This window comes from Chiloscyllium punctatum, chromosome 4 (genome assembly GCF_047496795.1).
Source record: "Chiloscyllium punctatum isolate Juve2018m chromosome 4, sChiPun1.3, whole genome shotgun sequence".
Lineage (NCBI taxonomy): Eukaryota > Metazoa > Chordata > Chondrichthyes > Orectolobiformes > Hemiscylliidae > Chiloscyllium > Chiloscyllium punctatum.
Genome location: NC_092742.1, coordinates 11675922 through 12252637, shown reverse-complemented (window position 1 = coordinate 12252637; position 576716 = coordinate 11675922). Strand labels below are relative to the sequence as shown.

The following is a 576716-nucleotide window of genomic DNA, read 5'->3' as shown; positions in this document are numbered from 1 at the left end:
AACAGGTTGGTATTTTCAGAGTAACAGGTTGGTGTTTGCACAGTAACGTGTTGGCGTTTGCACAGTATCAGGTTGGTGCTTCGACAGTATCTGGTTGGTATTTGGACAGTAGCAGGTCGATGTTTCGACAGTAACAGGTTGGTATTTGGACAGTAACTGGTTGGTGTTTGGACAGTAATAGGTTGATATTTGGACGTTAACAGGTTGGTGTTTGGACAGTAACACATTGGTGGTTGGACAGTTGCAGGTTGGTATTTGGACAGAAATAGGTTGGTATTTGGACAGTAACAGATTGGTGTTTGGACAGTAATAGGTTGGTGTTTGGACAGTAACAGGTTGGTGTTTGTACATTAACAGGTTGGTATTTGGACTGTAACAGATTGGTCTTTGGACAGTCATAGGTTGGTGTTTGGACAGTAACAGGTTGGTGAGATTGTACATTAACAGGTGTGTATTTGGACAATAGCAGGTTGGTAGCTGTACTTTAAGAGGTTGGTGCTTGGACAGTAACAGGTTGGTGCTTGGATAGTAACAGGTTGGTGTTTGGACAGTAACAGGTTGGCATTTTCAGAGTAACAGGTTGGTGTTTGCACAGTAACATGTTGGCGTTTGCACAGTATCAGGTTGGTGCTTCGACAGTATCAGGTTGGTATTTGGACAGTAACAGGTTGGTATTTGGACAGTAGCAGGTTGGTATTTGGACAGTAATATGTTGGTGTTTGCACAGTAACAGGTTGGCGTTTGCACAGTAACAGGTTGGTGCTTCGACAGTATCAGGTTGGTATTTGGACAGTAACAGGTTGGTATTTGGACAGTAGCAGGTTGGTATTTGGACAGTAATATGTTGGTGTTTGCACAGTAACAGGTTGGCGTTTGCACAGTAACAGGTTGGTGTTTGGACAGTAATAGGTTGGCATTTGCAAAGTAACAGGTTGGTGTTTGGACAGTAACAGGTTGGTATTTGGACAGTAACAGGTTAGTGTTTGGACATTAACAGGATGGTATTTGGACATTAACAGGTTGGTATTTGTACAGTAACAAGTTGGCGTTCGCACAGTAACTGGTTGGTGTTTGGACAGTAACTGGTTGGTATTTGGACAGCAACAGTTTGGTTTTTGGACAGTAATAGGTTGGTATTTGGACACTTTTAGGTTAGCATTCGGACAGTAACAGGTTGGTGTTTGAACAGTAACAGATTGGTATTTGGACAGTCACAGGTTGGTATTTGGACAGTAACATGTTGATATTTGGACAGTAACAGGTTGATATTTGGACAGTCCACAGGTTTGTATTTGGACAGTAACAGGTTGATATTTGGACAGTAACAGGATGATATTTGGACAGTAACAGGTTGGTATTTGGACAGTAGCAGGTTGGTGTTTGGACAGTAGCAGGTTGGTGTTTGTACAGTAACAGGTTGATTTTTGGACAGTAATAGGTTGGTATTTGGACAGTAACAGGTTGGTGTTTGAACAGTAACAGATTCGTGTTTGGACATTACCAGGTTGGTATTTGGACAGTAGCAGTTTGCTATTTGGACAGTCACAGGTTGGTGTTTGGACAGTAACAGGTTTGCGTTTGCACAGTAACCGGTTGGTGTTTGCACAGTGACAAGTTGGCGTTTGCACAGTAACAGGTTGGTGTTTGGACAGTAATTGGTTGGCATTTGCAAAGTAACAGGTTGGTGTTTGGACAGGAACAGGTTGGTATTCGGACAGTAACAGGTTGGTGTTTGGACATTAACAGGATGGTATTTGGACATTAACAGGTTGGTATTTGTACAGTAACAGGTTGGCGATCGCACAGTAACCGGTTGGTGTTTGGACAGTAACTGGTTGGTATTTGGACAGTAACAGGTTGGTGTTTGGACAGTAATAGGTTGGTATTTGGACACTAATAGGTTGGCATTCGGACGGTAACAGGTTGGTGTTTGAACAGTAACAGATTCCTGTTTGGACAGTCACAGGTTGGTATTTGGACAGTAACAAGTTGATATTTGGACAGTCACAGGTTGGTATTTGGACAGTAACAGGTTCGTATTTGGACAGTAACAGGTTGATATTTGGACAGTCACAGGTTGGTATTTGGACAGTAACAGGTTGTTATTTGGACAGTAACAGGTTGATATTTGGACAGTCACAGGTTGATATTTGGACAGTAACAGGTTGGTATTTTAACAGTAGCAGGTTGGTATTTGGACAGTAACAGGTTGATATTTGGACAGTAACAGGTTGATATTTGGACAGTCACAGGTTGATATTTGGACAGTAACAGGTTGGTATTTTAACAGTAGCAGGTTGGTATTTGGACAGTAACAGGTTGGTGTTTGGACAGTAATAGGTTGGTATTTGGACACTAATAGGTTGGCATTCGGACGGTAACAGGTTGGTGTTTGAACAGTAACAGATTTCTGTTTGGACAGTCACAGGTTGGCATTTGGACAGTCACTGGTTGATATTTGGACAGTCACAGGTTGGTATTTGGACAGTAACAGGTTGATATTTGGACAGTAACAGGTTGATATTTGGACAGTCACAGGTTGGTATTTGGACAGTAGCAGTTTGGTATTTGGACAGTCACAGGTTGGTATTTGGACAGTAACAGGTTGATATTTGGACAGTAACAGGTTGATATTTGGACAGTCACAGGTTGGTATTTGGACAGAAACAGGTTGATATGTGGACAGTAACAGGTTGATATTTGGATATTCACAGGTTGATATTTGGACAGTAACAGGTTGGTATTTTAACAGTAGCGGGTTGTTCGTTGGACAGTAGCAATTTGGTATTTGGACAGTAGCAGGTTGGTGTTTGGACAGTAGAGGGTTGGTGTTTGGACAGTAACAGGTTGGTATTTGGACAGTAACAGGTTGGTGTTTGAACAGTAACAGATTCCTTTATGGACATTACCAGGTTGGTGTTTGGACATTAACAGATTGATATTTGGACATTAACAGGTTGGTAGTTAGATAGTAACAGGTTGATATTTGGATCGTAACAGGTTGGTATTTGGACAGTAATAGGTTGTTATTTGGACAGTAACAGGTTGTTATTTGGACAGTAGCAGTTTGGTATTTGGACAGTCACAGGTTGGTGTTTGGACATTAACAGATTGATAATTGGACAGTAATAGGTTGATATTTGGACAGTAATAGATTGGTATTTGGACAGTAACAGGTTGATATTTGGATAGTAACAGGTTGGTGTTTGGACAGTAACAGGATGGTATTTGGACAGTAACAGGTTGGTGTTTTCACATTAACAGGTTGGTAGTTCGACACTAACAGGTTGATGTTTGGATAGTAACTGGTTGGTATTTGGACATTAACAGGTTGGTATTTGGACAATAACAGGTTGGCGTTTGCACAGTAACAGGTTGGTATTTGGATCGTAACGGGTTGGTATTTGGACAGTAGCAGGTTTGTTTTTGGACAGTAACAGGTTTGTTTTTGGACAGTAACAGGTTGGTATTTGGACAGTAACTGGTTGGTATTTGTACAGTAATAGGTTGGTATTTGGACAGTAACAGATTGGTATTTGGATATTAACAGGTTGGTGTTTGGACTGTAACAGTTTGGCATTTGCACAGTAACAGGTTGGTGTTTGGACAGTAACAGGTTGGCGTTCGTGCAGTAACAGGTTTGTGTTTGGACAGTAATAGGTTGATATTTGGACAGTAGCAGGTTGGTATTTGGACAATAACATGTTGGTGTTTGCACAGTAACAGGTTGGCTTTTGGACAGTAACAGGTTGTTATTTGGACAGTAACAGGTTGGTGTTTGGACATTAACAGGTTGGTCGTTCAACACTAACAGGTTGATGTTTGGATAGTAACAGGTTGGTATTTGGACATTAACAGGTTGGTATTTGGACAGTAACAGGTTGGCGTTTGCACAGTAACAGGTTGGTATTTGGACCGTAACGGGTTGGTATTTGGACAGTAGCAGGTCGATGTTTCGACAGTAACAGGTTGGTATTTGGACAGTAACTGGTTGGTGTTTGGACAGTAATAGGTTGATATTTGGACGTTAACAGGTTGGTGTTTGGACAGTAACACATTGGTGGTTGGACAGTTGCAGGTTGGTATTTGGACAGAAATAGGTTGGTATTTGGACAGTAACAGATTGGTGTTTGGACAGTAATAGGTTGGTGTTTGGACAGTAACAGGTTGGTGTTTGTACATTAACAGGTTGGTATTTGGACTGTAACAGATTGGTCTTTGGACAGTCATAGGTTGGTGTTTGGACAGTAACAGGTTGGTGAGATTGTACATTAACAGGTGTGTATTTGGACAATAGCAGGTTGATAGCTGTACTTTAAGAGGTTGGTGCTTGGACAGTAACAGGTTGGTGCTTGGATAGTAACAGGTTGGTGTTTGGACAGTAACAGGTTGGTATTTTCAGAGTAACAGGTTGGTGTTTGCACAGTAACATGTTGGCGTTTGCACAGTATCAGGTTGGTGCTTCGACAGTATCAGGTTGGTATTTGGACAGTAACAGGTTGGTATTTGGACAGTAGCAGGTTGGTATTTGGACAGTAATATGTTGGTGTTTGCACAGTAACAGGTTGGCGTTTGCACAGTAACAGGTTGGTGCTTCGACAGTATCAGGTTGGTATTTGGACAGTAACAGGTTGGTATTTGGACAGTAGCAGGTTGGTATTTGGACAGTAATATGTTGGTGTTTGCACAGTAACAGGTTGGCGTTTGCACAGTAACAGGTTGGTGTTTGGATAGTAATAGGTTGGCATTTGCAAAGTAACAGGTTGGTGTTTGGACAGTAACAGGTTGGTATTTGGACAGTAACAGGTTAGTGTTTGGACATTAACAGGATGGTATTTGGACATTAACAGGTTGGTATTTGTACAGTAACAAGTTGGCGTTCGCACAGTAACTGGTTGGTGTTTGGACAGTAACTGGTTGGTATTTGGACAGCAACAGTTTGGTTTTTGGACAGTAATAGGTTGGTATTTGGACACTTTTAGGTTAGCATTCGGACAGTAACAGGTTGGTGTTTGAACAGTAACAGATTGGTATTTGGACAGTCACAGGTTGGTATTTGGACAGTAACATGTTGATATTTGGACAGTAACAGGTTGATATTTGGACAGTCCACAGGTTTGTATTTGGACAGTAACAGGTTGATATTTGGACAGTAACAGGATGATATTTGGACAGTAACAGGTTGGTATTTTAACAGTAGCAGGTTGTTCATTGGACAGTAGCAATTTGGTATTTGGACAGTAGCAGGTTGGTGTTTGGACAGTAGCAGGTTGGTGTTTGTACAGTAACAGGTTGATTTTTGGACAGTAATAGGTTGGTATTTGGACAGTAACAGGTTGGTGTTTGAACAGTAACAGATTCGTGTTTGGACATTACCAGGTTGGTATTTGGACAGTAGCAGTTTGCTATTTGGACAGTCACAGGTTGGTGTTTGGACAGTAACAGGTTTGCGTTTGCACAGTAACCGGTTGGTGTTTGCACAGTGACAAGTTGGCGTTTGCACAGTAACAGGTTGGTGTTTGGACAGTAATTGGTTGGCATTTGCAAAGTAACAGGTTGGTGTTTGGACAGGAACAGGTTGGTATTCGGACAGTAACAGGTTGGTGTTTGGACATTAACAGGATGGTATTTGGACATTAACAGGTTGGTATTTGTACAGTAACAGGTTGGCGATCGCACAGTAACCGGTTGGTGTTTGGACAGTAACTGGTTGGTATTTGGACAGTAACAGGTTGGTGTTTGGACAGTAATAGGTTGGTATTTGGACACTAATAGGTTGGCATTCGGACGGTAACAGGTTGGTGTTTGAACAGTAACAGATTCCTGTTTGGACAGTCACAGGTTGGTATTTGGACAGTAACAAGTTGATATTTGGACAGTCACAGGTTGGTATTTGGACAGTAACAGGTTTGTATTTGGACAGTAACAGGTTGATATTTGGACAGTCACAGGTTGGTATTTGGACAGTAACAGGTTGTTATTTGGACAGTCACAGGTTGATATTTGGACAGTAACAGGTTGGTATTTTAACAGTAGCAGGTTGGTATTTGGACAGTAACAGGTTGATATTTGGACAGTAACAGGTTGATATTTGGACAGTCACAGGTTGATATTTGGACAGTAACAGGTTGGTATTTTAACAGTAGCAGGTTGGTATTTGGACAGTAACAGGTTGGTGTTTGGACAGTAATAGGTTGGTATTTGGACACTAATAGGTTGGCATTCGGACGGTAACAGGTTGGTGTTTGAACAGTAACAGATTTCTGTTTGGACAGTCACAGGTTGGCATTTGGACAGTCACTGGTTGATATTTGGACAGTCACAGGTTGGTATTTGGACAGTAACAGGTTGATATTTGGACAGTAACAGGTTGATATTTGGACAGTCACAGGTTGGTATTTGGACAGTAGCAGTTTGGTATTTGGACAGTCACAGGTTGGTATTTGGACAGTAACAGGTTGATATTTGGACAGTAACAGGTTGATATTTGGACAGTCACAGGTTGGTATTTGGACAGAAACAGGTTGATATGTGGACAGTAACAGGTTGATATTTGGACATTCACAGGTTGATATTTGGACAGTAACAGGTTGGTATTTTAACAGTAGCGGGTTGTTCGTTGGACAGTAGCAATTTGGTATTTGGACAGTAGCAGGTTGGTGTTTGGACAGTAGAGGGTTGGTGTTTGGACAGTAACAGGTTGGTATTTGGACAGTAACAGGTTGGTGTTTGAACAGTAACAGATTCCTTTTTGGACATTACCAGGTTGGTGTTTGGACATTAACAGATTGATATTTGGACATTAACAGGTTGGTAGTTAGATAGTAACAGGTTGATATTTGGATCGTAACAGGTTGGTATTTGGACAGTAATAGGTTGTTATTTGGACAGTAACAGGTTGTTATTTGGACAGTAGCAGTTTGGTATTTGGACAGTCACAGGTTGGTGTTTGGACATTAACAGATTGATAATTGGACAGTAATAGGTTGATATTTGGACAGTAATAGATTGGTATTTGGACAGTAACAGGTTGATATTTGGATAGTAACAGGTTGATATTTGGACAGTAATAGGTTGGTATTTAGACAGTAACAGGTTGGTGTTTGAACAGTAACAGATTCGTGTTTGGACATTACCAGGTTGGTATTTGGACAGTAGCAGTTTGCTATTTGGACAGTCACAGGTTGGTGTTTGGACAGTAACAGGTTTGCGTTTGCACAGTAACCGGTTGGTGTTTGCACAGTGACAAGTTGGCGTTTGCACAGTAACAGGTTGGTGTTTGGACAGTAATAGGTTGGCATTTGCAAAGTAACAGGTTGGTGTTTGGACAGTAACAGGTTGGCGTTCGCGCAGTAACAGGTTAGTGTTTGGACAGGAACAGGTTGGTATTTGGACAGTAACAGGTTGGTGTTTGGACAGTAACAGGTTGGTTCTTTGGACAAGTGTAGGCAGGTATTTGGACAGCAATAAGTTGGTGTTTGGACAGTAACAGGTTGTATTTTTTACGTAGTAGGTTGGTGTTTGGACAGTGGCAGGTTGGTATTTGGACAGTAACATTTTGGTGTTTGGACATTAACTGGTTGGTATTGGACAGTAACAGGTTCGTATTTGGACAGTAATAGATTGGTATTGGACAGTAACAGGTTCGTATTTGGACAGTAACAGTTTGGTATTTGGACAGTAACACGTTGGCGTTTGGACAGAAACAGTTTGGTGGTTGGACAGTAACAGTTTGGTGGTTGGACAGTAACAGTTTGGTGTTTGGACAGTAGCAGGTTGTATTTTTTACATAGCAGGGTGGTGTTTGGACAGTGACAGGTTGGTATTTGGACAGTAACAATTTGGTGTTTGGACAGTAACAGGTTGGTATTTGGATGGTAACAGGTTGATGTTTGGACAGTAAGATATTGGTATTTTGACAGTAACAGGTTGGCGTTTGGAAAGAAACAGGTTTGTATTTGGACAGTAACAGTTTGGTGTTTGGACAGTAACAGATTGGTAGTTGGTCGTAATAGGTTGGTGTTTGGAAAGAAACAGGTTTGTATTTGGACAGTAAAAGTTTGGTGTTTGGACAGTAACAGATTGGTAGCTGGTCGTAATAGGTTGGTGTTTGGACAGTAACAGGTTGGTATTTGGACAGTAACAGGTTGGCGTTTGGACAGTAAAAGGTTGTTGTTTGGACAGTAACAGGTTTGTATTTTGACAGAAACAGGTTGGGATTTGGACAGTAACAAATTGGTCTTTAGACAGTCACAACTTGGTGTTTGGACAGTAACAAATTGGTCTATGGACAGTATCAGTTTGTTGTTTGGACAGTAACAGGTTGGTATTTGGACAATAACAGATTAGTATTTGGATGGTAACAGATTGGTATTTGGAGGTAATAGGTTGGTGTTTGGACAGTAACAGTTTGTTATTTGGACAGTAACAGGTTGTCATTTGGACAGTAACATGTTGGCATTTGGACAGTAACAAATTGGTCTTTGGACAGTAACAGTTGGTACTTGGGCAGTAACAAATTGGTGATTGGACAGTAACAGCTTGTTGTTTGGACATAATAGTTTGGTGGTTGGACAGTAGCAGGTTGGTATTTGAACAGTAACCGTTTGGTATTTGAACAGTAACAGGTTGGTATTTGGACAGTAACAATTTTGTGATTGGATGGTAACAGGTTGGTATTTGGACAGTAACAGTTTGGTGTTTGGACAGTAGCAGGTTGGTATTTGAACAGTAACAGGTTGGTATTTGGACAGTAACAGTTTGGTGTTTGGACAGTAACAGTTTGGTATTTGAACAGTAACAGGTTGTTGTTTGGACAGTAACAGGTTGGTGTTTGGACAGTAACAGGTTGGTATTTGGACAGGTGTAGGCAGGTATTTGGACAGCAACAGGTTGGTGTTTGGACAGTAACAGGTTGTATTTTTTACGTAGTAGGTTGGTTTTTGGACAGTGACAGGTTGGTGTTTGAACAGTAGCAGGTTGGTATTTGAACAGTAACATGTTGGTATTTGGACAGTAACAGTTTGGTGTTTGGACAGTAACAGGTTGGTATTTTGACATTAACAGGTTAGTATTTGGATGGTAACAGATTGGTATTTGGAGGTAATAGGTTGGTGTTTGGACAGTAACAGGTTGATATTTGGACAGTAACATGTTGGCATTTGGACAGTAACAAATTGGTCTTTGGACAGTAACAGATTGGTATTTGGACAGTAACAAATTGATGTTTGGACAATTACAGCTTGTTGTCTGGACATAATAGGTTGGTGGTTGGATAGTAGCAGGTTGGTATTTGAAAAGTAACCGGTTGGTATTTGAACGGTAACAGGTTGGTTTTTGGCCAGTAATAGTTTTGTGTTTGGATGGTACCAGGTTGGTATTTGAGCAGTAACAGGTTGGTGTTTGGACAGTAACAGGTTGGTATTTGGACAGGTGTAGGCAGGTATTTGGACAGCAGTAAGTTGGTGTTTGGACAGTAACAGTTTGTAGTTTTTACGTAGTAGGTTGGTGTTTGGACAGTGGCAGGTTGGTATTTGGGCAGTAACATTTTGGTGTTTGGATATTAACTGGTTGGTTTTGCACAGTAACAGGTTCGTATTTGGACAGTAACAGATTGGTATTGGACAGTAACAGGTTCGTATTTGGACAGTAACAGTTTGGTATTTGGACAGTAACACGTTGGCGTTTGGACAGAAACAGTTTGGTGGTTGGACAGTAACAGTTTGGTGTTTGGACAGTAGCAGGTTGTATTTTTTACATAGTAGGTTGGTGTTTGGACCGTGACAGGTTGGTATTTGGACAGTAACATTTTGGTGTTTGGACAGTAACAGGTTGGTATTTGGATGGTAACTGGTTGATGTTTGGAAAGTAAGATATTGGTATTTTGACAGTAACAGGTTGGCGTTTGGAAAGAAACAGGTTTGTATTTGGACAGTAACAGTTTGGTGTTTGGATAGTAACAGATTGGTAGTTGGTTGTAATACATTGGTGTTTGGACAGTAACAGGTTGGTATTTGGACAGTAACAGGTTGGCGTTTGGACAGTAAAAGGTTGTTGTTTGGACAGTAACAGGTTTGTATTTTGACAGAAACAGGTTGGGATTTGGACAGTAACAAATTGGTCTTTAGACAGTCACATCTTGGTGTTTGGACAGTAACAAATTGGTCTATGGACCGTATCAGTTTGTTGTTTTGACAGTAACAGGTTGGTATTTGGACAATAACTGATTAGTATTTGGATGGTAAGAGATTGGTATTTGGAAGTAATAGGTTGGTGTTTGGACAGTAACAGGTTGTTGTTTGGACGGTAACAGGTTGGTATTTCGACAGTAACAGGTTGACATTTGGACAGTACCAAATTGTACTTTGGACAGTAACTGCTTGGTGTTTGGACAGTAACAAATTTGTCTTTGGGCAGTAACAAGTTGTTGTTTGGACAGTAACAGGTTGGTATTTGGACATTAACAGGTTAGTATTTGGATGGTAACAGATTGGTATTTGGAGGTAATAGGTTGGTGTTTGAACAGTAACAGGTTGGTACTTGGACAGTAACAGTTTGTTATTTGGACAGTAACAGGTTGTTATTTGGACAGTAACATGTTGGCATTTGGTCAGTAACATATTGGTAGTTGGACAGTAACAGGTTGGCGTTTGGAAAGAAACAGGTTTGTATTTGGACAGTAACAGTTTGGTGTTTGGACAGTAACAGATTGGTATTTGGACGTAATAGGTTGGTGTTTGGATAGTAACAGGTTGGTATTTGGACAGTAACAGGTTGGCGTTTGGACAGTAAAAGGTTGTTGTTTGGACAGTAACAGGTTTGTATTTCAACAGAAACAGGTTGGGATTTGGACAGTAACAAATTGGTCTTTAGACAGTCACAACTTGGTGTTTGGACAGGAACAAATTGGTCTATGGACAGTATCAGTTTGTTGTTTGGACAGTAACAGGTTGGTATTTGGACAAAAACAGGTTAGTATTTGGATGGTAAGAGATTGGTATTTGGAAGTAATAGGTTGGTGTTTGGACAGTAACAGGTTGTTGTTTGGACGGTAACAGGTTGGTATTTCGACAGTAACAGGTTGACATTTGGACAGTAACAAATTGTACTTTGGACAGTAACTGCTTGGTGTTTGGACAGTAACAAATTTGTCTTTGGGCAGTAACAAGTTGTTGTTTGGACAGTAACAGGTTGGTATTTGGACATTAACAGGTTAGTATTTGGATGGTAACAGATTGGTATTTGGAGGTAATAGGTTGGTGTTTGGACAGTAACAGTTTGTTATTTGGACAGTAACAGGTTGCCATTTGGACAGTAACATGTTGGTATTTGGACAGTAACAAATTGGTCTTTGGACAGTAACAGTTGGTACTTGGGCAGTAACAAATTGGTGATTGGACAGTAACAGCTTGTTGTTTGGACATAATAGTTTGGTGGTTGGACAGTAGCAGGTTGGTATTTGAACAGTAACCGTTTGGTATTTGAACAGTAACAGGTTGGTATTTGGACAGTAACAATTTTGTGATTGGATGGTAACAGGTTGGTATTTGGACAGTAACAGTTTGGTGTTTGGACAGTAGCAGGTTGGTATTTGAACAGTAACAGGTTGGTATTTGGACAGTAACAGTTTGGTGTTTGGACAGTAACAGGTTGGTATTTGGACATTAACAGGTTAGTGTCTGGATGGTAACAGATTGGTATTTGGAGGTAATAGGTTGATGTTTGGACAGTAACAGGTTGTTATTTGGACAGTAACCGGTTGGTATTTGAACGGTAACAGGTTGGTATTTGGACAGTAATAGTTTTGTGTTTGGATGGTACCAGGTTGGTATTTGAACAGTAAGAGGTTGTTGTTTTGACAGTAACAGGTTGGTGTTTGGACAGTAGCAGGTTGGTATTTGGACAGGTGTAGGCAGGTATTTGGACAGCAATAGGTTGGTGTTTGGACAGTGACAGGTTGGTATTTGGACAGTAACATTTTGGTGTTTGGACAGTAACAGTTTGGTATTTGGATGGTAACAGGTTGATGTTTGGACAGTAACATATTGGTATTTTGACAGTAACAGGTTGGCGTTTGGAAAGAAACAGGTTTGTATTTGGACAGTAACAGTTTGGTGTTTGGACAGTAACAGATTGGTAGTTGGACGTAATAGGTTGGTGTTTGGACAGTAACAGGTTGCTATTTGGACAGTAACGTTTTGGTGGTTGCACAGTAACAGGTCGACATTTGCACTGTAACAGGTTGGTCTTTGGACAGTAACAGGTTGGTGTTTGGACAGTAACAGGATGGTATTTGGACAGTAACAGGTTGGTGTTTTCACATTAACAGGTTGGTAGTTCGACACTAACAGGTTGATGTTTGGATAGTAACTGGTTGGTATTTGGACATTAACAGGTTGGTATTTGGACAATAACAGGTTGGCGTTTGCACAGTAACAGGTTGGTATTGGGATCGTAACGGGTTGGTATTTGGACAGTAGCAGGTTTGTTTTTGGACAGTAACAGGTTTGTTTTTGGACAGTAACAGGTTGGTATTTGGACAGTAACTGGTTGGTATTTGTACAGTAATAGGTTGGTATTTGGACAGTAACAGATTGGTATTTGGATATTAACAGGTTGGTGTTTGGACTGTAACAGTTTGGCATTTGCACAGTAACAGGTTGGTGTTTGGACAGTAACAGGTTGGCGTTCGTGCAGTAACAGGTTTGTGTTTGGACAGTAATAGGTTGATATTTGGACAGTAGCAGGTTGGTATTTGGACAATAACATGTTGGTGTTTGCACAGTAACAGGTTGGCTTTTGGACAGTAACAGGTTGTTATTTGGACAGTAACAGGTTGGTGTTTGGACATTAACAGGTTGGTCGTTCAACACGAACAGGTTGATGTTTGGATAGTAACAGGTTGGTATTTGGACATTAACAGGTTGGTATTTGGACAGTAACGGGTTGGTATTTGGACAGTAGCAGGTCGATGTTTCGACAGTAACAGGTTGGTATTTGGACAGTAACTGGTTGGTGTTTGGACAGTAATAGGTTGATATTTGGACGTTAACAGGTTGGTGTTTGGACAGAAACACATTGGTGGTTGGACAGTTACAGGTTGGTATTTGGACAGAAATAGGTTGGTATTTGGACAGTAACAGATTGGTGTTTGGACAGTAATAGGTTGGTGTTTGGACAGTAACAGGTTGGTGTTTGTACATTAACAGGTTGGTATTTGGACTGTAACAGATTGGTCTTTGGACAGTCATAGGTTGGTGTTTGGACAGTAACAGGTTGGTGAGATTGTACATTAACAGGTGTGTATTTGGACAATAGCAGGTTGATAGCTGTACTTTAAGAGGTTGGTGCTTGGACAGTAACAGGTTGGTGCTTGGATAGTAACAGGTTGGTGTTTGGACAGTAACAGGTTGGCATTTTCAGAGTAACAGGTTGGTGTTTGCCCAGTAACATGTTGGCGTTTGCACAGTATCAGGTTGGTGCTTCGACAGTATCAGGTTGGTATTTGGACAGTAACAGGTTGGTATTTGGACAGTAGCAGGTTGGTATTTGGACAGTAATATGTTGGTGTTTGCACAGTAACAGGTTGGCGTTTGCACAGTAACAGGTTGGTGTTTGGACAGTAATAGGTTGGCATTTGCAAAGTAACAGGTTGGTGTTTGGACAGTAACAGGTTGGTATTTGGACAGTAACAGGTTGGTGTTTGGACATTAACAGGATGGTATTTGGACATTAACAGGTTGGTATTTGTACAGTAACAAGTTGGCGTTCGCACAGTAACTGGTTGGTGTTTGGACAGTAACTGGTTGGTATTTGGACAGCAACAGTTTGGTTTTTGGACAGTAATAGGTTGGTATTTGGACACTTTTAGGTTAGCATTCGGACAGTAACAGGTTGGTGTTTGAACAGTAACAGATTGGTATTTGGACAGTCACAGGTTGGTATTTGGACAGTAACATGTTGATATTTGGACAGTAACAGGTTGATATTTGGACAGTCCACAGGTTTGTATTTGGACAGTAACAGGTTGATATTTGGACAGTAACAGGTTGATATTTGGACAGTCCACAGGTTTGTATTTGGACAGTAACAGGTTGATATTTGGACAGTAACAGGATGATATTTGGACAGTAACAGGTTGGTATTTTAACAGTAGCAGGTTGTTCATTGGACAGTAGCAATTTGGTATTTGGACAGTAGCAGGTTGGTGTTTGGACAGTAGCAGGTTGGTGTTTGTACAGTAACAGGTTGATTTTTGGACAGTAATAGGTTGGTATTTGGACAGTAACAGGTTGGTGTTTGAACAGTAACAGATTCGTGTTTGGACATTACCAGGTTGGTATTTGGACAGTAGCAGTTTGCTATTTGGACAGTCACAGGTTGGTGTTTGGACAGTAACAGGTTTGCGTTTGCACAGTAACCGGTTGGTGTTTGCACAGTGACAAGTTGGCGTTTGCACAGTAACAGGTTGGTGTTTGGACAGTAATAGGTTGGCATTTGCAAAGTAACAGGTTGGTGTTTGGACAGTAACAGGTTGGCGTTCGCGCAGTAACAGGTTAGTGTTTGGACAGGAACAGGTTGGTATTTGGACGGTAACAGGTTGGTGTTTGGACATTAACAGGATGGTATTTGTACAGTAACAGGTTGGCGATCGCACAGTAACTGGTTGGTGTTTGGACAGTAACTGGTTGGCATTTGGACAGTAACAGGTTGGTGTTTGGACAGTAATAGGTTGGTATTTGGACACTAATAGGTTGGCATTCGGACGGTAACAGGTTGGTGTTTGAACAGTAACAGATTCCTGTTTGGACAGTCACAGGTTGGTATTTGGACAGTAACAAGTTGATATTTGGACAGTCACAGGTTGGTATTTGGACAGTAACAGGTTGATATTTGGACAGTAACAGGTTGATATTTGGACAGTCACAGGTTGGTATTTGGACAGTAACAGGTTGTTATTTGGACAGTAACAGGTTGATATTTGGACAGTCACAGGTTGATATTTGGACAGTAACAGGTTGGTATTTTAACAGTAGCAGGTTGGTATTTGGACAGTAACAGGTTGATATTTGGACAGTAACAGGTTGATATTTGGACAGTCACAGGTTGATATTTGGACAGTAACAGGTTGGTATTTTAACAGTAGCAGGTTGGTATTTGGACAGTAACAGGTTGGTGTTTGGACAGTAATAGGTTGGTATTTGGACACTAATAGGTTGGCATTCGGACGGTAACAGGTTGGTGTTTGAACAGTAACAGATTTCTGTTTGGACAGTCACAGGTTGGTATTTGGACAGTAACAAGTTGATATTTGGACAGTCACAGGTTGGTATTTGGACAGTAACAGGTTGATATTTGGACAGTAACAGGTTGATATTTGGACAGTCACAGGTTGGTATTTGGACAGTAGCAGTTTGGTATTTGGACAGTCACAGGTTGGTATTTGGACAGTAACAGGTTGATATTTGGACAGTAACAGGTTGATATTTGGACAGTCACAGGTTGGTATTTGGACAGAAACAGGTTGATATGTGGACAGTAACAGGTTGATATTTGGACATTCACAGGTTGATATTTGGACAGTAACAGGTTGGTATTTTAACAGTAGCGGGTTGTTCGTTGGACAGTAGCAATTTGGTATTTGGACAGTAGCAGGTTGGTGTTTGGACAGTAGAGGGTTGGTGTTTGGACAGTAACAGGTTGGTATTTGGACAGTAACAGGTTGGTGTTTGAACAGTAACAGATTCCTTTTTGGACATTACCAGGTTGGTGTTTGGACATTAACAGATTGATATTTGGACATTAACAGGTTGGTAGTTGGATAGTAACAGGTTGATATTTGGATCGTAATAGGTTGGTATTTGGACAGTAATAGGTTGTTATTTGGACAGTAACAGGTTGTTATTTCGACAGTAGCAGTTTGCTATTTGGACAGTCACAGGTTGGTGTTTGGACAGTAACAGGTTGGTGTTTGAACAGTAACAGATTCATGTTTGGACATTACCAGGTTGGTATTTGGACAGTAGCAGTTTGCTATTTGGACAGTCACAGGTTGGTGTTTGGACAGTAACAGGTTTGCGTTTGCACAGTAACCGGTTGGTGTTTGCACAGTGACAAGTTGGCGTTTGCACAGTAACAGGTTGGTGTTTGGACAGTAATAGGTTGGCATTTGCAAAGTAACAGGTTGGTGTTTGGACAGTAATAGGTTGGCATTTGCAAAGTAACAGGTTGGTGTTTGGACAGTAACAGGTTGGCGTTCGCGCAGTAACAGGTTAGTGTTTGGACAGGAACAGGTTGGTATTTGGACAGTAACAGGTTGGTGTTTGGACAGTAACAGTTTGGTGTTTGGACAAGTGTAGGCAGGTATTTGGACAGCAATAAGTTGGTGTTTGGACAGTAACAGGTTGTATTTTTTACGTAGTAGGTTGGTGTTTGGACAGTGGCAGGTTGGTATTTGGACAGTAACATTTTGGTGTTTGGACATTAACTGGTTGGTATTGGACAGTAACAGGTTCGTATTTGGACAGTAATAGATTGGTATTGGACAGTAACAGGTTCGTATTTGGACAGTAACAGTTTGGTATTTGGACAGTAACACGTTGGCGTTTGGACAGAAACAGTTTGGTGGTTGGACAGTAACAGTTTGGTGTTTGGACAGTAGCAGGTTGTATTTTTTACATAGTAGGTTGCTGTTTGGACCGTGACAGGTTGGTATTTGGACAGTAACATTTTGGTGTTTGGACAGTAACAGGTTGGTATTTGGATGGTAACAGGTTGATGTTTGGACAGTAAGATATTGGTATTTTGACAGTAACAGGTTGGCGTTTGGAAAGAAACAGGTTTGTATTTGGACAGTAACAGTTTGGTGTTTGGACAGTAACAGATTGGTAGCTGGTCGTAATAGGTTGGTGTTTGGACAGTAACAGGTTGGTATTTGGACAGTAACAGGTTGGCGTTTGGACAGTAAAAGGTTGTTGTTTGGACAGTAACAGGTTTGTATTTTGACAGAAACAGGTTGGGATTTGGACAGTAACAAATTGGTCTTTAGACAGTCACAACTTGGTGTTTGGACAGTAACAAATTGGTCTATGGACAGTATCAGTTTGTTGTTTGGACAGTAACAGGTTGGTATTTGGACAATAACAGATTAGTATTTGGATGGTAACAGATTGGTATTTGGAGGTAATAGGTTGGTGTTTGGACAGTAACAGTTTGTTATTTGGACAGTAACAGGTTGTCATTTGGACAGTAACATGTTGGCATTTGGACAGTAACAAATTGGTCTTTGGACAGTAACAGTTGGTACTTGGGCAGTAACAAATTGGTGATTGGACAGTAACAGCTTGTTGTTTGGACATAATAGTTTGGTGGTTGGACAGTAGCAGGTTGGTATTTGAACAGTAACCGTTTGGTATTTGAACAGTAACAGGTTGGTATTTGGACAGTAACAATTTTGTGATTGGATGGTAACAGGTTGGTATTTGGACAGTAACAGTTTGGTGTTTGGACAGTAGCAGGTTGGTATTTGAACAGTAACAGGTTGGTATTTGGACAGTAACAGTTTGGTGTTTGGACAGTAACAGTTTGTTATTTGGACAGTAACAGGTTGTTATTTGGACAGTAACATGTTGGCATTTGGATAGTAACAAATTGGTCTTTGGATAGTAACAGGTTGGTATTTGGGCAGTAACAAATTGGTGTTTGGACAGCAACAGCTTGTTGTTTGGACATAATAGTTTGGTGGTTGGACAGTAGCAGGTTGGTATTTGAACAGTAACCGGTTGGTATTTGAACGGTAACAGGTTGGTATTTGGCCAGTAATAGTTTTGTGTTTGGATGGTACCAGGTTGGTATTTGAACATTAACAGGTTGTTGTTTGGACAGTAACAGGTTGGTGTTTGGACAGTAACAGGTTGGTATTTGGACAGGTGTAGGCAGGTATTTGGACAGCAACAGGTTGGTGTTTGGACAGTAACAGGTTGTATTTTTTACGTAGTAGGTTGGTGTTTGGACAGTGACAGGTTGGTGTTTGAACAGTAGCAGGTTGGTATTTGAACAGTAACATGTTGGTATTTGGACAGTAACAGTTTGGTGTTTGGACAGTAGCAGGTTGGTATTTGAACAGTAACAGGTTGGTATTTGGACAGTAACAGTTTGGTGTTTGGACAGTAACAGTTTGTTATTTGGACAGTAACAGGTTGTTATTTGGACAGTAACATGTTGGCATTTGGATAGTAACAAATTGGTCTTTGGATAGTAACAGGTTGGTATTTGGGCAGTAACAAATTGGTGTTTGGACAGCAATAGCTTGTTGTTTGGACATAATAGTTTGGTGGTTGGACAGTAGCAGGTTGGTATTTGAACAGTAACCGGTTGGTATTTGAACGGTAACAGGTTGGTATTTGGCCAGTAATAGTTTTGTGTTTGGATGGTACCAGGTTGGTATTTGAACAGTAACAGGTTGTTGTTTGGACAGTAACAGGTTGATGTTTGGACAGTAGCAGGTTGGTATTTGGACAGGTGTAGGCAGGTATTTGGACAGCAACAGGTTGGTGTTTGGACAGTAACAGGTTGTATTTTTTACGTAGTAGGTTGGTGTTTGGACAGTGACAGGTTGGTGTTTGAACAGTAGCAGGTTGGTATTTGAACAGTAACATGTTGGTATTTGGACAGTAACAGTTTGGTGTTTGGACAGTAACAGGTTGGTATTTTGACATTAACAGGTTAGTATTTGGATGGGAACAGATTGGTATTTGGAGGTAATAGGTTGGTGTTTGGACAGTAACAGGTTGGTATTTGGACAGTAACATGTTGGCATTTGGACAGTAACAAATTGGTCTTTGGACAGTAACAGATTGGTATTTGGACAGTAACAAATTGATGTTTGGACAATTACAGCTTGTTGTCTGGACATAATAGGTTGGTGGTTGGATAGTAGCAGGTTGGTATTTGAAAAGTAACCGGTTGGTATTTGAACGGTAACAGGTTGGTATTTGGACAGTAATAGTTTTGTGTTTGGATGGTACCAGGTTGGTATTTGAGCAGTAACAGGTTGGTGTTTGGACAGTAACAGGTTGGTATTTGGACAGGTGTAGGCAGGTATTTGGACAGCAGTAAGTTGGTGTTTGGACAGTAACAGTTTGTATTTTTTACGTAGTAGGTTGGTGTTTGGACAGTGGCAGGTTGGTATTTGGACAGTAACATTTTGGTGTTTGGATATTAACTGCTTGGTTTTGCACAGTAACAGGTTCGTATTTGGACAGTAACAGATTGGTATTGGACAGTAACAGGTTCGTATTTGGACAGTAACAGTTTGGTATTTGGACAGTAACACGTTGGCGTTTGGACAGAAACAGTTTGGTGGTTGGACAGTAACAGGTTGGTATTTGGACAGTAACAGGTTGGCGTTTGGACAGTAAAAGGTTGTTGTTTGGACAGTAACAGATTTGTATTTCGACAGAAACAGGTTGGGATTTGGACAGTAACAAATTGGTCTTTAGACAGTCACATCTTGGTGTTTGGACAGTAACAAATTGGTCTATGGACCGTATCAGTTTGTTGTTTGGACAGTAACAGGTTGGTATTTGGACAATAACAGATTAGTATTTGGATGGTAAGAGATTGGTATTTGGAAGTAATAGGTTGGTGTTTGGACAGTAACAGGTTGTTGTTTGGACGGTAACAGGTTGGTATTTCGACAGTAACAGGTTGACATTTGGACAGTACCAAATTGTACTTTGGACAGTAACTGCTTGGTGTTTGGACAGTAACAAATTTGTCTTTGGGCAGTAACAAGTTGTTGTTTGGACAGTAACAGGTTGGTATTTGGACATTAACAGGTTAGTATTTGGATGGTAACAGATTGGTATTTGGAGGTAATAGGTTGGTGTTTGAACAGTAACAGGTTGGTACTTGGACAGTAACAGTTTGTTATTTGGACAGTAACAGGTTGTTATTTGGACAGTAACATGTTGGCATTTGGTCAGTAACATATTGGTAGTTGGACAGTAACAGGTTGGCGTTTGGAAAGAAACAGGTTTGTATTTGGACAGTAACAGTTTGGTGTTTGGACAGTAACAGATTGGTATTTGGACGTAATAGGTTGGTGTTTGGATAGTAACAGGTTGGTATTTGGACAGTAACAGGTTGGCGTTTGGACAGTAAAAGGTTGTTGTTTGGACAGTAACAGGTTTGTATTTCGACAGAAACAGGTTGGCATTTGGACAGTAACATATTGGTCTTTAGACAGTCACAACTTGGTGTTTGGACAGTAACAAATTGGTCTATGGACAGTAACAGTTTGTTGTTTGGACAGTAACAGGTTGGTATTTGGACAATAACAGGTTAGTATTTGGATGGTAAGAGATTGGTATTTGGAGGTAATAGGTTGGTGTTTAGACAGTTAAAGGTTGGTATTTGGACAGTAACAGGTTGTTAATTGGACAGTAACATGTTGGCATTTGGACAGTAACAAATTGGTCTTTGGACAGTAACAGGTTGGTATTTGGACAGTAACAAATTGGTGTTTGGACAGTAACAGCTTGTTGTTTGGACATAAAATTTTGGTGGTTGGACAGTAGCAGGTTGGTATTTGAACAGTAACCGGTTGGTATTTGAACAGTAACAGGTTGGTATTTGGACAGTAACAATTTTGTGATTGGATGATAACAGGTTGGTATTCGGACAGTAACAGTTTGGTGTTTGGACAATTACAGCTTGTTGTTTGGACATAATAGGTTGGTGGTTGGATAGTAGCAGGTTGGTATTTGAACAGTAACCGGTTGGTATTTGAACAGTAACCGGTTGGTATATGAACAGTAACAGGTTGGTATTTGGACAGTAACAATTTTGTGATTGGATGGTAAAAGGTTGGTATTTGGACAGGAACGGGTTGGTGTTTGGACAGTAGCAGGTTGGTATTTGGACAGTAACAGTTTGGTGTTTCGACAGTAACAGGTTGGTATTTGGACATTAACAGGTTAGTGTTTGGATGGTAATAGATTAGTATTTGGAGGTAATAGGTTGGTGTTTGGACAGTAACAGATTGTTATTTGGACAGTAACAGGTTGGTATTTGGACAGTAACATGTTGGCATTTGGGCAGTAACAAATTGGTCTTTGGACAGTAACAGATTGGTATTTGGACAGTAACAAATTGATGTTTGGACAATTACAGCTTGTTGTCTGGACATAATAGGTTGGTGGTTGGATAGTAGCAGGTTGGTATTTGAACAGTAACCGGTTGGTATTTGAACGGTAACAGGTTGGTATTTGGACAGTAATAGTTTTGTGTTTGGATGGTACCAGGTTGGTATTTGAACAGTAACAGGTTGTTGTTTTGACAGTAACAGGTTGGTGTTTGGACAGTAACAGGTTGGTATTTGGACAGGTGTAGGCAGGTATTTGGACAGCAATAGGTTGGTGTTTGGACAGTAACAGGTTTTATTTTTTACGTAGTAGGTTGGTGTTTGGACAGTGACAGGTTGGTATTTGGACAGTAACATTTTAGTGTTTGGACAGTAACAGGTTGGTATTTGGATGGTAACAGGTTGATGTTTGGACAGTAACAGGTTGGTATTTTGACAGTAACAGGTTGGCGTTTGGAAAGAAACAGGTTTGTATTTGGACAGTAACAGTTTGGTGTTTGGACAGTAACAGATTGGTAGTTGGACGTAATAGGTTGGTGTTTGGACAGTAACAGGTTGGTATTTGGACAGTAACAGGTTGCCGTTTGGACAGTCGCAGGTCGGTGTTTGGACACTAACAGGTTGCTATTTGGACAGTAACGTTTTGGTGGTTGCACAGTAACAGGTCGACATTTGCACTGTAACAGGTTGGTCTTTGGACAGTAACAGGTTGGTGTTTGGACAGTAACAGGATGGTATTTGGACAGTAACAGGTTGGTGTTTTCACATTAACAGGTTGGTAGTTCGACACTAACAGGTTGATGTTTGGATAGTAACTGGTTGCTATTTGGACATTAACAGGTTGGTATTTGGACAATAACAGGTTGGCGTTTGCACAGTAACAGGTTGGTATTTGGATCGTAACAGATTGGTATTTGGATATTAACAGGTTGGTGTTCGGACAGTAACAGGTTTGTTTTTGGACAGTAACAGGTTGGTATTTGTACAGTAATAGGTTGGTATTTGGACAGTAACAGATTGGTATTTGGATATTAACAGGTTGGTGTTTGGACTGTAACAGTTTGGCATTTGCACAGTAACAGGTTGGTGTTTGGACAGTAACAGGTTGGCGTTTGTGCAGTAACAGGTTTGTGTTTGGAAAGTAATAGGTTGGTATTTGGACAGTAGCAGGTTGGTATTTGGACAATAACATGTTGGTGTTTGCACAGTAACAGGTTGGCTTTTGGACAGTAACAGGTTGTTATTTGGACAGTAACAGGTTGGTGTTTGGACATTAACAGGTTGGTATTTGGACAGTAACAGGTTGGCGTTTGCACAGTAACAGGTTGGTATTTGGACCGTAACGGGTTGGTATTTGGACAGTAGCAGGTCGATGTTTCGACAGTAACAGGTTGGTATTTGGACAGTAACTGGTTGGTGTTTGGACAGTAATAGGTTGATATTTGGACGTTAACAGGTTGGTGTTTGGACAGTAACACATTGGTGGTTGGACAGTTGCAGGTTGGTATTTGGACAGAAATAGGTTGGTATTTGGACAGTAACAGATTTGTGTTTGGACAGTAATAGGTTGGTGTTTGGACAGTAACAGGTTGGTGTTTGTACATTAACAGATTGGTATTTGGACTGTAACAGATTGGTCTTTGGACAGTCATATGTTGGTGTTTGGACAGTAACAGGTTGGTGAGATTGTACATTAACAGGTGTGTATTTGGACAATAGCAGGTTGGTAGCTGTACTTTAAGAGGTTGGTGCTTGGACAGTAACAGGTTGGTGCTTGGATAGTAACAGGTTGGTGTTTGGACAGTAACAGGTTGGCATTTTCAGAGTAACAGGTTGGTGTTTGCACAGTAACATGTTGGCGTTTGCACAGTATCAGGTTGGTGCTTCGACAGTATCAGGTTGGTATTTGGACAGTAACAGGTTGGTATTTGGACAGTAGCAGGTTGGTATTTGGACAGTAATATGTTGGTGTTTGCACAGTAACAGGTTGGCGTTTGCACAGTAACAGGTTGGTGTTTGGACAGTAACAGGTTGTCGTTCGCGCAGTAACAGGTTGGTGTTTGGACAGTAACAGGTTGGTATTTGGACAGTAACAGGTTGGTGTTTGGACATTAACAGGATGGTATTTGGACATTAACAGGTTGGTATTTGTACAGTAACAAGTTGGCGTTTGCACAGTAACTGGTTGGTGTTTGGACAGTAACTGGTTGGTATTTGGACAGCAACAGTTTGGTTTTTGGACAGTAATAGGTTGGTATTTGGACACTTTTAGGTTAGCATTCGGACAGTAACAGGTTGGTGTTTGAACAGTAACAGATTGGTATTCGGACAGTCACAGGTTGGTATTTGGACAGTAACATGTTGATATTTGGACAGTAACAGGTTGATATTTGGACAGTCCACAGGTTTGTATTTGGACAGTAACAGGTTGATATTTGGACAGTAACAGGATGATATTTGGACAGTAACAGGTTGGTATTTTAACAGTAGCAGGTTGTTCATTGGACAGTAGCAATTTGGTATTTGGACAGTAGCAGGTTGGTGTTTGGACAGTAGCAGGTTGGTGTTTGTACAGTGACAGGTTGATTTTTGGACAGTAATAGGTTGGTATTTGGACAGTAACAGGTTGGTGTTTGAACAGTAACAGATTCGTGTTTGGACATTACCAGGTTGGTATTTGGACAGTAGCAGTTTGCTATTTGGACAGTCACAGGTTGGTGTTTGGACAGTAACAGGTTTGCGTTTGCACAGTAACCGGTTGGTGTTTGCATAGTGACAAATTGGCGTTTGCACAGTAACAGGTTGGTGTTTGGACAGGAATAGGTTGGCATTTGCAAAGTAACAGGTTGGTGTTTGGACAGTAACAGGTTGGCGTTCGCGCAGTAACAGGTTAGTGTTTGGACAGGAACAGGTTGGTATTTGGACAGTAACAGGTTGGTCTTTGGACATTAACAGGATGGTATTTGGACATTAACAGGTTGGTATTTGTACAGTAACAGGTTGGCGATCGCACAGTAACTGGTTGGTATTTGGACAGTAACAGGTTGGTGTTTGGACAGTAATAGGTTGGTATTTGGACACTAATAGGTTGGCATTCGGACGGTAACAGGTTGGTGTTTGAACAGTAACAGATTCATGTTTGGACAGTCACAGGTTGGTATTTGGACAGGAACAAGTTGATATTTGGACAGTCACAGGTTGGTATTTGGACAGTAACAGGTTGATATTTGGACAGTAACAGGTTGATTTTTGGAAAGTCACAGGTTCGTATTTGGACAGTAACAGGTTGTTATTTGGACAGTAACAGGTTGATATTTGGACAGTAACAGGTTGATATTTGGACAGTAACAGGTTGGTATTTTAACAGTAGCAGGTTGGTATTTGGACAGTAACAGGTTGATATTTGGACAGTAACAGGTTGATATTTGGACAGTCACAGGTTGATATTTGGACAGTAACAGGTTGGTATTTTAACAGTAGCAGGTTGGTATTTGGACAGTAACAGGTTGGTGTTTGGACAGTAATAGGTTGGTATTTGGACACTAATAGGTTGGCATTCGGACGGTAACAGGTTGGTGTTTGAACAGTAACAGATTCCTGTTTGGACAGTCACAGGTTGGCATTTGGACAGTAACAAGTTGATATTTGGACAGTCACAGGTTGGTATTTGGACAGTAACAGGTTGATATTTGGACAGTCACAGGTTGGTATTTGGACAGTAGCAGTTTGGTATTTGGACAGTCACAGGTTGGTATTTGGACAGTAACAGGTTGATATTTGGACAGTAACAGGTTGATATTTGGACAGTCACAGGTTGGCATTTGGACAGAAACAGGTTGATATTTGGACAGTAACAGGTTGATATTTGGACAGTCACAGGTTGATATTTGGACAGTAACAGGTTGGTATTTTAACAGTAGCGGGTTGTTCGTTGGACAGTAGCAATTTGGTATTTGGACAGTAGCAGGTTGGTGTTTGGACAGTAGAGGGTTGGTGTTTGGACAGTAACAGGTTGGTATTTGGACAGTAACAGGTTGGTGTTTGAACAGTAACAGATTCCTTTTTGGACATTACCAGGTTGGTGTTTGGACATTAACACATTGATATTTGGACATTAACAGGTTGGCAGTTGGATAGTAACAGGTTGATATTTGGATCGTAACAGGTTGGTATTTGGACAGTAATAGGTTGTTATTTGGACAGTAACAGGTTGTTATTTGGACAGTAGCAGTTTGCTATTTGGACAGTCACAGGTTGGTGTTTGGACATTAACAGATTGATAATTGGACAGTAATAGGTTGATATTTGGACAGTAATAGATTGGTATGTGGACAGTAACAGGTTGATATTTGGATAGTAACAGGTTGATATTTGGACAGTAATAGGTTGGTATTTGGACAGTAACAGGTTGGTGTTTGAACAGTAACAGATTCGTGTTTGGACATTACCAGGTTGGTATTTGGACAGTAGCAGTTTGCTTTTTGGACAGTCACAGGTTGGTGTTTGGACAGTCACAGGTTTGCGTTTGCACAGTAACCGGTTGGTGTTTGCACAGTGACAAGTTGGCGTTTGCACAGTAACAGGTTGGTGTTTGGACAGTAATAGGTTGGCATTTGCAAAGTAACAGGTTGGTGTTTGGACAGTAACAGGTGGCTGTTTGCACAGTAACAGGTTGTCATTTTCACAGTAACAGGTTGGTGTTTGGATTTAGCAGGTCGGTATTTGGACAGTAACCGGTTGGTATTTGTTCAGTAACAGGTTGGCGTTCGCACAGTAACTGGTTGGTGTTTGGACAGTAACAGGTTGATATTTGGACAGTAACAGTTTGGTGTTTGGACAGTAACAGGTTGGTGTTTGGACATTAACAGGTTGGTATTTGGATGGTAACAGGTTGGTATTTCAACAGTAGCAGGTTGGCATTTGGACAGCAACAGGTTGGTATTTGGACAATAGCAGGTTGTTCGTTGGACAGTAACAGGTTGGTATTTGCACAGTCACAGGTTGGTGTTTGGGCACTAACATGTTGGCATTTGCACAGTAACAGGTTGGTGTTTGGACAGTAACAGGTTGGTGTTTGGACAGTAATAGGTTGATATTTGGACAGTAACAGTTTGGTGTTTAGACAGTAACAGGTTGGTGTTTGGACATTAACAGGTTGGTATTTGGACGGTAACAGGTTGGTATTTTAACAGTAGCAGGTTGGCATTTGGACAGCAACAGGTTGGTATTTGGACAATAGCAGGTTGTTCGTTGGACAGTAACAGGTTGGTATTTGGACAATAGCAGGTTGGTATTTGGACAGTAACAGGTTGATATTTGAACAGTAGCAGATTGGTGTTTGGGCAGTAACAGGTTCGTGTTTGGTCCGTAACAAATTGCTACTTGGATTGTAATAGGTCGGTGTTTGGACAGTAACAGGTTGGTATTTGGATGGTAACAGGTTGATATTCGGACAGTAGCTGGTTGGTATTTGGACAGTAACAGGTTGGTAGTTTGACAGTAATAGGTTGGTATTTGGAGAGTAGCAGGTTGGTATTTGGACAGTAGCAGGTTTGTGTTCGGACAGTAACAGGTTCGTGTTTGGACAGTAACAGGTTTGTGTTTGGACAGTAACAGGTTGGTATTTGGACAGTAACAGGTTGGTATTTGTACAGTAACAGGTTGGTGTTTGGACAGTAACAGGTTGGTATTTGTACAGTAATAGTTTGGTATTTGGACAGTAACAGATTGGTATTTGGACTGTAATAGGTTGGTGTTTGGACAGTAACAGGTGGGTGTTTGTACATTAAAAAGTTGTTATTTGGACGGTAACAGTTTGGTATTTGGACAATAGCAGGTTGGTGTTTGGACAGTAACAGGTTGGCGTTTGCACAGTAACAGGTTGGTACTTGGACAGTAACATGTTGGTGTTTGCACCATATCAGGTTCGCATTTGCACACTAACAGGTTGGTGTTTGGACAGTAACAGGTTGGTATTTGCACAGTAACAGGTTGGTGTTTGGATTGTAACAGTTTGGTATTTGGACAGTAGCAGGTTGGTATTTGGACAGTAACAGGTTGGCGTTTGGACAGTAACAAGTTGGTATTTGGACAGTAACAGGTTGGTGTTTGGACATGAACAGATTGGTAGTTGGACATTAACAGGTTGATATTTGGATAGTAACAGGTTGGTATTTGGACATTAACAGGTTGGTATTTGGACAATAACAGGTTGGCATTTGCACAGTAACAGGTTGGTATTTGGACAGTAATAGTTTGGTATTTGGACAGTTACAGATTGGTATTTGGACTGTAATAGGTTGGTGTTTGGACAGTAACAGGTGGGTGTTTGTACATTAAAAAGTTGTTATTTGGACGGTAACAGTTTGGTATTTGGACAATAGCAGGTTGGTGTTTGGACAGTAACAGGTTGGCGTTTGCACAGTAACAGGTTGGTACTTGGACAGTAACATGTTGGTGTTTGCACCATATCAGGTTCGCATTTGCACACTAACAGGTTGGTGTTTGGACAGTAACAGGTTGGTATTTGCACAGTAACAGGTTGGTGTTTGGATTGTAACAGTTTGGTATTTGGACAGTAGCAGGTTGGTATTTGGACAGTAACAGGTTGGCGTTTGGACAGTAACAAGTTGGTATTTGGACAGTAACAGGTTGGTGTTTGGACATGAACAGATTGGTAGTTGGACATTAACAGGTTGATATTTGGATAGTAACAGGTTGGTATTTGGACATTAACAGGTTGGTATTTGGACAATAACAGGTTGGCATTTGCACAGTAACAGGTTGGTATTTGGACAGTAATGGGTTGTTATTTGGACAGTAGCAGGTCGATGTTTCGAGAGTAACAGGTTGGTATTTGGACTGTAATAGGTTAGTATTTGGACAGTAGCAGGTTGGTGTTTGGACAGTAACAGGTTGGTATTTGGACAGTAATAGGTTGGTGTTTGGACAGTAACAGGTTGGTATTTGGACAGTATCAGGTTGGTATTTGGACGGTAACAGGTTGGTGTTTGGACAGTAATAGGTTGGTGTTTGGACAGTAGCAGGTTGGTGTTTGGACAGTAACAGGTTGGTGTTTGGACAGTAACAGGTTGGTATTTGGACAGTAACAGGTTGGTATTTGGACAGTATCAGGTTGGTGTTTGGACAGTAACAGATTGGTATTTGGACAGTAACAGGTTGGTGTTTGGATAGTATCAGGTTGGTATTTGGACAGTTACAGGTTGGTATTTGAACAGTATCAGGTTGGCATTTGGACAGTAACAAGTTGGTGTTTGGACAGTAACAGGTTGGTATTTTGACAGTAATAGGTTGGTATTTGGACAGTAATAGTTTGGCATTTGGACGGTAACATGTTGGTATTTTAACAGTAGCAGGTTGGCATTTGGACAGTAACAGGTTGGTGTTTGGACAGTAACAGGTTGTTATTTGGACAGTAGCAGTTTGGTATTTGGACTGTAACAGGTTGGTATGTGGACAGTAATAGATTGGTTTTTGGATAGTAACTGGTTGGTATTTGGATGGTTACAGGTTGGTATTTGGACAGTAATAGTTTGGCATTTGGACGGTAACATGTTGGTATTTTAACAGTAGCAGGTTGACATTTGGACAGTAACAGGTTGGTGTTTGGACAGTAACAGGTTGTTATTTGGACAGTTGCAGGTTGGTATTTGGACTGTAACAGGTTGGTATGTGGACAGTAATAGATTGGTTTTTGGATAGTAACAGGTTGATATTTGGATGGTAACAGGTTGGTATTTGGACACTAACACATTGGTGGTTGGACAGTTGCAGGTTGGTATTTGGACAGAAATAGGTTGGTATTTGGACAGTAACAGATTGGTGTTTGGACAGTAATAGGTTGGTGTTTGGACAGTAACAGGTTGGTGTTTGTACATTAACAGGTTGGTATTTGGACTGTAACAGATTGGTCTTTGGACAGTAACAGGTTGGTGTTTGGACAGTAACAGGTTGGTGATTGTACATTAACTGGTGTGTATTTGGACAATAGCAGGTTGGTAGCTGTACTTTAAGAGGTTGGTGCTTGGACAGTAACAGGTTGGTGCTTGGATAGTAACAGGTTGGTGTTTGGACAGTAACAGGTTGGCATTTTCAGAGTAACAGGTTGGGGTTTGCACAGTAACATGTTGGCGTTTGCACAGTAACAGGTTGGTGCTTGGACAGTATCAGGTTGGTATTTGGACAGTAACAGGTTGGTATTTGGACAGTAGCAGGTTGGTATTTGGACAGTAATATGTTGGTGTTTGCACAGTAACAGGTTGGCGTTTGCACAGTAACAGGTTTGTGTTTGGACAGTAATAGGTTGGCATTTGCAAAGTAACAGGTTGGTGTTTGGACAGTAACAGGTTGGCGTTTGCGCAGTAACAGGTTGGTGTTTGGACAGTAACAGGTTGGTATTTGGACAGTAACAGGTTGGTGTTTGGACATTAACAGGATGGTATTTGGACATTAACAGGTTGGTATTTGTACAGTAACAAGTTGGCGTTCGCACAGTAACTGGTTGGTGTTTGGACAGTAACTGGTTGGTATTTGGACAGCAACAGTTTGGTTTTTGGACAGTAATAGGTTGGTATTTGGACACTTTTAGGTTAGCATTCGGACAGTAACAGGTTGGTGTTTGAACAGTAACAGGTTGGCGTTTGCGCAGTAACAGGTTGGTGTTTGGACAGTAACAGGTTGGTATTTGGACAGTAACAGGTTGGTGTTTGGACATTAACAGGATGGTATTTGGACATTAACAGGTTGGTATTTGTACAGTAACTAGTTGGCGTTCGCACAGTAACTGGTTGGTGTTTGGACAGTAACTGGTTGGTATTTGGACAGCAACAGTTTGGTTTTTGGACAGTAATAGGTTGGTATTTGGACACTTTTAGGTTAGCATTCGGACAGTAACAGGTTGGTTTTTAACAGTAACAGATTGGTATTTGGACAGTCACAGGTTGGTATTTGGACAGTAACATGTTGATATTTCGACAGTCACAGGTTTGTATTTGGACAGTAACAGGTTGATATTTGGACAGTAACAGGATGATATTTGGACAGTAACAGGTTGGTATTTTAACAGTAGCAGGTTGTTCATTGGACAGTAGCAATTTGGTATTTGGACAGTAGCAGGTTGGTGATTGGACAGTAGCAGGTTGGTGTTTGTACAGTAACAGGTTGATTTTTGGACAGTAATAGGTTGGTATTTGGACAGTAACAGGTTGGTGTTTGAACAGTAACAGATTCGTGTTTGGACATTACCAGGTTGGTATTTGGACAGTCGCAGTTTGCTATTTGGACAGTCACAGGTTGGTGTTTGGACAGTAACAGGTTTGCGTTTGCACAGTAACCGGTTGGTGTTTGCACAGTAACAAGTTGGCGTTTGCACAGTAACAGGTTGGCATTTGCAAAGTAACAGGTTGGTGTTTGGACAGTAACGGGTTGGCGTTCGCGCAGTAACAGGTTGGTGTTTGGACAGTAACAGGTTCGTATTTGGACAGTAATAGGTTTGTGTTTGGACAGTAACAGGTTGGTATTTGGACAGTATCAGATTGGTATTTGGACGGTAACAGGTTGGTGTTTGCACAGTAATAGGTTGGTGTTTGGACAGTAGCAGGTTGGTGTTTGGACAGTAACAGGTTGGTGTTTGGACAGTAACAGGTTGGTATTTGGACAGTAGCAGGTTGGTGTTTGGACAGTAATAGGTTGCTATTTGGACAGTATCAGGTTGGTGTTTGGACAGTAACAGGTTGGTATTTGGACAGTAACAGGTTGGTATTTGGACAGTATCAGGTTGGTGTTTGGACAGTAACAGATTGGTATTTGGACAGTAACAGGTTGGTGTTTGGATAGTATCAGGTTGGTATTTGGACAGTTACAGGTTGGTATTTGAACAGTATCAGGTTGGCATTTGGACAGTAACAAGTTGGTGTTTGGACAGTAACAGGTTGGTATTTTGACAGTAATAGGTTGGTATTTGGACAGTAATAGTTTGGCATTTGGACGGTAACATGTTGGTATTTTAACAGTAGCAGGTTGGCATTTGGACAGTAACAGGTTGGTGTTTGGACAGTAACAGGTTGTTATTTGGACAGTAGCAGTTTGGTATTTGGACTGTAACAGGTTGGTATGTGGACAGTAATAGATTGGTTTTTGGAGAGTAACAGGTTGGTATTTGGATGGTAACAGGTTGGTATTTGGACAGTAATAGTTTGGCATTTGGACGGTAACATGTTGGTATTTTAACAGTAGCAGGTTGACATTTGGACAGTAACAGGTTGGTGTTTGGACAGTAACACATTGGTGTTTGGACAGTTGCAGGTTGGTATTTGGACTGTAACAGGTTGGTATGTGGACAGTAATAGATTGGTTTTTGGATAGTAACAGGTTGGTATTTGGATAGTAACAGGTTGGTATTTGGACACTAACACATTGGTGGTTGGACAGTTGCAGGTTGGTATTTGGACAGAAATAGGTTGGTATTTGGACAGTAACAGATTGGTGTTTGGACAGTAATAGGTTGGTGTTTGGACAGTAACAGGTTGGTGTTTGTACATTAACAGGTTGGTATTTGGACTGTAACAGATTGGTCTTTGGACAGTAACAGGTTGGTGTTTGGACAGTAACAGGTTGGTGATTGTACATTAACTGGTGTGTATTTGGACAATAGCAGGTTGGTAGCTGTACTTTAAGAGGTTGGTGCTTGGACAGTAACAGGTTGGCATTTTCAGAGTAACAGGTTGGTGTTTGCACAGTAACATGTTGGCGTTTGCACAGTAACAGGTTGGTGCTTGGACAGTATCAGGTTGGTATTTGGACAGTAACAGGTTGGTATTTGGACAGTAGCAGGTTGGTATTTGGACAGTAATATGTTGGTGTTTGCACAGTAACAGGTTGGCGTTTGCACAGTAACAGGTTGGTGTTTGGACAGTAATAGGTTGGCATTTGCAAAGTAACAGGTTGGTGTTTGGACAGTAACAGGTTGGCGTTCGCGCAGTAACAGGTTGGTGTTTGGACAGTAACAGGTTGGTATTTGGACAGTAACAGGTTGGTGTTTGGACATTAACAGGATAGTATTTGGACATTAACAGGTTGGTATTTGTACAGTAACAAGTTGGCGTTCGCACAGTAACTGGTTGGTGTTTGGACAGTAACTGGTTGGTATTTGGACAGCAACAGTTTGGTTTTTGGACAGTAATAGGTTGGTATTTGGACACTTTTAGGTTAGCATTCGGACAGTAACAGGTTGGTGTTTGAACAGTAACAGATTGGTATTTGGACAGTAACATGTTGATATTTCGACAGTCACAGGTTTGTATTTGGACAGTAACAGGTTGATATTTGGACAGTAACAGGATGATATTTGGACAGTAACAGGTTGGTATTTTAACAGTAGCAGGTTGTTCATTGGACAGTAGCAATTTGGTATTTGGACAGTAGCAGGTTGGTGTTTGGACAGTAGCAGGTTGGTGTTTGTACAGTAACAGGTTGATTTTTGGACAGTAATAGGTTGGTATTTGGACAGTAACAGGTTGGTGTTTGAACAGTAACAGATTCGTGTTTGGACATTACCAGGTTGGTATTTGGACAGTCGCAGTTTGCTATTTGGACAGTCACAGGTTGGTGTTTGGACAGTAACAGGTTTGCGTTTGCACAGTAACCGGTTGGTGTTTGCACAGTAACAAGTTGGCGTTTGCACAGTAACAGGTTGGTGTTTGGACAGTAATAGGTTGGCATTTGCAAAGTAACAGGTTGGTGTTTGGACAGTAACGGGTTGGCGTTCGCGCAGTAACAGGTTGGTGTTTGGAAAGTAACAGGTTGGTATTTGGACAGTAATGGGTTGGTATTTGGACAGTAGCAGGTCGATGTTTCGATAGTAACAGGTTGGTATTTGGACTGTAAGAGGTTAGTATTTGGACAGTAGCAGGTTGGTGTTTGCACAGTAACAAGTTGGCGTTTGCACAGTAACAGGTTGGTGTTTGGACAGTAATAGGTTGGCATTTGCAAAGTAACAGGTTGGTGTTTGGACAGTAACGGGTTGGCGTTCGCGCAGTAACAGGTTGGTGTTTGGAAAGTAACAGGTTGGTATTTGGACAGTAATGGGTTGGTATTTGGACAGTAGCAGGTCGATGTTTCGATAGTAACCGGTTGGTATTTGGACTGTAAGAGGTTAGTATTTGGACAGTAGCAGGTTGGTGTTTGGACAGTAACAGGTTGGTATTTGGACAGTAATAGGTTGGTGTTTGGACAGTAACAGGTTGGTATTTGGACAGTATCAGGTTGGTATTTGGACGGTAACAGGTTGGTGTTTGCACAGTAATAGGTTGGTGTTTGGACAGTAGCAGGTTGGTGTTTGGACAGTAATAGGTTGGTGTTTGGACAGTAACAGGTTGGTATTTGGACAGTAGCAGGTTGGTGTTTGGACAGTAACAGATTGGTATTTGGACAGTAACAGGTTGGTGTTTGGATAGTATCAGGTTGGTATTTGGACAGTTACAGGTTGGTATTTGAACAGTATCAGGTTGGCATTTGGACAGTAACAAGTTGGTGTTTGGACAGTAACAGGTTGGTATTTTGACAGTAATAGGTTGGTATTTGGACAGTAATAGTTTGGCATTTGGACGGTAACATGTTGGTATTTTAACAGTAGCAGGTTGGCATTTGGACAGTAACAGGTTGGTGTTTGGACAGTAACAGGTTGTTATTTGGACAGTAGCAGTTTGGTATTTGGACTGTAACAGGTTGGTATGTGGACAGTAATAGATTGGTTTTTGGATAGTAACAGGTTGATATTTGGATGGTAACAGGTTGGTATTTGGACAGTAATAGTTTGGCATTTGGACGGTAACATGTTGGTATTTTAACAGTAGCAGGTTGACATTTGGACCGTAACAGGTTGGTGTTTGGACAGTCACACATTGGTGTTTGGACAGTTGCAGGTTGGTATTTGGACTGTAACAGGTTGGTATGTGGACAGTAATAGATCGGTTTTTGGATAGTAACAGGTTGGTAATTGGATGGTAACAGGTTGGTATTTGGACACTAACACATTGGTGGTTGGACAGTTGCAGGTTGGTATTTGGACAGAAATAGGTTGGTATTTGGACAGTAACAGATTGGTGTTTGGACAGTAATAGGTTGGTGTTTGGACAGTAACAGGTTGGTGTTTGTACATTAACAGGTTGGTATTTGGACTGTAACAGATTGGTCTTTGGACAGTAACAGGTTGGTGTTTGGACAGTAACAGGTTGGTATTTGGACAGTAGCAGGTTGGTATTTGGACAGTAATATGTTGGTGTTTGCACAGTAACAGGTTGGCGTTTGCACAGTAACAGGTTGGTGTTTGGACAGTAATAGGTTGGCATTTGCAAAGTAACAGGTTGGTGTTTGGACAGTAACAGGTTGGCGTTCACGCAGTAACAGGTTGGTGTTTGGACAGTAACAGGTTGGTATTTGGACATTAACAGGTTGGTGTTTGGACATTAACAGGATGGTATTTGGACATTAACAGGTTGGTATTTGTACAGTAACAAGTTGGCGTTCGCACAGTAACTGGTTGGTGTTTGGACAGTAACTGGTTGGTATTTGGACAGCAACAGTTTGGTTTTTGGACAGTAATAGGTTGGTATTTGGACACTTTTAGGTTAGCATTCGGACAGTAACAGGTTGGTGTTTGAACAGTAACAGGTTGGCGTTTGTGCAGTAACAGGTTGGTGTTTGGACAGTAACAGGTTGGTATTTGGACAGTAACAGGTTGGTGTTTGGACATTAACAGGATGGTATTTGGACATTAACAGGTTGGTATTTGTACAGTAACTAGTTGGCGTTCGCACAGTAACTGGTTGGTGTTTGGACAGTAACTGGTTGGTATTTGGACAGCAACAGTTTGGTTTTTGGACAGTAATAGGTTGGTATTTGGACACTTTTAGGTTAGCATTCGGACAGTAACAGGTTGGTGTTTGAACAGTAACAGATTGGTATTTGGACAGTCACAGGTTGGTATTTGGACAGTAACATGTTGATATTTCGACAGTCACAGGTTTGTATTTGGACAGTAACAGGTTGATATTTGGACAGTAACAGGATGTTATTTGGACAGTAACAGGTTGGTATTTTAACAGTAGCAGGTTGTTCATTGGACAGTAGCAATTTGGTATTTGGACAGTAGCAGGTTGGTGTTTGGACAGTAGCAGGTTGGTGTTTGTACAGTAACAGGTTGATTTTTGGACAGTAATAGGTTGGTATTTGGACAGTAACAGGTTGGTGTTTGAACAGTAACAGATTCGTGTTTGGACATTACCAGGTTGGTATTTGGACAGTCGCAGTTTGCTATTTGGACAGTCACAGGTTGGTGTTTGGACAGTAACAGGTTTGCGTTTGCACAGTAACCGGTTGGTGTTTGCACAGTAACAAGTTGGCGTTTGCACAGTAACAGGTTGGCATTTGCAAAGTAACAGGTTGGTGTTTGGACAGTAACAGGTTGGCGTTCGCGCAGTAACAGGTTGGTGTTTGGACAGTAACAGGTTGGTATTTGGACAGTAACAGGTTGGTGTTTGGACATTAACAGGATGGTATTTGGACATTAACAGGTTGGTATTTGTACAGTAACAGGTTGGCGATCGCACAGTAACTGGTTGGTGTTTGGACAGTAACTGGTTGGTATTTGGACAGTAACAGGTTGGTGTTTTTACAGTAATAGGTTGGTATTTGGACACTAATAGGTTGACATTCGGACGATAACAGGTTGGTGTTTGAACAGTAACAGATTGGTATTTGGACAGTCACAGGTTGGTATTTGGACAGTAACAAGTTGATATTTGGACAGTCACATGTTGGTATTTGGACAGTAATAGGTTGATATTTCGACAGTAACAGGTTGATATTTGGACAGTCACAGGTTGGTATTTGGACAGTAACAGGTTGTTATTTGGACAGTAACAGGTTGATATTTGGACAGTCACAGGTTGATATTTGGACAGTAACAGGTTGGTATTTTAACAGTAGCAGATTGATATTTGGACAGTAACAGGTTGATATTTGGACAGTCACAGGTTGATATTTGGACAGGAACAGGTTGGTATTTTAACAGTAGCAGGTTGTTCGTTGGACAGTAGCAATTTGGTATTTGGATAGTAACAGGTTGGTGTTTGGACAGTAATAGGTTGGTATTTGGACACTAATAGGTTGGCATTCGGACGGTAACAGGTTGGTGTTTGAACAGTCACAGGTTGGTATTTGGACAGTAACAGGTTGATATTCGGACAGTCACAGGTTGGTATTTGGACAGTAACAGGTTGATATTTGGACAGTAACAGGTTGATATTTGGACAGTCACAGGTTGATATTTGGACAGTAACAGGTTGGTATTTTAACAGTAGCAGGTTGTTCGTTGGACAGTAGCAATTTGGTATTTGGACAGTAGCAGGTTGGTGTTTGGACAGTAGAGGGTTTTTGTTTGGACAGTAACAGGTTGGTATTTGGACAGTAACATGTTGGTGTTTGAACAGTAACAGATTCCTGTTTGGACATTAACAGGTTGGTAGTTGGATAGTAACAGGTTGATATTTGGATCGTAACAGGTTTGTATTTGGACAGTAATAGTTTGTTATTTGGACAGTAACAGGTTGTTATTTGGACAGTAGCAGTTTGCTATTTGGACAGTCACAGGTTGGTGTTTGGACATTAACAGATTGATAATTGGACAGTAATAGGTTGATATTTGGACAATAATAGATTGGTATTTGGACAGTAACAGGTTGATATTTGGATAGTAACAGGTTGATATTTGGACAGTAATAGGTTGGTATCTGGACAGTAACAGGTTCGTGTTTGAACAGTAACAGGTTGGTATTTGGACAGTAACAGGTTGGCGTTTGCACAGTAACAGGTTGGTATTTGGACAGTCACAGGTTGGTATTTGGACAGTAACAGGTTGGTGTTTGGACATTAACAGATTGATATTTGGACATTAACAGGATGGTACGTGGACAGTAACAGGTTGATATTTGGATAGTAACAGGTTGGTATTTGGACATTAACAGGTTGGTATTTGGACAGTAACAGGTTGGCGTTTGCACAGTAACAGGTTGGTATTTGGACAGTAACAGGTTGGCGTTTGCACAGTAACAGGTTGGTATTTGCACAGTAACGGGTTGGTATTTGGACAGTATCAGGTCGATGTTTCGACAGTAACAGGTTGGTATTTGGACAGTAACAGGTTGGTGTTTGGACAGTCATAGGTTGGTATTTGGACAGTAATAGGTTGGTGATTGGCCAATCGCAGGTTGGTATTTGAACAGTATCAGGTTGGTATTTGGACAGTAACAGGTTGGTGTGTGGACGGTAACAGGTTGGTATTTGGACAGTATTGGTTGGTATTTGGATGGTAACAGGTTGGTATTTGGACAGTCACAGGTTGGTGTTTGGACAGTAACACATTGGTGTTTGGACAGTTGCAGGTTGGTATTTGGACAGTAATAGGTTGGTATTTGGACAGTAACTGATTGGTATTTGGACAGTAATAGGTTGGTATTTGGACAGTAACAGGTTGGTGTTTGGACATTGACAGGTTGGTATTTGGACAATAGCAGGTTGGTAGCTGTACAGTAAGAGGTTGGTGCTTGGACAGTAACAGGTTGTTGCTTGGATAGTAACAGGTTGGTGCTTGGATAGTAACAGGTTGGTGTTTGCACAGTATCAGGTTGGTGTTTTCACAGTAACAGGTTGGTGTTTTCACAGTAACAGGTTGGCATTTGCACAGTAACAGGTTGGTGTTTGGACAGTAACAGGTTGGTATTTGGACAGTAACAGGTTGGTGTTTGGACATTGACAGGTTGGTATTTGGACAATAGCAGGTTGGTAGCTGTACAGTAAGAGGTTGGTGCTTGGACAGTAACAGGTTGGTGCTTGGATAGTAACAGGTTGGTGTTTGCACAGTAACAGGTGGGTGTTTGCACAGTAACAGGTTGGCATTTTCACAGTAACAGGTTGGTGTTTGGACACTGACATGTTGGCATTTGCACAGTAACAGGTTGGTGTTTGGACAGTAGCAGGTTGGTATTTGGACAGTAACAGGTTGGTATTTGTTCAGTAACAGGTTGGCGTTCGCACAGTAACTGGTTGGTGTTTGGACAGTAACAGGTTGATATTTGGACAGTAACAGTTTGGTGTTTGGACAGTAACAGGTTGGTGTTTGGACATTAACAGGTTGGTATTTGGACGGTAACAGGTTGGTATTTCAACAGTAGCAGGTTGGCATTTGGACAGCAACAGGTTGGTATTTGGACAATAGCAGGTTGTTCGTTGGACAGTAACAGGTTGGTATTTGGACAGTCACAGGTTGGTGTTTGGACACTAACATGTTGGCATTTGCACAGTAACAGGTTGGTGTTTGGACAGTAACAGGTTGGTGTTTGGACAGTAACAGGTTGATATTTGGACAGTAACAGTTTGGTGTTTGGACAGTAACAGGTTGGCGTTTGGACATTAACAGGTTGGTATTTGGACGGAAACAGGTTGGTATTTTAACAGTAGCAGGTTGGCATTTGGACAGCAACAGGTTGGTATTTGGACAATAGCAGGTTGTTCGTTGGACAGTAACAGGTTGGTATTTGGACAGTCACAGGTTGGTATTTGGACAGTAACAGGTTGATATTTGAACAGTAGCAGATTGGTGTTTGGGCAGTAACAGGTTCGTGTTTGGTCCGTAACAAATTGCTACTTGGATTGTAATAGGTCGGTGTTTGGACAGTAACAGGTTGGTATTTGGATTGTAATAGGTTGATATTTGGACAGTAGCTGGTTGGTATTTGGACAGTAACAGGTTGGTAGTTTGACAGTAATAGGTTGGTATTTGGAGAGTAGCAGGTTGGTATTTGGACAGTAACAGGTTTGTGTTCGGACAGTAACAGGTTCGTGTTTGGACAGTAACAGGTTTGTGTTTGTACAGTAACAGGTTGGTGTTTGGACAGTAACAGGTTGGTATTTGTACAGTAACAGGTTGGTGTTTGGACAGTAGCAGGTTGGCATTTGGACTGTAATAGGTTGGTGTTTGGACAGTAACAGGTTGGTGTTTGTACATTAACAGGTTGATATTTGGACAGTCACAGGTTGATATTTGGACAGTAACAGGTTGGTATTTTAACAGTAGCAGGTTGTTCGTTGGACAGTAGCAATTTGGTATTTGGACAGTAGCAGGTTGGTGTTTGGACAGTAGAGGGTTGGTGTTTGGACAGTAACAGGTTGGTATTTGGACAGTAACAGGTTGGTGTTTGAACAGTAACAGATTCCTGTTTGGACATTACCAGGTTGGTATTTGGACAGTAACAGGTTGGTGTTTGGACATTAACAGATTGATATTTGGACAGTAACAGGTTGGTAGTTGGATAGTAACAGGTTGATATTTGGATCGTAACAGGTTGGTATTTGGACAGTAATAGGTTGTTATTTGGACAGTAACAGGTTGTTATTTGGACAGTCACAGGTTGGTATTTGGACAGTAACAGGATGATATTTGGACAGTAACAGGTTGATATTTGGACAGTCACAGGTTGATATTTGGACAGTAACAGGTTGGTATTTTAACAGTAGCAGGTTGTTCGTTGGACAGTAGCAATTTGGTATTTGGACAGGTCGATCTGATAACCAGTGCGTCAGACAGCGGGTCTGTCCGATAATCATTGTGTCAGTCTGCGGGTCTGTCTGATAATCAATGTGGAAGACTGAGGGTCTATCCACTAATCAGTGTGTCAGACTGCAGGTCTATCCACTAATCAGTGTGTCAGACTGCGGGTCTGTCCAATAATCAGTGTGTCAGACTGCGGGTCTGTCCACTAATCAGTGTGTCAGACTGCGGGTCTGTCCAATAATCAGTGTGTCAGACTGCGGGTCTGTCCGATAATCAGTGTGTCAGTCTGCGGGTCTGTCCGATAATCAGTGTGTCAGACTGCGAGTCAATCCGACAATCATTGTGTCAGTCTGCGGGTCTGTCTGATAATCAATGTGAAAGACTGAGGGTCTATCCACTAATCAGTGTGTCAGACTGCAGGTCTATCCACTAATCAGTGTGTCAGAGTGCGGGTCTGTCCAATAATCAGTGTGTCAGACTGCGGGTCTGTCCGATAATCAGTGTGTCAGTCTGCGGGTCTGTCCGATAATCAGTGTGTCAGACTGCGAGTCAATCCGACAATCAGTGTGTCAGACTGCGGGTCTGTCTGATAATCAATGTGAAAGACTGAGGGTCTATCCACTAATCAGTGTATCAGACTGCAGGTCTATCAGATAATCAGTGTGTCAGACTGCAGGTCTGTCCGATAATCAGTGTGTCAGTCTGAGGGTCTGTCCAATAATCAGTGTGTCAGACAGCGGGTCTATCCAATAGACAGTGTGTCAGACTGCAGGTCTATCGGATAATCAGTGTGTCAGACTGCAGGTCTATCTGATAAACAGTGTGTCAGACTGGTGGTCTATCGGATAATCAGTGTGTCAGACTGCGGGTCTATCCAATAATCAGTGAGTCAGACAGCGGGTCTATCCAACAGCCAGTGTGTTAGACTGCAGGGCTATCGGATAATCAGTGTGTCAGACTGCGGGTCTATCAAATAATCAGTGTGTCAGACTGCGGGTCTATCCAATAGCCAGTGTGTCAGACTGCAGGTCTATCGGATAATCAGTGTGTTAGACTGCGGGTCTATCCAATAACCAGTGTGTCAGACTGCGGGTCTATCCAATAGCCAGTGTGTCAGACTGCAGGTCTATCGGATAATCAGTGTGTCAAACTGCGGCTCGATCCATAATCAGTGTGTCAGACTGTGGGTCTGTCCAAAAACAAGTGTGTCAGACTGCGGGTGTATCTGATAATCAGTGTGTCAGACTGCGAGTGTATCTGAGAACCAGTGTATCAGACTGTGAGTCTCCCGATAATCAGTGTGTCAGACAGCTGGTCTGTCCGATAATCAGTGTGTCAGTCTGCGGGATTGTTTGATAATTAGTGTGTCAGACTGTGGGTCTATGTGAGAATCAATGTGTCATACTGCGGGTCTATCCGATAAACAGTGTGTCAGACTGTGAGTTGATCCAATAACCAGTGTGTCAGACAGCGGGTCTGTCTGATAACCAGTGTGTCAGACAGCGGGTCTGTCCGATAATCAGTGTGACAAACTGAGGGTCTATCCGATAATCAGTGTGACAGACTGAGGGTCTGTCCGATAATCAGTGTGTCAGACTGCAAGTCTGTCTGATAATCTGCACAACAGTCTGCGGGTTTATCCGAAAACCAGTGCATCAGACTGCGGGTCTGTCTGGTAATCAGTGTGTCAGACTGCGAGTTGATCCGATAACCAGTGCGCCAGACTGCGGGTCTGTCAAATAATCTGCGAGTCAGACTGCGGCTCTATCCAATAATCAGTGTGTCAGACTTCGGGTCTGTCCAATAATCAGTGTGTCAGACTTCGGGTCTGTCCAATAATCAGTGTGTCAGACTGCGAGTCTGTCTGATAATTAATGTGAAAGACTGAGGGTCTATCCAATAATCAGTGTGTCAGACTGTGGGTCTGTCCGATAATCAGTGTGTCAGTCTGCGGGTCTGTCCGATAATCAGTGTGTCAGACTGCAGGTCTATCCGATAGACAGTGTATCAGACTGCAGGTCTATTGGATAATCAGTGTGTTAGACTGCAGGTCTATCTGATAATCAGTGTGTCAGACTGCGGGTCTATCCAATAATCAGTGTGTCAGACAGCGGGTCTATCCAATAGCCAGTGTGTTAGACTGCTGGTCTATCGGATAATCAGTGTGTCAGACTGCAGGTCTATCGGAGAATCAGTGTGTCAGACTGCGGGTCTATCCAATAATCAGTGTGTCAGACTGCGGGTCTATCGGATAATCAGTGTGTCAGACTGCAGGTCTATCGGATAATCAGTGTGTCAGACGGCGGGTCTATCCAATAATCAGTGTGTCAGACTGCGGGTCTGTCAAAAAACAAGTGTGTCAGACTGCGGGTGTATCTGATAATCAGTGTGTCAGACTGCGAGTGTATCTGAGAACCAGTGTGTCAGACTGTGAGTCTCTCCGATAATCAGTGTGTCAGACAGCTGGTCTGTCCGATAATCAGTGTGTCAGTCTGCGGGATTGTTTGATAATTAGTGTGTCAGACTGTGGTTCGATGTGAGAATCAATGTGTCATACTGCGGGTCTATCCGATAAACAGTGTGTCAGACTGTGAGTTGATCCAATAACCAGTGTGTCAGACAGCGGGTCTGTCTGATAACCAGTGTGTTAGACTGCTGGTCTATCGGAGAATCAGTGTGTCAGACTGCGGGTCTATCCAATAATCAGTGTGTCAGACTGCGGGTCTATCCGATAATCAGTGTGTCAGACTGCAGGTCTATCGGATAATCAGTGTGTCAGACAGCGGGTCTATCCAATAGCCAGTGTGTCAGACTGCGAGTCTATCCGACAATCAGTGTGTCAGACTGCGGGTCTGTCTGATAATCAATGTGAAAGACTGAGGGTCTATCCGATAATCAGTGTGTCAGACTGTGGGTCTGTCCGATAATCAGTGTGTCAGACTGCAGGTCTATCCGATAGACAGTGTATCAGACTGCAGGTCTATTGGATAATCAGTGTGTCAGACTGCAGGTCTATCTGATAATCAGTGTGTCAGACTGTGGGTCTATCCAATAATCAGTGTGTCAGACAGCGGTTCTATCCAATAGCCAGTGTGTTAGACTGCTGGTCTATCGGAGAATCAGTGTGTCAGACTGCGGGTCTATCCAATAATCAGTGTGTCAGACTGCGGGTCTATCGGATAATCAGTGTGTCAGACTGCAGGTCTATCGGATAATCAGTGTGTCAGACGGCGGGTCTATCCAATAATCAGTGTGTCAGACTGCGGGTCTATCCAATAGCCAGTGTGTCAGACTGCGGGTCTATCGGATAATCAGCGTGTCAGACTGCGGGTCTGTCCAAAAACAAGTGTGTCAGACTGCGGTTGTATCTGATAATCAGTGTGTCAGACTGCGAGTGTATCTGAGAACCAGTGTGTCAGACTGTGAGTCTCTCCGATAATCAGTGTGTCAGACAGCTGGTCTGTCCGATAATCAGTGTGTCAGTCTGCGGGATTGTTTGATAATTAGTGTGTCAGACTGTGGTTCGATGTGAGAATCAATGTGTCATACTGCGGGTCTATCCGATAAACAGTGTGTCAGACTGTGAGTTGATCCAATAACCAGTGTGTCAGACAGCGGGTCTGTCTGATAACCAGTGTGTCAGACAGCGGATCTGTCCGATAATCAGTGTGACAAACTGAGGGTCTATCCGATAATCAGTGTGTCAGACAGCTGGTCTGTCCGATAATCAGTGTGTCAGACTGCAAGTCTGTCTAATAATCTGCACAACAGACTGCGGGTTTATCCGAAAACCAGTGCGCCAGACTGCGGGTCTGTCAAATAATCAGTGTGTCAGACTGTGGGTCTGTCCGATAATCACTGTGTCAGACTGCGGGTCTGTCCAATAATCAGTGTGACAGACTGTGGGTCTGTCCGATAATCAGTGTGTCAGACTGTGGGTCCGTCCAATAATCAGTGTGTCAGACTGCGGGTCTGTCCAATAATGAGTGTGACAGACTGTGGGTCTGTCCGATAATCAGTGTGACAGACTGTGGGTCTGTCCAATAATGAGTGTGTCAGACTGTGGGTCTGTCCAATAATGAGTGTGTCAGACTGTGGGTCTGTCCGATAATCAGTGTGACAGACTGTGGGTCTGTCCAATAATGAGTGTGTCAGACTGTGGGTCTGTCCAATACTTAGTGTGTCAGACTGTGGGTCTGTCCGATAATCAGTGTGTCAGACTGCAGGTCTGTCCAATAATCAGTGTGACAGACTGTGGGTCTGTCCGATAATCAGTGTGTCAGTCTGTGGGTGTCCGATAATCAGTGTGTCAGACTGCGGGTCTGTCCAATAATGAGTGTGTCAGGCTGTGGGTCTGTCCGATAATCAGTGTGTCAGACTGCGGGTCTGTCCAATAATGAGTGTGTCAGGCTGTGGGTCTGTCCGATAATCAGTGTGTCAGACTGCAGGTCAGTCCAATAATAAGTGTGTCAGACTGAGGGTCTGTACAATAATGAGTGTGACAGACTGTGGGTCTTTCCGATTATCAGTGTGTCAGACTGCGGGTCTGTCCAATAATGAGTGTGTCAGACTGAGGGTCTGTACAATAATGAGTGTGACAGACTGTGGGTCTGTCCGATTATCAGTGTGTCAGACTGTGGGTCTGTCCGATAATCAGTGTGTCAGACTGCGGCTCTATCCAATAATCAGTGTGTCAGACTGTGGATCTGTCCAATAATCAGTGTGTCAGACTGCGGGTCTGTCCAATAATGAGTGTGTCAGGCTGTGGGTCTGTCCGATAATCAGTGTGTCAGTCTGTGGGTCTGTCCAATAATGAGTGTGTCCGACTGTGGGTCTGTCCGATAATCAGTGTGACAGACTGTGGGTCTGTCCGATAATCAGTGTGTCAGACTGTGGGTCTGTCCAAAAACAAGTGTGTCAGACTGCGGGTGTATGTGATAATCAGTGTGTCAGACTGTGGGTCAATGTGAGAATCAATGTGTCATACTGCGGGTCTATCCGATAAACAGTGTGTCAGACTGCGAGTTGATCCAATAACCAGTGTGTCAGACAGCGGGTCTGTCCGATAATCAGTGTCACAGACTGAGGGTCTGTCCGATAATCAGTGTGACAGACTGAGGGTCTGTCCAATTATCATTGTGTCTAACAGTGGGTCTGTACGATAATCAGTGTGTCAGACTGTGGGTCTGGCTGATAACCAGTGTGACAGACTGCGAGTTGATCCAATAACCAGTGTGTCAGACTGCAGGCCGATCTGATAACCAGTGCGTCAGACAGCGGGTCTGTCTGATAATCATTGTGTCAGTCTGCGGGTATGTCCAATAATCAGTGTGTCAGACTGCAGGTCTATCAGATAATCAGTGTGTCAGACTGCGGGTCTCTCCGATAATCAGTGTGTCAGTCTGCGGGTATGTCCAATAATCAGTGTGTCAGACTGTGGGTCTGTCCGATAATCAGTGTGTCAGTCTGCGGGTCTGTCCGATAATCAGTGTGTCAGACTGCGAGTCTATCCGACAATCAGTGTGTCAGACTGCGGGTCTGTCTGATAATCAATGTGAAAGACTGAGGGTCTATCCACTAATCAGTGTGTCAGACTGCAGGTCTATCAGATAATCAGTGGGTCAGACTGCAGGTCTGTCCGATAATCAGTGTGTCAGTCTGCGGGTCTGTCCAATAATCAGTGTGTCAGACAGCGGGTCTATCCAATAGACAGTGTGTCAGACTGCAGGTCTATCGGATAATCAGTGTGTCAGACTGCAGGTCTATCTGATAAACAGTGTGTCAGACTGGTGGTCTATCGGATAATCAGTGTGTCAGACTGCGGGTCTATCCAATAATCAGTGAGTCAGACAGCGGGTCTATCCAACAGCCAGTGTGTTAGACTGCAGGGCTATCGGATAATCAGTGTGTCAGACTGCGGGTCTATCAAATAATCAGTGTGTCAGACTGCGGGTCTATCCAATAGCCAGTGTGCCAGACTGCAGGTCTATCGGATAATCAGTGTGTCAAACTGCGGCTCGATCCATAATCAGTGTGTCAGACTGTGGGTCTGTCCAAAAACAAGTGTATCAGACTGCGGGTGTATCTGACAACCAGTGTGTCAGACTGTGGGTCAATGTGAGAATCAATGTGTCATACTGCGGGTCTATCCGATAAACAGTGTGCCAGACTGCGAGTTGATCCAATAACCAGTGTGTCAGACAGCGGGTCTGTCCGATAATCAGTGTCACAGACTGAGGGTCTATCCGATAATCAGTGTGACAGACTGAGGGTCTGTCCAATTATCATTGTGTCAGACTATTGGTCTGTACGATAATCAGTGTGACAGACTGTGGGTCTGGCCGATAATCAGTGTGTCAGACAGCGGGTCTATCCAATAGACAGTGTGTCAGACTGCGGGTCTATCCCATAATCAGCGTGTCAGACTGCGGGTCTATTCAAAAGCCAGTGTGTCAGACTGCAGGTCTATCGGATAATCAGTGTGTCAGACTGTGGGTCTATCCAATAGCCAGTGTGTCAGACTGCAGGTCTATCGGATAATCAGTGTGTCAAACTGCGGCTCGATCCATAATCAGTGTGTCAGACTGTGAGTTGATCCAATAACCAGTGTGTCAGACAGCGGGTCTGTCTGATAACCAGTGTGTCAGACAGCGGGTCTATCCGATAATCAGTGTGACAAACTGAGGGTCTATCCGATAATCAGTGTGAATGACTGAGGGTCTGTCCCATAATCAGTGTGTCGGACTGCAAGTCTGTGTGATAATCTGCACAACAGACTGCGGGTTTATCGGAAAACCAGTGCATCAGACTGCGGGTCTGTCTGGTAATCAGTGTGTCAGACTGCGAGTTGATCCGATAACCAGTGCGCCAGACTGCGGGTCTGTCAAATAATCTGCGAGTCAGACTGCGGCTCTATCCGATAACCAGTGCGCCAGACTGCGGGCCTGTCAAATAATCTGCGAGTCAGACTGCGGCTCTATCCAATAATCAGTGTGTCAGACTTAGGGTCGGTCCAATAATCAGTGTGTCAGACTTCGGGTCTGTAATATAATGAGTGTGACAGACTGTGGGTCTGTCCGATAATCAGTGTGACAGACTGTGGGTCTGTCCGATAATCAGTGTGTCAGACTGTGGGTCTGTCCAATAATCAGTGTGTCAGACTACGGGTCTGTCCAATAATGAGTGTGTCCGACTGTGGGTCTGTCCGATAATCAGTGTGACAGAGTGTCGGTCTGTCCAATAATCAGTGTGTCAGACTGCGGGTCTGTCCAATAATGAGTGTGTCAGGCTGTGGGTCTGTCCGATAATCAGTGTGTCAGACTGTGGGTCTGTCTAATAATCAGTGTGTCAGACTACGGGTCTGTCCAATAATGAGTGTGACAGCCTGTGGGTCTGTCCGATAATCAGTGTGACAGGCTGTGGGTCTGTCCGATAATCAGTGTGTCAGACTGTGGGTCTGTCCGATAATCAGTGTGTCAGACTACGGGTCTGTCCAATAATGAGTGTGTCCGACTGTGGGTCTGTCCGATAATCAGTGTGACAGACTGTGGGTCTGTCCGATAATCAGTGTGTCAGACTGTGGGTCTGTCCAAAAACAAGTGTGTCAGACTGCGGGTGTATCTGATAATCAGTGTGTCAGACTGCGAGTGTATCTGAGAACCAGTGTGTCAGACTGTGGGTCAATGTGAGAATCAATGTGTCATACTGCGGGTCTATCCGAAAAACAATGTGTCAGACTGCGAGTTGATCCAATAACCAGTGTGTCAGACAGCGGTTCTGTCCGATAATCAGTGTGACAGACTGAGGGTCTGTCCAATTATCATTGTGTCAGACTGTGGGTCTGTCTGATAATCAGTGTGTCAGACTGCAAGTCTGTCCAATTATTATTGTGTCAGACTGCGGGTCTGTACGATAATCAGTGTGACAGACTGTGGGTCTGGCCGATAACCAGTGTGACAGACTGCGAGTTGATCCAATAACCAGTGTGTCAGACTGCAGGTCGATCTGATAACCAGTGCGTCAGACAGCGGGTCTGTCCGATAATCATTGTGTCAGTCTGCGGGTCTGTCTGATAATCAATGTGGAAGACTGAGGGTCTATCCACTAATCAGTGTGTCAGACTGCAGTTCTATCCACTAATCAGTGTGTCAGACTGCAGGTCTATTCACTAATCAGTGTGTCAGACTGCAGGTCTATCAGATAATCAGTGTGTCAGACTGCGGGTCTCTCCGATAATCAGTGTGTCAGTCTGCGGGTCTGTCCAATAATCAGTGTGTCAGACTGTGGGTCTGTCCGATAATCAGTGTGTCAGTCTGCGGGTCTGTCCGATAATCAGTGTGTCAGACTGCGAGTCTATCCGACAATCAGTGTGTCAGACTGCGGGTCTGTCTGATGATCAATGTGAAAGACTGAGTGTCTATCCGATAATCAGTGTGTCAGACTGTGGGTCTGTCCGATAATCAGTGTGTCAGACTGCAGGTCTATCCGACAGACAGTGTGTCAGACTGCAGGTCTATGGGAAAATCAGTGTGTCAGACTGCAGGTCTATCTGATAATCAGTGTGTCAGACTGCAGGTCTATCGGATAATCAGTGTGTCAGACTGCGGGTCTATCCAATAATCAGTGTGTCAGACAGCGGGTCTATCCAATAGCCAGTGTGTTAGACTGCTGGTCTATCGGATAATCAGTGTGTCAGACTGCGGGTCTATCCAATAATCAGTGTGTCAGACTGCGGGTCTATCGGAAAATCAGTGTGTCAGACTGCAGGTCTATCGGATAATCAGTGTGTCAGACTGCGGGTCTATCCAATAATCAGTGTGTCAGACTGTGGGTCTATCCAATAGCCAGTGTGTCAGACTGCAGGTCTATCGGATAATCAGTGTGTCAGACAGCTGGTCTGTCCGATAATCAGTGTGTCAGACTGCGAGTGTATCTGAGAACCAGTGTGTCAGACTGTGAGTCTCTCCGATAATCAGTGTGTCAGACAGCTGGTCTGTCCGATAATCAGTGTGTCAGTCTGCGGGATTGTTTGAAAATTAGTGTGTCAGACTGTGGGTCTATGTGAGAATCAATGTGTCATACTGCGGATCTATCCGATAAACAGTGTGTCAGACTGTGAGTTGATCCAATAACCAGTGTGTCAGACAGCGGGTCTGTCTGATAACCAGTGTGTCAGACAGCGGGTCTGTCCGATAATCAGTGTGTCTGACTGCAAGTCTGTCTGATAATCTGCACAACAGACTGCGGGTTTATCCGAAAACCAGTGCATCAGACTGCGGGTCTGTCTGGTAATCAGTGTGTCAGACTGCGAGTTGATCCAATAACCAGTGCGCCAGACTGCGGGTCTGTCAAATAATCTGCGAGTCAGACTGCGGCTCAATCCAATAATCAGTGTGTCAGACTTCGGGTCTGTCCAATAATCAGTGCGTCAGACTTCGGGTGTGTCCAATAATCAGTGTGTCAGACTTCGGGTCTGTCCAATAATCAGTGTGTCAGACTTCGGGTCTGTCCAATAATGAGTGTGACAGGCTGTGGCTCTGTCCGATAATCAGTGTGTCAGACTGCGGGTCTGTCCAATAATCAGTGTGTCAGACTGTGGGTCTGTCCAATAATCAGTGTGTCAGACTTCGGGTCTGTCCAATAATGAGTGTGACAGACTGTGGGTCTGTCCGATAATCAGTGGGTCAGACTGTGGGTCTGTCCAATAATCAGTGTGGCAGACTGCAGGTCGATCTGATAACCAGTGCGTCAGACAGCGGGTCTGTCCGATAATCAATGTGGAAGACTGAGGGTCTATCCACTAATCAGTGTGTCAGACTGCAGGTCTATCCACTAATCAGTGTGTCAGACTGCAGGTCGATCTGATAATCAGTGTGTCAGACTGCGGGTCTCTCCGATAATCAGTGTGTCAGTCTGCGGGTCTGTCCAATAATCAGTGTGTCAGACTGTGGGTCTGTCCGATAATCAGTGTATCAGTCTGCGGGACTGTCCGATAATCAGTATGTCAGACTGCGAGTCTATCCGACAATCAGTGTGTCAGACTGTGGGTCTGTCCGATAATCAGTGTGTCAGACTGCAGGTCTATCCGACAGACAGTGTGTCAGACTGCAGGTCTATTGGATAATCAGTGTGTCAGACTGCAGGTCTATCCACTAATCAGTGTGTCAGACTGCGGGTCTATCAGATAATCAGTGTGTCAGACTGCAGGTCTATCCGATAGACAGTGTGTCAGACTGCAGGTCTATTGGATAATCAGTGTGTCAGACTGCAGGTCTATCCACTAATCAGTGTGTCAGACTGCAGGTCTATCAGACAATCAGTGTGTCAGACTGCAGGTTTATTGGATAATCAGTGTGTCAGACTGCAGGTCTATCCACTAATCAGTGTGTCAGACTGCAGGTCTATCAGATAATCAGTGTGTCAGACTGCAGGTCTATCGGATAATCAGTGTGTCAGACTGCGGGTCTATCCAATAATCAGTGTGTCAGACAGCGGGTCTATCCAATAGCCAGTGTGTTAGACTGCTGGTCTATCGGATAATCAGTGTGTCAGACTGCGGGTCTATCCAATAATCAGTGTGTCAGATTGCGGGTCTATCGGATAATCAGTGTGTCAGACTGCAGGTCTATCGGATAATCAGTGTGTCAGACTGCAGGTCTATCGGATAATCAGCGTGTCAGACTGCGGGTCTATCCAATTATCAGTGTGTCAGACTGCGGGTCTATCCAATAGCCAGTGTGTCAGACTGCAGGTCTATCGGATAATCAGTGTGTCAGACTGCGGGTCTATCCAATAATCAGTGTGTCAGACTGCAGGTCTATCCACTAATCAGTGTGTCAGACTGCAGGTCTATCAGATAATCAGTGTGTCAGACTGCGGGTCTCTCCGATAATCAGTGTGTCAGTCTGCGGGTCTGTCCAATAATCAGTGTGTCAGACTGCGGGTCTGTCCGATAATCAGTGTGTCAGTCTGCGGGTCTGTCCGATAATCAGTGTGTCAGACTGCGAGTCTATCCGACAATCAGTGTGTCAGACTGTGGGTCTGTCTGATAATCAATGTGAAAGACTGAGGGTCTGTCCGATAATCAGAGTGTCAGACTGTGGGTCTGTCCGATAATCAGTGTGTCAGACTGCAGGTCTATCCGATAGACAGTGTGTCAGACTGCAGGTCTATTGGATAATCAGTGTGTCAGACTGCAGGTATATCCACTAATCAGTGTGTTAGCCTGCAGGTCTATCAGATAATCAGTGTGTCAGACTGCAGGTCTATCCGATAGACAGTGTGTCAGACTGCAGGTCTATTGGATAATCAGTGTGTCAGACTGCAGGTCTATCCACTAATCAGTGTGTCAGACTGCAGGTCTATCAGATAATCAGTGTGTCAGACTGCAGGTCTATTGGATAATCAGTGTGTCAGACTGCAGGTCTATCCACTAATCAGTGTGTCAGACTGCAGGTCTATCAGATAATCAGTGTGTCAGACTGCAGGTCTATCGGATAATCAGTGTGTCAGACTGCGGGTCTATCCAATAATCAGTGTGTCAGACAGCGGGTCTATCCAATAGCCAGTGTGTCAGACTGCAGGTCTATCGGATAATCAGCATTTCAGACTGCGGGTCTATCCAATTATCAGTGTGTCAGACTGCGGGTCTATCGGATAATCAGTGTGTCAGACTGCGGGTCTATCCAATATCCAGTGTGTCAGACTGCAGGTCTATCGGATAATCAGTGTGTCAAACTGCGGCTCGATCCATAATCAGTGTGTCAGACTGTGGGTCTGTCCAAAAACAAGTGTGTCAGACTGCGGGAGTATCTGATAATCAGTGTGTCAGACTGCGAGTGTATCTGAGAACCAGTGTGTCAGACTGTGAGTCTCTCCGATAATCAGTGTGTCAGACAGCTGGTCTGTCCGATAATCAGTGTGTCAGTCTGCGGGATTGTTTGATAATTAGTGTGTCAGACTGTGGGTCTATGTGAGAATCAATGTGTCATACTGCGGATCTATCCGATAAACAGTGTGTCAGACTGTGAGTTGATCCAATAACCAGTGTGTCAGACAGCGGGTCTGTCTGATAACCAGTGTGTCAGACAGCGGGTCTGTCCGATAATCAGTGTGTCTGACTGCAAGTCTGTCTGATAATCTGCACAACAGACTGCGGGTTTATCCGAAAACCAGTGCATCAGACTGCGGGTCTGTCTGGTAATCAGTGTGTCAGACTGCGAGTTGATCCGATAACCAGTGCGCCAGACTGCGGGTCTGTCAAATAATCTGCGAGTCAGACTGCGGCTCAATCCAATAATCAGTGTGTCAGACTTCGGGTCTGTCCAATAATCAGTGCGTCAGACTTCGGGTGTGTCCAATAATCAGTGTGTCAGACTTCGGGTCTGTCCAATAATCAGTGTGTCAGACTTCGGGTCTGTCCAATAATGAGTGTGACAGACTGTGGCTCTGTCCGATAATCAGTGTGTCAGACTGCGGGTCTGTCCAATAATCAGTGTGTCAGACTGTGGGTCTGTCCAATAATCAGTGTGTCAGACTTCGGGTCTGTCCAATAATGAGTGTGACAGACTGTGGGTCGGTCCGATAATCAGTGTGTCAGACTGTGGGTTTATCTAATAATCAGTGTCACAGACTGTGGGTCTGTCCGATAATCAGTGTGTCAGACTGCGGGTCTGTCCAATAATCAGTGTGACAGACTGTGGGTCTGTCCGATTATCAGTGTGTCAGTCTGTGGGTCTGTCCGATAATCAGTGTGTCAGACTGCGGGTCTGTCCAATAATGAGTGTGTCAGGCTATGGGTCTGTCCGATAATCAGTGTGTCAGACTGCGGATCTGTCCAATAATGAATGTGTCCGACTGTGGGTCTGTCCGATAATCAGTGTGACAGACTGTGGGTCTGTCCGATAATCAGTGTGTCAGACTGTGGGTCTGTCCAAAAACAAGTGTGTCAGACAGCGGGTGTATCTGATAATCAGTGTGTCAGACTGCGAGTGTATCTGAGAACCAGTGTGTCAGACTGTGGGTCAATGTGAGAATCAATGTGTCATACTGCGGGTCTATCCGATAAACAGTGTGTCAGACTGCGAGTTGATCCAATATCCAGTGTGTCAGACAGCGGGTCTGTCCGATAATCAGTGTGACAGACTGTGGGTCTGTCCAATTATCATTGTGTCAGACTGTGGGTCTGTCTGATAATCAGTGTGTCAGACTGCACGTCTGTCCAATTATCATTGTGTCAGACTGCGGGTCTGTACGATAATCAGTGTGACAGACTGTGGGTCTGGCCGATAACCAGTGTGACAGACTGCGAGTTGATCCAATAACCAGTGTGTCAGACTGCAGGTCGATCTGATAACCAGTGCATTAGACAGCGGGTCTGTCCGATAATCATTGTGTCAGTCTGCGGGTCTGTCTGATAATCAATGTGGAAGACTGAGGGTCGATCCACTAATCAGTGTGTCAGACTGCAGGTCTATCCACTAATCAGTGTGTCAGACTGCAGGTCTATCAGATAATCAGTGTGTCAGACTGTGGGTCTCTCCGATAATCAGTGTGTCAGTCTGCGGGTCTGTCCAATAATCAGTGTGTAAGACTGTGGGTCTGTCCGATAATCAGTGTGTTAGTCTGCGGGTCTGTCCGATAATCAGTGTGTCAGACTGCGAGTCTATCCGACAATTAGTGTGTCAGACTGCGGGTATGTCTGATAATCAATGTGAAAGACTGAGGGTCTATCCACTATTCAGTGTGACAGACTGCAGGTCTATCAGATAATCAGTGTGTCAGACTGCAGGTCTATCAGATAATCAGTGTGTCAGACTGCAGGTCTGTCCGATAATCAGTGTGTCAGTCTGCGGGTCTGTCCAATAATCAGTGTGTCAGACTGCAGGTCTATCGGATAATCAGTGTGTCAGACTGCAGGTCTATCTGATAATCAGTGTGTCAGACTGCAGGTCTATCGGATAATCAGTGTGTCAGATTGCGGGTCTATCCAATAATCAGTGAGTCAGACAGCGGGTCTATCCAATAGCCAGTGTGTTAGACTGCAGGTCTATCGGATAATCAGTGTGTCAGACTGCGGGTCTATCCAATAATCAGTGTGTCAGACTGCGGGTCTATCCAATAGCCAGTGTGTCAGACTGCAGGTCTATCGGATAATCAGTGTGTCATACTGCGGCTCGATCCTTAATCAGTGTGTCAGACTGTGGGTCTGTCCAAAAAGAAGTGTGTCAGACTGAGGGAGTATCTGATAATCAGTGTGTCAGACTGCGAGTGTATCTGAGAACCAGTGTGTCAGACTGTGAGTCTCTCCGATAATCAGTGTGTCAGACAGCTGGTCTGTCCGATAATCTGTGTGTCAGTCTGCAGGATTGTTTGATAATTAGTGTGTCAGACTGTGGGTCTATGTGAGAATCAATGTGTCATACTGCGGATCTATCCGATAAACAGTGTGTCAGACTGTGAGTTGATCCAATAACCAGTGTGTCAGACAGCGGGTCTGTCTGATAACCAGTGTGTCAGACAGCGGGTCTGTTCGATAATCAGTGTGTCTGACTGCAAGTCTGTCTGATAATCTGCACAACAGACTGCGGGTTTATCCGAAAACCAGTGCATCAGACTGCGGGTCTGTCTGGTAATCAGTGTGTCAGACTGCGAGTTGATCCGATAACCAGTGCGCCAGACTGCGGGTCTGTCAAATAATCTGCGAGTCAGACTGCGGCTCAATCCAATAATCAGTGTGTCAGACTTCGGGTCTGTCCAATAATCAGTGCGTCAGACTTCGGGTGTGTCCAATAATCAGTGTGTCAGACTTCGGGTCTGTCCAATAATCAGTGTGTCAGACTTCGGGTCTGTCCAATAATGAGTGTGACAGACTGAGGGTCTATCCACTAATCAGTGTGTCAGACTGCAGGTCTATCAGATAATCAGTGTGTCTGACTGCAGGTCTATCAGATAATCAGTGTGTCAGACTGCGAGTCTATCCGACAATCAGTGTGTCAGACTGCGGGTCTGTCTGATAATCAATGTGGAAGACTGAGGGTCGATCCACTAATCAGTGTGTCAGACTGCAGGTCTATCCACTAATCAGTGTGTCAGACTGCAGGTCTATCAGATAATCAGTGTGTCAGACTGTGGGTCTCTCCGATTATCAGTGTGTCAGTCTGCGGGTCTGTCCGATAATCAGTGTGTCAGACTGCGGGTCTGTCCAATAATGAGTGTGTCAGGCTGCGGGTCTGTCCAATAATCAGTGTGACAGACTGTGGGTCTGTCCGATAATCAGTGTGTCAGACTGCAGGTCTATCGGATAATCAGTGTGTCAGACTGCAGGTCTATCGGATAATCAGTGTGTCAGATTGCGGGTCTATCCAATAATCAGTGAGTCAGACAGCGGGTCTATCCAATAGCCAGTGTGTTAGACTGCAGGTCTATCGGATAATCAGTGTGTCAGACTGCGGGTCTATCCAATAATCAGTGTGTCAGACTGCGGGTCTATCCAATAGCCAGTGTGTCAAACTGCAGGTCTATCGGATAATCAGTGTGTCAGACTGCGGGTCTATCCAATAATCAGTGTGTCAGACTGCGGGTCTATCCAATATCCAGTGTGTCAGACTGCAGGTCTATCGGATAATCAGTGTGTCAAACTGCGGCTCGATGCATAATCAGTGTGTCAGACTGTGGGTCTGTCCAAAAACAAGTGTGTCAGACTGAGGGAGTATCTGATAATCAGTGTGTCAGACTGCGAGTGTATCTGAGAACCAGTGTGTCAGACTGTGAGTCTCTCCGATAATCAGTGTGTCAGACAGCTGGTCTGTCCGATAATCAGTGTGTCAGTCTGCGGGATTGTTTGATAATTAGTGTGTCAGACTGTGGGTCTATGTGAGAATCAATGTGTCATACTGCGGATCTATCCGATAAACAGTGTGTCAGACTGTGAGTTGATCCAATAACCAGTGTGTCAGACAGCGGGTCTGTCTGATAACCAGTGTGTCAGACAGCGAGTCTGTCCGATAATCAGTGTGTCTGACTGCAAGTCTGTCTGATAATCTGCACAACAGACTGCGGGTTTATCCGAAAACCAGTGCATCAGACTGCGGGTCTGTCTGGTAATCAGTGTGTCAGACTGCGAGTTGATCCGATAACCAGTGCGCCAGACTGCGGGTCTGTCAAATAATCTGCGAGTCAGACTGCGGCTCAATCCAATAATCAGTGTGTCAGACTTCGGGTCTGTCCAATAATCGGTGCGTCAGACTTCGGGTCTGTCCAATAATCAGTGTGTCAGACTTCGGGTCTGTCCAATAATGAGTGTGACAGACTGTGGGTCTGTCCGATAATCAGTGTGACAGACTGCGGGTCTGTCCAATAATCAGTGTGTCAGACTGTGGGTCTGCCCAATAATCAGTGTGTCAGACTTCGGGTCTGTCCAATAATGAGTGTGACAGACTGTGGGTCGGTCCGATAATCAGTGTGTCAGACTGTGGGTCTGTCTAATAATCAGTGTGCCAGACTGTGGGTCTCTCCGATAATCAGTGTGTCAGTCTGCGGGTCTGTCCAATAATCAGTGTGTAAGACTGTGGGTCTGTCCGATAATCAGTGTGTTAGTCTGCGGGTCTGTCCGATAATCAGTGTGTCAGACTGCGAGTCTATCCGACAATTAGTGTGTCAGACTGCGGGTATGTCTGATAATCAATGTGAAAGACTGAGGGTCTATCCACTATTCAGTGTGACAGACTGCAGGTCTATCAGATAATCAGTGTGTCAGACTGCAGGTCTATCAGATAATCAGTGTGTCAGACTGCAGGTCTGTCCGATAATCAGTGTGTCAGTCTGCGGGTCTGTCCAATAATCAGTGTGTCAGACTGCAGGTCTATCGGATAATCAGTGTGTCAGACTGCAGGTCTATCTGATAATCAGTGTGTCAGACTGCAGGTCTATCGGATAATCAGTGTGTCAGATTGTGGGTCTATCCAATAATCAGTGAGTCAGACAGCGGGTCTATCCAATAGCCAGTGTGTTAGACTGCAGGTCTATCGGATAATCAGTGTGTCAGACTGCGGGTCTATCCAATAATCAGTGTGTCAGACTGCGGGTCTATCCAATAGCCAGTGTGTCAGACTGCAGGTCTATCGGATAATCAGTGTGTCATACTGCGGCTCGATCCTTAATCAGTGTGTCAGACTGTGGGTCTGTCCAAAAAGAAGTGTGTCAGACTGAGGGAGTATCTGATAATCAGTGTGTCAGACTGCGAGTGTATCTGAGAACCAGTGTGTCAGACTGTGAGTCTCTCCGATAATCAGTGTGTCAGACAGCTGGTCTGTCCGATAATCTGTGTGTCAGTCTGCAGGATTGTTTGATAATTAGTGTGTCAGACTGTGGGTCTATGTGAGAATCAATGTGTCATACTGCGGATCTATCCGATAAACAGTGTGTCAGACTGTGAGTTGATCCAATAACCAGTGTGTCAGACAGCGGGTCTGTCTGATAACCAGTGTGTCAGACAGCGGGTCTGTTCGATAATCAGTGTGTCTGACTGCAAGTCTGTCTGATAATCTGCACAACAGACTGCGGGTTTATCCGAAAACCAGTGCATCAGACTGCGGGTCTGTCTGGTAATCAGTGTGTCAGACTGCGAGTTGATCCGATAACCAGTGCGCCAGACTGCGGGTCTGTCAAATAATCTGCGAGTCAGACTGCGGCTCAATCCAATAATCAGTGTGTCAGACTTCGGGTCTGTCCAATAATCAGTGCGTCAGACTTCGGGTGTGTCCAATAATCAGTGTGTCAGACTTCGGGTCTGTCCAATAATCAGTGTGTCAGACTTCGGGTCTGTCCAATAATGAGTGTGACAGACTGAGGGTCTATCCACTAATCAGTGTGTCAGACTGCAGGTCTATCAGATAATCAGTGTGTCTGACTGCAGGTCTATCAGATAATCAGTGTGTCAGACTGCGAGTCTATCCGACAATCAGTGTGTCAGACTGCGGGTCTGTCTGATAATCAATGTGGAAGACTGAGGGTCGATCCACTAATCAGTGTGTCAGACTGCAGGTCTATCCACTAATCAGTGTGTCAGACTGCAGGTCTATCAGATAATCAGTGTGTCAGACTGTGGGTCTCTCCGATTATCAGTGTGTCAGTCTGCGGGTCTGTCCGATAATCAGTGTGTCAGACTGCGGGTCTGTCCAATAATGAGTGTGTCAGGCTGCGGGTCTGTCCAATAATCAGTGTGACAGACTGTGGGTCTGTCCGATAATCAGTGTGTCAGACTGCAGGTCTATCGGATAATCAGTGTGTCAGATTGCGGGTCTATCCAATAATCAGTGAGTCAGACAGCGGGTCTATCCAATAGCCAGTGTGTTAGACTGCAGGTCTATCGGATAATCAGTGTGTCAGACTGCGGGTCTATCCAATAATCAGTGTGTCAGACTGCGGGTCTATCCAATAGCCAGTGTGTCAAACTGCAGGTCTATCGGATAATCAGTGTGTCAGACTGCGGGTCTATCCAATAATCAGTGTGTCAGACTGCGGGTCTATCCAATATCCAGTGTGTCAGACTGCAGGTCTATCGGATAATCAGTGTGTCAAACTGCGGCTCGATCCATAATCAGTGTGTCAGACTGTGGGTCTGTCCAAAAACAAGTGTGTCAGACTGAGGGAGTATCTGATAATCAGTGTGTCAGACTGCGAGTGTATCTGAGAACCAGTGTGTCAGACTGTGAGTCTCTCCGATAATCAGTGTGTCAGACAGCTGGTCTGTCCGATAATCAGTGTGTCAGTCTGCGGGATTGTTTGATAATTAGTGTGTCAGACTGTGGGTCTATGTGAGAATCAATGTGTCATACTGCGGATCTATCCGATAAACAGTGTGTCAGACTGTGAGTTGATCCAATAACCAGTGTGTCAGACAGCGGGTCTGTCTGATAACCAGTGTGTCAGACAGCGAGTCTGTCCGATAATCAGTGTGTCTGACTGCAAGTCTGTCTGATAATCTGCACAACAGACTGCGGGTTTATCCGAAAACCAGTGCATCAGACTGCGGGTCTGTCTGGTAATCAGTGTGTCAGACTGCGAGTTGATCCGATAACCAGTGCGCCAGACTGCGGGTCTGCCAAATAATCTGCGAGTCAGACTGCGGCTCAATCCAATAATCAGTGTGTCAGACTTCGGGTCTGTCCAATAATCGGTGCGTCAGACTTCGGGTCTGTCCAATAATCAGTGTGTCAGACTTCGGGTCTGTCCAATAATGAGTGTGACAGACTGTGGGTCTGTCCGATAATCAGTGTGACAGACTGCGGGTCTGTCCAATAATCAGTGTGTCAGACTGTGGGTCTGCCCAATAATCAGTGTGTCAGACTTCGGGTCTGTCCAATAATGAGTGTGACAGACTGTGGGTCGGTCCGATAATCAGTGTGTCAGACTGTGGGTCTGTCTAATAATCAGTGTGTCAGACTGTGGGTCTGTCCGATAATCAGTGTGTCAGACTGCGGGTCTGTCCAATAATGAGTGTGCCAGGCTGCGGGTCTGTCCAATAATCAGTGTGACAGACTGTGGGTCTGTCCGATAATCAGTGTGTCAGACTGCAGGTCTATCGGATAATCAGTATGTCAGACTGCAGGTCTATCGGATAATCAGTGTGTCAGATTGCGGGTCTATCCAATAATCAGTGAGTCAGACAGCGGGTCTATCCAATAGCCAGTGTGTTAGACTGCAGGTCTATCGGATAATCAGTGTGTCAGACTGCGGGTCTATCCAATAATCAGTGTGTCAGTCTGCGGGTCTATCCAATAGCCAGTGTGTCAAACTGCAGGTCTATCGGATAATCAGTGTGTCAGACTGCGGGTCTATCCAATAATCAGTGTGTCAGACTGTGGGTCTATCCAATATCCAGTGTGTTAGACTGCAGGTCTATCGGATAATCAGTGTGTCAAACTGCGGCTCGATCCATAATCAGTGTGTCAGACTGTGGGTCTGTCCAAAAACAAGTGTGTCAGACTGAGGGAGTATCTGATAATCAGTGTGTCAGACTGCGAGTGTATCTGAGAATCAGTGTGTCAGACTGTGAGTCTCTCCGATAATCAGTGTGTCAGACAGCTGGTCTGTCCGATAATCAGTGTGTCAGTCTGCGGGATTGTTTGATAATTAGTGTGTCAGACTGTGGGTCTATGTGAGAATCAATGTGTCATACTGCGGATCTATCCGATAAACAGTGTGTCAGACTGTGAGTTGATCCAATAACCAGTGTGTCAGACAGCGGGTCTGTCTGATAACCAGTGTGTCAGACAGCGGGTCTGTCCGATAATCAGTGTGTCTGACTGCAAGTCTGTCTGATAATCTGCACAACAGACTGCGGGTTTATCCGAAAACCAGTGCTTCAGACTGCGGGTCTGTCTGGTAATCAGTGTGTCAGACTGCGAGTTGATCCGATAACCAGTGCGCCAGACTGCGGGTCTGTCAAATAATCTGCGAGTCAGACTGCGGCTCAATCCAATAATCAGTGTGTCAGACTTCGGGTCTGTCCAATAATCAGTGCGTCAGACTTCGGGTGTGTCCAATAATCAGTGTGTCAGACTTCGGGTCTGTCCAATAATCAGTGTGTCAGACTTCGGGTCTGTCCAATAATGAGTGTGACAGACTGTGGCTCTGTCCGATAATCAGTGTGTCAGACTGCGGGTCTGTCCAGTAATCAGTGTGTCAGACTGTGGGTCTGTCCAATAATCAGTGTGTCAGACTTCGGGTCTGTCCAATAATGAGTGTGACAGACTGTGGGTCTGTCCGATAATCAGTGGGTCAGACTGTGGGTCTGTCCAATAATCAGTGTGTCAGACTGCAGGTCGATCTGATAACCAGTGCGTCAGACAGCGGGTCTGTCCGATAATCATTGTGTCAGTCTGCGGGTCTGTCTGATAATCAATGTGGAAGACTGAGGGTCTATCCACTAATCAGTGTGTCAGACTGCAGGTCTATCCACTAATCAGTGTGTCAGACTGCAGGTCGATCTGATAATCAGTGTGTCAGACTGCGGGTCTCTCCGATAATCAGTGTGTCAGTCTGCGGGTCTGTCCAATAATCAGTGTGTCAGACTTCGGGTCTGTCCAATAATGAGTGTGATAGACTGTGGGTCGGTCCGATAATCAGTGTGTCAGGCTGTGGGTCTGTCTAATAATCAGTGTGTCAGACTGTGGGTCTGTCCGATAATCAGTGTGTCAGACTGCGGGTCTGTCCAATAATCAGTGTGACAGACTGTGGGTCTGTCCGATAATCAGTGTGTCAGTCTGTGGGTCTGTCCGATAATCAGTGTGTCAGACTGCGGGTCTGTCCAATAATGAGTGTGTCAGGCTATGGGTCTGTCCGATAATCAGTGTGTCAGACTGCGGATCTGTCCAATAATGAGTGTGTCCGACTGTGGGTCTGTCCGATAATCAGTGTGACAGACTGTGGTTCTGTCCGATAATCAGTGTGTCAAACTGTGGGTCTGTCCAAAAACAAGTGTGTCAGACAGCGGGTGTATCTGATAATCAGTGTGTCAGACTGCGAGTGCATCTGAGAACCAGTGTGTCAGACTGTGGGTCAATGTGAGAATCAATGTGTCATACTGCGGGTCTATCCGATAAACAGTGTGTCAGACTGCGAGTTGATCCAATATCCAGTGTGTCAGACAGCGGGTCTGTCCGATTATCAGTATGACAGACTGTGGGTCTGTCCAATTATCATTGTGTCAGACTGTGGGTCTGTCTGATAATCAGTGTGTCAGACTGCACGTCTGTCCAATTATCATTGTGTCAGACTGCGGGTCTGTACGATAATCAGTGTGACAGACTGTGGGTCTATCCACTAATCAGTGTGTCAGACTGCAGGTCTATCCACTAATCAGTGTGTCAGACTGCAGGTCTATCAGATAATCAGTGTGTCAGACTGTGGGTCTCTCCGATAATCAGTGTGTCAGTCTGCGGGTCTGTCCAATAATCAGTGTGTAAGACTGTGGGTCTGTCCGATAATCAGTGTGTTAGTCTGCGGGTCTGTCCGATAATCAGTTTGTCAGACTGCGAGTCTATCCGACAATTAGTGTGTCAGACTGCGGGTCTGTCTGATAATCAATGTGAAAGACTGAGGGTCTATCCACTAATCAGTGTGTCAGACTGCAGGTCTATCAGATAATCAGTGTGTCAGACTGCAGGTCTGTCCAATAATCAGTGTGTCAGACAGCGGGTCTATCAAATAGACAGTGTGTCAGACTGCAGGTCTCTCGGATAATCAGTGTGTCAGACTGCAGGTCTATCTGATAATCAGTGTGTCAGACTGCAGGTCTATCGGATAATCAGTGTGTCAGATTGCGGGTGTATCCAATAATCAGTGAGTCAGACAGCGGGTCTATCCAATAGCCAGTGTGTTAGACTGCAGGTCTATCGGATAATCAGTGTGTCAGACTGCGGGTCTATCCAATAATCAGTGTGTCAGACTGCGGGTCTATCCAATAGCCAGTGTGTCTGACTGCAGGTCTATCGGATAATCAGTGTGTCAAACTGCGGCTCGATCCATAATCAGTGTGTCAGACTGTGGGTCTGTCCAAAAACAAGTGTGTCAGACTGCGAGTGTATCTGAGAACCATTGTGTCAGACTGTGGGTCAATGTGAGAATCAATGTGTCATACTGCGGGTCTATCCGATAAACAGTGTGTCAGACTGCGAGTTGATCCAATATCCAGTGTGTCAGACAGCGGGTCTGTCCGATAATCAGTGTCACAAACTGAGGGTCTATCCGATAATCAGTGTCACAGACTGAGGGTCTATCCGATAATCAGTGTCACAGACTGAGGGTCTATCCGATAAGCAGTGTGACAGACTGAGGGTCTGTCCAATTATCATTGTGTCAGACTGCGGGTCTGTACGATAATCAGTGTGACAGACTGTGGGTCTGGCCGATAACCAGTGTGACAGACTGCGAGTTGATCCAATAACCAGTGTGTCAGACTGCAGGTCGATCTGATAACCAGTGCGTCAGACAGCGGGTCTGTCCGATAATCATTGTGTCAGTCTGCGGGTCTGTCTGATAATCAATGTGGAAGACTGAGGGTCTATCCACTAATCAGTGTGTCAGACTGCAGGTCTATCCACTAATCAGTGTGTCAGACTGCAGGTCTATCAGATAATAAGTGTGTCAGTCTGCGGGTCTGTCCAATAATCAGTGTGTCAGTCTGCGGGTCTGTCCGAAAATCAATGTGTCAGACTGCGAGTCTATCCGACAATCAGTGTGTCAGACTGCGGGTCTGTCTGATAATCAATGTGAAAGACTGAGGTTCTATCCACTAATCAGTGTATCAGACTGCAGGTCTATCAGATAATCAGTGTGTCAGACTGCAGGTCTGTCCGATAATCAGTGTGTCAGTCTGCGGGTCTGTCCAATAATCAGTGTGTCAGACAGCGGGTCTATCCAATAGCCAGTGTGTCAGACTGCAGGTCTATCGGATAATCAGTGTGTCAGACTGCAGGTCTGTCCGATAATCAGTGTGTCAGTCTGCGGGTCTGTCCAATAATCAGTGTGTCAGACAGCGGGTCTATCCAATAGACAGTGTGTCAGACTGCGGGTCTATCCAATAATCAGTGTGTCAGACTGCGGGTCTATCCAATAGTCAGTGTGTCAGACTGCAGGTCTATCGGATAATCAGTGTGTCAGACTGTGAGTCTATCCAATAATCAGTGTGTCAGACTGTGGGTCTGTCCAAAAACAAGTGTGTCAGACTGCGGGTGTATCTGATAATCAGTGTGTCAGACTGCGAGTGTATCTGAGAACCAGTGTGTCAGACTGTGAGTCTCTCCAATAATCAGTGTGTCAGACAGCTGGTCTGTCCGATAATCAGTGTGTCAGTCTGCGGGATTGTTTGATAATTAGTGTGTCAGACTGTGGGTCTATGTGAGAATCAATGTGTCAGACAGCGGGTCTGTCTGATAACCAGTGTGTCAGACAGCGGGTCTGTCCGATAATCAGTGTGACAGACTGAGGGTCTGTCCGATACTGAGTGTGTCAGACTACGGGTCTGTCCAATAATCAGTGTGTCAGACTGTGGGTCTGTCCGATAATCAGTGTGTCAGACTGCGGGTCTTTGCAATAATGAGTGTGACAGACTGTGGGTCTGTCCGAAAATCAGTGTGTCAGTCTGTGGCTCTGTCCGATAATCAGTGTGTCAGACTGCGGGTCTGTCCAATAATGAGTGTGTCAGGCTGTGGGTCTGTCCGATAATCAGTGTGTCAGACTGCGGGTCTGTCCAATAATCAGTGTGTCAGGTTGTGGGTCTGTCCGATAATCAGTGTGTCAGACTGCGGGTCTGTCCAATAATCAGTGTGACAGACTTTGGGTCTGTCCGATAATCAGTGTGTCAGACTGCGGGTCTGTCCAATAATGAGCGTGACAGACTGTGGGTCTGTCCGATAATCAGTGTGTCAGACTGTGGATCTGTCCAATAATCAGTGTGTCAGACTACGGGTCTGTCCAATAATGAGTGTGTCCGACTGTAGGTCTGTACGATAATCAGTGTGTCAGACTGCAAGTCTGTCCAATTATCATTGTGTCAGACTGCGGGTCTGTACGATAATCAGTGTGACAGACTGTGTGTCTGGCCGATAACCAGTGTGACAGACTGCGAGTTGATCCAATAACCAGTGTGTCAGACTGCAGGTCGATCTGATAACCAGTGCGTCAGACAGCGGGTCTGTCCGATAATCATTGTGTCAGTCTGCGGGTCTGTCTGATAATTAATGTGGAAGACTGAGGGTCTATCCACTAATCAGTGTGTCAGACTGCAGGTCTATCCACTAATCAGTGTGTCAGACTGCAGGTCGATCTGATAATCAGTGTGTCAGACTGCGGGTCTCTCCGATAATCAGTGTGTCAGTCTGCGGGTCTGTCCAATAATCAGTGTGTCAGACTGTGGGTCTGTCCAATAATCAGTGTGTCAGACTTCGGGTCTGTCCAATAATGAGTGTGACAGACTGTGGGTCGGTCCGATAATCAGTGTGTCAGACTGTGGGTCTGTCTAATAATCAGTGTGTCAGACTGTGGGTCTGTCCGATAATCAGTGTGTCAGACTGCGGGTTTGTCCAATAATGAGTGTGCCAGGCTGCGGGTCTGTCCAATAATCAGTGTGACAGACTGTGGGTCTGTCCGATAATCAGTGTGTCAGACTGCAGGTCTATCGGATAATCAGTATGTCAGACTGCAGGTCTATCGGATAATCAGTGTGTCAGATTGCGGGTCTATCCAATAATCAGTGAGTCAGACAGCGGGTCTATCCAATAGCCAGTGTGTTAGACTGCAGGTCTATCGGATAATCAGTGTGTCAGACTGCGGGTCTATCCAATAATCAGTGTGTCAGTCTGCGGGTCTATCCAATAGCCAGTGTGTCAAACTGCAGGTCTATCGGATAATCAGTGTGTCAGACTGCGGGTCTATCCAATAATCAGTGTGTCAGACTGTGGGTCTATCCAATATCCAGTGTGTCAGACTGCAGGTCTATCGGATAATCAGTGTGTCAAACTGCGGCTCGATCCATAATCAGTGTGTCAGACTGTGGGTCTGTCCAAAAACAAGTGTGTCAGACTGAGGGAGTATCTGATAATCAGTGTGTCAGACTGCGAGTGTATCTGAGAATCAGTGTGTCAGACTGTGAGTCTCTCCGATAATCAGTGTGTCAGACAGCTGGTCTGTCCGATAATCAGTGTGTCAGTCTGCGGGATTGTTTGATAATTAGTGTGTCAGACTGTGGGTCTATGTGAGAATCAATGTGTCATACTGCGGATCTATCCGATAAACAGTGTGTCAGACTGTGAGTTGATCCAATAACCAGATGTCAGACAGCGGGTCTGTCTGATAACCAGTGTGTCAGACAGCGGGTCTGTCCGATAATCAGTGTGTCTGACTGCAAGTCTGTCTGATAATCTGCACAACAGACTGCGGGTTTATCCGAAAACCAGTGCTTCAGACTGCGGGTCTGTCTGGTAATCAGTGTGTCAGACTGCGAGTTGATCCGATAACCAGTGCGCCAGACTGCGGGTCTGTCAAATAATCTGCGAGTCAGACTGCGGCTCAATCCAATAATCAGTGTGTCAGACTTCGGGTCTGTCCAATAATCAGTGCGTCAGACTTCGGGTGTGTCCAATAATCAGTGTGTCAGACTTCGGGTCTGTCCAATAATCAGTGTGTCAGACTTCGGGTCTGTCCAATAATGAGTGTGACAGACTGTGGCTCTGTCCGATAATCAGTGTGTCAGACTGCGGGTCTGTCCAATAATCAGTGTGTCAGACTGTGGGTCTGTCCAATAATCAGTGTGTCAGACTTCGGGTCTGTCCAATAATGAGTGTGACAGACTGTGGGTCTGTCCGATAATCAGTGGGTCAGACTGTGGGTCTGTCCAATAATCAGTGTGTCAGACTGCAGGTCGATCTGATAACCAGTGCGTCAGACAGCGGGTCTGTCCGATAATCATTGTGTCAGTCTGCGGGTCTGTCTGATAATCAATGTGGAAGACTGAGGGTCTATCCACTAATCAGTGTGTCAGACTGCAGGTCTATCCACTAATCAGTGTGTCAGACTGCAGGTCGATCTGATAATCAGTGTGTCAGACTGCGGGTCTCTCCGATAATCAGTGTGTCAGTCTGCGGGTCTGTCCAATAATCAGTGTGTCAGACTTCGGGTCTGTCCAATAATGAGTGTGATAGACTGTGGGTCGGTCCGATAATCAGTGTGTCAGGCTGTGGGTCTGTCTAATAATCAGTGTGTCAGACTGTGGGTCTGTCCGATAATCAGTGTGTCAGACTGCGGGTCTGTCCAATAATCAGTGTGACAGACTGTGGGTCTGTCCGATAATCAGTGTGTCAGTCTGTGGGTCTGTCCGATAATCAGTGTGTCAGACTGCGGGTCTGTCCAATAATGAGTGTGTCAGGCTATGGGTCTGTCCGATAATCAGTGTGTCAGACTGCGGATCTGTCCAATAATGAGTGTGTCCGACTGTGGGTCTGTCCGATAATCAGTGTGACAGACTGTGGTTCTGTCCGATAATCAGTGTGTCAAACTGTGGGTCTGTCCAAAAACAAGTGTGTCAGACAGCGGGTGTATCTGATAATCAGTGTGTCAGACTGCGAGTGCATCTGAGAACCAGTGTGTCAGACTGTGGGTCAATGTGAGAATCAATGTGTCATACTGCGGGTCTATCCGATAAACAGTGTGTCAGACTGCGAGTTGATCCAATATCCAGTGTGTCAGACAGCGGGTCTGTCCGATTATCAGTATGACAGACTGTGGGTCTGTCCAATTATCATTGTGTCAGACTGTGGGTCTGTCTGATAATCAGTGTGTCAGACTGCACGTCTGTCCAATTATCATTGTGTCAGACTGCGGGTCTGTACGATAATCAGTGTGACAGACTGTGGGTCTATCCACTAATCAGTGTGTCAGACTGCAGGTCTATCCACTAATCAGTGTGTCAGACTGCAGGTCTATCAGATAATCAGTGTGTCAGACTGTGGGTCTCTCCGATAATCAGTGTGTCAGTCTGCGGGTCTGTCCAATAATCAGTGTGTAAGACTGTGGGTCTGTCCGATAATCAGTGTGTTAGTCTGCGGGTCTGTCCGATAATCAGTTTGTCAGACTGCGAGTCTATCCGACAATTAGTGTGTCAGACTGCGGGTCTGTCCAATAATGAGTGTGTCAGGCTATGGGTCTGTCCGATAATCAGTGTGTCAGACTGCGGATCTGTCCAATAATGAGTGTGTCCGACTGTGGGTCTGTCCGATAATCAGTGTGACAGACTGTGGTTCTGTCCGATAATCAGTGTGTCAAACTGTGGGTCTGTCCAAAAACAAGTGTGTCAGACAGCGGGTGTATCTGATAATCAGTGTGTCAGACTGCGAGTGCATCTGAGAACCAGTGTGTCAGACTGTGGGTCAATGTGAGAATCAATGTGTCATACTGCGGGTCTATCCGATAAACAGTGTGTCAGACTGCGAGTTGATCCAATATCCAGTGTGTCAGACAGCGGGTCTGTCCGATTATCAGTATGACAGACTGTGGGTCTGTCCAATTATCATTGTGTCAGACTGTGGGTCTGTCTGATAATCAGTGTGTCAGACTGCACGTCTGTCCAATTATCATTGTGTCAGACTGCGGGTCTGTACGATAATCAGTGTGACAGACTGTGGGTCTATCCACTAATCAGTGTGTCAGACTGCAGGTCTATCCACTAATCAGTGTGTCAGACTGCAGGTCTATCAGATAATCAGTGTGTCAGACTGTGGGTCTCTCCGATAATCAGTGTGTCAGTCTGCGGGTCTGTCCAATAATCAGTGTGTAAGACTGTGGGTCTGTCCGATAATCAGTGTGTTAGTCTGCGGGTCTGTCCGATAATCAGTTTGTCAGACTGCGAGTCTATCCGACAATTAGTGTGTCAGACTGCGGGTCTGTCTGATAATCAATGTGAAAGACTGAGGGTCTATCCACTAATCAGTGTGTCAGACTGCAGGTCTATCAGATAATCAGTGTGTCAGACTGCAGGTCTGTCCAATAATCAGTGTGTCAGACAGCGGGTCTATCAAATAGACAGTGTGTCAGACTGCAGGTCTCTCGGATAATCAGTGTGTCAGACTGCAGGTCTATCTGATAATCAGTGTGTCAGACTGCAGGTCTATCGGATAATCAGTGTGTCAGATTGCGGGTCTATCCAATAATCAGTGAGTCAGACAGCGGGTCTATCCAATAGCCAGTGTGTTAGACTGCAGGTCTATCGGATAATCAGTGTGTCAGACTGCGGGTCTATCCAATAATCAGTGTGTCAGACTGCGGGTCTATCCAATAGCCAGTGTGTCTGACTGCAGGTCTATCGGATAATCAGTGTGTCAAACTGCGGCTCGATCCATAATCAGTGTGTCAGACTGTGGGTCTGTCCAAAAACAAGTGTGTCAGACTGCGAGTGTATCTGAGAACCATTGTGTCAGACTGTGGGTCAATGTGAGAATCAATGTGTCATACTGCGGGTCTATCCGATAAACAGTGTGTCAGACTGCGAGTTGATCCAATATCCAGTGTGTCAGACAGCGGGTCTGTCCGATAATCAGTGTCACAAACTGAGGGTCTATCCGATAATCAGTGTCACAGACTGAGGGTCTATCCGATAATCAGTGTCACAGACTGAGGGTCTATCCGATAAGCAGTGTGACAGACTGAGGGTCTGTCCAATTATCATTGTGTCAGACTGCGGGTCTGTACGATAATCAGTGTGACAGACTGTGGGTCTGGCCGATAACCAGTGTGACAGACTGCGAGTTGATCCAATAACCAGTGTGTCAGACTGCAGGTCGATCTGATAACCAGTGCGTCAGACAGCGGGTCTGTCCGATAATCATTGTGTCAGTCTGCGGGTCTGTCTGATAATCAATGTGGAAGACTGAGGGTCTATCCACTAATCAGTGTGTCAGACTGCAGGTCTATCCACTAATCAGTGTGTCAGACTGCAGGTCTATCAGATAATAAGTGTGTCAGTCTGCGGGTCTGTCCAATAATCAGTGTGTCAGTCTGCGGGTCTGTCCGAAAATCAATGTGTCAGACTGCGAGTCTATCCGACAATCAGTGTGTCAGACTGCGGGTCTGTCTGATAATCAATGTGAAAGACTGAGGTTCTATCCACTAATCAGTGTATCAGACTGCAGGTCTATCAGATAATCAGTGTGTCAGACTGCAGGTCTGTCCGATAATCAGTGTGTCAGTCTGCGGGTCTGTCCAATAATCAGTGTGTCAGACAGCGGGTCTATCCAATAGCCAGTGTGTCAGACTGCAGGTCTATCGGATAATCAGTGTGTCAGACTGCAGGTCTGTCCGATAATCAGTGTGTCAGTCTGCGGGTCTGTCCAATAATCAGTGTGTCAGACAGCGGGTCTATCCAATAGACAGTGTGTCAGACTGCGGGTCTATCCAATAATCAGTGTGTCAGACTGCGGGTCTATCCAATAGTCAGTGTGTCAGACTGCAGGTCTATCGGATAATCAGTGTGTCAGACTGTGAGTCTATCCAATAATCAGTGTGTCAGACTGCGGGTGTATCCAATAGCCAGTGTGTCAGACTGCAGGTCTATCGGATAATCAGTGTGTCAAACTGCGGCTCGATCCATAATCAGTGTGTCAGACTGTGGGTCTGTCCAAAAACAAGTGTGTCAGACTGCGGGTGTATCTGATAATCAGTGTGTCAGACTGCGAGTGTATCTGAGAACCAGTGTGTCAGACTGTGAGTCTCTCCAATAATCAGTGTGTCAGACAGCTGGTCTGTCCGATAATCAGTGTGTCAGTCTGCGGGATTGTTTGATAATTAGTGTGTCAGACTGTGGGTCTATGTGAGAATCAATGTGTCAGACAGCGGGTCTGTCTGATAACCAGTGTGTCAGACAGCGGGTCTGTCCGATAATCAGTGTGACAGACTGAGGGTCTGTCCGATACTGAGTGTGTCAGACTACGGGTCTGTCCAATAATCAGTGTGTCAGACTGTGGGTCTGTCCGATAATCAGTGTGTCAGACTGCGGGTCTTTGCAATAATGAGTGTGACAGACTGTGGGTCTGTCCGAAAATCAGTGTGTCAGTCTGTGGCTCTGTCCGATAATCAGTGTGTCAGACTGCGGGTCTGTCCAATAATGAGTGTGTCAGGCTGTGGGTCTGTCCGATAATCAGTGTGTCAGACTGCGGGTCTGTCCAATAATCAGTGTGACAGACTTTGGCTCTGTCCGATAATCAGTGTGTCAGACTTCGGGTCTGTCCAATAATGAGTGTGACAGACTGTGGGTCGGTCCGATAATCAGTGTGTCAGACTGTGGGTCTGTCTAATAATCAGTGTGTCAGACTGTGGGTCTGTCCGATAATCAGTGTGTCAGACTGCGGGTTTGTCCAATAATGAGTGTGCCAGGCTGCGGGTCTGTCCAATAATCAGTGTGACAGACTGTGGGTCTGTCCGATAATCAGTGTGTCAGACTGCAGGTCTATCGGATAATCAGTATGTCAGACTGCAGGTCTATCGGATAATCAGTGTGTCAGATTGCGGGTCTATCCAATAATCAGTGAGTCAGACAGCGGGTCTATCCAATAGCCAGTGTGTTAGACTGCAGGTCTATCGGATAATCAGTGTGTCAGACTGCGGGTCTATCCAATAATCAGTGTGTCAGTCTGCGGGTCTATCCAATAGCCAGTGTGTCAAACTGCAGGTCTATCGGATAATCAGTGTGTCAGACTGCGGGTCTATCCAATAATCAGTGTGTCAGACTGTGGGTCTATCCAATATCCAGTGTGTCAGACTGCAGGTCTATCGGATAATCAGTGTGTCAAACTGCGGCTCGATCCATAATCAGTGTGTCAGACTGTGGGTCTGTCCAAAAACAAGTGTGTCAGACTGAGGGAGTATCTGATAATCAGTGTGTCAGACTGCGAGTGTATCTGAGAATCAGTGTGTCAGACTGTGAGTCTCTCCGATAATCAGTGTGTCAGACAGCTGGTCTGTCCGATAATCAGTGTGTCAGTCTGCGGGATTGTTTGATAATTAGTGTGTCAGACTGTGGGTCTATGTGAGAATCAATGTGTCATACTGCGGATCTATCCGATAAACAGTGTGTCAGACTGTGAGTTGATCCAATAACCAGTGTGTCAGACAGCGGGTCTGTCTGATAACCAGTGTGTCAGACAGCGGGTCTGTCCGATAATCAGTGTGTCTGACTGCAAGTCTGTCTGATAATCTGCACAACAGACTGCGGGTTTATCCGAAAACCAGTGCTTCAGACTGCGGGTCTGTCTGGTAATCAGTGTGTCAGACTGCGAGTTGATCCGATAACCAGTGCGCCAGACTGCGGGTCTGTCAAATAATCTGCGAGTCAGACTGCGGCTCAATCCAATAATCAGTGTGTCAGACTTCGGGTCTGTCCAATAATCAGTGCGTCAGACTTCGGGTGTGTCCAATAATCAGTGTGTCAGACTTCGGGTCTGTCCAATAATCAGTGTGTCAGACTTCGGGTCTGTCCAATAATGAGTGTGACAGACTGTGGCTCTGTCCGATAATCAGTGTGTCAGACTGCGGGTCTGTCCAATAATCAGTGTGTCAGACTGTGGGTCTGTCCAATAATCAGTGTGTCAGACTTCGGGTCTGTCCAATAATGAGTGTGACAGACTGTGGGTCTGTCCGATAATCAGTGGGTCAGACTGTGGGTCTGTCCAATAATCAGTGTGTCAGACTGCAGGTCGATCTGATAACCAGTGCGTCAGACAGCGGGTCTGTCCGATAATCATTGTGTCAGTCTGCGGGTCTGTCTGATAATCAATGTGGAAGACTGAGGGTCTATCCACTAATCAGTGTGTCAGACTGCAGGTCTATCCACTAATCAGTGTGTCAGACTGCAGGTCGATCTGATAATCAGTGTGTCAGACTGCGGGTCTCTCCGATAATCAGTGTGTCAGTCTGCGGGTCTGTCCAATAATCAGTGTGTCAGACTTCGGGTCTGTCCAATAATGAGTGTGATAGACTGTGGGTCGGTCCGATAATCAGTGTGTCAGGCTGTGGGTCTGTCTAATAATCAGTGTGTCAGACTGTGGGTCTGTCCGATAATCAGTGTGTCAGACTGCGGGTCTGTCCAATAATCAGTGTGACAGACTGTGGGTCTGTCCGATAATCAGTGTGTCAGTCTGTGGGTCTGTCCGATAATCAGTGTGTCAGACTGCGGGTCTGTCCAATAATGAGTGTGTCAGGCTATGGGTCTGTCCGATAATCAGTGTGTCAGACTGCGGATCTGTCCAATAATGAGTGTGTCCGACTGTGGGTCTGTCCGATAATCAGTGTGACAGACTGTGGTTCTGTCCGATAATCAGTGTGTCAAACTGTGGGTCTGTCCAAAAACAAGTGTGTCAGACAGCGGGTGTATCTGATAATCAGTGTGTCAGACTGCGAGTGCATCTGAGAACCAGTGTGTCAGACTGTGGGTCAATGTGAGAATCAATGTGTCATACTGCGGGTCTATCCGATAAACAGTGTGTCAGACTGCGAGTTGATCCAATATCCAGTGTGTCAGACAGCGGGTCTGTCCGATTATCAGTATGACAGACTGTGGGTCTGTCCAATTATCATTGTGTCAGACTGTGGGTCTGTCTGATAATCAGTGTGTCAGACTGCACGTCTGTCCAATTATCATTGTGTCAGACTGCGGGTCTGTACGATAATCAGTGTGACAGACTGTGGGTCTATCCACTAATCAGTGTGTCAGACTGCAGGTCTATCCACTAATCAGTGTGTCAGACTGCAGGTCTATCAGATAATCAGTGTGTCAGACTGTGGGTCTCTCCGATAATCAGTGTGTCAGTCTGCGGGTCTGTCCAATAATCAGTGTGTAAGACTGTGGGTCTGTCCGATAATCAGTGTGTTAGTCTGCGGGTCTGTCCGATAATCAGTTTGTCAGACTGCGAGTCTATCCGACAATTAGTGTGTCAGACTGCGGGTCTGTCTGATAATCAATGTGAAAGACTGAGGGTCTATCCACTAATCAGTGTGTCAGACTGCAGGTCTATCAGATAATCAGTGTGTCAGACTGCAGGTCTGTCCAATAATCAGTGTGTCAGACAGCGGGTCTATCAAATAGACAGTGTGTCAGACTGCAGGTCTCTCGGATAATCAGTGTGTCAGACTGCAGGTCTATCTGATAATCAGTGTGTCAGACTGCAGGTCTATCGGATAATCAGTGTGTCAGATTGCGGGTCTATCCAATAATCAGTGAGTCAGACAGCGGGTCTATCCAATAGCCAGTGTGTTAGACTGCAGGTCTATCGGATAATCAGTGTGTCAGACTGCGGGTCTATCCAATAATCAGTGTGTCAGACTGCGGGTCTATCCAATAGCCAGTGTGTCTGACTGCAGGTCTATCGGATAATCAGTGTGTCAAACTGCGGCTCGATCCATAATCAGTGTGTCAGACTGTGGGTCTGTCCAAAAACAAGTGTGTCAGACTGCGAGTGTATCTGAGAACCATTGTGTCAGACTGTGGGTCAATGTGAGAATCAATGTGTCATACTGCGGGTCTATCCGATAAACAGTGTGTCAGACTGCGAGTTGATCCAATATCCAGTGTGTCAGACAGCGGGTCTGTCCGATAATCAGTGTCACAAACTGAGGGTCTATCCGATAATCAGTGTCACAGACTGAGGGTCTATCCGATAATCAGTGTCACAGACTGAGGGTCTATCCGATAAGCAGTGTGACAGACTGAGGGTCTATCCGATCAGCAGTGTGACAGACTGAGGGTCTGTCCAATTATCATTGTGGCAGTCTGCGGGTCTGTCCAATAATCAGTGTGTCAGTCTGCGGGTCTGTCCGAAAATCAATGTGTCAGACTGCGAGTCTATCCGACAATCAGTGTGTCAGACTGCGGGTCTGTCTGATAATCAATGTGAAAGACTGAGGTTCTATCCACTAAGCAGTGTATCAGACTGCAGGTCTATCAGATAATCAGTGTGTCAGACTGCAGGTCTGTCCGATAATCAGTGTGTCAGTCTGCGGGTCTGTCCAATAATCAGTGTGTCAGACAGCGGGTCTATCCAATAGCCAGTGTGTCAGACTGCGGGTCTATCCAATAATCAGTGTGTCAGACTGCAGGTCTATCAGATAATCAGTGAGTCAGACTGCGGGTCTGTCCAATAATCAGTGTGTCAGACAGCGGGTCTATCCAATAGACAGTGTGTCAGACTGCGGGTCTATCCAATAATCAGTGTGTCAGACTGCGGGTCTATCCAATAGTCAGTGTGTCAGACTGCAGGTCTATCGGATAATCAGTGTGTCAGACTGTGAGTCTATCCAATAATCAGTGTGTCAGACTGCGGGTGTATCCAATAGCCAGTGTGTCAGACTGCAGGTCTATCGGATAATCAGTGTGTCAAACTGCGGCTCGATCCATAATCAGTGTGTCAGACTGTGGGTCTGTCCAAAAACAAGTGTGTCAGACTGCGGGTGTATCTGATAATCAGTGTGTCAGACTGCGAGTGTATCTGAGAACCAGTGTGTCAGACTGTGAGTCTCTCCAATAATCAGTGTGTCAGACAGCTGGTCTGTCCGATAATCAGTGTGTCAGTCTGCGGGATTGTTTGATAATTAGTGTGTCAGACTGTGGGTCTATGTGAGAATCAATGTGTCAGACAGCGGGTCTGTCTGATAACCAGTGTGTCAGACAGCGGGTCTGTCCGATAATCAGTGTGACAGACTGAGGGTCTGTCCGATACTGAGTGTGTCAGACTACGAGTCTGTCCAATAATCAGTGTGTCAGACTGTGGGTCTGTCCGATAATCAGTGTGTCAGACTGCGGGTCTTTGCAATAATGAGTGTGACAGACTGTGGGTCTGTCCGAAAATCAGTGTGTCAGTCTGTGGCTCTGTCCGATAATCAGTGTGTCAGACTGCGGGTCTGTCCAATAATGAGTGTGTCAGGCTGTGGGTCTGTCCGATAATCAGTGTGTCAGACTGCGGGTCTGTCCAATAATCAGTGTGACAGACTTTGGCTCTGTCCGATAATCAGTGTGTCAGACTGCGGGTCTGTCCAATAATGAGCGTGACAGACTGTGGGTCTGTCCGATAATCAGTGTGTCAGACTGTGGATCTGTCCAATAATCAGTGTGTCAGACTACGGGTCTGTCCAATAATGAGTGTGTCCGACTGTAGGTCTGTACGATAATCAGTGTGTCAGACTGCAAGTCTGTCCAATTATCATTGTGTCAGACTGCGGGTCTGTACGATAATCAGTGTGACAGACTGTGTGTCTGGCCGATAACCAGTGTGACAGACTGCGAGTTGATCCAATAACCAGTGTGTCAGACTGCAGGTCGATCTGATAACCAGTGCGTCAGACAGCGGGTCTGTCCGATAATCATTGTGTCAGTCTGCGGGTCTGTCTGATAATCAATGTGGAAGACTGAGGGTCTATCCACTAATCAGTGTGTCAGACTGCAGGTCTATCCACTAATCAGTGTGTCAGACTGCGGGTCTATCAGATAATCAGTGTGTCAGACTGCGGGTCTCTCCGATAATCTGTGTGTCAGTCTGGGGGTCGGTCAAATAATCAGTGTGTCAGACTGCAGGTCTGTCCGATAATCAGTGTGTCAGTCTGCGGGTCTGTCCAATAATCAGTGTGTCAGACAGCGGGTCTATCCAATAGCCAGTGTGTCAGACTGCAGGTCTATCGGATAATCAGTGTGTCAGACTGCGGGCCTGTCCGATAATCAGTGTGTCAGACTGCGGATCTGTCCAATAATGAGTGTGTCCGACTGTGGGTCTGTCCGATAATCAGTGTGACAGACTGTGGTTCTGTCCGATAATCAGTGTGTCAAACTGTGGGTCTGTCCAAAAACAAGTGTGTCAGACAGCGGGTGTATCTGATAATCAGTGTGTCAGACTGCGAGTGCATCTGAGAACCAGTGTGTCAGACTGTGGGTCAATGTGAGAATCAATGTGTCATACTGCGGGTCTATCCGATAAACAGTGTGTCAGACTGCGAGTTGATCCAATATCCAGTGTGTCAGACAGCGGGTCTGTCCGATTATCAGTATGACAGACTGTGGGTCTGTCCAATTATCATTGTGTCAGACTGTGGGTCTGTCTGATAATCAGTGTGTCAGACTGCACGTCTGTCCAATTATCATTGTGTCAGACTGCGGGTCTGTACGATAATCAGTGTGACAGACTGTGGGTCTATCCACTAATCAGTGTGTCAGACTGCAGGTCTATCCACTAATCAGTGTGTCAGACTGCAGGTCTATCAGATAATCAGTGTGTCAGACTGTGGGTCTCTCCGATAATCAGTGTGTCAGTCTGCGGGTCTGTCCAATAATCAGTGTGTAAGACTGTGGGTCTGTCCGATAATCAGTGTGTTAGTCTGCGGGTCTGTCCGATAATCAGTTTGTCAGACTGCGAGTCTATCCGACAATTAGTGTGTCAGACTGCGGGTCTGTCTGATAATCAATGTGAAAGACTGAGGGTCTATCCACTAATCAGTGTGTCAGACTGCAGGTCTATCAGATAATCAGTGTGCCAGACTGCAGGTCTGTCCAATAATCAGTGTGTCAGACAGCTGGTCTATCAAATAGACAGTGTGTCAGACTGCAGGTCTCTCGGATAATCAGTGTGTCAGACTGCAGGTCTATCTGATAATCAGTGTGTCAGGCTGCAGGTCTATCGGATAATCAGTGTGTCAGATTGCGGGTCTATCCAATAATCAGTGAGTCAGACTGCAGGTCTATCGGATAATCAGTGTGTCAGACTGCGGGTCTATCCAATAATCAGTGTGTCAGACTGCGGGTCTATCCAATAGCCAGTGTGTCTGACTGCAGGTCTATCGGATAATCAGTGTGTCAAACTGCGGCTCGATCCATAATCAGTGTGTCAGACTGTGGGTCTGTCCAAAAACAAGTGTGTCAGACTGCGAGTGTATCTGAGAACCATTGTGTCAGACTGTGGGTCAATGTGAGAATCAATGTGTCATACTGCGGGTCTATCCGATAAACAGTGTGTCAGACTGCGAGTTGATCCAATATCCAGTGTGTCAGACAGCGGGTCTGTCCGATAATCAGTGTCACAAACTGAGGGTCTATCCGATAATCAGTGTCACAGACTGAGGGTCTATCCGATAATCAGTGTCACAGACTGAGGGTCTATCCGATAAGCAGTGTGACAGACTGAGGGTCTGTCCAATTATCATTGTGTCAGACTGCGGGTCTGTACGATAATCAGTGTGACAGACTGTGGGTCTGGCCGATAACCAGTGTGACAGACTGCGAGTTGATCCAATAACCAGTGTGTCAGATTGCAGGTCGATCTGATAACCAGTGCGTCAGACAGCGGGTCTGTCCGATAATCATTGTGTCAGTCTGCGGGTCTGTCTGATAATCAATGTGGAAGACTGAGGGTCTATCCACTAATCAGTGTGTCAGACTGCAGGTCTATCCACTAATCAGTGTGTCAGACTGCAGGTCTATCAGATAATAAGTGTGTCAGTCTGCGGGTCTGTCCAATAATCAGTGTGTCAGTCTGCGGGTCTGTCCGAAAATCAATGTGTCAGACTGCGAGTCTATCCGACAATCAGTGTGTCAGACTGCGGGTCTGTCTGATAATCAATGTGAAAGACTGAGGTTCTATCCACTAATCAGTGTATCAGACTGCAGGTCTATCAGATAATCAGTGTGTCAGACTGCAGGTCTGTCCGATAATCAGTGTGTCACTCTGCGGGTCTGTCCAATAATCAGTGTGTCAGACAGCGGGTCTATCCAATAGCCAGTGTGTCAGACTGCAGGACTATCGGATAATCAGTGTGTCAGACTGCAGGTCTGTCCGATAATCAGTGTGTCAGTCTGCGGGTCTGTCCAATAATCAGTGTGTCAGACAGCGGGTCTATCCAATAGACAGTGTGTCAGACTGCGGGTCTATCCAATAATCAGTGTGTCAGACTGCGGGTCTATCCAATAGCCAGTGTGTCAGACTGCAGGTCTATCGGATAATCAGTGTGTCAGACTGTGAGTCTATCCAATAATCAGTGTGTCAGACTGCGGGTGTATCCAATAGCCAGTGTGTCAGACTGCAGGTCTATCGGATAATCAGTGTGTCAAACTGCGGCTCGATCCATAATCAGTGTGTCAGACTGTGGGTCTGTCCAAAAACAAGTGTGTCAGACTGCGGGTGTATCTGATAATCAGTGTGTCAGACTGCGAGTGTATCTGAGAACCAGTGTGTCAGACTGTGAGTCTCTCCAATAATCAGTGTGTCAGACAGCTGGTCTGTCCGATAATCAGTGTGTCAGTCTGCGGGATTGTTTGATAATTAGTGTGTCAGACTGTGGGTCTATGTGAGAATCAATGTGTCAGACAGCGGGTCTGTCTGATAACCAGTGTGTCAGACAGCGGGTCTGTCCGATAATCAGTGTGACAGACTGAGGGTCTGTCCGATACTGAGTGTGTCAGACTACGGGTCTGTCCAATAATCAGTGTGTCAGACTGTGGGTCTGTCCGATAATCAGTGTGTCAGACTGCGGGTCTTTGCAATAATGAGTGTGACAGACTGTGGGTCTGTCCGAAAATCAGTGTGTCAGTCTGTGGCTCTGTCCGATAATCAGTGTATCAGACTGCGGGTCTGTCCAATAATGAGTGTGTCAGGCTGTGGGTCTGTCCGAAAATCAGTGTGTCAGTCTGTGGCTCTGTCCGATAATCAGTGTGTCAGACTGCGGGTCTGTCCAATAATCAGTGTGACAGACTTTGGCTCTGTCCGATAATCAGTGTGTCAGACTGCGGGTCTGTCCAATAATGAGCGTGACAGACTGTGGGTCTGTCCGATAATCAGTGTGTCAGACTGTGGATCTGTCCAATAATCAGTGTGTCAGACTACGGGTCTGTCCAATAATGAGTGTGTCCGACTGTAGGTCTGTACGATAATCAGTGTGTCAGACTGCAAGTCTGTCCAATTATCATTGTGTCAGACTGCGGGTCTGTACGATAATCAGTGTGACAGACTGTGTGTCTGGCCGATAACCAGTGTGACAGACTGCGAGTTGATCCAATAACCAGTGTGTCAGACTGCAGGTCGATCTGATAACCAGTGCGTCAGACAGCGGGTCTGTCCGATAATCATTGTGTCAGTCTGCGGGTCTGTCTGATAATCAATGTGGAAGACTGAGGGTCTATCCACTAATCAGTGTGTCAGACTGCAGGTCTATCCACTAATCAGTGTGTCAGACTGCAGGTCTATCAGATAATCAGTGTGTCAGACTGCGGGTCTCTCCGATAATCAGTGTGTCAGACTGCAGGTCTATCGGATAATCAGTGTGTCAGACTGCAGGTCTGTCCGATAATCAGTGTGTCAGTCTGCGGGTCTGTCCAATAATCAGTGTGTCAGACAGCGGGTCTATCCAATAGCCAGTGTGTCAGACTGCAGGTCTATCGGATAATCAGTGTGTCAGACTGCGGGCCTGTCCGATAATCAGTGCGTCAGACTGCGAGTTTATCCGACAATCAGTGTGTCGGACTGCGGGTCTGTCTGATAATCAATGTGAAAGACTGATGGTCTATCCACTAATCAGTGTATCAGACTGCAGGTCTGTCCGATAATCAGTGTGTGAGTCTGCGGGTCTGTCCAATAATCAGTGTGTCAGACAGCGGGTCTATCCATTAGACAGTGTGTCAGACTGCAGGTCTATCGGATAATCGGTGTGTCAGACTGCGGGTCTATCCAATAGCCAGTGTGTCAGACTGCAGGTCTATCGGATAATCAGTGTGTCAGTCTACGGGGCTGTCCAATACTCAGTGTGTCAGACAGCGGGTCTATCCAATAGACAGTGTGTCAGACTGCGGGTCTATCCAATAATCAGTGTGTCAGACTGCAGGTCTATCAGATAATCAGTGAGTCAGACTGCGGGTCTATCCAATAGCCAGTGTGTCTGACTGCAGGTCTATCGGATAATCAGTGTGTCAGACTGCGGGTCTGTCCAATAATCAGTGTGTCAGACTTCGGGTCTGTCCAATAATGAGTGTGACAGACTGTGGGTCTGTCCGATAATCAGTGTGTCAGACAGTGAATCTGTCCGATAATCAGTGTGTCAGACTGTGGGTCTGTCCGATAATCAGTGTGTCAGACAGCGGGTCTATCCAATAATCAGTGTGTCAGACTGCGGGTCTATCCAATAGCCAGTGTGTCAGACTGCAGGTCTATCGGATAATCAGTGTGTCAGACTGTGAGTCTATCCAATAGCCAGTGTGTCAGACTGCTGGTCTGTCCGATAATCAGTGTGTCAGTCTGCGGGATTGTTTGATAATTAGTGTGTCAGACTGTGGGTCTATGTGAGAATCAATGTGTCAGACAGCGGGTCTCTCTGATAACCAGTGTGTCAGACAGCGGGTCTGTCCGATAATCAGTGTGACAGACTGAGGGTCTGTCCGATACTGAGTGTGTCAGACTACGGGTCTGTACAATAATCAGTGTGTCAGACTGCGGGTCTGTCCAATAATGAGTGTGACAGACTGTGGGTCTGTCCGATAATCAGTGTGTCAGACTGCAGGTCTGTCCGATAATCAGTGTGTCAGACTGCGGGTCTGTCCAATAATGAGTGTGTCAGGCTGTGGGTCTGTCCAATAATCAGTGTGTCAGACTGCGGGTCTGTCCAATAATGAGTGTGTCAGGCCGTGGGTCTGTCCGATAATCAGTGTGTCAGACTGCGGGTCTGTCCAATAATCAGTGTGACAGACTTTGGGTCTGTCCAATAATCAGTGTGTCAGACTGCGGGTCTGTCCAATAATGAGTGTGACAGACTGTGGGTCTGTCCGATAATCAGTGTGTCAGAGTGCAAGTCTGTCCAATTATCATTGTGTCAGACTGCGGGCCTGTACGATAATAAGTGTGACAGACTGTGGGTCTGGCCGATAACCAGTGTGACAGACTGCGAGTTGATCCAATAACCAGTGTGTCAGACTGCAGGTCGATCTGATAACCAGTGCTTCAGACAGCGGGTCTGTCCGATAATCATTGTGTCAGTCTGCGGGTCTGTCTGATAATCAATGTGGAAGACTGCGGGTCTATCCACTAATCAGTGTGTCAGACTGCAGGTCTATCCACTAATCAGTGTGTCAGACTGCAGGTCTATCAGATAATCAGTGTGTCAGACTGCGGGTCTCTCCGATAATCAGTGTGTCAGACTGCAGGTCTATCGGATAATCAGTGTGTCAGACTGCAGGTCTGTCCGATAATCAGTGTGTCACTCTGCGGGTCTGTCCAATAATCAGTGTGTCAGACAGCGGGTCTATCCAATAGCCAGTGTGTCAGACTGCAGGTCTATCGGATAATCAGTGTGTCAGACTGCAGGTCTGTCCGATAATCAGTGTGTCAGTCTGCGGGTCTGTCCAATAATCAGTGTGTCAGACAGCGGGTCTATCCAATAGACAGTGTGTCAGACTGCGGGTCTATCCAATAATCAGTGTGTCAGACTGCGGGTCTATCCAATAGCCAGTGTGTCAGACTGCAGGTCTATCGGATAATCAGTGTGTCAGACTGTGAGTCTATCCAATAATCAGTGTGTCAGACTGCGGGTGTATCCAATAGCCAGTGTGTCAGACTGCAGGTCTATCGGATAATCAGTGTGTCAAACTGCGGCTCGATCCATAATCAGTGTGTCAGACTGTGGGTCTGTCCAAAAACAAGTGTGTCAGACTGCGGGTGTATCTGATAATCAGTGTGTCAGACTGCGAGTGTATCTGAGAACCAGTGTGTCAGACTGTGAGTCTCTCCAATAATCAGTGTGTCAGACAGCTGGTCTGTCCGATAATCAGTGTGTCAGTCTGCGGGATTGTTTGATAATTAGTGTGTCAGACTGTGGGTCTATGTGAGAATCAATGTGTCAGACAGCGGGTCTGTCCGATAATCAGTGTGACAGACTGAGGGTCTGTCCGATACTGAGTGTGTCAGACTACGGGTCTGTCCAATAATCAGTGTGTCAGACTGTGGGTCTGTCCGATAATCAGTGTGTCAGACTGCGGGTCTGTCCAATAATGAGTGTGACAGACTGTGGGTCTGTCCGATAATCAGTGTGTCAGTCTGTGGGTCTGTCCGATAATCAGTGTGTCAGACTGCGGGTCTGTCCAATAATGAGTGTGTCAGGCTGTGGGTCTGTCCGATAATCAGTGTGTCAGACTGCGGGTCTGTCCAATAATCAGTGTGACAGACATTGGGTCTGTCCGATAATCAGTGTGTCAGACTGCGGGTCTGTCCAATAATGAGCGTGACAGACTGTGGGTCTGTCCGATAATCAGTGTGTCAGACTGTGGATCTGTCCAATAATCAGTGTGTCAGACTACGGGTCTGTCCAATAATGAGTGTGTCCGACTGTAGGTCTGTACGATAATCAGTGTGTCAGACTGCAAGTCTGTCCAATTATCATTGTGTCAGACTGCGGGTCTGTACGATAATCAGTGTGACAGACTGTGTGTCTGGCCGATAACCAGTGTGACAGACTGCGAGTTGATCCAATAACCAGTGTGTCAGACTGCAGGTCGATCTGATAACCAGTGCGTCAGACAGCGGGTCTGTCCGATAATCATTGTGTCAGTCTGCGGGTCTGTCTGATAATCAATGTGGAAGACTGAGGGTCTATCCACTAATCAGTGTGTCAGACTGCAGGTCTATCCACTAATCAGTGTGTCAGACTGCAGGTCTATCAGATAATCAGTGTGTCAGACTGCGGGTCTCTCCGATAATCAGTGTGTCAGTCTGGGGGTCGGTCAAATAATCAGTGTGTCAGACTGCGGGACTGTCCGATAATCAGTGCGTCAGACTGCGAGTTTATCCGACAATCAGTGTGTCAGACTGCGGGTCTGTCTGATAATCAATGTGAAAGACTGAGGGTCTATCCACTAATCAGTGTATCAGACTGCAGGTCTGTCCGATAATCAGTGTGTCAGTCTGCGGGTCTGTCCAATAATCAGTGTGTCAGACAGCGGGTCTATCCATTAGACAGTGTGTCAGACTGCAGGTCTATCGGATAATCAGTGTGTCAGACTGCGGGTCTATCCAATAGCCAGTGTGTCAGACTGCAGGTCTATCGGATAATCAGTGTGTCAGTCTACGGGGCTGTCCAATAATCAGTGTGTCAGACAGCGGGTCTATCCAATAGACAGTGTGTCAGACTGCGGGTCTATCCAATAATCAGTGTGTCAGACTGCAGGTCTATCAGATAATCAGTGAGTCAGACTGCGGGAATATCCAATAGCCAGTGTGTCTGACTGCAGGTCTATCGGATAATCAGTGTGTCAGACTGCGGGTCTGTCCAATAATCAGTGTGTCAGACTTCGGGTCTGTCCAATAATGAGTGTGACAGACTGTGGGTCTGTCCGATAATCAGTGTGTCAGACTGCGGGTCTATCCAATAATCAGTGTGTCAGACTGCGGGTCTATCCAATAGCCAGTGTGTCAGACTGCAGGTCTATCGGATAATCAGTGTGTCAGACTGTGAGTCTATCCAATAGCCAGTGTGTCAGACTGCTGGTCTGTCCAATAATCAGTGTGTCAGTCTGCGGGATTGTTTGATAATTAGTGTGTCAGACTGTGGGTCTATGTGAGAATCAATGTGTCAGACAGCGGGTCTGTCTGATAACCAGTGTGTCAGACAGCGGGTCTGTCCGATAATCAGTGTGACAGACTGAGGGTCTGTCCGATACTGAGTGTGTCAGACTACGGGTCTGTACAATAATCAGTGTGTCAGACTGTGGGTCTGTCCGATAATCAGTGTGTCAGACTGCGGGTCTGTCCAATAATGAGTGTGACAGACTGTGGGTCTGTCCGATAATCAGTGTGTCAGTCTGTGGGTCTGTCCGATAATCAGTGTGTCAGACTGCGGGTCTGTCCAATAATGAGTGTGTCAGGCTGTGGGTCTGTCCAATAATCAGTGTGTCAGACTGCGGGTCTGTCCAATAATGAGTGTGTCAGGCTGTGGGTCTGTCCGATAATCAGTGTGTCAGACTGCGGGTCTGTCCAATAATCAGTGTGACAGACTTTGGGTCTGTCCGATAATCAGTGTGTCAGACTGCGGGTCTGTCCAATAATGAGTGTGACAGACTGTGGGTCTGTCCGATAATCAGTGTGTCAGACTGCGGGTCTCTCCGATAATCAGTGTGTCAGACTGCAGGTCTATCGGATAATCAGTGTGTCAGACTGCAGTTCTGTCCGATAATCAGTGTGTCAGTCTGCGGGTCTGTCCAATAATCAGTGTGTCAGACAGCGGGTCTATCCAATAGCCAGTGTGTCAGACTGCAGGTCTATCGGATAATCAGTGTGTCAGACTGCAGGTCGATCTGATAACCAGTGCGTCAGACAGCGGGTCTGTCCGATAATCATTGTGTCAGTCTGCGGGTCTGTCTGATAATCAATGTGGAAGACTGAGGGTCTATCCACTAATCAGTGTGTCAGACTGCAGGTCTATCCACTAATCAGTGTGTCAGACTGCAGGTCTATCAGATAATCAGTGTGTCAGACTGCGGGTCTCTCCGATAATCAGTGTGTCAGACTGCAGGTCTATCGGATAATCAGTGTGTCAGACTGCAGTTCTGTCCGATAATCAGTGTGTCAGTCTGCGGGTCTGTCCAATAATCAGTGTGTCAGACAGCGGGTCTATCCAATAGCCAGTGTGTCCGACTGCAGGTCTATCGGATAATAAGTGTGTCAGACTGCAGGTCTGTCCGATAATCAGTGTGTCAGTCTGCGGGTCTGTCCAATAATCAGTGTGTCAGACAGCGGGTCTATCCAATAGACAGTGTGTCAGACTGCGGGTCTAACCAATAATCAGTGTGTCAGACTGCGGGTCTATCCAATAGTCAGTGTGTCAGACTGCAGGTCTATCGGATAATCAGTGTGTCAGACTGTGAGTCTATCCAATAATCAGTGTGTCAGACTGCGGGTGTATCCAATAGCCAGTGTGTCAGACTGCAGGTCTATCGGATAATCAGTGTGTCAAACTGCGGCTCGATCCATAATCAGTGTGTCAGACTGTGGGTCTGTCCAAAAACAAGTGTGTCAGACTGCGGGTGTATCTGATAATCAGTGTGTCAGACTGCGAGTGTATCTGAGAACCAGTGTGTCAGACTGTGAGTCTCTCCAATAATCAGTGTGTCAGACAGCTGGTCTGTCCGATAATCAGTGTGTCAGTCTGCGGGATTGTTTGATAATTAGTGTGTCAGACTGTGGGTCTATGTGAGAATCAATGTGTCAGACAGCGGGTCTGTCTGATAACCAGTGTGTCAGACAGCGGGTCTGTCCGATAATCAGTGTGACAGACTGAGGGTCTGTCCGATACTGAGTGTGTCAGACTACGGGTCTGTCCAATAATCAGTGTGTCAGACTGTGGGTCTGTCCGATAATCAGTGTGTCAGACTGCGGGTCTGTCCAATAATGAATGTGACAGACTGTGGGTCTGTCCGATAATCAGTGTGTCAGTCTGTGGGTCTGTCCGATAATCAGTGTGTCAGACTGCGGGTCTGTCCAATAATGAGTGTGTCAGGCTGTGGGTCTGTCCGATAATCAGTGTGTCAGACTGCAGGTCTGTCCAATAATCAGTGTGACAGACTTTGGGTCTGTCCGATAATCAGTGTGTCAGACTGCGGGTCTGTCCAATAATGAGCGTGACAGACTGTGGGTCTGTCCGATAATCAGTGTGTCAGACTGTGGATCTGTCCAATAATCAGTGTGTCAGACTACGGGTCTGTCCAATAATGAGTGTGTCCGACTGTAGGTCTGTACGATAATCAGTGTGTCAGACTGCAAGTCTGTCCAATTATCATTGTGTCAGACTGCGGGCCTGTACGATAATCAGTGTGACAGACTGTGTGTCTGGCCGATAACCAGTGTGACAGACTGCGAGTTGATCCAATAACCAGTGTGTCAGACTGCAGGTCGATCTGATAACCAGTGCGTCAGACAGCGGGTCTGTCCGATAATCATTGTGTCAGTCTGCGGGTCTGTCTGATAATCAATGTGGAAGACTGAGGGTCTATCCACTAATCAGTGTGTCAGACTGCAGGTCTATCCACTAATCAGTGTGTCAGACTGCAGGTCTATCAGATAATCAGTGTGTCAGACTGCGGGTCTCTCCGATAATCAGTGTGTCAGTCTGGGGGTCGGTCAAATAATCAGTGTGTCAGACTGCGGGCCTGTCCGATAATCAGTGCGTCAGACTGCGAGTTTATCCGACAATCAGTGTGTCAGACTGCGGGTCTGTCTGATAATCAATGTGAAAGACTGAGGGTCTATCCACTAATCAGTGTATCAGACTGCAGGTCTGTCCGATAATCAGTGTGTCAGTCTGCGGGTCTGTCCAATAATCAGTGTGTCAGACAGCGGGTCTATCCATTAGAGAGTGTGTAAGACTGCAGGTCTATCGGATAATCAGTGTGTCAGACTGCGGGTCTATCCAATAGCCAGTGTGTCAGACTGCAGGTCTATCGGATAATCAGTGTGTCAGTCTACGGGGCTGTCCAATAATCAGTGTGTCAGACAGCGGGTCTATCCAATAGACAGTGTGTCAGACTGCGGGTCTATCCAATAATCAGTGTGTCAGACTGCAGGTCTATCAGATAATCAGTGAGTCAGACTGCGGGAATATCCAATAGCCAGTGTGTCTGACTGCAGGTCTATCGGATAATCAGTGTGTCAGACTGCAGGTCTATCCACTAATCAGTGTGTCAGACTGCAGGTCTATCAGATAATAAGTGTGTCAGTCTGCGGGTCTGTCCAATAATCAGTGTGTCAGTCTGCGGGTCTGTCTGATAATCAATGTGAAAGACTGAGGTTCTATCCACTAATCAGTGTATCAGACTGCAGGTCTATCAGATAATCAGTGTGTCAGACTGCAGGTCTGTCCAATAATCAGTGTGTCAGTCTGCGGGTCTGTCCAATAATCAGTGTGTCAGACAGCGGGTCTATCCAATAGCCAGTGTGTCAGACTGCAGGTCTATCGGATAATCAGTGTGTCAGACTGCAGGTCTGTCCGATAATCAGTGTGTCAGTCTGCGGGTCTGTCCAATAATCAGTGTGTCAGACAGCGGGTCTATCCAATAGACAGTGTGTCAGACTGCGGGTCTATCCAATAATCAGTGTGTCAGACTGCGGGTCTATCCAATAGCCAGTGTGTCAGACTGCAGGTCTATCGGATAATCAGTGTGTCAGACTGTGAGTCTATCCAATAATCAGTGTGTCAGACTGCGGGTGTATCCAATAGCCAGTGTGTCAGACTGCAGGTCTATCGGATAATCAGTGTGTCAAACTGCGTCTCGATCCATAATCAGTGTGTCAGACTGTGGGTCTGTCCAAAAACAAGTGTGTCAGACTGCGGGTGTATCTGATAATCAGTGTGTCAGACTGCGAGTGTATCTGAGAACCAGTGTGTCAGACTGTGAGTCTCTCCAATAATCAGTGTGTCAGACAGCTGGTCTGTCCGATAATCAGTGTGTCAGTCTGCGGGATTGTTTGATAATTAGTGTGTCAGACTGTGGGTCTATGTGAGAATCAATGTGTCAGACAGCGGGTCTGTCTGATAACCAGTGTGTCAGACAGCGGGTCTGTCCGATAATCAGTGTGACAGACTGAGGGTCTGTCCGATACTGAGTGTGTCAGACTACGGGTCTGTCCAATAATCAGTGTGTCAGACTGTGGGTCTGTCCGATAATCAGTGTGTCAGACTGCGGGTCTTTGCAATAATGAGTGTGACAGACTGTGGGTCTGTCCGAAAATCAGTGTGTCAGTCTGTGGCTCTGTCCGATAATCAGTGTGTCAGACTGCGGGTCTGTCCAATAATGAGTGTGTCAGGCTGTGGGTCTGTCCGATAATCAGTGTGTCAGACTGCGGGTCTGTCCAATAATCAGTGTGACAGACTTTGGCTCTGTCCGATAATCAGTGTGTCAGACTGCGGGTCTGTCCAATAATGAGCGTGACAGACTGTGGGTCTGTCCGATAATCAGTGTGTCAGACTGTGGATCTGTCCAATAATCAGTGTGTCAGACTACGGGTCTGTCCAATAATGAGTGTGTCCGACTGTAGGTCTGTACGATAATCAGTGTGTCAGACTGCAAGTCTGTCCAATTATCATTGTGTCAGACTGCGGGTCTGTACGATAATCAGTGTGACAGACTGTGTGTCTGGCCGATAACCAGTGTGACAGACTGCGAGTTGATCCAATAACCAGTGTGTCAGACTGCAGGTCGATCTGATAACCAGTGCGTCAGACAGCGGGTCTGTCCGATAATCATTGTGTCAGTCTGCGGGTCTGTCTGATAATCAATGTGGAAGACTGAGGGTCTATCCACTAATCAGTGTGTCAGACTGCAGGTCTATCCACTAATCAGTGTGTCAGACTGCAGGTCTATCAGATAATCAGTGTGTCAGACTGCGGGTCTCTCCGATAATCAGTGTGTCAGACTGCAGGTCTATCGGATAATCAGTGTGTCAGACTGCAGGTCTGTCTGATAATCAGTGTGTCAATCTGCGGGTCTGTCCAATAATCAGTGTGTCAGACAGCGGGTCTATCCAATAGCCAGTGTGTCAGACTGCAGGTCTATCGGATAATCAGTGTGTCAGACTGCGGGCCTGTCCGATAATCAGTGCGTCAGACTGCGAGTTTATCCGACAATCAGTGTGTCGGACTGCGGGTCTGTCTGATAATCAATGTGAAAGACTGAGGGTCTATCCACTAATCAGTGTATCAGACTGCAGGTCTGTCCGATAATCAGTGTGTCAGTCTGCGGGTCTGTCCAATAATCAGTGTGTCAGACAGCGGGTCTATCCATTAGACAGTGTGTCAGACTGCAGGTCTATCGGATAATCAGTGTGTCAGACTGCGGGTCTATCCAATAGCCAGTGTGTCAGACTGCAGGTCTATCGGATAATCAGTGTGTCAGTCTACGGGGCTCTCCAATACTCAGTGTGTCAGACAGCGGGTCTATCCAATAGACAATGTGTCAGACTGCGGGTCTATCCAATAATCAGTGTGTCAGACTGCAGGTCTATCAGATAATCAGTGAGTCAGACTGCGGGTCTATCCAATAGCCAGTGTGTCTGACTGCAGGTCTACCGGATAATCAGTGTGTCAGACTTCGGGTCTGTCCAATAATGAGTGTGACAGACTGTGGGTCTGTCCGATAATCAGTGTGTCAGACAGTGGGTCTGTCCGATAATCAGTGTGTCAGACTGTGGGTCTGTCCGATAATCAGTGTGTCAGACAGCGGGTCTATCCAATAATCAGTGTGTCAGACTGCGGGTCTATCCAATAGCCAGTGTGTCAGACTGCAGGTCTATCGGATAATCAGTGTGTCAGACTGTGAGTCTATCCAATAGCCAGTGTGTCAGACTGCTGGTCTGTCCGATAATCAGTGTGTCAGTCTGCGGGATTGTTTGATAATTAGTGTGTCAGACTGTGGGTCTATGTGAGAATCAATGTGTCAGACAGCGGGTCTGTCTGATAACCAGTGTGTCAGACAGCGGGTCTGTCCGATAATCAGTGTGACAGACTGAGGGTCTGTCCGATACTGAGTGTGTCAGACTACGGGTCTGCACAATAATCAGTGTGTCATACTGTGGGTCTGTCCAATAATGAGTGTGACAGACTGTGGGTCTGTCCGATAATCAGTGTGTCAGACTGCGGGTCTGTCCAATAATGAGTGTGACAGACTGTGGGTCTGTCCGATAATCAGTGTGTCAGTCTGTGGGTCTGTCCGATAATCAGTGTGTCAGACTGCGGGTCTGTCCAATAATGAGTGTGTCAGGCTGTGGGTCTGTCCAATAATCAGTGTGTCAGACTGCGGGTCTGTCCAATAATGAGTGTGTCAGGCCGTGGGTCTGTCCGATAATCAGTGTGTCAGACTGCGGGTCTGTCCAATAATCAGTGTGACAGACTTTGGGTCTGTCCAATAATCAGTGTGTCAGACTGCGGGTCTGTCCAATAATGAGTGTGACAGACTGTGGGTCTGTCCGATAATCAGTGTGTCAAACTGCAAGTCTGTCCAATTATCATTGTGTCAGACTGCGGGCCTGTACGATAATAAGTGTGACAGACTGTGGGTCTGGCCGATAACCAGTGTGACAGACTGCGAGTTGATCCAATAACCAGTGTGTCAGACTGCAGGTCGATCTGATAACCAGTGCTTCAGACAGCTGGTCTGTCCGATAATCATTGTGTCAGTCTGCGGGTCTGTCTGATAATCAATGTGGAAGACTGCGGGTCTATCCACTAATCAGTGTGTCAGACTGCAGGTCTGTCCACTAATCAGTGTGTCAGACTGCAGGTCTATCAGATAATCAGTGTGTCAGACTGCGGGTCTCTCCGATAATCAGTGTGTCAGACTGCAGGTCTATCGGATAATCAGTGTGTCAGACTGCAGGTCTGTCCGATAATCAGTGTGTCACTCTGCGGGTCTGTCCAATAATCAGTGTGTCAGACAGCGGGTCTATCCAATAGCCAGTGTGTCAGACTGCAGGTCTATCGGATAATCAGTGTGTCAGACTGCAGGTCTGTCCGATAATCAGTGTGTCAGTCTGCGGGTCTATCCAATAATCAGTGTGTCAGACTGCGGGTGTATCCAATAGCCAGTGTGTCAGACTGCAGGTCTATCGGATAATCAGTGTGTCAGACTGTGAGTCTATCCAATAATCAGTGTGTCAGACTGCGGGTGTATCCAATAGCCAGTGTGTCAGACTGCAGGTCTATCGGATAATCAGTGTGTCAAACTGCGGCTCGATCCATAATCAGTGTGTCAGACTGTGGGTCTGTCCAAAAACAAGTGTGTCAGACTGCGGGTGTATCTGATAATCAGTGTGTCAGACTGCGAGTGTATCTGAGAACCAGTGTGTCAGACTGTGAGTCTCTCCAATAATCAGTGTGTCAGACAGCTGGTCTGTCCGATAATCAGTGTGTCAGTCTGCGGGATTGTTTGATAATTAGTGTGTCAGACTGTGGGTCTATGTGAGAATCAATGTGTCAGACAGCGGGTCTGTCTGATAACCAGTGTGTCAGACAGCGGGTCTGTCCGATAATCAGTGTGACAGACTGAGGGTCTGTCCGATACTGAGTGTGTCAGACTACGGGTCTGTCCAATAATCAGTGTGTCAGACTGTGGGTCTGTCCGATAATCAGTGTGTCAGACTGCGGGTCTGTCCAATAATGAGTGTGACAGACTGCGGGTCTGTCCAATAATCAGTGTGTCAGTCTGTGGGTCTGTCCGATAATCAGTGTGTCAGACTGCGGGTCTGTCCAATAATGAGTGTGTCAGGCTGTGGGTCTGTCCGATAATCAGTGTGTCAGACTGCGGGTCTGTCCAATAATCAGTGTGACAGACATTGGGTCTGTCCGATAATCAGTGTGTCAGACTGCGGGTCTGTCCAATAATGAGCGTGACAGACTGTGGGTCTGTCCGATAATCAGTGTGTCAGACTGTGGATCTGTCCAATAATCAGTGTGTCAGACTACGGGTCTGTCCAATAATGAGTGTGTCCGACTGTAGGTCTGTACGATAATCAGTGTGTCAGACTGCAAGTCTGTCCAATTATCATTGTGTCAGACTGCGGGTCTGTACGATAATCAGTGTGACAGACTGTGTGTCTGGCCGATAACCAGTGTGACAGACTGCGAGTTGATCCAATAACCAGTGTGTCAGACTGCAGGTCGATCTGATAACCAGTGCGTCAGACAGCGGGTCTGTCCGATAATCATTGTGTCAGTCTGCGGGTCTGTCTGATAATCAATGTGGAAGACTGAGGGTCTATCCACTAATCAGTGTGTCAGACTGCAGGTCTATCCACTAATCAGTGTGTCAGACTGCAGGTCTATCAGATAATCAGTGTGTCAGACTGCGGGTCTCTCCGATAATCAGTGTGTCAGTCTGGGGGTCGGTCAAATAATCAGTGTGTCAGACTGCGGGACTGTCCGATAATCAGTGCGTCAGACTGCGAGTTTATCCGACAATCAGTGTGTCAGACTGCGGGTCTGTCTGATAATCAATGTGAAAGACTGAGGGTCTATCCACTAATCAGTGTATCAGACTGCAGGTCTGTCCGATAATCAGTGTGTCAGTCTGCGGGTCTGTCCAATAATCAGTGTGTCAGACAGCGGGTCTATCCATTAGACAGTGTGTCAGACTGCAGGTCTATCGGATAATCAGTGTGTCAGACTGCGGGTCTATCCAATAGCCAGTGTGTCAGACTGCAGGTCTATCGGATAATCAGTGTGTCAGTCTACGGGGCTGTCCAATAATCAGTGTGTCAGACTTCGGGTCTGTCCAATAATGAGTGTGACAGACTGTGGGTCTGTCTGATAATCAGTGTGTCAGACTGCGGGTCTATCCAATAATGAGTGTGTCAGGCTGTGGGTCTATCCGATAGACAGTGTGTCAGACTGCGGGTCTATCCAATAATCAGTGTGTCAGACTGCAGGTCTATCAGATAATCAGTGAGTCAGACTGCGGGAATATCCAATAGCCAGTGTGTCTGACTGCAGGTCTATCGGATAATCAGTGTGTCAGACTGTGAGTCTATCCAATAGCCAGTGTGTCAGACTGCTGGTCTGTCCGATAATCAGTGTGTCAGTCTGCGGGATTGTTTGATAATTAGTGTGTCAGACTGTGGGTCTATGTGAGAATCAATGTGTCAGACAGCGGGTCTGTCTGATAACCAGTGTGTCAGACAGCGGGTCTGTCCGATAATCAGTGTGACAGACTGAGGGTCTGTCCGATACTGAGTGTGTCAGACTACGGGTCTGTACAATAATCAGTGTGTCAGACTGTGGGTCTGTCCGATAATCAGTGTGTCAGACTGCGGGTCTGTCCAATAATGAGTGTGACAGACTGTGGGTCTGTCCGATAATCAGTGTGTCAGTCTGTGGGTCTGTCCGATAATCAGTGTGTCAGACTGCGGGTCTGTCCAATAATGAGTGTGTCAGGCTGTGGGTCTGTCCAATAATCAGTGTGTCAGACTGCGGGTCTCTCCAATAATCAGTGTGTCAGACAGCTGGTCTGTCCGATAATCAGTGTGTCAGTCTGCGGGATTGTTTGATAATTAGTGTGTCAGACTGTGGGTCTATGTGAGAATCAATGTGTCAGACAGCGGGTCTGTCTGATAACCAGTGTGTCAGACAGCGGGTCTGTCCGATAATCAGTGTGACAGACTGAGGGTCTGTCCGATACTGAGTGTGTCAGACTACGGGTCTGTCCAATAATCAGTGTGTCAGACTGTGGGTCTGTCCGATAATCAGTGTGTCAGACTGCGGGTCTGTCCAATAATGAATGTGACAGACTGTGGGTCTGTCCGATAATCAGTGTGTCAGTCTGTGGGTCTGTCCGATAATCAGTGTGTCAGACTGCGGGTCTGTCCAATAATGAGTGTGTCAGGCTGTGGGTCTGTCCGATAATCAGTGTGTCAGACTGCAGGTCTGTCCAATAATCAGTGTGACAGACTTTGGGTCTGTCCGATAATCAGTGTGTCAGACTGCGGGTCTGTCCAATAATGAGCGTGACAGACTGTGGGTCTGTCCGATAATCAGTGTGTCAGACTGTGGATCTGTCCAATAATCAGTGTGTCAGACTACGGGTCTGTCCAATAATGAGTGTGTCCGACTGTAGGTCTGTACGATAATCAGTGTGTCAGACTGCAAGTCTGTCCAATTATCATTGTGTCAGACTGCGGGTCTGTACGATAATCAGTGTGACAGACTGTGTGTCTGGCCGATAACCAGTGTGACAGACTGCGAGTTGATCCAATAACCAGTGTGTCAGACTGCAGGTCGATCTGATAACCAGTGCGTCAGACAGCGGGTCTGTCCGATAATCATTGTGTCAGTCTGCGGGTCTGTCTGATAATCAATGTGGAAGACTGAGGGTCTATCCACTAATCAGTGTGTCAGACTGCAGGTCTATCCACTAATCAGTGTGTCAGACTGCAGGTCTATCAGATAATCAGTGTGTCAGACTGCGGGTCTCTCCGATAATCAGTGTGTCAGTCTGGGGGTCGGTCAAATAATCAGTGTGTCAGACTGCGGGCCTGTCCGATAATCAGTGCGTCAGACTGCGAGTTTATCCGACAATCAGTGTGTAAGACAGCGGGTCTGTCCGATAATCATTGTGTCAGTCTGCGGGTCTGTCTGATAATCAATGTGAAAGACTGAGGGTCTATCCACTAATCAGTGTATCAGACTGCAGGTCTATCGGATAATCAGTGTGTCAGACTGCGGGTCTATCCAATAGCCAGTGTGTCAGACTGCAGGTCTATCGGATAATCAGTGTGTCAGACTGCGGGTCTATCCAATAGCCAGTGTGTCAGACTGCAGGTCTATCGGATAATCAGTGTGTCAGTCTACGGGGCTGTCCAATAATCAGTGTGTCAGACAGCGGGTCTATCCAATAGACAGTGTGTCAGACTGCGGGTCTATCCAATAATCAGTGTGTCAGACTGCAGGTCTATCAGATAATCAGTGAGTCAGACTGCGGGAATATCCAATAGCCAGTGTGTCTGACTGCAGGTCTATCGGATAATCAGTGTGTCAGACTGCAGGTCTATCCACTAATCAGTGTGTCAGACTGCAGGTCTATCAGATAATAAGTTTGTCAGTCTGCGGGTCTGTCCAATAATCAGTGTGTCAGTCTGCGGGTCTGTCCGAAAATCAATGTGTCAGACTGCGAGTCTATCCGACAATCAGTGTGTCAGACTGCGGGTCTGTCTGATAATCAATGTGAAAGACTGAGGTTCTATCCACTAATCAGTGTATCAGACTGCAGGTCTATCAGATAATCAGTGTGTCAGACTGCAGGTCTGTCCGATAATCAGTGTGTCACTCTGCGGGTCTGTCCAATAATCAGTGTGTCAGACAGCGGGTCTATCCAATAGCCAGTGTGTCAGACTGCAGGTCTATCGGATAATCAGTGTGTCAGACTGCAGGTCTGTCCGATAATCAGTGTGTCAGTCTGCGGGTCTGTCCAATAATCAGTGTGTCAGACAGCGGGTCTATCCAATAGACAGTGTGTCAGATTGCGGGTCTATCCAATAATCAGTGTGTCAGACTGCGGGTCTATCCAATAGCCAGTGTGTCAGACTGCAGGTCTATCGGATAATCAGTGTGTCAGACTGTGAGTCTATCCAATAATCAGTGTGTCAGACTGCGGGTGTATCCAATAGCCAGTGTGTCAGACTGCAGGTCTATCGGATAATCAGTGTGTCAAACTGCGGCTCGATCCATAATCAGTGTGTCAGACTGTGGGTCTGTCCAAAAACAAGTGTGTCAGACTGCGGGTGTATCTGATAATCAGTGTGTCAGACTGCGAGTGTATCTGAGAACCAGTGTGTCAGACTGTGAGTCTCTCCAATAATCAGTGTGTCAGACAGCTGGTCTGTCCGATAGTCAGTGTGTCAGTCTGCGGGATTGTTTGATAATTAGTGTGTCAGACTGTGGGTCTATGTGAGAATCAATGTGTCAGACAGCGGGTCTGTCTGATAACCAGTGTGTCAGACAGCGGGTCTGTCCGATAATCAGTGTGACAGACTGAGGGTCTGTCCGATACTGAGTGTGTCAGACTACGGGTCTGTCCAATAATCAGTGTGTCAGACTGTGGGTCTGTCCGATAATCAGTGTGTCAGACTGCGGGTCTTTGCAATAATGAGTGTGACAGACTGTGGGTCTGTCCGAAAATCAGTGTGTCAGTCTGTGGCTCTGTCCGATAATCAGTGTGTCAGACTGTGGGTCTGTCCAATAATGAGTGTGTCAGGCTGTGGGTCTGTCCGATAATCAGTGTGTCAGACTGCGGGTCTGTCCAATAATCAGTGTGACAGACTTTGGCTCTGTCCGATAATCAGTGTGTCAGACTGCGGGTCTGTCCAATAATGAGCGTGACAGACTGTGGGTCTGTCCGATAATCAGTGTGTCAGACTGTGGATCTGTCCAATAATCAGTGTGTCAGACGACGGGTCTGTCCAATAATGAGTGTGTCCGACTGTAGGTCTGTACGATAATCAGTGTGTCAGACTGCAAGTCTGTCCAATTATCATTGTGTCAGACTGCGGGTCTGTACGATAATCAGTGTGACAGACTGTGTGTCTGGCCGATAACCAGTGTGACAGACTGCGAGTTGATCCAATAACCAGTGTGTCAGACTGCAGGTCGATCTGATAACCAGTGCGTCAGACAGCGGGTCTGTCCGATAATCATTGTGTCAGTCTGCGGGTCTGTCTGATAATCAATGTGGAAGACTGAGGGTCTATCCACTAATCAGTGTGTCAGACTGCAGGTCTATCCACTAATCAGTGTGTCAGACTGCAGGTCTATCAGATAATCAGTGTGTCAGACTGCGGGTCTCTCCGATAATCAGTGTGTCAGACTGCAGGTCTATCGGATAATCAGTGTGTCAGACTGCAGGTCTGTCCGATAATCAGTGTGTCAGTCTGCGGGTCTGTCCAATAATCAGTGTGTCAGACAGCGGGTCTATCCAATAGCCAGTGTGTCAGACTGCAGGTCTATCGGATAATCAGTGTGTCAGACTGCGGGCCTGTCCGATAATCAGTGCGTCAGACTGCGAGTTTATCCGACAATCAGTGTGTCGGACTGCGGGTCTGTCTGATAATCAATGTGAAAGACTGAGGGTCTATCCACTAATCAGTGTATCAGACTGCAGGTCTGTCCGATAATCAGTGTGTCATGCTGCGGGTCTGTCCAATAATCAGTGTGTCAGACAGCGGGTCTATCCATTAGACAGTGTGTCAGATTGCAGGTCTATCGGATAATCAGTGTGTCAGACTGCGGGTCTATCCAATAGCCAGTGTGTCAGACTGCAGGTCTATCGGATAATCAGTGTGTCAGTCTACGGGGCTGTCCAATACTCAGTGTGTCAGACAGCGGGTCTATCCAATAGACAGTGTGTCAGACTGCGGGTCTATCCAATAATCAGTGTGTCAGACTGCAGGTCTATCAGATAATCAGTGAGTCAGACTGCGGGTCTATCCAATAGCCAGTGTGTCTGACTGCAGGTCTATCGGATAATCAGTGTGTCAGACTACGGGTCTGTCCAATAATCAGTGTGTCAGACTTCGGGTCTGTCCAATAATGAGTGTGACAGACTGTGGGTCTGTCCGATAATCAGTGTGTCAGACAGTGGGTCTGTCCGATAATCAGTGTGTCAGACTGTGGGTCTGTCCGATAATCAGTGTGTCAGACAGCGGGTCTATCCAATAATCAGTGTGTCAGACTGCGGGTCTATCCAATAGCCAGTGTGTCAGACTGCAGGTCTATCGGATAATCAGTGTGTCAGACTGTGAGTCTATCCAATAGCCAGTGTGTCAGACTGCTGGTCTGTCCGATAATCAGTGTGTCAGTCTGCGGGATTGTTTGATAATTAGTGTGTCAGACTGTGGGTCTATGTGAGAATCAATGTGTCAGACAGCGGGTCTGTCTGATAAGCAGTGTGTCAGACAGCGGGTCTGTCCGATAATCAGTGTGACAGACTGAGGGTCTGTCCGATACTGAGTGTGTCAGACTACGGGTCTGTACAATAATCAGTGTGTCAGACTGCGGGTCTGTCCAATAATGAGTGTGACAGACTGTGGGTCTGTCCGATAATCAGTGTGTCAGTCTGTGGGTCTGTCCGATAATCAGTGTGTCAGACTGCGGGTCTGTCCAATAATGAGTGTGTCAGGCTGTGGGTCTGTCCAATAATCAGTGTGTCAGACTGCGGGTCTGTCCAATAATGAGTGTGAAAGGCCGTGGGTCTGTCCGATAATCAGTGTGTCAGACTGCGGGTCTGTCCAATAATCAGTGTGACAGACTTTGGGTCTGTCCAATAATCAGTGTGTCAGACTGCGGGTCTGTCCAATAATGAGTGTGACAGACTGTGGGTCTGTCCGATAATCAGTGTGTCAGACTGTGGGTCTGGCCGATAACCAGTGTGACAGACTGCGAGTTGATCCAATAACCAGTGTGTCAGACTGCAGGTCGATCTGATAACCAGTGCTTCAGACAGCGGGTCTGTCCGATAATCATTGTGTCAGTCTGCGGGTCTGTCTGATAATCAATGTGGAAGACTGCGGGTCTATCCACTAATCAGTGTGTCAGACTGCAGGTCTATCCACTAATCAGTGTGTCAGACTGCAGGTCTATCAGATAATCAGTGTGTCAGACTGCGGGTCTCTCCGATAATCAGTGTGTCAGACTGCAGGTCTATCGGATAATCAGTGTGTCAGACTGCAGGTCTGTCCGATAATCAGTGTGTCACTCTGCGGGTCTGTCCAATAATCAGTGTGTCAGACAGCGGGTCTATCCAATAGCCAGTGTGTCAGACTGCAGGTCTATCGGATAATCAGTGTGTCAGACTGCAGGTCTGTCCGATAATCAGTGTGTCAGTCTGCGGGTCTGTCCAATAATCAGTGTGTCAGACAGCGGGTCTATCCAATAGACAGTGTGTCAGACTGCGGGTCTATCCAATAATCAGTGTGTCAGACTGCGGGTCTATCCAATAGCCAGTGTGTCAGACTGCAGGTCTATCGGATAATCAGTGTGTCAGACTGTGAGTCTATCCAATAATCAGTGTGTCAGACTGCGGGTGTATCCAATAGCCAGTGTGTCAGACTGCAGGTCTATCGGATAATCAGTGTGTCAAACTGCGGCTCGATCCATAATCAGTGTGTCAGACTGTGGGTCTGTCCAAAAACAAGTGTGTCAGACTGCGGGTGTATCTGATAATCAGTGTGTCAGACTGTGGGTCTGTCCAAAAACAAGTGTGTCAGACTGCGGGTGTATCTGATAATCAGTGTGTCAGACTGTGGGTCTGTCGAAAAACAAGTGTGTCAGACTGCGGGTGTATCTGATAATCAGTGTGTCAGACTGCGAGTGTATCTGAGAACCAGTGTGTCAGACTGTGAGTCTCTCCAATAATCAGTGTGTCAGACAGCTGGTCTGTCCGATAATCAGTGTGTCAGTCTGCGGGATTGTTTGATAATTAGTGTGTCAGACTGTGGGTCTATGTGAGAATCAATGTGTCAGACAGCGGGTCTGTCTGATAACCAGTGTGTCAGACAGCGGGTCTGTCCGATAATCAGTGTGACAGACTGAGGGTCTGTCCGATACTGAGTGTGTCAGACTACGGGTCTGTCCAATAATCAGTGTGTCAGACTGTGGGTCTGTCCGATAATCAGTGTGTCAGACTGCGGGTCTGTCCAATAATGAGTGTGACAGACTGCGGGTCTGTCCAATAATCAGTGTGTCAGTCTGTGGGTCTGTCCGATAATCAGTGTGTCAGACTGCGGGTCTGTCCAATAATGAGTGTGTCAGGCTGTGGGTCTGTCCGATAATCAGTGTGTCAGACTGCGGGTCTGTCCAATAATCAGTGTGACAGACTTTGGGTCTGTCCGATAATCAGTGTGTCAGACTGCGGGTCTGTCCAATAATGAGCGTGACAGACTGTGGGTCTGTCCGATAATCAGTGTGTCAGACTGTGGATCTGTCCAATAATCAGTGTGTCAGACTACGGGTCTGTCCAATAATGAGTGTGTCCGACTGTAGGTCTGTACGATAATCAGTGTGTCAGACTGCAAGTCTGTCCAATTATCATTGTGTCAGACTGCGGGTCTGTACGATAATCAGTGTGACAGACTGTGTGTCTGGCCGATAACCAGTGTGACAGACTGCGAGTTGATCCAATAACCAGTGTGTCAGACTGCAGGTCGATCTGATAACCAGTGCGTCAGACAGCGGGTCTGTCCGATAATCATTGTGTCAGTCTGCGGGTCTGTCTGATAATCAATGTGGAAGACTGAGGGTCTATCCATTAATCAGTGTGTCAGACTGCAGGTCTATCCACTAATCAGTGTGTCAGACTGCAGGTCTATCAGATAATCAGTGTGTCAGACTGCGGGTCTCTCCGATAATCAGTGTGTCAGTCTGGGGGTCGGTCAAATAATCAGTGTGTCAGACTGCGGGACTGTCCGATAATCAGTGCGTCAGACTGCGAGTTTATCCGACAATCAGTGTGTCAGACTGCGGGTCTGTCTGATAATCAATGTGAAAGACTGAGGGTCTATCCACTAATCAGTGTATCAGACTGCAGGTCTGTCCGATAATCAGTGTGTCAGTCTGCGGGTCTGTCCAATAATCAGTGTGTCAGACAGCGGGTCTATCCATTAGACAGTGTGTCAGACTGCAGGTCTATCGGATAATCAGTGTGTCAGACTGCGGGTCTATCCAATAGCCAGTGTGTCAGACTGCAGGTCTATCGGATAATCAGTGTGTCAGTCTACGGGGCTGTCCAATAATCAGTGTGTCAGACTTCGGGTCTGTCCAATAATGAGTGTGACAGACTGTGGGTCTGTCCGATAATCAGTGTGTCAGACTGCGGGTCTATCCAATAATGAGTGTGTCAGGCTGTGGGTCTATCCGATAGACAGTGTGTCAGACTGCGGGTCTATCCAATAATCAGTGTGTCAGACTGCAGGTCTATCAGATAATCAGTGAGTCAGACTGCGGGAATATCCAATAGCCAGTGTGTCTGACTGCAGGTCTATCGGATAATCAGTGTGTCAGACTGTGAGTCTATCCAATAGCCAGTGTGTCAGACTGCTGGTCTGTCCGATAATCAGTGTGTCAGTCTGCGGGATTGTTTGATAATTAGTGTGTCAGACTGTGGGTCTTTGTGAGAATCAATGTGTCAGACAGCGGGTCTGTCTGATAACCAGTGTGTCAGACAGCGGGTCTGTCCGATAATCAGTATGACAGACTGAGGGTCTGTCCGATACTGAGTGTGTCAGACTACGGGTCTGTACAATAATCAGTGTGTCAGACTGTGGGTCTGTCCGATAATCAGTGTGTCAGACTGCGGGTCTGTCCAATAATGAGTGTGACAGACTGTGGGTCTGTCCGATAATCAGTGTGTCAGTCTGTGGGTCTGTCCGATAATCAGTGTGTCAGACTGCGGGTCTGTCCAATAATGAGTGTGTCAGGCTGTGGGTCTGTCCAATAATCAGTGTGTCAGACTGCGGGTCTGTCCAATAATGAGTGTGTCAGGCTGTGGGTCTGTCCGATAATCAGTGTGTCAGACTGCGGGTCTGTCCAATAATCAGTGTGACAGACTTTGGGTCTGTCCGATAATCTGTGTGTCAGACTGCGGGTCTGTCCAATAATGAGTGTGACAGACTGTGGGTCCGCCCGATAATCAGTGTGTCAGACTGTGGATCTGTCCAATAATCAGTGTGTCAGACTACGGGTCTGTCCAATAATGAGTGTGTCCGACTGTGGGTCTGTACGATAATCAGTGTGTCAGTCTGCGGGTCTGTCCGATAATCAGTGTGTCAGTCTGCGGGTCTGTCCAATAATCAGTGTGTCAGACAGCGGGTCTATCCAATAGCCAGTGTGTCAGACTGCAGGTCTATCGGATAATCAGTGTGTCAGACTGCAGGTCGATCTGATAACCAGTGCGTCAGACAGCGGGTCTGTCCGATAATCATTGTGTCAGTCTGCGGGTCTGTCTGATAATCAATGTGGAAGACTGAGGGTCTATCCACTAATCAGTGTGTCAGACTGCAGGTCTATCCACTAATCAGTGTGTCAGACTGCAGGTCTCTCAGATAATCAGTGTGTCAGACTGCGGGTCTCTCCGATAATCAGTGTGTCAGACTGCAGGTCTATCGGATAATCAGTGTGTCAGACTGCAGTTCTGTCCGATAATCAGTGTGTCAGTCTGCGGGTCTGTCCAATAATCAGTGTGTCAGACAGCGGGTCTATCCAATAGCCAGTGTGTCCGACTGCAGGTCTATCGGATAATAAGTGTGTCAGACTGCAGGTCTGTCCGATAATCAGTGTGTCAGTCTGCGGGTCTGTCCAATAATCAGTGTGTCAGACAGCGGGTCTATCCAATAGACAGTGTGTCAGACTGCGGGTCTATCCAATAATCAGTGTGTCAGACTGCGGGTCTATCCAATAGTCAGTGTGTCAGACTGCAGGTCTATTGGATAATCAGTGTGTCAGACTGTGAGTCTATCCAATAATCAGTGTGTCAGACTGCGGGTGTATCCAATAGCCAGTGTGTCAGACTGCAGGTCTATCGGATAATCAGTGTGTCAAACTGCGGCTCGATCCATAATCAGTGTGTCAGACTGTGGGTCTGTCCAAAAACAAGTGTGTCAGACTGCGGGTGTATCTGATAATCAGTGTGTCAGACTGCGAGTGTATCTGAGAACCAGTGTGTCAGACTGTGAGTCTCTCCAATAATCAGTGTGTCAGACAGCTGGTCTGTCCGATAATCAGTGTGTCAGTCTGCGGGATTGTTTGATAATTAGTGTGTCAGACTGTGGGTCTATGTGAGAATCAATGTGTCAGACAGCGGGTCTGTCTGATAACCAGTGTGTCAGACAGCGGGTCTGTCCGATAATCAGTGTGACAGACTGAGGGTCTGTCCAATAATGAATGTGACAGACTGTGGGTCTGTCCGATAATCAGTGTGTCAGTCTGTGGGTCTGTCCGATAATCAGTGTGTCAGACTGCGGGTCTGTCCAATAATGAGTGTGTCAGGCTGTGGGTCTGTCCGATAATCAGTGTGTCAGACTGCAGGTCTGTCCAATAATCAGTGTGACAGACTTTGGGTCTGTCCGATAATCAGTGTGTCAGACTGCGGGTCTGTCCAATAATGAGCGTGACAGACTGTGGGTCTGTCCGATAATCAGTGTGTCAGACTGTGGATCTGTCCAATAATCAGTGTGTCAGACTACGGGTCTGTCCAATAATGAGTGTGTCCGACTGTAGGTCTGTACGATAATCAGTGTGTCAGACTGCAAGTCTGTCCAATTATCATTGTGTCAGACTGCGGGTCTGTACGATAATCAGTGTGACAGACTGTGTGTCTGGCCGATAACCAGTGTGACAGACTGCGAGTTGATCCAATAACCAGTGTGTCAGACTGCAGGTCGATCTGATAACCAGTGCGTCAGACAGCGGGTCTGTCCGATAATCATTGTGTCAGTCTGCGGGTCTGTCTGATAATCAATGTGGAAGACTGAGGGTCAATCCACTAATCAGTGTGTCAGACTGCAGGTCTATCCACTAATCAGTGTGTCAGACTGCAGGTCTATCAGATAATCAGTGTGTCAGACTGCGGGTCTCTCCGATAATCAGTGTGTCAGTCTGGGGGTCGGTCAAATAATCAGTGTGTCAGACTGCGGGACTGTCCGATAATCAGTGCGTCAGACTGCGAGTTTATCCGACAATCAGTGTGTCAGACTGCGGGTCTGTCTGATAATCAATGTGAAAGACTGAGGGTCTATCCACTAATCAGTGTATCAGACTGCAGGTCTGTCCGATAATCAGTGTGTCAGTCTGCGGGTCTGTCCAATAATCAGTGTGTCAGACAGCGGGTCTATCCATTAGACAGTGTGTCAGACTGCAGGTCTATCGGATAATCAGTGTGTCAGACTGCGGGTCTATCCAATAGCCAGTGTGTCAGACTGCAGGTCTATCGGATAATCAGTGTGTCAGTCTACGGGGCTGTCCAATAATCAGTGTGTCAGACAGCGGGTCTATCCAATAGACAGTGTGTCAGACTGCGGGTCTATCCAATAATCAGTGTGTCAGACTGCAGGTCTATCAGATAATCAGTGAGTCAGACTGCGGGAATATCCAATAGCCAGTGTGTCTGACTGCAGGTCTATCGGATAATCAGTGTGTCAGACTGCGGGTTTGTCCAATAATCAGTGTGTCAGACTTCGGGTCTGTCCAATAATGAGTGTGACAGACTGTGGGTCTGTCCGATAATCAGTGTGTCAGACTGTGGGTCTGTCCGATAATCAGTGTGTCAGACTGTGGGTCTGTCCGATAATCAGTGTGTCAGACTGCGGGTCTATCCAATAATCAGTGTGTCAGACTGCGGGTCTATCCAATAGCCAGTGTGTCAGACTGCAGGTCTATCGGATAATCAGTGTGTCAGACTGTGAGTCTATCCAATAGCCAGTGTGTCAGACTGCTGGTCTGTCCGATAATCAGTGTGTCAGTCTGCGGGATTGTTTGATAATTAGTGTGTCAGACTGTGGGTCTATGTGAGAATCAATGTGTCAGACAGCGGGTCTGTCTGATAACCAGTGTGTCAGACAGCGGGTCTGTCCGATAATCAGTGTGACAGACTGAGGGTCTGTCCGATACTGAGTGTGTCAGACTACGGGTCTGTACAATAATCAGTGTGTCAAACTGTGGGTCTGTCCGATAATCAGTGTGTCAGACTGCGGGTCTGTCCAATAATGAGTGTGACAGACTGTGGGTCTGTCCGATAATCAGTGTGTCAGTCTGTGGGTCTGTCCGATAATCAGTGTGTCAGACTGCGGGTCTGTCCAATAATGAGTGTGTCAGGCTGTGGGTCTGTCCGATAATCAGTGTGTCAGACTGCGGGTGTGTCCAATAATCAGTGTGACAGACTTTGGGTCTGTCCGATAATCTGTGTGTCAGACTGCGGGTCTGTCCAATAATGAGTGTGACAGACTGTGGGTCTGTCCGATAATCAGTGTGTCAGACTGTGGATCTGTCCAATAATCAGTGTGTCAGACTACGGGTCTGTCCAATAATGAGTGTGTCCGACTGTGGGTCTGTACGATAATCAGTGTGTCAGTCTGCGGGTCTGTCCGATAATCAGTGTGTCAGTCTGCGGGTCTGTCCAATAATCAGTGTGTCAGACAGCGGGTCTATCCAATAGCCAGTGTGTCAGACTTCAGGTCTATCGGATAATCAGTGTGTCAGACTGCAGGTCGATCTGATAACCAGTGCGTCAGACAGCGGGTCTGTCCGATTATCATTGTGTCAGTCTGCGGGTCTGTCTGATAATCAATGTGGAAGACTGAGGGTCTATCCACTAATCAGTGTGTCAGACTGCAGGTCTATCCACTAATCAGTGTGTCAGACTGCAGGTCTATCAGATAATCAGTGTGTCAGACTGCGGGTCTCTCCGATAATCAGTGTGTCAGACTGCAGGTCTATCGGATAATCAGTGTGTCAGACTGCAGTTCTGTCCGATAATCAGTGTGTCAGTCTGCGGGTCTGTCCAATAATCAGTGTGTCAGACAGCGGGTCTATCCAATAGCCAGTGTGTCCGACTGCAGGTCTATCGGATAATAAGTGTGTCAGACTGCAGGTCTGTCCGATAATCAGTGTGTCAGTCTGCGGGTCTGTCCAATAATCAGTGTGTCAGACAGCGGGTCTATCCAATAGACAGTGTGTCAGACTGCGGGTCTATCCAATAATCAGTGTGTCAGACTGCGGGTCTATCCAATAGTCAGTGTGTCAGACTGCAGGTCTATCGGATAATCAGTGTGTCAGACTGTGAGTCTATCCAATAATCAGTGTGTCAGACTGCGGGTGTATCCAATAGCCAATGTGTCAGACTGCAGGTCTATCGGATAATCAGTGTGTCAAACTGCGGCTCGATCCATAATCAGTGTGTCAGACTGTGGGTCTGTCCAAAAACAAGTGTGTCAGACTGCGGGTGTATCTGATAATCAGTGTGTCAGACTGCGAGTGTATCTGAGAACCAGTGTGTCAGACTGTGAGTCTCTCCAATAATCAGTGTGTCAGACAGCTGGTCTGTCCGATAATCAGTGTGTCAGTCTGCGGGATTGTTTGATAATTAGTGTGTCAGACTGTGGGTCTATGTGAGAATCAATGTGTCAGACAGCGGGTCTGTCTGATAACCAGTGTGTCAGACAGCGGGTCTGTCCGATAATCAGTGTGACAGACTGAGGGTCTGTCCGATACTGAGTGTGTCAGACTACGGGTCTGTCCAATAATCAGTGTGTCAGACTGCGGGCCTGTCCGATAATCAGTGCGTCAGACTGCGAGTTTATCCGACAATCAGTGTGTCAGACTGCGGGTCTGTCTGATAATCAATGTGAAAGACTGAGGGTCTATCCACTAATCAGTGTATCAGACTGCAGGTCTGTCCGATAATCAGTGTGTCAGTCTGCGGGTCTGTCCAATAATCAGTGTGTCAGACAGCGGGTCTATCCATTAGACAGTGTGTCAGACTGCAGGTCTATCGGATAATCAGTGTGTCAGACTGCGGGTCTATCCAATAGCCAGTGTGTCAGACTGCAGGTCTATCGGATAATCAGTGTGTCAGTCTACGGGGCTGTCCAATAATCAGTGTGTCAGACAGCGGGTCTATCCAATAGACAGTGTGTCAGACTGCGGGTCTATCCAATAATCAGTGTGTCAGACTGCAGGTCTATCAGATAATCAGTGAGTCAGACTGCGGGAATATCCAATAGCCAGTGTGTCTGACTGCAGGTCTATCGGATAATCAGTGTGTCAGACTGCGGGTTTGTCCAATAATCAGTGTGTCAGACTTCGGGTCTGTCCAATAATGAATGTGACAGACTGTGGGTCTGTCCGATAATCAGTGTGTCAGACTGTGGGTCTGTCCGATAATCAGTGTGTCAGACTGTGGGTCTGTCCGATAATCAGTGTGTCAGACTGCGGGTCTATCCAATAATCAGTGTGTCAGACTGCGGGTCTATCCAATAGCCAGTGTGTCAGACTGCAGGTCTATCGGATAATCAGTGTGTCAGACTGTGAGTCTATCCAATAGCCAGTGTGTCAGACTGCTGGTCTGTCCGATAATCAGTGTGTCAGTCTGCGGGATTGTTTGATAATTAGTGTGTCAGACTGTGGGTCTATGTGAGAATCAATGTGTCAGACAGCGGGTCTGTCTGATAACCAGTGTGTCAGACAGCGGGTCTGTCCGATAATCAGTGTGACAGACTGAGGGTCTGTCCGATACTGAGTGTGTCAGACTACGGGTCTGTACAATAATCAGTGTGTCAAACTGTGGGTCTGTCCGATAATCAGTGTGTCAGACTGCGGGTCTGTCCAATAATGAGTGTGACAGACTGTGGGTCTGTCCGATAATCAGTGTGTCAGTCTGTGGGTCTGTCCGATAATCAGTGTGTCAGACTGCGGGTCTGTCCAATAATGAGTGTGTCAGGCTGTGGGTCTGTCCGATAATCAGTGTGTCAGACTGCGGGTGTGTCCAATAATCAGTGTGACAGACTTTGGGTCTGTCCGATAATCTGTGTGTCAGACTGCGGGTCTGTCCAATAATGAGTGTGACAGACTGTGGGTCTGTCCGATAATCAGTGTGTCAGACTGTCGATCTGTCCAATAATCAGTGTGTCAGACTACGGGTCTGTCCAATAATGAGTGTGTCCGACTGTGGGTCTGTACGATAATCAGTGTGTCAGTCTGCGGGTCTGTCCAATAATCAGTGTGTCAGACAGCGGGTCTATCCAATAGACAGTGTGTCAGACTGCGGGTCTATCCAATAATCAGTGTGTCAGACTGCGGGTCTATCCAATAGCCAGTGTGTCAGACTGCAGGACTATCGGATAATCAGTGTGTCAGACTGTGAGTCTATCCAATAATCAGTGTGTCAGACTGCGGGTGTATCCAATAGCCAGTGTGTCAGACTGCAGGTCTATCGGATAATCAGTGTGTCAAACTGCGGCTCGATCCATAATCAGTGTGTCAGACTGTGGGTCTGTCCAAAAACAAGTGTGTCAGACTGCGGGTGTATCTGATAATCAGTGTGTCAGACTGCGAGTGTATCTGAGAACCAGTGTGTCAGACTGTGAGTCTCTCCAATAATCAGTGTGTCAGACAGCTGGTCTGTCCGATAATCAGTGTGTCAGTCTGCGGGATTGTTTGATAATTAGTGTGTCAGACTGTGGGTCTATGTGAGAATCAATGTGTCAGACAGCGGGTCTGTCTGATAACCAGTGTGTCAGACAGCGGGTCTGTCCGATAATCAGTGTGACAGACTGAGGGTCTGTCCGATACTGAGTGTGTCAGACTACGGGTCTGTCCAATAATCAGTGTGTCAGACTGTGGGTCTGTCCGATAATCAGTGTGTCAGACTGCGGGTCTGTCCAATAATGAGTGTGACAGACTGCGGGTCTGTCCAATAATCAGTGTGTCAGTCTGTGGGTCTGTCCGATAATCAGTGTGTCAGACTGCGGGTCTGTCCAATAATGAGTGTGTCAGGCTGTGGGTCTGTCCGATAATCAGTGTGTCAGACTGCAGGTCTGTCCAATAATCAGTGTGACAGACATTGGGTCTGTCCGATAATCAGTGTGTCAGACTGCGGGTCTGTCCAATAATGAGCGTGACAGACTGTGGGTCTGTCCGATAATCAGTGTGTCAGACTGTGGATCTGTCCAATAATCAGTGTGTCAGACTACGGGTCTGTCCAATAATGAGTGTGTCCGACTGTAGGTCTGTACGATAATCAGTGTGTCAGACTGCAAGTCTGTCCAATTATCATTGTGTCAGACTGCGGGTCTGTACGATAATCAGTGTGACAGACTGTGTGTCTGGCCGATAACCAGTGTGACAGACTGCGAGTTGATCCAATAACCAGTGTGTCAGACTGCAGGTCGATCTGATAACCAGTGCGTCAGACAGCGGGTCTGTCCGATAATCATTGTGTCAGTCTGCGGGTCTGTCTGATAATCAATGTGGAAGACTGAGGGTCTATCCACTAATCAGTGTGTCAGACTGCAGGTCTATCCACTAATCAGTGTGTCAGACTGCAGGTCTATCAGATAATCAGTGTGTCAGACTGCGGGTCTCTCCGATAATCAGTGTGTCAGTCTGGGGGTCGGTCAAATAATCAGTGTGTCAGACTGCGGGACTGTCCGATAATCAGTGCGTCAGACTGCGAGTTTATCCGACAATCAGTGTGTCAGACTGCGGGTCTGTCTGATAATCAATGTGAAAGACTGAGGGTCTATCCACTAATCAGTGTATCAGACTGCAGGTCTGTCCGATAATCAGTGTGTCAGTCTGCGGGTCTGTCCAATAATCAGTGTGTCAGACAGCGGGTCTATCCATTAGACAGTGTGTCAGACTGCAGGTCTATCGGATAATCAGTGTGTCAGACTGCGGGTCTATCCAATAGCCAGTGTGTCAGACTGCAGGTCTATCGGATAATCAGTGTGTCAGTCTACGGGGCTGTCCAATAATCAGTGTGTCAGACAGCGGGTCTATCCAATAGACAGTGTGTCAGACTGCGGGTCTATCCAATAATCAGTGTGTCAGACTGCAGGTCTATCAGATAATCAGTGAGTCAGACTGCGGGAATATCCAATAGCCAGTGTGTCTGACTGCAGGTCTATCGGATAATCAGTGTGTCAGACTGCGGGTCTATCCAATAATCAGTGTGTCAGACTTCGGGTCTGTCCAATAATGAGTGTGACAGACTGCAGGTCTATCGGATAATCAGTGTGTCAGACTGTGAGTCTATCCAATAGCCAGTGTGTCAGACTGCTGGTCTGTCCGATAATCAGTGTGTCAGTCTGCGGGATTGTTTGATAATTAGTGTGTCAGACTGTGGGTCTATGTGAGAATCAATGTGTCAGACAGCGGGTCTGTCTGATAACCAGTGTGTCAGACAGCGGGTCTGTCCGATAATCAGTGTGACAGACTGAGGGTCTGTCCGATACTGAGTGTGTCAGACTACGGGTCTGTACAATAATCAGTGTGTCAGACTGTGGGTCTGTCCGATAATCAGTGTGTCAGACTGCGGGTCTGTCCAATAATGAGTGTGACAGACTGTGGGTCTGTCCGTTAATCAGTGTGTCAGTCTGTGGGTCTGTCCGATAATCAGTGTGTCAGACTGCGGGTCTGTCCAATAATGAGTGTGTCAGGCTGTGGGTCTGTCCAATAATCAGTGTGTCAGACTGCGGGTCTGTCCAATAATGAGTGTGTCAGGCTGTGGGTCTGTCCGATAATCAGTGTGTCAGACTGCGGGTCTGTCCAATAATCAGTGTGACAGACTTTGGGTCTGTCCGATAATCAGTGTGTCAGACTGCGGGTCTGTCCAATAATGAGTGTGACAGACTGTGGGTCTGTCCGATAATCAGTGTGTCAGACTGTGGATCTGTCCAATAATCAGTGTGTCAGACTACGGGTCTGTCCAATAATGAGTGTGTCCGACTGTGGGTCTGTACGATAATCAGTGTGTCAGTCTGCGGGTCTGTCCGATAATCAGTGTGTCAGTCTGCGGGTCTGTCCAATAATCAGTGTGTCAGACAGCGGGTCTATCCAATAGCCAGTGTGTCAGACTGCAGGTCTATCGGATAATCAGTGTGTCAGACTGCAGGTCGATCTGATAACCAGTGCGTCAGACAGCGGGTCTGTCCGATAATCATTGTGTCAGTCTGCGGGTCTGTCTGATAATCAATGTGGAAGACTGAGGGTCTATCCACTAATCAGTGTGTCAGACTGCAGGTCTATCCACTAATCAGTGTGTCAGACTGCAGGTCTATCAGATAATCAGTGTGTCAGAATGCGGGTCTCTCCGATAATCAGTGTGTCAGACTGCAGGTCTATCGGATAATCAGTGTGTCAGACTGCAGTTCTGTCCGATAATCAGTGTGTCAGTCTGCGGGTCTGTCCAATAATCAGTGTGTCAGACAGCGGGTCTATCCAATAGCCAGTGTGTCCGACTGCAGGTCTATCGGATAATAAGTGTGTCAGACTGCAGGTCTGTCCGATAATCAGTGTGTCAGTCTGCGGGTCTGTCCAATAATCAGTGTGTCAGACAGCGGGTCTATCCAATAGACAGTGTGTCAGACTGCGGGTCTATCCAATAATCAGTGTGTCAGACTGCGGGTCTATCCAATAGTCAGTGTGTCAGACTGCAGGTCTATCGGATAATCAGTGTGTCAGAATGTGAGTCTATCCAATAATCAGTGTGTCAGACTGCGGGTGTATCCAATAGCCAGTGTGTCAGACTGCAGGTCTATCGGATAATCAGTGTGTCAAACTGCGGCTCGATCCATAATCAGTGTGTCAGACTGTGGGTCTGTCCAAAAACAAGTGTGTCAGACTGCGGGTGTATCTGATAATCAGTGTGTCAGACTGCGAGTGTATCTGAGAACCAGTGTGTCAGACTGTGAGTCTCTCCAATAATCAGTGTGTCAGACAGCTGGTCTGTCCGATAATCAGTGTGTCAGTCTGCGGGATTGTTTGATAATTAGTGTGTCAGACTGTGGGTCTATGTGAGAATCAATGTGTCAGACAGCGGGTCTGTCTGATAACCAGTGTGTCAGACAGCGGGTCTGTCCGATAATCAGTGTGACAGACTGAGGGTCTGTCCGATACTGAGTGTGTCAGACTACGGGTCTGTCCAATAATCAGTGTGTCAGACTGTGGGTCTGTCCGATAATCAGTGTGTCAGACTGCGGGTCTGTCCAATAATGAATGTGACAGACTGTGGGTCTGTCCGATAATCAGTGTGTCAGTCTGTGGGTCTGTCCGATAATCAGTGTGTCAGACTGCGGGTCTGTCCAATAATGAGTGTGTCAGGCTGTGGGTCTGTCCGATAATCAGTGTGTCAGACTGCAGGTCTGTCCAATAATCAGTGTGACAGACTTTGGGTCTGTCCGATAATCAGTGTGTCAGACTGCGGGTCTGTCCAATAATGAGCGTGACAGACTGTGGGTCTGTCCGATAATCAGTGTGTCAGACTGTGGATCTGTCCAATAATCAGTGTGTCAGACTACGGGTCTGTCCAATAATGAGTGTGTCCGACTGTAGGTCTGTACGATAATCAGTGTGTCAGACTGCAAGTCTGTCCAATTATCATTGTGTCAGACTGCGGGTCTGTACGATAATCAGTGTGACAGACTGTGTGTCTGGCCGATAACCAGTGTGACAGACTGCGAGTTGATCCAATAACCAGTGTGTCAGACTGCAGGTCGATCTGATAACCAGTGCGTCAGACAGCGGGTCTGTCCGATAATCATTGTGTCAGTCTGCGGGTCTGTCTGATAATCAATGTGGAAGACTGAGGGTCTATCCACTAATCAGTGTGTCAGACTGCAGGTCTATCCACTAATCAGTGTGTCAGACTGCAGGTCTATCAGATAATCAGTGTGTCAGACTGCGGGTCTCTCCGATAATCAGTGTGTCAGTCTGGGGGTCGGTCAAATAATCAGTGTGTCAGACTGCGGGCCTGTCCGATAATCAGTGCGTCAGACTGCGAGTTTATCCGACAATCAGTGTGTAAGACAGCGGGTCTGTCCGATAATCATTGTGTCAGTCTGCGGGTCTGTCTGATAATCAATGTGAAAGACTGTGGGTCTATCCACTAATCAGTGTATCAGACTGCAGGTCTATCGGATAATCAGTGTGTCAGACTGCGGGTCTATCCAATAGCCAGTGTGTCAGACTGCAGGTCTATCGGATAATCAGTGTGTCAGACTGCGGGTCTATCCAATAGCCAGTGTGTCAGACTGCAGGTCTATCGGATAATCAGTGTGTCAGTCTACGGGGCTGTCCAATAATCAGTGTGTCAGACAGCGGGTCTATCCAATAGACAGTGTGTCAGACTGCGGGTCTATCCAATAATCAGTGTGTCAGACTGCAGGTCTATCAGATAATCAGTGAGTCAGACTGCGGGAATATCCAATAGCCAGTGTGTCTGACTGCAGGTCTATCGGATAATCAGTGTGTCAGACTGCAGGTCTATCCACTAATCAGTGTGTCAGACTGCAGGTCTATCAGATAATAAGTTTGTCAGTCTGCGGGTCTGTCCAATAATCAGTGTGTCAGTCTGCGGGTCTGTCCGAAAATCAATGTGTCAGACTGCGAGTCTATCCGACAATCAGTGTGTCAGACTGCGGGTCTGTCTGATAATCAATGTGAAAGACTGAGGTTCTATCCACTAATCAGTGTATCAGACTGCAGGTCTATCAGATAATCAGTGTGTCAGACTGCAGGTCTGTCCGATAATCAGTGTGTCACTCTGCGGGTCTGTCCAATAATCAGTGTGTCAGACAGCGGGTCTATCCAATAGCCAGTGTGTCAGACTGCAGGTCTATCGGATAATCAGTGTGTCAGACTGCAGGTCTGTCCGATAATCAGTGTGTCAGTCTGCGGGTCTGTCCAATAATCAGTGTGTCAGACAGCGGGTCTATCCAATAGACAGTGTGTCAGACTGCGGGTCTATCCAATAATCAGTGTGTCAGACTGCGGGTCTATCCAATAGCCAGTGTGTCAGACTGCAGGTCTATCGGATAATCAGTGTGTCAGACTGTGAGTCTATCCAATAATCAGTGTGTCAGACTGCGGGTGTATCCAATAGCCAGTGTGTCAGACTGCAGGTCTATCGGATAATCAGTGTGTCAAACTGCGGCTCGATCCATAATCAGTGTGTCAGACTGTGGGTCTGTCCAAAAACAAGTGTGTCAGACTGCGGGTGTATCTGATAATCAGTGTGTCAGACTGCGAGTGTATCTGAGAACCAGTGTGTCAGACTGTGAGTCTCTCCAATAATCAGTGTGTCAGACAGCTGGTCTGTCCGATAATCAGTGTGTCAGTCTGCGGGATTGTTTGATAATTAGTGTGTCAGACTGTGGGTCTATGTGAGAATCAATGTGTCAGACAGCGGGTCTGTCTGATAACCAGTGTGTCAGACAGCGGGTCTGTCCGATAATCAGTGTGACAGACTGAGGGTCTGTCCGATACTGAGTGTGTCAGACTACGGGTCTGTCCAATAATCAGTGTGTCAGACTGTGGGTCTGTCCGATAATCAGTGTGTCAGACTGCGGGTCTTTGCAATAATGAGTGTGACAGACTGTGGGTCTGTCCGAAAATCAGTGTGTCAGTCTGTGGCTCTGTCCGATAATCAGTGTGTCAGACTGCGGGTCTGTCCAATAATGAGTGTGTCAGGCTGTGGGTCTGTCCGATAATCAGTGTGTCAGACTGCGGGTCTGTCCAATAATCAGTGTGACAGACTTTGGCTCTGTCCGATAATCAGTGTGTCAGACTGCGGGTCTGTCCAATAATGAGCGTGACAGACTGTGGGTCTGTCCGATAATCAGTGTGTCAGACTGTGGATCTGTCCAATAATCAGTGTGTCAGACGACGGGTCTGTCCAATAATGAGTGTGTCCGACTGTAGGTCTGTACGATAATCAGTGTGTCAGACTGCAAGTCTGTCCAATTATCATTGTGTCAGACTGCGGGTCTGTACGATAATCAGTGTGACAGACTGTGTGTCTGGCCGATAACCAGTGTGACAGACTGCGAGTTGATCCAATAACCAGTGTGTCAGACTGCAGGTCGATCTGATAACCAGTGCGTCAGACAGCGGGTCTGTCCGATAATCATTGTGTCAGTCTGCGGGTCTGTCTGATAATCAATGTGGAAGACTGAGGGTCTATCCACTAATCAGTGTGTCAGACTGCAGGTCTATCCACTAATCAGTGTGTCAGACTGCAGGTCTATCAGATAATCAGTGTGTCAGACTGCGGGTCTCTCCGATAATCAGTGTGTCAGACTGCAGGTCTATCGGATAATCAGTGTGTCAGACTGCAGGTCTGTCCGATAATCAGTGTGTCAGTCTGCGGGTCTGTCCAATAATCAGTGTGTCAGACAGCGGGTCTATCCAATAGCCAGTGTGTCAGACTGCAGGTCTATCGGATAATCAGTGTGTCAGACTGCGGGCCTGTCCGATAATCAGTGCGTCAGACTGCGAGTTTATCCGACAATCAGTGTGTCGGACTGCGGGTCTGTCTGATAATCAATGTGAAAGACTGAGGGTCTATCCACTAATCAGTGTATCAGACTGCAGGTCTGTCCGATAATCAGTGTGTCATGCTGCGGGTCTGTCCAATAATCAGTGTGTCAGACAGCGGGTCTATCCATTAGACAGTGTGTCAGACTGCAGGTCTATCGGATAATCAGTGTGTCAGACTGCGGGTCTATCCAATAGCCAGTGTGTCAGACTGCAGGTCTATCGGATAATCAGTGTGTCAGTCTACGGGGCTGTCCAATACTCAGTGTGTCAGACAGCGGGTCTATCCAATAGACAGTGTGTCAGACTGCGGGTCTATCCAATAATCAGTGTGTCAGACTGCAGGTCTATCAGATAATCAGTGAGTCAGACTGCGGGTCTATCCAATAGCCAGTGTGTCTGACTGCAGGTCTATCGGATAATCAGTGTGTCAGACTGCGGGTCTGTCCAATAATCAGTGTGTCAGACTTCGGGTCTGTCCAATAATGAGTGTGACAGACTGTGGGTCTGTCCGATAATCAGTGTGTCAGACAGTGGGTCTGTCCGATAATCAGTGTGTCAGACTGTGGGTCTGTCCGATAATCAGTGTGTCAGACAGCGGGTCTATCCAATAATCAGTGTGTCAGACTGCGGGTCTATCCAATAGCCAGTGTGTCAGACTGCAGGTCTATCGGATAATCAGTGTGTCAGACTGTGAGTCTATCCAATAGCCAGTGTGTCAGACTGCTGGTCTGTCCGATAATCAGTGTGTCAGTCTGCGGGATTGTTTGATAATTAGTGTGTCAGACTGTGGGTCTATGTGAGAATCAATGTGTCAGACAGCGGGTCTGTCTGATTAGCAGTGTGTCAGACAGCGGGTCTGTCCGATAATCAGTGTGACAGACTGAGGGTCTGTCCGATACTGAGTGTGTCAGACTACGGGTCTGTACAATAATCAGTGTGTCAGACTGCGGGTCTGTCCAATAATGAGTGTGACAGACTGTGGGTCTGTCCAATAATCAGTGTGTCAGACTGCGGGTCTGTCCAATAATGAGTGTGTCAGGCCGTGGGTCTGTCCGATAATCAGTGTGTCAGACTGCGGGTCTGTCCAATAATCAGTGTGACAGACTTTGGGTCTGTCCAATAATCAGTGTGTCAGACTGCGGGTCTGTCCAATAATGAGTGTGACAGACTGTGGGTCTGTCCGATAATCAGTGTGTCAGACTGTGGGTCTGGCCGATAACCAGTGTGACAGACTGCGAGTTGATCCAATAACCAGTGTGTCAGACTGCAGGTCGATCTGATAACCAGTGCTTCAGACAGCGGGTCTGTCCGATAATCATTGTGTCAGTCTGCGGGTCTGTCTGATAATCAATGTGGAAGACTGCGGGTCTATCCACTAATCAGTGTGTCAGACTGCAGGTCTATCCACTAATCAGTGTGTCAGACTGCAGGTCTATCAGATAATCAGTGTGTCAGACTGCGGGTCTCTCCGATAATCAGTGTGTCAGACTGCAGGTCTATCGGATAATCAGTGTGTCAGACTGCAGGTCTGTCCGATAATCAGTGTGTCACTCTGCGGGTCTGTCCAATAATCAGTGTGTCAGACAGCGGGTCTATCCAATAGCCAGTGTGTCAGACTGCAGGTCTATCGGATAATCAGTGTGTCAGACTGCAGGTCTGTCCGATAATCAGTGTGTCAGTCTGCGGGTCTGTCCAATAATCAGTGTGTCAGACAGCGGGTCTATCCAATAGACAGTGTGTCAGACTGCGGGTCTATCCAATAATCAGTGTGTCAGACTGCGGGTCTATCCAATAGCCAGTGTGTCAGACTGCAGGTCTATCGGATAATCAGTGTGTCAGACTGTGAGTCTATCCAATAATCAGTGTGTCAGACTGCGGGTGTATCCAATAGCCAGTGTGTCAGACTGCAGGTCTATCGGATAATCAGTGTGTCAAACTGCGGCTCGATCCATAATCAGTGTGTCAGACTGTGGGTCTGTCCAAAAACAAGTGTGTCAGACTGCGGGTGTATCTGACAATCAGTGTGTCAGACTGTGGGTCTGTCCAAAAACAAGTGTGTCAGACTGCGGGTGTATCTGATAATCAGTGTGTCAGACTGTGGGTCTGTCCAAAAACAAGTGTGTCAGACTGCGGGTGTATCTGATAATCAGTGTGTCAGACTGCGAGTGTATCTGAGAACCAGTGTGTCAGACTGTGAGTCTCTCCAATAATCAGTGTGTCAGACAGCTGGTCTGTCCGATAATCAGTGTGTCAGTCTGCGGGATTGTTTGATAATTAGTGTGTCAGACTGTGGGTCTATGTGAGAATCAATGTGTCAGACAGCGGGTCTGTCTGATAACCAGTGTGTCAGACAGCGGGTCTGTCCGATAATCAGTGTGACAGACTGAGGGTCTGTCCGATACTGAGTGTGTCAGACTACGGGTCTGTCCAATAATCAGTGTGTCAGACTGTGGGTCTGTCCGATAATCAGTGTGTCAGACTGCGGGTCTGTCCAATAATGAGTGTGACAGACTGCGGGTCTGTCCAATAATCAGTGTGTCAGTCTGTGGGTCTGTCCGATAATCAGTGTGTCAGACTGCGGGTCTGTCCAATAATGAGTGTGTCAGGCTGTGGGTCTGTCCGATAATCAGTGTGTCAGACTGCGGGTCTGTCCAATAATCAGTGTGACAGACTTTGGGTCTGTCCGATAATCAGTGTGTCAGACTGCGGGTCTGTCCAATAATGAGCGTGACAGACTGTGGGTCTGTCCGATAATCAGTGTGTCAGACTGTGGATCTGTCCAATAATCAGTGTGTCAGACTACGGGTCTGTCCAATAATGAGTGTGTCCGACTGTAGGTCTGTACGATAATCAGTGTGTCAGACTGCAAGTCTGTCCAATTATCATTGTGTCAGACTGCGGGTCTGTACGATAATCAGTGTGACAGACTGTGTGTCTGGCCGATAACCAGTGTGACAGACTGCGAGTTGATCCAATAACCAGTGTGTCAGACTGCAGGTCGATCTGATAACCAGTGCGTCAGACAGCGGGTCTGTCCGATAATCATTGTGTCAGTCTGCGGGTCTGTCTGATAATCAATGTGGAAGACTGAGGGTCTATCCATTAATCAGTGTGTCAGACTGCAGGTCTATCCACTAATCAGTGTGTCAGACTGCAGGTCTATCAGATAATCAGTGTGTCAGACTGCGGGTCTCTCCGATAATCAGTGTGTCAGTCTGGGGGTCGGTCAAATAATCAGTGTGTCAGACTGCGGGACTGTCCGATAATCAGTGCGTCAGACTGCGAGTTTATCCGACAATCAGTGTGTCAGACTGCGGGTCTGTCTGATAATCAATGTGAAAGACTGAGGGTCTATCCACTAATCAGTGTATCAGACTGCAGGTCTGTCCGATAATCAGTGTGTCAGTCTGCGGGTCTGTCCAATAATCAGTGTGTCAGACAGCGGGTCTATCCATTAGACAGTGTGTCAGACTGCAGGTCTATCGGATAATCAGTGTGTCAGACTGCGGGTCTATCCAATAGCCAGTGTGTCAGACTGCAGGTCTATCGGATAATCAGTGTGTCAGTCTACGGGGCTGTCCAATAATCAGTGTGTCAGACTTCGGGTCTGTCCAATAATGAGTGTGACAGACTGTGGGTCTGTCTGATAATCAGTGTGTCAGACTGCGGGTCTATCCAATAATGAGTGTGTCAGGCTGTGGGTCTATCCAATAGACAGTGTGTCAGACTGCGGGTCTATCCAATAATCAGTGTGTCAGACTGCAGGTCTATCAGATAATCAGTGAGTCAGACTGCGGGAATATCCAATAGCCAGTGTGTCTGACTGCAGGTCTATCGGATAATCAGTGTGTCAGACTGTGAGTCTATCCAATAGCCAGTGTGTCAGACTGCTGGTCTGTCCGATAATCAGTGTGTCAGTCTGCGGGATTGTTTGATAATTAGTGTGTCAGACTGTGGGTCTATGTGAGAATCAATGTGTCAGACAGCGGGTCTGTCTGATAACCAGTGTGTCAGACAGCGGGTCTGTCCGATAATCAGTGTGACAGACTGAGGGTCTGTCCGATACTGAGTGTGTCAGACTACGGGTCTGTACAATAATCAGTGTGTCAGACTGTGGGTCTGTCCGATAATCAGTGTGTCAGACTGCGGGTCTGTCCAATAATGAGTGTGACAGACTGTGGGTCTGTCCGATAATCAGTGTGTCAGTCTGTGGGTCTGTCCGATAATCAGTGTGTCAGACTGCGGGTCTGTCCAATAATGAGTGTGTCAGGCTGTGGGTCTGTCCAATAATCAGTGTGTCAGACTGCGGGTCTGTCCAATAATGAGTGTGTCAGGCTGTGGGTCTGTCCGATAATCAGTGTGTCAGACTGCGGGTCTGTCCAATAATCAGTGTGACAGACTTTGGGTCTGTCCGATAATCTGTGTGTCAGACTGCGGGTCTGTCCAATAATGAGTGTGACAGACTGTGGGTCTGTCCGATAATCAGTGTGTCAGACTGTGGATCTGTCCAATAATCAGTGTGTCAGACTACGGGTCTGTCCAATAATGAGTGTGTCCGACTGTGGGTCTGTACGATAATCAGTGTGTCAGTCTGCGGGTCTGTCCGATAATCAGTGTGTCAGTCTGCGGGTCTGTCCAATAATCAGTGTGTCAGACAGCGGGTCTATCCAATAGCCAGTGTGTCAGACTGCAGGTCTATCGGATAATCAGTGTGTCAGACTGCAGGTCGATCTGATAACCAGTGCGTCAGACAGCGGGTCTGTCCGATAATCATTGTGTCAGTCTGCGGGTCTGTCTGATAATCAATGTGGAAGACTGAGGGTCTATCCACTAATCAGTGTGTCAGACTGCAGGTCTATCCACTAATCAGTGTGTCAGACTGCAGGTCTATCAGATAATCAGTGTGTCAGACTGCGGGTCTCTCCGATAATCAGTGTGTCAGACTGCAGGTCTATCGGATAATCAGTGTGTCAGACTGCAGTTCTGTCCGATAATCAGTGTGTCAGTCTGCGGGTCTGTCCAATAATCAGTGTGTCAGACAGCGGGTCTATCCAATAGCCAGTGTGTCCGACTGCAGGTCTATCGGATAATAAGTGTGTCAGACTGCAGGTCTGTCCGATAATCAGTGTGTCAGTCTGCGGGTCTGTCCAATAATCAGTGTGTCAGACAGCGGGTCTATCCAATAGACAGTGTGTCAGACTGCGGGTCTATCCAATAATCAGTGTGTCAGACTGCGGGTCTATCCAATAGTCAGTGTGTCAGACTGCAGGTCTATTGGATAATCAGTGTGTCAGACTGTGAGTCTATCCAATAATCAGTGTGTCAGACTGCGGGTGTATCCAATAGCCAGTGTGTCAGACTGCAGGTCTATCGGATAATCAGTGTGTCAAACTGCGGCTCGATCCATAATCAGTGTGTCAGACTGTGGGTCTGTCCAAAAACAAGTGTGTCAGACTGCGGGTGTATCTGATAATCAGTGTGTCAGACTGCGAGTGTATCTGAGAACCAGTGTGTCAGACTGTGAGTCTCTCCAATAATCAGTGTGTCAGACAGCTGGTCTGTCCGATAATCAGTGTGTCAGTCTGCGGGATTGTTTGATAATTAGTGTGTCAGACTGTGGGTCTATGTGAGAATCAATGTGTCAGACAGCGGGTCTGTCTGATAACCAGTGTGTCAGACAGCGGGTCTGTCCGATAATCAGTGTGACAGACTGAGAGTCTGTCCAATAATGAATGTGACAGACTGTGGGTCTGTCCGATAATCAGTGTGTCAGTCTGTGGGTCTGTCCGATAATCAGTGTGTCAGACTGCGGGTCTGTCCAATAATGAGTGTGTCAGGCTGTGGGTCTGTCCGATAATCAGTGTGTCAGACTGCAGGTCTGTCCAATAATCAGTGTGACAGACTTTGGGTCTGTCCGATAATCAGTGTGTCAGACTGCGGGTCTGTCCAATAATGAGCGTGACAGACTGTGGGTCTGTCCGATAATCAGTGTGTCAGACTGTGGATCTGTCCAATAATCAGTGTGTCAGACTACGGGTCTGTCCAATAATGAGTGTGTCCGACTGTAGGTCTGTACGATAATCAGTGTGTCAGACTGCAAGTCTGTCCAATTATCATTGTGTCAGACTGCGGGTCTGTACGATAATCAGTGTGACAGACTGTGTGTCTGGCCGATAACCAGTGTGACAGACTGCGAGTTGATCCAATAACCAGTGTGTCAGACTGCAGGTCGATCTGATAACCAGTGCGTCAGACAGCGGGTCTGTCCGATAATCATTGTGTCAGTCTGCGGGTCTGTCTGATAATCAATGTGGAAGACTGAGGGTCAATCCACTAATCAGTGTGTCAGACTGCAGGTCTATCCACTAATCAGTGTGTCAGACTGCAGGTCTATCAGATAATCAGTGTGTCAGACTGCGGGTCTCTCCGATAATCAGTGTGTCAGTCTGGGGGTCGGTCAAATAATCAGTGTGTCAGACTGCGGGCCTGTCCGATAATCAGTGCGTCAGACTGCGAGTTTATCCGACAATCAGTGTGTCAGACTGCGGGTCTGTCTGATAATCAATGTGAAAGACTGAGGGTCTATCCACTAATCAGTGTATCAGACTGCAGGTCTGTCCGATAATCAGTGTGTCAGTCTGCGGGTCTGTCCAATAATCAGTGTGTCAGACAGCGGGTCTATCCATTAGACAGTGTGTCAGACTGCAGGTCTATCGGATAATCAGTGTGTCAGACTGCGGGTCTATCCAATAGCCAGTGTGTCAGACTGCAGGTCTATCGGATAATCAGTGTGTCAGTCTACGGGGCTGTCCAATAATCAGTGTGTCAGACAGCGGGTCTATCCAATAGACAGTGTGTCAGACTGCGGGTCTATCCAATAATCAGTGTGTCAGACTGCAGGTCTATCAGATAATCAGTGAGTCAGACTGCGGGAATATCCAATAGCCAGTGTGTCTGACTGCAGGTCTATCGGATAATCAGTGTGTCAGACTGCGGGTTTGTCCAATAATCAGTGTGTCAGACTTCGGGTCTGTCCAATAATGAGTGTGACAGACTGTGGGTCTGTCCGATAATCAGTGTGTCAGACTGTGGGTCTGTCCGATAATCAGTGTGTCAGACTGTGGGTCTGTCCGATAATCAGTGTGTCAGACTGCGGGTCTATCCAATAATCAGTGTGTCAGACTGCGGGTCTATCCAATAGCCAGTGTGTCAGACTGCAGGTCTATCGGATAATCAGTGTGTCAGACTGTGAGTCTATCCAATAACCAGTGTGTCAGACTGCTGGTCTGTCCGATAATCAGTGTGTCAGTCTGCGGGATTGTTTGATAATTAGTGTGTCAGACTGTGGGTCTATGTGAGAATCAATGTGTCAGACAGCGGGTCTGTCTGATAACCAGTGTGTCAGACAGCGGGTCTGTCCGATAATCAGTGTGACAGACTGAGGGTCTGTCCGATACTGAGTGTGTCAGACTACGGGTCTGTACAATAATCAGTGTGTCAAACTGTGGGTCTGTCCGATAATCAGTGTGTCAGACTGCGGGTCTGTCCAATAATGAGTGTGACAGACTGTGGGTCTGTCCGATAATCAGTGTGTCAGTCTGTGGGTCTGTCCGATAATCAGTGTGTCAGACTGCGGGTCTGTCCAATAATGAGTGTGTCAGGCTGTGGGTCTGTCCGATAATCAGTGTGTCAGACTGCGGGTGTGTCCAATAATCAGTGTGACAGACTTTGGGTCTGTCCGATAATCTGTGTGTCAGACTGCGGGTCTGTCCAATAATGAGTGTGACAGACTGTGGGTCTGTCCGATAATCAGTGTGTCAGACTGTGGATCTGTCCAATAATCAGTGTGTCAGACTACGGGTCTGTCCAATAATGAGTGTGTCCGACTGTGGGTCTGTACGATAATCAGTGTGTCAGTCTGCGGGTCTGTCCGATAATCAGTGTGTCAGACTGCGGGTCTCTCCGATAATCAGTGTGTCAGACTGCAGGTCTATCGGATAATCAGTGTGTCAGACTGCAGTTCTGTCCGATAATCAGTGTGTCAGTCTGCGGGTCTGTCCAATAATCAGTGTGTCAGACAGCGGGTCTATCCAATAGCCAGTGTGTCCGACTGCAGGTCTATCGGATAATAAGTGTGTCAGACTGCAGGTCTGTCCGATAATCAGTGTGTCAGTCTGCGGGTCTGTCTGATAATCAATGTGGAAGACTGAGGGTCAATCCACTAATCAGTGTGTCAGACTGCAGGTCTATCCACTAATCAGTGTGTCAGACTGCAGGTCTATCAGATAATCAGTGTGTCAGACTGCGGGTCTCTCCGATAATCAGTGTGTCAGTCTGGGGGTCGGTCAAATAATCAGTGTGTCAGACTGCGGGCCTGTCCGATAATCAGTGCGTCAGACTGCGAGTTTATCCGACAATCAGTGTGTCAGACTGCGGGTCTGTCTGATAATCAATGTGAAAGACTGAGGGTCTATCCACTAATCAGTGTATCAGACTGCAGGTCTGTCCGATAATCAGTGTGTCAGTCTGCGGGTCTGTCCAATAATCAGTGTGTCAGACAGCGGGTCTATCCATTAGACAGTGTGTCAGACTGCAGGTCTATCGGATAATCAGTGTGTCAGACTGCGGGTCTATCCAATAGCCAGTGTGTCAGACTGCAGGTCTATCGGATAATCAGTGTGTCAGTCTACGGGGCTGTCCAATAATCAGTGTGTCAGACAGCGGGTCTATCCAATAGACAGTGTGTCAGACTGCGGGTCTATCCAATAATCAGTGTGTCAGACTGCAGGTCTATCAGATAATCAGTGAGTCAGACTGCGGGAATATCCAATAGCCAGTGTGTCTGACTGCAGGTCTATCGGATAATCAGTGTGTCAGACTGCGGGTTTGTCCAATAATCAGTGTGTCAGACTTCGGGTCTGTCCAATAATGAGTGTGACAGACTGTGGGTCTGTCCGATAATCAGTGTGTCAGACTGTGGGTCTGTCCGATAATCAGTGTGTCAGACTGTGGGTCTGTCCGATAATCAGTGTGTCAGACTGCGGGTCTATCCAATAATCAGTGTGTCAGACTGCGGGTCTATCCAATAGCCAGTGTGTCAGACTGCAGGTCTATCGGATAATCAGTGTGTCAGACTGTGAGTCTATCCAATAGCCAGTGTGTCAGACTGCTGGTCTGTCCGATAATCAGTGTGTCAGTCTGCGGGATTGTTTGATAATTAGTGTGTCAGACTGTGGGTCTATGTGAGAATCAATGTGTCAGACAGCGGGTCTGTCTGATAACCAGTGTGTCAGACAGCGGGTCTGTCCGATAATCAGTGTGACAGACTGAGGGTCTGTCCGATACTGAGTGTGTCAGACTACGGGTCTGTACAATAATCAGTGTGTCAAACTGTGGGTCTGTCCGATAATCAGTGTGTCAGACTGCGGGTCTGTCCAATAATGAGTGTGACAGACTGTGGGTCTGTCCGATAATCAGTGTGTCAGTCTGTGGGTCTGTCCGATAATCAGTGTGTCAGACTGCGGGTCTGTCCAATAATGAGTGTGTCAGGCTGTGGGTCTGTCCGATAATCAGTGTGTCAGACTGCGGGTGTGTCCAATAATCAGTGTGACAGACTTTGGGTCTGTCCGATAATCTGTGTGTCAGACTGCGGGTCTGTCCAATAATGAGTGTGACAGACTGTGGGTCTGTCCGATAATCAGTGTGTCAGACTGTGGATCTGTCCAATAATCAGTGTGTCAGACTACGGGTCTGTCCAATAATGAGTGTGTCCGACTGTGGGTCTGTACGATAATCAGTGTGTCAGTCTGCGGGTCTGTCCGATAATCAGTGTGTCAGTCTGCGGGTCTGTCCAATAATCAGTGTGTCAGACAGCGGGTCTATCCAATAGCCAGTGTGTCAGACTTCAGGTCTATCGGATAATCAGTGTGTCAGACTGCAGGTCGATCTGATAACCAGTGCGTCAGACAGCGGGTGTGTCCGATTATCATTGTGTCAGTCTGCGGGTCTGTCTGATAATCAATGTGGAAGACTGAGGGTCTATCCACTAATCAGTGTGTCAGACTGCAGGTCTATCCACTAATCAGTGTGTCAGACTGCAGGTCTATCAGATAATCAGTGTGTCAGACTGCGGGTCTCTCCGATAATCAGTGTGTCAGACTGCAGGTCTATCGGATAATCAGTGTGTCAGACTGCAGTTCTGTCCGATAATCAGTGTGTCAGTCTGCGGGTCTGTCCAATAATCAGTGTGTCAGACAGCGGGTCTATCCAATAGCCAGTGTGTCCGACTGCAGGTCTATCGGATAATAAGTGTGTCAGACTGCAGGTCTGTCCGATAATCAGTGTGTCAGTCTGCGGGTCTGTCCAATAATCAGTGTGTCAGACAGCGGGTCTATCCAATAGACAGTGTGTCAGACTGCGGGTCTATCCAATAATCAGTGTGTCAGACTGCGGGTCTATCCAATAGTCAGTGTGTCAGACTGCAGGTCTATCGGATAATCAGTGTGTCAGACTGTGAGTCTATCCAATAATCAGTGTGTCAGACTGCGGGTGTATCCAATAGCCAATGTGTCAGACTGCAGGTCTATCGGATAATCAGTGTGTCAAACTGCGGCTCGATCCATAATCAGTGTGTCAGACTGTGGGTCTGTCCAAAAACAAGTGTGTCAGACTGCGGGTGTATCTGATAATCAGTGTGTCAGACTGCGAGTGTATCTGAGAACCAGTGTGTCAGACTGTGAGTCTCTCCAATAATCAGTGTGTCAGACAGCTGGTCTGTCCGATAATCAGTGTGTCAGTCTGCGGGATTGTTTGATAATTAGTGTGTCAGACTGTGGGTCTATGTGAGAATCAATGTGTCAGACAGCGGGTCTGTCTGATAACCAGTGTGTCAGACAGCGGGTCTGTCCGATAATCAGTGTGACAGACTGAGGGTCTGTCCGATACTGAGTGTGTCAGACTACGGGTCTGTCCAATAATCAGTGTGTCAGACTGCGGGCCTGTCCGATAATCAGTGCGTCAGACTGCGAGTTTATCCGACAATCAGTGTGTCAGACTGCGGGTCTGTCTGATAATCAATGTGAAAGACTGAGGGTCTATCCACTAATCAGTGTATCAGACTGCAGGTCTGTCCGATAATCAGTGTGTCAGTCTGCGGGTCTGTCCAATAATCAGTGTGTCAGACAGCGGGTCTATCCATTAGACAGTGTGTCAGACTGCAGGTCTATCGGATAATCAGTGTGTCAGACTGCGGGTCTATCCAATAGCCAGTGTGTCAGACTGCAGGTCTATCGGATAATCAGTGTGTCAGTCTACGGGGCTGTCCAATAATCAGTGTGTCAGACAGCGGGTCTATCCAATAGACAGTGTGTCAGACTGCGGGTCTATCCAATAATCAGTGTGTCAGACTGCAGGTCTATCAGATAATCAGTGAGTCAGACTGCGGGAATATCCAATAGCCAGTGTGTCTGACTGCAGGTCTATCGGATAATCAGTGTGTCAGACTGCGGGTTTGTCCAATAATCAGTGTGTCAGACTTCGGGTCTGTCCAATAATGAGTGTGACAGACTGTGGGTCTGTCCGATAATCAGTGTGTCAGACTGTGGGTCTGTCCGATAATCAGTGTGTCAGACTGTGGGTCTGTCCGATAATCAGTGTGTCAGTCTGCGGGATTGTTTGATAATTAGTGTGTCAGACTGTGGGTCTATGTGAGAATCAATGTGTCAGACAGCGGGTCTGTCTGATAACCAGTGTGTCAGACAGCGGGTCTGTCCGATAATCAGTGTGACAGACTGAGGGTCTGTCCGATACTGAGTGTGTCAGACTACGGGTCTGTACAATAATCAGTGTGTCAAACTGTGGGTCTGTCCGATAATCAGTGTGTCAGACTGCGGGTCTGTCCAATAATGAGTGTGACAGACTGTGGGTCTGTCCGATAATCAGTGTGTCAGTCTGTGGGTCTGTCCGATAATCAGTGTGTCAGACTGCGGGTCTGTCCAATAATGAGTGTGTCAGGCTGTGGGTCTGTCCGATAATCAGTGTGTCAGACTGCGGGTGTGTCCAATAATCAGTGTGACAGACTTTGGGTCTGTCCGATAATCTGTGTGTCAGACTGCGGGTCTGTCCAATAATGAGTGTGACAGACTGTGGGTCTGTCCGATAATCAGTGTGTCAGACTGTCGATCTGTCCAATAATCAGTGTGTCAGACTACGGGTCTGTCCAATAATGAGTGTGTCCGACTGTGGGTCTGTACGATAATCAGTGTGTCAGTCTGCGGGTCTGTCCGATAATCAGTGTGTCAGTCTGCGGGTCTGTCCAATAATCAGTGTGTCAGACAGCGGGTCTATCCAATAGCCAGTGTGTCAGACTTCAGGTCTATCGGATAATCAGTGTGTCAGACTGCAGGTCGATCTGATAACCAGTGCGTCAGACAGCGGGTCTGTCCGATAATCATTGTGTCAGTCTGCGGGTCTGTCTGATAATCAATGTGGAAGACTGAGGGTCTATCCACTAATCAGTGTGTCAGACTGCAGGTCTATCCACTAATCAGTGTGTCAGACTGCAGGTCTATCAGATAATCAGTGTGTCAGACTGCGGGTCTCTCCGATAATCAGTGTGTCAGACTGCAGGTCTATCGGATAATCAGTGTGTCAGACTGCAGTTCTGTCCGATAATCAGTGTGTCAGTCTGCGGGTCTGTCCAATAATCAGTGTGTCAGACAGCGGGTCTATCCAATAGCCAGTGTGTCCGACTGCAGGTCTATCGGATAATAAGTGTGTCAGACTGCAGGTCTGTCCGATAATCAGTGTGTCAGTCTGCGGGTCTGTCCAATAATCAGTGTGTCAGACAGCGGGTCTATCCAATAGACAGTGTGTCAGACTGCGGGTCTATCCAATAATCAGTGTGTCAGACTGCGGGTCTATCCAATAGTCAGTGTGTCAGACTGCAGGTCTATCGGATAATCAGTGTGTCAGACTGTGAGTCTATCCAATAATCAGTGTGTCAGACTGCGGGTGTATCCAATAGCCAATGTGTCAGACTGCAGGTCTATCGGATAATCAGTGTGTCAAACTGCGGCTCGATCCATAATCAGTGTGTCAGACTGTGGGTCTGTCCAAAAACAAGTGTGTCAGACTGCGGGTGTATCTGAGAACCAGTGTGTCAGACTGTGAGTCTCTCCAATAATCAGTGTGTCAGACAGCTGGTCTGTCCGATAATCAGTGTGTCAGTCTGCGGGATTGTTTGATAATTAGTGTGTCAGACTGTGGGTCTATGTGAGAATCAATGTGTCAGACAGCGGGTCTGTCTGATAACCAGTGTGTCAGACAGCGGGTCTGTCCGATAATCAGTGTGACAGACTGAGGGTCTGTCCGATACTGAGTGTGTCAGACTACGGGTCTGTCCAATAATCAGTGTGTCAGACTGTGGGTCTGTCCGATAATCAGTGTGTCAGACTGCGGGTCTGTCCAATAATGAGTGTGACAGACTGTGGGTCTGTCCGATAATCAGTGTGTCAGTCTGTGGGTCTGTCCGATAATCAGTGTGTCAGACTGCGGGTCTGTCCAATAATGAGTGTGTCAGGCTGTGGGTCTGTCCGATAATCAGTGTGTCAGACTGCAGGTCTGTCCAATAATCAGTGTGACAGACTTTGGGTCTGTCCGATAATCAGTGTGTCAGACTGCGGGTCTGTCCAATAATGAGCGTGACAGACTGTGGGTCTGTCCGATAATCAGTGTGTCAGACTGTGGATCTGTCCAATAATCAGTGTGTCAGACTACGGGTCTGTCCAATAATGAGTGTGTCCGACTGTAGGTCTGTACGATAATCAGTGTGTCAGACTGCGAGTGTATCTGAGAACCAGTGTGTCAGACTGTGAGTCTCTCCAATAATCAGTGTGTCAGACAGCTGGTCTGTCCGATAATCAGTGTGTCAGTCTGCGGGATTGTTTGATAATTAGTGTGTCAGACTGTGGGTCTATGTGAGAATCAATGTGTCAGACAGCGGGTCTGTCTGATAACCAGTGTGTCAGACAGCGGGTCTGTCCGATAATCAGTGTGACAGACTGAGGGTCTGTCCGATACTGAGTGTGTCAGACTACGGGTCTGTCCAATAATCAGTGTGTCAGACTGTGGGTCTGTCCGATAATCAGTGTGTCAGACTGCGGGTCTGTCCAATAATGAGTGTGACAGACTGTGGGTCTGTCCGATAATCAGTGTGTCAGTCTGTGGGTCTGTCCGATAATCAGTGTGTCAGACTGCGGGTCTGTCCAATAATGAGTGTGTCAGGCTGTGGGTCTGTCCGATAATCAGTGTGTCAGACTGCAGGTCTGTCCAATAATCAGTGTGACAGACTTTGGGTCTGTCCGATAATCAGTGTGTCAGACTGCGGGTCTGTCCAATAATGAGCGTGACAGACTGTGGGTCTGTCCGATAATCAGTGTGTCAGACTGTGGATCTGTCCAATAATCAGTGTGTCAGACTACGGGTCTGTCCAATAATGAGTGTGTCCGACTGTAGGTCTGTACGATAATCAGTGTGTCAGACTGCAAGTCTGTCCAATTATCATTGTGTCAGACTGCGGGTCTGTACGATAATCAGTGTGACAGACTGTGTGTCTGGCCGATAACCAGTGTGACAGACTGCGAGTTGATCCAATAACCAGTGTGTCAGACTGCAGGTCGATCTGATAACCAGTGCGTCAGACAGCGGGTCTGTCCGATAATCATTGTGTCAGTCTGCGGGTCTGTCTGATAATCAATGTGGAAGACTGAGGGTCTATCCACTAATCAGTGTGTCAGACTGCAGGTCTATCCACTAATCAGTGTGTCAGACTGCAGGTCTATCAGATAATCAGTGTGTCAGACTGCGGGTCTCTCCGATAATCAGTGTGTCAGTCTGGGGGTCGGTCAAATAATCAGTGTGTCAGACTGCGGGCCTGTCCGATAATCAGTGCGTCAGACTGCGAGTTTATCCGACAATCAGTGTGTCAGACTGCGGGTCTGTCTGATAATCAATGTGAAAGACTGAGGGTCTATCCACTAATCAGTGTATCAGACTGCAGGTCTGTCCGATAATCAGTGTGTCAGTCTGCGGGTCTGTCCAACAATCAGTGTGTCAGACAGCGGGTCTATCCATTAGACAGTGTGTCAGACTGCAGGTCTATCGGATAATCAGTGTGTCAGACTGCGGGTCTATCCAATAGCCAGTGTGTCAGACTGCAGGTCTATCGGATAATCAGTGTGTCAGTCTACGGGGCTGTTCAATAATCAGTGTGTCAGACAGCGGGTCTATCCAATAGACAGTGTGTCTGACTGCAGGTCTATCGGATAATCAGTGTGTCAGACTGCGGGTCTGTCCAATAATCAGTGTGTCAGACTTCGGGTCTGTCCAATAATGAGTGTGTCAGACTGTGGGTCTGTCCGATAATCAGTGTGTCAGACTGTGGGTCTGTCCGATAATCAGTGTGTCAGACTGTGGGTCTGTCCGATAATCAGTGTGTCAGACTGCGGGTCTATCCAATAATCAGTCTGTCAGACTGCGGGTCTATCCAATAGCCAGTGTGTCAGACTGCAGGTCTATCGGATAATCAGTGTGACAGACTGTGAGTCTATCCAATAGCCAGTGTGTCAGACTGCTGGTCTGTCCGATAATCAGTGTGTCAGTCTGCGGGATTGTTTGATAATTAGTGTGTCAGACTGTGGGTCTGTCCGATAATCAGTGTGTCAGACTGCGGGTCTGTCCAATAATGAGAGTGTCCGACTGTAGGTCTGTACGATAATCAGTGTGTCAGTCTGCAAGTCTGTCCAATTATCATTGTGTCAGACTGCGGGTCTGTACGATAATCAGTGTGACAGACTGTGTGTCTGGCCGATAACCAGTGTGACAGACTGCGAGTTGATCCAATAACCAGTGTGTCAGACTGCAGGTCGATCTGATAACCAGTGCGTCAGACAGCGGGTCTGTCCGATAATCATTGTGTCAGTCTGCGGGTCTGTCTGATAATCAATGTGGAAGACTGAGGGTCTATCCACTAATCAGTGTGTCAGACTGCAGGTCTATCCACTAATCAGTGTGTCAGACTGCAGGTCTATCAGATAATCAGTGTGTCAGACTGCGGGTCTCTCCGATAATCAGTGTGTCAGTCTGGGGGTCGGTCAAATAATCAGTGTGTCAGACTGCGGGCCTGTCCGATAATCAGTGAGTCAGACTGCGAGTTTATCCGACAATCAGTGTGTCAGACTGCGGGTCTGTCTGATAATCAATGTGAAAGACTGAGGGTCTATCCACTAATCAGTGTATCAGACTGCAGGTCTGTCCGATAATCAGTGTGTCAGTCTGCGGGTCTGTCCAATAATCAGTGTGTCAGACAGCGGGTCTATCCATTAGACAGTGTGTCAGACTGCAGGTCTATCGGATAATCAGTGTGTCAGACTGCGGGTCTATCCAAAAGCCAGTGTGTCAGACTGCAGGTCTATCGGATAATCAGTGTGTCAGACTGCGGGTCTGTCCAATAATCAGTGTGTCAGACTTCGGGTCTGTCCAATAATGAGTGTGACAGACTGTGGGTCTGTCCGATAATCAGTGTGTCAGACTGTGGGTCTGTCCGATAATCAGTGTGTCAGACTGTGGGTCTGTCCGATAATCAGTGTGTCAGACTGTGGGTCTGTCCAATAATCAGTGTGTCAGACTGCGGGTCTATCCAATAGCCAGTGTGTCAGACTGCAGGTCTATCGGATAATCAGTGTGTCAGACTGTGAGTCTATCCAATAGCCAGTGTGTCAGACTGCTGGTCTGTCCGATAATCAGTGTGTCAGTCTGCGGGATTGTTTGATAATTAGTGTGTCAGACTGTGGGTCTATGTGAGAATCAATGTGTCAGACAGCGGGTCTGTCTGATAACCAGTGTGTCAGACAGCGGGTCTGTCCGATAATCAGTGTGTCAGACTGCGGGTCTGTCCAATAATGAGTGTGACAGACTGTGGGTCTGTCCGATAATCAGTGTGTCAGTCTGTGGGTCTGTCCGATAATCAGTGTGTCAGACTGCGGGTCTGTCCAATAATGAGTGAGTCAGGCTGTGGGTCTGTCCAATAATCAGTGTGTCAGACTGCGGGTCTGTCCAATAATGAGTGTGTCAGGCTGTGGGTCTGTCCGATAATCAATGTGTCAGACTGCGGGTGTGTCCAATAATCAGTGTGACAGACTTTGGGTCTGTCCGATAATCAGTGTGTCAGACTGCGGGTCTTTCCAATAATGAGTGTGACAGACTGTGGGTCTGTCCGATAATCAGTGTGTCAGACTGTGGATCTGTCCAATAATCAGTGTGTCAGACTACGGGTCTGTCCAATAATGAGTGTGTCCGACTGTGGGGCTGTACGATAATCAGTGTGTCAGACTGCAAGTCTGTCCAATTATCATTGTGTCAGACTGCGGGTCTGTACGATAATCAGTGTGACAGACTGTGGGTCTGGCCGATAACCAGTGTGACAGACTGCGAGTTGATCCAATAACCAGTGTGTCAGACTGCAGGTCGATCTGATAACCAGTGCGTCAGACAGCGGGTCTGTCCGATAATCATTGTGTCAGTCTGCGGGTCTGTCTGATAATCAATGTGGAAGACTGAGGGTCTATCCACTAATCAGTGTGTCAGACTGCAGGTCTATCCACTAATCAGTGTGTCAGACTGCAGGTCTATCAGATAATCAGTGTGTCAGACTGCGGGTCTCTCCGATAATCAGTGTGTCAGTCTGGGGGTCGGTCAATTAATCAGTGTGTCAGACTGCGGGCCTGTCCGATAATCAGTGCGTCAGACTGCGAGTTTATCCGACAATCAGTGTGTCAGACTGCGGGTCTGTCTGATAATCAATGTGAAAGACTGAGGGTCTATCCACTAATCAGTGTATCAGACTGCAGGTCTGTCCGATAATCAGTGTGTCAGTCTGCGGGTCTGTCCAATAATCAGTGTGTCAGACAGCGGGTCTATCCATTAGACAGTGTGTCAGACTGCAGGTCTATCGGATAATCAGTGTGTCAGACTGCGGGTCTATCCAATAGCCAGTGTGTCAGACTGCAGGTCTATCGGATAATCAGTGTGTCAGTCTACGGGGCTGTCCAATAATCAGTGTGTCAGACAGCGGGTCTATCCAATAGACAGTGTGTCAGACTGCGGGTCTATCCAATAATCAGTGAGTCAGACTGCGGGTCTGTCCGATAATCAGTGTGTCAGACTGCGGGTCTGTCCAATAATGAGTGTGATAGACTGTGGGTCTGTCCGATAATCAGTGTGTCAGTCTGTGGGTCTGTCCGATAATCAGTGTGACAGACTGCGAGTTGATCCAATAACCAGTGTGTCAGACTGCAGGTCGATCTGATAACCAGTGCGTCAGACAGCGGGTCTGTCCGATAATCATTGTGTCAGTCTGCGGGTCTGTCTGATAATCAATGTGGAAGACTGAGGGTCTATCCACTAATCAGTGTGTCAGACTGCAGGTCTATCCACTAATCAGTGTGTCAGACTGCGAGTTGATCCAATAACCAGTGTGTCAGACAGCGGGTCTGTCCGATAATCAGTGTGACAGACTGAGGGTCTGTCCAATTATCATTGTGTCAGACTGCGGGTCTGTCTGATAATCAGTGCGTCAGACTGCAAGTCTGTCCTATAATCAGTGTGTCAGACTGCGGGTCTGTACGATAATCAGTGTGACAGACTGTGGGTCTGGCCGATAACCAGTGTGACAGACTGCGAGTTGATCCAATAACCAGTGTGTCAGACTGCAGGTCTATCGGATAATCAGTGTGTCAAACTGCGGCTCGATCCATAATCAGTGTGTCAGACTGTGGGTCTGTCTAAAAACAAGGGTGTCAGACTGCGGGTGTATCTGATAATCAGTGTGTCAGACTGTGGGTCTGTCCAAAAACAAGGGTGTCAGACTGCGGGTGTATCTGATAATCAGTGTGTCAGACTGCGGGTGTATCTGAGAACCAGTGTGTCAGACTGTGAGTCTCTCCGATAATCAGTGTGTCAGACAGCTGGTCTGTCCGATAATCAGTGTGTCAGTCTGCGGGATTGTTTGATAATTAGTGTGTCAGACTGTGGGTCTATGTGAGAATCAATGTGTCATACTGCGGGTCTATCCGATAAACAGTGTGTCAGACTGTGAGTTGATCCAATAACCAGTGTGTCAGACAGCGGGTCTGTCTGATAACCAGTGTGTCAGAGAGCGGGTCTGTCCAATAATCAGTGTGACAAACTGAGGGTCGATCTGATAATCAGTGTGACAGACTGAGGGTCTGTCCGATAATCAGTGTGTCAGACTGCAAGTCTGTCTGATAATCTGCGCATCAGACTGCGGGTTTATCCGAAAACCAGTGCATCAGACTGCGGGTCTGTCTGGTAATCAGTGTGTCAGACTGCGAGTTGATCCGATAACCAGTGCGCCAGACTGCGGGTCTGTCAAATAATCTGCGAGTCAGACTGCGGCTCTATCCAATAATCAGTGTGTCAGACTGCGGGTCTGTCCAATAATCAGTGTGTCAGACAGCGGGTCTATCTGATAATCATTGTGTCAGACTGCAAGTCTGTCCAATTATCATTGTGTCAGACTGCGGGTCTGTACGATAATCAGTGTGACAGACTGTGGGTCTGGCCGATAACCAGTGTGACAGACTGCGAGTTGATCCAAAAACCAGTGTGTCAGACTGCAGGTCGATCTGATAACCAGTGCGTCAGACAGCGGGTCTGTCCGATAATCATTGTGTCAGTCTGCGGGTCTGTCTGATAATCAATGTGGAAGACTGAGGGTCTATCCACTAATCAGTGTGTCAGACTGCAGGTCTATCCACTAATCAGTGTGTCAGACTGCAGGTCTATCAGATAATCAGTGTGTCAGACTGCGGGTCTCTCCGATAGTCAGTGTGTCAGTCTGGGGGTCGGTCAATTAATCAGTGTGTCAGACTGCGGGCCTGTCCGATAATCAGTGCGTCAGACTGCGAGTTTATCCGACAATCAGTGTGTCAGACTGCGGGTCTGTCTGATAATCAATGTGAAAGACTGAGGGTCTATCCACTAATCAGTGTATCAGACTGCAGGTCTGTCCGATAATCAGTGTGTCAGTCTGCGGGTCTGTCCAATAATCAGTGTGTCAGACAGCGGGTCTGTCTGATAATCAATGTGAAAGACTGAGGGTCTATCCACTAATCAGTGTATCAGACTGAAGGTCTATCAGATAATCAGTGTGTCAGACTGTAGGTCTGTCCGATAATCAGTGTGTCAGTCTGCGGGTCTGTCCAATAATCAGTGTGTCAGACTGCGGGTCTGTCTGATAATCAATGTGAAAGACTGAGGGTCTATCCACTAATCAGTGTATCAGACTGCAGGTCTGTCCGATAATCAGTGTGTCAGTCTGCGGGTCTGTCCAATAATCAGTGTGTCAGACTGCGGGTCTGTCTGATAATCAATGTGAAAGACTGAGGGTCTATCCACTAATCAGTGTATCAGACTGCAGGTCTGTCCGATAATCAGTGTGTCAGTCTGCGGGTCTGTCCAATAATCAGTGTGTCAGTCTGCGGGTCTGTCTGATAATCAATGTGAAAGACTGAGGTTCTATCCACTAATCAGTGTAAGAGACTGCAGGTCTATCAGATAATCAGTGTGTCAGTCTGCAGGTCTGTCCGATAATCAGTGTGTCAGTCTGCGGGTCTGTCCAATAATCAGTGTGTCAGACAGCGGGTATATCCAATAGACAGTGTGTCAGACTGCAGGTCTATCGGATAATCAGTGTGTCTGACTGCGGGTCTATCCAATAGACAGTGTGTCAGACTGCAGGTCTATCGGATAATCAGTGTGTCAGTCTGTGGGTCTGTCCAATAATCAGTGTGTCAGACAGCGGGTCTATCCAATAGACAGTGTGTCGGACTGCGGGTCTATCCAATAATCAGTGTGTCAGACTGCGGGTCTATCCAATAGCCAGTGTGTCAGACTGCAGGTCTATCGGATAATCAGTGTGTCAGACTGCGGGTCTATCCAATAATCAATGTGTCATACTGCGGGTCTATCCGATAAACAGTGTGTCAGACTGTGAGTTGATCCAATAACCAGTGTGTCAGACAGCGGGTCTGTCTGATAACCAGTGTGTCAGACAGCGGTTCTGTCCGATAATCTGTGTGACAAACTGAGGGTCGATCCGATAATCAGTGTGACAGACTGAGGGTCTGTCCGATAATCAGTGTGTCAGACTGCAAGTCTGTCTGATAATCTGCGCAACAGACAGCGGGTTTATCCGAAAACCAGTGCATCAGACTGCGGATCTGTCTGGTAATCAGTGTGTCAGACTGCGAGTTGATCCGATAACCAGTGCACCAGACTGCGGCTCTATCCAATAATCAGTGTGTCAGACTGCGGGTCTGTCCAATAATCAGTGTGTCAGACTGTGGGTCTGTCCAATAATCAGTGTGTCAGACTTCGGGTCTGTCCAACAATGAGTGTGACAGACTGTGGGTCGGTCCGATAATCAGTGTGTCAGACTGTGGGTCTGTCCGATAATCTTTGTGTCAGTCTGTGGGTCTGTCCGATAATGAGTGTGACAGACTGTGGGTCTGTCCGATAATCAGTGTGTCAGTCTGTGGGTCTGTCCGATAATCAGTGTGTCAGACTGCGGGTCTGTCCAATAATGAGTGTGTCAGGCTGTGGGTCTGTCCGATAATCAGTGTGTCAGACTGCGGGTCTGTCCAATAATGAGTGTGTCAGGCTGTGGGTCTGTCCGATAATCAGTGTGTCAGACTGCGGGTCTGTCCAATAATCAGTGTGACAGACTGTGGGTCTGTCCGATAATCAGTGTGTCAGACTGTAGATCTGTCCAATAATGAGTGTGTCAGACTAGGGGTCTGTCCAATAATGAGTGTGTCCGACTGTGGGTCTGTCCGATAATCAGTGTGACAGACTGTGGGTCTGTCCGATAATCAGTGTGTCAGACTGCGGGTGTATCTGATAATCAGTGTGGCAGACTGCGAGTGTATCTGAGAACCAGTGTGTCAGACTGTGGGTCAATGTGACAATCAATGTGTCATGCTGCGGGTCTATCCGATAAACAGTGTGTCAGACTGCGAGTTGATCCAATAACCAGTGTGTCAGACAGCGGGTCTGTCCAATAATCAGTGTGACAGACTGAGGGTCTGTCCAATTATCATTATGTCAGACTGCGGGTCTGTACGATAACCAGTGTGACAGACTGCGAGTTGATCCAATAACCAGTGTGTCAGACTGCAGGTCGATCTGATAACCAGTGCGTCAGACAGCGGGTCTGTCCGATAATCATTGTGTCAGTCTGCGGGTCTGTCTGATCATCAATGTGGAAGACTGAGGGTCTATCCACTCATCAGAGTGTCAGACTGCAGGTCTATCCACTAATCAGTGTGTCAGACTGCAGGTCTATCCACTAATCAGTGTGTCAGACTGCAGGTCTATCAGATAATCAGTGTGTCAGACTGCGGGCCTCTCCGATAATCAGTGTGTCAGTCTGCGGGTCTGTCCATTACTCAGTGTGTCAGACTGCGGGTCTGTCCGATAATCAGTGTCTCTGACTGTGGGTCTCTCCGACAATCAGTGTGTCAGTCTGCGGGTCTGTCCAATAATCAGTGTGTCAGTCTGCGGGTCTGTCCAATAATCAGTGTGTCAGACAGCGGGTCTATCTAATAGACAGTGTGTCAGACTGCAGGTCTATCGGATAATCAGTGTGTCAGACTGCGGGTCTATCCAATAGCCAGTGTGTCAGACTGCAGGTCTATCGGATAATCAGTGTGTCAGTCTGCGGGTCTGTCCAATAATCAGTGTGTCAGACAGCGGGTCTATCCAATAATCAGTGTGTCAGACTGCGGGTCTATCCAATAGCCAGTGTGTCAGACTGCAGGTCTATCGGATAATCAGTGTGTCAGACTGCGGGTCTATCCAATAGCCAGTGTGTCAGACTGCAGGTCTATCGGATAATCAGTGTGTCAGTCTGCGGGTCTGTCCAATAATCAGTGTGTCAGAGAGCGGGTCTATCCAATAGCCAGTGTGTCAGACTGCCGATATATCGGATAATCAGTGTGTAAGACTGCGGGTCTGTCCAATAATCAGTGTGTCAGACTTCGGGTCTGTCAAATAATGAGTGTGACAGACTGTGGGTCTGTCCGATAATCAGTGTGTCAGACTGCGGGTCTGTCCGATAATCAATGTGTCAGACTGCGGGTCTGTCCAATAATGAGTGTGTCAGACTGTGGGTCTGTCCGATAATCAGTGTGTCAGACTGCGGGTCTGTCCAATAATCAGTGTGACAGACTGTGTGTCTGTCCGATATTCAGTGTGTCAGACTGCGGGACTGTCCAATAATGAGTGTGACAGACTGTGGGTCTGTCCAATAATCAGTGTGACAGACTGTGGGTCTGTCCGATATTCAGTGTGTCAGACTGCGGGACTGTCCAATAATGAGTGTGACAGACTGTGGGTCTGTCCAATAATCAGTGTGACAGACTGTGGGTCTGTCCGATATTCAGTGTGTCAGACTGCGGGACTGTCCAATAATCAGTGTGTCAGACTACGGGTCTGTCCAATAATGAGTGTGTCCGACTGTGCGTCTGTCCGATAATCAGTGTGACAGAGTGTGGGTCTGTCCGAAAACAAGTGTGTCAGACTGCGGGTGTATCTGATAATCAGTGTATCAGACTGAGGGTCTGTCTGGTAATCAGTGTGTCAGACTGCGAGTTGATCCATAACCAGTGCGCCAGACTGCGGGTCTGTCAAATAATCTGCGAGTCAGACTGCGGCTCTATCCAATAATCAGTGTGTCAGACTGTGGGTCTGTCCAATAATCAGTGTGTCAGACTGTGGGTCTGTCCAATAATCAGTGTGTCAGACTGCGGGTCTGTCCAATAATGAGTGTGTCAGTCTGTGGGTCTGTCCGATAATCAGTGTGTCAGACTGCGGGTCTGTCCAATAATGAGTGTGTCAGGCTGTGGGTATATCCGATAATCAGTGTGTCAGTCTGCGGGTCTGTCCAATAATCAGTGTGTCAGTCTGCGGGTCTGTCCAATAATCAGTGTGTCAGACAGCGGGTCTATCCAATAGACAGTGTGTCAGACTGCAGGTCTATCAGATAATCAGTGTGTCAGACTGCGGGTCTCTCCGATAATCAGTGTGTCAGTCTGCGGGTCTGTCTGATAACCAGTGTGTCAGACAGCGGGTCTGTCCGATAATCAGTGTGACAGACTGAGGGTCTGTCCGATACTGAGTGTGTTAGACTACGGGTCTGTCCAATAATCAGTGTGTCAGACTGTGGGTCTGTCCGATAATCAGTGTGTCAGACTGCGGGTCTGTCCAATAATGAATGTGACAGACTGTGGGTCTGTCCGATAATCAGTGTGTCAGTCTGTGGGTCTGTCCGATAATCAGTGTGTCAGACTGCGGGTCTGTCCAATAATGAGTGTGTCAGGCTGTGGATCTGTCCGATAATCAGTGTGTCAGACTGCAGGTCTGTCCAATAATCAGTGTGACAGACTTTGGTTCTGTCCGATAATCAGTGTGTCAGACTGCGGGTCTGTCCAATAATGAGCGTGACAGACTGTGGGTCTGTCCGATAATCAGTGTGTCAGACTGTGGATCTGTCCAATAATCAGTGTGTCAGACTACGGGTCTGTCCAATAATGAGTGTGTCCGACTGTAGGTCTGTACGATAATCAGTGTGTCAGACTGCAAGTCTGTCCAATTATCATTGTGTCAGACTGCGGGTCTGTACGATAATCAGTGTGACAGACTGTGTGTCTGGCCGATAACCAGTGTGACAGACTGCGAGTTGATCCAATAACCAGTGTGTCAGACTGCAGGTCGATCTGATAACCAGTGCGTCAGACAGCGGGTCTGTCCGATAATCATTGTGTCAGTCTGCGGGTCTGTCTGATAATCAATGTGGAAGACTGAGGGTCTATCCACTAATCAGTGTGTCAGACTGCAGGTCTATCCACTAATCAGTGTGTCAGACTGCAGGTCTATCAGATAATCAGTGTGTCAGACTGCGGGTCTCTCCGATAATCAGTGTGTCAGTCTGGGGGTCGGTCAAATAATCAGTGTGTCAGACTGCGGGCCTGTCCGATAATCAGTGCGTCAGACTGCGAGTTTATCCGACAATCAGTGTGTCAGACTGCGGGTCTGTCTGATAATCAATGTGAAAGACTGAGGGTCTATCCACTAATCAGTGTATCAGACTGCAGGTCTGTCCGATAATCAGTGTGTCAGTCTGCGGGTCTGTCCAATAATCAGTGTGTCAGACAGCGGGTCTATCCATTAGACAGTGTGTCAGACTGCAGGTCTATCGGATAATCAGTGTGTCAGACTGCGGGTCTATCCAATAGACAGTGTGTCAGACTGCGGGTCTATCCAATAATCAGTGTGTCAGACTGCAGGTCTATCAGATAATCAGTGAGTCAGACTGCGGGAATATCCAATAGCCAGTGTGTCTGACTGCAGGTCTATCGGATAATCAGTGTGTCAGACTGCGGGTCTGTCCAATAATCAGTGTGTCAGACTTCGGGTCTGTCCAATAATGAGTGTGACAGACTGTGGGTCTGTCCGATAATCAGTGTGTCAGACTGTGGGTCTGTCCGATAATCAGTGTGTCAGACTGTGGGTCTGTCCGATAATCAGTGTGTCAGACTGCGGGTCTATCCAATAATCAGTGTGTCAGACTGCGGGTCTATCCAATAGCCAGTGTGTCAGACTGCAGGTCTATCGGATAATCAGTGTGTCAGACTGTGAGTCTATCCAATAGCCAGTGTGTCAGACTGCTGGTCTGTCCGATAATCAGTGTGTCAGTCTGCGGGATTGTTTGATAATTAGTGTGTCAGACTCTGGGTCTATGTGAGAATCAATGTGTCAGACAGCGGGTCTGTCTGATAACCAGTGTGTCAGACAGCGGGTCTGTCCGATAATCAGTGTGACAGACTGAGGGTCTGTCCGATACTGAGTGTGTCAGACTACGGGTCTGTACAATAATCAGTGTGTCAGACTGTGGGTCTGTCCAATAATGAGTGTGACAGACTGTGGGTCTGTCCGATAATCAGTGTGTCAGTCTGTGGGTCTGTCCGATAATCAGTGTGTCAAACTGCGGGTCTATCCAATAGCCAGTGTGTCAGACTGCAGGTCTATCGGATAATCAGTGTGTCAGACTGTGAGTCTATCCAATAGCCAGTGTGTCAGACTGCTGGTCTGTCCGATAATCAGTGTGTCAGTCTGCGGGATTGTTTGATAATTAGTGTGTCAGACTGTGGGTCTATGTGAGAATCAATGTGTCAGACAGCGGGTCTGTCTGATAACCAGTGTGTCAGACAGCGGGTCTGTCCGATAATCAGTGTGACAGACTGAGGGTCTGTCCGATACTGAGTGTGTCAGACTACGGGTCTGTACAATAATCAGTGTGTCAGACTGTGGGTCTGTCCGATAATCAGTGTGTCAGACTGCGGGTCTGTCCAATAATGAGTGTGACAGACTGTGGGTCTGTCCGATAATCAGTGTGTCAGTCTGTGGGTCTGTCCGATAATCAGTGTGTCAGACTGCGGGTCTGTCCAATAATGAGTGTGTCAGGCTGTGGGTCTGTCCGATAATCAGTGTGTCAGACTGCGGGTGTGTCCAATATTCAGTGTGACAGACTTTGGGTCTGTCCGATAATCAGTGTGTCAGACTGCGGGTCTGTCCAATAATCAGTGTGACAGACTGTGGGTCTGTCCGATAATCAGTGTGTCAGACTGTGGATCTGTCCAATAATCAGTGTGTCAGACTACGGGTCTGTCCAATAATGAGTGTGTCCGACTGTGGGTCTGTACGATAATCAGTGTGTCAGTCCGCGGGTCTGTCCGATAATCAGTGTGTCAGTCTGCGGGTCTGTCCAATAATCAGTGTGTCAGACAGCGGGTCTATCCAATAGCCAGTGTGTCAGACTGCAGGTCTATCGGATAATCAGTGTGTCAGACTGCAGGTCGATCTGATAACCAGTGCGTCAGACAGCGGGTCTGTCCGATAATCATTGTGTCAGTCTGCGGGTCTGTCTGATAATCAATGTGGAAGACTGAGGGTCTATCCACTAATCAGTGTGTCAGACTGCAGGTCTATCCACTAATCAGTGTGTCAGACTGCAGGTCTATCAGATAATCAGTGTGTCAGACTGCAGTTCTGTCCGATAATCAGTGTGTCAGTCTGCGGGTCTGTCCAATAATCAGTGTGTCAGACAGCGGGTCTATCCAATAGCCAGTGTGTCCGACTGCAGGTCTATCGGATAATAAGTGTGTCAGACTGCAGGTCTGTCCGATAATCAGTGTGTCAGTCTGCGGGTCTGTCCAATAATCAGTGTGTCAGACAGCGGGTCTATCCAATAGACAGTGTGTCAGACTGCGGGTCTATCCAATAATCAGTGTGTCAGACTGCGGGTCTATCCAATAGTCAGTGTGTCAGACTGCAGGTCTATCGGATAATCAGTGTGTCAGACTGTGAGTCTATCCAATAATCAGTGTGTCAGACTGCGGGTGTATCCAATAGCCAATGTGTCAGACTGCAGGTCTATCGGATAATCAGTGTGTCAAACTGCGGCTCGATCCATAATCAGTGTGTCAGACTGTGGGTTTGTCCAAAAACAAGTGTGCCAGACTGCGGGTGTATCTGATAATCAGTGTGTCAGACTGCGAGTGTATCTGAGAACCAGTGTGTCAGACTGTGAGTCTCTCCAATAATCAGTGTGTCAGACAGCTGGTCTGTCCGATAATCAGTGTGTCAGTCTGCGGGATTGTTTGATAATTAGTGTGTCAGACTGTGGGTCTATGTGAGAATCAATGTGTCAGACAGCGGGTCTGTCTGATAACCAGTGTGTCAGACAGCGGGTCTGTCCGATAATCAGTGTGACAGACTGAGGGTCTGTCCGATACTGAGTGTGTCAGACTACGGGTCTGTCCAATAATCAGTGTGTCAGACTGTGGGTCTGTCCGATAATCAGTGTGTCAGACTGCGGGTCTGTCCAATAATGAGTGTGACAGACTGTGGGTCTGTCCGATAATCAGTGTGTCAGTCTGTGGGTCTGTCCGATAATCAGTGTGTCAGACTGCGGGTCTGTCCAATAATGAGTGTGTCAGGCTGTGGGTCTGTCCGATAATCAGTGTGTCAGACTGCGGGTCTGTCCAATAATGAGCGTGACAGACTGTGGGTCTGTCCGATAATCAGTGTGTCAGACTGTGGATCTGTCCAATAATCAGTGTGTCAGACTACGCGTCTGTCCAATAATGAGTGTGTCAGACTGTGGGTCTGTCCGATAATCAGTGTGTCAGACTGCGGGTCTGTCCAATAATGAGTGTGACAGACTGTGGGTCTGTCCGATAATCAGTGTGTCAGTCTGTGGGTCTGTCCGATAATCAGTGTGTCAGACTGCGGGTCTGTCCAATAATGAGTGTGTCAGGCTGTGGGTCTGTCCGATAATCAGTGTGTCAGACTGCAGGTCTGTCCAATAATCAGTGTGACAGACTTTGGGTCTGTCCGATAATCAGTGTGTCAGACTGCGGGTCTGTCCAATAATGAGCGTGACAGACTGTGGGTCTGTCCGATAATCAGTGTGTCAGACTGTGGATCTGTCCAATAATCAGTGTGTCAGACTACGCGTCTGTCCAATAATGAGTGTGTCCTACCGTAGGTCTGTACGATAATCAGTGTGTCAGACTGCAAGTCTGTCCAATTATCATTGTGTCAGACTGCGGGTCTGTACGATAATCAGTGTGACAGACTGTGGGTCTGGCCGATAACCAGTGTGACAGACTGCGAGTTGATCCAATAACCAGTGTGTCAGACTGCAGGTCTATCGGATAATCAGTGTGTCAAACTGCGGCTCGATCCATAATCAGTGTGTCAGACTGTGGGTCTGTCTAAAAACAAGGGTGTCAGACTGCGGGTGTATCTGATAATCAGTGTGTCAGACTGTGGGTCTGTCCAAAAACAAGGGTGTCAGACTGCGGGTGTATCTGATAATCAGTGTGTCAGACTGCGGGTGTATCTGAGAACCAGTGTGTCAGACTGTGAGTCTCTCCGATAATCAGTGTGTCAGACAGCTGGTCTGTCCGATAATCAGTGTGTCAGTCTGCGGGATTGTTTGATAATTAGTGTGTCAGACTGTGGGTCTATGTGAGAATCAATGTGTCATACTGCGGGTCTATCCGATAAACAGTGTGTCAGACTGTGAGTTGATCCAATAACCAGTGTGTCAGACAGCGGGTCTGTCTGATAACCAGTGTGTCAGAGAGCGGGTCTGTCCAATAATCAGTGTGACAAACTGAGGGTCGATCTGATAATCAGTGTGACAGACTGAGGGTCTGTACGATAATCAGTGTGACAGACTGTGTGTCTGGCCGATAACCAGTGTGACAGACTGCGAGTTGATCCAAAAACCAGTGTGTCAGACTGCAGGTCGATCTGATAACCAGTGCGTCAGACAGCGGGTCTGTCCGATAATCATTGTGTCAGTCTGCGGGTCTGTCTGATAATCAATGTGGAAGACTGAGGGTCTATCCACTAATCAGTGTGTCAGACTGCAGGTCTATCCACTAATCAGTGTGTCAGACTGCAGGTCTATCAGATAATCAGTGTGTCAGACTGCGGGTCTCTCCGATAGTCAGTGTGTCAGTCTGGGGGTCGGTCAATTAATCAGTGTGTCAGACTGCGGGCCTGTCCGATAATCAGTGCGTCAGACTGCGAGTTTATCCGACAATCAGTGTGTCAGACTGCGGGTCTGTCTGATAATCAATGTGAAAGACTGAGGGTCTATCCACTAATCAGTGTATCAGACTGCAGGTCTGTCCGATAATCAGTGTGTCAGTCTGCGGGTCTGTCCAATAATCAGTGTGTCAGACAGCGGGTCTGTCTGATAATCAATGTGAAAGACTGAGGGTCTATCCACTAATCAGTGTATCAGACTGAAGGTCTATCAGATAATCAGTGTGTCAGACTGTAGGTCTGTCCGATAATCAGTGTGTCAGTCTGCGGGTCTGTCCAATAATCAGTGTGTCAGACTGCGGGTCTGTCTGATAATCAATGTGAAAGACTGAGGGTCTATCCACTAATCAGTGTATCAGACTGCAGGTCTGTCCGATAATCAGTGTGTCAGTCTGCGGGTCTGTCCAATAATCAGTGTGTCAGACTGCGGGTCTGTCTGATAATCAATGTGAAAGACTGAGGGTCTATCCACTAATCAGTGTATCAGACTGCAGGTCTGTCCGATAATCAGTGTGTCAGTCTGCGGGTCTGTCCAATAATCAGTGTGTCAGTCTGCGGGTCTGTCTGATAATCAATGTGAAAGACTGAGGTTCTATCCACTAATCAGTGTAAGAGACTGCAGGTCTATCAGATAATCAGTGTGTCAGTCTGCAGGTCTGTCCGATAATCAGTGTGTCAGTCTGCGGGTCTGTCCAATAATCAGTGTGTCAGACAGCGGGTCTATCCAATAGACAGTGTGTCAGACTGCAGGTCTCTCGGATAATCAGTGTGTCAGACTGCGGGTCTATCCAATAGACAGTGTGTCAGACTGCAGGTCTATCGGATAATCAGTGTGTCAGTCTGTGGGTCTGTCCAATAATCAGTGTGTCAGACAGCGGGTCTATCCAATAGACAGTGTGTCGGACTGCGGGTCTATCCAATAATCAGTGTGTCAGACTGCGGGTCTATCCAATAGCCAGTGTGTCAGACTGCAGGTCTATCGGATAATCAGTGTGTCAGACTGCGGGTCTATCCAATAATCAATGTGTCATACTGCGGGTCTATCCGATAAACAGTGTGTCAGACTGTGAGTTGATCCAATAACCAGTGTGTCAGACAGCGGGTCTGTCTGATAACCAGTGTGTCAGACAGCGGTTCTGTCCGATAATCTGTGTGACAAACTGAGGGTCGATCCGATAATCAGTGTGACAGACTGAGGGTCTGTCCGATAATCAGTGTGTCAGACTGCAAGTCTGTCTGATAATCTGCGCAACAGACAGCGGGTTTATCCGAAAACCAGTGCATCAGACTGCGGATCTGTCTGGTAATCAGTGTGTCAGACTGCGAGTTGATCCGATAACCAGTGCACCAGACTGCGGCTCTATCCAATAATCAGTGTGTCAGACTGCGGGTCTGTCCAATAATCAGTGTGTCAGACTGTGGGTCTGTCCAATAATCAGTGTGTCAGACTTCGGGTCTGTCCAACAATGAGTGTGACAGACTGTGGGTCGGTCCGATAATCAGTGTGTCAGACTGTGGGTCTGTCCGATAATCTTTGTGTCAGTCTGTGGGTCTGTCCGATAATGAGTGTGACAGACTGTGGGTCTGTCCGATAATCAGTGTGTCAGTCTGTGGGTCTGTCCGATAATCAGTGTGTCAGACTGCGGGTCTGTCCAATAATGAGTGTGTCAGGCTGTGGGTCTGTCCGATAATCAGTGTGTCAGACTGCGGGTCTGTCCAATAATGAGTGTGTCAGGCTGTGGGTCTGTCCGATAATCAGTGTGTCAGACTGCGGGTCTGTCCAATAATCAGTGTGACAGACTGTGGGTCTGTCCGATAATCAGTGTGTCAGACTGTAGATCTGTCCAATAATGAGTGTGTCAGACTACGGGTCTGTCCAATAATGAGTGTGTCCGACTGTGGGTCTGTCCGATAATCAGTGTGACAGACTGTGGGTCTGTCCGATAATCAGTGTGTCAGACTGCGGGTGTATCTGATAATCAGTGTGGCAGACTGCGAGTGTATCTGAGAACCAGTGTGTCAGACTGTGGGTCAATGTGACAATCAATGTGTCATGCTGCGGGTCTATCCGATAAACAGTGTGTCAGACTGCGAGTTGATCCAATAACCAGTGTGTCAGACAGCGGGTCTGTCCAATAATCAGTGTGACAGACTGAGGGTCTGTCCAATTATCATTATGTCAGACTGCGGGTCTGTACGATAACCAGTGTGACAGACTGCGAGTTGATCCAATAACCAGTGTGTCAGACTGCAGGTCGATCTGATAACCAGTGCGTCAGACAGCGGGTCTGTCCGATAATCATTGTGTCAGTCTGCGGGTCTGTCTGATCATCAATGTGGAAGACTGAGGGTCTATCCACTCATCAGAGTGTCAGACTGCAGGTCTATCCACTAATCAGTGTGTCAGACTGCAGGTCTATCCACTAATCAGTGTGTCAGACTGCAGGTCTATCAGATAATCAGTGTGTCAGACTGCGGGCCTCTCCGATAATCAGTGTGTCAGTCTGCGGGTCTGTCCATTACTCAGTGTGTCAGACTGCGGGTCTGTCCGATAATCAGTGTCTCTGACTGTGGGTCTCTCCGACAATCAGTGTGTCAGTCTGCGGGTCTGTCCAATAATCAGTGTGTCAGTCTGCGGGTCTGTCCAATAATCAGTGTGTCAGACAGCGGGTCTATCTAATAGACAGTGTGTCAGACTGCAGGTCTATCGGATAATCAGTGTGTCAGACTGCGGGTCTATCCAATAGCCAGTGTGTCAGACTGCAGGTCTATCGGATAATCAGTGTGTCAGTCTGCGGGTCTGTCCAATAATCAGTGTGTCAGACAGCGGGTCTATCCAATAATCAGTGTGTCAGACTGCGGGTCTATCCAATAGCCAGTGTGTCAGACTGCAGGTCTATCGGATAATCAGTGTGTCAGACTGCGGGTCTATCCAATAGCCAGTGTGTCAGACTGCAGGTCTATCGGATAATCAGTGTGTCAGTCTGCGGGTCTGTCCAATAATCAGTGTGTCAGACAGCGGGTCTATCCAATAGCCAGTGTGTCAGACTGCCGATATATCGGATAATCAGTGTGTAAGACTGCAGGTCTGTCCAATAATCAGTGTGTCAGACTTCGGGTCTGTCAAATAATGAGTGTGACAGACTGTGGGTCTGTCCGATAATCAGTGTGTCAGACTGTGGGTCTGTCCAATAATCAGTGTGTCAGACTGTGGGTCTGTCCGATAATCAGTGTGTCAGACTGCGGGTCTGTCCGATAATCAATGTGTCAGACTGCGGGTCTGTCCAATAATGAGTGTGTCAGACTGTGGGTCTGTCCGATAATCAGTGTGTCAGACTGCGGGTCTGTCCAATAATCAGTGTGACAGACTGTGGGTCTGTCCGATATTCAGTGTGTCAGACTGCGGGACTGTCCAATAATGAGTGTGACAGACTGTGGGTCTGTCCAATAATCAGTGTGACAGACTGTGGGTCTGTCCGATATTCAGTGTGTCAGACTGCGGGACTGTCCAATAATGAGTGTGACAGACTGTGGGTCTGTCCAATAATCAGTGTGACAGACTGTGGGTCTGTCCGATATTCAGTGTGTCAGACTGCGGGACTGTCCAATAATCAGTGTGACAGACTGTGGGTCTGTCCGATATTCAGTGTGTCAGACTGCGGGACTGTCCAATAATGAGTGTGACAGACTGTGGGTCTGTCCAATAATCAGTGTGACAGACTGTGGGTCTGTCCGATATTCAGTGTGTCAGACTGCGGGACTGTCCAATAATCAGTGTGTCAGACTACGGGTCTGTCCAATAATGAGTGTGTCCGACTGTGCGTCTGTCCGATAATCAGTGTGACAGAGTGTGGGTCTGTCCGAAAACAAGTGTGTCAGACTGCGGGTGTATCTGATAATCAGTGTATCAGACTGAGGGTCTGTCTGGTAATCAGTGTGTCAGACTGCGAGTTGATCCGTAACCAGTGCGCCAGACTGCGGGTCTGTCAAATAATCTGCGAGTCAGACTGCGGCTCTATCCAATAATCAGTGTGTCAGACTGTGGGTCTGTCCAATAATCAGTGTGTCAGACTGTGGGTCTGTCCAATAATCAGTGAGTCAGACTGTGGGTCTGTCCAATAATCAGTGTGTCAGACTGTGGGTCTGTCCAATAATCAGTGTGTCAGACTGCGGGTCTGTCCAATAATCAGTGTGTCAGTCTGTGGGTCTGTCCGATAATCAGTGTGTCAGACTGCGGGTCTGTCCAATAATGAGTGTGTCAGGCTGTGGGTATATCCGATAATCAGTGTGTCAGTCTGCGGGTCTGTCCAATAATCAGTGTGTCAGTCTGCGGGTCTGTCCAATAATCAGTGTGTCAGACAGCGGGTCTATCCAATAGACAGTGTGTCAGACTGCAGGTCTATCAGATAATCAGTGTGTCAGACTGCGGGTCTCTCCGATAATCAGTGTGTCAGTCTGCGGGTCTGTCTGATAACCAGTGTGTCAGACAGCGGGTCTGTCCGATAATCAGTGTGACAGACTGAGGGTCTGTCCGATACTGAGTGTGTCAGACTACGGGTCTGTCCAATAATCAGTGTGTCAGACTGTGGGTCTGTCCGATAATCAGTGTGTCAGACTGCGGGTCTGTCCAATAATGAATGTGACAGACTGTGGGTCTGTCCGATAATCAGTGTGTCAGTCTGTGGGTCTGTCCGATAATCAGTGTGTCAGACTGCGGGTCTGTCCAATAATGAGTGTGTCAGGCTGTGGATCTGTCCGATAATCAGTGTGTCAGACTGCAGGTCTGTCCAATAATCAGTGTGACAGACTTTGGTTCTGTCCGATAATCAGTGTGTCAGACTGCGGGTCTGTCCAATAATGAGCGTGACAGACTGTGGGTCTGTCCGATAATCAGTGTGTCAGACTGTGGATCTGTCCAATAATCAGTGTGTCAGACTACGCGTCTGTCCAATAATGAGTGTGTCCGACTGTAGGTCTGTACGATAATCAGTGTGTCAGACTGCAAGTCTGTCCAATTATCATTGTGTCAGACTGCGGGTCTGTACGATAATCAGTGTGACAGACTGTGTGTCTGGCCGATAACCAGTGTGACAGACTGCGAGTTGATCCAATAACCAGTGTGTCAGACTGCAGGTCGATCTGATAACCAGTGCGTCAGACAGCGGGTCTGTCCGATAATCATTGTGTCAGTCTGCGGGTCTGTCTGATAATCAATGTGGAAGACTGAGGGTCTATCCACTAATCAGTGTGTCAGACTGCAGGTCTATCCACTAATCAGTGTGTCAGACTGCAGGTCTATCAGATAATCAGTGTGTCAGACTGCGGGTCTCTCCGATAATCAGTGTGTCAGTCTGGGGGTCGGTCAAATAATCAGTGTGTCAGACTGCGGGCCTGTCCGATAATCAGTGCGTCAGACTGCGAGTTTATCCGACAATCAGTGTGTCAGACTGCGGGTCTGTCTGATAATCAATGTGAAAGACTGAGGGTCTATCCACTAATCAGTGTATCAGACTGCAGGTCTGTCCGATAATCAGTGTGTCAGTCTGCGGGTCTGTCCAATAATCAGTGTGTCAGACAGCGGGTCTATCCATTAGACAGTGTGTCAGACTGCAGGTCTATCGGATAATCAGTGTGTCAGACTGCGGGTCTATCCAATAGACAGTGTGTCAGACTGCGGGTCTATCCGATAATCAGTGTGTCAGACTGCGGGTCTGTCCAATAATGAGTGTGTCAGGCTGTGGGTCTGTCCGATAATCAGTGTGTCAGACTGCGGGTCTGTCCAATAATCAGTGTGACAGACTGTGGGTCTGTCCGATAATCAGTGTGTCAGACTGTAGATCTGTCCAATAATGAGTGTGTCAGACTACGGGTCTGTCCAATAATGAGTGTGTCCGACTGTGGGTCTGTCCGATAATCAGTGTGACAGACTGTGGGTCTGTCCGATAATCAGTGTGTCAGACTGCGGGTGTATCTGATAATCAGTGTGGCAGACTGCGAGTGTATCTGAGAACCAGTGTGTCAGACTGTGGGTCAATGTGACAATCAATGTGTCATGCTGCGGGTCTATCCGATAAACAGTGTGTCAGACTGCGAGTTGATCCAATAACCAGTGTGTCAGACAGCGGGTCTGTCCAATAATCAGTGTGACAGACTGAGGGTCTGTCCAATTATCATTATGTCAGACTGCGGGTCTGTACGATAACCAGTGTGACAGACTGCGAGTTGATCCAATAACCAGTGTGTCAGACTGCAGGTCGATCTGATAACCAGTGCGTCAGACAGCGGGTCTGTCCGATAATCATTGTGTCAGTCTGCGGGTCTGTCTGATCATCAATGTGGAAGACTGAGGGTCTATCCACTCATCAGAGTGTCAGACTGCAGGTCTATCCACTAATCAGTGTGTCAGACTGCAGGTCTATCCACTAATCAGTGTGTCAGACTGCAGGTCTATCAGATAATCAGTGTGTCAGACTGCGGGCCTCTCCGATAATCAGTGTGTCAGTCTGCGGGTCTGTCCATTACTCAGTGTGTCAGACTGCGGGTCTGTCCGATAATCAGTGTCTCTGACTGTGGGTCTCTCCGACAATCAGTGTGTCAGTCTGCGGGTCTGTCCAATAATCAGTGTGTCAGTCTGCGGGTCTGTCCAATAATCAGTGTGTCAGACAGCGGGTCTATCTAATAGACAGTGTGTCAGACTGCAGGTCTATCGGATAATCAGTGTGTCAGACTGCGGGTCTATCCAATAGCCAGTGTGTCAGACTGCAGGTCTATCGGATAATCAGTGTGTCAGTCTGCGGGTCTGTCCAATAATCAGTGTGTCAGACAGCGGGTCTATCCAATAATCAGTGTGTCAGACTGCGGGTCTATCCAATAGCCAGTGTGTCAGACTGCAGGTCTATCGGATAATCAGTGTGTCAGACTGCGGGTCTATCCAATAGCCAGTGTGTCAGACTGCAGGTCTATCGGATAATCAGTGTGTCAGTCTGCGGGTCTGTCCAATAATCAGTGTGTCAGACAGCGGGTCTATCCAATAGCCAGTGTGTCAGACTGCCGATATATCGGATAATCAGTGTGTAAGACTGCAGGTCTGTCCAATAATCAGTGTGTCAGACTTCGGGTCTGTCAAATAATGAGTGTGACAGACTGTGGGTCTGTCCGATAATCAGTGTGTCAGACTGTGGGTCTGTCCAATAATCAGTGTGTCAGACTGTGGGTCTGTCCGATAATCAGTGTGTCAGACTGCGGGTCTGTCCGATAATCAATGTGTCAGACTGCGGGTCTGTCCAATAATGAGTGTGTCAGACTGTGGGTCTGTCCGATAATCAGTGTGTCAGACTGCGGGTCTGTCCAATAATCAGTGTGACAGACTGTGGGTCTGTCCGATATTCAGTGTGTCAGACTGCGGGACTGTCCAATAATGAGTGTGACAGACTGTGGGTCTGTCCAATAATCAGTGTGACAGACTGTGGGTCTGTCCGATATTCAGTGTGTCAGACTGCGAGTTGATCCAATAACCAGTGTGTCAGACTGCAGGTCGATCTGATAACCAGTGCGTCAGACAGCGGGTCTGTCCGATAATCATTGTGTCAGTCTGCGGGTCTGTCTGATAATCAATGTGGAAGACTGAGGGTCTATCCACTAATCAGTGTGTCAGACTGCAGGTCTATCCACTAATCAGTGTGTCAGACTGCAGGTCTATCAGATAATCAGTGTGTCAGACTGCGGGTCTCTCCGATAATCAGTGTGTCAGTCTGGGGGTCGGTCAAATAATCAGTGTGTCAGACTGCGGGCCTGTCCGATAATCAGTGCGTCAGACTGCGAGTTTATCCGACAATCAGTGTGTCAGACTGCGGGTCTGTCTGATAATCAATGTGAAAGACTGAGGGTCTATCCACTAATCAGTGTATCAGACTGCAGGTCTGTCCGATAATCAGTGTGTCAGTCTGCGGGTCTGTCCAATAATCAGTGTGTCAGACAGCGGGTCTATCCATTAGACAGTGTGTCAGACTGCAGGTCTATCGGATAATCAGTGTGTCAGACTGCGGGTCTATCCAATAGACAGTGTGTCAGACTGCGGGTCTATCCAATAATCAGTGTGTCAGACTGCAGGTCTATCAGATAATCAGTGAGTCAGACTGCGGGAATATCCAATAGCCAGTGTGTCTGACTGCAGGTCTATCGGATAATCAGTGTGTCAGACTGCGGGTCTGTCCAATAATCAGTGTGTCAGACTTCGGGTCTGTCCAATAATGAGTGTGACAGACTGTGGGTCTGTCCGATAATCAGTGTGTCAGACTGTGGGTCTGTCCGATAATCAGTGTGTCAGACTGTGGGTCTGTCCGATAATCAGTGTGTCAGACTGCGGGTCTATCCAATAATCAGTGTGTCAGACTGCGGGTCTATCCAATAGCCAGTGTGTCAGACTGCAGGTCTATCGGATAATCAGTGTGTCAGACTGTGAGTCTATCCAATAGCCAGTGTGTCAGACTGCTGGTCTGTCCGATAATCAGTGTGTCAGTCTGCGGGATTGTTTGATAATTAGTGTGTCAGACTGTGGGTCTATGTGAGAATCAATGTGTCAGACAGCGGGTCTGTCTGATAACCAGTGTGTCAGACAGCGGGTCTGTCCGATAATCAGTGTGACAGACTGAGGGTCTGTCCGATACTGAGTGTGTCAGACTACGGGTCTGTCCAATAATCAGTGTGTCAGACTGTGGGTCTGTCCGATAATCAGTGTGTCAGACTGCGGGTCTGTCCAATAATGAGTGTGACAGACTGTGGGTCTGTCCGATAATCAGTGTGTCAGTCTGTGGGTCTGTCCGATAATCAGTGTGTCAGACTGCGGGTCTGTCCAATAATGAGTGTGTCAGGCTGTGGGTCTGTCCGATAATCAGTGTGTCAGACTGCGGGTGTGTCCAATATTCAGTGTGACAGACTTTGGGTCTGTCCGATAATCAGTGTGTCAGACTGCGGGTCTGTCCAATAATGAGTGTGACAGACTGTGGGTCTGTCCGATAATCAGTGTGTCAGACTGTGGATCTGTCCAATAATCAGTGTGTCAGACTACGGGTCTGTCCAATAATGAGTGTGTCCGACTGTGGGTCTGTACGATAATCAGTGTGTCAGTCTGCGGGTCTGTCCGATAATCAGTGTGTCAGTCTGCGGGTCTGTCCAATAATCAGTGTGTCAGACAGCGGGTCTATCCAATAGCCAGTGTGTCAGACTGCAGGTCTATCGGATAATCAGTGTGTCAGACTGCAGGTCGATCTGATAACCAGTGCGTCAGACAGCGGGTCTGTCCGATAATCATTGTGTCAGTCTGCGGGTCTGTCTGATAATCAATGTGGAAGACTGAGGGTCTATCCACTAATCAGTGTGTCAGACTGCAGGTCTATCCACTAATCAGTGTGTCAGACTGCAGGTCTATCAGATAATCAGTGTGTCAGACTGCGGGTCTCTCCAATAATCAGTGTGTCAGTCTGGGGGTCGGTCAAATAATCAGTGTGTCAGACTGCGGGCCTGTCCGATAATCAGTGCGTCAGACTGCGAGTTTATCCGACAATCAGTGTGTCAGACTGCGGGTCTGTCTGATAATCAATGTGAAAGACTGAGGGTCTATCCACTAATCAGTGTATCAGACTGCAGGTCTGTCCGATAATCAGTGTGTCAGTCTGCGGGTCTGTCCAATAATCAGTGTGTCAGACAGCGGGTCTATCCATTAGACAGTGTGTCAGACTGCAGGTCTATCGGATAATCAGTGTGTCAGACTGCGGGTCTATCCAATAGACAGTGTGTCAGACTGCGGGTCTATCCAATAATCAGTGTGTCAGACTGCAGGTCTATCAGATAATCAGTGAGTCAGACTGCGGGAATATCCAATAGCCAGTGTGTCTGACTGCAGGTCTATCGGATAATCAGTGTGTCAGACTGCGGGTCTGTCCAATAATCAGTGTGTCAGACTTCGGGTCTGTCCAATAATGAGTGTGACAGACTGTGGGTCTGTCCGATAATCAGTGTGTCAGACTGTGGGTCTGTCCGATAATCAGTGTGTCAGACTGTGGGTCTGTCCGATAATCAGTGTGTCAGACTGCGGGTCTGTCCAATAATGAGTGTGACAGACTGTGGGTCTGTCCGATAATCAGTGTGTCAGTCTGTGGGTCTGTCCGATAATCAGTGTGTCAGACTGTGGGTCTGTCCGATAATCAGTGTGTCAGACTGCGGGTCTGTCCAATAATGAGTGTGACAGACTGTGGGTCTGTCCGATAATCAGTGTGTCAGTCTGTGGGTCTGTCCGATAATCAGTGTGTCAAACTGCGGGTCTATCCAATAGCCAGTGTGTCAGACTGCAGGTCTATCGGATAATCAGTGTGTCAGACTGTGAGTCTATCCAATAGCCAGTGTGTCAGACTGCTGGTCTGTCCGATAATCAGTGTGTCAGTCTGCGGGATTGTTTGATAATTAGTGTGTCAGACTGTGGGTCTATGTGAGAATCAATGTGTCAGACAGCGGGTCTGTCTGATAACCAGTGTGTCAGACAGCGGGTCTGTCCGATAATCAGTGTGACAGACTGAGGGTCTGTCCGATACTGAGTGTGTCAGACTACGGGTCTGTCCAATAATCAGTGTGTCAGACTGTGGGTCTGTCCGATAATCAGTGTGTCAGACTGCGGGTCTGTCCAATAATGAGTGTGACAGACTGTGGGTCTGTCCGATAATCAGTGTGTCAGTCTGTGGGTCTGTCCGATAATCAGTGTGTCAGACTGCGGGTCTGTCCAATAATGAGTGTGTCAGGCTGTGGGTCTGTCCGATAATCAGTGTGTCAGACTGCGGGTGTGTCCAATATTCAGTGTGACAGACTTTGGGTCTGTCCGATAATCAGTGTGTCAGACTGCGGGTCTGTCCAATAATGAGTGTGACAGACTGTGGGTCTGTCCGATAATCAGTGTGTCAGACTGTGGATCTGTCCAATAATCAGTGTGTCAGACTACGGGTCTGTCCAATAATGAGTGTGTCCGACTGTGGGTCTGTACGATAATCAGTGTGTCAGTCTGCGGGTCTGTCCGATAATCAGTGTGTCAGTCTGCGGGTCTGTCCAATAATCAGTGTGTCAGACAGCGGGTCTATCCAATAGCCAGTGTGTCAGACTGCAGGTCTATCGGATAATCAGTGTGTCAGACTGCAGGTCGATCTGATAACCAGTGCGTCAGACAGCGGGTCTGTCCGATAATCATTGTGTCAGTCTGCGGGTCTGTCTGATAATCAATGTGGAAGACTGAGGGTCTATCCACTAATCAGTGTGTCAGACTGCAGGTCTATCCACTAATCAGTGTGTCAGACTGCAGGTCTATCAGATAATCAGTGTGTCAGACTGCAGTTCTGTCCGATAATCAGTGTGTCAGTCTGCGGGTCTGTCCAATAATCAGTGTGTCAGACAGCGGGTCTATCCAATAGCCAGTGTGTCCGACTGCAGGTCTATCGGATAATAAGTGTGTCAGACTGCAGGTCTGTCCGATAATCAGTGTGTCAGTCTGCGGGTCTGTCCAATAATCAGTGTGTCAGACAGCGGGTCTATCCAATAGACAGTGTGTCAGACTGCGGGTCTATCCAATAATCAGTGTGTCAGACTGCGGGTCTATCCAATAGTCAGTGTGTCAGACTGCAGGTCTATCCGATAATCAGTGTGTCAGACTGTGAGTCTATCCAATAATCAGTGTGTCAGACTGCGGGTGTATCCAATAGCCAATGTGTCAGACTGCAGGTCTATCGGATAATCAGTGTGTCAAACTGCGGCTCGATCCATAATCAGTGTGTCAGACTGTGGGTCTGTCCAAAAACAGGTGTGCCAGACTGCGGGTGTATCTGATAATCAGTGTGTCAGACTGCGAGTGTATCTGAGAACCAGTGTGTCAGACTGTGAGTCTCTCCAATAATCAGTGTGTCAGACAGCTGGTCTGTCCGATAATCAGTGTGTCAGTCTGCGGGATTGTTTGATAATTAGTGTGTCAGACTGTGGGTCTATGTGAGAATCAATGTGTCAGACAGCGGGTCTGTCTGATAACCAGTGTGTCAGACAGCGGGTCTGTCCGATAATCAGTGTGACAGACTGAGGGTCTGTCCGATACTGAGTGTGTCAGACTACGGGTCTGTCCAATAATCAGTGTGTCAGACTGTGGGTCTGTCCGATAATCAGTGTGTCAGACTGCGGGTCTGTCCAATAATGAGTGTGACAGACTGTGGGTCTGTCCGATAATCAGTGTGTCAGTCTGTGGGTCTGTCCGATAATCAGTGTGTCAGACTGCGGGTCTGTCCAATAATGAGTGTGTCAGGCTGTGGGTCTGTCCGATAATCAGTGTGTCAGACTGCAGGTCTGTCCAATAATCAGTGTGACAGACTTTGGGTCTGTCCGATAATCAGTGTGTCAGACTGCGGGTCTGTCCAATAATGAGCGTGACAGACTGTGGGTCTGTCCGATAATCAGTGTGTCAGACTGTGGATCTGTCCAATAATCAGTGTGTCAGACTGCGCGTCTGTCCAATAATGAGTGTGTCCGACTGTAGGTCTGTACGATAATCAGTGTGTCAGACTGCAAGTCTGTCCAATTATCATTGTGTCAGACTGCGGGTCTGTACGATAATCAGTGTGACAGACTGTGTGTCTGGCCGATAACCAGTGTGACAGACTGCGAGTTGATCCAATAACCAGTGTGTCAGACTGCAGGTCGATCTGATAACCAGTGCGTCAGACAGCGGGTCTGTCCGATAATCATTGTGTCAGTCTGCGGGTCTGTCTGATAATCAATGTGGAAGACTGAGGGTCTATCCACTAATCAGTGTGTCAGACTGCAGGTCTATCCACTAATCAGTGTGTCAGACTGCAGGTCTATCAGATAATCAGTGTGTCAGACTGCAGTTCTGTCCGATAATCAGTGTGTCAGTCTGCGGGTCTGTCCAATAATCAGTGTGTCAGACAGCGGGTCTATCCAATAGCCAGTGTGTCCGACTGCAGGTCTATCGGATAATAAGTGTGTCAGACTGCAGGTCTGTCCGATAATCAGTGTGTCAGTCTGCGGGTCTGTCCAATAATCAGTGTGTCAGACAGCGGGTCTATCCAATAGACAGTGTGTCAGACTGCGGGTCTATCCAATAATCAGTGTGTCAGACTGCGGGTCTATCCAATAGTCAGTGTGTCAGACTGCAGGTCTATCGGATAATCAGTGTGTCAGACTGTGAGTCTATCCAATAATCAGTGTGTCAGACTGCGGGTGTATCCAATAGCCAATGTGTCAGACTGCAGGTCTATCGGATAATCAGTGTGTCAAACTGCGGCTCGATCCATAATCAGTGTGTCAGACTGTGGGTCTGTCCAAAAACAAGTGTGCCAGACTGCGGGTGTATCTGATAATCAGTGTGTCAGACTGCGAGTGTATCTGAGAACCAGTGTGTCAGACTGTGAGTCTCTCCAATAATCAGTGTGTCAGACAGCTGGTCTGTCCGATAATCAGTGTGTCAGTCTGCGGGATTGTTTGATAATTAGTGTGTCAGACTGTGGGTCTATGTGAGAATCAATGTGTCAGACAGCGGGTCTGTCTGATAACCAGTGTGTCAGACAGCGGGTCTGTCCGATAATCAGTGTGACAGACTGAGGGTCTGTCCGATACTGAGTGTGTCAGACTACGGGTCTGTCCAATAATCAGTGTGTCAGACTGTGGGTCTGTCCGATAATCAGTGTGTCAGACTGCGGGTCTGTCCAATAATGAGTGTGACAGACTGTGGGTCTGTCCGATAATCAGTGTGTCAGTCTGTGGGTCTGTCCGATAATCAGTGTGTCAGACTGCGGGTCTGTCCAATAATGAGTGTGTCAGGCTGTGGGTCTGTCCGATAATCAGTGTGTCAGACTGCAGGTCTGTCCAATAATCAGTGTGACAGACTTTGGGTCTGTCCGATAATCAGTGTGTCAGACTGCGGGTCTGTCCAATAATGAGCGTGACAGACTGTGGGTCTGTCCGATAATCAGTGTGTCAGACTGTGGATCTGTCCAATAATCAGTGTGTCAGACTGCGCGTCTGTCCAATAATGAGTGTGTCCGACTGTAGGTCTGTACGATAATCAGTGTGTCAGACTGCAAGTCTGTCCAATTATCATTGTGTCAGACTGCGGGTCTGTACGATAATCAGTGTGACAGACTGTGTGTCTGGCCGATAACCAGTGTGACAGACTGCGAGTTGATCCAATAACCAGTGTGTCAGACTGCAGGTCGATCTGATAACCAGTGCGTCAGACAGCGGGTCTGTCCGATAATCATTGTGTCAGTCTGCGGGTCTGTCTGATAATCAATGTGGAAGACTGAGGGTCTATCCACTAATCAGTGTGTCAGACTGCAGGTCTATCCACTAATCAGTGTGTCAGACTGCAGGTCTATCAGATAATCAGTGTGTCAGACTGCGGGTCTCTCCGATAATCAGTGTGTCAGTCTGGGGGTCGGTCAAATAATCAGTGTGTCAGACTGCGGGCCTGTCCGATAATCAGTGCGTCAGACTGCGAGTTTATCCGACAATCAGTGTGTCAGACTGCGGGTCTGTCTGATAATCAATGTGAAAGACTGAGGGTCTATCCACTAATCAGTGTATCAGACTGCAGGTCTGTCCGATAATCAGTGTGTCAGTCTGCGGGTCTGTCCAATAATCAGTGTGTCAGACAGCGGGTCTATCCATTAGACAGTGTGTCAGACTGCAGGTCTATCGGATAATCAGTGTGTCAGACTGCGGGTCTATCCAATAGCCAGTGTGTCAGACTGCAGGTCTATCGGATAATCAGTGTGTCAGTCTACGGGGCTGTTCAATAATCAGTGTGTCAGACAGCGGGTCTATCCAATAGACAGTGTGTCTGACTGCAGGTCTATCGGATAATCAGTGTGTCAGACTTCGTGTCTGTCCAATAATCAGTGTGTCAGACTTCGGGTCTGTCCAATAATGAGTGTGTCAGACTGTGGGTCTGTCCGATAATCAGTGTGTCAGACTGTGGGTCTGTCCGATAATCAGTGTGTCAGACTGTGGGTCTGTCCGATAATCAGTGTGTCAGACCGCGGGTCTATCCAATAATCAGTGTGTCAGACTGCGGGTCTATCCAATAGCCAGTGTGTCAGACTGCAGGTCTATCGGATAATCAGTGTGGCAGACTGTGAGTCTATCCAATAGCCAGTGTGTCAGACTGCTGGTCTGTCCGATAATCAGTGTGTCAGTCTGCGGGATTGTTTGATAATTAGTGTGTCAGACTGTGGGTGTATGTGAGAATCAATGTGTCAGACAGCGGGTCTGTCTGATAACCAGTGTGTCAGACAGCGGGTCTGTCCGATAATCAGTGTGACAGACTGTGGGTCTGTCCGATAATCAGTGTGTCAGACTGCGGGTCTGTCCAATAATGAGTGTGACAGACTGTGGGTCTGTCCGATAATCAGTGTGTCAGACTGCGGGTCTGTCCAATAATGAGTGTGTCAGGCTGCGGGTCTGTCCAATAATGAGCGTGACAGACTGTGGGTCTGTCCGATAATCAGTGTGTCAGACTGTGGATCTGTCCAACAATCAGTGTGTCAGACTACGGGTCTGTCCAATAATGAGTGTGTCCGACTGTAGGTCTGTACGATAATCAGTGTGTCAGTCTGCAAGTCTGTCCAATTATCATTGTGTCAGACTGTGGGTCTGTACGATAATCAGTGTGACAGACTGTGTGTCTGGCCGATAACCAGTGTGACAGACTGCGAGTTGATCCAATAACCAGTGTGTCAGACTGCAGGTCGATCTGATAACCAGTGCGTCAGACAGCGGGTCTGTCCGATAATCATTGTGTCAGTCTGCGGGTCTGTCTGATAATCAATGTGGAAGACTGAGGGTCTATCCACTAATCAGTGTGTCAGACTGCAGGTCTATCCACTAATCAGTGTGTCAGACTGCAGGTCTATCAGATAATCAGTGTGTCAGACTGCGGGTCTCTCCGATAATCAGTGTGTCAGTCTGGGGGTCGGTCAAATAATCAGTGTGTCAGACTGCGGGCCTGTCCGATAATCAGTGCGTCAGACTGCGAGTTTATCCGACAATCAGTGTGTCAGACTGCGGGTCTGTCTGATAATCAATGTGAAAGACTGAGGGTCTATCCACTAATCAGTGTATCAGACTGCAGGTCTGTCCGATAATCAGTGTGTCAGTCTGCGGGTCTGTCCAATAATCAGTGTGACAGACAGCGGGTCTATCCATTAGACAGTGTGTCAGACTGCAGGTCTATCGGATAATCAGTGTGTCAGACTGCGGGTCTGTCCAATAATCAGTGTGTCAGACTTCGGGTCTGTCCAATAATGAGTGTGACAGACTGTGGGTCTGTCCGATAATCAGTGTGTCAGACTGTGGGTCTGTCCGATAATCAGTGTGTCAGACTGTGGGTCTGTCCGATAATCAGTGTGTCAGACTGCGGGTCTATCCAATAATCAGTGTGTCAGACTGCGGGTCTATCCAATAGCCAGTGTGTCAGACTGCAGGTCTATCGGATAATCAGTGTGTCAGACTGTGAGTCTATCCAATAGCCAGTGTGTCAGACTGCTGGTCTGTCCGATAATCAGTGTGTCAGTCTGCGGGATTGTTTGATAATTAGTGTGTCAGACTGTGGGTCTATGTGAGAATCAATGTGTCAGACAGCGGGTCTGTCTGATAACCAGTGTGTCAGACAGCGGGTCTGTCCGATAATCAGTGTGACAGATTGTGGGTCTGTCCGATAATCAGTGTGTCAGACTGCGGGTCTGTCCAATAATGAGTGTGACAGACTGTGGGTCTGTCCGATAATCAGTGTGTCAGTCTGTGGGTCTGTCCGATAATCAGTGTGTCAGACTGCGGGTCTGTCCAATAATGAGTGTGTCAGGCTGTGGGTCTGTCCAATAATCAGTGTGTCAGACTGCGGGTCTGTCCAATAATGAGTGTGTCAGGCTGTGGGTCTGTCCGATAATCAATGTGTCAGACTGCGGGTCTGTCCAATAATCAGTGTGACAGACTTTGGGTCTGTCCGATAATCAGTGTGTCAGACTGTGGGTCTGTCCGATAATCAGTGTGTCAGACTGTGGATCTGTCCAATAATCAGTGTGTCAGACTACGGGTCTGTCCAATAATGAGTGTGTCCGAATGTGGGGCTGTACGATAATCAGTGTGTCAGACTGCAAGTCTGTCCAATTATCATTGTGTCAGACTGCGGGTCTGTACGATAATCAGTGTGACAGACTGTGGGTCTGGCCGATAACCAGTGTTACAGACTGCGAGTTGATCCAATAACCAGTGTGTCAGACTGCAGGTCGATCTGATAACCAGTGCGTCAGACAGCGGGTCTGTCCGATAATCATTGTGTCAGTCTGCGGGTCTGTCTGATAATCAATGTGGAAGACTGAGGGTCTATCCACTAATCAGTGTGTCAGACTACAGGTCTATCCACTAATCAGTGTGTCAGACTGCAGGTCTATCAGATAATCAGTGTGTCAGACTGCAGGTCTCTCCGATAATCAGTGTGTCAGTCTGGGGGTCGGTCAATTAATCAGTGTGTCAGACTGCGGGCCTGTCCGATAATCAGTGCGTCAGACTGCGAGTTTATCCGACAATCAGTGTGTCAGACTGCGGGTCTGTCTGATAATCAATGTGAAAGACTGAGGGTCTATCCACTAATCAGTGTATCAGATTGCAGGTCTGTCCGATAATCAGTGTGTCAGTCTGCGGGTCTGTCCAATAATCAGTGTGTCAGACTGCAGGTATATCGGATAATCAGTGTGTCAGTCTACGGGGCTGTCCAATAATCAGTGTGTCAGACAGCGGGTCTATCCAATAGACAGTGTGTCAGACTGCGGGTCTATCCAATAATCAGTGAGTCAGACTGCGGGTCTGTCCGATAATCAGTGTGTCAGACTGCGGGTCTGTCCAATAATGAGTGTGACAGACTGTGGGTCTGTCCGATAATCAGTGTGTCAGTCTGTGGGTCTGTCCGATAATCAGTGTGTCAGACTGCGGGTCTATCCAATAATGAGTGTGTCAGGCTGTGGGTATGTCCAATAATCAGTGTGTCAGACTGCGGGTCTGTCCAATAATGAGTGTGTCAGGCTGTGGGTCTGTCCGATAATCAGTGTGTCAGACTGCGGGTCTGTCCAATAATCAGTGTGACAGACTTCGGGTCTGTCCGATAATCAGTGTGTCAGACTGCGGGTCTGTCCAATAATGAGTGTGACAGACTGTGGATCTGTCCAATAATCAGTGTGTCAGACTACGGGTCTGTCCAATAATGAGTGTGTCCGACTGTGGGGCTGTACGATAATCAGTGTGTCAGACTGCAAGTCTGTCCAATTATCATTGTGTCAGACTGCGGGTCTGTACGATAATCAGTGTGACAGACTGTGGGTCTGGCCGATAACCAGTGTGACAGACTGCGAGTTGATCCAATAACCAGTGTGTCAGACTGCAGGTCGATCTGATAACCAGTGCGTCAGACAGCGGGTCTGTCCGATAATCATTGTGTCAGTCTGCGGGTCTGTCTGATAATCAATGTGGAAGACTGAGGGTCTATCCACTAATCAGTGTGTCAGACTGCAGGTCTATCCACTAATCAGTGTGTCAGACTGCGAGTTGATCCAATAGCCAGTGTGTCAGACAGCGGGTCTGTCCGATAATCAGTGTGACAGACTGAGGGTCTGTCCAATTATCATTGTGTCAGACTGCGGGTCTGTCTGATAATCAGTGCGTCAGACTGCAAGTCTGTCCTATAATCAGTGTGTCAGACTGCGGGTCTGTACGATAATCAGTGTGACAGACTGTGGGTCTGGCCGATAACCAGTGTGACAGACTGCGAGTTGATCCAATAACCAGTGTGTCAGACTGCAGGTCTATCGGATAATCAGTGTGTCAAACTGCGGCTCGATCCATAATCAGTGTGTCAGACTGTGGGTCTGTCTAAAAACAAGGGTGTCAGACTGCGGGTGTATCTGATAATCAGTGTGTCAGACTGTGGGTCTGTCTAAAAACAAGGGTGTCAGACTGCGGGTGTATCTGATAATCAGTGTGTCAGACTGCGGGTGTATCTGAGAACCAGTGTGTCAGACTGTGAGTCTCTCCGATAATCAGTGTGTCAGACAGCTGGTCTGTCCGATAATCAGTGTGTCAGTCTGCGGGATTGTTTGATAATTAGTGTGTCAGACTGTGGGTCTATGTGAGAATCAATGTGTCATACTGCGGGTCTATCCGATAAACAGTGTGTCAGACTGTGAGTTGATCCAATAACCAGTGTGTCAGACAGCGGGTCTGTCTGATAACCAGTGTGTCAGAGAGCGGGTCTGTCCAATAATCAGTGTGACAAACTGAGGGTCGATCTGATAATCAGTGTGACAGACTGAGGGTCTGTCCGATAATCAGTGTGTCAGACTGCAAGTCTGTCTGATAATCTGCGCAACAGACTGCGGGTTTATCCGAAAACCAGTGCATCAGACTGCGGGTCTGTCTGGTAATCAGTGTGTCAGACTGCGAGTTGATCCGATAACCAGTGCGCCAGACTGCGGGTCTGTCAAATAATCTGCGAGTCAGACTGCGGCTCTATCCAATAATCAGTGTGTCAGACTGCGGGTCTGTCCAATAATCAGTGTGTCAGACAGCGGGTCTATCTGATAATCATTGTGTCAGACTGCAAGTCTGTCCAATTATCATTGTGTCAGACTGCGGGTCTGTACGATAATCAGTGTGACAGACTGTGGGTCTGGCCGATAACCAGTGTGACAGACTGCGAGTTGATCCAAAAACCAGTGTGTCAGACTGCAGGTCGATCTGATAACCAGTGCGTCAGACAGCGGGTCTGTCCGATAATCATTGTGTCAGTCTGCGGGTCTGTCTGATAATCAATGTGGAAGACTGAGGGTCTATCCACTAATCAGTGTGTCAGACTGCAGGTCTATCCACTAATCAGTGTGTCAGACTGCAGGTCTATCAGATAATCAGTGTGTCAGACTGCGGGTCTCTCCGATAATCAGTGTGTCAGTCTGGGGGTCGGTCAAATAATCAGTGTGTCAGACTGCGGGCCTGTCCGATAATCAGTGCATCAGACTGCGAGTTTATCCGACAATCAGTGTGTCAGACTGCGGGTCTGTCTGATAATCAATGTGAAAGACTGAGGGTCTATCCACTAATCAGTGTATCAGACTGCAGGTCTGTCCGATAATCAGTGTGTCAGTCTGCGGGTCTGTCCAATAATCAGTGTGTCAGACAGCGGGTCTGTCTGATAATCAATGTGAAAGACTGAGGGTCTATCCACTAATCAGTGTATCAGACTGAAGGTCTATCAGATAATCAGTGTGTCAGACTGTAGGTCTGTCCGATAATCAGTGTGTCAGTCTGCGGGTCTGTCCAATAATCAGTGTGTCAGACTGCGGGTCTGTCTGATAATCAATGTGAAAGACTGAGGGTCTATCCACTAATCAGTGTATCAGACTGCAGGTCTGTCCGATAATCAGTGTGTCAGTCTGCGGGTCTGTCCAATAATCAGTGTGTCAGACTGCGGGTCTGTCTGATAATCAATGTGAAAGACTGAGGGTCTATCCACTAATCAGTGTATCAGACTGCAGGTCTGTCCGATAATCAGTGTGTCAGTCTGCGGGTCTGTCCAATAATCAGTGTGTCAGTCTGCGGGTCTGTCTGATAATCAATGTGAAAGACTGAGGTTCTATCCACTAATCAGTGTAAGAGACTGCAGGTCTATCAGATAATCAGTGTGTCAGTCTGCAGGTCTGTCCGATAATCAGTGTGTCAGTCTGCGGGTCTGTCCAATAATCAGTGTGTCAGACAGCGGGTCTATCCAATAGACAGTGTGTCAGACTGCAGGTCTATCGGATAATCAGTGTGTCAGACTGCGGGTCTATCCAATAGACAGTGTGTCAGACTGCAGGTCTATCGGATAATCAGTGTGTCAGTCTGTGGGTCTGTCCAATAATCAGTGTGTCAGACAGCGGGTCTATCCAATAGACAGTGTGTCGGACTGCGGGTCTATCCAATAATCAGTGTGTCAGACTGCGGGTCTATCCAATAGCCAGTGTGTCAGACTGCAGGTCTATCGGATAATCAGTGTGTCAGACTGCGGGTCTATCCAATAATCAATGTGTCATACTGCGGGTCTATCCGATAAACAGTGTGTCAGACTGTGAGTTGATCCAATAACCAGTGTGTCAGACAGCGGGTCTGTCTGATAACCAGTGTGTCAGACAGCGGTTCTGTCCGATAATCTGTGTGACAAACTGAGGGTCGATCCGATAATCAGTGTGACAGACTGAGGGTCTGTCCGATAATCAGTGTGTCAGACTGCAAGTTTGTCTGATAATCTGCTCAACAGACAGCGGGTTTATCCGAAAACCAGTGCATCAGACTGCGGATCTGTCTGGTAATCAGTGTGTCAGACTGCGAGTTGATCCGATAACCAGTGCACCAGACTGCGGCTCTATCCAATAATCAGTGTGTCAGACTGCGGGTCTGTCCAATAAGCAGTGTGTCAGACTGTGGGTCTGTCCAATAATCAGTGTGTCAGACTTCGGGTCTGTCCAACAATGAGTGTGACAGACTGTGGGTCGGTCCGATAATCAGTGTGTCAGACTGTGGGTCTGTCCGATAATCAGTGTGTCAGTCTGTGGGTCTGTCCGATAATGAGTGTGACAGACTGTGGGTCTGTCCGATAATCAGTGTGTCAGTCTGTGGGTCTGTCCGATAATCAGTGTGTCAGACTGCGGGTCTGTCCAATAATGAGTGTGTCAGGCTGTGGGTCTGTCCGATAATCAGTGTGTCAGACTGCGGGTCTGTCCAATAATGAGTGTGTCAAGCTGTGGGTCTGTCCGATAATCAGTGTGTCAGACTGCAGGTCTGTCCAATAATCAGTGTGACAGACTGTGGGTCTGTCCGATAATCAGTGTGTCAGACTGTAGATCTGTCCAATAATGAGTGTGTCAGACTACGGGTCTGTCCAATAATGAGTGTGTCCGACTGTGGGTCTGTCCGATAATCAGTGTGACAGACTGTGGGTCTGTCCGATAATCAGTGTGTCAGACTGCGGGTGTATCTGATAATCAGTGTGGCAGACTGCGAGTGTATCTGAGAACCAGTGTGTCAGACTGTGGGTCAATGTGACAATCAATGTGTCATGCTGCGGGTCTATCCGATAAACAGTGTGTCAGACTGCGAGTTGATCCAATAACCAGTGTGTCAGACAGCGGGTCTGTCCAATAATCAGTGTGACAGACTGAGGGTCTGTCCAATTATCATTACGTCAGACTGAGGGTCTGTACGATAACCAGTGTGACAGACTGCGAGTTGATCCAATAACCAGTGTGTCAGACTGCAGGTCGATCTGATAACCAGTGCGTCAGACAGCGGGTCTGTCCGATAATCATTGTGTCAGTCTGCGGGTCTGTCTGATCATCAATGTGGAAGACTGAGGGTCTATCCACTCATCAGAGTGTCAGACTGCAGGTCTATCCACTAATCAGTGTGTCAGACTGCAGGTCTATCCACTAATCAGTGTGTCAGACTGCAGGTCTATCAGATAATCAGTGTGTCAGACTGCGGGCCTCTCCGATAATCAGTGTGTCAGTCTGCGGGTCTGTCCATTACTCAGTGTGTCAGACTGCGGGTCTGTCCGATAATCAGTGTCTCTGACTGTGGGTCTCTCCGACAATCAGTGTGTCAGTCTGCGGGTCTGTCCAATAATCAGTGTGTCAGTCTGCGGGTCTGTCCAATAATCAGTGTGTCAGACAGCGGGTCTATCTAATAGACAGTGTGTCAGACTGCAGGTCTATCGGATAATCAGTGTGTCAGACTGCGGGTCTATCCAATAGCCAGTGTGTCAGACTGCAGGTCTATCGGATAATCAGTGTGTCAGTCTGCGGGTCTGTCCAATAATCAGTGTGTCAGACAGCGGGTCTATCCAATAATCAGTGTGTCAGACTGCGGGTCTATCCAATAGCCAGTGTGTCAGACTGCAGGTCTATCGGATAATCAGTGTGTCAGACTGCGGGTCTATCCAATAGCCAGTGTGTCAGACTGCAGGTCTATCGGATAATCAGTGTGTCAGTCTGCGGGTCTGTCCAATAATCAGTGTGTCAGACAGCGGGTCTATCCAATAGCCAGTGTGTCAGACTGCAGATATATCGGATAATCAGTGTGTAAGACTGCGGGTCTGTCCAATAATCAGTGTGTCAGACTTCGGGTCTGTCAAATAATGAGTGTGACAGACTGTGGGTCTGTCCGATAATCAGTGTGTCAGACTGTGGGTCTGTCCAATAATCAGTGTGTCAGACTGTGGGTCTGTCCGATAATCAGTGTGTCAGACTGCGGGTCTGTCCGATAATCAGTGTGTCAGACTGCGGGTCTGTCCAATAATGAGTGTGTCAGGCTGTGGGTCTGTCCGATAATCAGTGTGTCAGACTGCGGGTCTGTCCAATAATCAGTGTGACAGACTGTGGGTCTGTACGATATTCAGTGTGTCAGACTGCGGGACTGTCCAATAATGAGTGTGACAGACTGTGGGTCTGTCCAATAATCAGTGTGTCAGACTACGGGTCTGTCCAATAATGAGTGTGTCCGACTGTGCGTCTGTCCGATAATCAGTGTGACAGAGTGTGGGTCTGTCCGAAAACAAGTGTGTCAGACTGCGGGTGTATCTGATAATCAGTGTATCAGACTGAGGGTCTGTCTGGTAATCAGTGTGTCAGACTGCGAGTTGATCCGTAACCAGTGCGCCAGACTGCGGGTCTGTCAAATAATCTGCGAGTCAGACTGCGGCTCTATCCAATAATCAGTGTGTCAGACTGTGGGTCTGTCCAATAATCAGTGTGTCAGACTGTGGGTCTGTCCAATAATCAGTGTGTCAGACTGCGGGTCTGTCCAATAATCAGTGTGTCAGTCTGTGGGTCTGTCCGATAATGAGTGTGTCAGGCTGTGGGTATATCCGATAATCAGTGTGTCAGACTGCGGGTCTGTCCAATAATGAGTGTGTCAGGCTGTGGGTATATCCGATAATCAGTGTGTCAGTCTGCGGGTCTGTCCAATAATCAGTGTGTCAGTCTGCGGGTCTGTCCAATAATCAGTGTGTCAGACAGCGGGTCTATCCAATAGACAGTGTGTCAGACTGCAGGTCTATCAGATAATCAGTGTGTCAGACTGCGGGTCTCTCCGATAATCAGTGTGTCAGTCTGCGGGTCTGTCTGATAATCAATGTGAAAGACTGAGGGTCTATCCACTAATCAGTGTATCAGACTGAAGGTCTATCAGATAATCAGTGTGTCAGACTGTAGGTCTGTCCGATAATCAGTGTGTCAGTCTGCGGGTCTGTCCAATAATCAGTGTGTCAGACCGCGGGTCTATCCAATCGACAGTGTGTCAGACTGCAGGTCTATCGGATAATCAGTGTGTCAGACTGCGCGTCTATCCAATAGCCAGTGTGTCAGACTGCAGGTCTATCGGATAATCAGTGTGTCAGTCTGCGGGTCTGTCCAATAATCAGTGTGTCAGACAGCGGGTCTATCCAATAATCAGTGTGTCAGACTGCGGGTCTATCCAATAGCCAGGGTGTCAGACTGCAGGTCTATCGGATAATCAGTGTGTCAGACTGCGGGTCTATCCAATAATCAGTGTGTCAGACTGTGGGTCTGTCCAATAATCAGTGTGTCAGACTGCGGGTCTGTCCAATAATCAGTGTGTCAGTCTGTGGGTCTGTCCGATAATCAGTGTATCAGACTGCGGGTCTGTCCAATGATGAGTGTGTCAGGCTGTGGGTCTGTCCGATAATCAGTGTGTCAGTCTGCGGGTCTGTCCATTAATCAGTGTGACAGACTGTGGGTCTGTCCGATAATCAGTGTGTCAGACTGCGGGTCTGTCCAATAATGAGTGTGACAGACTGTGGGTCTGTCCGATAATCAGTGTGTCAGACAGTGGATCTGTCCAATAATCAGTGTGTCAGACTGCGGGTCTATCCAATAATCAGTGTGTCAGACTGTGGGTCTGTCCAATAATCAGTGTGTCAGACTGCGGGTCTGTCCAAAAATCAGTGTGTCAGTCTGTGGGTCTGTCCGATAATCAGTGTGTCAGACTGCGGGTCTGTCCAATAATCAGTGTGTCAGACTGTGGGTCTGTCCGATAATCAGTGTGTCAGACTGCGGGTCTGTCCAATAATCAGTGTGTCAGAATGTGGGTCTGTCCAATAATCAGTGTGTCAGACTGCGGGTCTGTCCAATAATGTGTGTGTCAGGCTGTGGGTCTGTCCGATAATCAGTGTGTCAGTCTGCGGGTCTGTCCAATAATCAGTGTGACAGACTGTGGGTCTGTCCGATAATCAGTGTGTCAGACTGCGGGTCTGTCCAATAATGAGTGTGACAGACTGTGGGCCTGTCCGATAATCAGTGTGTCAGACAGTGGATCTGTCCAATAATCAGTGTGTCAGACTACGGGTCTGTCCAATAATGAGTGTGTCCGACTGTGGGTCTGTCCGATTATCAGTGTGACAGACTGTGGGTCTGTCCGATAATCAGTGTGTCAGACTGTGGGTCTGTCCAAAAACAAGTGTGTCAGACTGCGGGTGTATCTGATAATCAGTGTGTCAAACTGCGAGTGTATCAGAGAACCAGTGTGTCAGACTGTGGGTCAATGTGAGAATCAATGTGTCATACTGCGGGTCTATCCGATAAACAGTGTGTCAGACTGCGAGTTGATCCAATAACCAGTGTGTCAGACAGCGGGTCTGTCCGATAATAAGTGTGTCAGACTGCAAGTCTGTCCAATTATCATTGTGTCAGACTGCGGGTCTGTACGATAATCAGTGTGACAGACTGTGGGTCTGGCCGATAACCAGTGTGACAGACTGCGAGTTGATCCAATAACCAGTGTGTCAGACTGCAGGTCGATCTGATAACCAGTGCGTCAGACAGCGGGTCTGTTCGATAATCATTGTGTCAGTCTGCGGGTCTGTCTGATAATCAATGTGGAAGACTGAGGGTCTATCCACTAATCAGTGTATCAGACTGAAGGTCTATCAGATAATCAGTGTGTCAGACTGTAGGTCTGTCCGATAATCAGTGTGTCAGTCTGCGGGTCTGTCCAATAATCAGTGTGTCAGACAGCGGGTCTATCCAATAGACAGTGTGTCAGACTGCAGGTCTATCGGATAATCAGTGTGTCAGACTGCGCGTCTATCCAATAGCCAGTGTGTCAGACTGCAGGTCTATCGGATAATCAGTGTGTCAGTCTGCGGGTCTGTCCAATAATCAGTGTGTCAGACAGCGGGTCTATCCAATAATCAGTGTGTCAGACTGCGGGTCTATCCAATAGCCAGTGTGTCAGACTGCAGGTCTATCGGATAATCAGTGTGTCAGACTGCGGGTCTATCGGATAATCAGTGTGTCAAACTGCGGCTCGATCCATAATCAGTGTGTCAGACTGTGGGTCTGTCCAAAAACAAGTGTGTCAGACTGCGGGTGTATCTGATAATCAGTGTGTCAGACTGCGAGTGTATCTGAGAACCAGTGTGTCAGACTGTGAGTCTCTCCGATAATCAGTGTGTCAGACAGCTGGTATGTCCGATAATCAGTGTGTCAGTCTGCGGGTTTGTTTGATAATTAGTGTGTCAGACTGTGGGTCTATGTGAGAATCAATGTGTCATACTGCGGGTCTATCCGATAAACAGTGTGTCAGACTGTATGTTGATCCAATAACCAGTGTGTCAGACAGCGGGTCTGTCCGATAATCAGTGTGTCAGTCTGCGGGTCTGTCTGATCATCAATGTGGAAGACTGAGGGTCTAACCACTAATCAGAGTGTCAGACTGCAGGTCTATCCACTAATCAGTGTGTCAGACTGCAGGTCTATCCACTAATCAGTGTGTCAGACTGCAGGTCTATCAGATAATCAGTGTGTCAGACTGCGGGCCTCTCCGATAATCAGTGTGTCAGTCTGCGGGTCTGTCCAATACTCAGTGTGTCAGACTGCGGGTCTGTCCGATAATCAGTGTCTCAGACTGTGGGTCTCTCCGACAATCAGTGTGTCAGTCTGCGGGTCTGTCCAATAATCAGTGTGTCAGTCTGCGGGTCTGTCCAATAATCAGTGTGTCAGACAGCGGGTCTATCCAATAGACAGTGTGTCAGACTGCAGGTCTATCGGATAATCAGTGTGTCAGACTGCGGGTCTATCCAATAGCCAGTGTGTCAGACTGCAGGTCTATCGGATAATCAGTGTGTCAGTCTGCGGGTCTGTCCAATAATCAGTGTGTCAGACAGCGGGTCTATCCAATAATCAGTGTGTCAGACTGCGGGTCTATCCAATAGCCAGTGTGTCAGACTGCAGGTCTATCGGATAATCAGTGTGTCAGACTGCGGGTCTATCCAATAGCCAGTATGTCAGACTGCAGGTCTATCGGATAATCAGTGTGTCAGTCTGCGGGTCTGTCCAATAATCAGTGTGTCAGACAGCGGGTCTATCCAATAGACAGTGTGTCAGACTGCGGGTCTATCCATTAATCAGTGTGTCAGACTGCGGGTCTATCCAATAGCCAGTGTGTCAGACTGCAGATCTATCGGATAATCAGTGTGTAAGACTGCGGGTCTGTCCAATAATCAGTGTGTCAGACTTCGGGTCTGTCAAATAATGAGTGTGACAGACTGTGGGTCTGTCCGATAATCAGTGTGTCAGACTGTGGGTCTGTCCAATAATCAGTGTGTCAGACTGTGGGTCTGTCCGATAATCAGTGTGTCAGACTGCGGGTCTGTCCAATAATGAGTGTGTCAGGCTGTGGGTCTGTCCGATAATCAGTGTGTCAGACTGCGGGTCTGTCCAATAATCAGTGTGACAGACTGTGGGTCTGTCCGATATTCAGTGTGTCAGACTGCGGGACTGTCCAATAATGAGTGTGACAGACTGTGGGTCTGTCCAATAATCAGTGTGACAGACTACGGGTCTGTCCAATAATGAGTGTGTCCGACTGTGCGTCTGTCCGATAATCAGTGTGACAGAGTGTGGGTCTGTCCGAAAACAAGTGTGTCAGACTGCGGGTGTATCTGATAATCAGTGTATCAGACTGAGGGTCTGTCTGGTAATCAGTGTGTTAGACTGCGAGTTGATCCGATAACCAGTGCGCCAGACTGCGCGTCTGTCAAATAATCTGCGAGTCAGACTGCGGCTCTATCCAATAATCAGTGTGTCAGACTGTGGGTCTGTCCAATAATCAGTGTGTCAGACTGTGGGTCTGTCCAATAATCAGTGTGTCAGACTGCGGGTCTGTCCAATAATCAGTGTGTCAGTCTGTGGGTCTGTCCGATAATCAGTGTATCAGACTGCGGGTCTGTCCAATAATGAGTGTGTCAGGCTGTGGGTCTGTCCGATAATCAGTGTGTCAGTCTGCGGGTCTGTCCAATAATCAGTGTGACAGACTGTGGGTCTGTCCGATAATCAGTGTGTCAGACTGCGGGTCTGTCCAATACTGAGTGTGACAGACTGTGGGCCTGTCCGATAATCAGTGTGTCAGACAGTGGATCTGTCCAATAATCAGTGTGTCAGACTACGGATCTGTCCAATAATGTGTGTGTCCGACTGTGGGTCTGTCCGATAATCAGTGGGACAGACTGTGGGTCTGTCCGATAATCAGTGTGTCAGACTGTGGGTCTGTCCAAAAACAAGTGTGTCAGACTGCGGGTGTATCTGATAATCAGTGTGTCAAACTGCGAGTGTATCAGAGAACCAGTGTGTCAGACTGTGGGTCAATGTGAGAATCAATGTGTCATACTGCGGGTCTATCCGATAAACAGTGTGTCAGACTGCGAGTTGATCCAATAACCAGTGTGTCAGACAGCGGGTCTGTCCGATAATCAGTGTGTCAGACTGCAAGACTGTCCAATTATCATTGTGTCAGACTGCGGGTCTGTACGATAATCAGTGTGACAGACTGGGTCTGGCCGATAACCAGTGTGACAGACTGCGAGTTGATCCAAAAACCAGTGTGTCAGACTGCAGGTCGATCTGATAACCAGTGCGTCAGACAGCGGGTCTGTCCGATAATCATTGTGTCAGTCTGCGGGTCTGTCTGATAATCAATGTGGAAGACTGAGGGTCTATCCACTAATCAGTGTGTCAGACTGCAGGTCTATCCACTAATCAGTGTGTCAGACTGCAGGTCTATCAGATAATCAGTGTGTCAGACTGCGGGTCTGTCCAATAATGAGTGTGACAGACTGTGGGTCTGTCCGATAATCAGTGTGTCAGACTGCGGGTCTGTCCAATAATGAGTGTGACAGACTGTGGGTCTGTCCGATAATCAGTGTGTCAGACTGCGGGTCTGTCCAATAATGAGTGTGTCAGGCTGTGGGTCTGTCCGATAATCAGTGTGTCAGACTGCGGGTCTGTCCAATAATGAGTGTGTCAGGCTGTGGGTCTGTCCGATAATCAGTGTGTCAGACTGCGGGTCTGTCCAATAATGAGTGTGTCAGGCTGAGGGTCTGTCCGATAATCAGTGTGTCAGACTGCGGGTCTGTCCAATAATGAGTGTGTCAGGCTGTGGGTCTGTCCGATAATCAGTGTGTCAGACTGCAGGTCTGTCCAATAATCAGTGTGACAGACTGTGGGTCTGTCCGATAATCAGTGTGTCAGTCTGTGGGTCTGTCCGATAATCAGTGTGTCAGACTGCGGGTCTGTCCAATAATGAGTGTGTCAGGCTGTGGGTCTGTCCGATAATCAGTGTGTCAGACTGAGGGTCTGTCCAATAATGAGTGTGTCAGGCTGTGGGTCTGTCCGATAATCAGTGTGTCAGACTGCAGGTCAGTCCAATAATCAGTGTGTCAGACTGCGGGTCTGTCCAATAATGACTGTGACAGACTGTGGGTCTGTCCGATAATCAGTGTGTCAGACTGTGGATCTGTCCAATAATCAGTGTGTCAGACTACGGGTCTGTCCAATAATGAGTGTGTCCGACTGTGGGTCTATCCAATAGCCAGTGTGTCAGACTGCAGGTCTCTCGGATAATCAGTGTGTCAAACTGCGGCTCGATCCATAATCAGTGTGTCAGACTGTGGGTTTGTCCAAAAACAAGTGTATCAGACTGCCGGTGTATCTGAGAAACAGTGTGTCAGACTGTGGGTCAATGTGAGAATCAATGTGTCATACTGCGGGTCTCTCCGATAAACAGTGTGTCAGACTGCGAGTTGATCCAATAACCAGTGTGTCAGACAGCGGGTCTGTCCGATAATCAGTGTGTCAGACTACGGGTCTGTCCAATAATGAGTGTGTCCGACTGTGCGTCTGTCCGATAATCAGTGTGACAGAGTGTGGGTCAGTCCGAAAACAAGTGTGTCACACTGCGGGTGTATCTCATAATCAGTGTATCAGACTGCGAGTGTATCTGAGAACCAGTGTGTCAGACTGTGGGTCTATGTGAGAATCAATGTGTCACAGTGCGGGTCTATGTGAGAATCAATGTGTCATACTGCGGGTCTATCCGATAAACAGTGTGTCAGACTGTGAGTTGATCCAATATCCAGTGTGTCAGACAGCGGGTCTGTCTGATAACCAGTGTGACAAACTGAGGGTCTATCCGGTAATCAGTGTGACAGACTGAGGGTCTCTCTGATAATCAGTGTGACAGACTGAGGGTCTGTCCAATAATCAGTGTGTCAGACTGTGGGTCTGTCCGATAATCAGTGTGTCAGACTGCAGGTCTGTGTGATAATCAGTGTGTCAGACTGCGAGTTGATCCGATAACCAGTGCGCCAGACTGCGGGTCTGTCAAATAATCTGCGAGTCAGACTGCGGCTCTATCCAATAATCAGTGTGTCAGACTTCGGGTCTGTCCAATAATCAGTGTGTCAGACAGTGGATCTGTCCGATAATCAGTGTGACAGAATGTGGGTCTGTCCGATAATCAGTGTGTCAGACTGTGGGTCTGTCCAAAAACAAGTGTGTCAGACTGCGGGTGTATCTGATAATCAGTGTGTCAGACTGCGAGTGTATCAGAGAACCAGTGTGTCAGACTGTGGGTCAATGTGAGAATCAATGTGTCATACTGCGGGTCTATCCGATAAACAGTGTGTCAGACTGCGAGTTGATCCAATTATCATCGTGTCAGACTGCGGGTCTGTACGATAATCACTGTGACAGACTGTGGGTCTGGCCGATAACCAGTGTGACAGACTGCGAGTTGATCCAATAACCAGTGTGTCAGACTGCAGGTCGATCTGAAAACCAGTGCATCAGTCTGTGGGTCTGTCCGATAATCAGTGTGTCAGACTGCGGGTCTGTCCAATAATGAGTGTGTCAGGCTGTGGGTCTGTCCAATAATCAGTGTGTCAGACTGCGGCTCTATCCAATAATCAGTGTGTCAGACAGTGGGTCTGTCCAATAATCAGTGTGTCAGACTGTGGGTCTGTCCAATAATCAGTGTGTCAGACTGCGGGTCTGTCCGATAATCAGTGTGACAGAATGTGGGTCTGTCCGATAATCAGTGTGTCAGACTGTGGGTCTGTCCAAAAACAAGTGTGTCAGACTGCGGGTGTATCTGATAATCAGTGTGTCAGACTGCGAGTGTATCTGAGAACCAGTGTGTCTGACTGTGGGTCAATGTGAGAATCAATGTGTCATACTGCGGGTCTATCCGATAAACAGTGTGTCAGACTGCGAGTTGATCCAATAACCAGTGTGTCAGACTGCAGGTCGATCTGATAACCAGTGCGTCAGACAGCGGGTCTGTCCGATAATCATTGTGTCAGTCTGCGGGTCTGTCTGATAATCAATGTGGAAGACTGAGGGTCTATCCACTAATCAGTGTGTCAGACTGAGGGTCTCTCCGATAATCAGTATGTCAGTCTGCGGGTCTGTCCAATAATCAGTGTGTCAGACTGCGGGTCTGTCCGATAATCAGTGTGTCAGTCTGTGGGTCTGTCCGATAATCAGTGTGTCAGACTGCGAGTCTATCCGATAATCAGTGTGTCAGACTGCAGGTCTATCGGATAATCAGTGTGTCAGACTGCAGGTCTATCGGATAATCAGTGTGTCAGACTGCGGGTCTATCCAATAATCAGTGTGTCAGACTGCGGGTCTATCCAATAGCCAGTGTGTCAGACTGCAGGTCTATCGGATAATCAGTGTGTCAGACTGCGGGTCTATCCAATAATCAGTGTGTCAGACTGCGGGTCTATCCAATAGCCAGTGTGTCAGACTGCAGGTCTGTCGGTAATCAGTGTGTCAAACTGCGGCTCGATCCATAATCAGTATGTCAGACTGTGCGTCTGTCCAAATACAAGTGTGTCAGACTGCGGGTGTATCTGATAATCAGTGTGTCAGACTGCGAGTGTATCTGAGAACCAGTGTGTCAGACTGTGAGTCTCTCCGATAATGAGTGTGTCAGACAGCTGGTCTGTCCGATAATCAGTGTGTCAGACTGCGAGTGTATCTGAGAACCAGTGTGTCAGACTGTGGTTCGATGTGAGAATCAATGTGTCATACTGCGGGTCTATCCGATAAACAGTGTGTCAGACTGTGAGTTGATCCAATAACCAGTGTGTCAGACAGCGGGTCTGTCTGATAACCAGTGTGTCAGACAGCGGGTCTGTCCGATAATCAGTGTGACAAACTGAGGGTCTATCCGATAATCAGTGTGACAGACTGAGGGTCTGTCCGATAATCAGTGTGTCAGACTGCGGGTCTGTCCAATAATGAGTGTGTCAGGCTGTGGGTCTGTCCGATAATCAGTGTGTCAGACTGCGGGTCTGTCCAATAATGAGTGTGTCAGGCTGTGGGTCTGTCCGATAATCAGTGTGTCAGACTGCGGGTCTGTCCAATAATGAGTGTGTCAGGCTGTGGGTCTGTCTGATAATCAGTGTGTCAGACTGCAGGTCTGTCCAATAATCAGTGTGACAGACTGTGGGTCTGTCCGATAATCAGTGTGTCAGACTGTGGATCTGTCCAAAAATCAGTGTGTCAGACTACGGGTCTGTCCAATAATGAGTGTGTCCGACTGTGGGTCTGTCCGATAATCAGTGTGACAGACTGTGGGTCTGTCCGATAATCAGTGTGTCAGACTGTGGGTCTGTCCAAAAACAAGTGTGTCAGACTGCGGGTGTATCTGATAATCAGTGTGTCAGACTGCGAGTGTATCTGAGAACCAGTGTGTCAGACTGTGGGTCAATGTGAGAATCAATGTGTCATACTGCGGGTCTATCCGATAAACAGTGTGTCAGACTGAGAGTTGATCCAATAATCAGTGTGTCAGACTGTGGGTCTGTCTGATAATCAGTGTGTCAGACAGCGGGTCTATCCGATTATCATTGTGTCAGACTGCAAGTCTGTCCGATAATCAGTGTGTCAGACTGCGGGTCTGTACGATAATCAGTGTCACAGACTGTTGGTCTGGCCAATAACCAGTGTGACAGACTGCGAGTTGATCCAAAAACCAGTGTGTCAGACTGCAGGTCGATCTGATAACCAGTGCGTCAGACAGTGGGTCTGTCCGATAATCATTGTGTCAGTCTGCGGGTCTGTCTGATAATCAATGTGGAAGACTGAGGGTCTATCCACTAATCAGTGTGTCAGACTGCAGGTCGATCCACTAATCAGTGTGTCAGACTGCAGGTCTATCAGATAATCAGTGTGTCAGACCTCGGGTCTCTCCGATAATCAGTGTGTCAGTCTGCGGGTCTGTCTGATAATCAATGTGAAAGACTGAGGGTCTATCCACTAATCAGTGTATCAGACTGCAGGTCTATCAGATAATCAGTGTGTCAGTCTGCAGGTCTGTCCGATAATCAGTGTGTCAGTCTGCGGGTCTGTCCAATAATCAGTGTGTCAGACAGCGGGTCTATCCAATAGACAGTGTGTCAGACTGCAGGTCTATCGGATAATCAGTGTGTCAGACTGCGGGTCTATCCAATAGACAGTGTGTCAGACTGCAGGTCTATCGGATAATCAGTGTGTCAGTCTGCGGGTCTGTCCAATAATCAGTGTGTCAGACAGCGGGTCTATCCAATAGACAGTATGTCAGACTGCGGGTCTATCCAATAATCAGTGTGTCAGACTGCGGGTCTATCCAAAAACAAGTGTGTCAGACTGCGGGTGTATCTGATCATGAGTGTGTCAGACTGCGAGCGTATCTGAAAACCAGTGTGACAGACTGTGAGTCTCTCCGATAATCAGTGTGTCAGACAGCTAGTCTGTCCGATAATCAGTGTGTCAGTCTGCGGGATTATTTGATAATTAGTGTGTCAGACTGTGGGTCTATGTGAGAATCAATGTGTCATACTGCGGGTCTATCCGATAAACAGTGTGTCAGACTGTGAGTTGATCCAATAACCAGTGTGTCAGACAGCGGGTCTGTCTGATAACCAGTGTGTCAGACAGCGGGTCTGTCCGATAATCAGTGTGTCTGACTGCAAGTCTGTCTGATAATCTGCACAACAGACAGCGGGTTTATCTGAAAACTAGTGCATCAGACTGAGGGTCTGTCTGGTAATCAGTGTGTCAGACTGCGAGTTGATCCGATAACCAGTGCGCCAGACTGCGGGTCTGTCAAATAATCTGCGAGTCAGACTGCGGCTCTATCCAATAATCAGTGTGTCAGACTTCGGGTCTGTCCAATAATCAGTGCGTCAGACTTCGGGTCTGTCCAATAATCAGTGTGTCAGACTTCGGGTCTGTCCAATAATGAGTGTGACAGACTGTGGGTCTGTCCGATAATCAGTGTGTCAGACTGTGGGACTGTCCAATAATCAGTGTGTCAGACTATGGGTCTGTCCGCTAATCAGTGTGTCAGACTGCGGGTCTGTCCAATAATCAGTGTGTCAGACTACGGGTCTGTCCGATAATCAGTGTGTCAGACTGCAGGTCAGTCCAATAATCAGTGTGTCAGACTGCGGGTCTGTCCAATAATGAGTGTGACGGACTGTGGGTCTGTCCGATAATCAGTGTGTCAGACTGTGGGTCTGTCCGATAATCAGTGTGACAGACTGTGGGTCTGTCCGATAATCAGTGTGTCAGACTGTGGATCTGTCCAATAATCAGTGTGTCAGACTACGGGTCTGTCCAATAATGAGTGTGTCCGACTGTGGGTCTATCCAATAGCCAGTGTGTCAGACTGCAGGTCTCTCGGATAATCAGTGTGTCAAACTGCGGCTCGATCCATAATCAGTGTGTCAGACTGTGGGTTTGTCCAAAAACAAGTGTATCAGACTGCGGGTGTATCTGAGAACCAGTGTGTCAGACTGTGGGTCAATGTGAGAATCAATGTGTCATACTGCGGGTCTCTCCAATAAACAGTGTGTCAGACTGCGAGTTGATCCAATAACCAGTGTGTCAGACAGCGGGTCTGTCCGATAATCAGTGTCACAGACTGAGGGTCCATCCGATAATCAGTGTGACAGACTGAGGGTCTGTCCAATTATCATTGTGTCAGACTGTGGGTCTGTCTGATAATCAGTGTGTCAGACTGCGGGTCTGTCTGATAATCAGTGTGTCAGACTGCAAGTCTGTCCAATTATCATTGTGTCAGACTGCGTGTCTGTACGATAATCAGTGTGACAGACTGTGGGTCTGGACGATAACCAGTGTGACAGACTGCGAGTTGATCCAATAACCAGTGTGTCAGACTGCAGGTCGATCTGATAACCAGTGCGTCAGATAGCGGGTCTGTCCGATAATCATTGTGTCAGTCTGCGGGTCTGTCTGATAATCAATGTGGAAGACTGAGGGTCTATCCACTAATCAGTGTGTCAGACTGAGGGTCTCTCCGATAATCAGTATGTCAGTCTGCGGGTCTGTCCAATAATCAGTGTGTCAGACTGCGGGTCTGTCCGATAATCAGTGTGTCAGTCTGTGGGTCTGTCCGATAATCAGTGTGTCAGTCTGCGGGTCTGTCCGATAATCAGTGTGTCAGACTGCGAGTCTATCCGACAATCAGTGTGTCAGACTGCGGGTCTGTCTGATAATCAGTGTGTCAGTCTGCGGGTCTGTCCGATAATCAGTGTGTCAGACTGCGAGTCTATCCGACAATCAGTGTGTCAGACTGCGGGTCTGTCTGATAATCAATGTGAAAGTCTGAGGGTCTATCCACTAATCTGTGTATCAGACTGCAGGTCTATCAGATAATCAGTGTGTCAGACTGCAGGTCTGTCCGATAATCAGTGTGTCAGTCTGCGGGTCTGTCCAATAATCAGTGTGTCAGACAGCGGGTCTATCCAATAATCAGTGTGTCAGACTGCAGGTCTATCGGATAATCAGTGTGTCAGACTGCAGGTCTATCGGATAATCAGTGTGTCAGACTGCGGGTCTATCCAATAATCAGTGTGTCAGACTGCGGGTCTATCCAATAGCCAGTGTGTCAGACTTCAGGTCTGTCGGTAATCAGTGTGTCAAACTGCGGCTCGATCCACAATCAGTATGTCAGACTGTGGGTCGGTCCAAAAACAAGTGTGTCAGACTGCGGGTGTATCTGATAATCAGTGTGTCAGACTGCGAGTGTATCTGAGAACCAGTGTGTCAGACTGTGAGTCTCCCGATAATGAGTGTGTCAGACAGCTGGTCTGTCCGATCATCAGTGTGTCAGTCTGCGGGATTGTTTGATAATTAGTGTGTCTGACTGTGGGTCTATGTGAGAATCAATGTGTCATACTGCGGGTCTATCCGATAAACAGTGTGTCAGACTGTGAGTTGATCCAATAACCAGTGTGTCAGACAGCGGGTCTGTCTGATGACCAGTGTGTCAGACAGCGGGTCTGTCCGATAATCAGTGTGACAAACTGAGGGTCTATCCGATAATCAGTGTGACAGACTGAGGGTCTGTCCGATAATCAGTGTGTCAGACTGCGGGTCTGTCCAATAATCAGTGTGTCAGACTGTGGGTCTGTCCGATAATCAGTGTGTCAGACTGCGGGTCTGTCCAATAATGAGTGTGACAGACTGTGGGTCTGTCCGATAATCAGTGTGTCAGACTGCGGGTCTGTCCAATAATGAGTGTGTCAGGCTGTGGGTCTGTCCGATAATCAGTGTGTCAGACTGCGGGTCTGTCCAATAATGAGTGTGTCAGGCTGAGGGTCTGTCCGATAATCAGTGTGTCAGGCTGCGGGCCTGTCCAATAATGAGTGTGACAGACTGTGAGTCTGTCCGATAATCAGTGTGTCAGACTACGGGTCTGTCCAATAATGAGTGTGTCCGACTGTGGGTCTATCCAATAGCCAGTGTGTCAGACTGCAGGTCTCTCGGATAATCAGTGTGTCAAACTGCGGCTCGATCCATAATCAGTGTGTCAGACTGTCGGTTTGTCCAAAAACAAGTGTATCAGACTGCGAGTGTATCTGAGAACCAGTGTGTCAGACTGTGGGTCAATGTGAGAATCAATGTGTCATACTGCGGGTCTCTCCGATAAACAGTGTGTCAGACTGCGAGTTGATCCAATAACCAGTGTGTCAGACAGCGGGTCTGTCCGATAATCAGTGTCACAGACTGAGGGTCTATCCGATAATCAGTGTGACAGACTGAGGGTCTGTCCAATTATCATTGTGTCAGACTGTGGGTCTGTCTGATAATCAGTGTGTCAGACTGCGGGTCTGTCTGATAATCAGTGTGTCAGACTGCAAGTCTGTCCAATTATCATTGTGTCAGACTGCGTGTCTGTACGATAATCAGTGTGACAGACTGTGGGTCTGGACGATAACCAGTGTGACAGACTGCGAGTTGATCCAATAACCAGTGTGTCAGACTGCAGGTCGATCTGATAACCAGTGCGTCAGACAGCGGGTCTGTCCGATAATCATTGTGTCAGTCTGCGGGTCTGTCTGATAATCAATGTGGAAGACTGAGGGTCTATCCACTAATCTGTGTGTCAGACTGAGGGTCTCTCCGATAATCAGTATGTCAGTCTGCGGGTCTGTCCAATAATCAGTGTGTCAGACTGCGGGTCTGTCCGATAATCAGTGTGTCAGTCTGTGGGTCTGTCCGATAATCAGTGTGTCAGTCTGCGGGTCTGTCCGATAATCAGTGTGTCAGACTGCGAGTCTATCCGACAATCAGTGTGTCAGACTGCGGGTCTGTCTGATAATCAATGTGAAAGACTGAGGGTCTATCCACTAATCAGTGTATCAGACTGCAGGTCTATCAGATAATCAGTGTGTCAGACTGCAGGTCTGTCCGATAATCTGTGTGTCAGACTGCGGGTCTGTCCCATAATCACTGTGTCAGACTTTCGGTCTGTCCGATAATCAGTGTGACAGACTGTGGGTCTGTCCGATAATCAGTGTGTCAGACTGTGGGTCTGTCCAATAATGAGTGTGACAGACTGTGGGTCTGTCCGATAATCAGTGTGTCAGACTGCGGGTCTGTCCAATAATGAGTGTGTCAGGCTGTGGATCTGTCCGATAATCAGTGTGTCAGACTGCGGGTCTGTCCAATAATGAGTGTGTCAGGCTGAGGGTCTGTCCGATAATCAGTGTGTCAGATTGCGGGCCTGTCCAATAATGAGTGTGTCAGGCTGTGGGTCTGTCCGATAATCAGTGTGTCAGACTGCGGGTCTGTCCAATAATGAGTGTGACAGACTGTGAGTCTGTCCGATAATCAGTGTGTCAGACTACGGGTCTGTCCAATAATGAGTGTGTCCGACTGTGGGTCTATCCAATAGCCAGTGTGTCAGACTGCAGGTCTCTCGGATAATCAGTGTGTCAAACTGCGGCTCGATCCATAATCAGTGTGTCAGACTGTGGGTTTGTCCAAAAACAAGTGTATCAGACTGCGGGTGTATCTGAGAACCAGTGTGTCAGACTGTGGGTCAATGTGAGAATCAATGTGTCATACTGCGGGTCTCTCCGATAAACAGTGTGTCAGACTGCGAGTTGATCCAATAACCAGTGTGTCAGACAGCGGGTCTGTCCGATAATCAGTGTCACAGACTGAGGGTCTATCCGATAATCAGTGTGACAGACTGAGGGTCTGTCCAATTATCATTGTGTCAGACTGTGGGTCTGTCTGATAATCAGTGTGTCAGACTGCGGGTCTGTCTGATAATCAGTGTGTCAGACTGCAAGTCTGTCCAATTATCATTGTGTCAGACTGCGTGTCTGTACGATAATCAGTGTGACAGACTGTGGGTCTGGACGATAACCAGTGTGACAGACTGCGAGTTGATCCAATAACCAGTGTGTCAGACTGCAGGTCGATCTGATAACCAGTGCGTCAGACAGCGGGTCTGTCCGATAATCATTGTGTCAGTCTGCGGGTCTGTCTGATAATCAATGTGGAAGACTGAGGGTCTATCCACTAATCAGTGTGTCAGACTGAGGGTCTCTCCGATAATCAGTATGTCAGTCTGCGGGTCTGTCCAATAATCAGTGTGTCAGACTGCGGGTCTGTCCGATAATCAGTGTGTCAGTCTGTGGGTCTGTCCGATAATCAGTGTGTCAGTCTGCGGGTCTGTCCGATAATCAGTGTGTCAGACTGCGAGTCTATCCGACAATCAGTGTGTCAGACTGCGGGTCTGTCTGATAATCAATGTGAAAGACTGAGGGTCTATCCACTAATCAGTGTATCAGACTGCAGGTCTATCAGATAATCAGTGTGTCAGACTTTCGGTCTGTCCAATAATGAGTGTGACAGACTGTGGGTCTGTCCGATAATCAGTGTGTCAGACTGTGGGTCTGTCCAATAATCAGTGTGTCAGACTGTGGGTCTGTCCGATAATCAGTGTGTCAGACTGCGGGTCTGTCCAATAATGAGTGTGACAGACTGTGGGTCTGTCCGATAGTCAGTGTGTCAGACTGCGGGTCTGTCCAATAATGAGTGTGTCAGGCTGTGGGTCTGTCCGATAATCAGTGTGTCAGACTGCGGGTCTGTCCAATAATGAGTGTGTCAGGCTGAGGGTCTGTCCGATAATCAGTGTGTCAGACTGCGGGCCTGTCCAATAATGAGTGTGTCAGGCTGTGGGTCTGTCCGATAATCAGTGTGTCAGACTGCGGGTCTGTCCAATAATGAGTGTGACAGACTGTGAGTCTGTCCGATAATCAGTGTGTCAGACTACGGGTCTGTCCAATAATGAGTGTGTCCGACTGTGGGTCTATCCAATAGCCTGTGTGTCAGACTGCAGGTCTCTCGGATAATCAGTGTGTCAAACTGCGGCTCGATCCATAATCAGTGTGTCAGACTGTGGGTTTGTCCAAAAACAAGTGTATCAGACTGCGGGTGTATCTGAGAACCAGTGTGTCAGACTGTGGGTCAATGTGAGAATCAATGTGTCATACTGCGGGTCTCTCCGATAAACAGTGTGTCAGACTGCGAGTTGATCCAATAACCAGTGTGTCAGACAGCGGGTCTGTCCGATAATCAGTGTCACAGACTGAGGGTCTATCCGATAATCAGTGTGACAGACTGAGGGTCTGTCCAATTATCATTGTGTCAGACTGTGGGTCTGTACGATAATCAGTGTGACAGACTGTGGGTCTGGACGATAACCAGTGTGACAGACTGCGAGTTGATCCAATAACCAGTGTGTCAGACTGCAGGTCGATCTGATAACCAGTGCGTCAGACAGCGGGTCTGTCCGATAATCATTGTGTCAGTCTGCGGGTCTGTCTGATAATCAATGTGGAAGACTGAGGGTCTATCCACTAATCAGTGTGTCAGACTGAGGGTCTCTCCGATAATCAGTATGTCAGTCTGCGGGTCTGTCCAATAATCAGTGTGTCAGACTGCGGGTCTGTCCGATAATCAGTGTGTCAGTCTGTGGGTCTGTCCGATAATCAGTGTGTCAGTCTGCGGGTCTGTCCGATAATCAGTGTGTCAGACTGCGAGTCTATCCAGACAATCAGTGTGTCAGACTGCGGGTCTGTCTGATAATCAATGTGAAAGACTGAGGGTCTATCCACTAATCAGTGTATCAGACTGCAGGTCTATCAGATAATCAGTGTGTCAGTCTGCGGGTCTATCCGATAATCAGTGTGACAGACTGAGTGTCTGTCCGATAATCAGTGTGTCAGACTGTGGGTCTGTCCAAAAACAAGTGTGTCAGACTGCGGGTGTATCTGATAATCAGTGTGTCAGACTGCGAGTGTATCTGAGAACCAGTGTGTCAGACTGTGAGTCTCTCCGATAATCAGTGTGTCAGACAGCTGGTCTGTCCGATCATCAGTGTGTCAGTCTGCGGGATTGTTTGATAATTAGTGTGTCAGACTGTGGGTCTATGTGAGAATCAATGTGTCATACTGCGGGTCTATCCGATAAACAGTGTGTCAGACTGTGAGTTGATCCAATAACCAGTGTGTCAGACAGCGGGTCTGTCTGATAACCAGTGTGTCAGACAGCGGGTCTGTCCGATAATCAGTGTGACAAACTGAGGGTCTATCCGATAATCAGTGTGACAGACTGAGGGTCTGTCCGATAATCAGTGTGTCAGACTGCGAGTTGATCCGATAATCAGTGCGCCAGACTGCGGGTCTGTCAAATAATCTGCGAGTCAGACTGCGGCTCTATCCAATAATCAGTGTGTCAGACTTCGGGTCTGTCCAATAATCAGTGTGTCAGACTTCGGGTCTGTCCAATAATGAGTGTGTCCGACTGTGGGTCTGTCCGATAATCAGTGTGTCAGACTGTGGGTCTGTCCGATAATGAGTGTGTCCGACTGTGGGTCTGTCCGATAATCACTGTGTCAGACTGTGGGTCTGTCCGATAATGAGTGTGTCCGACTGTGGGTCTATCCGATAATCAGTGTGTCAGACTGCGGGTCTGTCCGATAATGATTGTGTCAGGCTGTGGGTCTGTCCGATAATCAGTGTGTCAGACTGTGGGTCTGTCCAATAATGAGTGTGTCAGGCTGTGGGTCTGTCCGATAATCACTGTGTCAGACTGCGGGTCTGTCCAATAATGAGTGTGTCAGGCTGTGGGTCTGTCCGATAATCACTGTGTCAGACTGCGGGTCTATCGGATAATCAGTGTGTCAAACTGCGGCTCGATCAGGAGAAGACAGTGGGGCGTGTACAGGTTACAAACTCTCCCTCATTGACCATACCCACTGTAGGCTTCATCAGGGCTACCCTCTGGTAATGTGCAGCTACTGTGTGATCATCAGAGTCTGAGCAGTTAGCTCTGTGGGCACTAACCTGGCAGCTGCTGTGCTAACTTCAGACCCGATATTTCAGACCCTGCACCCACCTTCCACCCTCTCCATAAAGGAAGTTGTAACAGACAGGCTACAATTTCAGGGCGGTGTTTATTTTTTCTAATTTTCCAGCTCCCTCAGAGTCAGCTGTTAGAGTGAACAGGATACACTCTTATTCATTTTTTTTACTCCCATATTCCCGCCTAACTGTGGTAGTGCTTATTGTTTTCTCCAGCCCCCATGTTGTGTGTGTGTGTGTGTGTGTGTGTGTGTGTGTGTGTGCGGGTGTGAGACACAGTGAGAGACACAAGGTGTACAAATCTTTATTCAGTTTCCACCACCAGGAAGAAAGGAAACACCCGAGTGCCCAGTGACAGACACTGCCCTTCACATCAAAGGGCAATGCTGTGTGATCAAAACAGTGAAGGGGAGGGTAGGGACTAAATCAAAATAGAGTTGGAGGGGGAAATAATACACTCCACTCCCTGCGGCGCCCACCTCTCCCTGAACAACTCCAGGGTGTTGGTGGACACCGCGTGCTCCTTCTCCAGGGACACCCGGGCTCTAACGTACATGGCAGTGTTTATAATGTGGAAACCAAATGGGTGTGGGACTAGCTAATTATATTGATCCTTATTAACTGCAGTAATACTGCAGAATTGAACTGAGATAGAATTGTTAATTGCAATAAACTGGTTGGAATCATTGGAGGCTGAGGGAAACCAGTTGACAATCCCAACTGGGCAAGAAATTCTGAAGGAGAGACAAATTGGACTCAAAACATTAACTCTGTCTGTCTGTCTGTCTGTCTGTTTCTCTCTCTCCACAGATACTGCCAGACCTGCCGAGTTCCTCTATCACTTGCTGTATGTATTTCAGAAGGAAATGCAGGAAAAAGTGCGATTACATTAGACAACCAACCTGCCAATGAAGAAGGTTATGCCTAAGCTCCTTCGTAAACTACATTCTGCACGGGATCCACTCAGAAGACCCACACTGGAGGACCCAAAGAAGAAGGCAGTGTCCCAGTGAACCAGTTAGCAAGATCCCAGTCAAAGACCGCTCTGAAGCAGCCACCTTGGATTGACCAGTGGAAGATGACATAATGAATCTTCCCTCTAAATTTCAGCTCCTCAAAACTGTTGTTGGTCACATCTTAATTCACATCACGTCCTACTCCCCCCTTCCCTTGTTGGTCTACAGTAGCTACCAGTCCAACATGGTTTCCACATTAAATTGATGATCCTGTGTCCAAATGTCTCCCTTCCCCATCTCTGGTATTTCCTAGATCCCCACAACACTCTGGGATATCTGTGCATCTTTGAGTTATGTCTCTTGGTTGCTCGCCCAGCTTCCGTTGTGCCACCATTGGTGGATGTGTGGGTGCTCTGAAATCATCTCTACACCAACCTGGCCCATTACCTTCCTTTCTCCTTCACCAGGCTTTCAGTCACCTGTCCTGCCATTTCTTCATGTCGTTCGGTGTCACTTTATATTTGCTAATCTTTCGGTGGCATTCTCGAAGTTGCTTATTGCACTAACAGGGGGGCATAGAGTCCAAGAGCAAGGAGGTGGCTGGTGAATGAGTAAAAGACGCTGTTTGATCTCGGCTGGAGCAATGCGGACAGTTGTGGACACCACATTATGGGGAAGATGTCAATGCATCGGAGAGAGTGTGAAAGTGATTCCAGGAATGTGGAATTTCAGCTGTGAGGATAGATGGAAGGAGGGACTGTTCTCCTGGGAGGGAAGGTGGCTGAGAGGAGATTTAATGGAGGTTTTGAGTGGGCTGGAGAGAGTAGGTTGGGAGGAGCTGTTCCTGCTCTTAAAAGGAACAAGTATGAGAGGGCATTGATTGAACGTGATGTGCGAATGGAGCGAGGGGGATGTGAGGATAAACATTTGCACCCAGCGAGTAGTTAGGGTCCGGGATGCACTGCCTGGAAACATGGTAGAGGCAGGTTCAGCTGAAGCACTGAGGAGGGGCACTAACTGGTTGTTTGGATAGAAACGGTATGCAGGGAAATGGGGAAAGGCAGGGGTTTGACTCTCGATAATGATGCTCATTTGAAGAGCCGGTGCAGACATGATGGGCTGAATGGCCTTCCTCTGACAGTTCTGTCATTCTGTGATATAAATACTGTTTATTTATTATCGCTGAAAACATTCATTTGTCCTGGAACGAAGTCAACAGACAATTGAATCCAGTCAGTCTGTTTAAACTCTAAAGATTAACACTTGTAAAAACAGACATCTCAGCACTGCCAATCCCAGAATGAGTCAAACATCATCACTTTGTGACAAACCACAGAGGCATCAATTCTCCGTTAACTATCAGGGTGGTAACGAGGCGTAATATCCTGACCAAACAAGAAACGAGCAGTGTTTGACATTGTAATAGCAAAAAAGAACACTTAAAAAGTCCTGAAAAGGAAATGTCAGTATTTCAGCCGTTTGATCAGAACTACAAAATTCTCTGCAAGGGGACAAATCGAGAGGAACCGAGAGAGGGGTCGACTGGGGTGTAGTAGGATGGCCTCTGCCTGATGAATGCCTGTGGATGTGTGGGGATAGTGCAAGGTGGGGGTGGTGTAACATACCCTGACAGCAGGAATCCTGGGAGGGGGCAGCTCCAAGTAGGTGGAGCAAGGCCACTCTCTATTGGTTCGTTGAGCTAAGTTGTTCCATGGGCAACTGGGGCTGGTTTAGCTCAGTTGGCTAGACAGCTGGTTTGTAATGAAGACAGGCATCGATAATGGTGTGGTCTGGAGGGGAGGTGCTGACACAGACTGGGGTGAAAGGATTGTAAATTATGCTCTTTATTTTAATTTTTCCTTTTTATTCTGATGCTAGACTTTTTATGTATTTTTTTTTCTATTTTATACCAAATACTTAAGTATCTTGTACTTAAGATGGCACCGTAAGTGGTGACTTGTAAACTCTTCACTACACTCATGTGAATATAAGTGACAATAAAGCTAATTCTAATTCAATCACTGAATTCACTCAATTCCTAACATTGGGGCTGATTGCAAACATCAGTTCCTGTCACCTTGTTGTATTTACACATTTAATGCACTCTTCAATATACCCAGGGAGCACATTAAATAACTCGGCAAGATTTGTAGATAGCTGGATGGGGCAATTTATTGTCTAAAGTTTAACAGTTGCTTCAAAACTGCGGTCTTCCTGCAGTTGTTCAATTATAGGACTGCTGTTTGATTATTCAGCTGAGAAATGATTAGATTCCCTACAGTGGGGAAACAGGCCCTTCGGCCCAACAAGCTCACACCGACCCTCTGAAGAGTAACCCACCCAGACCCATTTCCCTCTGACTAACACACCTAACCTATGGGTAATTTAGCATGGCCAATTCACCTGGCCTGCATGAGGAAACCCACGCAGACAATGTGCAAACTCCACACAGACAGTTGCCCAAGGCTGGAATTGACCCTTGGACCCTGGTGCTGTGAGGCAGCAGTGCTAGACGCTGTGCCACCCTCATATTGTTAAACAGAAGTCTGAGAGTTAAAAGAACAGAAGTTGCTGGAACAGCTCAGCAGGTCTGGCAGCACCTGTGAAGGGAAATCAGAGTTAACTCTTCCCCAGAACTGATTTCTGTCCACAGATGCTGCCAGACCTGCTGAGCTTTTCCAGTAACTTCTGTTTTTGTTTCTGATTTACAGCATCCGCAGTCCATTCACTTTTTATTTCACAATAGTTACAAACCTTTCTGGGCATCCAACCTCAACTCCTTACCCTTCCCCATCCACTTTTTGCAGAAGAAGTAGAATTGAGGAGGGAAAAAACAGTTTTCCAGAATGGACGGCAAGATCAAATGTCTTCAACTGTTTTGTCTAAACATAAGGATTCCTTGAAACCAATAAAGCTTATTTTGCATCAGAAATTGCAGGTATTTGAAGAGTATGTTTTGTGAGACTGAGTGTATGCGAACACTTAAATAACAAAGATGCTATTACCAATAGGTTTCAGCTTTGATTTTGCTCTTATCTATTTAATGAAGGGTTTCGATTCACTTAGACATCTATGTGGGTTATAATTATCATTGAAAGGAGAGGGTGTCTGCAGAGTCGTTTTAATAAATTATTACCTCTGTCTGCTTCATGTTTTAACTCGTAAATTGTTTGCATGAGGTTGTTCCAGACGTGTATTTGGGTATTTGACATGCCTGTCCATGGGGTAAGAGTATGAGTGATTTACTCACTCCCTAATCAGTCAATGTCTTGGTGGCTACAGTGACCATTGTGTTTATGACTGACCTGTACTGACCGAGAGGTTCGACAGTGCTGCGATATTGACCACAATGTTCCAACATTTGGAGTGATCCCAGTCCTGGGCTGTCAGTGAAACATCCAAAACTGCTGGTCAGGAAAGTTCAGCCTGCTCCATCAGCGCTCTGTCCCTCTAACCCTTCGATGGTCAGACCCTCGTACAAAACACCTCTCCATTCACCCAAACACCCCCGATCCCTTCCAGCTCCCAGCTGCCTTGGGAAAAAGAGAGAAATAAGTATTCCCAGGGACAATAAGGCCAAAAATACTCTTTTCCTATTCCTCTGGTGGGTTAACTCAACTTGATTAATGAGATGATTATATGGTTTGTTTAATACTTGTTCATGGGATGTGGGCCAGAATTTATCACCCATCCCTAATTGCCCAGAAGGCAGCTACTAGTTAACCACATTGCTGTGGGGCTAGAGTCACATGTAGGCCAGACCAGGTTCGGATGGCAGATTCCTTTCCTGAAGGACATTAGTGAACCAGATGGGCTTTAATGACAATCAATAGTGGTTGCCATTACACCGGCTTTCAAAGCTGTCATGTTATAGGCCCCACGGTGTGTATTATGTACAGTTCTCTTCTCTTTGCCTGAGGAAGGATGCGCTTGCTGTCGATAGAGTGATCAGACTGCTTCCTCAGGTGGCAGGGTTGTTCTGAGGAGAGATTGAGGACACTGTACACTCTAGAGTTTGGATGAGGAGAGGTGATCTCATGGAAATCTGGAACATTCCGTCAGGGCTTGAAATGGGAGATGCAGAAAAATTTGCTCCCCTCACTGAGTGTGGGTGAGAATCAGGGACACGGTCTCAGAATGAGAGGCAGTGTTGAATTGTTGGACAGAGTTGAAGAGGAATTATGGTACTTCACTTAGAGGCTGGTTAATGTCTGGAATTCTCTACCCGAGAGGATTGGGGGAGGTTCAGCCACTGAGTATGTCGAGCCTGAGATTGATAGCTTTCTAGATTGTAAGGATTTCAAAGGATATGGGGATAGCATGGGAAAATGGATAAGAAGTAGAAGGTCAGTCATGATCTAATTGAATGGTGGGGCAGGTTCAAGGGGCTGAATGGCCTATTCCTGTATTTATTTCCCATGTTCCAATGCCAAATCCCAAATTGTGTACAGCTGAAAAGAACAAGTGTACAAACATCCGAACGAGGAGCAAGAATAGGCCATCTGGCCTTTGAGTCTGCTCTATAAGGGCATGGCGGATCTGACTTTAACTTCACCTCTACATTCCTGTATATCTCTGATCATCCTTTATCCCCTTGGTCATCAAGAATCTATCTATTTCTGCCTTCAAAACATTGAAAGATCCTGCATCCACTGCCTTTTGAGGAAGGGAATTCCAAAGACTCACAACCGTCTGAGAAAGAAAACCATATTTTCTCATCACTGTCTGAAATAGGTGACCCTTTCTTTCAAGCTAGAACCCCGAGTTGTAAATTCTCCCACAAGAGGAAATATCCTTTCAATGTTCACCCGGTCAAATCTGCAGGGTTCAGTGTTGGGGCCAAAGCTGTTCACTTTATATCTTAATGATCTGGATGAAGGGACTGGGGTATTCTGGCAAACTTTGCTGATGATACAAAGTTAGGTGAACAGGCAGGTAGTACTGAGGAGGTGGGGAGGCTGCACAAAGATTTAGACAGTTTAGGAGAGTGGTCCAGGAAATGGCTGGTGAAATTCAACATGAGCAAATGCAAGGTCTATCACTTTGGAAAAAAGAATACAGGGATGGACTATTTTCTAAATGGTGAGAAAATTCATAAAGCCGAAGTACAAAGGGATCTGGGAGTGCTAATCCAGGATTCCCTAAAGGTTTACTTGCAGGTTGAGTCCATGGTTAAGAAAGCGAGTGTAATGTTTCATTTATCTCAAGAGGGTTGGAATATAAAAGCGGCGATTTGCTTCTGAGACTTTAAAAAGCTTTGGTTAGGCCCCATTTGGAGTACTGTGTCCAATTTTGGGCCTCACACCTCAGGTAGGACATACTGGCACTGGGGCGTGTCCAGCGGAGATTCACACGGATGATCCCTGGAATGATAGGCCTAACATATGATGAATGGCTGAGGATCCTGGGATTATATTCATTAGTGTTTAGAAGGTTGAGGGGAGATCCAATAGAAACTTACAAGATAATGCATGGCTTAGAAAGAGTTTTGTATCTGTCAGGCGGGGACACTAGGTCTCGTGGGCACAGCGTTAGAATTAGAGGGGGTCAATTTAGAACAGAAATAAGGAGCTACTTCTTCAGCCAGACAGTGGTGGGCCTGTGGAATTCATTGCCATGGAGTCCAGTGGAGGCCGGGAAGCTAAATGTCTTCAAGGCAGAGATTGATAAATTCTTGATCTCGCAAGGAATTAAGGGCTACGGGGAGAGTGTGGGTAAATGGAGTTGAAATGCCTATCAGCCATGATTGAATGGCAGAGTGGACTTGATGGACCGAATGGCCTTACTATCACACCTATGTCTTATAGTCTTATGGTCCTAAGTCCCCTCAGGACTATATATGTCTCAATTCAACCATTTCTGACACTTCTAAATTCCAGAGGATACTAGCCTCACCTTTCCTCAGAAGGTAATCTGCCCATTCCAGGGATTAATCTAGTAAACCTTCTCTGAACTGCTTCCAATGCATTAACATGGTGACCAGTACTGTACACACTGTTCCAGATGTGGTCTCACCAATGCCCTGTATAACCAAACATAACCTCCCTACCTCACTTTCAGTTCTCCTCACAATGAACAATAACATTCTATTAGTTCCCCTGATTACTTGCTGTTCCTGCAGACGAACCTGCTGTGATTCATGCACTAGCACACCCAGATCCCTCTGCATCTCAGAGCTCTGCAACTGCTCACCATTTAGATCAAATGCTTTTTCATTCTTTCCATCAAAATGGATAATTTCCCACTTTCCCACATTATACTCCATTTGCCAGATCATTGCCTACTCACTCAATCTATCTGTATCCCTTTGTAACCTCCTTAGATTCTCTTCATAACTCACTTTTCTTCTTATCTTTGTGTCATTTGCAAGTTTAGCTACCACCTCTTTGGTCTCTTCATCAAAATCATTTACATAAGTAGTGAAGATTTAAGGCTCCAACACTGACCATTGTGGGAGATCACTGAACAAGGCGCACTTACACCAACTCTCTGTTTCCTGTTGGCCCCAGCCAAACTTCCATCCACATCAATAGGCTTTCCCCTACATCACCAGATTTTACCTCCCACAGTAACCTTTGATATGGATCTTATCAAATGCCCTGTAGAAATTGAGGTGCAATACATTCATTGCTTCCCCTTTGTTTACGGGTTACTTCTTCAAAGAACACCAATACATTAGTTACACATCATTTCTCTCTGACAAAACCAGCTCAAATTTGTCGAAGTGTCCTGTTATAACATCTTTAATAAGAGCTTCTAACATCATCCCTATGACAGGTGTTAAATTAATTAACCTGTAGCGTCCTGCTTTCTGTGTCCCTCCCCTTTTGAACAAAGGAGTTACGTTCGCTGTATCCCAATCTAAAAGAACCTTCCCTGAATCTAATGAGTTTTGAAAAATTAAAACCAGCAGATCACTTATTTCATTAGCTGCTTCTTTAAGATCCTAGGATGAAATCTATCAGAATTTGTCTATTTGCACTTCCAACCATTTACTCAGTGCTACTTGCCTGGGAATTGTCATTTTCTTGAGTTCCTCCCTCCCTTTCATTTCCTGATTTACAGCCATTTCCTGGATGTGACATGTATCCTCTATGGATGGACACAAAATATCTGTTCAATTCAACTGCCGTCTTTTTATCTTCTATTAATAATTCCCCAGCCTCATTTTCTATAGATCCAACACTAACTTTGTTAACTCTGTTCTTTTTTCAAATATCCGTAGAAAGCTTTCTATCTGTTTTAATATTATTGGTTAACAGGCCTTAGACTGAGATTATAGGATTCTGGGTAATTCAAGATGGAGGACAGGAAAAATTTCTGGCTGTAACAGGCTGCTCATTTTTTGAGGTATTTTAGGCGTTTGAGGTGATTTCCTCGAATTCCAGGAGCAGCAATTACTGTTTTATACGCAGTTGCGATTGTTTTAGAGGTTTGAAAAAAAAGTTAAAACAACATCAGTTTTAAAAGGGAGAAAGACAGAAAAAGGCAGCAAGCACATGGTCTGTAAGGGAGAGAGAGAAAGAAACCCACACTGCTAACTGAGACAGCAGGGAATCTGCACAGTTACTGCCTTTGCTGTTTGAGTGCGTGTTTGCTGGACATCAGGGTGTCTCTAGGAAAATTTAACAAACAGCAAAATTCACAACTGTTCTTGGAGGAACCTGTTTGGGAGAGGTCACAGCACAGAAACAGATAAGTAAGTAGCTTTAAGTAGAGCCTTGCAATAAATCTACAATAGTGAGTAGAGTGGATTCTTTCTTGATTATATGTTTTTATAGGGATCTGTCTCTTGATTAAATTTGAAAAATATAAACCATAAGTATTAAGTTAGCCTGGAGCAGTGTTTTATAGAAGAATAAGATGGTGTCATTTTCTGGGTCTGTAGATTAGAAGGAGCAAAATGGCCTTTAGTCGAGTGATATGCTCTTCTAGTCAGATGTGGGAGTTCAGGGAGAGTTTAAGGGTTACTGAGGATTATATCTGCAGTAAATGTTGTTGGTTGTGAATCCTGTCAGATTGAATGGATTGGTTGGAGTGACAGTTAGAGGCAATGAGGAATTTACAAGAGCTGGGGACGTGATGGATGGCAGTTATAGGAAGGGTGAAAAGCTGCAGATAAAGTCAGGAAAATGGGTTAAATCCAGGAAAGGTAGGAGAGGTAGGCAAGTAATACAGAAGTCTTCTATCCCCATTTCAAACAAATACGTTGTTTTGAAAAATATAGAGGGGATGGACTCTCAGGGGAATGTAGTATGAACAGCCAAGTTTCTGGTATCAAGACTGGCTCGAATGTAATGAGGGGAGCATTGGGTTCCAAATGATCAATTATATTAGGGGATTCTCTAGTCCGAGGTACAGACAGGTGTTTCTGAAGCCAGCAGTGAAAAAGCAGAATGGTGTGTTGTTTCCCTGGTGCCAGGATCAAGGATGTCTCAGAGAGGGTGCAGAATGTCTGCACGGGGCAGAGGGGCCAGCAGGAGGTCATTGTACACACTGGAACCAATGACATAGGAAGGGAAAAAGATGAGATTACAGAGAGTTAGGCAGAAATTTAAAAAGGAGGTCCTCGACAGTAGTAATATCTGGATTACTCCCAGTGCTACCGGCTAGTGAGGGCAGGAATAGGAGGACAGAGCAGATGAATGCACGGCTGAGGAGCTGGTATATGGGAGAAGGATTCACATTTTCGGATAATTGGAATCTCTTTTGGGGTAGAAGTGACCTGTACAAGAAGGACGGATTGCACCTAAATTGGAAGGGGACTAATATACTGGCAGGGAGATTTGCTAGAACTGCTTGGGAGGATTTAAATTAGTAAGGTGTGGGGGAGGGGAAGGGGGAGTAAGGGGGGTGGGGGGGGGGGGGGGCGGGGTGGGACCCAGGGAGATAGTGAGGAAAGAGATCAATCTGAGACTGGTACAGCTGAGAACAGACGTGAGTAAAACAGTCAGGGCAGGCAGGGACAAGGTAGGACTAATAAATTAAACTGCATTTATTTCAATGCAAGGGGCCTAACAGGGAAGGCAGATGAACTCAGGGCATGGTTAGGAACATGGGACTGGGATATTATAGCAATTACAGAAACATGGCTCAGGGATGGGCAGGACTGGCAGCTTATGTTCCAGGATAAAAATGCCACAGGAAGGATAGAAAGGGAGGCAAGAGAGGAGGGGGAGTGGTATTTTTGATAAGGGATAGCATTACAGCTGTGCTGAGGGAGGATATTCCTGGAAATACATCCAGGGAAGTTACTTGGGTGGAACTGAGAAATAAGAAAGGGATGATCACCTTATTGGGATTGTATTATAGACCCCCTAATAGTCAGAGGGAAATTGAGAAACAAACTTGTAAGGAGATCTCAGCTGTCTGTAAGAATAATAGGGTGGTTATGGTAGGGGATGTTAACCTTCCAAACATCGACTGGGGCTGCCATAGTGTTCAAGGTTTAGATGGAGAGGAATTTGTTAAGTGTGTACAAGACAATTTTCTGATTCAGAATGGGGATGTACTTACTAGAGAAGGTGCAAAACTTGACCTACTCTTGGGAAATAAGGCAGGGCAGGTGACTGAGGTGTCAATGGGGGAACACTTAGAGGGGCCAATGACCATAATTCTATTAGATTTAAAATGGTGATGGAAAAGGATAGAACAGATCTAAAAGTTGAAGTTCTAAATTGGAGGAAGGCTAACTTTGATGGTATTAGGCAAGAACTTTCAAAATCTGATTGGGTGCAGATGTTCACAGGTAAAGGGACGGCTGGAAAAGGGGAAGTCTTCAGAAATGAGATAACAAGAATCCAGAGAACGTATATTCCTGTCAAGGTGAAAGGGAAGGCTGGTAGGTATAGGGAATGCTGGATGACTAAAGAAACTGAGGGTTTGGTTAAGAAAAAGAAGGAAGCATATGTCAGGTATAGACAGGATAGATCGAGTGAATCCTTAGAAGAGTATAAAGGCAGTAGGAGTATACTTAAGAGGGAAATCAGGAGGACAAAAAGGGGACATGAGATAGCTTTGGCAAATAGAGTTAAGGAGAATCCAAAGAGATTTTGCAAATACATTAAAGACAAAAGGGTAACTAGGGAGAGAATAGGGCCCCTCAAAGATCAGCAAGGCGGCCTTTGTGTGGAGCCATGGAAAATGAGGGAGATACTAAATGAATATTTTGCATCAGTATTTACTGTGGAAAAGGATATGGAAGATATAGACTGTAGGGAAATAGTTGATGACATCTTGCAAATGTCCAGATTACAGAGGAGGAAGTGCTGGATGTCTTGAAATGTATAAAGCTGAATAAATCCCCAAGACCTGATCAGGTGTACCCGAGAACTCTGTGGGAATCTCAAGAAGTGATTGCTGGGCCTCTTGCTGAGATATTTGTATCATCAATAGTCACAGGTGAGGTGCCGGAAGACTGGAGGTTGGCTAATGTGGTGCCACTGTTTAAGAAGGGCGGTAAGGACAAGCCAGGGAACTATAGAGTGTTGAACCTGACCTCAGTGGTGGACAGGTTGTTGGAGGGAATCCTGAGGGACAGGATGTACATGTATTTGGAAAGGTAAGGACTGATCCAGTATAGTCAACTTGGCTTTGTGTGCGGTAAATCATGTCTCACAAACTTGATTGAGTTTTGTGAAGAAATAACAAAGAGGATTGATGAGGACAGAGCAGTAGATGTGATCTATATGGACTTCAAGGTAAAAACAATGACTGCAGATGCTGGAAACCAGATTCTGGATTAGTGATGCTGGAAGAGCACAGCAGTTCAGGCAGCATCCAAGGAGCTTCAAAATCGACGTTTCAGGCAAACGCCGTGCTGTGCTCTTCCTATATGGACTTCAGTAAGGCGTTGGACAAGGTTCTCCATGGGAGACTGATTAGCAAGGTTAGATCTCATGGAAATACAGGGAGAACTAGCCATTCGGATACAGAACTGGCTCAAAGGTAGAAGACAGAGGGTGGTGGTGGAGGGTTGTTTTTCAGACTGGAGGCCTGTGACCAGTAGGGTGCCACAAGGATCGGTGCTGGCTCCACTGCTTTTCGTCATTTACATAAATGATTTGGATATGAACATAGGAGGTATAGTTACTAAGTTTGCAGATGACACCAAAATTGGAGGTGTAGTGGACAGCGAAGAAGGTTACCTCAGATTACAACAGGATCTTGACCAGATGGGCCAGTGGGCTGAGAAGTGGCAGATGGAGATTAATTCAGATAAATGTGAGGTGCTGCATTTTGGGAAAGCAAATCTTAGCAGGACTTATACACTTAATGGTAAGGTCCGAGGGAGTGTTGCTGAACAAAGAGACCTTGGAGTGCAGGTTCATAGCTCCTTGAAAGTGGAGTCGCAGTTAGATAGGATAGTGAAGAAGGTGTTTGGTATGCTTTCCTGTATTGGTCAGAGTATTGAGTACAGGAGTTGGGAGGTCATGTTGCGGCTGTACAGGACATTGGTCAGGCCACTGTTGGAATATTGCGTGCAATTCTGGTCTCCTTCCTATCGGAAAGATGTTGTGAAACTTGAAAGGGTTCTGAAAAGATTTACAAGGATGTTGCCAGGGTTGAAGGATTTGAGCTATAGGGAGAGGCTGGAGAGGCTGGGGCTGTTTTCCCTGGAGCGTCGGAGGCTGAGGGGTGACCTTATAGAGATTTATAAAATCATGAGGGGCATGGATAGGGTAAATAGACAAAGTCTTTTCCCTGGAGTTGGGGAGTCCAGAAGTAAAGGGCATAGGTTTAGGGTGAGAGGGGAAAGACATAAAAGAGACCTAAAGGGCATCTTTTTCACGCAGAGGGTGGTACGTGTATGGAATGAGCTGCCTGAGGAAGTGGTGGAGGCTGGTACAATTACAACATTTAAAAGGCATCTGGATGGGTATGGGTTGGGTGCTGGCCAGAGGAACTAGAGCTGGTGCTTGTGGCACGACAGTAGTATGTCTGACTCCACATCAGAAGGTTGCATGTTCAATTCACGTCAGGCTCATGGTGATTGACACAAGGCCAGATGCCAGGGTTTTACATCCTACCAGAGGGCATTTTCCATGGATTTTGTTGCTTAAATTCTTCTTTCTGGCTACTTTCAATTTGTTGCAAAGTTTAGGGTGGCCCAGTGGCTCAGTGGTTAGCACTGCTGCCTCACAGCACCAGGGAGCCAAGGTGACTGTCTGTCTGGAGTTTGCACATTCTCCCCGTGTCTGCGTGGGTTTGCTCTGGGTGCTCTGGTTTTCTCCCACAGTCCAAAGATGTGCAGATCAGGTGAATTGGCCATGCTAAATTGCCCATTGTATTAGGTGTATTAGTCAAAGGGAAATGGATCTGGGTGGGTTACTCTGCGGAGGGTTGGTGTGGGCTTGTTGGGCCAAATGGCCTGTTTCCACGCTGTGGGGAATCTAATCTAATTAAGTTAGGACATCTGATCGGCATGGACAAGTTAGACCGAAAAGCCTGTTTCTGTGCTATAAGTCCCTATGACTCTAAGTTCAGACTTGTCTCTTGTGCTGGGCTCCTCCATCATTGAGGATGAGGATATTTGTGGGGCCTGCGAGTTTATGACTGGTAATCTGGATGTGGCAGGTTTGCACAAGTTTCGATCTGATCTGCTAGTTGTGGGCTTGCCAACTCTGCTTATTACTCACTTTTAATGCTGTTTGGCTTCTGTGTTTTGTAGCTACACCAGTATGACATCTCATTTTTCAATATACCTGGTGCTGTCCTGCACTCTTCATTGAACCAGGGTTGATCTAATGGTAGACTGAGGAAAATATTGGACCTGGAAGTTACAGACTGTGGTTGAGTATAGTTCTACTCTCCTGATGTCCCACAGCGCCTCACGGAGGTTCAGTTTTGAGCTGCTCTTCTGAGTCTACCCTATTTAGCATAATGGTAGTGCCACACAGTGAGATGGAGGGTACTCTCAGTGTAATGGCAGGACTTTATCTTTACAAGGACTACATGATGGCCTGTCCTATCTATATTCTCATGGACAGATGCACCAGCTACAGGTAGATTGGTGGGGATGAGGTTGGGTAGGGTTTTTTTTTTCCCTCTTACTGGTTCTTCTACCCCCTGCCACAGACCCATTGCAGCAGCTTTGTCAGTTTGGACATAGCCAGTCAGTCGTGCTGCCGCTGGGCCACTCTTGGTGCAATATGTTGAAATCCCCCTCCCAGAGTACATTTTGTGCTCTTGCTCCCCTCAGTGCTTCCACCAAGTGTTCAGCATGGAGGAATAGTGATTGATCAACTGAAGGAGAATGCTGTGTGGAAACCAACAGGAGGTTTCCTTGCCCATGTTTAACCTGATGTCATGACACTTCATGGGGTCCGAGTCAATGCTAAATGTTCCACAGCAATTTCCTCCTGATTGTATACCACTGTGCCATCACCTCTAGTGGGTGGGTCCTGTCAGAGGGGCAGGATATATCCAGGGATGGGGATGATGGTGTCTGGGATATTGCGAATCAGCTATGATTCTGTGTGTGGGAGACCATGGCTTTGCTTGGCCACTCTGGGAGACCACTCTCCTACATTTGCCACAAGCCCCTAAATATAAAGGTTTATAAAATTAGGAGGGGCAAGGATAGGGTAAATATTCAAGGTCTTTTCCCCAGCGTAGAGGAGTCCAAAACTAGAGGGTATAGGTTTAACGTGAGAGGCGCTAGATTGGAAAAGGACCTGAGGGGTAACTTTTTCACACAAAGGGTGGTGTGTGTATGGAATGAGCTGCCAGAGGACGGTACAATAATAGCATTTGAAAGACATCTGGATGGGTATATGAATAGGAAGGGTTTCGAGAGATATGGGCCAAATGCTGGCAAATGGGATTGGGATTTGGGATTGGGATTGGGATTGGGATTGGGATGTTTGATCAGCGCAAATGAGTTGGAGTCATAGAATCATAGAGATGTACAGCATGGAAACAGACCCTTCGATCCAACTCATCCATGCCAACCAGATGGATCGAAGGGTCTATTTCTCTGTTGTATGACTCTATGTTAGTGAGGAGGATTTTGCAGAGGTGATAGGGCTGTTTTTGCTGTTGTTGTTTCTGGTGCCTGGATCCCAGCTAATGGGATTTGGCCCTTGTCTATGGTTTTTCCCCTACTGCAGAACACCTCATGGCTATCTCTCAGGGTGTACAGCACCTTGCATTCTGCTCACATTGACCTTCAGCTCATCAACAATATCCTGTTTTACAGCAGCAATCACAATGTGACACCGACATTGTCAAGTCAAGCACACACACCATGTAAGGTCCAGGCTGCCTTATCACTAGCAAGTCTGAACATTTCCACTGTCTAGACTTCTAAAGATCGCCCATGTGCTCAGAATGCAATGATGCTCTGAGATGAGATGATATATTCTAAGCACGTCAATCTGATATCCACAACGGAAGGGTTAATTAGTGTAACAATGTCTGTCATGTTATTATGTGGAAAGTATCCTGTCAGTTTTTGAACGCTATAGAATGGAAGGGAGGGGGGAAGGAGAAAGAACTATATTGTTTCCTTGAATATGGAAAGGACCTACAAAACACAATCCCAGTCTTTTCAGTTCCCTCAGTTATCAAAGGGAACCCTGATATATCAGGCAAATACATCATTCGGTATCAATCACAAGGGTTCTGCATATTGAGTACACCAGCCATTTAATTTACTCATCAGGCCTACTCCAGCAACACCACGCTATTTAATTCTCATCCTCATTTTTTAAAACCTTTCGAATCTTCACTCCCCCCTCCCCCTCCTTATTCCTGTAATCTCCTCTCCTCTTAGATGGGCCAAATGGCCTGTTTCCACACTGTTTGGATTCTATCCCAACCCAACACGTAGTGAGCTGTCTGATTATTCTTGACTGAAGCATCTTGAAATGTTTTATGGTGTGTGACATCAATGTAAAATACTCTTGCTGATGCAGGGGGAGGATTTCCCAAAGGTACCTCATAAATTGTTACTGTACAAGGTGTAGGGGAGATAAATGAGTGAATTGTTCAACTAATTAGTAACAGAGAGGTTGGATAACTAGATTATTTTCAGGCTGACCAGCTATAACTTGTTGGATGCCATGTGGATCAGAACTTAAGCCTTAACATTCTTTTTAGTTTGTGGGTGTCGCTGGCTGGGCCCAGTATTTATTACATGTCCCTAGTTGTCCCTTGAGAAGGTGAGGGTGAGCTGCCATTTTAAACTACTGCCTTCCATGTGCTGTGTGTTGACCCACAATGCCCTTAGGGAGGGAATTCCAAGATTTTGACCCAGCGATAGCGATATACTTCCAAGCCGGGTTGGTGAGTGGCTTGGAGGGGAAAGTGAAGCTGATGGTGTTCCCATGTATCTGCTGCCCTTGTCCTTCTAGATGGAAGTAATTGTGGGTTTGGAAGGTGCTGTCTGAGGATCTTTGGTGAATTTCTGCAGTGCATCTTGTAGATAGTACACACTGCTGCTACAGAGCGTCGGTGGGGGAGGGAGTGGACACTTGTGGATGTGGTGCCAATCAAGCGGCTGCTTTGTGCTGGATGGTGTTGTTGGTCTTGAACGTTGTTAGAGCTGCCCCCATCCAGGCAAGTGGGGAGTATTCCATCACACTCCTGACCTGTGCCTCGTAGATGGTGGACAGGCTTTGGGGAGTCAGGAGGTGGGTTACTTCCCAGCCTCTGAGCTGCTTGTGTATAGACTGAGTTTATGTAGTGAGTCCAGTTGAGTCTAAGGTCAATGATAACTCCCAGAATGTTGACAATGGGGGATTCAGTGATGGTAACACCGTTGAATATCAAGGGATAGTGGTTGGATCGTCTCTTATTGGTGATGGCCATTGTCTGGCACTTGTGTGGCGCAAAAGTTACTTGCCACTTGTCAGCCCAAGCCTGGATATTGTCCAGATCTTGTTACATTTGGACCCGGACTGTTGCTGTATCTGAGGAGTCGTGAATGGTGCTGAACATTGTGCAATCATCAGTGAAAATCCCCACCTCTGACCTTACGATGGAGGGAAGGTCATTGATGAAGCAGCTGAAGATGGATGGGCCTAGGACACTACCCTGAGGAACTCCTGCAGAGATGTCCTGGAGCTGAGATGACTGACCTCCAACAACCACGACCATCTTCCTTTGTGTTACGTATGACTCTAACCACTGGAGAGTTTTCCCCCAAGATACATTGATTCCGGAATTAGCCAGGGCTCCTTAATACCACACTCAGTTGAATGCAGCCTAGTTGTTAGAGGCTGTCCCTCTCCCCTCCCTTCTGGAATTCAGCTCCTTTTGTCCATGTTTGAAATAAGACTGTGATGAGGTCAGGAGCTGGGTGGCCCTGGCAGAACCCAAACTGGGCGTCACTGAGCAGGTTATTGCTGAGCAGGTGCTGCTGGAGAGCACTGTTGATGCCCTTACTGATGAGCAAGAGTAGATTGATGGGGCAGTCATTGGCCGGGTTGGATTTATCCTGTTTTTTGCATACTTGGGCAATTTTCGACATTGTTGAGTAGATGCCAGTGTTGTAACTGAACTGGAACAGCTTGACAAGGGGAGCGACAGGTTCTGGAACACAGACCTTCAGTACTATTGCCTGAATGTTGTCAATTGTATCTTTTGCAGTATCCAGTGCTTCCAATATGTGGAGTGAATCAAATTGGCTAAAGACTGGTATCTGTAATATGGAGGATTACTGGAGGAGTCCAAGATGGATCATCCGTTGGGTACTTCTGGCTGAAGATTGCTGTGAAAGCTTCAGCCTTATCTTTTGCTCCAATGTGCTGAGATCCTCCAACATTGAGGATGGGGATATTTGTGGACTCTCCTCCTTCAGTGGGTTGTTTAATCATCCACCACAATTCACAACTGGATGTGGCAGGACTGCAGAGCTTAGAATTGATCCAGTGACTGTGGGATCACTGAGCTGTAACTATCACTTGTTGCTTATGCTGTTTGGTATGGAAGTAGTCCTGTTTGGGGGCTTCACCAGGTTAACACTTCATCTTCAGGTCTGCCTGGTGCTGCTCCTGGCATGCCCTCCTGATCTCTTCATTAGACCAGCAACTATATTATGATCTATATTAATGACTTGAATGAAGGTGCCAAGTGTGTTATAACCACATTTCCTGATGATGTAAAGGTAGGTAGGAAAGTGTGACAAAGGTTTATAATATATTATTATTAACTACGGCTTGGATTCTAGAAGTAAAAAAGTTTTGGTTTTAGATCTTTAAGGCAATTTTTTTAACAGGTCAGAAAATCATTTTTGACGTTGAGGTCAAAACAGCACATCCAAGAAAGTATGTAACTTTGTGGGCGGCATGGTGGCACAGTGGTTAGCACTGTTGCCTCACAGCGCCAGAGACCTGGGTTCAATTCCCACCTCAGGCGACTGACTGTGTGGAGTTTGCACATTCTCCCCGTGTCTGTGTGGGTTTCCTCCGGGTGCTCCGGTTTCCTCCCACAGTCCAAAGATGTGCAGGTTAGGTAAATTGGCCATCCTAAATTGCCCGTAGTGTAGGTAAGGGGTAGATGTAGGGGTATGGGTGGGTTGTGCTTCGGCGGGGCGGTGTGGACTTGTTGGGCCGAAGGGCCTGTTTCCACACTGTAAGTAATCTAATCTTAAGCTAAATGACTAGATACACGACCTGATGCGGAAATTGCTGATGTGTTTTAACACGTCAGGAATGAGTGGTCAGGAGCCGCAAGCAGATGTAAACCAGCAGAAGGACAATATTTGTCTTCGGTGGTCTCCAGGCCATCAGAGCTGGAAAGGAGTCTGAAACTATTTTTGCAGAGCAAGTGAACATTGCTAGAGAAAGTCCTGGGATTGTTTTAGGATTTAGTAAGACAAACACCAGTGAGTTAGCCTGTGTCTGTGTGTCACTGTGTGAGTGACAATCACATCTGGCTAATGTGCAGAAAGACCATAAGTCATTGGAGCAGACATTCAGCCATTCAGCCCATCGAGTCTGCTCCATCATTCAATCATGGCTGATAAGTTTCTCAACCCCATTCTCCCGCTTTCTCCCTGTAACCCTTGATCCCCTTGACAATCAAGAACCTATCTATCTTGGTCTTAAATATACTCAATGACCTGGCCTCCACAGCCTTCAGTGGCAGTGAATTCCATAGATTCCCCACTCTCTGGCTGAAGAAGTTTCTCCTTATCTCTGTTCGAAAAGGTCTTCCCTTTTCTCCTACCAGTGGAAACATCTCCCCAATGGAAAGTCACCAAAAGGAATTATGTGAGACCTTGTCAGTTGAGTAAGAAATTGCTAGTGAAGATAGGAATGATTTTTCAGCTGAGTTCAATGCCGACAAAAAGGATTGAATCTTTCTTTGTGCTGTTTCCAAATTGTCTGTTAGAACTTTTTATTATTAAACTGTATTTTGTGTAATAAATCTGTGATTTTATTAAAAGTACATTGGCAGCCTCTTGTGAATACTTTCAGTGACTGATCACCACAGTATCACAATCACAATTGTTTATACTTTATCACTTATTAAGCAGGTTTCAGTTTGGAATCTGACTTGTCCATTATTGTCAGCAGCTGGGATCATAATAAAGTTGGGGATTTTGGTGGGATAAAAAATTTATTAAATAAGAGGGATCTGTGAATCTGTAAAGAAATAAGTGCTCAGCGGTTCTGAGCATAAAACAGGAGCATTTGTTGGGAAGTACATTTCACAGAGTGGACTTTCCAAATGGCTATGAATGTTGCTAAGGTTTTCTCAGGAGTAGAAAATATAACAAGAGAATATTTCACAGCTTTGGGCAGAGATTAAACTGTGAGATTTTTTGGTTATTTGAAGGTTGAAATAAAACCAGGATCTAGCAAGGATTAGATGCTTAAAATGATTATTCAACATTTAGAATTAAAAGGAGGGCCATCTGATCAAAAGAATTAACTAGAGATACAGTTCAAAATGAAAAGAAAAATGACATGGAGGGTGGGAGAGAGGTGAGAAGGCCTGAACTGGAGGAGAAAGAGAAAGAGGAATGAGGAAATTTAAAGGAAGGAAAATGAGAAATTGAAAAAGAAAGAAAGTTTAAAAAAATGCTGTCATCGTTTCTGGTCACTCTGTTATAGGAAGGATATTATTCAGCTGGAGAGGATTCAGAAGAGATTTAACAAGATATTGCTGGGAATGGAGGGTTTCAGTTATAAGGAGAGGCTGGGAATTTTGTTAGTGGAACATAGAAGGTTGAGAGGTGACCTTATAGGGGTTTATAAAATCATGAGGGATGTAGATATGGTTAATGGCAAGTGTCTTTTCCCTAGGGTGGGGATTTCAAGACTAGGGGATGCAGCTTTAAGGTGAGAAGAGAGAGATTTTAAAAAAGTCAGGGCCAATTTTTTTACACAGAGTTGGAATGAACTTTTGAGGAAGTGGTGCCTGTGTGTACAGTTATAACATTTAAACAACATTTAGATAAGTACACGAATAGGAAAGGCTTGGAGGGATATGGTCCAGGAGCAGGCAGATGGGACGAGTTTAGTTTGGGATTATGGTCGGCATAGATTGGGTGGACCAAAGGATGCTGCATGACTCTATTGCTCTATAAGGACTAGAAATAAGAAACCTCCAATTAAAAAAGTGAGGAGAAAGAAAAAGAACAAGTAATGGAAAAGGGAATGGGATTAAAAACATGATCTTCAAAGAGACAGAGAACTCAAACAACATGACATTGACAGAGAGAAGCTCAGAGGAAACGAAGAAAGGAGAGGGGGTAACTGGGAGGATCACTCTGATTCCAATGAGGGATGTGATTTAAGAAACCTGCTGAATTGTCTACATTTACAGAGAATGGAGATGGAAGATATTTCACCTCATTGTAAAGACAGCTGGGAAGATGACGTGGTCAAAAGGTGTTTGGACATTAATTATCCTGCAGTGTCTTGATCAATACAGCTATGAGTCTATTCAGCAGAAAAATTGTCTTCAGACTGTAACATTATTAAAAAGGAAATGCCCAATACTTATGGACTTGTCTCTGAACGTTCTCCGTTAAAATTTAGGGCATTAGGAAAGCAACCTCATCTCTCATTTGTAACATTTTACAGGGAAACAGAATTGCTATGTGGTCCATAGTTGTGATCATCAAAGTTAGAGAAAAGTGTTGAGAAAGTATGAGAATTCATAATTATAGAAGAACTCTGAAATAGTATTCTGGCAACCCTTACTTAGATCAGTGTCAAGTATCAACGATTTGTGAAGTGGCTGTTCTGACAGGTACCCATGATATCCCACACTGGGGAATGTGACACTCTCGACCGTAATATCTCATGTGGGGAAATCAACAAGGAAATTGGAGGAATAGAAAATTTAGAGATGGAAAGAGTATTAATTTTACGAAGAATACAGAGGAATGCTAAAATAATACAGAAAAGTTAGGACTGAAAAGTGATAGAAAGAAAATAATTTGCTTCTATCATAATAAGACAGGGCATACTAAAACTAAAAGTTTCTGGAAGTTAAATGGGAGATCCATTGCGGTAGTACGAATAGAACAAAGAAAGTTTACAGCCCAGGATCAGGCCCTTCGGCCTTCCAAGCCTGAGCCGATCCAAATCCACTGTCTAAATTCCTAAGCATTTGTATTCCTCTGCTCCCCATTAACTCATGCATCTGCCCAGACACATCTTAAATGAATCTACCATGCCTGCCTCTACCACCTCTGCTGGCAACGTGTTCCAAATGCCCACCACCCTCTGTGTGAAGTACTTACCGCGTGTATCCCCCTTAAACTTTCCACCTCTCACCTTGAAAGCATGACCTCTCATTATTGAATCCTTCACCCTGGGAAAAAGCTTGTCTCTATTCACCCTGTCTATACCCTTCATGATTTTGTAAGCCTCAATCAGGTCCCCCCTCAATCTCCTTTTTTCTAATGAAAACAATCCTAACCTAGTCAACCTCTCTTCATAGCTAGCACCTTCCATACCAGACAACATCCTCGTAAACCTTCTCTGCACCCTCTCCAAAGCGTCCACATCCTTTTGGTAATGTGGCGCCCAGAACTGTACACAGTATTCTAAATGCGGCCGAACCAATATCTTGTACAATTTTAACATGACTTGCCAGCTCTTATACTCAATACCCCGTCCAATGAAGGCAAGCATACTATATGCCTTCTTGACCACTCTATCCACCTGTGCAGCAACCTTCAGGGTACAATGGACCTGCACTCCCAGATCTCTCTGCCCATCAACTTTTCCCAAGGCTCTTCCATTCATTGTATAAGTCACTCAAGAATTAGACTTGCCTAAATGCATCACCTCACATTTGTCTGGATTGAACTCCATCTGCCACTTTTCCGCCCAACTCTCCAGTCTATCTATATACTCCTGTATTCTCTGACAGTCCCTTATGCTTTCTGCTACTCCACCAATCTTTGTGTCATCTGCAAACTTGCTGATCATACCAACAGTGCCCTCTTCCAGATCACTTATGTATATTAAAAACAACAGTGGCCCCAACACTGACCCCTGTGGAACACCACTGGTCACTTTTCATCATTTTGAGAAACTCCCTTCAACTACTACTCTCTGTCTCCTGTTGCTCAACCAGTTCTTTATCCACCCAGCTAGAACACCCTGTGCACCATGTGACTTCCCTTTCTCCATGAGTCTACAATGGGGAACCTTATCAAACGCCTTACCAAAGTCCATGTATATGACATCTACAGCCCTTCCTTCATCTATCAACTCGGTCACTTCCTCTAAGAACTCTATTAAGTTGGTAAGGCACGATCTCCCCCCGCACAAAACCATGTTGCCTATCACTGATAAGCCCATTCTTTCTAAATATAAATAGATCCTATCCCTCAGGACCTTTTCCAGCAACTTCCCCACCACCGACGTCAGGCTCACTGGTCTGTAGTTACCCAGAATATCCCTACTACCCTTCTTGTACAGGGGGACAACATGAGCAACCTTCCAGTCCTCCGGCGCCTCACCTGTATTTAAGGATGCCACAAAGATATCTGTCAGGGCCCCAGCTATTTCCTCTCTCACCTCCCTCAGCAACCTGGGATAGATCCCATCCCGTCCTGGGGATTTGTCCACCTTAATAACCTCTAGCCTACCCAACACATCATCCCTACTTATGTCAATGTGATCCAGACTAATCAAACTTCTATCTCTAATCTCAACATTCATCATGTTCCTCTCCTCAGTGAACACTGATGCAAAGTAATCATTCAGAATCTCACCCAATGAACCTTAAGCAAAGGGTGTATCAGAAAAGGAAAAGGGGGTATAAACTGTAGCAGTGATACAGGAACAGTGTGTTCCCTCAGCATCGATTAGAAAGGGGAGATGGCTCGGGACAGTTATGATCACAGACAAAGAGAATCAATCTATTGGAGGTTCTGAATATTTTATTTCACAGGGAGAGGTATTTATTCATCCTTTGACTGAATGAGGTAAACCATTAATGGTTTTTACAGGCACAGGAACAAGTCAATTGCTTCTGCTGGCTAATGACACAATTAGTCTTCCAGAGGAGCTAATGAAGGAGAAAAATATGAATTGGAGTTATAGGTAGAGATTACAAACCAGCCCCATTATACACAATCGGATAGAAGAGTGACCTTGTATGTTGATTGTCTGGTATATTGTTGTCACATATACCGGGATACAGTGAAAAGTGTTATTTTGCACGTTATGCAGGAAAATTGACAAAGTGCGTCAGGGAAGCAGAACAGAGAACAGAAGGTGCAGAGAGAGAGATCACAATTAACATTTGAGTGGCCTGTTCAAAAGTCTGGTAACAGCAGGGAAGAAGCTATTTGAATATACATATCTTCGACCTGATGGAGGAGACTGGAAGGCTGGCTTGAGTGATGGACTGGACTGTGTTCATGACTCTTTGTAGTTTCTCACGGTGTTGGGAAGTGCAGTTGCCATACCACACAGTGATGGATCCAGACAGGATGCTTTCTACGGAGCATCTCTTGATGAGAGTTCTTGTGGATGTTCTGAATTCCCTTGTTAAAAATTGAAGCCACTCTCCACAAATGCTGCTCGGACCGCTGAGTTTTTCCAGCAATTTCTACTATTGGTCCCAAATTTCCTTAGCCTCCTGAGGAAGTAGAGGTGTCGATGTGGGTGGATGATGGTGATCATCACTCCCAGGAACTTGATGCTCTTCACCATCTCCACCCTCAGCTCCACTGATGCAGACGGAGGCGTTCCCTCCACTCCACTTTCTGAAGTCAATAACCAGAAAGGAGAGATTGTTGTCTTAACGCCATGCCGCTAAGCAAACCATCTCTTTCCTCTATTCCACCTCATCATTGTTTGAGATCCAACTTACAACAGTGGTGTCATCAGCAAACTAGGAAATGGAGTTGGTGCAGAATTTGGCGACACCGTGGTTTATGTATAAGGAGTATAGTAGAGGGCTGAGTACACAGCCGTGCGGGGCTCTGGTGTTGAGGATTATCATGGAGGAGCTGCTGTCACCCGTTCTTACTGATTGTGGTCTATGGGTCAGGAAGTCGAGGATCCAGTTACAGAGGAGAGAGCCAAGGTCACGGAGTTCAGGGATGAGTTTGTTTGGAATTGTGGTGTTGAAGGCGGAACTGTAGCCAATAACTGGGAGCCTGATGTAGGTATCCTTGCTATCCAGACGTTCCAGGGATGAGTGTAGGGCCAGGGAGATGGCATCTGCTGTGGACCTGTTGTGCCAGTGGGCGAATTGCAAAGGATCAAGGCAGGCTGGGAGGCTGGAGTTAATGTGAGCCATAACTAACCTCTCGAAGCACTTCATAGTTATGGAGGTCAGAGCTACTGGGTGTCAGTCATTCAGGTAAGCTGCATGATTTTGCTTTGTCTCCAGGATGATGGACCTCTTGAAGCAGGTGGGGACTTCAGATCGTAGTGAGAAGCTGGAGTCTGTAATTGATTTCACCTTGGGAAATGACTTGGCAAATTTCAACATACTGGCTTCATCAAGGATGTTGGAATGACCAGGACAAGTAAAAGAAAGTCAGTTGTTACAGGAGGAATATGTTGGTTTGTTTCCTGATGATGTTGGGACTAGCTATATTCCCTGTGATTTTTCTTGCTGCTGTGCAGATTTCTGAGGTCTGTGTATCCTGGAACTGGAAGGCAATGCGACGATACCCATTGGCCTGGGCAGAAGCAAATACACGGCTGTGCAGTTTAGAAGGAAGATTGGTGACGAGATGTCAGGCTTAGAGAATTAGATAGGAAGAAGGGGAGTTTACGAGAATGTGAGATGGCTTTGCCATTACGTTATGAGACTTCCTATATTTTTTTGAAAACTTAAATAAAAAGGATGAAAGTACAGAGAATGAGAGAGATATGTTTAAATCGTTTTCTTTAATACAATGATGTTACCAGAACTCAATGGTTCGAGGGAGAGGTTGGACAAGTTAGCACTTTTTTCTTTAGAGCATAAGAGACTGAGGGGGACCTTATAGAGGTGTATAAGGTCATGTGAGGCATTGATGGGGTGAATGCACTCAGTCTTTTTCCCAGGGTTGGGGAATCAAGGACTAGAGGGCATTAGTTTAAAAAGAGAGGGGAAAGAATGAAAAGGAACCTGAGGGGTAACCTTTTTACACAGAGGGTGTATGCACATGGAATGAGCTGCCAGCAGAAGTTGTTGAGGTGGGTATATTAACAACATTTAAAAGGCACTTGGACAAGTACATGGATAGGAAAGGTTTATAGACAATAGATAATAGGTGCAGGAGTAGGCCATTCAGCCCTTCGAGCCTGCACCGCCATTCAATATGATCATGGCTGATCATTCCTAATCAGTATCCTCTTCCTGCCTTATCTCCATAACCCTTGATTCCACTTTCTTTGAGAGCTCTATCCAACTCTTTCTTAAATGAATCCAGAGACTGGGCCTCCACTGCCCTCTGGGGCAGAGCATTCCACACAGCCACCACTCTCTGGGTGAAGAAGTTTCTCCTCATCTCTGTCCTAAATGGTCTACCCCGTATTTTTAAGCTGTGTCCTCTGGTTCAGCACTCACCCATCAGCGGAAACATGTTTCCTGCTGCCAGAGTGTCCAATCCTTTCATAATCTTATATGTCTCAAATCGGATCCCCTCTCAGTCTTCTAAACTCAAGGGTATACAAGCCCAGTCGCTTCAGTCTTTCAGTGTAAGGTAATCCCACCATTCCAGGAATTGACCTCGTGAACCTACGCTGCACTCCCTCAATAGCCAGAATGATGGATATGGGCCAAATGCAGGGAAATGGGGTTAGCATAGTTGGACATTTTGGTCAGCATGGACCAGTTTGGGCAGAAGGGCCTGTCCCCATGCTGTAGGACTCTGACTCCACGACTCGAGAGAGTAGTTGCCATCAGAAACTCTTTCTCCAAAACTCTTTGAGGTGGGAGGCATTGTTTCAAAATAAGATAGAACAGGTTTGGAGGTGATTGATAAAGATTCCGCATGATCCTGCTGATTGGCAGATCAAACTCGACCGTTGACCCTGCAGGTTCTTTCCTTGCCAGTGTCACGTAATTCCATAATTGTACTTTTATTTTTTTCTCTCTCTTAGGCTTTGTTTGATTTACCAGTTTGGTTAAACCATTTGGAAATAGAACATGCCTGACCCACCCCCACCTGTTTCACTGCCTTCTAACAATAGGTTGGAAACTGAGATGCTGGATTGAAAATGGGAAATCCTGAAAATGTTTAACAGGTCAGTAATCGGCTATGCAAAGTGAGAGGACATTTGCTTCTGATTGACTAACCTCCACTCAAACTGAGGAGTTTACAGATAAGAACCAATCTCTAAACTGGGAAAGGTGGGCATGTGCAATGGGAGAAGAAATGGGCAAAAAAGGAAAGAGCAAAAAGGGAGGTGTGTGATAGGGTTGGAAGCAGGAGAGATTAGATCATGCAAACACCAAAGGGACTGGAAATGGCATGAGCAAATAACAGAAGATGCTCTAGAGAAAGTGAATACTTTGAGGTGGATAGACTCTTGATTGCCAAAGGGGTATGCAAGAAGGTTAACATCAGGTCAACTATGACCTTATTGAATGGTGGGGCAGGCTCGAAGGGCTGAATGGCAATCAAGAGTCTATCTACCTCAAAGTATTCTCTTTCTCTAGAGCATCTTCTGTTATTTGCTCATCCCACTTCCAGTATGATCTTCTTCCTAGATCATACATAAATGGGAACATCAGAGTTGTCCCCAGCTGTTGTCCAAGATAAAGGGGGTGTAGGTTTGAAAAACCAGTGAGACCTGTGAATGACTTGTGTACCTCAGGACGGTGCTCCAGTACAAATGCTATGTTCGTTCCCACCTGTTACTGCTGTTCCACTGGATTTTCCCTTTGGGTGGAGCAGTGTGGATTATGACACCTAGCAAGGATCATGGGGTGGGATTTTGGGGCCATGGAATGGGAGTCAAGTAACAGTTGCCATGGAGCTCAGTGTGAGTGCTATCTCAGGCCCCTTCAATGTTCGTTTATTTTTAATGGTGCGATTGGCCTAAAGGACAGATCTTTTAAACCTTACGCTGCGACAAAGTAAAAGCAGTTGAGTGTGTTTTAATATTAAAAATCCCTGCAGTTTAAACAGTTCAAACACATTCCCCAACACACACTGCCCCCCTCCCCCACCCCCCTCCCCCAATACTCCACCTTGGTCTCCCAACAACCCTCAACCCCTGTCTTGCTCAGCAACTGAGAACCACCATCTGGCCACTCCACCCCTCCCCAGTGACCCATCACTTACTCAACCACACCCATATCCTGCAACATTTCACACTGGGATCATAGCCTTTCCATTGGAGTCACACCAGGAAAAGTTTATGGAAGCACTGTGGTGGAAGGCTGGGACATAGATGTCTATGGGACATGGATTTAAAATGATTGTAAACGGAGGCTCAGTGTCATGGACTGAGGTCATTGTCACTGGATTGTCTGAATTGGCCAGAGCTGAACCCAGTACAGTTACTGAATCTCTCTCACTCTCTGGCCGTCGTGCTAACTTCAATCAGTCATTAGACACGTACAAGCCTGGCTCAGATTCCCGAACAAAAGGCCGAATGCATTAGTTAAATAAGATTGGATACAAATCATATTAAACATTTAAAGCTGTCCCAGAGACCTCTGGCAATAGAGGCTTCATGATTTAATCAGCAGAATCCCCTTGTCAACCCACAGTAAGATTAGACAGAGTTCCAGATGGACATCGGGACCAAAGAAGCTCTCTCTCCACGCCTGGCCTCAGTTTAAATTATTCAGTCACAGATTAAACTCTGCTTCTTTTTTTTTAAACTGACATCTTGTACCTGACATCAGGTTGCTGGCATGTTCTGTGACATCCTCAGAGTTCTAGAAAATTCTTCCTCAGAGCCCCATGCGTGCATCTTAATGCTTCCAAAACTAAGGTTTTATGTAAACCTCTTTCATCTCCTGCCTCCTGAAACTATTCGGTGATGTTAATTGAAAAGGCATTAAACTGTAGTTAATTCATTGCTGTTTGGGTATAGCGGTAACTCACTGGGTAGCATTCTGTCCCCTGGATACAAGCTGACTGGGTTCAAGTCTGGTTCCCAAGCCTTGATCACATTATCTAAGCTGATACTCCGATGCAATACTGAGGCAGGGCTTCCCTGCGAGAGATGTCCTCTTTTGAGTAAGGCATTCGAACCTGCTGGCCCTTCATTTCGATGTGGAAGTCCATCTGGCTAAAGGTTTGAAGAGCAGGACTGTTTTCTTCAATGTCCTGGACCAATTTTCATCCTGCAATTGACATCACAAAAATACATTATCTGTTCATGAACACATCGTTGCTTGTGGAAACTTGCTGTGCGAACTTAATATTTTAAAATATACAATATGGACATTGCTGACCGCTTCACATTGCTAGGCTAGCCATGTTGCTGGGAGTCTGGAGTCACATATAGGCCAGACCAGGTAGATTTCCTTCCCGAATAGACTCTAATGAACCAATTGGTGACAACTTGATGGTCATTGAGACTCACTTTCAACTATTAGCCATTTGAATGTCTTAAATAATTGACTTTGAATTGCAGCAGCTGCCATGATTTGAAACCAAGACCTGGGAATGTTTTGATCTCTAGGCCACTCCACCACCACCTCCCTCATTTACTGCAACAGCAATTCCTTTAACACTGAAAAGCTCACCTTGCCACCTCAAACAGGGGATTATGACTCAACACAGAGTGTCGCCTGGAATCACAGGTGGATCAGACCAACACCGCAAAGTGACATGCTCAACAGTCTTTCATCTCCCCTAGTTATTGTCAGCTCACACTGAACGTGCTTGACCAGATTCATACTGTAACCACTCCTTTACTTTAAGCATCTCTCCTGCAACCTCTCAGTTCCTCGGGTGATGTGCCTGCTAAAGACTTGCTTGGATTGGCCTTTACTCACATGTGAACACAGACAGAGAGAGCTGGGAACCTACTTGACCATGAATGCCAACACTGTAGACTTGACTGTGTCTTGACGAGACTAGACTAGACCACCTATACAAACACAATGGTTACCAGAGCAGGTCAGAGGCGAGGAATGCAACAATGACTAACTCACTAACTGACTCCCCTAAGCCTGACCACTACCTCCAAGACTTAAGTCAGAAATCTGAAGGAATATTCTGAATTTGTTGGATGAAGGCAGACCTAAAAGTATTCCTGATGAAGGACTTTTGTTTGAAATGTCGATTTTCCTGCTCCTCGGATGCTGCCTGACCTGCTGTGCTTTTCCAGCACCACTCTGATCTAAACTCTGGTTTCCAGCAACTGCAGTCCTCACATTTGCCTACAGCTCACTATTGACAGTGGAAATCGCACAATTCAACCTTAGCAGCAATTGTAGCTACACACAAGAACTGCAGCAGTTCCAAAAGGTAGCTCACCAGGACTTCCTCAAAGACAGCTGGGATTGTCAAGAATTGTTGGCTTTGTGATACCCACATCCCAAGCCTGAGTGGAGAAACATAACTTTGAATAGTAATGAACTGGCACATTCGAGATTAGAGTGATGCTGGAAAAGCACAGCAGTTCAGGCAGTATCCAAGGAGCAGGATATTTGACGTTTCGGGCAAAAGCCCTTCCCGAAATGATGATTTTCTTGCTCCTTGGTTGCTGCCTGAACTGCTGTGCTTTTCCAGCACCACTCTAATCTAGACTGGTTTTCAGCATCTGCAGTCCTTGTTTTTACCCATGAACTGGCACATTCTCTATCTATCCTGTACCATGGACAAGAATAACAGCACACCCTTACTGCTGCCACAACGGAGATCAACCACATTAATACAGGATGAGACCCGATCTGGCTTCAAAACAAACATAGGGATCAACGTATTATTTGCAAATGGAGATTGATTTCCTTTGTTCTTATACCCAATGACCTAAAATGCAAAAAAAAATCCAAACATCAGTTAACATTGCAATCTGATAGCCATAATGTAATTGAAATTCTACAAGCTTGACTGATTTGCTGTTTTAATTTGTTAAAGTGCCAAGTGTTGCTATGGCAAAAACCAAAAATATAAACCAATGCAAAAAGTTATTGCCCATCTGCATTCTGTGTGCATGATGTGACTAGATTGTCTCTTTGGAAACAGACAGGGAAGTTCAATGATGGGTTGAGTTTGAGTAGAACAGATCACAGACTTGCCTGGTCTTATTTGCTCTCATTTTTCTTTTGGACACATTCTGATATGTTCCCTGGTGCCACCTACCAAATCTGTGACCTCGACACCTAAAAGGACAAGGGAACACCACCCCCTGCAAGTTCCCCTCCAAGCCACTCACCATCCTGACTTGGAAATGTATTGCCTTTCCTTCACTATCACTGGGTCAAACTCCCTCCCTCATGGCATTGTGGGTCAACTTATAGCAAATGGACTGCAGCAGTTCAAGAAGATAGCTCATGATCACTTGTACCAGTATCTTTTTCACAGGATGTGGGCTAAAGTCAGCACTTATTCCTCACGTTCAATCTCTCCAACTTCTCATTAGCAAAAGCATAATTGCTAATGCTGAACTGATTAAAATGGAGGACAGTCAAGAGGACAATATTGGATCAGTGCATCTCTTGAAGGGTTCCTGTGTTGGAGGAAATTACAGAGATAAAGTGCAGCAAAATCATGATTTGAAAACAAGGATAGGAATTTTAATATCACAGCTTTGTCTGAGCAGGAGCCAGTGTGGGTGACAGAGCACCGAAATGATAGGGGAATAGGATTTGGCGAGTGAGGACAAAGATTGCAGTGATTTTGGTGACCTCAAGTACAACTTGTGGAACATGGAACACTAGCCAGGAGTGCATCAGATAGAGTCAAGGCCGACAAAGGCATGAATCAGATTTTCAACTGCAGATGTGGTGAGACAGAGGTGAAGTCAGGTGATGTTATGCAGGTGGAAATAGGTAGGATTAGTGTTATGTGGTCAGAAGATCATCTTGGAGCCAGGCACAATCCCAGGTTTGTGAAGAGACTGTTTTAGTCTCAAAGAGTCACTCACAAGAGGGCACTGATCAGGAGCTCGGGAATCATGTTTAGAGATCAAACACAATGAAGGAGGCATTTGGTACACTTGCCTTTATTGGTCAGTGCATCGAGTATAGAGGTTGGGAGGTCACGTTTCTGCTCTACAGGACATTAGTTAGTCCACTTTCAGAATACTGCATGCAATTCTGACCTTTCTGCTACAGGAAGGATGTCATGAAACTTCCAAGCATTCAGAAAAAAATTACAAGGATGTTGCCAGATTTGGAGGCTGAATAAGTTGGAGGTATTTTCCCTGGAGGGTCGGACACTGAGGGGTGACCTTATAGAGGTTCATAAAATCAAGAGAGGCATGGATAAGGTGAATAGTCAAGGGGGGGGGAACGCAAAACTAGAGGGCATATGTTTAAAGTCAGAGGAGAAAGACTTAAAAAGGACCTAAGGGGCAACTCTTTCAAGCAGAGGCGGCATGAGCTGCCAGAGGAAGTGATGGAGGCTGATACCAAAACCCATCCAGGTGCATTTTAGATGTTGTAAATGAATAGGAAGGGTTTAGAGGGATATGGGCCAAATGGGACTAAATTATTATAGGATACCTGTTTGGACTAAAGGATCTGTTTCCATGATGTATGTCTTAATGACAATGTTATCAGTCTTCACAAATGTATTTGAAGGAGCTTTCTTGCACTGAATGTCAGATGAACATCCTGTAAGCAACAGTTCAGTCATGAAGGGTGGAGATGTTAAGAGAGTTGGGTCAGTAGAGTCAGCGTTTTCAGATGATGTCACCTAAGGGAAGCATGCACATGAGATACAGGAGGGGCCAAAGATAGATCACTGGCTAACAGCAGAGATGACAATTTGTGTGGGAAGAGAAGCAACAACAAACAACTCACTATGACTAAATACAAGGAAGCCTAGTTTCACCCATTTGGATGATAATGGAGAGGCACTAGAGGAGGATGGTGTGGGTAACCATCAAAGATTAGAGAAGAGAAAATGGAAGGAGGGATGTCATTTCAGATCGATGATGATTCCAATTTGGTGGCAGGGGTTGAATCTGTCACAGATTGTTTAGAGACCAAGCACATTGTACAACACAAATCATAATGTGCCAGGTTCTATAAAATACTGAATCCTGTGACTTGGATTAATAGTTGACTCATCAAAAATTCAACAGTGAAACAGCAGCTACCTGACATATAATCTCCCAATTTTAACTCCAATGGAGTTCTCCTGATTCTAAACTCCATTGGAGATAGATTTTTTTTTGCTAAGCAGAAGTATTAAAGGATCTGCTGTAATGGCAGGCATATTTAGATAGGCCACAGATAAGCCATAATCTCATCCAATTGCTCAAGGAGCTGAATGGTCTATTTCTGTTCTGATGTCCCAGGCCTATTACAATGAAAACCCCTGTGACTACTGCATTGCCACACTTTTGTTGTTGTGCAGATAAATCTGTTGTGATGCTGGGATATCCAACGTACACTACATTGTTGTGAGACTTTCTTTTGGTTTTGGGTTTTTAACCTGTGATCTTTCCCACACAGGTGGTCGAAGGCTAGCTCTGGAACAGTTTAGAGTGGTTACAGAAAGCAGCTGGGGACCAGGAGCTATCAGGTAGCTGGAACCAATCGCAGACAGCTATTAGAAACCCAATGGTGTCTTCTGATTTGAAGTCACTGAACAAGAATCCAATGAAGACCATGCTTCAACAAAGGAATCCAAAATTATGAGGTACGCAATGAGAATTGGAGGTTTTCCTTAACTATGTTAATAGAAAAATCCCAGGAAATGTCATTCCTCAGAGAATAGTAGGAATATTCAAGAGAAAAAAGTGAATACCTGAGAGCTGTGGCATGACTGCACGTGAAATAAAGTAGAATGGGATGTGTTCATCCTTATTCAATGACACAGCATGCAATTCACATTGGAACTAATCTGTGAGAGCACGATAGGTCCTGTCTGAGATAGCAGTTAACCAGGGACTGCAACTAAGATATCAGGGTCAGGAGTACAATGTGACATTTGGAACACACTTAACAGACCAATGGACTCAAAATGGGCCCATGTTCTTGCTCATATGCCTTCTCTAAAATGCTACGCTAACCTCTGCAACTACTCCCCATTAAAAACTCAGCCTCTATGAGATTTCTCTTGGATTTCCTTTCAGATTTATTAGTGGCTATTAGATATTGAGAATCCCTAGTTCCATGCTGTCGTCATTACAATTAAGCAACTAATCATGCAATTATTCTGTCGATACTAGATTAGATTACTTACAGTGTGGAAACAGGCCCTTCGGCCCTACAAGTCCACACTGCCCCGCCAAAGTGCAACCCACCCATACCCCTACATCCACCCCTTACCTAACACTACGGGCAATTTAGCATGGCCAATTCACCTGACCTGCACATCTTTGGATTGTAGGAGGAAACCGGAGCACCCGGAGGAAACCCACGCAGACACGGGGAGAACGTGCAAACTCCACGCAGTCGCCTGAGGCGGGAATTGAACCCGGGTCTCTGGCGCTCTGAGGCAGCAGGTTCAGCTACCTGGTTGATCCTGCCAGTAGCATATGCTTGTCTCAAAGATTAAGCCATGCATGTCTAAGTACTCACGGACGGTACAGTGAAACTGCAAATGGCTCATTAAATCAGTTATGGTTCCTTTGATCGCTCCAACCTTTACTTGGATAACTGTGGTAATTCTAGAGCTAATACATGCAAACGAGCGCTAACCCATGCATGGATGCGTGCATTTATCAGACCAAAACCAATCCGGGCTCGCCCGGCAGCTTTGGTGACTCTAGATAACCTCGGGCAGATCGCACTTCCTCATGATGGTGAATTGTAATTATGAATGGCCTGGACAGAGTGGATATTGGGAAGATACTTCCATTGGCAGAAGAGAGGAGGACCTGAGGGCACTGCCTTAAGAGTATAGGGAAGAAAAGAAGAAATATGCTTCACCAGAGAGCGGTGAAGATGTGGAATTCATTGCCACAGAAGGCTGTGGTGGTTAGGTCATTGAGTATATTTAAAACAGCAATAGATAAGTTCTTCATTGCTGAGGGGATTAAAGGTTACGGGGAGTAAGCAGGAAAATGGGGTTGGAAAACCTATCAGCCATTTTCGAATGGCTGGGCAGACTCGATGGGCCAAAGAGCCCAACTTCTGCTCCTATGTCTAATAGTCTTATGACTCAGAAAATCCATTCAAATGGGAGGGGTGTTGGGCAGCACCAAACACCAGTCCTCACAAAAACAGGCCTGTAATGCAAGTGTCTTTCATGACATCTTAGGGGCTCACCAAGCACCACACTCTACAGCTGATGAAGTGCAGTCACTGGAAAGGGAGCAGCCAATTTGTACAGCAAGGTCCCACAAGCAGCAACAGGATGACAGCCAAAGTGTTTTGCTAAGTGCGGCTGAGACATTGTGGAGATAACATCTGCCATGTTCTTTGAAATGGTGTGATGGTGTGTGTTTGTGAGGATGGTTGAGTGGGTGGGTGGGGGGGGGGGTCTGACGTTCCCCCCAAAAGGCAGTTGGGCTTCTGGTCCCCACCTCTGCCAGTACAGTAAAGGGCAGCCAGTAATGGCTTGGTCTTGGATCAAATTATCACAACTGAGCCCCACCCTGTCTACTGGGACACTCTCCAAATGAGTGGGGTTGGAGGAGTGGAACTACGAGGGGACAGAGAATCGGCAGGTGACCAAGTGATAAAGTCCCACTGAACCTTGCCTGACCTTTGAACGTGAGGCCAGTCACACCTTGTAGATCCTGTCTAAATTGGCATGGATTTCAGACAGACAATCTGATGTCATCCTGGATCCATGTGGTTCAGTTCCCCCCATCAGGGAAAATCACCACTGGTGGATTAATGTAGTCACAAATAAGGGAAAGAAATAATCAGACAATGTCCATTTGAAAATAAGTTTAATAACAACCAATAAATATTGAGCTTGTGCAAAAAATGACCAATTACAGAGCATGATAACATCAGTCACACTTCATTAACAATATCTTCTCTGCACATCAGTTGCAATGAAGATGTATCGACAGCTGCCAGTTTGAGCCCAGCATGCACACACATTACACATGTGCTATTTCTCATACATGAAACTTGCAGCTACAAATACAGCAACGCCCAAGTAAAACCCATTTGAAATATACACTAAACACACACTTGGCAGACGTAATCAGAAACAAAACAAATATTTTTACACTGCTTAATTTTTAATGTGCCTTTTATTAAAGAAAGGATCCAGTTATATTTTTTTGTTCGAGCTTGAACCTGACTTAAAAGCTGACTTCAGTGACCAAATGCTCTTTAATTTTCTTGCCTCTGATGGTGTTAATTCTTCCTGGAATATAGTTCCTTCAGGTAGGAGCTACTTATGGCCCTCTATTAGCCTTGGCCTAAGTGGCCATCTTTTTGTACCAGGCAACATGCATGGCTGGCTATTCCACTGCATGGGCAATCACACTGAATTCCAACTTGGCCCTGATCTGAAATCCAGCCGTGCACCTTGTCCAGCAGTGTTGGAGAGATGGAGGCCCACTGTAGATTTCCCACCCACTGCTGACCAGTGATTCAAACTAGTGCAATGTGCTAGAATCCCAACTGTAGGAAATTGCGGGGGGTTGTGGGGCAGGCTATGGTTGAAGAGAAGGAACACAAACCATAATTTCACCATTGGCTTCACTATGTTACTGCCTTTGACTAAATCTGCAACCAGACCCCAGTGACAGAGTGGTGATGATGTCCCATTGGATACTGCAACATTTGACAATCTCAGAGAGATATCAGTATTTATTAACATGCCAACTCAAAACACCAAACAGACCACAGAGTTGAAGAACTTCGCTTGTAATAATATTTTATTTCCCTTACCCATTTGGATTGTGCAGCTATATCCAGCGATAGCAAGAAAGGCTCAGTTCTAAACATAAATTACAAGGCACCAGATTGAGTTTCTGAAAGAATTCTCTGGGTACTCAGTTTGAATACCACTCAAACATCTTGCACATTCCAGTGCACAGTGTTGACTGACTGCCTCATCAGGTTGATATCTAATGAAGATCAATCATTCTGTGCTTTATGCCAGACTGGTTTTCAGACGCTTGGTCAGTAAACCGATCAAATAAGTAGCGTTTACATTCACGAGGACGTTTGAGCAGGGGTGTGCATGTGCATAACTTCAAAAGCTGTTTGTAATGTTTCTCTTTAATGGGCTGAGACACCAGTCTCAGATATGCAGAGGAGCCTTCATGCCTGGACATCTTATCTGTGCTGAGGGCTACAGACCTGAACAGTGACTTCTTTCAGGGTCACTCTTTCACAGTTGTTTAAAATTTAAAGTATTACCATTCCTTTCTCTTATGAAACACCATTTTAAAAACCTTTTTCCCTGAAAACCAGCTCGTGCTGGTGTAGCACAAAGTTTAAGCTTAAAGGGAGCAAAGTGTTGGTGCAGGAGTGATACATAGGTTAAATGTTGAAAGAAATGGGGGAAGGAAGAGGTGCACATAGGGGAAGAGGGTGGCGGATACAGGGGAAGAGGGTGGCGGATACAGGGGAAGGGGTGGTGGATACAGGCAAGTGGGGTGGCGGATACAGGGTATGGGGGTGGCAGAAACAGGGGAAAGGGGTAGCAGATACAGGGAAAGGGTAGTAGATAAAGGGGAAGGGGTGGTGGATACGGGGGAAGGGGTGGCGGATACAGGCAAATGGGGGTGGCGGATACAAGGTATGGGGGTGGCAGATACAGGGGAAAGGGGTGGTAGATACAAGGGAAAGGGGTGGCAGATACAGAGGAAAGGGGTGGCAGATACAGGGGAAAGGGGTGGTAGATACAGGGGAAAGGGGTGGTAGATACAGGGGAATGGGTGGCAGATACAGGAGAGGTGAACGTTGGTACATGTGTAAGGGGTAGTGGATATGTCAGTGGGATGATAATGTACAGGCGAGGAGTCCATGCACTCAGATGAAGGGGATATAAATGAAAATTCACTTTTATGTCTGTTTTCCAGAATTATTATTGGTTTTATTTTGCCCATTCAGTAATCATTCTCTTTACCCAGACAGGAAGGTTAAAGGTAACTTGTTGTAATTCTTAGCATCTACCAGCGATTCCTGGGAATAGCTCCACAGTTAATGTTCATTCTTGGGCATGTGTCGATACTGGGTTGTGGGGTACCTCAGGAGTGTGTCTATATTTGTTAGTGATCTCCAGGGTTGGGACTCCACATTTATCACTGGGAGCAGATCACAGAATTTGGTGTGTGTGGGTGTCATTGGGAGTGGATCAAGGTATTTGCTGGGGATCACAGAGTGTGGCTGTAATAACTGGGATCCCCCCAAAATGTGAATTTGTATTTACAGGAATGTCAATATTTTAGGAAGCTCCCCCATTGTGTGGCTGCAGAAGGGGAAGATTCATTCAGAAAAGTCTGAAAACCACTTGACATATCCGATGCTCTGACAGCTTCAGTGACTAATAGCATCACCAAAGGTGGTCTCGGGGCAGGCCCTCTGGCCTAAGAGACAACATCCAGCAATTCAGCTCAGAGGTGAAAAGAAATTGGGTTAGAATGAGCGGTTCTAATTTCAAATGGAAGAGGCATCCTTTGACAGCGTAGCACTACTCACCAGAAAACACCCAGGAAAAGCCTTCAGTGTGATTATAGGCAATGACTGACAACACACATCGGACCAGTGATTATCGCACACTCCACATGCTGACAACTGTCGGGTATTTCTTTTGTTGAAGAGCATTCAACTTCTCCAGTCTAATATAAATAAGGATTTCTCCACTTAACAGGGCAGTTACTAGGTACTGGAATAACTCTGAGACAATTAATCTGTGTAGGATTTTGTTCCTTTAAAGGACTCTAAGACTCTAATCTAGTGATTCATCTATCGCTGGTTGTTCCTTTTCACTACATGGTCCCACAGTTTGAATGCAATGTAGAGTTCAAAGGTGAAACAGCAGTATTCCAACACTGAAAATTAAGTCCAACGTAGGAAGCATTCTATGTTTAAAGTTCAGCAATTTAGAGTTACACCATTACTAGTCACCTCTTACTGAATAAAGTCCAAATATATAAATATAACATTGCCTTACATAAATATATATGATTCAGATATAGAGATTGACAACATTCTTAATTGCATTTTGCCGTGCAAATCTTGAAAGAGATAGTATATCTGTAACAATTGGATGAAAGCTAATGATGTAGGGTGAATCTTCCAGCAAAGAGGGAATCTCAATACGAATGCATCAGAAGGGAGAGTACTGCAGGTTGTTTCAGTGGAGCAGCTGTTATTTTAAAGACAGTATCATCTCAGAAATTGCTTATGGAAGGTAGATGCTGGGAAACGGACATTTTCTTCACTCTGACCTCAAGTTAAAACATACTCCATCACCAGCTCGGGCACAGCACAGGTTTCAGCTACAGGCTATTTGTCCTGATAGTTGTCACTCATTCATTTGCCCCAGTTGAATTTTGTCATGTCGGAAGTTGGAAGGGTTGTTAATGGCCCTCATACCTTACTTTTGGACATATCTTAAATACGAATGCCAAGATCTGTAAGAATTGAGATCTATACAGCAATGAACAGGGTCAGGGACTGATTCTTGAGATGAGGCTGCTTCAGGCCCCAAGTTTCTCAGCTATGCAGGGGGTGTGGACAGCAAATGTTCTCCAGTTATGCTCAGTGTGCAAGTATCCCTCACCCAGTTCAATAGCCTACTCCCTGCACAGGATCTCTACTGCACCACTGAGCTTTGTTACCCTAACCAGGCCCTGGCTGAGATTCAGTGCCAAAGTTAGAGGGCAACTTTGAGATGATATTGAAAACCTACACGATGACAGGCCTATAATTCCAGGAGAGAAAGAGACAGAGTTGGTTGGGAGACTGAGGAAAGGAAGAGGCAGATGAAGAAGTAACATTCCAACAGAATACAGGGAAGGACGTGCTGAGGCGCACAAGCAGGAGAAGGCCCTGATCTCCCCAGGGGTTTGGGGCAGGTGGGAGAAAGAGATCAAAAATAAGCCAGTGACTCAATGCTGGAAATTGCACAGAGAGAGAGAACGATCTAGCGAAGACAAGGCCATATTGCTGTCATCCCCTGGACCATGGGCTGGTCAAACACTGTTCCAGCAACCTGACATGGGAACTACAGCTGGGGTACCAAAGGGCATCAGCTGAACCTATAACTTGTGCCGGTGTACAGAGGCTGAAAACTGGAACTAAATAAAAAGACAAGGATTGCTTGAGGTGGGGGTGGGTTATAGATCAAATAAATTTGCCCCTGGAATGCTTTGGTCCGTAGTAAAACAAGCTTGTAAAATAACAGCAGAGAGCTGAAAGGACTGGGAAGGGATTGTATAGGGCTTCCCTCTTGCAGCTGGAAACCTGCACACCTCCTTGAGACCGCTACCCCACTGGAAGCAGACACCTGGCTCAGAGTATCCTGGGGATGATGGTGAAGGGGACAATAGGGCTGCTGGCTTCCAGTTCCAGCGCAGTGAGGAAACATTCAGTTGCAGCATCGTCATCACCTTGAGCCTGCAGCACGTCCCCCAGATTGTTCCATACTTCGTGGGCGGTGGAGTTGACCTGCACAGCATCGCGGAGGATCTTCTCGGCCAGGCTGCAGCGGCCTAGCTGCTGTAAGACCAGCCCCTGCAACAGGATGAGACAGGGAGACATTTAACTGGTAGGTCTCATTTTAAGCAGAGAAAAGTATGGTTTGATTTAATTTTTAGGCAACATTGACTGAATCAGAAGAAAATGTCATCACTCATAGAATCAAAGAGAGAAGTAGAGTCAAATTTCTATAATGCCCTTAACAACTATATCTACCCCAATCCGTGACTCATGAATAGTGGTGATTTTTCATGTTTACTCACTGTTGTAATATCGGAAAATGCTGCAGTCAATCTGTGTATGGCATGCCACCACAACAGATATGAGACAATGACCAGATTATCTGCTGATTGTGGGGCAAATATTAACAAGGCTATGAGAGAAAGCTCGACATCATAGTACTTCTGAGAACCAACTCGGAGGGGAGACAGGCATTAACGTAATATCCTGCCTGAAAAGTGGTACCTCTGAGAGCATAGTGCTCACAGGGGAGAGTGAGCCTGACATGACTGCAGTGTGGTCAGCCCCACACTGAGGCGCAGGTGACACCATTCAGCCCATTGTGCCTGACTGTCTCTTTTAGAGTAGAAGGCACCAATTACAAAGCAGATTTAGGGAGTAACTTTGGAGCCAAGGATGATGAAAGTAAGTCACTTAATGAAAAAACACTCGAGAAACTCAAGGGATCATTTTTCAATTAATCTCCACAACATAGGCCACCAGGTCCCACAGTTCTAGAAGAAATGTCTGTAATGATTGTAAAATACTGGCAATGATTTTCCTTGATTCTGGAATGAGATTTACAAACATAAGCCTTTTATTCAAGAAATGTGAAGGAATGAAAATGGTGAAGTACAAACCAGATAGCCTGTTCTTAGTCAGTTAGAAAGTGATGGAATCTGTTATCAATAAAGTCTTAACAATGTGCTTCAAAAAGCATAACATATTCAAAGTCAATTTGGTTTGGTGACTTGGAAATCCAGTAGATGCCATATTCTTGGATTTTCAAAAAGCATCTGATGAAGTGACACACAAAAGGTTAATATTAAAGACAAGAATACAAAGCAGGGAATGAAGTTTAGAACTGATTAGAGGATTGGTTAATAATGGGAGGGAAAGGGTAGCAATAACTGGGGCATTTTCAAGTTGGCTGTGACTTGTAGAATACTGGAAGGATGAGTGTTAGAGTCTCAGCTAGTTACATTCCAGATTAATGACTTATACACAAAGAGACAGAGTAATATATCTAAGTTAGGTGATGAACCACAGTTAGATAGGAATGTAAGCTGTGAGAAGGACATAGAGTGTCACTAAGAGATAAAGACAGATTACTGAGAGGGCAGCAAGATGGCAGATGGAGTAGAATGTGGATATCCATTAAGTTATTCACTTTGGTCTTAACAGTAAAACACAATAGTATTTGTTAAAAGGTACTGATCCCTGGTGAACTCCTCTAGTTAGGTTATCACCCTGAAAATGATTTCTTTATCCCAACCCTCTGTCTTCTACTAGTTAACCAATTCTCCATTCATGCTAACGTACAGCATTTAAACTATAGGTTTTAATCTTATTAAGTTGCCTTGTGTACGGTACCTTATCAAATGCCTTTTGGAAATCCAATACACTACTTCTACTGGTTCTCCTTTATCTATCATGCTTGTTATTTTCTCAAGTAACTCAAATTTGTTGGGTGTGAAGCCAAAATTGTACTGAATGTCAGAACAGGCTCAATGGGCTGTATAATCTCCTGCTCCTATTTCTGATATTCTTACGTAGCTCATCTGTCTGCCAACTTTCCTTTTCAACAATAAATCCAATTTCCTTTTGAAAATTGCAGAGCCAGTTGCAATGGACATGAACTGTGCTTTGTTTGTGAAGTGAATGTCATTTTTAAACGAAAAACACATTTCCCACTTGATAGTCAGACTTGTATAGGAATGCAGTGGGTTCCTTTTCCCTTTGCAACTAGAAAACGATAACCTCGAATGTGAAGGTCCCAAGGATCATCAACACTCTGACCTCCTGTCCCCTGGGGTAACCTTTAACAACACAAACTCCTCTGGTAGTTAACCGTGTGGCTCACATCTTTTCCTCTTGTGTGATTGCAGTGATTCTTCAGTGATGTGATGAAAGGCATTTTCTTTCCAGATGCAGCCTGGAAAATTGTTAATAAGTGACTAACAGCTTCAAAAACAACTGGTAACACTTACTTAAAAAAATACATTGCGCATAGTGGAAGGTCTGGCAGAACTTAATGTGATTGACCTTATTTGCTTTGGACATGTTGCCAATGTCTGTTGATATGCCGCATGCAATTTACAGCACAGAAAGAGGTCAATGCTTTAACTCCACGAGCACTACCTCACACCCCACATCATCTAAATCCATCACCAAATCCTTCTATGCCATACTCCCTCATGTTTTCATAGCTTCTTGAATGCATTTATGTTATTTACTTCAACTAATTCCAGTGGTAGTAAGTTCCACATTCGAACTACACTCAGGGTGAAAATGTTTCCTTGAACTCCCCGCTGGATTTCTAAGTGTACTTAGATTTATAACCTTTAGCTTGGATTCCCTGATAAGTGAAAACACTATCTTTACATTTCTCCACCCTACTATACTTTTATTGAAAAATAGATTTTTTAAAAATACAAAAAAAGTACACAAAAAAGAATTTATAAAACCTAAATCGCCCTCCTGTACAAATGTATAAATAAATATATGAAAAAACCCCAACTAACTACAGAATAAATAATAACTAACAAACTAATAAACAACAATAACACAGCTCAGCAAAACAAAACACTAACTCTCGAATATCGAGAGCATTAAGTTTCACCTATTCATATGTTCGCAGTCTCCCTTCTCTGGATATTGGACATGTAAAGCACAATCATTACGGTTCTATAAAAGCCCTTACTAGTGTGGCAGACAGATCTGTGTCCAGGAATTCCAAAAAGAGCTGCCATGTCTATTAGAAATTTTCAGTTTTGTAGTGTACAACACTTGTAAGAAAATCCAAGGGGCATATGTTCCATAACAATCTTACAGGGCAAAAGTGAGAACTGCAGACGCTGGAAACCAGAGTTTAAATCAGAGTGGTGCTGGAAAAGCACAGCAGATCAGGCAGCATCCGAGGAGCAGGAAAATCTATGGTGATCTTATGTCAACCCGACAGGACACCCAAACAAGATATGCTTTCGTGCGCAGAAAGTGAGGAGGCTGAAAAGTTTTTGTTATGTGCATCTACATGAAATACACTGGGTAGGCCAAGAGGAGGAGAAATTGGGTCCTTCACCCTTACACCCAAAATCCCCTCCATTGCACCCACCACAGTGCTCCAGTATGTTTGAAGCTTACCACAGGACCAGAGACAATGGGTAAGAATGCCCATACTAACTCTTCACTTGGGGCATGCTGAAGATATCCCTGGTTTAAATTTTGACAAACGATCCGCAGCCAAGTGGACCCTGTGGATAATCTTCAACTGTCAAATATGGGTCCTATTGCAAATTGATATCTTTCTTGAATTCTCCCAAATATCTTCCCATGCCTCTGAGGTGACTTCAACACCTAGCTCTCTCTCCCAAACCCTGCAAAGCTGATCAAAGTCATCTGAGGAGCTACCCCCCAGTTGATGATCTAAAGTGCGAACAGAAAGTGTACTCTTAGCACTGAGCACTCTCCTCTCTATGTTGGAATTGTAGGGATCAGTCAAAAGTGTAGTCTTTTTTTGAATAAAATTCCTAACTTGGAAAAAAAACGCAAGAGGTCCCTGCTAGATAGTTCACATTGCTGTGTTAACTGATCAAAAGTCATCATTGTGTCCCTCCCAAATAAATCACCCATGCAAGACACACCCCTAGCTGCCCAATGTTTGAATCCTGAATCCATCATCCCCATTTGAAAACCCAGCATACCCACTGTAGGTGTAAGAAAAGATGTTTTGCCAATATTGCTCCGTTTTGCCAGAGTGGCGAGGAGAGGTGAAATGAGGGATGCCAGAAAGGTTATGTTTCCCGCATTTGCCGAGAGGTGTGAGGGAGGAGCGAAGGACTTCTGGGAAGTCATATGTTTGTGTGGGTGCATTACCCGAAACACTACTCGGGTAGTGTCTCCCACCCATCCTCCTCCTCTAACCAAAAGAAAAGTTCAGTGCACCAGATTGGTATGGTAACGAGTTTATTTTTCATTCCTTATTTTTTCAACAGTCTCTTTGGGACTGGAGGTCAGGGCAGTTGAATGTTCCTCCTGCAGAACGTGGGAGGTAAGGGTCACACTAGTGTCCCTGCTGACTACATCTGCAGGAAGTGCACCCAACTCCAGCTCCTCGAAAACCGTGTTCGGGAACTGGAGCTAGAGCTGGTTGAACTTCGGATCATTCGGGAAGCAGAGGGGGTTATTGAGAGGAGTTACAGGGAGGTAGTCACTACAGGAGTTACAGGCCTGTTTCCACACTGTAGGGAATCTAATCTAACCTATCTAACTTTTCAACTGTGATGATGTGACCTGATTTCGATTTTGTATCAGTTGCAACAATGCCAAGGTACAAGAAAAAGGCAAATGGGTTACAGTCAGGGGACGGAAAGGGAACCGGTAGGCAGTGCAGGGATCCCCTGTGGCCATTCCCTCAACAATAAGTATACCGTTTTGGATACTGTTGTGGGGGATGACTTACCAGAGTCTGTCCCTGCTGCTCAGAAGGGAAGGAGGAAGAGGAGCAGAGCGGTAGTCTTTGGGGACTCCATAGTTAGGGGGACAGATAGGAGGTTCTGTGAGGACGAGAGAGACTCACAGTTGGTGTGTTGCCTCCCAGGTGCCAGGGTTCATGATGTCTCTGATCATGTTTTTGGGATCCTTAAGGGGGAGCAGCCCAAAGTCGTGGTCCACATAGGCATCAATGACATAGTTAGGAAGAGTGATGGGGATTTAAGGCAGAAATTCAGGGAGCTAGGATGGAAGCTTAGAGCTAGGAAGAACAGAGTTGTTGCCTTTGGATTGTTGCCCGTGCCACGTGCTAGTGAGGCGAGGAATAGGGAGAGAGAGGAGTTGAACACGTGACTACAGGGATGGTGCAGGAGGGAGGGTTTTGGATTCTTGGATAATTGGGACTCTTTCTGGGGTAGGTGGGACCTCTACAAGCACGATGGTCTTTATCTGAACCAGAAGGGTACCAATATCCTGGGGGTTAAATTCGCTAAGGCTATTGGGGTGGGTTTAAACTAATCCAGCAGGGGGATGGGAACCAAAATTGTAGTTCAAGAATAGAAAAGGTTGAGAGTAGGGAGGTCCAAAATCTAGTTTCAGGGACACAAGATGGCACCTGCAAGCAAGAAGTTGGTTTGAAGTGTGTCTACTTCAACGCCAGGAGCATCCGGAATAAGGTGGATAAACTTGCAGCATGGGTTGGTACCTGAGACTTCGATGTTGTGGCCATTTCGGAGACATGGATAGATCTGGGACAGGAATGGTTGTTGCAGGTTCCAGGATTTAGATGTTTCAGTAAGAACAGAGAAGATAGTAAAAGAGGGGGATGTGTGGCATTAAAGTCAATGACAGTATTGCAGTTGCAGAAAGGATGTTAGGGGACTCATCAACTGAGGTAGAAACAGGAAAGGAGAGGTCACCCTGTTGGGGGTTTTCTATAGGCCTCCGAATAGTTCCAGAGATGTAGAGGAAAGGATAGCAAAGATGATTCTCGATAGGAGTGAGAGAGACAGGGTAGTTGTCATGGGGGACTTCAACTTTCCAAATATTGACTGGGAACACGATAGTATGAGTACTATAGATGGGTCAGTTTTTGTCCAGAGTGTGCAGGAGGGCTTCCTGACACAGTATGTAGACAGGCCAACAAGGGGCGAGGCCACATTAGATTTGGTACTGGGTAATGAGCCCAGTCAGGTGTTAGACTTAGAAGTAGGTGAACACTTTGGTGATAGCGATCACAATTCTGTTATATTCACTTTAGTGATAGAAAGAGATAGGTGTATACCACTGGGCAAGAGTTACAGCTGGGGGAAAGGCAATTACGATGCGATTAGGCAAGATTTAGGAAGCATAGGATGGGGAAGGAAACTGCAGGGGATGGGCACATTAGAAATGTGGAGCTTAATCAAGGAAAAGCTCCTGAGTGTCCTAGATAAGTATGTACCTGTCAGGCAGGGAGGAAGCTGTAGAGCGCGGGAGCCGTAGTTTACAAAGGAAGTGGAGTCTCTACTATCAACTAAGCTCACTTTTATCTTGCGTGAGTGATCAGGTTTGTGGGGGACCCTCTTTCAACATGGTTGGATATCGAATCCTCTCAGGCAGGATGCCCCCTTACTCGCTTGCTGTTTTTGGACAAAGTGAGGACAGTTCAGGAATATTGTCATAACCCAATAGTTATCAATACAGTTAACACATGGAGGGCCGTTCGGCAGAGGGAAGGCATAGAACATAGAACATTACAGCGCAGTACAGGCTCTTTGGCCCTCAATGTTGCGTCGACCTGTCATACCAATCTGAAGCCCATCTAACCTACACTATTCCATGTACGTCCATATGTTTGTCCAATGACGACTTAATTGCACTTAAATTTGGCAAATCTACTACCATTGCAGGCAAAGCATTCCATACCCTTACTATTCTCTGAGTAAAGAAACTACCTCTGACATCTGTCCTATATCTATCACCCCTCAATTTAAAGCTATGCCCCCTTGTGATTGCCATCACCATACTTGGGAAAAGGCTCTCCCTGTCCACCCTATCTAACCCTCTGATTATCTTATATGTCTCTATTAAGTCACCTCTCAACCTTCTTCTCCAACGAAAACAGCCTCAAGTCCCTCAGCCTTTCCTCGTAAGACCTCCCCTCCATACCAGGCAACACCCTAGTAAATCTCCTCTGCACTCTCCCCCCACTCCACTCCACCCAGTCTGTGAGGCAATTGCAGTTTAGCTAATTTAATAAGGGGCTGCTTACAATGCCAAATAAAAGAGCTGAACCAGCCGTTCAGTCTCCTGATGTTTGCCTATCAAAAATCGGGGGAGCTCTGTATAGGGTAAAACAAAATGGGGGAGAATATTCATAATAATAAGAGCTGTCCGACCTAACCATGAGATCAGAAATGCCTCCCATCTTTGAAGGTCTTGTTTGATTTTAGCTAATTTTGTTCAATTATTTGACATGAACAACCGATCAAGAACTGGAGTGATAAATATGCCCAAACACACAAAACCCCACCGTGACCACTTAAATGGGAATCAAGATTCGCTCTCAAGACCTAGCACCTTCATAAGACCACCCATAGGCATAGCCTCTGATTTTGCAAAACTCATCCTATACCCTGAAAAGGTGCCAAACGCGCTGATGCATTGTATCAGGCAAGGCACCAAAACTGCTGGGTTTGACAAAAAAATGAGGACATTGTCTGCAGACAACGAAATCTTATGTAAATTTGACCCCACTTCTGGAGCTGATAAACCGGGATCCCAACGAATGGCCTCCACCAACGGTTCAATCCCAATGTAAAAAACAATGGTGAAAAGGGACAGCCCTGTCAGCTGCCCCGGGAAATGTTAAAATTGCTCGATCGTACCCCATTGGTGATGACCGCAGTGAGAGGGTCACTGTAGAGAACTTTTACCCATCTTATAAAGGCTTCGCCCAAGCCAAACCACTCTAGAGTATAAAAACGGTGCAGCCACTCAATTCGGTCAAATACCTTCTCTGCACCTACAGAAATCACCAATCCCTGTATTGACTGTTGTTGACACGCTTGAATTACATTAAGCTGTCTCCTAACATTATTGGAGGATCTGCGGCCCTCTATGAAGCCCATCTGGTCCTCTTTAACAACAGAAGGTAACACAGTTTCCAGCCTTAATGCAAGAGTCTTAGAGAGAATTTTAAAATCAACATTTAAGTGTGAAATGGGCCTGTAAGAAGCACAGTCCTCCAGGACCTTCCCTTTTTTAAGAATAAGTGAAATATTGGCCTCTCCTAGAGATGGCAGGAGATGATCAAGGCTGTATGACTCATTGAACATGTTGAGCATCGGGCCTGACAATATGCTCATAAATTTCTCTGGGAAGTCCATCAGGACTGAGCGCCTTTCCACTCTGAAGCTGCTTCACAGCCTCCTGCACCTCTTGTTCTGATAAGGGGGCATTGAGAAAAGACTCTTGTTTGGGGGTCACACCCGGGAGCTCCAGATTCTTGAAAAAGGATTCCATCTTGGCCCACCCCTCCTCATAACTCTCAGACTAGCATAATTCAGAGTAAAATCTCTGGAATGCCACATTAATCTTTTTGGAATCACATGTTAGGTTCCCAGACCCTTCCCTAATTGACACGATGGCTTGAGGTGCACTCCTTTTCCTGGTGAGATACGCTCGGTACTTACCCAGTTTGTCACCATGCTCATATAACCTTTGTTCTGTGAAAGTAAGCTCCTTCTTTGCTGTCTGCGTGAGCATGGAGTTCTATGCAGACCACAGCGCCGTAATCCTCTTCAGCTTGGCCGAGGGCCAGTCAAAGTAAGTCTTCTCGGCTGCCTTCAACCGTGCTTCAAGGAGACGGTGCTGTTTGCCCTTCTGCTGGTTCCTACTGCCAGAGTAGGAGATAACTAACCTCTGGTGTAGGCTTTGGCAGTTTACCAAAGGACGGACGGGCTACTAACCGAGCCTGAATTAATGTCTAGGGATGCCCTAAGTTCCTCAGAGAAATATTCCATAAACGTATTATCCTTTAAGGATAAAGGGATCCATTTGCCAGTGCCTCGGGCCCACTCTAGCCCCTTAATCTTAACCAACAGGTACATGGGAGTGTGATCGGAGATGACGCTCGTACAAGATGCTACCAAGTCCAGGGTTGCCATGGTGGGGTCAGAAAAAAAAAAATCAATCCTGGTGTGATATCTGTGTGGATTGGAAAAAAAATGTAAAATCCCTGCCTGTAGGGGGGAGACACCTCCAGACATCTACCAACCCTAACTCCACACACAGATCCACTAATTGTTCAGTTTGCACAGAGGGTACCGGGGTTGGGGGGGAGGGGAAGAGTGTGTGTGGGTCTTTGGGCAACTGTCTACTATGGGATCCACAAGACAATTAAGATCTCCGCCAAAATGATATGCCAGGACTCAAGATTAATCAATTTAAAGAAGGTATCTACCAGAAATTTGAGGGGATGGGCCGGAGGACAGTAAACACTTAAGACACCATATTCTCTCCCATTTATCAGGGCTTTGAGAAGTACACACCTCCCATGTGTGTCTTTAATACACTCTAGTAACTCAAATGGGAGATTGTTCTTAACCAATATAGCCACTCCCCTACTTCTGGTATTAAAAGATGAAAAGTAAATCCATTCAAAGTCATTCTGCTGTAATTTCAAATGCTCCCTATCATTCAAGTGTAATTAAGCAATATGGAGCTTTTCCATTCTAAGGCTCGAGAGTACCTTTTTCCTCTTAATTGGTGAGTGCCTTCCCTTGATGTTCCGGGTACACCATTTAATCAAGTCATTAGCCACAGCCTTCTGCAGTAACATTTAGAGTCCAGAGAGGAGGAACTCAAATTACAAATTGCCAAGCCTTAGTGTTGCAAGATCCAATGACCATCAAAACTACATAAACTAACACCACTACAGTTAACAAACCTACAAAGCTATCAAAGATTATATACAACAAAAACCAAACAAATCAACATATAACGCGTCAATGGCACTGAATAGGAGCATCTACACATCCCAAAACCTAACTTCCCATCCCGCTGCCAATACTGCAGCTAGGGCATTTAAATACCCAAACTGGGCATAAACTGCCCATAAGTAGGCACCTCGCCATCCCAACCATTTTCACTCCTCCTAGCTAGAGCTGCACCACAAGCACAAGCAGCAAAGAAAGAAAATATACCATGGAACAACAATGTGAACAAAGACATTTTGAAAAAAAAGGTAAGTACCTTTGGTATAACTTAACTTTAGAAATGAAAGTATACATCTCAACAGCCCCGAGCATAGTTTAGACCAGATTACTACCAATACAAATAGGAAAAGAGAACTCCGACCAGACCTTTTTTTTTAAAAATAAAAAAACCCAAACAACATTACTTGTACATACTAAATTGTTCAGATTAAGTTAATTTGCCCACAAAGTCTCTTGCCTTTTCCAACGTGTAAAAGAGATGTACAGATCCATCTAAGGTGATCCACAGCATTGCTAGATACCTCAGAGAGTACTGGATCCTGAACTTCTTCAATCTTTTCTTGATGCCATCATAGGATTTTCTTTACCGGATCACCGCAGCCCGAAGGACGACTGAAGATGTTACCTAGTATGGTGATGAAACGTTTGGAAATGAACCTTCTAGCTCAGCAAGTAAGCGTACATCCAGAACCTCAACCTGAGCTACAACTCTTCTCAAAACTCACCAAAAAGTCTTAGAAGAACATGATCTTAGAGCCCTTTCAAACTAGGGCCTTCAAATCCTTCCTCTGGATTCTGGAAGGTTCCGCAATCCTCTCCTTATCTCTACAGTGATGAAACTGCTCCAAGACAGGACAAGGACACTGGTCCAGACCTGACTTCTGTGCTGTGACCCGGTGAGCCCGTTAAATCTTCAAGCTTCTCATTCCAGCCTCCAAGTTAAGGAATTTCAGCAACCAGTCCACAATAAGTTCCACCGGCCGCTCAACTTCCTTACCCCTCTGGCAGACCAATGATCCGAATATTTTTTCTCCAGCCCCTGTTCTCAAGGTCATCAACCTGGTCAAGCAAATTATGGACCTGTGTCGCCAGGGCCTGGATCCAATCCTTGGAGGAATTGATATCAGCTTCCACCACTGTGACTTCCACCAACAATGGTTCTACCTCATCCATCCGTTTCTTGAGATCTCCCAGCTGCTGTTTGTGCTTCTGCAGCATGATAGAGATTGGGGCTAGCTTCTCTTCTATCTGCTTACCCAATATTTTGTGAGATTTCACGAGCTCCTTCACCAGGGCCTGGTTGGAAATCGAGTCCCGAGGATCCTGCAGGCTAGGCAGCGGGCCCGGCCTTAGACATACCTCCGCCCTTATTCGACATCCCTGGATGGCAAAAACGGAGGTAAGTTGCTCTCTGACAGTTTCCTGGGACTCCACGACCTTTCCAGAGTCCCAGGATATTGTGATGGTCCGGGTCAGGCAGGCCAAGACTTGGTCCCGCATGCGAAGCAGTGTGGAGCTCTGCAACGCGATCTTTCTAGATTGCCGCCATCTTGGATCCCCATAGCTTCTCTTTTTGAGAATAAAATCCAGTGCATTACTACACTTGATTGTGTCACCAAATAAATTGCATTAACAACGATAGGTAGGTTCAATATTGTATCCCATTGCACATGGTGCATTGCTCTTTCTTCCATCTCAAATAATTCTGGCAAAATTAGAAATAGCTGGAGAAACTCAGGAGTCCTGGCAGTATCTGTAGAGAGAAGGCAGAATCATTCTGGTAAACCTCTATCCCATTTAATACCAACACCGCCACTTCCTTCCACTCTGCCACTGTCACCCTCTTCTCAGCCCCCTTGTATAATCACCATTCTAAATATCTGCTGCTGTATCCTCTCTCAATTTGCCTCTCCAATTCACGTGGCCACCTCCCAGACAACCACATTTACTCTGGGACATGGAATCCTGTTGTTGCTGCTGTCTGCAATACAAATTTAAGGTCAGAAATTCCCACTCTCAGCGCTGAAGTAAATTTTATCACTGCTGATTTTCAGGTAGGGAAACAGCAGTAATGCTAGGAATATTGCTTCTCGTGGTCAAATAGTAAGTGAAAAACAAAATGAAGCATCTTAAAAGTCAAAAATAGCTACTTGCAAATTGTACTGAGGGGGCAAAGCCCCACATTATGTGATTGGAACTATCAGTCCAACCTGAATCAAGGTGGTCAACAGGGAGAAGGTTGGATACCCACTGGATACAAAACTCAAAATAGCAGTAACTTCCATTTACATAGTGTCTTTAATGGAAAGAGACTGTTCTAAGGTGTTTCATTCCAGTGTGAGACAAACAGACAAATAGACAAAGCTGACCTTTGAGAGCATAGAGGAGAAACTTGACTGAAAACTTGGATCAAGAGGAGAGTTTTAACAGGAGTCAGGTAGAGGGAGAAGAAAGGTGGATAGTGGGGCCTTTTTGGGAGAAGACATAGTCAATGGTACCAAGGAATGAGAATGGTCAAGAAAATTGGAGTGAGAAGAGGCCAGGAGTTCAGACATAAGCAGGAGCTAAGGTCATGAAGTGACTTAAAAGGTGAAGATGAGAATTTAAAATTCAAAATGTTGATGGGCCAAAAATGAAAATATCCAAAATATTCAACATTTGAAGAAAATTATGGTTAAAGCTGTAGATAATAGCTTAATTAACCAAAGAAATATCACCCACAACAATTTAGGCAATACTATAGATACACAAACTATAATGCTTGGTGTACATTGTATCTTGGTAGTCCAACATATTTTATTTTATCTCCCTATCTCAAGGTAAACATTTTATTTACAATTCCACCTTGCACATGCTCCTCATTTCATTCTAACTGATAGAGTGCACACAAAGAGTTATGTGAGAGAGTTGCCAAGCCAGGATCTTTTATAACCCACCCACGCCAAATAAACACCTCTCCCTAAACCATTTCAGAGAGATCTGCAGTCATGTTGCTAGGATGCAATCCGTTGCATGGCAATAGCTTAAATCACCATCCAATTGTTTAAATCACCATTCGATTGCAGCAGTTTAAAGGGACGGTTCCATGTGTGATGGGGTGTCTTCAGGAAAAACAGGAAAAAGCTCAGGCATGTGGCCAGTGGGAGGGTCAGAGTGACCTGTTCCATGCTTTACCCACTCAACTCTGCAGCATTTGCAGTCCTCACTATCTCCAAAAGTAGGAGGGCGATTATCAGAGCTGTGGTTTTTTTGGGGAGGAGGGGGGAAGAGAACCAGATTTCAGTTAGTCAGATTTGCTAGTGTCTGAAATATTGAATAGAAAATGGGAGCAGAAGTAGGCCATTCGGACCTTCCAGGCGACTCTGCCATTCAATATGATCATGTCTGAAAATACATTCCTGTGGATGTGACTGCCATCTAGGTGTTTAAAATCAGCAATTTGAGGGATGTCAGGAAACTGACACTATTTGCTGAAGCTAAGGTTGCCAACTCATGTTGAATACATTACTGAGGGCTACATCGCAAGAGATTCTAGCCTCCAGCCACCCTTGCTCCTGACTCTGCCAGCTTGAAATGCTAGCCTGACCTTGTCCCACCTTCTGGGGATCAATCTTAGAGCAAACTGATTCTTCACTGGCTGAGCACATACTCAATCCAACAGGATTACCTCATATCTTCAAAATTTAATCACTGATGAACAGAAGCATTTAAAGAAAACGAGAAAAAAACATTTTTCTATTCCAATATCAATTTTCTCCTGGGTGGCTCACTCAGCGTTCCAAAGATTCAGCCTTTCGTTCTTGGAGATTCCAGGGTGACACTAACGGGTTGGTAACCACCAGTGAAACCCTCTACATTCCTAATGACTAAATAGGGGAGAATTATATGCAGCACTTATTGAAAAGCGTTCCCTCTCCCCTAACTCTATTTAAAAAAAAAACACCTAGGTAGTGATGTTTATAGACTTACCCACCACAGAATGTGGTCATTCCACCCTCGTATCTGTGCTAGTTTATTGAAGGAGCGACCTAATTAGTTTCACTCTCCTGCGGATGATTTCCTTTTTAAGTAAAGATTCAATTCCATTTTGAAATTATTGAATCTGCTTCAGCTGCTGTTTCGGGCAATGCATTCTAGATTATCACTCCACTGAGTTAAAAATAATTCTCATCTCTCCACTTGTTCTTTTGACAATTAGCTTAAATCTGTGTCCTCTGGTTACTGATTTTCGTGTCAGTGCAAACAGCTTCTCCTTATCTAGTCATACAAACTCATTCAAGATTTTCAACAGCTCTATTAAATTTCCCTTTCTACATTACTGCACTAAATAGAACAATTCTAGCTTCTTTCTAGTCTCTCCAGATAATGGAAGTTCCGTACCCCAAGTCACACTCTGCTCTGTAGTCTCTCCATGGTATGACCAATGAAACAGTCAACACACATTGTTCCAAAATAAAAACATACTGCAAATAGTGAGGAGGTCAGGTAACATTTGAAGATAAAAAACTCCAAGGTGGGGAGTTTAGTGGGGATGGGGCAAGTAGAGGGATTTTTTTAAAGCACTCTCTGATAGTCGATAGAAAACCTATACTGTGTGCCACCTCCCACCCATTTCCAGGTCAGGTTGCTCCCAATCAGCTCTACCTCTCTTCCTGTTCAGTAGTCTTACTGACAATTCTGCAGCTGAGGAGATTTAAAATGGTGGGTCTGTGGAAATAAAATACCGGAACATTTTTGTTCTTAAGAAAACCTACTAACTGTATGTTACTGGTTCCCAAAATTAACAGCAGCTTAACCTATTCATTTGATGTTACCCCTGATTGACCGCTTTGGTGGATATTGTGACCTATCTGTCTGCTGTATCTTTTAACATCTTCTTTGACTGGGAAGTCAGTAATGATGGGGGTTAATTTAAAGAAATGCAGAGATAGTGAGTCGAAAAGGGCAACAGGAATAATTGTCCATTGTTCTGAAACCTAGAACACTAAAAGTGATTATATAGACATTGGCACATTGCAGTTTGTTGATTCTTTCAGTAAGTAAACTGGTTATTGCATTTCTTACAATAGTGACATTCCAATGAACTCAACCTGACCTGGGAATTGGGTCAGGAAGGTGGGGGTTGGATGTGGGAGAAGAGGATGACACAGCACAGTTTTTGTATTGACAGATGGTGTCCTCTGCTCACCTCCTCCGCCTGTCCCCTCTCGCTCACATCACCTTGCAATCACTAAGTAACAAATATAGATAGGCCATCTCATTAACTCAATGTCCAGGCAGGTTGCGGGAGAGGAGGAGGGAGCAGTTCAAAGAACATTTAGTCCCATGATGTCTAAACACACGGCAGCCACACAATCAGCACGACCTAACTGATGAGAGAGGTTTTTGTTTCATGTGAGAAGGTACCTGGAAAGTGAGGTGATGCAAAAATCTGCAATTAAACTGCACTTGCTGTGCTGATGGAATGTTGGCCTTTATCTCAAGGGAACATGATTACAAAGGGGAGGAAGTGATGCTTCACTAATACAGAACCTTGGTCAGACCCCATCTGGAGTACTGTGTTCAATTTTCAGCACTGCACCTCAGGAAGGATATATTGATGATGGTGTGGGAACGAGTGCAGATTTATCAGAATAATAGACTGCGTTTTCTCGATATAGTGGCTGAGGGGGCAATCTGGTGAAGTGTTAATGAGTATTAATAGGGCAGATACAGAGAAGAAAATTTCGCCAAGGAGGGGTGTTGGGCAACGACAAGTGAATTGACATTTAAAATTAGAGCCAGGTCACTCAAAGGTGAAATCAGAAAATAGCTTTCTGCACACAAAAGATAGAAATCTGAAATTCTCTTTATCAAAATGCTGTAGATGCAGGATTAATTGAAAAATTTCAAATAGGCAACAATAATTCTTGTTTACAGGTTATGGACATTTAAACAAGAGTAGGCCCTCCGTCCCTTGAACCTTTTCTGGGATGGCAGGACTGATGCATGAAGAAACACCGGATCAGTTAGGACTATATTCACTGCAGTTCAAAAGAATGAGGGGATATCTCATTGAAACATAGAAAATTCTAATAGGACTAGACAAAGTAAATGCAGGAATGGTGTCCCCGATTATTGGGGAGTCTAGAAATTTCTCCTCCCAGAGAGTGGTGAGCCTGTGAAATGACCTGCCACAGAAAGTAAGTGAGGCCAAGACATTGGAAGTTTTCAAGGTGATAAAGTTCTTAGGGCTAAAAGGATCAAAGGGTATGGGGTGAAAGCAGGAACTGTGTACTGAGCTGAATGATCAACCATGATCATACTGAATGGCAGAGCAGGTTTGAAGGGCTGAATGGCCTACTCTTGTTCATATTTTCTATGTTTTAGCTGAAGCACTTTGTACTTTCACACAGTTAGGTGAAGAGGCAGGGAGAAGAAAGATAAACAACAGAACTGACCATCGCTGGTTTTAAAAACTGAAAGAATTGAGGATGCTGTAAATCAGCATTAACATTTCAGGTGATATTTCCTCAGAACTGAGTTGGGGTTGATCTGCGATGAGTTAATTTTTTCAGAAATATTTTAGTGATATCGTTTAGTGATCCTGGAAAGAGCACTTTGAAAATAACAAAGGGGAAGAAGATTTTAAGAAAAAGTATCTAAGAATTTTAAAATCCTTAAATCTTGATTAAATCCTAATAATCTCAACCAAGGTTTGATCAAAAAATATTATGCATGAAGTAAAGCAAATAAAATGGATACAGTTTTAGTGAAAGGGTCAGATTGCCGAGGTAACATTATGTTTCCAATCTTCTTATAAGATGCAAAGGCAGTCTTCCCTATATTCAAAGCTTTAGCCCTGAACAAGTTTTAATTCAAAAGGTGGCTGAGGAGGGGTAGAGTTAATATCAAAATTCAAAGATGTGACCCAGTGGTTGTGTTTACTAAAAGTATAGCATAACTGCGAATATATGTTAATCGAAGTAGGAAGGAAGATGACCACATATGACTTGAAGCTTGCCGTCATCCAACATACAGCTCATTCTCCCAGTGTCCGCTGGGATTTCCTCCGGTTTCCTCCCAAAGTCCAAAGATGTCTAGGTTATGTGCATTAGCCATGCTAAATTGCCCACAGTGTCTAGGGATGTGCAGGCTAGGTGGGCTAGCCATGGGAAATGCAGGGTTATAGAGATAGGGGTAGTAAGGTGGGTCTGGGTAGGATGCTGTTTGGAGGGTTGGTGTGGACTCGATGCCCTGCTTCCACACTGTAGGGATTCTATGATACAGCCTTAAAAAAACAAACCATAGCTTTTTCGTTACACAAACAAAAGTCTGTGAACTTTGCCAAATATAAACAGTAATCTAAGGTGAACACTTGTATGTAATCAGATGAAATGAACTATGGCTGAGACACGGTGATTCTGAACCAAGTTATGCAACATTACAACAAACATACTTCACGAGTTATTGTAATTTCTTATCCAGTTTATTATCCTGCACGCGTACATTAACTGGCTACACAGAAGTGCAGAAATAAAATGGCAGTTGGTTGATCTCAATCTTTGCCTTCTTCTAATGTAGATGTCCACTGCAAAAACAAGTGCTGAATTATTCTTTTTAGCCAAACTGGTTGACATACAAAGTCAAGAAAGAGCCAAATAATTTATCACAAGGTAACCCTGTACAGACATAAATCTCACCCTATTGTTTGTACAACTACTGGCACTGCGTTCCCTGAACTGGTCATGACAGTGGATACAGAACAAAGAACCTCACTTGCAAAATTAGTTGATGAGTCAATCTGCAAGAAAGGTAGATTCACTTTAAAGAAACAAAAATAAGAGATGGATTTTATCATGCTCTCTGGAAGAATTAAGTTGAGGCCATGGGTACATTGAAACAACTAACAATACAATGAGGTAAGTTGTGCAAAGAATTAAAATCAATCTTGCTCTGCAGCTTACACTCTACAGCACTGGCAATTTAAACAGTCACCCTGGTGGAAAGCAAGCTGCAGTACAGAAGTTAAGGTATCTTCCAGAAGAAATAGAAAATTTCTGATCATTTTTAAGAGGATGGTAAATTTGATTGAGCTGCCATTTAGAACTAGAGTTGCTTTCTGGACTTTAACAGACACCATCTGGCCTCTGACCCTTTGTTCAAACGATCATTCTTCTGGTCAGTGAGTGTGACCAGAGTATTCCAGCATGCAGAAGTGGAGAAGAGATTGAAGCTGATCCCCATTCCATCCTCACTTGATGCCTGTACAGGCCAACTTTATAAAAAGGGCCAAGGTATAACCATCTAAAGCAGTAACTCTGACTGACTCCAATTCTTTCTCTGTGGGAGATCTATGCTTGTGTAGTGCACTTATGCAGTGGTCAGTGCACGCCAGCCTGTTTGGTGAGAACCTGCTCCTTTGCAAGTTAAGACTTTTAAGATATATCAACAAGTTCAGGGAATTGCTATCTCTTGGAGTTCACTAGTTATGTTGAGTTAATCCCATGAACTATGCCAATGAAATATATACCAGCATTACAGTAATAACACTAATCTAAAATCAGAAACAGTAGACTGTAAAACAAACCTAAACATCACTCTAATTATAGACACACACACTTACAAGTGGCGTGTCATTTTAATGGGCTCAGCCCAACATTTTACCTCCCTGTCTCTTGTTCCATATTCACTCTCGTTTCTTGTCCTATGTGCATTTTGATCCTTTTTTTAAACTAACAGACCTTTCCCTATTTATTGAAAAGAACTTTGATAATGATGATTTGCTTTTTCCCCTTAACGTGTTTCTCCTTAACACTACTGCCTCCTTTTTTGAGAAGATTTGTATTGCCTCGTGTATTCCAACCATTCATGTTGATGTTGCAAGTAATATTAAGTATTAATTAGTAATTTTGCAACAAAATACTAAACTTGGATTGTGAAAGCTGACTTGTGTTAGGATATCTGGTCGGCATGGACGAGTTGGACTGAAGGGTCTGTTTCCGTGCTGTATATCTCTATGACCCCTGTGGCAGTTTTAAAATCTCAGCCTGAGGGCCACAAGGTCTGTGTTCAAGTCCCACCTGCTCCAGAGGCATGTCATAGCATGTCTGAACAGGTTGATATATATATATTATATATATGAAGTCTGACTTGGCACTTTGATGTCAAAACTTGAGCCAAAATCATCAACCGGTTGCCAACGAGCAGTAAATCAGCCAAGGGTAACAAAACTTCCAACTGTTGCATCATCCTATCAGAATGATTAATCCAGCCAGCCTTTTGACTCTTACCAATACCTTTCCTTTCTTCAATCCTGGGATGTGGGCAATGTGAGCTGGGCCAGCATATAGTACCCATCCCTAGTTGCCAGTGAGATGGCAAACTTGTCATCATCCCTGCAAGGACTGGACCTTTAAACTCAGCAACAGAGTCTGACAGTGTTCAGATACGTCACTTGATCTTGTCCAGTCTAACGGCACCAAAACAAGTCACTGATCCCATCTCACTCTGAATAAGTTCAAATGAGATCACTGTAGTGCCCTCCCAGTCTGACAATGTTGAGAGAAGAAATAGGCTGCAGCACTTAGTGGGTTAAGGGAAATTTTGTTCCCACACAGACCTATAAAAAGCCACTTCCCTCTTCACCATGATAAGAGTGTGTCTTTGTAATTAGCTTTCCAGCCTTCACTTCAGTAACTTTCCGTTCACTGCTGTTAGCTGACAAGAAAATAACATTTGCAATTCAAACAAAATTACTACTTTCACCCCTTTACAGACCTGCCACTTGGTGGTAGGAATTAAATGCTAAAAGAGTACAATTAATGCATTACACTGTGCCATGATACTTTGTATTGGAGTAGTGGAGAGCGAATATTTTCCAGTGTACTCATGTTTGCTAATTCTTTAAGCCCAGTTATCTTCTTTGTTGTTTTGAAGGTGAGAGAAAAGAGGTTAATGGAGAGGGTCCATTGGCAGTAACCCTGCTAATCACTGATGCCTTTTAGAAAGACATGAAGTGAGAACAGGATTAATCCTGGCTGTGCAGGCACCAGTTATCCTTCAGTACATCAGTCAAGTGGACAATCTTGTGAGCGCTTCGGCAGTTGTGTGTTGACAAGGGAGTCACAACAACTTGGCGATTTTCAGGAGTGCTATCAAACAGGATCTGACATTGAGCCAAAGAAGGAGACGTGATCAAAAGGTGGGTCAAAGAGGAGAGTTTGACAAAGCATCTTAAGGGAGGCGAGAGAGACAGATAGTTAAGGAATTCCTGAGCTTGGCCAAAAACTGTAGAATGAAGGAACTCAAGGAGCCAGACTGGGAGAAAGGCACAGTTTTCAGAGGGTTGTAGGCTGAAGGAGATAAAAGAGATACTGTGGGGAGTGAACAAAAGAGGTGTTTGAACATAAGGATGAAAATTTTAAGGCCAATGCTATTCTTATATGATTCCTGTCAGCATACTCATTAAAACAGGGGAAACACACATCAGTTGAAATTGATGAATTCTGCAAATGTTTTGCTACTGAGCTGCAGGGATAGGACACAGCAGTACAACAATAGGTTCTTCTCCATAACAGGAATGCCTAAGAGAGAAGTACCACAAATGACCTGCACATTCTACTGAGAGATTTCTCTGCAGTAAAGGGTCAAGTGAATTGGCAAACTAGGCTAACATAAGGAAAATTGCTTAGAATTAAATTCAGTGAATGCTCCTTTGTTTTGTCACTTCTTCCAAATACTTACTGGGTTAATTTTCATCAGCCACTGATTTGTTCATCTGATCAATTTGCTTATATCCAACTGCAGCCTAAAATGTTCTTCCTCACTGTCAGCCATCTGGCCAATCTTCATGTCATCCACAAAATTACTCAACACCACTTATCTTCTATATTTTAAAAATATATATATCATGAACAATAAAGGACTGATCCTTGTGGTATGCCACTGGACAGTGGCCTCCAGTCCCAGAATCAACCTTGTACCATCACCCTCTACCTCTGTCTCCTACCACTAACCCAATTTTGGATCCAACTTGCCAAGTTACCTGTAATCCCATGTGCTTTTACCTTCATTATCAGACTCTCATTTGAGAACTTACCAAAGGCTTTGCTGAAATCCATATAAATTACCTAAGAGAGTGGTTGAGGCAAGAAACCTCACAACCTTTAAAAAATACTTGGCTGAGCACTTGAAACATCTGGAAAGTGGGAATAGCGTAGACTTAGAGTACTTTATGATATGGTATACTTGATGGGCTGCTCTATACTATATGATTCAATTTTTATCAATAGAATGGCTATTATGACCTAAAGTTTGCTGTAAGAAGATTTCATGTTGCTGGATCTCCCAAATCAATGTTCTCTCAAGCCAATATTTGTGAAACACAGCAGGACAGTGTGCAGGCAAAACGAATGGCCTGAAATTTGTTTTCCTGTCCACTTGCCTCATTCCTGACTCTCTACTGCACTCACACATCCCTCCTGCCTCAGTCCTCACACTCCATTCCCCTCGCCTCGTTCCCACTCTTCCCCTCACACACCCCCGCCTCATTCCCGACACACTATTCCCCCTCACACCCACCGTCTCACTCCTGGTAACACTATTCCCCTCACACACCCCACCTCATCCCTGACACAATATTCCCCTCACACATCACCTCATTCCTGTCAAACTATTCCCCTCACACACTCCTGCCTTATTACTGACACACTATTCCCCTCACACATCCCCACCTCACTCCTGTCACACTATTCCCCTCACACAACCCTCGCCTTATTCTGACACTCTGCTCACTTACCCCATGCCTCATTCCCAACTCTCTGACTTATTGCTGATGAGATGACTCTGTCCATTTCTGAAGCAATTGGCTACATTCATGGCTATGAAGCAATGTCTGGAAAGATCCTAAACAGACATCTTTGATTTAGTCAGAGTAGGCTGGTGACTAAACACACCTTCTGGAGAATAATTTGTCTACAAATACAGTAAGTAAAAATAAAAATAATTAAATGTTACGTGACAGGTTGACTGATCTGCATTAGTTTTTACTTTAACTGGATAAGCAGCTTTTTTTTCCATTTATAATTCACAAAAATGTTTCTCTCTAATCTGTTGAGCCCATGCCACATTGGAGAAGCCAAAACTATGACCAACCAGCTGGTGTACTCAGGGCTGAAGTACACTGACAAAAAGCTGCACCAACCTGATGTCACCTTGAAGATGATCTTCTTGTGTGCAGCGCCTACAAGCTGCAAGGTATTTTACTACAATTTACAAACTTACCCAACACAAGACTTCACCACCCACTAAGCACTGCACCGAAGAATAAACAGATTTATAAAATGCCTTTGACAACTTCTGAATGCCCCAAAATGTCTTGCATCCATTGAAGTACTTCTGACGTGGAAGCAATGTTGTAAAGTCTGAAATGGGCACAGACATTGGTGCATAGCATCCTCCCTTAGCTATTGGATGTCGGGTGGTTCAGTGGGTGGACGGCTGGTTTGCAATTCAGAGCAATGCCGACAGTGTTGGTCAATCCCTGCTCTGGCTGAGATTACCATGAAGGACTCTTTTTCTCAATCTATCCCCTCACCCCATCTATCTGTAGTGGCAGAACAGCACTATGGTCTGGTAAGATCATGGTGACTCTACTCTTTATTAGATCAGATAATCATGTGTTTCAGGGTTTTCCGAGAAATCAGCAATTGGGTCAGAATGCCAGGCACACCTCTGTAAATAAAAACAAAATACTGCTGGAAATCTGATAAAAACAGAAGATGTTGGAGAAACTCAGCAGGTCTGACAGTATCTGTGGAAAGAAAAACAGACTTAACAATTCGATCTGACATGACTCTTCTTACGAACAGGTGCTTGGAGATGGTGGTACTGTAATAAAGAAACTGAGCTTGTAATCCAGTATAGTCAACTAAAGTTCTGGGCATATGGGCTCAAGTCCCACCATAGCAGATGATGAAATTTGAAATCAATGAAAATCCAGAATGAAAGGCTAACCTAATCCACGAGATTGCAATTAAGATCTCAGCTGATTCACTAATATCCTTGAAGGAAGGAAATCCACATTCCTGACCCAACCTGGATTACATTCGACTCCAGATCACAGAGACATGTGACTTCATTCTTAACTGCCCTCTGAAATGGCCTAGTAAGCCATTCAGTTGTGTCAAACCACTATAAATCTAAAGAAATAATGACGTTGGATGGTCAACCTGGCATTACTAAATGGGAAAGACTTCGAATAGATCTAGCAACTCAAAGCTGAGCACTGTGAGGCGAATACGACATCAGCAGAAATTGAAGTGCAGAAAGGCATGCCAAGAACAGCAACGGGCACACCTTAAAGTGAGGGGTCAACCTGATGAACCTACCACTACTTGTATGTCAAACTAGATAAGTAGCAAGTGATAATCAGGGCTGAGCAATCCCACATCCAGTCATGAATGGCGGTCGATAATAAAACAATTAAGAGGTGGAGGAAGTATTCACAACAATCTTCAAACAGAAGTGTCAAGTGGATTAACCATCTCTTCCACCTCCTGAGGCTCCCACCACAGATACCAATTTTCAACCAATCTGCTTCACTCTACGTGCCACCAAGAAATGGCTGGAGGCGCTGGATATTGCAAAGGCTATGGGTGCTGATAAAGTTCAGGCAGGGTTATTGAAGACCTATGCTCCAGCACAAGCCGTGCCTCTCACCAAGCTGCTGGAGTACAGTTACAACACTGGCATCTACCTGCCAATGCGGAAAGTGCCAGGGTATATCCTCTACACAAAAAGCAGGACAAATCTAACCCAGGTCAATTACTGCCAATTGATTTAATCTCCAACATTAATAGTTAAGTAATGGAAGGGGTCATCAACAATATATCAAGTAGCATTTTTTTTCAAAATTTATTCATTGTATGTGGGTGTCACTGCCTAGGTCAGCATGTATGTCCATCTCTAACTACTCCGAGGGCAGTTAATAGTAAACCATATTGCTATGGGTCAGGAAATCACTTGTAGGCCAGTCCAAGGAAGGACAGCAGAGGACATTCCTTAAAGGACATTAGTGAACTAGATGGGTTTTTAATGACAATCAGCAATGGTTACATGGTTGCCATTAGACTAACATTTCATTCCAGATGTTTACTGAATTCAAATTTCATCATCTGCCATGGTGGAATATGAAGCCATGTCCCTGGAACATTAACTGGATTTTGGATTACTGACAGTAAAACTATGCCATCATCTCCCCATTTGCAAAGGATTAAGTTGTTCATTGATACTCAGTTGGGGTTCTGCGAGGGCCATTCCACTACTGATTCTCACTACAATCTTGGTTTAAACACTGACAAAAGAGCTGAACTCCTGAGCTAAGGCCAGAGTGACTGTGCTTGACATCAAACAAAGAGCCTATGTAAAACTGAAGTCCTGGGGAATCAGGGAAAAACTCTCTGTTGAGTCATATCTGGCCCAAAGGAAGATGGTTGGGGTTGCAGGAGGTCAATCATCTCAGCTCCATGCCATCACTGCAGGAGTTCCTCTGGGTAATATCCAAGGACCAACCATCTTCAACTGCTACATCAAAGACCTTCCCTCCTTCACATGGTAAGAAATTGAGATGTTTGCCAATTATTGCACAATTTTCAGTATAATTTGCGCCTAATCAGGTACTGAAGCAGTCCAAGTTTAAATGCAGCAAGACATGGACAACATTCAGGTTTGGGCTGACAAGAAGCAATCAAACTTCGTGCCAAACAAATGATGGGCAATAACTATCGCGAACACGAGACAATCTAGCCATTAACTATCGACATTCAGTGTATCAACAGCACCGAATTCCCCACTATTTACATCCTAGGGATTATAATTGACTGGAAACTGAGCCGGATGAGTCATATAAATAATGCAGCTACAAGGGCAGGTCAAAGATTAGAAATTCTGTGGCTGGGCAATGGAACACACTTCACCTGCTTTGATGAGGGCAGTTCCAACAACAGAAGAAACTCAACATCATCCATGACAAGTTACTGGAAAAGCTCAGCAGGTCTGACAGCATCTGTGAAGAGAAGTCAGAGCTAATGTTTCAGGTCCAGTGACCGTTCCTCAGAACTGATTTCTCCTCACAGATACTGCCAGACTTGTTGAGCTTTTCCAGCAATTTTTGTTTCTGATTTACAGCATCCTCAGTTCTTTCATTTTATATCATTCATAAAAAAGTTGCCAATTGATTGGCACCTGATCTTTCATCTTCAACATTCCTTCATCACCATGCACAGTGACAAACATGCATGCTATCCATGCAACTCAAAGCAGTAACTTAGCAAGGCTCTACAACAGCACTATCTAAAACCTGCTACCTCTACCATCTGATGGCCAACAGCAGCATGTACCTTGGAACATCAGCACCTGCAAATTTCCCTCAACCACATGCCATACAGATTTGGGTCTATATCACTGTTACTGGATCAAAATCTTGCAATAGCATAATGGGTGCCCCTGCATTCCTGGGACTGCATCAGTTCAGGGGGGCAGTTCACCAGCACCTTCTCAAGTAAAATTGGGCAATAAATGCTAACCTAGTCAGTGATGTCACATCCATACAGACACAGCCATACAGCATGGCAACAGACCCTTTTAGTTCAACTTGTCCAGCTGTCAACCAGACATCTCAATCTGACTTAGCCCCCTTTGCCAGCTTTTGGCCCATATCCCTCTAAACCCTATCTATTCATATACTCATCCAGATGCCTTTTAAATGTTGTAATTGTACCAGCCTCCACTATTTCTTTTGGCAGCTCCTTCCATACATGCACCACTCTCTGTGTGAAAACATTACCCTTCAGGTCCTTTTAAAATTTCTCCTCTCTCCCCTTAAACCCATGTCCTCTAGTTTTGAACTACCCCATCCTCGGACCCTACTCCAAAGACTTCAGCTATTCACCCTATAAACCTCTATAAGTTCATAAGCTCACCAACACTTCATAACAGGGCTGTGTGTATGGGAGATGGGGTTGGGGGGGAGGGGAAGAGGTTTGTGCATGGTGGGGATGTGTGCGTGGGGGCATGTGTGTAGGGACATGTGTACAGGATGCGTGCATGCAGGGGTGCGTAAGAGTGGGCGAATGTAGGAGTGTGGGGATATGTATGTGTAGGGGATGAGTGTGGTGGTAGGTGTGTGTGTTTGGGGCATTCTTGTGTGGTGGGATGTGTATGTACGGGGGGGTGATTCTGTATGGTGGGATGTGTGTGGGGACATGCATGCGTGGGGGGTGTCAAGGTGTGCGTGCACGAGGGGGGGGGGGAACTTGTGTGTGGGGGATGCGTACATGGGGATGTGTGTGGGAGTTGTGTGTGTAGGGGATGGTGTGGTGGTCGGTGCGAATGCGGGGATGAGTGTGTACGGAGAGGTGTGTGTGTGTTTCCAGCGGGGTGTGCGCGCACGCGTGTGTGTGTGGAGGTTGTGTATAAGTTGTGTAATGGACTGTGTGTGTGTGTGTGTGTCGAGAGAGGTAGAGTTGAGGTTAGCTCAATTGGTTGGACAGCTGGATTGCAATACAAAGTGACACTAACAGCATGTGTTCAATTCCTGCACCAGTTATGAAGGGCACTCCTCCTCAACCTCCCCCCTTCTTTCCTAAGGTATTGTGACCCTCAGATTAAACTACCACCAATCATCTCTCTCTCTCTTTGTCTCTAATGAGAGCAGCATTATAGTCTGCTATGACTATGGTAACTCACTTTTAACCAAAAAATAAACATACAAAAGCACAGGGGGCTACTTTGCCCATCATGCCTGAAAAGTAGACAATATAATTTGTTCCATTGTTTTTCTCTTTGCCCATTTTCTCCTTCAATTATTTATCCAATTCCTTTTCAACTATTCTTACTGAATATGCTTCCAGGCAGCATGCTTCAGTTCATGACAACTTGCTGTGTGAAAAACCCTTTTCTCATGTCAAATCTGGATCTCTGCCAATCCATTTGTCCTCTGGTAGTGTGTGTTCCGCTACTGGAAATAACTTCTCCTCATCTACTTTATCCAAATCACTCATTGCTTTGAACCCCTTTACCAAATTTTCTCTTCATCTTCCCTTCTTTAAGGGTGAGCAACTTCACCTTCCGCAGTTGGGCTCTTAATTCTTCAAAGGGAAAGGTTATGGCCTAGTGGTGTTATCGCTGGACTGTTAACCCAGAGGCTCAGATAATGTTCTGGGGACTCGGGTTCGAATTCTGCCATGACAGATGGTGGAATTTGAATTAAACAAATATCAATCCATTGTTGATTGTCAGAAAAAACAATTTGCTTCACTCATGTCCTTTAGGGAAGGAAACTGCCATCCTTAACTGGTCTAGTCTACATGCGATTCCAGACCCACAGCAATGTGGTTGACTCTTAAATGCCTTCTGGGCAATTAGAGATGGGCAATAAATGTGTGTGTGGGGGAGAGAGTGTGGGGGATTTTGTGGGGGAGTGAGTGTGAGGGGGTTGTGGGCAGCAATGCCCACATTCTGTGAGTGAATAAAGAAAAAAATATTTTGGCCAGTGGTTTCCATTTATTCCTCTTGAATTAGAAAATGGGAGCAAGCAAGAAAGACGAGCTTGCAGGCTGGGCTTTTAGAGTACCCAAAGCAATAGTGAAAGCTCGTCCTTAAAACTACTGGCATGGGTCAGAAATCAAAAAGAGTAAGGGAATGGCCACAATTTACCATTAGATAGGCTCTTATAGAGCGGACAGAAAGAGAGCAAGACAAACAGAGAGACAAATGATGCAGACTGAAATATAAAGGGAAACAACAGGGAGGAAGAAATAATGAAAGAAAAGGAGGTTGTAAGAAAATGAGTTAATAGAGGTGTGCATAGAACACATTATCGGTGCAGCTTCTTATATCAGTACTGCTGCACCTAAGCACGTCAGCTGCTCATTTTTCTGTCTTCAATATCAATTATTTTAACCAATAACTGAAATTTAAAGGCCACTACACAATGAAATCAGAAGTTCTCAGTACTGTGCTTTCTTTATCCCAGTGCTTAAATCCATTACAGCTGCTCCCTAGACATTTACATTCAATGGTGCTGCAAGAGTTGACTTGGATTTTGCAATTTATCCATTTAATTGTTGATACTAATCGTAGGTCAGAAGTCACATGACACCAGGTTATAGTCCAACAGGTTTATTTGAAATCACAAGCTTTTGGAGCGCTGCCCCTGTGTCACTCCATCTGTCAAAGAAGCAGAGCTGCAAAAGCTTGTGATTTCAAATTAACCTGTTGGACTATAATCTGGTATAACTTCTGACCTTGTCCACCCCAATCCAACACCGGCACCTTCATATCGCGGCTAATCATAAGTAGCTGCCTCTCATACAAATGTAAAATTATCTTTTCGCAGGGCAATGTCAAAATAGTTATTATCACCTTCTCTCACCCTCCTACCATCTTCTGACGATTTCCAGAGGTCAGAAGGTCCTGGTACGAGTAATAGATTTGTGCAGAGTGAATTGATATCAGATATGGCACTGACAGGAATACTTTAATTTAAAGATAACCGACAAGGTCTCAGCTAGGGTATTGTGCAAAGGAGGTTTACTGGAATGGTATTAGGGATGAGAGACTTCTGTTATGTGGAGCAATTGGAGAAACTGGGCCTGTTCTCCTTACAACAGTAGAGATGCTGCTCCCAGGGATGACAACCAATATTTCCACGAAGTTGTGCAGTCAAGGACAAATTGGCCCTTCAAATCACAAAGTGTCTGTGACCATGTTAATCAACTTAGAAGTTCTGTACAACTCAACTAGTCATCCGTGCACTCTGAGAAAATATTTGAGGTGATGTTGGCAGAACTCAGGGGACATGGATTTGAGAGTATTAGTAAATTTTGAGACACAGGAGGTGAGGAAGGCTTTTTTTTCTCTCATACAGCAAGTAATGATGATCGATAATTCAGGGAAATAGACTAACATAGCACCTTTCAGGACAATAGAAAGTCCCAAAGCATTTTATAACTGTCAGATACTTGTGTAGTCACTATCGCGTGTGTGAGAGACACAGGGAGAAATGTAGGAATATAATGTGCTTAAAAGAACCATAAAACCTAATTCAATAACAGCCTTCATAATTGATAAGGAAATGTTTTCAGGGCAAGGGGGAGAATTGGAGCTAACTTGGCAGGTTTGCACAAATAGCTGGGCAGGATGAATGTTGTGTGTTATATGACTGATTCTATCAACTGGGTTGAATGCTTCTGGGGTAAGGAGGGTACAGTGTCATTAGCTATTTGCTGTTAGAAATGCGCATGTGTGCATATCGAAATCAGGCTCTCCTAGGAAATCTCCACATCGTCATACCCACCCTCCAGGTTCACAATGTGAGGATGAATACTGGGGGGGTGGGGGATGCTCTCTTGGGGTTGTAGGACCCTGTGAACCGAGTTAGCAATAGCATGACATAAGTTAATTTAATGCATTGGCTGTGGCAGATTAGACGAACATCACAATGTCACATTCTCCTTGGTTTATATAAGCTAAGCTCTTGTGAGACACTCAACACTGGAGAAGCCTCTTAGGATATGACAAGATCTTCAGATTACAGAGTCACAAGAACATAAGGTACAGGAGCAGCAATTAGGTTCCTCAACCCCACTCTGCTATTCAGTATGAATCTTTAACAGCTCTCAATTTTAAACATAGAAAATTCAAATTTCACGTGGACCTTGATGTCAACAAAGTGATTTACGAATGCCGACTCATGTTTTTCTGAAAGCTCATGTTGAGAAGAGGAAAGGAAAGGTTGGCATAAATCTCTGGTTAGCTGAAAGTGAACATGGGATGTTGACAAGAATTGTAAAGATGAATTTCAAATGCTAGAGTTATCCAACTGCTCAGAAGAAAACTTTCCATTTCACCGTAAATAAATTCAAATTCTTGTGCCAATTGACAAGATTCTGCTATTGAACTACAGACCCTGGTACACACAGGTCACATCTGTCTCATTCAGAACTCAAATGGTTCTGCAGGGACAAAAGGATGCCCTCCAGTACTGTATTCTGCACCTCCCTCTCCTGAAGGCTTTGATTCATGTCAAAATACTTCTTAATGTATCACTTCACACAGCTAGTACAGAGGGGATTACAATGGGGTCAAGGGGTAGCCCAATGCCCCACATTCAGAGGTTCACTTCGTGTCTTCTGGATGAGATGCTAAACTGAAGTCCTGTCTGCCCTCTCAATAGGTCTAAAAGATCTCATGTTCTCCATGTTAAAGAACTCAGGGGAACCCTATCACCTGGTGTTTAAGCCAAAATTCATCCCTCAACCAACACCGATAAAAACAAATTATCTGGTTATCTAAGGAATCAAGAGATAGAGGGTTAGGGCAGAACAGTGGACTTAAGCTAAATCAACTATAAACTTATGGAGTGGCAAGGCAGGTTCAAGGTGCTCCTATATTTTATGCTGTTATCACACTGTACTCTGTGGCATCTTGCTGTGCACAAATTGGCTGCCATTTTTTCTGCATCAACATTTCACAAAGAGTTTGCCGTTGCAACTAAGATGTGTTGGCACATTTTGAGGTCATGAAAGATACTGCAGCTAAATTAGCTCTTTCCTTTTAACTTTATAGCAGGGATCACGAGAGCTCAGCACTGAAGCCCAGGTGAAACCAAGCAGCATCATGAAAAGTGTCATATCAATCAACTGAACTGGAGAAGCAGCTTTACAAGTCACACAATTATAAGAAGCTCTACTGTAGAGTTCAAAATCTGTCCTGGCTTCTGAAGTTCCAGCAAGATAAAAAGAAAACAGTGCCTTTTATTTATTCAATAAGTAACACCTTTTAAGTAGCGTTTGTTTCTAAATAATCATTAATTCACAAGCCCTATTTTCTGCCTGACTTGCTGTCAGCATACAATGTGGACATGAAGCAGCATCTGTAACACAATCTACAATGGACCTCAAGTAGTAGCATGTCTTCTCTGGAAGAACAAGAGGGAAAAGATTTAAAGTGATCTGCAAAAGAAGTAAGGGTGAAATGAGGAAAAATGTTTTCACACAGCAAGCAGTTAGAGTATGGAGTGCATTGCCTGGAAATGTGGTGACGTCAGGTTCATTTGAGGTATTCATGAGAGTATTAGTTGGTGATTTGGATAGAAATAGCGCGCAAAATTATGGAGGAAAAGCAGGAGATTGGTACGAGTCAAATTGCTCATTTAACGAGCTGCTGCAGGCACAGTGGACCAAAAGGTCTGCACTGTAAGACTGCTGCAATCGTGGGGAAAGTTAACCTTGAAAAGGCTGTGCTGCCTTTATACTGATAAGAGACTGGCCTATATGTGACATCAGATCCAGTAACAGGACAAAAACAGCTGAAAATAAAGGTTCTGAATTTGTGAAGGTCGATTTTATTAAGATTAGAAGCCAAAGTTGCCTGGAAGCAGCTACTTGCAAGATAATCCATATCAGAGCAGTGGGAGACATCTAAAAGGATAATAGCAAGTGTGCAGGGCCGACATGTCCTGTAAAAATGATGAATGGGATTAACAAGTCCACAGAACCCTGTATTTCAAGGGACATACAGGATTAAATAAAGAAAATAAAAGGAAGTTTCTGGTAGATATTGAAAACTGAAAACAGCAGATTCCTTAGAAGAGTATATAAAGTGCATAAGTTGCTCAAAGAAGAAATTAGAAGAGCAAAAAGGGAACATGAGAAACACTCATGAGGTACCATTAAGGACGATCCAACAATCCAAAATATATTAAAATTGGCTGAAGAAAGCCCACCTCTCATCCCCCATCCTCACCACATTCTACAGAAGGTTCATTGAGAGTACCCTGAGCTGCTGAATCACTGGCTGGTTCGGGAGTTGCACTGTCTCCGATCATAAGACCCGACAACGGACAGTGAGGAGAGATGAGAAGGTCCTCAGCGTCTCTCTTCCCTCCATTAGACATTTACTGCACACGCTGCATCCGAAAGGCTAAGAGCATTGTGGAAGACCCCACACACCCCTCACTCCAATTCTTCTTCCTCCTGCCATCTGACAGAATATACTGGAGCATACGATCTCTCATGGTCAGACTGTGCAACAGTTCCTTTCCTCAAGCTATCAGGCTCCTTAATACAGTATAACTGGAATCTTTCCCATCAGAAATACTTACATATTACTGCTTGAAAAATGTCTATCATTCTTCTATTACACTGTAAGTTACAAGTTTTGCACTTTATGCCGTGTACGATTGTGTAGTTTCTGCTGTCCATGTCGCACCCTTGGTACTGGAGGAATGCTGTCTCATTTTTACTGTATCAGTTATATATGGCTGAAATAACAAATAAAAGATACTCTACTCTAAGAGCAAGAGAATAACCAGGGAAAGTGTAGGGTTCATTAAGAACCAAAGTGGCAATCTGCACTTGGAGCTGGAAGGTATAGCTGAGGTTCTAAATCAATACTTTGCATCTGTGATACACTTGAATGAATGGAGATATTAGTGATTTTAGCAGTCTTGAAAGTAGATAAATCTCCAGGCATAAATGAGCTGTATCCTAGGCTGCTGTGAGAGGCAAAGGCAAAGATTGCATGGGCTCCGACAATAATTTTCAAATCTTCTCTGGCTACAGGAGTGGTGGTAAAGGACTGAAGGACAGGTAATGTGATACCGTTATTTAAGAACGACGAGGAGGTGCCAGTGTTGAACTGGGGTGGACAAGGACTAGCTACCTGACCAAGGAGCAGTGCTCTGAAAGCTAGTACTTCCAAATAAACCTGTTGGACTATAACCTGGTGTGGTGTGATTTTTAATATTATTTAAGAGGGGTGGTAGGGAAACTACTTGAAAATCTTTGAAGGGACAGAATTAATTTTCACTTGGAGAAGCAAGGGTTAATCAAGGATGGTTAGTATGGCTTTGTAAGGGGAAGGTCATGTCTAAGAAATTTCATTGACTTTGAGAGGAGGTGACTGTGTGGGTACATGGGGATAGTGAAGTTGACTGCCTCAATAAGGCTTTTGACAAGGTCTCACATGTCAGTATGGTTAAGAAGCTATGCACTGAAGCCTATGCGATTCAGTGCAATTTGGCAAAGTGCATTCAAAAATTGGCTGAGTGGCAGGAAGTAGGTGGTGATGGTCGAAGGTTGTTTTTGTGACTGGAAGCCTGTTTCTAGTGTCATACCACAGGGTTCAGTGCTGGGACCCTTGCTGTTTGTTATGTACATTAATGATTGAGACATAAATTCTGGAGGCATGATCAGTAAGTTCACTGATGACTTGAAAATTGGTGGTTGGTAAATAGCAAGGTGGAAAGCCTTTGATTACAAGATAATATTGTTGGGCTGGTCAGATGAGCTGAACAGTGGCAACTTGAAAAGTGAGGTGATGCATTTGGAAGGACTAACAAAGCAAAGGTAGTATACATTGAATGATAAGGCCCTAGTAAATACAGAGAATCAGAGAGATGTTGTTGTCTATGTCCATTAATCCTTGAAGGCAACAGGACAGGTAGGTAAGATGCTTAAGAAAGCAATTGGGGTATTTGCCTTTATTAGTCAAAGAACTAAATGTAGAAGCAAGGAAGATATATTGGAACTATATGCAAATCTAGTTAGGCCACAGCTGAAGTAGTACATGCAGTTCTGGTTGCCACACAATAGGCAGGATGCGATTGTGCGAGAGAGGTTGCAAAAGAGATTCACCAGGATGTTTCTTGTACTAGAAGGATTCAGCTTTGAAGAGAGATGAAGTAGGCTGGGGTGCTTTTCCTTAAAGGAAAAAAGGCTGATTGAATGTACAAAGTTCTGAGGGGCATACGTAGGATAGATAGGAAGAAACTTCTCCCCTTAGCACAAGGTTCAATAACAAGAAGCACAGATCAGAAGCAGGAGGCTTACAGGAGCTTTGAGGAAATTTATTTTCACCCAGAGGGTCATGGGTATATGGTGCTCACTGCCGAAAAGCATGGTCAAGACAGAAATCCGAAAAGCATTTTAGTAGGATTTAGATGAACACTTGAAATGCCACAGTATGCAGGCTATGGGAAAGATGCTGGAAACTGGTTTTAGATTACATGGCTGTTTGATGAACAGTGTAGACATGATGAGTTGTAAAACTTCTTTCCTTATTGTAAGAGCTCTATGAGTGTGTGACCCACAGTACCGTGGTTGGACTTTCAGTTCAAGGGCAATTAGGAACGGCTAACAAGCGTGAGCCTTTCCAGGAGTGCACGCACCCATGAAAGAATATTAACCAAAATTACATGTGAAGAATGGTCAGATTGGTGAGATAGTCACAGAATTGTTACAGCACATGAGGATGCCATTCAGCTCTCTGCGTCGGCATTGGTTCTCCCGAGGTTCATTTTACTTACGTCTGTTCCCAGAGCCCATGTAGTTTTAATTTTATGCTTAAACTTCTATAACAGGGCTTTGAAGCCACAACAGTCAACAGTGTGGTGTTAGAAAAGCACAGCAGGTCAGGCAGCATCTGAGGAGCAAGAGAATCGACGTTTCGGGTATAAGCCCTCCACAACAATCTAGCTCAGAGTGCTATCACAGATAGCTGTAATCACATACAGCCATGAGTGAAAAAAACCTGGGTTCTGAAATTAACTGCTGCTCCTTTTGCAGCACCTTTCTCTTAATTATTACCAGAACCTTCACAATAAGTCTCCTGTTCAAGCACAGACTTTTAAATCATTCACTGAAACCTCAAGCTATGAGCCAGAATAAATCTTTCTACTCAATGGTAATGTTAATGGACGACCACAAAATTGAAAATATAAACTGAGTAATAGACAATCAGAATGCTAAATAATTAAGGCCTCAAGTCTCTTGCATAACTGTCCCCTGTCTTTTTGATGCTGATACTGTCCTGGGCAAGCTAACAGTGGTGGTTTAGTCAACAGCACTTGCTCAAGTCAGAAAATTGTGGATTTAAAATAAAGCAAAGAACTGTGGATGGGGGAAATTGGAATGAAACCAAAATAGAAATTGCTGGAGAAACTCAGCAGTTCTGGCAGCATCTATGAAGAGAGAAAGAGTCAATGCTTCAAAGTCCAGCAACCCTTCTCACTGGACTCGAAACATGAACTGTCTTGCCTCCACAGATGTGCAGTTAATTTCCCTGCAGAGAGTAAGCAGAACTTTTAGGCTTTCTTTCTGACAAAAGTGAAGGATATCAAATCTCCATGGCATTATTACAAAGAGGAGCAGGGTGGTTTGCTCTGGTTCCCAGGCCCGTATTTATATCCCAGAACAGCTCAACAGTTGACAGCACCTTTCGTGGGGGCCTTGCTGTGTACATTTCCTACATTACAGCTGTGACTTCACTTCTTTGGCTGTATAATGCTTTGGGATAAGGAAAGGTGTTTTTGAATTGCAGGCTGTTTTGTCCTCAGAATTGAGGTGCGTATGTGTTTACAGTGCCAAGCTGAGTAATTGTAGAGGGCATGAAAAGCAAGCTTCAATCTATACTCTCGCAGTGTTTCAACTGACATTGGGAGAAAGGGTTTTGATTATTCCATTTTCAGTGTCACCCACCCAACCTCCCCACTCAACATAATGGTATACTGAAGTGAAAAGGTTGTCTGATCCCAGCCAATGAAACTGAATCATGACTTGGAAACATCCACCTCTGGAGACTTCGGTTTGATACCAGGTTAATCATTAAAACATAGTTAGAATGAAATTTAAGTGTCAAAACAGCAAAGTACCATGATAGATCAATTGCTTCGTTCCATGGTCAGGAACCGCTTGCTCCCCTGGGTGCTCAAAGAAAGATTGCCAAGCACATTAATAAATCATCAGTCCTCCATGGCTTGTAATAATTAACCAGGCTACATCAAAGCTTTTGATCTGCACTAATGAATCAATACAGAAGGATGCCGTTGTGGAGAAAGCTCCGGTCACAGAGTGCAGTGCGAGCAGCTGGATCTCTGATGGAACACAATAATTAGGGGTTATACTATGTGTGACACATTGTGTGTCTGCCTCTGTAACAGTGCAATACAATCGCAGCCCCCGCCTGCAGAGACTGAGAGACACATACAGAGATGATGAGAGTCTTCAGGCAAGTCAGAAACAGGCTGGAAATAAAACACCACACACTGTTCCGCTAATTTGTTGACAGCCTGTTTCTTTTTCTGTAATGATATACGTTTTGTGCAATTTTAATGCAAGAGAGAGCATGTATAATTTACTAAATTACATCTGGGAACCAAGGCAGATAAAACTATCTGTCCGAATTGAATGGGTTTGAGAGCCAATAAGTCTGCTTTGCCAACATTTTACTGAGATTAAATTAATAACAGGCTTTTATGACACAAATGAACACAAGGGAAAGGGGTCAGTTAGGAGAGTTTGAGTGGAAATGTAACTGCTGTTGGCCAAAATAAGCTGGAAAATGAGAAAACCCAAATCACATATAAATCACCCACTTGAGATATAGATCTATCATGGCACGCATTACAAACATTTAGATAGTTCTTTAACTATGAGAAAGGAACAGTAGGATATTATGCTGATAGGGTGAGGTGCTGATGGGAAGAGGCTCATGTAGAATGCAGAACTGTTAAACTAACTGGTTGTAAATACTATGTAAAATAATAACTGAATGGAGTGAGATGGCAAGGCTGCAATATTGGTTCTTTTGCTATGAGTTCAAAAAGAGCTGAATGTGTTCTGTGCAGAAAGACCAAGTACTGGTCGCCACCCCCAGACAAGCCTGGTCTTCAGTCTGCTTTTCCATATTTCCCAGGAGACTTCTTAATGTTGGATAGAGTGGGGTGTCTGCATCATAATTCATATTTGATTTGGAACAACTTGGATTGACCAGCAGACCTTTTGCTGCCTGTCATTTCTCATAAGCCGAGGTGCTATAGTTGGTTGGGTTATTGGTGCTTTATCTATTCAAGTCCGAGCCTCAACATTGAACCACAGCAGAAAGTGAGAATGGTGTTAGAAAGAAACAAAGCATCATAACTGAGTCCAATCTGAACTGCACCAAACATCCACACATTTCAGCAATGTGCCCAACAGTGACTACAAATAGGGATACTGGCTACAGTTGTTGCTTTGCAAGTCCATAATACCAAGGCTTCCAACACCCTCAAATGAACCTGTCTAACTTGACAACTGGAAGTGATCAAATAAGGAGCTTTTTTTGTCTACTTATCTATTCCAGAAAACTTTGTTTTTATTGCAATCTCCAATTCTGACTGACCACCAAACTTAATGCTATGCCTTTAGCTGCCTGAGTCTCAGCTCTGCAATTCCCTTGCTAAGTCTCTCTGCATTAACAAAGCTCTTTTAAACCTTTCTATTTGACCAAGCTTTTAGTCACTTGTCCTAAGCTTTGTTGTGTGGCTCTATGTCATATTTTGTTTAATAATGTTCCTGCAAAATGCCTTGAGTTATTTTGAACACGTTAAAGTACCAGTGGGGTGAATACAAAACTGGATTCGAGAATCACGTAAGAGTAAAAACAGGGGCTGCAGAAGCTGGAACCCAGATGGGAGCAGGAAAACCGATGTTTCGGCCAAATGCCCTTCATCAGGAATAGAGGCAGGGTGCCTGCAGGGTGGAGAGATAAATGAGAGGAGGGTGGGGTTGGGGAGAAAGTAGCATAGAGTACAATAGGTGAGTGGGGGTGGGGATGGAGGTGATAGGTCAGGGAAGAGGGTGGGGGGAGGAAGCAAAGAGTACAATGGTGATAGGTGATAATTCAGAGAGGAGGGTGGAGTGGATAGGTGGGAAGGAAGATAGGCCGGTAGGACAAGTCATGGGACAGTGCTGAGCTGGAAGTTTGGAGCTGGGGTGAGGTAGGGGAAGGGGAAATGAGGAAACTGGTGAAGTCCACATTGATGCCCTGGGGTTGAAGTGTTCCGAGGCAGAAGATGAGGCGTTCTTCCTCCAGGCGTCGGGTGGTGAGGGAGCGGCGATGAAGGAGGCCCAGGACCTCCATGTCCTCGGCTGAGTGGGAGGGGGAGTTGAAATGTTTGGCCACAGGGTGGATGCTGCCTGAACTGCTGTGCTTTTCCAGCACCACCCTAATCTAGAATCACATAAGATAGCCTGTAATATTCACTGGTTTGTATTACATAGTCATTTTATTAAGGTACTGGAGACTCCTAAATGCTTCCATTTAGGAGTGGGCGGCACGGTGGCACAGTGGTTAGCACTGCTGCCTCACAGCGCCTGAGACCCGGGTTCAACTCAGGCGACTGACTGTGTGGAGTTTGCACGTTCTCCCCGTGTCTGCATGGGTTTCCTCCGGGTGCTCTGGTTTCCTCCCACAGTCCAAAGATGTGCAGGTCAGGTGAATTGGCCATGCTAAATTGCCCGTAGTGTTAGGTAAGGGGTAGATGTAGATGTAGGGGTATGGGTGGGTTACGCTTCGGTGGGGCGGTGTGGACTTGTTGGGCCGAAGGGCCTGTTTCCACACTGTAAGTAATCTAATCTAATCTAATCTAAGTAATCTAATCTAATCTAAAAAAACTGCACTTCAGGTCTAGTCAATTCCAGAAGGAATAAAAAGAGGGAAACAAAGTCGAGATAAAGAAAGTGGCAGAGAATTTATCTTCTGAATTGAATTGCTTACCTTCTGAAGCAGCACAATTATCTACCGTAGGCATTAAATGCAGAATGCTGAGCTAAACATTAAAAACTAACAAAGGGACAGTTGGATTGAGCTCAATAAAAACCTCAGCACTTTTACCAACAAGCTTGAGGAGAATTAAACACACTTTTGGGTGAAGCAATCATCTCATAAAGCAGAACACTGGATTTTGACAGCACCAACAGAAGGTGTGTTGAAAAGTTCTCAGTTCTACAAAACAAGTTGTAAGCATAGAGATTTAGATGGAACTGAACTGTCTTCCCACTCACTAGCTCAATTAGCTGCAGTACCTCAAATGTTCCTTTGGCCAAGATCAATTAACAAAAGACGAGGAATTGAACTTTGCATTTCTCACTCCACAGAACTTGATTACTGCCTTTTTTGTCTGAACGACTGTCAGTTTCTTTGCTCTCAGCTATTGCAGCTGATATGATTTCTCCCTTTATTGGTGACATGTTAAATGGTTCAATGTCTCCACCGTTTCTGGTGAACAGAGTTGAATGGGAGTTCATTGTTTCATGATAACTTACTGCTCCATGGCATTGTATTCCCTTAACCCAAGTGTTCGCTCAAAACAGCTGACTGTCTCTTAAACACAAAGTTCATGATGAGCTAAGTTTAATCAAAAAAAAAGAGGTTGAAATATGAAATGACTTTCCAAGACCATTTTTGTTTCAGAATGCTGAGTCTTATTCTTGTCTTTTTCTTCATTCTTTCTCCTTTTTCTTAAAGGTTTAGTTTAACCGTCCAAAAACCATTAGGCATTCTGAATAAATTCCCTGGAGACAAGTTGGTGCCAGATGATGACGATTTTAGTCAACTGTTGCTATAGCAACAATAGCACAGCACTATCTAGCAGGGTGTAGAAGGAGACTGAAGGACATTTCTCTCTAGATTTTTCTCTCACTAAAGGTGCGACTCCTGAAAGGACTGAGAAATCAATATAATATTGTCCATGAGGTTATTCTGCATTTCAAAACTTTGGACACGTTTTCAGTCATTGGAGGACCCAGCAGCTAATTCTGACCTGGTCTTCCTCCTTGACTGACTTATTCTCAGCATTCTGCTACAACTGTACTGCTGCAATATCTCATTTTGGCTGAGCAAGGCACAGACCAGTGATCGCACCTAGATCCTTCCCAGTATTGATAGCTCAGTGCAACTGGACAGTATGCCATCTTTTGAACAACTGGGTTTTCTTTTCAGAAGGTCAAGGTGTGAATATGAACACCAGTTTAGTGGAACAAAAGATAGACAACTGAACACAGAATTCATAACAGACAAAAGATGCATACTACATTGCAAGGTGTGCATTAGGACAAATCCTCATCAACTCCGTCCAAATGATATAATCCTACTTCCATATGATTTTAAATTATTTAAAAATCTAATCTGCTTCTGTAGTTGAATTATTTAAATTTTTAAAAAGATTCAGGTTAAATTTAAATGAAATATATTTGATTGATGACTGAAGATATTTTCCTTAAAGTTTAATTGAAGATTATATTTGACTTCATCTCTAGTTAATGCACAAAACTCTAACTCCTGTGCTAAAGCAGTATAAGGCATTGCATCTAGCTCACAGAGTTCCTGTCTAAACCTGCCGTATGCCATTTTGTGTTTTACAAGCCATTGTAAAGTGTCTATATTGGGATATGCTTCACACTACACATTACACAAGAACAGTGGGCCGGAGATATTAATGACAGAATTTTTCAATGGCACAGTATCAGAGATGGAAATGAATCAAACTTCAACCTATAACTCATGTCAAGACAAACATTTCCTTAAGAGGGAGGAAAGAGGGTGTGAATTGTCAACTGATCCTATAGTCAAATTCTCCCACCACAGTGAATTTTTCAGTGCATGACAGGATGCCATGACAAGAGAGCCAACAGAATAGATGGATGACCTTCAATGGCAGGGAAAATCTTTTCTCATCCCTGAGTGCTTTCAGCATTTAATCAAACAAATTCCCTGTGTAGACTCAATAAAAGCACAATTTTCTGTTTTGTCTATGATTTCCAGCATCCACAATTAGAGTCATAGAGATGTACAGCACGGAAACAGACCCTTTGATCCAACTCATCCAAGCCAACCAGATATTCTAAATTAATCTAGTCACATTTGCCAGCAGTTGGCTCATATCCCTCTAAACCCTTCCGATTCATATACCCATCCAGATGTTATAAATTGCTTGTACAGCTTTCCAGTGCCTCAATCCAGGATTAGCATTCTAAGTAGACAGATTGGACAGAATTGCTTCTTTTAGAAAGAAATGAGGACTTACATTTGTATAGCAACTTCTACAACCTCTGAGCATTCCAAAGCTCTTTACAGCCAATGAGATCCAAAGCATGACTTAGATATCACTTACAGTATAGGGAAATGTAGTAGGCCTGTTGTGAAGAGCAAGCTTTCACAAACAGCTTTGATGAAAATTGCCAGGTAATTTCTTTCTCGTGAACAGTAAGTAAACTTTGGATAGGACACCTCGAGAATTTATCTGCCCTCTTTTCAAAATAGCACTATGGGAATCTTTCAATTTTTTATGTCTTCAAATGGCCAGAGGTGCTTTGAGTTAATATCTCACCTGAAATCTGGTACCTCTGACAGTGCAGTACGCTTACTACTGAAATAGGAGTCTCAGCTCATTACAATTTCAGACCAGACCACCAAATTTACGTTATGATCTGGCAAGGGACCATTAACTTTTTTTTAAAGTAGACAAAGCCTGCGATCCCAGGTATGTATTATTAAGGCCATATAACTTCCACAATTTTGAACAAACAGTGACTCTTACAATACATAGTTAGAACAGTAATACAATCCACAGTATACATACAATTTATATTCTAACACTCAGGCTTAACCTAAGATAAATATGAGTAACAGAGAAACTATAGCCAAATACACCACAGAGCACATCAAATACCAAATATCGTCAAGACAAATCTCATGTATTTCTCAGTAACCACCAAGTCCCTTCTTCACCCCACCTTCAGCTCCAATAGCTTCATGAAAGTGCTACCAGTCATTTGTATGAAGACTACCCCTCATTGGAATGGCAGAAAACTGGGGTGGTCTGAGTCTGTGACAAACTGCTCTCAGAAAGTTAAAGAAAATAGAACTGGCACTTATATGTCACTCTTCACAACCTCACAACATCCAAACAGGCTTTAGAGCCATTCAAGTTCTTTTGAAGAGTCATCATTGCAATTTCAGAAACTGGGCAACCAACTTACATACAACAGTCTTAGAAACACCAATGTCATTCTGACTAGACAATTGTCTTTTTTAAGTGATGCTGATTGAGGGATGTACACTGGTCAGGATACCAGACTGAACTCCCTTATCCTCCTCGAAATCTGGGAGCTTATCAGAGACGGGATGCTTTAGCTGAGTATGTCATCTGTCAGACCTACTGTCTTTCAGTCAAATCTATCAGCCTTGTAACAACCAGGCTTTACCTCCATACAGTGAAAAGGAACACCAGGTCCAATAGTTCTATTAAGGGAAAAGAGGGTCAGAAACACACAATAGAAAGTCGACTTATATGATGAAGTAATTGCAAAAGGGCAGATCAGTCACTTGTGAGATGTATTAGAAAGCACTTTGGGAGGTCTTACTACTGACAAGGCACTCTATAATTTGAAACGGTTGTTGCTGTTGCCAGGGAACCATGCCGACCCACATTACTAGAACCATATACTTGATATTGGTTCTTTGTTACCCTGTTACTTGCTGCTTGAAGTTTGGCTTTGTGTATAAAACAAACAACAGCAGTGCAGGAAAACATTGAACTGTTGGCATGAGCAACTGTTGCCAGGAGACAGCTGCTTAAGAGTTGCTTCAATAAAAAATACAGGAATGCTAATACAAAGGTTCTGCGCAACTTTCTTAACACATAAAATGCACAGGCCAGAAACCAAGTATTTGGTTCATGGTTGACGGCACAAAACTGAATGTGTGTGCATACTTAAGACATGTGGGTGAGGGGGATGATGGTGCAAATTGTCAACTTTCCTCAGAGCTCCTCCTATTGGTCTAGTGAGTAGGTGCACAAGTCAGGCCACAACTTGCAGTCACGCCACTCAGTTGGCCTCAGCATCTGTTAGCCGAAAACTTTAAAGATGAACCAGAATGACCATCCCGGTGCATATCTAGCAAACTCTGATGGATAATGTTTGTATACAGATGTCAGGTAAGGAAAGAATTAGCTGTAATTGTAATTGTGAATTTCCAGGATGGATTATTTTACTTCACATGTTCATTTTTCTCTTTCTGTGGGCTACATTAAACCCTTGTGTTGTTATCAGAATTGTAACTATTATCAGGTGGCATGACATTAAGGATGTGGGTGAGATCAAGGGGGCACATTGTGTTAGAGATATTGGGGGCTTAGGGAATTTTAACTCAAGTGAAGGACGTTACTTTAGATTAGATGCTAGGTTTTGGCCATGGGTCAGCTCTGTTTAAGTAATTATACTGGCAAAAATGAGACACTTTTCAGAAATTGATTAAACACCCTCTTTATTTGCAGAACATGGTGAATACCTTGTTGCAGCTGTCGACTCAACCAGTGAATTAAAAATAGGCAAGCATTCTGTTCATTTAGCCCATTTTGTTTCATAATCTCATTTTGTTCTATTCGAACATGTCTTTACTGTTAATTTCTCCCATTCTGCTCTTCAGATCTACACCCTGCCTATGTGTTCAGATGGATATTAAAGATCCCACAAAAGTATTTGGCCTGGAACAGGGAATTTTCCCAGCACCTTGTCCTGTCCTGCAACTCTTTCCCCAACCAACACTTGACACGGATAATCTAGGAGATTAAGGGGACAGATGTAATCTGTTATTCAAACATGTGCTTGTCTCCCATCTCTGTGTGGAGAAGCACAGCACGAACAGGGAACTGGTTAGTAGACTAGGCTACAATGCTGGAGAATCTCAACAGGTCTGGCAGCATCTATGGAGAGAGAAACACAATCAATGTTTTGAATCCAATATGACTTTTCTTCAGAAATGGCTTGAATTCACATATCTTTAATCCATGATGTGAGATGTGGAAGAATCTAAGTACCTGACTTTACTCTGTTCTTATTTCATCAAATTTTCTTATCCACTCTCAAAGAAAAGTATCCAGTACAGGTGGTCTTTCAGACCACTGGGTTGAAAGCTACCCAGCTAGTCCCAATCCCCAATCTTTTCCATTGTCCTATGTTTTTCCTTTTCAAGTATTAATGGAATTTCCTTTCAAAAGTTTTAATGAAAATGCTTCCACCATTTTTAAAGCAATGGACTCCAGATCCAAACAATTCACTGCACAAAATTTTCTTCACACGTTCCTCCCTTTTCAGAAAATTTGTGCTTTTAAAATTGAGGGGTGTTACTTTTACAAAATGAATAAAGTGAGCAATAAACACTCCTGTTTGGCTGGGATGAAAGCAAAACCTCTAATGATTCAACCCTAGAAGCATAGCTCCTAAAAGACAATATCTAATTTGGTAATGATCACACTCTAGGACATAGCTTGTAACATTTTATTCCATTAAACTCCCTCTGGCAGCAGATTCCATCACCCCCACTTCCACTGAGACATCCCAGAATCCACCGCTAATCCCTCAGCACTTTCTGCCAGATGAAAGCCTCCATTCACTCAATCTTTCACTCCCTCACCAGAGCTGCCTCTTTATGCCTGTTAGTTAAAGAAAAGGGCTTCTCTCTTGCAAGTCCACGCTGAATTCACTTGGCACCTAAGAGGTTCAGATCTGAATTCAAATCCTAAATGGATGCGAATGAGACTCCTGGATGGTATGTTGCCTCCTGGATGGCAGGATCAGGGATGTCTTGGATTGAGTCAACAGGATTCTTAAAGAGGGAGGGTGAGCAGCCAGAAGTCATGGTACACATCGGTACAAATGACGTAGCTGGGAAAAGGGATAAGGACCTGAAAAGTGAATATAAGGAGTTAGGTTGGAAGCTAAAAGGCAGGATGAGCAGGGTAGTAATCTCAGGGTTGCTACCAGCGCCACAGGCTAGTGAGGCTAGGAACAGAGAGCAAGTGCAGCTGAACACGTTGACTGCAGAGCTGACTTGGATATCACAGGGGCAGGAATGGTTGTTCAATGTTCCAGGGTTTAAATGTTTCAAAAGGAATAGGAACTGAAATCATCGAGGAGGGTTTGTTTAGAGTCAGTGTGGGTGGAAGTCAGAAACAGGAAAGGAGCAGTCACTTTATTGGGAGTTTTCTTGGGAGGTGACTTAATAGAGGTGTACAAGATGATGAGAGGCATAGATAGAGTGGACTTTTTCCCAGGACAGAAATGGCTATCACAAGGGGGCATAATTTTAAGGTGACTGGAGGAAGGTTTAGGGGAGATGTTCTTCACAAAGAGAGTGGTGGGTGTGTGGAATGCACTGCCAGCAGTGGTGGTAGAGTCAGATACATTAGGGACATTTAAGTGACTTTTGGATAGGCACATGGATGAACCACACCACCCTGTGGCCCAAAATTTCAACTCCCCCTCCCACTCTGCCAAGGACATGGAAGTCCTGGGTCTCCTTCACTACCGCTCCCTCACCACCCGACGACGCCTGGAGGAAGAACGCCTCATATTCCGCCTCGGAACACTTCAACCCCAGGGCATCAATGTGGACTTCACCAGTTTCCTCATTTCCCCTTTCCCCACCTCACGCCAGTTCCAAACTTCCAGCTCAGCACTTTCTTCATGACATGTCCTACCTACCTATTTTCTTTTCCACCTATCCACTCCACCCTCCTCTCTGACCTATCACCTTCATTCCACACCCATTCTACTCTTTGCTACCCTCCCCCACCCTCCTCCCTGACCTATCACCTTCATTCTCACCTCCACTCATCTATTGTACTCTATGCTACTTTCTCCCCACCTCCACCCTCCTCTTATTTATCTCTCCACCCTTCAGGAACTCTGCCTGTATTCCTGATGAAGGGTTTTTGCCCGAAATGTCAATTTTCCTGCTCCTCGGATGCTGCCTGAACTGTGGCGCTTTTCCAGCACCACTCTAATCCAGAATCTGGTTTCCAGCATCTGCAGTCATTGTTTTTACCACATGGATGATAGTAAAGTAAAGGGTATATAGGTTAGTTTGATCTTAGAGTAGGATAAAAGGTTGGCACAACATCGAGGGCTGAAGGGCCTGTACTGTGCTCTACTGTTCGATGTTCAATCAATCTGCTACTGAATTGCTCACCCTTATCTTTCCTGCCTCTGGATGATTATTCTAATGCTCAACCTAGTTGGCCCACAATTATGTTCCTTACAGCTAGCCATTTTGTCCCAATCTGGATGCATTGGGGCCAATTTTTGCCTAATCTGCTTGGCAGGAAATGAAGTGAAGTGGGTGCATTGTTGCTTTTACATTCCATCTGATTTACACTCAAAGTGAGCAAAGACTAATATTGCACAGGAAGTAAAATTGACATTGCATTCAATGCCATGGATTTCCTCGCCAGACCTACTGGGTCTGATTCAGATCTCAAGTTGTGCTACCTTCATACCATGTATATGTGAACTTTAAATACACCACAACGTTTTGATTTGGCAATATGAACATATTCTTGCATGAAACTCAGAGGGTTCAAGATGAAACATAGCAAACAAAACCAGACAAACCAAGTGGACAAAGATCATTGTAGGAGAGGTGAGCATCACATGCCTTGGACGCAATTAGACAACAGCATGGACAAGAACTAGGACCCATGTAATGTGCTTGCAGGCATGCATGTGTACTGTTTAATAAGAGATCCAGAACAAAAAGAAAGCATTTAACCATTTTAAAGACTTGCCTGCGTACGCCACTTGCAAATGAAAGACTGGGGATGCTGAACAAGCGGCAGGTGTCAAGCACCCTGCTGTTTTCATTACTACACAAGCTTCCAGCTCATGCTAAGACATAAAGTATTTACACCAAATTACAAAATGAAAGCCCTGAAGGCATGATTGCCTTTCTATTGTGAAGTAGATATGTGCCAATGCACATAATTCATTAAACTATTTGCTATTAATGAAAAAAACCAAAAGTTGCAGGAGGAATCAATAGGGTTGCTTCTGAGACTGGTTTTCAGGAATCCTCCCTTGACCTTAATTCAATTTTGCACTCAGGACACATCTTACCTCTCAATATTTGTCTCTTGACTGTGCACAGTTCTAGTCTCCATATTATGAAAGGATGCGGTTGAAGATGTGACAAAGAGTCAAAAGGATAATACTTGAAATGAAAACTTGAAACTGCTCCAAGGCTGAATAATTGGGGCGGAAGTCTGATGCACGACCTGATAAGAGTTCTTTTGAATTATGATACATTTGACAGGGTAGACATTGAGGTGTCCACAACCAGGGATCATAAAGGTAAGGCAGCCACCCCTTTTCAAAAAAGGAAATTTCAGTGAATTTTTTTCACAGAATTATTATGGTGTAGGAGACGACCATTCGGCTCACAGTAACCACAAAGGCTCTCTGAGCATTTTGACTCTGTGACAATCTGCTGCCTTTTCACCCGTGACAATGCATTTTGGTCCTGGAGAAACGCTGTCTCGTTTTTTACTGTATCAGTTGTATATGGCAGAAACGATAAACAAAATCTACATTGTTTAAATACAAGCAATCATTTAATGTCCTCTTGAATGTCTCAACTGAATACGCCAGCACTACACGATCTGGCAGTGCATTCCAAACTCTAACAACTTGGCATGTGAAAAAGATGTTTCTCACTTCACATTTTCTTCTTTTGCAAAGCACTTTCAAACTATGTTGACTGGTTCTCGATCCATTTACAAGTGGGAACAGTCTCTTCCTATGTACTCGGTTCAGATTCCCCCATGGTTTTGAAAATTTCTATTGCTTCTCTTTTTAGCAGGAGGAGAATCTCACCAATCTATCCTTATAGGTCAAGTCTCATCTCTGGAACCATTCTTTATAAGTCTCTGCTTGGATGCCTACACATCCTTCCGATAGCGTGGTGCCCATCATTGTAGCTGAAATCTAATCAGTATCCTATAAAGGTTCAGCATAACCTCCCTGGTCTTGCACTCTACACATCTCTATCTGTCCCACTGCTTTTAATTGATTATGCATGGGTGCACCCAGGTCTCTGCTTCTACACATTCTTTAGAATTGTATCCTTCATTTATACTAACCATGTTCTTTGTACCAAATTGCATATTGCACCTTTTCATCTCCAGAAGGGTGAGCATGCAACATGGAATAGTTAAGTTGGATGGCATAGAGGCATTTAAGGAGAAGCTAGATAAGCAAGACCAAGGATACGCTGAAAGGGTGTGAAGAAGAAGAGTAGGAAGAGGCTAATGTGCAGCAGAAAGACATGCACTGACTCATTAGGTGGAACGGTCTGTGTTTGTCCTGTATATTCTATTCAAGTTCATCTTTTGGATCTTCAAAAAGGCATGTTTACGTACATAGATATATGTTGCATGACAATGCAGAGCTAAATGAAAATCTCTTTACAATGGGAAATTTCATGTTATCACACTATTTTCCCCATGTGTTTTGCAAGAGCCATCAATCATCTTATAATGGATTTCAGTGCTGGAGACATTCTATATAAACAGGATGATGGCAATTTCTAAGACCAGAATTGGAGGCATAACTGGTTTCAACAGAGAAAGTGAAAAGTTTTATTTATATAACACCTTTATGTTTTTTCTTATTTTCTCTTGGGACAAGGGCATCACTGGCTGGGCATGCATTTATTGCCCAGCCCTACCTGCCCTTGAGAAGGTGGTGGCAAACTGTCTTCTTGAACCAATGTAATCCATTGATGTAGGTACTCCACAATGTTATTCCGGAGCAAGTTCCAGGATTATGAGCCAATCAACAGGCCTATATGCTACAAAACAGAAAACAAGCTAGGCAGCAACACTGGAATCTCAACCCTCTTTAGCTGGTCTCTAATGAGCACTCTGTGGATTGTCACCTTGTCATGGTGGAGAAGCTGTTGTGGTCTTGAGACCTCGTGAGTGTTGCTGCCTGGAGCTATGCTCCTGGTAGGGTCACCTATGGTGGTAAGGTCGAGGGTGAGATCCCTGACAAAGTACAATCCAAGCAAAACTTCAAAAGTGGAACAGGCAGATGAAGTTACTTCGAGCTCAAAGGCTGTGAAGGCAGATGAAGGCTGCAACAAATCCATCAGCTCTAAGTGTTGTTGTCTCCATGCCATTGGAATCAGTTGGTTGACCTGTGAAGTATCGTGTGCTTCTTGGACTGCAATATCAAGTACACACGAAACAAATACACGCACAGGCATCTATACTCTGCAGGCTACTTCTTCAAGTCTTTCAGCAATTAGGGGGAGGGTGACAGGAGCAGGCAATCTGGTGGCTGGAAGCTCCTGGTTAAGAACCGGCATGAAAGCAGTGAATACTCCAAAGATGTGCAGGTCAGGTGAATTGGTCATGCTAAATTGCCCGTAGTGTTAGGTAAGGGGTCGATATGGATGTAGGGGTATGGGTGGGTTACGTTTCGGCGGGTCGGTGTGGACTTGTTGGGCCGAAGGGCCTGTTTCCACACTGTAAGTAATCTAATCTAATCTAATCTACTTGATTCAGTCGCTCAACTTTTGGACAGAAGCAGGCAAGTTGTTTGGTAGCAGTGCTCATGTCTGAGCAGCCTTATTTAGGATCCACTCTGCACACCCTAAACTGGGAGAGGGCTAGAAAAGGTGCCCTAAAAATAGTCTGCTTCACCCCATCCTGTCTGGAAAGCCACGTCCAGCAGGATCACCATTATGCGGTTGAAAAACATCAAGAAGTGAAACTATGAAATTTGGAACCTGCAATATATGAACCCTGACGGATAACCCAACCACAGACCGCCTTTGTTGTCCGGGAACTCCAAAAATTCAACTTTGACACTGTTGCGCTGATTGAGACGTGCAGAGCTGGAGAAGGGCAACTAAAGCAAGAGCAAGGTCAATACACCTTTTTTCTGGAAAGGATTTGATCCTGAACAACCCAAGGATCCACAGAGTAGGTTTTGCCATCTGAAACAGCCTACATTAGAACCTGACAGAATAACCACTGGGAATCAATGAACATTTCATGGTTCTGTAAATCCAACTCATCAATAACCAATATGCCGCAACCATCATCAGCACCTAAGCTCCGACTCTGGACACTGAAGATGAAGTCAAGGAGAACTTCTACACCCAACTTAATGACATCCTTTCCTCTGTTTCCCAACAACAAGATCATTCTCTTGGGTGACTTCAATACCTGAGTTGGGAAAGATCAAAGAGTCTGGATTGGAAAGGAAGGAAGGAGTTGGCAAGATCAATGCCAGTGGAACATTCCTCCTCACTAAGTGTGCTGAACATAATCTGGTAATTACAAACACACTATTTCACCAGAAAAACAGGCATAAAGTCTCCTGGCAGCATCAATCCTCCAAACACTGGCACCTCATCAACTACATCATCGCATGATCTCAGGACCAACAAAACGTACTGATAACAAGAGCTTTTACTGGTGCCAAAGAGTGCTGGGCAGACCACCCACTCATCTCGTCTAACATGAGAATGAAGATTCGGCCCAAAGGGGAACACCAAAATCAGAACACTATCAAGAAATTCAGTGTTAACATCCTCCAAGACATCAACTGTGTCCAGAAGTTTCAACAAAATCTTCAAAAACAACTGCGTCAATAAATTCCACCATCTGTAGCAGAATACTGGAATCAATTGAAGAATGCTATCATCATCTCCTGCAAAGAAACAACTGGGTTCAAGATGAAAAAACATCGGGATTGATTCAATGATAATGACAAACTACTCCAACAACTTATCGACGAAAACAGGAAAAGTTTTCATCACCTGACAAAATGACCAACAATTGGCTACCAAAAGGAAACACTATCAGGAATGTAAGGCTGCAGTCCAGAATAGCATCTGAAACCTGAAAAACCAATGGTGGAGGAAGAAAGCTCAGAAAATCCAACAACTAGTGGACATCAATAACACTCGAGGCTTCTTCAACGTAACTAAAGCTAGTTTTGGCCTATCCACTCACAGTCAAGCCCCTCTCAAAGACAAAGATGGTACAACCATCCTGAAGAGCAACGTTGACATCAATTCAAGTTGGAGGGAGTACTCTGAAGATCTTCTAAATCAAACTGTCCCATTTGACAGGAATGTGATCAACAACATTCCAGATCAACCCGATGACAACTCCCGAGACAAAGTACTAACACTTGAATTAGTCAAGGAAGTCATCAAAACCTTGAAAAACAACAAGGTCACTGGACTTGATGGCATACCAACCGAGGTCTACAAATTTGGAGGTAATCTGCTTCATTCCTAATTGTATCAACTTCTCATTAAGATCTGGATAAATGAAGATGTGCCAGCAGACTTTAGAGACTCAGCAATTGTTACCATCTACAAAAGGAAGACCGATCTGAATGCAGAAACAATCGCGGAATTTCCCTGTTAGCACGAGTAGGAAAGATCCTCACCCACGTCATGAACAACCGACTCAAGCTTTTAGCCGAGAAGATCCTTCCGGAGACACAAGCCGGTTTTAGATCACCACGTGATCTTCACTTTGCGACAACTACAAGAAAAATGTCGTGAATAACTTCAACCTTTTTAAATGGCATTCTTTAACCTCACGAAAGCCTTTGACTCGGTATCAAGGGAACTCCTAGGGGATGTCCTATCTACCTATGGAAGCCCTGAAAAGTACATTTGAATCCTGAGACTCCTCCACGATGGCACGCTTGCCACAGTTATGGTCAGCAACAGGAACTGTGAGCCTTTTCAAGTCAGATCAGGAGTAAAACAGGGATGATGATCGCCCCAACTTTGTTCACCATCTTGACTGGGACAATCATCCACATTGTTAAGGATGACCTACCCCCAGGAATTGAAATTGCCCACAGAACAGATGACAGAGTTTTCAAACTTGCCCATCATAAGGCCAAAAACAAGATATCTATGAGTTCCAATATGCAGATGACTACAGATGTCAGAAAACCTCCTGCAACAGATTCTGATTGCCTTCAACCATGCATACACGAAACTTGGACTTAGCATCAATTCCAAGAAGACTCAGATCATCTATCAACCGTCAACAACTGGGACAAATGGGATAGAACCATCAATTCAGCTTGCCGAAACAACTCTGGAAAAGGTGGACCGCTTTCTGTATCGAGGAAGTCACCTGTCCTTCAATGTTGACCTTAATGATGAGAGCTGAAAATGTGTTGCTGGAAAAACGCAGCAGGTCAGGCAGCATCCGAGGAACAGGAGAATCAACGTTTCGGGCATGAGCCCTTCTTCAGGAATGAGGAAAGTGTGCCAAGCAGGCTAAGATAAAAGGTAGGGAGGAGGGACTTGGGGCGGGGGGGGGGGGGGGGAGGTGGGCTTTGGAAATGCGATAGGTGGAAGGAGGTTAAGGTGAGGGTGATAAGGTCATGCATCAGACTTCTGCCCCAAGTATTCAGCCTTGGAGTAGTTTCAAGTTTTCATTTCAAGTATTATCGTTTTGACTCTTTGTCACACCTTCAACAGCATCCTTTCATAATATAGGTAAAAACAATGACTGCAGATGCTGGAAACCAGATTTTGGATTAGTGGTGCTGGAAGGGCACAGCAGTTCAGGCAGCATCCAAGGAGCAGGAAAATCGACGTTTCGGACAAAAGCCCTTCATCAGGAATAAAGGAAGAGAGCCTGAAGCGTGGAGAGATAAGCTAGAGGAGGGTGGGGGTGGGGAGAAAGGAGCATAGAGTACAATGGGTGAGTGGGGGAGGGTATGAAGGTGACAGATCAGGGAGGAGGGTGGAGTGGATAGGTGGAAAAGAAGATAGGCAGGTAGGACAAATCCAGACAAGTCATGGGGACAGTTACTGAGCTAGAAATTTAGAACTAGGGTGAGGTGTGGGGAGGGGAAATGAGGAAACTGTTGAAGTCCACATTGATGCCCTGGGATTGAAGTGTTCCGAGGCGGAAGATGAGGCGTTCTTCCTCCAGGCGTCTGGTGGTGAGGGAGCGGCGTTAAAGGAGGCCCAGGACCTCCATGTCCTCGGCAGAGTGGGAGGGGGAGTTGAAATGTTGGGCCACGGGGCGGTGTGGTTGATTGGTGCGGGTGTCCTGGAGATGTTCCCTAAAGCGCTCTGCTAGGAGGCGTCCAGTCTCCCCAATGTAGAGGAGACCGCATCGGGAGCAACGGATACAATAAATGATATTAGTGGATGCGCAGGTAAAACTTTGATGGACGTGGAAGGCTCTTTTAGGGCCTTGGATGGAGGTGAGGGAGGAGGTGTAGGTGCAGATTTTGCAGTTCCTGCAGTGGCAGGGGAAGGTGCCAGGTTGGGAGGGTGGGTTGAAGGTGGGGCGTGGACCTGATCAGGTAGTCACGGAGGGAACGGTCGTTGCGGAAGGCGGAAAGGGGTGGGGAGGGAAATATATCCCTGGTGGTGGGGTCTTTTTGGAGGTGGCGGAAATGTCGGTGGATGATTTGGTTTATGTGAAGGTTGGTAGGGTGGAAGGTGAGCACCAGGGGCGTTCTGTCCTTGTTACGGTTGGAGGGGTGGGGTCTGAGGCCGGAAGTGCAGGATGTGGATGAGATGCATTGGAGGGCATCTTTAACCACGTGGGTAGGGAAATTGCGATCTCTAAAGAAGGAGGCCATCTGGTGTGTTCTGTGGTGGAACTGGTCCTCCTGGGAGCAGATACGGCGGAGGCAGAGGAATTGGGAATACGGGATGGCATTTTTGCAAGAGGTAGGGTGGGAAGAGGTGTAACAGGTAGCTGTGGGAGTCGATGGGTTTGTAAAAAATGTCAGTGTCAATTCGGTCATCATCAATGGAGATGGAGGGGCCTAGGAAGGGGAGGGAGATGTCAGAGATGGTCCAGGTAAATTTAAGGTCAGGGTGGAATGTGTTGGTTAAGTGGATGAATTGCTCAACCTCCTCGCGGGAGCATGAGGTGGCGCCAATGCAGTCATCAATGTAGCGGAGGAAAAGGTGGGGAACCTCATTACCTCAGGAGATCTCCCACACACAGCTTCCAACCTCATAGTCCGGGAACCCCGCACTGCCCGGTTCTACCTCCTTCCCAAGATCCACCAGCCTGACCACCCTGGCTGACCCATTGTCTCAGCATGCTCCTACCCCACTGAACTCATCTCTACCTACCTCGACACTGTCCTATCCCCCCTAGTCCAGGAACTCCCCACATACGTTCGAGACACCACCCACGCCCTCCACCTCCTCCAAGACTTCCGTTTCCCTTGCCCACAACACCTCATCTTCACCATGGATATCGAATCCCTCTACACCTCCATCTGCCAGGACCAGGGTCTCCAAGCCCTCAGTTTTTTCCTCTCCCGACGTCCCCAACAGTACCCTTCCACCAACACTCTCATTCGTTTGGCCGAACTGGTCCTCACCCTTAACAATTTCTCCTTTGAATCCTCCCACTTCCTCCAGACCGAAGAGGTAGCCTTGGGCACACGAATGGGCCCCAGCTATGCCTGTCTCTTTGTTGACAACATAGAACAGTCGATCTTCCGGCACCACTCCCCACCTCTTCCTCCGCTACATTGATGACTGCATTGGCGCCACCTCATGCTCCCGCGAGGAGGTTGAGCAATTCATCAACTTCACCAACACATTCCACCCTGACCTTAAATTCACCTGGACCATCTCTGACATCTCCCTCCCCTTCCTGGACCTCTCCATCCCCATTAATGACGACCGACTTGACACTGACATTTTTTACAAACCCATTGACACCCACAGCTACCTGGATTACACCTCTTCCCACCCTTCCTCTTGCAAAAATGCCATCCCGTATTCCCAATTCCTCTGCCTCCGGCGTATCTGCTCCCAGGAGGACCAGTTCCACCACAGAACACACCAGATGGCCTCCTTCTTTAGAGATTGCAATTTCCCTTCCCACGTGGTTAAAGATGCCCTCAATGCATCTCGTCCACATCCCGCACCTCCGCTCTCAGACCCCACCCTTCCAACCGTAACAAGGACAGAACGTTCCTGGTGCTCACCTTCCACCCTACCAAACTTCGCATAAACCAAATCATCCGCCGACATTTCTGCCTTCTCCAAAAAGACCCCACCACCAGGGATATATTTCCCTCTCCACGTCTTTCCGCCTTCCGCAAAGACCGTTCCCTCCGTGACTACCTGGGCAGGTCCACGCCCCCCTACAACCCACCCTCCCATCCTGGCACCTTCCCCTGCCACCGCAGGAACTGCAAAACCTGTGCCCACACCACCTCCCTCACCTCTATCCAAGGCCCTAAAGGAGCCTTCCACATTCAAAGTTTTACCTGCACATCCACTAATATCATTTATTGTATCCGTTGCTCCCGATGCGGTCTCCTCTACATTGGGGAGACTGGGCGCCTCCTAGCAGAGCGCTTTAGCGAACGTCTCCGGGACACCCGCACCAATCGACCACATCGCCCTGTGGGCCAACATTTCAACTCCCCCTCCCAATCAGCCGAGGACATGGAGGTCCTGGGCCTCCTTTACCGCCACTCCCTCACCACCAGATGCCTGGAGGAAGAACGCCTCATCTTCCACCTCGGAACACTTCAACCCCAGGGCATCAATGTGGACTTCAACAGTTTTCTCATTTCCCCTTCCCCCACCTCACCCAAGTTCCAAACTTCCAGCTCAGCACTGTCCCCATGACTTGTCCTACCTGCCTATCTTCTTTTCCACCTATCCACTCCACCCTCCCCCCGCCCCCTATCTATCACCTTCATCCCCTCCCCCACTCACCTATTGTACTCCATGCTACTTTCTCCCCACCCCCACCTTACTCTTGCTTATCTCTCCATGCTTCAGGCTCTCTGCCTTTATTCCTGATGAAGGACATTTGCCCAAAACGTCGATTTTCCTGCTCCTCGGATGCTGCCTGAACTGCTGTGCCCTTCCAGCAACACTAATCCAAAATCCTTTCATAATATGGAGACCAGAACTGTGCATGGTCAAGAGACAAATATTGAGAGGTAAGATGTGTCCTGAGTGCAAAATTCATCAGAGCAACCGCAGAAATAGTAGAGATCTGCAGTTCAGTAGAGAGTTTGGATACCACACTTCATTCCATTTTAACCTATGCATCCTTGGGCCTTCCAAATTGTGGAGCCCCTTTCCCCATGTTATGTGACAACCTGCCCATTCTCCTGGTCTCCTTTCAGTCTTCCTTTCCTCCTATGACCTGCAAGTCTTAAAACCTCAAATGTAAATTCCCACAACTACTATATCTCGATATACCTTATCTTCTCTCCTATTCTTTTCAACCTTTTTGGTGCTCTGCACTCTGGTCTTCTGGATTTCCCCCAATTTAAGAAAAGGACAGCGGAGCTGCTATTCAGCCCAATTCCAAATATGTCATTCAAGCCAAGTTACATCTGTATTATGAGCTTTATCCAGAAAAAGCACAAATCTACACTGAGATCTCTTCTCCACTAACTGTCATCTCCGTCACTTCTGGCATCTTGTGTATTCCTGACTTGCAGCTCCCCACCACTGTTCACCCGGTCTCCAGTTTCCAAGGCTCTAAGCTTCACAATTCCCTCCCTAACTTTTCCAATTCCCTACCTCACCTCGCCACCATTCTACCTCACTTCCTTCCTTTAAGAAAGTGCTTAAACATTCCTCTTTCTCCAAGCTTTCAGTCACCTATCCCAATATCTCCTTGTGGCTTTGGGGTCCCTTTCTTTGATAATGCTCTTGTGAATATGGGCTGGTTTACTATATTAAAGGCACAATATAAATGCAAGTGATTGTTATGCTTTCTAACCTCTGTTTGAAATGCAATGCAATTAAAATGTTGCCGATGACTTAACTATATAGGTATAGTTCATCTACAAACACCTTGCTTTAATTTTAATAAGTTCAAAATACTTCCCTTTATTAGCTAGTGTACTCATTTGCTCCAGTTATAATCTGTGTTAAGTTTCATTTTAGTGATCTTTCACTTGCTTCAGGTATACTTACCCATCATAGTACACTGAAATTCAATCCCTCATTCCTTAAAACTTCAGAGAGCCTGTGTAACCATCCCTTCTCCCTCTCGCTCAGTGCAGCGTTTCAGACTAATCCACAATCTTCCTAACAGTGGAAGCAACGAAATGGTCAATGAGGAATATTCTCATTTGCAGTGTCATTAATGAGTTATTAAATTGCCCAGGACAAAATCACACACTGAATCTGGAGAGACCTACAATAAGTGTTCATTTCTTTTATATGCTTCAGGCAAAAATGGTAGCAGATAACAAAATTTAATTTCTCTAGAAGGGACCTGGTACTGAATGGAAAAATATCCACAAGAGAATGGATAAAAATGCTGATTAAATTGCATTCAGCTCTGAGCTGAACAAAACTCAGAAATCATGCTGGAGTTTCCTTAAAGCAAGCACCAATTTCCCTGCCCCACAGGCGCAATGTGTCTGACGTTCTTACATTCATCACTTACATTGCTTTTCTACAAAAAGCAAGTCAACTCTTCGACAGAGTTTCAAATCAAAGAAATGGGACTTTTTTTTCCTTAGATAAAGACAAAGCGTGTTCAATAATCACATGAAAGTTGATTGATTCATCCCTGCTTTCTGAATGAACAGAAACTTCCAGATGTTGGCTTTTTTCTCAAAAACCATATCTGGGAACACTACAACACGAGTATGTTTACAGGATACTGATTCACTGTAAACTCACGGAGGTTGGGAGGATCAAACGGTGGCAATGTGTAGTGGTTACAAGACATCAGATTTAATAACTGTGTAACTAGGTTAAAAAAATCTTACAGGGACTTAAAAGGCAGATGTTGGCAGTATCAAATTCCTAGCTGACAGACAAGAGAGAACACATTAACTTATATTGTCATCCCAGAAGCATTGATAAATCAGGAAATGGAATACAACAAGAAATGGATTAAATCAAGAAAATCAGTTATCAGAGAAGTGGCATTTAGTAAACTCTTGAAATTGTAGATTAATAAGATTAATGAGGGCGGCACGGTGACCCAGTGGTTAGTACTGCTGCCTAACAGCACCAGGGGCCCAGTTTCAATTCCCATCTTGGGCAATTGTGGAGTCTGTGTGGAGTTTGCACATTCTCTCCGTGTCTGTGTGGGTTTCCTCTGGGTGCTCCTGTTTCCTCCCACAATCCAAAGATGTGCAGGTTAGGTGCATTGGCCATGTTAAATTGCCCATAATGTTAGGTGCATCAGTCAGGGGTAAATATAGGGTAGGGGAATGGGTCTGGGTGGGCTACTCTTTAGAGGGTTGGTGTGAACTTGTTGGACCAAATGGCCTGTTTCCATACTGTAGGGAATCTAATCTAAACAAAAGTGCCCAGGTCCTGATGGATTTCATTCCAGGAAATGGCTTGTGAGTTAGTTGATACTATAATGTAATTTTTCAAAATCCCCTTGATTTAGGGAAGGTCCATTAGATCGGAAGATAGCCATGTGCAAATTCTTCATTCAAAAAGGAAGACAGAAAGCAGAGTACAAGGGCTAAATAGCTTAATATCTGTTGTAAGGAAAATAAGTTCAAGATAATCAGGCAGAACATGCTTTTGCGAAACAGAAATCATGTTTATGACAAAAATACTGGAATTCTCGGAGCAGGTAACATGTGCTGTGATAAAGGGTTCAGTAGATGTACTGTATGTAGATTTCCAGGAAAAAAATTGATAAAATGCCAATAAAGGTTATTACAGAAAACAAAAGCTCATGGCGTGAGGTTTAGTATGTTGGTATGGAGAAAGGATTGGCTGGCTAACAGGAAGCAGAGGGGTAGGCGTAACTGTCAGTATTCGTCTTGAGCGGTATACCACAATTTTGTTTCTGGGACCTCAACTGTTTTCAATTTATATAAATGACTTGAAGGGATTCTAGGTATGGTAGCCAAAATTTGCTCATGGACGCAGCTAGTTATGAAAGGAAGTTGTGAAGAGGACATCTGCAGTGGGATATCGATGGGTTAAGTAAATGTGCAAAGATCTGTCAAATGGAGTATAATATGGTAACGGGTGAACTTGCCCACATTGGCAGGATGGTGAGAGATTGAGAAACTCTGAGATGCAGAGAGATCTGTGTGTTCCAGTGTACAAATCACGAAGATTAGCTATGCAAGTATAACAAGCAATTAGGAAAGCTAATAGAAAGTTATCCTTTATCGAGAGCAGAGCTGAATACAAAAGTAGTGAGGTTATGCTTCAGATATACAAGGCACTAGTGAAACCACATCTAGAGTACTGTTCACAATACTGGTCACAGTGATTGTACTGTACCTTTAAGACAGATTTGTTTCAAGTGACCCGGGTCAAAAAACACTCACTCCCTCTCTCTGTCTTACTCATTTCAGCTGCTGTGTAATTCCATCCTTTCCTGCTTTGATTTTAGATTGGCTCAGTCTACCAATTTCTCTCTTGCTCACTACATCTTTCACTTTACTGAGCAGAAAACACCTCCCCCTAAAATAAAGCAGTAGCTTGTTCTAGGCCCAACAGCCTGCTTGTGGGAGGTGTCTGAGTAGTTATTTGTGTCTGTATTATCAATTCCGATCCTTCTTCAGCTCGTCAGTGGATTGACTTCACAGTCAAGCACTTGCCAGGGGTGCACCTTCTGCCTGTTTGTGCATTCCCGAAAACTGGATTCCTCTGACCCTGGATCAGGAAGTCTGCTTAACAGCTTCTGTCTGTGACATTTCCACTAACCAGACCCATTGCAAAACAATGCCTCCCCCCATTCCAGCCATAAATATCAGTTATCATGCTCGGTTTTCACACTGACTCTCAAATGAAAGTTACAGGCACAATAAAAAAGGAAAAGGAAACCATGCAAAGGATAGCTAAATGGGAAGAAAGCAAAATTAAAGAAATGAGGTATGAACTTGCATTTATACATCAACTTCATGGAACTTGGATACTGCAAATATATTTCTCAGTCACTGAATATCTTCTGTAGTGTAGAAATGGTAACACCCAATTAATTCCACAGCCAGCCTTGAAATAAATAGCTAAAGAATACTTTAGTAATGTTGACTAACATCCCTTACAAACCCACTGACTCCCGTAGTTTCCTTGACCATACATCCCCACATCATGTTTTCTGTAAAGACTCCAATCCATTCTCGAAATTTCTCCGTTGCATGTTCTGATGACACCAGTTCCCGACCTCTGAAAGGTCCACATTTTTCCTCAAATGAGTATCCCTTGCCATGGTTGACAGGATCCTTAGCCAGATCTGGCCCATATTTCATACTTCTCCCTCACCCCTTCTCTCCCATCCCACAACAACGATAGGATCCCTTGGTCCTCACTCTCTACCCCATCAGTATCCATATTCTGAGGGTCACTAGTCTGCATTTCCACCACCTCCAGAAGGCTGTCACCACCAGATACATATTCCCCTCCCCACCCTTAGATTTCCACAGAGGCTGTTCCTGCTGGGACACCTTGGTCCATGCCTCTTCCATTCCCAACACTTCCTCACACCCCACAGCATCTTTCCATACAATCACAGAAGGTGCGACTTTTCTCCCTCGCTATCCAAAACCCTGACAACTTCCAAGTGAAGCAGCAACTTACTGGTATTTCACGCAATCTCGTCTAGTCTATTCTATTTGCTGCTCACAATATGATCGCCTCTACACTGGGGAGACAAAACACAGACTGGGTGACCACTTCTAGAACACCTATGTTCTGTCTACAAAGATGACCCTGAGGTTTCAGTTGCCTACTGCTTCAATACACCACCTGCTGTAGGGTCCCAGTGAAGCTCAACACAAACTGGAGGAACAACACACCTCATATTCCATTTGGGGAGCTTACAGCATTCAGGACTCAATATCAAGTTTAACAATTTCAAAATGTGAATAGCTTCTCTATCTTCATTATTGCCCACAATACCCCTAGGTCCTGTTTTGTATGGGTTGCTCCCAACATAGTCAACTGATTGACGTTAACTCTGTTTTTCTCTCCACAAGTGCTGCCAGACCCACCGAGTTTCTCCAGCACTTCCTGTTTTTGTTTCAGATTCCCAGCATCCACAGTTCTTTATTTTATTATTCTGGCAAAGTCACCTCAGTTAAATGGGTAGTTAAGCAGATTTCATTCTGATTGGGTTAGCTTCCAGGAACCTTTGAGCTGTCATCTAACTAAATGCAGCAATTCTATCCTCATGCTAGAACTGCAGACTCAGCAAGTATTAGATTAACAATGGCTCTGGTAGGAGACAAGAGTTGGATTTAATGGAGCCAACAGAAGAGCCTCCCAGCGAGTTCAATCCCAATAGAGGAATTTAAATCAAACTTCATTATCAGGATTGGGTCTTTGCTCCTTTTTTTTCTTTACAGGCACCTTTTACTTACACTTTATTTTCTTCATGTTGAATTGCTTACATTGACATTTTTAAAAAATCTCCAACATCACCCCAACGCATATGGGGAGCCTAACAGCAACAGAAGGACATACTGACAACACCTCCAGAACAACCATTCAGTGGCCAGGTTCCACGTGATTTCTTCTGTATCATGTATGCCAGATGTTAAGAACATTCAATATGTTAGCTTTGAAGCCAACCAACTAGGTGGTACAGAAGCTGAATTTGCCGGACACAGAGAGACATGTTACTGAAACTTTTCAGCTTGCATTCATCTGGACAAATACAAGAGTGCCAAAATTTCAAATAAATTTTTTCCCACAACACACTTTCTCCATGACAATGCCTTGCCCAGCCAGAGTCAACTTGCTGATCAATCGACATCATTTTGCTTGTAGTAAAATTGTATGAAATTTTACCTTCGTGCATTTTCCCTAATCACTTCAAAACAAAAAGCTTCAGCAACATGTCTCTCTGTTAAGCAAGATTTAACCAACTGACTAAGCAGAGCTAACTGTTCCAAGGGTGGCCTTTTGATTACCCTTTTAAAAAGGAACAGCTGCTACCTAACAAATACCATTAACACTGGTCAAGGAGGACACTGCAGATAACGAACTGTGCATTTACAATGACCACATGTTAAAGCCAAGAAAAACAATGATGTGGAGGTGCAGGTGTTGGACTGCATGAAAACAAAAGTCAGAAGTCATATAACATTAGATTATAGTCCAACAGGTTTATTTGAAATCACAAGCTTTCGGAGTGCTGTTCCTTTGGATTTCAAATAAACATGTTAGATGATAACCTGGTGTTTTGTGACTTTTGACAAAAACAAAGTTTGAGGAAACGTTAGCTAAAGGTTCAGGTCCAAGAAGAAATAAAAGTTTAGTGTCTGCTGTTTTTCAGAAAGGCTCTTAGTCAATTCACAAATCAATCAAGGATTGGCCCATTTTCTTATCCTATAAAACAGGAACAGATCTGACACCTAATAAAACTCAAAAGCATGCAATTAATATTCTCAATTAGGTCTGTATGGAAACTTGCAACATTACTTGCAAGATTTTAGGGAAAAAGTAGGGTATGGAAGTCATTGGACAGTTCTTTCAAAAAGCCAAACAGGATTAGATTAGATTAGATTAGATTACTTACAGTGTGGAAACAGGCCCTTCGGCCCAACAAGTCCACACCGCCCCGCCGAAGCGTACCCACCCATACCCCTACATCTACCCCTTACCTAACACTACGGGCAATTTAGCATGGCCAATTCACCTGACCTGCACATCTTTTGGACTGTGGGAGGAAACCGGAGCACCCGGAGGAAACCCACGCAGACACAGGGAGAACATGCAAACTCCACACAGTCAGTCGCCTGAGGCGGGAATTGAACCCGGGTCTCCGGCGCTGTGAGGCAGCAGTGCTAACCACTGTGCCACCGTGCTGCCCAAAATGATGGGTTAAATAACCTTTCTCTGTGCTCCTGGTTTCTATAAATGTCAAAAAAGGCTCCTGCGTAGGCGGTAAATGTAACTTTTGCGAGGCTGGTATTGGTGGCCTATAAAATCGAAGAGGCTCACGTTTCTTTCTTTTGACAATCAGGAGAAAGTGAGGACTGCAGACGCTGGAGATCAGAGCTTAAAAATGTGATGCTGAAGAAGGGCTTATGCCCGAAACGTCGATTCTCCTTCTCTTTTGATGCTGCCTGACCTGCTGCGCTTTTCCAGCATCACATTTTTAAGGTTTTGACAATCAGCTAAAAGTTATTCTATTTTTAAAAATTCAATCCGAAGAATGGAGCGATGCCAGCAAAGCGGTGTGTGTTGCCTGGCCTTGCTGTCTGTAGTTTTAAAAAAGTTAAATACAGTGTTGTTTTTGAGGCCATTCCAGCTGGCAACAGGAGTCAAATTTACATCCTGCATTTAAGGAGAATTCAGTGAGTGTGAGGTAGAAAGGAACAGAACGATCTATTGATGTGACAGTAAGAACTAAGGAAGAAGGTTTATGTGGAACATAAACACTGACACAGGCTGAATGACCTGTTTCAATGGTATAACGTCTGTGCAATATTGAGAGACTAGGGTCATAAGTCAGCTAGATCATGTCAATGAACTAATTGGTTTCTTGCTAACACAATGGTTCTATGGCTTCCATAGATTCAGGAAATTAAAAATTACCATTTCACACACTATTGGGACCTGAACTGATCAGCTCATGGCAGCTAGCCCAGTACTATATTGTAAATAGTGCACATTCACAAATATCAGATACAACTTCCAGCTGACTTACCATTTGAGATTTTACAAGCATCAGTAAAACATTTCTGGGAAAAAATTATTTACAAAAATGATCAATGATTAAGAAAACCATTGGCAGCTAAGCATGTTACTGATCTAATCCAGGTGTAATGCAGTTTAGAGCAAAACACAGCTAGGACAGGGAGTAGACTGAATGCCCATAGAAACTGCTGGTAATTCAGGATTCAAGAACATTTATGTCAGGGTTTCTCCATGTGTTAAAGATTGACTCACACTGGGTATAATTTCACAGACCAGGTGCCAATGCTTATGCACTGGCTAAAAAGGTATAGGATGCCAGAATGCAGACTGAGGGGTACAACTCTCAAACATACAATGAGAGCCACCTGGTCAAGTCTGAAGCAGAACATATCAAGGTGCAACAAATCCTGGACACCATTCAGGCTTGAGTTTTTCAGGGGTAAATAGCATTTGCAACAAACAACTGCCAGGCAATGACCACCTGTCACAAAGAAGAACTGAACCACTGCCCACTGACATTCGACATCATTACTTCACACCGAATCCCCAATATCAATCTCTTGAGGGCTACACCAAGAAACTATGGCATCAAGAGCAGGTCAGAGGCAAGAAATACGCAGCAAGTAATACTTCCCAAAGCCTGTCACCATCTACAAGGCACAAGTGTAATGGAATACTCCCCATTTGCTTGGATGAGTGCAGTTCCAACAACACTTAAGAAGCTTGACGCCATCCAGGACAAAACAGCCCACTTGATGGGCATCACATCTTCAAACATACACTTTCCTCCACCACCAATGCTCAGTAGCAGCAATGTGTACTAAATGTAAGTTGCAGTGCAGAAATTCTTAAAGATTCTTTAGACAGCACCTTCCAAATCCATGACTGCTTCCACCTAGAAGGATAAGTGTAGCAGATACATGATAACACCACCACCTTTCAGCTCTCCAAGCCATTCACCATCCTGCCTTGGAAATATACTGCCAACCCTCAATGTTGCTGGGGAAAACCGTGTAACTTCCTCCCCAATTCCCTCAGGAATAGGGAACCTAGAACAAGGTGACATGACTCTGGAATCCAATTAAGCCAATTCAAACTGTATAAAGAATTTGTTTTCTGGGTGCACTGAGTTTCAGAATATGAACGTACTATTTCAGCAGATCAGAGATTCAAATGGAAAGATTTCTTACCTAAATTTTCTCACATTTTCCTTTTACCAAAAACAAATCTCACAATTTTTCTCATTATGAAAATAATACTGCAGTTACAATAGTACCCAATGACAATGACAATGACTGTCAAATGACAACTCAATTATCAACTATCACACAGCCTTATTTATAACCAAAACAGTGGATTAGGTTTAATCTTTGAATCCGTTATAATTTGTTATAGACAGTTTGTTGGGTCACTTTGATAACCAGATATGTCAGTGTGGGCCTGGAGTCATATGCAGGCTGCACTGAGTAAGTAAGGCTGGTTTTGATCCAAAGAAAATTCAACACCATTCTTGTTTGACAGCAACTGGACAGGTTTGTCACTTCTGTTGATACCATATTTTATCTCCGGATTCTCAAACAGAATTCAATTCCCACAGTGGAGTAATTGAATCAGGCAGGATGTAATTTGGTGTCTTTTCCTTTTGAAACCATAGATTTTGTTGTTAACATGTACATATTGCTATTAAAATTTCTTGTGCACATTTACAACGGTAATTGCCAATGTACACTTGTCACAACGTAATCACATCTGTTCATTACTGATCGCTACAGACATAGCAATGTTTTCATTATAAAAGTGAATATAAAAGTTTACGATGAAGACATTGACAGGAATGTTAGTGATGCTGCTGATGGCACAACAAAACTGGATGGAAATAACATTACCAACACTTAAGCTGGGGATACAAAAATACTTTTTAATTGTATGATTATACATTACAACTAGGCAGAGACATTTTGGGTTTTAATTTTCAGGAAACGTTATCGGCTTCCAAAAACATCCACAAAAGAAATTCACTTACCAGTCTTTGCATTGTCTTGACATGAGTGGGACTGATCGACAAAGCCTCTTCATACCAGCGCTTAGCTTCATCAATATTCCCTCGGAGTTCTGCAACTTGACCACGCATGAACAATACATTGTGTGATGTGGGGAAAAGGTTAGCTGCCTCCAGGATGCATGCTGTGGCCTCTGTAGGCTTTCCCATTCCAATGTATACTTCAGCTGGAAAGTAAATTAAAATGGAGCTTAGTAACACTGCATATTCCCAATAATTTCCACACCTCTACTGGTAGGATCTGAGTTAAGGAACTGTGCAGATCCAATCCAATGCAGCTAGTTCACCAAGATTCTGAAGGAGCTTGACAGCAAAGATACTGAGTAATAGTTTCTCCAGGAAACCTAGAACATATGACACAGTTTCAGAAAAGGTAACAATCTTTAAAAACTGAAATGAGAAGAAATTTCTTCAATCAGAAGGCTGTGTATCTTTGGAATATTGTGAAAGCTCACTCAGGGAATCAAGGGATATAAGGACCGGTCAGCAAAGTGGAGGTGAGGCAGATCACCAGCCATGATTGCACTGAATGGTGGAGCAGCTTCAAGGGGTTGTATGGTCTTCACATGCCTCTATTTATTACTGAAGTTCTCAAAAGGGCATTACAGCTGGGCGTGAATGTTATCACATCAATCTCCACCCTAGTTAGCGACCAAGAATGAGAACCTTTGACAATCCAGTAGCATTTATGCAAACTGGACCAAGTAAATGCTGCCTACTTGAAAACGTTTAAGGGCATTTTGGCTAGAAATTAAGATAGTACAACACAACTCCAGAAATTGCACTTAACTATTAAAAAACCTGAAATTCCCATTATAAATCATATGAAAAAGGCAGACATTTGGTGTCTGAGAGACAACACTTAACACATAGACAAAGATACAGCGGAGACACCTAGAGCTTTTTAAAATCACAATTCATTTATTAAATACTGAAACAAATAACACACACTTATAACTACTACTGATATCTCAATCACCTGTCTTTCACTACCGTGATGTCTATAACTAAACCCAAATGTTATTACCCAGGAGATTTCTTCAAGTTTTTTATTCACAAGTCTCTGTGCCAACTGCATGACTTACTTGGAATTATACACACATATGACCAATTCTGAACTTATTGTCCAAATGCATTCCTTCTTTGGACTTATCTGTGCACGTGAACAATCCAAAATGTTTTATCCAAATGTATACATTGTCTGATAGAGCCAGCAGCTCCTGGTTTCCTGCAGTTTTAACTCTTAGCAAATCTAATTGACTCAGCATACTTCTATTCATATAACAGCCCACCGTTAGGCTGCTTACCAGTTCCTGTATTCTTCAGTTTTATCAAACATTGGTCACTTTATTATTACTGCTATTACTTCAACTCAATATCACATTCAGTATCGTCCTGAACTTTTCTTTGCTAAGGCTGATTCTGCAACCTTACCTGGTAGCTCATTACAGATCACTCTGAATGGAAACAGTTTCTTGCAAATGTTCTGATTGACAAACTAATGTTCCAATTCACCTTCATGTAGCAAATTATTAAGACAGGATTAATGTTAACCATTAGCCAAGTAATACTTCCTAGACTTTCCTGGAACAGCCTCTTCGTCTTCATCCCCTCTACTCTGGATTAACCTTCTGTGCAGCTTTTTCCATGCAATTATGCTCCTTTTAAAGTTTGATGACCACCAGAGAGAGTTGTCTGCCTAATCATTGATTATGTTAGTAAAAGGCCTTGACACAACTTTGGGGGATTAACACCCCACTGCTCTGTCTATGCAACTCAACGTATCTTCAACGCGTTCAAAATATTTATCAACATCACTAATTGTTCAAGTAATTCAACTAAAAAATCTGTTTTCAACAGAACAGTTTAGTGCAAAAATGGTTTAGAGTGATTGGTCACAATCTGTGGCTAATTGGCTGGCCTTCACTCAACAGATTATTGAAAGAGAAAGTGAGGACAGCAGATGCTGGAGATCAGAGCTGAAAAATGTGTTGCTGGAAAAGCGCAGCAGGTCAGGCAGCATTGAAGGAGCAGGAGAATCGACATTTCGGGCATAAGCCCTTCTTCAGGAATGAGGACGGTGTGCCAAGCAGGCTAAGATAAAGGGTAGGGAGGAGGGGCATTGGGAATGCGATAGGTGAAAGGAGGTTAAGGTGAGGGTGATAGGCTGGAGAGGTTGGGAAGAAGATTGCAGGTCAAGAAGGCGGTGCTGAGTCCGAGGGTTAGGACTGAGAAAAGGTGGGGGAGGGGAAATGAGGAAGCTGGAGAAATCTGCATTCATCCCTTGTGGTTGGAGGGTTCCTAGGTGGAAGATGAGGCGCTCTTCCTCCAGATGTCACTTGCCATGGTCTGACGATGGAGGCGGCCAAGGACCTGCATGTCCTTGGCGGAATGGAAGGGGGAGTTAAAGTGTTCAGCCACGGGGCGATTGGGTTGGTTGATGCGGGTGTCCCAGAGGAAAGATTATTGAAAGAGAGTCAACATCTTCCATCAACAAGTTTGAGGGAACTATGTTTGGTGGAAATATAATCCAGCAACTGCGGTAACATGACAACTTCAGCATTGTGTCTGGCTCAAAAAGGATAGTGTCATTGCTTCTGGAGGGAATTTCAGCAGTTTTGTTCTGATGGTGTTTTGTTTTCACTTCTCAACATTCTGATGTTACATGCACTTTTAGAATTACTGCACCATAATGTTCAAAAACACCATTCACTTTAAAAGAAAATGTTATGCTAGAAAATGTTACAGCTTCCTTTACAGGTAAAGAAAGAATCCAAATCTTGATTTCAGAAGTAGGGATGGTTTACTGCAGTTATGCAGGGCCTCGCATGGCACCAACCTGTAACAAGGCATGCCTGAGGTTTGGTTCTCCACACTACTGAGTTAGCTGAGAACTCACAGGGTTACGATAATTGGCTGCACGGGACCCAGGCTAAGAGGCAGAATTAGAACTGGAAAGAAGTGGGTTCCTGCTCCTGATCAATACACAGACACTCTTGTGGGAAACTGCACTCGCCTATGGATTTTGATTGCACAATTCTCGTCTTGAGTTTGACAAAGTCACACAAATGCAGTAGTCATCACCACAGAGCAGGAGACGCTGTCGTGAGCTGTGACATCACACTGGAATTACAGCTCACTCTGTAAAACTATAGATACAAGTACTGGAGCCATAGCCCATCCTGGAAAAGATCAGTCCTTGCCTGTGGAACCACTGCCTACTCTGGGGAAAAAAGCGCTGGTTCTCGGTGTGGTACACAGCCCAGCCTGAAAGTGTCAGCAATACCAGGAAAAAAAACAAGAACAAAAACTGCTGGGGAAACTCAACAGGTCTGGCAGCATCTGTGGAAAGAAAGCAGAGCCAACATTTTGATTCTAGTGACTCTTCTTTGGAACTGAAAGCAGCCAGGAAAAGGTTGGCAAATTATGCAATTGTACTAGCCTCCAACACTTCCTCTAGGAGCTCATTCCATACACATTCCACCCTCTGCATGAAAAAGTTGCCCCGTAGGTCTTTTTTATATATTTCCCCTCTCACCCTAAACCTATGCCCTCTAATTCTGATTTCCCCCACCCCAGGGAAAAGACGCCATCTATTTACCCTATCCATGCCTCTCATGATTTTATAAACCTCTATAAGGTCACCCCTCAGACTCCGACGCTCCAGGGAAAACAGCTCTAGCCTATTCAATCTCTCCCTATAGCTCAAATCCTCCAACCCTGGCAATATCCTTATAAATCTTTTCTGAACCCTGTAACTGAATAGGAAGGGTATGGAGGGATATGGGCTGGGTGCTGGCAGGTGGGAGAAGATTGGATTGGGATATCTGGTCGGCATGGACGGGTTGGAGCAAAGGGCCTGTTTCCGTGCTGTACATCTCTATGACTCTATGACTATGCGAAAGACTGGGCTGGGAGTAAACAATAGGTGAACATGAAGCCCAAAGGGAGAGAACAACAGTTGGGCAGACAAGGAATGGATAACGTTGAGCTGGGGAGAATGAAATGTTGCTAATAGGGTCCATTAATGGGTGAAAACGGGTTGGTTCGATGAGAGCAGTCCATTTGACGAAAAGGACTGCTGTGTGGGGTTGAGGGTAAGAACATGGGAGAAGGTTCTCAGGCCCTAAAATTATAGAATTTATTATGGAATCCTGAAGGTTGCAGGGTCCCTGAGCAGAAAATGAAATGGTGTTCAGGGAACATGGCAGTGTGTTGAAGTGACAGACGTTCGGGATCTTGAAAGCGGTCATCCAGTCTGCATTTCATTCGCCGAATGTATAGGAGACAACATTGTGAGCAGCAAATACAATAGACTAGATTGAGCGAAGTGCAGGTAAATTGCTGCTTCACCTGGAAAGTGCGCGTGGACCCTTGGATACTGAGGAGAGAGGAATTAACCATTAGGGGTTACATTTTCTGCAACTGCATGGGAAGGTGCCATGGGGCTTTTGGGGCTTGTTAGGACTGGACTAAGTTGTCCTGGAGGGGATGCTCACTGTGGAAGGCTGATACGGGTGGAGAATATGTAATGGGTGGTGGCTTCCTGCTGGAGGTGGCAGAAACAGCAGCTAATGTGGATGCTGGTGGGATGGTAAATGAGGACCAGGGGACTTTTTTAAAATATATAAACAGGATAAAAAGAAGCCCAGGATCAAGGGTCCAGCACAAAAAGAGTGGCATCACAGCTAAAACACAAGTTCATTGGTTGATGATTGCTACTAGTTTGACTATCTCTTATTGGTTACCTTCAGGTTGAAGGTAAATAGGGGAAATATTTACAGGCTACAAACTAAACCATTGGTAGGAAATGTTGAAAAATCAAATTAAGAACTAAGTAATTAAAATAGTGATTTGAGCAAAGTGACAGATCATAACTGTATGATGGGGGAGCTGGTGGACCCCATTATGGTTTGCAGTGACCACATCTGTAGCAAGTGCTGGGTGCGCAAGGAACTCCAGCTCCTGGGGTGGGAGAGCTGCCTGGACACGGTGTTTCAGGAGGCAGTTATATCCTTTTGATTGAATTCGAGGTAGTCAATCTATGTTCAGGGACAGGAGGGTGTGACTACCAGCAATACAGGTAGAAGGATCCAGGAGGTAGTGCTGAAGGAGCCTCAGTCCTTGAGCTTGTCTAACAGGTTTGAAATTCTTGCCCCCCCGTTGTGGGTGATAGTGGGAGGCTGTAGGGAGGAGCAGCAAATTGACCATGGCTCAGGGAGCTACTGAACAGCACAGAGAAAAGGGAAATGCAGTTGTAATCGGGGTTAGTACAGTCAGGGGAATACATATGGTTTCTCTGTTGCCAGCATCGCGGGTCCTGAAGGCTGTGTTGCCTGCCTGGTGCCCAGGTTCAAAATATTTCATCTGGGCTGCAAAGGAACTTGGGAGAGGGAGAGAAAAGATCCAGTTGTTGTGGTCCATGTAGGTACCAGTGATATAGGTAGAGAGAGGTTCTGCTGAATGAATATAAGCAGCTTGGGGATAAACTAAAGAGCAGAATCAGAAAAGTAATTACCTCCGGATTACCACCTGAACCACAAGCAAACTGGCACTGACTCAACAAGATTAAAGAGGTGGTTCAAAGATTGGTATTGGAGAAATAGGCTTGAATTCATGGGACATTGGCACGATTACTGGGAAACAAGGGAGCTGTTCCAACGGGATGGGCACCACCTGAATCATGCTGGGACCGGAGGGCTGTGGATAGGCCTTTAAACTAAACAGTGAGGGGATGGGGTTCAGTTGCTTGGAAAATAATGGAAAACGTTAAAGGAGGGGGGACCAAATAAAAGTTATTACAGTATCCAGAACAAGTAATTGGAGAGACACTATGGAAAGGGTCAGGAACCTAACTTCAGGCACAGCAGAAAAAGGAACAACTATGGGAACAGGGCAGTCAATGCCGTACTGAGGGTGTTGTACTTAAATGCACGCAGTTAATGAAAAAAGATAAATGAGCATGTAGCACAGATTGGAATTGGCAGGTACAATGTCGCATGCATCAGAGAGATCTGGCTGCAAGGGGATCAGGACTGGGAACCAAACATCCTGGGATACACATCCTATCAGAAGAACAGGCAGATGGGCAGATTACCTTGTTAGGAAGAAATGGAATTAAATCAATAGCAGTAAGGCCTAGAATCTGTGTGGGGAGAGCTGAGGAATGTCAAAGGAAAAAAGACCCAGATGGAAGCTGTCTACAGGCCTCCTAACAGTAATCAGCATATGGGGAAGAAAATAAATCAGGAGATAGAAATGACATGTAAGGAAGGCACTATAACAATAATCATGGGGGCTTCAATATCCAGGTGAACTGGGAAAAATCAGCTAGGTAGCGGATCCCAAGAAAAGGTGGGATGAGGTGGTTTCTTTGAAGCAGCCGTGAACAGGTAATTCTGGATTTGGTGATGCGTGATGAGGCAGACCTGATTAGGGAGCTGAAGGTGATGGAACCCCTAGGGGCAGTGAGCAGAATATAACAGAATTCACCCTGTAGTTTGAGGGGGAGAAGCTGGAATCAGAAGTACCTGTATTAGAATTGAGTAAAGTTAACTACAAAGACATGAGGGAGGAGTTGGCCAGAATTGATTGTAAGGGGAGCCTGGTGGGGGAGATGGTGGAGCCGCAATAGCAGGGGTTTCTGAGGGTAATTCAGGAGACACAGCAGAAATTCATTCCAAGGAAGAAGAGACGTACTCAGGGGAGGATGAGGCAACCATGGCTCATAAAGGAAGTCAGGGAAAGCATAAAAGCAAGAAAAACAACATACAATGTGGAAATTAGTCCGGAAGCCAGAGGTTTGGGAAGCTTTTAAACACTAGTATAGCGGATAGCCATAAAAGTGACAATGGGAGAGATGATGCAATAAGACAGCTAGCTAAAAAATATAAAGAAGACTGCAATAGTTTTTTTTATATCTAAAAGGTAAGAGAGACACAAGAGTAGACATTGGACATCTGGAAAATGAGGTTGGAGAAGTAGTAACAGGGAAAAAAAGAAATGGTGGAGGAACTGAATAGATACTTTGCATCAGTTTTCAGCATGGAAGACACTAGCAGCATACCAGAACTTCGAGAGAGTTAGGGGGCAGAGCTGCATGTAGTTGCCACCATGAAGGAAAAGGTACAGAGGAAGCTGAAAGATCTGAAGGTGGATAAACCACTCGGCCTAGATGGACTACTCCCCAGAGCTCTGTGGAAACTGTGAAGGCATTGATGGTGGTTTTTCAGGAGTCAGTGGAGTCAACGAGGCTTGTCATATGAGTGTTTGAGGCTTCTGGGTTTCTACCTAATATAGTTGAGAAGAATGAGGGGTGATCTGATTGAAACTTGCAGAATACTGAGAAGCCTGGATAGGGTGGACATGAAGAAGATATTTCCACTAGTAAGAGAGCAAGGACCCAGGGGCACAGACTCAGAGTGAAGGGTTGACATTTTAGAACTAAGATGAGGAGGAATGTTTTTAGTCAGACAGAGGTGAATCTGTGGAACTCAAAGCTGCAGAGGGCTGTTGAGACCGAGTCATTGAGAACATTTAAGATACAGCTAGATTGGCTGTTGATGGGTAAAGGATGAAGCATTATGGGAAGGAGAATACAGTTGAGAAACATACAAGCCATGATAGACTGACAGAGCAGACTTGATGGCTGAATGGTCTACTTCTGCTCAAATATTTTATGGTCTATAGGTATTGAGAGAGAGAAAGGGTGAGAGCAGAAGTGCAGGAAATGGTTGAACATGACTGAGGACCCTGTGAACCATGATTTTGGGGAATCCAAGGTTGAGGAAAGAGATGGATATTTCTGAGGAAGGTAGGATAATTAAAAACTGATACAATGGAGATGGAGAAACTGAGAGAATGGAATGGAGTCTTTACAGGAAGTGGGGTGTGACTATGTATGATCCTGGTAGCTCTGGGAGTCAGTGGTTTTGTAATGCATGTAGTGCAGTGGCCAGCCTAACTTGGAAATGGAAACAGAGATGTCAAGGAAGGGAAGGGAGGAGATACAGATGGAAAAGCACAGCAGGTCAGGCAGCATCTGAGGAGCAGGAGAATTGACATTTTGGGCATAAGTATGCCTGAAATGTGGATTCTCCTGTTCCTTGGATGCTGCCTGACCCACTGTGCTTTTCCAGCACCACACTGTTGGCTGATCTCCAGCATCTGCAGTCCTCACATTCTCTCGGAGATACAGATGGACCAGGTGAAGGTGAAAGAAGAGTGGAAACTCAAAATGAAATTGATAAACCTTTCCAATTCCAGACGAGAGGGGGATCTAGCACCGATGATGTCACCCATGCACTGAAGAAGAGTTGTGGGTGGGTCCCAAGTAAGACTGAAACAAGGAATGTTCTATGTACTCTACAAAGAGGCAGGCATAACTGAGGTCCATGTGGGTATCCAGGGCCACATCTTTGACCTGAAGGAAGTGAGAGGAGATAAAGAGCAGTTGCTCAAAATGAGCATGAGCTTGACCAGATGGAGGATGCAAATGGTTCAGGTCTTTTTTCCAGGAAGAATTGAACAGCCCTGAGGCCATCCTGATGTAGGATGGACGTGTAAAAGGATTGCATGTCCATGGTGAAGAGGAGGCGGTTGGAGCTCGTGAACTGAAATTCTGAAACTGACATGAAGCATCAGAAGAATCGTGGATGTAAGTGGGGAGGGACTGAACAAGGGGAGAAAAAATTTGAGTTGTGGTAGGAACTGTGGGGCAGGAGCAGGCAGAAACGAGAACTTCTGCCACGGTAGTTTTGTTGTTGGTTTGGGACAGTAGCCACACTGTGGAATCACAATCTCAAGGTGAGTATGCTGATTAGATTTACCTGGTTGATTTGTATGCTGATTTTATGGATAGAATTGCAAAAGCATTACCAAATGCAAATGGCTGGTGAAACATTTGATAGCTGGTATGATCATGGGAAATGGTACTTCCGAGAAGACACTGTGATGAGACAGGTGGACCATGAAGGGCTTTTTTATCCTTGTAAATTGCACTGTAAGAGTGTTCAATTACGTGATATCCAGCTTGCTTTTAAATGGATTGTAAGAAGAAGAGAAGACTGAGAAGCAAAGAGTTTTATGCCTTTGAGATCTAGGGAAAGAATGAGTTGGAGTAAAAGATAATTATTTCCACAGTAAAGCCAATAACAATGCTCCCTTGTGATCATCCCAATTTTAGTACAGCCCTTATATCTCCTATTCCTGTGCCTGAATTATGTGCTAGGCTCGATCCATTATTTTTTAAAAAATCTAATTTGACCTTTATGGCAGCTTCAGCTGCCTGGATCCTAAGTTCTGGAAATGCATGTCTCTCCGTGTCTTTTACTTTCTTTAAGATCTTCCTTAATATCCTGAATTAAGCTTCTGTTCTACTATGCCACTATATGGCTCAGTATCAAATTTTGTTCAACTGCATTCCTGAGGCGCACTTTGGAATGGTTTACATAAAGTGCTGAAAAAATACACGAGATTGTTGTCTTTTGGCAACACCATTAGCAGATCATTTCAGTTTATATGCTGTACTATAAGATCACATTGGAGCAGAATTTAGCCATTCAGCCAATCGAGGCTTCTCTACCATTCAAAAATGGCAAATTTTGTTTTCAAACCATTCTCCTGTCTTCTTCCCCTTACACATCCAGCTCTGTCTTAAATGCCCTCAAAGACTTGGCCTCTGCAGCAATGAATTCCACAGATTACCCACCCTGTGGCTGACAAAATTCTTCACCTCAATTTTCAACTGTTGGTCCTTCACTCCGAGGCTGTGCCCCTGGGTCTTAGTCTCTCCTACTCGTTGAAACATCTTCTCAGAGTCCACTCTGCCCAGGCTTCTCAGTATTCGGTAAGATCTCCCCATCCTTCTAAACTTCACCCAGAGGCCTCAACCATGCCTCATATGACAAAGCCCTTCATTTCCAGGATCATTCTTGTGAACCTCCTCTGGACCCCCTCCAAGGTTGGCATACCCCTCCTTAGGTATAGGGCCCAAAATGCTCACAACATTTCAAATGCTGTCTGATCAGAGCCTTATCCTGCCTCAGCAGTACATCTCTGCTCTTAAATTCTAGACCTCTCAAAATGAATCTTCACTATTGTACAAGGCTGTTGCACTATCTGTCTGATTTCAAATGCTGCATGAACTATGTTAAACTTCTAAAATCAAAACTAAAAACATTCTGCTTGCTACTGCTGATACTAACTCACTCTCCATGGCGCTCCAATCAGCTTGAATACATGAAGACTGGATGGTATAGGTAATAGGTAAAGTCACCATACTCCTACCAGTCTATGTTGCTCTCTTAGAGAGACAACTAGTGGTGGTTTAACCTGAGGGTCACCATGCCTCAGATAAGGGGAGGTGTTGAGAAGGAGAGTGGTAACTTCAGCTGTTGGTTAGTTCAGCTGGCTGGATGGCTGGTTGGAATGCATTGTGTCGGCAAAAGTATAGGTTCAATTCATGCCGGGTAGGAGATGGCATTAGATGGAATTGTAATTCTGACAGACACAAAGTCAGAATTGAAAGAGTGCTGATATCATGAAAGGCTGTAGGAGATTATACATAGACAAGGGGGTGAGACCACCGAGGGATTTAGACATACAACTTGGCTTATTTCCCAATAAATACCTCCTTTCCAGATTTGTTCTGTATTTCAATCATAGAATTATGACTCACTGAAATATGCATCCACAATGGGATGGAAGAAAGTGCTTTTGGTTAATATTTAAATGCTTCATGATGAATACGTCATCTTATTACAGTGACACATACAGGAAACTAAAATCTCGGTGAGTTGGGAGCTGCCAGAGTTTCACAGAAATCATCTACATGGAAGCTGATCAGAAGGTGTTTACTTCCTCCGTATGTTCAAACTGATTATTTAACTTTCTCAGAGCTGGATATCTTTTGGCAATACAAGTATTCCATTCGACAAGTACATTTTAAAAGATATTTTGTTTGAGAGTTTTGTCTTTGCACCTTTCCAGAGTAAGGAAGTGAATTTAAGATGAGATCCCCACTGCCATAACTATTCTAAACCTACCTGGTTTAACATTTAAACAAAGCCTGGCTGTTAACTGTCAATTAGCGTTAACCTGTGAAGACCCCCTTAGCAATGCCTTTATCAGTCAGAATCTATTTGTCAGGAGAAAATGAGGACTGCAAATGCTGGAGATTAGAATTGAGAGTGTGGTGATGGAAAAGCACAGCAGGTCAGGCAGCATCCAAGAAGCAGGAGATTTGACGTTTCGAAACATCCATTTTCCTGCTCCTCGGATGCTGCCTGACCAGCTGTGCTTTTCCAGCACCACACTCTCGACTCAGAATCTATTTGTCAACCAATCAGCACTCTCATTCAGCATCAATGTTGATTTTCCCCTTCAATTTGTACTCTTGTGAAATTAGTGTCTTTTTACAGCAATGATCACATTTTAAAATGGAAAACAAGTGGGAGATATTGGCAGACTATTAATGTCACTGGACAAGTAATCCAGAGTAATCTAAGGATACTGGTTCAAATCTCATCATTATATCTGGCAGAATTTCCATTCAATTAATAATGAATTTAAATTCAATTAATAAAACTTGAATTCAAAGTTACAGTCTCATCAGTGATGACTATAATGTTATCATTGATCACAGTGAAAACCTATCTGATTTAGGTATGTTATTTAAGGAAGGAAATCTGCCATCCTTACATGATTTGACCTACATGAACTCCAGATTTACAGCATTGTTAACTCTCAACTGCCCTCAATAAAGCCTAGCTCGCCACTCGGTTCAAGGGAAATTATTGTACATACTTGTGTAATATCTTCGAGGAGAAAGTGAGGACTGCAGATGCTGGAGATCAGAGCTAAAAATGTGTTGCTGGAAAAGCGCAGCAGGTCAGGCAGCATCCAAGGAACAGGAGAATCGACGTTTCGGGCATAAGCCCTTCTTCAGGAATGAGGAAAGTGTGTCCAGCAGGCTAAGATAAAAGGTAGGGAGGAGGGACTTGGGGGAGGGGCGTTGGGAATGCGATAGGTGGAGGGAGGTCAAGGTGAGGGTGATAGGCCGGAGTGGGGGTGGGGGCGGAGAGGTCAGGAAGAAGATTGCAGGTTAGGAAGGCGGTGCTGAGTTCGAGGGATTTGACTGAGACGAGGTGGGGGGAGGGGAAATGAGGAAACTGGAGAAATCGGAGTTCATCCCTTGTGGGTGGAGGGTTCCCAGGCGAAAGATGAGGTGCTCTTCCTCCAACCGTCGTCGTGTTGCCATGGTCTGGCGATGGACACCCGGACCAACCAATCCAATCACCCCGTAGCCCAAAACTTCAACTCCCCCTCCCACTCCACCAAGGACATGCAGGTTCTTGGACTCCTCCATCGCCAGACCAACCACAAGGTCTCAGTCAAATCCCTCGAACTCAGCACCGCCTTCCTAACTTGCAATCTTCTTCCTGACCTCTCCGGCCTATCACCCTCACCTTGACCTCCCTCAGCCTATCGCATTCCCAACACCCCTCCCCCAAGTCCCTCCTCCCTACCTTTTATCTTAGCCTGCTGGACACACTTTCCTCATTCCTGAAGAAGGGCTCATGCCCGAAACATCAATTCTCCTATTCCTTGGATGCTGCCTGACCTGCTGCGCTTTTCCAGCAACACATTTTCAGCTCATACTTGTGTGATATTTAATCTCCCTAAAAGTTGATCCTCTATTTCTGGCTACGAAAATCTGGAATTTTCCATATATTTCATGTAAAGGTTGACCCTAGTTCTTCACAGATAACATTTCTGAGTCAGTGTGCCGGCTGTCCCTCATCCCGGACTTTCCAGTCTGCTGGTCATCCTGCTCCACTGCAGGTCTTCCAGTCCACTGACCATCGCACTCCACTCCGGGTTTTAGAACTACCGTAATTCTTTTTTTCTTTATTTTATTTGTTCAGAGATCAATTGAGCTGCTGCTAATGATATGGCATGAATTTTAGCCACTTAAAAGTAGCATCCATGCAATAGTTGACCCCATAAATTTAACCTTGAAAGGTACTCAAAAAATTTGACTATTACTTGAGTATATGTGGTAGAAATATATGCAACAAATGCTTATTTTGGCAGTGACAACCACATCCAACAAATAATTTTTTTTAAATCTAAAAGATCCAACAAGAGCCTTGGCTGACTAACATTAAATTTGAAATGGTGTTTGCACCACAATAGGTACAGAATTAAATAGCTTTTCAGGCTATTTTGTGGAATTGAAGTCCACATTTGTCTTCTTGTTTGCAAAATAAAAGTCGATGGATCTCAATCTCAAAATCTTCAAATGTTTCCAGCATCTGATGTCTTTGTCAGGACAATGTTCCATATATATAATATCTTGCTTGCATAAACAACTTAATTCCTAAATGAATTAGTGCTAATTTTAAGATTTCACCCTCTTGTTCTGAATTTCCCCAGTGACTGCGCTTCATCCAACTTATCGGTCTCTTTTATCATTTTAAATCTTGATTTAAATGAAGTCTGTTGCTGAAAATATCCAGTTCAATATTAGATTCTGCACGTCCATACAAGACAGTTTGAGCTATACAACTCTACAGCATAACCTATTGATTTAAAGGAATGAGTTGAAGATATCTCAAAAGAAGAGCATTCCACCACTTGGAGGAACTAATTGTGGTTTATCATGTACCTTAACCAACAGGTTTACATCTAGCCAATAAATTATTTTTGGTATGCAATCACAGCTGTTTTACAGACCAACAATTTGCACTCTGCAAGGTCTCACAAACAGCAAATATCTACAAGAGCAAAAGACCACATCCTCTGGAAATTTGAAATGAAGGCAGAAAGTGATGGACTCAGTCAGACTCTGTGAAGCAGAGTCAATATTTCTGATTCAAAATCTTACTTGAGAACTTCATAAACCATATCCAGACATTTTTTCTATTTATTTTCTACCAATTACGTGACTGTTAGTTAAAGATCAGTGACAGAAACATCGATTTCTAAATCAAAAAGAAATAATTTGTCGCAATTTCAGATCAACAAATTGAAACCTGTAATAATCAAAAAAAGAACCTCAGCAAACATTCCAGAGTTTACTCTTGCAAAAACTGCTTCTCTTTCGCATTTATTTCTTTAGTATAGAATGATACTGTGGTGGGATTTGAACCTTGTCCCCAGAACATTACTAGGGTTCTCTGGATTAGTAGCAACAATATCACTACAGCAACAAGTTCTCCACTAAGAGGATAACATGCAATGCGTAAAATAAATATAGTCTAATAGCCATTACAGACACATGGCTGGAGAATCACATGGATTAGGACCTGAATCTTGAAGGGTACAGAACATTTAGGAATGCCAGGAAAGTAGAAAATTTGAAGCATGGCTCTGTTAATCCAAGACAAGGGAGACTTTACGTTCAAGTAACCAAGGTGTGAAGGTATTTGGGTCAACACAAAAAGAGATGTGGAAGAGATGTACAGGCCTCCTCATGAAACCACCCAGTAAGGGAAGGAAGAAAGAGAGCTTATCAGAAAAGCACAGCATATTCTGGAGCTAAGTTAGCAGGTTATGCATGCAATGAGATAGTTAATTAATGAGCTTATGTTGAAGGAACTCCTGGGTAGCAGCGACCATAATGTGATTGAAGTTTACATTCAGTGAGTTTAAAGGAAAGAGAATTGGGTCCAATATAAAATATAAAAGTGCATGAAAGCAGAATTATCTATAGTGAATTGGAAAATTAGGTTAAAGGAAAAGGTAACAGAGATGCAGTGGTAGAGAGTGAAGGGGATATTTCAGAATACACAGAACAGACATATTCCAATAAGTTAAAATCTATTCCAAGGCACATACCCATGATCTCGTTAAGTACAGATATTCAAGATATTATCAAGCTTAAAGGAAAAACATATACTGTGCAAGGACAGATGGCAGGTCATAAAATTCAGTTGAATATAAAATTAGCAAAGAATGACCAAAAAATTAAAAGGGAAAAATAGAGTATGACAAAGCTACCCAGACATATAAAAATAGATAGTAAGAGTTCTGTAAACATTTAAAGAAAAATGAAGTTAATAATGTTAGCATTAGTCCTATAGAAAGTGAGACTGGAAAATTAATGGAAAACAAGTAAACTGAACTGAACAAACATTGTGCATTATTCTTTACTGTTGAGTATACAAGTAACATTCCAAAGTAATAATTAATCAGGAAATAGAAGGCAGGGAAGAACTCAAGAAAATTATAATCACCAGAGGAATGCTACTGAATAAATTGTTGGAGCTGTGGGGCAGATAAGTGGCAAGTGGTCTGGTTGGACTTCATCTTGGGGTCTTGAAAGAAATGGCTAGTGTGATAGTTGGAGCATTAGTTTTAACATTCCCAAACTCCTCTGATTCAGGGATAGTCCAGTTAGATTGGAAGATAGATAAAACTCTACTTAAAAAGGGAGGCAGACAAAAAGAAAACTATAGGTCAGTTAATTTAACATTTATCATAGTGTTAGAAGTTATGATAAAAGTTATAGCAGGGCATTAAATAATCAGACAGAATCAACATGATCTTTAGAAAGGGAAATCATGTTTGACCAATGTGTTGGAGCTCTTTAATGTGGCGGAGCTCTTTAATGTGGCACATATGGTTTGGATGAAGGGGAACCTGTATATATATTCTGTACCTACATTTCTTGAAGGCTTTTGATAAGATATGACATCAAAGATCATTACAGAAAGCAAAAGGTCATGGTGCAGGGGGTAGCATATTGATTGGCTAACAGGAAGAAGATAGGAGGTGTAACTGGGCCTTTTTCAGGTTGACAAGATACAATAAGTGGTGTGTCACACGGACTGGTATTGGGACCTCAACAGCTCCCATGGTGATATGTTCCTTATCAAGCAAAGTCTTGATTTGAAAATTTTCATCCTCATCTCTGTCAGCCCCAAAAACCTTTGAGATCACCATGCTCCTCTAATTCTGGTCTCTTTTGTTTTGTCAACTCTAAGTGCTCCACCTTTATCTGCCTAGGGCCTAAGCTCTACAATAGGCTTTCTCTACCTCACTTTCCTCCTTTAAAGCCCAAGTATTTGACCAAGCATTTAATCATCTAGTCTTCTATCTCTTATGGGGCTAAGTGTCTTAATTTGCTTTATAGTGCTCCTATGAAGCACCTTGGGCATTTTATTACATTAAAATATATTTTAAAGAAGCATTGTTCTACACCAGATTTGCCCAAACTAATCCAAATTTACATCCCTCCATGATCATGTTCAACCTATCTCTGGAACTTTCACCAACCCTACAATGCCAAAATCACCCACAGAATTCCTCTCAAACAAGCCTCTTGTGCAGCCATGACATATCATTAGTGGACTTTCAGCTTCTTAGTTCTCCCACTGTTAACTTCCTTTTCTAATCTTGTGTCTCTCCATCTCTGTCTCTCTGTCTCTCTCTCACACACATTAAGCCTCTCCTTAAAGTCTCTCTCTCTTTAACCAAAGCTTTTGATCTGCTTGCCAACTATTTTATTTGGCTTAATTTCTATTTTTCCTTATGGATTTACGAAACAACTCGAGAAGTTTACCTCAAGAATTTAAGAAATAGAAACATAATAGACTATATAGCCTGATGAACATGCTCTACTATTCAATGTGATAATAGCTGACCCCGGCCTCAATTTCACTTGCCCACCTGCTTCCCATATCACTCAAAATCCCCTGAAAGTGCACAAATCTGCCTGTATTTACCCCTGAAGCATCTACCTGAGTGACAGAATTCCAAAGGTGCACAACTCTTTGAGTGAAGTAATTTTTCCTCTTCTCAGTCTTAATTGATTGGTGCCTTATCCTGAGACACTGCCTTCATGTTTTAGATTCCTTAATTAGTGCAACTTGAACTTTCATTTACATAATGCTTTTTCATGCTACTTTGCAACACATTGCTCAGTGCTAGTATTCGTCAAATCACATACTTTCCAACTTACCATGAAGATACACCAACAATGTTGGAGAATTTTGCAGAAAATGCTCAGATATTTTGAAAGCAATGCATGTATTGGGAATTTGCTTTGCTTATTTTTAACTTCACTTTCATTTTACAATTGAATATAAAAAAGAAATCAAAAGAGTGGTGCAGAATCACTGCATGTTAACCTGCATGCAACCAAATCTGGGCCAGAGTCATCCAAGGGTGCATTGGTCCCTGCCTTGGCATACTGCTCTGCAAGGATGAAGCCACCTCAGATAGTGCTTGCTCCACTCTTGAGGCTGCGATCGACGTGGCATGCACTGAACCTGCAGGGGTGCAAGATAGAGGACCATTAATGTGTGACATCAGGCTAAAGCTTTACAAGGACTCTATACAAATGCAGAACTAATGAGACATTACAGTACTTCACATCATCAGACTCAACAACCACACACTGAAGCAGCACTTCACTTGTCAATCTAAACTGTCCTTTCTGATATTTGGGGTTACATACATGAAAATCTGCCTCTTTAGACTGGGTTTTAACCTAGCCTCAAAATTCAAATGTGGCTCATTGTCAAATTTGATAATGTTTCTGTGAAGGGCCTCAGAACGTTTCGCTTCAACAAACATGTTATACGCATGCAGGATGCTGTTGTTTAATCAGAATTTTATTTTCAGTATTGCATTTTGGCTGAAACTGCAATGAGCAAGAGACTAAAATACTTTAGAGTTTTATTTTTATTAGTGGTCTGGAAGAATACTAGTTAAATCATATTAATCGGATATATGATTTAACAATTAAATTGCAAATGGAAATAAACAAATTGCGGGATTTGCAAGTGAATGTAACTAAAAATAAATAGGTTACCCTTTACTTCTCCAACAGGATGAGATTAATTGTTGATTCCTGATGATTTATAACCTATTAAAGATTTGATTTTAGCTAAAGCCTTTGATAGGATCACAGTGAAAGTAAACTGCAGTTGAACCCAGCAATCCTAACTCGATTTATTTTTGGCTAATTTCTCATTTGGTTAACAGTCCCATGGTGATGCTGCCTACAGTGTCTGTGTATATCCTGTACAGTTTGCAGTTTTACTCCAAATACTCGTTTAGCCCGATGAAAACTGTTGGTGCTGAGTTCTGCTGCTATCTCCACACCTTTCTCAAATACAAACTTTTTCAATGAATTTGCTTTTATAATGTTGGTAAAGCTTAAAACTTACTTATATTGGATTGCCTTTAAATTAGGACTTCACTAGTATCACAAAACATTAGCTTGCACTTATATTGGCTCAAACTGTGCAAATATAATTCCTTGAAACAATCTCACATCCAAACCCAAATATATAAGTCACTCAAAGCTGACATTAGTCTGTAAATTGGCTTTACTTTATACATTGCTCACTTCCATGATGAACAGAGGCATCAATGTGCTTGCTTCAGAACATATCTGTCATTTCAGAGGATACACAGTCTTCCCATCCTCTCACAGGGAGAATGATGCAGCAAGTTGCCAATGAATGGAGTAGAAGGGACGTGAATTAGTAGTTCCAGCAGCATAATATATAATTTTCCCCACAGTGATGCCCTCCTGGAGGGCAGACATGTCTGCAGTTGTTGGCCCATCAACTAGATCAAAAGACATGTAGAGGGCTTATCCAAAAGAAAACCGTATGTCTTTTGTCCAGGAAATATAGCCTGTTTAGAATCAGATTTTCCAAAAAACCATATATTGCAATAGGTAAAATATTCTAAATACTTTTAAGCAGGGAATCATAGCCAGTATATATTCAAGCGGACCTTGGGTGAACAGCTATTGAGTCAAAATAGAAACATGACTCCATTTTTCCTTGATTTGATGATATTGTAAAATAGCTGACGGTGAGTCAGCAGTCTTTTACATTTCAGCTGATCATTGGAGACAATGGAAATTAAAATGGGGAGAGACACAAACTAAGCTGCTGGCTGACGATCATCCAAAGGTTAGAATTACCCTACTTGGGTTTAACCCATGCAGCCAGTTATGAGCAGCTGCTTTATTGATGGAATTGCCTGGTTGCCAGTTATCCAGGAGCTATCTTTTATACGACCCTCTCTTCACTGACCAATGCCACAAAGGGGTCATGTCAAACAGATGAGTGTTGAGTTCTAATAAGGACCTTTCAATTCGAACCATTAACCTTTCTCTTACAATTGTGGGTTGCCATGATGTCTAGCATTTTGTCTATTTGTTTTGAGTGTATGGTTCTTTTGCTGTTCAATATGATGTGAAACCTACAAGTTTAATATAAACCTTTTTAAAAGGTGCTACTAATTTTAAGTCTCAAGGTATGAGGTTTGCTTTAAACCAAGAGCAAAATCTAAAGATTAATCAGAAGCTATTCAGTTAAAAACAGGGAGCATCTCATGTTAAATATCACTAAGAAAATGTGTTTTAAAATGATTGAAAATATCAATGACTTGTTAGACTCACATGACTGACACAAAGGGCCTGATCCATGTTGTTATGACTCTATTATAGATTTTATATGTCATGTGTTTTCTAATACCTTAGTCAATTGACTAAGTTACTCTGGTTATATTGCCCTGCTTGCCTGGATTAACAGTTCAATCAATAAAACATTTAACTGCACTAACCTCTATTGATCGAGATCTGAATCCTGATATGAGAGAGATATGACTCATGCAAAATAAATAGACTTTAGAGTCGGACAGGCACAGAGAGACAAACAAAGCGGCTGTATGCAAATCAGCAGCAGCCCAGCAATACTAAACAACCGCATGATATCAGCCTCTGAGCACATGCAGGGTGGGAGGGAGAGCGGGAAGAGGAGTACAGACTGTATCGCAGCATGATACGGGCAAGAGTTGCTGTATTTCACAGATTTAAGTCAAAAATATTGGCCAAGTGCATTCAGATCTCATGATAATCCAGGGCCTGAGGAGGCAGTGCACGGGATGGGGACAAACAGCCGCAGCCTTGGCTCGTAGCACTAGAACACGCTACTGCTGATGGAGAGTTAGCGTTCACATTCGAAAGTGGACGATAACGTGACTGAATCAAACCACCAGTAGGGCTGTAAATGAACTCTTACTTACTAACTGAAAAAAGGGAGAAAAAACCATGAAAGTAAGCATCTGGAGGATTGCCTTCAAACAATAAATCAAACCAGTAATTAAAATCTCATTAAAACCTCTCACAAGTAGAATTATGATTACTTTCAATACTTTTTAAGTGTTGCTGATCCATTCTTGAGTGCACGTTAAACCTCTGAGTAATAATTGGTTCAGGGAAGGAATGGACTGGATTACAGCCTATTTAGAGCAAGTCAGTGGCAGATTTAGAGAAGGATGAATCTCCATTTCTATTGAAGGCACTAAATGGTGCTGAGATATGGTCCTGCAGCCCTCCAACATCTTGCTCAAATGATTGTCCTTCATGCTTAATGAAAGCCATCATGTTGTTTCATTGCAGGGAACACTAGAGTTAAATTGGGATATGCCCTCACCTGACAGCCACACATACTTTATTTTAAAACAGGAAAGAGACCAAGAACAGGACACTGACCCATTTATAGCCCAGGCTGGACTCTCTGATCGTAGCATACTCACTGCTTCCTTGTTGAGGGCAGTTCATGGGACATTCCTAGCTGGCACAACTATAGTTAATCAGTGCACTTATGGACATTGGTAAGCTCTTAGGACTGAAAACCCTTCCTATTTTTGCAAAAATGCACATGCTAACAAGTGCTATTGATTAATGTGGCTGGGCCACCTTCTCTAAACTGTAGATAAAACAGGGCATTTGAAAGCCTTTTCAAAATAAATAGGTGCATTCTGACCTTATTATTGATCCACATCATTGAGTTAAATGCATGAATTATGAAATACTACCTGATAACATGTAGCAGTTTGTCAATATAATTTTCAATGTAGATACAGGTTATTAAAGGCTTTTGTGATGCAGTGGTAATGTTCCTATTTTTGAGCCGAGAGGCTGGGTACAAGGCACTGCTGTTCCAGAGATGGACAATAAGAAGATAGACTCTTGTGGTGCTGTGGTAGTGTCCCTAACTCTGAGCCAAGAGGCCTAAATTCAAATCCCACCTGCTCTTCAGCTGTGAAGTAACAGCTCTAAACTGGTCGTTACTTCAAAGTGTCATGGATGCTGGGGCACTAAATTTAAGGAGTTACACAGATTCTCACTTGGTAATGGGTTGAAAGGCTATGGGGAGAAGGCAGGAAAATGGGAGTAAGGAGTATATCAGCCACGATCAAATGGCAGAGCAGATTCAATGGGCTGAAAGGCCTAATTCTGCTTCTGTATTTTATGAACTTATGAACTTATGATTAGAAAATATCAGGATTCTTCCCATCCTCCTTTGGAGCTCGAAGAGTCAAAGGATAGATATTATCTTGCTCCAGTTCCCATTCTTGATAGATAAAGCTAGACAAAGAGTGCAAGTCTATAACTGGCTGGTCAGCCCTGCTGATCCCTTGCTTACCTGAAACTGATCAATCTGTTCTGCCATGATATGACACACCTATGGGCCAGGTGGCACTTGAACCCAGACATTTTGGCCCAGGAATCGGAACACTACACCATGTCACAAGACCTTTTGTTTTTGTGCACTTCCAGCAAGGGTAGTGGGATCAGAACTGAGAATTCTGGCTACTTTTCACCATTCTAATCCATTCATACTGAAGGCCAATCAAACATTAATTGTTTTGAAAACAGTGTTTTTCACTCTTGAAATTGTACAAAAGCATCCTTTAAACAATCACAATGTATAGTATTATCTAAATGGAGAAAAACTGCAGAAAGCTGCAAAGGGACTTGGGGAGGTACTTGTGCATGAAATATAGAAAGTCAGCACACAGGTGCAGAGGTAATTAGGAAGTGACCGAATAAGGGTAGGGAAGTCTTGCTGCAACTGTATAGAGTGCTGGTGAGACCATATCTAGGCAATTGTGACTTTAGTTCCTTTATTTTAGGACAAATATTATTTCATTGGAGATAATTCAGAGAAGGTTCACTAGGATGATTTTTGATCTGGAGGGTTTGTCTTATGAATAAAGTTTTGAACTATGCTCATGGGAGTTTAGAAGAATGTGAGGTGATCTCATTGAAACAAAGGATTCTTAAGGGGTTTGACAGAGTAAATGCTGACATGGGAGAGTCGAGGACCAGAGGGCATAATCTGAGAAAAAAAAGGTGCCAATTTAAGATTGAGATGAGGAGGAATTTCTTCTCTGAGGTTTGGGTATCTTTGGAATTCCTTTGCCACAGAGAGCTACAAGGGTAAAGTCCTTGTGTATATTTAAGGCTGGAATAGGTTCTTGATCAGTCGGGGAATCAAGGGTTACAGGGAAAAAGCAGAAAAGTGAACATGAGGGATGTTGGATCAGTCATAATCGCATTGAACAGTGGAGCAGGCTCAAAGGGCTGAATAGGCGAAAGTGAGGACTGCAGATGCTGGAGATTAGATTCGAGAGCGTGGTGCTGGAAAAGGAGCAGGAGGGCTTTTGCGCGAAATGTCGACTCTCCAGCTCCTCAGATGCTGCCTGACCTACTGTGCTTTTCCAGCACCACACTCGTGACTCAAAAGGCTGAATATCTTACTCCTGTTCCTTTCCTTACGGTCTTACAATCTTATTAATTCTGCATTTTGGTGTCCTCATCCTTCATTTACTTTATTTTGCTCCTGCTGTCATGCAAATTTGTAAACAGCAATGCATGGTTAAGTCTCTCCATCTCATTGTTAAACTTATTTTAAGTGCCACTAGGGTTTAAGTGAAACAAAATATTGCGTTTGTCTGACATTTTCATCTTACATCAACTGGAAAGATGAAGAATATGCCATTCAACTCTAGGCTCTTCTCTTGCAGACTGGGATCGTGTCTGGAGAAAATATTTGAAGCTATATAATATGAAGCTAATAGGCAGATACTGTAGTGGAAGAGGTATTTTGAGTTGACTTGGTTCAAGTGAACTCCAATCTGATAAAACAACATTTTTCCCGCAACTTCAAGTCAAGCCAAAAATCACATGGGGAAAATAAAATGTTAAAGTGCATTTTAGGGTGGGGTGGGATTCACGGTTTGATATAATTTCTGCTTTTGCCCTTCTCAACTCTCATCTTAATGCTTGCTACTTAACAAAGTGTAAGCTGTTGATGGGGAGACCATGAACCACTTGTATTACAATCTACCAGTGCTCCCTCATAAAGACAGAGTGTGCTGAAGAAACTCAGCATGTTTGGTTTCATTTGTGGAGAAAGAAACAGAAGTTTCAAGTTTGATCCAACTCTTTTTCAGTACTGAATGGAGCTGAAGACTGGTATTTTTCATTCGACAGATAGAGGGGGTGGAAGAGTGAGGAGAACAGATTGTGAGGATGTCCAGACAAAAGACAAAGGCCGTACTAATGGAGATAATGGAGAAATAGAGATGGAATTGGGTGTAAATAGAGGGTGGTAAAGGAGGACAGAGCCACGATTTGAAGTTGTGAAACTCAATAATGAGCCCTAGATATTGTAAAGTTCCTAAGTGGAAAAGGAGATGCTGGCCCTTCATCTTGTATTGAGCTTCATTGGAGCATTGCAGCACACCCAAGGAATGCTAGCAGGATAGCAAGGTGGTTTATTGAAATGGTTAAAAGACAGGGAGGTTGAGGTAATTCTGGTGGTCAGAGTGGAGGGGTCCTCAAAGCAATCACCCAGTCTGAGTTTGGTCTTGCCAACGAAAAGGGACACCACATTGTAATCAGTGAATACAACAGGCTAGATTGAAAGGAATACAATTAAATTGCAGCTTCACCTGAAAAGTGTGATTGGGCCTTGGATGGTGAGGAAGGCAGTGGTAAATAGGCATGTCTTACAGCTTCTGTGATTGTGTGGGAAGGTGTCATGGCAGGTGGTGGGCGTGAGGAAGTGTTAGGATTAATGTAGGAGTGGACCAGTATCACAGATGGAACAGTCTCTGTGGAATGCTGATAGTGGAGGCTGGGGGAAGATCCATTTGATGGTGGTATCCTGCTTGAGATGATGGAAATGACAGGATGTTCCTTTCAATGTGGAAAGTGAGGACAAGGGGAACTTTATTGTTGTTATGGGAGGAAAGGGAGAGAGTGAGGGTAGAAGGCCATAAGACCATTTGAAATAGGAACAGGAGCAGGACATTTATCGCCTTCAGCCTGCTCTGCCTTCACAACAGGATTATGATCTGACTTTTTTCATGTAGATAAATGTGAGGTGCTGCATTTGGGGAAAGCAAATCTTAGCAGAACTTAAACACTTAATGGTAAGGTCCTTGGGAGTGTTGCTGAACAGAGAGACCCTGGGGTGGGGGAGTCTAGAACTAGAACTAGGTTTAGGGTGAGAGGGGAAAGATATAAAAGGGACCTAAGGAGCAACTTTTGCACGCAGGGGATGGTGCATATGTGGAATGGGCTGCCAGAGGTGGTGGTGGAGGCTAGTACAATTGCAACATTTAAAAGGCATCTGGATGGCTGTATGAATAGGAAGAGTTTAGAGGGATATGGGCCAACTGCTGGTAAATGGGATTAAATTAGTTTGGGATATCTGGTTGGCATGGACGAATTGGACTGAAGGGTCTGTTTCCATGCTGTACATCTCTATGACTCTATTACATCCACTTTCCTGTCCTTTCCCCACAACCCTTGACTCCACAGCTGATAACAATCTATCTCAACCTTAAATATACAAAAGGACTCTCCCCTTACATCTGTGGCAAGGAGTTCCAAAGGCTCTCAACCCTCAGAGAAAAAATTCCTCCTGAACTCCAGCCTTAAATCTCAGAATACGTCCTCTGATCAGAGACTCTGCCATTAGGTGAAACATCCTCTCAGCCTTTACACTGCAAAGGCCCTTAATTATCCAATATGGTTCAATGAGATAACCTCTCATTCTTCTGATCTCCACTGAGTACAGTTCCAAATTGTTTAGCATTTGCTCATAAAATATAATACCAGAGATCATCTAGTGAACCTTCTCTGAATTGCCTCCAACGAAATGGTATCTTTTCTCAAACAGGTTAGCCAAAACTACTCTCAGTATGTCAGACATGATCTCACCAGCATCTTGTGCAACTGCAGTTCAACTTCCCTACTCTTATACTCCATCCCCTTGAAATTAGGACCAACGTTCTATTAGCCTTCTGAGAAGTACAGAGATGGGTTAGGCATGGTAGAGAACCCTGTCTGTTTGCATGTCTGTGTGTGGGTTGGTTGGAATCTTCAGTTACGGAAAAAAGTAATGTCAGAGGCAGCTGTAGTAGGTGGCATTATTGGAACAGATGTGATGGAGATGAAGAAACTGGTAGAATGGAATAGAACTCTTGCAGGAAGCAGGATGTGAGGAAGTGCAATCAAACTTAACAGGGAGTCGGTGGATTTGTAGAAGATATTGGTTGATAGCCTATCCCCAGAAATGAAAAAGGTGAAGTCCAGATGAAGGTGAGAGATCCAATTCCAGATGAGAACAGCAAGCAGGACGAATGACATAATTGATGTACCAGAGAAAGAAATGTAGGTGGGTGCACAGAGTAGAACCGGAACAAGGGGTGTTCCACATATTTCATAAGGCGACAGACATAAGTATGACCCAGTACCCACAACCACACCTCTGACCTGAAGAAAATGAAATGAGTTAAATGAAAAGTTGATTAAAGTGAAAATAAACTCAGCCAAATAAAGGAGGGTGGTGGTGAATGGGGACTGTTTTCAAGGATGAAGCAAAAAGCCTTCAGACCTGATGGAGGTAGAGCTCCCTCTAAGTTGCACATGTACATGACAGTGTGGCAACTTAAGAACATACCGTGCAGGCAATACGCACACTACAGGTGATTAACTCACCCTTTAAAATGTGTGTAGGTGTGGCTATTTTAAAAGGCCCAGTCAAAGCAGGCCATACACAACAAAGAGAAATTCCAGAGAACATAGTACATTATCCACCCCTCCTCCCTTGCCCACTTCTCCCATAATGATCTTATGTTTTCTAAGACCCATGAACTGTCAGTTGGCCAGCCACACAAACCAGGAGGAAGAGACAACACTGCACCAGACCGCTGAGAAAGCAGCAGTCCCACTTGACCTGCTCAGATACTGCACCTGTATGTAGAGGCTAATAGAAAGCTGTATATGGTGAGTCACTGGGGATGACTAGGTTGTGGCCAGACCAGGTGAGAAAGGAACAGCTAATCTCCTAGCTCTCTGGAGGGTAAGGATGCAGATGGCTTCTTTGCAGAAAATGTGCACAATGCGTAGGCTGGTTTTCTAGGGTTTCTTATCATCCTTTCCAGCATGGAAACGGTGACCAATGTCAAGGCAGCAATTGCAGACCCACCCTTCTTGTAGCAGCATGTCGCTGCTATCTCAACCTCCACTTTAGGAATGGTAGAAGTTACACAGTACTTCAGTGGAAACTCTGATGGAGATCTGAAAACCCAAGCCTATTGCCATCATGGTCGCGAGACAGAAAGAGAAAGAGGGAGAGAGGGGAAAGAGAGAGAGAGAGAGAGAGAGAGAGAGAGAGAGAGAGAGAGAGAGAGAGAGAGAGAGGGGAAAGAGAGAGAGAGAGAGAAGGTTCTTCGCTGAGCAAAGAGAGAAAGAGTTTGAACCTGAAAATTTGCGATTTAGTCAGCAAAGTCAAGTTAACAGGATGGAGGTTAAAAGAGAAGGCAATGATATATACAAATATGTCAAAACTCTGCCACATTTTGTTGAGAAAGATGTTGAAGATTTCTTGGTGTCGTTTGAAAAATTGGCTAGGCAGATGGAGTGGTCCGAGCATTTCTGGGTAATGCTAGTTCAGACTAAACTGGTAGGCAGAGCTAGTGAGGTATTTGCCGCGCTGTCAGATGAGGGGTCAGGAGATTATGAAGAGGTTAAACAGGCTATTTTAAGTGCTTATGAATTGGTACCAGAAGCATATAGACAGCGGTTCAGAAACATAAAGGAGGAATGTTGTGTTCGAAAGAATTAAACAGTCATTTTGATAGATGGGTGCGTGCTTTGAAAACAGATAGGACCTTTGAAACTCTACAAGAGATTATTCTGCTGGAGGGGTTTAAAACTCACTTCCAGAGATGGTAAGAATTCATATGGAGGAACAGAAAGTTCAAGATGTGAGAACGGCAACAGAGTTAGCAGATGAATACATGTTGGTGCATAAGACATGCTTCCAGCCAGAATTTCGTTCTGTGAGGGATAGAAGTTGGGAGAAGGGGAGATCCGACACTCCGAAAGAATGAGTAGAGAACATTGGTAATAATTTACCATTTGTTAAAGAAGCCCAAGAGTGTGAACAGAAGGTGAAAAGCCTCAGGTGTTTTCACTGTAATGGAGTGGGACACAGAAGATTACAGTGCCAGTAATTTCAGAAGGGCACTGGGAAAGGGTGTTTTCACTGCCAGAAGGTGGGACACAATGCTGGTCGTTAAAGAAAGGCACTGTGGGAAAAGATGTGGTAAAAGAAGCTAAGCCAGTGGCATTAGTGAAGGTAGTAAAGGAGACCCCAAGAAGAGCTGAGGAGCTGCAGGACAATGCACAGCCTGGGCAGGAGCTGGAAATGGAGATTGTGCCTGATCTCTACAAAGAATTTGCCTCTGTGGGTAAGGTTTACTCAGAAAGAACAGGGGCAGAAGGACAAGAAGTTATAATTTTGAGAGATACAGGATCTAACCAGTTGCTGGTAGTAAGGGATGAGCAAATGTGCACTCTTTCTGATTTGTTACCCGAGTGTGTGGTAATTTGTGGGATAGATGGACAGAAATTTAGAGTTCCCTTATGTAAGATCAGGTTGGAATGCCAACTCAAGACTGGGGAAAGTAACAGTGAGAGTGATTGCAAAGTGTCAGTTCTAGGAATTCAGTTTGTTCTTGGGAATGATTTGGCAGGATCCAAGTTGGGAGTGACGCCCCTTGTTGTGGAGAAGCCAAAGGAAGACCAAGAAACTGAGGAGTTAAAACAGAAATATCCTGGTATTTTCACTGTTTGTAGTAACTAAATCCCACTATCATAAGTCACAGCACAAAGTGAAAACGGAAGAGAAAGATGAAGGAGTTGAGGTTCAGTTTGTGGACATCCTGTTTGATGTAATGGTGCAGGAAAACCATGAACAGACAGAGGGTCAGACAGAAGTGTTTCATCCTGAAAGTCTAAGAGACTTGAAAAGCAAGACAAGACGATAAAAGATATATATGTGAATGCGCACTCCAAAAAGAAGGCAGAGAATGTTCTGAAGGGTTATTATCTGAAAAATGGAATCCTAAGGCGGAAATGGAGACCATGGGCAGGTTAATGCAGAGGAGAAACCAGATTGATTTGTCTGTAGCATAAGACAGGAGGTGTTAGGGGTAGCACATGAACTACCTGTAGGTGGTCACCGAGGGGTATGAAAGACTCCGACTAAGGTACAAAAACATTTTGATTGGCCTGAAAGGCACAAGGATATGATTAATTTTTGCTAAACGTGTCATACATGCCAAATACAAGCCATAGGTGGTAATAAAACCAGCACCTTTGTTGCCAACTCCTGCATTTGAAGAACCTTTCAAGCGGGTTATAGTTGATTGTGTAGGTCCCCCTCAACGAGAACTAAAAGTGGGAACCAGAACTTGTTAACCACAATGGATGTGCCTACCAGATTTCTGGAGACATTTCCATTACGGAGTATCAAGGAAAAAAGGGTGGTAGAGGAGTTAGTAGCTTTCTTCACATGGGATGAGCTACCCAGAGAGATTCAGTTGGACCAAAGGTCAAATTTTACTGCTAGGCTTTTGAGGTGGTAATGGACAGTTTAGGTATTCAGCCCTTTAAATCCAGTGTGTATCAACCTGAATCCCAGGGAGCTTTAGAAAGGTGGCGTCAGACCCTGAAGACCATTTTAAGAGCATTTTGTCAGGATTACCCGAATGATTGGGATAAACGTATCCCCATTCATACTGTTTGCCATTAGAGATGCCCCAAATGAGTCTACTCAGTTCACTTCCTCGGAGTTAATATTCGGGTATGAAATGAGAGGTCCTTTGAAATTAATTCAAGAAAAATCGCAGGACCAATATTGGATATCACACACTTAGGTTATGTATCGGAGGTGAGGGAGAGATTAAATCAAGTAGGTGAGTTAGCTAAACAGCATCTAAAGAGGGCACAGTGTAGAATGAAGCAGGTGGCAGATAAAAGCTCTGAGACTCGGACATTTTCCCGAGGGGTTGACATGTTAGTACTATTACCGGTGATAGGAGATCCTTCAAAGCCAGGTTTAGTGGTCCCTTTCAAATTGAGAAACGTTGAGTCAGGTGAACTATCGAGTAAAGATGCCAGATAGAGAAAAAAGGTATCGGGTATGTCACGTGAACATGTTGAAACCGTCTTATACTAGAGGGAAAGAACTGGAGAATCGGGTGTTAGTTACTGCCCTGCAGTGTGAGGAATCGAATCCAGATGATGTGGATTTTGATGTGCCTCAAAATAGATTAAAAAATGGACAAGTCCTTGAGGAGTGGGATAGGTTAGTAAGCTATCTGTCGCATGAGCACAGAACGCAGTTGAAAGGTTAGTTACTGCAGTATAAGGACATATGGAAGAATCAGATGGGGCAGACTAATGCTATTGTACAAGAAGCAGACGTAGGAAATACTGCTCCTATAAAACAACGCCCCTATCGGCTTAATCCTTTCAAAGCCAGACAGGTCCAAATGGAGGTGGAGGCCGTGCTCGACGAAGACATCATTGAACTGAGCCAGAGTGAGTGAAGTTCGCTGATCGTCTTAGTTCCTAAACCAGGCAAGTCTCAACGATTCTGCATGGGTTATCGAAAGGTCAATGCTGTTAAAAATCAGACTCATATCTAATTCCTAGATTGGAGGACTGTATTGAGAAAGTCAGACAAGCCAGTTACATCACCAAGTTGGATGTAATGCGTGGTTACTGGCAGGTACCTTTATCAGAGTCGGCAAAATAAATGTCTGTGTTTGTAACCCCAAATGGGTTATGTCAGTTTAAAGTGATGACCTTTGGAATGAAGAAAGCACCTGCCACATTCCAAAGACTCATGAACAGAGTTATGGCTGGGTTAACAAATTGTGCAGTCTATTTGGATGATGTAGTGATCTTTAGTAAGTCCTGAAAGATCACTTGGTACAGTTGGCAGAGCTCTTTGAACAACTATGAGAAGCAAAAGTGGCGATTAACTTAAATGAAACTGAATTTGTGAAAGCAGAGGTGATGTTCTTGGGACATAACATCAGCCATGGAAGGTTGACCTCACGGAATGCGAAGACAAAGGCTATCTAGGAATTTCTACGACCAACCTCGAAGAAAGAGGTGCTTTGATTCTTAGGACTCAGTGGATTCTATCAAATGTTTGTACTAAACTTCAGCAGTGTAGTGGCATGGTTAACCGATTTGCTGAAGAACAACACGTTTTGGTGGACAGAACAATGCCAGGAGGCATTCGACTATTTGAAATCAATATTAACCATCAAACCAGTTTTAGCTACACCAAACGTTTCAAAATCTTTTAAAGTTGCTATCGATGCTCGAGACATAGGAGTTGGAGCTGTACTCCTACAGGAACTTGAGGATGGGACTGAGCTGTCAGTTGGTTACTTTTTGAAGAAGCTCCACATCCACCTGAAGAAATACTCCATGATTGAAAAGGAACTACTGAGTTTGGTACCAGCCTTACAACATTTTAATGTGTATGTCGCGTACAATGTATCAGAGATGGTTGTGTACATGGATCACAATCTTCTTACATTTTTAGAATGCTTTAAAGACAAGAATATGAGACTATTTTGCTAGAGTCTTACATTACAGACTTTAATTTAAAAATCGCACATGTTGTGGGTCGTAAGAAAGTAATTGCAGATGCGTTATCGTAGATTTAACTTATGTGTACGCACAGTTTGATGGGAAGATGTTAAGGTGAACTTAGATTAAAGTTATCAGTATGGTAGGGTATTGTGTTTAAAGAATAGAAAAAAGAAGCCATCTTTTCATTATGATGGTTCATTTTCTCGGGGGGGGGGGGGGGGAAGGGAAGTGTTATGAGGATGTGGCTATACTGTACCTTTAAGAAAGTTAGAAGGTAACAGAGCTACCTAACAGCACCATGTGTTCTGAACAAGATACAATGTAACTTTTAGTCCAACAGCTAGGGTAGTTGGTTGCCTGAAGACAAAAACAAATTTGAATTAGGCCAATCAGTTTAAATTACCAAAAAATACCAAACTCCAATCAAGCTTGAGTTTAGTATATTAACAATATTAAAAGCTAACAACACAGTCCGAGGCTTTGGGGGTATAAGACTGGGAAAAATTGCACAATTGGGAGAGAACTGCAAGAAACAGACCAACAGATGTAGGCTGTTAGTCAGAACTGAGACGTGCCTGTTTTGAGAAGGAGTTTGCACAGAGGAAAAACGCCAACACCGACCTGGAAAGCAAATCTACAGAGGAAGATATAAAGAGAAGATTCAACCACTGGTTGGCGTTGCAATTTGAATTTTTCAGTAAATCTTAATTGGGGGGTTTTATCGGACTAGAATTATAGAAGGGAAAGTAAAAGATAGGTTAGAGGAAGGAGTTGTAAATAGTTGTTCGTTAATTATTCTCTGTTATACTTTAAGAAATGAAGTTGTTAATTTTTACTTTAAATAGTTCTTGGCCTCTCAAATTTTCACAGATTACCGCATGGAGCAAATCTTTCCTGTGTTGCTGGTTTAAAGTAGCAGGGGCGCATTTACCCGTATTGTAACAATGGTTATGCGACATAGGCAGCATACATATGTCAGTGACAGCCTTTGCCCTTCAGCTGTGATTCTCAATTTGTCACTGGCACCAAGAAAAGGGCAGGATGTCAAATTACCTCAGAACAAAGGCATCATAACTGTTGCCAGGCTAGTGGCTGATCATTGATTGGGTCTTTTGTGCATGGTTGTATATTGTGTATGTCTTGAATGCAACAAGGGGACAAACAATATTGGACCTAGTAATGGGCAACAAGTCTGACATAATTATTGACTGAGTTGTTTGTGAGCATTTGTCAAATAGTGATCATAACACGATCGAGTTTCATATAAGAGATAAGCAAAGGTTAGAGACTAGAACTTTGGATTTAAGAAAGACAGACTTTAATGGGATGAGGGACAAAGTACCCACAGTAAACTAGAAAAATCTGCTGATAGGTAAAATAGAGGAGGAACGGTGTAGGGTATTCAAAGAAACACTTAATGCCATTCAGAAACAAAAAGCTTTACCTCGCCCAAAAAATCCATGAACATCTCAGAAGGTAAGGACAGTATAAAATTAAAAGAAAGGACTTTTCAAATCACAAAAAAATTACAAATCCCACAGAACGAGACAAATACAAACAGCAACACAAGGCCACAAGTGGTTTTAAAAGCAGCTGGAAAAGATTGAGAAGAAACAGAGGGGACAGTTAAGGATAAAAGGAAGAGATTGTATAGTTGTATGAAGGAAAAGTGGCTGGTTAATAATACTATTGGCCCGCTGAAAGCTGAGAGTGGGCATATTGTCAAAGTCCATGGGGCAGATATGTTGAATGATTATTTTGCTTCAGTATTCACAGCTGAAAAGGAGGATACTTTGCCAGAAGTCCCAATGAAATTAACAGAGGATCAGGGACAGGGCCAAACTGACATTAGCATAAGTAAATCATCAATAATTGGGAAATTAATGGAACTGAAGAATATCAAACCCCCAGGACTTGTTGGTTTCCTTCCATGTTAAAGGATTAAGTTTAGTTTTTAGTTTCCCTACAGTGTGGAAACAGACTCTTCGGCCCAGTAAGTCCACACTGACCCATCCAGACCCATCTCCCCACATTTACATCTGACTAATGCACCAAACACTACCAACAATTTAGCATGGCAAATGCATCTGAACTGCACATCTTTTGGATTGTGGGAGGAAACCGGAGCACCCGGAGGAAACCCACGCAGACACGGTAAGAATGTGTAAAGCTTCACACACAGAGTCGCCCAAGCCAAGAATCGAACCCAGGTCGCTGGTGCTATGAGGCAGCAGTGCTAACCACTAAGCCATCATAAGGAGGGGGGACAGCACATTGGTAATACCCTAACCATAATTTTTCAGAGTTCCCTGGATTCAGGAGTTGTATCTCTGGATTGGAAATTTGCTCCTGTCATTCTGTTCTTTAAGGATGACAGAGAGAATCTAGGGAATGACAGACCAGTTAATCTAACATCTGTGGTGGGGAACATGTTGGAGTCTACCATCAAGGACAGAGTAACTGACTACCTCAAAAAATTTCAGCTAATCACAAAGAGTCAGCATGGATTCATGAAAGTTAGACCATGCCTGACAAAGGCCATTTTTTGGAAGAGGTAACAAAGGTGGTGGGCACAGCTAAGTTGATGAATGCTGTTTATATGGACTACCCTAAGGCTTTTGATAAAGTCCCATACAAGAGATTGTTACCTAAGCTGGAAGCCTATGGAATTGAGGGCATGGATAGGAAGTTGGTTAAGTAGTAGGAAACAGAGAGTTGGAATAATGGGTAAATAGTCAAATTGGTAGGATGTGACTAGTGGGGTCCCAAGGGACCTGTGTTGGGCCACAACTAATCATAATATTCTTAAAGACTTCCATAATGGTACAAAAAGTCAAATACTGAAATTTGCTGATGATGCCACATTAGGTAACATTGTAGACAGCGTTGACGACAGTACAGAATTACGAGATGCTGATAGATTAGGTGAATGGATTTTAAAATGTGTGATGTTATCCATTTCGGGCTGAAAAAGAAGAGATGAATGTAGTTTATAGATGACACAAAGTTAAGGACAGAATATAACAGATGTCCAATGAGATTTAGGGTTCAAGTGCATTGCTACTTAAAATGTCACAAGCACGTGCAGAAAATAGTCAAGGCAACATGCTGGCCTTCACATCTAAAGGGCTGGAGCAAAGGGATGCAGATGTTATGCTGCAGTTAAACCTCATTTAGCATGAGCAGATCTGGGCACCACACCATAGGATGGATGTTTTGGCCCTGGATGGACTTCAATGCAGGTTTCAAGGATGATACTTGAACTTCAGGGGTTAAGTCAGAAACAAAAACAGAAAAGCTCAGCAGGTCTGGCAACATCTGTGGAGAGAAATCAGAGTTAACGCTACAGGTCGAGTGACTTTTCCTCAGAACTGCTGAGCTTTTCCAGCAATTTCTGCTTTTGTTTCTGATTTACAGCATCCGCAGTTCTTTCAGTTTTTATTCAGGGGTTAAGTTGTGAGGAGAGATTAGACAAATTAGGCGTTTATGATGGCTTTAGGATATGAACACGAGGGACACGGTAGATAAAGAGAAACTAATTCCACTGGTTGAAGATTCTAGAATTTCTAGACACTTCTGGGAATTTCGCAATTCTCTGCAAAGTCATGTGGCCTCTCACTCTATGTCTATCTACTGAGAGGTAAAAAGAAACAATGCATCTGCCCCTCTTGGCACAGGCAGAAGTAAAGTGGTCTGGAAGATGTTGGTTATGCCACACCCTCTCCTCCTTGGAAGAGCCAGGCACAAGGTTCTGTCCCTAAAAATGACAGCGTGATTTCAGCTACCTGCCACTTCAACACACCACCATGTTCCCATGCCACCATTTCTATCTACAGCCTGCTGCAGAGCTCCAGCTCATGCAAACTGAAGGAACATTTCATCTTTTGCCTTACAGTCTTCAGAATTCAACACTGCATTTAACTATCCCAGAACACTAAAATTCTCCATTACCCAGACCCAAACCCCTAGGGTCCTGTTTTGTAAGGTTCTCTTAGCACAGCCAACCCATTTTCATCCATTCACACTTCTTGTTGGCATACTACTGAGCATTTATCTCCCTCTCACCCTTTCATAGCTGCTATCAATTCTGAGCAAGACTCACTAGATGTGAAATACTAACTCTGTTTATATCTTCACAAATGCTGCCAAATCTGCTGAGTTTCTCTAGCACTTTGTTTTTGTTTCAGATTTCCAGAGTCCACATTTCTTTGCAGATGTTTTTCCTCAAAGTCAGTGTGATATTTATGGTGTTATCCTGATGTGAGTCTGGAGATTGTGTTGGTGCATCTGGCTCAATTCTGTGGCCAATTTCCTGGTAAAACTGACATGCTCCAAGTCCTCATCCTGGCTTATAGAGAAGTGTTCACAATAAACCTGTGGTGGATGAGGCTTTCTGTACAGAGCTCTTCTCTTAAAATCCTTTCTGAAAAGCATCCCATCCAGACCCACCCCATCCCTGTAACCTTAACCCACTAGACCTACACATCCTTGGACACTATGGACAATTTATCATGGCCAATGTGCACATCTTTAGACTGTGGGAGGAAACCGGTGCACCCGGCGGAAACCAATGCAGACACGGAGAGAATGTGCGAATTCCACACAGACAGTTGCCGGAGGCTGGAATCGAACCTGAGACCCTGGATCTGTGAGGTAGCTGTGCTAACTGCTGAGCCACTGTGCTGCCTCCTTCTCCCTCTCCATTTCTCAATTATGCTGCAGACCCACAGGCACTGAAACTACAGACCTAACAATACATATCACCAAGCGGGTCATTGGATCCTGTGGTCTCTTGAATGTATCCAGTTACTCATCACAGAACCTCGTAAAAACAAGCCCAGCACTTTTATTAATCTTACCTCAGAAGCAGTAAGACCAAGTGTCTCTTCTGCCTAAGTTCCTTTGAACATTGTACACTGAGACTGGATAGGCTGACTCTGTTTTCCTCAGAGCAGAGAAAGCTGAGGGAGTTACTGATTGAAGTATACAAATGTACAAAGTTCTGAGGGGGGGGGAGAAACATTTTCCCCAGTAAAGGGATCAATAAGTTGGCAATACAGTCTTATGGTGAAAAGCAGGGGGTTTAGAAGGGATTGTTGATATATGGAACTCATGAATTAAAAGGGTGACAGAGGCAGGAACCCTGAAGACACTTAACTATTAAGGTGAACATTTGAAATGCTATGGAGTATAAGGTTACAGACGAAGTTCTAGAAAACCGCATTTGAATAGATGGATGTCTGATGATCAGCATGGTCCTGCTGCCTCAAACAGCCTCTTTCCATGCTGTAAAACTATTCCCATAATAGTATTCACTCAGGAACGGGACATTGTTGTCGATATGAATACTGCGGCACGAATAAGTAGAATGGATGGCTTTGAGATATGTAGAGATGAGGTGTTGGAAATTCTGGCAAGGGTGAAAATAGATAAGTCCCCTGGGCCTGATTGCATTTATCCTAGGATTCTCTGGGAAGCAAGGGAGGAGATTGCAGAGCCATTGGCCTTGATTTTTGTGTCCTCTTTGTCTACAGGAGTAGTGCCAGAGGACTGGAGGCTAGCAAACGTGGTTCCCTTGTTCAAGAAGGGGAGTAGGGATAATCCTAGTAACTATAGGCCAGTGAGTCTCATTTCTGTTGTGGGCAAAGTCTTAGAGAGAATTGTAAGGGATAGGATTTATGCACATCTGGATAAGAATGATGTGATCAAGGATAGTCAGCATGGTTTTGTGAAGGGCAGGTCGTGCCTCACAAACCTTATTGAATTCTTTGAGAAGGTGACAAAGGAGGTAGATGAGGGGAAAGCGGTAGATGTGGTATATATGGATTTTAGTAAGGCGTTTGATAAGGTCCCCCATGGTAGGCTACTGCAGAAAATACAGAGATATGGCATTGAGGGTGAGTTGGAGGTTTGGATTAGGAATTGGCTCTCTGGAAGAAGACAGAGGGTAGTAGTTGATGGCAAAGGTTCATCTTGGAGTGCCGTCACTAGTGGTGTTCCGCAAGGATCTGTTTTGGGACCATTGCTGTTTGTCATTTTTATAAATGACCTGGAGGAAGGGTTAGAAGGTTGGGTGAGCAAGTTTGCGGATGATACGAAAGTCGGAGGAGTTGTAGACAGTGAGGAAGGATATGGCAGGTTACAGCGGGATATAGAGAAGCTGCAGAGCTGGGCAGAAAGGTGGCAAATGGAGTTCAATGTAGCTAAGTGTGAAGTGATTCACTTTGGTAAGAGTAATAAAAAGATGGATTACTGGGCTAATGGTAGACTGCTTGGTAGTGTGGAAGAGCAGAGGGATCTTGGTGTCCATGTACACAGATCTCTGAAAGTTGCCACCCAGGTAAATAGTGCAGTGAAGAAGGCATATGGCGTACTGGCTTTTATTGGTAGAGGAATTGAGTTCCGGAGTCCTGAGGTCATGCTGCAGTTGTATAAGACTCTGGTGCGGCCGCATCTGGAATATTGTGTGCAGTTTTGGTCGCCATACTATCGGAAGGATGTGGAGGCACTGGAACGGGTGCAGAGGAAGTTTACCAGGATGTTGCCTGGTATGGTAGGAAGATCGTATGAGGAAAGGCTGAGGCACTTGGGGCTGTTTTCATTGGAGAAAAGAAGGTTTAGGGGTGATTTGATAGAGGTGTACAAGATGATTAGGGGGTTAGATAGGGTTGACAGTGAGAACCTTTTTCCACGTATGGAGTCAGCTATTACAAGGGGGCATAGCTTTAAATTGAGGGGGGGTAGATATAGGACTGATGTTAGGGGTAGGTTCTTCACTCAGCGAGTCGTAAGATCATGGAATGCCCTGCCAGTAGCAGTAGTGGACTCTCCCTCTTTATGGGTATTTAAGCGGGCATTGGATAGGTATATGGAGGATAGGGGGTTAGTGTAGGTTAGGTGGGCTTTGATCGGCGCAACATCGAGGGCCGAGGGGCCTGTACTGCGCTGTATTGTTCTATGTTCTATGTTCTATGATAATATGAGTGGGGTGCATGTGCTTGTGGGTTCTTGTAGCTGACTTAGCAGAGATGTTTCATGCACATGTGCAAAACAAGTTTGATTTGTAGGTGGAACATTTGGAGTAGTTGAATGATATCATGGTAGGATCTCTGCCACTAGCTAGGTTCACCAGGTGCTCCATTTTCAGCCTTCAGGATTTCCATAGTACCAACATAGTGGTGCTAACAGCCCAATCTTATGGGTGAGGAGTTTTTCTTAAAGTTTCCTTTATTTTTTTAAAATTTGGGTTGCATGGAGAACTGCCTAGCAATCAAACTTCCATTTCTGGTGACACCTAGAAGATTGGCAGCACTAGAAGTGACAGATTAACAGCATCACACAAGATGCATGTTGGCACATCAACTTGCAGTGGCTTTTCCCCATGTCTACTGCTGCCTGCACATTAAAACGTTCATCTGTAGTGTGTGGGTTACATGCAGCCCAAGGCTTGGTAACTTATTCCTTATGTCTCAGGCACTCTGCAATCTGTGGTTACAATTCTAATTTACAAAGCTGGATGTTTGAAAAGGGTTGCTATTGGCAGCTGCACATAGTGACACAATTACTCCTGGCCATAAAAGCTGTGATTGATCTAACCACTGATCAACAATGCATAGAGACCAACCTTGCACAAGAGGCTGGGATTGGTTTTGTGTATACAAATTTGTTTTATGGAACCACTGAGTGCATTTTGCTGGAGAGATTACTTCTGCTCTTATTGCTATTTCTTATTGTTAATTGAAACTTATTTGTTGTAGTTTTATTCATGAGTTTATTTTTTGCAGTCAAGTGAACTTCTCATTTCACCTGCTTCAAATTGCTGTGGGTTGATGGGTGTGTATTTTGGGCAGGTAAAGAGTCCCTAAATTGTATCTGTGCTTGAAGTATACCTAGCAGCTGGTGGAAATAGCCTACAAAAGAGAATAGCAGTTTTTCTTTGCTGCAGAGATCCTTGCATTTGGTCAGATGGAAGTGTCAATCATGGCTCAGTGGGTAGCACTATGCAAGTCAGAGCATTGCACTGAAGGTCTGCTGCAATGATAGAGGCTGCCTTTTGGTTGCGATGTTAAACTTAGGATCAGACTGCTTTTCGCAGGTGGATGTAAAATTTTCATGAATACTATACTGAAGAGAAACAAAGGTGATAGTGCTGCAAAACACTTACCCTTAACTAACATCACAAAGAATGGGTTGTCTGGGCATTGACCTCAATGCTGCATGTGGAAAACTGATTGCCATGTTTCTGACATTATAAGTGTCGATATTTCAGAAGTGCACCACTAGTTGTAAAGTGCTTTAGGGTACCCCAAGATTGAAAATATTGCTACTACATTTGTCTTTCTTACCCCATCCCATTTGGTTCCTGGCACAAAATCCAGTGGAAGGGGATGCAACTGAGTCCCGAATGATCAGATTCAGATGTCTTGAAGCTGGAGGATCACGGTTCTACTCCAGGCATGTGGCCAAGGCCATGTAGATTGGCCACAGGATCAATTTCTGCCATATCAGTCTCTATGTACACATTGTTCAGCAGTATAAGTTATATGTTTTGATATTCAAACACATTCAGTATACATCATATTGGAAGTGCGATAAATACTTGGAAAGGAAAAAAAATTCAGGCTATAGACAAGGGGAAAGTGAGCTGAAAGGTGAATAGAACCAATTTATTGCTCTTTCAAAGAGCCAACATGAGGAAGGACGGATGAACAGCCTCCTTCTGTGCTACCGATTACATACTCCGTGCACTAAATTATCTCTGTGACATCACTGGGAAGATCCAGAGCTTCTGAAATAAACATTCAACAGAAGAACAACTGAGCAATGAGCACAACCTCATCCAAGTTAATTGTCATTTGAAGGAGTCTCAGGGAAACAAAGAATTGGAGCCTGCTATTTCTGGCTGTGCCATTCCTGTTTGGAGAATCATTTGCATATTTTACATGTAAACAACTGCTTGCAACAGCAAGTTGACATTAAAGAGTATCCAACTATAAATTTAAAGCATATCGGTGCACTAAGATATAAGGATGAGTAGATGTTAGGCCGAAAACAGAGTGCATGTGCGCATGGGTCTATTCCTGGCTGGCAGGATGTAATGAATGCTGGAGCCACAGCTTTTTACAGGTTGAGAGAAGGGGTAAAAATCTGGCAGATGGAGTCTAATGTGGGAAAATGAGAAGTTGTTCACTTTGGCAGGAAAAATAAACAAAACAAAATATTACTTAAATGGGGAATGACTGCAGAATTCTGAAGTGCAGGGGGATCAATGTATTCTAGTATGAGTCACAAAAAAATTACAAGACGTAATTAAGGTAGCTAATGGAATGCTAACCTTTATTGCAAAAATACTAGAACATAACAGTCGAGATTTTCTACTTCAGTTACGTAGGGCATTGGCAAGACCTTACTTCAAATACTGTGTATGGTTTTGGTCTCTTTATTTCAGGAAGCATTTAAATACATTGGATGCAGTTCTGAATTACTAAATTGAAACCTGGAATGAGTGGGTCATCTTATGAGGAAAGATTGGACAGACTTATTCCACTGGGGTTTAGAAGAAAGGTGACTTAATTGAAATATATCAGATTTGGAATGGTCTTGACAACGTAGAGATGGAAAGGAGTGGGTGAGCTGAAAACTAAGAAACATTGTTTAAACATTAGGGGATCGCCCTTCTCGGATACAGATACGTTTTTTTTCTCTGAGGGGTACAACGTTGGAACTCTCCACCTCAGGAGGAGGTAGAAGCAAGGTGATTACATATTTTTAAGGTGGATGCAGATTCTTGTTTAGCAAGCAAATCAAAGATTATTGGGGGCAATGGGACTATGGAATTTGGATCAGAAACAGATCTTGTTAAATGAAAAAGCAGGCTCGCGGGCCTACTTCTGATCCTAGTATATATGTTCCTATGTAACTCCCATCAAAAATCCCTTTTGAAACTAGTCATTTTGCCCAAGTTAGTGCCTTAGCTATCTCATTCATTTGTATGATACAAAAGGAGGCCTATGAAACCAAACAGTATATAAATACTGAGATATCTTAGTTGGCATAGAGATATCCAAATGCCCTTGGAGCCTCCTATTTGTTCTTTCCTCCCATTACGCTGCTCAAAATTGATTAAAATTGCCACTTTCTATCCCTTCAAGTTTCCATATATAAGACTTGGTCTGTACTTGATTATTGTCAAAACCAAACTCTTATTAAACTAGAGCTGGTCAGTCAAATATTCCACCTCCCATATCCACAGTGTCTCCTTCAACAGATATGTCGAGTACTTCCCATATCTTGGCATCTGCTTCTCCCATGAGGCAACACACAAGGGGGCTAGAGAAATTTACCAGCAATGCCTGTCCTCTTTGCCCCAGATGTAATGGAAGGACCACTGAAAAATGCTAGTGCCCTTCTTGAAATTAGTTTGATAAGCATTCAGGAAAAACCCCTGGAAAATCAATTACAACGGGACTGGACACTGCCTGAATAGGTGAAAGGCATCTACCACTCCAGGTTTTTTTTCTCAACTCTAAAGTGGCTAGTGTTCCAAGAAAAGACAACGAAAACACTGTGAAGATACTGTAATGCTTCCTTGAAGTGCAGCAGCTTTGAAGTTAATGACTGGGAGGAGAACGTTCAAAATGATGACAACTGGTCCATTCAGCACCATTGTCGCTTGAGCCCAAACACCTTAGTTTGCTGTCCACTCATGTCACATAGCCAAGACCACTTGCCCCTGCCAAATTCACAATTTGGGAAATACAGCTTTCTGCAGCACAGTGCCATGGAATGCTTCTCAAAGGGTCAATGAGCCGAATCGGCCTGATTCCACATCTATGTGGAATCTATGATAAATGCAGGTTAACTCCTCTAATTAGGTTTGAAAGCATTGTTCCCCTCAGGATACACACTTTCATCTCAGTAGATCATGTTCACTCACTTCTACAAATGTCCCACAGATTTTTAGGTAATGCTGTGGCAGCTAACTCCACTCAATATCTGCATTTTCTTTCCATTTCAGCTTGACTGCACATATTCAAGTCTCGTCGGATGAATAAGAAGTAATATTAATTTTTCTAGGCTTCTCTCCATCAGCTCTGTTTATGTTGGTCTTGGGAATTAATAAATGGGACAAATTTATGTGGGCCTTGTACAATAATGAAATTGAGCTCAAAGCCATTTGCTGAAAGTCTTATTTTTCAACAGGCAGGCAGAGGATGCGTCAAAGCAAGAAAATGCAATAAATATCTCCCATAATGTGAAGCTAAATGGGGAGTGAGATGTGATAAAGCCTTATTAGTCTGATGAGTGAAGGCACTGCTTACTCTCCAGAGCACCTGGATTTTCTATATTTGTTGCCTTAAAGTAGCATTTCCCAATGGGGTAGCAGATCAACCCTCATGATGTGCTGTCTAAAATATTGGAGATCCATCTGCAGCATCCCAGTGTCATTACTTAGTCTGCACCAGATTTGTAACCCACTTTGCATCCCTTCAATTTTACATACATAAGACTTGGTCTGTCCTTGATTAATGCCAAAACAAAATTCATACTCAACCAGCCAAATATTCCACCTCCCATGTATGCTTGAAGGAGTAACTCTGGAATATGTCAAGCACCTCCCAAACCTTGGCATCTGCCTCTCCCAAAAAAAACACCACTGACAAACAGTTTCAACACCATATCAGTTGTGGCAGTTCTGCCTTCTGCAAACTTTGGCAAAGAGTGTGTGACAATAAAGACCTTTGAAAGTCAACAAAAGTCCTAGTGTCCAGAGCGGTTCTCGCCACACTCCTGTGTCACAGTGACACCTGGACTATGCACCAGTGACACACAAAAGGAAGGTATCAGCAATGCTGCTCAGCTTTCTCCAGATTCAATGGAAATGGCTGACAAACCATGGTCAGGTAGCTTTGTCCTGAGGGGGCTCATTACACATCTTATTTAAAGGTGGTTCTGGTGCAAGGAGAGCATCCCTACCTCTAAGCTAGGAGGCCCAGGTCCAAGTCACACCTGACCCAGATGTGTGTATTAACATCTCTCAGCAGGTTGATTAGAGAATATTGGCGCATTTAAATTTTGTTTTGCAGTTTGCAGCCCTTTTAACTCCCTGAAAAGGTGACCGATCAACAAAAGACATTTTAGGTGGCCAGCAAGTGAATGGGCTTGTTTGAATTAATATAGACTGCGCACAACTAATGCTCCAAGTGTCCCAATCCCATGGCACTATTTGAAGGCAAACAGGGAATCTCTTTACCGTAAGATTTACCCACCAGCCACCACTAACACCACAGATTATCTAATCATTTATTCATTCAATGTCTGTAGACCGTGGGTCATGGGGAGTTTTCTTCTCTGTCTGTCTAATGAACTGGAGTGACTTCACTTCAAAAACTAATCCTTCAATCATAGGGAGACCTTGTGGTCACGACAAATTTTCTATAAATACAAGCCCTTTTTAAATAATGCATGCAGTTAACTACCAGCTATTCATCACCAATGTCCAACTGACACTTTCTTGAGAAAAGTAAAGGGAAGTAAAGAAATTAGGATTAAAGACTGACTATGCATCATCACAACCTGAGGGTTTCTCAGTTCACTGGCTGGACGTACATGGCAACTTCGGGCAAGACAAAAGAGTCTTGACATTGCTTGCTAAAGAAGTTAATCCAAGTATTCCCCAAACAGAAACCATGGATGAAGTGGAAGATCCATTCCCTTGGGAAGTCCATGTCAGGAGATCTTGACCTATACAGGAAATCTTGGTCTGATCTTCACAGAGCAATTAGGGACACCAAGAGACCAGACCAGAGTAAACTAGAGTCCCAGACCAACCACACAAACACATGTTGACTGTGACAAGGCTTACATGATATAACGGGAGACAAAGCAAAGTCAAGTAGAATTGCTGACAACAATACATCTCTCCCCGATGAGCTCAATGCATTCTATACTCAATTTGGAGAGAAGATCAGTGAAATGATGTGATCTGCTCTGACAACCTGGGTGATTCTGTACACACAATCACCGCTGCAGATGTCATATCATTCTTCGTGAGAGTGAACCTATGGAACATGACAGGCCTGGATGGAGTCTCTGGCCATGCACTCAGACCCTGAGTAAATCAGCTGGCAGGAGTATTTGCAGACACCTTTAACATGTGAGATTCCCACCTGCTTTAAGAAGATAGCTACCATCCCAGTGCCAAAGCAAAATCAAGTGTATGTTCCTTAATAACAACCTCTGACATCCATCATTATGAAGTGTTTTGAGAGGTCAGTAATGGCACACATCAACCCCACCCTCCCAGATTGCCCTGATCCACTACAATTCACCAACATCACAATAGGTCCACAGCAGACACCATTTCCCCGACCCTACACCTGTACCCAGAACATATGTATAATGAGGACACCTATTTTTTGACTTTAGCTCTACCGTCTACCATAGTTACAAAAAAACACTCATCTCCAAACTCTGGAACCTAGGACTCTGCACCCCTTTCTGTAACTGGATTCTTGACTTCCTGACCCACAGACTACAATCAGTAAAGTCAGACGACAATACCTCCTCCAAAATAATCCGCAACACTGGTGCCCCACAAGGCTGTGTACTCAGCCCCTTACTACTCATGATTGTTTGGCCAAAAAGGTGTTGATCAGGAGGCAGACGCCTCTGTCCTTTGCCTTGCCCGAAGTTGCCATGTGGTCCATCCAGAGAATTGAGAAACCCTCAGATTGAGGTGCACCGCTAGTCTTTAACCCTAATTTCTTTATCCCTCAAAAAGGTGCTAGTTGGACATCGATGAAGACTAGTTGGTACTTAATTGGACACGTTATTTAAAAAGGGCTTGGATTTATAGAAAACTTTGTCATGCACGGCAAGGTCTCTTTACAATTAAAGGATTAGTTTTTTGAAGTGAAGTCACTCCATTTCGTTAGACAGATAAAGGAGGACACTTTCTGTCACTGAAGTTCTACAAATATTTACAAATTTGCCGATGATACCACTGTAATGAGTCGGATCTCAAACAAAGATGAGACAGAGAGCTTAGTGGCATGGGGTAAAGACCCCAATCTCTCTCTCTCTCTCTCTCACTGTCAGCAAAACAAAGGAGCTGGTCATCAACTTCAGGACGTGGAGTAGAGGGAACACTCCTGTCTCTATCAATGGTGATGAGGTGGAGGTGGTCAAGAGCTTCAAGTCCCTAAGAGTAAATATCACCAATCTGTCCTGGTCCATCCATGTAGATGCTACAGTCAAGAAAACACACCAACAACTGTACTCCCTAAGAAGACTAAGGAAATTCTGTATGTCCACAATGACTCTTACCAATTCTTATTGATGCACCATAGAAAGCGTCCTATCTGGATGCATCACAGCTTAGTATGGCAACCACTCTGCCCAAGACAGCAAAAATTTAGAGAGTTGTGAATGCAAACCAGACCATCGTGAAAACCAGCCGTCTTTCTGTTGACTCTGTGCGTACATCCTGCTGCCTTGGGAAAGCCATCAACATAATCAAAGATCTCTTATACTCTCTTCCATCAGGCAGAAGATATTCAATATTGGAAACAGATTCAAGAACAGATTCTGCCCCACTGATATTAAACTTGTGAGTAGATCTCTCATATATTAGAGCGTTCTGAGGAAGGGTCACTCAACCTGAAATGATAACTCTAATTTCTCTCCACAGATGCTGCTAGACCTGCTGAGCTTATCCAGCAATTTTTGCTTTTGTTTCTCATATATTAGCGTTGATTTTTCTCTGCAACTTCTCTGTTACATTATATTCTGCATTCTGTTCTGTTACCCTGATGCACTTGTGTAAGGTGTGATTTGCCTGGTTAGCACACAAAAAATACTTTTTACAGTATCTCAGTACTTGCGACAATAATAAATTAAATTTAATCAAATCAAGAATTGCGGCTTTTGCGGGAGATATAAGCAGTAGCAGTGATCTCAGGGTTTTAATGAATGAAAAGTTTGATTAGACCCTGGAACTCTCTCTACTATGAGGAGTGGTCGAGGCAGTTCGCACAGATGCATTTTTGTGGAGTGAGCAAAAACTTAGCAAATGGAATATAATCTGGGAAAATGAGGTGATGCACTTTCAGAAGAAAAAAAGAGCTGAATGTTATTAAAATGACGAAATGCTGCAGAGAACTGCAGCACAGCTCTGCATAAATCACAAAAAGCTGGTATTGAAGTTCAGTGGGAAATAGAGAAGGAAAACGGACTGCTGGCCTTTATTTCAAAGGAAGGTCTTGTTTAAACTATATAAGGCACTAGTCAGACCACACGTGAAATAACTGTAAATAGTTCTGGGCCCACATTTAAGATATACTGACTTTGGAGGGAGTCCAGGGAAGGTTCATTGGGTTGATTTTAGGTATGGAAAGATTTCTCAGGGTCAGACCGTTCAAATGGATGTTATTAACTAATTCTAACACAAAGGATAGCAGAGGTTTGGAACTCTTTCACAAACAGTAGTTGATGTTAGATCAGTTGTTAATTTAAAGTCTGAGATAGGTAATTTTTTAATAAACAAAAGGTATTAAGAATAGGCAAAAGTGAGGACTGCAGATGCTGGAAACCAGAGTTTAGATCAGAGTGGTGCTGGAAAAGCACAGCAGGTCAGGCAGCAACCGAGGAGCAGGAAAATCGACATTTTGGGCAAAAGCCCTTCATCAGGAATAGTGGCAGGAAGCCTCCAGGGTGGAGAGATAAATGGGGGTAGGGGGTGGTGGGACTGGAGAGAAGAGTACAATAGGTGAATGGGGGTGGGGATGGAGGTGATAAGTCAGACAGGAGGGTGGGGGATGGTAGCAAAGAGCACAAGAGGTGAATGGGGGTGGGGATGAAGGTGATAAGTCAGAGAGGACGGTGGAGTGGATAGGTGGGAAGGGAGATTAGCAGGTAGGACAGATCACGAGGACAGTGCTGAGCTGGAAGGTTGGAACTGAGGTAAGGTGTGGGGGGGTGGGGGGTGGGGGGAAGGGAAATGAAGAAACTGGTGAAGTCCACGTTAATGCCCTGGGGTTGAAGTGTTCCAAGGCGGAAGATGAGGCATTCTTCCTCCAGGTATCGGGTGGTGAGGGAGTGGCGGTGGAGGTAGCCCAAGACCTACATGTCCTCGGCAGAGAGGGAGGGGGAGTTGAAACGTTGGGCCATGGGGCAGTGGGGTTGATTGGTGCGGGTGTCCTGGAGATGTTTCCTGGAGATGTTCCCTGAAGCGCTCTGCAAGGAAGCGTCCAGTCTCCCCAATGATATTAAGAACGATGAGTCAAAGGCAGATATATGGAGTTAGGCCACAGATCAGCCACTGAAGGCCAGAAGTGCCTTCAGGGACTGAATGGCCTATTCATGTTCCTATGATCTTATGAGGGGAAACAGAGTAGGTTGGGCTTGTACTCATTGGAGTTTAGAAGAATGACAGAGATATTGAAGAACCTTCGGGGCCTTAACAAGGTAGATGTGGACATGTTGATTACTCCAGTTGTAGAGTCGCGGTTAAGAGAGCACAATCTCAAAGTAAGGAGTTTTCCCAGTTAAGGCAGTGATGAAGAAGAATATTTTCTCTCACAGAGGGTAGTGACTCTGTAGAATTGTTACCACAGAGGCTGTCGAGACTGGGTTGTCAAGTATATTTAAGGCTGGGTAACAGATTTTTAATCTGTCAGGTTATGGAGGGTTATGAGGAAAAGGCAGGAAAATGGAGGATTATTAGATCAACCATGATCTTATTGTTGTATCAAATGATTTACTTCTGTTCCTACATCTAATGGAAGCTAAATACATATAAGGAGGAGAGAGGAATAGATTAGGTTTTGTTGATGAGACTAGATAAAGGAGGATGGGAGGAGACTTCCGTGCAGCATAAACATGTGGACCTATTGTGCTATATGGTCAGATATTAGCTGCAAGTACTATGTAGAATTGGCGGCGATGGTGTTAGTACCAAGAAGCATCACTAAGTCTGAGATAATTCAGAGCCCTCCCCAATGTAATCCATTATTTTAATTGGTAACAGCTGGATTTGAAGCTAATGAACAATTAATACACCTTGAAGGGTGATATACTGGTCTAGGACAGTTAGATCAAAACTCTTCACTGCAATGACCCTTGAACACTCCATTTAATCACTGTCCAAATAAGCTGCTTAGTTTTCAGATGTGTTCAGATAGCCCTGCAATCCCATGAGTCTGTAACAAAAAATTGTACCTTCAGGGGAAATATAATTCCTTTATTACTGAAAAAATGCATTTAGTTGAGTAAATGCAGCCTCTGGAACATGGCAAGTCTTTCTCGGTCTAGTCTTCTGTCACACAGGGAAATGGATTGGACCAATTAAACTGAGCTGAAAGCAGGTCGAACTAGTTAATTGAAATGGAGAAAAATATTCCTCAGTGCATAATTGCAATTTTTCTTTCCCTTTTGTTTCGGACACAATTTCCCAATGTACAAACTGAATATAAATAGACTGATCATAAACATTATTGTGCATCCTAATCTTCACAAAAGCAACTATAATCTTAACCTCAACATTATAGTTAAATGTTTCCATTCATGAATCTTTTCCACACAGTTAGGGCTCCTTAATTAGTCTATAATACAGATTCATTAATGTCATTAGTGAAATTCATGTTTAATTTAACCTTGCGACTGTCATTGAAATACCTTTACACCGTTACCACCTCAGATTTGTGTCTGGACTTAAAGCGAGATCGACAGACTACAGCTTAAAGTTGAACTGCTACCAAACCTATAATAACATGAAGCATTATGCCAACAACTCTTCAATCATTGGTTAGTGCACTGTATTGCATTTGGAGCTAATTGAGCCAAAGTGAGTTTGCTGATTTAACTTCTAGTCAACACTGAGTTAACTGACATTGGCTTGGCTGGCAGATTTTGAATCTGTTTGAATGGTGGAGCTGAGTTAATGGGCTGAATGACCAACTTCTGCTCCCACTTCTTATGGTCTGAAGGCAACAAGAGAACAACCTTATTGCCTTGGGTTTGTGATGGGGAGCTGGCAGGGATGGAGGAAATCAGTGTGTTGTGAGGACAATTCCTTGCCTAAAATCACAATGTCAAAACTTGCATGACACCAGGTTATAGTCCAACAGGTCTTTTGAAAATACAAGCTTTTGGAGTCCTTAGTCAGCTTCTCTGATGGCTCAACTAGTTTATATATTGAATCATGCAGACCAGTATGATACCAAGGCTTGATTTCCTGTGTGTGCTGGGTTACCTGATCTAGGCAGTACAGCTACAATTAGTATTTCTAATCAATGAGTAAACTAAGATGAAATAAAACTACTCAATTGTCTCTCTACTAATCGTCAGCTGGCAAATCCATGCTGGAAAGTATTCTCTTGTGGACAGAATTGGACTTTACCCACCAGTTCCAAATGTGACATAACTGCCCAACAAACATTCAAAACCAAGTTAACACTGAGCACCTGGGTGAAGGACTTTGCTGGTGGCAGAGTGGTGTGTGGTGATTGTATCTAATATTCATGCCAATGAACCTAGCAAAAAAAAGGTTTCTGGAATAAGCAGGGGAAAAAAAACATTGACAAGTGTTGGTTTCCAATTGATAGCTGATAGCAATTTGAATGTTTCAACAGTAAATTTATTACCTATATTTAACAGCAGCTTTGAGTGGTTGTAAAAATGGATGCTTGGTTCACAGGACTCAATTAAATCTAATATACAACCTCCTGTAATTGTTAAGCAAATGGACTCTGTTTCTTACTGGAGCTGACCCAAAACAAATTCTAACATTTTATTTCCTTGTGCTTAATTCCCTCCTTTATTTAACTCTTTAATACCTGTGCCATGATTTGGAAAGGGAAGTAATATAGCCAATTTATTCTATCAATTCGATTCTTTGTTTGATCTAACTGGTCTACAACCACTAATTAAAGTGTTAACAACCTAGCAAAGATTCACTCATTTCATCCCACATTTCAGGGTAACGAGATGGGCAAATGTCTCTGTGATCCGTTCCCACCAAACTGGATGGAAGTGAAGCATGCACAAAATACACAGAGTGACAGTGTGAGGTGAAGTATGTGATAGAGTTTTCAGGAAATTAGTGAGTGCATGTGGTTGAGATGAACTCTGTCAGAATGTGAGGGAGAGTCTAATGTTGAAGGCGTTGGTGTGCCACAATTTGGCAGGGACAGTGTAAGGAAGAAAGAAACTAGATTCAGATACGTACTTTTAACCCTTCAATGCTAACTTCCCCCTTTTTAAAAAACTAGTCTGTTCCAGTTTCACATTTCTCTCTTGCTTGATTTATTGGAGTTCAGCTTTCAAAGACTGCAGAGATGCTTAGCTACAGAACTGTCAGGGGAGAAGTAGTTAGTAAGCCCTGACATTCAGCAGGACAAGACAGGCTCACAATGATATGACAGGAGGAGGACAGTAAAGACAATTTAGCAGGCAGTGCATCAAGAGACCTGAAAGGATATTGAGTTCACCATTAATATTGTTAGAAACTTGGCAGCACAGTGGGTTTAGTTGAGACATGTTGAAATGGGAAGGCAATGAGTGTAGGATGATTCTTTCTGACAGCTATGCCCTCAGAGATTAAAGTACCGGGAAAATTAAGACAAATAATCAGACAATATACAGTAGAGATCAGAAAGACATTGCAGCAGAAAACAAAGAAAATAACTTGCATTGTTACTGCAGTTTTAAATAACAAACACCCTTCAAGATACATTATCACAACTCGTCAAGAATGCTTCAACAGCACATTTTATTAGCTGCAAAACCAAAGGCCGAAAATACTTGGAAACATCATCATTTGCAAGTTTTGCTCCAAGTTTCTCATAGTGCTGATATAGAGTTATAGTGCCATTTCTTTGCTGTTGCTGGGTCAAAATCCTTCTCTAGCACTGGGTTGAGTACACCTACTTGATATGCAGCAGTTCAAAGGTGTGGCTCAACACCACCTACTCAAAGGCAGTGAGGGACAGACATTAAGTGATGCCCTTGCCGGTTTCTATCCTATGAATGAATTTTAAAAAGTGGTTAATTAATTACTTTTGAGGTGTAGCCACCATTATACAGATGAAAATGAATGCAATAAAATAATTTGCAATTAAATTGCACTTGTCACAACCTCAAAATGTGCCAATGCCATTAAAGTCGAACATTGTTTAATGTAGTCTCTGTTGTCACATAGGAATTATTTTCACACCGTAAGATCCCAGAGATAGCAATGAGAGAAATAACCAAGTCAGAAATTACAGAGTGTGGGGCTAGTAATCAGAGCCCTAGAGTAGTTTTCACTTGAAGTGAGAAATGCAGGAATACGGTTTTCACTAGTAGCTGGATGGAGAATATTACAGGTTAAAATAAATGCTCGAGACGGAAAGAATATGATGTCTCCAACTTGGTTTATGGCCCAAAAGCTTGACCAGACTGTGAATGGTCTAGCTGAGCTTTAGCAGTGACATGGAAAGCATTGTGGGGGTGGAGGGAGGTGAGCAAGAGAAGTTATACGTTCACTGGCAAGACAGTGGAGTTTCAGTCAGGTGCTAAAGTCAACTGGAAGAGACAAGCAATCTTGTCATAAGAGAGTGTGGCACAGTGGCTCAGTGGTTAGCACTGCTGCCTCACAGCACCAGAGTCCCAGGTTCAATTCCAGCCTTGGGCGATTGTCTGTGTGGGGTTTGCACATTCTCCGTGTCTGCGTGGTTTCCTCCGGGTGCTTCGGTTTCCTCCCACAGTCCAAAGACCTGCAGGTCAGGTGAATTGGCCATGCTAAATTGCCCACAGTGTTAGGCAGATTAGTAAAGAGGGAAATGGGTCTGGGTGGGTTACTCTTCAGAGGGTCAGTGTGGACTTGTTGGGCCAAAGGGCCTGTTTCCACACTGTACGTAATCTAGTCTAATCTGACAACATTGAAGTGAGGGTATGAAGAAGGTAGAGCAGAGGAAGAATGTCAAAAGGGACTTAAGTACCATTTTAACATGTTTCAAAATGGCCCATATCCAAGAGATTAGTGTAATGAATGTCAGCAATATATTTTAGTGTAGATTGTACTGAACAGCTGGCTAATTAAACAGTTCCCCTGTGGTCTAAGAAATTCTTTAGTCAAGACTAATGTATAATAGTGATGGACAGATGAGAAATTTGGGAACAAAAAATGAATGCAAGAACTGACCTCTTCCCACTTGTAGAAAGAATAGAGTTAAGTCTATCACGAAATCTGTAATCATTAAGGTCCAGCTGAGAATTGCTTGGCATTTTCAACAATTTGCACATACCTGTGTTTTTAATGTGGCAAATTGTGGTCAGGTCCTTTACTGGAGTGTTATTTGCCACAATGTGATATTGAACGACATACAGATGTTACAACAAGTGGCCAAAAGCTTGGACAAAGAGGTAGGTTTAATAGAGTGGCTTAAAGTAGAGAGGTAGAGAAACTCAGGCAGGAAGTTCTACAGCTGAGGACCTAGGCAAGTGACATCACAGCCACCAATGGCGGAGTGAAGAAAAATGGGGAAGAGGCCAGAATTAGAGGTTTATCTGCTCTCCTGATTATTATGAAACCTGTTCCAAATACAGCTAGAGAGAGAGAGAGAGAGAGAGAGAGAAGAGACAGAGTGTGTGTGTGTGTGCGCGCGTGCGCGATTAGTTACTGCAATGCAATGTCCAGTTTCTGAGGAGAGACTGTAAGCATGTGTATGGTGCAGGCATATAAAGGAAATTAACTGGTGACATTTGTGAAAATATTAACATTCTCATGAGAAGTGTTGTAGGACAGAGTGTGGTTCAGGTACATGATACTTTGAAATTTGTGTCACACGTAGACAGGGTGGTTAAGAATGTGTTTAGCAGGCTCGCCTTCATTGCTCAGACTTTTCAGTATAGAAGCTGGGACATTGCTTAGGACATTGGTGAGGCTTCTTCTGGAGTACTATGTACAGTTCTGGTCGCTCTGCTACAGGAAGGATATTACTAAATTGGAGAGGATTCAGGAAAGATTTACCACGATGTTACTGGGAATGGAAAGTTGGAGCTATAAAGACAGCCTGGGACTTTTTTTATTAACTGGAGCATAGGAGGTTGAGGGGTGACCCTATCGAGGTTTATGAAATCATGAGGGGCATAGAAAAGGTGAACAGCAAGGGTCTTTTCCCTAGGGTGGGGAAGGCAGGCATATTTTTAAGGTCAGAAAAGAAAAATGTTAAAAGAACATAAGGGGCAACATTTTTACACAGAGAGTGGTTCCACAAGTGGTACATGCAGGTACAGTTACAACATTTAAAAGACATTTAAATGAATAGGAAAGGTTTGAAAGGATATGGGATAAATGCAGGCAAGGGTGACGAATTTGGTTTGGCAACATGATTGGGGCGGACTAGTTGGACCAGTTTCCATGCTGTGTGGCTCTTCGGCTCTACTGGGCACCAGTACAGAATATCAATTAGATGCCAATAGGATTGATGGGTAAAGCGTCAACATCTGGTATGGCTCCTTGCCTCCCTGAAAGAAACCTTAGAGTACTCCCACTGCACTGGACTTTAATCAATTTGTCTTAATTAACTGGTTCTTTACGGTCACGTTTCAGGTTCAGCTCTCAAACGTTAAACCATTCTATTCCTCCTCAGCCTGTGTCTAGCATGTGTCCATTTTGATTATACAGTGGAACCTCAATTATCCGAAGGACACGGGCTGGGAGTATTTCGTTCGGTTGATCGATTGCCAGATAACATAGTTAGCCATGCATCGGAACTTTGCGATCTTGTTCAGATCATCCAAAATTCAGTTAATCGAAAGCCAGATAATCAAGGTTCCTATGTAAACTCATAGATATGCAGTGTCTGCCTTTCAGAGGAAGGATGCACTTTGAAAAATGTCAGATGGCAGAAAGGCAGCAAGTTAACCAGTGAAAAGTAATTCAGCACGACTCACTTGACATTGACTTTTTTTTTTAACAAACCCACCGACTCCCACAGCTACCTGGATTACACCTCTTCCCACCCTACCTCTTGCAAAAATGCCATCCCGTATTCCCAATTCCTCCGCCTCTGCCGTATCTGCTCCCAGGAGGACCAGTTCCACCACAGAACACACGAGACAGCCTCCTTCTTTAGAGACCGCAATTTCCCTTCCCACGTGGTTAAAGATGCCCTCCAACACACCTCGTCCACATCCCGCACCTCCGCCCTCAGACCCCACCCCTCCAACAGAACGCCCCTGGTGCTCACCTTCCACCCTACCAACCTTCACATCAACCAAATCATCCACCAACATTTCCGCCACCTCCAAAAAGACCCCACCACCAGGGATATATTTCCCTCCCCACCCCTTTCCGCCTTCCGCAAAGACAGTTCCCTCCGTGACTAGCTGGTCAGGTCCACGCCACCCCACAACCCACTCTCCCTTCCTGGCACCCTCCTCTGCCACTGCAGGAATTGCAAAACCCACGCCCACACCTCCTCCTTCACCTCCATCCAAGGCCATAAAGGAGCCTTCCACATCCAGCAAAGTTTTACCTGCACATCCACCAATATCATTTATTGCATCCGTTGCTCCAGATGCAGTCTCCTCTACACTGGGGAGACTGGTCACCTCCCAGCAGAGCGCTTTAGGGAACATCTCCGGGACACCCGCACCAATCAACCACACCGCCCTGTGGCCCAACATTTCAACACCCCCTCCTACTCAGCCAAGGATATGCAGGTCCTGGGCCTCCTTCACCACCGCTCCCTCGCCACCCGACGCCTGGAGGAAGAACGCCTCATCTTCCACCTTGGAACACTTCAACCCCAGGGCATCAATGTGGACTTCACCAGTTTCCTCATTTCCCCTTCCCCCACCTCACCCCAGCTCCAAACTTCCAGCTCAGCAGTGTCCCCATGACTTGTCCTACCTGCCTAACTCCTTTTCCACCTATCCACTCCACCCTCCTCCCTGACCTGTCACCTTCATCCCCTCCCCCACTCACCTATTATACTCTATGCTACTTTCTCCCCACCCCCCTCTCATTTATCTCTCCACCCTTCAGGCACTCTGCCTGTATTACTGATGAAGGGCTTTTGCCCGAAACTTGGAATTTATTGCTCCTCAGATGCTGCCTGAACTGCTGTGCTTTTCCAGCACCACTCTAATCTAAACTCTGGCTACCAGCATCTGCAGTCATTGTTTATAACTACTCACTTAAAGAATTGTGCAATGACAGCAACACATGATAATATTGATGCTTTTAGTAAATATATCCTTGCAGCATGGAAAATATCCCAACAGTATGTTATTGGTCAAGACTGGTTAATTAAGAGTTCTTCAATGATTTGAGTTGCTGCTTCATTGTTTAGTGTGGAATTGTCCAGGAAAGCCAAGGGTCTGACCCCTGTGCTGAATTTTGATCTTGGGAACACTGTGGCCAGTTAAGCGACCTATAGCTAATTCTGTGGGTGCACTAACATCCATGTTTTATAAGTTGACTCACCTAAGCTCTATCCAATGAAATCATTCTGTAAAGCAATACAGCACTGCAGCAATAAGAAGAACAGGTTCAAGTGTAATTGCTTCCCTGGTTCACAAAACCACCACAGTGTGAACTGTCTCTTGGCTTAGATGCAGAAAGGGTGAAAGGAGGGTGCCATTGCACCAGCGGCTTGCACTCTAGCACAAGTCAGTATTACTGGGGAAGAAAGAGAGAGAGAGAGAGAGAGAGAGAACAGGAGAGAAAAAAAAACACAGAAGGGAAAAGATTTTTAAAAAAGACCATCTTGGGGAAAGTACAGAGGAGATTTATCAGAATTGTCCCAGAGCATTATGCTAATTTGGCTGCTTGAAAGAACTCAGGATTGGCAATAAATGCTTCCCTAGCTAGTGATGCCCACATCTCTTGAAAGAATAAACAACTGCATCAATTGACCGATGATATTCAAAATAGATTTGGAAAAAAACTTAAAAAGGGTAAAATAACAGCAGAGTTAAGAGGCAAGGGCTGGGAATTAACCCAGGTTACAAATATGGCAGACTTGGAGGCTTCTTTTATTATATGTATAAACCAATCTAGAAAAAAAGACCTCTTGCTTATTTTGCACTTAACAAGTTTCTAAATGGTTTCTTTCACTTTTCTATCAGACTGTAAAATTCACTTTCTATAACTCAGCACCAAAACCAGTGTTACCCATCTAGGAAAGGGGTTGGGAACAAGCTTATGTCAGAATTTCTGAATCCTGAACTGAAATGACTATACAAATGGAAAAGGAATAGAAGAGGGCGTTGATAAGCACAATTTAGTAGGCTGAGAAGAGACTTAAGTGGAGCATAAATAATGGCACACTGCAGTTGAACTGAAGAGGTGTGCTTTAGCTGTAAATTCTATGATTTGAAAGCAACTTCTCTCTCAAAGTAAATGCATTAAATTTCTTTTGCCTCCAAAGCATTTAAAAGAAAATTTAAATGCATTGTGATTAGTGTACGTGTTAATTTAAAGAAATGCTGAGCCTTGTCCATTTCATGCTATCGCACCATTTACTGTAGGAGCTCACACCACTTCATGGACATAGAGCTCCAATCATCTATGTCGTGAAGTATCTCAGAACCATACAAGAGTCTGCAGAGGCAACAGAACTGGGCAATACAGTGAAATCTTAAATTAACAACATATCTGTGTAGGTCATCCAGAACAAGCCAATAATGATTAAAGACAACAGACAATAATATTTACCTGTCTCAGGATCACTGAAGTCTGGTAGAGAGATGGTGTTCAGATTCCGCCTGTCAGCTATGACTCTGTCCAGCAGGCTGCTCCCTCTCCCTGAATCACTGCAACAAATTTCACCATAATAAATAGTTAATTTGTTTTATGCTTTATGAGCTAAATCATTAACATGTTAAATGTTGGTCAATAAGGAAGAAACATATATTGTGAAAACTTCAGATTTAATCATTTTTGTGGACTCGAATTTCAAGGTTCGTGGAGACTTTTTTTTAATATAAAAGTCAATGAAAGAAAATTGGAGTATACTTTAACAATGTTTTTCTTGGGTAGTCACATATCTTGTGATAACTGCTTGTTTAGTGGAGACACCATGCCTGAGGTTGACAGCCAGATTCTACTTTGTGTTTCAGGACATTGTTTGGAGTAGTTATGTAGAGGCCTGGTGTCAGAAACCTTCCCAGCTCAGCTCTGTTTCTGAAAGATAATTCTTGTTGTAGGTCAGACGTGGAATCTGGAGCCATGTCCAGCTCCTCTTGCATTACAAGTCAGAGAGTTTGTTGATATTTCTTGAACAACTGCGGTTTCAAATGTACCCTGGGACAACTGCATTTTTGGTGATATTTGTCATTGTGTGCCAGAACTTCAGATAGACAGCCATGTAAACAATTCTATCCTACTCTTTTATTCTTGCATAACTAAGACTTTTTAGACCAAAAGTGTTTCGATCTTTACAAGTAACCTCTGCAAAGACATTTCCCCCCATTTTTGGGTGTGCGCTTTTTGGGTTATTTAGAGCAGTTATTTTCATGTTACAAAATGAGTGCATTAACCAGTTTTGAGTTTTTGTGGAATAAGTTTTGTTTTATAATAAATCAATAATTTTGTGCTTATAAAAGATTGACCGATTTTTTTTGGAAGGGGGAGAAAGTGAGGACTGCTGATGCTGGAGATCAGAGTCAAGGAGTGTGGTGCTGGAAAAGCACAGCAGATCCGGCAGCATCTGAGGAGTAGGAGAGTTGGCATTTCGAGCATAAGCCTTTCATCAGGAATGAGATTTTTTTTTTGGAAGTCAAGATTCCACAATGACACACTTATAATAACATGACAATATATATATTTCTTAATTATGTTAAGAGAAATTCCCGACTCTTGAAATGAATCAAGGGGTCTCTTCCATCCAGTTGAAGGGGCAGATAAGTACCAGGGCTTAACATCTCAAATGAAGGACAGCACTTCCTTTGAACTACACTGGAGTGTCAGCCTGTGACAGAGAAGTAAGGAATGTGTACTTACAAATATATAACTCTACTTGGTCATATACTTGGTCTGTATGTTTTGTTTAGTGAACAAGAATCAAAATATAATTACTGCAGTTACTGTGGTTAATTGCATTTCATTTGAGTGACTCCAGAGTCTGTCCTCCACTTGCTAATAATCATGGCAGATTACAAATATTGCACTGACATTGGATTTTATTTTTGATTATTTGTTCCAAATGAGCTTATGATAGGAAAATGGAAAGCTTTATATTTCAGACAAGGAAGCACTCCCACGTGAGGCACAGCATGTTTAGATGCAAGCTGAACATCTGTTTTCTCTGTCTTAACATGAACGACACTGTTCTAGTGTGACCTTTTAGGTTTCCCATATAAGCTGATTATCTGTGGCACTCCTGGGTATGAATAAAATAGAAGTAATTTCCCAGCTCAATAGGAACTTTCTTTCATACTTGCCTAAATTCACTTCACAGAAGCTTAGAAATAGAACGCCAAACTGTAAAGGGAGGTAATAGGAGCAAGTCATTCAAGCCATTCGAGCCTGCTCTGCCGTTTAGCTAGATTATAATTGAGTTGATTGTGGCCGCAACTCCACTTTCCTGCCTGCACCGCCATAGTGGTTAGGATGTGATGCTCCACCAGAAACAATGATGAAAGTAGAATCCATTATGACACTTAATACAAAACTGAATAAGTGTAATAAAAAGAAATGCTTAAAGAGCGAAGGAACAGAGCTCAATGAGAGATGGTGCAGTTTAATGAGCTTAATGGTCTTCTCCTGTGCTATAAAATGATTTTATTTGAAGTTTAACTATGCAACAATAATTCGGATGGAAGAATCTGTCAATTGTATTCTTGATTTCTTCCATTCTAAGTGAGTCATAGAGCTGTACAGAATGGAAACAGACCCTTCGTTCCAACCCGTCCATGCTGACCAGATATCCCAACCCAATCTAGTCCCACCTGCCAGCACCTGGCCCATATCCCTCCAAACCCTTCCTATTCATATACCCATCAAAATGCCTCTTAAATGTTGCAATTGTACCAGCCTCCACCACATCCTCTGGCAGCTCATTCCATACACGTACCACCCTCTGCATGAAAACGTTGCCCCTTAGGTCTCTTTTATATCTTTCCCCTCTCATCCTAGACCTATGCCCTCTAGTTTTGGACTCCCCGATCCCAGGGAAAAGACTTTGTCTATTTATCCTATCAATGCCCCTCATAATTTTGTAAATCTCTCTAAGGTCACCCCTCAGCCTCCGACACTCTAGGGAAAACAGCCCCAGCCTGCTCAGCCTCTCCCTGTAGCTCAGATCCTCTAACCCTGGCAACATCCTTGGAAATCTTTTCTGAACCCTTTCAAGTTTCACAACATTTTTCCGATAGGAAGGAGACCAGAATTGCACGCAATATTCCAACAGTGGCCTAACCAATGTCCTATACAGCCACAACATGACCTCCCAACTCCTGTACTCAATACTCTGACCAATAAACGAAAGCATACCAAACGCCTTCTTCACTATCCTATCTACCAGCGACTCCATTTTCAAGAAGCTATGAACCTGCACTCCAAGGTCTCTTTGTTCAGCAACACTCCCTAGGACCTTACCATTAAGTGTGTAAGTCCTGCTAAGATTTGCTTTCCCAAAATGCAGCACCTCGCATTTATCTGAATTAAACTCCATCTGCCACTTCTTAGCCCATTGGCCCACCTGGTCAAGATCCTGTTGTAATCTGAGGTAACCCTCTTCGCTGTCCACTACACCTCCAATTTTGGTGTCATCTGCAAACTTATTAACTGTATCTCCTATGCTCGCATTCAAATCATTTATATAAATGACAAATGACCCAGCACTGATCCTTGTGGCACTCCACTGGTCACAGGCCTCCAGTCTGAAAAACAACCCTCCACCACCACCCTCTGTCTTCTACCTTTGAGCTAGTTCTGTATCCAAATGGCTCGTTCTCCCTGTATTCCATGAGATCTAACCTTGCTAATCAGTCTCCCATGGGGAACCTTGTCAAACGCCTTACTGAAGTCCATATAGATCACATCTACTGCTCTGCCCTCATCAATCCTCTTTGTTACTTCTTCAAGAAACTCAATCAAGTTTGAGAGACATGATTTCCCACGCAGAAAGCCATGTTGACTATCCCGAATCAGTCCTTGCCTTTCCAAATACATGTACATCCAGTCTCTCAGGATTCCCTCCAACAACTTGCCCACCGCTGAGGTCAGGTTCACCGGTCTATAGTTCCCTGACTTGTCTTTACCGCCCTTCTTAAACAGTGGCACCACGTTTGCCAACCTCCAGTCTTCCGGCACCTCACCTGTGACTATCGATGATACAAATATCTCAGCAAGAGGCCCAGCAATCACTTCTCTAGCTTCCCACACAGTTCTTGGGTACACCTGATCAGTTCCTGGAGGATTTATCTACCTTTAACCATTTCAAGACTGCCAGCACTTCCTCCTCCGTAATCTGGACATTTTGTAAGATGTCACCATCTATTTCCCTACATTCTATATCTTCCATATCCTTTTCCACAGTAAATACTGATGCAAAATATTCATTTACATCTCCCCCATTTTCTGTGGCTCCACACAAAGACCGCCTTGCTGATCTTTGAGGGGTCCTATTCTCTCCCTAGTTACCCTTTTGTCCTTAATATATTTGTAAAAACTCTTTGGATTCTCCTCAAGTCTATTTGCCAACGTTACCTCATGTCCCCTTTTTGCCCTCCTGATTTCCCTCTTAAGTATACTCCTATTTCCTTTATACTCTAAGGATTCACCCGATCTCTCCTGTCTATACCTGACATATGCTTCCTTCTTTTTCTTAATCAAACTCTCAATTTCTTTAGTCATCCAGCATTCCCTATACCTACCAGCCTTCCCTTTCACCCTGACAGGAATATACGTTCTCTGGATTCTTGTTATCTCATTTCTGAAGGCTTCCCATTTTCCAGCCGTTCCTTTACCTGCAAACATCTGCCTCCAATCAGCTTTCGAAAGTTCTTGCCTAATACTGTCAAAATTGGCCTTTCTCCAATTTAGAACTTCAACTTTTAGATTTGGTCTATCCTTTTCCATCACGATTTTAAAACGAATATAATTATGGTTGCTGACCCCAAAGTGCTCCCCCACTGACACCTCAGTCACCTGCCCTGCCTTATTTCCCAAGAGTAGGCCAAGTTTTGCACCTTCTCTAGTAAGTACATCCACATACTGAATCAGAAAATTGTCTTGTACTCACTTAACAAATCCCTCTCCATCTAAACCTTTAACACTATGGCAGTCCCAGTCGATGTTTGGAAAGTTAAAATCCCTGACCATAACTACCCTATTATTCTTACAGATAGCTGAGATCTCCTTACGAGTTTGTTTCTCAATTTCCCTCTGACTATTAGGGGGTCTATAATACAATCCCAATAAGGTGATCTTCCCTTTCTTATTTCTCAGTTCCACCCAAATAACTTCCCTGGATGTATTTCCAGGAATATCCTCCCTCAGCACAGCTATAATACTATCTCTTATTAAAAATGCCACTCCCCCTCCTCTTTTGCCTCCCTTTCTATCCTTCCTGTAGCATTTGTATCCTGGAATATTAAGCTGTCAGTCCTGCCCATCCCTGAGCCATGTTTCCGTAATTGCTATGATATCCCAGTCCCATGCTCTTAACCATGCCCTGAGTTCATCTGCCTTCCCTGTTAGGCTCCTTGCATTGAAATAAATGCAGTTTATTAGTCCTACCTTGTCCTTGCCTGCCCTGACTGTTTGACTCACTTCTGTTCTCAAATATACCAGTCTCAGATCGATCTCTTTCCTCACTATCTCCCTGGGTCCCACTCCCCCCACCTTACTAGTTTAAATCCTTCCAAGCAGTTCTAGCAAATTAGGTGCCGGCGCATTGCTGCGGAGCGGAGGACCTTGAAGGAGAACTGTTGCTGGTGTTTTTGAATCTGTAGTCTGTACTGTTTGCCCTGTTCTGGTCCTGTCCTGTTCTCTCACCCACAGCTTCCAACCTCATAGTCCGGGAACCCCGCACTGCCCGGTTCTACCTCCTTCCCAAGATCCACAAGCCTGACCACCCTGGCCGACCCATTGTCTCAGCATGCTCCTGCCCCACTGAACTCATCTCTACCTACCTCGACACTGTCCTATCCCCCCTAGTCCAGGAACTCCCCACATACGTTCGAGACACCACCCACACCCTCCACCTCCTCCAAGACTTCCGTTTCCCAGGCCCCCAATGCCTCATCTTCACCAAGGATATCCAATCCCTCTACACTTCCATCCAACATGACCTGGGCCTCCAAGCCCTCCGTTTTTTTCCTCTCCCGACGTCCCCAATAGTACCCTTCCACCGACACTCTCATTCGTTTGGCCGAACTGGTCCTCACCCTTAACAATTTCTCCTTTGAATCCTCCCACTTCCTCCAGACCAAAGGGGTAGCCATGGGCACACGTATGGGCCCCAGCTATGCCTGTCTCTTTGTTGGCTACGTAGAACAGTTGATCTTCCGTAATTACACCGGCACCACTCCCCACCTCTTCCTCCGCTACATTGATGACTGCATTGGCGCCACCTCATGCTCCCGCGAGGAGGTTGAGCAATTCATCCACTTCACCAACACATTCCACCCTGACCTTAAATTTACCTGGACCATCTCTGACACCTCCCTCCCCTTCCTGGGCCTCTCCATCTCCATTAATGATGACCGACTTGACACTGACATTTTTTACAAACCCACCGACTCCCACAGCTACCTGGATTACATCTCTTCCCACCCTACCTCTTGAAAAATGCCATCCCATATTCCCAATTCCTCCGCCTCCGCCGTATCTGCTCCCAGGAGGACCAGTTCCACCACAGAACACACCAGATGGCCTCCTTCTTTGGAGACCGCAATTTCCCTTCCCACGTGGTTAAAGATGCCCTCCAACGCATCTTGTCCACATCCCGCACCTCCGCCCTCAAACCCCACCCCTCCAACCGTAACAAGGACAGAACGCCCCTGGTGCTCACCTTCCACCCTATCAACCTTCGCATAAACCAAATCATCTGCCAACATTTCCGCCACCTCCAAACAGACCCCACCACCAGCGATATATTTCCCTCCCCACCCCTTTCCGCCTTCCGCAAAGACCGTTCCCTCCGTGACTACCTGGTCAGGTCCACGCCCCCCTACAACCCACCCTTCCATCCTGGCACTTTCCCCTGCCACCTCAGGAATTGCGAAACCTGCGCCCACACCTCCTCCCTCACCTCTATCCAAGGCCCTAAAGGAGCCATCCACATCCAGCAAAGGTTTCCTTGCACATCCATTAATATCATTTATTGTATCCGTTGCTACCGATGCAGTCTCCTCCACATTGGGGAGACTGGGCGCCTCCTAGCAGAGCACTTTAGGAAAGATCTTCGGGACGCCCGCACCAGTCAACCACACCGCCCCGTTTCCTAACATTTCAACCCCTCCCTTCCACACTGCCAAGATCATGGAGGTCCTGGGCCTCCTTCACCACTGCTCCCTCACCACCAGACGCCTGGAGGAAGAACGCCTCATCTTCCGCCTCGGAACACTTCAACCCCAGGGCATCAATGTGGACTTCAACAGTTTCCTCATTTCCCCTTCCCCCACCTCACCCCAGTTCCAAACTTCCAGCTCAGCACTGTCCCCATGACTTGTCTGGACTTGTCCGACCTGCCTATCTCCTTTTCCACCTCTCCACTCCACCCTCTCCTCCCTGACCTATCACCTTCATCCCCTCCCCCACTCACCCATTGTACTCTATGCTACTTTCTCCCCATCCCCCACCCTCCTCTAGCTGATCTCTCCACGCTTCAGGCTCACTGCCTTTATTCCTGATGAAGGGCTTTTGCCCGAAACGTCGATTTCGAAGCTCCTTGGATGCTGCCTGAACTGCTGTGCTCTTCCAGCACTACTAATCCAGAGATGGCATTTATGGTGACTCAACAGTTCAATCGTGGAGCTACAGACCTTTCAACAGGTGGGGCAGGAGGAGCTTGATGAGGTGGTAGGTGTGACGCTTTGGAATCTGTGCGCTCTTTCTGCTGTTTGTGCTTTATATCTACATGCTTCACCCAATGATGCTCAAAGTAGTTGGCGCCTTCATGGATGTTCTTCCTCCAATTTGTACATTCTCGGGCAAGCGATTCTCATTTCAGTGGGGATATTGCATTCGTATAGGGAGGCTTACAAAAATGTGTTTGTGCAAATTCCATCGCCACTCTAGTGATTGCTTACCACTGAGCAGCTCAGGGTACAGCACTCGCTCAGGAAGTCTGGTTTTGGGCATGCAGACAAGGCAACTTGCCCATTGCAGCTGGTAATGCATGGCCAGAGTATTACAGCACAGAAACAGATCCTTCGGTCCAACTTGTTTGCTCATTGACCAGACATTCCAATCTGATCTAGTCCCATTTACCAGCATTTGACCTCTATCTCTCTAAATCTTTCCTATTCGTATACTCACTCAGATGCCATCTGAATGTTGCAATTGTACCCACCTCCACCACTTCCAGTAGGAACTCGTTCCAGACATGCACCACCCTCTACATGAAAACGTTGATCCTCAGGTCCTTTTTAAATCCATGCCCTCTCATCTTAAACCTATGCCCACTAGTTTTGGACTCCCACAATATATTCACCCTAGCCATGCCCCTCATGACTTTGTAAACATCTATAAGATGACCCTTCAGCCTCTGACACTACAGGGAAAATAGACCCAGCCTATTCAGCCTCTCCTTATAACCCAGACTCTTCAATCCCGGCAACATCCTTGTAAACGTTTTCTGCACCCTCAAGTTTAACAACTATAGAAGGGAAACCAGAACTGTACACCATATTCAAAAAGCCTCACCCATGTCCTGCACAGCCATAACATGATGTCCCAACTCCTACACTCAATGTTCTGATCAACGAAGGTAAGTGTACCAAATGCCGTCTTCACCACTCTGTCTACCTGTGACTCTACTTTCAAGAAACTATGCACCTGCACCCTGGGTTGATACTGGGGATAATGACCTGCAAGAGGATGCTCACATTGGTACACTTATCCTGTAACGGGATTTGCAGGAGTTTGCAAAGTCAGCAGTGATGATCACTCTCATGCACCTGAGATAACTGAAATGTATATGGTTTATATTTCTGATGCATACCAGAGAGTAGATGACACAATTGCTCTGAGATGCACAAGAATCAGGAGGTCCTCATTCAGGAATTGCAGAAGATTAATACGCAGGTACAGCAAATAATTAGGATGAGATCATTTATTGGGAGGGGAATAAAATTCAAAAAAAGGGAGGTTAAGCTTCAGTTAGAAGGCACTGGTGAGACAGCATCTGGAGCATTCTGTACGTTCTTGATCTTATTTAAGGATGGATGGAAATATGCTGGACCCTTCACTGAAGGTTGGTGAGTGTAATATCCGGAATGGGCAAGTTGTCTTATAAGGAATGGTTGGACAAGCTAGGCTTGTATCTGCTGGAATTCAGAAGACAGAGTCAACTTCATTGGAACATGAAAGATCCTGAAGATTTTGACATGGTGGATGTGAAAATAACGTTTCTTTTGTTGGTAGAATCTAGAACTGGAAATCACTATTTAATAAGAGGGGTCACCCATTTAAAATATAAATGAGGACAATTTTTTTTGCATGAAGGGTAAGTTTTTGGATCTAGTTTTCACAGAAAGGGGTGAAAGATTCTTGATAAGCAAGTGGTGTAAGGTTATGAGGGTAGGCTGAAATGTGGATTAATCAAAACAGCCTCAATCTTAATGAAAACTGAAAGAACTGTGGATGCTGTAAAACAGAAACAAAAACAGAAGTTGCTGGAAAAGTTCAGTAGGTCAGCCAGCACCTGTGAAGAGAAGTCAGAGTTAATGTTATGGGTCTGGTGACCCTTCCTCACAATCTTAAAGAATACTGGAGCACATTTGAGGGGCCAAGTGGCATACTCTTGCTCCTAGCTGTATGTTGCATGCACATATAAACGAGAGAAATACATGATAAAAGAAAGTAGGACAGAAGTGAAAAAACAGTTAGGAAGGCTGCAGGTTGCAGTTCAGAGAAGAACTGGGTGGCATGGTGGCTCAGTGGTTAGCACTGCTGCCTCACAGCACCAGGGACACAGGTTTGATTCTAGCCTCAGGCGACTGTCCGTGTGGAGTTTGCACATTCTCGCCGTGTCTGCATGGGTTTCCTCCCACAATCCAAAGATGTGCAGGTTAGGTGAACTGGCCATGCTAAATTGCCCACAGTGTTCAGGGATGTGTAGGTTAGGTGCATTAGTCAGGAGTAAATATAGAACAATAGGGTAGGGGAATGGATCTGGGTGGGTTACTCTTTGGAGGGTCGGGTTGGACTTGTTGGGCCAAATGGCCCGTTTCCACATTATAGGGATTCTATTCTAAGAAGATGCAAACAGGAGATATATTGTTTAGCAACTTAAAGGTAACCAAAATCCTTGATTTTATTTCTTCGCGTTCAGTCAAAAAAAGTAAATGAATTAGCAATGTACTGTGTATGTCTTGGCAAAAGACTGTGATACAGAATACTTCTGATGAATATACAGTAAGTCACCAAAAATAAATGCTTTGGACCTCAACAGTTCAGCAAGATGTTTTAAAGTGAAGACAGAAGTGATACTTCACTGGGATTGAATGTCTGTCAAGGATATTGCTGAGGAATAAAAAGGTTGAATCTTCTTTTTTACTGTGAATGATACTTTCCTTGGAACATATATACTTATTTCTTTTGTTTTGTGCAATAACCCTCAATTTCTTTTGTTAAAGATACACTTATAGCCTCAATTGAATCGGCTCAACCACTGACCACCATGGTAATCACGTTGGAAAAGTTAAACATATGGCATATTATGCCACTTTCACTGTGGAATCTGACTCTCCAGTAATACCATCAGCTGGGGATCATAATATATTCCATGTAATCCTATGTAATGGAGATAAGCTTGAATATCTGTGCACATTGGTCTGAAATACAATTTTCCCACCAATTTAACCTCAGTCATCATCGTAGTGTTTGATTACAAAGAAATTTATCTTTTCAATAAAGCAGTGACCCCTTAAAAAGTTAATCGGTTTCCTTATATTTTTCAGGGCCCACACGCATTCTCACTGTTCCAGCTGAGGAGCTTCATTCAAAGTAAAATGCAGAATAATTTTGATTTCCAATATTTTTCAGCATCGGCTTGTAAAAGATAAAAGAAAAAGACACTTTGTTCTGAGTTATGGGCCTCTCCATTAAGTTCAACCGGCTCTCAATTCTTGTACTGTGTTCCGAGTCTGTCTTTCCTCACTTGATTGGTTCTGGATGTAGTACTAATGAGCAGCTCTGTAAACTGGGTTTAGCATTGTCTTTTCCTTGTGGATTCCCCATGAGTGCATTGTCATTTACTTAGTTGGGAAAAAAAAATGCTTTGTTACACCATCCCTGTCATTCAAAATCTGTCTTGCTTTGGTCCAAGCCACAATTGATGCAAAATTGAATGAAGGAATGTATATCCTTCTTGTTGAAAGATTTTCTAAAATTAGCACTTGCTTCAGTTGTCACTAAAGGGTACAAGAGGAGGTGAAGAAGCAAGATAGGGTGACTATAATGGGGAATGCGATACTGACAATGGCACAGTGCCAGAAAGAGGGACCTATCAATGCAAAGATCCAGGGTATGTGTCAAAAGCCCTGCACTTTTGATGTCAACCTCGTTCTCATGATTTCACTCCAAGTACAATCACTGCCTTCCTGAATCCAGACCTGACAGTTCGCCCCAGGTGGGTGCCATATTACAGCAGCTATTGCCCCAGTGGCGCCACAGGCAATCAATGGAGCTGCTGGCTTCTGATTGTCCACCACACCCTGGCATGTTGGAATTCAGTCATCAGGATTCTTGATCCCAGACCAAGCTCCACTGCAGGCCTGTCACGTGCTCCTGTAGAACAATACACAGTGGACCTTCCTAAAAAGAATAAATGCAGAGCTTTCAAGTCAACGGTCAACACCTCATCACTGCCACAAGGTTCTGGCCAATCTGCCAGAATGGAATAATCAAAAGAAAAATTAAATGGATGAATAGGGCGTTAAGTCGAGCACATGGGTCTATGATGTGACAAGACAACAAGTGCTGCATTAAAGACTAAACTCCTGGAAATATAAAACTGATAGGTTACACTTATCAAGAAAGCTTGAGCCTTGAAAAAAAGGGTGCGGGATAACTGGATAGTTTCCTTTAAAATTTGTGATAGGTTTGATACGGTAAATATGGATAATTTCAAATTGCAGTTTGGTTGATACCAAAATTGGGGGTCATAAACATAATTGCAAGATGTCCAATTAGGAATTCAGAAATTTGTTTACCCAGAGAATGAGTAGAATGTGAAATACATGACTCCAGGGAGGACTTGAGGCAAATACCGTAGATTAATTTAAGACAAACCTAGATAATCATGTGAGAGAGAAGGGATTACATGGATATGTTGTAAGAACTAGAGGAAGTAAGCTGGAGGGGGCTTGTGTGAAGCTTAAACAAGAACTTGGAGCAGTTGAGTTAATTGGCTTGCTTCTCGCTGCATATTCTATGTAATATTTGCAGTTAGTTATGCATTAAGTGAGGGAACATATTTCACATATTTTAAGTACACTAAAGTTAGAATTTAGTGATTCATGTTCACAATAAGCTTGTTTAGGATTACTGAAGCAGAAGATCAACACTTCAACACTAAACTAGCTGTTAAATGAATCATCATTGAAAGGTTCTGGTAGCTCACTAGATCCAAACACTACCAGGCTTGCTTCACTACTGTCCAGTTGCCAGGGAAAGAGTGGGTAAGGCTCAGTGGTGATGCCTTTGTTCATAGTCAAACAAACATACAATACCCTGCTTGTTTCACCAGGTCAGGAGTGGACAGGATCAGGCCTGACTTTCTAAAGTTTCAAACATGGCTCTCAAATCACGATCGGGTAGGTGTTACTCATTTTCCTTGTCAGAACTTTCAAATCTAATGATGATCAAAGGATTGCTTAGAGCCTCTATTTTCTCCATCAGATTCTATGATTTCCATCAGGTATGCCACGAGGGCACAGTGTCCTTCCCAGCATTACCTAATCTCTCCATCTTTTACCCTTTTATTCCAACTGTAGCAAAAAATTATATTCCAACAGAAGCAGAAAATGACTGATAAAAGATGATTTAGAATGATGGAACTGAATTGGTTAATCTCTCAACTGGAGTTAAGTTGTGACTTATTTGCAGCAGAGCGATTCTTCAGACAAGTACATCTATACCAGCATGTAAACCTGTGTGTAAATTCCACTGTGATCCCCAAACAGCTTATACCTATTCATCCGTTTAAGCCAAGTGCATATCTTTCCTGAATAACAGTCAGTACAAGTCTTTATCCCCAGGGCTCCTTGTTCCTCAAATGAAAGTTTCATATAGTGCCTGTAAACTGGTTGCTTTTAAATTTTCTGCTAGCAGAGGTTTTAACAATATTATTTATTTAAATATCTATCAATAGGCATCTGTTGTCATCTCTGGTTACTTCAATATACCAGGCACGCAGCTTTGAAGCTGGGACTTATTTGGTCAGGATCAAATAATACAGTGGATTCACGAACAGGTTATCTGACATTTCCCATTCTATGGGCCAATCTGGCTTGCACTTAAGGGACCTCTTACTTTATGGACTCAATCTTGGGAGGATAGCCTAAGGGTCCTGCTTTCTCCAAGTTACTTTGAGATCACAGGTCCGGTATCTCTGTGAACTGGTGGTGAAAGCTACATGCAGGCCATAACTTTTGGACCACTGATATTAGGAGAGGCAATAGCCTAGTGGTATCATCACTAGACAATTAATCTAGTGACCCTAGTAATGTTCTGAGAATTGTGTTTGAATCCTGCCATGGAGGAATTTGAATTCAATAAAAATCTAGAATTTGATTTAAAATCTTTTGAGTTTAAATATGGAAAAGCTCATTTATTTCACTCATGTCCCTTTGGGAAGGAAATTGCAGCTTTCCTGATCTGGCCTCCGTGTCTTATGATCTAAAGACAAGTTCAGTTTTGAAAAGATATGTGACTCCAGACTCTTAACTGCCCTCGGGATAATTAGGAATAAATGCTGGTTTAGACAGCAATGGTTACATTGTGTGAATTAATAAAAACTGGACAGCACTACCAACAACACACATTGATTAGTGCATTTAAAATAGTAAATTACTCCAAGGAGCATCTCTGTAACCTATTCAAGCCCCACAATCTTCTCTGTACGCCTTGAATTCTTTCCATTTTGTGTATTCCCAATATTAACTGTTCAACACTGTCACTCCTGCCTTCAGCTTTTAAGACTCTAAGACTAAGGGTCTACATTCTTGGATGACTCTGCCTCACTCTCCTCCTTTAAGGTAATCCTTAGTATCTACTACTTTAATCAAGGTTTGTCCTAGTAGCTACCGATGTGCTTTGATGTTAAATTCCAACTAATCATGTTTCTGTGAAGCATCTTCAGACTTGTTGCTATGTCCAAGGGAGCTCATAAATGTAAGTTGGTATTAATAACATACCAGTTAGGAATAGGAGTAGGTTATTTGGCCCTTCAAGATCCACCATCTAACAATCATAGTTGGTCTGTTTGTGATCACATCTCCACTTTCCTGTAGGAACCCATAAGCCTGAGTCCCATGTTTATCCAGCAAAGAGGCCATCAAATTTCAAGCCTGTATAACTCAAACAGGAGACATCTGCACATTAGAGAAAAAGATGCAAATGCAAATTAATTTTCCTGGCTTTGAGAATCAATGTGCTCTAACACTTCATGCACTGCCTTCATCATTCACTCCCTCCACAATTATCACATGCAGCAACAATGTATGCCATCTACAAGGGCACCATGGAACAATTTGCCAAGGGTCTTTTGACAGCACCTCCCATTCCTGCAATGTCTACTAACTGAAAAACAAGACCAGCAGGTGCATGGGAACATGATTACCTGCAAGCACTTCTCCAAATGACATACCAAATTAAAACACTGAAACTCATCACCAACATCACTATTATAGCACCTACATCAGAAAGTATGTTTTCACACAAAAGGTGATGGAAATATGGAACCCTATCCTCAAAAATGCTGCGAATGCGAGAGTTGCATAATTTCAAAATAGGGATCAACAGATTTTTATTGGGTATATGGTCATTTTGCAAAGTAGGGCAATGAATCCAATGTACAGATCAAATATAATCTAATGGAAAGGCAGAACTGCTTCAATGGGTTAACTGGTCTAATGGCCCAATGTAACGCTGTTACATCATGGTTAAAAACTGCTCCTTTGGAATGAACCTTACTATTCATTCTTTAGATTCCCTACAGTGTGTAGAAAAAACAAATAATGCAAAAACTGCAAGTGCTGCAAATCAGGACTAGAAACCAAACAGCAGGTCAGTCAACACCCACAGAGACAACAGATGGGTCAACATTTCTGGTTGGGCCTCTGTCAGGCATTGACTGCCTGAACTCTTCACAGATGCCAATATCCTGCTGTGTGTTTCCAGCATTTCCTGTATTTTTAAATTTCATTGTAACAGAGTTTAATAGATCTGCATTCTAGACCTCTGTGCTTTATCCTCTTTGTTTAAGTCAATTCTATGAATAGGATTCATTAGTTGATTGAAGGGTGCCATTAAAACAATACAGTAATCTGATGACCTTTATATAGATGCTGTTCAATCCACTGGGCGGAGGTGTCATCTTTCAGCTGAGATATAAACGATGCATTCTCAGGTGGATACTTAAAAAATGTCCCATGGCATCATTCAAAGAAAAGTGCATTATTTATATATTAATTCTATTAGGTTGTGTGAAGGTAGCGTGCACCATCTGGGAAATCACACCTGCTCCTATAAAATGGGAACAGACTAAAATCGTGGTCCCTAGGTTTAAAACAAACAGCAAGCTTGCAATATGTTTCATTGGAAGTAATCTTCATGCAATTCTATAATCATATGTCCAATTTTATCTTTCACCACCTGACATTCTGGTATATAACAGAAGGGGTTAGTATCATGGTCAATATTTATTCCTCAACAATCATTACTAAAAATCCAACTTCAGTCGAGGTAAAAACGGACGGAAGGTCATCACACTGTTACCGTTTTGTGTGCTTGTCAAAATTAAATTCACTGTTTGACATTTATTTCACTGCTAGAGGTGGGATCTTACTCTGTAAAAATTTACCTTAATTTCTGTACATTATAACACCAACTATTTCAAAGGTGTATCAATGAATGTGAACTATCAGTTAGTGAAAGATACGATATAAATGCAAGCTCTTGTAACAAATTTAAAACTTCCATCCAAGTTTACATTCCACACTATTAGTTGTGCAGACTCCCAAAAGAGTAGGCAGTGCCTCAAGAACATGAAAGCATCATTAAGAATGATAGCCATCAGTCAGGAGTCCAATGAATCTTGGTTACTCTGAGACACAATTCAATTTTGCAACATGTTCCATCCTCAAAGGCAGAATTCACAATTTATGGTATGAGTACAGGTTGTTATTCTTTCTATTTTAATGTAAATAAGGACAGCCCAAACAAAGAGCCCATGTGACAAGCACACTGCTATCCTTGAGACTTTGTTTTGTCAGTTCAATCATCCAGGTTAACCTATTCTCCCTAACTTCATGTACCAGCACAAATCTTTCATTTGGTACCTTAGATTTTCTTCTTTGAAAATGATACAAATTGCATTAATTAATTTCCTTTATCCACATTCCATTGTTTTCCTAGATATTCTCAGATCAAAGATTCAACCTAGGTACTCTCACTCACGTACCTGGGGTTTGTGAGTTTGTAGCATGACTTCCAGATCTGAAGCATGTGCTTGCAGGTGAGCAAAGCTTCATCAGGGCCCCTGCATACTGATTCCAGTTTTACTTTGGTGAACAGCAATCTATGAAAAAGAAAGCAAGGTTAACCTTAATATATCACAGAGATTTGCTGCACAGAAAGAAGCTATTCAGCCCAAACGGGTTTGCAAAGGGCTATTCGATTAATTCCTTTAGAAGACAGACATTCGGATTATTGAAGACAGCCAGTGAATCCAACTGCTCACCCAAATCTGCTATTATGACATGAATAAAAACTTGCATTCCCTCCCTAGAATTGCAGACCCTTCATCTCTATGAAAGCTTCTTAAAGGTTTCCTCAATTACCATGTTTTAATTCCGAGAAAAAGAATAGGAAATGACATCACCAACCCAAAGAAACCCAAACATATAAATAGAAAGCAGGAATTATCAGCAGTGCTTTGCCCGGAGGCCAACTGAAGGTGTTACCCACTAGGGTGACGAAACGTCTGGAAATGAACCTTCCAGCTCAGCGAGCAAACCTACAGTCATGTATATCCATTTGACGTCAGGTGAATGTAAATAACTCAAAGAAAGAAAACCAGAAATGACATCACCCACCTTAAGAAACCAAGACCTATAAATAGAGAGGCAGGATATACTACTAGCACTTCACTGGAAACTCTCACTGATGATGTTACCTAGTATGGTGACAAAACGTCTGAAAACAAACCTTCAAACTCAGCGAGCTAACTTATATACTTATCACCAAACTGAGCTACAAATCTTCTCAAAACTTGCTAGTGCTTTAGGATTTTCAGATTTTTTTTTTACAAAACACTGTAGTTTTCTTTTTAACCATGGTGCTGAAAACACAAGTCAAACCATGGTGCAGCAAAACTGACCAGAGAATTTTATTTAAAGCCTGATGAGACTCTCGTTCAGGCCATGATTGTAACTGAGAAATCCCACAGGTCTACATCTGGAGCTGCATGACTTAGAATGTGTGATTCAGGTATGGTATTAAATATTATAGATAAGCTTGTTGAATAACCCAAAGGTACCCAAACGATACTCATTTGCCCCAGCCATTACTTAGAACCACAGATTCATAGAATATAGATGAGCCCCTTAGTCCTACAAGTCTGTATCTCTAAAACTACACAAGATTCACTTTCTCGCAACAGGTGCATAGACTTGAAGGTTATGACTTCAAACACTCATTCAAGTAAAAGGTTGTGGGGTTTCCCACCTTGACTACCCTTCCAGGCAGTGCATTCCAGGTCGTCACCTTTTGGGCGAAAAACATCTTCCTCAAATTCCCTCTGAACTTCCTTAAAATTATGCTCTCTTGTTACTGACCCTTCAACTAAGGGGAACAACTGCTTTCTATTCGCCCTGCCCATGCCCCTCATAGCTGAAAATGTGTTGCTGGAAAAGTGCAGCAGGTCAGGCAGCATCCAAGGAACAGGAGAATTGACGTTTTGGGTATAAGCCCTTCTTCAGACGTCGATTCTTTTGTTCATTGGATGCTGCCTGACCTGCTGCGCTTTTCCAGCAACACATTTTCAGCTCTGATCTCCAGCATCTGCAGTCCTCACTTTCTCCATGCCCCTCATAATCTTATACACCTTTATCAGTCTCCCCCAACCTTCTCTGCTTCAAAGAAAACAACCCAAACTTATCCAAATAAAATTTGAAAGAGCTGCAGTTGCTGTAAATCAGAAACAAAAACAGAAGATGCTGGAAAAGTTCAGCAGATCTCTGGCAGCATCTGTGAAGAGAAATCAGAGTTAACATTTTGGATCTGGTAACCCTTCCCCAGAATTAACTCTGATTTCTCTTCACAGATGCTACCAAACCTGCTGAGCTTTTCTGACAACTTCTGTTTTTGTTTCCAAGCTTGTCCAGCCTTTGTCTTCATAGCTAATCCATTCTGTCCCAGGAAATTCCCCTGTAACCTCTCCAGGGCAATCACATCCTTTCTACAGTACAGTGACTAGACCTCTAGTTGTGGCCTGTACAGCTCCACATGGCCTGCCTACTCTTATAATCCATGCCTTGACTGATAAAGGCAGATCTCCATATGACTTAACTGCACTATTAACCTGCCTTGCCACCTTCAGGGATTTGTGGACCAACACACAAAGATCCCTTTGTTCCTCTGAGCTTTTAAGCATCATGCCATTCATCAAGTACTCCCTTGCCTTGTTACTTCTACCAAATGCATCACCTCACACTTATAAGAGTTTAATTCTACCACTGATCTGACTAGTTAGTCTACATCTTCCTGTAACCGGATACTTTCTGGCTCATTGTCAACCACCTGGACAATCTTCAAGTCATCTGCAAACTTATCAGCCCCCACACATTCTCATCGACAACATTTATACATATCACAAACAATACGGGACCTATTACCAATCCCTGTGGTATACTCCTGAACATCAGCCTCCACTGTGGCACTTGTGCTAACCTGTAACCCAGCAACAGTATTCAACATCTCACGGAAGAAACAGCATTAACATTTTGAGTATGGTGTGTCTCTTCTTCAGGATTGACTTGAAATGCTAACTCCACTTCTCTCGCCACAGATGCTACCAGCTCTGCTGAGCTTCTCCAGCACTTTCTGTGTTTGCTTTAGATTTCAAGTATCTGCAGTATTTTGCCTTTAGTTAAATGCTTCAAAGACATGGTATAAGACAGCTACTTCCCTGGCTTCAACCCTCTCAAGTCACAAGCAATAGCCAACTTAGAGAAGGATAAAAGACTTACGCTTCTATCATGACTTCCACAATTACAGGTTGTCTCAAGGTATTTTATAGACAAATGATAACTTGAGCAAAACACTGTGCATATTAAAGGTCAGGGAAAAAACCCAGAAATTACTAAAAAAAACTCAGCAGTTTTGGCAATAGTTCTGAAGAATAGGTCTTTTTTGAAGGCTGGGGGTGTCTAAAACTAAAGGCATAGGCTTAAGGTGAGAGGGGAAAGATTTAAAAAGGACCAGAAGTTTAACTTTTTTAAAGTGGGTGGTGCGTGTATGGAATGAGCTGCCAGATGAAGTGGTGAAGGCTGGTATAATTATAACATTTAAAAGGCACATGGATGGGTATATGAACAGGAAGGGTTTAGAGGGAAATGGGCCAAATGTTGGCAAATGGGACTAGGTCAGATTGAGATGTCTGGTCAGTGTGGATAAGTTGGTCCAAAGGATCTGTTCTGTGCTCTATGACTCTGTCACAGTCACTGGATTTCAGAAATGTTAACTGTTTGTCTCTCCACATATGTGAGATGCTGCAAGATCTGCTGTTTCTCCAGCACTTCCTGTGTTCAGTTACAATGTTTGAAGTGCGATCACTGCTCATGTAAAAACGTGGCATATGCAGTGGCCAATTTCTACATACAGCATCGACAAAGACTGCAATAAGATAAATGGCCAGATAATCTCTTTTACTTACGTCTATTGAGAGATAAACATTCAACAATGTATGTGTTTGTGTGGGGAGGGGGGTGGGAAGAAGAACTGCCCCTTTTCTCGTATGACACATCGTCATGGAATCTTTAACATCCACCCAGCGGAGGAAGTGAAGACTCAGTTTAACTGCACAATGATGTCACCTCCAATTGTGCAGCACGAGAGTGGCTTGTCAGGCTAGATTTTGTGGCACAGCCTTTGTTGTGGGACTTTGCCTCTTATTTATTAACTCAGGTCAGAATTCTACCACCAAGCAAACATGAACATCTTAAGTTTAGACATCAAAGAGTAAGAAATTTGAAACAACTATACGCTTTGGAACTTCAACTTTAAATTTAACAAACTTTGGCTCAGGTGACAAACCTACTGCATATCAGGTTTGAAGGTCAGAGAGATCATGAACCTTCGAGATGGATTTGTGGATCACTGCTGGCAGGTCCAATACCCCTAGAATAAATAAGTTAGTCAATGCTCCTCAACTCTGTAGAGTTCCAATGTTCCAAGTGAAATGGTACGTGCATTCAGTGATGACAGAGTTCCATTTATTTTCTGCTAGGTCAATTGTTAATTTTTAAATCTGAGATTCCTATGTTTCTTTTAGCTGAAGGCATGAACAACCCTGGGGCAAAGAGGATGGAGTTAGATCAGCCATGGCCTCAATGAAAGATAAAACAAGCTCAAGGTGCCTACGTTTTCCTTATGATGACAACTTCAATATTTGGCTGGCAAGGGGATAAGGCATATTGAGGCAGTGGAAGTGGGGGGCCCAGCTAATGGAATTCCACATCTGCCAGCATAACTACAAGCTGAAATGTAGAACGGGAAATGGGTCAGGAAATTAAAAACACAGACAGGACTACATTCAAATTGGTTCAACACATATACAGTGCAGTGGCAGGCCAAGTGTTACATACAATTGTACTGACAATTTAATTGTGGAGGTGATGGATTATTTTAAGTAACTGTAATTAAAAGAATAAAAATGGGACTTGCAAACAAAAATGCTGTTTTTGAGATTAGTAACTGTGAATTTCTGATTTTCTTCTCCACGACAATGCAGTCCTCTCTATAACTTCACTTAAGTGGTAATTTTTATGTGACATTACTCATTTGACTTCATATAATCCAGAAGGTGTAACTGAACACAGATCAATAAACAAAACAATGGCCAATTCCATCCACTCCTCCTGTTCTGGTCACACCCTAACCCAGGCGCGCACACAGTGAACCATTTTACTTCTACATAGCCGACGGAAGATGACATTGTTCTGATCATTTGGAAAATTTCCTGGTCCTTAGCCACAAAAATTATGCAATACAAAACTCTATGCTCTTTATTTACTTATGGGATTTGGGATCGCTGGCTAGATCAGTATTTATTGCCCACAGGGCAGTTAAGAATCTAACACATTGCTGTGGAACCAGGTAGGGATAATTGATGAGTGAACCAAATTTTGTTTTTAAGAACAATCCAATGGTTAAGTGGTCACAATTACGTTAACTTCTTTTCTATTCCAGTTTTTTTATTGAATTTAAATTTCACTGTCAGCCACGGTGGGATTTGTACCAACATCCTCAGAAAATTCATCTTTGTTGTGGGTCACTAATTCAGTGACATTATCACTACATCATCACCTCCCCATTTGTATTGGACTGATAATGTAGCAAGACAGTTCATTTCACACAAAAGAGTATTCAAGCAAAAGCTAACACTGAACCAAAGGAGGCATTAGGAGGAGTGATTAAACACTTAATCAAAGAGAAAAATTTAACTAGGTCCTTAGTTCATCTAGTTTGGACTTAGTTTCAATCTAGTTTAGGACAGTAAACTTAAGGATAGCAACATTTGTAACACACTTTTGTGCTACTCCTTAAAATGGAAGGGCAATTACATCATTATCCCTCCAAGGGCAAAGTTAGATTCAATGTTGTTTCATCTGTAAGCTTTCACCCTTCTATTTTAATTCAGCTTCTAGATACTGAATAAATGCCACACACATCACCTGTCTGCATAGAAGCTGGCTTATTGTAGCTTCCAGTTAACAGTCTTACTTTTACTGCATACAGATTCAAATTCCAGCATTTCAACATTTCCAGGAGCTCTTAACGGTGGTGTCCTGGCCCAATTACCTCCAGGTGTTTAATCAGTGACTTTCCCTCCAACATCAGGTCAGTAGTAAATTATTTGATGACTGCACAATATTCAGCACCACTCATAACTCCTCAAGCACTCAAATTGCTTGGATGCATATGCAGCAAGGCCTGGGCATCATACAGGCTTGACAGTGTGTTGCTGGAAAAGCACAGCAGGTCAGGCAGCATCCGAGGAGCAGGAAAATCAACGTTTCTGGCCAGAGCCCTTCATTAGGAATGGGCACCCTCATTCCTGATGAAGGGCTCTGGTCCAAAATGAAGATTTTCCTGCTCCTCAGACCTCCAGCATCTGCAGTCCTCACTGTCTCCATCATGCAGGCTTGGGCTGTTGATATACCTGCCATGATTGAAAGGCAGAGCAGACTCAATGGGCCAATATATCTTCTGCTCTTAACTGGCGGGTAATATTTACTCCACCCAAGTGCCAGATGACGACCATCTACAGCAATAATGAAGCCAGCCATCTTTCTTTGATGTTCAGTGGCAGTACACTTGCTGAAGTCCTTGCAATCAATATCTTGGGGATTACCACTGACCAAAATCTGAACTCGCCATACAAAATACAAACGCAGGTTAGAGGCTGGGAACATGCCATGACCAAATGTGCTCCAGGAGCCTGCCTCTAGAAGGCCAAGTCAGGAATGTGAAGGAATATTCTCCACTTAATTGAATAGGTACAGCTGTAACACAAGAAGCTTGACACCAGGAGAAAAGCTTGCAGTTTGATTGCCTCTCCATCCACCCCCCTCCATCACCACCAATGTGCAGTAGCATGTAACAACTACAAAATGCAGCATAGTAACCTACCAAAGGCTCAGCAGACAGCAACCTGGACCAAACATCTACCAGCTGGAAGGATAAGGGCAGCAGATACATGGTAAAATTACCACCTGCAAATTCCATTCCAAGCCCCATACCATCCTGACTTGGGAATATATGACTGTTGCTTTACTGTCACTGCGTCAAATTCCTGATGTTCCCTTCTTAACAGCATTGTAGGCACCCTCATACTGTATTCCAATGACAGCAGCAGTTCAGGCAGCAACTCATTACTGTCTTTCAAGGGCCATTAGGAATAGGCAATTTATGCTGGCAATGCCCACTTCCCATGAGCAAATATCTTAAAATAAAATGTCAGCTTCCCCTTAAATGGTTCACATGGTTTGGGCTTCTAACATTGTCATCATTGCCGACAAGTTGCAACCCTAGGTGCCCTTTGCAGTGTCACCTGCAATCCATGCTGGTAAGATATGGAACATAATAGCAAAGGTGTCACCGAAGTAAAACATCTTAGACCAACATTGCATAATCAAGATCCTGGGTATGGCATTGAGAGACATCACTAATGAAGAAAAAGACCGGACCCTGGTCAGAGGCATCTGTCCATTGTGATGGAGACACAACTTGAGACTGCAGTATCTAAGTCTTATCAACCAGCTATACCTCAGCCAGAATGGCAGTAGAATAGATATGACCGGACGTTAAAAACAAAAACAGGTTGACCAAAGACAACCTGGGCTGGAGCAGAAAGGATTACAATGGACCAGGGAATTACCAGAATCTTGCTGCCCATTGTCCCACACTTCTACATTTGATCCATTTAGAAATTATGGTTTTGATTCCAAAGTCTAAATTGTTAATATAATTTGTAATGGGGGCACAGATGAGGATTTCAGCAGATGGTCTGAGATAGAGCAGAGACAGTTGAAGCCACAAGAATAGTAGCAGGCAGTCTTGATGTCAGCACAATGCCATACCTTTTACCTACCCTTGTCTAACATGAGCTTCTTTCAGCACAGGCAACCCATTTCCATCTACTTATGATCCCGATTAGCAGGTTTTTTTTCCTTCCTTGCTTACCATTATTTATCATTTTGTATGCCCAACTGTCTTTCTCTGCCCACCTATCACTTTACTCCTTAACCACTCCCCCATATTGTCATCAGCATAGATGCAGCCTCATCCTATCTGTGGATATCATGACAGTCCACAAACCTACTATGACAACTACTAGGGCAAAGTGAGGACCACAGATACTGGAGAATCAGAGTCGAAAAGTGCGGCGCTGGAAAAGTACAGCAGTCAGGCCGCATCCAAGGAGCAAGCGAGTCGACATTTCAGGCGTAAGCCCTTCATCAATTTATTTACTTATTGCAAGAGGGTTGGAATATAAAAGCAGCGATGTGCTTCTGACACTGTATAAAGCTCTAGTTAGGCCCATTTAGAATACTGTGTCCAATATTGGGCCCACACCTCATGAAGGACATACTGGTACAGGAGCATGACTAGTGGAAATTCACATGAATGATCCCTGGAATGGGAGGCCTAACATATGATGATCAGCTGAGGATCCTGGGATTGTATTCATTAAAGTTTAGAAGGTTGAGGGAAGATCCAATAAGACACTTATAAGAGGTTAACTCCAGGAAGGGTAAGAGAGGTTGGCAGCTAGTGCAGGACTCTTTTGTGGATATACCCATTTCAAACAGGTATGCTGTTTTGGAAAATGTAGGGGGTGATGGATTCTCAGGGGAACGTAACACGAACAGCCAAGTTTCTGGTATGGAGACTGGCTCTAATGCAACGAGGGGTATGTCGGCTTCCAAGAGATCAATTGTGTTAGGGGATTCTGTAGTCAGAGGTACAGACAGACATTTCTGTGGCTAGCAGAGAAAAAGCAGAATGATGTGTTGTTTCCCTGTTGCCAGGATCAAGGATGTCTGAGAGGGTGCAGAACGTTCTCACGGGGGAGAGGGGCCAGCAGGAGGTCATTGTCCACATTGGAACCAATGACATTGGAAGGGAAAAGGTTGAGATTCTGAAGGGAGATTACAGAGAGTTGGCAGAAATTTAAAAAGGAGGTCCTCAAGGGTAGTAATATCTGGATTACTCCCAGGGCTATGAGCGAGTGAGGGCAGGAAGAGGAGGATACAGCAGATGAATGCATGGCTGAGGAGCTGGTGTATGGGAGAAGGATTCACATTTTTGGATCATTGGAATCTCTTTTAGGGTAGAATCGACCTGTACAAGGAGGACGGATTGCACCTAAATTGGAAGGGGATTAATATACTGGCAGGGAAATTTGCTTGAACTGCTTGGGAGGATTTAAACTAGTAAGGTGTGGGGGAGGGGAAGGGGGGTAAGGGGTGGGGGTGGGGTTGGGACCCAGGGAGATAGTGAGGAAAGAGATCAATCTGAGACTGGTACAGCTGAGAACAGAAGTGAGTCAAACAGTCAGGGCAGGCAGGGACAAGGTAGGACTAATAAATTAAACTACATTTATTTCAATGCAAGGGGCCCAACAGGAAAGGCACATGAACTCAGAGCACGGTTAGGAACATGGGACTGGGATATCATAGCAATTACGGAAACATGGCTCAGGGACGGGCAGGACTGGCAGCTAAATGCTCCAGGATACAAATGCTAAAGGAAGGATAGAAAGGGAGGCAAGAGTGGCATTTTTGATAAGGGTTAGCATTACAGTTGTGCTGAGGGAGGATATTCCCAGAAATACATCCAGGGAAGTTATTTGGGTGGAACTGAGAAATAAGAAAGGGAAGATCACCTTATTGGGATTGTATTATAGACCCCCCCCAATAGTCAGAGGGAAATTGAGAAACAAACTTGTAAGGAGATCTCAGCTATCTGTAAGGATAAATAGGGTAGTTATGGTCAGGGATTTTAACTTTCCAAACATTGACTGGGGCTGCCATTGTGTTAAAGGTTTAGATGGAGAGGGATTTGTTAAGTGTGTACAAGACAATTTTCTGATTCAGTATGTGGATGTACTTACTAGAGAAGGTGCAAAACTTGACCAGCTCTTGGGAAATAAGGCAGGGCAGGTGACTTAGGTGTCAGTGGGGGAGCACTTTGGGGTCAGCGACCATAATTATATTTGTTTTAAAATCGTGATGGAAAAGGATAGACCAGATCTAAAAGTTGAAGTTCTAAGTTGGAGAAAGGCCAATTTTGACAGTATTAGGCAAGAACTTTCGAAAGCTGATTGGAGGCAGATGTCCGCAGGTAAAGGAACGGCTGGAAAATGGGAAACCTTCAGAAATGAGATAACAAGAATCCAGAGAACGTATATTCCTGTCAGGGTGAAAGGGAAGGCTGGTAGGTACAGGGAATGCTGGATGACTAAAGAAATTGTGGGTTTGGTTAAGAAAAAGAAGGAAGCATATGTCAGGTATAGACAGGATAGATCAAGTGTATCCTTAGAAGAGTATAAAGGAAGTAGGAGTATACTTAAGAGGGAAATCAGGAGAGCAAAACGGGGACATGAGATAGCTTTAGCAAATAGAATTAAGGAGAATCCAAAGGGTTTTCACAAACATATTAAGGACAAAAGGTAACTAGGGAGAGAATAGGGCCCCTCAAAGATCAGCAAGGCGGCCTTTGTGTGGAGCCACAGAAAATAGGGGAGATACTAAATGAATATTTTGCATCAGTATTTACTGTGGAAAAGGATATGGAAGATATAGAATTTAGGGAAATAGATGGTGACATCTTACAAAATGTCCAGATTACAGAGGAGGAAGTGCTGGATGTCTTGAAATGGTTAAAGGTGGATAAATCCACAGGACCTGATCAGGTGTACCCAAGAACTCTGTGGGAAGCTAGAGAAGTGAATTCTGGGCCTCTTGTTCAGATATTTGTATCATCGATAGTCACAGGTGAGGTGCTGGAAGACTGGAGGTTGGCAAACGTGGTGCCACTGTTTAAGAAAGGCAGTAAAGACAAGCCAGGGAACTATAGACGAGTGAGCCTGACCTCGGTGGTGGGCAAATTGTTGGAGGGAATCCTGAGGGATAGGACGTACATGTATTTGGAAAGGCAAGGACTGATTCGGGATAGTCAACATGGCTTTCTACGTGGGAAATCATGTCTCACAAACTTGATTGAGTTTTTTGAAGCAGTAACAAAGAAGATTGATGAGGGCAGAGCGGTAGATGTGATCTATATGGACTTCAGTAAGGTGTTCAATAAGGTTCCCCATGAGAGACTGATTAGCAAGGTTAGATCTCATGGAATACAGGGAGAACGAGCCATTTGGATGCAGAACTGGCTCAAAGGTAGAAGACAGAGGGTGATGGTGAAGGGTTGTTTTTGAGACTGGAGGCCTGTGACCAGTGGAGTGCCACAAGGATCGGTACCTGGCCCTCTACTTTTTGTCATTTACATAAATGATTGGGATGCGAGCATAAGAGGTACAGGTAGTAAGTTTGCAGATGACATCAAAATTGGGAGGTGTAGTGGACAGCAAAGAGGGTTACCTCAGATTACAACAGGATCTGGACCAGATGGGCCAATGGGCTGAGAAGTGGCAGATGGAGTTTAATTCAGATAAATTCGACGTGCTGCATTTTGGGAAAGCAAATCTTAGCAGGACTTATACACTTAATGGTAAGGTCCTCGGGTGTGTTGCTGGACAAAGTGACCTTGGAGTGTAAGTTCATAGCTCCTTGAAAGTGGAGTCGCAGGTAGATAGAATAGTGAAGGAGGCGTTTGGTATGCTTTCCTTTATTGGTCAGAGTACTGAGTACAGGAGTTGGGAGGTCACGTTGCGGCTTTACAGGACATTGGTTAGGCCACTGTTGGAATATTGCATGCAATTCTCATCTCCTTCCTATCGGAAAGATGTTGTGAACGTTGAAAGGGTTCAGAAAAGATTTACAAGGATATTGCCAGGGTCGGAGGATTTGAGCTATAGGGAGAGGCTGAACAGACTGGGACTGTTTTCCCTGGAGTGGTGGAGGCTGAGGGGTGACCTCATAGAGGTTTACAAAATTATGAGGGGCATTGATAGGATAAATAGACAAAGTCTTTTCCCTGGGATTGGGGAGTCCAGTACTAGAGGGCACAGGTTTACGGTGAGAGGGGAAAGATATAAAAGAGACCTAAAGGGCAACTTTTTCACGCAGAGGGTGGTACGTGTATGGAATGAGCTGCCAGAGGATGTGGTGGAGGCTGGTACAATTGCAACATTTAAGAGGCATTTGGATGCGTATATGAATAGGAAGGGTTTGGAGGGATATGGGCCGGGTACTGGCAGGTGGGACTAGATTGGGTTGGGATATCTGGTCGGAATGGACGGGTTGGACTGAAGGGTCCGTTTCCACGCTGTACATCTCTATGACTCTATGATGCATGGCTTACAAAGGGTGGATGCTGGGAAGTTGCTTCTGTTAGGCAGGGAGACTAGGATCCGTGGGCATAGCCTTAAAATTAGAGGGGGTCAATTTAAAATGGAAATGAGGAGACATTTCTTTTACCAGAAAGTAGTGGGCCTGTGGAATTCATTGCCACGGAATGCAGCGGATGCCAGGACGTTGGCTGCCTTCAAGTCAGAGATTGATAAATTCTTGATCTCTCAAGGAATTAAAGGCTACACGGAGAGTACGGGCAAGTGGAATTGAAAAGCCTATCAGCCATGATTAAATGGCAGAGTGGACTTTATGGGCCAAACGGCCTTGCTTCCACTCCTATGACTTATGGTCTTATACCTCTCCTGCTCCTTGGATGCTGCCTAACCTGCTAGGCCTTTCCAGCACCACACTTTTTGACTATGACAACTTCTAACAAGTACAAAGGATCCTACACCCACAATCAACAGGACCAACATTATGTTCAAAATACCGTGTAAAGACTGCCAAAAACACTATATAAGGGCAATTAGGAAGGAAAGTAGCCACCAGGTTACGCGAACACCAACTAGATACCAAGAGACATGATCAGCTATCACTTGTATGACTTCACACAGACAATGAAGGTCGCCATTTTGACTGGGGCTCCGAATTATTCGAGGACAAGCCAAACAGAGACATGCAAAGGAATTCCTGGCACTCAATCTGGAACTCCATTAACACACATATAGATTTGAACCCCATTTACCAACCACTAAGAAACAGAACCAACAACAAAACTGGAAATGACATCACCAACCCCAGCAGACCCAGACAGATAAATAGCAAGCGGGACAGAACACCAACACTTCACCGGAGGCTCACTGATGGTGCTATCTAGAATGGTGAAGAAATGTTGGTGAATAAACTTACCAGCTCAGCGAGCAAATCAACAACCTCACCTTATCCTACCGTCTACTAGTTCTGAAGAAGGGTCACTGGACCAAAACATCAAATCTGCTTTCTCTCCACAGATGCTACCAGAGTTGCTGAGGTTCTCCAGCAATTTCTGTTTTTGTTATGTTATCAGCTCTGTGTCAAACATGAAGACCAAGTTTAAATACACTGTTTCAACCTCATAAATACTCTTTGCTTCAGTGACCTATGCTGAAGTAAACCTTATTGATTCCCCATTAGCATTTCACTGTACCTAGGTACATGTGACAATAATAAATCAAATCAAAGAACCAAAAGGGTTAGGTACTCACACAAAGTGTTCAGGATATTCACTCAGTGCCATGTCGATAATGTTTACAGCATCATGATAGTGCTTCTGCGCTGAAAGAAGCAATGCCAGTAGGTGCAAGGAGTTCACATCATCTCCCTGCAGTTGCAAAGCTTGTCGAACATAACCCAGTGCTTCTGGGATCTGAAAGCAATACACAGCGTTACACAGTAAATAAGGCAACAAGCCTGGAGCACAGTGAAATCCTGTGAAAGTATTGCGCTCAATTTACAGCTGTTTTCAGTCTCATTCCATGATTTGCAAACATTGAATCACTTGATTCCTGTGATCAGAAAACATGAATTTGTGGAAACAAGTCAGATGAAAAATTGAAACCAATGATACCTATAAGCGGGTCAGAGCTAACAATACTGCCCTCCCCACTTTAAACTGAAGAAAACTGTTTAAAGTTCTGTGGAATACACATTCAATTGATAGCTTATTTTTTCCAGAATACGGTTCTTAATTTTCTCAAAATCAAAGTCATGACTGCTACTGCTTTACTGGAGACCTCTTGAAACTTTCCCTGATGGTGACAGCAGAGTGTGTGGTTGAGTAGCAGAAAGATCAGGAATGCGAAACTTCGATTGCTACAAACATCAGTCCCTAACTGCCCTGGAAAGTGGATCATTAAGAGGCAACCAAGTTGGTTATGATAGTATAGTGGTTACATCTCTGGACTAGAAGTCCAGAGCCTAGTCTGATAATCTAGAAACAGGAGTTATCATGGCAACAGTGGAACTTAAAATTAACTGATCAAATAAATCAAGATGAGAATTACACATTTATTAATGATGTCACCTAATTATCAAGGTATCAGAAAAACCCAAGTGGTTTACCATTTCCATGAGAGAATAAGATCGACCATCCTTACCCATTTGTCTTACTTGGGATTCTACATCCATAGCAAAGTGGTTGACTCTTATCTGCCCTATAGTGACGTCACAAGTTATCCAGTTATATAAAACCACAAGGGCTAAGGTATATCACGTGGACTTCAAAATGTGGCAGGTCACCATCTTCCCAAGGAGGGACTGGTAATAAATATTGCCCTTAGCAGTAACGCTCACATCAAATGAATGAAATTTCAAAAATGATGACACACAACATTCCCTGATTTTTTTTGTTGTATACCAATAATTTAAACAGGCATTACTTTTCAATTTTTTAACTTCTGGGTTACTGCACAGTTTACAGAAAGGAGTAATCACTTGTGTTGGAGTCACAAGAACACACAATTGGAGTAGGCCATTCAGCCCACCGAGCCTGTTCGATCATTCATGATGATCATGGCTGATCTTCCTCTTTGATATCTTTTTCCCTCACTAACTCCATATCCCTTTCTGTCATTGGCATTTAGAAGTCTGTTGTTGTCTAGTGTAAACACTGTACTTTTTTAGTCTGGAAATTTTGATTGTGGAATGATATGGGAGTCGGAGACTTTACAATTGTGAATCAGTTACTCTGTCAATCTTGCATGCAAGTGGAAGTACTTAGAGAAGGAAGAACAAGGAGCAGCAAATCCTGATAATCTAAAAGGAGACGGACTACCAAACTGCTCCACAGTCTTTTCCTCTGCCCATAAATTTTTTGTGACTGTATGTTTGTAGGAGGAGTTTAATAAAAGGATTAGCATTTTAACTGGTAGAATTATAAGTTGATTGTTCATAATTCTTTACCTGTAGCTAAAATCTATTTATTTGCAATAAAAGTAATTTTTCTTAAGCACAGGCCTAGTTTCTGTACTTTCTGTCAACTTCGGTCTAAAAAAACTGCTAAGTTAGGGAGCTGTGTACACTAATCTTTGGAATTTTGTGCCTTGAAGGAATGGAAAAATTTTGCAATTCGTTAAATTCGTTGTCTACATACTTTTTAAAGGTATATTTCTAAATCATCACAATTTGTCCTTTATACCTTCAGCATTTCTTTTGCTCAAATTTAACATCCCTGGGTTCAGATTCAACTACTTTACTTTCAAACACAATGTAAATGCTCCCATATTATGGTCACTCACCACTAAAGGTGTGTAGTTTTGGCTAGGTAAGGGTGGGCGTTTCCCTTTCCTAATGAACCAGTGAGCTTTTTGTAACTAAATCAATGCAACAATCTTGAAATTGTTCCTGACCACAAATCAGTAATTTATTAAAAGCAAGGTCACAGCATGCCACAGTGGGATTAGAACTCATCATCTCTGAATTGTTTGCCTCATTTCTCACCCTCTATACGACTCTACCCCCTATACTCCTTGAATAACCTCATCTCAAACTGTTAAAGAAAGTGGCAAATCACTGAACATGTTAAAGAAACCAAGGTACGAAGTCAAGTACTCACCTGCCTTGATATAGCAAGCTGAAGAGCCAGGTAGAAAGCAGCCTGGTGATCAGTTGGACATAACCCATGAGCTCTGGGGTGCCAAGGTGACAGAAAAGGCAACAATGAGTGTTTAAAGACTTGCTTTTGTCTGAGAAAATCAATTTAAAGAGGAAATACTCTACAGCAGACAAAATTATTTTCCTGCTGGTGTTTTCTTAACAAAATAACATAAATAGGTGCAGGAACAAGCCATAGAGCCTACGCCATCAGTCAGGAAGATCACATTTCACCTTCAATTTCAATTCGACTTAACCCTTATAATCACACGTTTCCCTAGAGAGTTCAAAACCAGGGCATTCTCAGCTTTGAATATACTCAACTAAGATTTCACAGCTCTCTGTGTCTGAGAATCATAATGCCCACAATCCTTTGAAGGAGAAATTTCTCCTCATCTGAGTTTAAAATGGCAGACTCCTTTGTCATTTGTTAATGTTCCCGAGCTCTCGGCTGACCAGTAGGAGGAAACATTCTTTCACCATTATGTTGAAAAGCCTTCTCAGACCGATGATGCTTGAACAAACTAATTTCAGTTTCTGAAATCTAAAGGTACAGGCCCATCCTTTTCAAAGTCTCTGTTGAACACGGGATAGCAGGAAGGGACACTCGTCCCGAAACATTGACTCAGACTTCTGTCCACAAATGAGTTTTTCCAGCAATTTCTGTTTTCTTTAGGGGATAGCAGGGTCTGATTTCCAGTGTGCTACATCAGTGAGTTGTGACAGTTGGGACCATATTTATTAAGGCAGGTGACTGGAAAGAAAACAGAAGTTCTGCTAACACAAAATGGCATTATCAGTGCTGTACATGGAATTCCTGGCAAGGCCAGGGTCCAGTTTCTTTATTTCTAATAGTACTTGTAAGTTTTCCGAACCTGTAGCAATTTTTGTGATTTATACTGTTAACAAATAAAATATTTGTTTATCATTTCTGCCATTTCTTTATTCCTATTATAATTTATCCTGTCTCAGACTCCATGAGATTGGCATTTACTGTCATCACTCTCGACTATTTCACATACATGTAGCTCTTAAAATTTGCTTTTATTATTCTTAGTAGTTTACTCAAATTCTAAACAAAAACTGAAAGAACTGCAGATGCTTTAAATCAGAACCAAATACAAAAATTGCTGGAAAAGCTCAGCAGGTCTGGCAGCATCTGTGAAGAGAAATCAGAATTAACATAACAGGTCCGGTGACGTTTTGTCAGAATGGCGCAAGTTATAAGGAAGAGCAGGTGAAACTTTGATGGACGTGGAAGGCTCCTTTGGGGCCTTGGATAATGGTGAGGGGGGAGGTGTGGGCGCAGGTTTTGCAATTCCTGCGGTGGCAGGGGAAGGTGCCAGGAGGGAATGGTGGGTTGTTAGGAGGTGTGGACCTGACCAGGTAGTTGTGGAGGGTACAGTCTTTACGGAAAGTGGATAGGGGTGGGGAGGGAAATATATCCCTGGTGGTGGGGTCCATTTATAGGTGGCAGAAATGTTGGCAAATAATGCGATTTATGCGGAGGTTGGTGGGGTGGCAGGTGAGGACCAGGGGAGTTCTGTCCTTGTTGCGGTTAGAGGGGTAGGGTTGAGGTGCGGGACATGGATGAGATGCGTTGGAGGGCATCTTCAACCACATGGGAGGGGAAGTTCCGCCTTGAAAGAGGAAGGCCATCTAGTGTGTGCTGTGGTGGAACTGGTCCTCCTGGGAGCAGGTGTGGCTGAGGCGGAGGAATTGGAAATATGGGATGGCATTTTTGCAAGAGGTAGGATGGGAGAAGGTGTAATCCAGGTAGCTGTAGGAGTTGGTGGGTTTGTAGAAAATGTCAGTGTTAAGTTAGTCATCGTTGATGGAGATGGAGAGGTCCAGAATGGGGAAGGAAGTGTCAGAGATGGTCCAGGTGATTTTAAGGTCGGGTGGAGTTAATGAACCGTACAACCTCTTTGTGGGAGCACAAGGTGGTGCCAATGCAGTCATCAATGTAGCAGAGGAAGAGATGGGGACTGGTGCCAGTGTAACTCTGGAAGATGGACTGTTCTACGTTGCCAACAAAGAGAGAGGCATAGCTGGGGTCCATACGCTTTCGTTTCAAGGAAGTGGGAGGATTTGGAGGAGAAATTGGTGAGGACCAGTTCAACCAAAAGAATAAGAATGTCAGTGGAAGGGTACTGGTGGGGATGTCAGGAGACGAAGAAATGGACGGCTTGGAGGCCCTGGCCATGGTAGATGGATGCGTAGAGGGATTGAACGTCCATGGTAAGATGAGGTATCGGGGGCCGGGGAAACGGAAGTCTTGGAGGAGATGGAGGGCGCGAGTGGTGTCCCGAATGCATGTGGAGAGTTCCTGAACCAGGGAGGAGTAGGACAGTATCGAGGTAGGTGAAGATAAATTCAGTGGGGCAGGAGCAGACAGAGATGATTGGTCGGCCGAGGTAGTCAGGCTTGTGAACCTTGGGTAGGAGGTAGAACCGGGCGATGCAGGGTTCCCAAACTATGAGGTTGGAAGCTGTGGGTGGGAGATCCCCTGAGGTGATCAGGTTGTGTATGGTCTGGGAGGTGATGGTTTGGTGTTGGGGAGTGATGTCACGGTCAAGGGGGCGGTAGGAGGAGGTGGGGTAAAGGTGATAGGTCGGAGAGGAGGGTGGAGCGGATAGGTGGGAAGTTGGGAAGGCCCCCTAACAACCCACCCTCCTCTGCCACCGCAGGAATTGCAAAGCCTGCGGCCACACCTACCCACCTCCCCCCTCATCTCCATCCAAGGCCCCAAAGAAGCGCTCCACATCCATCAAAGTTTCACCTGCACTTCCACACATATCATTTACTGTATCCGCTGCTCCCGATGCGGTCTCCTCTACACTGGCGAGACCGGACGCCTTCTCGTAGAGCGCTTCAGAGAACATCTCTTGGACACACACACCAATCAAATCCACCACCTTGTAGCCGAAAATTTCAACTCTCCCTCCCACTCTGCCGAGAACACGCAGGTGCTGGGTTTCCTCCATCGCCACTCCCTTACCACCCGACGCCTGAAGGAAGAATGTCTCATCTTCCGTCTTGGGACCCTTTAACCCCAAGGCATCAATGTGGACCTCACCAGTTTTCTCATTTCCCCTCCCTCCAGTTCCAGCCTTCCAGCTCAGCACTGTTCTCATGACCTGTCTCATCTGTCAACCTTCCTTCCCATCCATCTACTCCACCCTCCTCTCTGACCTCTCACCTTTACCCCCACCGCCATCCACCTATAGCACTCTCAGCTACCTTCTCCCCAGGCCCACCCCTCTCCCATTTATCTCTCCACCCCTGAGGCTCCCAGCCTCATTCCTGGTGAAGGGCCTTTGCCTGAACCGTCGATTCTCCTGCTCCTTGGATGCTGCCTGACCTGCTGTGCTTTTCCAGCACCACTCTAATCTTGATTCTAATCTCCAGCATCTGCAGTAGCCACTTCTGCCAAGTTATGAGGAATGGTCAGTGGACCCAAAACGCTAACTGATTTCTCTTCACAGATGCTGCTAGACCTGCTGAGTTTTTCCAGCAACTTCTGTTCTTGTTACTCTCATATTCACTTACTTGCCCTTAATACACTTTTGGTCATCATATGATAGCTTCCAAAACTTTCATAATCCTCATGCTTTTTAATCATCTTGGCATCATTATAAGCCATTTTTTAATATTGAAAAATATCCTTTAACTGCTTTGGTTGGCCACAGAGGGATAATTTTTCTGTTGATTTTTTATTTCTCATTGGAATGCATATTTGTTCAGAATTATGAAATATTTCTTCAAGTATTTACCTCAATATCTTTTAATCCAATTTTCCAATGTACTTGACACCTCTGCAATTGGCTTTATTTGAGACTTTTGCAGTTCGGGACATTACTCTCAAATTCAATATGGTGGGAGAGCCAAGTGATGTAACATTTATAAGCAGTATGCCATGGTCTTCTGAGAATGCAACAAATAACTTGAGCAAGTTACTTTACTCTGCAGCTGACTGCATCTCAAAGTAGACTGTTCCGTTTTCTCAGTGCTAACATCTCTCCCATGGTGAGCAGAGAGACACCCGAAAAAGAACTTTAATGCTCACAATTCATTCCCACTGCTTTACCTCCATGTTCTGGTGACACTCCTTTTGCCGTAAGTGACGACTATCAGACACCTACACAAATATATGCTCCCATTAATCCTAAAAATAGGCTAAAAGTTGCTAGCATTTACTTCGTAGTAGGAAACTCTCAACTGGAGTGCTCAGAGAGGTGTTGTGTGCAATTAAAGCTTGCAAGCAAAATATCTCATCCATTTTAGTTGTCATGGTAACCGTAAGAATTATATATTACATTTTTCAAATGTGTTTATTTACTTTGTTTTTTTTAAACACACACCTCTGAAATGCTCGAAGTGCTTTTTTCTGGAGGTCCTCTTGCATTCCTCTCAATGTAGCTTTAAAAAAAAATCAATGACTTGTTAATAAAATGAGCACAGACCATGAATTGAAATATCAAATGAGAAAATGCAGCAAACACTCAGCAGATCTGGCAGCCTCATGTCTGATGAAAGGTCACAGACCTGAAATGGTAACTGCTTTTCTCTTGATAGATCCTGCCAGTTCTGCTGAGCATTTCCTGTTTTACTTCAGATTTCCAGCACCCACAATATTTTGCATCTATATTCTGTTAATCAAAGACTCAGCAGGTAAACATCTAGTGATAAAGCTGGGGTCTAAAATAGACAAAATGGACTGGAATATTACAGGTGAGAAAACATTTACTCCACTTTCACTGGTTGGGTTGGGGAGGTAGAGAAAGTCTTTGACGTGGTAGCAGCCTTGAATTGTTCCAACATCGCCAGGATTCCTGGACACTACTATGGGCAACCTTGGAGGGACATATAAAGAAATTGGAGATGGGGGAGGGGTGGAAAAAGGCTGTTTAGCAGAGTCAATAATGATTCAATCAAGTAACGAAGAAATCGTTTACTTTTCGATTGACGTGGGGAAGGCCACGGGTCACAAACATATTGCGTAGGCTGGACTGTGGAGTGATTTTAGGTGGGAGATCATGCAATCATATCCTCCTGTGATACATGCAACCAGGGTTGGTAGCCCCCAACTGGGACCACAAAATGTACTTGTACTTGCATCGCGTACAACATGGCTTTTAATGAGTTTCCAGGGCATGGAGGCAAAGCATGGGAACTGCAATGTTCAAGTCCACCAGATTCAGTGAGGCTTATGACTTTAAAACTGAGAATAGTCAAAATCTGTATGAGACTAGAGAGAGAATGGGAGCGCAAGATCAGTACCTGTTGGGACAACCGCATGAGGCAACAAGGCAGTTGCTAATAATAAAGGACAGCTTGAAAAAGGAAGCCTGTGGAAGTTCAACACATCACATGAATGGAACATCACAAATATTGACAAAACACAGGCAGCCCTGCCTAGCTTGGAATATGACTGGGGTCCCATGCTCACCTTTGATAGTCAATTTCACAAGTGATTTCAGTTATTTGGATAGACTAGAGAGCTAAGACTAAGAGGAGCTTTAATAGAAGCATATAAATTTAAGGGTATAGAGTAAGTAAGGAGATATTGTTTCTAATGACTAAAGCATTGTTAATCAAAGGTGATTGGCAGAAGAACCACTTTCTTCAGGATTCACTACTCAATAGAATTGTAAATATCAATTCATAGAAACAGGAAAACACAAATTAGCTCCTTGAACCTGCTCCACAATTAAAGAAGATCATGATGCTATACATTCACCTTTGCTTCAAATCACTTAGTACCTCTGCTTCATAGAAATCTTTCAACCTCAGATTTTAAACAAAATAATCAACTTCCGTTTGTGGAAGATAGCTTTGTATGCAGAGTGTTTCCTACTTTTATTCCCCAAAAGACTTGACTCTATTTTTAAAACCATGTCTTTTTCAGTTATAGTTTCCCCAGTTATATAGCCTATGGTCTCCTTAGTATTTTGAAAATTTAAATCAAATCGTTCCATCATGGTTGAAATTGCAAAGACTACAACCTCAGTTTCTGTATTTAGTGCATTGAATTTAACAGTGAGAGCCAGGTGTCATTCTGGTGAGTCCATATAGCATGCTATCCAAGACCAATGTATCCTTCCCTGAGGTGTGGTGCCCAGAGCTGAACATGGCACTTCGGGTGTTTGTAAAGTAAGCATCACAAACATTCCAACCCGTTCTGTTTGCAGTTCTCTGAATATACTAACCAGCATTCTATTAGTCTTTTTCATGAGTTTTGTATTTGATTATGATATTTTACTGATCTATGTACACAGACCCCTAATTACTTTTTGACCTCTACACTTTCTAGCTTTCCAACACTTAGAACGTATTTTGTTGTTCTATCCTTTATAGATCAAAAGTGGAAGATCCCACACTCAAAAATATTGAAATCCATTTGTCATAGCCTTCTTGATTCACTTTATTTATATCTCTTTGGAATTTTATGCTTCCTTCTATAATGTTAAAATGCTGACAATCTTTGTGTCATTTGCAAACTTATGAAGCACTCTGCCCTGTGATCTAAGCTGTGAATAATTATAGTTAATACTTAAGGTTCCAAAATGTAATCATAGTTTCCAAAAAGGAATTGAATTGTTGAATTATGTAGATAAAGAATTTAGGACTTAGTGAAAGATCAGGGGTGTGGGACTGACTGAATTGTCCTCTGACAGAATTGGCATAGACTCAATGCCTTGAATAGCCTCCTGTCTGTGTCCTGCCAATTTGAGATAATTTGAGGATGCAACTGAGGTGTTGTATTAAAAATTTGTGCATGAACTAGGAAAGATATAACTGATATCCTTTCTTCTTGCCCCAAACCGATTTAAGACATCAACACAAACTACTGGAGGAACTCAGCAAGTTTAGCAAGATCTACAGCCAGAGAAACAGTATTAATACTTCAAGTTCAATGACTCTTCTATGGAGCTGAAGAGGACTGGAAAATGAAACGTTTTTACCCTGCAGTGTTCCAGTGAAACCTAGTGCATGCTAGAGGACACCATCTTACTTTTGATTCGATACTTTTAGCTTTCGGGGCTCAACACTGCATTCAAGAACTTCAGGGCATGAACACAATCCTCCATTTTTATTATCCTCCATCAGGTGTCTTGATGGCATGGACTTGCTCTCAGCAAAGGTGACCTATTTTCAACTATTCACACCTATCAATAATATCAGTTTGCATCTATGTCTACCTTTAATAACTTTAATATTCCACTTGTGCTTTGCTGTGGATGCCCTTACCATCTGTTCCACTCATTTCTCTTCCTGCTCAACAGCATATAAACCATTATTTTCCAGCCTCTTTCAGTTCCAAAGACAACTCAGCCAGGTCAAAAGATTAACTCTGTTTCTCTTGCTACAGATACTGCCAGACCCGCTGAGTTACTCTAGAGCTTTGTTTTTATTTTAGATTTTCATCATTGGCAGTATTTTGCTTGTAAATGGTTTGAAACGATACGGTAAGCCTGACACATTTCCTGAATTAATAATTCAAGGTGAATGGCCAAGCCCCAATGGTCACTGTGCAGGATACCACAAAGCTGAGGTTAACTGGCACCAGATTTAGATGTCGAATGCTTAGTAGGAAAAAGGCAGGAAGATAAGGAGCTATGCAGCTCTGGGAAAAAAAGACAAGTTAGAGGAGCAAAAGGAATTATTCCTAATTTCTCCATGAGAATACAGGGAGGACTACATCGCACTGTATAAATCATAAGGCCATGCTGCCAAGTTTTGTGACTTTATATGATGCCCTTACCATCTGTGGCTTGGAGACTGTAGGTTAAGCCAAGTGCTAAGAAACCTTTGGCCCGAAACTCAGGTTCTTTTTCATTCATCTCTGTTACCATCTTAGCAAACTGCTCACCCTCTTCTAACTGGAAAAGAAAAACAAAAACAGAGATCATGTTAAAAAACAATGATTATGACCAAAAAAAGGGCAAAGTAGCTGCTGGTTTCTGAATCCACATTTTCAGAAAACATAGAATGGTCACATTTGGCCTGACATGCCTGTGCTAGTTCTCTGAAGGAGCAATTCATCTTGTATCACTGATGTTTCCCCATGATGCTGGATATACCTTCTTTATGGATAATGAGTCTGCTTCCACTATATGTTGCATTCAGATCCCAAACAATTTTTGCTTTCATGTCTTTATTGTTTCTTTTGTCAAAAACCTTAAAGTATTCACTCTGGTCTTAGATCCTTCTACCAATGGAATAGTTTTTCCCCACCCTCTTCAGACTCATGATTTTGAATACCTCTGTCGGACCTTCTGTAAACTTACCTGAAGAAAACAGTCTCAACTTCTTTCACTGAATTGGGTCAATTAGCTCAATTGATTGGACAGCTAATTTGCAATGCAGATAACACCAACAACATTGGTACAATTCCCACACTGGGCTGAGATCACCATAAAGTACTCTCCTTCCCAACCTCTCCCTTCACCTGAGGTGTGGTCACCTCGGGTTAACCAATTCCAGCCTCTAAACAGAAAGCAGCCTATGGTCTGATAGGACTATAGTAACTTTACCTATATGTAACTGAAGCACATTCTTTAAGGTCTTCATATTCTTCCTAAAGAATGATGCAAAGGTTGGAACTAAATGTGTCAGTTGAGGCCAAACTAGTGTTTTGTACAAATTTGACACGAGTTCCATTTTGTACTCTATGCCTATGCAAACAAGTTAAAAATCACACAATACCAGGTTACAGTCCAACAGGTTCATTTGGAAGTACTAGCATTTGGAGCACTGCTCCTTCATCAAAAGTCTAAGAGCTTTTTGTCTATTATCTGCTGTATCAACCCAACATATCAACGTTAATGATTTAAGCACAAGTGCATTCAGGTCCCTTTGCTCTTGCATCTCTTTCAGAATTGCACCCTTTTGTTTTATAGTGTCTGTATTTTTTCTACTGAATTGAATTATTTCACACTTCTCTGCATTAAATGTCACCTGCCATTTAAACCCCCTTCCAGCAACCTATCCCCTTGTCAAGTTCACAATATTTCTACAACATTCATCCTTCAACCAAGGTAAGAAAAATATCAGTTCTTTCTCACATTGCTATTTACGGGATAGTTGTGTAAGTAGTAACTGCATGAAGTTCCGATTAATATTTATAAAGGAGTCTAGGAATGTATTAATTAAAGAAAAACTTGTATTCACACCATGCCTCACTGCTCTTCAGGATGCCCCAAAGCACTTTACAGCAAATTAAGTGCTTTTTAAGTACAGCCACTGTTTTAAGTCAGGAAACACATCAGACTGCGAATACCCTTGCCAACTTTTATAGGTGCGTCATCGAGAGCCTTATGTCTGGATGTATCACCACCTGGTATGGCAACTGTAGCATTCAAGATCGGAGACGGTTACACAGAGAGGTGAACTCAGCCCAGACAATCACAAAGGCCAACTTCCTATCTATAGAAACCATCTACCAGACCCGCTGTCAATGAAAGGCCGCCAGCATTCTCAAAGATCCATCCCACCCTGGCAATGCTTTTCGACAACCTCTATCATTGGGGAGAAGGTACAGAACCCTGAATATATGCACCAGCCGGTTTCACAACAGTTTCTATCCTACTGTTGGTAGGATACTGAATGGACTCACAAACTCTTAGCATCCGCCTGTACCTGTGCTTTTGTTTTTGCTGCTGTTTACTTATTATTTATTTATCTATGCTACCTAACTCTGTGATCTGCCTGTATTGCTCGCAAGACAAAACTTTTCACTGTGCCTCGGTACACGTGACAATAAATTCAATTCAATTTCCATCTAGCCAAGACCCACAAACAACAATTAAAGATGGCATTGCACGCAAGTCTCTGGAATGGAACTTGAAACTCAATCTTCTGACTTAGAAAATTCTAACTCAAATTATTTGCAGGAAGGCTCTATAGAGCATTAGTATTTCTTGTGATAATCTCTCAATAATCTAAGATTTGAAGCACTTAGCTTTAGAATCACTGACAGCTGTTCAGCTCTAGATTAGTGTGGTGCTGGAAAAGCACAGCCGGTCAGGCAGCATCCGAGAAAAATCAATGTTTCAGGCAAAAGCCCTTCATCATTGCCCGGCTATTCAGCCCCTTGAGCCCTTAAAACAATTCGATGAGATAATGGCTGATGTGAATATTCTGCTTCTATTCACATGACTTGGCTCTAGATCACTTGATAACCTTGGCTAAAAAGAAACCATTAAAACTAAAACAAATTAAAGAACTGCAGATACTGGAAATCTGAAACTGAAAAACAGAAATTGTCAGAAGCTCAGCAGGTCTGACGGCATCTGTGGAGAAAGAAACAACTGATGTTTAGAGTCCAGTGACCCTTCTTCAGAACACTGAAGGATCACTGGACTCGAAATGCTAACTCTGTTTCTTCCAAGATCGTGCTAGACTGGCCATGTTTCTCTAGCAATTTCTGTTTTTGTTTAAGAAACTGTTCATCTCAGATTTAAATTCATTGAGATCACATGCTAAGAGTTTGAGTGTCCATTCAGTGCGCTAACAACAGTAGGATAGAAACTGTTGTGAAACTGGCTGGTGCACGTGTTCAGGCTTCTGTACCTTCTCCCCGATGGTAGAGATGTGATCTCAATGAATTTAAATCTGAATTTATGGAAGAGTTCCACATATCTATAATGCTTTGAAGGAACAAGTTTTTTTTTTAATTCCCCCATTGGATGTGGGTGCATTCCCTGCCCCTAGCTGCCCTTGAGAAGGTGGTAATCTGTCTTCTTGAACCAATGCAGTCCATGTGCTGTAGGGAGACCCACAATGCCAGGGAAGTTTTATGTCTTGATTCAGTGTCATTGGATTGTTCCAAATCAGGATGCTGAATAGCTTGGAAAGAAAATTGCAGTGATAGTGTTCTCATGTATCTGTTGCCCTTGTCCTTCTAGATGGAAGCTATTGTTGGCTTGGAAATGCTGGTGAAGGACCTTTGGTGAAATTTTGCAGTGCCTCTTGCAGATGGTACATACCACTAATAGTAAGCATCAGTGGTGGAGTGGATAATTGTGGATATGGCCCCAAATCAGGTGGCTACTTTGTCCTGGATGATATCAAGCTTCTTGAATGCTGATAGAACTGCATCTATCCAGGAAAGGAGAAAGCATCCCCACTATGCTCTTGACTTGTCCCTTGTGGACAGACTTTGGGAACCAAGGGATGAGTTACTTACTACAGGACTCCTAGCCTTTAACCTCCTCTTGTAGTCACTGTATTTATATGGTTGGTCCAGTTTCTGGTCAACAGTAAATCTTAGGAAGTTGATAGTGGGGGGATCCAGTCATTGAAATATCACTGAACGTCAATGTATACAGTCAGAATTTCTCTTCTTGGAAATGATCATTGCCTGGCATTTGTATGGCGTGAATGTTATTTGCCAAGTTTCAACCCAAACCTGGAATTTGTTCAGGTTTTGCTTCATTTGAACAGACACTGTTTCAGTATTTGAGGAGTTGTGAATGGTGCTGAACATTTTCTCTCCTGAATGGCCTGCCTTTGATTTTAAGTTTATGTCCTCATTCAGTGTAAAGGTTTATGAACAAGATGAATAATTTTTCACTTAAATGTACAGAAAGTCCTCTGCTAGTTTTACCAGTTCATTCATCAATGTTGCTTTGCAAATTTATGGCTCCATTACATTACATACAATGTCACCAATCTTTGTGCCAATGGCAAACCTATTAGACGAGAGAATCAAAGATTTATAAGGATATATTGGACTGTGGTATTCAAAACACAATAAATTAGGCACAATTTACTTGTGGGGGTTTAATGGTCTATTTCAGTTTCCAATTTGTGTTCATGTTACCTAACTCATTGATATCAGACCCGCTTGTGGCACAGTGGTAATGTCCCCACCCCTGGACCAGAAGGCCTGGGTTCAAGTCCCACCTGCTCCAGGGTTGTGTAATAACATCTCTGAACAGAATGATTAGAAAAATAGGTTAAATTAAAAAAATCTAAATAATTGATAAATATAATTGATAGTTGAGGTCCAAGCACAAATCCTTGTGTGATATCATTATCCAATGTCTCTATGGTCTTCTTCCAATAGTCAATGGTAGAAGACTTATTTCCTCAAAAGTTAAGTTAGATTTATTAGACATAACTTCCCTATTGTAAACTGCACACAAAACATATGAATTAGGCAGAACCCCAGGCTAATGTTCTGGAGAAACCAGCAGATGGTGAAATTCACATTCAGTTAAATTCTGGAATTAAAAGCTACGCTAATAGCAATTGATTTTGATTGCTGCATAAATGCATCTGACTGATCTCTGTTCTTTAGGGAAAGAAATTTATCACCCTTACCCAGTCTGGCCCATAATGACTCCAGATCAACAATGTCTTTGACTCTTAATTGCCTTCTAAGCAACTAAGGATGGGTAAAAATGCTGGCCTAGCCAGTAATGTCTACATTCTGGCATACCATTCACCTTTCTGATTGCCTACTTCACCTGCATGTTAGCCTTCTTCAGTGACTTACTGATGCAGACACCCAATCTCTTTACACATCTACAGTCTCAAACATTTTACCATTTATGGAATAATCTTTAATTAGATTAGATTACTTACGGTGTGGAAACAGGCCCTTTGGCCCAACAAGTCCACACCGCCCCGCCGAAGCGCAACCCACCCATATCCCTACATTTACCCCTTACCTAACACTACAGGCAATTTAGCATGGCCAATTCACCTGACCTGCACATCTTTGGACTGTGGGAGGAAACCGGAGCACCCGGAGGAAACCCACGCAGACACGGGGAGAACGTGCAAACTCCAAACAGTCAGTCGCCTGAAGCGGGAATTGAACCCAGGTCTCTGGCGCTGTGAGGCAGCAGTGCTAACCACTGTGCCACCATGCCGCCCAAAATCTTGTTACGACTCCAGTGGGAAGAGTGAGCTGGAAACCCAGCCCCATTATTCCACGAGCCACACCAAAAGTGTAGATGCCTTATTCAATTTTTACAAATTAGTCAAGTTGTTTCACCTTACTACTCCTTACACCATCCAGGATAAAGCAGCCACTTGATTGGGGCCACACCCACAATCATCCACTCCCCCACCACGGATGCTTACTATTAGTGGTATGTACCATCTAGAACAAAAAGAGACTTCTACCAGGCTTTTCAATAAACTAAAAAAAACACATTTATGAGAGGTAAAAGTATTCTTCAGTAAAGTAGAAAACTGGTTATTAACAAAACTATTATGCAAACCAAATTATATCCCTCAATCTCAAACACACACCCCTTTGTACACAGACAGGAAAACAGACATTAGTCTGACCACAGTGTTATTATCATGGGTAGGCTAAAAAAAAGCTCAACAAAAAAAGGAATAAAAGCAACAGCTCTTAGATAAAGGGGCAAATTCAGTTGACAAAGTTGGGTTGACTACTCACAGTTCCTTTGAATTCCTGTTCATGAGATCTGATTGCTGACAGTTAAAGATTATTGGAAAATCTTTAGAACAGATTTCAGATTCAGCTGAGAAACAATTCAGAATTCTTTTTTCTGAAAGTTTATTAGCTTTCTTTTCAAACTACTTCACTGAGAGAGATTGGTATGGCACTTCTTTTGGGTCCAAGCTTTGACTCTTACTGAGAGACAGTACTGCTTGACCTTGAAAACTTCTCCAGCATATGTTCACAGCCTTGAGGCATGGTCTGGGAAAAAAACTTAGTAATTCTGCTCAGAGGCTGTAGCTAGGTGATGGCAGTATAGATCCATTGGGGTTTTCCTGGTCTGTCTGCTGAAAAACGATGCTGGACATTGCCTTCCAAAATTACTTGTTTAAATTTTCCTTTAACATTTTGACTTATCAGTTCCAAGAAATCACATGACAAATCCTTCTCAATCTAGTAATGCCCCAATAGGTTTATATTCCTATGCACATAAGTATAAGCATTCCCAACACTCAGCACATCTGTTCTTTCCAGCAAAGTAGTTAAAGCTCACAATTTTCACATAATTTTCCATTTGCCATGTTCTTGTCAACTGTAAAAGTCAACTGCTAAAATCTCTTGAAGCTGCTTTATATCTTCCTCACATTCCCATTTATTTTCATGAATTCTGCAAACTTTGAAATAATATATTTCATCCTCTCATTCAAATCATTGATAGATGCTATGCATGTCCAGGGTCCAAGAATGATACTTGAAGTACCCCAGTTTGCCAAGATGAGAGAAATCTATTTATTTCTATTGTCATCTGCCTATTAGCCAATCCTTAATCCACATCAGTACATTACCTCTTATCCCATGCATTAAATTTTGTTAACCAACCTTTTCTGGGGGGGACTTTAATAATTGCCCGCCTAAAATCCATATATACAAAGTCCACTCACTCCCCTTTATCAATTCTAACAGTACCAACAGGCTTTCCAAACACACTCTACCACTCACAAATCCACACTGACCATTCCCAATCTGAATGATTACCCAAGTGTAAATTTATCATAACCTTTGTAATAGATTCTAGTGCTTTCCCTTCTACTGATGCAACACAAATAGGTTTCTATTTCCCTGCCTTTAAAGTAATGTGATGACATTTGTCTCCCTTGAATTTACAAATATTTGAAGATGATCATCACTGTATCTATCAACACCATTGCTATTTCTTTCAACACCCTGGGATGGAGAACAATGTTCCCTTTAAGCTGTGCAGTTGTGTTGGAGCACCATGCCGAAATCAGCATTGATTCTGGAAGTCACTGCCATGCACGGGCATTGGAGGCTCATGCAGCTGCTAAGAACATTAGAGTGCACATTCATTCTACAGGCATATCAACATTCAGTTGTATTAAATTCTCCAACATGTTCTTCGTACTAATAGTAATTTTCCCTCAATTCCTCATTCTACATGATCACTAGATACTAAGTTTGTGCGGTTGTTTGTGTTTTTTTCAGTCAACACTGATGCAAAGTAATCACTTAGCTTTTCTGTCATTTCTTTATTCCCTATTAAAATGTTTTTTAACTCTGTCTGCATTGGACCCAGATTTGTTTTAGCGAAACACTTTATTTTTATGTGCATGTTGAAGCTTTTACAGTCCACTTTTAAGTGCTTTGCTATTGACATTCATATCTCATTTCTCACTTGTTTTATCAGTTTCATCATCTTTTGGTGCATCAAAAAATCCTTCCATTCCTCAGCTGTATTACTATTTCTGACAATTTTATGAGCATTTTTAAAATCTTGTACAATCCTTAACTTATTTTGCTAGCTATGGTTGACAGACTTATTTTGATTTTTGAGTCTTGGGACTGTATAATTGTTGTAAGCTATGTACTAATTCCTTAATGATTATCTATAGCATATGTATTGTTATACCTTTTAATATGGCACCCTAATCCATCTCATCCAATGTTCCCATCACCAGTTCATAATTTTCTTTTATTCAAGTTTAATAGCCTGGCTTTAGATTAAACTATCTCACGATCAAACATAATGCAGGATTCCATCAGCTTATAGTCACTCACACTTAACCTTTTTTTTAAAGCAAAAAAAGTTGTAAGATTATTAATTACCACTTTCCATTACACAACACCAGAAAACCATTCCTCTCACACTCCAGAAACTCATTCTCCACAATATCAGTGCTCACGTAGTCTACCCAGTCAATATGTAGTTTAAATCACCCATGATTACTGCATTATCCATGCTAAATGCCTTCTCTAATCTAATTAATGCCATGGCCCATACACCATTATATTTCTGCCTTCAAATCATGTTACACATACTGTGTTCAGTCAGGTATAGTGCCATTAGCTTTGTCTCTTCAATATTATTCCACATTCTAAGACTCGTTGATGCTCCCCTTTGTTTTGCATGCCTTCTAATTTCACAAGCCAATTTTTTCCTTCATTTTATCAGCTTACTTCCTTCCATCCTGAGCTAACCTTCAGGTCCCTGTCCCTTTAGTTTAATCCTCACAAATTCCAGACTAAATAAATAGAATTAAATTTTACCAGCAGACACAGAGGATTATGAACCCATGTCCCCAGAGCACTAGCCTCTGGAATCTCTCATCCAGTAACATGCCACTTCATTAATATCCTACCCATCCTTTTATGTCACCTTCCACCCCATAAGCTTTTATCTTCTACGATAACTTTTGATATGACACTTGATTAAATACTTTCTAAACATCTAAGCATAATACATTGATTAGTTTCCCTTTATCTTTAGCAAATGTTACTTCCCCAAAGAACTCTAATAAATTGGTTAACATGTCTTCCCTTTTGCAAAACCTTGGTGACTCTGCCTGATATACCTTACATTTTTGAAGTGTTCTTCTATAACACCTTCCCTATAACAGATGTTAGTTTAATGTAAGGCCTGCAGCATTCGGCCTTATGTCTACCTCCCTTTCTGAATAAAAGTGTTATACTCACTTCTTTCCAATCTAGTGGAATCTTCTCCAAATAAAGAGAATTTAGAAAATGAAAACCAATGCATCAATTATCTCACTAACCATTTCTTTTAAGACCCTTTGGAAAAAATCCATTGAGACCCAGTGACCTGTCAGGCCACAGCTCCAGCAATTAACTCAGTTTCACTTCCTCGGTGATTGTAATTTTCTCGAGTTTCTCCATTCCTGCAACTTCCAGATTCACAGCTAGTTCTCAGATGTTACTGTATTCTCTATAGGGAAGACAGATGCAAATTCTTTGTTTAATTGATCTATGTCCTTATTTGCAATCATTAATTTCCCAGATTCACTTTCTATAGAACCAACATTCACTTCCTTAACTGATTTCTTTTTTAAAAAGTCTATGGAAAGTTTACTACCTGCTTTCATATTTCTGACTAATTTACCTTATACTCTGTTTCCTGCCTTAATAATTTTTTGCTGTCTTTTATATAGTTTCCAATCTTCAACCCTGGCATAATTGCATGCTTTTATGAGTTTACCCCCCCCTTTGGAATTCTTCTTCCTCATGGAATATAATTATTCCATTAATGATACCTTAAATGTCTGGCTGGATTGCTATTGAACCTAAATCTATTTTGCTAGATCATTTTAGCACAGTATTTTCATGTCTTCATAAACTGATTGTATTTTACTTTAAAATACTCGTTTTGGATCCATTCTACTCTCCCTCCAACTGAATGCACAATTAGACAGTAACTGCTACCTTCACCATGATGGCGATTTACTATTGATTTTTTCTGATGAGCTGAAATTACTGAGAATGCTCAGTTACTGTCCTTTATTAAAAGTTTTAATAAGTTATCAAGAACTTATGTCCGATGAACAGATCTCTACTTTCCTCATTTCTTTCTCTCACTTGTTTCAAATTATGGCATATATCTAAAAAGAAATTCTACAGTTAAGGCAGGTTTGGAAGATTATGGCTACATCCCTTGGAATTTTTCATCTACTTCCTTTAAAACCTGGGTGAGAAACATCAAATCTAGGGATTTCTAAGTCTTTCATGTCATTGATTTTCTTTTTAATACTGTTCTCTTGCTTTCATTAACAGTATTAAGTTAGAATCCTTGCTAATTTCTCTAGAATTTCAATTATATTTCCCTCTTCCTCCATTGTGAAGACTGATATCAAATAATTAAACAACATGTCTACCATTACCTCTTCTTTTTATTTACACGATTGCTCACTGCTGGTCAAATGTCTTCTTTAGGCATGATTATATTTTCCTTCAAATTTTATTGTAAAAAATGTTCTTGTATTAATATTGATATTCTTTGCATGTTTAGTTTTACAAACATCATTGCTGTATGTAGTAAACCCAAAACAGTTTAGTAAATTTCATGACCTATAAAATTCAATACAGAGTAACCTCAATTATCCGAATATCAGAATATCTGGACAACATTGCAAAGTCCCAATGCTTGGCTGAACTGCATTATCAGGCATTTGATTATCCATAAAGTTAATTATCCAACAAAATACTCTGTATTCCTTGCTAGTTACATACTGGCTTCTCAGTAACATACTAGAGTGCTCAATGATACCATAACAAGGTCTTCAGTATGTCATTTTTATGATTATGATCAATGGAATTCCCTGCCCAGTGACGTAGTTGACACTACTTCAGAAAATGTTTTTAAAGCTGAGGTCGATATATTTTTGAACAATGAAGGAATTAAGGGTTACAGTGAGAGGGTGGGTAAGCGGAGCTGAGTCTACGAAAAGATTATTCATGATTTTACTGAATGGCAGAGCAGGCTCGAGGAGCCAGATGGCTTACTCCTGCTCCTAGTTCTTATATTCTTATATCAATTGACGGTGATTTACTATTGATTCTTTCTGATTAGCTAAGTTACTGAAAGTGCTTGGTTACTGTTCTTCATTATAAATTTTAATAACTTCTCAAGAACATATGTCAAACAAATACTTCTTATGTTCTTATATCAATTCTACTTGTATATGAATTTAGGCAGCATTGTTCCAAACTCTTTGTTGAGGATATAACTCAACCTTGGAAAAGTTAAAAGTGCACAGACAATTCCTGCTGAGCTCAAATGTACCCTGATGCTTTCAATGTCACACAGGTAAACATTTAAACTTTTATTTAACATTTATTTTTGTACTGTTTAATTACAGGTTTGAACATTCATTGCTAATTCTTCCCTTGATTTGTTCATTTATCATGCCTCTCCAAATAACCTAAAAATGTTATGCTGACAGTGAACTTTTGTGATGGTTGATTGTGTTAGCCAACTTGTTTGTAGCAAGTCACTAATAATATGAATAGTTGGTTATGTTAGTGAAGGTGACCACATTGTCAGGAGAACTCCCAACTCTCCACTTATGAACATGATCTTGAACAGACAGACAAAATCTATCTAATATTTCATTTGAAGAACAGCACCTCACGATAGCGCAGCACTCCATGCACTGGGATACCTGCCTGGAATATCTGTTCAGGATTCCAGAAGAGAACTTGAACCTTCGACCTTCTGACTCAGATTAAGAGTGATGTCAACTCAGTCAGTCAAGTAAGAGAGCAAGTCAAAAATTAATGAGGGAGGGGAAGCTGCTGCTTGTAACTGAAAAGTTGAAATTATCACTTGAAACATTAGAGCTGTTCCCTTAGTCCCAAGAGGTAATTACATTGTTGCTGTAAATGACACGAGACAGAAGTCATTTATTATCATAAATTAAAGGATGCATAACCAATTATAACATCAGTCAGGCGTTTTATTCAGCAGCTCATGAATATTTCAGTGCATTAACTTTCACCTATACCCTTCTCAACAGCCTTAACTTAGAAGAGAAACTAATTAAGTAATGATTAATTTTACTATTACAGATACAATGAGCAATGTATTAATGCAGAAAATACCAACCTCTGGTCCACTTTGCTAATTTTGTCCATCTTAGATATAAACTGTTGGGACCTACAACAATCCATCATTCAGAGTCATAATAACACACCATTCAGAACGAAGATATTTGAATCTTTCATGGGATGTGTGTGTCACTGGTAAGGCATGTCTTTCTTGTCCATCTTGAATTGCCCTTGAACTGAGACGCCTATTATGCTAATTGACAGAATAGATCAGAGTGAACCACACTGCATGTCAAACACATGGGAGCCAGACCAGGTTAAGGACAATAGATTTCCAAAGTGCCTGGAAGAAACCCACTGGGAGAATGGGCAAACTAGACACAGACAGTTGCCTGAGGGTGGAATCAAACCTGGGTCCCTGGTGTTGTCAGGCAGCAGTACTCACCACTGAGCCACCGTGCCTTCCCTAAGCTGGAGTTAATAATAAAATGAGTGAAATTACATTATTTGGTATGATCAACATGCCACCAACTAGTGGGGAGGATATGCAGAAGTAAATTGGAAGGCAATTACAAAGATGTGTAAACATCAGTGACTATTAAAAATGGCAGACTTTAATGACCCAAACATAGTCTGGGATAGTAGTAGTGTAAGGAGCAGTGAAGATACTGGCAATAATCTAATAACAATTGATAATAACAGTCAATTTTCCTTGGATTCAGGGTGGTGCAAAAGGACTGGAGGATTACAAACATTATGCCCTTGTTTGAACACATTTGTAAAGATCGGCCTCACAATTACAGATCAGTCAGCTTAACCTTTAGTGGTGAGGGAACTTCTAGAAACAATCATTCAGGAAGATTTAATAACATAATTAAGGATAGATAGTGTCATGGGAATGTCATTAGACTAATAATCCAGAATCCCAGGCTAATGTTCCAGTGACATGAGTGTGAATCCCGCCATGACAGGTTACAAAAGCTGAATTTGGTAACATTCTGGAGCAAAAAACAACCATGTATCCATATCAATTTTTTGTGAATGCCCATTTGGTTCACTAATGCCCATTTGGGAAGGAAATCTGCCATCCTAACCTGGTCTGGCTCACAAGTGATTTCAGATCCACAGCAATGTGACTGACTCTTAACTGCCTGCTAGTAGGTTAAGGATGGGCAATAAATACTCACAAAGACAGCATTACACAAACTCCACAAATGAATTTTTTTTAAAACGTCACACAGAAAAATATTGGTTAATTTGGAAGAGTCAGCATAAGTTTATTAGATGAAAATTGCATCCAACTAACTTGGAATATTTTAAAAGATAACACAGAGGGTTTATAAGATCAAGGCTGCTGACATAGTATATCTGGACTTCTAAAAGGCATTTGTTACAGTCCCACATAATAGGTGTGTAAGGAAAGTCACAGGCCATAGAATGAAAGGAACTTGAAAACAAAATGGACTGAGGTATATGAAAAAGAGTAATGGTTAATGAGTAACTTTCAGGCTTCAAGTTTTCAAAATCATGAGGAGTTTAGACAGGAAGAAACTTTTCAGGCGTAAAAGGATTGAGAACCAGAGGGTACACTGGGGGAGAAACTGGTCTGCGTTTGGCCCATTTTATGCATGGAAAATCGATGCAACACATACCAATTTATTGTAGGCCTTTGTATGCCTCTGGGGACAGTTCAGGGTAGCAAGGTGGGGGTATGTTACAGGCCAGAGAAGACAGGATAGTGGCTACAACATCCTATCCTCTGATTTAAAAGTAGAAGTTCTTTTAAAAACTGGGAAAATGGTGCATGGGTGATTTACGTTCTCTGCAAGACTAACTACATTACAGGCTGGACCAAGACCACAGTCAAGATTCACTCACAAAACATCAAACTCATATCAAAAATGGAACATGCCCCCATTAGCATAATCTCACAATAGGCAATGCATTTATCTACATATCAGTATTAAACAATTAGAAAATCTGAGCCTGTTATTTCATCGACCTGGTTTGGTTTGTGACATCAGAAACAAAATCAGGAATTGCTGGAGAAACTCAGCAGCTCCGGCAGCATCTATGGAAAGAAAGTAGTCTTAATGTTTCGGGTTCAGTGATCCTTCTTCAGAATGGCTCTGGATGGCACAGTGGCTCAGTGGTAAATACTTCTGCCTCACAGTGCCAGGGACCCAGATTCGATTCCAGCCTTGGGTGGCTGTCTGTGTGGAGTTTTCACATTCTCCCCGTGTCTGCGTGTATTTCCTCCAGGTGCTCTGGTTTCCTCCCATAATCCAAAGATGTGCAGGTTAGGTGAACTAGCCATGCTAAATTGCCCACAGTGTTCAGGGACATGTAAGGTTAGGTGCCTTTGTCAGGGGCATATGCTTCAGGGAGTGGGTCTGGGTGAAGTGTTCTTCGGAGGGTCGGTGTGGACTTGTTGGGCCAAATGGCCTGTTTCCACACAGTAGGGATTCTATGAATGTAATGAAGTGTATGAAGGGTTCTAAGTGATTGATTATGATAGGGGACTCTCGATCAGAGGCACAGACAGATGTTTCTGCGGTCGGCAATGAAAAATCAGAATGGTGTGTTGCTTCCCTGGTTCCAGGATCAAGGATATCTTGGAGAGGGTGCAGAACTTTCTCAAAGGGGAGAGGGACCAGCAGGTGGTTTCTATACACATTGGAACTAGGAAGGAAAGGGGATGAGATTCTGAAGGGAGAATATGGAAAGTTAGGCAGGAATTTAAAAAGGTGGTCCTCGAGAGCAGTAATATCTGGATTACTCCCGGTGCAATGAGGTCGTGAGGGTAGGAATAAGATGATAGAGCAGATGAATGCCTGAGGAGTTTGTGCAGGGGAGAAGGGTTCACATTCTTGGATCATTGGAATCTCTTCTGGGATAGAAGTGTCCTGTACAAGAAGGGCGGATTGCACCTGAATTTGAAGGGGACATGTAGATTAGCTAGAGGTGCTCAGGAGGTTTTACACAAGTAAGGTTGGGAGGGGAAGGAGGGGGGACCCAGCTAAATAGTGAGGACAGAGATCAATCTGAGACTGGTACAGTTGGGAAAAGGAGAGTGTCAAACAGTCACGACTGACAGGAACAAAGCAGTGAACAAGGTAGGACTGATAAATTAAACTGCATTTATTTCAATACAAGAGACCTAACAGGGAAGGCAGATGAACTCAGGGCATGGTTAGGAACATTGGACTGACATATCATAGCAATTACAGAGATGTGGCTCAGGGATGGACAGGACTGGCAGCTTAATGTTCCAGGATACAAATACTACAGGAAGGATTGAAAGGGGGGGCGAGAGAGGAGGGGGAGTGGCATTTTTGATAAGGTATAGCATTACAGCTGTATTTAGGGAGGATATTCCTGGGAATACATCCAGGGAAGTTATTTGGGTGGAACTGAGAAATAAAAAAGGGATGATCACCTTATTGGGATTGTACAATAGACTCTACCAGTAGTCAACGGGAAATTAAGAAACAGATTTGTAAGGCGATCTCAGTTCTCTGTAAGAAAAATAGGGTGGTTATGGTGGGGATTTTAACTTTCCACACATAGACTGGGACTGCCATAGTGTTAAGGGTTTAGATGGAGAGGAACTTGTTAAGTGTGTACAAGACAATTTTTTTGATTCAATATGTGGATGTACGTAACTAGAGAAGGTGCAAAACTTGACGTACTCTTGGGGAATAAGGCAGGGCAGGTGACTGAGATGTCAGTGGGAGAGCAGTTTGGGGCCAGCAACCTTAATTCTATTAGTTTAAGTGATGGAAAAGGATAGACCAGATCTACAAGTTGAAGTTCTAAATTGGAGAAAGGCCAATTTTGACATTTTAGGCAAGAACTTTCAAAAGCTGACTGGGGCCAGATGTTTGCAGATAAAAGGATGGCTGGAAAATGGGAGGCCTTTGGAAATGAGATAATGAGAGTCCAGAGACAGTATATTCCTGTTAGGGTGAAAGGAAAGGCCGATAGGTATAGGGAATGCTGGATGACTAACAAAATTGAGGTTTGGTTAAGAAAAAGAAGGAAGCATATGTCAGGTAGAGACAAGATAGATTAAATTAATCCTTAGTAGAGTATAAAGGCAGTAGCAGTATACTTGAGAGGGAAATCAGGAGGGCCAAAAGGGAACATGAGATAGCTTTGGCAAATAGGGTTAAGGAGAATCCAAAGGGATTTGATAAATATATTGAGGACAAAAGGGTAACTAGGGAGAGAATTGGGCCCCTCAAAGATCAGCAAGGCAGCTTATGTGAAGAGCCACAGGCAATGGGGGAGATACTAAATGAGTATTTTGCAGTGTTTACTGCGGAGGAGGACAAAGATGATACAGAATTTAGGGAAATAGATGGTGACATCTTGAAAAATGTCCATATTACAGAGGTGGTGATCCTGGATGTCTTAAAACACATAAAAGTGGATAAATCTCTAGGACTTGGTCAGGCATCCCCATAAATATGTGAGAAGCTAGGGAAATGATTACTAAGCCCCTTGCTGAGTTATTTGTATCATTGAAAGTGACAGGTGAGGTGCTGGAAGACTGGAGGTTGGCCAACGTGGTACCATTATTTAAGAAAGGTGGTAAAGGACATCCCAGGCACTGGTGAGCCTGACATCAGTGGTGGGCAAGTTGTTGGAAGGAATCCTGAGGGATAGGATTTAGATGTATTTGAAAAGCCAAGGACTGATTAGGAAAATCATGTCTCACAAAATTGATTTGAGTTTTTTGAAGTAGTAACAAAGAGGATTGATGAGGGCAGAGCAATGGATGTGATCTATATAGACTTCAGTAAGGCGTACGACAAGGTTCCCCACGGTAGACAGGTTAGCAAGGTTAGATCCCATGGAATACAGGGAGAACTAGCCATTGGATACTGAACTGGCTTGAATGTAGAAAACAGAAGGTGGTGGTGGAGGGTTGCTTTTCAGACTGGAGGCCTGTGGGCAGTGTTGTACCGCAATGATCGGTGCTGGGTCCACTAATTTTTGTCATTTATATAAATGATTTGGATGGGAACATAGGAGGTACAGTTAGTAAGTCTGCAGATGACACCAAAATTGGAGGTGTAGTGGATGGCGAAGAAGATTACCTCAGAGTATAATGGGATCTTGATCAGATGGGCCAATGGGCTGAGGAGTGGCAGATGGAGTTTAATTTAGATAAATGTGAGGTGCTACATTTTGGGAAAGCAAATCAGAGCAGAAATATACACTTAATGGTAAGGTCCTGGGGAGTGCTGCTGAACAAAAAGATCTTGGAATGCAGTTTCATAGCACCTTGAAAGTGGAGTAGCAGGTAGAAAGGATAGTGAAGGAGGTGCTTGGTATGCTTTCCTATTATTGGAAAGAGCATTGAGGTCATGTTGTGGCTGTACAGGACTAGGCCACTTTTAGAATATTGAGTGCAGTTCTGGTTTCGCTCCTATCAGAAACTTGAAAGGGTTCAGAAAATGTTTACAAGAATATTGCCAGGGTCGGAGGATTTGAGCTACAGGGGGAGAGGTTGAACAGTCTGGAGTGTTCAACACTTGTCGAATGCCTTACTGAAGTCTATATAGATCACATCCACTGCTCTGCCCTCATCAATCCTCTTCATTACTTCTTCAAAAAAACTCAAAGCAATTTTGTGAGACATGATTTCCCATGCACAAGCCATGTTGATTATCCCTAATGAGTCCTTGCCTTTCCAAATGACCTTACAGGAAGTTTATAAAATCATGAAAGGCATGAATAGGGTAAATAGACAAGGTCTTTTCCCTGGGGTGGGGGAGTCCAGAACTACAGGGCATAGGTTTAGAGTGAGGGGGGAAAAAAATTAAAAAGGACCTAAGGAGCAAGTTTTTCATGCAGAGGGTGGTACGTGTATGGAATGGGCTGCCAGAGGAAGTGGTGGAGGCTGGTACAATTACAACATTTAAAAGGTAAATGGGTGGGTATATGAATAGGGAGTGTTGGGAGGGATATGGGCCAGGTGCTTGCAGGTGGGACTAGATTGGGTTGGGATATCTGGCCGCCGTGGCCAGGTTGGACCGAAGAGTCTGTTTCCATGCTGTACATCTCTGTGACTCTAACAGTTTCACCAGCAACTTGTTTTTGATCCTGATTTGCAGCATATACAGTTTGTTGGTTTTGATTTGGTTTGTGACATGCTTATTATTCTTCCCCACCATGTTCTATTTTGGGCTCTTTTAGCCCATCTAGTAAAGAGCTTCATTCTGAATATCAGCAAGTGGCAGTGAAGATGAAGAATCAGTCAAGCTGATGTGAGAGCCTGCCATACTTATGTGGGCCTTGGCCCTCTGCACTGAAACGCTATTGGCAACACTGTCTGCAATTTAATGAGCTTCAGCGTAACAACACTACTTTCACAGAATGCTGAACAGCTCAGACCTGCCACACAGATCATTATTTTGGTTTATAAAGGGTTCTGAAATGAAAGAAACTCCAGGGAGAGTGCACAAATTCATAGCCATCTCACAAAATGACTTGCTACCGATAAAACAACAGCTGTTCACATTTAAATTCTGATCAACACTTCTAACATTTTGTCAAAAAGGGAAAGTAAACTTGCAAAACAAATTCTCAATCCTCCATTGTTCCTCAAACCAGTGTTTTCCCATTGGTCGATATCACTTGCAAATGCAACCGTAGCATAGTAATGAACTGTTCAGCACATCAGCAGTGGTGAGATATAGCAGTGGGTGGGGTTCGGAGATCTGGTAACATCAGTGATGGGAGGGAGGGTTGTTTGAGTTTTATATTATGAAGGAGTTTGAGGTCTGGGTCTGGGAGTGATAAAGTATGAATGTCACAGGTCTAGACACATTGAATTAAGCAAGAACTCTGAATGGGGTTCAGCCTATGGAGGCAGTTGGGAAGCGGATAGGTGGTGGTCGGAAGGGAAGTGTGCAAGAGTGCAAGGAAACAAGCATAGTGGGTAGGCTTTTGTTAGGGTCTGGTGCTGCTCGGAGCGAAGAAGTATGAGTGCTTGTGGACAGCAAAATTTGGCAGCAGGGAGCACAGAAGGTAAACTACTGACGCTTGAGGCAGAAGTGATGGCTGATAGCATCGAGTACAGGAGAAGTGAGAAACAGACAAGTATTCATAGCGAAAGTAGTGACACACTAATGAGAAAGGGGAAGTAAGAAGATGCAATATACGCAGCAAGAGGCAATAGAAAGGAAAGCGCGGTTAGGAAAGATACTAATACAGCCATGGAGGAGCCTCCTTGAAGACATGCAGTAGGATAAAGTCTAGAAAATGTATAAGCACACAGGGGGATTAAACAACTTGCATTTATACAATGTCATAGTTAAGTAAAATATCTCAAGGTACTTTTCAAGAGCCTTACTTGACAATATCTGACATGAGAAATTAAGGGGAGGTTAGCATAGAGAATAGGAGACATTATAAAATAGGATAGAAAGGCTCAGAAGTGACAAAATGACTGGACGAAGGAAAGAGAAGTTGAGAGATTTCGAGAAAGAATTCCTGATCCTCGGGCTGAGGCAGCCGAAGGCGTGGCTCATGGTGAGGTGATTATAATCAGAGGTCGGCAAGAGGCCAAAATTAGGGCAGTACAGACAGGGTTGCAGTGCTGGAGGAGATGCTAAAGTAGGACGGTTTTAGGAACGGAGAAGGAGGATAAGTACTTGAAAGTTAGACTAAAATCAGTATGCAAGAACAAAGAGAATTCATGACTTACCCAGTGAAGAGATCCAATGCACAACTTGGTGGCAAGGAGTGGTATTGTGGGATCATCCGGTTTCAATCTTATACATTCTCTCAGCACCCTCACTGCCCGGGCAGACTAGAGAAAGAAAATGGCAGATAAATACCTTATTTTAAAGTTATTCAATTTATATTTCATTTCCCTTCCTTATCTGGATCCGAGGGAGAATACTGAATTGCAAGGATGATGCTGAGTGACTTCAGAGGGACAATGATAAGTTGGCAAAATGGACAGACACCTGGCAAATGAATTTTAATGCACAGAAGTGTGTGTTATTACACATTCAGGTGAAACAAACATGGAGAGGCATTACAGGCTCAATAGTACAATTTTGAGGGGAGTACAGGAGCAGAGGGACCTCGGGGTTCATGTCTATGATTCTCTGAAGGTGGCCAGGCAAGCTGAAACAGTTGTTAATAGGAAGTAGATGTAGAATCCTTGGGTTTATAAAGAGAGACATAGAGTATAAAAGCAAAGCAGTGATGCTACACCTTGACAAATCACTGTCAGACCACATGTGGAATGCTGTGCTCTGTTCTGGGCACCTCAGTGAAAGAAGGATGTTAAAGCCCTGGAGAGAGTTCAAAAGAAATTTAATGGAATGATACAAGAGGGATTTTAGATGCAAGGGAAAATGAGAGAAATTGGGTTTATTGGCACTGGAGCAGAGAAGATTAAGAGGTGACCTTACTGAAGTGTTCAAAGTTACGAACATCTTTAAAGGAGGATATTCTGTTCGTATAAGCAAAAGCGAGGATGGCAAATGCTGGAGATCAGAGTCAAGAGTGTGTTGCTGGAAAAGCACAGCAGGCCAGGCAGCATCCACGGAGCAGGAAAATCAACATTTCGGGCAATGAAACCCTTCCTGATGAAGGGCTTTTGCCCAAAACGTCAACTCTTCTGCTCCTCGGATGCTGCCTGACCTGCTATGCTTTTCTGTTCATATGTCTGTAACTAGGGGTCATAACCTCAATGTTGTCAGCAAGACAGCCAGGGGTGAGTTGAGGAGATACTTATTTACTCAGAGTTGTTAGGATTTAGGATGCACTGCCTGGGACAGTGGAGGGTTCCACAGGAGGTTTCAAAGGAGAGCTGAATATATATATTTGAAAGTGATTGATTTCGAGAGCTATGGAGATAAGGTGGAGAACAGCCTAGCTGGGTTGCTGTTTTAGAAACTAATGCAGACGTGAAGGTCAAATGGCCTCCTTCTGTACTGTTCGATTCTATGATACCAGAAAGAGGTAATTCGGCCCCTTGAACCTGCCCCATCGCTCAATCGGATCAAGGTTGATTCGACATACCTCAGGTCCACTTTTCTGCCATTTCCTTTGAAACTCTGCTGATCAAGAATTTACCTTAGCCTTAAATATACACAGGGACTCTGCCCCAACAGCACTCTGTTCTAAAGAGTTCCAAAGACTCTCAACCCTCAGAGAAGAAATTCCTCATCTCAGTCTTAAATTAGCACCCCTTTATTCTGAGACTATGCCCTCTGGTTCTGGACTTTCCCTGAGGGAACATCCTCCCAGTATTTACCCTATCAAGACCCTTTAGAATCCTATATGTTTCAATGAGATAAGGTCTCATTCTTCTAAACTCCCGTGATTGCCAACCTGTTTAGTTTTTGCTCATAATACAATCCCTCCATATCAGAGACCACCCTTATGAAGCTTCTCTGAAGAAGTGATATCTTTACTTAAATAAGGAGACCAAAACTATTCTCTATTCTTACACTCCAACCCCAAAAGAAAGGTTACACTCCGAAATAATGTTTCATAACCTCAGGACGTCCTAAAGTGCTTCACAGTGAAATGAAGTGCTCCTGAAGTGTGGTCACCAATGTTCAAAACGCACACAAGTGGTAGGCAATATCGTTCTGAAAGATTTACTCATGGGAATGACAAGTCAGGCAAAGTAGCCCCTGTAAACAGGATGGAAGGAAATAGTGAGCAGCTGCTTCTCATAGGCCTTTCCTGTGTTACTGCTGATATGCTCAAAACATAGTACAGTGAGTGATATCAGCAAGGTAGTCACTGGGGACTGCATGTAGCCAAAGGTGGGAGACCAGAAACCGGGCAGGATTTGGGTCCAGCTTTCACTAAAGCTAGGACCAAGAGCTGTCTTGAATCACAACCAGAGTGAATACAAAAGCTACCTTTTGCGATGACCAGGAGCCTTTTAGGTGATTCATGAGTTCTGTCACCTTTTGTTTGGTAGAGGAGAGTGGAAGGGAGAAGGCAGGTGTAAGACAGTCTGGGGAGATAAATTCCTGCAGAATGGCTATGGGAGGGATGGGGGCTTGCAAGATAGCCAAGTCTGCATGTTTGGAGGGTGGGTTGGAGAGTTGAGAGGGAAAGAGAAGGAGGCTGCAATGGAGAAAGAAGAGTTTTATTTTCACTACAGAAATATTAACTTGACCCTGAGAAAACTCCAAATCATGAAGACAATCAATTCTTTCCCAATGGATGTGGAATCTCTTGATTAAGGCTTTATAAGTTCATTAAATTATTTGGAAAGCATGTGGTGGTTCCTACTGTAATGAACACTGTCTTCATCATCAAAATTATATCTGAGACTGAGATCTAAAATGCAGAAGAAAAGCAGCATCTGCCTGATTAAAATCATCCTGCCTTTTGCCCAGTGATGGAAACACACTAGCCATGACTTCATCAGTCCATGGTAGGAGGGTTTAGTAAGTGATTTTTTTTTATACATTGAAGTAGGTGTCAATTATTTAATTGATGTTAATCTATGCCTGTTGTCTTGTACTGATTTAAATACAACGGTATCTAGGCTTTCCTTGTGTATTGTTGTTTTATGTTTAATGAAGAGTTGTTTATTATTAAAGATATTGACAAATTCTTCTAATTCTGTTTCTGTGGACGTCCAAGTGTCCCATAGGTCAGCACAAATATAGAAAGCACATGCCTACATCACCTAATAAATGAGTAGAGAAAATGAAAATGTAAGACCTGAAAATCAAAAGTAGCATTTGGAAAAATAGCAGCAGAGCCTTTTGAAATAAAACAAATACCTTTGCCTCTGGTTATCACTACTGCTCCAGAGAAAAAACAGCAGCCAATTTGCACACATTAAGTTCCGCGAGCAGCAATAAGATAAGTAACTAGAATAACTATCTCAATGAAATTTATGGACGGTTAAATATTAGCCAGGATACTGACAAAATTGACTTGATTTTCTATGAATAACACAGTGGCATCTTTTATGGTTACCCAAGAAAGCAGGAATGGCCTTGATGTAACATCTTATTTAAGACATGGCAGGACAGAATCATAAAATCCCTACAGTGTGAAAGCAGGGCATTTATCGCATCGAGTCTGCACTGACCCTTTGCACAGCATCTCCACCAGACTCTCACCCCTATCCTATCCCTATTACCCTGTGTTTCCTATGGCTAATCCACTCGATCTACACATCTCTGGACACGATGGGCCTGGCCAATCCACCTGACTTGCACATCTTTAATCTGTGGGAGGAAACTCACACAGACACAGGGAGACTGTGCAAGCTCCACCCAGACAGTCGCCCGAGGCTAGAATTGAACCCAGGTCCCTAGTGCTGTGAGGTAGTAGTGCTAATCACTAAGCCACCATGCTGTCCCAGAGACTGGAGAATTCAGGCAGTGATCTTGCTACCTCTCAGATGCAAAGCCAGTGCTCTACCATTTGAGCTAATTCCCCAGAACTCCCTCAGAGAGAATGCAGCAGAGTAAAAGAACTAAATGTTTTTGACAGTTAAAATTTTATTTGAACTGAGTTAAAAATATATAGCCACAATTCAGCCTTATTTAGCTTGTACTTACCTTACCAGCAGCTATCAGGGACAATGCAAACTGGTACCAAAGGTGAAATTCTTCAAATGTAAACTTCATGGCTCGCTCCAAGCACTAGAATTGGAAAAAAGCAATAAATAACACCTACATTTCCAAAATGATTTACATTCCATAGTCCACTTCTCAAATACTGAAAAGCTACTCAAAAGCTCTGTTCACTTCATGAAATGTAATACGTCTGACAAACCAATGTCCTAAGTGTTTGACCATGTCCTGAGATTGTACGCCCAGATTCCCTGAAAGGCAGAAACAATCTGTGCATCTACTCAGTCAAGCCCCTACAGAATCCTGTACATTTTAATTAGATTGCATCTTATTCTTGCAAACACCACAAAATATAGACCAAGTTTCCTTCGCTTTCAAAACAGGACATTCTCCTGGTCCCACAGAGTAATTAAGTGAACCTTTACTGTACTGACTCCAGCACAAACGTTCCTTTTTCTTAAATGTGGAGACCAATACTGGATATGATATTCTATAGGTGGTCTCACAAAACTAGAGTCCATCTCTGACAATACTACTCATTCCTGTCATCCAATCCCCTTGCAATAAAGATCAACATATCATTTGCTTTCCTAACTGATCGTGCGCCTTGCTTGGGCACACCCAATTCTCATTGAACATCAATGCTGACAAGTTTCAAACCTGTTAAAATAAAATGCTTTTATATTCTTAGAATAGCTAATAATTTCACACTTCCCTGCATTATAATTGATCTGTCATCTTTCACCCCCATTCATTTTTATTCTCTATATTCTTTGCAGCTACTTTGGTTCTTCCCACATCCTGCTTTTCTACCTAGTCTTGCATCATCAGAAAACAACTGCTTAGATCAAGTGACAGAGAATAATATAGACTGCAAATACCTTGATCCTTGTGTCACTCCACGGTTCACAGTCTGCTAACCTGAAAATATTCCAAGCCCACTCTCTGTTCTTACCTGTTCACCAACTCCCTTTGCTATGCTAATAGATATTTCTCAATTCCATGAGCCCTAATCTTGCCAATCAATGTTTTACATGTAATTGTATTGATTGCTTTTTGGAAATACAGATAAAATACATCTGGTTCTCCGCCATCTATCTATTTACATCCACAACTTCAATGCCCATGTCCAAGAGGATTTTCCTTTAATGAAATTGTAAGAATTTGTTCTGATCATACCATGCTTCACTAAGTGCTTTATTAAGACTTTCTTAATAACGGATTCCACACTTTTCCAACAATTGACGTTAGCATAACTAGCCTATAATTCCATATTTATTTCTCTCCCATCTTTCTTGAAAAGCAATGTAACATTCCATTAATTTCCAGCCTGATGGGACCATTCCTGAATCTGAAGTTTTGGAATATCCTGCTAGTGCATCCACTACCCCTGAAGCTACTTCATAAAATCCGAAGGGGTCACAGATTCAGAGTTCTTACATCCTGAAAAGAGGCTCTTCAGCCCATGTTCGTGTCCTTGTCAGTTATCAAACATAATCTAACCTAATCCCATTTCCCAACGCTTGGTTGAAAGCTTTGTATTCTATGATGCTTGTCAAAATATTTCCTAAATCTCTTGAACTCCTGCTTCTACCTCCATTTTAGGCAATGGATTCCAGATAACAACCACCTTCTGGGTGAACAAGATTTGCCTCCAATTCCCTCTAAACATCTGCTCCCGGTTATTGACTCCTCTATTAAAAGAGAAAGTTTCTCCGTATCTACCCTATGATTGAGGCCATTTAATTTTTCTCATTATTAGTTTGGATCTGTGAGCTATTATTGAGAATTGAACTTGGAACACCACCTTTTTTCGGAAATGAAGAGAGAGCAAACAAATTGTTTATTTATGAGAGCTGGCTGAGAAAGGTAACAGCAGGTTAATTATTGTTCTATTGTCACTGCAGGCATTCTAGCACCAGTATGGGTTATGCTCAAGGACTAGCAGCTACATAGATGGGGCATTGGTCAATCAAGGTGTGGGTGGTGCTGGCCAGCCAACCACACAGAATGTTGAAAGAAAGAAACTATAAACTGAATTGTTTTTTTTGGGCAGAAGGCTTTATGTTCAGAAGTTGCTGGATGGGAAGCTGTGATTGAATTTTACTCTCTCTAGTTATATATCCAGTTAAAGAATTATTGAATGTCCCGAGAAGAGGATTGCAGTATGCAAGAAATAAGTGAATGTACCTTAGACTCTCCTGGAAGCTGTTTTCACTGACAAATAGCTTTAGAATTCAAGCAAGATGCAATCCTATACGTCGGAATATAATCCACCAAGTATTCCTGGTAGTCATTGTTGAACCAGTTCTCAAACTGGCAAATTACATTTTGTTTTAATTTATTCCTTATCTGTCTGTGTGCCTACATGCAAGAGTGGGGGTTAAGATCAAAGGAGATTGGGGTTAAATCAGATTTTAATTAGATTACTTTGTTGTTTAGTTTTGCTTTGCTAAAGTTGCTAAAGTTCATTTTTATTAAGTTCTCAATTTGGTGTCAGATCTGTTTTTCATAGAAGTTTAGTTAGGAACAATTGAGCAATTTTGATGGTCAATGAATATTATAACTTCATTATGTCAAGAATTCAGTGATAGCGAGCCTGAGTTGGTTTGGCATGCTGTACCTGAGTTTTAAAACTATGTCTCTCAGAATTTCATATACCACAATCAAAACCATTTCCCGCCACTGAGACATCTCTGCTCTAAGGGAAACCACCCCAGCTTACCCAATCTCTCTTCATAGCACCATTGCTACAGCTCAGGCAACATCCTGGCGAATGGTTTCTGCACCATATCTAGTGCAACTGCATGCTTCCTACAGTGTGGATACACCACCAGAGACAGACTTCCCGTTGCATAAACATAATTTGACCATTACCCTCTGCTTCCTGCCACTAATCAACAATCATTGCAGGTTTGCCAAACTGCTCTGAGTTCCATGGATATTTAGCTTGTTAACCAGACCAACATGCAAGACCTTGTCAAACACCTGACTGAAGTCCAAGTAGACTACATCAACTTCAATACCCTCTGCGACACAACTAGTAACTCCTTGGAAAATTCATTTTAATTTTTTAGTTGTGATCTCCCTCATAAGCCATCAGGTGCTGGGGAGTTGTTGCCTTTTCGATCTGTTCCTCCAAAACTTTTTTCTCTTTTGATATCAATTTCCTTCACTCATTTTACCCCCTTAATCATAATCTATTTCTGGAATAAAGTCATGTCTTCTATAAAGACAAAACATGCATTCAACGCCTCTTTCAGTTTCTTATTCTCCATGATAATTTTTTGTATCTCTGCTTCGAAGAAACCAATGAATACTTTAGTTACCCTTTTCCTTTTTATAAACTCGCTCAACATTTTGAAGTGTTTCATTATTTGTTTACCAATGTTCATTTACAACTGTTAGTTTATTTACCCAATTAACCTTCGCCAGTATTCTCTCATAACTATGTCATTGGCTTCAAGGTTTTTGTTTGCATTTGGAGTATGTCACTTTCAAGATTAGCAGCAAATTCACAGCATCATGATCACTATGTTCCAGAGGAATTTTTTACGACATTACTAATTAACCCTGCTTCATTACACAATACTAGCTCAAAGATACTTTTATCCCTGGAACACTGTAGCCAATTTGATTGCCTCAGTCTATATGAAGATTAAAGTCCCCTACAATTATCACATTGTCTTTGTTATAAGCTCTGACAATTTGTTTTACGTGCTGATTGATGTTACAACTAATGACAGTGTCTATATGCCACTCCCACTAATGTTTTCAGACACTTGCTTTTCCAAATATCTATCCACACAGATTCCACTTCATGTTCTGAGACCATATCCTTTCTCACTAATGCCCTTATGTTACACTTTAGTGTCAGCATTACTTCCATTGCCATTTTGTCTGTTCTTCCAAAATATTATGAACCCTGGAATATTTACTTCCCATTCTTGATCACCTTGTCACCACGTCCCTGTAATGGCAATTAGGTCTAAATCACGCATCTCTATTTGTGCCACTAGTTCACTCATCTCACTGCAGGTGCTTTGTGCATTCAAATAATGAACTTTTAACTTTTTATTTTCACCGCTGTATTCTGTAAAGAACTTCTTTGCTGATATGGTATTTTTGTTGGACTTTTTGTCCCTTATGTGCCATTCTGCTTACCTTTACCTACATCACTGTACTGCCTTGATGCCTCAATGCTGCTCTTTGGATTTCTAAATCTCTGTTAACCTGAACCCACCCCACTGATTTTAAAGCCCTGTTCACATCCCCAGTCATATGACGGGTCAGGACTGGACCCAGCATGGTTCAAGTGGAGCTCATCCTAAGGGAATAGTTCCTCTCTTTCCTGATAACTGATGCAGATGCATCAGAACTTCTTCTTGCCACATTACTCTTTTAGCCACAGGTTTGACACACTAACCTGGTTGGCCCTATGCCAATTGGCATTCAGCTCCAGTAATAACTGGGAGATTATCACTTTTGATATTCTGCATTTTAATTGGCACCCCAACTCCTCAAATTCACTTCACACATCATTCCTTGTTCTACCTATGTCATTGATTCCCACAAGGACCACAAGAACTCGATCTTATCCTCATCCATTCCATTTTCTTCTCCAGCCTTAAGTATAAAATGAAGTAACAAGTTCTTCTCTAGGCACTTTAGAAACATTAGAAACAAACCCGAGAAACTTGTGAGGAGCAATACTACAACTCCAGTGTAAATGTAGCCAAATAACGGACCCTCAGTCAACCTGATATTGGAACCCTCATCCACGTATTTTCTGCTTCGAGACTCAACTAATCTAATGCTTTGATGGTCAGCCTCCCACCCTACACACTTTGTGAACTTGGACATATCCAAAACTCTGCTACGATATTTTAATTTCAACCAAGGCTAATTCACCTACCACCAGTTGTGCTCATAAGAGTTTGATTATAAAACTCTTACCGTTGTTTTCAAATCCATCCATGCTCTCTATATCAGAGATAGCTTCCAGTGCTACAATCCTGGGAAGTTTTGCATGGTGCTATTTGTACCTTCTTGTGAACTGGTGATTTTAGTCACTCTAATGTTGGGGTGGTCATGCTTTAAAGCTTCCTGTACTATATGATCTGGAATTACCTCTCCTCAAGCCTCTTTACTTCTCTCACCTCCTTTAAGACTGTCCTTAAACTCTGCACCTCTGACAAAACTTTTGGTTACCTACTTTAATATTCCCTACCATGGAGACGGAGCGGCATCAAACTTAGTCTGATAAGATTTCTATGAAATGCTTTGGTTTGTTTTACTGCAATTAAGACATTCTTCTGATCCAGTTTTTGGTGTAGAATGGTTACCGTTAGTTGTCAATTTAAAACTTAACGCACAGAGATCAGAATACATGTTGCTAGAGTGTTCCTTTATAAAAACAAAGTCCTGTATTTATCTTGTGCTATTTACAATCAGTGGAAGTATTAAAGCACTTTACAGCCTAAGGAGTACTTCTGAAGTGCAGTCACTGTTGCAATGTAGAAAACACAGCAGCCAATTTCTGCACAGAAAACTCAGAAAGATGGGAAACTCGGCCAGACGCTACTGAGATAGTGACCAGACAATATGCATCTTTGACGATGATTGAGGGATAAATGTCTCCCAAGACAATGGAGAATAACTCTGCTGCTCCTTTTCGAAATAGTAATATGGGATTTTTACATCCACCCAAGAAAGTTGGCGGTGTCTCAGTTTACTGTCTCTCCAAAAGATTGTAAATCCAACAGTGTAGCATTCCCTCAACACTCCATTAAAGTGTCAACCTTGCATTTTGTGCATAAGCCCTGGAATGAGACTTGATACAAAAGAAATTATACTGGAAATCTGAACTAAAACCAGAAGAGAAGGGTTCATCATAAGTGGCAGCATCTGTGGAGAGAGAAATAACCACAGAACCACAAAAATGATAAAGAACAGAAGGGGTGGGGGGTGTGATTTGGCCCACCTTGTCCATGCCGACTCAAAGACACCCGGACGCTGTTTCTCTTTCCTTGCACATGGGCCAGAGCCCTGCAGCTTACAACACTTAAGGTGCCGATCCACTTAAGCAATTTATAGTCTCCGCCTCCATCACCAACTCAAGTAGCAAATTCCAGACACCCACCATTCTACACATGAAAAACACTTTCTTCACGTCCCCTCTATTCCTCTTGTCACTTAGCTTGAATCTATGACCTTGGTTTTTGAATTCGCTGTAAGGTTCTTCCTGTCTATTCAATCTTTACTCCTCACAATTTTGTATACACTAACTGGTCACCCCTCTGCCTTCTCTGTTCCAAGGAAATCAAACCCAACTTCTCCAATTTCTCCTCATGGCTATAATTCTCCAACACTGGAAAAAGTGAGGACTGCAGATGTTGGAGACCAGAGTTGAAAAGTGTGGTGCTGGAAAAACACAGCAGGCCAGGCAGAATCCGAGGAGCAGGAGAATCGATGTTTCGGGCATTCCTGAAGAAAGGGTTATGCCCGAAACGTCGATTCTCCTGCTCCTTGGATGCTGCCTGGCCTGTTGTGTTTTTCCAGCACCACATTTTTCAACTCTCCAACCCTGGCAACTTTCTAGTAAATCGTCTCTGCACTCTCTCCACAGGAATTATGCCCTTCCTGTAATGTGGTGACCAGAATTGCACACAATGCTATAGTTGTAGCCTCAACTAAATAAATGTGGAGCTTCAAGTCAATGACTTTACAATAAGAACATTTACATCAATGTCAGGACATCGATCCAAAAGGTTAAACCAGTTTTGCTCTACAGAGATGCTGCTTTATAATATAAATACCTGCAGATCAATTACTAAATTTAATGGTCAAGGTTAGACAACCAATGGAACAGCCCCAGTACTGAGCCATCGCCCTGTACTGGTATCAACTCAACTGCAGGGATCTACTTTAATACTCCTGTCCCTTCTCATTGCCTGTATCCTCTGGTAGCCTTTTCAAATTAATTAATATATTCTTTCTGATGTACTCAGAATGTTAGATCTTCTTCACACAGTATGCTCTGACATCATTGGGTGAGTCAAAGTCATAATTAATTTTAGAAATGTTCCTGTCCTCTCAAAAAAGATATTGCAGATGACTTTGAAAAAAAATTCTACTCCAGGTAATGTGTCAAACAAGTTCCAACAGATTTACTGTGACAATCTGAAGGTCAGCAAATTGTTGCATTGAAAGTTAGGCCAGGAATTGTGATTAAACACAAACAATAAGGTTAGAGAGGATTAGTTCTGTGCAATCATCAATTAATTTGTGATTCTTCCACTACAGAACAGGACTGAATTCCTGTAATGTTGGTTTGAGAAAATGCAAGGGGTAAAAAAAAGGTTGATGAGTTAACTGCACAAATAATAATATCACATCAGGGAGGGCAATAAACAAGGAAATAACTAATGCCTGTAAAAATGGTATGGCAATTATTCTGGGGGATTTTAATCTACATGTCAATTGGTCGAACCAGCTCGGTCAGGGTAGCCTTGAGGAGTTCATTGCGTGTATCCGCGATAGTTTTCTTGAACAGTATGTAATGGAACCGACAAGGGAGCAAGCAATCCTAGATCTGGTCCTGTGTAATGAGGCAGGAATAATTAATTACCTCACAGTTAGGGATCCTCTTGGAAGGAGCGATCACAGTATGGTTGAACTTAGAATATAGATGGAGAGTGTGAAAATAAATCCAATACCAGAGTGCTGTGCTTAAACAAGGGAGACTACAATAGGATGAGGGAGGACTTGGCTAAGGTAGACTGAAAACAAAGATTTTATGGTGGGACAGTTGACGAGCAGTGGAGGACTTTCAAGGCAATTTTTCAAAGTGCTCAGCAAAAATACGTCCTAGTGAAAGGGAAGGACTGTAAGAAAAATGGCTAACTTGCCATGGGTGTCTAAGGAAATAAGGAAGGCTATCAAATTGAAAGAGAAGGCATACAAAGTGGCCAAAAACAGCAGGAAACCTAAAGATTGGGAAAACCTTAAAGGTCAACAGAAATCTACAAAAACAGCAATAAAGAAAAGTAAGAATGAACATGAGAAAAAACTAGCACAGAATATAAAGACAGATAGCAAAAGTTTCGATAAATATATAAAACAAAAAAAAAAGTGGATAAAGTAAACATTGCTCCTTTAGAGAAGGAGCATTTAATTATGGAGCATGATGAAATGGGCGAGGCATTGAAGAGGTATTTTGTGCCAGTCTTCACAGTGGAGGACACTCATAACATGCCAGTAATTGACAAAGAGACGAAAGGCTGGTGAGGATCTGGAAACAATCATTATTACAGAAGAGGTAGTGCTGGGCAAGCTAATGGAGCTAAGGATAGACAAGTCTCCTGGCCCTGATGGAATGCATCCCAGGGCACTAAAAGAGATGGCAGGAGAAATAACAAGTGAACGAGTGGTAATTTTCTGAAATTTGCTGGACTCCCATTTGGCAAACAGCAAATGTGACACCACTATTTAAAAAGGAAGGTAGACAAAAGATGGGGAATTATAGACTGGTTAGCTTAACTTCTGTAATGGGGAAGGTGTTCACACCTATTATCAAGGAAGAAATAGCAAGGCATCTCAATAAAAATTGTCCCATTGGACAGACGCAGCATGGGTTCATGAAGGGCAGGAGAAAGTGAGGTCTGCAGATGCTGGAGATCAGAGTCGAGAGTGGGGTGCTAGAAAAGCACAGCAGGTCAGGCAGCATTCAAGAAGCAGTAAAATTCACGTTTCGGACAAGAGCCCTTCATCAGGAATGAGGCTTGTAAGCTGAGGGGATGGAGAGATAAATGGGGGGGGGTAGGGCTGGGGAGAAGGTACCTGAGAGTGCGATAGGTATCAGAGGTGGGGGTAATGCCATAGGTCGAAGAGGAAGGTGGAGCGGATAGGTAGGAAGGAAGATAGACAGGTAGGACAGGTTATGAGAGTAGTGCAGAGTTGGAAGGTTGGAACTGGGATATGGTAGGGGGAGGGTAAATGAGGAAACTGGTGAAATCCACATCGATGCCGTGGGGTTAGGGCATTTAGGGAAGGTCACGCTTAACGAATCTTTTGGAATTCTATGAAGACATTATGAGCAAGGTGGACAGCGGGGACCCAGTGAATGTGGTGCACCTAGATTTCCAAAAGGTCTTTTGGGAGGTGCTGCACAAGATAAGGATGCTTGGTGTTAGAGGTAAAGTGTGTTAAAGGCATGGATAGATGATTGGTTGACTATTAGGAAGCAAAAGGTGGGGATAAAGTGCTGTCCTGGCAATCAGTAACCAGTGGTGTGCGTCAGGGATTAGTTGGGACCGCAATTATTCACAATTTATATTGATGATTTGGGGTTGGGGACCATGTCTAGGGTGTCAAAGTTTGCAGATGACACGAAGATGAGTGACAGAGCCAAGTGTACAGAGGATTGTGAAACCTTGTAGAGGAACATGGATACCTTGAGTGAGTGGGCAACGGTCTGGCAGATGGAGTACACTGTTAATAAATGTGAAGGAACCAGTAAAAAGGATTATTACTTAAATGGTTAAAAAGTTGCAGTATGCTGCTATGTAGAGGGACCTGGTGTCCTTGTGCATAAATCACAGAGGATTGGTATGCCGGTACAACCAGTAATTAGATTAGATTACTTACAGTGTGAAAACAGGCCCTTCAGCCCAACAAGTCCACACGGACCCTCCGAAGAGCAACCCACCCAGACCCATTCCCCTACATTGACCTCTTCACCTAATACTACCGGCACCTAGCCTGCACATTTTTGGACTGTGGGAGGAAATCGGAGCACCCAGAGGAAACCCACGCAGACACGGGGAGAATGCGCAAACTCCACACTGACAGTTGCCTGAGGCGGGAATTGAACCCGGGTCTCTGGCGCTGTGAGGCAGGAGTGCTAACCACTGTGCCACCGTGCCGGCCTTAGGAAGGTAAATGGAATTTTGCCCTTCATCGCGAAATGGATTGAGTTTAAAAACAAGGAGGTTATGTTGCAGCTGTATAGGGTGCTGGTGAGGGCACACCTGGAGTAGTGTGTGCAGTTTTGGTCTCTTGAGAAAGGATGTACTGGCACTAGAGGGTGTGCAGAGGAGGTTCACTAGGTTGATTCCAGAGTTGAGGGCGTTGGCCTATGAGGAGAGACTGAGTAGACTGGGATTATATTCATTGCAATTCAGAAGAATGAGGGGGATCTTAGAGAAACTTATAAAATTATGAACGGAATAGATAAGATAGAAATAGAGAGATAGTTTCCACTGGTAGGTGAAGCTAGGACAAGGGGGTCATAGCCTCAAGATTAGAGAGAGCAGATTTAGGACTGAATTGAGAAGGAACTTCTTCACCCTGAGGGTTGTAAATCTATGGAATTCCTTCCCATGTGAAGTAGCTGATGTTACTTCAGTAAAAGTTCTTAAGGATTAGATGACTTAGTGTGGAAACAGGCCCTTCGGCCCAACAAGTCCACACCTACCCTCCGAAGAGCAACCCACCCAGACCCATTCTCCCACATTTACCCCTTCACCTAACAGTACGGGCAACTTAGCATGGCCAATTCACCTGACCTGCACATCTTTGGACTGTGGGAGGAAACCAGAGCACCCAGAGGAAACCCACACAGACACGGGGAGAATGAAGCTAAGACAGATTTTTTTTGAACAATAAAGGAATTAAGGGATACAGTGAGAGTGCGAGTAAGTGGATCTGAGTTCACAAAAAGATTAGCTATGATCGTATTGAATGGCAGAGCAAGCTCGAAGGGCCTACTCCCGCTCCTAGTTCTTACATAAGCAAGGAACTGCATTATAGAATTAAGGTCATGCAAACGTCAGAAAAAAAGTCTGGCGATCCTTTTTGGGACTCCTGACATGTTCCCCCAGACAGAACCAGTGGTTGTCAGTAAAGTGCAAGTTTAACTTGTAAATAACTCTTGAAACTTTTAGGTGTCATTCCAGGACTTGACAGAGAAATACAAAATTATGAACACAGATGTACAGTGTTTGTCTCAAAGGCCCCACATTAATGTTTACCCACTATAAGAGCAAACCGTTCAAACCATATTTTTCACATTGCTGACACATCCTTTCAACCACTTTCCCTTAGTCATCTTTCCAATCTAATTTGTCCAACAATTCTGCCTCTGCCAACCACAGAAACAAATTCTAAACCTTCGTACTGCTCTTGTACTGTGTACAGATGCTTCTTCTGCCCTCTTGTTTTATATCTCTCACAGTTAATCTTCTGAAAATGGTTCACCTTTTCAACCACTGCATACCATTGCTTTTAGCTACCCTGACCTATCTTTACATAGTGTGAAAGACATAACATGGTGGAGGGAATGCTGCACTGTTCTATGTGTTGCCTCATGGATGAGATGTCGATCAGAGGCCCTGTCTATGTCTCTCCTTATGGAGGAGTCCAGAACTAGGGAATGCAATTTAAAATTTAGGGGTGTCCCATTCAAGGGAGGGGAGTTTTCTTTTCCCCACTTTGAGAGTCATTAGTCTGTGGAATTATCTTCCTGGGAGTAGAGAAGAGACTGGGACGTTGAATAGATTCAAGGTTTGTTGATTAGATTTTAAATTGGCAAGGGAAGTCAAGCATTGGGACAGGAGGAGGGTGTTGTGCAAACAGGAAAGTGAAGTTAAGGCCACAAATAGATGAATCATGATTGTACTGAATGGAGGAGTAGGCTCAATGGACCAAATGGCCCAGTTCTGCTGCCAGGAGTAAAGTGAGGACTGCAGATGCTGGTGATCAGAGTTGAAGAGTTTGGTGCTGGAAAAGCACATCAGGTCAGGCAGCATCCAAGGACAGGGGAATCGACGTTTCGGGTCTAAGGTCTTCATCTGGAATAGCCCTCTATTCTCTGGGGTTAAGAAGAATGAAAAATAATCATGTTGAAATATTGAAAATTCTTAAGCAGCATGACAGGCCGAGAACGCACAGGAATTCCTGATGAAGGGCTTATGCCCAAAATTTTGATTCTCCTGCTCCTTGGACGCTGCCTGACCTGCTGTGTTTATCCAGTGCCACATTTTTTGACACAAGTTCTACTCCCAGTTTGTGTCTGCTTGTGTTCTTTCAGATGGATGTAACAGATCAGATGTCATTATTCAATTATGATAGGGGGAATTCTCTTGGTGTCATGTCCATTGTTTATGCTGTATTCATAGTTTTTTGGTTATTTATCTCACTGATGTTTGCAGGACCTTGCAATGTGTAAATGCAGTTGCTGCATTAGTTTGCATAACAGTGGTCCTTTAAAATGCATTAACTTTTGGAAGTCCAGAGGTCATTAAAGACATTAAAATAAAAACAAGTTAAATCTCACTACCATAGGAAATGCCACAATCAGGAAAATGCTGGATTTGCTCCCGAAGCTGTGCTAAATTAGATGATCAATTTAGGAATCAATCAAGCCTCTACCACAACACCTGTATCTCAGGCAATACAAAAAGTATCTGAAGTACCATTCCTGATGACTCTTCAGTGATCCTATTAAAAAATGTTTGAGGGGACAACACAAGGAGCGGATTAAGTTTGGCAGAGAGCTCCCCACCGTGGAAAAAAACTAATCAGTATTTATTGCCAGGGCTCAAGCAGAAGAATGAGTAATTCACCCATAAGATCACATCTCACAAGAGTTAGGAAACAAGTAGTAGAGGCAGAAAGTTGGAGATGTGGCTTAGCCTGCAGGAGACTGAGATGATTGTTCCTCTATTCTCTGGGGGTTAAGAAGAATGAAAGATAATGGCGTTGAAAATTCTTAAGCAGCATGACAGGTTGAGACAGCACAGAAATGGCTTGGCTGGAGAACACAGAAATTTCTAACACAGAGGGTTATGAATTATTGACATTCTGTCCAGTTCAATTATTCAGTCAATGGATATATTGAAGACTGAAATTTTTAGACACAAATAATATTGAAATTTGAGGAAACTAGAACCGATATAGAATCAGTCATGATTTTATTGAACGGCTGAACAGGCTTGAGGCATGCTATGATCTACAGCTATTTCGTTTTCTTAAGTCCTTGCGACAGTTTACAGATTGTATTTTAGAAAATACAATCTACCACACGTTTTTCCCGATCTCTTAACCTCAAGCATTGTTCTCCATGTGCTTTCACATAATATACTATACGATAGTTGCTCAGTGGTTCAGAGTTTAGGATTCAAATTCAATAAATGTTACAAATACAAAATCATTTTCTGAATATTACAACTTAAAGCCAGAAACAATAGCTTTCACACCAGAGGATGTATTTTTCCATTTGGCCCTCGCAGTGTTTGTATATAAGACAGTTGCTTGGATGCCTAAATATATCAGCGCTGAAGGAAACAATCTGCACAGAGTTCTGAGAATAACCACACCCAGTTTAACTGTCACTCAAGAAAGGTGGATCATGTTTGCAATTAAAAAAAACTAGAAAAAAACTGTTTATTCTAACAGTCAAACTTTCACAACTGGATCACCATTTTCACTTGCACATTGTCTTTGATAAATAAGATTAAGTTCTAAATATAATGATTATTTCCTCTCAAAAACTGAAGATCAGAAAGAGTACTCATCAAAGTTGAACAATAACTCTGTTGAAAGCTGCTTGGAAGGAAATCCACTCCATGTTGATTTTGGATCTACTTTGAGATGTGCTGTATAGTATTACTATTTGCTTCAGGATTTTAAAAAAAGCTGGCCTCATTCTTCTTGGGTCACTTTGTTCTGATATTTTATACTTCACTTAGCCAAAGAAATATTATTCATCACAGCAGGGGTGTGTGTGTGTTTGTGTACATGTTGTTATTAACCAGGGCCTGTGTGTTGGGGCACCACCTTCTAGCAGCACTGCCTTTTTCTCAATGAACTCAATGCACTCACAAATAAGCAGTGGACTGGGAATCCCAGTGCTCAAATGAGATTTGAGATATGAATGCATGGCTCAAACACTGATGTGGGTCACTGACACCAGGACTGGGGAAAGTGGAATCTATTCCAATGGAATGGTCTCTACTGGAACCGGGCTGGGACAGGTGTTCTTGCCAAATGCATAACTAGGGAAGTAGAGATTTTAAACTAAGTGTTGAGGGCAAGAGATCAACTCTGGGAGGAGGTGGTAAATCCATTTATGCATCACAAATCTCTTGCCATTTTTCATTTCAGATCACACTTATTTACTTCTACTTGCACTCTCAGGTTCATTGGTTTTATTTGAACTGCTACAGGAATTGCTACACATAGCCTTTAGTTTTTTTTACTTTCTCTGTAAAAGCCCATTTTATCTGTTGATTGACTCAGAGATTCATAATTTCCATCCCTTCCTGTCAGCATCTATAATTTCCCATATTAATTTCTCTTTGGTGGCCTTCACTCTATGGTCTGATTTATCCACATCTTCCAAATCTTGATTCCTTGCCTCCACCATTTCGTTCAAAATCTGCTGCCATTTGCCCAACCTCTCTACATAGGACTGTTCACCATCGCAGGAATAAGTCTGTCAAACATTCACATACTCTCTCAATGCCAATATCTTTCCTGAGCTAAGGAGACCATTTGGATCGATGTGGGAATCCCAGCAGGAAAGAGAAGAGGCCTTCTAAGGAAGAAAAAAATTCAGAATACCAGAGAAACTCAGGAGGTCTGACAGCACCTATGCAGAGAGAAACAAGTAAACATTTAGAGTCCGGTACTTCGCCCCCTTCAATTTTGAAGTCAGTGGAGCTGGAGGTGGGCAGGAGAGGAAATAACATGTAGATTGAGAGACCTACTCGCACTGAGACCAATAGCAGCATGACCTCAAGTACAGGTAAAGCAGCTGATTGATGAGTGGCTTGGTCTGGAACTTGCAGCTGGTGGTGTCCCCATGTACCTGCTACCTTTGACCTTCTAGATGGTAGTTGTTGTGGGTTCGGAAGGTATTATCTAAGGATGTTTAGTGAATTTCTGCAATGCATCTTGTAGATAGTACATGCTGCTGGTATTGAACTTTGGTGGTGGAGGGAGTGAACACCTGAAGATGTAGTGCCAATGCAGCATGCTGCTTTATCCTGGATGGTGGCAAGCATTTGAGTATTGTTGGAGCTGCACCCATCTCGGTAAATGGGGAGCATCCTATCACACTCTTAACATGTGCCTTGTAGATTGTGGACAGGCTTTGGAGAATCAGGTGGTGAGTTACTCATTGCAGTATTCCTAGCCTTTGACATGCTCTTAGAGTCACAGCACGTATGTGGTTTGTCCAGTTTAGTTCCTGGTCAGTGGTAACCCCAGGATGTTGATAGTGGGGGATTCAGTACGGTAACACCCTTGAATGTCAAGTAACTATGGTTAAACTGTCTCTTATTGGAGATGGTCATTACTTGGCATTTGTTCATCACAAATCTTACTTACCACTCTTCATTTCAGATTGAACATAACGTGTGGTTATCACTTTTACAGAAGTAAATGTGAAGAGTATTTCTTAAACAGTAAAGTTGGAAAGTGTAAATGTACAAAGGGATGTGGGTGTCCTTGTCAATAAGTTACTGAAAGCTAACATGCAGAGGCAACAAGCTATTAAGGAAGCTAATGTAATGTTAGCCTTTATAACAAGAGGATGAGGACAGGAGAAGTAAAGTCTTGCTTCAATTGTATTACATTAATGCCTGCAATATCAATTTTAAAATCAAATCTTTTATTCTTTGTGTCACCATTAACTGTCTCAGTTGTTTCATGAAGGTTGAAGGAAGTAAGGGTTTCCCTGAAGGATATTTTTCAAGATAGCAGATATCTGAACCAACAGGATTTGTCCCTTCCAGTGACCAAAACCATTTAGAACCAGGAACACAGTTTTGCTATACAAATGCCAGTATCAATCCTAGGAATCCTAAATTGAATTTTGACAATTGCTTATAAATTTTGCTGTAGGCCAATATACAGTTTTCCACAGAATAACCACCTTTCTTTAGATTTATGTCAAAATGTGACCCCACAAACTTTTAACAAATAAACAGTTTTTTTAAAAAATCCAAGAACTCTAATAGAAAGACCAAATCTTTATCACTTTCCAACTCAGAAAATACGTTAGCTCTGATTTTAATTTTTCTTTGGTAGGAATATAACTACATTCATCCACTGGGATATGGCTCAGATTCTGAGAACAATGGAAGATTATCATTACCACGACAATTTATACTTGCTTTCTGTCATTTGTTTTATGTTGGTTACTAGGATTGTAATTTTCTGCCTCTTTTTCTTATCTTCCAATCTTCACCTGGAAAGGGTTGAAAAGGGCATGGGTATTGAGGAGTTGCACATGAACTTCAAGGAGGTGTTTAATAAAATGCCACATAACAGACTTGTGAGGAAAGTTACAGGTCACAGAATTAAAGGGACAGTCCCAATTTAGTTCCAAAACTTGCTGAGGGGTTGGAAACAAAGAAAAATGGTTAAATGTTAATTTCCAGGCTAGGAGGAGGTCGTCAGTGGAGTTCTCCATTGGGACCTTTGCTTTTCCTGATGTATAATTAAATGATCTAGATTTTGGTGTGCAGGAGACAATCTCAATGTTTATAGATTACACAAAACTTGGAGGAATTGTAAATAAGGTAGAAAACAGTGCAGAACCTCTAAAGGACACTGACAAGTAGTAGAGTGGGCAGATAGATAGCAGATGTAGTTCAATGTGGAAAAGTGTGGGAGGATACATTTTGGTACAAAGAACATGGGAAAGTAGTATAAAATAAAGGGTACAAAGGAGCATGCAGAAGCAGAAAGATCAGAGACAGCAGAGAGGACGTATATGTACGAGTCACTAAAGGTGGCAGAACTTAAGAGAATTGTTAACAAAACATATCGGTTTCATTAATATAAGCACAGAATATAACAGCAAGGAAGTTGTGATAGACTGACACGGGACACTTGTCAGCTGGTGTATGGTGTACAGTTTTGGTGCCACTCTTTAAGAAGGATGCATATATATTAGAACGGAAGTGCAGAAGAATTTCACAAGAATGATTCTAGGGATAAGGCATTTCAGTTATGAGGAAAGATTAGGGAACTGAAGAGGAGAAGGCGTAGAGAAGATGTGATAGAAGTTTTCAAAATCACAAGGGATTTGGACAGAATAGATAGGGAGAAACTGCTCTCATCTGTAAAAGGATTGAAAATCAAATGTCAAAATTTTAAGGTGTTTTGCAAATGGGTGGAGTGGGGAGAAAAAACATTCTTCACACTGAACAGTTAGGGGATGAGTCACACTGTCTGGATGCGTGGTGGAGGAGGTTCAATTGAGGCATTCTAGCGGGCATGAGATGACAGTTTGAAAAGAAACAATGTATAGGGTTATAAGGAAAAGTCAGGAGAAAGGAGCTACTCAAAATGTTCAAACTGCCAGTGCAGACACTTAATTCTTTGAAACAGCTGTATGTTAGGTATAAAGAGAGGTTCTGCAGCCCCACAATGAATGTACTGTAACAACTCTGTAATATTACAAGTATAATGTTTTGGTTTGGAGGATGTAGAGTTTCATCTGTGCCTAATTATAAAGGGCTTAAGGAAATACACAGAAGTAAACAAAAACCACAGGGAGAGCCATAAAAAGGTGACAGACAGGAAGAGAGGGTAAAGGGTCGCAAACAGAGTGTGCACAGAGTAGCTGAAAGGGGAATGTGGGTGGAAGAAAAAATTGAAAACAGAATGGGGAAAAGGTGCTGGAGAAAGGAAGACAAATGGAAGGCATTTTAAAGAAAATATCTTCAGAAGAAAAGTGAGAGAGAACAAAAATCAGAAGGAAAATGTAATCAGCAGGAAAAAAGAGAAAGAGCAAAAAATAATGCAGAAGAGAAAAACAGCAGAGGGAAAAGAAAAGGGACCATTGATTGACAGACACTTTTTCTAAGTGGATGATAGCGCATTATACTCAACTTCTTCTTAATTCCTGAAGGTAAATAGAGATTTGCATGTTACTTCAGGAATAGGAAAGGTGAAATCATAATGCTGGGGACACATGACAGACCTCCCAACAGCCAGTGGGAGATGGAAGAGAGAATATGTAGACAGATTTTGGAAAGATGTAAAGACAGCATAGTTTTAACTCCCCCTATATAGGCTGGGACTCACTATGTGCTTGGAACTTGGATGGGGCAGAATTTGTAAGGACCACGCAGGAGGGTTTTTTTGACACAAAATGTAAACAGTCCAACCAGGGAAGGGGTCATACTCGACCTAGTTTTGGGAAATTATCCTGACCAGGTGAGTGAACTTCCAATGGGGAAGTATTTCGGGAGTAGTGACCATAATACTGAGAGTTTTAAGATACTCATAAATAGGGATAACAGCAGTCCTTGGGTGAAGACGATCTATAACAATATTAGGCAGGAACTGGAGAAATTTGATTGGAGGTGCCTGTTTGAGGGTAAACTGCATCGGACACATGGGGGTATTTCAAACAGCAATTAATAAGAGTTCAGGAGTGGCACGTTCCTGCGAGAATGAAGGATTAGTATGGCAAGTAACGTTAACCTTGGATGACTAGAGATGTTATGACATTAGTCAAAAAGAAAAAGGTAGCATATGTAAGATGTAGGAGTACGGAATTGATGAAATCCTTGAAGTATGTACAGAAAGTAGGAAAGAACCTAAACAAGAAATTAAAAGGGCAAAAAGAGGGCATGAAAAGTTGCTAGCAAACTGGATTAAGGAGAATTCCAAGGCTGTTTATTCATACATAAAAACCAAGAGGGTAGCCATGGAAAGGGTTGGTCCACTCAAGGACAAAGGAGGGAAGGTGTGTGTGGAGCCAGAAGAGGTAGGTAAGGTCCTAAACAAATACTTTAAGTCGGTATTCACCAAAAAGATCTTGGGGAAGGGAGTGTTGAGTTTCTAAGCCAAGTTGCTATTAAAAAGGATGAGTTGCTGTCAGTCTTAAAAAGTATTAAGGTAGATATGCTCCTTATACTGATGGAATCTAACCCAAAACATTGAGGGAGGCTAGAGAACAAATTGCTGGAGTATTGACAGACATCTTTGTAACCTCTTTGCCAATAGATGAGGTCCCACAGGACTGGAGAATGGCAAATGTTGTCCCATTGTTTAAGGGTAGCTGGGATAATCCTGAAAATTACAGGCCTGTGAGTCTCATATTGGTGGAAGGGAAATTATTGGGAAAGGTTCTCAGGGACAAGATTTCAAGCAAATTGACTTATTAGTGATAGACAGCATGGTTTAGCGTGGGGGAGATCGTTTCTCACTAACTTGGCTGAGGTTTTTGAGGAGGTGATGAGGATGACTGATGAGGGAAAAGACATTGGTGTTGTCTACATGGACTTCAATAAAGCTTTCATGAGGAATCTTCAGTAAAGATTCTTTAGGGAAGGAAATCTACCATTCTTACCTGGCCTGGACTACAGGTTTTCCAGACCCACAGTAATGTGGTTGACCCTTAACTGTTCTCTGGGAAATACAGATGGCAATGAATGCCCACATCCTATGAACGAATGAAAAAAATTCAAAACTGCTAAAATGTCACCATTTTGTGCAATACGAAGCAAATGCAGAATTGGTCATATTCAGCTGGTGCAATGTTGGGCAAAAGGTATGCCTGCAATGATCTGACTTTCCAATAACTTGTCTTAAGATCATAAGATATAGGGGCAGAAGCAGGCCATTCAGCCCACTCATGGCTGATCTCATCCTTCAATACACTTCATGTCCTGGCTTCAGTGGTACAGAATTCCAGATTCACTACCCTTAGAGAAGAAATTCCTCCTCATCTCTGTGAGCCCTTGTTCGAGATTATACCCTCTAATCCTATACTTTCCAACATGGGGAAAACAAACTTTCCACGTCTACCCTGTCTAGACCTCTTAAGAATTTTACATGGTCCAATAAGGTTGCCCCTCGTTCTATAGTTCTAATAGGTCCATCTGGTCAAGATTTTCTCAAAAGCTAGTCTCTCCTAGTGAACCTTCTCTGGACTGCCTCCAATGCCAATATATCTTTCCTTAGGTAACAGTCCCAGACTTGTTCACAGCTTTCTACCTGTGGTCTGATTGTGCCTTGTATGAATCTCCTTGATTGAACTCACCTCAGACAGCATTTCATATTGACCACGCCTTCCTAGTGCGATTGTGAGAAGATCATAGACAATGGAGGCACTCTGTAAACTGATGATGCGATCGTTGTTGTGTTCTGGGATCCGGCTAAGCACTGCATCCCTGTTAGCCTGGAATAAAATGACACAGTGAAGTAAAACATCTGGATAACACCACCACCTATTTATTGACTTTAGCTCCACCTCCAACACCATAATTCCAAGAAAACTAATCTCCAAACTCTGCGAACAAGAACTCTGCTTTCTGATCTGCAAATGGATCCTCGACTTCCTTACCCATTGATAGTAATCAGTAAGGATAAACGATAACACCACATCCATAATACTCTTCAACACAAGCATCAAGGACCAGATTAAACCCCTTTCAGAACATATCAAGAAGATAGCCTTTCTTATTTTAAGGACAACTGCAAGGCTTCATGTTCTAGATGCAATTCAATTGGTCAGACCACCAGGGTGGCTAAAGTGGACATACGTCCCTTGCAGGTTGAGAAAGGGGAATTAATATCGGGTAGTACTAAAACAGCCGAGGCCTTGAATAACTATTTTGCATCAGTCTACACAGTGGAAAATATGTTTAACATGCCAAAGATTGATATTAAGGATACGATTCTTAACAATTGTTATCACTAAAGGGGTAATTTTGAGCATATGTGAGGGTCTAAAGATAGATAAATCCCCTGATCCTGATGGAATGCATCCCAGGGTGTTGAAAGAAATGGCAGAAGTTATAGTAGATGGATTGGTGGTAATGTACCAAAATTCACTGGACTCCAAGCAGGTCCCAGTGGACTGGAAGACAGTGAATGTCACACTGCTACTTAAAAAAGGGTGTAAGCAAAAGGCGGTTAACTATGGGCCAGTTGGCTGAACATCTGCAGTCAGGAAAATGCTGGAGGCTATCATTAAAGAAGAAATAGTGAGACATCTGGATAAAACGGGTACCATCCCACAGTCGCTGTATGGATTCAGGAAGGGAAGGTCGTGTTTGAGAAACATACTGGAGTTCTTTGAAAATGCAACAAGAACATTGGATGGAGGGTGGAACAGGTAGATGTTGTATACTTGGATTTTCAGAAGGCGTTTAATAAGGTGCCAAATAAAAGACTCATCCATAAGGTAAGAATGCATGGAGTTGTGGGGAATGTATTAGCATGGATAGAGGACTGGTTAGCCAATAGAAAGCAGAGAGCTCAGATTAATGGGTGTTCCTCTGAGTGGAGATCACTGGTGAGCAGGATACCGCAGGGGTTGGTGTTAGGTCCATAACTGTTCATGATTTCTATAAATGATTTGGAAGAGGAGACGGAGTGTACCGTATCCAAGTTTGCTGATGACACTGCATCGAGTGGAAAGGCAAACTGTGCAGAGGATGTGGAGGGTCTGCAGAGAGATTTGGATAGGTTGGGTGAGTGAGCAAAGGTCTGGCAGATGAAGTACAATGTTGGTAAATGTGAGATTATCCACTTTGGAAGTAAACATAGTAGGCCAGAGTATTATTGAAATGGTGAAACATTGCAGCATGCTGTTGTGCAGAGGGACTTAAGAGTGCTCGTGCATGAACTGCTAAAAGTTGATTTCCAGGTAAACAGGTAATCTGGAAGGCAAATGGAATATGAGCTTTCATTGCTGGAGGGATTGAATTTAAGAGCAGGGCAGTTCTGCTGCAATTGTGCAAGGCGTTGGTGAGGCCACACCTGGAGTATTGTGCACAGTCCTGGTCTCCTTACTTGAGGAAGGATACACTGGCTTTGGAGGCAGTGCAGAGGAGGGTCACCAGGTTTTTTTCGGAGATGAGGGGTTCTCTGAGGAGAGGTTGAGCCACCTAGGACTGTACTTGCTAGAATATAGAAGAATGAGAGGGGATCTTATAGAAACATATATAAGGTTATGAAAGGGATAGATAAGGTGGAGGCAGGCAAATTGTTTCCACTGGTGGGTGAGACTCGGACTAGAGGACATGGCCTCAAGATTAGGGAGAGTAGATTTAGCACAGGAGTGAGGAAGAACTGCTTTTCCCAGAGTACAGCAATTGCATGGAATTCTCTGTTCAAGGAAGCCATCGAGGCAGCTTCATTATATATATTCAGACACAGCTGGGTAAGTTTTTGCATTGTCGGGGAATTAAGGATTCTGGGAATAAGGAGGAACTGAGATGATGGATTGATCTTAATGAATGGCGGAGCAGGCTCAACGGGCCAAAAGACCCACTCCTGCTTCTATTATGATGAAACTATGAAGCAAAACACACTTTAATCTTACACTATAGTTACAATATAAACAAAGGAAAGAGGAAGTGGAATAATTTAACTCTATTGAAAAACTTAATAGAATAATAGATTATTTAACTACTAAACAATAATTGTTCCAATATAGTAACATCCCATAAACAGACATTTGGCAAAGCCAAATTCAGTACAATAGATTTCCTCACATGCAATTCATCAGTCGAGGAGGAAAGGACATCAAGAGAAAACCCAGAGAGAGAGAGAACTCACATGTTTTGCCGTAACACAGCAAGATATATAGCAGCTTCCAAATCCCAATACTTACTGCAAGTTAAACTAAAATTCTGGCTCTCTGGGAGCTTGAACCCACCTCTTCATGCTACTTCCATTGTTCCAACATTAAAAAAAAACAAGGCTTCACAAGCTGCTTACTTTATTGGCTTGGAACAGACCACTCTGTACCTCTATTTCAACCTCTCTTTATTTAAAAGAAACCAGGACTAAGGAGACTTCTTGAAGCCACAGTATTGTCATAACCAGTGCATCACTAGGTTGTGTACCCATCCCCTTACTGTACTCAGTGGATTTGAGGTCAAATTCTGCTCTAACTCCATTTCTAAATTCGCTGATCACACCACTGTAGTGGGTTGGACCTCAAACAATTCGACGGAGTACAGGAAAATGACAGACAGCTTAATCGCATGGTGTAAAGACAACAATCGCTTCCTCAACATCAGCAAAACAAAGGAACTGGTCATCGAATTTAGGAAGTGGAATGGAGGTCATGCCACTGCCTGTATCAATGGTGCTGAGTAGAGATAGAACATAGAACATTACAGCCCTCAGTGCAGGCCCTTGATGCTGCGCCGACCTGTGAAACCAGTCTGAAGCCCATCTAACCTACACTATTCCATTCTCATCCGTCTGCCTATCCAGTGACCATTTAAATGGCCATAAAGTTGGCGAATCTGCTACTGTTGCAGGCAGTGCATTCCACGCCCCTACTACTCTCTGAGTAAAGAAACTACTTCTGACATCTGTCCTATATCTATCACCCCTCCATTTAAAGCTATGTCCCCTTGTGCTCGCCGTCACCATACTTGGAAAAAGGCTCTCCCTGTCCACCCTATCTAACCCTCTGATTATTCTATATGTCTCAATTAACTCACCTCTCAACCTTCTTCTCTCTAACGAAAACAGCCTCAAGTCCCTCAGCTTTTCCTCATAAGACCTTCCCTCCATACCAGGCAACATCCTAGTAAGTCTCTTCTGAACCCTTTTCAAAGCTTCCACAACTTTCCTATAATACGTGACTAGAACTATACACAATAATCCAAATGTGGCTGCACCAGAGTCTTATACAGCTGCAGCATGATCTCATGGTTCCAAAACTCAATCCCTCTCCTAATAAAAACTAACACACCGTATGCCTTCTTAACAGCCCTATCAACCTGGGTGGGAATTTTCAAGGATCCATGTACCTGGACACCAAGACCTCTCTGCTGAATCTTACTATTAGCCAGGTGCTCCACATTTCTGTTACTCCTTCCAAAGTAAATCATCTCACACTTTTCTGCATTAAACTCCATTTGTCACTTCTCAGCTCAGCCCAGCTCTGCAGCTTACCTATGTCTCTCTGTAACCTACAACATCCTTCATCACCACCCACAACTCTACTGACATTAGTATCATCTGCAAATTTACTAACCCATCCTTCTATGCCCTCATCCAGGTCATTAATAGAAATGACAAACAACAGTACACCCAAAACAGATCCTTGCGGTACCCCACTAGTTACTGAATTCCAGGATGAACATTTCCCATCAACCACCAGCCTCTACCTTATTTCAGCTAGCCAATTTCTGATCCAAACCACTAAACCTCCTAATTTTGTGCAATGGCCTACCATGGGAAACTTCACCAAACACCTTACTGAAATCCATATACACCACATCAACCACTTTACTCTCATCCACCTGTTTGGTCGCCTTCTAAAATAACTCAATAAGGATTGTGAGGTATCTTGAGATGTTCAAGAGCTTCAAATGCTTCGGAGTAAACATGAACAAAAATCTGTGCTGGTCCATCCACGTTGACACTACAGTCAAGAAAGCACACCAATTGCCTCTACTTCCTCAGAAGACTAAGGAAATTCAGGATGTCCACAATGATGCTTACAAATTTTTATAGATGCACCACAGAAGGCACCCTATCTAGATGTATCACAGCGTGATACAACAATGGTTCTGCACAAGACTACAAGAAATTACAGTGAATGCAGTCCAATCCATCACAAAAACCAGACTTTCACTGACTCCCGCTTCCTCAGGAAAGTAGCCAATGTAATCAAAGACCATTCACATCCTGCTTATGCTCTCTTCCATCAGGCAGAAGATACACAAGTTGAAGTCACCTACCAAGGGATTAAACAACAGCTTCTTTCCGACTGTTATCAGACTTATGAACAGAATTCTCGTACATTTAAAGTTGATCTTAAATATATGTAGCTGTAGCACTGTATTCTGCATTCTGTTCTATTAACCTGACGTACTTACATAAGGTACAATTTGTCTGGTTGGGATGCAAAATAATACTTTTCATTGTATTTCGGTACATGTGACAATAATAAATCACATTAAAAGGACCGCGCACACAATTTCAAAACACAACAGAAGTTTTGCTTTACTTTACTGCACTGAAGTGCACAGAGGGCAGTAGTGAGAAGTGACAGGGGGATTCTTGGAAAAGATGGCTCACTCACCACAATTACAAAGTGGATCATGGAAGACCCAGCGTCAAAGAATAGGGATGCCCCAACCACGTAGTGTTTCCCTCCCTCCCTGCTCCTTGAACCAAAAAACAAAGAGAGGAGAGCTCTTCGAAAATTTATTTGTAGCTTAGAGTCTCAGCAGTGTGAATCATTTTGATCATAAAGATGGCATAGACTCTGGGAAAGCTTGTGATGTTGGATTAGATTTAGATTTTGTTGTCACATGCACTCAAGCACAGGAGTACAGTGAAAAGTTTCTAATGTAACGTCTCATGGCCCAATCTTAGGTACAAAAGGTGTCTAGGTACATAAAACTCAGGAACAAAGTACGAAGAGAAACAGAATTGAAAAGTTAAGCATTACCTTCATAGAAGTAGAAAAATAAAGAAATAATGTAAGAGTTAACATTAAAGTCCTTTTTAATATAAACTAGAAAAATAAAGGAATAAACTTATAAGCTGCCTACACTGGAAGCCATTGCTGCAGATACTGGGGGACCTTCCTCACCGTTCGCTCTCCCAAGCCACTGCCTCCCTAATCTTCCCCCATGCCTCTGGAACATTCCTAGGCAGGACCTGATTGTACACCTAGCTGGGACAATGCCACGAGCCACCAAGGGACCGTGCTGAGACCTGCCTGCGGCACCTCACCACATCCACGCTGAGGCTGGGAAGAAACATCAAGAGAACAGCAAAAAAAAAGTGGGGGAGCATTTGGGAAATAGCGACCATAATACAATAAGGTTCAATATGAAGTGGAAAAGGATAAAAATCAGATAAGGATTAAGATCCCAGACTAGTAAAGGGCAGATTTTAGGAGTCTAAAAGTTGGCCTGTAGCAGGTTGACCAGAAACCCATTTTGGTGGATGAAACAGTGGATAGAAAATGAGAGACTTTATAAAGAGAAATGAATAGTGGGCAAATCTACATACCCATGAGAAATGAATACAAGATATTCGAAGTTACAGCACTCTTTACCCTAGATGACTAAGGATACTGATGAGAAAGTAAGGAAGTAATAGCAGATAAATGATGCAAACCGCAGAATAAGAAAAGTCAGGAGGAGGCATGAGGAAAGGATGGCAGGTTGCGCTAAAAAAGATAGAATCAGAGAATCCTTACAGTGTGGGGATTGCAATCTACACCGAACCTCTGAAGAGCATCCCACATAGACCCAGTACCCCTCCCCACCACCCTATTCCAGTAACCCCACATTTACCATGTTTAACCCACTTAGTCTGCACATCCCTGGACACTACAGGGAATTTACAATTATCAATCTTACTAACCTGAACATTTTTGGACTGTGGGAGGAAACCAGAATCTTTTGATCTTGGCTCAATACTAACTAGATGCTCCTTTTACTTAATGAGCCACTAGCATGTTCTCTGAGGATTAAAGGTTCAGTAAAGACAAAGAAAATACATTGCATCATCTTTCTGTGAATAAATAGCTGAAAACAAGACAATCATGAGGAGATGAAGTGAAACAGCGTGTAGCTCAAAAAAGTGCTTTCTAAACAATCTGTGTGGCAGAAATACCTCAGTATTTCATAATAGATCAGGATAGTTACAAAGAAATAGGTCTAGTCAACTTCCAGGAAGGGACCCTGACGACTTTCGGGCCTCATTTACATGGGACTGCATTATCTCTGGACAGCATTGAGCAATAAGGAGGTAACTAAGAAGGTAGCTGTGTAAATTTCAAGGGCCCAAATAGTGTCTGCATACTATCAGGCAGACAAAAAAATCACAATCTGCATCATGACAATATGTGTGCTCCCCATAATATTTTAACTGATCACAGTTTCAACTCGGGTATTTACATCGGGACTTCTTCTGATCCATACTAAAGATATAACACACTGGAAAAATCCGCATGCTTTGTTTTTAACAAGTAGAAACAAGGAATAATGTGTAGGAACTGCTCATTAGTGCTCTGTATTTTTTGATATAGATTAAAAGTATGAAAGCAGGAACTGAATCCGAGAAATTCTCTTCAGCTGCAAAGAGGAGCTCAGTTCCAAGATAAGATAAAAACAAATAGAGAAATTTGAAGACCATTTATACAGATGTAACTAATTAATCAGTCAGGGGTCAGTTAGCTCAAGTGGCTGGATAGTTGATTTACATTGCAGAGCGATGTCAACAGGGTGGGGTCAATTACCGCACTGGGTGAGGTTAAAGGGATGGTCACATTTCATGACCCCACCTGGTGACCCTCAGGTTAAACTCACCACCAGTCATTTCTCTCTCTCGCTAAGGGATTAGCCCTATAGTCTGCTTGGGTGACTTTACACGTTGAGGTTTTACACAGCAGTCATCTTACAGGGTGCACAAAGTGGTTCACTAGTATCCTTTAGAGAAGGATACTGTCATCCTGAACTGGTCTGGACTCCATGTGACTCCAGGCCCACAGCAGCGTGACTGGTTTTTAACCACCCTCTGGGCAATTTGGGACGGGCAATAAATTGCCTAGTCAGCAATACCTAAATCCTGTGAACAAATTTAAAAAAAGGGTGGTGACAACAGTGACTAAGAGAAACAAACTGAGAAACAAGAGTGCAAGAGTCAGAGATTGAGATACAGAAATAAAATGATTCAATTTTGAAATCATTATCCATGCGTTCAATTTCTTCCATGGCCTTTACCCATTTTATCGCCATCATCCTGTCTAAGCCTACAACCCTTTTGAGAATGCTCAGTTGCTCTCATTTTTGTCTCTTGTTCCATCATTCACAGTCACGCCTTGCAGCTGTTTGGCTCTCAGCTACAGAATTTCCCTCCCTGAATTTCTCTGCCTCTTTCACCTATAATAATTTATTCCAGAGTTTCACGCAGCTCAATGTCAGATTAGACCAGAAGACCATAGGACAAAGGAGCAGAAATTAGGCCATTCGGCCCATCATGTCTGCTCTGCCATTCAATCGTAGCTGATAGATCTTTTCAACCCCATGACCTTTGATCCTCTTGGCAATCAAGAACTTATCATTCTTTTAAATATACTCAATAACCTGGCCTCCCCTGCGTTCTGTGGCAATGAATTCCACAAATTAACCACTTCCTGGCTGAAGAAGTTTCTTCTTACCTCTGTTCTAGAAGGTCTTTCTTTTACTCTAACAATGTGCACCCGGATCCTCGTCTCTCCTGCCAATGGAAACACCTTTCCAACATCCACTGTCCAGGCTATTCGGTATTCTGTAAATTCCAATCAGATTCCCTTCATCTTTCTAAAACTCTGAGTCGTGTCCCACATACCTCAAGATTCTGCTTGATAACATTCTTATGAAACACCTTGGGGCATTCTATTACATCTAAGGCTGCATAAAAGTGCAAGCTGCTGTTGGTGATTAACAGCAATATACGTGTGTAGTTTTAGAATCCTTTTCCAAATAATAAAGCTCTAAGGATTGCACATATTTTTCCAGTTCTGTAGGACCATGCATTTATGACAGCTGGAGGGTGGCCTGTCAGGCTGACAATACATAATCCTCAGAAGATGCCTAATGAGCTCTGAGATACCTCAGCTACCAAGTATTTTGCTCCCTATGTGGAGCATTCATAATCTTTGCTTAGCATTTCCCTTAGATCAAGAACTGGCTATGTGGGAAAATCACTGACACAAGACCTTGCTGGAAGTGTACTGAAGCACCAATACAGTATAGCAAGGATCTATAGTCCACTGATAGAGAGAATATTATAGACCAAAATAAGAACTTTAGCAAATTAAACTCTATACATATTTTGCGCAAATGTGTTCATTAAGTCAGAATTTTTTTGTGTCTTCGATCATCTTGCAGACATTCAAAAAGTGAAGGTTAATCAAAGAGGCATTCTGAATTCTACTTGTGGTGACTGTAAAGAGACATCAGCAGAAAGAGATAAAACACTAGATCAGTGTATAATGAAATACAAGCAAGAGAGTTGTCACTTTATATCATAGCCCTCGAAAGAGAAAAGGAATGCCATGTGATATAAACATGGTTATCTGTATTATTACATAGATCACACAAGAGGACACAGTACGACATCAGTCCATTAAGCTTACGTTGAAATGGCAAACTCAGAAATGAAATAAGGAAACTAAGAAATTGAGAAAAAAACTTGTAAAATGAAGGTTCCTTTGCCAATGTCAATCAATATCTTTATGCACTAACACGTCACTCCCAATGCCAAGAAAATTCACAATTGAGAATTGGTGAACATTGAGAGTTGACAGGCAAAGCATTGACAGGTCTCTCAGAAAATCAGAGGCCTCAATACTGGCAACCCTAGGTCTCCAGAAGCGGCTCCTTTTATCTGCTGGCTGAGGCCTATTCATTGGGGTGAGGGGAGGATCCAACAGTGAGAAGGCAAGTTCCTTTTATGCTCTCCTCATAGGGTGGGGTCATGGCAGGGAGAGGCACTGGGTGAGGATGTTGGTGGCAAGAGAAGTGGGTACCTTCCAGAGGTCAGCCATTTGCTTTCCAGCTGTGCCTTCAAAAGCTCTCAAATTGGGACAATTGTAGAGCATCCTCCTTCAACTCAACAGGTAGATGAAACCTGGTTTCTCAGTTAGGAAACTAGTCACCTTTCTTGCCCTTTGGTAAGGCAGGTGATTGATATTTTCTAATCAACCTGTTCAGACATGTTATGACATACTAAATTTAAAAAAACAACTGCGGATATTGGAGATTTGAAACAAAAACACAAATTGCTGGAGTAACGAAGTAGGTCTAGCCCATATGGGTGGCTGCATGGGAATTTATACGAGTGATTTGTGATTAAAAAATTATTTTTAAGACAGTAAATTGAAACTGGAATGTAGTTTCAACCTAGAAGAATTAAGCTCAAGAACTTTGCTACATAGTCCTTATTATACCAAATCAAATTTGGTTAACTTGCAAGTATTTCATCTTATTTGGAATGTTAAAATTTGTAAAAGTGACATGTAACTTGTGAATAAATCTTCTCATGATCATTGATTGAATTTATATAGATATAGGTAAGCTGGTTAAAATTTACCCAGAGTCAGAGTCAATCTGTTCTCTTGCTGATATTTACGGACACAATACAAATCATTGTTATAACTCGCATTGTGTCAATGCGAATTCAATGTGACATGATTGACGAATTGGGGACACTGTGTTACTGCACTAACCTTTAATATGTGTGTACCTTTAATACAGAGTCAATATTTTAAGTGCTCTTTCTAAAGCATAATTTTTCTATAACACTGGGTAGGACAAGAACACAACCATTGCATTATCGAAGAATGGACTGTAGACAGCCTTGACCTCACTGAATCAGTGATGGAGTTCATTAGTTCAATACTTGAAAAGGAACAACGTGTATAATTACACCAAAGAGGCAGCAGAACGGGTACTAAAGGACAATGTTCATTTGGACAGGTGATGCAGAGACCAAATGACCAAATGACATTATTCGCTGCTGTAAAGATTTTGTGAATCTGTGAAGTGCCAGCCATAGCTCAATTGACAGCATCCTTGCTTGTGAGCCAGGGGCATTGACCCCGCAATCCAGACAGACAGTGCAGTGCTCGCTGTGTTTGGCACTGGAATGCTGAGTAATCACCAGCATTGGATTTGTTGGGTTGAATGGCATTTTTCTGTATGCAGATGGGAGCTCAGAATGCCCAGTTAAAGAGAATTCTTTCTTTGCTGTAACTGCGCAGTCCAATGCACCTGTCAAAGTGAACAATCAGAATGTATTAACATGCTATTTCTTCATAGCATCCCTATTTCACATGCATTAAGTGATCATTTCCATCGGGACCATTAAAATTACATTAAATGTCAACACAGTGAACTTGTGCCTCGGTTGTCAAGTAATCACACTTACCATAGATTCACTAATGAGCAGCAACAGAAGAGCCTCTTCTGTGTTTTCTTGAGGGCAGAAAATGCTGGAATATTAAGGGGATATAATAATGCAATTAACAGCTTTTCAGTTTTTAAAATTGGTCAAGAAAAGTCTAAAACTGTAATTTGAAATTTAAGCATTGCTAAAGAGACATTAAAGTTTTTCATCGTGACATGCAAGCAACCAAAATTAGAAAGAAAGTACCAATTTAGAGAGCACACATGACCTGAGTTATTCTAGCAGAGACTGACAACTAAATGTTCCTACTGTATGGCCATGCCAACATGGCTCAAAAAAATCAGCACTCTCTTCCCATGCTGTATAAGTTGGTTCTCTCTATCCAACTTTTTTTTACTGCATCTTAGTCCTAACCAGTGAAGGATGAAAAGCATCAACTTAGCGTCTCTTAGTAGCATGACTTCAGCTCTGTATTACCAAGCAATAATCTGATTTTTGAAGAGAAAAGTCAGGGTGAGGTTTCTCCTGCTGTAAATTTAAATGAAAATGTTGGTGAGAATTGTGCCCATTTTATGCACCATAAAGTAGTTAATAATCTGAAAAATAGGTTTAATATTCCCCAGTCAAGGGAAAGCTTTGGACATCCTTGAAAAACAAACTCTAGGAAGAATATAATAAGATAGTGGCTAAACAAGAAAAATCTATTGTCATTAAAACAGGTTTCATTAATATCACCAGAAAATTGGTCCTTTAGACCTTGTTTTCCTTTCAAATTCCCACTCTGAAATATTGAAGTATTTCATGGGTAACTCACCTCAATGGTCTTCATTTCTAAGGCAGGGCAAATGAAATCATAGCCTTTCCCAACCAAGCATCCAAATATGCAAGCAAGAATGCTCCTGCAGCAGGAATGTTGGCTGATTTTCACTTCCCAGATGCCTACAATTTCTTAATCAGCACGAGTTTTCCTTTCATTATAGCCTTGGTTCAATAATGGACAAAAGAACTCAATTCTCAACATGAGATAAATGTGACAACCCTTGACATCAAAGTGATCAAATGTGGCTTTGGGGAGCCCCAGCAAAACTGAAATTTTGTATTCTAGACAGGGCAAACTCGCCACTGGTTGGAGCCATACCTCACAGATAGGAAGATGGTTGCAGTAGTTAGAGGTCAGTTATTTCAGCAAGAGTTCATCAGGGTACTGGCCAACACCCAAACATCTTCAGTTGCTTCAGCAATGATGCCCCACCATCCCCCCTACGCCCCACACATGACCGTGACTGCACAGCGCTCATTCATGACTCCTTAAATACTGAAACTGCCCATATTCAAATGCAACTAGATGTGGTCAATAGCAAGCTTGGGCTGACATGTGGCAAGTAACATCCGTGCCACACAAATGCCAGGCAATGATCATCTCGAAAAAGAGACAACCTAACCACCTGACATTCCGTAGTGCTACCATCACTGAAATCCCTACTATCAATATTCTTTTTTTGGGGCTGGCGGGGGGGTTATCACTGACCTGAAACTTAACTGGACTTGCCACAAAAACACAATGATTACAAAAGGAGATCAGAGGCTAGTAATACTGTGGCGAGTAACTCACCCTGACTCCCCAAAGCCTATCTACAAGGCAAAAGTCAGCAATGTGATAGAGTACTTCCCACTTGCCTAGATAAGTGCAGCTCCAACAACACTCAAGAAGCTTAACACCATCCAGGATAAAGTAGATCACTTGATTGGCACAACATCCCAAGCATCAACACACTCTACCACTGTCCTTCAGTAGTAACTGTGTGCACTATCTACAAGATGCACTGCAGAAATTCACCAAGATTCATCAGACACCACCTTCCAAACCCATGACCACTTCCATCTAGAAGGGCAAGGGCAACAGATACACAGGAACACCTGCAAGTTCCACTCACCATCCTGACTTGGAAATATATTGCCATTCCTTCAACGTCACTGGGTCAAAAATCCTGAAATTCCCTCCCTAAGGGCATTGCGATCCACTTATAGCACAGGTGCTGCAGCGATTCAAGGTGGCAGCTGACCACCACCTTCTCAAGGACACAAGGAATGGTCAATAAATGCTGGCCAACCAGCAATGCCCATGTCACACAAATAAATAAATAAATTGTTACATGGTGCATCAAGGAAAACACCAGTTCTGCACCTCTAAGTTACATCCTCAGACTTAATATGCTATGTGCTTTGAATTAAAGTGCATAGCAACAATTTGACAATGACTTAACAAAACTGAAACTGGTCATTTGGCCTAATGGTTTTAAAATTCTATATTTCCATAAAAGTTTCCCCCATTTTAATTCACTTGACCTGATCAAAATATCCATCCATTCCTTCCTCGCTCACAAAATTATCCAGACTTTCATACTATTCACCTTAACTACTCTGTGAGGAAGTGAATTTTGCATTTTAACCACACTCTTCAATAAAGAAAATTTGTTTTTCTGATCCATGAGATTTGGCTGGTTACCTCAGGACTTTTGTGACAGTAGGTATTTGAAGATACATCAGAAGTAGAACTTTTTCAACATGACTGCAATTTGTGCACACATGAATAAAAAGCTTTGGTTCTAGATAAATCTGAACAGCAGAATGACAATTCAAGCTAATTTTTAAATGTACCACTCAGTGCAGACACCAAGAAACCATGCTTCATAACTTCTTGCTTTGTAAAAGTGTTCAGCACTGGAAGGGAAAGGAGATCCTGCTCCCCTGGTCTTATGGCAAAGACTGAGCTTGTACTCCCCTGAATGTAGGAAATTAAGGAGAAAGCTAACTGAGGTGTTTAAGTTGTTCAAAGAGTTGAAAGGACAGACAGGGAGAATCTACTTCATCTGGTGGACAAGTGCAAAACAAAGTGTGGTGATGGTACAAGTTTAAACTTAGGTGATGTCAGGAAGCACTCCTTTGCGGATTGTAGTGAAAATTTGGAGATCTTTCCTGCAGTCTGCTGTGCACTTTATTCCTTTTTACTTGCTCCAATTCAGATTGTCTGACACCAGATAACAGCAGACAGTAGAGTCTGTATCAGCGAACTGAAATTTACAAAGCTTCTGTTTTACACCTGCAGATCACTCCAGAAAGCAAGCGTCAATAAATTTATAACAGCAATATTCCAAACCTTCCAGGAAGTATTAGGAAACATAAATCTGCTAAATTCTGTTGTATTTTGGTTGGGTCACAATTAGAGGTTTGAAAGCCTGTTTTTCTCCTGGTGGTTATGCTCACATGGTCAGAACCACCATTCGTTCATCTCTCCCCTCTACTAAGGTCATGAGTGGAACTGAGGTATGATCCCAAAGACATTGACAACTAGTGAATATTCTTTGCCTTTGAAACTGGACAGTGAATGCTGCTTGAAAAATACGTACTTGAGTGACTTCTCACTAAGCCTTCAGATGAAAGCCTTGCTCTTGAGCCTAACATAAAATCTGTACTTTTTCAATTTTCTGGTCTGCTCTTCATACTCTGCTATATTCTTGGTTCAAAATAGAGTGTTAGCAACTTCTTCATCTGTTCATCTCAAAGGTGAACCTTAGATTCTCTCCACTAGGAAACTTCGTCTATTCATCTTCTCTGTAACATCCCCTGTTCACTACTGAAATAATTGCATATGCCTTTATCATCTCAGGTGCCAATGTAGGAAAATCATGAAGACTTTGAAGACAATACAAATTATATTTACTGGAATTTGTTCCAAGAATGAGTGTTTACAGTTATTTGGATAGACTGGAGAAGCTGGGATGGTTTTCCTTAGCACAGGGAAGGCTAAGAGAAGAGTCAACAGAAGTATTTTAAAATCATTTTTTCAATGACCAAGAATTGATGACCCGAGAGTTCATATTTAAGATAAATGTCAAAAATTGACAAACAAAAATGAGGAAAATGTGTTTTTTATGCTATGAGTGGTTAGGATTTGCAAAGCATTCTATTTAGGGAAGTGGGTACAAATTCTGTGGCTGTCAAAAGGGAATTGGACAAATATACAAAGAAAAACTGCAGTGGCATGATGAAGAACGGGACTAACTGGATTACTTGATTGAAAAAAAAGGCTGCTATAGGCTTGATTTGGAAATGCTGGTGTTGGACTGGGGTGTACAACGTTAGAAATCACACAACACCAGGTTATAGTCCAACAGGTTTAATTGGAAGCACTAGCTTTCGGAGCACCGCCGAAAGCTAGTGCTTCCAATTAAACCTGTTGGACTATAACCTGGTGTTGTGTGATTTTTAACTTGCTATAGGCTTAATTGCGTCGGTGGCCTAAGCTACTCTACAACTATTACAGTGATTTAAATTATTTCACAATTTGCTTTTGTACATTTCAGAAACTTCAGTTTTCCCAAAACATGGATCAGATTCTAGTGCTAACCCAATGAGCCCTTCTTCACTTCACTGATTCTCAGTTCCTCTAACATTATTTTTATTTGTTAAGAAACATAGAATCCATGTCCCTCTGAGAGAGTGATTTCCAGGCAAGAGTTCTGATGCATGCACAGAATAATCCAGGCTTCAAAAATTCAGCACAGTATTATGGGTGCTATGGCAGCTGTGCCTGCCTATGATGGTGGTGTACAAAGGATCAAGTTAGCTGGTCAGAGACAGTAGCAGATTGCTATCTAGGTTTCCCTGTCAATTTTCCTGCTGTTGCACAGACTTCTCAGATCTGCATGCAGAGGTGGTTTTGGAATCAGAAGGCAATGCATCACGTGTGGAACCTCTGTGCGGTTGTTCAGTTGTACATCTTAGAGATGATACTGGCTGCTAATTTCAGCTGTTGGTTAATTAAGGTTAGAAAAAGGGAGAAAAAGCTGAAAGCAGCAAAGATGCTTTAGTTAGCAGGCTCCAGGCACTCAGGGTTCACAAGGAATCCTGAGGAGCTGAGAAGGCAATGGAAGATCACGAGCTCTGCGATACAGAGATAGGGGCAGCCAAATAAGTCATCTCTGTGCAGTTAAGAGCTCTGTTTAACTTTGAAGGCTCACTGAAGTCCTATGATCTGCTAGCTGACAGCATGGTTAAAGGAAGCCAACAGGTAATACTTATTTGGTGAAGCTGTGAAATACTGGAGGTTGGAGAAATCCAGGAGCACTGTCAGCTCAATAAAAGTAGATGTCTGCATAAGAGTTGGAATTGTGCTCATGAGTAGGTGTTGAAGTGCCACCTGAAGAATCTAGCAGAAGGAAGTCTTGTGTGTGCAGACTAGATCAGTTCTGAGGCAGTCCGAGACCAAGCAATTTCTAAATGAGTTTCAATATTAGTCTTCAAAAAGTGAACTGGAACCCCAGGCAAAGGAAACAAAGTTGTAATGAGATTCAATGGCCTATGCAGTCACTACCATCTGAATGAGTTGCTGAGGAACCATAGAATCTGGCTTGCCCCAAAATGCTATTGGTGGGCTCTTTGGGGTGCCTGATCACAGTTTTCTGTTAACTCTGTATATACTGCATCACTTAGAATCACAGAATCCCTACAATGTGGAAACAGGCTCTTCGGCCCAATAAGTCCACACTAACCCTCTGAAGAGTAACCCACCTGGATCCATTCCCCTACGCTATTACTCTACATTTACCCGGACTAGTGCACCTAACCTACACATCTCTGAACACTATGGATAATTTAGCATGGCCAATTCACCTCACCTGCACATCTTTGGACTGTGGGAAGAAACCAGAGCACCCAGAGGAAACCCAAGCACACAAGGGGAGAATGTGCAAACTCCACACAGATAGTTGCCTGAGGCTGGAATCGAACCCAGGTCCCTGGTGCTGTGAGGCAGCAGTGGTAACCACTGAACCACCGTGCCACTCTATTTTTGATTGTGGAAGGCACTGTTGCACTTTTTAAAACAAGATACTGAAACACGTTGTGTGTGATGTTTACACTGCTGCTTTGTTCAAGTAGTGGGGGAAGCTGTTTGTAGGTCCAACACCATGGGTTGCATGCAGAGCAAAATGTGGCCAGCCACAAACAGCTGATTGGTTTGTGCAAATTGTGATGAGGTGTGGATGCCAAAGGGGATCATCAGCCTGACAACAAACTCTGATTGGTTCCTGGGTGCCTGAACAGCTTGTGTACATGAATGATACAGGGAGAAAGCCTTTGGACTGCTGGGAGGCCAGGATGATCTCTCTTTGCAGTAACAATACCTGACGGCTGACGAAAGCCAGTTATTTTCTTCCTGCAGACAGCACATTCCAGTTCAGAATTTACTGCATAAAAACAATTTTCTCTTCATCCAGCCTCTTCATCCTTTTGCCAATCATAACTTTGTTTTCTCTGTCAGATTAATGATCCTACTTTATCAAAACCACTGACGATTTTGAACACCTGTATTAAACCTTCCATTCCCTTAATCATTTCCAATCTAAGGATGGCAAGCCCAGCTTCTTTAGTATCATTCCACATTTAGATTAGTTTAATTAGTTACAGTGTGGAAACAGGCCCTGCGGCCCAACAAGTCCACACTGACCCGCCGAAGCGCAACCCAAAGTCAGTCACCTGAGGCAGGAATTGAACCCGGGTCTCTGGTGCTGTGAGGCAGCAGTACTAACCACTGAGCCACCGTGCCGGTCATTGATTTTGAGAAGAATTTATAATAAATAGAAATATAGAAAACTAAGCTAAGGATTTAAGCCTATTCAACAGCCTACCAAAGTAGCTTTGTCTCAGCAAAAGAAACTAGCAAGGGCTTCTTTTAGGACAATCAACTTTCTTCTGAAACAGCCAGGTAAACCAACATATGGAAGCTGATGTGGCATCTGATTTGAAAGGAATAAAAGTAAGCCTCAAAATAAATTGGCATGCACTTGATGGCTTAAAAGGATTAGATAGCATGTACCTTGGGAAATAAATGTTCATCATCAACAATCTGTATAACTGAGCTGGTGTCCCAGCTGTACGATCAATACAGGCAATGTAATTTATCATCATAAAACCAAAATAAATTTCTGATCAAACCATCAGATGCAGTTCTGCAGTTCTTAAGGATCACAATTATCAGTGCAACTGACATTAAGGGCACTTAATTAGTTAAACCATCTGGGGCCAAACATTCATAAGGTTCAGCACCAAAAAAACCTCCCAAGGCAGAATGGTCCATTCTGAAGCTTAATGACGATAATTAGGTTTCGTATGAAAGACCTAAGAAAACAAGAAGGAGAAAACTAGAAATTAGCCCCGAATAATACTACGGCTTTCAGGGTGCCACCAAAAAGTAGCAAGCATTGAATAATTCATTACTCTTCCAGTGTTGGGCTTATCCATCTGTTCCTGAGAAATCAATTATTATTTTTGTTATAACAAAATTCTGTAAGGACCCAGAATTTGAATTAAACATTTTTCAATAATAGAGAACAGGCGCCATTTTTCTTACCCAATTTGAGTGGATAGATCATTCAAAATAATCAACCTCAGTTTATGTGGAGGACATTTTGCATCATAAAGCCAAGGTATGGAATTGAGCTGGATGGCCCCATGAGGTGCTGGAAATGTGGAACTCTTTTTCTCAAATGTACTGCTTAGGATGGGAGTCAACTGAAACTGAGATTGTTAGATTTGTGGCTGGCAAGACTATCGTGGATTATAAACCAGCTTTATTTGGATGGTAGAATAGACCAAAAATGATGAAGCGTATGTTTTCATCTTCCTACGACTCACCTATCTCCAGTATACACTTTGGGCCTCCTGCTTAGTGCATAATTCTTTGTGTTAGAGCTCACATGTAGCGGGTCATCCAGTAGGGAATGCTGTGGAGGGTCTTCCAGTGGATTCCAGTAGCTCTGCTCACACATTCCTCGTAGTAGTATTTCCGCAAGTTGCCTGGCAATTGTCTGCAAGGTATAGAATGCAAGAAAAATGTTTGGGATAAAACAAAGAGAAAACTGTGCACTTTTAATATTATTGGTTTCATCACCATGAAAAATAAGTATTTCAAAGATAAACTCTTGTACATAGCTTACTCCTACATTGTTTTTTTTTAATTCTTCCCTTCCAAATTCCTGCTCTAATTATTTCATAGAATCCCCACAATGTGGAAACAGGCCATTCAGCCCAACAGGTCCAAGCCAACCCTCCACAGAGCATCCCACCCAGAACCCTCCCCCCACCTCCCCGCACCTCTGAATTTCCCTTGACTATTTCCACTAACCTACACACCCCTGTAGTTTAGCATGGCCAATCCACCTAAACTGCACATCATTGGACTGTGGGAGGAAATTGGAGCATCTGGAGGAAACCCACACACAGACATGGGGAGAATGTGCAAACTCCACAGAGATAGTCGCTTGAGGATGGAATTGAACCTGGGTCCTTGGTGCTATGAGACAGCAGTGCTAGCCAATGAGCTACTGTGTGCCACCCATTCTTTCCTTTATGCCTTTTTTTCCTGAAGTCCAGTCTCCAACTGAGGACCAGAGACTTGAAAACAGTATTTAGACTGCCATTCCAGTGCAATCCTGAAGTAGGTGGTGACTCCTTTGGAAGGGACATTATCACCGTCTGTTCTTTTATTTTAATGTTTTGAAGAAAGGAATTCTGTCTGGTGTTCTGGGGCAATATGTATTCCTTACTTAACTGGTCAATTTGTGGCACTACTCAAGAAGGAGTGAGTAGTTTATTTGCTGCCTGGCCAACATTGATCTCTTAACCAACCTCTCCAAAGGAAGGTCTCTCTCTGAGTTAGAAAGTCACAGTTTAGAGTTCTACTCCTGAGACACAAGCACAAGTGTGACACACCTAGCATGGTGCTAAGGGACAGTTACAGTGTCAGAGGTGTCGTCTTTTGGCTGAGATATTAAGTCATCTTCTCTCTATGGAGACAAAGAAGATTTCAGCATCAAAAGAAAAACAAAGGAAGTTATCCTTGGTGTGACCAATAGTTATTTTTTCATTCAATAATCATATTTAAAAATCTGGTTATTACCATATAGCTATTGGGAGGGGCTTGCTTTGTGAAAATTGAGAAAATGTGCTTCGTATAACACTGATTACACATTCAAAGTACTTTACAAGTTATAAGGTGTTTCTGGATGTCATGAGATAGTATAAGGAGTTATAGAAGCAAGTTTGCTTTCTCTTATTGAAATAACTTCACAGAGGCTAGTATCCCATCAACAAGTCACCTTTTACTTATATGCGCATTGTACTTGACACTGGTCTGGCTTCCTCAGAACCAGATCTCAGAGTGAACAGAACTCTGAACTCCTGCTTATATCTGTCAGCCAGAGCTCCCTGGTCCAGATTAACAGCCCAGTCAGGGAACTCATTTTCTTTGAAGTCCACCTGGCTGACCTCATTCCAACCACTACACTTGTTTTTAAAATGAAAGGTGTGTGACTGCTGAAGATCTGCAGAGGAGTACTCAAGTCATATCTATCCGAACCAGAATCTGAGAATTGTTTTGGGTAGAAAGAGGCCATTTGGCTCATGCCAGTTCTCTCAGCATTTTGATAGTGCTGGTCTCCTGCGGTTTCTCTTTCCTTGACTATTTTCCTTCCCGGCTGTACTGAAGGTCAATCTTGCATGATAATGATTAGTAAAGTTCTGCACTTTTATGAAGTGTCACAGGTATTTGAAAAATTGTTCAAAGAAAAAGCCCAGAAAAAAGTGGTCAAAATCACAGGTGGTGGTTTTTGTGGCGGTGGTGGTGGTGTGGACAGGAGGGAGAAGGGAACAATGATATTCATAAATAAAGTTAGTGATTTTCCTTCTTAAAGTATAATTTGCAGCTGCAAGCAGGGAAATATAAAAGAAACATGATAGGGCTCCTAATGTGATTGGAATGCAGAGCAAGAAAAGATTTTGGAAAGCAAGGAACACTTACAGTTCGAAGAAATGGAAAAAAAACTCATGACTGCAAGATAATTAAACAGATGGTTAAGGGAGAAAATCAGGAAAATAAAAAAATTATCCAAGGGGAAAAATAATTGGAATCTGTTCAGTGAAGAGAAGACAAAAAATCCTGATAATTAAGAAGAAAACTACTGAGTCTATGTAACACCCACAGTGTCTATATTTAACTTCAAATCTTCTGATGGAAACAGATCTTATGCCAGCAAAAGTGAGTCAGCTTTCAGTTCTCTCTCAGGTCATACAGATGGTAACTGCCAAAATGTTGAAAATCAGATTATTTATGAAAATTGTATGTGATAGAAGGATCTTACATGAAATGAGTAAATCCAACTCAAGTCTAACGCCTAGAGAAATACAGGTCTATGCCACAGACCTTTAGGTTAGCAGTAACTCTGAGTCATAATGGGATAGTTAGGGTGGAAACCAGTAGTGCAGCAGAAAACTGCTTTCCACAGTTGGAGTATGGAGATACAGGCGATACACGCATCCATGGAATCATTTTCTGCTGGTACGGTTATCCGCAGCCAGAACATATCATAGGGAATGTTCTGGAATCAGGGACCAGGAGGCTGCTGGGACAGTACGTTTCCCATTTAAGTGAATGGGTTCGCTCCTATTCACAGTTGCAGGCTTCCATGATATGTCCTGGAACATATCCCCAGACACATTAAACCAGACACACAGAAAAGCTCAACTCACATCGTAATCTGTTAAAGTATGAGTGACCCACAACTACAAAAATCCCTCTATGTAAAGAAAAACATTTATCAATTTATTCATTAATTCTAAGAAACACAACAACATTGAACACCAACTATCTACACTGTAATCCTCCTTTGTCTGAACAATTTATGTATCTCCCACTCTGCAACAATATACTGATCCGATAAAAACCCCTGATTAAGTTTAACAAAAAATATCAAATTTCAAAACCAGTCAGTTGTCATTTTTTCCTTGGTATCTTCGTCTGTACTTTTCTGGGTCTTTTCTTCGGTCTTAGAACAATACAGCGCAGAACAGGCCCTTCAGCCCTCAATGTTGTGTTGACCTGTGAATTAATCTAAGCCCATCTCCCTACACTATCCCATCAACATCTATATGTGCTTATCCAAAGATTGTTTAAATCTCCCTTGAGACTGAAATGAAGAAAAGCTTTTCCCATTAGCTAGTCGTTAATGATTAAATGTTTGGGAATGAGATGTAGGGCAGATGCAAGTCCGCTTCACAAATTTCATATGAAGAGGTACCTTTCAGAGAGAGGCTCTGCAGGCTGTATTTTCATTGGTGCTTTTTGCCGCTCTGGCTAACTGTTTATATCCAACTTTATATACTCCAAAACATCAGACCGTCTCATTGTTTTGATGTCATCAAAACATTAAAATTCAAATTCAATTCGATTTTGGTATCTCCGAGCATAATTTAAACTGATTGGCCCAATTCAAATTTGTCGTGTACCATGGCAACACAGCTCCAGCTATTTGTTTCACAACCAAATGTTTACATTTTTAAATTGTTTAGCACATTCTGTGCTTTCACATAGTCCTTTCTAGCTTTCACTCTCTCAAAGGTACAGTATACACCTATACCTTCATAACACTGATGATAGGCTAACTGGCTTAATACATTAAATCCTGATCTCCCTGCTACAGGAAAGATGTTGTGAGACTTGAAAGGGTTCAGAAAAAATTTACAAGGATGTTGCCAGGATTGGAGGGCTTGAGCTACAGGGAGAGGCTGAATAGGCTGGGGCTGTTTTCCCTGGAGCGTCGGAGGCTGAGGGGTAACCTTATAGAGGTTTATAAAATCATGAGGGACATGGATAAGGTGAATAGCCAAGGTCTTTTCCCTGGATTTGGGGAGTGCAAAACTAGAGGGCATACGATTAAAGTGAAAGGGGAGAGATTTAAAAAGGACCTGAAGGACAACTTTTTCCACACAGAGGGTCTTGCGTGTATGGAATGAGTCGGCACAGGAAGTAGTGGAGACTGGTACAATTACAATATTTAATTGGATAGCTGTATAAATAGGAAGGGTTTAGAGGGATATGGTTAAAGAATGCAGTGCTGGAAAAGCACAGGTCAGGCTGCATCCGAGGAGCTGGAAAATTGACATTTCAGTCAAAAGCCCTTCTTCAGGAATTGGAGGGATTTGGGTCAAATGTCGGGAAATGGAACTAGATTAATTAAGGATACCTGATCGTCATGGACGAGTTGGTCAGAGGCATCTGTATCCATGCTGTACATCTCTATGACTATGAACTGGTCTACAATTCCCAGTTTTCTCTCCAATCTCCCCACCTCTTTTTTTTAAAAAAAGCATTATATTATATTCGCCACCTTCCAATCTTGCGATACTGTTCCAAAGTCTAATAAATTTTGGAAGACAACAAACACTACACACATATTTCCACGTCCTCCTGTTTTTGCAATCTGGAGTGGCAAACTTCAAAAATTGTTTACTCCTGTCTGGTGCAAGACTGCAAAGAGAAGAGGACCACCCAGGGATGGATTAAGAAGTGGAAACTAGAATTTGACAGTAAGCTTGCTTGGAACATAAGGAGTGACTATAGTAACGTACAAATGGTATAATCAGATCCTTTATGTTGGTCACATTATACCTCTGCCCTTGGTTAATTCAGATGGGAATCTTAAAATCATTCCCAGATTTCGAACATTTTTAATTCCTTCACTCTTTCTCCTTGTCTCAAAGTTGATGCCCATTTTGGTCCATCAGGTGCCTATTACTTGCCAATTTCTTGTTTGAGTAATCATATTTGCCTGACTGCAAACTGAATAGGAGCTTAGCCCAAAGACAGTAGTGACTAGAACGTTACCTGCAAGGTTCTCTGAGGTCTGTTTGCAGAAGTCCCACCTGCCAGCACTTGGCCCATACCCCTCCAAACCCTTCCTATTCATATACCCTTCCAGAAGCCTTTTAAATGTTGCAATTGTACCAGCCACCACCACTTCCTCTGGCAGCCCATTCCACACACACACCACCCTCTGCGTGAAAATGCTGCCCCTTAGGTCTCTTTTATATCTTTCCCCTCTCACCTTAAACCTAAGCCCTCTAGGTCTGGACTCCCCAACCCCAGGGAAAAGACTTTATCCATTTACCCTATCCATGATCCTCATGATTTCATCAACCTCTGTAAGGTCACCCCTCAGCCTCCGACGCTCCAGGGAAAACAGCCCCAGCCTATTCAGCCTCTCCCTATAGCTCAAATCCTCCAACCCGGTCAACATACTTGTAAATCTTCCCTGAACCCTTTCAAGTTTCACAACATCCTTCCAAAAGGAAGGAGACCAGAATTACACACAATATTCAGAAAGTTGTCTAACCAATGTCCTGTACAGTCGCAACATGACCTCCCAACTCCTGTACTCAATACTCTGACTAATAAAGGAAAGCATACCAAATGTCTTCTTCACTATCCTTGCATATGAGGCTTGCATATGTGTAGAATAATGTTCTCTATGCATTTTTTATTACTAAGCCACAAGTGACTGATTCTCAAGAAATGTAAAAAGTTTCTAATAATTGTCACAGAATCTAGATAGCTCAGCCAGTATGAGCACAATGGGCTGAACAGCCTTTTTCTGTCCTGTCATTGTCTATAATTTGGAATTCATTCATGTCCTTGGTCACTACTCTCTATTACCCTCAAGTCCCTCAATAAACCAAAGGTATCTCCACTCCTCAATTTCAATCCATCATCAGTAATCACTTGCTAACATGTATAACTGTCCACCAAGAAACTCCATGTCACTGGTCATGGGTTCTGAGAGTCGTTAAGTGGCTGGTGAGCCCAGTCCTACAGGTGTATTTCGAAATGCATATTTGGTTGGTGTTTCTGGAAGGTGGAACTTGGTCCTTGGCCTTGAGATTTTTGATATTCCTTTCTCCAGTTCGTCATCTTGCCACCAGGTGTTTTCAAAGAAATGTGTGCCTTCGTACAGGACTTTCATCCAAGTCGGTTTCTTCTGAATCAGGACCTCCCATGTGTTGACATCGATGTTGCATTCTCTAAAAGCTTGTGACTTCAAATAAACCTGGACTATAACCTGATGTCATGTGACTTCTGGCATCTCTTCAGGGAAGCCTTCATGGAGTCTTTGAAACGAGGTGATGAAGGGCTTTTGCCCGAAATGTCGATTTCGCTGCTCGTTGGATGCTGCCTGAACTGCTGTGCTCTTCCAGCACCACTAATCCAGTCTTTGAAATGAGGTGTCCTCTGCACATTCAAGTGCATTTCTTGAGTTGAATGAAGAAGTTTGCTTTGGTAGTCGGAACCCAGGCATCTTCAGCAAGTGTCCAACCCACTGGAGTTGGTTTCAATTTATCATGGTTTTGATACTGGAGCCATTAGCTACTTCAAGGATACCAATGTTAGCATGTCTGTCCGCTCAGCTGATATGAGGAATCTGTTTCAAGCAACATTGATGATACTTCTCAAGTGTCCTAAGGTAGCATCTGTGACAGCCAAGTAGAAGAGTTGGAAGGATGGCAGCCTTATATACAAAGATCTTGGTAACAACATGGATGTCACAGTTGTTGAAGATTCCCATCCAAAGTTGGCACTTGCAGACTGGATGTGTTGATCTTAATAGAGGGATGGACCAGAACTTTGCCTGGCACAAGTTGGTAAAGGATTTGAGTCTTCTTGAGGTGGAGGCTGAGACTAATTCTTCGGTATCAAGTGAGGTTTGAAGATTCTCTTCTAAGAGAGCAGAGATGATGCGGTCATCCATACACTGAAGTTCAACAAGTGAGGTTAGTGTAGTTTTCTTCTTGGATTTCAACTGGTTAAGGTGGCAACTGTAGATAATGTCCAAACCACTGGAAAGTCTGTTCGTGATAAGACGAAGAATGACAACAACGAAGATGGAGAAAATTGTGTAGGTGATGAAATCTCTCTCCTTGACCTCAAAGGATTGTGTCATTTTACCAGTGAGGACCATCTGTCATAGTGAAGACAGAGAATGTTAATGAATTTCACTGGACAGCTGGCCTTTTGGAAGAATCTTTAAAAGTGCTTTCCGATTCCTGAGTCAAACGTCTTGGTAAGGTTGATGAAGGCCATGTAGAGTGGTTGGTGTTATTCCTGGCATTTCTCTTGGAGTTGGTCCCACCAACCTCCATATACAAAGTATCATCTGTCGTCATTTCCGCCACCTCCAAACGGACCCCACCACCAGGGATATATTTCCCTCCCCTCCCCTATCAGCGTTCCGAAAAGACCACTCCCTCCGTGACTCCCTCGTCAGGTCCATAACCCCAATAAACCAACCTCCATTCCCGGCACCTTCCCCTGCAACCTCAAGAAATGCAAAACTTGCGCCAACACCTCCCCCCTTACTTCCCTCCAAGGCCCCAAGGGATCCTTCCATATCCACCACAAATTCACCTGCACCTCCACACACATCATTTACTGCATCCGCTGCACCCGATGTGGCCTCCACTATATTGGGGAGACAGGCCACCTACTTGCAGAACGTTTCAGAGAACACCTCTGGGACACCCGGACCAACCAACCCAACCACCCCGTGGCTCAACACTTCAACTCCCCCTCCCACTCCACCAAGGACATGCAGGTCCTTGGACTCCTCCATCGCCAGACCATAGCAACACAACAGCCGGAGGAAGAGCGCCTCATCTTCCGCTTAGGAACCCTCCAACCACAAGAGATGAACTCAGATTTCTCCAGTTTCCTCATTTCCCCTCCCCCCACCTTGTCTCAGTCCCAACCCTCGAACTCAGCACCACCTTCCTAACCTGCAATCTTCTTCCTGACCTCTCCGGCACCCCCCCCCCACTCCGGCCTATCACCCTCACCTTAACCTCCTTCCACCTATCGCATTTCCAACGCCCCTCCCCCAAGTCCCTCCTCCCTACCTTTTATCTTAGCCTGCTTGGCACACTTTCCTCATTCCTGAAGAAGGACTCATGCCCAAAACGTCGATTCTCCTGTTCCTTGGATGCTGCCTGACCTGCTGCGCTTTTCCAGCAACACATTTTCATTTCTCTTGGAGTTGCCAAGTACTGTAAATCATGCTCATAATTCCACAGTTTGTTCAGAAGTCACACTGCCTCTCGGGAAGGTTTTCCTTGGAGACTGGGACACGGCGCCTAGTGAGGATTCATGCGATGATTTTCCTGGCAATGGGGAGATTCCTCAATAGATCCCACAGTCCACTTTGTCTCCCTTCTTGAAGACGGTGGTGATGGCAGCATTTTTGATGCTGGAATCCTATCTAACTCTGTGGCCTTTTCATTCTTCATGTGTCTAATGGTGCCTTAAACTTCTACCACACTAGGTAGGAATTCAAGATCATCCTCAGTGTGGAGCTGAGGGATTTCCTCAAACATGTCCTTGGTGATGATTTTCTTGTAGATTAGGAGTTCTTTAAAATGTTCTCCCTGTTGGAGGCTGGTGTTTTTCCTGATTCTCAACAGGGGACCAGCCTTACTCCGCACCAGCTTGAGGCTGAAGGTGTTGGGTCCGTGGCACTGAAGAAACTATGGCTGTCATGCTTGTCATCAAGCAGTTGCAGCTCCTTAGCTTTCTCAGACCACCATTAGTTCTTGATTTTCCTCATTCTTTATAACTCCACCTTTACTGTTTGAGAAGTTCACCTGTTTGCCTCACTGGTGTTTTTTTTAAAAGACATGTAGAGCTTTCCTCTACTTGTTGATGGCATCTTGGATACAAACATTCTTATTGAAACAGTCTTGGCGTTTCTTGGTCTTGCTGTGAAGAAACCATTGGCTGCATGTCTTCAGCACTTTCCAGATTTCCGCCATTCCGTTAAAATGAATTCTTCAGAGATTTTGGTGTCAACATGATTGGAAGCTCATGAGTCTGCTCAACTCTTGAAGCTGTGCAATATTGAGCCTTTTTCTAAGCTGTTTGTTCATTTTCAGCTGTTTCTGGTGGCATTCGATGGACATCAAGGAGCAGGTGAGATGATGGTTTATCCAGCAGTTGTATTTATTGGTCATTACTTTGGTAATGAGAACATCCTTTTGCACGATGATGTGGTCAATCACGTGCCAGTGCTTTGTTTGTGGATGCCTTCAGAAAGTCTTGACTTTGTTTTTATGGAGGAACACTGGGTTAGTGATGACCAGCTGGCGTTCCTCACATTTGGTGAGCAGGAGAATTCTACTGGTGCTCCAATTCCTAACTCCTCCCTTTTTGATGGTTCCTTCCCAGAATTGGTACCCTTTCTGTCCCTGATACTGAGGTATCCAAAGAGGCTAATTATATTTTCATTCAGGATTTTGGTAAATATGGTGCCCAAAGTGGAATAGAAACCTTCGTTTGACTCATTTGTGGCATCAAGGGGTTAGAGCACAAGTACTCACAACCATTGCATGTTGATTCATGGCAAGTTTTAAACAGACAGACAATTGCTGATGCCAACAGGGAACTTCGAGAGTTGGTTGATAAGTTCATTCTTCATAGCTAATCCAATTCCACGTGGCCTAGGTTGATCCTTAGGTTTCGCTCTTCAGAAGAAGGTGCGACCACCATCTTCTTTCCTGAACTGCCCTTCACCTGCTCTTCACATCTCCTAGAGGGCAGCAATATCAATGTTGAACTGCCCAAATGGGCACTTCTTCATTACAGGCAATTATTTTGTTTGGCATAAATTCCAGGTTCTCAGATTTGAGTTTTGCTCTGTTTTCAAATTGCAGGAAATTGAGCCTACTAGATGTGGTTTTTCAGCCAGATTGGTAACAGAACAGATTATTTTTAGCATACCTTTTCTGACCCCTTCCCAGGGTAGAGTGAGCAGAGTGGATCCTGAAGAGGGATGCTCAGTCACAAAGAAAGCTGACAAAATGCTCTCCTGTTCCTATTCCAAGAATGACATGACTGAGTCAAACACAGCCGCTTTTGAACTGGCCTAAAGCTACAAAATTCCAGATCTCTCATTCCTACTCCAGTCATCTCTCGTCAATCACCGCAGGGTTTGTGTTGTCTGTGTGTCAGCGGTTTGCATCATTTTAGGCAAATGCTTTGTGTTAGACGACTTTTAACATCAGCAAACACATGATCCTTGACAGAAATTCCAGTTTCAGTAGCAAGGAAATCTCAATGACTGAGGATTGCCCAACTAATACGGTCGTCATCCGCTGCTGCAGCCACTGATATCATGCAAGTGTTTTTGCCTGGACTGCTACTGATGACTTGTTGTGGATTGCGCTTTTTCTGGTTCCTCCTCTCTGACGTTACTGTCTTAGGTGGCCCTGCCAGCAGTTGAGAACTCCTGAAGACATTGCTCATGCGATCAAGTCAACATTCAAGTCCCTTCACCGCATCAAGCTGGCAATTCACTGAAAGGTCAATTTTAAACACTCCAGCATTAGGTGCTGTGGCTTCCCATAACAAGAGGCAAAGCCCCAGATGATTCTATCTACTTTTGCACCTCTTTTTCCTCCTTTAAAGCACTGTTGACTGAGCTTGCAGATATCTGTCTAAATATCTACATGACTAGATGTCATATTTTGTTTTACAGAAGCATAGAATTGCTACAGTATGGAAGGAGGCCACTCAGCCCATCAAATCTGCATCGACCCGCCGAAGAGCATCCCACCCAAACGCAACCCCCAAGCCTATCCCTGCAATCCTGCATTGTAGTATGACTAATTCACCGAGGCTACACATCCCTGGACAAGACAGGGCAATTTAGCATGATCAATCCACCTAACCTGCAGATCTTTGGACTGTGGGAGGAAACTAAAGCAGAAACTCATGCAGACAAGGAGAGAATGTGCAAACTCCACACAAACAGTCAACCGAGGCTGGATTTGAACCAGAGTCCCTGGCACTGAGGCAGCAGTGCTAACCACTGAGCCCCTGTGTCACTCTTTATGGTATTCCTGTGAAACACCTTGGGATGTCTCATTACATTAAAGGCTCTATACAAACATAAGTTTTCGGTGTACGACTCTAACACTCAAAACTATCGTATTGAAACATCAGTTATACAAATACAATGGTTCCAAGAGCAGGTCAGAAGCTAGAAATCCAGCAGCAAGTAACTCATCTCCTGACTCCCCAAAACCTGTCCACCCTCTGCATGGCACAAGTCAGAAATATGACGGAATATTCCCCACTTGCCTGGATGGGTGCAGCTGCAACATTCAAGAAGCTGGACATCAGCCAGGCCAAAGCTGCCCACTTGATGAGCACCACATCCACTCCCTCAATCACCGGCACTCAGTAGCAGCAGTGTGCACCACCTACAAGATGCACTGCAGAAATTCAGCAAAGCTCCTCAGACAGCACCTTCCAAATACATAGTCACTTCCATTAAGAGGGACAAGGACAGCATATAAATGCAACCCGCAAGTTCCCTTCCAAGGCACTCACCATCCTGACTTTGAAATACATTTCTGTTCCTTTACTGTCACTGAGTCAAAATCCTGGAAGGCCTCTCTAACAGCACTCTGGGCCCACCTATAGCACATGTACTGCAGCAGTTCAAAAAAGCAACTCACCACCATCTTCTCAAGGGGCAACTAGGGACGTGCAGTAAATTTAAGGTCCAGCCATCAATGCCTACGTCCAACATCTGCTGCCCTTTGCTTTTGATTTGTCCATTATTCAACTTGACCAATGAGGTGATTGACCATAGCATTGTGTTATAAATTCAACATACACTACAAACTAACTTAATTTCTATTCATTTTCAGATATAATTGGTTCAGACAGAACCATTTTGGTGGTTTATCAACTAGGTCAGAAATTAGGAGGTGTTAATTGGCACAGTTACCAAGATAGCTAAATAGATAAAAATAACAAAACAAAAACAGAAATTGCCAGAAAAGCTCAGCAGGTCTGACAGCATCTCTGGAGGGAAATCAGAGCTAACATTTTGGGTTGATTGACCTTTCCTCAGAACTGATTTACAGCATTCACAATTTCTTCAGTAATACACTTTAATGATAAAGTCCTAGGGAATGCTCCTGAACAAAGAGACCTTGGAGTGCAGGCGCATAGCTCCTTTAGATTGGCAGGTAGATAGGATAGTGAATAAGGCATTTGGTATGCTTTCCTTTATTGATCAGAGCATCAAGTATAGGAGTTGAGAGGTCATAATGCGGCAGTGCAGAACATTGGTCAAGCCACTTTTGGAATACTGCATTGTGAGTCTGGCCTCCCTGCTATGGGAAGGATGTTGTGAAACTTGAAGGGGTTCAGAAAAGATTAATAAGGATGTTGCCCGGATCGGAGGCCTTGAATTACAGGGAGAGGCTGAATAGGCTGGGACTGTTTTCCCTGGAGCGTCAGAGGCTGAGGGGTGACCTTATAGATGTTTATAAAATCACAAAGAGCATGGATAGGGTAAATAGACAAGGTCTTTTCCCAGTGGTTACGGAGTCTAGAACTAGAGGCAAAGGCTTAGGGTGAGATGGGAAAGATATGAAAGGGAACTAAGGGGCAACATTTTCCCGCAGAGGGGTGGTATGCGTATGGAATGAGCTGCCAGAGGAAGGAATTGTAGGCTGGTACAATTGCAACATTTAAAAGGCATCTGGAAGGGTATATGAACAGGAAGGGTTTAGAGGGATATGGGCCAAGTGCTGGCAAATGTAGGGCGGCATGGTGGCTCAGTGATTAGCACTGCAGCTTCACAGCACCATGGACCCTGGTTCAATTCCAGCCTCAGGCAACTGTGTGGAATTTGCACATTCTCCCCGTGTCTGCGTGGGTTTCCTCCGGGTGCTCTGGTTTCCACCCACAATCTAAAGATGAGCAAGTTAGGTGAATTGGCCATGCTGAATTGCCCATAATGGTCAGGGTTGTGTTTAGCTTAGATTCCCTACAGTGTGGAAACCGTCTCTTCGGCCCAAAAAGTCCACACCGACCCTCCGAAGAGCAACCCACCCAGACCCATTCCCCTACATTTACCCCTTCACCTAACACTATGGGCAATTTAGCATGACCAAGTCACCTAACCTGCACATTTTTGGACTGTGGGAGGAAACTGGAGCACCCGGAGTAAACCCACGCAGACACAGAGAGAATGTGCAAACTCCACACAGACAGTCGCCTGAGGCTGGAATCGAACCCAGGTCCCTGGCGCTGTGAGGCTACAGTGCTAACCACTGAGCCACCATGCATTAGTCAGGGGCAAATATAGGGTAGGGGAATGGGTCTGGGTGGGTTACTCTTTGGAGAGTTGATATGGTCTTGTTGGGCCAAAGAGCCTGTCTCCACACTGTAGGAATTCGAATTCTAATTCTAAACGGGACCAGATTAGGTTAGGACAACTGGTCGGCATGGATGAGTTGGACCAAAGGGTCTGTTTCTGTGCTGTATATTTCTATGTCTTTCTCAGATAAAAATAACGATCCTTGCTTGGCTCTTGTCTTGATTTCAAATCAACATAAAACCTGTATTCATTTGTACCTCTCTAATATTTTAAAATATCCCAAAGTGATTCATGGGATATTGTGCGAATAAATGTTAATACAGAGTCACTTACGGAGACACATTATGACAGACAACCAAAAGCTTCAATGAGGCACGTTTTAAGGATCATCTTAAAGGAAGCGAGAGGGAAAAACAGAACTTTGGAGAGGAACTCCAAGCTCAGTAACTGAAATCACACCCACCAAGCAGCAGTTTATTCTATAGGGCTGAAGGAAGTCACAAGGATGGTCATGGAGGGATCGGAAAATTGCAGATTATAAAATGAGGTGTGGTTGGACTGAATGCTGCATGTCTCCAAGCACAGAATGGATGATCAGGCCTCGATATAAATAAAATATAGAAAGTGCTGCAGAAGCTCAGCATGTGGCAGTATCTGTACAAAGGAAAAGAGAGTGAAGGTTTCAGGTCCAAGATGACTCTTCCTTGAAACTGAAGTAGGCTAGAAAATTACTGTATTTATCGACAAAGCGGAATGGGAGCAAGAGAAATGGATCGTAAGGGTGTTCAAAATGTCCGGCAAGGGTCAACGCAAGCTATAGAGCAACACTTAATTAGAAACATTTAGTCTTCAAAACTCAACATTGAATTCAATAAGTTCAATCAGTGTCCTTCATTTTCATTACATCAAGCCCCTCTCCTGGCAGGGGTTTGCTCTCAAGTGATTCTGCTGCTACGAACACCTATTTTACACTGACATTTCTTCTCTACTCTCTTTGCTGTTGGTTCTGGACAGCGTCGCCACTCATTCCACTTGTTTCCCCCCATGTCTTTCAATAGCATTAAAAGGAAATATTTTTTTCACTACCACCACCCCCTCACCCTGCAGTTTCAAAAAGGAATCATATTGGACTTGATATATGACCTCTCACCACAGATGCTACCACACCTGCCGAATTCCTCCAACACTTTCTGTATCAGTTCTCCAGAATTTGTAGCACTTTGCTTTTAATCAATGCAAGTTTTGTTTGGATAGTAGAATTTTGAATCAGTTCAACTTATAAAGGATGGAAGATGGACTGCCAGCAGTAACCAGTGACCCATGCTGGAAATTGCATGTTGACTCAACTATAATGTTATTCATGGCAGAGCCTGTTGACACACAAGTTGATAGATGAACAACAATGTGGGCAAAGCGCCAGCAGACAACTAATGACCTTGGAACTGTATGCCAGCAGCTACAGAGGGGAGTAATATTGGAGATAGGGGATCAATTCCTTTTCTGCACTAAAATGATATATAGTGCAATTATGCAATTAGCTAGAATGTGACAATACTGCCCAGGTAGCCCATTTCGACATCAGGCTATTAACCAGTGATTAATAGAGGAAACAATCTGTACTTAGCTCTGTGGCAGGTCTCAGATCGGCATCATATTTATTTATGGTGCCCAATACTGTGGAACATGTCTGGTTACTCACCATCCGCAAATTCTGTGTGGTCCTCGTTTCCACGGCCCTCAAAATTTCTCGAAAGCGAGTAACTCCTCTTGTTAAATTTCTGTATATAATACAACACAAGAAGAATTAGCAGAATAAACAACGTGCAATAATGAAATATATGTAAAATGATTTCACTTTTAAATTAGTAAAATACTACAACATCTGAGGAGCCTTAGAAAGTAACGGTGCCAAGCAACTATGAAAATGATGAAGAGTCACCAGACTTAAAACATGAAATTTGCTTTCTTCTCACATATTCTGCCAGACCTGCTGCTGCGGTGTTTTGCATGGATATCTGTTTTTGAACCACCTTTACCTATTCTGGCCTATTAGTGAACCACACCAACGTGATTCACTCTTAATTGTTCTCTGAAACAGCCTACGAAGCCAGTTAAATCAAATCATTACAAAAATTAGAATAAAATCAGGCAGACCACTCAGCTTCAAACTCAGCAATAAATCATCTGGGAGTAATGCATTTATTATTCTTCACTAGTTGCCTTTGAGAAAGCAGCAATCGGTTATCTCCTCGAGCAACTACATTGTACACTTTTTACCCCAGTTATAATCTCTTCTAAACTCTTCCATCAGGCAGAAGGTATAAAAGCTTAAACACACGTACCAACAGATTCAAGAACAGCTTCTTCCCCAAGATTATTAGACTTCTGAATGGACCTCTCAAATTTTAAACTTAATGTTGATCTCGCTCTTTGTGTGCCTTCTTTGCAGCCATAACATTGTATTACTCATTCTGTTCTTATACACAAATACACTTTGTATGATCTGCCTTTACAGCACACAAAACAAACTTTTCACCCTGTACCTAGGTACACAAGACATTAATAAATCAAATTTAAAAGTGTCGAATGAGTAAATGTGGTCACACAGTGCTGTTAGGTAAGGACATAGAGAAATCAGAATGAGGTTCAATGTTTTTTTTGGGCGAGGAAGGTGGAGGAGTGTATTCCCATGTACCTATTACCCTTGTATTCTAGTGAGAGAGTCAAGATTAGAGAGTGATGCAGGAAATGCACAGCAGGTCAGGCAGCATTCGAGAGGCAGGAAAATAGAAATTTCGGAAGGAGCCCTTCATCAGGAGAGGCTGTGTTCGACAGGGGCTGCCAAGAAAACATTGCTAAGTTGCTGCAATACATTCTGTAACTAGTATACATTGCAGCCTCTAGTTAACACAACAGTAAGATAAGTAATTACACTTCAAAACATGAAAATTTCAATCTGAAAGTAGCAGGTAAGGGGGGGAAAAGTGCAGGATTACAACACGTGTGTTGACAAAATAAATCTGGGTGGATTGCAGCATCCTAACTACTACCTAAGATACTGGATGTAGGTTTGCTTGCTGAGCTGGAAGATTCATTTCCAGATGTTTCGTCACCCAACCAGGTAGCATTTTCTGGCAGGTAACATGAAGATGTTACCTAGTATGATGACAAAACATCTGGAAATGAACCTTCCAGCTCAGCGAGCAAACCTATATCCAGAACCTCAACCTGAGCTACAAATCTTCTCAAAACTCGCTACTACCTAAGATAACTTGGAAGCTATATAATTTGAGCACCATATTAACGCTATGGAATGAATTAGGCTGACCAAATGATTCCACTTTAAAAGTCCATTCGGCTTTCATGTATTGTCAAGAGGAAGGACAAAAGTCAACCAGTTCAATTTGCAAAACTCGGGTGAGTCCCTTTGGTGTTACAAATAGCATGCTCTTAGTGTAATAACTAAGAGTTTGCATAGGCCCTTGAGCATTATATCATCCCAACTTTGACCATGAATTATTTTATTTTTATATCATTCTGCTCAAGAAGCAATGAAAACTAAATGGTGTTTGACTGCAAGATCTGCCTCTATTCTCAACATGATGATCACTGTTATACTCTCAAAGAAATTGCTAGTTGCTTCTGAATTTAATCTCCCCTGCTCCACGTCAATGCATAAAATCAACAAAAGTGCTTTGATAACTCCAAGCTCTGACCACATTAACCTCAGATAAATAATTTTACAAAAAAAAATCCAACTAACCCTGCACACAGCAAATACCACTTTACCAGTTAAATGAGTGAATATTTCTCTTTAGACTCTCTTTTGTAGTTCTTACCATCTGTTTTGACAATCTTTGCACCTTCCCATTAGCTAGCACCCTACTTCTTTATGTCAATTATCATGATCCCTATCTTTGTGTAAGATGCAGAATTTAATTCCTAGTCATGAACCTAATGATCATGGGGGATTTCAATATGCAGGTGGACTGGGAAAATCAGGTTGGTAGTGGATTGCAAGAAAAGGAATTTGTGGAATCCCTGCAAGATGGCTTTTTGGAGCAGCTTGTGTTGGAGCCCATTAGGGACCAAGCAATATGGGTTTAGTGCTGTGCAATGAGACAGGCTTGGTAAGGGAGCTTAAGGTGAAGGAACCCTTAGGAGGCAGTGATCATAATACGATTGAATTTACTCTGCAATTTGAGAGGGAGAAGATAAAATCAAAGGTATTATAGCTGAACAAAGGCAACTATTGAGGTATGAGGAAGGAGCTGGATAGAATTGACTGGGAGAGGAGCATTACAGAAAAGACAGTGCAATGGCAAAGGTTTTTGGGAGTAATTCAGGAGACACACCAAAGATTCATCTTGAGGAAAAAGCAGCATGATGCAGGGAGAATAAGGCAACCATGGCTGACGAGGGAAGTCAGGGATAGCATAAAAGTAAAAGAGAAAGCATGTGAAGTAGTGAAGGGTGATAAACTAGAGGATTGGGAAGCTTACAAAGACCAACAGAGGGTAACAAAATAAAGGAGGGAGAAGATTAAATATGAGGGTAAGCTAGCCAGTTATATAAAGGAAGACTGCAAGAGTTTCTTTAGATATATAAACGGCAAAACAGAGGCAAAAGTGGACATCAGGCTGCTGGAAAATGACACTGGAGAGATAGACACTGGGGAACAAGGAAATGATTGAGGAACTGAATAATTACTTTGCATCAGTCCTCACAGTGGAAGACAGGAATAGTTTCCCAAAAATTCAATAAAATTGGGAGGTAGAGCTGAATATGATGGCCATTCTTCTAGAGCAGTAAGTCAATAGTCCGACAAGGGAAGGGGCCATATTGGACCTGGTACTGGGGAACGAGCCAGGACAGGTGGCAGAAGTTGCGGTGGTGGGGTTTCTTTGGGAACAGTGACCACAATTCTGTAAGTTTTAGAATACTTGTAGATAAAGAAGAGAGTGGTCCTAAGGGAAGAGTACTAAACTGGGCCAAGGCTAATTATATCAAAATTACGCAGGAGTAGGGAAATGTGGATTGGACACAGCTATTTGAAGGAAAGTCCACATTTGGGATGTGGGAGGCTTTCAAAGATAGGTTAAAGATTGTGCAGGATAGGCATGTCCCGTTGAAGGCAAAGGACAGGAAGGGTAAGATTCATGAACCGTGGATGACAGGAGAAATTGTACAACTAGCCAAGAGGAAAAGGGAAGCGAACATAAGGTCTAGGCAGCTAAGGACAGAACGGGCCCTGGAGGAATATCGGAAGAGTGGGACAAGTCTTAAACAAGGAATCAAGCGGGCTAAAATGGGTCATGAAATAGCTTTAGCAAGCAGAATTAAGGAAAATCCCAAAGGATTTTATTCTTATATAAGAAGGAAGCAGGTAACTAGAGAAAGGATTGGTCCACTAAAAGATAATGAAGGAAGGCTGTGTGCCGAACCTGAGAGAATGAGTGAGATTCTGAATGATTACTTTACATCAGTGTTCACTGAGGAGAGGAACATGATGAATCTTGAGATTAGAGATAGACGTTCGATTAGTCTGGATCAGACTGACATAAGTCGGGAAGATGTGTTGGGTAGGCTAGAGGTTATTAAGGTGGACAAATCCCCAGGACCGGATGGGATCTATCCCAGATTGCTGAGGGAGGCGAGAGAGGAAGTAGCTGGGGCACTGACAGATATCTTTGTGGCATCTTTAAATACAGGTGAGGTGCCGGAGGACTGGAAGGTTGCCTATGTTGTCCCCCTGTACAAGAAGGGTAGTAGGGATATTCTGGGTAACTACAGACCAGTGAGCCTGACGTCGGTGGTGGGGAAGTTGCTGGAGAGGGTACTAAGAGATAGGATCTATTTATATTTAGAAAAGAATGAGCTTATCAGTGATAGGCAACATGGCTTTGTACAGGGGAGATCATGCCTTACCAACTTAATAGAGTTCTTCGAGGAAGTGACCAAGTTGTTAGATGAAGGAAGGGTTGTTGATGTCATATACGTGGACTGTAGTAAAGCGTTTGATAAGGTTCCCTATTGTAGACTAATGGAGAAAGTGAAGTCACATGGTGTGCAGGGTGTTCTAGCTAGGTGGATAAAGAACTGGTTGAGCAACAGGAGACAGTAGTAGTTGAAGGGAGTTTCTCGAAATGGAGAAAGGTGACCAGCGGTGTTCCACAGGGGTCAGTGTTGGGGCCACTGTTGTTTGTGATATACATAAATGATCTGGAAGAGGGCACTGTTGGTATGATCAGCAAGTTTGCAGATGACATGAAGATTGGTGAGTAGCAGAAAGCATAAGGGACTGTCAGAGAATACAGGAGGATATTGATAGACTGGAGGGTTGGATGGAAAAGTGGCAGATGGCTTTCAATCCAGACAAATGCGAGGTGATGCATTTCAGCAAGTCTAATTCTAGAGCGAATTATACAATGAATGAAAGAGACTTGGGAAAGTTGATGGGCAGAGAGATCTGGGAGTGCAGGTTCATTGTACCATGAAGGTTGCTGCACAGGTGGATAGAGTGGTCAAGTAGACATACAGTATGCTTGCCTTCATTGGACGGGGTATTGAGTATAAGAGCTGGCAAGTCATGTTAAAATTGTACAAGACTTTGGTTCGGCCGCATTTAGAATACTGTGTACAGTTCTGGTCGCCACATTACCAAAAGGATGTAGATGCTTTGGAGAGGGTGCAGAGAAGGTTTATGAGGATGTTGCCTGGTGTGGAAGGTGCTAGCTATGAAGAGAGGTTTGAGTAGGTTAGGTTTATTTTCACTAGAAAAAAGGAGATTGAGGGGGCACCTGATTGAGGTTTACAAAATCATGAAGGGTATAGACAGGGTGGATAGAGACAAGCTTTTTCCCAGGGTGAAGGATTCAATAACGAGAGGTCATGCTTTCAAGGTGAGAGGTGGAAAGTTTAATGGGATACACGCGGCAAGTACTTCACACAGAGGGTGGTGGGCGTTTGGAACGCGTTGCAGAGGTGGTAGAGGCAGGCATGGTAGATTCAATTCAGATGCATTTGTGTAGGTGGGAAGCAGAGGGATACAAATGCTTAGGAATTGACCGGCAGGTTTAGACAGTACATTTGGATCGGCTCAGGCTTGGAGGGCCGAAGGGCCTGTTCCTGGGCTGTAAATTTTCTTTGTTCTTTGTATTACCGAGGAGAAGGTGCTAGAAAAATTGAATGGCCTGAAGGTGGATAAATCACCTGGACTAGATGGACTACACCCCAGAGTTCTAAGGAAGATAGCTGAAGAGATAGTGGAGGTGTTGGTGGTGATCTTTCAGGAATCACTAGAATCAGGGAGGGTCCCAGCAGACTGGAAAATCACTAACATGACAGCCTGTTTAAAAAAGAAGTGAGGCAAAAGATGGAAAATTACAGACTGATTAGCCGAACCTCGATCGTGGGAAAGATCCTGGAATCCATTGTGAAGGAAGCGATTTCTGAATATTTGGAAGTGAATAGTGAAATAGGGCAAAATCAGCATGGTTTCATCAAGGGAAGGTCATGCCTGACAAATCTGCTAGAATTGTTTGAGGAAGTAACAAGCAGGTTCGAGACCAAAGGACAGCCAATGGATATTATCGACCTGGACTTGAAGAATACTTTTGACAAAGTTCCGCACAGGAGGCTACTGAGTAAAATAAGGGCTCATGGTGGATAGAAGCTTGGTTGTCTTGCAGAAAACAAAGTCTGGATAAAAGGGTCCTTCTTGGGATGGTAGCCAGTGACAAATGGTGTTCTGCAAGGCTCAGGGCTGGGCCCACAAGTTTTCATTTATACATTAATTATTTGGATGAAGGAATGGAGGGCATTCTGGCTAAGTTTGCAGATGATACAAAGATAGGTAGAGGGACAGGTAACACTGAGGAGACAGGGAGGCTGCAGAAGGATTAGGAGGCTGGGCAAACAAGCGGCAGATGGAATACAACTTGGGAAATTGTGAAATCATGCACGACGAGAGACATGGACGATTTTCTAAATGGGGAGAAAATTCAGAAGACTGAAGTGCAGAGAGACTTGGGAATTCTAGTCAAGGACTATCTAAAGGTAAACATGCAGGGGAGTCAGTAGTTAGGAAGACAAATGCAATGTTGGTATTTATTTTAAGATGATTTGAATATAAAAACAGGGACGTATTTCTGAAGCTCTAGAAGATTCTGGTCATACCACATTTGGAGTATTGTGCACAGGTTTGGGCCCCATATCTCAAGGAGGATGTACTGGAGCGTGTTCATAAGATATTCATAAGAATGGTCCAAGGAATGAAAAGCTTAACATATGAGGAACGTTTCAGGACTCTGGATTTGTACTCAATGGAGTTTAGAAGGACAAGCGGGGATTGAATTGAAACACACAGAATACTAAATGGCCTGGACTGAGTAGATCCTGGGAAGATGCTTCCAGTGGTAGAGACCCGAGAGCAGAGCCTTAGGACGGAGGTAAAGAGAAACTTCTTCAGCCAGAAAGTGGTGAATTGATGGAATGCATTGCCACAGAAGACAACGGAGGCCAGGTCATTGAGTATATTTAAGACTGAGATAGATAGGTTCTTGAGTATCAAGAGGATCAAGGTTTATGGGGAGAAAGCAGGAGAATCCGGGTTGAGAAAATTATCAGCCGCGATTGAATGGCAAAACAGACATGATGGGCTGAATGGCCTAATTTCTCTTCCTATGTCTTATGGTCATTTAGACTCATACTTAGTAATAGCCACCCAATCATTCCTTCCAAGATGAATTTAGACCTGCAATTCATTCAATTTGTTACTTTTACAATGTGTGCTTGCATGAACGATGGCTTTTGTGGGTCACATAGTCTAATTTGCCCTTCAGATCCAATGCGGTCTTCACATGCTTATCTCCTCTTCCTGGTTTACCAATCTATGTGTAAACCATACCTTCTGACCACTCTGGTCTTATTTCTTTTGCATTTAATCTATAAATAAAACAACTATTTTTTTCCTACCCGAGCATTCTTCTCCGACACCCGAATCACAACTATTAACATTTTCGCCCAAAACTCTGATGTCCATCCTAATATCACAGCTATCCTGTCTCAATATTGATGTCAAATTTACATCACTTCTTCAACTATGTGCATTACATTCCTTACCTGCGTTAATTTTCACATGCATTAGCTAATAATTCAGAGATTTTAACCCCCGTATATCGTTTCAAACTGGTTTGAGACATCTCTTATCCTGGCATCAGACTGGCTATGTACTTATGGGCCCAAAAACCTGCTTAGAAATAATGCTGTTTTTTTCCCCAGTTATTAAATCCTCTACTGCAAATGTGTTCCGTCAACATAGAACATAGAAAAATACAGCGCAGTACAGGCCCTTCAGCCCTCGATGTTGCGCCGACCAAAGCCTACCTAACCTACACTAGCCCAATAACCTCCATATGCTTGTCCAATGCCCACTTAAATGACCATAAAGAGGGAGAGTCCACCACTGCTACTGGCAGGGCATTCCATGAACTCTCAACCCGCTGAGTAAAAAATCTACCCCTTACATCTGTCCTATACCTGCCACCCCTTAATTTAAAGCTGTGTCCCCTAGTAACAGCTGACTCCATACGCGGAAAAAGGTTCTCACTGTCAACCCTATCTAAACCCCGAATCATCTTGTACACCTCTATCAAATCTCCCCTAAACCTTCTTTTCTCCAATGAGAAAAGTCCCAAGTGCCTCAGCCTTTCCTCATACGATCTTCCTACCATGCCAGGCAACATCCTGGTAAACCTCCTCTGCCCTCGTTCCAATGCCTCCACATCCTTCCTGTAGTATGGCGACCAAAACTGCACACAATACTCCAGATGAGGCCGCACCAGAGTCTTATGCAACTGCAACATGACCTCAGGACTCCGGAACTCAATTCCTCTACCAATAAAGCCCAGTACACCATATGCCTTCTTCACAGCACTATTTACCTGGGTGGCAACTTTCAAAGATCTGTGTACATGGACACCAAGATCCCTCTGCTCATCCACACTACCAAGTAGTCTACCATTCGCCCAGTAATCCATCTTCTTGTTACTCCTACCAAAGTGAATGACTTCACACTTAGCTACATTGAATTCCATTTGCCACCTTACTGCCCAGCTCTGCAACTTATCTATATCGCGCTGTAACCTGCCACATCCTTCTTCACTGTCCACAACTCCACCGACTTTCGTGTCATCCACAAACTTGCTCACCCAGCCTTCAAGCCCCTCCTCCAGGTCATTTATAAAAATGACAAACAGCAATGTTCCCAAAACAGATCCTTGTGGAACACCGCTAGTAACTGCGCTCCAAGATGAACCTATACCATCAACTACTACCCTCTGTCTCCTTCCAGCCAGCCAATTCCTAATCCAAACCTCTACTGCACCCTCAATGCCATACCTCCAGATGCCATACCTCCGTAGTTTTTGCATTAGCCTGCCATGGGGTACCTTATCGAACGCCTTGCTAAAATCCGTATACACCACATCTACTGCTTTACCCTCGTCCACTTCCTTAGTCACCTTCTCAAAGAATTCAATAAGGTTTGTGAGGCACGACCTGCCCTTCACAAAACCATGCTGACTATCCTTGATCACATTATTCTTATCCAGATGTTCATAAATCCTATCCCTTACAATTCTCTCTAAGACTTTACCCACAACAGAAGTGAGACTCACTGGCCTATAGTTACTCGGGCTATCCCTGCTCCCCTTCTTGAACAAGGGGACCACATTCGCTATCCTCCAGTCTTCTGGCACTGTTCCCGAAGACAACGACGACCTAAAAATCAAGGCCAATGGCTCCGCTATCTCCTCCCTAGCTTCCCAGAGGATCCTAGGATAAATGCCATCAGGCCCAGGGGACTTATCTATTTTCATCCTTTCCAGTATTCCCTAGACCTCTTCCCTACATACCTCAAGGCCATCCATTCTAATCACTTGTGACTCAATATTCACATCAGCCACAGTGAAAAGTATTGATTTAGTGTCTCACCAATCTCCTCCGCCTCCACACACAACTTCCCACTACTATCCTTGACTGGACAGATACCTACCCTAGTCATCCTTTTATTCCTGACATACCTACAGAAGGCCTTTGGGTTTTCCCTAATCCTACCAACTAAGGACTTTTCATGTCCCCTTCTCGCTGCTCTTAGCTCTCTCTTTAGATCCTTCCTGGCTACCTTATAACTCTCAATCGCCCCAACTGAACCTTCACGCCTCATCTTTACATAGGCCGCCCTCTTCCCTTTCACAAGGGATTCCAATTCCTTATTAAACCACGGCTCCCTCACAAGACCCTTAAACTCCCTGCCTGACTGGTACATACTTATCAAGGACACCCATTAGCTGTTCCTTGAACAATCTCCACATATCATTTGTGTTCTTCCCTTGAAGCCTATTTTTCCAATCCACGCATCCTAAGTCATGCCTCACCGCTTCATAATTTCCCTGCCCCCAGCTATAACTGTTGCCCTGCAGTACACACTTATCCCTCTCCATCACTAGAGTAAAAGTCACCGAGTTGTGGTCACTGCCCCCGAAGTGCTCACCTACCTCCAAGTCTAACACCTGGCCTGGTTCATTACCTAGAACCAAATCCAGTATAGCCTCACCTCTTGTTGGCCTGTCTACATATTGTGTCAGGAAACCCTCCTGCACACATTGGACAAACTCCGACCCATCTAACGAACTTGAGCTATAGCTTTCCCAGTCAATATCTGGGAAGTTAAAGTCCCCCATAACAACCACCCTGCTACTTTCACTCTTCTCCTGAATCATCCTCGCAATACTTTCCTCTAATTCTCTCGGACTATTAGGAGGCCTGTAGAAAACTCCTAACAGGGTGACCTCACCTTTCCTATTTCTAACCTCTGCCCACACTACCTCAGATGGCAAGTCTTCCTCCATCACCCTTTCTACTGCTATAATACTATCCTTGACAAGCAATGCCACACCTCCCCCTCTTTTACCCCCATCTCTGACCCTACTAAAACATTTAAACCCTGGAACCTGCAACAGCCAATCCTGTCCCTGTTCTACCCACGTCTCTGTAATGGCCACAACATCGAAGTCCCAGGTACCAACCCATGCTGCAAGCTCACCTACCTTATTTCTTATACTTCTGGCATTGAAGTATACACACTTCAAGCCACCTTCCTGTTTACAGGCACCCTCCTTCGAGATCGATGCCATGTTCCTAACCTCCCTACACTCAAGGTCCTGTACCCTAAAGCTACAGTCCAGGTTCCCATGCCCCTGCAGAGTTAGTTTAAACCCTCCCAAAGAGCACTAGCAAACCTCCCCCCAAGGATACTGGTGCCCCTCAGGTTCAGGTGTAGACCATCCTTTTTATAGAGGTCCCACCTTCCCCAGAAAGTACCCCAGTTATCCAGAAACCGGAATCCCTCCCTCCTGCACCATCCCTGTAGCCACGCATTTAAAACTTCTCTCTCCCTATTCCTCGACTCTCTATCACGTGGCAGGGGTAACAAACCAGAGACAATGACTCTTTTCGTTCTAGCTCTGAGCTTCCAACCTAGCTCCCTGAAAGCCTGTCTAACATCCTCACCCCTCTTCCTACCTATGTCGTTGGTGCCAATGTGGACCACGATCTGGGTCAAGACAGGTTCCTGGTCCACAGAGTCCCATACTGCACTCCAAATACACAATCTGTTCTTAGTCTGATTTTATTTAGATTTTTTTAGTCATTTTTTTCTTTCTCTATAAGTTAAAATTTTACCTCAAACCTATATCAACCACTCCAAATATTAGAGGCAAAAATGCAGCAATTCTTCCCTTCCTGTACTGAATTCTCCCCTCGAATTTCGTATTTGTGTGAATTGGCCTGATGAGCTCAAGATTAAAAAAGAACTTTGCCAAAGTGTGCCTTTTTTTCCAAGAAATAATCAGTTTCTGAGCTACAAAACCACTAACGGTCTGCTTATAGAACTTATCCGCACACCCTCCATACCTCTTGCACCATGCCTTATTGACCTTCTTCACTTTCAGAGTTAGCTGAATTTAAAAACTTTTGTTTAAAAAGTTACAGCTCAAACTTCATAAGCTTTACACAGCATAAATTGTACTTATGGTATTGTTTCAACTTTTGTTTTGTCTCTCACTGAAGTTAATATTTTTGGCCTGTATCCAGATCTCTGTTACAGCTGCTCTAACTTGTGACTAAGAACTGTTCATGGATAGCGCACTTTGATTTGTTCTCTTTTCGATGTTGCTCATCGATGTTAATCATCTCTATTCCACACTGCTGTACAACAGTGATAAGAAAGATGTCTTGCAAGCGACTGCGAGATTGAGTATCAAGGGTCAGTTGTGATTCCTCAATCAGACAGATTGTTGACACTTACTGCCAAGGACTCAGACATGAAGCATAACCAGTTCAAAAGGGCGATGGATAGCATCCAATGTCCATGAAAATATATTCCAATACAGATCAGTATAGTAGAAAGGAAAATTAGATAGATAAATTTAAGTCCTGAATTTAGCTATCTGCATACTCCAAAACTGTTCTTGAACATTTTAAACACGATGACCAAAATGAATGGTATAATCTTGATTACGTCTGTAAGACAAGTATGAGACAGCTTTGGTATTTACATAATATTTGCATTGTTACATTGAATGCTTGTAGTTTACAGACAAGCAAAGGTTGGAAGGCACTAAGGGTGATTCTATAGAACACAATTCTAGGCCTAAGGGTTTGTAAGATGTACATTTTAAGCAATAACACTTCTACATCAACCTATAACCTAAAAATGTAGCCACTAGATGAAATTCCAAAAACAATGAAAGCCATATCACTCAGCAAAAATAAATCTTCCAAACAAAAGGGCTCATTCTATTCAATGGACCTGTACCGCATGGCCAGGTTTGAAGAAAAAAAGTAATGGAATACAGACTGAATAAAGTAAGGGACACAGGGAAGAAGAATGATCATCATGGCAGAGGAGAAAAGAAACTGTGAACTGCATACACTAACAAGCAATTTTGAAATAATTTCAGAACTTTACCATCGGATTTACACAACACATCACTTTTATCTGTACTTTTAAAAACTTCATTTACGGGATAAGGCCATTGCTGGCTAGGTAGGTATTCATTGCCCATCCTTAATTGCCTAGAGGCCAGTTAAGAGTCAACCACATTGCTGTGGGTCTGGAGTTACAGGTAGGTCAAACCAGGTAGGTCAAACCAGGTAAGGACTTGAGCAATAAGAAATTCACCTGCAATTATTGCCAATGTTCCATAGTTGTCCAATCCCCCCCTGAAATGTCAATCCTAACTCATTGCTCACTTTTTTCCTTTTTGAATAAGCTAGACAGCTTTTGCCAGAATTCAGGTATCTGCATTCACTATTTGGTAACATAACCAACTCTTCTAATCTCACTCAAGGCTGCTTAATTCTGTAATTGGGATTATATACAAAACCAAACAGCCAGCTGACATCTTCATCATCATTGCTTTCAACATGTTTTAAAAACCTCTGGTGCTCTGTGAAATTGATTGCACAGAAGATTAAACACCTGCATGTGAAGATTTCCACTAATGGATTACCTGAACTTCTCTATCATTTTGCACACCATTGCTTGAGAAGTCCTATTCCACCAATTTGGCTTGGGAATCAGCTGCTAATATGTAAGAACATAATTGCTCTGCAGAGTGCTCAGAGATGTTGCCAGGGATGGAGAACTGTAGCTACGAGGACAGATTGGGAGGCTGGAGCTGTTTGCTTTAGAACATAGAAAGCTAACAGGTGACATGATTGAGGTATACAAAACTGTGAGTAGAGATAGAGCAGACAGGAGGGAATCTGTTTCCCTCAGCAGAGTTCAAAAACCAGGGGTCATAGATTCAAGCTAAGTGGCAGAAGAATTAGATGGAGTGTGAGGAAAATTTTTTTATGCAGAGCATGGTGGATGGAATTTGCTGTCTGAGTTGGTAGTGGAGGCAGAGACCCGACACCCTTTTAAAAAGTACCTGGATCTGAACCTTACAGGCTGTAAGCTGCAGGGCTATGGGCTGAGAAGATGGGATTAGAAAGTGCGCCTGGGTGTCTGTGAGTCAGCATAAACAAGATGACCAGAATGGCCCCCTTCTGTGTTGTATCATTCCTATAGTTCCCTTAACACTATGGGATTTCTTTCCCTGCCAAGGAGAAGTGCCAACATTATAAACAGAACTAAACTGTATCTGGTGTAATGGTATGGGATCAGAGATGTTTATTAAGGTATCTCTACACTGAAATGAATCAACCGGTTCTTTCCATCCATGTTCCTGTTTGTAAATTCGCCAGTTTATATTGTTCTGGCAGCACACCAGGACAGCTGTGTATGAGCAGTTTGCACAATGTCACATTTGTTCTTACAAGTCTATGCATAGACCGTCCCTCATGTCAAGATGATAATGTTAAAATCAGTTCACTGATCTAAATGTGCAGGTTGAAAGCAAAGTCCATTCACAGTTAGAACAAAAATATTAGCACTATAATATAAATTAGTTATTGTTGCTTAGTAAAAACATTTACATTTCAGTAATATGGAAATTCACCAAAGAGTTAATAAAGGAGTACCACTTAGACAGATGAATATCGATACTATGACCAAATTGAGAATCTAAATGTGGCTCATAGCACAAAGAAAATAACAATGCTTTTTGATAACAGAAACTCAACATCACAATGAAAAGGCCTTTTCTCTTTTAATGAGTTTCAATGGAAGCCTCATTGTCTTAATGAAAATGGTGTAAATGATAAAAATATGCTCTACAATTTATGGAATTAAGATGGGAGAATTGGAGAACCCACAAGTGCAATACGTTTCATTTCTTGTTTCCCAAAACAGAGACAGAGTCACTATTTGGCTGCAAAAATAGTTTTTGTTATTCACTTGTGGGACGTGGACATCGCTGGCTAGCCAGTGTTTTATTGCCTGCCCATAGTTGCCCTTGAGAAGGTGGGGTAAGCAGCCTTTTTGAACTGCTGCAGTCCACAAGCTGGAGGTTGACCCACAATTCCAGAATTCTGACCCAGCAAGAGTGAAGGAAAGATATTATATTTCCAAGTCAGGATGATGAGTGCCTTGGAGAGGAACTTGCAGGTGATGGTGCTCTCATGTATCGTGTTTTCATGTACTCTTGTCCTTCTAGATGGAAGTGTTCGTAAGTTTGGAAGGATCTTTTATGAATTTCTGCAGTGCATCTTGAAGATAGTACACACTGCTGCTACTGAGCGTCAGTGGTGGAAGGAGTGGATGCTTGTAGATGTGGTGCCAATCAAGCGAGCTGCTTTACCCTAGATGGTGTCAAACTTCTTGAGTATTGTTGGAGCTGTATCCTTCAATGAAAGAAGGGAGTATTCCAATATACTCCTGACTTATGCGTTTAAATTGTGGAATTTTGGTGGAATTTAAGCCAATTGTTCTTTCTTTTTGCGAAGGGGGACTAAGAGGGTCACCTTGTCTGTCCCCTCTACTATCTTAAGATAGGTATCTTCCTGAAGACTGCTATTTAATTAACTTTATTAGTCAGCTGATAGTTCTGAATGATAAACAGTTATAACCGCTCAGTTCTGGTCAACCTTCAGGAATATATTGAACAAGCTTCAAGAAACAGGAAGCCAATAGATTGCCTTTAAACATATGAAATTATGTATTGGGTCAAACACTGAAAAGATACTAGTCTAAAGCTTCAAAACGTAACTGTCAGATCGTCTCCAATAAATTCAATCAGGAATTCAGGAGAAACATCTTTACCCAGAAAGTGGTTAGTTTTGGAATGTGCAACCCCAAGGGATGTTTGAGATGAATAGATGCATTTGAAGATAAACTAGATAAGGATATGCAGCAGAGGGAATAGAAGATAGATTAGAGGGTGAGGTGAAGTAAGGTAGAGGAGACTTGTGTAGCAGACAAACATCAACAGAGTCTCATTACATCAAATGGCCTATTTCAATACTGTAAATTCAAAGCAATTCTACATAAAAATGAATTGCTATATTGAACCAGCTGGCTGGCTCTCAGTAGACATATGTCACAGACTGCTGAAATGCAGCTCTATGTTATATTGCTGATGTTTCTCAGTAAGAAAACACTCCCTAAAATATACTGTATCTACAGCTTGTTAGCTAGGCAACTGACATTAGTATTGACTGAAAAACATAATGCTAACAAGCTGATGCATATTCAGTGTGATCTTATTACTGTGAAAGGCACGAAGACCAGTTCTGTTGCAAGCTGTACAATGGCTACAATTGTTTACTGCACAAACATTGGCACTAGCAATTTAATTTCGATACACTGAACCATGTACACCAGTAACTGCGAACAGACTAAGTGACCAATGCTGAGATGATATTTGGAACAATTAGAAAAATTATAGCAGCCCAAGTCTCATGAATTCAAAACTCAACCATGGCATGATGTGAAATGAAGTTCAATAAATCTGACACCAGAAAATGGCCATGAAAAATACCAAATTGGTACAAAAATGAATGCGGTTCTGTAACATCCTTCAAAGGGGGTGAAATTTGCCACTGTTTGGGCTGGCCTTCACGCAACTCGAGCACCATATTAGGTGGTTGACACTCAATGTTTCATGGCCAATAGGCCAGTGAACTATCCAAACAATTTAATAAGGATTAGGCCAGGGCTGAAGATGTGGATATTGTTGGGGATTTTAAAAAACAATGAAATGTGGATACTGGAAATCAGAAATAAAAACATAAATTGCTGGGAAAACTCAGGAGTCTGGCAACATCTGTGCAGAGAAGTCAGAGATAACATTTCGGGTCCAGGGACTCTTCTTTGGAATCTATGCAGATGCTGCCAGATCTGAGCAATTTCTGTTTTTGGATATTCTTAGAGCTTAAAAATTGGAGAACAGCACCTGTTTGTGGGGAGAAAGAGCATCAACTATAGGGAAGACTAGCAAAAAATTAATGAAGGCTGAAACGAGTGAAAATAATGAGCATCTGCCTGGAGAGGGAGGATGGTAAAGAAGAGGAGACAATAAACTAGAAAATGTCTTTAGGAATGATGATTGAAGGAAACAAACAGAAAGTGAGCATGAACACTTTAAAGGGGGGGCGGGGGCAGGGGGGGGGTGCGCAATGCCCTAATGGTATTAATGCTGGATTATTAATGTTCTGGGGACCCAGGTTCAAAACACCATGGCAGATGGTGGAATTTGAATCAATAAAAAAAAAATCTGGATTTAAGCATCTAATGAAGACCATGGATCCATTATTAATTGCCAATTCACTTCTTGGAAGAAAACAGCTATCCCTACCAGATCTGGCTTACAGCGACTCCAGACCCACAACAATGTGGTTTACTCTTAACTGCCTAGATGCTGGTCTACCCTGCAATATCACATCCCATGAATGAATTCTTTTCAAAAAACTTATGAACCAAGAAGTTTTCAATTTTATTGAATTTGAAAATTTAAAATTTATGGTATTTGGTTTCTAAATTTAAACTGGAGATATACAACTCGACATCAGATTTTAAGCCATAAATCTGCTTCACCATTAACAGCGTGTCAGTTTGAACATTAAGTAACATTTAAAATCAGTTAGCAAGAAAGGCAATTCAAGCTGTAATAACAGTGTATATTTATTTATCATTTGGGAACTTGTATTTTAAAGTACAGAAAAATGTATTTTAGTTTTAGTTCTGTCAACATTAAAGAGAGTTCAGAAAGTGAAATGAAACTTTTTTCCAAGAAAGTCTGTTAAATGTCTCAATCAGCTACCTGGGCAGTTAATCAATGAAGTGTTTATAAAGTTAAAGGTTTTTAAGACCTACACAGACTACATTGCTGGGGCCACAATTAGGTTCAGTTATGAAGCAAAGTGTCATATGAGCAGAGCAGCAGTTCAGTTTGTAGTTGGCCAGGCTTTCAGAGCTCAAAATTAGTTGTAACTTTGTTTTATCGGTTTAAGTGAACAGGACCTTTTAAATAAAATTCTATAAGGAAACTAGAGTGAAGTTGGCAGTATTTGGGGAGGGACATTAGAGAGCATTGTATTTGGTGAACATATAGAAAGTTGCCAGAATACTTGCACCATATATTGATTCCAGCTGATGTTCTAACTGGACAAGTCAGATCCCAGACTGAAATCTGGCTTACTAGATCATTTTTTAAATATATATTTAACATGGTGGTCTTTCACTGAAACACGAGTAGGCAATGCTGCAGGTTTGAATTAACAATAAAACAGAAGTTTATCACACAAAGGAAACGAAGATAAAATATAACAAGTATAGCTTTTTCCACAGTTTGAAGGATTTCAAAACGCAGGACAATACAAAATCCCAACACCATTTATTTATAATACTTGATACCAGTTGGACCACCTGACCTCAACTGAAAACAACGGCAGAAACAGCACAATTGAACCTGCAAAGTCCTCCTTATGAATATCTGGGGCAGGTGTCAAAATTGGAAGATCTGTCTCTAGTTAAGCAACAGCCTAATGTACTCATAATCATGGAATTATACCTTACAATGCGCCAAGCCCCACCATCACATCCCTGGATATATCCAGTCCCATCAGCAAAACAGACCTGGCAGAGTTGGTGCCACAATGGTATACAGTCGGGAGAGTTGCCCAGGGAGCTCTCAACTGGACCCCATGAAGTTCATTACTTCAGGTCAAATATGAGTAAGGAAACCTCCTACTAATGACCGTATGCCACCCTTCCTCAGCTGATAAATTAGTGTTCCTCCATGTTGAACAATACTTGGAGGAAGCACAGAGGGAATGGGATACTGAGATTGCATGATCAGTCATGAGTGTATCGAATGGTGTTTCAGACTCAATGGGCATGGCCTACTCCTGCACCTAATTTCTATATTTCTAATACCACTGGAGCTACACTGCTGTTTTTCCAGTATTTTTCTCATCCTCAACAAGGACTAATCAAAAATTTCATTTTTCACATATATATGACAAAGCAATTATCAGTGATATTGTGTCAGGATGCTCCTCAGCAATCTAATTTGTCACTGATATATTTTCCCGCAGGTGCTCCACTAGATTTATTTGAGTATTGGTGATAATAGATGTGCTGATTGTCTGGAGTAAAAGTGTACACTTCCTTCAGAACCTTCATGTTTCCCAAAGGAGAAATTAGAATCCAGTGCACTGGACCTTAAAATCATTGTTAATAATATTGCCTCCCCGATGAGTCTTATTCACAAGATAGTTTAATGCTGCTTCTGCTAGAACAGAGGCAAAAAATAGTACATGTTGAGTTACAGTAGTAAAGAGATTACCAAGTGGTTCCATCAGCAGCTTGTGAAGATGACCTTTTCCTTTCAGTGATACATTCCACTTCATTCCAGTGTCATGTCGACCTGTGTCTGGTTTCATGCTGCACTTGTGGCGTGACTCCAGTACAATGGAGAAAGACTGATTCATATTGTTTCTGTGGTTGTAATATAAATGATCTTCCAGGAAAATTTTGTGATGGCATCCATCCATCTACCTTAGGGATCTGTGTCAATTCTGTACTGAACATGGTCTGTTATGGCTGTAAAGGTCAATGTATGAATGGCAATCCCTTCACAGCTGGCACAGATAAATAACATTAGCTCGAAGCTGACGAAAGGTTTTTCCTTTTCTGCTATTTGTTCATTTCTTTTGTCTTTTGCTTTTCCCACACCCCTTAAGATTGCTTGCCTCTAGCAGTCTGGCAGTGAGGATTTAGCACGCATTTATTCTGATTCTAACCAAATTGAAGTCTCATGTTTGGCTCACATGACTCATCCAACACAGTCACTGTTGACTTAAGGAAGAGTACACTGGCTACGACTGCACATTGCTGTACATCCATATTCGGTTCTCGGTCTTGTCAGGAGCTATCCAAATTTCTTCTGTGGTAGAGGAGGTAGAATCTGTTCAGTCATTTTTCTTGACTTCTCTAAGTTGTCCCTGCTTACCTTCTGTGAAGCAGAGTTTTTGTTCTCAGCACCCTCCATTATAGGTTAACCTCAATATCAATCATGATACATGAACATGTGATTTTGGAGGAAACAATTACATGCAGTCTATCTTAGTAATTGGTTTACCATCTCTTTCCAAGTCTTTTGAAGACAAAGAAAATTAATGTCATCTGAAAATAGCTTTTCCATCAACATCAAAAGCCACACGTTAGAAATGTGCAGAGGGGCACGTGCATCAAAAATTTCAGTGGAAAATCAACTAGTTAAATTAGGTATGGCTTCTAAGATTTGAAATCTAGAAAATGGAGAATCCAGGGGGGTTAGATTATTCATAATAGATTATACACTTTAGATACAAATTGCTTTCATACAGAAGGGATACAGTCTGTAGGTTAATCAGATAAATAAGACAAGCTGCTGCAATGCAGATTTCTGCATCAATAAAATGTCAATCCATCTGTTGCTAAGGATCCTACAGAAAGCAAAGAAAAGCAATATTATTTGTTCTATTTGTTATAAACCAAGATTAGTGTCGGAAAAGCACAGCCAGTCAGGCAGCATCTGGGAGCAGGAAGATCGATGTTTCATGCAAAAGCCTTTCATCAGGAACCTCTAATCTTGACTCTAATCTTCAGCATCTGCAGTACCCACTTTCACCTGTTATGAACCATGACTGCCAGCATTGCTAGTCAATATCTCGTTAAATCTCAGTGCATTCACACAGTTTTGAAATCGAGGCTCATCGTGCTGTCCAATATTTAGCTCATTCTTTCATTTTGGTGGAATTCCTCAGCTCTCAGTCTTAACATAGGTTTAAACTTGTGCATTAAAACAAAGTCATTAATTACCTGCCCCCTCCCTCTTGAATCACCTAAATCTTTGTCTCTCAAACAATTCTAAAAACACTGAAACTAGCCACTTCTTGTATGCAAAGTGGCTACTATGTTTCCCTCATTTATAGCACTAGCTACACTTCAAAAGTAAATTTAAAACTAAAGCAAAATGTTCCAGATGCAAGAAATCTGAATTTATAATAGAAAATACTGGAACACTCAGCTCAGCCAGCCTCCATGACCAGAGATAGCCAATTACTGTTTGTGATAGAATTGTCTATTTGTATCCAATTTTTTGTCCTGAGCAAGCCAACAATCTATTACAGGTAACATTTATGGAACAGATAGTGCCAAGATATGCTAGGTACCTTGCAATAGGGAAAGACTTATTTTCAGTAAGAAGGATTTTCAATAGCTAACTGGGCAGCTCGTGGAACACTGAAGATGAGTTCTGAGATTACTGGCAATTGGTTAAGGCAGTGAATATGGGAAGTAGAAACAGATACCAACTTGTTAATTAGTGCTTTCATTACCTGTACTGCTGAAAGTGTGTCTGAAAGTCTGGCTGGCGTTTTTATTCAAGCCTCCAGTGAACTATATTGTTATTCAGTTCAACGTTTATTACAATTACTATGATTCAAGTTAACCTTATCTCCTGACAAAGTTTGGGCTAGAAAAGCACAACAGGTCAGGCAGCAGCCAAGGATTCACAGAATCTCTAGTGTGGAAACAGACCATTTGGCCCAACAAGCCCACATCAACCCTCCAACCAGTACCCATCCAAACCAATTCTCCTATCCTATTACTCTACATTTACCCCTGATTAATGCACCTAAGCTACACATCCCTGAATACTAGGGGAAATTTAGCATAGCCAATTCACCTAACCTGCACATCTCCGGACTATGGAAGGAAACTGGAGCACCAGAGGGAACCCATGCAGACACGGGGAGAGTGTGCAAACTCCACATAAAGTCACCCAAGGCTGGAATCAAACACGGATCCCTGGTGCTGAGGCAGCAGTGCTAACCACTGAGCATTAGCCCTTCACCAAGAATCATGATGCTGACTCTCCTGCTCCTTGGATGCTATGCTTTTCCAGTGTCATACTTTTCAACCCTGATCCCCAGCATCTGCAGTCCTCACGTTCTCCTCACATCCTGATAAGTCAATTCTATTACTGAAGAAAATGGAATTTAAGTGTTCAATGCACTAACTTATTTTTGCAGGTCTGTGAATCTCAAAAGATACAAAGCAGTTACATTTGACTTTTATTTTGCACTGTTTGAACATGAATATCTTTCAACCTTGAGTGTGACATGAAATACTGTAGACACAGAATAATTGATTGTCTTGAGTTTTCAATGCAGTGTGATGGTTTGAAGCTAACATCTGTTGCCAAAGTTTGGGAATGGAAACAGCTGTAATGTTAGATGTTTGGTGAATTATGGGTATTCCATCCTTCGATTCATCAGTCATATAGTGTTTCCATGCTGTCCTCTCCAATGTAAACAATCCCATTTCACCTGTGCCACTAACATAAACCATCTGCTCTAAGGCTTTTCGATGATCTGTTGGCCAAACAATGGAGGATTATGGCACCATCTGGGCACAGCTGCCCAGATTGAAAAGAACTGCTGCCTCTGTCTCATTCATTTTTAATTCCTGTCACTTAGATCAGGAACTGAGTAGAGTAGGGGTGGCTGCAGAAATTGAATATATTCATTCACACTGAACTACATTGCTCCAAGATTCAATCTATTTTGCTTGTCATCTACCTTTTATCACTCATTCAATCAGTATCCGAGGCATGGGCTTCAATTGTCTCTGCAGCTGGGTTATATCATACAAAAATAAATCAAGCATTTTTAATAACAATGTTAGATTTGAGGCTTGATTCAGCAAGAAAAGCTTTCCAATATTTGTCAGCCATGATCTAGGCATCTCTGATTTTTATTATTTTGAATCAGAATGTACAATTCTCCACAGATAGATTAATGCAAATGATAAAATTTTAGGTTTACGACTGAGTTTTAATAATTGAAGAACACCAAAGCAGAGGAGCAGCACACATGCGTTAATGTATATGTACACTAATGACACTAACCTATAAAGAAGAAAGTTTGTAGGTAATCATTGATGGACAGTATTAGATCATTGTTCCAAAGAAACTGACACTTAGTAAAGGAATATTTGGTCAGTATGAACTAAACAGTCTATGGTGATGCTTAGTTCCAACAAAACATTAGTAGTGCCTTGTTTCCACCAAAACATAAGAACTCCACGTATGGAGTCAGCTATTACAAGGGGGCATAGCTTTAAATTAAGGGGGGGTAGATATAGGACTGATGTTAGGGGTAGGTTCTTCACTCAGCGAGTCGTAAGATCATGGAATGCCCTGCCAGTAGCAGTAGTGGACTCTCCCTCTTTATGGGTATTTAAGCGGGCATTGGATAGGTATATGGAGGATAGTGGGTTAGTGTAGGTTAGGTGGGCTTTGATCGGCGCAACATCGAGGGCCGAAGGGCCTGTACTGCGCTGTATTGTTCTATGTTCTATGTTCTATTTCTCAACACTGGAGTGAGCCATTCCTGCACATATTGATTAGATAAAGATTTTAATTTTTGCAGTTTCATAAACTTGGTTACTTGAAACCAATTTCTGTTTTCATTTCAGAATTCCGGCATGATGTATTTTGATTTTGTATTGCTATGTCACAAAGGCTAGAAACTAAAAGGAATAGGCCATTCAGCCCTTTCAGCTTGCTCTGCAATTCAGTATGATCATGGCTGATACTCTATCTCAATACCTTAGTTTCACTTTCTTCCCAAACCCTTTGATGCCTTTAATATCTAAAAAAAATCAAACCCTTTTTGAATATATTAAATCCTGTGTCATCAACAACTGAAACATTTAAAATAAAAAGACATTAACCATATTGGATTCTGGGAGGATGGTTCTATTGTGTGGTGCACAAAGTTTTTTAAATTTGTATTCCTGGAGTTCAGTGAGAGGATTTTAGAAAGTCGAAGAAGTTCTAATTTCTGGATATGCTGAAATGTTTGATTATTGCAAATTCCAGTGGTTTCATGTAGAAGTCAATGGTAGGCACCTTTCCTCATGCAGCAGATACACTTATAGTTGTCAGAGAGAAAGTTTCAGATTGTTGTCCTAGGCAGTGAAGGAACAGCAATCTATTTTCAAGCGAAGAAAGTGTGCAGCTTGGATGGAAAACTATAGTGATTGATGTTCCCATTAAGTGACAGGGTTTGGAAGGTATTATCAAAGGAGCCTTGGTGAGTTGCTGCATTATATTTCTTGGATGGTGCACACACCTGATGAATCAGTAGTGGTTGGATTGAATGTTTAAAATAGTGCATGAAGTGTCATTCAAGCTTGATGCTTTGTCCTGGATGGTGATGAGCTTCAAGTGTTATTGGAGCTGCAGTCATCCAGACAAGTAGAAAGTATTCCAATACACCTGCCACAACTCACTGGGGTAGTGCACTGGAAATCAAGCCTCATTATTTCCACAGTCACCATAAATGATAAAAGTTAACAAAATTAACAAAGACCCCATTAGCCTCTAGCTGATTGCTATCCAGGATAAACAAAAACCACACAAGGTTCCTTTAGTAATGGTAATGAAAGTCTACTTATCAGACAACTCCTTATCTGCAATTTTTGAGATTTGTAGCTCACTGAGCTGGTAGATTTGTTCTCAGATGTTTCGCCACCAGGCTAGGTAACATCATTAGTTAACCTCCGTTGAAGCACTGGTGTTCTATCCAGCTTTCCATTTGTGTGTCTTGGTCTGTTAAGGTGCATGATATAATTTCCAGTTATTTTTCTCAAAGTTTGGTAAATGGGATCCAAATCGATGTGTTTATTGATGAAGTCCTGGCTTGAATCGAGAGTATAGTGCTGGAAAAGCACAGCAAATCAGTCATTCCTGATGAAGGGCTTATGCCTGAAATGTGGATTCTCCAGCTCCTTGGATGCTGCCAGACCTGCTGTGCTCTTCCAGCACCACACTCTTGACTCTGATCTCCAGCATTTGCAGTACTCACTTTCTACACGTTCCAGCTTGAATGCCAGGCCTCTGGGAATTCCCGCGCATGTCTCTGTTTAGCCTGTCCTAGTCCAAGTGGTTTCCTTCTTTGTTTGTGTGTAAGGATACTAGTGATAGCTTGTCATGTCTTTTGGTGGCTAGTTGGTGCTTGTGTATCCTGGTGGCTAGTTTTCTGGCTGTCTGTCCAATGTTGTGTTTATTGCAGTCCTTGCAGGGTATTTTGTTTATGACATTTGATTTTCTAGTTGTTGGTGCAGGATCCTTTAGGTTCATCTGTAGCTGTTTCAGTGTGTTAGTAGGTTTATGGGCTACCACGATGTCAAGAGGTCAGAGTAGTCTGGTAGACATCTCAGAGATGCCTTTGATGGATAGTAGTGTGGCAAGTTGTGTCTCTTGTTTGGGTTTGTCGTTTAAGAATCAGTGGACCATGTTTATCGGGTACCCGTTCTTCTTGAATACGCTGTATAGGTATTTTTCTTCTGCTGCTCATAGTTCCTGGGTGCGGCAGTGTGTTGTAGCCGATTTAAATAATGTCCTGATGCAGTTACGTTTGTGGGTGTGGCAATGATTGCCCCTGTAGTTGAGTATTTGATACTCAACCAGCTCAGTAAGCAAACTTTACAACCACACAACCTTGTTAGAGCAAAGTCCACTTTTCTCATTTTCAGTTTATAGTCTTCTTGCACATGTCTGACTTGTGCCTTGGAGTTGGCGAACAGGCTTTGGGAGTCAGGAAGAGAGTTATTCACTGCAGAATTCACTGCCCTGACCTTGTTCCTGTATTTATCGAGTTGATTTAATTCAGTTTCTAGTCAACGGCAATACCCAAGATATTGGCAGCAGAGGAATGGTAATGCTGTTGAATGTCAAGAAGAAATGATTAGATTTCTTCCTGTTGGAAAACAGCATGGCTGATACTTGACAATAATATGCTTCCCATTTCTCAGCAAACGACTTAATTTTGTCCCAATCTTGTCACATGCAGACTGCTTCTTTATCTGAGGAGTTGAAAATGAAGCTGAACAATGCAATCGGTGAACAATCCCACTTATAACTTTAGGTGAAGGAGCTAAAGATTACTGACCTCAGGATACGACACTGAGGAACTCCTGCACCAAGAAATGAATAGTCTTCAACAAACACAATTAATTGTACTTTTGCACTAGGCAGGATATTTCAGGTCGAAATCAGAGTGATGCTGGAAAAGCACAGCAGGTCAGGCAGCATCTGAGGAGCAGGAAAATCGACATTTCTGGCAAAAGCCTTTCATCAGGAATGAGGCCATGAACTTTCGCCAGGATATTTCACGTAATTCAGCATGAAAAGCTATTCTCTTTGTGTTTTGATAGCTGATATTGCCATTCAGCAGTTTGGATATGTGTTTACTGATATTTGCAATGCTCTTCCTTCAAATGCAGAAGTGTGACTGTGAGATATTTTGCTATCCAATTTACCTGTAAGCTGTCAATGTGACTAGCAGTCTGGTTGCCTCATTATCCTGAGAGATTTCAGTGTCTCACGAACTGGCTAAAAGGTTCATATGTGTGAGGACAGACGTGGGTCCAGTGAAATGGAATGTTCACATTCATTGTCAATGTTTACAATGACTGACTGGGTGAGGAACACAGAAGCAGCTGGTTCACATTAATTTATCTTAAGTAGTAGACAGGAGCAGGGAGAACAGATTTCAGAATAGATGTTTGACCTTTACATTGGAGAAATAGTTAGATAATTAAACAAATTATCTTTGGTCGGTTAGCAGCATGTTTATGTTTGTAATTTGCTGAACAGATTAACAAAAAACTTTTCTTTTCTTGCTTGAGTTAATTTGATTTTTTTTATCTCTTCTGCTATTCCAAAAGAAAATCTTAAATGGAATTACAATTACTGATGATCTTGGATATGACAATGTTGTTCTTACTTACATGCAGCTCTAGTGATGAAACTATAGTCTTTACTGACACAAAGAAATTACAACTAAGTGTTGCTCATTATATTAATGCATATATCGTTTAGTTTGCACATTCTACTTGAAATGCTATGTTAAAAGAACTTATGCAATACAAAAGAAATCTTTAATTGTGAGATATATTCACGTTCTTAGATTGAAGTAAAGAACTAATATAAACTGCTATAAATAAATATGTTTGGTATATGTATATACAAACACACACACAGCAGGCTCAGTATTAAAATAGGGAAATCTTGTTAAGACTACAAAACTTGCTAAAACTATACTAGGCACTAGTCAGACCACAGCTGGAATACTGTGAACAGTTCTGAGGCCCTTTTCTAAGGAAAGACACAACAGCACTGGAGGCAATCCAGAGAAGGTTCACTAAGCTGATACCAAGTATGGAGGGACTGTCTTAAGATGATAGATTGGGTAGGTTGAGTAGATATATTCATTGCAATTTAGTGGAATAGGCCAGATCTTATTAAAACATACAAGATTCTTAGGGGACTTAACAGGGTAGATGCAGAAGGTTCAGTAAAGGGGGAATAAAAGATCAAAGGGCAAAACCTCAGAATAAGACAAAAATAAATAAGGTGGAATTTCTTCTCTCGAGTAGTGAATCTGTGAAACTGTTTACTGCAGAGGGCTATTGAGGCTGGGTCGCTAAATATATCCGAAGCTGAGTTAGGTTTTTAATCACTAAAGGAATCAAGAGTTTTGGGAAAAGGCGAGAACTGTGGAGTTCAGATTATCAGATCAGCCACCATTGAATGGAGGAGCATACTTGATGGGCAGAATAGTCTGCTTCCGCTCCTGTCTTATGAAGTGCGATTTGTTACAACTGGACACTTCCTGCAGCCTCACTGCAATACGCATTCTCTTCAGCTCAGCAGGATAATAAATCTGTGGGTAATATTGCTATGGTTATGGAGCTGAATCCGCAACACAGAACTAAAACTTATAGTCTCTCTCAAACTGTGGAACTGGATTTATTAAACTTGGTAATTTATCATCAAGTAACAAATGACCATGACGGCTGCTGGCTTGTTGCAAAATGCCAAATGATCTACAAATGTTATTCAATAAAAGTAGTTGTTGCATGATGGACCTTCACCAAAGTCACCTTGGTGAAAGTGAGATCAGGTAAATTTGCAATCATCACCCTCATTTAAAAGGGCCTGACTGGTCTAGTACTGTAGAAGCAAGCCACTTAGTAGTTTAATGGGGGAAGATGCTTTTGTCTTAAAAAAGATGTTTACTGCAAATAATTACAAGTTATCCTGCTATTTCAGTCATTGTTATCAAGACAATGACAGAGACCTTATAATGAATTCTATGTTCCAGGTTCAGCTCTTTCACAGTCCAAAGCTGTTCTCCTGTCTGAGATCACATGACATCATATAGGGTAGTGCTTAATGCATTGATCAGCACTAACATCCTTACACTATTACACAACAAGAATTTTACAACTGGGCTTGTTCCGTCCTATGCATATCTTAATTGTATATGGTTATACGCTGTTTTGTTTTTAAATAGTCTACTTTTGTAACCAAGATGGGGCCAGAGAATGGCGACTCTGTACACTTTTTACAGACTCATGCATTCCTATACATGAGTACACGTGACAATAAAATCTAATTCAAATTACTAATGAAATTGCTGTGAATAATGCACCGTTTCTCACAACTATTAGAAGCAAAGTAAACAAACTTGAAGTTATGTACCTTAGTAATTCAGGACTTTTTGAAGTGCTCTTAGTCATAATGTAGGGAAATAATATAGCTAATTTGCAAATATCATTGGCCGAAGGCAAAACCTTCTCACAAAACATGCAGCACTGTAATGCATCACACAATGCCCACATTATTCCACCACTGTATGCAGAATCAACTAATAAAAGCTATGCTTATGACCAATATTTATTCCTCAGCTATCATCAGTAATAATTACCAGATACTCTGTTCATATCATTGTTAAAATCACACAACACCAGGTTATAGACTATCAAGTTTATCTGAAAGCACTAGCTTTCGGAACACTGCTCCTTCATCACGTGGTTGTGGATTATAAGATCATAAGACACAGAATTTATAGCAAATGATTAGTGTCATACATTGATATATTAAACAAACGTGGATTGTTATTTCACTGTATAGCACTGTAATCTTTTGCTATAAATTCTGTGTCTTATGATCTTATACTCCACAACCACGTGATGAAGGAGCAGCGCTCCAAAAGCTAGTGCTTCCAAATAAACCTGTTGACTATAACCTGGTGTTGTGATTTTTAACTTTGTCCATCCCAGTCCAACACTGGCTCCTCCACATCATGCGTATCATTGGTGCTTGAGTGACCTCGCTATAAAGAAATCAAGTTCCAAGCTTTCTCCATGCATAGAGTGACCAACCTTCAAAATTCCACATTGGCTGTGAAGTGCTTTGGGACGTCCTGAGTTCATGAAAAGTGTTAAAATCCTAAGTGCAAGGCAGCAACGAGATACTCACAGGACACCAAATCAAATTACTGGCTCCCTCCTTAAAATCACTACTAATGCAATTGATCCACTCCTGATTGCAGAGGTATCTATATCACAAGCTCAAACTGACTGCCAAAATCGCACATTAACTCAAATCCACACTCATGTTGAAAATCATAGTTAATAAAGTCAACAACAATCAGGTGAAATCATGAGTCACCTAGCTAGACCAGATCTAACCACAATCACTGACCCAGAATAGCAGTATAAGACTATTATATCGAAGAGCAGAACCAGGCTTTTCAGCCCATCGAATTTGTTCCTCCATTCAATGAGATCATGGCTGATTTGATAATTATCAACTATACTTCCTAGTTGCTTTATAAGCCTTGATTCCCTTACTGATTTAAAATGTCTACCTCATCCGCAAATTTTTTAATAAATATTTTTATTAGAAACCTTTTTAAAATCTTTTACAAAAAATCTATACACAAAAAAAAGAGTAATATCAAAATACAAAAAGATAGAGGCAGTACAATAATGTCATATCACGAAACTATTCTACCTGAACAAACGTTTCTACTTAAACTAAACTACAAACAAATTAAGTAAAACTTCAATTAAACTGAATTCAAAATAACAAATTATATCTCACTACTTTGTTATTTCATTCATCACCCCTCCACTGAGGCTCCCATCCCTGGGAGCACCAGACATTGAACCTGTATTCTTTTCCTCCCCAGCCTCTCCCTCACGGGGGCCTGATGGACACCCATACTGATTCCCACAGCTATACCACAGCCCTAATTAATATCGCTGATAAGTCTGTGTCAATATAATTTACAAAGGGCTGTCATGTCTTGTAAAACTGCTCCGTTTTGTGGTGCACCATATTTGTGAGGTAATCTTGGGGGAGATGTTCCATCACCAGCCTACGCCACCCCCAAATCACCCCCTGGTGATTTTTCTGACGTCCACTTTACTAGAACGTTCTCCCTTGCACTATGTGTAAGAACGTTACACAATCTCTTCCAGTGTTCCCCCAGAGGGGGCAAGTTTGGCAACCCCAGGACTACCGGATCCACTTTAAATTTGACCTCCAGGATGTCCTTCAACTCCCTTACTATAGCACTCCATTATCTCTGGATTTTACAACATGACCAGAAGCAGTGTGTAAGATAAAGGCTATACTATACTAATTTTACATTTGGGACATCCAGGTGACACTCCTCTCTTGAACTTAGCTAGCCTCTCTGGCGCCATACGAGCCCTGTGTTAAATCTGCAATTGCATAGCCTGTTACATACTGAAATTTTCCTTACATTTTTCCACGTATCTTCCCATACCTCCAATGAGATATCCTCTCCTAGCTCTTGATTCCACGGCCTACAGAGTCCCTCCACATCCCCTAAAGCAGGACCTTTCTGTAAATGTTACAAAGTACTAATCGAAAGAGCTTCTATACACCAGAACACACTTTTCTCTATGTCTGACTTGTAAAGCTGATCCAGGAGCATGGTCATCCTCTGTATATAATCCCTTATCTGAAAGTACCGGAAAGTCTCTATTAGACAATCTATATTTCCGACTTAGCTGGCTAAATAACATCAAGACCTCCCCCTCGAATAAATCTCTCAGACAGAAGATTCTCTTATTCTCCCAAAACTTAATGCCAGAGTCCATTGCCCCAGGTTTAAATCCTTGGGCTCCCACCAACGGGGCAAATGGCGAGATCTTAAGCCAATTGCCCTCGTCTTGCCTCATTATCCTCCAGGCTTTCACTCTTACATTATTCGGTCACAGATTTCATCCTATCCATAAATAATAGATTAACTAGGGGACACCTCGACTGCGAGGCTTTAACATCAAGCCAAATCAACTCTGAATTCCCATGTACCCAGTCATTGACACATGCGAACAGGGCACTTATTTGATATTGCTTCAAGTCCGGAAGATCCACCCCTCCCTCACCCTGTGAAAGCTGTAATTTGGTAAATTTAATTGAGGGGTGCCTGTGACATCAATAAAAGTACCTAGCCAACCACTGAACCTCCATTACACTTGTCAGGTAGCAAAAACGGGAGCATTCTCATGAGGTACAACAGGCGAGGAAGAACATTCATTTTAATCAGGGCTATTCAGCCTAAACATGATAACGGTAATACCACCCCCCGCTGCAAATCATGTTTTATCCTCTCCAGTAGTTGTACATAGTTAACTTTATACAGTTGGTGGAAGGCAGGGGCAATAAAAATCCCCAAATACAAAAAAACCTTTTGATGACCATCTAAATGGGAACTGCATTCCATCCTTCGGATCAGGCATCTCCACTAATCCCCCCACCGGCATGGCTTCCGATTTTGTAAAGTTGATCCTGTAGCTCGAAAAACTGCCAAATACATTAATTGTTTGAATCAGTCGAGGAATGGACTCCCCCAGATTGGCCAAGAACAAAAGAACATTAGCATAGAGGCTGATCTTATGCTCCCCCATTCCAAACCTTGGCGCCACTATTTCAGGATCCCTTCGGAGAGCCTCAGTTAACAGCTCAATTGCCAAGGTAAATAACAGTGGTGAAACAGGACACCCCTGTCGACCACCTCTCCCAATATTAAAGTTGTCTGACTTAGTGCTGTTTGTGATGACTGCTGCCTTCGGACCATTATACAATACCACCACCCATCTAGCAAAGGTTCTCCCCAGACCAAACAGGTACGGTCATTCTACCCAGCCAAATACTTTTTCCGCGTTTAGGGAAACAACTAAATCTGGGATCAACCTTTGCTGGCATACCTGCATTACATTCAGTATCCTCCTGATATTGTTGGAGGAGCTATGAACCCTTGACAAAACCAGTCTGATCTTCTTTTATAATATGGGGCAACACATTTTCCAACCTCAGAGCCAGCATCTTGGATAGAATTTTAAAATCTACATTCAACAGTGAAATTGGTCTGTTTTTTTAAAAATGAGGGAGATATTAGCCTCCCTGAGAGAGGGTGGAAGATAACCCTGGGTATATGAATAGCTATACATCCCCAGATGTGGTTCCACCAACACATTCATGAATTGCTTATAGAATTCACTTGGGAATCCATCTGGCCCCGGTGCTGTGCCACCCTGGAGATGCTTTATTGCTTCCTGCACTTCTTGTACCGTCATAGGTGCATTCAACAGGGAAACCTGTTCTGCATTTATACTGGGGAGGTCCAGGTTCTCAAAAAAGGACTGCATTCTCACTGCACCGTGTTCACCTCCCTTTGACCGATATAGCTCTGAGAAGTATTCCCTAAATCTAACACTGACTTTTTTCAACCCCCGGGTAACCATGCCAACCTTCTCTCTAACAGACATAATAGATTGGGAAGCATTTTTCTTTCTAGCCAGATATCTACCTGACTTATCTCCAAATGCAGTCTGTGTTTAGTGAAGGAGACCTCTTTATTTTGCCACCTGTGTTGCAATGAACCGAGAGTCACCCAAACGGCTGTGACCCGCTGCAGCTTGACCAAAGAGGGCCTATTATAATACGCTTCCTCAGCTATCTGCAGCCGGGTCTCCAGCATCCATTGTTGCTGCTCCCTGTCTCCTTCTAGTCTTTGAATACGAAATAATCAGGCCTCGTAAATATGCATTAGTGGCCTCCCATAGTATTGCTGAATTACAGGCTGTACCGGAATTAGAACATAGAACATAGAAGAATACAGCGCAGCACAGGCCCTTCGGCCCTCGATGTTGCGCCGATCAAAGCCCACCTAACCGACACTAACCCACTATCCTCCATATACCTATCCAATGCCCGCTTAAATACCCATAAAGAGGGAGAGTCCACTACTGCTACTGGCAGGGCATTCCATGAACTTACGACTCGCTGAGTGAAGAACCTACCCCTAACATCAGTCCTATATCTACCCCCCCTTAATTTAAAGCTATGCCCCCTTGTAATAGCTGACTCCATACGTGGAAAAAGGTTCTCACTGTCAACCCTATCTAACCCCCTCATCATCTTGTACACCTCTATCAAGTCACCCCTAAACCTTCTTTTCTCCAATGAAAACAGCCCCAAGTGCCTCAGCCTTTCCTCATACGATCTTCCTACCATACCAGGCAACATCCTGGTAAACTTCCTCTGCACCCGTTCCAGTGCCTCCACATCCTTCCTATAGTATGGCGACCAAAACTGCACACAATATTCCAGATGCGGCTGCACCAGAGTCTTATACAACTGCAGCATGACCTCAGGACTCCGGAACTCAATTCCTCTACCAATAAAAGCCAGTACGCCATATGCCTTCTTCACTGCACTATTTACCTGGGTGGCAACTTTCAGAGATCTGTGTACATGGACACCAAGATCCCTCTGCTCTTCCACACTACCAAGTATCCGACCATTAGCCCAGTACCCCATCTCTTACCAAAGTGAATCACCTCACACTTAGCTACATTGAATTCCATTTGCCACCTTTCTGCCCAGCTCTGCAGCTTCTCTATATCCCGCTGTAACCTGCCATATCCTTCCTCACTGTCTACAACTCCTCCGACTTTCGTATCATCCGCAAACTTGCTCACCCAACCTTCTAACCCTTCCTCCAGGTCATTTATAAAAATGACAAACAGCAATGGTCCCAAAACAGATCCTTGCGGAACACCGCTAGTGACGGCACTCCAAGATGAACCTTTGCCATCAACTACTACCCTCTGTCTTCTTCCAGCCAGCCAATTCCTAATCCAAACCTCCAACTCACCCTCAATGCCATATCTCTGTATTTTCTGCAGTAGCCTACCATGGGGGACCTTATCAAACGCCTTACTAAAATCCATATATACCACATCTACCGCTTTCCCCTCATCTACCTCCTTAGTCACCTTCTCAAAGAATTCAATAAGGTTTGTGAGGCACGACCTGCCCTTCACAAAACCATGCTGACTATCCTTGATCACATTATTCTTATCCAGATGTGCATAAATCCTATCCCTTACAATTCTCTCTAAGACTTTGCCTACAACAGAAGTGAGACTCACTGGCCTATAGTTACTAGGATTATCCCTACTCCCCTTCTTGAACAAGGGAACCACGTTTGCTAGCCTCCAGTCTTCTGGCACTACTCCTGTAGACAAAGAGGACACAAAAATCAAGGCCAATGGCTCTGCAATCTCCTCCCTTGCTTCCCAGAGAATCCTAGGATAAATGCCATCAGGCCCAGGGGACTTATCTATTTTCACCCTTGCCAGAATTTCCAACACCTCTTCTCTACATATCTCAAAGCCATCCATTCTACTTATTCGTGCCTCAGTATTCATATCGACAACAATGTCCTGTTCCTGAGTGAATACTGACGAAAAGTATTCATTCAGTGCCTCCCCAATCTCTTCAGCCTCCACACGCAACTTCCCATTACTGTCCTTGATTGGACCTATTCCTTCCCTAGTCATTCTTTTATTCCTGACATACCTATAGAAAGCCTTAGGGTTTTCCCTAATCCTACCAACTAAGGACCTTTCATGTCCCCTCCTTGCTGCTCTTAGCTCTCTCTTCAGGTCCTTCCGGGCTACCTTATAACTCTCAATCGCCCCTATTGAACCTTCACGCCTCATCTTTACAAAGGCCGCCCTCTTCCATTTAACAAGGGATTCCAACTCCTTATTAAACCACGGCTCCCTCACACGACCCTTTCCTCCCTGCCTGATAGGTACGTACTTATCAAGGACACTCAATAGTTGCTCCTTGAACAAGTTCCACATATCAATTACGCTCTTGCCTTGGAATCTACTTTTCCAATCCACACATCCTAAGTCATGCCTCAACGCATCATAAATTTCCCTGCCCCCAGCTATAACTCTTGCCCTGTAGTACACACTTATCCCTCTCCATCACTAGAGTAAAAATCACCGAATTGTGGTCACTGTCCCCAAAGTGCTCACCTACCTCTAGTTCTAATACCTGGCCTGGTTCGTTACCCAGACACAAATCCAGTATGGCCTCACCTCTTGTTGGCTTATCTACATATTGTGTCAGGAAACTCTCCTGCACACATTGCACAAACACTGACCCATCTAACGAACTTGAGCTATAGCTTTCCCAATCAATATCAGGAAAGTTAAAGTCTCCCATAACAATCACCCTATTACTGTCACTCTTCTCCTGAATCATCTTCGCAATCCTTTCTTCAACGATTCTAGGACTATTAGGAGGCCTGTAAAAGACTCCTAACAGGGTGACCTCACCTCTCCTATTCCTAACCTCAACCCAAACTACCTCAGATGGCAAATCTTCGTCCATCTTCCTTTCCACCGCTGTAATACTATCTTTGACAAGCAAAGCCACCCCCCCCCCCTTTTTTACCCCCACCTCTGACCCTACTAAAACATTTAAACCCTGGAACCTGCAACAGCCAATCCTGTCCCTGATCTAGCCATGTCTCCGTAATAGCCACAACATCGAAGTCCCAGGTACCAACCCACGCTGCAAGTTCACCTACCTTATTTCGTATACTTCTGGCATTAAAGTATACACACTTCAAGCCACTCTTCTGTTTACAGGCACCCTCCTTTAAGATTGATGCCATATTCCTAACCTCCCTACACTCCAGGTCCTGCACCCTAAAGCTACAGTCTGGGTTCCCATGCCCCTGCAGAGTTAGTTTAAACCCCCCCCCCAAGAGCACTAGCAAACCTCCCCCCAAGGATACTGGTGCCCCTCAGGTTCAGGTGCAGACCATCCTGTTTATAGAGGTCCCACCTTCCCCAGAAAGAACCCCAGTTATCCAAGTACCGAAATCCCTCCCTCCTGCACCATCCCTGTAGCCACGCATTTAACTGTTATCCCAGAAGGCCCTGAACTCTCTTGAGATGTACTCAACGAATTTGCTATCCCTTAACAGGATTGGGTCCATGCGCCAGTGCCATGTATCCATTCCACCACCCTTGATTTAAACATCTAAATACACTGCTGCATGGTCTGAGACAGCTATATTCCCAATTTTGCACGCCAATGTTCTGTCCAAACAATCTGATGACATAAAAAACATGTCAGTTCACATATGGCGCTTGTGTTGGTTGGAATAGAAAGTAAAGTCTCTTCCATTAGGGTGGAGGTGCCTCCACACATCCACTAATCCCAACTCCTCACACAAGTCCACCAACTGCTTAGATTTCGCGGGCATACCTGCCGGGCCCCTTGGCACCCTGTCAACCTCAGGATCTACTAGGCGATTAAAATCCCCTCTAATGATTGTGCAACGTACCCCAAGACTCATTAATTTAGTGAGTGAATCAATTAGAAATTTAAGAGAGTGCACCAGGGGACAATATATATTCAGGACGCCATACTCTTCTCCATGTATTAGAGGTTTAAGAATTAATAACAGCCCATATTCATCCTTGATTTGCTCAATTATGCAGTTTCAGATGTTCCTTATCAGTTAAATGCATCTCCTGCAGCAGGGCAATATCCACCCTTTCCTTCCAAAGGCTTAACAGCACCTTCTTTCTTTTCATAGGGGAATAGCTCCCTTTCACATTCCAGGTGCACCACCTGAACAAATCATTAGCCATGGTCATTCAGGGCAGCCTGTGGTTTCCCAAGAGGAGGAAGTTTATCTGAGGTGCAGCGAGCGACAAAGACATTAAACTGTATAAAGTCTAAAAACTACTTCTACAAAAACTACAACAAATAACAAAAACTAATCACTAGATTTAACTTAAGCAAACAGCCAAATAACTCCCAATTCACGAGAGAGCTCCCCCCTTGGCCATTGGGGGCACTCCTCCCAACCCTTACTACCATCCCAACTCCCTCTAGCTGAGGCCATGCCCTAGCCCCAGGCAATTCACAAATGAAGAAAATCTGTTATTACATTCTGAGAGTTAACAATGGATGCCCATCTCTCCACACCCCTCCCCCCCACCACCGAGTCCTTTAATTCAGAGAATTCACAAAGTCCTTCACCTTTTCTGCAGAATCAAAATTACATACTGAACCTCCAAGAGCAAAATGCAGAACAGCCGGGTACCTCAAGGAATATTGAATATTCAGATTCCTTAATTTTTCTCTTAACTTCATCAAACACCCTTCTCTTCTTAATTAGGGTTCCTGAGAAGTCCTGAAGAAACATTATTCTTGAGCTTTTGTACACTAAAGCCTATGAATCTCTTCCCACTCTTCTTGAAGTTACAATCACGAACTGTTTTTGTTTATAATGCAGGAGTTGCACTAGGATCGCGCAGGGGCATTGAGATCTGGTGGGCCCCCTCCACACTCAACAAGCACGACTCCAACTCCAGCTCCAGCTCCAGGAACTTCAGGAGCCACTTCTCCAGGAAGCCGACGAGGTCTTCACCTTCCTCACATTCCAGAAGACCCATGAGCCCTAGGTTTTTCCTTCTATTTTTATTTTCCAGGTTGTCCACTTGCTCCTGAAGGACCCGAACCTTGTCTTCCAGCGTTCAGATCCTTCCTCTGGAGACCTTAGCCACAGTCTCCGATGTCCCAGTCCTCTCCTCCACTCTTCAGTCCAACATTTGAATTTCCTGCTGATGCTTTTTCAGCATGGCAGATAGTGGTTCCACCGTTGCTTCAATCTTTTCTCGGAGTTGGGCAAACCCCAATAGTAAAGGCTGCTGCTCCATTAAATCCAAAGGGGCTGCCTCAGGAATTTGAGCAATAGTTGCAGACACCCCTGATGCTGTAGGGGAGTGCCCTGCCTCCTGCACTTCTTTAGGCCCCTTTCCTTTATTTGTTTTCATCCTGGTCTTAAAGCTGTTAAACCACAATTCTGACTGCTCCAAATGTTCAGTAATTTTATATTAGCAATTTTTTTCTCCTGGTGTGGTTGTTGAGGGGAGTAAAGATCCACCTTGCCAGGGGGTATGGCACAGAGCCTAGCATAGCAGACCACTCAGACCACAGCCATCTTGGATCTCCAGCCTTGAATATATTTAAAAACGCAGCCTCTACAGCTATCTGTGGTAAGGAATTCCACAGGTTGACTATCCTCAGAGATGAAATTGCTTATTCTGAGATTATGCTCTCTGTTCCTAGACTCTTCCACAAGGGAAAAGAACCTTACTTTTCTGCCCAGTCAAGTCCTCTAAGAATCTTGTATGCTTCAAGAGCTCTGTGCCTCATTCTGTAGATTCCGAAGAGTACAGGCCTAACCTATACCACCATAAGACCATATCTGAAAGCAGTTTACTAAATCTTCCCTGGACTACCACTAATGCCAGTATACCTTTCATAAGATAACACACCCAAACTTGTTCACAATATTCTAACTGTAGTGGCCTTGTTTAGTTTGACAAAAACCTCTCTATTTATATACTTCATACCATTTGAATTAAAAGCCAACATTTCATTTGCCTTCCCTATTACCCGTGAACTCTTTTTGCAATTCATGCACAAGGGCTCCTAAATGGCCCTGTTCTACAGATTTCTCCACTCTTTTTCCTTTTCCATTTAAATAATATTCAACTCCTCTACTCTTCTTGTCCAAGTGCATAACTTCACATTTTCCCATGTGTCAAGTTTTTGCTCGCTCGCTTATCCTGTCTATATTCCTCTGCGGATTCTGTGTGTCATCCCCATCACTTACCCTCCCACCTACTTTTGTCTCATTTGCAAACTTAACTGAAGTACATTCACTTCCTTCAGTGATCTGTGGGACACACCACTAGCTACAGGTTGCCAGTCTAAAATGCACCCACTTTCTTCAGCTTTGTCTTGTATTACTTAGGTAATCCTCAATCTATAATAACATACTGCCTCCAACACCATAGCCATTTATCTGAACAATAACCTAGTTTATCAAACATCTTCTGAAAATCTCAATGTTTAAAATCCTCTGCATCCCCTTTACCTATCCTCCTCCTTACCACCTCAATGTATTCTAGTTAATTTGTTCGGCATGATTTCCCTTTCATGAAGCAATGCTGACTCTGCTTTTTTGTATTATGTATTACTAAATGCTCTGCTATTACATCTTATATAATAGACTCCAACATTTTCCCAATAATAGACATTAAGTTAATTGCCCTTTTTGGGTCTTGCTCCTTTCAGAAGGGTGAATGTTTACTCATGAAAATACACACAATTTAATTAGAAACAGACATCAAATTACTTGCGGGGGGGTGATGCATAAAGTTCCATTCTTCATGAATAATGGAATACATTTGAAAGCATTTTTGCAAGATGAAGACAGAAGTTTTCACATATATTACCACACAGAACTTAAAACAGAACCTTCTGTAACCCTTTGACAAAAATGGACTAGGGTAATTATCGAACGACTATATAGACTGAAGAAGAAATTAGGGCAATACCTTCTTCAGGGGCAACACTGCTGCCTCACAGCACCAGGGTCCCAAGTTCGATTCCAGCCTCGGGCGACTGTCTGTGTGGAGTTTGCACATTCTCCCTGCATCTGCATGGGTTTCCTCCGGGTCCTCCCACAGTCCAAAGATGCGCAGGTTAGGTGAATAGGCCATGCTAAATTGCCCATAGTGTTAGGTGCATTAGTCAGAGGGAAATGGGTGTGGGTGGGTTACTCTTCAGAGGGTCGGTGTGAACTGGTTGGGCTGAAGGGTCTGTTTACCCACTGTAGGTACTCTAATCTACTCTAAAACGTGATCACTGTCAATGTCCAAAACTCCCAGCCTTATTTTACTGTCATAGTTCTTTATCAGGAACATTGGCTGAAGACCCAGGAGAGTTTACATTGTGAGGCAGTGCTTAGATTACTCTTCATTGTGCACATTGTGCACAAAACAAAAAAACTGACTACATTGGATTTTCCATCCAAGCTCACATCGGAAGCAGGGTGAGGGACCAGAAGTAGGTTTTTACTCATTTATTCGTGAGATGTGGGCGTCGCTGGCTGACCAGCATTTATTGCCCATCCTTAGTTGCCCTTGAGAAGGTGGTGGTGAGCTGCCTTCTTGAAGCACTGCAGTCCTTTTGGTGTAGGTTGACCCACAATTCCCTTTGAGAGGGCATTTTGACCCAGCAACAGTAAAGGAACGGTGAAATATTTCCAAGTCAGGATGGTGAGTAGTTTGGGGGGAAACTTGGATGGTGTTCCCATGCAACAGTTATCTGCTGCCCTCTTCTTCCTCAATGGAATTGGTTGTAGATTTGGAAGGTTCTGTCTGAGGATCTTTGTGAAGTTCTGCAGTGCATCTTGCGGATAGTACACACTGCTGCTACTGAGTGTCTGTGGAGGTTTGTGGATGTGGTGCCAATCAAGCGGGCTGCTTTGTCCCAGATGGTGTCAAGCTTCATGAGTGTTGTTGGAGCTGCAGCCATCCAGGCAAATGGGGAGTACTCCATCACATGTCTGTCTTGTGCCTTGTAGATAGTGGACAAACTTTGAGGAGACAGGTGGTGAGTTACTTGTTGCAATGTTCCTAGCCTCTAATCTGCTCTTGCAACCACTGAGTTTGTGTGTTGGGTCTGGTTGAGTTCCTGGCCAATGGTAACCTCAAGGATGTCAAATGTAGGGGATTCAAAATAATAATGCAGCGATAGTAACACCAATGAATGTCAAAGGGTGGTGGTTAGATTCTTACTTTGTTGCACAAATGTTACTTGCCATTTGCCAGCCCAAGCCTGGATATTGCCCAGATCTTGTTGCATTTGAATATGGATTGCTTCAGCACCTCAGGAGTCAGGAATGGTACTGAACATTGAGCCAGTGAACATCCTCATTTCTGACCTTAATTTAGAGGGCAGGTCATTGATGAAGCAGCTGAAGATGATTGGACCTCAGAACCAACCTGAGGAACTCCTGCGGAGACATCCTGGAGCTGAGATAACTGATCCCCAACAACTACAACCATGTTCCTACGTGCCAGGTAATGACACTAACCGGTGCAGAGTTTTCCCCCAGTATCCACTGATTACAGTTTTGCTAGGGCTCCTTATTGCTAATCTCAGTCATATGTGGCCTTGATGTCAAGGGCTGTCACTCTCACCTCACCTCTGAAATTCAGCTCTTTGGTCCACAGTTGAACTAAGGCTGTAATGAGGTCAGGAGCTAAGTGGCACTGACAGAACTTAAACCTAGCATCACAAAGCTGAGTATTGCTGAAGAGGTGCTGCTTGATGGCACTGTTGATGACACTTTACTAATGATTGAGAGTAGATTGATGAGGCAGTAACTGGCTGGTTTGGATTTGTTCTGCTTTTTGTATAGAAGATACACCTGGGCAATTTTTCACATTGTTGGGTAGATGCCAGTGTTATAATTGTCCGTCACCATTCCCGATGTGGTAGGACTGCAGAGCTTAGAATGTATTGGTTGGTTGTGAGATCACTTAGCTCTATCACTTGCTGCATGACACACAACTAGTCCTGTTTGGTAGCTATGCCAGGTTGACACTTCATTTTTATGTATGCCTGATACTGTTCCTGGTATTCCCTCCAGGTACTCTCCACTGAATCAGGATTGAACCCCTGGCTTGATGGTAATTTGTTGAGTGTGGGATATGCTGAGCCATGAAGTTGCAGTTTGTGCTGGAGTACTGCTGATAGCCCATAGTGCCTTGTGGACGCCCAGACTTGGGTTATTATATCTGTTCTAAGTCTGTCCCATTTAGTACAGTGATAGTGCCACACAACATGATGGAGCATATTCTCAACGTGAAAGTAGGACTTCGTCTCCACAAGGACTATGTGCTGATCACTTTTATCGATACTGTCGTGGACAACTGCAACTGCAGCCAGCATGTTGGCAATGATGAGGTCATGTATTTTTCTCCCTCTGGTGATTCCCTCACCAGACCCAATCTGGCAGCTATGTTCTTTAGGAGCTGACCAGCTTAATCAGTAGTGCTGCTGTTGAGCCACTCTTGGTGGACACTGAAATCCCCCACCCAGATTACATGTTGTGTCCTTGCCATCCTCAGTGCTTCCTCCAAGTGTTATTTAACATGGAGGAATACTGATTAATCGGCAGAAGGACAACTGTACATGGTAATCAGCAGTTTTCCTAGCTCATGTTTAACTTGAAGATATGAAATTTCATGGGGTCTAGTGTCAATATTGGTGAATCCCAGGACAACTCCCTCCTGATGTATACTACTGTGCCGCCACCTCTGCCAGGTCTGTCCTGCCAGTTGGGCCAGGACATATCCAGGGATGGCAATGTCTAGGGCATGTCTGTCAGGTACGATTTTGTAAGTATCAGTACTGTGAATTCCATCAGGCTGTTGCTTGGCTAGTCTGTGAGACAACTCTCCCAATTTTAGCACTAGCTTCCAAAAGGAAAACGTTACCAAGTTGACAGGACTGTTTCTGCCATAGTCTTTTCTGGTGCCTAGGCTGGTGGCCAGGTGATCTGTCCGGTTTCATTTCATTTCTTAGAGACTTTATAGTGATTGACACAACTGAGGGCATTGCAGAGAGTAATTGAGAGTCGATCACATGTAGTCTAGACCAGGTGAGGATGGCAGATTTCCTTCCCCGAAGGACATTAGTGAACCAGATGGGGTTTTTTCCGATTTTTTTTTTATTGATTTCGAATTCCACCATCTGCCATGATGGGATTTGAACCTGTGTTTCTGGATTACTACTCTAGTGACAATACCAAGGGGCCATCATCTCCCCCAAACGAAACTCCAGGACTGTTGTGGAGTTTCCAGGAGTTGAAGCTCAATCTCCTGAATATATCCTTGAGCAACAAAGGCAGGATTAAAGAAAATCACATCGGCCTAATTTTAAAAGATTCTTTCAACATTTATACAAATTTGGTACTAAACCTTTGCTGATATTCATGCTTAGTGGCTGGAGGCAAGAGGTTAGATGTTGTACATTTTGGGAATAAGTTTACCTGGAATTGGCAATCCTGACCAGAATTGCCAGTTGGATTGCGCCCCATCAAAGAGATAACAATTTTGGAAAGGAGTGAGGAGAAAATAATGATAGAAATAGAAGTAAAATTATCCAAAATACAACAGAGTTCTTTCCTCAAATTGGAACATGAAAAGATGCAAGAACATGAAAAAAAATGATAATTTTAAACAGAAATCACTTTAACAAGGAAAACGTACAATGAAGCACAAACAAAACTGCAAAAACCAGTGGACAAAAACGTAGGATTTGATGTAGGAGAGAATGAAAAACTTAAGTCTTTCCCTAGTTGTTCAGCCATTAGGTTAACGATTGTGCTTATTACTGCTGAGGTCCACTGAGAACAAGCTGTAGTGCTGCCAGAACCCATTTCAGGGATAGGCTGTGGTCATTTAAATTCACATATAAAATCAGGAATTTATGCCCTTTTGGGCTAAAAATACAGCAGTCATCTAATGCATTTGTTCTTTTTCCTCCTCAGAAATAACATTTTTGATGGGCCCCCACACTCTATAACAACATCAAACAAACACAAACTGTCCTTTCAGAGTTTGCACTTTTGCGAATGAAACAGGAAAGAAATGCATCGTATCCAAAGTGAATTCTTTGCTCAATGTAATAAGGAGACCTTCCTGCCTCTTGAGCAAGTTTCAGCTTTCCACTATCTCTATCTCAAGTCTGGTTAACTTGTCAATTCAATCTTGGACCACAAGAAATAGGAGGGAGTTGAATTAATAGGCTGTTGGGCCCCTCAATAATGCTCCAGCATTCAATAACAGATAACATTTCTCTCACCCATCTTCCTGCCCTTTCACCAACAAGAATTATATATCTCAGCCGTAACTATACGCAAGAACTTTGCTTCCACAGCTCTCTGCGGCAAGGAGTTACAAAGATTCATCACCCTCAGAGAATACATTGCTCCTCATCTCAGTCTGACCTTGGCACCCCTTTATTCTACCTGGCCCTAGACTTTCCCATGAGGGAAACATTCTCTCAGCATTTAACCTGTCAAGCCCTTGAAGACCCCCTTAAGAATGACGTTATCTCTCATTATTCTAAATTCCAATGAGTACAGCCCAACCTGTTTAACCCTTGCTCATAATACCAGGGTTCTCCCAGTGAACCTTCTCTGAACTGCTTTCAATTTAATAATATTTTTCCTTAAAGAATGGGGCCTGAAACTGCTCATACTACTCTAAATACAATCTCACCAGCACCTTGCACAATTGCAGCAAGACTTCCTGACTCTCTACTTCAGCCCCCTGAAAAAAATACACCAGCATGATAATCTACTGCACCTGTGTGTGCTAGCTTCCTGAGTTTCATGCACAAATACACCAGAGTCCCTTTCTGCTGCATCCTTTTGCAATTGAAATTATTATTTGATAGGGAAAATAGACAAGGTCTTTTCCTTGGGGTGGAGGAGTCCAGGGCTAGAGGGCATAGATTTAGGATGAGGGGGGAAAGATTTAACAGAGACCTACGGGGCAGAGGGTGGTGTGTGTATGGAATGAGCTGCCAGAGGAAGTGATGGAGGCTGGTACAATTACAACATTTAAAAGGCATCTCGATGGGTACATACATAGGAAGGGTTTGGAGGGGATACGGGCCAAGTGCTGGCAAATGGGACTAGATTAGTTTAGGATATCTGGTCAGCATGGACTGATGTGTCTGTTTCTGTGCTGGACATTGACAGACTATGACTCTAACAAATGCAGAGACTCTTGTGGACTGAAGTTCGGAACGCTACTATTGTGTGGGTATTTTCTAATTTCATTAGTCAAGGACTAAGTTCTAATTTTAAGGTTACAGAGCACCAGAAACCAGTTGTATGTTGGGAAACATGTCTCTTATTTAACATACTACAATCAAATCAGAATCACTGCTCCTTGTCTTCCAATAGCCCAGTGAGGAAATCTAGTCCCAGCCAGGAGATCTCCTTTCAGTGTGGTCTTAGCCCAATCCTGCATGGCTGTTTTGGCCTGGTTTTCCAATATACCTCAAACCCAGGAGCCATTAATTGAACTGTGATGAAATTTTAGTTTTTTTTCTTCTTATTTATGACTTCTATCGTTAATTCAGATGCTGAGGTGACTTATAAAACTTTTCACTTTGTTTTAGGAATGCACATGACAATAATTTGCTATTCTATTCTATTTGTAAACCTAAGAACAATGCTCCATCATTGGATTGAATTGCTTACTCAGATTTGGAAAGAAACAGGTAGTAAATCCAGATTGATAAGTTATTTCCATCGTCTTGAATTTGTTTCTAATAAATTCTTTTACTTAGTTTTCCTTTCTACTAGACTTTCTTTCCAAAATCTTTCAATACTTTTCTCTGAATTTAATTCATTTGAAATTATACAGATACTTGCATCCACCTGAGCAGAGGTATACGATGCATGCACGTACACAGTGATTCCAAATATGTTACCCTAGCTCCCATCTATGCTGCTTCTCTCACACACACACACACATATCTGTTTGCATACACACATACAAAGGTGCAAACATCTGAAATCTCACCCATTTTTGAAATAAATGACGTGAGCTCTTTGAAGTCCTGTTTCAAGGAAGAACCCCAATTCCTGTTCTTGGAATGCTGAACCGGGTTTTGGACTCCTGTTCTGGATATTTGTGTTCAATACCTGGCTCCAAAAATAAGAATAGTTTGTTATTTCTTTTGCCAATCTGTTAATCTCATTAAGAAAATGATATACACCTTTTATTTAAAGCAGATACAAAAATAGAAATTGCTAAAAAGTTCAGCAGGTCTTGCTTCCTCAGACCTTAAGATGGGTCACTGGACCCAAAATGTTAACTCTGATTTCTCTTCATAGGTGCTGTCAGACCTGTTGTGCTTTTCCAGCAATGTCTGTTTTTGTTACACTTTTTATGTATAAGGACAAAAAAATTAAGCTTGCGTATATCGAACACTGAAAAGAATGTACAGACTTTGAACTGGGGCAGTGTAATATTTAATTATCTAATGTCTAAAGATATATTTACTTAGTACAAACCAGTTTCTCTCATCAACAGAAAATGTGCAACTTAAACTATGGGAGGAGAGCACTATAACTGCCGATATAGGAACCAAACTTGTGATTCCTGACTTGGAGGCTGCTTTTATTTCCAAAGGACAGTGTTAAAATAGAAGTCAACTAATCTAACTTGAAAGAGATTCTGCCTTTGAATCAAACAAATAAATAGACATAACAGGCATTTAAGTGTACATTTTAATATTTAGCACAATATTTTCAGCACCCAGAACAGGAGACAGATAGTCGAGACAGTCACCAATTTGACCGACAATCAGCTTCTCAAACTTCATTTGTAGCATAAAGCAAAAGCAGCCCATTGCTAGTCAAGATACAAAACTTGTAAATGCCTTTTAAATGCACATAAGCCTTTTCAATGATGTGCTCCAGCATGCAACTGCATTTGGCATCTTGACTGACAGGACTTGGGACAGCTTTGTCCATTTCAGATATTTTGCAGTACACTAGGTCATTAAGGCCAAAGAATCGTCATTTACAGGAATACAGAAACAAGTGTAGGCCATTCAGCCCCTTCAGGCTCTTTTGCCATTCAATGAGATTACGGATGATCTTTGGCCTAACTCCATACACATGCCTTTAGCCCATATCCTTTAATACTTTTGTTTAACAGAAAAGTTACCTAACTCAGATTAAAAATTAACTACTGATGTGGCATCAACTACCATTTGTGGAAAATAATTCCAAATATCATCCTTTGTTTATACAAGTGCTTCTCAACATTTCTCCTGAATGGATTGGACCTAACTTTTAGATTATACCTGATAGTTCTAGAATCCCCAACCATTAGTTTAACTTTAACTGTTCTGTTTTTTTCTTAATGAGGAATATTTTGGTCAGATCATCCCTTAACCTGCTATATTCATTTGTAACATGCAAAATTATCCCAAAGTGCTTCACATATGCTATCAAAATTTTACACTGAACTGCATAAGGAGATACCGGACTAGGAATTGTAACAAAGTGTTATATTCTTAAGGTCTTAAAGGAAGGAAAGTAGAGATACAGATCTAGGGAAGGATTCCAAAGCTTAGGGGCAAGTCAGCTAAAAGCATGGCCACCAATAGGAGAACCAGAATTGAGGGACCTGTAGACTGCAAAGCTGAAGGAGGTCACAGATATCTCAATGCCTTAAAGGGCTTTGGTATGGGTACAGAGATTTTGAGAGATTGTAGGCTGGGTAAATCAAAGATTGAAAATTCTAGGGCTGGGGGAGACTACAGAATGCTTGGTGGATTATAAGGCATTCCACTTACCACCTGCACAAATAGATTGAGAAGTCATATCTTATTAACCAGAACATGTGGATCTTAAGAGAGAAACAAAATAGAAGTGCCACAATGATCACAGTGTCATTCATAAAAAGTAAGGAGAAAGTGAGGACTGCAGATGCTGGAGATCAGAGCTTAAAAATGTGTTGCTGGAAAAGCGCAGCAGGTCAGGCAGCATCAAAGGAGCAGGAGAATTGACGTTTCGGGCATAAGCCCTTCTTCAGGAATTCCTGAAGAAGGGCTTATGCCCGAAACGTCGATTCTCCTGCTCCTTTGATGCTGCCTGACCTGCTGCGCTTTTCCAGCAACACATTTTTAAGCAAAAAATAAAAAACAACAGAAGAGTTGCGATGGAGTCAAGGTCCACAAGGTATGAGGATACATTGCCATATCAGGTATTTGAGCCAGTTTGGGTGCTATTTTTAAAAAATACCAATTTAGATAAGGGGCTGTAAAGAATCATAACAATGATCAGTGAGGCCCCATCTGCCTCACTGTTAACAGGAGGAGAGCAGAAATGCAAGTTTAACCACAGAAAGTGACTTTGAAATTATTTCTGAGAAAAAAAAGAAACGTCAAAAGAATTCTGACATATGGTACCTGTGACAAAAGTGCTTTATATAACATTGCATCCCCTGAAGTCAGCTGCTAGTTATTTCTTTAAATATTTCTACAGACCAGGTAATGTTCTGGGGACTGGACTTGAAACATGCCATGACAGATGGTGGAATATGAATTCAATAAATATCTGGAATTAAGAGTCCAATGATGATTATGAACCCATTGTCAATTGTCAGAAAAAACCCACCAGATTCACAAATGCCCATTACGGAAGGAAAGTGCCATCCTAACTGCTTTGTAATTTATAGTCGTATGTAATTTTACAAGATAAACACAATGAAAAGTGTTCTAAGTCACCCTACCATGGTGCCTATATTAATGACAGAAGTCATGATAGAATCATGATCTGGCCTTTATGAATCACCAGATTCTCAATTGTGACACTGACTATTAACTGTCATCTGGGCAACTGGGAATCAGCAATAAATGCTGGCCTAGCCAGCAATGCCCTCATCCCATGAATGGATACAAAAATACCTTCCTTCACCACTATCTCCGTGACACCACTTTCAAGGAACTATATTCCACTGCACCACCACCGTGACCAGTCCTATTCCAGCCCCCACCCATAACTCTTTTGCCCAGACAATGATATCATCAGTGCTGCTTTTGTCTCTTGTGCAGAATGGAAAAGTTTATCAATTTTGCTTCCCATCTCCACACCGCTCTCCTTTGCACCTGATCCATCTCTAACTCCTCCCTTCCTTTCCTCGAAATTTCCATTTCCATTCCTGAGATTAGGCTGGCCACCAATATCCACTGCAAACCCACTGACCCCCACAATTGGCAGGACTACAGATTCTCTCACACTGTTTTCTGTAAAGACTCTCTTCCATTCTCCCAGTTCCTCCATCTCCGTCACATCTGTTCTGACAATTCCAACTTCAACCACTGGGCCTCCGAAATGTCCATCTTCTTCCTCAACTGAGGATTCCCCAGCACCATAATTGACAGGGTCCTCAGCTAGGTCCAACCCATCTCCTGGTCTTCAGCCCTCAGCTCCTCCCACACATTCCCCCCATCCCCTTACCTACGATCCCACTACCCTCCATATTTAATGGATATGTCATTTCTGCCACCTCCAGAGACAGATTCACTTCCCCTCCCTTGTCAGCCTTCTGCAAGGACCAATCCCTCTGCTCCATTCCTCCTTCACTCCCATCACTCGCCTCACAGCACCTTCCCTCACAACTGTAAGTGATCTATGACCTACCCACTAACATCCTCGCGCATCAGTATCTAAAGGCCCAAACACAGTTTCCAGGTGAAGCAGACCACCTGCACTTCACTCAATCTAGTCTACTGGATTCACTGCTCACAATGTGGTCTCCTCTATGTTGGGTGACTTCAACATCTCACTTTGTTCCCTGGCCAACATCTCGTCTCAGGCTTGTTGCAGTGCTCCAGCAAAGCTCAGCATATTCCACTTTGGAATGCTACAGCCTTTTGGACTCAATACTGAGTTCAACAATTTTAGAGTTTGAGATACCTTCTCCCATGCCCTTAGTGCAACTCCCACACACCAGGTCTTGCGATCATATGGTCTGCTATTACACACAACTCACCATTAGCCACTAATAATCCCCATTAGCAGGTATTCATTTTCCTGGACTGATAGTTATTCACTTCTTTGTCTGACCAAATGTTCTTCTCTTTTTTGTGCTCTACTCCTGCCTATTATTTACTCCTTAGTCCCTCCCCCCACCCTATCTTCTGCATAAAAACCGATATTTCCCAGCTACCTCAGTTCTGAAGAAGGATCACTAGACCCGAAATGTTAACTATGCTTTCTCTCCTTAGATACTGCCAGACATGCTGACTTTTCCCAGTAATTTCTGTTCTTAATTCTAATTTCCAGCATCCGCACTCCTTTTGTGTTTTTTTTTAAGGTCCCGTTGTACTCTCATATAACCTTCACCATCCATCCTGTCAACTTCCCTCAGGATGGATTACCTCAATAAGATTACCTCTTATCTTGTAAACTCTAATTGATACAGCCCAGCCTGTCTAACCTTTCCTCATAAGACATCACCCCCAACACAAATACCCAGGTTCCAAAACAGAAATTGCTGGAAAAGTTCAGCAGGTCCGGCAGCATCAGTGGAGAGAAATCAGAGTTAACGTTTCAGACGAGGACAAGGGGACACAATCCAAGATATCAGTTAAGTGAAACTCTCTGAAATGCTTCTAACACACTTTATACTTGAATAAGGAGATTGTACAAGCTCCAGATGCAACCTCATTAATGCTGAAAAACTGTAGAAAAACATCCCTCCTTTTATATCGCATTCCACATGCAATAAATAATACTTCACCTTTCTTCCTAATCATTTGCCAAACCTGCATGATTAATAACTAGGTTTTATCATTTTGAGTTGATTAAGTGAGGAATTAAATATATATTGCTTAATTATGGTTAATTGTAAAATAACTTTGGCAAGAAAGAATTACATTTGACCTGGGCCATTTATAACAGGTCTATGTATATTAATTTGTAAAATTGATTTGAGCTTCAACTGGTTTAGGTATGGTCAGTATTGTGAAATTAGAAATAGTTATTTCAGCCACATGATATTTGACAGGTGGTGGAAAATAATTAGATTTATCAGTTGGAACATATGGGATAATATCAATCACTAGGGGCTGACAGCGCATACTTCAAATAGACACACATAATGCTCGTCAATAAAGATATATTTTTAAAAATTGGTAGATTGATGAACAAACACTACTGAAAATGGGGCAAGATTACAAAATGTGGTTGGCATGTCAAAGAATGCATCAGGAGACAGGAGACAACATAATACTATACAACACAGAAACAGGCCCTTTGACCCACCAAGCCTGTGCTGACTCCTAGCTCATACTTAGACTACTACTAAACTGCCCACACGTGGTACCTATTCCTCTGTTCGCTTCACGTTCATGCATCTATCAAGATATGCTAAAAATAGTCCTAATGTGCCTGCTTCCACCACCTTCACTGCCTGCCAAGCAACCGTCATCCACAGTGTGAAAAGTTTCCCCTGCACTTCTCCCCTAAGCTTTCTCGTTGTCACCTTGAACTTATGCCGAGTTGTAATTGACTTTTCCACCCTTTCTATAGCTTACAAAATTTTATCAACCTCAATCAGATTACCCTCCACCTCCATCTTTCCAGTGAAAACAATCTGAGTTTATCCAACTAAAATCATTCAGACCAGGCAACATCCTGGTAAACCTTCTCTACACATTCTCCAAAGCATCCATGTCATTCTGGTAGTTCGGCAACCTGCTCTGCATGCAATAGTCCAAATGTGGCCAAACTAAAGTTTTGTACAGCTGTAACATAACTTGCCAAATTGTATATTCAATGTCCCGGTTGATGAAGGCAAGGCATGAAGCTCCACATTCCAACCAATCTCTGGATGAAGACATTTCCCCATAACTCCTTTATAATTCACTCACTCCAGAGCGTTGCCGACTATAAGGGTGAAAGAATTAAAGAACAAAATCGGAACAGCACCACTGACGCTCAGTATCAGCAGTGTACACCATCACAAGACGAACTGCAGAAAGTCACCAAGGTTCCTCATATAGCAGCTTCCAAACCTAGAAGGACAAGGACAGTAAATACATGGGCATACAATCATCTGCAAGTTCCCCTCCAAATCATTCACCATCCTGACTGTGAAACATATTAGCATTCCTCTAGAGTTGTTCGGTCAAAATTCCTCTAACAGCATTGTGGGTCTAGCTACACTAAACAGACTGCAGCGGTTTAAAGTGGCAAATCACCAAAACCTTCTCAAGGGCAACTAGGAAGGACAATAAATGCTGAACGAGCCATTGACACACTCATCCTCTGATTGAATTTTTAAAAACCTGACATTTACTACAGAGAAACAGGCAATTTGGTCCAGGTCTATGCCAGTGCTTATGATCCATGCAAGATTCCTCCCACCTCATCAGATTTTCTTCCAGTATGTGCGTTTAAATGTTACTTATCTCACTTTCTGGTATCACTTCTGTGAGTGAATGATATTAAAAATGTTCATTTTTAATTGCTCGAAGCAGGAAAGAATTTCTATTAGTGACTAAATGGAAGTCTCTCCATAAAGATCAGAACTTTGCATTTTTGATGAAGTGTAAATTATGATGTAGAATCTAAAATAAACATCATGGTCAAATTAGGACTTTGCAATACTAATCCAAACAAATTAAACTGCGCTGAGTGTTTAGGGGCATCCATCTTTTCTCAATTTGAACTAAATCGGTCCTAACACTGTCCCCTTGGAGTAAAAACTGATAAACAGGTATACATTAGACAAAAATAACAAATTACACCATTTCATAACTTCAACTCTGAAATATGTTTTTTTTGACCCACTAAAAAGAAATTGATAACCTCCTTGGCTTTTCAAAGGCATCATTAGTGAGCAAAGGTTATGTAATAAGGAGCTCCAGACAATCTCAACCACACATTGCTGTAATTAGCCCCATACACTGAGCTACAATAATATTCCAGGCAGCAGTTCAAAACTCTCTTGCACTTAGTTGCTACAATGTCTTTTGTTGCACAACAGACAACTGTTATAGTTTATTTTCTGTTTTACATTCATTCATAGGATGTGGCTTCTATGGCTAGGCCAGCATTTATTGCCCACCGCTAATTGCCAAGACGGCAGTTAAGAATCATACAATCATAGAGATATACAGCATGGAAACAGATCTTCCTGCCGCAATTCATCCATGCTGACCAGATATCCTAAATTAATCTAGTCCCATTTGCCAGCACTTGGCCCATATCCCTCTAAACACTTCCTATTCATATACCCATTCAGACATCTTTTAAATGTTGTAATTTTACCAGCCTCCACCACTTCCCCAACCCATTCACGCACCACCGTCTGTGTGAAAAAGTTACCCCTTCGGTCCCTTTTAAATCTTTTCCTTCTCACCTTAAATCTATGCCCTCTAGTTTTGAACTCCCCATACTGGGGAAAAGACTTTAGCTATTCACCCTATCAATGCCCCTCATAATCTTACAAACGTCTATAAGGTCACCCTCAGCCTCCAATACTCAAGGGGAATTAGCCCCATCTTTTCAGCCTCTCCCGACCTTAGTAATATCCTTATAAATCTTTCCTGAACCCCTTCAAGTTTCACAACATCCTTCCTATAGCAGGGAAACCAGACTTGCATGCAGTATTCCAAAGGTGACCTGACTAATGTCCTATACAGCTACAACATGACGTCCCAACTCCTATGCTCAATGCTCTGACCAATAAAGACAAACATACTACTTTCTTCACTATCCTACCTACCTGGGACTCCACTTGCAAGGAACTATGAACCTGCATCCAAGGTCCCTCTGTTCAGCAACACTCCCAGGACCTTAACACAGTGTATAAGTCCTGCCCCAATTTGCCTTTTCCAAAATGTAGCACCTCACATTTATCTAAATTAAGAATGGCACTTTTCTTCCCATAAGGGCATTAAAGAACCATATGAGTTTTTCTGACAATTGACAATGGATTCATTGTCATCGTTAGATTCTTAATTCAGATTTTCACTGGATTGAAATTCCAGCATTGAGGGCGCAATTTGAACATGGGTCCTCAAAATTGTCTCCCCGTTGTCTGCACGTAGACGTGGCACCCAGAGTAGCATTATCTCTGTCTGTTTAGAGTCATAGAGATGTACAGCATGGAAACAGACCCTTCGTTCCAACCAGTCCATGCCGACCAGATATCCCAACCCAATCTAGTCCCACTGCACTCCGGATTGTATATCACAGCATAGTCTGTCCACTTTGAAATCCGAGAAGGTGGAACATTTCGACCTTTCCCACATGCTGAAATTAACAAATGAGCCTGGAAATTCGAAGTCCAGCTCTCAAATACAGTACTTCCTATTCCTATGAGAAACAGAAATTTTTATTAAAGGAGCTGGCCACTTACATCATCAGTTCTCTTTACTGAATGGGATTTTGAGAGCCTTGAAGTGTGAAAGCTGAAGCATGCAGATTTGACCTGGTACGAGTAGCTCTGACCATTGTGGGATTATTTAGATAGCTACAGTACCACTTCAGGGAAGAAATAAGGTACTCCTTTAAATCTGGTACCAGGTAAGCTTTGGACAGGTGCCCTTTGGGAGGTCAGGTACCCCTTGGTACTGTTAAAAGTAGGCATTTGTTCGTGTGCGAAGTGTATAAACTTATTACTGTCAAGTACAAGGGGCATGCATTTAAGGTGAGGGGGGAAAGTTCAAAGGAGATATGAGAGGCAAGTCTTTTTTTTAAACACAGAGTAGCCAGTTAAGGGACTTTAAGATAAGTACATGAATATGCAAGGAATGGAGCGATAGAGACCAAAGTCAGGCAGAAAGGATTAGTTTAATTTGGCATCATATTCGGCCCGATTCTGTCCTGCAGAGTTCTATGTAAGTTCATTGAGACTGCCCAAAATCCAAATCCAATACTCAAAATCAATTGTCAAACTGTGTAAAGCAGTGTCAACATCTGAACCAGATCGGAATCAATGTCCTTGGGGGAGTTTTTGCTACTGCTGTTGGGGAGGTTTTAAACTAATGTGGCAGGGGGCTGAGAACCAGAAGAGAAAACAAGTAGGCAGTGAGGTGGAGACCGCAGACTGTAAGAATTATGAAGATAGTATTAATAAAGGGAAGAATAGCACGTGAGCGCAAAAGAACTGGTGGCCTGAAATGCATCTACTTTAACGCAAGGAGTATAGCGTGTAAAGCAGATTAACTTAGGGCTTGGATTGGTGCCTGTTATTGCAATCACAGAGACTTGGTTGAAGGAAGGGCATGATGATTGGCAACTAAATGTTCCAGACGCTTCAGACAGGACAGGGACGGAAGTAAAAGGGGGAGGGGGGGGTGGAGTTGCATTGCTGGTCAGGGACGATATCACAGTTGTGCTAAAGGAGGACACTATGGAGGTCTTGAGTAGTGAGGCATTATGGGTGGAACTGAGAAATAAGAAGGGTGCAGTTACACTGCTGGAACTGTATTACAGGCCTCCCAACAGTAAGCGTGAGGTAAAAGAACAAATAGGTAAACAGATTATGGAAAGATGTAGAGGCAACAGGGTAGTGGTGATGGGAGATTTTAATTTTCCCAACATTGACTGGGATACACTTAGTATCAGAGGTCTGGATAGGGTAGAATTTGTAAGAAGCGTCCAGGAGAGTTTTCTAGAATAGTATGTCAATAGTCTGACGAGGGAAGGGGCCATTTTGGACTTGGTGTTGGGGAATGAGCCAGGACAGGTGATAGAAGTTGCGGTGGGGGATTTCTTTGGGAACAGTGACCACAATTCTGTAAGTTTTAGAATACTCGTAGATAAAGAAGAGAGTGGTCCTAAGGGAAGAGTACTAAACTGGGCCAAGGCCAATTATATCAAAATTAGGCAGGAGTAGGGAAATGTGGGATTGGTCCCAACTATTTGAAGGGAAGTCCACGTTTGAGATGTGGGAGGCTTTCAAAGATAGGTTAAAGATTGTGCAGGATAGGCATGTCCCGTTGGAGGCAAAGGACAGGAAGGGCGAGATTCATGAACCGTGGATGACAGGAGAAATTGTACGACTAGAGGAAAAGGGAAGCGAACATAAGGTCCAGGCAGCTAAGAACAGAACGGTTCCTGGAGGAATATCGGAAGGGTAGGACAAGTTTTAAACGAGGAATCAAGTGGGCTAAAAGGGATCATGAAATAGCTTTAGCAAGCAGAATTAAGGAAAATCCCAAAGCATTTTATTCTTATATAAGAAGCAAGCAGGTAACTAGAGAAAGGATTGGTCCACTAAAAGATAATGAAGGAAGGCTGTGTGCCGAACCTGAGAGAATGGGTGAGATTCTGAATGATTACTTTGCGTCAGTGTTCACTGAGGAGAGGAAGATGATGAATCTTGAGATTAGAGATAGAGGTTTGATTAGTCCGGATCACGTTGACATAAGTCGGGAAGATGTGTTGGTAGGCTAGAGGTTATTAAGTTGGACAAATCCCCAGGACCGGATGGGATCTATCCCAGATTGCTGAGGGACCTGACTGAGGTCTACAAAATCGTGAGAGGTATAGATAGGGTGGATAGCAAAAAGCTTTTCCCCAGAGTACTAGGGATCACGAGTTCAAAGTGAGAGGGGAAAGTTTGAAGGAGATATACGTGAAAAGTTCTTTACACAGAGGGTGGCCTGGAACGCGTTGCCAGTGGTGGTGGTGGTAGGGGCGGGAACGATAGCATCATTTAAGATATAATTAGATAGATACATGAATGGGTAGGGAGCAAAGGGATACAGATCCTTAGAAAATAGGCGGCAGGTTTAGATAGAGGATCTGGATTGGCGCAGACTTGGAGGGCTAAAGGGCCTGTACCTGTGCTGCAGTTTTATTTGTTCTTTGTTCTTTATAACTTGGACCCTGATCACATTAGGGGCATTGACTTTAAAGCAAGTTTAGCTAAAATTTTTGGCTCTGCCAATAAACCACTCTGATCTGAAATATGTAACATTATTACACAAATGTACCAAACAAAAACAACCATTTGGTAGTCCTTCCTATTTATGTCATGTCATCAGTATAGGATTGAAATAGATTAGGTGTGTTAAAGAGTGTAGAAATAACACAAGATAGCTTTGCTTTAAATATTTTATAAAATGCGATTAGCCACAGAACACAGGACAGACACAGGTCAGCTCCTGACTTTCATGCTTACATAACTGTAGCCAACTAGGGCAGCTGCACGGATGTTACAATGGTCCCCACTCTGTCTTCAATTACCCTCCTCTTATGGTAGTGAAAGGGGAATGAATCCAACATGATTGCGTGGTCATTTCCAAAGGTGTCTATGCTTTAATACCTAAAATTCCTTCTCTGAAACTCTGTGTCTTGCTTTACCCCTTTAAGATACTCCTTAAAACGTGCCTTTTTCACCAAGCTTTTGTTGCCAGTCCTTATTGTCATGATTAGCATGATCCTGGAGAAGCACAGCAGGTCGGGCAGCATCTGAGGAGCAGGAAAATCGATGTTTTGGGCAAAAGCCCTTCATCAACAATGAGGCTGGGAGCGTCATGGGTGGAGAGATAAATGGGAATGGGGTGGGGCTGGGATGAAGGTAGTTGAGAGTGTAATAGGAGGATGGAAGTGGGGGTGAAGGTGATAGGTCGGAGGGGAGGGTAGAGCGGATAAGTGGGAAGGAAGATTGACAGATGGGACAGAACATTAAGGACGATCCTCAATGTCATATTGAATGGTTTAATTGTTTTCTAATGTTATAGACACAATAAAAATTGTTGGTGATTTCACACTTGGTCAGATGCTGCCTTGATGTCAAGGCAAGTCACTCGTCTGTCACCTGGCATTAAGAGAGAGAGAGAGAGACGAATGCTCATCCTGAGGGATCCTGGCAAAACCCAAATTGAGCATTAATGACCACAGATTGTCAAGCATGTGTCTTTGCGCCACCAATGTCATTTCTTGATATCATATGCAGTGAATCAAATTGGAGGTAACATCTCTCAGTGAGGACATCTGGCTTCACTTTTGCAACCTAAAACCTAAACTTTTTCAAGTGTCTTTATATCCTTTCATAACATGAAAATTAGAACTGTTCACAGCATGCAAAGGTAATCTACCAAATATTACTATAATTACTTTCCAAATCTGTCCCTCTTAAAATGAACCCTAGTTACTGCATTGGCTTTTCTAAATGGTCTCATTAGCCTGCATGGTGATTTTGAGTGATTTGTATGTTTTCACAGTGACAGAAGTGGGAGCAAAAAGGAAAAGAGGAAGACGAAAATAAGTTCTCCGGCTTTAGTGAAAGGTAATTTATAAAGTTAATTAAGAAGTGAAATACAGGCAATAAATGACTCAGAACAAATCAGTTCTAAAACAGATCACTAAAAGGTAGACATGAAAAGTGTGGAACTTTCCATTGTGCAAGTCTGCCAGGACAGCTTAAACACCAGGGAGACATGGTTCTGATTGGAATATTACAGTTTCCATATGGCGACATAATTCTCAGATCCAAGAATAATTTTCTGTGAAATAATAAAACAGGATGGACAAACTAGCGAGCTGTCCTATTATTCACATCTCCTCTCTTTAGCAAACTGGCACTGCTCTCCAATCCTAGTGAGCACGATTAGGCATCAGTTCAATTCCAATGCACCAGTTAATGAAGCTTGGCTTCCTGACATCGGCACTTTGACAAAAACAATTTTTTAAAAACTAGATATCAACCAGATTGAAGATAAACAATTACTGTTCTGAATACAAGTAAATCTGCAGCATCAGATATTCAGTTTTGTATATGTCTGTATATCTAAACCACACAGCTCATGTTTACTCTGTTAATAAAGCATGCCTTCTCTACAATCCTTACTTTATAGATCTAGAAAAATGCCTTGTAGTGAGGAGATTCGACCTTCTCACTGTCAACCCTTCCTTGTCAACCTTAAAATGTTTGCAATGCCTGGGGTGATGTGATATTTGTGTTAACTTGCCCAAGACTTATGGGTATGGCACAGTTCCAAGAATACTCAAGAAAACGCTATTTAAGGTAAGGTTGTAGGTTTGCTCACTGAGCTGGTAGATTTGTTCTCAGACATTTCGTCACCATGCTAAGTAACATCATCAGTGAGCCTCTGATGAAGCGCTGGCGTTCTGTACCATTTGCTATTTGTGTGACGTGATCTGTTGTGGTTGGTGATATCATTTCTGGTTCTTTTTCTGAGAGGTTGGCAAATGGGGTCTATTAACTAGCAAGTGGGACAGAACACCAGCACTTCACCAGAGGCTCACTGATGATGTTACCTAGCATGGTGACGAAACATCTGAGAACAAATCTACCAACTCAGCGAGCAAACTTCCAACCTGATCCACAACCTGAGCTACAAATCTCCAAAACTGCAAACTATTCAGGTAAGTGCGACATGATGCACTTGGGCAGTCAAGCAAGCAGGGCACGATATGATGAACATTAGGGAACCACTGAGAATTGGGGGAACTTGGTGTGCAAGGATGCAAGACAAGATGATGCTTTGGATAAAGTAGTATATGGAATACTTGCCTTTATTAGCCAAGGTAAGAAGTTTAAAAGCAGGACGGTTATGCGAGAACTAACAAAGTCGTGGTAAGGCTACAGCTAGAGTATGGCGAGCTAGAGTATAGAGTTCTGCAATCCACACTGTAGGAGGGATAAGATTGCACAGGACAGGGTGCAGAGAAGCAGCACCAGGATCTTGCCCTGGATGGAGTGTTTTACTTATGAAGAGAGATTGGATAGAATAGGGTTGTTCTCCTTGGACAGGAGGAGACACATGATTGAGATGTATAAAATTGAGGAGCACAGGCCAGGGAAGGAATCTTTCCCCTTTGTGGACAGATCAATGACCAGGGACACAGATTTCAGCTCAAGGGCAGGTGGTTTACAGGGGATGCAAGGAAAATATTTTTCACAGGAATCCTCACAATAATTAAGTGCTTGCGATGCAAGGCATATAAGAATAGTTAGGTGCTTATTTTTGTCTGGTGCAGACTCAATGGGCCAAAGGACCTTTTTCTTTCCTCTGACCTCTGAGCATTTAGGACTATCCAAGACAAGACAATCAATTTGATTGATATCCCATCCAATTCCCTCCAGCAATATGGCTAAAGCGAGTACTAACTCACTCCTTTGATAGCAACCCTGCAATTCATTGACTCCATCACCTAGAAAAATCAAGGACAGCAAATGGTTGGAACACCACAAACTGCACATTACACTCTCACTGACACACCCTGCAGACTCTGAATTACATGGCTGATCTTTCCAGATCCAGTATTGTTCCAGTGAATACAGTCAGCAAATTACTTCGCCATGAGAGACAAATAAAGATTGAATGGACTCAGATTTTACTCACAATCATTTCAAATTGCTGACAGCTAACAGATTTTGATGCTGTGAATTTGGATTCATCCATGCACTAATAAGTGGAGGCGATGGCCTACTGGCATTATCGCTATAGTAGTTGGTGAAGCTTGAATTAGGAGTCGAATTATGACCATGAAATCATTGATGATTGGCGGGGAGAAAACCCATCTGGTTCACAGATGCCTTTTAGGAAAGTAAACTGCCATGCTCGCCTGATCTGCATGTGACATCAAGCTTAAAAGCTATACAATTGACTCTTAACTGTCCTCTGAGCAATTAGGGGTGGGCAATAAATGCTGGTCTAGCCTGCATATGTGGAAAATCACATCCTGTGAATGCATCCAAAATCTCCACAACATTCAAATAGATTACATTAATGAGTGAATAAATAAACAAAAGTACAAAGAGAAGTGCAAGCCTTGATTTTAAAAGGCTACAGATGATTGGTGGGCTGCAGATCAGACAGCCTACACTAGGTTTTATCTGCTCTTTGTCTGCTTTCTACTGACAGCAGCTCTTTAAATGAGGCCAGTCTTTGACATCAGCCATGGCTATGGGGCAATTAGCAGTGAGAAACATTAGTGTCTGAAAAATAGCTGTTTCGCACAGACAGAGGAAGGAAAGTACATTGTCACCATCAATTAAACAAACTTTACTCCATCATCCTGGAAATGGGAAGACTCAAGAATAGTACATAAGTGTACAATTATTAATACAAACCAGCTGATCTCCTGTGAGAGATAATCAGAGGATTTGCTATAGTAGCAAAACAGCAGCTTTAGAGTTTGTAATACACAATGAACTATTCCAAGATGAAGTTTAATTGCTGTAAATACTGACAATCTTTCCTCAAGAGCTGTCAGCATACCATCAGCTATCTCAACTTTTTCCACTTCCCTCACTTGCCCATTTTCCCTCTGAACGTGCAGCCCATTGCTTTCTCCGTTCAAATCCATATATCATTAGCAAATCTGCTGACAATAATCGCATCTCTTTTTGTATCTTGGAATTATGTTATCTTAAGGAGGCTGAGCAGCATCAGCTACTCACCCCCGAATTCTATCCATGTTATTAACCACTCTTGCCATTATTTCCCAAGCTGCTGATGACTTCCTTTCCTTTGAAGATAACTTTAATCCTAGCACACACCAATTCTGCATGGTTTCTTCTTACCTACTCCTTAAGATAAGCAACATTCTTAGTAACTGTGTAACTCTTCTTCTGTGCTACTGATCCAATTTCCCTTTGACTCTCTTTTTTGCAGTCCTATCCAATCTAGTTATATCAGTGACTTATCTGATAGTATCATGGTGTTCTACCCTCCTTTTCATTGTGGGTACAATCCTACTACACTTCCAACCTCTCAGGGTGGTGTGTGGATGCTGCATACCATCCTCAACGACCACCCAACCAGATCCCATTGACCACCAACACCTTGTCTTGGCAAATTTGTAATCACAACAATGTGTATTTATACTAACATACACCAAAGTGCTTCAGAGTATAGTAATACCTTATAACTTAACGCTGAACCGTGGAAGGAGAAAGCTTACTTGACCAAAAACACTGGCAATGAAGTAGGTTTTAAGGAATGTCTAAAGGAGGAAACAGAGATGGCGAGGTCTCGGGACAGAACTCCCAAGGCTATTGACAAAAATATCAACAATAGAACAATTACATTTAGGGGTGCTAAAGAGCCCAGAATTAGAAAATTGCAAACATCCCAGAAGTTATGAAGTTGGAGGAGATTACAGAGAAAGGGAGTGGTGAGTCAATGCATAATTATAAAAACAAAACCACAAATTTATAAATCAAGATGATCTACTTTAATGTCTTCTCTGTGGTGCTTCATTTCTGAATCAAATTCATTCGTTCAATGTTCTTCGATGAATTATTATTTAAAGCTAAAATAAATCTGCTGTTGTGCTTTGTTACTTTAGATGTTAGTTTGCATAACAGAGCACAAGGTCAGGTTCTTGTTAAAACAGATGTCTTCAAGTATGTTAACAATACTATTTATACAGCTACAACATCACAGACTTGCACAAAGTCTGAATTCTATGCTTACTGATATTACTGAACATAAATACAGCTGACTGGCTGAATGACCACACTAGACCGACTCCATGACAGAGGGAGTACCTGAGGGCAAGGTGGATACCTTCATATCTCATATGTTGTGATGCCAAGTAACTGTCTTGAAGACAAAGACCAGTCTGGAATCTGTGCATAATATAACATCCTCCTTTTTCCCTTTCAAATAAAAGGGAATTCTTTTTCTGGTAACATGGTAGGTGATGGCCTAATGGTATTATCACTAGACTGTTAATCCAGAGACACAGGTAAAGTTCTGGGGACCTGGTTTTGAATCCCACCATGGTAAGTACTGGAATTTGAACTCAATAAAAAGCTGGAATTAACAATCTAATGGTGACGACAAATTCATTGCCGATTGTTGCAAAAACAAAATCTGATTTACTAATGTTCTTTTGGAAAGAAATTGCCATTCTTTTTTGGTCTGGCCTGCATGTGACTCCAGACCCTGCAGCCATGGGCAATACGTGCCGGCCTCGCCTGCAATGTCCTCATCCCGTCAATGAATAAAAGAAAACATAAGAATGCATGCAGATATATTGTCTCTGCACATGGTGGACATACAACATTACCAGGTTTAATGCTTATACTGTTATCACAACTTGCTGCAGTCTTACGCTGCAGTATGCTGTCATCATGGATACAGGAGTTCATTTGTCATCAATGTGTAGTTGTTGTCTGACATGATACCTTCAGTCAGTGAGTTTTTATCCTGCGTGTTGGGAAGTTAATAATATATAGTTTGGATATGTTGTCTTTTTTTTATTCATTCACAGGATGTGGGTGTCACTGACCAGGCCAGCATTTATTGATGATCCCTAATTGCCCAGAGTGCAATGCATGTATGCCACGTGAGGTAAGGATGGTGGTTTCCTTCCCTAAAGAGTATTAGTGAACAAAATGAGATTTCCTGACAATTGACGATGGCTTTATGTCTAATTAGACTTTTAATTCCAGATTTTTATTGAATTCAAGTGACAATACCTCTTGACCATTTACTGGGCTTGAACATTGCTCATTACAATGCTCTTAGCAAGGAAGAAGGAGCATGATATCAGGAGCACAATTTTTATTTTTGTGCTATTACAGAAGAAAAACGTAATGGCACCTAATGATGGATGGAGACATATGAACCTTTTTAGCACAGAATTTTTACCAAGTGTTTTTATTTGTATTTTGTTCCAGGGTCATTTTCTTAGGTTGAAATGAAGCTGTTCTGAACTGTTTGTTTAAAAATTGTATCAGCAGCTAACTCTCATGTTTGCTTATTTTTTAAAAGAGTGAGGTAGAGTGAGCACCGTGCTTCAGTACAAGCATTTAGTATTGGCTGTTGCCCTTCAGTTTTTGTTGTAGTTGTAATTTCAGCTCTGAACTTGGGCAGACTGATGGATGACTATTAAGAAAAATACCTTTATAACTGTCACATTGCTCTCACATATTCAGCCTTTACCATCCCCTCCCTATCACTAAGTATCTGTCAAGACTACCTTTTAGTGCGCACTTAAAGCCAACAGGATGCAATTTCTGGTTTTCTATAGATTACTCTGTATAAAATAAAGAACAGGGGCTTGTTATTGGTGCAACAGAAGTCTTGTTTATTAACAGTAACTATTTACACAATCAAAATGTCACAGACTTGCACAACAAATTCAGAAATGCTTTTCTTGATTATTTCTCTGTTTCCCCTTTCCTTTTTGCTTCATGCCTTCCCCGAATCCACTCAAATTATTTGAATTCTGTCATACTCTCCCTGCTCTATTCAGAGTTGCAAACCCTCTGCTGTTAGCCTTGAGTTTTGACAAATTGAAAATTGATTTCTGTGTCACGGCAGGGAGCAAACAGGAGGAAAGAAAAATCAAGTCAGTGGGAATGGAAGATAAAAAGCTATTTGACTATTTCATCCAATCACACAATAAAAGTAGGTAAGGTCCACCCACTTTCAGAATGGACATGCAGGGCTAATTTGAGGGTGTGAAGGAGGTCTATGATGTTGCTATTACTTGCAATAAACTGGAAAGAATCATGGATAGCTTTATTTGTATTTCCATGTTGTGTGTCAAGAAGTGGAGACATTTTAATTGATGTGAATACATTAGTGCCTTAGAAATAAGGTTAGAAGAGAAAACAAATGGCTATTACCAGCAACAAGTTTTTTTTATTCATTCATGGGATGAGATCATTACTGGTTAGGGCATTTATTGACCAGAGAACAGTTAAGAGCCAACCACATTGCTGTTGTTGGATATCCCATGATGATATCCAACAGCATGACCATGAAGTCACATGTTGGCCAGACTAGGTAAAGATGATAGTTTTCTTCCCTAAAGGACATTCATGAATGAGATGTATTTTTCCAACAACTGACAATGGATTTATGGTTATCATTACACTCTTAATTCCAAATTTTTATTGAATTCAAATTCTACTCTGCAGTGATGGAACATTATCTGGATCTACGGATTAACAAAAAACTGAAAGAACTGTGGATACTGGAAATCTGAAACAAAAGCCTGCTGAGATATTCCAGCAATTTTAGTTTTGTCTCTGCATTAACAGTCCAGTGAACATTCTCATATTCCGATCACTTAATCTGAAACATTCTCACATTCTGATCACCACCAACATTTTTTCCCTCCACCAGCAATCTACACCCACCACCCCGACACCCACACCGAACTATAACATAAATGCTGCCCCCTTCACTTGCTTCACACTTCACTCCTGAAGAGTCATCTTGACTCAAAACTATACCTTGCTCTCTCTCCATGGATGCTGTCTGACTGCTGTGATCTCTAGCATTTGTTGTTTCCAGCGATAATACCACCAAGCCATCACCTCCCCCTATTCTATGACTCAGGGAGACTGTAACATAGACAAGCTCTTTCAGAAAGGTGGAACCATCCAGATATTCAAACAATGTGTAGGCTTTCAGAGAAATAAGCATGTCATGCACAGAGAGGAGGTCAGTAACAGCAGCAGTGCAGCTTCGCAGCACACAAAAAAACAGTAAGGGCAAAAGAAAAGAAATTCTAAGTAGCTTGATATCAGTAAGAGAAAATCTACAGAAACAGAGATTATTTTAAGGAACCCAGGTTAAGAAATAAGTGAGCTGTGTCACCAGTATGATTAAGGGTGATACATTAATGAAAGAAATAGAACTGAGTGAATGCAGATGTTTGCCAAGGGGAGACCAGTTATAACCATGCTTACTGAACAAGGAATTTTAAAGTGGAAACAGTATGACAGTATTTCTAATGTTTGTAATAAGACTTTTCAACCAGTTCCTGCAGTGTAATAGTTAACCTTTTTTTGTGTGTGCAGCAAGGCTTTATTTTCTTGGGCTAAAAGTACACTGCCTTGTCCACAGTCAGTGACTGATCCCCATGGCAAACAAATTGCAAAACTAACATTTATGGTCCATCAAGACCAAGTTCGCTCTGACATCTGGTTTGACTAATATGACCAGCACTTAAAAATGTGCTGCTGGAAAATTGCAGCAGGTCAGGCAGCATCAAAGGAGCAGGAGAATTGATGTTTCGGGCATAAGCCCTGCTTCAGGGCTTACGCCCGAAACGTCGATTCTCCTGCTCCTTTGATGCTGCCTGACCTGCTGCGCTTTTCCAGCAACACATTTTTAATCTCTGATCTCCAGCATCTGCATTCCTCACTTTCTCCCAATATGACTAGCAGCTGAGATCATAGCAAGAAGTGCCGTGGATAAAATCTCTAATATTGCATGCAGCTAGAGTTGGTAACCCTGCTATAAAGTTAGGGTTCACACGTCAAGTATAATATGCTTGATTGACTGCTATAAATGTATCTCGAATTAAATGTGTGTGTTACCTGCAGTAAACTTAGTGAAATCAGCTTGCAGATTGGAGGCTCCTCCCACTCTCCCTTTGGGATGGCAAGCAAGAGTAACAGTGGGAAATTACTTTGTCACTCTGTCTTCTTAACGTGTGTTTTCCAGAATGTTCCCTATGTGCCAGACCCTAGTTTGCAAGTTTTATGCAAAGTCAATCAATGCAAGTAAGATATAAACATTGCAAATTTTAATGCTTTGAAGCAACACGCCAGGGAGACTGAGGATACAAATAAAAGATAAAATGCATTTTATGCAAAGCCACAGAAACTAGTTAGATTTTGGATGAATCTCCCACAATACATTGTCAATGGGGTGGGATGTCTCCCCCCGCAATATATTGTCAATGATCGTCTGGTAAATCTTTCTTACTCTTTCAATACAACTAGCATTTAAAAATTGGAGGGATATGGGGAAAAGACAGGAGTGTGGGACTTGCCAAATTGCTCCTGTGAAAAGCCACATGACACAATGGGCCAACTGGCCTCCTTCTGTCACCATTCTATAGTCTGAGCATTTCATTTTTATTCCATGATTAATTTTGATTTTTCTTTTTACCTCACTGCACTACTTTTCCATGTAAGCATATCTTGTCAACCAAACTGAAATATATTGCTAGTATGGAACTTCACTGGAGCTGTCGTTGCCCAGCTAAGGCCATGGCTGAAATATGCTAAGTAGCTTTCATGTACCACAAGCACCAGGCAATGACACTTCCACTTAATCACTTTCCCATGATGATATTCAACAGCATGACCATCACTGAATCACTTTCTATCGATAATCTGTGACTCACCATTAAACAGGAACTTAATTGCACCAGCCAAAGAAATATGGTGGCTACTGACAAAGTCAGAGTATTATTCTGTAATTGTCTGAAGCCTGCCTATCATCTCCAAGGCAGAAGTGATGCCCCCCACTTCCCTGGATGAATGCAGTTCTAATAACACCCATGGAGATTAGCACATTGCAGGACAAAGAAGCACAGCCCCTTAGAAAGATGGACAGTGCAGTGCAGTCCAGTGCAACAGTAGGATCCTTTCGCCAATCTACCATTCAACAAGAGCATGGCTGATTGACTGTAGCCTTCCCCGATAACCATTGCCTCCCTTCTTAATCAAGAATCAATCTACCTCTGGCTGAAAAATATTGAATGCCTCTGATTCCTCCACTTTCAGGAGTATTCCCCAGACTTATGATAGACAGAGAAAACAATTTTCTTCATTTCCATTTTAAATTGGAAACCCTTTATTTTAAAACTGTTGGGAGGAGCGGTGTGGAAATGAAGGTGGAAAAGAATACTGGTGTGATGACACAGCCTTGCTTAACCTCTGTTTGCACATATTGGGTCAGTCATGGATCTGTTGGTGAGGATTATGACTGACATTCCATGGTGCAGTAAATGGATTATAGTGATGAATTTCTGTGGGCAATTGAACTAGAGGAGGACTCTCAATAATCCCTCTGGTTGACAGGATCAAAGATCATTGAGAGACCAAATGAGGCAATGCAGAGAGATTGCCTGGTCTCTACACTTTTCTTGAATTTGTCTTGCTGTGAAGATCACTACCATTGTGTCTCTTGATGGATTGAATCTGCAGTGTGACTCTGGTAGGGACTCTTCAACTCTTGAGAAAAGGCTATTGAGGATTTTTGCAATGACTTTCTCTGTGGCACACAACAAGGAAACCCTTCTGCATCTATTGCAATCAGTCTTGTCTCCTTTCTTGAAGATGACGACAATTATGGTCTCCTCCTTGCAGACGAAGGAGATGAAATGGTCCACATGAGCCAAGAATGCTTCTCTGCCAAATTTAGAGAAGTTGCTTACAGAGCTACATTCGACATTGCTGAATCATCTTCAGGCAGCCAGAGGAAAACACACAGAGGAAGTTTGGATGCGGCGCTATTCTAGTGCAAAATGTTATGTGTAACAGGTTACAGATCAGGCACGATCAGCTTGAGTAGCAGAACAATTTGAATTTCAAAGCAAGTACAGATCTTTTAGATTTAACCAAAATGATGGAATAACATTCTTTAAATATAATATTGCATTCAGCTCCTTTGGATGTTTATCAGAATGATTTTGAAAAAAGTACATTTATCAAGATTCTCAGTTTTTCTATTAGCTTGACTAGCCTGACAGTGTTTCAGTTAATTGGATCTGCTGAGTCAGAAAATTTCCCAGAGTGATTTACATTGCATATTTAATTAGCTGGCCTAATTTTTTATTTGGTGATTTATAGTTTTACCAAAGGTCCAGCTGAAAATTAACTTGAGCTAAAACCTTTATTATTCCATTTTTGTTGTACTGCTGAAGCCATGAATTATCCTGCTGAACCAGCAATTAAACTGGCTAGAAATTAAAGACATACATTTAAGTTTCATGGCACAGCTCTCTCACAAGCATCACAAAGGGCTTCACTTGAATCAGTGTGAAGTGACAGTTGTATCAAATCATGAAAGTGCAGGTATTGCACATTATAGGTTCCATAAATAGAAGTGAGGTAATCTTTGGGGGTCTGAAGGATAGCATGTTAACCATTACATGAGGGCACTCTTTGCTCTTTAGATAGTGCAAACTTTAACCTATCTCTGAAGAACTGCCTTATTGGAGGGCAAGAAGCAAGGACAAATGAAATACGAGGAGGACCAGGCCACATAGCTCCATAAATCTGCACCATCATCCAGCTAGATCATGGTTCAACTAATATATCAACTTCATTTTTTTTCAGCTTCCTTAGACTCCAAAACTTTCATAATTGGTTAAGCAATAAAGGTTCACAACACTTAGTAAAAAGATTTTTCTTCATCTCAGTACTAAACAGACATCCTCATACTTAGAATATAACCTCACAATCTAATACACCCAGCATCTATCCTGCTTATGCCTCTCAGCTTATACATATTAATAAGAGCATTCTTCAAAATCCAAGCAATCTTGACTCAATTCAACTCAAACATTGTCTACAAAAAAACCCTCCCATATTTGAACTCTCGCTGCACCATCTTAGACAATTATTTCCTTCTTCAAGTACAGATTCAAACATGCATAGTACTCCAGGTGTGGTCCCATCAAAGACCCTAACTGCAGCAAGCCCTCTTTGTTCTTGTATTCAAATTCTCTTGAAGTGAAGGACAACACTCTAGTTGGCTTTCTAATTACTTGCTGTACCTACACACTTGTTTTCTGTGAATTATGAAAAAGGATACCCGAATCTCTTTTAATACATAGCCTCTCATTTAAAGTAAGGAAAGGTGTGGGCATAAGAGGAAAGAGAATAAAGGAGGTGTGAGGGTGAGAGCGAGAAAGAAAAAGCAAAAGTATTCATTGACTAGTTTATCCCATATTTTGGTGGTACTATTGTGTTTTAGAACTAGATTTTTTTTCCCTTTATTGCATCAGCAAACAGTTACTGGATTCTACAGTGAGATGAATGGCACTTGGTCCGTTTCTTTGTTATTTTAAGCTGATGGAGGGATTCTAGTTCATTGGGGATTAAGATACAGTGATTCAATCTTCACATTGCAAGAGCGAAGGTGATAAGCAATGATTGTTCAATCTGAAGGAATGTAAAGTGGAATCATCAGCAAAAGATAACTGGAAAATCAGATGACATATGGAGGATTGAATGATAACAGGAAAAACTTCACAGAGTTTCCCCAGAAAAGAGGCAAGCCATCATCAACTGCAGAAACTGAATACTCTGAGATGAAGTAATTTATAAGTGAGAAGCAGCATGACAGTTTCCTGTTTCATTCCACAGGGTGTCAAATATGCAAAACAATAGCAGATGATTTAACAAGATGTTGAAGAGCAGTATTTCTCACAACACGAGCAACAATACTACTAGTGGAATGACCATATTCTGCCAACTCGTCAGACCTTTCAAGGTGATGTTTAATTTGAACATGTTGCAACTTGAGCAACTAGTGAAAAGCAAGGGCAGAACCTCAACGGTGAAATAACTCCATAGGCTGGTATCCTGTCACCAGGTCCCCCGTTATTTACACATGGAGAGACTGCAACACTGATCCAGCTCCCTCAGAGCCAGCTCTGAGTGAACAGGACATTCCTGTGCTTACCTGTCAGCCCCAATCAGGGGACTCATTCTCTGGTGTCCACCTGGTTGAACTCATTACAATCACGATAAAGGAGTTTCAATGAAGAACAAAACAAAGAGACAAAATGCACCATGATATATGATATAAAGCAAGGTGAGCCGAACAGCTTTAGTAGTAAAACCCAAGCACATTCTTCTTACCCTTTCAGTTTCTTGTAAGTAAAGCAGAGCTATGTCACCAGCTTTTTCATAACACGTAATTATTTCTTGCTCGGTATCAGGCTGCAGATCATTTCTTGGCGATGCTGCCATTACTAGTTTCTCCAGACACAAACCTAGGGAGACAAAATACACTTAGACATGCTCGCTTATAAACTGTACTGGGTTTGAATGCCTCAATGGCACAATGGTAAAGTGTGCCAAATTCAGCTGTATGCTCCATGGCCCAATATTTAATCGTTAACCTGCAGTGAGTCTGCCCAAATCAAGAGAGACTAGAGGAAACTACAAATGGTTTCAGAATCAGAGGCCGAGTCAAGGTACAAGAAAAAAACAAGCTAAACATCTTCACTGATATATGTAAAAGGAATTTTAAAAAGCAATGAGCTTATGAAAGGAAATATTAGGAGAGAGAATCAAAATTTGGTGATTTTGATGAGGAGCTTTAAAAGTGGGGAGAGAGTGAGATGACAAAATTAGAGGGGCTTAAGGAGAGGATTTCAAATTTTGGACCTCTCAGAAATGAAAAAAGAAAATACCTTGTAATCTGTCCCTTCTGTAGACTATCTCATTGTTTTTGGAATTATCTTTCTTTGAAGACAACGTCCAGTTACAAAAATAACCTCCTGCACCTCAGCTCCTAGCTGCAAGCTCAAGGTCAGGCCTTAGTCATGGACCTACATATTGCTGTATGACCTTCCTGATGAAGGGCTTTTGCCCAAAGCGTCAATTTTTCTGCTCCTCGGATGCTGCCTGACCTGCTGTGCTTTTCCAGCACACCTCTAATCTAAACTCTGGTTTCCAGCATCTGCAGTCCTCACTTTTGCCATGTTGCTGTATCCTGCCAAGTGTCTTTGTTAAAAATTTACATTTCTCTGATCCAAGCAATTAAGAGGTGTGTGTCTTTAATCTGTATAGATTCAACATCCAAACTCTCTCCCAAGAGTATACATTCAGCAGACAACTTAGGGAGTAGTTCTCTTCCTATGAGCCTACCATAATAGGTGTGGTGGCTTTGTTAGGCATTACTAAACGAATTACTCAATATTCTTAGAAGTAATGGAAAACAAATCATGACTGGGTGACTTGATCAACATGAAGTGTGGTTAATATTATGCGCACATACTTTCAAAAAGAGTTTGATACTGTAGAAATAGATTTGTTAGCAAAGTTAAAATACGTGGGATTAAAAGGATGGTTGCAGCATGGATATAGAATCTTCAAAGTGCAGAAGTCAGACAATAGTGGTGAATGGTGGTTTTTCAAACTTGAAGTTTAGAGTGGCACTCCCCAGGAATCAGTATTAGGACCACGCTCTTTCTGAGACACATTAATTGCCTGGACTTGGTAAACAGCAAATTATAAAGGTTACAGATAATATAAAGTTCAGAAATGTAACATAGAATACGAAGGATAGTAATAAACTTCATAGACTGATGTCATAAAACAAAATTTACTAACAGAGATGTGTGCAGTGACACAGTTCGGTAGGAAAAACATGGAGGTTAATTATAAACTAAATTCGGGAGGCACAGTGACTCAATGGTTAGCACTGTTGCCTCAACGCCAGGGACCCGGGTTTGATTTCAGCCTCGGGCGATTGTCTGGAGTTTGCACATTCTCCCCATGTCTGCATGGGTTTCCTCCCACAGTCCAAATATGTGCAGGTTAGGGTGAATTGGCCTTGCGAAACTGCCCATAGTGTTAGGTGCATTAGTCACAGGGAAATGGGTCTGGGTGGGTTACTCTTCAGAGGGTCAGTGTGGACATGTTGGGCCAAATGGCCAGTTCCCATGTTGTCCAGAATCTTTCTAATCTTAATGACAATTTTATAAGGTGTATAGGGAGACTGGGGGCGTATCTTTGAAGGTTGCAGGATGGGTTGAGAAGGCCGTTAGAAAAAGTAGGCGGAATAATTTCATATTTTAATTTTATAAATAAACAGAACATAAAATGCAAGGATGCAAGACTAAATGTTTAACAAATACAAGTTAAATTTGAACTAGAGTACAATATTCAATTCTGGGTCACCACTCTAAACAAGATATCAAGAGCTTAAAGAGGGTGCACAGGAAATTTCCTGGGTTGGCACCAAGATTGAAGGGTTTCACATGTCTGAACAATCTGGAGAAGCGGAGTTTGCTCTCCTAAAACAACAGAAGAGATTAAGAGAAGATTTGATTGAAGTGTTTAAGATTCTGATGGTTTGGATAGTGTAAATAAAGAAAAAAAATACTTTCAGTGGCAGAAGAATTGGTAATTAGAGGTCACAGATTTAAGGTTCCAGCAAAAGAACCAGAACAAGCAGAAGGAAATCTTTGCAAACCTGATTTGGAAGTGCCAGTGTTGAACTGGAGTGGACAAAGTTAAAAACCACACAACACCGGGCTATAGTCCAACAGGTTTATTTGAAAGTACAAGCTTTCAGAGTGTTGCTCCTACGTCAGGTAGCATCTTGGAAGAAGCAGCACTTCAAACGTTTGTACTTCCAAATAAACCTGTTGGACTATAACCTGGTGTCGTGTGATTTTTAACTTTCTTTGTAAAAACACAGCAAGTTGTTGCAATCTAGAATGCATTGCTTTAAAAGTGTGGTGGAGAAAGTTTCAAATTCAGTTGTTAATTTTAAACACGATTTCAATAATTTTTTTTGTTCAGCAAAGGTATTAAGCGAATGGACCAAAGGCAGGTACATGAAGTTATGCCATAAAGCAGCCATGAGCTCAGTGAATGATGGAAAAGCCTCAAGGAGCTGAATGCCTTATTCCTGATCTTACGTGTTTCTAATATTAAAACTCCAAAGGAAATCAGCTCAATACATGAAGGAAAAAAAATGATAGGACTAACAAGGAAATTGTGGGGAGTGAGGTAACAAGATACCTCTACCTATGCTGTATCATTCAGAATTGCTAACTTATTGCACTCAACTGAACCCAGCTGTGAGCAGAGAAAATCTGAACAGTTGTAGTCAAGCAGATATTCAAAATGGTATACTCTTGTCAAGGACATCTCAAATCCATGCAAGTGTAGGATGTGCAGTGTTGTTTTGAATTCATCATGTTGAGTCAACAAGCTGAATTCAGAACAACAGTAGCCCCACCAGCCGGTGAAACCACTCGCAGTGACAGCAGCTCTGAAATATAAAGGGGTTGCCAGGCACTCTTGCAACAGCAACTTCCAGCAACTTTGCTCACAGATTGCCATAGAAACTGGGTTGTTAACTACCACAATTTATTCATTTTTTAAAATAGCACACCACAGTAAAATATTTTGACTAGAAAATGCTCAGCCAGCAGGTATTTGCCATTTGCACTGCAGAAAATTCAAAATGCTCCATTTCTGTTCTCTTATACATGGTGATGGTTTTAATCAATTTCTTTTGTTGCCATAGAAACTTGATATGAGCAGACAAACCTTTCTTGAGAAAAACAACAAAGCCGCAGCATCTCAAATGTTTCTTATAAAATGTAACTGCAGTGATATTTACAACCCTCCAGCAGTGACTTTAATAGCAGAACTAATTCTAACAACTTACTGCATAATTTGGAACATCATTCACAACAGTTTATACAAACCCCTCTAATGCAGAGAACATTCGTCCCCTTCACAGAGAGGAAATAAATGCCAAATGTAGTGGGACAATTCTGAAGCGGTGGTTGAAAACACTCTTTTAAAATAAAAGATTATGGAGACCTTAAGAGGGACAGAGAAACAGCAAGGTTTTTAAAGAACGTTCTAAGAGAGGGATCAAGGTAGACAACTGTTCTGCCATCAACAATGCAGCACGGGGCAATTACAATGCAGGCTTGAAAGCTGAGATGAGGAGCTAAATGAGCTTGCAGGTTAGGGGTAAAACATGGCAAGTTTTGCAAAATGAAGACAAAGACTTTCATTCCTGAAGAAGGGCTGATGTCCGAAACGTCGATTCTCCTGTTCCTTGGATGCTGCCTGACCTGCTGCGCTTTTCCAGCAACACATTTTCAGCAAAGACTTTCATCAGTCAGAAATGGAGACAGATGAGGACAGGAGAGATTTTGAATTAGATTTAGCACAAGACATAGGTCATCTTGTAGCATATAGCTCAACTCAGAAAACTATGTGGCAAAAAAATGGTGTATTTAAATACAGTGCCTTTCACAATGTCAGGAACTCCTAAAGCATTTTACCGTTGACAAAGTATATTCTAAGCATGGTCACTGTTGGAAAAACAGGAAATGTGGCAGTCTACTTATGGACAGCAAATTCCTAAAAACAGTAATATGGTCATATTCAGATAACAACTGTCATTGAAAAGACAGATTATATGATAATTCCCGTCCAGGTGCCCAAGGTAAAACTCTCTTCCTCAAAATAATCCTATGGGATCTTTTGCATCCACCTGAGGGGGTACAGGGAGCTTTGTATTAATATCTCAACCAAGCAATAGGAAATATAGAAACAGCACAAGGGTTTTAACCACCGTGAGTTGAGGTAATGAAAGTGGCAGGCAAGTTTGAGTTGAAGTTACATTGTCTTACAGGTCATCAGGATGTATCAAGAACATGATTGCGGATGACGCTGGCCAGATACAACATGCAACAATAACAGTAAAACCTCAAAGAACCTATCCCGGATACTACAGAAAAGGTTAGTAATAGAAGCAACATGTTGGTAGAGACGCACAGTGGCAATCTTGCAAAGGAAGATATATGCTGAACTGCGCAGAGGGAGGCATCAGAAAAGGATGGAGTGAATTACAAATAAGATGAAGGAGAAGTTGAGAGATTATCTGCTTTGTCCAGATTTTCTGACCATATTTTATGCTGACTATAGATTTAAGCGAGAGAAATATTTATTGAGATCCAGCTTCTTGACAGGTATATGGTTGAAACTAGGGAAAATGAGAGGACCTCTAGGACCATTGCTGTCAGACAGTTGGGGATTTTTAAGTGATATACTGGGAGATAAAGTAAAAAGTGAACAATAAAACACTTTTCTAAAAGTTTATTGCAGGGATGCCTGAGCCAATCATGATTATGCCACATTTTGAATATTGTGTACAATTCTGGTCACAATACCAGAAGGATGTGGAGGGTTTGGAGCGGGTACAGGTATTAGTTATGAGGAGTGATTGAACGTAGTTTGTTTTCACTTGAAAGGCATAGGATGAGGATCTGATAGAAGTGTACAAAATTATGAGGGGCGTGGATAGTCAAAGTCTTTTTCCCAGGGTAGAAATGTCAATTAAATGTCAATTAAAACTGTGGATGCTGGAAATCAGAAACAAAGGGCCTGTTTCCACACTGTAAGTAATCTAATCTAAAATAAAAATTGCTGGAAAAGCTCAGCAAGTCTGGTAACTTTGATTTCTCTCCACAGATGCTAAGGTTTCAGGCCCAGCGACCCCTCCTCAGACCTGAAGGTTAACTGAGTTCTCTCCACAGATGCTGCCAGATCTGCTGTGCTTTTCCAGCAATTTCTGTTTTGTTTTAGAAATATCAATTACTAAGGAACACAGGTTTAACGTAAAAGGAGTTGAGTTTAAAAGAGATGTAAGGGGCAGGTGTCTTTTACATAGAGGGTGATAAGTGTCTGGAATGCACTGCCAGAGGTGATGGTGGAGACGAATACAATAGCAATGGTCAACAGGCATCTTGCCAATGTATGAATAGAGGGATATGGATAGCAAGAGGCAAAAGGTTTTTTGATTAGAAAAGCATCAGATGTTGGCACAGTTGTGGTTGACTGAAGGGGCCTGTTCCTGTGGTGTATTGTTTTTTTGTTCTTTGAAGAGGAATTAAATGTTTTTCTTTCATTTGTTTCTGAGAAATTCAAATAAATTGTAAAGTTCTTTTTTCAGTTTGCCATATGATGGGGTGCACTGCAAACTTTTAATATAACGAGATGTGTTTCCTAGAGGAAGTTAGGGAGATTTATGCCAGGTTAGGAGTTGTAAACGAGTTTTATGGAAAAAATAAAGACAATTACCAACACCAGATTGCCTACATATTCACTACCAAACCAGAACAGATCTATTAAATGCCAACACGGACCCACTCTTCATAACAGCAAGTTGTGATTGTAATTTGGAACAACTTCATCTGTCAGTGTCAAGACCCTATATTCAACCGTGGAATCATGCTGCACGGAAACAGACCCTTCAGTCCAATGAGTCCATGCCAACCATGTTCCCAAACTAAACGAGCCCCACTTTTTTTTGTGTTTGGGCAACATCCCTCCAAACCATTCCTGCTCATGCACATATCCAAATGTCTTTTGAATACTGCAACAGTACCTGCTTCCACCACTTCCTCTAGCAGTTCATTCCACACACAAACCACCCTTTGCGTAAAAAGGCTGCCCCACATGTCCTTTTTAAATCTCTCTACTGTCACCTTAAAAATATGTGAGGCTTTGAACTCTGTCACCTCAGGGAAAAGAACCTCATGATTTTATAAAGTTCTATAAGGTCACCCCCTCCTAAATGTCAGTGAAACAAATCCCAGCCGATCCAGCCTATTTTTATACCTCAAACTGTCCATTCCTGGCGGCATCCGAGTAAAGCTCTTCTGAGCCTCTCAAGTTTAATATCTTTCCTGCAGCAAGGTGACCAGAACTACACACAGTACTATAGAACAGGACTCACCAACATCCTACAAAACCTCACCATGACATCCCGAATCCTATACTCAAAGATTTGAGTGATGAAGGCAAGCATACTAACTGTCGTCTTAACCACCCTGTCTATCAGTGACACAAATTTTGGATGTAGGTTTGCTCACTGAGCTTGGAGGTTCATTTCCAGAAGTTTTGTTACCTTACTAGGTAACATCTTCAGTGGGCCTCATGCAAAGCAATGCTGAAAATTCCTGCTTTCTGAATTAGATTGAATTAGATTACTTACAGTGTGGAAACAGGCCCTTCGGCCCAACAAGTCCACACCGCACCCGCCGAAGCGCAACCCACCCATACCCCTACATCACCCTTACCTAACACTACGGGCAAATTTAGCATGGCCAATTCACCTGACCTGCACATCTTTGGAGTGTGGGAGGAAACCGGAGCACCCGGAGGAAACCCACGCAGACACGGGGAGAAGGTGCAAACTCCACACAGAGAGTCGCCTGAGGCGGGAATTGAACCCAGATCTCTGGCGCTGGGGGATTGGGGGATTCTTTGGGTTGGTGATGTCATTTCCTATGGTAATGTTATTTCCTGTGGTGAAGTCACTTCCTGTTCCTTTTCTCAGGGGGTGGTACATGGGGTCTAACTCTGTATGTTTGTTGATAGAGTTCCAGTTGGCTTCTAGGAATTCTCATACGTGTCTTTGTTTAGCTTGTCCTAGGATGGTGTGTTGTCCCAGTAGAAGGGGTGTCGTTCTTCATCCGTATGTGAGGATAGTAGTGAGAGAGGGTCATGTCTATTTGTGGCTAATTGGTGTTCACGTATCCCAGTGGCTAGTTTTCTGCCTGTTTGTCCAATGTAGCGTTTGTTACAGTCCTTGCATGGTATTTTGTAAATTAGTTTTGCTCATTGTCTGTATGGTATCTTTCAAGTTCATTCGCTGCTGTTTTAGTGTGTTGGTGGGCTACCATGATGCCAAGTGGTCTGAGTAGTCTGGCAGTCATTTCTGAGATGTCCTTGATGTAGGGGAGAGTGGCTAGGGTTTCTGGACGTGTTTTGGGTTTGTTGCTGAGAAATAGGCGGACTGTGTTCATTGGGTACCCATTCTTTTTGAATACACTGATTTTCCTCTGTTCTGCGTAGTTCCTCTGTGCTACAGTGTGTGTTGGCTCGTTGAAATAATGTTCTGATGCAGCTTCGTTTGTGGGTGTTGGGATGATTGCTTCTGTAGTTCAATATTTGGTCTGTAAGGGTTAATAGAACATTACAGCGCAGTACAGGCCCTTCAGCCCTCGATGTTGCGTCGACCTGTCATACCAATCTGAAGCCCATCTAACCTACACTATTCCATGTATGTCCATATGTTGTTTTTCTGTAGACGCTGGTTTGAAGTTCCCCATTGGCTGTTCGCTCTACTGTGACATCAAGGAATGGCAGTTTGTTGTTGTTTTCCTCCTTAGTGAATTTTATGCCAATAAGTGTAGTATTGATGGTCTTGAAGGTTTCCTCTAACTTGTTTCATTTAGTAATGACAAAGGTGTCATCCACGTAGCGGACCCAGAGTTTGGATTGGATGGTTGGCAGAGCTGTTTTCTCAAGTCTCTGCATTACTGTCTCTGCTAAGAACCCTGATATTAGAGATCCCATGAGTGTTCCATTGATTTGTCTGTAGGTTTTGTTGTTGAAGGTGAAGTGGGTGCTAAGGCATAGATCCACTAGCTTGATGATATTCCCCTTATTGAAGAAGTTAGTGGTGTTTGGTGTATGTGTCTTTGGGTCTTCTAATAGTGTAGTCAGTGTTTCCTTGGCCAGGTTTATGCTGATTAAAGTAAACAGGGCTGTTACATCAAAGGAGACCATTATTTCATTCTCTTCTAGCTTAGTGTCTTTGGTCTTCAGGAATTCTTGAGTGCAATGGATGGAGTGACGTGAGCCTTCTAAAGTGTTTTAGTCTTTGGTGTCGCTCCTTGGCCAGTCTGTAAGTTGGTGTTCCAGGTAGTGAGACTATGGACTGAGGGGGGGGCTCCTGGTTTGAGAATTTTGGGTAATCCATAAAAGCGTGCTGTGTTGGATCCGTCTGGTTTCATTTTTTAGAAGTCAGTCTTATTTATTTGTCCAGATTTCTGAAGTTTTTTGAGTAGGGCTGTGATTCAGTTCTCTAGTTGCGGGGTCGGGTCTATCGCCATTTGTTGGTAAGTGTTGGTATCTTTAAATAGTGTGTTTGCTTTTTCAATATAGTCTGTTTGATTTAGAATGACTGTCAAGCGTCCTTTGTCTGCAGGGAGGATAACAATGTTTCTTTCATTTTTTTTTAGTCTTTCCAGTGCTTTCCTTTCTTGTGTATTGAGTGTTTCTCCTTCCTTTTTTCTGCTTAATGTTGGTGCGACTACCTGTCTGATGGTTTGTTGGGTTTATTCTATGAGTTGGTTGTCGTTTAGTGCTGTTTCTAATGCAGCTGAGAAATCTTTCTTGTCCGCAACCTGGCAGTTGTAATTTAATCCTCTTACTAAGACGGCTTTTTCAGTGTCTGTTAAGGGTCGGTCAGATAGGTTTTATATCCATGCTTCTGCGTTGTCATTGTTACTTTGAGTAAGTTTGTCTAGTTTTTACTGCAGGTCTAGTTTTTTCATTTTTTGTGATTGTCACTGTCTAATATCTATGGTTTGTTGTACTGTGTCTGTCCATTCACGGTCTGTTGCATGACTGAGTAAAGATTTTTGATGCAAAATTTCCCAGTTGTATTTATGGAGTGTATTGTGGGCATCATTAATCATTTCTCTAAGCATTCTGCGGCTGTTTTGCTCTGCTATTCTTGTGGCTAGTGGGGTGTTAAGGGGAGGTTTGCATTGAAGAAATTTAGGTAGTACCTGCTTCCTTAGGCATTTGTGCAGGAAGTACAGCTGTTCTCGGGTGGCACTCTGTTGGATGGCATTAGTTTCCCATTTTCGGGCCATTTTTAGCGTATTGCGCCCATAGGTCTTAGCAAATTTTGAGAAGATTTGTAGCTCGGGTTGAAGTTTTGGATGTAGATTTGCTCGCTGACATTTCCAGACATTTTGTTACCTTACTAGGTAACATCTTCAGTGGGCCTCATATGAGGCAATGCTGAAAATTTCTGCTTTCTATTTATATGTTTGGGGTTTCTTTGGGTTGGTGATGTCATTTCCTGTGGTGAAGTCACTTCCTGTCTTTTTCTCAAGGGGTGGTAGATGGGGTCTAACTCAATGTGTTTGTTGATAGAGTTCTGGTTGGAATGTCATGCTTCTAGGAATTCTTGTAAGTGTCTTTGTTTGGCTTGTCCTAGGATGGATGTGTTGTCCCAGTCGAAGGGGTGTCCTTCCTCATCCGTATGTGAGGATAGTAGTGAGAGAGGGTCATATCTTTCTGTGGCTAATTGGTGTTCATGTATCCTGGTGGCTAGTTTTCTGCCTGTCCAACGTAGTGCTTCTTACAGTCCTTGCACAGTATTTTGTAAATGACATTAGTTTTGCTTATTGTCAGTATAGGATCTTTCAAATTCATTAGCTGCTGTTTTAGCATGTTGATGGGTTTGTGGGCTACTCAGACCCCTTAGCATCATGGTAGCCGTGCAAGGACTGTAACAAACTATATTGGACAAACAGGCAGAAAACTAGCCACCAGGATACATGAACATCAACTAGCCATAAAAAGACATGACCTTCTCTCAATAGTATCCTCGCATATGGATGAGGAAGGACAACACTTCGACGAGGACAACACATCCATCCTAGGACAAGCCAAACAAAGACACACACGAGAATTCCTAGAAGCTTGGCATTCCAACTGGAACTCTCAACAAACACATCGAGTTAGACCCCATCTACTACCCCCGAGAAAAGAACAGGAAGTGACTTCATCACAGGAAATAACGTCACCACAGGAAATGACATCACCAACCCAAAGAAATCCCAAACATATAAACAGAAAGCAGGAATTTTCAGCATTGCTTCGCATGAGGCCCACTGAAGATGTTCTTCTGGAAATGAACCTCCAAGCTCAGTGAGCAAACCTACATCCAAAACCTCAACCTGAGCTACAAATCTTCTCAAAACTTGAAGTTGACACAAATTTCAAAGAATTATGTACCTCAACTCCTCGGAGTCTCTGTTCTACAACACCACCCAGGGCCCTACCATTAATTGGACAAGTCCTGCCCTTGTTTGTTTTACAAAATGCAATATCTCAATTATCCAAATTAAACTCCATCTTCCACTCCTGAGCCCACTGACCCAACTGATCATGATCTCTTTGTATTCTGAGATAACCTTCTTCACTGTCCATGAGACAACCAACTTTGCCCTCTAAATTCACCGCTTCCAAATACATATCCAGCTCTCTTTGAAACCTCCCGTGGAATACACCTCCACCACTCTCCCATCAAGCACACTCCAAATCCTAACAACTCTGAGTAAAGAAGTTTTTCATTGCATTCCTAGCTCTCTTGCTGACAATCTTGAACTTGTGACCCCTAGTTACTGACATACCAACTAGTGGAAACAGAATGTCCTGCTTTACCCTGTCAAAATTGATCATAATTTTTAACACCTCAATAAGGTCATCTCTTAATCTTCTCTGCTCCAAGGAGAATGAACCCAATTTCTCTTCATTTTACCTTGCATTCAAAATCCCTCATTGTAGCAAATCTCCTTTGAATTTTCTCCAAGGCTTTAATACCCTTCCTTAAATAGGATGCCCAGAATTGAACACAATACTCCAAATGTAGTCTTACCAATGCTCTGTAGAGGTGTAGCATCACTTCCATGCTTTGATATTTTATGCCTCTACTTATAAACCCAAGGACCCTACAAGCCTTCTTAATAACAACTTCAACTTACCTGGCCACCTTCACAGAATTATGCACTTGAACCCTAGGTCCCTCTGTTCCTGTACTCCCCTCAAAGTTGTACCATTGAGCCTGTTTCAACCATAACAAAATGCATTACTTTACATTTCTGTGCATTTAAATTCATCTGCCAGATGTCTGCCCATTTGACCAACTTGTCAATGTCCCTCGGAGATACTTTAAGGGTAACTGAATGTTTAAATTTGAATTGAACGGATGGCTGGATGGACGGATGAACGAACGAATGAATGAATAAATGAATTGAATGAATGAATTCAATTCATTCAATTACCCTCAAAGTATCTCCAAGGGACATTGACAAATTGGTCAAATGGGCAGATGTCTGGCAGATGAATTTAAATGGGCAGAAATGTAATTTAATGTTTTAATTTCACTGTGTTGCAAATCCAATGATAATGAAGCTGATTTGGTTTGCTATTCCTGTGTTGTAACAACAATAATAGAAACTTTATCATTTTAACTACAAGCCTAACATCATAGAACCTTTTACCTCATTGGGCTGAAGTAATATCCGAAATCTCAGCCATCAGAGGTACTGTCCCCCAAGTTTCATTCTAATTCATATCACTGTTTAACCAGACTTTTTCAACAGTTTTGATTACTATACAAAATTTAGACCACTTTGCTCGCATCTTTCACAAAATCTTAAAACTGGAATATTATTTTATTAAAGGTTTATAGCAAAGAACGAAAGACATTCCAGCCATCAGGTATTCACCAACTTCCATTACTCCCATTTCACTGCTCTTCCTCGATATACCTTAATCTTCCATTACTCCCATTTCATAGCTCTTACTATATATACCTTAATCTTCCATTACTCCCATTTCACTGCTCTTACTATATATACCTTAATCTTCCATTACTCCCATTTCACTGCTCTTACTCGATATACCTTAATCTTCCATTACTCCCATTTCATAGCTCTTACTCGATATACCTTAATCTTCCATTACTCCCATTTCACTGCTCTTACTATATATACCTTAATCTTCCATTACTCCCATTTCACTGCTCTTACTATATATACCTTAATCTTCCATTACTCCCATTTCACTGCTCTTACTATATATACCTTAATCTTCCATTACTCCCATTTCACTGCTCTTACTATATATACCTTAATCTTCCATTACTCCCATTTCATAGCTCTTACTCGATATACCTTAATCGGCTTCTCTGTTCTTGAAATTCTTCTCCTACAGTCACCTACAATACTCGCTTTGCCAATGAACAACACTCCAAACTTTCCATCAGCTAACAGTATTTCATTCAAGCAACTGACCTTCAGACAAGCACCAACTAGCTATCTATCATTGTAAATGAACAGTCCTCTCTCATATCTACATATGCAGAGGCATAATCAGGAGCAGAAACCCTTCCAAGCCCACATCTGGAAGTTACAGAGCTCTCAACAGCAACTAGATAGAGATCACTGGAAACAGGAGGCGCCAGTCAGTCCCTAGGGTTTGGTCGGCCTTTTGATTAAACCATTAATTAAATAATTAGATCATTAGAAAACAACCACACAAGATCCACCTCCATTGATACCCCCTGTCCAAATCTATTCATCTCATTCTTGAAACTATGTACTTGACTAGCATCTGTGAACTTCAAAGAGAGTTCAAGATTTCCATTAGCCTTTGAGAGAGAAAACATTTCCTGACCTCAAATCTAAATAGCTCTCATTCAAGTTTGTCTGTAGTACTTAAGCAGAAATTTTCTCTACCTGCACTATCATTTTAAAAAATTTTGATTTACAGTTGACATATAAATTACAAGCCATATTTTTGCAATTGCCTTCATAATTTAATCCTTTAAGCCCTATCATCATTCTAATGAATCTCATCTATCCAGTCTTACAAAGGATTGACATATTCTACAGGAGATGTGGCCCCCAGAACTTAGAGAAAACAATGGTGGTAGGGGCATGATGCTGAACGGAGTTGATCAACGGCCATGAATTTTCCTTTCACAATGTGCGGTCAATCTACTTTGACCCCTTGCTGAATATATGCCCAATGATGTGGGCACCGGTGGGAAAGGTACAGTCCAATCCTGCGGCAGCAGGGGTCTGAAGTCATGTCAGTAATTGGTATGGACTAGGTCTGGCAAGTTTGATTGGGTACCTTGCAAGAGGATTCATTACAAGACACACCCACATCGACTTCCTCTGCAGCAATCTCCATGCCCGCCACTGGATCTGATACACCCACCCTCCCATGTAAATCAGGAATTGAGCAGACCCTTCATTAGCCAAGTGGATGATCCTCGATTTTAGTTTTTATGATTAATGAGTACTCAAAGATGCAAAAGGAAAACAAAAACAATTGCTTTTACTTTTATTATTGCCCTTCAGTTTTCTCCTAGGTTAACTGTACAGCATCCAAGAGATCATCTTTAATTCCGAGAGACTTCAAGCCAAACCTGGAGTCTGGCAGCCATTATTACCATTACCTTTCAGCTACTGAGGACAATTTAAGACCCCAGTCTGTAATTATCAATATAACATGCATTAGGTTCAAAGACACAGTTAAGTCCTGTTGAGGATAGTGCTTCCCTGAACAATTTGCAACTAGCAGGACAAGGATTAGAATTCAGACATTACCCATCAGACAGACAGGCTTTTATATTTAAAAATAAGGATGACGCCTTCCAATATCAGAATGGATGAGATGCAGCTAACTGCAAATATCAATCTTGTCGACAGCATGAAGATACAGAGAGTGGATTGTACCATTATCTGTCATAGAGACAGTTTAATAAGGATTTTATGACAAAATCTCATCAGATCTGCAACTACACTGGGTCCCATGGAGACACTGTACTTGTAACCATGGCAACACGACCTCTGACAATACAGAATTTTAATGGGACAACTGATGAGCAAAATTTAACCTTTTGCATTCTCACTAGCCTGTGCAGATCAGTACTCAGCAAACTAATCCTAAAATGAGACAACACAGCAGAAGACCATGCTTCTGATTGTGTTTGTTCTGGTTCTTTGAAAAGTTCTCTAATTTGTCCTGGTCTCTGCTCTCTGCACATTCCTACAAACTTCTGCCCATCAAATTTTGCCCTTGATTATTGATCTGCTTTCACCAACATTTCAGGAAGGGCATTCCAGACCATAATTCAATATATGAAAATTTCTATCCATCTCGTGCCCCTCATCATTCCCTGCAAGACTGACTCTTCTGTCAGACTCTTCTATCTCCCACCTAACACAGACATCCTTTTGTTCTTATCTGACTCACTGCTGCTCAAATCCTATTACATCTTTCACTCTTCTGAGTTCTGTTCACCAACATTAACTTCTCTGTCCACAAATGTTGCTTGACCTATTGAGTAATTCCAGCATTTTCAGTTTTTATTTCAGGTTTGTAACAGCATTTTGCTGATTTGTGGTTGGCAGAGGTCATATTCAAATATTCAGTGCATTCATGACACAAAACCTCCCCAGCTTCAGAGTTAAATAAGTAAACTCCCTCAAAGGCTACCAAAATGTTTGCTGTGGGGAATATGTAGGAGTGCTCTACTGAAGTTGAGGAAATGGTATATAACAATAGATGTCAGCCTTTTGAGTATATTTGTCAAATTAATTACATCATTGTTTAGACTAATGGGAATTGCTGCTTCAGTTATCAGGGAGCAGCTGGTGCTCTGTTTATTCAGATAGTCTGGGATCCCAGTATTCCTGTATATTGGGGCCTGAGGTATCGACATTTAGATTCAAGTCTAGAACCAATGACTTCTCTGACCTGCTTGGTTTCTACAGTGTGAAAGTGATACGCAACGACATCAAACTGTCACTAGCAAATTCTGGACCTCACGATTGATCGCTACAAATGCAGCCACCGAGGCTCTAAGTTGTGGAATTCCAGCCCATCCTCATTTACGACTCTACTTAAAATCCATCTCTTTCACCTTTTTTTTGGTTTAGTGTCAATTACATCATAACGTGCCTCATTGTATTAAAGGCACTACACAAATGCAACCTGTTATGTGCAGTAAAGTGTTGGGTCAGATTATACTGCACTTTCATCTCATTTGTAACACTGGTATAGGGAATGAATGATCATGTGATCCATAACCATTGTGAATTTGACTGAAATCCCCTCTGCAGCTAACATTTTGATGTTAGGAAACTAGACTCCTGACAGCCTGGAGGAGTCTTTTCACAGAAATTTTAGTGTCAAACAGCATCAGCAGCAAGCGATAGAGCTAAGAGATTCCACAGATCAGATCTAAGCTCCGGCATCCTGTTAAATCCAGTCATATCTAGTGATGGACAATTAAACAACTCACTGGAGGAGGCTCCACAAATATCCCCTTGCTCAATGGTGAGCAGCCTAAAGATAAGGCTGAGGCGTTTGCAACAACCAGCAGCTGGAGGTATCGAGTAGATGATCTATCTCAGTCCCCCTGGGGTTCCTAGCATCACAGATACCAGTTTTCAGCCAATTCAGTTCACTCCACAGGATATGAAGGAAGTGCTAAAGGCATTGAATGCTGCAAAGACTATGGTCCCAGGCAAAATTCCAGCAACAGTAATGACGACATGCACTTGACAATGAGCTGAGTCTGTAGACAAGCTATTCCAATCTAGCTACAAAGCTGGCATCTATCTAGCAATTTGGAAAATTATACAGGAGTGAGCTGTACACAAAAAAAAGAACAAATTGAACTCTCCCACTTACCACACCATCAGTCAGGTTTTGGAATGCATCATCAACAGTACTATCATGTAATACATATGTAGTGATAACCTGCTCACTGTTCAGTTTGATTTTCACTAAAACAATGCAGTTCCTGATCTCATTACAGTCTTGGTTCAAACACAGACAAAAGTTTTGAAGATCAGAGAATAGGTGAGGTTGACTGTCCTTTGACAACAAAGCTACATTTGACAGACTGTGGCAGGAGGACACTAGCAAAACTACAGTGAATGAGAATCAGAAGTAAAGTTCCATTAGTATTAAGGATACCAGTTCTAGGAAATCTCTGTAGGGGTTCTCCAGGGTTGTCCTAGGTCTAACTATGTTAGCTGCTTCATCAATAACCTTCCCTCCATCAAAAGGTCATACATTAGTGGCGATGTATGCAACTGATTGGACAATGCTGTGGACAATTAATGATCCCTCAGATATTGAACCAATCCATGTCCAAGGGCAGGAAGACCGGGACAAGTGGAAGTGATATTTGCATGACACACGTCAGGTAATAACAGTCTCCAATAAGACAGAATCTAAATATTTCCCCTTGACATTCAATGGCGTTACCATCACTGAATCTCCAACTATCAACATCCTGGGGATTACCAATGACCAGAAATTCAACTGGATTTCGCCATATAAATACTGTGGCTACAGATCAGGTCAGAGGCTGGGAATCCTGCAGCCAGTAACTTACCTAACTCCCCAAAGCAAGTCCACCAGCCACAAGACACAAGTCAGGAATGTGATGGAATCCTCCCCACTTGCAGCTCCAATAACATTCAATAAGCTTGATACCATCAAGGCTGAAGTAGCCTGTTTGATTGCACCATATCGACAAACATGCACTTCCTCTACCACCAATGCTCAGTAGAAGTAACATGCACAATCTAGAAGATTCAATGCAGAAATTCACCAATGCTCCTTAGGCAGCACCATCCAAACTTGTGACCACTATGATCTAAAAGGACAAGGATGGCAGATTTATGAGATACTATCACTTGCAAGTTTCTCCCCAAGCCAATAATCATCCTGAACTGGAAATAAAAGTTTCAATAAGACAACCTCTTGTTCCTCTAATCTTCAAAGGCTACAAACCTAACCTTTCCTCATAACTCCTCCATCCCAGCAATCAGTGGAGTGAACTTCTTCTAAGTGCATCAGATGCTTCAAGAAAGAAGACCACAATGGTATACAATACTCCAAACACAGTCTCACGAATTTCCCTACTTTTATTCTAGCTGTGGGTTGATAAATACTCCTCTTTGTGCGGAGCAAATTAGCCTTAATCTCAACTAAGGGTGGCTGTAGGGGACACCACATTTGGATTCAGCACCTTTACTATTTTTGACGAAGGAGAGATTTATGACATGAAATTTTTACACCAGTGAGACATCAATGATTTCTGAAGCGTAGTGACTGTGATAATGGAAGATTGGTGGGAGCCAACTTACTCACACTAATTTTCAGCCATAAGTGATGGATGAGGGATAAATCCTGGCCGGCACATTCAAAACAACACCATGGAATATTTTATATCCACACTAGACAGTAAACGGGAGCTTTGTTTAAACATCACATCTGTAAGACAATTTACCCGATAGTGCAGCACTCCTTAGTACTGCACAATACTAGATTTTGCACTCAAGTTCCTGGAGGCTGGAAAGTGAATCAACATCTGACTCAGAGGAAATACAGGTATCCCCCGCTTTTCAAATGTTTACTTTATGCCAACTTGCTTTTACAAAAGACCTATCTTAGTACACGTTTTCACTAACTGAAACGATTTTTGCTTTTATGAAAAAACGTGTGCAGCGAGAGTGGCGCCGCCAAACACTTTCCCAAGAATTACACTCAGCATCAAGTCGCTACAGCTTTGAAATGTGTCTGTGAGCATCTGTGCTTTATCTCAATTTATTTTGTGCATCCGTTAGCAAGATGTGTCCTAAGATATCAGAAAAGCCTAAGAGAGCTCGTAAGGCTGTTATGCTTAGCGTAAAACTGGATATAATTAAGCGTTTCAATTAGATTAGATACCCTACAGTATGGAAACAGGCCCTTCAGCCCAACACGTCCACACCAATCCTCTGAAGAGTAATCCACCCAGACCCACTCTCCTGCCCTATATTAACCCCTGACTAATGCACCTAACACTACTGGCAATTTAGCATGGCCAATTCACCTGACCTGCACATCTTTGGATTGTGGGAGGAAACCGGAGCACCCAGAGGAAACCCACGCAGACACAGGGAGAACGTGCAAACTCCAGACAGACAGTCACCCGAGACAGGAATTGAACCCGGGGTCCCTGGCACTGTGAGGCAGCAGTGCTAACCACTGAGCTGCCCATGTGCATGCACGGAACTTGCCTGCATCCATCTTTCATACTACTTAAACACAGAGACAAAGAATCTTGAAAGCTGCCAAAGTTGCTATTGGTTCTGCTCGTAGCAAAATGGTCTCTTTTAGTCAGCATCCAGTAATGGATAAAATGGAAAATTGACTGCTTGACTGGATTGATGAGTAAACAAACTGCGGTGTTCTGGTAAGTTATGTTATACTTAAAGAGAGCACTGGACGATGGTGATGAAAGTGTCGCGAAAGTGGAATTTAAAGGTAGTCATGGTGGTTTGATTGGTTTTTGGGGCGAGGGCAGCTTCATAGCTTAAAGTTACTGGAAAGAGTGACACTGAAGCTGCCAAAAAGTTCCCAGAAGAACTGCAGAAAATAATTACAGAAGGTGGTTATTCATATAAGCAAGTGTTTAACTGTGTCGAAACTGGAATTTAATTGGAAAAAATTGCTGAGCAAGACATTTATTTTGTTAGAAGAAAAGCAGGCTAAGGAACACAAGGCACTGAAGGACAGGTTTACCCTAATGCCTATTATTAATGCCACTGGTAATGTCCCATTCAGAAAACCCGAGGGCACTTAAAGACATTGATAAGAATACACTTCCTGTTGAGTTTCATTCGCGTCCAAGTGGTTAGAATACCCAAATGATTTTTTCCAAGAATGAGTGGATATGTTAGTCTTTTTGTTGAAAAATACTATCGAGAAAATAACCTTGATAATAGGTGTCTTGTGATTGTTGATAATTGTGCTGCTCATCCACCTTGCATCGCTGAGTATGGTGGTTACATTCGTGTTGTGTTCTTACTACCAAAGTCGATGTTGCAACCATGTGACTAAGGCCTAACAGCCACAATTAAAGGTTACTACATGCAAAACGTTTTATTATAAGTCCCATTGACAGGCTGGGCAACTCCAAAGCATCTTTGCAAGTATAATATAATATAAAATTGGCAATCACCAATCTTGGAGATGCTCACAATGGACTACCAATCTCGATGAGAAATGGTGTTTGGAGAAAACTGTGTCCCGAAGATTTTAAAGGCTTCAAACCAACAACAAAAAAATGGCAATAGTGACTTCGGCTAAGGAGGTTGGGTTTGTGGAAGTTGACAATGAAGAGGTTTTGGCATCCCGTGACTAAGAACTGACTGATGAAGAGCTGATGAAATTGCAAGAGGAAAGGATACGAATTGAAACCGTATGCAATAGCGAACAGCGCAAAAGTGAAGTCAACCAGGAACAGGACATGAAGCACTTGCGTGAGATGTTCACTACGACTGACAATGCTGCAATGATTGCGTAAAAGTATGACTTTAATTTTGAAAAGGCACATAGGTTTAGGGCAGGCTTGCAGGATGTTTTGAATGCCTACAAAGAACTGTATGATAGAAAAATGTATGAGGTTAAGCAGTCAAGCATACTGTTGCATTTCAAGCCTTCCACATCAGCCACAGCAGATGAGACGACCCTCAACTTTCAACATGGAGGCAGGCAGACAGAGAAGAAAGTGTAGACATTAGTGATCTGCCTGCCCTGATGAATTCAGGAGACAAGGGGATGTTAATAGATAACCCTCTTGAATTGAATTGAACTTATTGTCATGTGCACCGAGGCACAGTGAAAAGCTTTGTCTTGCGAGCGACACAGGCAGATCACAGAGTTAAACAGCATAGATAAGTAAATAATAGGTAAACAGCTGCAAATCAAAACCACAGGTACAAGTGAATGCTAAGCGTTTGAGTGTCCATTCAGTATTCTAACAACAGTAGGGTAGAAACTGTTTCGAAACCGGCTGGTGCCTGTGTTCAGACTTCTGTACCTTCTCCCTGAGGGTAGAGGATGTAGAAAAGCATTGCCAGGGTGGGATGGATCTTTGAGAATGCTGGCAGCCTTTTCTCAACAGTAGGCCTTGTAGATGGATTGTATAGATGGGAGGTTGGCCTTTGTGATTGTGCGGACCAAGTTCACCAATCTCTGTAACCATCTCTGATCTTGAATGGTACAGCTGCCTTACCAGGTAGTGATACATCCAGAGAGAATGCTCTCGATGGCACAACTATAAAAGTTGGCAAGGGTATTCGCTGCCATTCCAAATTTCCTCAGCTGCATGAGGAAGAAGAGATTGTGTTGGGCCTTTGTAACCAGTCCATCCACATGAAGAGTCCAAGAAAGCTTGTTGTTGACGACCACTCTCTCTCTTACACCCCACTTTCCTATACCTCCCACCAGCCCAACCGCCTTTACTATATGTTAATGTTAGTTTAGGTTTTGTTTGTTATTTGGTATGACTTGGTAGAGTTAATTTTCCCACATAAATTAACGGTAATTGCTTCTTCACTTTATGCCATTTCAGCTTACAAACTGTTTCGTAGAACCTTTCTACTTTCAGATCACAGGGGACACCTGAAGTACTATATTCTGATTCACACCTGAGAGGCATAGGTATTGTCAAAAGAAGAACCTGAGAAACATAGGTTTTCAATTATTACAGCAGAGGAAACCGAAAGAGGTCATTTTGAAGATGGTGTGACTGCTTGTCCTTTAGGACTCATTACTTAACACATGGTGCGTTTATTCAGAGATTAATTCAGAGACGAGCCTGGCTTCCAGTTTAAAAACATTGTTGGATGAGCAATGTCAAGCTACACTGAGAGGAAGCAATCATGCTCAAGATATTGGTTTTTGTTTTAAATTGTCATATGGATACAAAAGATCTCACAACATTTATTTTTATTCATTCATGGGATATCATCATCACTGTGTGGGCCAGTATTTATCGCCCATCTCTGACCGCTTGTCAAAGTGGGGTTCAAGAAGGTGCCATCTTGGATCACTGTAGCCCATTTGATATATGTACACCCATGATGCTGTTAGGGAGTTCCAAGATTTTCACCCAGTGACACTTATGGAATTGTGATATATTTTCAAGTCAAGATGATGAAGCTTGGAAGGGAACTTGCAGGTGGTGTTTTATCCACTGTCCTCATTCTGCTGAATGGTAGTCATCATGGCATTGGAAGGTGCACCAAAGAAGCCTTGGTAAATTTCTGCAGTGTATCTTGGTACATGGTACACACCGCTGCTACTGAGTGCTGGTGGTGGAGGGAATGAATGTTTGTGCATGTGTTACCAATCAAGGGGCTGCTTTGATCTGGATGGAGTCAAGCTTCTTGAGTGCTGTTGGAGCTGCACTCATCCAGGGAAGTGGGGAGTACTCTATCACACTCCTGACTTATATCTTCTGAATGATGGGGACAGACTTTGGGGAGCCAGAAGGTGCAGTATTTGCTGCAGGATTTCTAGCTTCTGACACGCTTTTGTAACTACAATAGTTATTCAGACAACTTTCTCTGATTCTCATTGACTCCAGTTTAGCTAGAGCTCCTCGATTACACGCTTGATCAAATGTGGCCTTGACTTTAGAGGCAGGCACTCTCACCACACCTCTGGAATTCAGCTCTTCTCTCAATGTTTGAGCTATGTTATAACAGAGGTCATGAGCCCAGTGGCATTGACAAAACCCAAACTGAGCTTCAGTGATGAAATTATTATGAAGCAAGTGCTGCTCGATAAGACTGTTGATGACAATTTCCAATGATCAAGAGTAGAAATGATGAGGTGATCATTGGCTGGATAGATTTCTGCTTTTAGTGTACAGAATATACCTGGGAAAGTTTCCTTGTTGTTCGGTAGATGCCAGTGTTTACAGGTATACTGGAACAGCTTGGTTCAGGGCATGGCAAGTTCGACTGCACACGACTTCAGAACTATTGCTGGAATATTGTCAGGGATATAGATTTCGCAATATCCAGTGCATCCAGCTGTTTCTTGCTATCACATGGAGTGAATCAAAACGACCAAAGATTAGCATCTGTGATGCTGGGAGCTCCAGATGAGGTTGAGATGGATTATCTGTTCAGCACTTCTGGTTGATGATTATTTCAAATGTTTCAGCCATATCATTTGGACTAAAGTGCTGGGCTTCCAATAACTGAGGTCAGGATTGCTTGCGGACTTCTCTCTGCCACTAAGCTGTTTATTGTTCACCATGATTCACAAGTGGACATTGCAGGATGCAGAGATTAGACCTGATCCATTGGTGTGGAATTGCTAGCTCTGTCTAGCAGTTGCTAATGCTATTTGGCATGTAAGTAGTCCTGTTTTATATGTTTGGTGCTCCTCCATCAACCTTCATTGAAACAAGGCTGATCTCTTGGTTTGATTGTAATGGTTGGGCAGGGCATAAGGTTGCAGATTGCATTGGGGAACAATTCTGTTGCTAGTGGGCACTTCTGGTCCAGTGGTAGTATCCCTAATTCTGAACCAGGAGGCTGAGTTAAAGTCCCATCTGCTCCAGAAGATTGATTAGAAAATATTTACAATTCTGCTGCTATTGATAGCCCACAGTGCCTGATGGATGTCCAGTCTTAAGTTGCTAAATCTGTTCAAAGTCGATCATACCTGTTATTACGCTCGTGTCACACAACACAATTGTGGGTATTCTCAATATGACGACAGGTCCTCATCTCCACAAGGACTGTGCAGTGATTGCTCTTATTGACATTGTCATGAATAAGTGCATCGGCAGCAGGAAAGTTGGGAAGGATGAGATTAAGATTTCTCTCTCTTGTTGGTTCCTCATCATCTGTTGCAGAACCAATATAGCAGCCATGTTGTTTAGGACATGTTCAAAGAACAGCAGGCAGAGTTCTCCCTGTATCCTATCAAAATATCCATCTCTCAATCAACATCAAAAAAACTGTTTACTTGAGGATTTGAGCACATAATTGAGACTGACAGCAGAGCAGTATTAAGGGGGTGTTGCACTGTCAGGGCTGCCACCTTTTAGATGGTATATAAAATCAAAGTCCTGGCTGCCTGTTCTGACAGGCTCAACATTTTCTGTGATGATATTTGAAGAAAAATAGGGAATTCCACCATTGGTGAATATTCCAGAATCCCTTAAACAAATGTATAATCATCAAAATAGCTGATTATTCTTTGATTTCATCCTGATTTTTTAACATTGCAACAGTAACTACACTCCAAACAATCAATTTTGTTTGGGATTTCAAACCAGTGCCAAGACGGTAAAATCACCTAGGGAGAAAGTGAGGACTGCAGATGTTGGAGATCAGAGTCGAGAGTGTGGTGCTGATAAAGCACAGGTCACACAGCATCCAAGGAGCAGGAGAATCCTCATTTTGAGTGTAAGCCCTTCCTGATGAAGGGCTTATGCCCAAAACATCGATTCTCCCGCTCCTTGGATGCTGCCTGCCCTGCTATGCTTTTCTAGCACCACTGTCTCGACCCAAGACAATAAAAGAGAAATTAACCTTTTGTTTTAAATTTAGGTGTGTTTCTGAGATTGTAAAGACAATAGTACAATTCCATGTTTCTGCTAAAAGTTTAATGCTTGCCACACCTGAAAGAGTCATATCAATAACTACTTGTTTCGAACATCATTCAGAAGGCAGCTACTCACAATTAACTTTCACATCCTTCAGCAAAAACAATTAGGCTATAGTTAATCCAAGGCTATAACAATAGGGAGCACTTCCTCAAATGTCACAACTCCACTTGAGCAACAACTGAATTTCATTACCATCATGAAAGAACTAGCAAAATATGAACATTCCCCATACTATTAAAAAACCCACTTTGCACTGTGTGGCATTCTGCTTCCATCAATATCAGTCAGAATGCATGTTCTGACACAGTACACAGGAAATCATCTGCAGCATTTAATACACATCCAGCTTTTCACTAATATTTTCACACTACTATTATTATTTGAGGATTTCTGAGGGGGAGTAGATGTTCCAGGAATGAGAGATTTTTAACTGCAAGGTTAATTTGGAGGATTTGGGGTTGTTCTCCTTGTAGCAAAGCTGATCAAGGAGAGATCTGATAGAGGTGACATTCAAAATTTTGACAGGTTCAAATAAGCTAGATGAACATAGAACAATACAGCGCAGAACAGGCCCTTTGGCCCTCGATGTTGCACCAACCTGTGAACTAATCTAAGCCCATCCCCCTACACTATCCCATCAACATCCACATGCTTACCCAAGGATTGTTTAAATCTCCCTTGAGATTAAAATGAAGAAGAGCTTTTCCCATTAGCTAATGGTTAATGATTAAATGTTTGGGAATGAGACGTAGGACAGATACAAGGAAGAACCATTTTTTAACACTAAGAAGTAACTAGCCAAAACCCATTGCCTACGAGGGTGGTGGAAGCAGAGATGATTAGTGATAGGAAAAGAAAATTAAATAGGCATTTGAAGGAAATAAACTGGCAGAGTAATTGTGATAGAGCAAGGAATAGGACTGACTGGGATTACTCTGCACAGAGCTCACATCTATTCCTGCGATGTAATGACCCATTGACTATAAGCCCTGAACAATAACTTTGGAAGGCACTATCACCTCCAAATCGGGAAGGCTGTGGATCCAAACCTGGCTTTCCAGTGCTGTGTGGATGAAGCATTGACACTGCTCATGGTACTATCTTTATGGTTACATTTTAAAGCAAAATCCACGTGTCTCACGTGGATAAAATCTCTCAGCTTTATTTTAAAGAAGAACAAGGTATTCTGACTAATAATAATTCATCCCTCATCCAACATCACAAACGGATCATCTGGTCATTATCACTTTGCTATTTGCAGGATCCTGTTGTGTTTAAATTAGATGTCACATTTCCCACATTCCAACAGTGACTATATTTCAGAAGTGACTATGTTTCATTGTCTTCAATGTTTTGAGGTTGCTATATAAATGTAAGTCTTTCTTCTTCCACTGTAACTGTTTTTGTATTTTTCTTTAGTAGAAACCATGACTCAGTCTCTTTCTAACTTTTGTTCCAAACAAAGCCATTTTACCAGCAGGGGGCTCCAAACAGTAAGAGTGGTTGTTTCAAAGTGTAACCTGTAAACCATAAATAAATAAGAATGATAGCTTGATTTCACAGGCTCAGGAATAGACATGGATCTCTCATTAAAACAAAATTATGGAGTGGGAATAGGGGGCTCACAGAAACACCATTCAGAAAACTACTGCTCGAGCTTGACTCCCAGTATTCATAAACAAATGCACCATTTCTGTGACCACCAGTGAGCCTGACTTATGTCACTCTTAACCATATTGTTTCAGAACCAGAGTTACAACCAATGCAACCTAACAGGAGTTTTGAAAAATAAATCAAGGTTTCTTCAAGTCAAAGCTGCAAAGAAAATGTTTACGGTGAAATTAACCTATGTTACTGTCGGTGTTGGCAATGTATAGTTTCAATATATACAGTTACATAGCACAGTATGTACAGATTTTTGATATGATTTTAGCAGGACAGTTGCCAGGTTGCCAACACAGGCACACTCATATGAAGGGGTATCAGTTGATTAGCTGCATGGTGTTACTTACACTCTAAAGGAGAAAGTAAGGACTGCAGATGCTGGAGATCACAGTCGAAAAGTGTGGTGCTGACAGCATCTGAGGAGCACGAGAGTCATGCTTCAGGCATAAGTGCTTCATCAGGTATGTTGCGGTGGCAGGCCGGGGGGGAGGTTGTGAGATAATTAGGATGACGGGTGGGAGGGTCCCAATGCGGAACCACTTCAACTCCCCCTCTCCCACTCGGCCAATGATATGCAAGTCCTAGGCTGCATCTACTACCAAATGCAAGTCACCCAACACCTGGAGGAAGGAGGATTTGGTCGTAGACGCAGCCCAGGACTTGCATATCATTGGCGGAGTGGGAGAGGGGGAGTTGAAGTGGTTCCAACCTTGGGACCCTCCAACCAAACGACATCAACATTGACTTCACCAGTTTCCTCATTTCCCCCCCCCCCCCCCTCCCCCTACCTCATCCCAGATCCAGCTCGGCACCGCCCTCTTGAACTGTCTTACCTGTCCATCTTCCTTCTCACTTATCCACTCCACTCTCTGCTCCAACCTATCACCATCACCTTCTCAGCTACCTCACCCCCACCCTATTTATCAGTCAGCCCCCTTCCCCACATTTCTGATGAAGGGCTTATGCCCGAAACATTGAATCTCCTGCTCCTCAGATGCTGTCTGATCTGATGTGTTTTTCCGGCGTCACATGTTACTAATACCCTGGTCATTTACACAAAATAGATACAATTTTTCTATGCTCTTAAAGTTAACTTATCTGAATTACTTTGTATTATTTTAGCATCATTTTTAATTAATTCAAATTCATAATTTATGGGTAAGAGAGCACATTAAATTGGCTATACAGGAACGATGGGCTGATTGGCTTTCTTTAGCACTGAATCATTAGTTTATGGAGTAAATTAATATTTCTTGCAAAAAATAAAAAACTAAGTTACTAGCAGCAGATTTGAGTTCAGAACAGGTATGTGAAGTAATTTTTTAAATGGCCAGTGTGTTTCTAATAGTGGCGTCAAACTTCTTTAAAACATTTTAATCATTAACATGTGCACCTCTCCCCAAGGCTCCTCACCCGCTAGAAGTTATTTACAAAGTTTGAGAGAAGATTTGTAGCTCGGGTGCTCATTGCTGTGTTTCTGTTCGCTGAGCTGGGAATTTGTCTTGCAAACGTTTCGTCCCCTGTCTAGGTGACATCCTCAGTGCTTGGGAGCCTCCTGTGAAGTGCTTCTGTGCTGTTTCCTCCGACATTTATAGTGGCCTGACCCTGCCGCTTCCGGTTGTCAGTTCGAGCTGTCCGCTGTAGTGGCCAGTATATTGGGTCCAGGTCGATGTGTTTGTTGATAGAGTCTGTGGATGAGTGCCATGCCTCTAGGAATTCCCTGGCTGTTCTCTGTTTGGCTTGTCCTATAATGGTAGTGTTGTCCCAGTCGAATTAATGTTGCTTGTCATCTGTGTGTGTGGCTACTAAGGATAGCTGGTCGTGTCGTTTCGTGGCTAGTTGGTGTTCGTGTATGCGGATCGTTAACTGTCTTCCTGTTTGTCCGATGTAGTGTTTTCTGCAGTCCTTGCATGGCACTCATGAGGCATGGCACTCATCCACAAACTCTATCAACAAACACATCGACCTGGACCCAATATACCGGCCACTACAGCGGACAGCTCGAACTGACAACCGGAAGCGGCAGGGTCAGGCCACTATAAATGCCGGAGGAAACAGCACAGAAGCACTTCACAGGAGGCTCCCAAGCACTGAGGATGTCGCCTAGACAGGGGACAAAACGTTTGCAAGACAAATTCCCAGCTCGGCGAACAGAACCACAACAGTTATTTACAAGAAAGTGACTAGCTCTTTTTGGAATGGTGGACATGTGTGTAAAAATGTACGATGACAGCAGGCTTGAAAATGTGGAGGTAAGAAATGGCAAGCTGGAAAACTTTGAATGGCTGCAAGTGGAACAAGCAAAACGTATAAGATGCACCAGTATGAAGGGTAAGGAATAAGCAGTATTTGTGAATGATTAGCTGTAACAAGATCTTTCATAAAAAAAGATAAAATACCACAGGTACTGGAAATTGGAAATAAAAATTTAAAATGGAAAATCTCAGCAGATCTGGCAAAATACGTGGACACAAGAACAGAATCAATTTTCTGAAGATGAATCACAATGGACTCAAAAATGTCAACTGTTTCTCTGCACATAGATGCTGCTGGATCTGATGAGTTTCTCCAGCATTTTGTGTTTTAATTTCTGTTATCATAGATTCTTTTTTCTAATAACATTTCCACTCATGACACAAAGGATCCAATAATTTCTAAACAAATTCATATTGATATCATAAAATTACATCACCAGCCTCAGCTGTCAGAACTCTTCAGTAATTCTATCTAAGATGTAATACATATGCCATCCCTTCCCATACTATCTCATCAAACTTGAGATGGCTGTGAATTTATTCTCTATTTGAAAATGCTCGGGGACAGTGGTGATGGGGTAAACTAAAGGGCAATAAGTGTGAAGTATATAATGAGGGGTTTGGAGAGACACATCGGTCTAGATTATGCAAGAGCCACATTTCCTTCCCTGAAGAGCATCAGTGAACAATCAAGCAATTATTGCTTACAGTCAAGTTAAATTCCACTTGCCAATGGGTGGCATGTGAATCCTCAATCTCTAGGTTAATACTCCAGTACCATAACTATTCAAACTCTGAGTAATATGTTAACCAGTTCTAATCTGTAAACTAAAGGTCTCTATTACCCCTTTATTTTCTAAACTAAATGAAAAACAATGACAGACAAATTATTGATATTGATTGTAGGGTAAATCTTGTGTACACAAGCACTCTCAGGATTTAAGACCATGCTTGGACTGTGCAATTAACACTGAACTCGCTTTGAAGATAATCTCAATGCAGTCATATGTACTCAGATGCCCCCATCTGGTAAAATATCAGAAAAGCAGCCACAACACCTCAGCGAATATTCTAAAAATAAATAATGCTGTCATAAAAGGTGTATGTCTTATATCAATTATAATGTACGGTGTGGCTTTTAAAATCGAGGAGATGAATTGCGATTAATTCTGTGAACAATTTTTTCTAAGAAGTTCAGAAAGTGCTTTGGAACAGTATCCCAACTTCACTGTTTCTAAAAAGGCATGGGAGTTCAGTCGAGTGTCTGATAGGAAAGCTGAAATATTAAATAAATGGAATATTTATTCTGCTGAGCTGCTAACAGAACCAAGGTAATTAGTTCAGTAAGGAGAAGTTTTCTCCCAGCCAGAGAATCAAGCCTTCAATCTAGGGAAATCAAGCAGCTCCCTGAAGCTTCCAAGCTAGAAATTTGTACAGATCAAGTTCTTGAAAAACTGAAAAATTGTAAGTTAAAATTATGAAAAGTTCATGCCAATGGTCTCCGAAAAGATTTATAAAATGGTGTCGACAGTCCTATGAAAGTAAGCTGAGAATTCAGTTCATGGAAGAATTAATAAGCTGAGATAGAAGTGATATTTCTCTGGCATTAAGTTGACATTCTCTTCTGCTATTGTATTTCAACTGTCACATTAATAGATTTTTTTTTAAATTGTAAGAAGTTTGCATTCTGTTGTTGAAGGACACCTACAACCTCATGTGACTATGCTTCAGTAATAAACCATCATGGTGACCAACGAAACTATCAGCTATCCAAATATTTAATTCTGAAGAAGGGTCTCTGAACTGAAACATGAACAGTTTTCTCTCCAGCGATGTCACAAGACCAGCTGAGCCTCTCCAGCAATTTCTGTTGTGTGTTTTGGAGTTAATCTGCCAATTCAGATTCATTCCGGGGTTTAACTTGCCCAGTATTAGCTGGGATCAAAATAATGCATTAATCACACATCATCTACTCTTGTGACAAATAGCCAGCAAGCCTCACAAGAATATACAAGCTAGCATGGGAGAATGACAATTTTCATTGTCCTTTATTATATCCATATTCCTATGGAGCGGAGATCAGGACAGAGAGATGTGACTGTTGAGGAATGAGGCACCTTAGACTTTAAGGGATCAAGTATCGAAATCAAGCATGGTCAGGCAAGATGAAGCCGCACACATGAAATTCACTGACTCAAACCATGTTCCTCAGCTTCCATCTCAGCAGCATTGGCCACAACAGCCTTGTGATACCGTTTATTATTTTCTTTATTTGTTCGTATAGTGAGCATTGCTGGCTAGACTAACATAACATCCATCCCTAATTGCTCGAGAAGGTGGATTTGAGTGGCTTCTTTGAAGCATCGTAGCCCAAATGGTGTGGATGCCCCACAGTGCAACAAGGGCATGGGTTTCACATTTTTGACTCAGCAATAGCAAAGAAAAGAAAACACAGTTTGAAGTTAGGATGATGTGCGAGGTGAGGAACTTAAAGATGTTGGTGTCCCCATCAGTCTGGTGACCTTGTCTTTGAAGGTCATAGATCACAGATTTGGATGACAATGTCAAAACAACCTTGACAAGTTTCTGCAGTACATTTTGTAGATGGTATATAACCCTGCATGCTAGTGATGGACGGAGAGAACATCATGATCCTCCATCTGAAATAAATTCCAGAAAGCCAGATGGGAAGGAATGATACAGGAAACAACACTTACTCAGACTGGTATTTATTTACAAAAGGAAACATTACAAACACAGACTTCCTAATTCAATCATAGTTGATTATACTGTTTTTTCATTCTTTTTAAAGAACAAATCAAGATAAATTGACTAGCGATAGCCCTTTCAATGGCACTATAACCTAAATCTAAATATTAAAGGAAACCTATATTTTATTGCAGTGTGGTGCAGTGCGGGGGGACCCCTCACTCACACACAAGCTCTCGCGCGCACACACACACAGACATCCTCTCACACATACCCCATCACACATTCAGACACACTTAACCAAGCTTACACACACACATATATCATGTGCACTCACATGCACGCTCAATCTGTCGCTCCTACATCAGCACACGTAAAAGCTTATGGGGTGAATTTGTTTTTGGCAGAAATACATTTAAATTTGCTCAAAAACTGCATGAATCCATGTGAAACTGTAAAACGGTGAAGGTTTATCAGTCTGACATCGCATTGGGACACAGACAGACTTCACACCTGTTGTTTAAAAAGCTGAGCTATCTTGGGAATGTAATTTAAACGAAGTTCTGAGAATCACATATCAAAGAACAGAAACCAGCATACCCCATTCTAAAAGATGTAAGTCTTAATCTAAGATTGTTTCCTGTATCACAACTCCATAACACTGGTCTCCTTTGGCTATAAATTCTGTGAGCATGATCTTAACCCCCACAAACACCTAATGAAGGAGCAGTGCTCTGAAAGCTAGTGTGCTTCTAAATAAACCTGCTGGACTATAACCTGGTGTTGTGAGAGTTTTAACTTTGTTGGACCCCAGTCCAACATTGGCACCTGCAAGTCATAACTCTCATGAAAATCAATATCATCCAGGATAAAGCAGGCCTCTTAACTACACCACATCCCCAAACATTCACTCTCCCTCTACCACCAACACTGTAGCAATCTATGCCATTTACAAGATGCACTGCAGCAACTCACCAAAGCCTCTTCAATAGCACCTTCCAAACCTGTTACCGCTTACCACCTACAAGGGCAGCAGATAAATGGATCACCACTCTGCAAGTTCCCTACCAAGAGTCAAAACATGCTGAATCAGAAGCATATTACCATTAACTGTCACAAGGTCAAAATCCTGGAACTTACTCCAAAATGGCAGTGTGGGTGTTCTTAACGACAGGGACTGCAGCAATTCAAGGAGACAGCTCACCATCACCTTCTCAGAGACAATTTAGTTCAGGCAATAAATGTTGGCTGAGACAAAATCTCAAGAATGATCAAGAGAAGGAAAATTCTACTCGAAAGCCACTCAATTTAATGTGGTTTTGAATATCCTCTCCACAGGAACATAATTTGGATAAAATTTGACACCAAGCCGCTCAAATGGATATTAGAACAGCAGAGGTCTGTTTTATGAAGCATAGCCAAACGTACTGGTTTCAGGAAAGAATTCAGGGTTTATCTGTGTCATTGTTACAAATGTGAGTCTAGTGGAGGTCAGTTGTAATAGTCATTTTCAGATAGTCTGAGAGTACCTTACATTTGTATAAGTTGATTGGATAAATCCTTGAAAAGTCTACACAATCACAGTTGGCCTTTTGCAAAGTATAATTCTAAATGGAACAGTGTCCAACTGAACTTCAAAAGATCTTTCAGATATACTCTCTCCCATAACTAAAGACATCTTATTCTCTCCAGACCAAAGCAGACTTACCAGCCACCTCTCCTCACTCCCACCCAACAACAAATCCAAATGTTTTCTTGATCATCCTTACTGTCCAAGATTACAGTGACAATAGGACAATTAGCTTTAAGGAGAGATTAGACGAACATACATTATTTCCACTAGAGCCTCAGAGGCTGATGGGGTAACCTGACAGAAGCGCATAAAAATTATGAAGGGCACAGATAGGGTGGATTGTTGGAGTCTCTTTCCCGGGGGGAAATGTCAAACCCAGGTTTAAGGTGGGACGAGGAAAATTTAAAGATGACTTACGAGGAATGTTTATTTTTTAAAGATGGTAGTAGGGGCTTTTAACCCGCTGCTGGGGGAGGTCATAGAGGTAGTTACAATAGCAAAGTTTAAGGGGCATTTAGACTGACACATGAACAGATAGAGAATAAAGGGATATGGAGCATGTGCAGACAGATGAGATTGGTTTAGAATAGCATCACGGTTGGCAATTCAAGATGACGGTGCCAGCACAGAAGGTCGTGTTCAAGCTCCTAGCCCATCTGTGCCAACTAGCCACAGCCTTCTCTCACTTTCTCCTTTCCCCTTTCTTTTTTATCCTTCATCTTCTGATGCCTGGGAGAAGCCAGAGCAGTTTCGGCAGGGCATCAGTTGCAGTTAGTGGCTGTGCCAAGAGCGAGGATTCCTGGCTGCAATAGGCCTGGATCATGAACGGGACTTGGCAGGTCATCAGCTACAGCAGTGATGATGCATAGAGCGGGGACTCCTCGCTGCATCAGGCCCAGAGCATGAACTCAGCGAGTCAGCACCTGCGGCTATGCCCGAAATGAGGGCTCCTGACTGTGGTAGGCCTGGAGTATCAACTTGGCCGGTCTTTGGCTGCAGTGGTGACAATGCCTGCAGCAGGCCTGAAGCATCGATTCCTGTCAGGGTCTTCACTGCTGCACCTGGAGTGGGGACTTCTTGAGGAGAGACCTTGCAGAATCCCTGGAGATGTATTTGAATACTCCTTATAAGAAAGAAAATCTCTATTTATGTAATTTCTTTTTATTCCTTTCGTAACTCAAAAATGGTGCTGGATCATGGTCTCATACAGCATACAAACAGATCTTTCAGTCCAACCGTAATCCCAAACTAAACTAGTCCCACTCGCCTGCACCTGGCCTGTATCCCTCCAAACCTTTCCTCTTCACATACTTATCTTAATGTCTGTTAAACGTTGGAATTGTACACACATCCACCACTTCCCTCTGGAAGTTCATTCTTCACAGGAACCACCCTCAGTGTACAAAAATTGTCTCTCATGTCTTGTTAAAATCTTTCTCCTCTCGCCTTAAAAATATGTCCCCTAGTCTTGAAATCCCTCACTTTAGGGAAAATACACCTGCCATCCACCTTATCTATACCCCTCATTATTTTATAAGCCCCCAAACGGTCACCTCTCAACCTCCTATACTGCAGTGAAAAAAGACCCAGCCTATGCAGCCTCTCCTTACAACTCAAACTCTCCATTCCCAGCAAAAATCCAGTAAAGCTCTTCTGAACCTTCTCCAGCTTAATAATATCCTTCCTATAACAGGGTGACCAGACCTGAAAACAGTCCTCTAGAAAGAGGCCGCACCAACATCCTGTACAACCTCAACATGACATCCCAACTGCTATACTCAAAAGATTTGGGCAATGAAGGCAAGTGTGCTAAACACCTTCTTAACCACCCTATCTATAAATGAAGCAAACTTAAAAGAATTATGGACATGAACTCCTAGGTCTCTGTCTTCTACAACACTACCCAAGGCCATACTTTTAATTGAAAAAGTCTTGCCTTTTGTTTGTTTATCCAAATTAAACTCCATCTGCCACTCTTCAAATTGTGGCGAAAAAACAGTTACCATGGTATCTTTCTCAATATATGTGACAATAACTAACTCACAGACATGATGGGCTGAAGGGTCTGTTCCTGTGCTGGACTGTTCTATGTTCCATTCAGATTTGGACTATTAGTGTTGGCTCATCAACAATGCCCAAACCCCAATATATCTTGAAAATGCTTCACTGGAAAGCAAAGGCTAAGACAGGTAACAGGAAGCCTGGCAAACAGACAGCTTTGCAGTTATTCTTTCATCTGATAGACGCTGTGACTAACAGCTGACCTTGAACCCACAGACTGCCCTCAAACAGTTTTACTGGCTGTGCTCCAAGATAATACAGCAGCATTGTCTAGCCTCTAAAACAGAAAATGAATGGTTTTCAATGGGAATTCAGAAAGAACACGCAAATCAAAATTTTAATCAACAACAATTTTCTCAAGTCTCAGTGATCTCAGAAATTTAAGGGTATAGATCCATGGGAATCACAATTCAATAGAGCTGTTCTATATCTTTATACAAAATTCAAGAAGTTTCTCAATTGCAAAATCATAGAAAACAAAAGCCAACAGATAATACTTAAGGACCACAAAAGGACCTCAGCCGGAGTAATGTGTGTAATACTCCCATCCATAGAAAAGTGTATTGAAGCTTTAAAAGGATTCAACCTATTCATTAGATGTACCAACAAACTCTCTCCCCTCCACCTAACTGAACTTGTCCACACACCAAACAATGTTTTCTTCCACTTCCACTATATCAAAGCTGTTGTTATCGATACCCTTACGAGTCTTTGCCACAGTTTTCTCACAGTCGGAGATGTGAAATATTTCTTGTTCCACTCATGCTTAGGCCCGTCCCCTCACTTCTTTTTTCTATACATCGATGATTTTGGCCTGCTCTCAACTGGAACTGAAAGATGTAACTGAGTTAGCTTCCAATGTCTCTTCCCCAAACAAAATTGAAGTACAGCATTTGACTACATTTGCAAAGCATGTTGGGATCATTGACAAAATTCTGTGCAATTTGCAATTTGTGCTAAATCTTGCTAAAGTGCTGACTGCTGCAGGAGCAAGCTGGATAACTGGAAGCATAACCATTCACAAGTAAAACCACAAACTCAAAATAACTGATGGCTGCAGTCTCGGCAGACGGACACCGGTGTGGAGAATGACATTCTGAAGAGCAGTTTATATAACCAAAACTCTGTGCTTTGCTATAATTCAAAGATATAAAGTGTGCTGAATTCTTTAATTGGTGAGATTGCCTGGTTGGAATCTCACTCCTAAGGCGACCTCGCATCTCCCCAAAGCTTTTTGGTAATAAACTGTGCTTTGACCTGCTACAACATCCGATTTTTGAGTAATTTTATCCACAAAAAAGATCCATCTTCAAATTTTATTGTTCCCTTCCTTGACTTCTCAGAAATGGAAAGAATCAACCAATATTCACTATAAACCCATTGACTCCCATAACGGCTACCAGACCATAGGGCTGCTTGCTCATGAGGGAGACTCAACTGGTGATGGGAAGCAGTGGGAAAGAAAGCTCTTCATAGCAACCTCAGCCTGTGTGGAAATTTAATCCATGCTGTTGGCATCATTCAGCACTGCAAAGCATCCAGCCAACTAAGCTAACTGATCCCCTCTACTATAATTATCTAGACCACACTGTCCACATTATTGTTCCTAAAAGAGCTCTCTTACATTCTCCCTGATTCTCAATCTCATCTGCTTGGACAGAGCACTTCATCATACTACAACCTGTTTCCTACCCTGGCATCCCTTCTCAACATCCTAAGCTCAAACACTACTACAAGTGTAACAGAGAAGAATTTGTATCTTTTTCAATTCATCATAGTCTATTCGTAGCTTATGACACAGTACCCTCTGTGTTGGCGAGATCAAAGACAGACTGGGGAACTGATTTGGCAGAACACCTCCTTTCAATCTATACGATCACCATCAGGCTCTAGTTGCCTTCCATTTAATTCTCCAACTTGATTCTAATGTTGACCTTTTTGTCCTTGACCTGCTGCTGTGTCTCTATAGGGTTCAATGCAATCTCAAGGAACAGCATCTCATCGTTTGACAGGGCATTGCTGCAGTTAGCAATTTTAGATTATAACATTCATGCCACCCAAATGCCAAACAATGGCAATCACCAAGAGAGAATCTCATCATCACTCCTTAATATTCAATACGTTACAAACACAATCTGTCACTTTCTACAGGAGTTACCATTGACCAGAAACTGACCAGGACCAGGCACGTAAATACTGCAGTAACAAGAGCAGGTCAGAGGTTAGGAATCATGCAGTAACTCACATCCTGACTCCTCAAAGCCGCTATACCACCTACAAGGTACAAGTCAGGTGTGTTTGGAATACTCCCTACTTGCCTGGATAACAGCACCAACAACACTCAAGAAGGGTGTCACCATCCAGGACAAAGCAACCCAAGGCTTTCCAAAGTACCTTCCAAACCCACACCACTATCATCTAGAAGGACAAGAACAGCAGCTACATAGGACCACCACCACCTGCAAGTTCCCCTCTAAGCCACTCACCATCCTGACTGAAAAATATATCACCATTCCTTTAGTGTGGCTGGGTCAAATTCTGCTTTGTCATGGTACGTGTCACCATCCAGGGCCAAACCCTGAAACACCCTCCCTAATGGCATTGTAGCTGTGCTTACAGCACATGGACTGCTGCAATTAAAAGCAGCAGCTCACCACTACCTTCTCAAAGGCAATAAATGCTGACACAGCCAGCGATGCCCACACCCCCTCAATGAAATTTTAAAAGCTTCTAACTCCATTTTGATGTGTTTTTCTTAGTTGGTTTGTTTCTTTGCCATTTGTTTTGGTCCATTTTCCTCTTGATTTTGCTTTCAGATAGCAGCGATCTAAAATCTCTCCTCTCTCCACCCCCCACCCTATTAAAGAAATTACTTTTCATTCTTTTGCCCAACATGCAACTGCTCAAACATATGGATTTTCCTAACATTCCTCAGGCCTGAAACACTAACTGTTTCTCTCTCCTCAGATGATGCCTGACTGAGCATTTCCAGTATTTTGTGTTTTCATTTCAGATTTTCAGCATCTTTCTTTCGTTTCTGGTCGAAGGCAATATGAAAGGAGACTTGAAAAGTCTGGAGGATTTTGTTTTAACTAAAACATTGTAGATAATAAGGCAAGATAATTCCAAATTTTAAAAAGGATTAGGCAGATAAAATCAGTCAGCTGCCAATAGCTGAGGCAGTGAGAATGGCTGGCACAGATGGAAGATTAAATGTAAAAGAATTAAAACAGAAGTCTGAGACCTCGTCTCTCTCACACCTATGGGCGGGGGGGGGAGGAATTACCTCCAATTAGCTGAGGAAGAAATTATGACAATATTGAAGGTTAGATTTGATAGGTAGATGAATGAAATGGAAGGGTTCTGGAGACAAGATCCTCCAATCTGACCCTCTCCGATTTGCCCAAATCCTTCTCAGAAATAGAGTGAAAGCTGAGGTGCTGTCACCAAATTGTTGCAGCACAATTGGTTTCCTACTGCAGGCATCCAATAAAATCGTGGCTGATCCATACATGTCACTCTTTTGTGATAAGAACAGAAAATGATGGCAGGACATCGCAAGGCAGTCAGCATGGGCAGGGAGGACAGGACAAAGACACGGCTACCTCTTAGCCAAGTCTCCCCTTCACACGGATGAAATCCTTCTCTTCAAAAGCCAATTAACCTCCAAAATTTATTTTTCCTCGAAATGCAGAATACCAGTCTTGGCAGACTGTTTTTTGTTTTGTTTTTGTTTTTAAATTTCTTTGTACACTTTTGTTGAATAACACAACTTTGCAGGAGGTTAATGCGACCTGACAGAATGCGACCATTCAGAAACTTGGAGTTAACAGATATTTGGAATAAAAGCCCACTTACCTTTTGTAGCATAGGATTCTGCAATGATCCTCAGTCTGTAGACAGGCACTCCCACCAACTGCAACTTTTCCAGGTCAACCTTGGAATACAGGTTGAGAGCCCGGGTGTGGTCACCCTCCACATAGTAACACTTGGCCAATATCAAGTTGGCTTCCTGAGCAAAGTCTTGCTGACAAAAGAGCAAACAGTGCAGTGCGTAAATATCTTAGTAAACATCAGCTTCTCAATCTGGGCTCTGCTGATGTTTTTGGGGGTGGGGGGGGGGGGGGTGGTGGGGGGTGGAGAGGAGAGGTGGGGGGTGGAGAGGAGAGGTGGTGGGGTGGAGAGGAGAGGTGGTGGGGTGGAGAGGAGAGGTGGGGGGTGGAGAGGAGAGGTGGGGGGTGGAGAGGAGAGGTGGGGGGTGGAGAGGAGAGGTGGGGGGTGGAGAGGAGAGGTGGGGGGTGGAGAGGAGAGGTGGGGGGTGGAGAGGAGAGGTGGGGGGTGGAGAGGAGAGGTGGGGGGTGGAGAGGAGAGGTGGGGGGTGGAGAGGAGAGGTGGGGGGTGGAGAGGAGAGGTGGGGGGTGGAGAGGAGAGGTGGGGGGTGGAGAGGAGAGGTGGGGGGTGGAGAGGAGAGGTGGGGGGTGGAGAGGAGAGGTGGGGGGTGGAGAGGAGAGGTGGGGGGTGGAGAGGAGAGGTGGGGGGTGGAGAGGAGAGGTGGGGGGTGGAGAGGAGAGGTGGGGGGTGGAGAGGAGAGGTGGGGGGTGGAGAGGAGAGGTGGGGGGTGGAGAGGAGAGGTGGGGGGTGGAGAGGAGAGGTGGGGGGTGGAGAGGAGAGGTGGGGGGTGGAGAGGAGAGGTGGGGGGTGGAGAGGAGAGGTGGGGGGTGGAGAGGAGAGGTGGGGGGTGGAGAGGAGAGGTGGGGGGTGGAGAGGAGAGGTGGGGGGTGGAGAGGAGAGGTGGGGGGTGGAGAGGAGAGGTGGGGGGTGGAGAGGAGAGGTGGGGGGTGGAGAGGAGAGGTGGGGGGTGGAGAGGAGAGGTGGGGGGTGGAGAGGAGAGGTGGGGGGTGGAGAGGAGAGGTGGGGGGTGGAGAGGAGAGGTGGGGGGTGGCGTAATTAAACAAGGCAAGTGGTGCATAAATAAGTTATGGCTGGAAGCAAACCTGGAGCTAAATTGGAGGAACCAATGAAACTGCTGCACCTATAATCCAGAGCAGACAGCTCATCTCATTGGAGAAACACTGGAAGTGACAGAGGATTGTCAGGTCAAGTGTGGTTATGAAGGCTGGCGATGAGACTTGTCTAACAGAGATTTTATTAACTTTATTTACACAAATATGGCATTAAATGAAAATAAAACAAGAACTTCAAATGCAAGAGTTCTGGAACAAAACCAGAAAATGTTGACAAAACCCACTAGATGTGGCAGCTTCTGTGGGAAGAAAGCAGAGTTAATGTTACGTCCAGTGACTGATAAATCTGATGAAGAGATACTGGACTAGAAAGGTTAACTTTGCTTTCTTCCCACGGAAGCTACCTGGCCTGCTGAGTTTGGCCAGCAATTTCTGTTTTTGCATTAAATGTAAAGATTGTTTAGGTACTCTGAATATTAAAAAAGACAGACTGGGGTTTATACAATCTCTCATGACCACCAAACATCACAAAGAATATTGTAGCCAATTAAGTACTTTTGAAATACAACCACTGTTGTGATATGATTTTTAAGACCATAAACCTAATTTGTGGAAAGTCGGAGGTTGCCAGCAATTAAACTCAAATTAATGAGATACATTAGCCAACTTAAAAGTGAAAATTACTCACTTCAGCTGGATTTCAAATTTCCCCCTAACATTGTTAAACTGAAAGTGATATATCAGTGGCCTGAGAATGGTTTTTGTTAAAAGGTGTGTGACATTTTGAAGTGTAAATCTGAGGTAGAACAGACACCCTTGTGCACCATAAATGGTACTCCAGAAAATCAGGCAACTGTTTACGTTTATATCAGACCTTTAATATAGGTATAAAATATATCTACATATATAATTTAGTAGTTCAGTGGTCAGCACTGCTGCCTTACGGCGCCAAGGACCCCAATCAATTCCAGCCTTGGGCCCCTGTCAGTATGGAGTTTGCATGTAAGCCGCTTGTCTGTATAAGTTTCCTCCACATGCTCCAGTTTCCCCCCTCAGTCCAAAGATGTGCAGATTAGGTGGATTGGCCATGTTAAATTGCCCATAGTGTCCAGGAATGTGTAGGTTAAGTGGGTTAGCCATGGTAAATGCAGAGTTACAGAGACAAGGTAAGATGGTGAGTCTGGGTGGGATGCTGTTCGGAGGGTTAGTGCGAACTCAATGGGCCAAATGGCTTGTTTCCACATTGTGAGGATTCTATGACAATTCTAATAAAATTCTTCACAAAAGCATATTCAGAGCTTAAAAAAAGCCACCCAATAACAATGCCCTAACACTCAGCACCACGCCACCTACAAAATACCTTCAACGCAACAGCATCTTTAATCTGTTTTTAAAATGATTCAAGTTGTAAAGAGATTTCCAGGTACATGACTGGAAGAACACTGTTAATCATGCTGCTGACACCGCATACTTCAGTTTGTAAACTGGTACAAAACAGAAGTGCTCCACAAAAATGGTTGAATTATTTTGCAGATCCGGCAGCATCTGTAGGGGAGAACCAGGTTCAGGTTCATTGTCATCAAACTGAAACATTAACTTTGTTTCTCCTTACTCAGATGTCGCCTTACCTGCTCAGCATTCACATCATTCTCTGCTTTTCTTTCAGGTACAAAGGTTGTAGCAAGATCCTGAATGAAAGATGTATTACCTTTAAATTGCCTCTATCGAGTGCACCTAGCAAGTGCTTCTTCACCTCGCTTAGCTTTGGCTTGGCATCTGAAGGAGTGACTCCTTGTTTGATTGGATTGTCTTTCAGGTACAGCTCCAACTTTGACTCTCCAAGTAGTAGCTCTGCTAGGTCGTCTGAGAGAGAACAGAGATGACAGAATCTTACAGAAATAAACAAACTTACTGCTCGCTAACGCCTTTCAAGTCCTTAGGATCTCTAAAGCACCTCACAGAAAATTAAATACTTCCCAAATTGCAATTACTGATGTGTTTGTGAGATTGAGAGTTCCTTATTCTGTCGATTGGATTTTAAACACTGGCATTCTCCTTCAATGTTGACTCTGACAGAGATACAGAAGATGCACATAATCTCTTCAGAAAAGAGCAAGCAATCCCAACACAGCATTTTTGGCTGAGTCACACATGCCTCAGAATCAGATCACCATGGGTTGACACCCCACTCCATCAACTAAACTGGGACTTTGGTTCAATTGCAAAGGGGTTCCAAGACAATTGGGAGTCAGATTTTGTTGGGAATCATGAGCAGGTTTGAGTTCATCCATGACTCCCACCAAGGGACCCTGCCACATCAGTTCCCCATTCACACACAATGCATCATTTATGCAGTACCACTTCCTCATCCATCCGACACCTGGAGGGACAACACCTCATCTTCCGCCTCAGGACCCTTCAACCTCAGGGCATCTATGTGGACTTCATTAGTTTCCTCTTTTCCCTTCCCCCACCTTACTGCAGTTCCAACCTTCCAGGATAAGCTGCTGGGGTGGGAGGGGGACGGGGAGAGAGAACAGCGGGGGTGGGAGGGGGGGGTGAGGGGAAGAAGAGGGGGGAGAAGGGGGGGGGAGAAGGGGGGGGGGAGAAGGGGGGGGGGAGAAGGGGGGGAGGGAGAAGGGGGGAGGGAGAAGGGGGGGAGGGAGAAGGGGGGGAGGGGAGAAGGGGGGGAGGGAGAAGGGGGGGGAGGAGAAGGGGGGGGAGGAGAGGGGGGGGAGGAGAAGGGGGGGGGAGGAGAAGGGGGGGGGAGAGAAGGGGGGGGGAGGAGAAGGGGGGGGAGGAGAAGGGGGGGGGAGGAGAAGGGGGGGGGAGGAGAAGGGGGGGGGAGGAGAAGGGGGGGGGAGGAGAAGGGGGGGGGAGGAGAAGGGGGGGGAGGAGAAGGGGGGGGGAGGAGAAGGGGGGGGAGGAGAAGGGGGGGGGGAGGAGAAGGGGGGGGAGGAGAAGGGGGGGGGAGGAGAAGGGGGGGGGAGGAGAAGGGGGGGGAGGAGAAGGGGGGGGGAGGAGAAGGGGGGGGGAGGAGAAGGGGGGGGGAGGAGAAGGGGGGGGGGAGGAGAAGGGGGGGGGAGGAGAAGGGGGGGGGAGGAGAAGGGGGGGGGAGGAGAAGGGGGGGGAGGAGAAGGGGGGGGAGGAGAAGGGGGGGGGAGGAGAAGGGGGGGGGAGGAGAAGGGGGGGGGAGGAGAGGGGGGGGAGGAGAAGGGGGGGGAGGAGAAGGGGGGGGGAGGAGAAGGGGGGGGAGGAGAAGGGGGGGGGAGGAGAAGGGGGGGGGAGGAGAAGGGGGGGGGGAGGAGAAGGGGGGGGGGAGGAGAAGGGGGGGGAGGAGAAGGGGGGGGAGGAGAAGGGGGGGGAGGAGAAGGGGGGGGAGGAGAAGGGGGGGGAGGAGAAGGGGGGGAGGAGAAGGGGGGGGA

At 43.6% G+C, this 576716-nt stretch overlaps 1 protein-coding gene across 1 annotated transcript; it reads right to left on the bottom strand.

The window, feature by feature from the left end:
• Positions 1 to 222146: 222146 nt before the first annotated feature.
• On the bottom strand, positions 222147 to 572331 carry ttc7b (tetratricopeptide repeat domain 7B). Its single transcript, XM_072568076.1, has 18 exons — positions 572186 to 572331; positions 534076 to 534209; positions 509518 to 509639; positions 464539 to 464617; positions 449479 to 449651; positions 441805 to 441868; positions 430940 to 431077; positions 410857 to 410940; positions 407004 to 407108; positions 387767 to 387884; positions 384363 to 384420; positions 379961 to 380033; positions 377613 to 377773; positions 364575 to 364691; positions 348431 to 348528; positions 309062 to 309202; positions 291891 to 292093; positions 222147 to 226919 (listed from the first exon to the last, which is right to left on the bottom strand). The coding sequence occupies exons 2-18, from the start codon at positions 534184 to 534186 to the stop codon at positions 226698 to 226700; spliced, it is 2067 nt and encodes a 688-aa protein (XP_072424177.1). The 5' UTR covers positions 534187 to 534209; positions 572186 to 572331; the 3' UTR covers positions 222147 to 226697.
• Positions 572332 to 576716: the final 4385 nt, after the last annotated feature.

Coding starts and splice junctions, on each gene's coding strand:
- ttc7b (XM_072568076.1), bottom strand. CDS start 534,186: ATGGCAGCATCGCCAAGAAATGATCTGCAGCCTGATACCGAGCAAGAA. Junction 410,941..430,939: donor AATATGAAATGCTGTCTGAG/GTGAGTTCAATC, acceptor TTCCAATTCTAG/TGCTTGGAGCGAGCCATGAA. Junction 407,109..410,856: donor CCCTGATAGCTGCTGGTAAG/GTAAGTACAAGC, acceptor TTCTTTCTCTAG/TCTGCCCGGGCAGTGAGGGT.